This window comes from Siniperca chuatsi, linkage group LG10 (genome assembly GCF_020085105.1).
Source record: "Siniperca chuatsi isolate FFG_IHB_CAS linkage group LG10, ASM2008510v1, whole genome shotgun sequence".
Lineage (NCBI taxonomy): Eukaryota > Metazoa > Chordata > Actinopteri > Centrarchiformes > Sinipercidae > Siniperca > Siniperca chuatsi.
This window is the reverse complement of record NC_058051.1, coordinates 19602952-20055024: the sequence shown is the minus strand read 5'-3', so window position 1 is coordinate 20055024 and position 452073 is coordinate 19602952. Positions and strand designations below refer to the sequence as shown.

Here is a 452073-nt window from a genome sequence, read left to right as displayed (position 1 = left end):
CAAAGACACAAATGTACTCCATCATTGCAGACCATCTCTCCCCTGCAGTCAGAGTGAGAGTACAGAGTTTTTTCTTCTTATTTTGCCAAATGAATGGTTATGCAGTTCACAGGTCCTCAGTCAGAAACGGAGACAAATAACTGAACAAATGTTTAGAAATATAATTTTAGAAAACAATATGGTGCTATGCCTTTGGCAGGGAGCATCAGATGCTTAGTTTTAAGACACAAAGAGAACAAATGAAATACTCTCACAACTGTGTAACTATAGTAAATCTTTCCAATTCACCCATAACAATTTAAACAATTTTTGTTAAATGTGAATGCTTCTATATTGCCGTTGCCAACCATGGCAAACATACCAGTCTAACAATTACTTTATTATCTTTTAACAACTAACAATTATTTCCAGTATCGCTCAATCTGCTCATTATTTTCTTGATTAATCATTTGGTCTGTAAAATGTCAGAAAATAGTAAACTAAACTAGAATTCAAATTGCTGTCAGTTTTACTATCACATAAGACAAAGAAAGCAGCAAATCTTCATAAATTGAGCAGGTGGAACCATAAAATGTTAAGCTTTTTTGCTTAATAATTACTTAAATGTTACTTAAATGTCAATTATCAAAATAGTTGCAGATTAATTTTCTGTCAGTCGACTAATTGATTAATCAACTAATCTAAAAACAGTTTCAGCTGAAATTTGAGTAGATTATGTAAAATGCATAGCAGAAATTCAAGCAAAATTGAATGAAATACATACACCACATCCCTTGCTATGTTTTAGCAGTAACTTGATTGTTACAAAAAATCCTAGAAAAAATAAATCCACTTCCTATATATAACAGGTGTGCTGATCTAGGGCTTTAACTACCAATTATTTTCATTATTGATTAATCTGAAATCTGAATCTGAAAATAGTGAAAAATGTCCATCAAAGTCCAAGGTGAAGTCTTCACATTGCTTGTTTTGTCAGAAAAACAGTCCAAAGCCCAAAGATATTCTATTTACAATAATATAAAACAGGGAAAAGCAGAAAAGCCTCAGATTGGAGAAGCTGAAATCACAGAATATTTCGCAGTTTTTGCTTGAAAAATGACTGAATAACTGATCGATTATCAAAATAGTTGCCAGTTAATTTTCTGTTGATGGACTAATTAATTAATTGACTAATCATTGCACCTCTATGCAGATCTTTCCTCATTTTTGCAAATGAGAAATATTAAATTATCCTTCTTTGCAAACAAAGCAATAACTGTATGTTAACCAACAAGGTTAGAGGGAGATAAATGGGTTTTACACAGGAGAAAATGATGAAATGTTAAATAGGTCTGATTTGTTTATTATATTCACTCATAGTTCTTAATAATCTGCAGCATTCTGTTTGTGCATGCACGTGAGGAGGTTAAATACCCCACCCCCATCGGGCCCCCCACTCCCACCCCCACAGTACCCCTCCACTCATCTGCTCCAGCTCTCCCCAGCTTCACTCGCTCACATCTCCAACACCACCAGATCTCCCCTTTTTTCCTGCTTGCTCTTTACTAAAGTTTGGCTGTCAATCAGCATTGGCCTCAGGCAACAGGCACTGATGAAAAGACCCCTGAGACAAGGAGACCCAAATTAGATTTCAATAAGGATGTTGAATATTCATATCATGGAAACATCTAAAGGTAAACGCTTTTTGATCTCCGTGCACAAATATCACTTGTGTGCATTCCCAGGTCCTGGCGCTCTGGTTCTACAGTGTTTTCTCCCCCAGCCTGGTCCGGCCCCGGCCTCGGCTCTGTCTCGCTCCTCCGGGGATGCGATGGAATAATGATGATGGGGCTACAAAGGAGAAAAAGAGCCATAATGAATGTTTATACTAAAGGGACCCAATAGAAAGGGCATCCGTACTAAGTATTCAGTAATTAGTATTTAGCAGAAGTTGATCGCTGAGTGCACACATTCAAACACACAGAGACACAAACACACACACACACCGACACACATATCCAGGGCAGAATCACTGAGGCATAATCATTTGCTGTGTAAACTTTAGACAGGGGAACCTCCCTTGACAGCAGCAGTCAAAACACAGTTTCATTGCTCCTGTCAACATGTTTTCCTTTATTTTTATAATTGACTCCACTTAGGGTCTTTCTACCCAAAATGTCAACAGAATTCACAATGTGGCTGTTTATTTTTCTGAACATACCTGTGTTGTGTTGCTCTCAGAATCATAATTATCACTTTAACATTGCACACTATGGGTAAATATGTCTCTTAACCTCAGTGCTAAAACTGTTTTTTGTCTTACCTTTATGTGCTTTTTGCTTGCAAACTGTACTGGTCATGAAAAAAAGGGCCAACATCCTCTAAATACCCTGAAGAAATTGCCATCACTTCCATCTTTGTGGAGATGGAAATGTGTTGGGATGGTGGAGGATGTGGGGGGATGCTTTGGTTTGGAGAGGGGGGGGGGACACTGCCTGAGGCTCTTTTCCCCACAGAGTCCACTTCGCTCGGGAACACACTATGAAGTGAGTCCCGAAATGAGACCAAAGCATGGGAACACCGTCTCCTCTTGATGCAGGAAGGGACAATCCAGCTAATAGTCCACATCACCTTCTATCATCACTAATGTGTCAAGAGCAGCCATGATAGTCCCAATCAAGCAACTGTGGCTCATGATGCAGGGAGACAAGCCAACTCCGTCCTTCAACAGAGCTAATAAAAAGAAAGATATTCAGATATTCTCATCTTACATTATACTTTTCTCCCCATACAACATGATGGTCAGTCCATTGCCAGGCAATCTGGTCTGTGATGTTGTTCACACCTCCATCGAGCCAAAAAAAAAAAAAAAATCTTTGACAAGATATGATGACTTACCCAGGTGGTGTGTTTCACTGGTCTCTTGGTCTTACGGGCGAGGGCAACCTACCAAGGTGTGTGTGTGTGTGTGTACATCTGCCTACAGTATATGATGGTGTGTTTACCCCAGGCCCTGTGCTGTGGTGCTGTGATGCTGAGTGTCACCCTGCTCCGGCCTGAGCCCTGCAGCCAGAGAAACCAGCTGTGAAACTGACAGGTTTGTCTTCTGCACTCACCTACACTCTTTCCTCCCCTGCACACACACACACACACACACACACACTGATACATACACACACATACACATAATGAGGCACACATACAGACACACACAGTTTCATGGCCTGAGGTTTAAGTACACATGCACACACAAGCCCCCCCCCAACACACACACACACACACACACACACACACACACACACATCAAAATCCACACACACACACACACACACACACACACACACACACACACACACACACACACACATATCCACATCCACACATATCCACAGACCATCACACAAGCTGCAGGCAGTCTCTCTCTTATGCCAGCTACAAACACAGGGCAAAAGGAATATGCTTACAGAGCTCCGATATATTGTGGCTACTCATAACCTGAACAGATTTTTACAATTTGATGAAAATCAGCAAATATATTGAATATCCAAGTGGAATATTCTTAAGACCGTGTTTTTCCATCAATATTCCTCCTCATTTAAGCACTGGATCATGCTATATTTTCATCCAGATTGTTTTATTGATCTGTAAATAAGAAAGTGCAGGTATTTAATGTCTTCCACATACATCAGTTACAAGATAAATTAGAAGTCAATGCCTCTTACTCAAGAAAACAAAAGGCAATTAAATAATGTTCTAAGCAGTTTAAGGTGCTATGTGTGCAAATACAGTTCAAGGTCTATTTATAAAAGCCTGTTTCTAACCTGTTTTAGATATTATATAAAGATGATCAATAGCGTAAACATATATTGCAAACATTTATTTTTACATGCAACGTTAATAATAAAAAACATTTTTTGTGATTATGTACAGTTGTTGTAAATGTAAATTATTCATGCAAATAAACCAGGGATCATTGAAAACACAAAGGAGAAAGATAGTTTTAGAATACCCCTTCATGCGATATATATACAGTGTATTTCTTCTTGGTTTTAGTAACATTAGTAGGTCCAAAACATTATAAACTGCTGTCTTTTGCGCATTTCATTTTCCTTGACAACTTTAATTCCCTGAAAGTTCAGGTAATGTCTAATTAGAAATTGAACCTAATAAACTGTGCAATCCTCATATACGTTGACAAGGATTTGCATGATCAGACATGACTTCATTCTCCCAGGTGAATGCATGAATTTTGCAGAATACACATGTAGGATTGCATGGAAGTATGTAGCATACACATGTACATGTATTCTGTATCATGTAGGTCAGTGAGGACATGCAACATTGCCACAAGCATCTGAACTTGTGGTCCGTCCAGGAAAAGCTGATGAGCTACCCTCAGGAGATACTGCGTTCTATGTCACCTTCCCCCACAACTAACGCACACCTAGCGTGCACACAAACCCTCACACACACACACACACACACACACACGGACTTTGACACACAGTAGTGAAGGATGCCATGTGTATCCAGGTGTCTGGCTGTGCTGTAGCACCCTTCAGATGTCACAACGACAGAAATCAGTGTTCTGACCAGAAAGTCTGCAGGCAGCATGCGAATGTGTGTGTTTTGGCGCATCTGTGCACGCATATGCACGTGTGCTTGTGTGTGTACTTGTGGTTGCTTATTCCTAGAGGGTGGGGGTGAGAAAAACAAGTGAGAAAACAGCAAAACAAGTTAAGAGACAATGAAGAAAGCAACACTGGCACCTGTTTCCCCCGGTGTGGAGGGCGAAGAATCCACCTCAGAAACTACACTGCCTGGTCCTTTGATGTACTCTACTAATGATGCCACTGATAATTTTATCTCTAGATATATCAGTCCCAACAGCATGCACTATATCACCTTTTTCTCTCCTTCTAACCCTCCATAAACACACTCCCTTCCAAACACACATGCACACTTTTTTTGGGGTTCAGTTATGTGGCCAGATGTCCAAGTTGACATAGCGCTTAAGGCGTTTGACTGGATGAAACAGTGCATTGGCTGCGGGTAAAGAGGGATTAAAACAGGGCCTGAGGCACTTGTGTTATATTGAAAACATCCTGGGCTGCTTTGTATGGAGATTTGCATACATTGGGGTCTGTGCGGCGATGGCCCATCTGCTGAAGTGCATTGTCCCGAAACAACAAAGTGTGTTTAAATATTTCACATCTCCATCTACTGGGACATAGGTACATAGAAAAGAGTGGAGAGTGAGTGAGAGAAATAGAGGGCGATGGAGGGGGGTGAAAAAAAAGACAAAAAAAGGAACAAGTAGATTGGCACAGCTTTGAATTTGAACTGCTCCCAAATGTGCCTCAGTCAGAGCCACAGTAAATAACGCTATTGCCGGCCAGGATCCGGGAAAATGAGGAGAATCTAAATATAATATGTTGTAAATGTGAATTCTGGTGGAAAACATAGTTCTGAATACAGAAATTAAGATGTGAAATGTATGTTTTTTGCTCAGATTGTGCTCAGGAATATTCCGCTAAATATAAAAACAGGTTTAAATAGCACACATGCAATTTAACAAACTTTACAATTGACTGTTGAAACTTTCAACACATTCTAGTCTGTATCTGACATTTTCACCTTATATTAATAGATATATTTTATCATGCGTGCAGTGTCAAATGAAACTATGACACTGACTATGTTGATTAAAAAAACTGCCAAATATCCATAGTAGACAGTTTGTTACAGACTGGTCTAGTATTAAGTTATCATCCCTCTAGCCCAAACCCTCTTTATTGTATTAATGTCATAACTCTGGATTTCTGTGACATTTAATGGCACTGTAAAATTAGATAATTACTGTAATATATCTGTGTACTCATGCCCGTTTCTGAGGTCAGAAACATAAAAATTAATAAGGAACAAGTGGGAGAAAGGGGACAGAGTAGAGAGATTAAAAGAAAGCGAGAGAGTGTGTGTGTGTGTGTGTGTGTGTGTGTGTGTGTGTGTGTGCGCGCGTGCAAGAGAGTTTGAAGTGACAAAGATGGCAAAAGTTAGTTTTATTAACGTAAAGAGAACACAGTCCAAAGTTACTTTGACATGTGTTGATGCTCTCTTGATACCCCTGCATTTTTATTTTCACTCTCCTCTCCCCATGTGTCTTTGCATTTCAAGCAAAACACACATCAAATGAAAAACATGCTCAGGGCAGTGTATGGTGGATAGAACAGTAAGGTGATTTAACGACGGGACGGTTTGTGTGTAGGCTGGACAGCCTGGTGCAGCCTCCGTCTTCACAACCCGCACACACAAACCCATGCACACATTTACACGTACGCACACACAGACACACACACTGACACCAAATATCTGAAAAAAACAGCCAAGATGGACGTGAGGAACATGTTGCCTGCACGGGGGAGGATTTTGGAAAGAAGAGCGTGGTCAATCTGTTTGTTTCTCTGCCACATCCAAGAAGAGTGATAATTTCATTTTCTTTCATTATTTTCTCCCTTTTATTGTACTCATAATGTCAGATTTTGAAAGCTGCTGAGGTTTATGTTTAAGAAAAGAGCATATCAGACAATGTTTTTTATTTATTTTGCAACAAAATGTCAGTCGTTCTGTCTCTTCTTGTTCCCATGTAATGAGACATCAAGACAGCAAATACAGACAGACCCATTGATGCACCTGAACCTCGTTTGTCTGCCTTGTCTCGCTGTATCTCCCTCTGTCTAATCATGTCTCATAAGCCAGTTCATTTATGCAAACCCTTTAGTCGTAGAAGGTCACGGTTGGTGAGTCTGTGAAAAAGTATAACAGACACACATTAACCCCCATTTAATCAGGATTACAGAGAACAACCAAGCATTATTAAACACACATCACAGAGCATGACAGCAGTAGGGAAATATGGGACACACACATACACACACAAACACAAATCCAGCACAATCAATCTAATGGTGTGCATTAGTTAACTGCCAAATGTTGGGCTTTTTATGGCAGGATCACCAGTCCCTTGAAAAGATAAATACAGTGCACAGATCCCAGTAATTACAGCAATCCCCTTACAGCACACAGAGACCTTCCTCACTCACCAGCCTCTCTGGAGTGCTGTCGCCCTGTAGATTAAGTCATTTAGGACAGTTTCAGGGCACCGGGGTGACTGACAGAAGAGCTGCTACAGGAGTGGTGTTAATGCGTTTTGTCTTTACAGTATTTTGGGGGAGGGGTTGTACTTTGCAAACAATTTAGATAAGGACACAGTCAAATGCACACTGACACACCTCTGATATACTGTATGTAGCACATAGGCTCAGACTCCTCAGGATACTTCGACTGTGTCTGTGCATGAGGGTCTGTTAAAGTGTGTGCGTGTGTGTGTGTGTGTGTGTGTGTGTGTGTAAAGGGCAGCGATGGGTGCAATTTAGCAAAGCCTGAGTAAAGCCTTCAGGCCTTCAGGCGATTGATGTCCAGCGGGTGGCTGAGGAACACTAACTCACACTGCTCTCTGACTGCATCTAAAACTCTAATTAGTTTAAGTGTGTGAGAGTTCTCTGCCTCTGCACCCTTCAGACCACACAGAGAGGCAGAGGGCCAAAACCTCCTCAGATGGCTTTCACTGCAGGGGGAGGCATGCAAGGAGGTGAACGTGCATGTCTGCAAGCACACAAACTTTCACTCAAAAACACATTTTTACACACACATTAGTCTCTGCTTATGTCTTTCTCTGTTTTTCTTGCAGCATGCATGTACACAACAGTGAGCATGCAGCTTAACAGCAGGGGCCTAATGAGGTCTGAAATATGAGCGGTAAACATTTGCATGGACAGATGTGGATTAATGTTCATCTTTTCTTCAAGCCAGAGATTAAACCTGATTTCGTTGTTTTTTCATTTGATTACAGAGAGATAGAGAAACCTCAATGAAGAGAGGAGGTAAATGAGACACAGTGGGAAAGAGAAACAAAGGAATAAAACAGAGTGATTGTGTTTCTCACTTATGGGGAAGTTGCCAGAAGAAGCCAGACAGTGAAAGTGGAAGGAACAAAGACAAAAAAAAATAGTGGGATTGGATGGAAGGGGAGGCAGAGGGAATCGTCAGATGCGCCTCATTCCTGTTGTGGGTTGCTGAAGTGAAGGCGGAGAAATTTGAGTCATGGGGACGGAATCAGAAATGTCAACAGATTGAGTCAGAGCAGAGCTGGGACCGTCTGGAAGGAGAGAGTATCAACACTGACTGAGGGGCACGCAAGATTTTGGGACCATCACTGGGCTAATGGAAAAATTGTTGGACATCATATGTGCGTGTGTGGATGTGTGTGTATGTGTTGCATGGGGAGGATGTGGGATTGGCTTAGTCTGCTGTCTATAATGAATGGTTAATGTTAGTCGGGGAAAAAATGAATACGGTCACCATCTGCTCGATCTAAGTCTGCGTTCTGTGCATGTGTGTGTGTCCACATTTGTGTTTATGACGATCATGCAGACACACACACACACACACACACACACACACACACACACACACACACACACACACACATACAATGTGCTCTTGGAGAGGGATTTGGAAATATGGAATGGAAGAAAAGGGAGGGAGGAAAAAAGAGAAGAGGAAGCAGCTAACAGATGAGAGACATGCAAGAAAAACCTGCACAAAACCAGAGAAAGAAACAATGAAAGTGACAGAAAAAGAGGGAAAGAAATGATATTCTTGTGGGCAACATCATATGTGTTTAGATGTAGCAGAGACACAGATACAGGTGAGCACAAATAGGGCACAAGTCATTCTGTCAGGTTTCACATACACATGTAGCCTTTGGCTGCAAACACACACACACGTTCCAAACACACTGTAAAGAAATAGAAATTATTACCAATACTGTAAAGGAAGTTGATAATTAAAACTATACATACTTCTTTAAAAACATGTTATACATCCTTTGATTTGTGTTAGCAACATGCTACCTGTGCACAGTGGTGGAGGAAGTATTCAGATCTTTTACTTGAGTAAAAGTAGCAAAACCACCATGTAAAAATACTCCATTACAAGTAAAAGGGCATTGTTATTTTTTCACTTAAGTGAAAGCACAGAAAAGATTATCAGTAAAATGGACTTACTGTAAGTATTAGTCATTATATAAGTGGATTGTAATTATTTATGCATTAATGTCTAAAGAAAATTATTATGTTGTAGCTGGTCGAGGTGGAGCCAATTCTAACTTTTTTGTGCTGTTGGGTAGTTTCATCTACAGCAATCATATTAATTAACTGATTTCATGTTTTGTATGTTTGTATGAATCTGCAAAGTAAATACAGCGGTCAAATGGATGTAGTGCAGAAAAGTACAATATTCTTTTTATATGTAGTGAGGTAGAGGTGTAAATGAGCGTATAATGAAAATGCTCAATCAAGTACAAGTATCCTTAAAATGTAATTGAGTAAGAGTATCACTTTCCACCAATTCAAATGCATTGAGCACTTGTTCACATGTTTATTCTTTGTCATTTAAAATGTTCATCATACCTATATGCCAAGGTTGAGTCTTAAATACTGAATAATTATCAGGAATTCAGTGTGAAATTAAAAAGTTACTGTTAGAGTTATGTAAAATCTAATGAATAGTTTTGAAGGGATAGGCAGGCCAGATTTTTATGATGTTATAGAAGATGCAGTTTAAATGTTACAACCAAAAATGTAGAACCTCTGTACAGCTATCTATTACTAGACTACCCTTTGAATACACAGTAACAGTATTTAAAGCTTTAGGGGGATTACAAGTGTTGAGGACACTGGAACAGTATCATCCCCGGCTGTGTTCACACATAAACACACACACACTCTCGCCCACTCCCACACCAACACAGAACAAATGCATGTCCGTTAGGTTTTTTTTTCTGGGAACACATCACATTTGTCTCCAAAGTTTAAAACATGAAAAAAAACCCCACAGTTTTCATGCATCATCATTCTCTTGGGTAGCCATGACAGAGAGGAACTGTAGCACTGATAAAATATTTGTGATACATCTCTGAACACTGGGTTGATAAGTAAATACAGCCTACATCGATAATCCTCATGTCACTATGCGCTCTGTATTATGCAGAGTTGCATACACACACACACACACACACACACACACACACACACACACACACACACACACACACACACACAGACACACTGCCAGGTTGTGATTAAATTCTCTGTGGCCTATGATCCGCCTCTAAATCTTTGCAATTTCCATTTTATGCAGCTTTAATATGGATCATAGTTGCTCTCAGAGTGCCCCATCTCCTAATCTGGAGCAATCTGAGTTGAGCCTGGCTGGGCCAACAGCTGACGCTAAGCCAACCAGTCACACTCAACCAGCCAGCAAGTCAGCCACAAAACCTCTGCGCAGTTGGTAGGCCCCAAAATGCCATGAAGGTGGAAATATTTTAGAGGAATTTTTTAATGAAATAGTTTAGCAGATATGCAACAACTGAAGTAATCATTCCTGTGTGTATTTTTTACAGCAACAACTAAGCTAAGAGTGGTTGTCTGACAGCAAATAAAGGAAAAACCAAATATAGGATAATGCATCGACTACGTTGACAATATTGCAGAAAAAGGAGATTTTAGTAAATAAATGAGAAACAAGATCAAAGTTTAAAGATGCCACTCCGATGGGCCTGGCTGAGTGTTTGCGCAGGAGGAGGTGGAGGGAGGGGCTGAAGGGAACATTTGTTGAGGTCACGGAGTTGCAGTGTGTTTGGGCGGGGTACCGCGTTAGGGCATATTAAAGACATGCATGGACATACAGTAGATTTTCACATGATATTCAGTACATACAGGCACACACACACACATACACACACACGAGATGACCCTGTCCTGTTTTTTAGAGAAATAGGGGGGCCATAAGAGGATTAATTCATTAAGTGTAAACTGTAAAAAATTATATCAATACTGTAATGCTTAGATACAGGAATTTCAAACCCACCCTCTCAAAATCATGTAACTGTTAGTGTCAAACTGTAAAAAGATGCTTTTATGATATTTCCTATATAGTTTAGAAACAGAAGTAGGAATTGTTGCATGTTGGTGTCTTGTTTCTCTCAATCTAGATTAAACTGTCATGTCAAAATATCAACGAGCTGAAGTGTCCAGGAGCAGGCACCCCGCTGGGACTCATGTAAATAATACTGTTGCTGATGGAGGAAAACCCACAAACTGAGCAAAGCTAATGCTAGGCTAATCTCTCTCTCTCTCTCTCTCTCTCTCTCTCTCTCTCTCTCTCTCTCTCTCTCTCTCTCTCCCACACACACACACATACACACACATACAGTAGTATATACGCATTGCATTACATTACAAGTTTGCTTTGCTTCGTCTCTGCAATACCAAAGTAACTGCAGATTAATCCATCTAGTTGTGATGATTATTTCTTCTGATGATTACTATAACTGATGTTAATGAGGAGCAGAGAGTGAAAATGTAAGAGGGAGAGTGAACATCAGGGGAAGGGGGTCACCCCACCACCTCAGCCTGCTTAATCCTCCCAGTGGCAGACGGCAAGACCAGTTAGATATCAGGAAACCCTTATGGACATATTTAGAGCACAGTGCTTTTACACCTTGGTGGCCACATTTATTATTTATGTGAGTATGGTAGGTATAATGAACAACTAAAATTGAACAATTGTATGTTTTTTAAAATAATATACTGTATGTTATACATAGTACAGTAAGATTTAGGTTGCCCATTTTAAAATGGAAATAGTTAACACAGTAGACATTCAAATATATACATTTTTAGTTGTCCTTATGATATGTCAGTAACTGTTTGCTTTGCTTTAATCTTTTGTGCATTGTTCATGACATAGTTTATCCTCATGACATTTGCTTATCCATAATCTGTCTATTATCTGTCTTCCTCTAACTAATCCATCTTTGCTAACATCCAATTTCACATTAAAATGTTAATGGTCCCCCAAACCAAACAGAAATCCAACCGTCTAAACCCTACACTTTCTCTTCAACCTGAGCATCTGTGGGGGGCAAAACCTTAAAGGATAACTCTGGTGAAATTCAAAATTTTTCATAATGTCAACAAATCACATGAAAAAGGCAAAACCAACCATGAATTGATCTCACTGACAAGTATTGCCCGTGTAGCCAAAGCCTGTGCCATCGATCTACATTATAGTCAGAAACTTTTTAAAACACATCAGTGAGTTACACTGTTGATAACTCATTCCCTCATTTACAATGAACATGGACACTGTAGTTTATTTTCTCAATCCCACATACATCCTGCTACAATAAAGACTCACTTCGAAATCTGAAAATAGTCCCCCACAAATGCACTATTTAGTATAAAGTATAGGTATATTAACTATTGAGAGACAGACTAAAACATTGTTGGTTTTTGCCTTTTCATGGAATTTGATAACAGTAAGAAAAATATTACCAGCCTCATCCTTTAAAACCTTGACAACCCATATCATTATTAATCCCAATTTTTGTATATTTCTGTCAATAAATTGGCCCCAATCATGGAAAAATATGTATTATATTACATTGTATTATTGCATCACTCATTACTCAAGAACAATATGAAAAATGGCACAAACATTGCCTATAAACTATGCACTACAGTGCTTTGTGGCATACCAGCAGTATGGTTTTAATGTCCATCTCTGTGCTGAGACACTAAGGCCTCTGTCTGCCTGTCAGGAAGTGGACAAGTGCAGGTTCACCTCAGTGAACATGATTAAATCACACAATAACCTCCTTCCCCTTATCAAATCCTCTTAAGCAGGCTGTATTACATATCTGCCAAACAAAGAAAACTCAATCAGAACAATCAACCAAGCCAGGCCAAACCCGCCCTACCAGCTTGTCTGATCCCATTGCCGTGATTAAAATGAAAATGGAGCCAGGACATCACCAGATATCCCATGTTCACCTTATAAGGAAGATCAGAAGTCTGTGTGTGAGTGTCTGTGTGTGTGAATGCATGTGCACAAAAGGGGATAATATAAATGTGTCCTGTGTAATTCCCTGGCTTGGATCACAAAAGACTGTTTTTATTGTTTGCAATATTAATAGAAGAAAGATTACGATTGATGGGATTGGATTAGTAATATTTAGCATTTCAATTCTCAAAAAATAATAAATTAATTTGTTTATGAGCTGCATGTTTTGATGAAAACATGTTTTCATTGTCCTGCACGGCAGCATGGAAGCACCTGTATGAATATGTGAAACTCAAAACAACATCACAAAAGATTATGGCTGTTACAAAATGTAAAAAAAAAATCAGGCAATAAAGTACTGGTTTGAAAACATTAAATAAAAATCAGGTATACCTTTACATACATTTTAGCATTCTATGGTTCATAGCATAACATAGCTTTTAGTAGGGCTGCAACTAATGATTTTCATTATCGATTAATCTGCCAAGTATTTTCTGAATTAGTCAGAAAATAGAGAACAATGTCTGGTACAATTTGCTACAGCTGAAGGTGATGTCTTCAGATGTTTTGTTAAGTTAAAAAACCTAAACATATTCAGTTTACTATCATTTATGACAAAGAAAAACATCAAATCTTCATATTTCAGAAGCTGTAACCAACAAATGTTTGGCTGTTTTGCTTAAAAATGAATAAAACAATTATTCAATTATCAAAATTTTCTGTCAATCGACAGAGACATGTATTTTTTCCAAACATCACAATTTAGTTTCAGTCTTGACCTTATTTTGTGGCCTGAAACAAATGTGCAGCTCCCGACTGCATACACATCCACATAGGGGTCGTACTCGCTGCAGCTTTAGTTTTTAGATTAGATTTGTTCCAAGTGGGCAATGGTTTCCATTCATTTCACAGTATAAAATCAACTTGCAGACACTTGCAACTTAAATTAGACAATCCATCACATTTTGTCACCATTATTTTTAGCTACCACCAAGACAATAACATAACTTTGCCAAAACATGTAAATCAAGACCACATAATGTTAATTGTGATTGAAATTGTTGGAAACCATCAGGCTACTAACAACTTTTGAATTTTGGGTAGCAGTAATGCAGTGATTTATTAACAGCAAAATCACATGACATGTCAGTCACCATTATGACCCTTTGATGAATTATGCATATTTAGTGTGCATCAGTTTGTTTGTGTGTGTGGGGGGGTGGGACTGTCCTCTCCAGAAAACTGTGTGTGTGTGTGTGTGTGTGTGTGTGTGTGTGTGTGTGTGTGTGTGTGTGTGCGCGTGTTAGAGACTCCTGGGCGGGCTTACAGTAAGAGGCAAGCTTCAAATTACTGTTGCTCCAATTCACTTCCTGGGATAATCCTTAACACAACAGAGGGAACGGCAGGTGACCTGGACCAACAGAGATACAGTATGGGGCTCCATTAACAAGCACACACACACTCACCCACAAACTCTCTAACACCCACACACACACGTATACACATTTTCACATACACAGAACCATCCATTCATAAATAATATCAATATGACCCTACCTTCACCCTTCACTCTTTCCCTCTGCTTTATCTCCACTCCTCTATCGTAGTTTCCTCTCTTTCCCTCCCCTCCTCAACTCTTAGTGAAACATATTGTAGCCCTGCTGCCTAAGATGACGGAGTGTCATTCATCCACGGCCCCAAAGTCATCTCCTCCATTAACAGCACTGTCTAATTAAACCTGTAAATGACAAACACGTAGACACAAACACAGGCTGTGCTCTGATGGCCCACTGTAGCAGGAGACTGATGGGCAGCTGTCTCTTGTCCATCCTCTGTGCAGATCAACCTTGAGACAGGGGACCTGGGGACGTCTATTGGACCACTGAGATAACAATGGAAGGTTAGCAGAGCATTGATAATGAATGATTTATATACAGTAGCCTGACAGTTAGGTAAGTTAATTGATTCATTAATTGAGAACAATATTGTCATTTAACAAGGTGATGTTTTCATTGCCATGTTTGGTACGTCTCACCAATGAGTTCATCGCTTTCCAGATATTCATATTAGCAAAACAAAAACAGCAGGGGATACTGCGGAAACAAACAAGAGGTGTTTTTCTGTTGTTTGACTCAGGACCAAAAACAATTGGAAAACAATAACTGCCTTTGCGGATCATATCCAGCGTTATTATCCTCTTATTTGCATTCTATGAAAGAGGAATAACAAGGTAGTGGAGCTGTGGCTTATCTAGAGCTCCTGTATTAACCACTGTGGCAGTAGCATTAGCAGGCTAAAGCTAACTCCTTCATTTAGCCCATTATGCTACATGGTGACACAAACCAAAAGCTGTCATTCTTTCTTACTGAGAAAGAACGAGAGAAATTCCTTTATTGTGTAACATTTTTGCTGAAACCCGCCTCGCTCCACAATGCAGCGCCTGTTTCTATTTGTTTCTGTCTGTCTACTTTCAATCACTGAAATCATCCACTCTTCTATTATGGCGTCCTAAAGAAACCTCAGGATAAAAAAACAAACAAAAAGGCTCTAATCCATTTCCATATTAGTATGAAAATGTTCAGAGGAATTATCCCTTCCACAAAACAGAATAAAACCCCTCTTATTCCTGCTAATCCTTCAAAGACTGTGATATTACCTGATAGGATGCTGTACAGTGTGAATACTATCAACAAGACATGCAGAAAATAATGTAAGCAGGTCCCCATTGTGGAGATTAGAGTGAGTGTGTCTCTCTCCCAATTTATCTCTTCCCTGAAATGTAACGCCTCATTTTCTCTGTATTTCACCCTCTCTCCCTCCTCTGTCTTCTTTTCCTTCCTCTGGCTCCTGATTGAATTATCACCTAACTGAAAGCTTCTTTTTTCTTTTCCTTTGTCCCACAGCTTATAAAACAAGTTTTACAAATTATGCAGGGGTTAATGAAGAGAAAGAGGTAAATAATGACTTCCCATAAGCCTTAGCTGTGCTAATGTTGAAACTAAGATGGCGAACATGGTAAATGGCTGCATTTATATAGGGCTTTTATCCAAAGCGCTTTACAATTTGCCTCTCATTCACCCATTCATACTCACATACATCGATGGCAGCGAGTTACCATGGGAGCAATTTGGGGTTCAGCGTCTTGCCCAAGGACACTTTGACATGTGGACAGGAGAAGCTGGGGATTGAACTGCCAACTTTGTGATTAGTAGACAACCTGCTCTACCTCCTGGGCCACAGCCGCCCAGATGGTAGATATTATAAATGCTAAACATCAGCATGTTAGCATTGTCAGTATGAGCATGTTGCTATGCTGACATTAGCATTTAGCTCACAGCTGCTTGCGCGGCTATAAACATGTCTATTTCAATATAATTTCTATCTTATTCTTGAGCACTTATGTTTTTTGTTTTCTTGCTGATGGACAAGTGAGATTCTTTATCTGAGACCCATAAAGTCTTGCTCTGGCCTTGTTTGCCCCCTAAAGTAACTCATTTAGTTGCGTTTTAAGCTATGAAACCTTCTGGGCACATTTTCCCACATTGTCATAACCAAAACAGATTATGTACAGCAAGGCAAAGTAAATGGATTGGAAATAATCACCTGCAGGGTGGCTGAGAACTTCACAGAACGTCACAGTGTAACAAAGGAGCCTCATGTCATAGAACAGAGTGCTCAGACTGTTTGTGTGGTAACTGGTCCTAGAGAGAGAAAAATCTCACAGACTGAGCTTCAGGACACTCAAAGCGCCTCAAGTCCAGCTCTTTTCTGCTCTATACATATTGAACAGAGGAGTCAGGGGGATAAGAAGATTATCACAATGGGATAAAGAGGCCGTAAGAGCCTTTGTAGCCTCAGTGTTGTGGTGCACAGTGAAAGTTGCTAATGCACTCTCCAGCCCTTAAACTGCTTGACCTTAAAAGCTCTGTTTATGAGCTCTCAAAGAAAATGCTGTGAAATAAGGAGGGAATAAAAAAATAGCAAACACAATACATAAAATGGCAAAACAAAGTGCTTTAAATATTGTATGTCAGCATTACAGCAAACACAAAAAATGTCAGGTTGAGAATAGGTGTCATCGAGGGGCATTGTCTTATTTTCACTTAAAATGTAAATATCCTCAGTGCACCTTCCTCATTCAATGCAGGGTTATTTTGTGTGTATGTGTGAGTGTGTGTGTGTGTGTGGTGAGAGCGACTGAAGCATTGAAATGACATGAAGAGTTATTTGGGCTGTAATGAAGCTGCTTAATGAAATCAGTGCCCTTGAAAGTTCTTCATCAATTTTAGCTCCCTTGCTCACTTGCTTGCACGCCACCATTCCAGCCTGTCAGCTAATCCACGTGCGCGACACAATATTAATTAAACACAGCGTTTCCTGAAGTACTTAAGTGAAGCGCTATCATTGATAATGAGCAGGTTTAAAGGAGTCACATCCCTCCAAAATTACTTTTTAAACCAGCCTTATTAAGCAGAAAATGAGGCCCAAATCAGCCTACAAGCTCCTCATTAAAAGCCACTGATCCTTGGCCAGGCGCATGTTCCAATGGTTTTAATTAGGCTAACGCAAGATCGTTGGCAAAAGGAAGTGCCATTAATCTTGTCTTTTCATTCAGAGAGGGGGGGTACAGCATGTTGCAGCCTGGTGACTCAAATGCCACAACAGGATGAAAATTAGAAAATCAAGTGACATACTTTAAATTGTTCTTCATTTGTGTAGACTCAGACTAAAGTGAGGGAAATATGCAGTTTTACACTTCCCTTCTGTTACGTTTAGCAACACTTTGTAATTACAAGCCAGTCTTGCTAAGTGCATCATTAGTTACACACACACACACACACACACACAAAGAGGATGAAATGTGTCTTCATTTTCTCTGTGTGTGTTTATGAGTTGCACTCGCTGTAGAGGATGGTCCCGGCCCTGCCTGTCACACCTTCTCCGCATGGAGGATTATGGATGGCCAATTACATCGCTTTTGTCATTAATTAATGAGGATAACGAGCTCCCCCTGCTCCCCACAAAACTATGGTGCTCCTCAGCTCCTCAGCTGGTACTGAACAGGGAGATGGGTGCTGGACCATGTGTGCGTGTGTGTGTGTGTGTATAAGAGAGACAGCAAGAGAGAAGAGCTACAGAGAGTAGTCTATGTGAATGAAGGAGGTTATAGTGTATACAAAAGGCTGAACACAGAGATGATTGCTGACCCCAGGGCTTTGCATGTACATTTGTCCAGCTAGTTGAGGTGTGTGTGTGTGAGTGTGAGTGTTTGCTCACCACCAGTCCTGTATCTGTGGGGCTATTACAGAGATTAGGCAGTGCTACAGTAACGGATGCCCCCGATTGTCAGCTCGTATCCTCTGTCAAGACAACAAGCTAAAAGCGAAAGAGTGAGAGTGATGAGCACAGTGGTAGAAAAGGGGGGAGGGACTGTGGAGGACGGAGAAACATGGAGGCATGTTAATGGGAGGAAAGAGGAGGGGAAAATAGGGGCTTAAACAAAGTGGAAGGGAAGTCTTACAACAAAACTGAGACATCATGAGATCTATCTCCACATAAGCCATTCACAAAGAGCACCTATGAGAGAGAGATGATAAGCCACCGCAGCCCTGAATAGGACATCATACTACGGCTCAGACTGTTGTCATCTAGTGCTGCTTATCCCTCCTTCATCTCCACTCCCTCCCACACGGCCCAATTTGGCCCCTGCCACACTGTCTGGGTCTACCATGCGTGGTGTCAGGTGCCTTGTGGCGATAGGCAAAACGCTTTGCCTGACTGCCATGTTTCGAGGGTTTGCGGCCATATGAGCACGCAACACAGGCACACACACAATGCACAAACACACAGACACATGCAAACAGACATCCCCTCTCCACCCCCCTTTAGACGTCTGATTAACGAAAGAAGGGCCCTGGCCCATCCTGCTGCACTTGCAGCAACGTCACCCCGAATCAAATGGCTCCTCGGAACCAACTGACTCACTCGCTCATCACTTCAGACAAGGCGGGGCTGGGAGGGACGACAGAGTGTGATGTCATAGTGGAGCACAGAAGTTGGGAGGTCCATGGGTGATGGGTGGGTGAGGAGGGGGGGGGTGTGCCACCGCCGGCACAAAAACACTGAGGCACCAGCACCTCTTCTCTTCCACCATGTCCTACGTTCTCTTTCTACACATCCACTCATGAACCACCACACACACACTCACTTGTTTAGCCCTATTGTTTATCTCACCTCCTCACTCCTTACCCCCGTCATGAACCTGCCCAATACAACCATAATCTTCTATGTCACTTGTGGTCTAAAGCCACAACTATGCTTCTGTGAGCAAATGTTAATAATAATAAATAAAACTAATGTTTTATAAACCCCCTTTGCCCCCCGTTGTAAGCATAATCACAGCTGAAGTATGTTCATTTTCCTTCAAGGCCCCTGTTGTAAGTACAGTCTTGTGTGTGGGGCTGTGTGTATGAGATAGAGTGCTACAATGTGCATCAGACACATGAACTTGCACATAGAGAGAACTTAATTAGAGAAAACAGCGCTGTCAGATGCATTAGGCAGAGGTACGCACTTAAGGGCATATGGTTTTAGTACTATACCATTGGGTTAGAGAAAAGCACACAAACATACCTCAAAGCTCCGAGCCATGCTAATGAAATCACTCCCTTTCTATCCCACTGAGTGCAAACACAAATGTTTACAGACATAACACAGTCTGTCTGTACTCCTGCACCACACTGGGCTGTCGTGAGAGTGGTAGTGCACTGACTGTAGTGCTGTGTGTTTGTCTGCATAAAGACACTGTCAACAATAGACGATAGGTAAGAATAAGCAGTGAGATTTCAATTTATGATGCAATTTATGCATGTAATGTTACTAAGACTGATTTATTTAATCCTATCCTATTTAGTCTGTATTTGAACTTGAATTAATATGGCAGCACTATAGTAACAATCCAACCCCCCTGTTTAGCCTTTATAAGCAGTATATACACATTTAATAAGCATTTATTATATTATTTGTCAACAACTATAACTCCCTCCTGTGGGGACCCATGAGTGGAGGCTGGTGTATAATAGATAGTGAATGACAATATAATAAAACACACTTGTAATACTGTAAAATATGTCCTTGTAGGAGAAGTTGTAATTGTTGACAAATTCTATACATTAATCGTACTCACAAATGTCCTTATATCTGCTCATCATTGTATATAGTGTAAAACCATTTATTAATATTATCTTTCAACCGTTCGAACTACATGGATGATTTTGTATTTCATAAAACCTTTCATGGAACAAATGGTAGCAACAATGTGATTATAACGTGACATTATAATTACAGGTGAAATTATGTTCCGGTAAACAAATCAATTAGATGCCACTGAAATATTTACATTGTATATTTTAAGGGGTCACAATTGTCTTTCTCTGTAAATTATATTGCGTTTTTAGTTGGGGTTTTTTCAGTCATAATCTTCAAGCCATTTTTAAATTATTGCAGCCTTTTCAACCTCCCTGTCTCTGGTGTTAATTTGCAGGCTACAAAACCACTATAAGCATCTTTTACTGTTATCATGCCAGGTGTTTTTATTTACACTAAGGAAATCTATTTTATATTGAAATAGATATACTTATTTTATATATATATATATATATATATATATATATATATATATATATATATATATATATATATATATATTAACCCAAAAAGAGCAACAATATAGAACCAACATTAGTGTTGCAGCCAAGACCAACATAATATGGACAAAGGTAGACCAAGAAAGTATCAGTTACCAGGTGATAGTGCCTGCTGTCAGACAAATAAAGATAATCTGAGACAAAGAAAACACACATCTTTTCAGGAACATAAATATCACTACACTACAAGTTTTTCAGACAAGCTCACTTAGTGTTTTTGTTTTTTACATCTTGACACACATGTCAGACTTTCTGCAGGGGCATGCCCAGGGCATATTGAGGCATTGATCTGTTAGCGGTGTTGTTTCCAAAAATGAATGTGTAAAATTCTAATTGTATTGCCAAAAATCATTCTCTTGTATGTTTGTCTTCATGTATATTTTACTGTATGTTATATTTTTGCTGGTATAAACACAATCAATTTAGTTTCTGAGCAGTTAATTTATCAAAACACCAAATTATATTTATCTGCTATTGTACGAGAATGCAAATGAAATAAGAAACATAAATTGTGTTTTCTTTCAAATTAAAATTAGAATATAATTTCCAAATTACCTCTCTCTACCATCAAATCAACACACGTTGCACAGACTAATATAAATACACTAGGCACTAGGCGTGCTTTGCCATTTCTTTAATGATATTCTTTGAATACTCTGCAGGCTTTCAAGGCAAAATACACAAACAAAATGTAGCTTACACATCCCTAAACTACAGAATTATCTCATTACAGGGAAAGATGAAGATAATTGTACACACCACACATTGCTGGTAGGCTAAAGGGCCAGGAAACACTTCCATGTGACCAGCAAAATCACAAATCTGTCTTAATGTATAGATGTAGCCTACATGCCAAATGACACACTGCCACCATGCACACTGATGGTCATTAAGATAATATGGTGACAAAATAAAACCTATATTTCAGCAGCTCAACATTAGAGGCCTATAGGGAGGGAAAGTGACCATCCAATTGTCCGTGCAAAAAGGCAACCGTCTCATTTATGGCAATTAGGCTGTATGCAGACTGATGAAGTGCAGGGCCTCACATCATCAGCAGCATTTGTCACATTTCATCCCTCCTGCCTTGACTGTCTCGTGGGGCCTCAGACAAGACATGTGTCATCAGAGGGCCAATTTAAGATGCCATGGGTGGCCTGTTGTTGTGACATGCAGCTAAATTGTAAGAGAGAGACTGGGGTGGATCACTTAGTCACTCTCTGTCTAGCATAAAATAGACTGGCCTGATCTAAATGTCTGGTCTAATGTATTCTAGACCACATGGCTTAGTTTGTGTAGAAAAAGCACGAATACCAAATTATTGAAGATATGTTGATAAAGGAAGAGCACCTGTTGGATTAAAAGTAATGATTTCTTTTTGGTTTAGCATGTTAAAGAATGATTATAAAAGATGGATGCTGTTAATCACAAAATCATTCAACTTTGCGGACTGTCTGTGATAGAAAAAAAAGCTTATTTACTGGCCTGTTTGAGAAATCAGTGTAAATCAATGCAGCATAATCTAATTCAGTACCACTGTGTGGATTATATTGGGAAATAACCTCCCTGTCTCTGGTGTTAATTTGCAGGCTACAAAAACACTATAAACATCTTTTACTGTTATCATGCCAGGTGTTTTTATTTACACTAAGAAAATCCTATTTATATATATATATATATATATATACTGTATATACAGTATATATATACAGAATGATTAACCCAAAAAGAGCAACAATATAGAACCAACATCAGTGTTGCAGCCAAGACCAACATAATATGGACAAAGGTAGACCAAGAAAGTATCAGTTACCAGGTGATAGTGCCTGCTGTCAGACAAATAAAGATAATCTGAGACAAAGAAAACACACATCTTTTCAGGAATATAAATATCACTACACTATGACCACTGCAAACACTAATTTTCAGATTATTTTCTAAATTCATCCACTCACAAGACAAAACCTGCAAAAGCAAACTGGCCCTGCAACGTTCACTGAATTAAGTCCAGCAGGGAGACAGGGGCTGAAATTGTGTTAATAGCTGTCCAGAGTATAAGAGCCCGCCAAGGAAGCCTGCAATCACCCAAATAACCAGAGACAGGTCCTGGGTGCCCCGGGCGGCTTTTGCGCCCTTCCCCTCAGCGCCACCGACCCTACTGCGTGCCAAACAGGCCCTACCAACCCCTCTGAGCTCGTTGAGACCTAGCTCTTGATCTCAGAAGCTTCTCATGCAAGAAAAGAAAGTTGCCAACTCATTTTAGGAGGGCCACTCAGAAGGTGAGAGCTGGAAATCATTTTAGCAGCGTGAGAGGCGACTGTTTGATTTTTCAGCATTTGTCCACGGCAACAATTTACGATTAATGTAAACTGTTATTTAAACTATAACATATAATGTCCACAACATAATTATAAACAAAAAGAAATGTGTTGAAAATAATCATTTTAAATAAGGTAAATTCCGTTTGTCGTATGCAATTATGGCTGACATTTTAAGTTGTCATTTCAGTATATATATATATATATATATATATATATGTTATTAAATGTGTGCTTAGTGTGAAAATGTTTTAAAACTGTGAAATGGTTGTTGAAATGAAGCAACCCGGGTCCAAGCATAGATATGTGTTTTAATTATAAAGACATATAAACAATATATGAAATCCATGTTGCAACACAACCAAAAATGCGTCTTCAATGTATAGGCTGTATAATCGTTAGTATAGCCGGGCTTGGAGCAAGTGATTTTCCACAGTTGTACAATACAATCATGTGAGATGTGCAATAACTTAAAATTAAAAAAAACTTGTCAACACATCGGTAAATCAGTCAATATATCAGCCAACATCACATTTCCCCCCACATAGCATCAGTATAGTCAGTCAAGGGAAGTCCTTTCATTAATGCTGTATTAAATCTAAAAATCGAGATTAGGTCAGATTTCTTGGCATTTCTACGTTTCATGTTGTTGTTGAATGTTGCATAGATTACAAATAAGAGCTGATAACTTAACTAAAAATGTACCCAAACTCAAAATTTGGAGATGGCCTGCTGTGTCTGTAAAGTACGAGCGACAAAGTGACAGGGTTTTTGACTTTATCGTATAAGAAGGCCTTAACTGTTTATTTTCTATGTAGCGTTTGTTAAATCTGGACGAAACATTGCAGTATAATTACTTAACCATACTTTAAGATTATGCATCAGACTAAACTTGTTTTATTTTTCACAGAATGATTTCAAAATAACTAGAGTGGGAGAGAGACCGACATGGGTGCAGTAAAGGTAAAAGTTCAGGAAAAGAGAATGAAACCAGATCAAGGCTTGTCGTTACAGTGTTTGAAGAGACTCGACGGTGTCCCGGAGTAAGTAGTGCACTTTTCGGCACAGGTGGCGAGTGCAGAGCCCGAGAATGGGTAGACGGCAGCCTGTCCAAAGGGCGCCAGGGCGGTGGGGATTGGTGAAGTTATGGTCTGTCCCTGGTTCAGATACGCCACCAGCCGCCTCATCTCCTCCAGGGCCTGAGCCTGCATGAGGATATAGTTCTTGGCCAGGAGGAGAGTGGCTATTTTGGAGAGTTTTCTCACCGAGGGGCTGTGGGCGTAGGGGATAACAGAGCGCAGGCCGTCCAGGGCGTCGTTCAGATCATGCATCCTCCTCCTCTCCCGGGCGTTGATGCTGAGTCGCAGGGAGCGCTGCTCCTTGGACTTCTTGCCGAGTGGTCCCCCGGGCTTGTCGTCCCCAAACGATGAGCCCCTCTTCCGGGACTCCAGCGAGTCGAAGCCGTCCTCGTCGTCGCTTGTGTGCTCCCCGCCGCTCTCGTTAGACTTCGCTGTCTGCCCGGAGAGGAAGTCGGTGGCCGGTGTGAGCTGGAACCGGCCGGGACTTCCAGCACCATGGCCAGCGCCAAACCCGAAGGCTGATTGGCCGTAGCGCTGCGTCAGGTCTAGGAGCGCGTCGTTGCTGATGGACTTGAGCAGGTTCTCTTCGCTGACATTCATTTTCTCTTCTAGAACAGATTCTGAACAGGAAAAGTCTACTCTTCCGCTTTTTTCTCTCACTCTATCCTCTTTTTTTGTTGTGAAAACTGTAAGCTGTACTCACGTTGTTCTCTCCAAGAGTTGCTGTTTTCTAGGAGTTCCTCGCTTCCCTCACCCCTTTCCTCTGTCAGTGCAGTGACTCTTCAAGAAGGAGGCTGTGAATCTGAAGCTGAGCCTCTACATGCATTCAGCTCCTCTGTACACTGCGCTCCCCCCTTGTTGCGCGCATAGCCCACGTTCAACAACCCTTCTCTAATTGTGCTCGGTGAGATCGGAGCGCTCGTGTCCCCTATTCGTTCGGTCGGTTTCCTCTCGCGCGTTTTTCTTGCCCTCCCTCGCCTTGGGCAGATTGTGACTCGCGCTCAGCCCTGCTCGCAAGTTAGTAGGAGCACGAGGCCCGCCGGGATTATCTGACCGTCCAATCAGGGGGGCGTTTTAATTAACTCGGGTAGAGCACAAGTCTGCTCCCAATTTCAATCATAACGTGATAATTGCAACGCAAACTGACACGCAGCCGTTAAAGTACTGCCCACTATTATATTATAACCTATTTAAACCTGTTTAACAGAACGCTGAGTTCACTTATTGTGAGGCATTTAAATAAACTTGTAAGGACATATGTAATCGTTATTTTGCTATAAAATGCACAAGGCCACAAGCAGTAGACAACATGAGCTCAGTGCAAACCTTAATGTAGCAGTGTCAGACAGGTAGATGGATAAACAGTACTCACCTGTCTGTCTAGATCAGACGCACAGAGTGAGAGGTCAGGTAGGGGAGCAGAAGGACACTGACAGGACATAAGGATGCTGTGAGGTTTTAGCATGTGAACCCCAGGTTCCGTTCTTTCTGATCCAGACTAAAATGTTTGCTTTGGATCTGTGGATTTTTAAACAACTGTGACAGTGACAGACTCCCTGGGTGCTGTTAGGCTATAGTTTCAGTTGAGCAGCCTGCTCTGGACAGAGAAACAATAGCTTGTAGAGGAAGTGCCCCGCCATTTACCTTGCACGCTAGCAGAGTCAGCATTGGTACCAAATGCTCAGGGACAAAGTTACACTCAGTCACCTTCTCTGCAGGTAATGTAGCATCTTACACTGGCCAGTCAGTGATTAGTGAAAGACAAATAGCTTCAATTCTGAGTCAAATCAATGAGTCATATCTCATGAAAATTATAAGCTGCTATTTATACATTTTCAGACAGTATTATATGCCTACAGGCCTTTGCACCTAATTAAAAAAAACGTTATAGCCAAATATAGTGATGCCACAAGCGATAAGAAGTGTTAAGACAAGTCACTGTGAACTCACTGCTGAATAAACCACTATAGCAATATTATAGGCCTAAGTTTAGTGAGTCCAAATCAGACAAAAGACAATAGCACACAGGTAATATGATAACAAATCCAACAAACAGGTGTCAAGTATGAAACTTAATAGTGAAGCTAATGCTGCCGCTTAGTGTCCAGTACCGAGCATTACATTGTGATGTGACGGCATCACCTACTACAATAGTGGTAGGTGGTAGGTGTTAGGTGGTGGTGTTACCTTGTGGAGGAAGAGACTAAATAAATATTACAATCCAATAAATATCCATTAAGTGAGGCTCACAATGTTTTTTTTTTTTTTTGAGAATTTTGTTCTACTTGGTATTCATTTTTGAGGTCGGTTGTAGCTTTGAGTAGGCTATGCAGTGTTAAAATCCCCCTCCATTTTCTTAAAAAACAAATGTGTTTTGCTTATTGTTACTTCACTTGGATGTTTGACTTTCACTGTGTACAATGATGTGTGTGCAGAGTTTGACACCAGAAGGCTGTTTTCACATTCATCTCTTGAAGTAGAAACGTTTCCCTGTGCTCACAAAAATCTGAGTTTAAGGCCTATACCTCCAAGCATGATTCTATAATATCGCAACTAGTTTAGAAGCCAATCATGGTCCAACATGCAACTCATACAGGTGTGATGTGTTAAAACCAATCACAAATTGTTATTCAAAGCAGAGCATATTTATTCATCTTAAAATATGTCTAGAGGGAATAACATAGATATCTCAATAAGTATCTTTTAGTCAGTTTAGGTCTATTTGTGACCACTGTTCTTCTTTGCTAATGTAATTATTATCAGGTGTTTAACAAAAGGTGTTGAGAGACTTTTCTCTTTTTCACATTACATGTACGCTACAGCTCTACAGGTTTCCTCATATTCCCTCAAAAAACCCACTAATAAAAGAGTGATTGCCAGACTTTTATTAAAACTGACACATACCACTAATTGGTATGTAGCTTATAATAATTCATTGTTTAGCTGTCATTGTAATTGGGATTTAAAGTAGTCGTTGACTGAATTGTCAAACAGTCAGAGGCAGTAGCAAATCCGAATGTGATACCATTCATACTTGTTATACAATACATATATTCTGCATACCCCTTTAGCACCCTGACCTGAACAGTGCATTGAGCTGTAAATGCGATTTACACAGCAATGGTGGTCAAATGTTTTGATTGATAAAATTGATTATAATTATCAATAATGTGTATTGTTAAGTAATTGATTTGAGTGCATTTTAATGTATTTAATATGATTTCTCTGTAGATGTGTGTTCATCAGTGCTGAATACAGTCTAGCAGTGAGCCAGACAGCAGAAAAACACCAAGCAAGAACATAAAAACGTGGGATCGAATATCCAAATCACAGCAACACAGGATGAATGCATTCATACAAGAGTGATCAATAAAAGCAAAACGAAAAGAAAAAAAAACAGGTAGGTGACAACAAAGGTTTGAATTTATGCAAACAACAACTCTTCAAAACAACTAACATGACATAAAACCACAAAACACACAAACAAATCTAATGCCTAAGAAAGAAAATACGTTCAACAACATGAGCAGTCTAATTAAAAAAATATACTCTAAAAGAACATAAAAAACCCACAAACTTTGCTCCATAAAAAAGTCAATTGGCCTTTTTCACAGCAGGTATTTTGATTTGTCATAGTAAAGCACAGGTGTTAGCAATAACATTGATGATGGCTCCTTGTATTCAAGTGTCCTAGTAAGTAAGCCATGAGAGTGTGAGAGTGAGCCAGCATGCACAGTACCAGGACCTTGTGCTTTACTGTGACATGTCAAAATATCTTCAGTGAAAAGGCCATTTACTCCAAACAAAACAGTAGAGTAGAAAACAATACAACACAGCATAAAAATGTTCAACAAACTGAAAAGGTGTAGGTTGAAGCTACGGCTTATTATGCCTCCCCTTTTTCAACGCACAACCTCAAACCTTTGACATCAACAAGTAACATCAGAAAAAAAAAAAAACTACAAATTTCAACCCACTGCAGCAGAATTTTTCTTTCCCATGAGGTGATTTTTTCTGTAGCACCTACAGGACAATGTACAATACTTTGGCCAGCAGATGGCAGAAAAGCCCATGATTTGACAAATAAAATACTTCAAACACATAATGGACTACACGCTATATTTATATCAGTCAGTAAAAACAATTTAGTATTACCTGAGGTAATTTTTTGTCATTTAGTTAAGTTCATTCTATCCAGTGGATATCTTGATTTTAAACAATATTCGTGTTAATCTAACTATGGCACAATAACAAAAGTTATTCACGAATTAGATGCAGACAAAAGAAAAGCTTCAATGTCTGAGAGTCTGTTAAAAAAGAAACGCTGAATCATTTCAACTCTTAATCTACAGTAAGAAAAGTATCCAGTGCAGGCAATAATGGTACAAATTGAGTTCTCCATTGTGATCACATCCCCTAGTGTTCAACTGACAGCACTACACAGAGTCGTCACCTTCTTCCAGGAGGACTGAGCGCTAAAAGCTTCTGATTCACACAGAATGGGAGAAACGCAAAAGTGTCAACATGCCAACTAATAATACATGATGCTTTTAAAGCCTGTGCTGCGGCTCTATGTCGCCATGGCAACTGTAGGCTCAGCTGCCATACAATGGTGGCACACCACATTTGGATGTGACTCTCACATTTGACTGTGTGCTGAGAGGAAAGATTGCATTTGCAGTGACAGAAGAAGACCACCATGGGGCAGAAAAGTATTTTCTATTGCTGAGAATATGGTGGCGCTGTCATAGTTGACCGGAACAATGCATGTGTGCACGTACACAAATGTGTGTATAAATACATGCATGCAGACACGTAGTCGCAAGCATCCATGCTGTACATGTGCTGTATCAACCTTACATTGTCACTGTTGCGTGTTAATTTAGCTGTTTGTCCTGTGGATGCAGTGGAATGAGAGATTTTTTAAGAACAGTACACGTTTTAGTGTTGATATTCAAAGTTGCACCAGGTCTTGATTATTGCTAATAAGTTGTGTATCGGGACCCAGCAGGATCCACACATGAGGGTTTTCTCTCCAGGCTGTCTCTTATATGCTAAATTTCAGCCCCACTCTCTCTGTCTGATTCTCTCCCCCTTTCTCACACATACACTCTCTCTCTCTCACACACACACACACACACACACACACACACACGCACACATCAAAGTGCTGCTCTGAGTAAAGATTGAACAGGCTCCTTTGATCTCTCCCTGCCGGCTCTGATTAATGTGTGGATTTACAGTGCAGACCTACAGGGACCTGGCAGCCATGACACCCTTCTGTTGCACTGGAATCTAGTTTTCCTTGCAACCAATCACAGCCCTTGATTTTATTCATTGCTCCAATCATAATGCTTTTCACATAGGGACTCACAAAAGAACGAAACAAACCCAAGCTTCACACTCATTCAACCTTAAGCGCCCAACCCAAAGTCTCTAAAAATCCCATCGCTGTCACAAATCACAGGACAGCATACACTGTACCTGCCCAATCAGAGAGACTGCACAAAGCCTGCTCTGTAAAGCTTTCCCCCTAATCCAAACCCTTTGCTTCATCTTAGAAGACTCAGAAAGTTAGATTAGACAGATGTGGATTGGTGTTGGCAGTCATTTGCAATGGTGGGTAAAGTGTTGGTGTTTGGTGGGAGGTTTGCTGACAACGATGGAACAAATGTTGGAAAAATTTAGCATCGAGCATCAAAGGAAGTGTTTGCACGGCACACATTGCACAATGTACTTTGTGCATTGCACAGTGCACCCACGCTTCATCTCAAGCCAAGCCAAAATAAGTAAACAATGTACCCACTCTTTTACTCTGTCTTTGCTCTTTTTACCCCAAACCTCTCTCCTTCATGTCTCTGCCCCACTCCTTATCTTTTTCTCTACATTTTGTCTCCCCTCACTGCAGTGCAATGCAGATTTTTCACAGGGTGGAGGTATGGTAGAGATAGGCGGGGTACCATGAATAATTGTTGAAGATATTTTTACACTGACCCACTTTGGAGTCCCTTTCGCCCCCTTAAAGGTGCCGCAGCCTTACTCTGTCTTAAGTCAACATAGGATGTTTAAATGAGTACCACAAATGCATGAACCAATTCACAGGTGAGTGGTTATGCAGATTGTAAAGCCCCCTGAGCCCAATTTGTGATATTGGGCTATATAAATTAAACTGACTTGTCTTCTTCTTCTGAAAAACAAAGGGTGGCCCTCCAGCCTGACTTTACATCTTTGAAGTTTTTCATGTTTTTGAGTTTTAGGCATTGCGCACCTCTCAGGCCACAAGAGTGCAGGGAATGCTAATGGGATGTGCCAGTATCGAGAAGAAGTAAAGTCATTGATTTATGTGTTTGAATCAATATGCAAAACAATTATTAACACTATTAACACAAGTTGTCTAATTATCAAACAAACTGCGGCAGGAAGTCTTGTCAAAGTCCATAGGCCTATCCACAGGCTAACAGGCTGTCTTGCGAGTCTCTTGAATTTTCTGGCATGCGGGCTGCTGTTCGGCATGTACAGGAAATGTCGAAGGCAGCAAATATGTATGAGAGTAAAGTACCCGGATGCACTGTTCTCATCTATAAGCAGCCTGAAACAGTCATCAATCAGTTTTTGATTCGACTAATCATTTTTGTCATAGGGAGATGGGGGAGGTTTGACGCGAAGAAGCAAAGTTGCGTTGTTTCTCAATGTTTAGATCCTAAGTTTTCAGCTCTAGTCAAAGGATCAAAGTATCAACAGACAGCAACATTTTTAATCAACATTTTAAAGTAGAAGTAGATCATAACAGAATATAGTAACTTTCACCACTACTCATTTTAGAAATCACACGTCGCAAGTTTTGATGGAAAGCTAGATACTAGCAGCTAGATGAGCTACCACAGGCAAGCTAATGTTAGCTAACTCGCTAACCTCTATGGGAAATTACAGTAGTAAGCTAACAGGCTAGAAAAGCAGTGGAAACCGGAAGTGCAGTAGTGCCCTTGCCTTATGAAAGTCAGAACAAACTTTTAAATTAGACCTTGTAGATCTAATATGAGTTCAGTTTTAGCAACTGGATTGCTTATTTCTCGTCTCAAATTTGTTCAGAAACAGATTTTGGTGGATTAATAAGGTGAAATCAGTTAAAGTTTATGTAACCTACTTCATACAACGGAACCCTACTACGCATGCTCAAACCCCATTGGCTCACAAAACTAGTGGCCTCAGGAGGGAGGACTGCAATTGGACCCTTCTCTACCCACTGGGCACGATCCTGGAAAAATGAAAGCTCGCTAGCTAATGCTGGAAGCCAGACACAAACAGAACATGTTTTCTTGCCGTGGTCTTTCTAAAATGAGCAGTGGTGAAAGTTATTATTTCTGTTATGATCAAAGAGTTGATAAGCGGCTAATTGTAAGCCATAAACAGACAGTGTTAGCTAGCATAGCTAGCTAGTTGAAAAGTTGTCTGGTACAATGGAGCTTGAGTTGTTCGTGTACCTCCCCCATTATAATACTGTGAAGACATTCGCTGAATTAAAAAGTGACTGACAACTGGCTCAAGTATTGGTGAAATTAGTTTTTGACTGACAGTGGACTGTAAGCCACTTCTTCTTTTCCTTTCGGCTGTTCCCTTTCAGGGGTCGCCACAGCGAATCATGTGCCTCCATCTAACCCTGTCCTCTGCATCCTCTTCACTCACACCAATTAACTTCATGTCCTCTCTCACTACATCCATAAATCTCCTCTTTGGTCTTCCTTTAGACCTCCTGCCTGGTAGCTCCAACCTCAGCATCCTTCTACCAATATAATCACAGTCTCTCCTCTGAACATGTCCAAACCACCTCAATCTGGCCTCTCTGACTTTATCTCTGAAACATCTAACATGAGCTGTCCCTCTGATGTACTCATTCTTGATCCTGTCCATCCTCATCACTCCCAAAGAGAACCTCAACATCTTAAGCTCTGCTACCTCCAGCTCTGCCTCTTGTCTTTTCTTCAGTGCCACTGTCTCTAAGCTGTACAACATCGCTGGTCTCACCACCGTCTTGAACACCTTTCCTTTCATTCTTGCTGATACTCTTTTATCACACAACACACCTGACACTTTTCTCCACCCGTTCCAACCTGCTTGCACTCGCCTCTTCACCTCTTTTCCACAGTCTCCATTGCTCTGAACTGTTGACCCTAAGTACTTAAAGTCCTGCACCTTCTTTACCATGCCCTTTCAAAGTCTCTGGTCTACAGATATACAAACTTGGAAAAATGAAGCCAACGCGAAGTGCCAATAATTTAAGTTCCTTGAATGGCCACTTGAGGCTGTATCCAAAAGCGAGTCAATCAATCCCCATAGACCCTGATGTTAAAATGCTCAACTTTACATCAGAAATAAACGGCATATGTTTACTGCCTGGTACAAAAAACGGATTTGGTCTCTAAGCTAATTTCCCTGTTCATGACAACTGTAGGGGGGTAATTTTTTATATAACTCACCTATTTAAATTATATTAAGGCCTTAAAGTTATGCATAATTAAGGACGTGGCTGCTTTGAGTGACAGGTGGGAGCCCTATCAGGCGGCTTGCCACTAGGTGGTTTCATCAGCCAGGCTTCATTCGGCCCACCTCAGCTCCACCTCTTTGCCCACTTTTAGATTAGCTAGAGTCAGGGACTGTCAGGATGGTGATGGCCGGGCCCACCAGAGCTGCCCACTTTGAGCTTCACAACGGCTCTTCAGAAACCTATGGGTGACGTCACGGACACCACGTCCATTTTTCATACAGTCTATGGAATATGGACTGAAGTGTGGACGTGATATAAACAGACATTAGAAGAGAGCTTTGGTGAATTTTATGGATATGATCAAAACCAAGTTATGGTAACTCAAGTAATTAAAATTAATTGATGTTAGGACTGTCAAGAACTTTGTTGTTTGTTTTTAAATCCTCACTGTACTCAGTCACAATGTTCTGACCATCATGAAATCCAGCTACCAGTCCACATCCAATGTAAAAGTGATCAGAGGCTCCTTTATCTGCACCAGTCTCTGGAGGACTGAGGAACTCTGTTGAAATGTTGGGCAATTTTGTTGCTCACCGCAGGGCACAAACACACACACACAGGTGCATGAGTGAAGGCCTTTATATGTACAGGAGATAAGGAATAGAGAAATATACTGTTCAGATGGCAATGACGTTGGTGATAACAGAACTTAACAGCACTTAAGGCAAGGCAAGTTTATTTGTATAGTACCTTTCAACAAGGCAATTCAGAGTGCTTTACATAAGACAAAAAAGGCATTAAGTAAAGAAACAAAAGGCAATATAAAAAGACAAAATATAAAGACACATTCAAATAAGATTTAAAAGAGTTAAATAAAATAGAAGATAAAATAAGATAAGATTACAGTGCAGTGCAAGATATGAATAAATAGGTCAAAATTTTATTCAACAAAAGGCAGTGGCAAACAGAAAAGTCTTAAGCCTTGATTTAAAAGAACTGAGAGTTGGGGGAGACCTCAAGTTTTCTGGGAGTTTGTTCCAAATATGTAGTGCATATAAACGGAATGCTGCTCTCTGTTTAGTTTTGAACCTGGGGACAGTAAGCAGACGTGTCCCAGATGATCTGAGATGTCTGGATGGTTCATAACAAAGCGGCAGATCAGAAATGTTTTCTGGCCCTAAACCATTCAGTGCTTTATGAACCGTTGTATTTTAAAATCAATTCTTTGAAAAACAGGACGCCAGTGTAGATCTGTGAACTGGAGTGATGTGATCCACTCTCCTGGTATTAGTGGGAACTCTAGTTGCAGCGTTCTGAACCAGCTGCAGCTATCTGATCAACTTTTTAGAGAGATCTGTAAAGATAGTGTTACAGTTGTCAAGCCTACTGAAGACAAATGCATGGACAAGTTTTTCTAAATCCTGCTGAAACATAAGTCGTTTAATTCTTGATATATTCTTAAAGTGATTGAAGGTGAGCACTGACTTTTAATCATTCTTCTTTGGCTCTAAAAACAATTACTTCAGATTTATCTTTGTTTAACTGAAGAAAATTTTGGCACATCCAATATGTGATATTGTTATATAAATATGTGTGTCGTCTGCATAATTATGATCAGATATTTTGTTGTTTTCCATAATCTGAGCTAGTGGGAACAAGTAGATGTTGAACAGAAGAGGCCCGAGAATGTCAGTTTTGAATGTCAGTTTTGTACCCTCAGATGTGTACTTACAAATTGACACAAATGGTGAATCCTCACAGGTGGTAGGTGGCATGTCGGGTGGAGAATCTCTCTCTTGGCTCTGATGTCCTTCATGTTTTAATCTCTCTTCAGGCATGGGCTGAGGTGGCTCTCTTGGTGGTTTCTTTCAAGGTTATGTCTTTTCATTGTTTTGATTCTTCTTGTCTCTTGTCCTTGGCAGAGGACTCCTGACTTGTTACGGCAAAGTCCATCTGTCTTAAGAAGATGTCTGTGGTCCCAGAAAAAGTTGAAATTGTGGCTACATGCAGGTAGAATGCCAGGTGTTCAGAGCCAAGAATCTGCTGAATTTCTCAAGTCCTCTTCGGACTGGTTGTAGAGGGCCACTGATAAACACTGCTGTATTCAAGGAACAGGAGTGTGTTCAGTAGATCAGTAAAGTTTTGTTTCAGTACTTCTGATTGTTCCCCTATGTGCAGACAGGAGTCTATGCTATGATGTTTTTCAGTTTGGTGTGCAGCCAGAATATGTGCGATTCAAGTTGGTGACTTGTACTCAACTAGCAAATCAAGACTTGCAACCTGTTTTATTGAAAGAAGTTGAATCTCACTCAATTATACGTTAAAGTTCAAGAAGATAAAGTTAAAACAAGAAGACAAAAAAACATCACATAAAAGCAAGTCTATAAAAATGGGTTTTAAGAAGTGATTTAAAAGAGACCCCATCTAAGGATCTAAGGCTGTGGACCGGCTCACATGGAGTCAACATTTCTGCTATGTAGCTTGGGGCCAGAAAAAAATCAGTTCTAAATCGAACAGGGAGCTAATGGAGAGAATCCAGGATTGGGGTGATGTTGTCTGTTTAAACCAGTAAGAAACCTAGCTGCTGAATTCTGAACTAGTTGGAGTTGGCGAGAGAGTTACTTTTGGTTTATGCCGGAAAGGAGGGAGTTACAGTAGTCAAGTCCAGAGAAAATAAGTGCGTAAATGATGTTTTCCAGGTCAGAGTGTGAGAGCACTGGTTTAGATTATTGTGACTTTTGTACAATACGTTTCAAAGATCGGTAAGTCTGTACCGATGCCATCCCTGTGATAGTGAATCAACACATTGGAAACAACACACAGCAAATTGTTCTGGTTGCAGCGTGACAGACCTGTACCACAAGTGGCCTTTGGATTCAAACCCAGATTTGGAGCTAAAAAGAACTGCATTGTGGAGAGAATATGGACATAACAGAAGACACCATATCAACATCCATCTTGAGCCATGAGCTAATGCCATCACGGTTCCTACTGTAGGGTAATGTCAGATTTGCTGCATATAGATTTGCTTACACATGTTTGATTTTGCACACAAAACACACAATATGAAGTCTAACTCTAAATGCACTAAACTAAAGGACAAAAGTGTGCGTGTGTGTGTGTGTGTGTGTGTGTGTGTGTGATCCAAAATGGCTGCTTGGGTCCAAAATGGGGTCAAACAAATGAAATCTAATTCAAAATGTCAACTGAACAGCGGCTGCATGGTTAGACAAAGAAAGGAAATTCAAAATGGAGGCAAGGCCATGTATGAGGAGTGTGGCTCTGTTAAAGGGCCAAATTGAACTGTAGGTGCAAACTGTGTAGGATAAACGTTACCAGGTTAGAAAATAGGATAGTTAGTTGCATGCAAAGACCCTGTGTCTGTGTTAAACATTACTAACATCAACTTAGCATGTGGCTACCACAAAAACCTAACAGTGAAAACACATCACAACAGTAAAACTCAATGAATCAAATCAATACGTATACGTTCATAAAAGTAACTTAGTCCTGTGCTTAGCCATGTACTCTGCTATGCTACGTTATGCCTAGTTATAGGTTCAGTGGTTACATTACCAGTCTATAGAAGAAAGGAAGAAAGGTTGCTTTGAAGTTGCTGTTAGCTGGCCGTGTGGATGAGCCAGACGGGGAAGAATTTTGATTCCGACTGAAGAAAAGTCCTTGCTGTGCAGTTCGTTTGTGCAGATGGAGGAACCGGTCGCTCCGTCTGTTGTTCTCCTCAAAGTTAGTTCTTAAAGTTAGCTGTCAGACTTTGTGTGGTAGCCGTTGGCGCTAACTAAGTATTATTGCAGAAATCTTACGCAGGCCCTCGCATTGCTGCTAAGAGAGAGTTTGCTGTGTGTCTGTTCCAAGCAGGCCACACTGGTGGATAGCAGCTGCTGAGCAGCAGTGCTGTTGATGAAGCAAGGAGGAAAAGAGAAAAAATACAATGACTGCTGACCCTTTTATTGACCTGGTGACACCACGGGTCACAGGTCAGACTGACCAATAGTAGCTGTAAGCTGGGTCCATGTGGGGAGATCATACCTATGTGTGAATACCTGAAGGACTGTGGGAGACTGAGTTCAATGGCTCTGCGTTGTTTACAGAACAAAAGTCTCTTAATAAAAGTTCAGTTAAAGTCCCACAAATGAATTAATTCAAATGGTGGAGTGCCAGTGGTTCCAACAACTGCATTGTGGGATTGCTAGCAGAAAGTACTTTTTTAGTTCCATTGTGGAATTTATATAGATAGTGGATGAATTTACACACTCAGAATTCAGACACTCCCATAAAATGGCAGATAGTAAATATAGTGCACTATATAGTGAATAAGGAGTGATTTCAGATACAGCCATAGAGAGCTGACGTGAAACCGGAACTTTCTTATTTAAGAAAACCTCATTCAAAAATCCAGCCTTGGAAAAGACCTTTTCACTACAGTATGCCATTTCGCTTGCTTCATGTGTCTAGATAAGGACTGTAGTTTTTTGAAAAACTATCGAAAATTGTTGTATATTTAATATTTCAGTTTTTTCAGCTGCCTTTAACGAACACCATTTCCCATAAGCCATAGACCATTGTGGGCTAAATGTCCATGGGCGAGTCGAGGGGCCTCAGTTAGCTCAGACATGTCTGTAATAACAACAGGACAGAGAGGAACACTGTAAAAGTTTTTAGACAGCAGAAATTTTAAAAATGACTGAAGACAGTGTTTTTGAATTTAATGGATGAGGATAAAACCAAGTTTCAGTGACTTAAGTACCCGCTCTGCCCTGCTTGTAAATTTTCATGGGAGCTGTATTTTTTTCTGTGCTCACAAAGTAATTGTTGTTTAAAATCATGTCCTCATACCTAAACAACAGAATAGGTCGTTTGCCAATTACTTCCAAAACGACATATATAACCGTTGGAGAAAACGACATATATGACCGTTGGAGAGTACCAGCGACAGGCATACCAGACCTTCGTCCTCATGGTTAAGTAAGTTAAGTTACATCACGTGACTTACGAAACGGTCACATTTTGGTTAGGTTTAGGCACCAAAACTACTTCCAACCACCCCGATCTCCTCTCTACGCGGACTTTTGTCGCCTCACTACCTCACCTGACTTCCTTCTTTGCTCCCGTCATAATTACTACGGCCACTAGAGGTTGCCGCACTACCACTTGCAAACTAATCTTCTAGCATGTCTGCTGGCTGTGTGAGCTATTAAGATGTTATCTAATAGATCGCACTGATTGGGTTTGACAATGTCTTTTTAAGTAACCCTCGCCTTGCAGGTTGTAGCAGTCCCTTGAGAGTCTCTGCTTCGAGCTTAATGTTAAGCTAAGCTAATAGACTCCCAGCTCTATCTCCATAGTTAATGCACAGAAGTGAGAGCGTTATCAATGTTCTCATCTAACTCTATGCAAAAAATATTTGAATAAGCGTTCATTTCTCCTTCGTTAAGAGCTACTTCTAAACAATTACTACACATACCTCTGAATGTGTTTGGTCACTTCATCCACTCCATCCAAATTTACATTTACAATATTTAATTTATCTCCAGGTTCAAATGAAAAATTCAATGAAAAAATAATTAAATTAACGTTGAGGTTTATTTTAGTTTTTTGCTTTGGCTCTTTAAGGTCATAATATATGTGTGGTTCCTATATACTCTCATGAATTACTAAACAGTATATAATTTATAGGCAGTGAACTTTCTAGAAATAGCCATATTGTTATGTGCTACCCATTATGGAGACTTCAGATGTGACATGGACTCTAACAAACACTTGACACTTGACTTGAACTTGTATTTTGTGACTTATGAATCATCTCCAGGTGAAAAGGGCTCAGAGGTGATATATTCTCTTTTAACGCTGCTCTGTTTGAACTGTTTATTTATAATGCAGCAGTGAGTTGAACTTAGACAGTCAAAGCCAAACTTGCAAAGGCTTCGAAAAATACAAAGGAAGCTATCAGACATCAGATTTTAACATTTTACATAACTTCAGATTTCTGAAAAACTGTTTGGTGCCAGCCAGATTTAAAGCCTTTGAATTTTTAAATGTTATTGAGCTGAACTTATTTTCTTCCCATAGCTGCTTCCCACAGCATCTTTATCTTCTTCTATTTCTTCTTCCTCTTAAATCTTCTTTGTTTCTGTAATGTTTTTATGACATTTGTTTTCTGTCAGGGCTTTGAATATAGATAACAATACGCAAAACACACAAAAAAGGACACGCTATGAATGCCAAACTGACCTGATGTGTGCTCTGTACAAATTTAGAGAGATCTTAAAGGTCCTCACCAATTTCCAGCTCACTGCTTCTGTTATCTTGCCTTGCTTATCCTTTTTTCCCCCCAGCTCTGCTATATTCCTCTCCCTTTGTCTCTTGGCGCAATAGTTTCTCTTTCCGCCACCATCTCCCATGCATGCCCCCCTCCACCCCACACTCTTCCGCATATTTCACAATGTGAAAAGTCACCCAGAGTTTTCCTTCTAGGGTTTTTGCGGACAGGAAGTCCATATTTAATGAAGTAACTCTCTTGTTAAAATGCTTTTATGTGCTCCTGTGTAGGGCTTCAGGCTGGAGCGGGGGCTCAGGCTTTTATTTATTCATTGGGCGGTTCAGTGCCTCTTCCCCGCTCTGGCTCTGTGAAGAAGGGAGGATTAGAGGAATAAATCCCCCTCCCCAACACTCACATGCATACACACCCTTTCTCCCTCTCCCTTGCTGGCCATGTTCCCTCCCTCGGGGGACACCCCTGCGTCAGTCCACATTAACATCCGTCAGAGCATGGTGCTCTAGAGAGGGACGAGACTCTGTCCCACTGAGCACATACACGCACAAATACATGTAAGCACACGCAAACTCACGCACACCCGTATACACTAACATGCAAGGCAAGTGCACACGCAGGAACATTCTCAAACCAACACTCCTCATAGTTAGAAGTCACAGACTCAAAGACTCCGTCACCCTATTGCTGTTCCCACATTGAGCTACACTCAAATTCAGTTTTGTTTATATACTACATTAAAATTAGACTTGTTTCCAGAGAGCCCGCCAACATTTGAGTTACACAAGTGCAGCTGTCCCCTGCTTGATCAGTAGGCGAATTTGAACAAGTTTGAGCAAGCATCTGAAGACTGTCGGGAAACAGACGGAGGAGAAAGGAGACGGAGAAGAAGAGAAAGTTTCTTCGAGTGAAGGCTGAGATCGTGCGTTGTGCTGATTCCTCTCCTCTTTGTGTGAAGTTTTGGGCTGTCTGCTCCCTCGTTATCTCTCCTCGCTCGCAGAATGGGAGGGGAGCCGAGACCCGGGCTGGATGAGAGAGGCATATCATTAACTAAGAGTGTTTCTACAACAAAGCGCAGAATCTATCAAATCCCACTCATTCCCACACGCTGGTGTCACACTCATCATTCTCCTGTACTGAACTACTGTGTGAAAGAAATGCCCTCATTTGTCGAAGGCACACATCATTTTTTTTTGTCAGCAGGCCTAATAGAAATTCCTTTAATATTTTCCTTTCTCAAATGTTTGAGAATTTTGAGATACTGATGCTTATATCTAAAATTGGATTATATTTGTTAGGGCTTGACTGATGTGCGTGTGTGTGTGGGTGTTGTGTGCATGTGAACGTGCATGTGCATGGATCCTCATTGGAGGGCTTCACTGTAGCCATGCAGAGGGATGCAGATTGTTTCTAATTCACCAGGCTGACCTAGATTCCAAAATCAGGCACATTAAGTGAGAGATTTGCCCCATGTCACACACACAAACATGACAGACAAAAAAACATATTACCCTATGTCTCACCCTAATGTGTTACGAGATCTCTTCTTTCACTCATCACTTCTTACCTCGAAAGATCCAGTCCTACTGATTCGATCCATTCACACCAAATCACACATCTGTAATCCCCCCCTTTTTTCTCATTTCAGAGCTTCCCCTCCTTCTCTCTCATCTCGGAATCTAACATCAAACCGAAATGTTAAAATGCAAATTCATTTTCCCAGCTAGCTCAGTTCACACAAACTTATAATTGGATTCTGCCTATTAATATAAAAGCTTTCTTCATCCTCATCGTTCGATCTCGTATTAGCCTGTCCACGATACACAAAAACTGGTCTTATTCCATGATAAGACAGACAGAGAAAGAAAGATGGAGAGGCAGAGGAGGACAGAGAGGACAGTCATCTCATTAGCATGGAAAAGTGACTTATTTAATCATGGAGTAAGGTACAGGCACAGTTAACACGAGTTAGGAATTAATTAGCAACATAATGAAAGTGTGCACATCTGCCTGGTTAATGTGCAGTCAGTGGGTTTTCCTCTTAACACTCTTCCACTTGGTTACATTAATTCTCTCTTCTCTTTCCCCCCCCCCATCAGCTGCTGCATTCGAGCTAACCTGTAAATATATATAGGCAGAGGGGGTGAAGCTACACTCTGTGACCCAGGCTAACTAGCATGTTCAGGCTGAGAAACGAAGGGATTTGATGCTACCAAACGACAGAAAGAGGAAAAAGAAACAGAGAAACAGAAAATCGATGGTCGGGAAAGAGACAGACGGCTTGAGAGAGAGCACCAGATGCTGTGTGGGAGGGTTATTTAATTGATGATATCACACCTCTCTTTCCCTTTTTCTCTCCCTCTTGTTCTCCCTCTTTTCTTCCTCTAACACACACATTCACAAACACGTGCACACTCACATTAACACTCGTGCACACCTTATTTGCCCTGTCACCTTCTAATCCTTGCATGACACACTGCCCACACCTCTCTCTGCTCCGTCCTGCCCACCTTGGGCTCCTCTGAGATCTGCAAGGCTTAAAGCTTGTGTGAACACACAAAAACAAACTTAAATCAGAGCAACACAATAATGCTGTGCAAGTGTTATCTAAGATTATGATTAAGGAAGGAGTTGGTTATAGGCTTGTTTGTAAATTCATGTAGCAGGAAACATACAAAGGATGAAAAACATCTCAATTATATGTTCTCTCTGCTCTGTGCATTAAGTCATTTGAAATTATGTAACAACATCAATTTGGTTGGTTGTGTCAAGAGTGCAAACAACATCACCACAGCTTTCTGTTACTCTAAGCCGCAGTTTGTGCTTTCTTGGCCTCTTTTTACTTCTCGCTTCTCTGCATGCAAGTCGAAACTGTTCCACATGCTTCCTGCCAAACTAGAAAAGCCCCAGAAAACGAGTCTCATTAATTAGCTTCTCATTTGTAAATGCAAATGAGCTTAATTAAAAAATAGACTCTCCTTTTGCAAGCTTCAAAGGGAGACAGTGAGGCCTAATCAGGAGGTTTGTTCAGCTGTGGCACTAATGAGACATATTTGGCCTAACGAGGGAGCGATGCCCTAATTTGTTTATGGTAATGATATGAAACAGTGCTTGTCCTTTTGGTGTATCTGGGAAGGGATCAGTCACACACACGCCTCTGTGCGATGTACCTTCAGGGTTTCGTTCAGCGTTGGCGAGGTGTTGCAGCGGCCTCGCTGAATTGTTTCAGTAGGTTAATTGGCTTAATTAGTCTAATAGAGATCATTGGGGCAACGACTCAATGTCAAGACATATGTGGGTTTCTGAGGCATTTCCATGCAAATATTGCGCAGTGAAAATGAATGAAGAAAATGTAGCTCTTCATGCTGTGGCAGAGGTGTAAGATTAACTCACTCAAACAAAATATAATATAAATATTCCTGGAGAAGTAAACAAAACAAAGCAGGTCCAGGTCAAGTCTCAGGTCCCACAGCTTAAAGGATAATTGTGGTTTATTACAACCAGGCTCTTACTTTCATTGTTTTGCCCGTCATTTCTAAAAGTAATAATGACTTTGTACTCACCACATTATTTGCTAAGATCTGGGAAGTGGGCAAAAAACAAGAGCAATTAGATAAACAGGTTTTAATGCTGCACTTATCAATAACTTTAGCTATGCTTAGGGATGGCAGTGTTGGAAGATGAATCCTACTGACTCTTGTGATCCCCTGATTTTTCCTCTGGTTGACATTTTTGATTTTTAGTGAAATAGCACAATAGCTAACTATTGGATAGATTGCCATGAAATTTGGTATTTGTTCTGCCCAGTCCAATTCATTATTGTACATATCCATCAGTATACTTCTGTTTATAGTAATGCCATCTGTATATAATGTCCATAGTACCACTTGTAAAATATTTTCATAATACTGCTCTATCCTGCATTTATACACACACTTTATATCCTGCACTTGCTTATTGCACTTCTGGTTAGACCTAAACTGCATTTCGTTGCCTTGTACTTGTATGTGTAATGACAATAAAGTTGAATCTAATCTAATCTAATCTTAACGTAATTGTGAGCATGCAAATAAATAAATTGAAGAAAGTTAGCATGCTTATGTAAGCATGTAGAATGATAGATGAATGAAATGTAACGTGAAAGGCGTTGCTTGTAGTGACATCCACAGATAATGCTCACCCGACTGCAGCTCCCTTCAGTTCTACCTAGCTTTTTATGGTCTTTCAGCTCATTGCTTTGGTTTTGGACCACCAATTTGCTCTCATCAACCTTGTTTGCAGGCAGCTGTTTACGACAAAAAAGCTCTGACAAACTGATTGTGCGCTCATGTGCGCTCATGCCCAACACCAAACAGCAGACAGACATTGTTAGCAGCTAGCTGGTGAACATAGTGGAACATTTAGCAGCTAAAGAGCCAGATTATTTCTCTCAGGAGTTGATGGATGCCAAAACAGAGCAAAAAGGGGAGTGAATATTGGACTTACATTCATCAAGAGGACACAAATATGACTACAAATGAATGATAATGTTGCTCTGTCTGCTGGATGTGTTAACAAGCAACTGTATTACATTCGCCACAAACAATCATTGTTGTGTTTAAAGCTTAGGTTGCTGCCTCCAAGTGGCCAGAACAAGTAATTAATGTATCTTTAAACAAAACCCAAGATTAGAAGACAAAGATCGTCTGGCTGCTTCTTGCCCCGTCTGACCATGTTGTATGATGCTGTCAAGTTCCCAGAGCTCAACAATTACTCTGGTAACCTAATTACAATGTTATAATAAAAATAATGGCCAGAACCACAAAAATAAGACCCAAGTAGTAACAGGAATTATCCTTTAAGCCAATGTAACTTTCACTTTGTGTAAATGGATTCAAAGATTCAAAATTGTGAGTATGCTGTACTTCGTTTTTTTGAAATCACGTGCATCTTACATGCGTATTTAGGTATATTTGTGTGTACATGTGCTTTTGTGCATGTGTGAGTGACAGGGTTCTCTCGGCTATTTTGTTCACCGTTGACTGAGTGTGAGGCAGAGTGAGATGGCAGCATGGCTGGCCCTCACTGATAACTAGGTACAGGCAGAGCCCTGTGCAGTGTGCTTCTATTCAAAACACACATGCACACATGCACATGCACTCACACAACGCACAGATACACGTTAATTAATCCCAAACTGGAAGGGAAACTGAAAAAACACTGTCTCCACTTTTAATTGGACTGACTGTCGTCCAACCATAAAGAGAAAACAAGCTCAATCATTCTCCTCCATCTTGTCGCTTGTTGAATTATTGATAGACGGAGCAAACTGCACTAGAAAATGAAATGGGGAAGAAGCACTGGGCTCAAGTGTGTTTGAATAGTAGTGTGTGATGCATGCTGTGTGGATTCTTGTAACAGAGTGAGGAGGAGTACTGAGTTTCTCCATGGTGACTGTAGAGAACCTGTATGTGCCAGACAAGCCAGCTGGTATCTTGTTGTCCAAGTACACAATGCTCCAGCAAAAAAATAAATAACTGAAGTAGATGAGGTAGTTAGTCAGAAGACATTCATTATTCAGTCATATTTGAACCACTGTGTAAATGCTTATCTTCTACCAACCAGTACACATTGCCTCTCTGACCCTTTCCCTTTTTGCTCGACTAGTTCCACACAAAGTATTTGCCCTTGTATAAACTCTGTATAATGATCTCTTCATTTTGTCCTGCTGCATCCTGAATTAACTGGTCCTGGTGAAAAGCTTGGCAAATTATATCAGATTGGCTTTTTTCCCAACAGTCGCTGGAATTTTATCAGAAAAGATTTGGCATCTGAGATTTCCATTTGACAAAAATTTTGCCCTCTCATAGCTCAAGGTGACAGGAACCAGTGGGGTCTTTCTTCTATTTAACTGAATTGTAACACCTCATTAAAAATCAAAATGTAGTTAAAGCCCCTTCAGCATTAGCAGTAGATTATAATATACAGGTGCTCTTTAAAGTGGCATATTAGACATGCCCCATTATTGATAATAACAGCCATATGAAATCAATAACCTCATACTGTTTCATGGACTTTTTACTGTATAGTACCTTAAAAGACAAATGATTCAATTTTTTGACCTCCAATGTTTTGATACCTCAACCAGATGATGAGAATGGAGAAATCCCTGAATAGGCTTCTGTGCTTTGACAGTGACAAAACATGTTCGACTTAAACTTGTAGAGGCCAAATAGAGACCTTGAAATATTCCCCTCATCAATTAATCTCCATTCAATGACACACTGCTTTACTTAGCCAACCATTCAGCCTCCTCTGACTGCTATAATTGTCCCAGTTAATTGCTTTTCAACTCTCTTTGATTACAAGGTCGGCTCTGAATGGCTGGTGTACATGGCTCTAAGTTCCCTCTTCCCTCAGCCCTCCTCCTTTTCCATCCACCACCTAATGACCCCCTACCCCGCACCCTCCCTTTGGTCACAACACGTCGAACCATCCCTCCTCTCCTCTCCTCTCCTCTCCTCTCCTCTCCTCTCCTCTCCTCTCCTCTGCTCTGCTCTCCTCTCTGCTTTCTCTCACCCTACAATCCAAGGCATCAGTGTCGTCGGAGATGTGTGTATATAATGGTGTTTGTTAACTTTGATCTACTGATACATAATAAATCAGTCCACTCTAAGGATGCCCAAGGTACAGAATAAATTTACCCGGGGGTTACATAATCTGGTGTGCAAGCACAAGAGAATTTAAAAGCATCTATAATCTGTAAGCAGAGTTGAAATGGCTTGGTCTATTTCTCTACATATAAAAAAATTATGGTTTATTATACACACTTTAAAAGATATATATCATATAAGATATAAGATATCATTATTTCACCATTAAGTGGCAGGATGTCACAAAAGGGAATAAAACAAACAGCAAACTATACATAAGGAAATGTGGAGAAATAAAGATTTATTGCTATTGGCTCTTGAAAAGAGTACTGCTCTACAACTGTCCCTGACAATTTATGTACTGTTGAGGTTGGTTAAGGAAGCACAGTCCATGATTGGAAAGAGATGGGGGTCGGTGTATGTGTGTGTGTGTATGTGTGTGTGTGTGTGTGTGTGTTGCTCCTGCGTCTTTCTCTTCTCCCTCCACAGCTCACAGGGAGGCGACAGAGTCCCTCTCATTACTAAACAGCACAGACCCCAAACAAAGGCTCACGAACCGACAGTGGCGCGTGTTCAATACCGATAACTAGTGTGGCCTCTCATCTGAATTATCATGCCGTATAGGTCTTGACATATATTCACACCAGCAAACACACACACACACACACACATAAGCAGGCATTCAAGTCCAGACACAGAAAAAACACCACATACATGCACACACATTCAAAGGCACACCCTTATGTGCTATTATTCACACAGACACACACACACTCATCCTGCAAACTCTTGTGTCGAACAGATAGCGATTACCGGATTACTCTGCAGCAGTAACTTGAATATGCATTCAAGCTTTGCGTCGTCAGCATTGGCTTTTGTTCTCCACGTGGAGAAGAGCCGCACAAAGCCTTTCGACATCAAAGACACAGAACAACAGGAATAGCAAATTGCAAAACACTAACTGTGGTTCTGAGGGATGCCGCCGGGTTGCTGCACAGAAGAACCATGCAAATAAGCAACACAGCGTTATTTCTGTTCCACTTGAATGTTACTTTGTTACTTTTTCCTCGTCTGGCCTTCTGCATGTTTCACACCTGGCTGGTTAAATGTGCCACAGGGCCTGGAGAAGTCTGCTGAGGGGTGAACAGCAATGAGGCAGTGCATTCACACACACACATGCACTTACCAACTGACCTTTGCACTTTCAAGTTCATTTTAGACTTGTAAGCCAACCATAGTGAAATGCAGTGTAAGATCATCAGTAAATAGTATCTTGGGAAATAAGTAGGCAATAGTCAAGCTCATTGCTATAAATAAATATCTTTCTCCTTTTGTGGACACCATGTGGTAAAAGCAGGCTACAGAAACGTTACCTCCTGTTGTGACTAATATCTGCAATCTCTCTGCCTCTCTGTCACACACAATCAATGGCTTGTTTATCTTGCTGTCACATTTCTTTGATGCTATGGCACTTTCTGCTGTGATTGGGCCCATAGTTTCTACATATAGCTGGATGTGATAACAGCAGGGAGTAAAATTGGGGTCTTTTAAAACGTTTTACCCTCCTGTGCATGTAGCCATACACATCAATAAGTGCATATTTGTGGCGAGCAGGGTGGATTTTGCCCCTTTGCGTCGTTATTTCAAAGGACACACAATGCGGGTGGCACTGACCCATTTTGCAAATGAGTTCAGGGTTGAGGAATAGTTACCAAACAGGCAGATAGCGTGTCATATCTCACGCTGATAATAAGGGGGAAATGTGAGTGAAGAAAACATGGAAGAGGATGAGTGGAGGAGAGGTGGAGTGCAGGAAGGGAAGCCTAAAATATGCATGTCATCATGTGGATGACTGATAGCGTTCTGTGAAAGCTTGTCTTGATGCGCGCATGCAAGGCAGGCCTCTGATTGAGCTCTGCTGCCAATCACAAGTGCTCATAGTGTGTGTGTAATGTAACACTGCAAGTAAGAACACTCACATAAAACTCTGTGTCTTTGATCATCTGAGTGAGACTGTTCTCTCTATGTTCTACAGTAATTACCTTGGGAGAGACAAGATAGATCAAGCAGCAAACCCAGCAGATGATCAGTGCATAGTGAGAATGTAACTATCACCCTAAACTACCAATACGAGTCTGTAGGACCGACCATCTTTCGGTGCTTACACTATTACTACAAAGAGACACAGTGATATTTTCTGTATTGTCAGGCTTTTGTTGCATATTCTTAAAACCTTCTGCAAAAATGCTAAATTATATTTATCTTAAGTGGAAACATGTATAATCAAACCAGCGAGAGAAGGTAAGACCTGCACCCATTGATCATTAGTAAAAAAAGAAAACAACAATAGAAACTCACTAGAAAATTAAATTTAAGTAACCACAGTAAACATTTTTATGTGGATTTATGTCTTTTAGTTCATAAATCACCTCAGACACATAAAAACAAGCGAAGCACATCGCAGCATCATCACAGAACGGCCGCTGTGTTGGCTTTCCGTGCAACAGCGGCACATTGAATTGCTTTAGAAGAAACTGAAGAAAGAGGTTTTGTCTGTGTTTACCTATATCCAAATAAAGGAAAGGAAAAATGAAGTTAAAGTCCTACAGTTACATCTCAAGGCCTTACATCCTTCTCTGAGAGCTATGAATAAAAGGGAACACACAGTGCAGATGTTTTATGTTTTCACTAACCCATAATTCTCTTGACCTCCATTTGAAAAAACGCTTTTCCATTTGAATGACACAAAACAAAATGAACCTTTTTTTGCACCTGCAGACCTTTTCTGTTTTTCGTCGTGCACTTCCTCCCTCTGCTGGTCCACAGTCTCAGCACATACAGACACAGGCAGCTCACACAGGAGTAATATCAGTGTCTCCCACCTCCCCGCCATCCTTTATTACCCCTCTTTTTCTTACTCTCTCTCTGTCTCTCCCTCATGAATAAACATCCCTTACATTCACACAGTGCTGGCATGAAATGGCCACACAGCCCCTGGCACACGCAGGAGTGATGCCGCAATCATTATTCCACTGCAGTGGTCCCACACAAGCATATTTCACCATCATGTGGCTCTCTCCCCTGGCTTTTGTTTGGATGACTTAAACAAATGATGTGGCAGTGAGGAGGGCCTGTGTACCACAGCTCCCCCTGTTAACACGGCAACCGTTGACACGGACACAGCAAAATTTGCATAAGAGTAGGCTTGAGTGGTACTGGCAATTCCAACAGGGGTCCGCATATTTTTCCCTCTCTTTCTATGAGAGGGTGGGGTTGAGATTGGGGGTGTAAATGAGGGGGGTATTTTTGGTTCTCCCGCTTTTCTCCTTCCTTTCATCCTGCTCTCCCTCTCTCCTGTTCTCCTCTCCAACTGCCAACTCCTCTTTTCTCTGGGGTTTAGTGTTGAATTGGAAGTAATGAAAGATGAACACATGCCATGAGACTGACTGGGCTTTCAGCAATAGAGATGGAGGAAGTCTATTTGGCAGAGCTGTTAAAAACATACAATGCAATGGTAGCATCTAAGAATCAGCCCAGTTACACATGACATATACAGTACCTTGCTGTGCAGTAGACCCGATACAGAATGGTCAGACAGGCAGCCATAGAAGTACTGTGTATGCATGAGTAGGAAGAAATAATAGTTTTTTAATTAAATACATAACTAGTATGATTATTTTGAAAGTGTTCCAGCAGCAATCACTGGAGCATTTCAGAATAATGGCCTTGCTAAAGATGATGATTGTGATGAGGATGAGTAAAAGGAGGAGGATGTTTAATAAAGTTTGACATTTGAAGAGAAGGGGGGCACGACAACTATTGTTTCGATGAGGGCAATGATACATTTAACAAGGACGGCACTGCTGATGAAGGTGAGGAAGAGGAGGGTAATCATGATAATGATTATTTCTGTTTTGGCTTTTTTTGTCGATGTTAATGTCTGAAAATAGAACGAGGAATGCTGCATTCAGAGAAGTTAATCAAGCAGCCCGAAGGGGCCACTGCTCTGTCCTTTTATGTGCCTATCTCGCTCTACATTTCTCCTATCTCTATCTCTTTCATTCCCCTTATCTCACCCTTCTTTAATCACAGCATATCAATGTGACTGATACATCTAAGAGATCTATTTGTGTGCTGTTCACTTTGTGAGAAAGTTCAATTTGAATTCCATGAATTTGCTCTCGCCTGACTTTCAGACTTCTCACAGTGACAATGCAGCTCACAGGAATACCAAACAATGAAAACAAGCAACAATACATTCCCGAATGTTTATGTGATATGTGTGTTTTAATGTGTGTGTGTGTGTGTGTGTGTGTATGTGTGTGTGTATAGGCACCAGTGACTCTGCTGAGTCCTTAGGGTGGGTGTGGCACACCGCCGTGCAAAGGTTGTCTCCATGGTGATAGATGTGGGGTCATCTCCATGACGATGGATCGGACGGGGTGTTGGCTGCCAAGGTCGCGGACCAAGGACAAGACGAGAGCGATTGCAGCCACCCAGACAGGAAATCGAAGAGGAGCACTCCAAGGGGGGGTCGAGGAAAAAGGTGCAATTTCACAAGCCAAATTACTTCTGGGATGGAGGAGAGAAAAATATCACAGCAATAACGGCACCAGGGATGAGGGGAGGGGAGGAGGTGGAGGTGGTGGAGGAGCAGGAGGCAGCAAGAAAAAGGAGGGAGGTCCCAAACAAAAGCTCAATTATCAAAGTCATCAAACATGTATGCTCACATAAGCGAAAAGAGTGACATCCTATTACTTTTATGTCATAAAAACTTCCCATCTCCCCCTCACTGAGAGGAATTTTCAGAAATTATCTGACAGAGTTTCACTATGGTTTTCCATGTGGTTTATCAGGCTTGGTTTATTTTTGAGACTGATGCTGGCTGTGACTAGAAAATATTGATTGGATTGTGCAACATGTTCCGCTGCAGCCCTACTGATTTCTTTTTCTGTTCTCTCTCACTTCGCTCCTCCTCTGCTCTCTGGCGATTCTACAACATTAGTATGTGGAACAACAGCAAATCAGTAAATTGTTAACGAGAACAGGCGCAGTGAATAAATGACAACAACTTAAAATTTCTGCCTCGCTGCCTTGTTCCCTCCCTGCTCAGGGTTTCCCCAATGCATTTTCTGTCTCACTCAGTATGCCCTCTATTTTCTGAGTGTGTTCGCGCATGTGTGTGTGTGCTCATACAGATGAGAGTCTGCATCGGCAGGCTGAGTGCATTGAATCATTAAGTCCACAGTGCCAATGTGCCCATTGCCTCATTGCACCTAATTAAGCCCCTTTTGTTTCCTATCAATTAACATTGTAATTAAAACTAGTCGTGCTTCTGTTTACCCCGAGTCTGCTGATTCAGTGGAAATGACACAAACAGTGATGTGTAGGAATTCAGCTAATAAATGCCTGCATCACACATGCATACACATACAGCGCATACATGTACAGTACACATCAATACAAACATGAATACGCACATGTTTAGAAAGATACAGTACATGCGCACACACTCTCGCGCACTCACACTTTTGCAACTTCAAAGTTCAACCAGGCCTCTCAATTCGCTGGAGAGTGTGATAGAACAAGGAGTGCTGATGGAGCTGGGAAATAAGAGCAAGATACTTTGGTGTGTGTGTGTGAGCCACTGTTGAGTCGTTAACAGTACCAAGGGATTCACCTCTCGATAATCTCACACTAATCACCTAATCCTCCATCCCTCAGGAGAACAGACGGGAAAGGAGTACATGACATCAAGTGAAGCCAGACAACATAAAACTCGTTCACACACACACATACAGTATATATGTAGGTGCATGTATGTACACACAGACAAATGAATAAGTCAAACAAATGAGCGCTACTCCACCCCACCCCCGTCAGCCCCATCTTCCTCAACACGCCGATGTACATTTCACCAAAAAATATACACCCTATCGTCTTGTTTCCATGGCAACTGATTGTAGAGCTGTGGGTACATGAGGCAGCAGGCGGCAGGCGGCAGGCGAAATCACTGTGTGAGAGGCATACCGGTCTGTCACCTCAGCCTCCCCAGAGAAACAACACGTAATACTGTACTACTGTACTCTCTCCTCTCTCTTTCTCTCTTTGCATCTATCGCTCAAATTTACAGGAATACACAGATTTATCTCTCTCTCTACACACACACACACACACACACACAAGCCCACACTATCCTCCATGTTGTCTCATGTACTGTAGCTTAGGGCAGACAGGGCTACAACACCAGACATTTGTGTGTAAAACTTGTGTGATCTTCTTATTAAAACATGATCATGAACTGCCACCCAGACACACCACCCTTCCCCTTTTCCTTTCCTGTCAGGGCGGACTGCTGCTGCTGGTGGAGGCCGACCTGTCCTTGGGTGCAGTAAAGGATTACAGCAGCACAAACCATGTGACCTAATTCCCTCCTGCCTGCTTCTGCTGCGCTCAGCCAATCGGGATCAGGGATGCGCCGTGCATGTATGTGTGTATGTGTGTTAGCATGTGAATATTTGTGTGTCTGTGAGTAGCATTTTTAGCCATGCATATATGTGTGTGTGTGTTAGCATGTGCATATTTGTGTGCCTGTGAGTATCGTTTTTGTGTCTTTCCATGCAGATCGCCATGTTTGTCAAGAGTGTTTGTCTCAAGCATATATGCTCCAATAGATGGATTAAGTCAGATAAAAGGGGAATGCCGTGAAGAGGACATTTGTGCATGTGCGTGTGCCAGCTTGTGTTTTTAAAAGGGGGGTGATAGTGTGAATCAGCAGCAGCAGCCGCCCCGGCACGTGTCGCACATTCAGACGACCTCATTCATCCCCAGCAACCCCAAAATCCCTCTGCTCCTTCCCCTCACCCACAAACAGACCTCAACCCCCACACAGCCGCCGCCATCAGCAGGCTCAGCTGGTGGCTGAGGGAGGAGGCGGGGTGAGCAGAGAGATGGAGCAATGGATGGAGTGATGGATGGATGGATGGAGGAGGGGGAGGGCAGGTGCTGGGAAGACCATTTAGTAAGCAGCCTTTTTTCTCTCATTGGTTGTGTTTCCCCCTCCCAAAGATGGAGCACAAGAGGAGAACTGTAACAAAAAAGAATGATGGAGGATGGAGAGGAAGATTGGGAAGGAGGTAGGGAAGAAAATGTGAGGGTAAAATGTGTGTGCATGTAGTGGGGGTAGAGGTCAGTGTGTGCGTGTTAGGGGGTGTCAATTAGATATGGAGATCAGACAGAATAAGCAGCAGTTTAAACATGAGCATTACAACAGACGTCCAGCTGTTACGTCGGCTTGCACCCGCCAGATAAGGCCCGCAAAGCTTTGTGTGCGTCTGAGTGTGTGTCTTTGTGTCTGTGACGCAGCAGACGTAACAGACGCAGCACCTTGCTTCATAAGACGGCCACTGTTGTTGGCGACCTTTGACATTAACCAAACCTTGACCCCAGCAGAAGGCAACTGATTTACCCAACAAAGACAGTTGACATAGCGGAGCCTGACGCCTGCGTTAAACTCTGACCTCCAACCCTCCAGTCCCGACCCCAACTCTATCTGAAGCCAAACACAACCTGCCCTGGTGACACGTGTACACATTCAGACAATGAAGCAGGAGAAACGTTACACTCATCCATCAAAGCAGCAGAAAACCAATACCATCAAATAACATTCATATGCAAGTAAAGCCATTATTATTATGCTAAGTGGTTCAGTTTGCCCATTATTTATGGGCTGAAAGGAGACATTTAGATTTTTTTGTCTTTTACTTTTAGATTAAAAAAATGCATAGTAATCTGCTGAGGTTGCATAAATCACATCATTTTAACTAAAGATGTAAATTCAATAAAGGCAATACGGTTTGGCAATTTGGTCTTCAGCAGGTATGAACTGTATATGTAAAACATAAAAATGGAATTATGAGAAAAAGTGTGAAGATAAAATGCTTTAATAGACTGCTTAATTTTTTCAAATGCAAAAATAAAATTCACAATAATTTATGCATCCCTCAAAGGGCACACAACAAACTCACAAACGATTAATTTACAAGCATAAAAACAAACTAAAAGCACAATATATGATGAGTTGAAATATACAGGGGTTTATGGTGGTGGCCAATCACAAGTCTTGTGGCTTAAACCAAACTTTACATACAGGCAATCTAAAACTTATTCTTGGTGCCATTTGTTTAAAGGACATGTGTGGCATCATTGATAATCTTATACGCCTTTTTGAGGACTCAGTATTAAGCTATGCAAGGGATCTTTGTGTTTTGCCATTAATTTTATAACTGAGAATAATGACACCTTGTAAATGGTTCTTGTCCTTTTGATGTAAACCAGACAATGGATGAAAAAGTTAAAATACATTTAAAACATACAGAATATTGCAGAAATAAAATAATAATCAAAGATAATCAAAGTTACGTAATACACATTATATACATATATAATTCAATCCACACAAACAATACTCTTTTAGTTGTTGTACCACAGCTAAAGGTATGCATGAAAATGTACAGTATAGAGTATGTTTAATTAAATGTTTTCAAAATAGTTAACTTCTTTCCCTTTGATACAAAATCAATTTCAATTAATTTCATGTATGAAATATATAGCTCTGTCATGCATATTAACTACATATGGTATCCGGAAGTGTTTCTGTCTCTGAGTCATGTGAAGTAAATGTCTGGCCCTTGCACTGCCTGTGTGTCTGTAACAGATGGTGTGTGTGTGTGTGTGTGTGTGTGTGTATCCTATAAAGTCTGGCAGAAGCACCTTGTCGCTCTGTGGTGCATCATGCTGCTATCGGCCAGCCACACAGCACCTTCCAATCTAACGTGTCCTTCCTCAGACTTTTAGTATCATTTTCTATCTGCCTGTCATACATTAGAGAGAAAAATCCAACTTGTCTCAAATAAGCTTATTTTTTTAGCAAAATTTCCCATTACATTATGCTTATGTAACATAAGATTTTGCGTCATTACAAGGAAAAAAGTATTGTATCTGTTAATTGTGAATGATAGATACCAAAAACTTTTAGGACACAGTGAATTACACTTTTTCACACACACACCACTCCAGTTTCTATACCTATCATCAAAATTTCCCAAGTAAAATGAATATTCTGATTTCCACTTTACTGTAAGTGCTCCCTTCAGACAACAGATATACATCTACACCAGACATGTTTGAAAGATACAAACCTGTCAGTGTCATGGATGCTGCAGCTCTAATGACAGGGGAAATTATATTGTCTGATCCTTTGTTGCACTTGTTCAGTGATATTTAATAACTGTCCTAACTAGGCTTGTAGAAATGACTCCACAAGAGGTTTGACATTTTCATGAAATATTTCACGTAGAGCTGTGGTGGGAGTGAGAGAAAAAGATGAAAGGAGGACAGACAGACAGACAGACAGACAGACAGACAGACAGACAGACAGATAGATAGATAGATAGATAGATAGATAGATAGATAGATAGATAGATAGATAGATAGATAGATAGATAGATAGATAGATAGATAGATAGATAGATAGATAGATAGATAGATAGATAGATAGAACAAAGAAACAAATCAGCTAAATAAGGAAGAAACATAACGTTTTCCCACGAGGATCACATCACATTTCTCTGGTAATCCAGAACAGATTGGGCTTCAGAGTTATCTCAGCAAACTTTGTGGATTCATTGAAAATGTGATTGAAATGACAAAAAGGGAACGAGGGCGATGAGAAGGGAGTGTGCAAGAGAGACCCGTTCACGCCTCTGAAAATCTGTCAAAGTAGTTTGGAATTCATGAGTGTTTCTTGGGAAAAACGCGCACATGGATTTCATTTCATAAAAGCAGAAAATGCAATACCCAGCTGACGAGGCACGGCGCTACAGAATTCTCTTTGGCAACGCTCTGGTACCATCAAGAGCTGACTACAAACAGCACAGCAACACTGATTTGACACGTGTCATGGGTGTTTTGTATATACTTTGGATATTTTCCTCCCCAAACATTAGACTATGGCTGCCTCCTGTCATGATGCTGCTGCTGTGACAAATACTCCAAAGCACCCTCTCTCACAGGTCAAGCACAAAATATTTTCAGGGTTTAATGTGGGCAGATGAATTTTACATTCATTAATCAAGGCTGGATGGATGAGCAAATAATTATTTTCAGTGTATAAAGCAATAAAAGGAAGTGTCTAGGAGAGGTGGCAGTAGAGTTTCTGACTAGTTTGTTTAACAAGATCTTGGAGAGTGAGAGGATGCCCGAGGAATGGAGGAGAAGTGTACTGGTGCCAATTTTTAAGAACAAGGGAGATGTGCAGAGCTGTGGCAACTACAGAGGAATAAAGCTGATGAGCCATACAATGAAGCTGTGGGAAAGAGTAGTGGAAGCTAGGCTAAGGGCAGAGGTGAGCATTTGCAGCAATATATGTTTCATGCCTAGAAAGAGTACAACAGATGCAGTATTTGCTTTGAGGATGCTGATGGAGAAGTACAGAGAAGGTCATAGGGAGTTACATTGTGTCTTCGTAGATTTAGAGAAAGCGTATGACAGGGTGCCGAGAGAGGAGCTGTGGTATTGTATGAGGAAGTCTGGAGTGGCAGAGAAGTATGTTAGAGTGGTGCAGGACACGTATGAGAGCTGTAAGACCGTGGTGAGGTGTGCTGTAGGTGTGACAGAGGAGTTCAAGGTGGAGGTGGGTCTGCATCAAGGATCGGCTCTGAGCCCTTTCTTGTTTGCTCTGGTGATGGACAGGCTGACAGGTGAGGTTAGACAGGAATCCATGGACTATGATGTTTGCGGATGACATTGTGATTTGTAGTGAGAGCAGGGAGCAGGTGGAGGAAAATCTAGAGAGATGGAGGTCTGCTCTGGAAAACAGAGGAATGAAGCTTAGCCGCAGTAAGACAGAATACATGGGTGTCAATGAGAGGGACCCAGGTGGAACGGTGAGGTTACAGGGAGCAGAGGTGAAGAAGGTGCAGGACTTTAAGTACTTAGGGTCAACGGTTCAGAGCAATGGAGACTGTGGAAAAGAGGTGAAGAGGCGAGTGCAAGCAGGTTAGAATGGGTGGAGAAAAGTGTCAGGTGTGTTGTGTGATAAAAGAGTATCAGCAAGAATGAAAGGAAAGGTGTTCAAGACGGTGGTGAGACCAGCGATGTTGTACAGCTTAGAGACAGTGGCACTGAAGAAAAGACAAGAGGCAGAGCTGGAGGTAGCAGAGCTTAAGATGTTGAGGTTCTCTTTGGGAGTGATGAGGATGGACAGGATCAGGAATGAGTACATCAGAGGGACAGCTCATGTTAGATGTTTCGGAGATAAAGTCAGAGAGGCCAGATTGAGGTGGTTTGGACATGTTCAGAGGAGAGACTGTGATTATATTGGTAGAAGGATGCTGAGGTTGGAGCTGCCAGGCAGGAGGTCTAGAGGAAGACCAAAGAGGAGATTTATGGATGTAGTGAGAGAGGACATGAAGTTAATTGGTGTGAAGAAGATGCAGAGGACAGAGTTAGGTGGAGGCACATGATTCGCTGTGGCGACCCCTGAAAGGGAACAGCCGAAAGGAAAAGAAGAAAGCAATAAAAGGGTGTTGGTGTGAAGACAAGCAGGCGTGTGAACTTTTAGTTCATGGGATTTCAGTTTCCAGTCTCTCTCTCTTCTGTATGCAGACTTTGTCTCAGGGTTTCACATGTCGTGCTGCCGCTGCTGCTGCTCAGGGAAGCAGAGGTAGGCTTGGGGGTGGGAGCAGCGGGGTGGGTGACAGGGCAGCATCCATGCCTAGACAGACACAACCTCTCCTGGGCTGATGCTACAAACATTCCTTGCTTCTGGAGACACGCACAGATGAGCCCTGTCTGCAACTGCCGCTGCAGCCACAGAGTGTCTGTGTCAATGTCATGGAGTGTGTGTGTGTGTGTGCTCGCTCTCCAGCATGCTCCTGCCAGTACTGAAAAGTAACCAAGTGCGTTTACTCATGTACTGTACTTAAAGCGGCTATAATCCTGTGTAAAACACTTTGTAGCATTGTTTTAGTAGGTGCTATATAAATAAAGTGTATTATTGTTATTATTATTATCATTATCAATGCTTTTATAATAACCATTTATCAAATGATAATGTGAAAACAATGTGACAGTGTGTTTTCATAATGATGAACCTACAGAGAATTATCACACAAATATGCAGTTCCCTCTGGCTTTATGTAGCTTTATGGTGAGTTTCATCTCGTTGTTAACTGTTTTGGTTCACTCTCACCGCTCTCATAGAGAAAAAGCTCTAAAATCCCACTATACACAACCTGCTCTGCATTAAACAGACAGACAGACTTAATGACGCTAGCTGGTGAACACAGTGGAGCAGCTAAAGAGCTAGCCCCAGTTTGTGCCTCTTATGTATTAGCAAACATTGTTTAAAAACACTTACCGTTGTTGTACCGTTGTTCTGAAGGTATTTCCAGAATCTTCAAAGACTCTTCTTTTATCGGGATAAAAAAAGAATCTGTCTACTGAATGATAAAACAGATTTTTAACCCGTTTCCAAAGTTGCGCGTCTGTTTCCAAATCAAAATAAAGATGGCAGCCTGCCGGATACCTGGAAAGGACCCCAGGAAAAATAGTTGCTACCTTGGTAGCAGCTAATGGGGATCGGAATTAATTATGCATCAATAATAATAATCCTATAATATACTGTATATACTAACATAACCGTCAAGTCAATTTTATTTATTTAGCCCAATATCACAAATCAGTAATTTGCCTCAAGGGGCTTCACAATCTGTACAGCATACAACACTCTCTGTGACGGGACTTTCTGCACAATGAGTACTTTGACTTTTAATACTTTAAGTACATTTGGCTGATAATACTTACATACTTTTACTTTTAATGCAGAACTTTTACTTGCAATGGGGTATTTTTACACTAGTAACACTATTTTTACTTAAGTACGAGATCTGGGTACCTCCTCCACCACTGGTCTGTAGTAAGTGTATAAACTATGACATATACTTATATTTTAAACCCCCCAACAGTATATAAAGTAAGTAAAAGATTAATTCTTGACCTTGAGAACACATAACTGTGATACCTTGAGTTTAGTATATTACACACTGAAATTCTGTTTACATTCAGTGATAACAATTTGATACTATACACTTAGAAAGGTGCTGCATAATGCATATTTTTGATACTTAAGTACATTTTGCTGCTAATACTTAGTTAAGATACATTTTGAATATAGCACTTTTACTTGTAATGGTGTGTATTTATATTGGGGCTATTGCTACTTTTACTTAAGTGAAGAATCTGATTACACCTTCCAGTAATGGCTCCTGCATGTTCTTGTAGCTGTACCCAAACTCCACAGAGCACTCAGTGAATAAATAGCATGTTCATAAAGACAATCAACCTCTCCAGTACATCTCCAGTGAGTGACTGGTGGAGCTGTATGAGGTGAGATGAGGTGTCAGGGGGGTGAGTGGCAAAGAGGGGAGGAGAGTGGGGTCACTGTGAGGAAAGGAACGATGGATACAATGCCGCGGGGTCTTGGCATTGCCTCCTTATAACGACATTACAGTGGAAAGAACAAGCGGCAATGAGCGACATCGTCATTAACCTCTGGCTGGGCTATAAATCAACAGCAGTTCACGCAAATTAGACCAATTCCCCTCGATCTGCCTCCAAAGGCCCTCGCTAGGACTACACCATTATAAATCACATACAGGGGGAGGAGGAGAGACAGACACACACACACACACACACATACACATAGATACAAGGAGAGAGCATGCAGACACTTTTATTGGTAGTGTTTTACAGTGAGTCATATAAGCTAAAAGAATTAAATTTCTCAGGCTTGCCCTTGGTGATTCATACATATTTTCATCATGGCTGCTTATTACAGATGGCATTTGATTCTGTCTAGAGACTAAGAAAAATTAACGTTACTTGTAGCCAAGTTACAGGAGAGGAGAGGAGGAGAGGAGAGGAGAGGAGAGGAGAGGAGAGGAGAGGAGATGTTTTCAGAATAAAGATGACATAGGTTATGCAATTTCAGATTATTATTCTGCACAGTGCAGCCCTGGGGACTGATTTGATGTAAAGCATACAGCATCACTTTTTTTCTCAAACAACAAAGAATGACTTCAACAGAAACTAAAAATAACACTGGCTACAAATAGAATACTCTAATTTTCCACAAATGTTGAAATTCCCTTTATCATCATGATATGGTTTTTGTTCCAGCCTGAACAGGTAATACTAGTAATATGTTTAGATTCATAATATTATCTGTTAGTATTGTAGCCTGATTATTCTCTATGGAAATTTTCAGCTGAATTTGGATTGGGCTGTTGGTGTTTCAGTCCATGCAGGGCGGTGTGGGAAAAGGGATGGACAGCTGCCGGTTCTCTGCGGTCGTCTGTAGGAAAGAGTACATATTGCACGTCACTCGGAAAGGTAACAGATATGGCAGTATGTCCCTGCCATCTGTCACTGGAGCTTCACACGTCCACACAGACAAAGGAGAGCCAGGCCGCCGAGACGCCAGCAAGGCCCCAGCCTGCCATTGTCCTCAAGGTTTGTGGGTGAATGTAGGGCCCCTTATCATCAGGCCCTGCTGGAGTGATGCAGCCTGGTTAACAGCAGTATTGTTTACCACACACACGCTCACCCAAGGGACCAAACAGACAAAGGACATTTTGATTTTAGCTAATAGTTCATCTCTAGCAGTAATGATAATTCAATTAGTGCCCAAAATCCAAGGTTTTCTGCAACAATAATCAATAGAAGAAAGTGTAAGAAGTTATAGTCAGTTTTGTACAGTGGCATTTCTTGTCACTGATTTCAACACTTGTCTTTGACCTTTTTATCTCTTGAATAACCCCTCAGATGCACACACATACACTCATGTGCACGCACACTTCCATCCAGTGCAGACTCCCACAGATAAGGTGCCGGGCTTAGTGGACAGGGTCGATTTTCCATTATGGAAGTTTATAATAAAGATCAACTGTCACAGCAATCAAAGCATCACTTAAGGCTATCTTAAAGTAGAGCCAGGACCTCTGTTTTTATCCAGCAACCTCTTCCCCATCCCCCAAAATAATCATCCTCAATCCTCCCAAACACCGCACACCCTCCAAGAGTCCCATCTTTTCCTTTATCTCTCCCTCAGAAGAAAGAAAAAAAGCAAAGATGAGGAAGGTCAACGACCTGTTAACAGTAGATAAAGAAGGATGGACGAAAGAAGGGATCGATGGAGGAACCTAAAAAACGTTGCAGTTTTATATATTTTTGTTCTGAAAAGAAAACAGCAAGATAAAATGCTGTCAGGCTCTATATTCTCAAATTTCTGTGTTCCTCAATTCACCAGTTGGAGTAGACAATGTCAATTTATTTTCATTATATACATAAATCATGTATATGATGTACAGTATGTGCTTCTGTGTGTAAAATTCTTTCTTTGTATCTGAGTGCAAAATAATGGAGAGAAAAGTTTTACTTATTCCTTTTTTGGACAGCATCACAGAGCAACATGCGAGATTACACCACCTAATCCCTGTGTAATCTCTGAGTTCCTCACTGTGGAAGCTGCCCCGGCACGAAGGTCCTTGCAAACCAGTTCTTAATACAGTAATATGGAGAGAGTGAAACAGAAAGGGGAGTAAGAGGAAAAATGCTTAAAGCCCCTGAGAAGTTGGTTCCAAATATTAAACCTTAAAGATTCATAGCTAAATAAACAACAATCAGAGTTAAAGATCTGTAAAAAAAACAAAACATTGTTATTTATTATTTATTAAGACTTTAACACTCAAAAACTCAGCTAATATGCTCTATCAGGACTGTGTGGGTGTGTGTGACATACGTGACCTTTTCCAAACTGACACCTGCCCACTTCAAACATGTGAGAAGAGCCCAGACAAAAAGACAAAATACACAAATCTCTCATGTGAAATAACCAAAACTGTCCTGTAGAGCCCAGCGAGCCCCCACGGTGCTGGCAGGGGAGGGCAAGGTGCAGCTGAAGGGAGCTGGCACGCTGTTGAGGTCAAGGTCTGACCCCCCAGATCCCAGCTCCCTGTGTGTGAGGGCGGTTCCTCCATGTTTTGAACTCGGGTTTCCAATCAGACAGATTGGTGTTGGGGCCCCATTTGACACGAGGGACACCAGTGTGCTTCAAATCCTGGTGGGCCAACTGGCAGCCTCTCAGGAAACCTATTTTAATTACCATAAGAGCCTTGGCTTATTTCCCTTCATCCTATTCTTTAATGGACTATGCGTGTACCATCTCATGCAAATGACGTAAAGCAAGGTCCTTTCCTTTTAGTGGTGTTGTTTTTCAGAGTGTTTACTTGGTGTGTGTTTGAGTCTCTGCATGTGTTTCTGTATATGCACCAGTGTGTCCTGGTGTGTGTGATTAGCTATAAACGATACCAGCTATTATCCCTGACGCTTCTCTGACCCTGTGGCTGCAGTTTTTTGGGAAAGTCGATGAAAACAAAGAGTTCAAAAACACACAATTGCTGAGGCAGTTTGCGTTGACATTACATGAACAGGAGTGATATCTATAAACCAAAACATGCATTAGAAGCTAGAGATCAGACGCAAGACATATCTGCTTTTTCTTCTGAGGGGGGAGGGGGACGACAAGAGAAAGAGAAGAAGAGCCGGGAGGAGGGTCCGCGTGGGTAATACAAAGTCAATCAAAAAAGTAGAGAGGAGGAAAAAGTAGTAAATGGGGAGTACTTGTTTATGTATGTGTTTGGCAGATAGTTTTACACAAGAATACAGTGAGTGTGGTCATCGCTCAGTGTGATTTTCCACCCTGCCTCCCCTTGTTTCATTACATCTTGTCCCTTGCGATAAATAGCACTGGCTCTCTTAACCAAAGCCTCTATAAAATGAATGGTAAAAAAGCAATACTCTTTTACTTTTGTTTCAGGACTAAAGGTGAAACATTTTAATGTTGATAGAACAGCTTAGCTCAATGTTTTGAGAACACTCAACAGCCTTGTAGTGGTAAAAAGCAATGACACAATAGGCCTTTTTCACCTACACATTTTGACTTGTTAAAGTAGGACATTAATGACGTGTCCCAGTAAGCCATGACAGTGAGCCAGCATGGACAATACCAGGACCCTGAAACTGAAGCAGCTAAATGGAATTCAGCCATCATTAATTTTATTATTTACACTTGTGCTTTTCCTACTGTGACATGTCAAAATGCCTCCATTAAAAAGGCCTATAGTAATGCACAAGGTTCACTAACAAGCAATATTATTATTAATGATATGAAACTTAATTTGGTGTAGTCATTTTATACACTGTTCTTTATTGATATATGAATGCTAGATAATTAATAAAACATATAAAAAAATAAAACAACAGGCTGTACTTGAACTTTGAACTACTAACATCAGCATGTCACCAGGCTCACATGCTGATATATATAGCAGGTAATATTTACCTTTAAGTTCACCATCTTAGTGTAGTGTGTTAGCATGCTGACATTTGCTAATTTGGACTAAACACAAAGTACATAGTTGAGGCTAATGGGAATGTTGCAGGTAGTTGGTCATAAATCAAAGTATTGGACAAATTGAAAATTTGACCTGATGGTGGCGGTATTTATGAAATGATCTCTAAAGTGGTTGGATGACCCAACATCTATACTAAGACACTTTAAGTTGTTTTTTCCTTTAATTTCCCACCAATTCATGAGTCTACACAATCGCAGTTCTGTAGGACAGTTCCAGCACATTAGACAGTATCATTGGAGAATTTATGGCTCCTCATTTCTTACTATAATCTATGTTTGCTCATGTTTCAGTTGCTCACATTAATTAGCAAGCCGGGCTAAATTCTCCATAGAGATGAGGAAAGCAGCTGAGCACACATCGAAATAAACTTATAATTAATTATGTGTATGTCATCACAAAGAAAATACACACTGGGACTGTACAGAATACATACACCACTTGTTACATGTTATAAAGAAGCAGCACACCAGAGGCTTGGAATATTTCTTTGATTCAGAGGTGAAGTGAGAGCAAACCCGACAACAACTTTGAACTTGCGTGAGATCCAATTATGAGAGGTGGAGGGGAGCCTCCTGCTGCTCTCCCCAGGATAAGAGTTCCTCTGCAGGGGATGAGCTGTGGGATTACCTGGCCATGGGACTGTTTCCCAGGCAGCAGGAAAAGTCTATTAGCAACTGGGTAATCTTTAAATAGATGGACAACATGCCAGAACAGAGTGCCTACTCAACCCACTTTGGTATTTATACGTGTGTGTGTATTTGGGTGTGTGTGTCCATCTATCCAGTGTCTCTGATTAGTATGCTTGGGCCATGAGGCTACACTGACAGTGGGGCCTCTGAGAGCAGCAGCGCCATGAATTCTTTAGCATGAGCTTGCATGTACCCTTGCTCTCATCACGCCTGAGAGAACAAGTCCAGTCAATGGGAGACAAGCAGACACACACACACACACACACACACACACACACACACACAAACCTTCATTTAGCGCATCTATCTATGCCTGCCAGCCTACTTAACTGAAGGTCCCTCTGGCCTACATGCAAACACACACACACACACACAAAAAAAATCTGAGGGAATTTTCAATCTCTTCTTCTCCTTTTCTCTCTCCCTCTGCCTGTGGAGAACACTGGCAGGAATCAGGGAGAAGAGCAGGGTTGCTAGGCGACAGGTTGTGGTTGCCATGGTGAATTTAAGTGGAACAGCTGGTCCAATCAGCATAAAGTGCGGGCAGGCGGGGGCAGAGCCAGGGAGGCTCATGCCAACACAGACAGACAGGAAGGAGAGGCTGCTGAGGCATGCAGGATGGGGAGAAGAGGAGAGGAGAGGAGAGGAGAGGAGAGGAGAGGAGAGGAGAGGAGAGGAGAGGAGAGGAGAGGAGAGGAGAGGAGAGGAGGATAAAGTAGGCTAATGAGTAAAAAAACAGAATGATAAGAGGACACTAAAAAAGGAGGGATGAGAAAAAAGAAGTAGGAGGTCAGAAAGACAGGAATAGGCTCAATGAGAAAAATCCTGGCTGGTCAGAAGAATAGATTTGAACCAAAACTAGGAGAAAAGATGAAGATAAGAAGAAGAAGAAGACTAAAGTAGGTTGGGATCTGTTCAGGGATATATTGTCACTGATAAATTCATGAAGTCAGGAATCCGTTCGCTCAAAGATGATTCGTCCCACCAGAGGCAACAACAAAAATGTGTCTCATGAAATGTATGTTATGTCTGTTTTCACACAGCAGCACCGGTGGGAGCCATGGTAATCAAGACCTGATAAAAAATATTTAAAGGCACAATACAGACTGGAATACAAGAAAACAGCACTTGACAGTTAGATGCAGCTAATGACAATGTGGTGATAACATGGTGAAAATGATAATGCGGTGGGGAAAAGTGTGGGTGTCTGGATTGGGGGACTTCAAAGTCCCATCATTGGTTGTGTGTAATGGGGCTTTTATGGGGCTTTTTTTTCATTCTCAAATGTGGAAATGTGGTTGGGGGGGGGGTTGGATATTGTTTGGTGTTAAAGTTTTCAGTCAAGTGGAATCAACAGCTGTGAGAGATTGGTAGGGTATGTTGGGGTGATGGAAAAACACATGTGAGATTATAATGATGTAATCTAGACAATCAAATTAATTTCATTATCACTCTTTTATTGATTTATTTAGTTATAATGTAAATATCTGTGTATATTTGTGGATGCCATTGTTGTTTACATCATTTTTGTGTCACCTAATTGTCTTCACTGACGGATGCTTTCAGAAGTACAGTACTCAGAACTGCTTCCTTGCTTGAAAGGGGCAACATAATTAAAATCTGAATTATTTTTATGAAGAAAAAAATACAAAACAAGGACGTGCAAAGCTCCACACAAACTGAAACTGTACTGAACATGAAACTAAATATCAGTAAGACCTGACAGGTGCTCCCTGGAGTCAGTTATTTCTGATTTTGCTTATCTGGTCGGTGTTCAGGAAAAGGTCCGTTTCCAGGTTCACCACTGGACAGCACTGCCTGCTGACTGATACTTTATCAGTTATTGGTTTCACACTTTATCAGGCTTCTGAGATTGAATCCTGCACAGACTCACACACACACAAGATTTGAAATTTAGGAATTGATTGTATTGACGTCAGTGCAGACACATCTATCCAGCACCCTTGGATTCATGCGTGTACTTATTGCAGACTGCAAACTACTGTGCCAACTGTCCTTTAATGAAGTTAAGTACTCTTAAACTCACCTTGTACACATTTGGATCAGACTTACACACACACACACACACACACACACACACACACACACACACACACACACATATAATACACTGATATAGTGTAAAGCTACTTTAAGTTTTGCACTCATTCAGAGGAGAAAGCAGACATTCTCTGGACACATACGCGGGGACACACATGTCTTCTCCTCTCACTCTCGGAGCATCTTGCATGAGCAAGCACAGAGGGGAGCAAGATGAACATAGGCTGCCACTGCTGTAACCAATCATGGCAGCCACTTATCCTGCTCACTCCCCTCAACAGCAAAAATGTGCTGCTGCTATAGTCGTATTTGCACGTCTTTTCCCTGAGAATAAGAATTTGAACATGGGAGGAACAAGATAATTACAACATATCTTTACGTCTGTCCATTCAGCTTGGACTTAGCAACTGTACAGAACTGAAAGCATAAACTATGGTTAATACAAATAATATTGTTGTCAGAATGTGAAAACATGTGAGGGATGAACAGCAGTACATTTAGGCGCCACTGATGAATAGAAAAGGCTTTAGAGCCTGTCCAGCTCGCAAGATGTCCATTCACACAAAGCTCTCGCTCTGTCACACCTTCCTCCTGTCACTCACACAAAGCATGCTGGGAGGCATGGTTTCCAGGGCAACCAAGAGGCACCTTTCCTTGACGACGGTTCAGAATGCGGAGATGGAGAACATTAGCTTGCACCTCAGGTGTGGCAACGTTGGTGCCTATAGCTCGGCCACGAGCAGAACAAAGCAGCCATGACCACTTTGGCGGAGAAGAAAAACATAGAATTTGATATAAAGCAGCAGGAAACTGACAGCAGAGCATACGTATGGATGAAACAGTGGGAAGATGAAGTGGGAAGTGACATTACCTAAAAGCAATGGTTTCTTGTATGAACTTTGTAGTTTTGCAGCTAGTTAGGATCCTCCAGAGCGTGGTGTGACAGAGGATCTACTGGGAGTTGAAACAGCACTCTGGGTATCTCCTTTCAGTGATAAATGAACTAAGCTGCTTCACACTTATAGTGTGAATTAAAATTTCACACACATACTCTCTCAAAAGACCCTCACACACTGTCCTAAATATGCAATAACACACTCCTGAATCCCCCTCTAGGGTCCAAAATACATCTTCAAAGAAACCCTCAATCTGCTTAACACATTTTATACACCGCACACACTCACACATGGCCATAGCTGCACACACGTGTGCACTAAAGAACACATTCAGACCCAGAGCACATAGATCAATGCAAGAAATGGGTAGACTTTGTGATATCTTGTTACTTTCAGTGAAGGCCAAACCCATGAAATTCATGAAGAGGAGACAGAGGCAGAGATGGGTGTGTCATGTGCATGGAAAACACACTGGATACACAGAGACGACAACACACAGTCGCTCACACATCTCAAGAGAAACACACAAGCGAAGGGAGAGCAAGGGGGAGAAGAAAATGGGTGTGTGTGTGTGTGTGTGTTTGTGCGAGAGACTGAGTGCATAGAGAATTGAGTGCAGTTAGTAGTGTTTCCCCCTCGGCTGAGGCATTAACAAGCCTATAATGGACCCTCTTAAAAAGCCGACTAGGATCTCCTCCAAAACTAACTGATTTAGAGTGGCCAGGGCCCCCATGGGCAGTGGCCAAGTCCCCCTCTGTCCCTCCCCAGCACAGCCACAGCCAGCCCCGGTGGCAGGCAGCACAGACACACATTGTGTTTGTCTACTGAACCACAAGCAATAGCAGTTTATAACACAATAAAACACCATGAGGAGGCATTAATTGGATATAATAGCCAGGGAATGATTTAGATGATTTAACACCTTTTTTTCCAAGAAGAGTACATAAAAGAGAGAGAAAAGGAAGAGAGGAATAAAAGGGCATTAGAAATGGACTTACACACCGTTTCCGACTTTGATTTCAAATGCCTGATTCAAGTCCACACACACACACACACACACACACACACACACACGCACACACACACACACACACAAATGCAGCTGTAAACACACACTCACACATAAGTGCACATAGCAAGAAGTATATTTTATGATGCTACTTTACATGCTATATAATGCATGTAAAGTCAACTATACCTCATTTAGATTTATGACATATCTAAAATACGTTTATACATGAAATGTAGCGATTGCCATGGTTGAATGCAATAAAATGAATAATCAGTAAATCTAACAAGTGGAATGAAATCATCTAATCTGTGTTGCATTAAAATTAAACCAGTGTAATATTCACCTTTTCTGTAATTCAGTAACCCTTGAACTGAAGACAATAATCAGTCCATCCACAGATGTAGCTGATGCTGATAAGATATGACAGGCTAGCCGGTAGAAAAAACACACCCGCGAAACCTCTTTATCACTCATCAATGTTTCAATGGCAGCGTTTTATTGACAATATAAGGATCAGGAAAATAACAGACCCCAGATTCTTGCAGCAAATTATCCTCAAGACCCGCTTGCTAACCCTTCAAGATATTCCGTCACGTTATCTCTCCTCCCCTGTCTTCCTCACCTCCCCGTCTTTTCACTCCACACAGAGCTGAAAGGGAGCAGGGCCTTGCATGTATGTACATAATTGGCACTTTACTGTCATATCAAATTCATATCAGCGCAGGGTCTTGGGCTGGGAAGAACAATGAGGGCCAGACAAAAGCGTGGCTCCGTGCACTGAGAGTCGCCCTGATAACCGCAGCATAGGCCGGTCAATAAAACCAATCATCTCTAATCTTCTTATAGGGGACTAAACAGTTCCCCCAGATACTCCACAATGCCCACTAGACACAATGTGCACCGCACTATACCAATACAAGAACCGCACCAACAAGGAGGAAAACAATGTCTGAAGCGTAACCTCAGTGTACGACCTCATCACCCTTATCTGTAGCTGCATTATTGTCATCTAAACATACAGAGTTCTTAAAGATATGAATTTAGGTAAAGTTTATGGGATTTATAGCAACATTTACAACAAAGGCTTCTTTAGTATAGGTTGTGATATGATGTACAGTTTTAAAAATGTAATTTCTATAAATTATGTTTCAAGCAAATCAAACAAGCAATGCATTTATGTCAACAATAAATCTTCTTAAAATAAGGTATTTTGTACCATGTAAGAGTATAGAAGACTTGCAAAATCACTGATGAGCCTTCAGTGTATTTTAAATAAAGAGCAGAAGTGTGACTACATTTTCTGTAGGTTGCATCCTCACATTGTCTGCCCTAGGTTGCAGCGATGAAGAATTATGTAAAGAAACACCTTCATCTTCTGGGCTCCATTCTGCAGTTTCTCTGTAAGCAGCTCATACAACAAACAACAGAGATGACTAAAGGTCAGCACCCTCATCTTGTAGCATTTAGCTTCCACCATCTCGTACAGGACCGCCCCTCAGATTTTCAATGTTACAGCAATTCTAAAATGTCTGTTATTTTGACCATAAAACCTAAATACACACAAACACATACATACAGCTGTATGCAAAATCTCTCTGATGCTCCAACGCCCAAACCTCTCAACTAAGGCCTGCCCAATCTGCAAAAAAGGTGTGGGGGATGGGAGAGGTCACAGGGGTGAGGCTATATGGTTTGTGTAGCTTAATCATTCACGATCCATTTAGAAAAATAATTATATATATATTATAATAATTTTATATATATATGCATATATTCAGCAAAGCATAAAATAGAGAAAAATACAGATTTATAAAATAAAATGAATGAAAAAAATTGTGTATGAACAATATGAATTAGGCAAAATTATAAATACAATTATAATACTATATTTGTAGTTTTTTTTTTATTTCCCATATACTCACAAGATCACCATTTTCCACTTTCTCCATTTATCTGTCTCTCGTCTTTCTCAATCTTCCTCTCTCTCCTTTGCTCTCTCTCTAATGATGTTTGGCTGAGGTGCGGGTTAATTGCAGGGTTAACTGTTGGTGTAGAGGAGCAGTGTGCTGTGAATATGAGACAAAAGCAAGGTTTAGTCACAGTGTGTGGATGGGAAAAAAGCTGTGCATAAGTTTATTGAATTGTTGCAGGTTTGCATGCTGTGTGTGTGTGTGTGTGTGTGTGTGTGTGTGTGTGTGTGTGTGTGTGTGTGCGTGCGCGTGTGTGTGTGTGACAGAGCCAGAAAGAGAAAAAGAAGGACTTTGTGTGTCTTTGTGCTACTCTACATGCACTTATAAAACAGCATCAGTGAGAGCAATGCTTTGAAGGGAGGTTAAACGTGTGCCTTTGTTTTCATGTGAGCAGCTGACATGCAGGATTTGTGTAAAACTCACCTCAGCAGTGGTGTCACCTCTGCTCTCTGTCTCAGTGGAATACAAAACAAAAACTGTCTTTGCTGCCAACATATTACACTCCATGGAATTTGACTTGTTTTACAATAGCTAGTAATGAATATCTATGGAGGCAGTTAATGTTCCTGGTTATTCAGTGTGTCCTGTTCAGGAGTCTATTTCCTCTCCAGCCTCCTAACTGCTCAGACTGGAGTACATGACTGAGGAGCAGCTTCAGTAATGTACAGGCTAATGATAGCATGCATGGACGAAAGACTTCTCTGGCCATATGAAAACATAGACATGCAGTCAAATACACTCTTTTGCACCACTTATATATTAATCTGTGCCGTTCATTCACATAACCACCTTCACACGCATGCACATTAGGTGTTATCAGCACCACCATTCCAATCTAAATCTTAATACAATCATTAATTCTAGAAGATATCGATTTAAGGCTTCACTCTCGCCAGTAAATACACAAACACTCGCACACACACAAGTATTCAGATGCAGACTTAAATGTGTATACAAACACATGCACTTAGGGGGAGATCTGAAATTCAACAGCCTTTACAATAAACGTAGAGAAACAGACAAGATAATGACCTTTTCTACTGGCTGTGTCACAAACAGATCAATGCAAACAGCTCATGACATTTATCAGACAGTCAAGGACCTCCACATTAGTACTGATGCTCACCTCGCTGGTCAAGTGGCTCAACATTATTGATATGGAGTCCACAAAGCAAAGGACAAATGTAATTCACTCGTCTATAAAACATCGAAATGAGGAATTGCTAGAGATGGTGTGTTTAAAATAATAATTTGAGGAATCGTGCTTTATTGTTTACAACCTGCCAGTGTGAGGACGAGCTATTGTTCTGAGACACACAAGTGACAGTCCATCTCTCAACAAGCAGAGCAGTTTTTCTCATTGTGAAATGATGAACAGTGACATTTGGGATTTCGGGTCCTTCCTGCTTTGTGTAAACAAAATTCAACAGACAGAGTCCTCAACAACACACAAAATAAGACTTTTAGTACAACTTTGAACGCATAACACACAAACCGTTCTTTGCTCTTTTGTATTTGATCTAATTTTGTGTGCGTGTGTCTTTGTGTGCGTGTATAAAATAATTGATGTTTTATTGCTTGAATGTAGCTTCTTGCATGGAGTACAAAATTAAATCAAATTAAATAGAAAACACTATTATTTCTAACTGCAAAAAAAATCTTAGCAGGTTAAAACGAATTTAAAATAATTAATATTCAAAAAAGCCTGCCATAACAGTGACCTTATGGCTGAGGTAGTGTAACTTTATTAGCTATCCCCATATCTCATACCAGGTGTACATTACCATGGGAATGTAGAAACAATTACAGTAATAAGAGAATATCATTTAGATTAGAATACATTTTTTAGGAGAACAAATAAGATGTATGGAAGAATTTTATAAATATAATTTCAGGTAATATTTCTGCATCAATATAAACTTACCTGTGACCATGTGGACCACATTAGCTTTACTGAGGCTCTAAAAAATAAAATGTGGTTTATCCTGAGAGCAGGTAGCAAACTTCCAGCTGCTAACTTCTCTCTCTCTCTACTTCTACTGTGTGTGTGTGTGCATATGTGTGTTTAGGACCTGGTAATAGCCGGTTTAATATAGGCTAGTGTTTGTTATATCTTGCCATATATTACCATTTCTCCTTGGAGGGGCCCCTTGCATTCAAATCAGCGGCCGGCTGCCTGATCGCAGAGGACAGCTTACTAGGCCCCTTGAATTGTTCACCAGGAACAATGGATTCTTTTGTCAATGTGTTTCTCTTTCTCTCCCTGGACAATACTGGAGGGTCCTTCTGGCTCTCTGCACTTAAGAAATGTTTGCAAAATTACACCTCTTTATATGCCTCTCAAAACAAGTAGCAATGCCAGTATAAAAATGTGGGAGGTTTAGGTGAAAAAACACACAGGAGATTTGTTTCTTTTCTCTTTGATAAACTTCAGTCAATGTTTTAAAGGAAATTTCCTGCATTTAAGAATAGCTTACCAACACGTTTTTTCCCCCTGGAGCCCTTCACTAATTTGAAATGTTTGAGCCTGCTTAGCTGTAAGTAATGCTAAATAAAACAAGGGGGAAAGAAGCACATATGAAACACATATTTTGTCAAGATCAAGAAAGAAAGAAAAGAAAAAGAAAAAAAAGAAAAAGAAATAAAAATAACACAACTTATGTACGTATGTAAATGTAATAGGTATAAGATGACAAAATAACATAGAAAACGATCTTTAAAAATGTTAAATGAACGCATTAATCCCTAAAAACGCTTCTAAACACCTGATGAAGGTGATTTTTTTAGACCCAGAGTGTCTCTTTGCTGTGTAAGAGGAGAGTCCTGTTATAAACTATAAGCTGTGTATCTGCATAACGAGCTTATAGTGCGCGGAGCTGCCCACCGGGCCGCAGCGCTGACCTCTCCCTCCTCCTGATGAATAGGCCCATAAGCAGATGCCCAGCTGTGCCTATTCGGGCCTTCAACAGCATTTCGGAAATCGGTATGATTTCCCTGGGAAAGTTGGCTCTCCACACCGGGACAATTTCTCCAACAATGTCCACTATTTGAACCTGACATAGGTATTTAGCGCATAATTATTGTTATTATTATCATTATTATTATCATTATTACTACTATTAATATTGTTATTATTAGTAGTAGTAGTAGTAGGCTATGTTCTAATGTGATCAATTATTCAAATAAATTCAGAGAGGTGAGAGCGAACTCAAATGGTTTGAGAAGCTGATGTTTGTTCGCTTGCATGGTTTTTAGGCCTTCAGGTGAATAGAGCAGCATCAAGGTTACAGAACTGCGTTTTTTTTAAATCACAGTTTTTTTATAACACATTTAAAATCATCTTGATGTTTTTTTTAGGCTATTTCATTTGTTTCAACAGTTTATGTGAAATCACATAATAAAAGGCGCATATTCCGCAGTGTTTAAAAAAATGTGTTGCTTTGAATTAAATTATACTTTACATCTACGGTGTGATTTTGCTCTGAGAGAATGAACTAAACTTCCCTGGAATTGCCTATGCTTAACTGTGCGGAGTCCTGTATGAGCCTGGTCCTGCAGCTTACCTCTCTATGTGCACGGTCTCCCCACATTTTCCTCAGCTGTTTGTGCCAACTTTGCGATTCATAAGGCAGTGGTGGCGCATTTATTGGCGCATCGCAATTAAATGAGATCACCTGATTTGGACCTTTATTTTAAACACCAAGCTTCACCTGCTGCAGAAAAAGGATAGGCAGGAAGAAATTCTAAACAGCGTACATATTTGTTTTGAAATGCTTTTGGTGATAACTCAACCTTAAACTCCGCCGCGGCAAGTTTCTTAATGTAATTCAAATGCACAGGAAAATTTTCCCAGCGTACCTCAAAAGTCCAGGGGCCGCAGCTCGCACAACTGGGGCCGACTCTCCTCTCTCTTTTGTTGGGGCTATTGTGGGGGGCTGCGTGTTGGGATTGGGGGTGTAATGAGGGGGCTGCGACCCCCCGATGGGGGTGCATTTGCTGTCCAAAGACCGTTAGACAGTGGCTGAATGAATGGGGCCTGAATGTCATTGTAATGCACAGGGACAACTCCCCCTTCATTCAGCTTAAGATGTGGAGGCCGCTCAGCTCGGCAGGGAGAGATGAGGGGAGGAAAAAAGCAACTGCATTTCAATTCACAATCTCGCTCTCTCTTTGCTTCATCGTGCATGTGGGGAGAACACGGAGGCTATTTTCTCTAAATGTTGCTGCACTTGCATGCGTTTCCTGCACAGATGAAGGCCTGCGGTTGCACAAAATGGAGAGAAGATGTGACGGAGCCACAGTGTGATGCATAGCTGGAAGATACCCGCAACGACGAGAGAGTAAGACACTGAACAAAGGAGTTTTGAGTCCAAGCCAGCGTGGATTTATCAGTAGCCTATAGGCTATATTTGGACAGAGGACGCTTCTCCTGTAGCAGGTGGCAGCTATGCAGGCTTGGTTATTACATATATCTCATTTTTTGGCAACGGGGAACCAATAGACGTATAAGCCTAACAAATGACTTGCATTAGTGAATTGACTTGCATTAATGTAAATGCAGGAAGCTCGTATAGAGATGTAGATTGCGACAGAGGCTGAGATTAGACAATAGGCACGCCAATTAAAATAGTTAATAATTGCATTTGTTTGAAAAAGACCACATTTGCGATTCTATAGGCTCAGTTATCGAGAGTAAATGGAAGCGGTTTCATCCTGAACACCGCTGACGGATCCTTTTCTCCATCTCTTTGTTCAGCCAACAGTGGGAGGTAGACACAAGCTACGGAAGGAGGGAGAAACATTTGAAAATCCAATGACATTTTCTTCCGGGACAGAAATCAATATATTCCTGTAGGATTTTATCGGAACGGTGTCGAAATGCATTATGTGAACTGACGTAGATTTGTGGCAGTGTTAATAGGAGTTAGCCTATCTGTTCGAGGAAAAGATAAAAATATGGGTGCAATTACACAAAGTGATGATGGGCTGCAGGCTGCAGGCCCACATTTTGGGTCAACTTGCTAAAACATTTTTTTAAGAAAAAAAGAGACCAGGTCTCTTAGTTGACACTTTGGTCAAGTGAAGAAGATTTTTTTTACTCAAATAGAAATAGAAAAATAGACATTTGAACCTTGACATGGAAGCAGCAAGCAAAAATATCTACTTTGCCAAATCACAGGAATGCATTTAGAAGAGCTGATAAATATTTCGGCCTGATATGGGTCATAACACAAAAATGGCAGACAACCTATCAAGTCAACACTTCTAAAACCAATAAAATTATTGTTTTAATCCATAGTCAGAGCCCACATGGGGACTACTATTTTTATAATAACATATCACATAATCAATTACTAGACTAAAGGGAATTTCCTCCAACATAGTGCTAACAGTGGTGCTTGCCATACATTACAGAATGTACACATAAATGTATCATATTTTGTAACTTAAAATAGGCACCACATATAAATAATATTTTTCTATCTTCACCTTTTACGCAAAATATTTAACAGTGCACGGTGCAGCAGGACATGCTTTAGCCCAGACCATCTGGGGCCACAGGCTTTGGAAGAATAACCGTTTACACAGTCACAGTAATCTTTTAAAGATTTGGCAATGATACAGTTCTATGTGGATGTTGCATACAATGTTTCGTCCCAAAAGGAAAAGAATGGCATAGTGATATAGGCCTGTCTGCACCAGGAATGTAGTGAAGGGTTAATACATTTACTACAGGCTAATCAGAAAACCAGCGTTTCATTTGCAAAGTAGAATTCATCCACCTTTTGGCTGCTATTCCATCTTGGCATAATTTAAGGCCTACAGGCTGTGCGTTGGGTTTTGGACGTAAGTAAAACTATATTTGGTGCTTTTTGGAAATTACTTTTGCCTCACAATGATCACAAATTGCAGTTCATAGTTGAGTCCATCCACCTTTTTATTTACCACAAGCCTGCAGTAATTAGCAGCACTGGTTTGTAGCAGTAATTAGCCGCTGGACATGCACCTGCCTATAGGTAAAACCTTCAAGGTGTTGGTATTCAGGTCCACACAAGCGACAGAGGAACTGCCATGATATTTTGGCCTCTTCTGCATGCTATATTGCATGTGTTATTAAATGGCAATCATCGGCTACAACTATTATCTGTAAGCATAAACAGTCTGCCCCGATGCATGCATGCATGACGCGCTGCAGAATGTCAGGTCGGTGGTTTCAAGGACATTTGGGGCTGATGAGGATTTGGTTTTAATGGGGGGGGGGGCTTGGGCCCCGGGACATGACGTCATTGTGCGCCCATGTAATCCTCTTGCGCTCAAACCCAATCAGCAGAGACTCGCAATTGTCTAGGATGGGAAGAGAGGGGCGCTCTAATCCGGGAGACAGTGGATCACACAGCCCGAAAGAGAGAGAGAGGAGAGCGAGAGAGGGGGGCATGCATCCAGGGCTGGATTGTGCCTGAAATGGGTCAGATTAAAAAGACACGAACCAAAAGGAACCGGCTGACTCTTGGTGGTGAGAGGACCTTTTCTGAAGACGACGAAGCAATTTTTCCCACCTCAAATACGAGAAAATCACCCTCCTGACTGCAAGATTTAGGGATATGCTAGAGTACTGTGTGGCGCATAGAAGAACGACTTGCCTTTTTTCCAGATAAACAGTAGCCTAATGTAAAACTAGCCATCTGTAGTTTGTCAGCTGCATAAGAGGAGGCATCGCGCGTTTTGTCCGAGGGCGTTGATCGTGGACAAGTCGGGGAACTGCATTCAAGCCAAGTTGAATGGAAAATACAGTACTCTTCGCAGTGGGATGTATGACTTCAAACAAATAGCCTTGTGGCTTGCTGCCATCGTTGCTTTTTTCTGTTTTCCACTGTTGTCTTTGTGTTTTGGGTCAGGCTAATGTTGTAAATTGAGTGGTTTTGAGAAAGGACAAATCGAGAGCCTGTGTAGCTTCAGCTGTAATTCTGTGTGAGGTAACCTGCCAAGAGATGCGTAAAGACGCACAACCACAGAATTAGAGGGCAGAAGTGTTTGTAAATGCTATGCTAATAACAAGGTTTTTCGGGCGCAAGTTTTGCTTCACATCCTTTGTTTATGGGCCGTATGCAGATGGGTTTAATACCGAGCTGTGGCGCAGTGATATCAATATTTCTTTGCCTGGAATCCAAAGAGGCGCAGGAGAAGAATGTGGCCGCGCGCAGCACTGCTGGTGTCGGCTATAAATCGGCTTTAGTTTTGAGTGTCTACATGCGTGTGTGTGTGTGTGTGTGTGTGCGGGCGCGCGCGACTGTGTTGCAAGCAAAATCGGCTTTAGATTTGTGTACGTGAGTGTGTGCGTGTGTGTGTGTACGCCCGAGCGCGCGCGCACGTAAACGGGAGCTGTACTTAAATCGCAGTCATGCAGTCTTGCATCCTCCTTGGCGGCAGATGCTGGAGGTTTGAGCGCGTGGGAGTCAGACGGGGTTAGAGGCTGCTGGCTTGGCTTCATTCTGCACCCATCAGTGAGAAGGCGACTTTTTGAAGGGTTGTCACTCTGCGTGTTCACAGCGGACCTTGATTTAATGTCCATACAATTAAGGCACGCGGTGAATGCCAAGAGAGGAATCTACAAAGCAGCATGCTTCACATTTTATCTCTTCGTTGTTTCATCAGGCCGCAGGCTTTAGTTCACTACTTTGACCCGTAATGTTACAGAAACAGGCCCTGGCTAACCCCCATAGCAGCAGGATCAAGCTGACTGTTGTACTGTCAATCAACTACGCGTGAGTGTGTGCCTGCGCACGCATGTGTATGCGTGCCTGTGTGTGTTGCTTTGACTGGGTGGGCGCAATGCGTACTTTAATAGGCTATTATAGCATGAAATGAGGTTAGCGCCAGTTAACTTCTATATCACGTCTTTATTCACAAATGTTGATTTTAATTGTCTGTTTTGTCTGAGTTAAATAAATGTAAAACGCCTCACGCAGAATAGCCTACGACGCAGGTTTACGAAAACACTTGGACTTTTTGCCAAGTGGGGTCAATGGCCTACCTCTGGGTTTTACAAAAAAAACATCTTCGGGAATCATTTAAATTGATGGTATTCTTTACTACATCTTCACTGTTTTTTAGTTTTTTTTAATTTAGGACCTGGCGGAAGGCTTCCTTCATTTTTAAGTATGCTTCGCAATTTTTTTATCTCTACGGAGTAAAAATCAGTTTATTGTCAGGCATAAGGTCAGTACATGTAAAAGTGGGAGAGTTGACCTGAATATAAAACATAAAAATAATCAATATTTAAATTTTAAAAAGACTTAAAACATAGGCCAATGCTTCTGATGTACCCGCAAAGCCTGCCTACAAATGCAACAGCCAAACGGTGTGTGTCTGATAATGGAAACATCCTCCGCTGTTTGTGCTTTAATGCTAAATCCTTAATCCTTATCTTTTCGAGCCGGTGCGGCAGTCTCTGTAGACCATTACAGTCCTATTGTGACAGTGTGAAATATTTCACAAAATGTTCCAGAGGCCAACATTAAGGCTCTGTAGGCTATAGTCTCAGCTTCAGTTGAAATTGGTCTATAATAAATTATTTCAGAAGCAAAAGTAGGCCAGCAGCTCCAGTCCACCACACTTTCACCGTGTGGCTCAAACCTCAGGCCTACAGCAGAGGCTCATGAGCCCATTGTGGATACAAACTGACGATGGCTGCAGTGTTTAGTCGGACGGAGTCAACATATAGAAATGTAAGTGATTCAATGCCACCTACAGGCGTCCTTCTGACAACGCACGGTTGAAGCTGTAGCCCAGTGAAGGCCATGGGACTTACTTAATACACTAGGTTAATTAAAATAAACTAAAAGTTAATAAATGATCCTTAGACCAGCTACATGGGCTTTCATTCTACAGTAGTTTTAAACATGCCAGTGTTTTAGTCATCACTGAAGTAGAATATTGTCCCCCACTTAATACTCTAGCAGGAAAGATATTTTAAATTCATTTTTGAATTTTAAAAAAGACAATTTAGTATGAACCAAATAGGATCAAATTAACCACAAATAGGAGAATTTGGCAAAAGTTGTATTTTCCTTCTTTCACATCCATTCAATATATTGGCAACTTTTGTGTAATTTGAACATTCAGGTCCAAATACGATATGGTGCATTATTGCAAACAACCAATATATAAATATAAATAACCTAAATATATATTTTTCTATTCAATCAAGAATTTGAGCTTTGAGCCAAATTGAAATATTGATATTGTTTGCCTATTTTTTGTCTCAGTTGGATGCATGCTTTGTAATGATGTGACAACAAATAAAGCTTGAGCGGCACTGAGTTTTCTGCTTGTTTTTGTGATTATTTTATGTGGAACTGTAAATAGCAGTCATGCCAACTTTGCATCATGCACGCAACATTTGTTAAACTAGACATCTGATGTGAATTGTTTTTACAAATGGAAAATTAAAAACTTCAAAATAGTGCGAGGAAGATTTGTACCAGATATGACAAACTTAGGGAAGAGGATGAACTCTTTTGGAAGCGTATACATCACTATCAAATAAAATGCTATTACATTTTACAGTCATATATCTTTAACGCAAGAAAATCTCCATCACCATTTCATATAAGATCATTTACAGTGTTTTTACTCCAGATAGTGTGACATCTCCCCAGCAGTTCCTCCAAATCAGGAAATCAGCACCACGGAGAGCTCCTGTCAAGGAAAGAAAAGACAATCTTTTGACAACTGACAAAAACAAATATATTATATGTAAACCTGTGCTGAACACCAAAACTGTTTTCTGTTTAACAAAACATTTTCAGTGCCTGAAACAGAATGTGTACAGGGCATCCCAGGCTAAAGAACTGGATTATCAAAAGTCAGCTTTGGCAAACATGTACATGGATTTAAACCTAAAGCCTCTGAAGTTAAATTAGCCACTGAAATGTCAAATACTATACTTGTATATGACTGATATGCCATTTTCTATCTATTTAATCTTTTATTTTTAAGTACCATAAACGTTTATCCCAGGCAGCAGCACTCCCATTTGTGCATTATATCAAATTCTGTTGTAGACCACTTGAGCCTGTGGAAACAGGGGTCTGCTTTGATAACAGTATTTACAGATACAGTGAAATCAGCTGTAGCAGCATAATGAAAGAAGACAACAGTAAGAAACCATTCCAGGTAAGAAAACCTTTCAGTGACATTTAAGCACTCGGGCGGCCCTACAGAGCTTCCTGTCTTTGTATAAGGTCACTATAGGTGGCTGTTTACTCACTAACAGAGAATTCATGACATCAAGACAAAGTAATTTCTGAATGGACAGTTTATTAAGGCTTGATTCCTTCTATAAAGAAAAACCAAGATAGATATTTTGAACAAATTATGCCCACTACAACTGTAGTCTAGAAGATAATCAATGTTTAATTAATATTTTATGTCATTAATCCTTTTGTAGTGTTGATACATATACTTTCAAGGCTAACCCGACATCCCTCTATTGCAACAAACATCGTCTGACAGTTATCTTTAATGCGCATGTAAGCCCAGTACTATAATCACAACCTTTTCAAGCTTCCTGAGGCAAAGACGGCTGTGGCTGCGACTCAGTCTTCTGTGGCATCCTTTAGCTTCTCACCTCCCCCTGACTCTACGCTGGTTGGAGAGAGCAGCGTTGGTGAAGGCAAACATGTGAAGGGCGTTCACCGTATTGCTTGGATCAACCTAGCTATTGATTAGTGCAGGTAAAAAGGAGAAGGGATGGAGAAGAAAGGATCCTGTTAAGAGGTCAGTTCTCTAGATTACAAGAGAGTACACTGGCCAGATACAAAATACAATGCAGCCTCACACATCTGGAAATACAGTCGTGAAGCATACGGTTCATACTCACACTCGAGTGAGCTCAGCAAAATGCAGTACTTCTGCCATCAACGTTGTAACGGGGTAAAGTTCTGACAGAATCAAAATAGATCATATAACATACACACTGTCTAACATAATCTGAAAAGACCAAACAATTTGACGTGAATGCGTTCAGGTGCAACTGTCAATATTATCTGTTTCACTTTAAATATTTCAAACAGAAAATTGTGAACTGGGATCTGAATATTTGATTAGGTTACCATGAAGCCACATTCCAACTCTTACACATATACACAAACATGTCAAAACGAGAAAAAGATCCCCCTGCATGAAAGAGACAGCCATGTCTGTTAGCAGCGTTCCTCTCTGCATCATGGTAACCTCACAATCCACAAAATACTGACGTGACATTTTCAAACTAATCAAGAGGAGAGAGAACCTGCTGATCTCACTAACAAATAAACTGCATTCTGGCTTTGAATGCTCTGAAATGACACGAGAACAGGGGGACACCGTCCTTCAAAAGAACCATTAACTAAACAACATCACCACTCTCACCTCACAGACAAGCCACAGGATGGATAATGGTTTAACATTTCCAGCAGACCTCCTATATTTCAGCTTGCCATGCATGGGCACACACATCTATTAGTGACTGCTTTTTTTTTTTTTTTAAATATCCAATCTTATTTCCATTAACAGACCTGAAAGTACTTTACTGTATCATAATCAATGGTTTCAGAACAATCTAGTTTTGCAACAACAACCAAAAAACACACAGAAACCACATTTCATTCTTATTTTTTTCTTACTCGATAGTAAATCAGTTACATTAATTTTTAGGTTATACATTTTTAGGCTTTCTCCATGAATATATAGGCTCCTACTTTAAAGCTTAGCATTACGACCAACATGATAGACTTAGCAAAACCAAATTCAAGGAAACAAAAACAAAAAAAAAACAAGAGGATTAAGACAGAATGATGGTGAATGGACAAATATGTGAAGCCTCCCCCCATTTTGTGGAACAATAATGCAAAAGCAACAATTCATTCAATGTAGAACTTACATCATTACATAATTCTGATTATAAAACAATTTAATATGGTGGATGCGACAATTCTCTCAGACTGGGTTGCGTACACAAGCAGAATCTCCTGATGAAACATACAAAAGACCCCTTCAAGACTAACATCAAAAGAAAGCAAAGCAGAGGGGTGTGAAGGATGTCAATAGTGACTTAAATGGTGAGAGTTCTGGCTGTGGAGGACACATCCGTTATTTCTTTCCCAGAGGCCTTTGCAATCCCTTCTCAGAAATGTCTCGAGTCCCGTGTGACTTCACACTATCCCTGATTTCTCCAGCAGTGTCACTGTTTGAGCAGTTCTTTTGAGAAGTCACCAATAATTAGAAAAAAAACATTAAGGCTCCAGAAAACAGGTTTCTGAAATGAAAATTGTCAGTAGTAAGCCAAAAAATAGAGATTTTATCGATCTGAATGAAAAATAGATAAACCATTGAAGTTTTATTATCGCACAGCTCCAAGTCCGACATTGCCTTTGGGATCCTCCAACCCTGTTGGCACAGTTAAACCTCTGAAGCATGGCAATGTTGCCCCCAAATGGACAAACAGGGGCAGGACACATCCGTTCCTGATTGTACTGAAATATAAAGTGGCAGATCTTTTTCTCCATGGTGCAGTCAAACCCTGATTCAATTGGAAAGAGGAGGGGGTGGGGGCAGGAGAGAGAAAACCAGTCTGGTGAGAGAAGAGTACGAGATGGAACGGGAAGAAAAACATTTAAAAAACCTGAACTAAAGAGTGTGGTGGCGGCTAGGTAATACATTAAATCAGCTTGTTATCCCTGCACAAGAAGTGGGTGGTACATGGGGCAAAAAAAAGCACAAGTCTCGACAATGGCAGAGATTCACCAGGATTAAATAGAAAAAAAAATGAAGGGCTTGGTTGCATTTTCATAATCTTCTGTCTCTTAAATCAAAAGTCCTAGTGTAACTGTTGATCAAGCCAAGGATAGATGTCTTCTATTGTTTATTCCTGTTTTGGCGCTCCTGTTTGGAAAAGAACAAAAAATAATAATATTAGACATACAAATATTACATAACAGCACAATAAACCGCAGGACATTCTGATGAACAGAGGTCTACATGTATCTATTAAAGCAGTGATCAAATATTAGCTTATCTAAAATTTCACCTTCACTGTGTGAACAACACAATCAAAAGCAAATCAATAGCTGTCAGAAAAAGCCCTTAATACTCGTGGGATAGTCAATGACACTAACAAGAAAATATGACTCTCAGTTCTTTACCTGATCCAACCGAGAGCGGTTCTGTATCTGAGGAGGTTCAAATGTCTGTCAAAAGGAGCAAATAAGAGGAAACAGAAAAACAAGAATTAGTCTTTCAGACAAACAAAATGTAAAAATAAAGTAGCTAGAAAAAATTAGCAAGAATACACTTGTATTCTAATCAAAAAAGGTCAAAAGGCCAAACATATTTTTGGTGTATTTAAGGTAACACAGTGAGATGACTGTACCCACCTTGCGCACCTCCTCCTCTTCTTCTTGCCTCTTCTCATAATGGGAGAAGTCATCAAAGATGGAGGTGGTGTGTTTGTAGGTGGTGATGATCTTGAGCACCTGCTTGGCCTTCTCCAGAGGAACCTCCTGGGTGTCACGGGAGTTGGTCACTGGCTTGTTGTCGTTGTTCTCCAGGCGGATGTGGCGCAGCTGGCTATTAGGCACATCCTTAACAAACAACCAGTCCACGTCAAACTTGCCCTTCCACTTGTCCTGTGCCCAAACACCAGCACTGGTGCCATAGTCCACTGGTGAACGCATCTCTGCCACGCCGCAGAAATGACCACTGCCATTGACACTGAACAGCAGGTACACAGGGCCTTTACCATTCATGGCCCGGAAGGCTGAGTCCAGCCGCTTGTTGCCGTGCTCCGTGCTGCACCAGATGGAGTACTTGATGGAGCGATGGATATCGTCCTCAGAATAGCTCTTAATAATGAAAACACGACCATTCTTGAGGTTCCATTCAAAGTCCTTGGGGTTGTAGCTATGGGAGGCACGCAGCTTGTCCAGCACGGGGTGGGACTCTGCACCAGGTCCCTGGCTGATAGAGGTTTGGGGGCCACTGTTCCCACTACCAACCATACCCATCATACCACTACCGTCTTGGCCAGGGCCACCCTGCCCGTACCCTTGGTTACGGTTGCGCGGGGCAACCCAGCGGGTCTGGGGTTGTGGGGGCTGGGTGTGGTTTTGGTAGGGCTGAGGTGGTGGCTGATGGTGCTGGTGATGAGGGGGTTGGGGCTGTAAGGCCATAGGCTGCATCTGGGGCTGCACCAAAGACTGGGGAGGGGGGTGCTGCATGTGTCCTTGCTGCATGGGGCCTTGAGGTGGCAATCCATGAGGCAGGCCAAGAGGCTGCTGCTGTTGCTGCAGTGGAGCTGTGGCTACTTTAGTCACTGGGCCTTTGTCCCAGGTCCCAATGTTCATGTTGTGTTTGATGGGTGGTGGAGGAAGAGCTCCCCCTGGATTAGGCATCCCTGGCTTCACCTTAGCTTTCAGCTGCTGCGGCTTGGCGGGCTTGCTGGCAATGGCAGCCCAGGAGGTGGGTTTGGATGGAGGCATTCCAATAGGTGTGGCTCCGTTCCCTGTGGCTGCCACCGCAGGTCCACCAATCACAGATCCCACAGCCTTGACTCCTGACCCCTGGCCAGTAACATCCCCTCCGATCTTCAAGCCAACCATACCCTGCTCCAGGCTGTTCATACCAGGGGCTTTGTTGAGGGTGTCACTGTGAAAACCCGTCTGACCATCAGGCACCAGGGTGCCCCCCAGGGAGCTGGGAGGATAGCTGTAGCTGCCACCGTAGGCTGAACTTTGAGTCTGCTGGCCCTGGGAGCCACTTGTGCCCCAAGCAGAGAAGGCAGGGTTTTCAGGGAAAAAGTTAAACCTGTGGGGGTAGATGCTGCTTCCCAGGCCCCCCGGCTGGCCAAACACTGTGTCTGGCATGAAGTGATGGTCTCCATTACTCAAGGGTCCATAAGGGGTCAGGTATGGAATAGGGGGGTCCCCACCTGTGGACCAGGGAGCCTCACTGAGGGGGTACGGAAATCCAATAGAGGGGGCGTAGTAGCTGGACAGGTAGGGGTCAGTGATGGACTGGTAGCTGTTGTTCTGGATGAATGAAGGTCAGCAGAGCCACAACATTAGCAAATGTCTTACAGTTTGATTTAAATCAGATCTATAAATGAAATAAAACTCTTATAGCCCTATTCTATATACAATAACTATTTTAAATGGTTTTCTAATTTTACTTAACGCAAGTGACTAACTTCATTTGCATCCATTGTAGGGTTGGGCAACAATTTTACATAACTTAATGTCATAAGAATGCAATTCTGCTGAAACGATCATGTCATGTTTCTACAAAAACAAAACTGAAGTATTTGTTTAAAACATAACAGTTTTGTAATGCTTTACAGTGGTACACAGTTCAGTGCTTTAATAGGCGATTGTGTACACATTTGCCATATTATGACATACATTGACATAAAGACCTGGATGACCTGCAACATTCTGATGTTAAACTCAGACAAAACTGAAGTTATTGTACTTGGCCTCAAACACTTCCAAGACACATTATCTAAAAATATAGTTACTCTAGATGGCATTGCCCTGGCCTCCAGCACCACGGTAAGGATTTATCCTTTAACTCCCACATGAAACAAACTTCAAGGACTGCCTTCTTTCACCTATGCAACGTTGCAAAAAATCAGGCACATCCTGTCTCAAAATGATGCTGAAAAACTAGTGCATGCATTTGTTACTTCTAGGTTGGACTATTGCAATTCCTTATTATCCGGCTGCCCAAATAAGTCCATTAAGACTCTCCAGTTGATCCAGAATGCTACGGCACGTGTACTGACAAGAACTAGAAAAAGAAATCATATTTCTCCAGTATTAGCTTCTCTGCACTGGCTCCCTTTAAAATCCAGAACAGAATTTAAAATCCTTCTCCTCACCTACAAAGCCCTTAACGGCCAGGCACCATTGTATCTTAAAGATCTCATAATGCCATATTACCCGACCTGAGCACTGCACTCCCAGGATGCAGGCGTACTTGTGGTTCCTAGAGTCTCCAAAAGTAGATTGGGAGCCAGAGCCTTCAATTATCAAGCTCCTCTCCTGTGGAATCAGGTCCCAATTTTGGCTCGGGAGGCAGACACCATCTCCACATTTAAGAGTAGGCTTAAGTCTTCTTAAGACATCTTTGATAAAGCTTATAGTTAGGGCTGGCTCAGGTGAGACCTGAACCATCCCTTAGTTATGCTGCTGTAGGCCTAGACTGCCAGGAGACTCCCCATTATGCACCTCTTTCCTCCTCTCCATCTGTATGCATTTTTATCCCATTACTGCATGTTACTAATTCGACATCTTCTCTCTCCCGTAGTTCTGTGCCTCCTCTCTCCTTCTGTCACTTTCAGCAGGTATTTCTACCTCTGGAGCTGCAGAGACTGGATCTGTGGTTGTGGGCCTCTTGCTGCCCCCGTGTTTTTGCACGACAACTGCTACTACAGTTGTTGTTTTTGGCTCTGTTACTAAAACGGACATTATTTTCCTCTAGCTGGCATTCCTATTATTATTATTATTATTATTATTAATATACTCTCTCTCTCTCTCTCTCTCTCTCTCTCAAAACCTAACACGGCAGTGGCAGATGGCCGCCCACCATTGAGTCTGGTTCTGTCCAAGTTTTCTGCCTCTTAAAAGGAAGTTTTTTCTTGCCACTGTCGCCAAATGCTTGCTCATGGTGGGATTTGTTGGGTCTCTGTAAATAATATCATAAAGAGTATGGTCTAGACCTGCTCTATAGGAAAAGTGCAATGAGAACTTCTGTTATGAAATGGCGCTATATAAATTGAATTTAATTGATAGATGAAATCTTTTTTTTATTAAATCAATATCCCCAAAAATGTGATATTAATTTTAACCACATGATCTAGTCCTGATCATCTATGCTATATTAATAAATATTCTTATTATTTGCAATGTTCTTAAGAGATATTGAGCTTTACCTGAGTTGATTGACCAGTGAGGTATGGCTCAAAGTCATTGTCATGGACAGTCTCCTTCTGATGCAGTGAACCATTTTGCACTGCAACAAAACAAAATAACATTAAATGTACAATTAAGTATACATGTATGGATGACAGAGTTCTGTTTTTCTGAAGACATACATAGCAATAGTTGTTTTAGCTATCAAGTTGTGATGAGTTTGAAATGGTGTGACCTAAAATTAAATTATTATATTGCAAAAAAAATGCATATTTCATTTGATCAGCTTCAACTCAGCACACAATAGATTTAAGGACATCCCCATGATGACACAATGCCATCAAAATATTCTATCCACAATAGTTCATGCAGAAAGTCATTTGTTTGCTTTATGTTTGGTTTCACCATTAGTGGTATATTAAGATTTACTGATGTTAGTCTATCAAAGGATATGATCAACACACAAATTTAGTACTCAAATCTGGCTGTCCCTCTTGTATGGGCATGAGTTCTTCCAAAAAGATTTTGGTGAGCCATGTAAGACAGCCCTACGGCCCTTGAGACAAGTCTATCCTGGAGGTGAATCAGCCTGTGGCCGGCTGCCAGCCAGGCCTGCAGGTAAAGAGAGTCAAGACCTGACTGTCACTCCACCTCCTCTAGCAACTGCAGTAAATCAAAGATGACTTCAACATCACAAAAAATACAATTATGAGGCCATAACAACACCGTCAACTGACAACAATGAATTACCATTCTGTCATAAGTCATTCTGTAGAACTGGGGTTAGGGGTGGGGTTGAGGGATGTTGCTATGTATGTTCCAGTCATATTTTTTGCCAAAACATGATTAAAAGGAATCTGCCTTTGTTTCAAATGGTCTGCGCATATTAGAGCACATAACAGTGACAGATTACAACCCAATGAACGGCTGAAGTATGTAATGTAAAGACTAAACAGAGACCCAAACAAATTATCTTGATTCAGTCTTCTGTGATGCCACAACTCACCTTTAGATGCTTGTCCCTTTGATCTCTGCATCCATGTTGGATCATGAAAAGAAGAAAAAAGGAGATCACGTGGTTATTTTCAGTTGATTTGAGGTTTCACAGAGGTTGGGACTGAGTACAGCCTCTAATGTTACCAATTTATTGTTCAGAAGCTGAACATTAAGACGACTTACTGAAGAGAGGCAATGCAAAACATTTCCACAACGTTACTCTACGGTGAAAGCTATACATATTTACAGTTGGCTACAATAGTTAGCCATTCTTTTGTTGTTACACACATTGGTGTGTATCTTAGTTAATCAACCAGCTAACGTTAGCGTTAATTCACGCACAACTTCGCTAGCTAACTTAACCCTCTTAAAATGACTTTATAAACGCCAATAGCATTAATGCAGCTTGTAACTTAGTTTGCCACAATAGGCTGAATGCATCTGGGCCAGCCTAGACACCGTGCGGGTATTTGTGCCACCTTCATTACAAAGTTAAGATTCACAGATTAAGTTGCGTTAGCTTGAACCTGTTTAATTCTTTTAACGTTAGCTTTAGGTTTCACGTATTCAGCGATGGGTGAGGAGTTTTATTCTGCTACGTTGGTGGCACAAACATATGGTCTCAGTTAAAGATGCGTTTGACAACGGTTTGCATGCTAACCTATAGGTGTCATATTTCTTAAACGTCCATTATAAACATTTAGTTGTTTAACGGAATGTAGCTAACTTGGTAGCTACATGCACTGGCCAACGTTAGTGGCTAGCTAACACTTCCGAGGAATAGCCATAGCCCTGTAAATCGTTAACATTAGCAGACAGCTAGCTTGAAACCTATCTACAGAAGAGGTACATCGGCCTTCCTACCTGAGGGTCAATGCTTGTGGCAGACATAATTCATTAAGCAAATCCCTGGATTCTCACAGAGCCTGGGCTTGTGACTGGATTTCAAGCCCCGTGATTTGAAAGCAAGTTCACAGCTCAGTTACAGTTAGCTATGTGGCTAGTTGTGCCGCTTAGCGTGAGGCTAGTAGTTGTAGCGCAGGTTCAGCTATATATTTTCCGCTGTGTGCACGTATCCCAACTTCACAGTTCAAGTCTGTCGCCTCGGGTACTGTGCTCTGGTACAGGTTTTCAAGTTAACGTTATGTGTCGCCGAATCGACCTTTCGGATCTTGAATATTTCTATCCTCAGTCGCCGTTTATTTTGTCTTTATTATTCCAGAGAGAGAGCCCTCCTCAGTTACGTTAAAGCCCTCTACACTTCCCCAATGGCTGCTCCATCCGGGCTTTGAGCCGCCGCTGCAGTTCACGTCGATCCCCGCGGGGTGGCAAAAGTTCTTCTTCTTCTTCGTAAAGTTTTATGGCGGTTGGCAATCAACATTATGGTGCATTACCGTCACCAACTGGAATGGAGTGTGGATCGGGACTCTAACTATACATTCACTAATTATTAAATAAGTGGCAAAAGTTTGGAGCATCCCTTCTACTTAAAGTGAATATGGCTATTGTCTGTGATTTAGCTAGATAATACAAAGATAACGAATGAAGCCAACTCATGAACACTGATACTTAAGTTAAAAAGTTTACTTTTACTGACATTGGTGCTATTTTCTGCAATCTCTGTGGGTGTAAACAACGCCAACGGGGGGGGGAAGTATCAGCAGACTGTGTTTTCTGCAGGGCCCCTAAGATCTGATACAGTTCAGTTCAGGGCAGTGCTCATGTGAGACTTACTGGAATGTAAAAGATGAAACTAGCTACAATAAGGCCACAATAAACTTAAGCACTGCAAAGTTTGATGTCTCAAGGCATCTTAAGGCATTACTTATTACTTATATTATTACATTATATTATTATACTATACATACTTATCATCAACAGGTAAATCCACTTTGTAATTTTATACTTATATCTACTTTGTACTTAATTTATCTTGCCTGTATTATAGTGTATTATATTTTGATTTGCTTAGTACTTCTATTCCTGTGTGCACTGACGTGATAGTGAGCAGCTGTAACAAAAGAGTTTCCCCTCAGTGATCAATAAAGTATTTCTGATTCTGATTCTGATCAGTCAAATCCTCATGTGGTTACAGTCCACCCTGCATTCAGCTATTTTTGGCAGGTGACCCTACTGAGAAATGTAGGCTACTTTGTATAGGATTTGTATTGGAAATCTGACTGTGTGTAGTCATGTTCTGCGTTTCTCAGTGCCATGCATGTAGTACATAGCAGGTTGAAACTTATAACTGCAGAATAACTCTGATGGCATGGTGATTTCAGCATGACTAGCAATTTAACATAAACTTGTTAGGTTCTGGCCTGCAATAAATTACAGTAGTTATTACTCTCTTTCACCACCAGGAGGTAGCAATGATGAACCCACAGCCACCTAAATTCTGTCAAAGGTCAAATCTATATTCTACTGTTTATAGCTATTCATTTTCACAAGCTAAACTGACAGTATATAGTTCCCATCTTGTGTAAAATATTTGGTCAACACTGAAACTTCTGAGTATTATACTAATTGTAGACAGAAATTTCATGATTTAAGCTTTTGATGCACACAACGAATCCCACAAACAAGGATAAAATGGTACACCCTGAACCTAGTATTGTAGCCTGTTGTTCCTTCAAGGAACAAGTAAGACTACATTTATTATTTTTTGTGTTTAACTAGTTAATGCCTTCATCCTCACTATTAATCTTATAGCCCAAGGGCAAAGGGAGGAGACATCCCGTAGGCCTTTGAGGACACAAACACCAAATAGAGAGAAAGATCACAGTCAACACCTGTAGGGTATACAGGAAAAATTAACCACTTTGGTGCTTGTAATACTTTGAAAGGTCAAGTTTTCTTTCCTGTATGAGATGAAATCTGTTGAAAGTCAGCATGTCCCTGATGAAACTACATTGCTCCCTGTATTTTTGTAGAGTTATAGGTTAAAATGGTTTTCTGTTATTCATTTTTTAAGCTTTAAAGTGAACTTCTTGTATGTAATGGTATTTTAAATAACTCTATATATCCCTTTAATAGTCATATTAGTTGTTATCCCATAGTGTGCTTCTGAAATGCTCTACATGGTTTTTCCTCAGAGGCGGAGCAACATGGCATGTTCAGGCTTTCATTCATTCAAGGATCAATGAGCATACATTCTGGCATTTGGTGGCTTTTCTGGAAAGCCATCTCCTGTAGGCCGCTGTGCAGGCCCCCGCAGCTGATCATATTATTTCAGCTGGTGTGCTGCGCTCACCTTCAGTGCGCGCTCCACTATGGACCGTAAAAGGGATGACTGGCACAGGACAAGAAGAGAAAGGAAAACCTACATGCCACAGAATGACGGATGACAGGAGCACTATGCTGCACATCCTCGAGGAGCCTCAGATGCGAAGAGAAGGGGAGAGGATTCGAACTTTTCAGAACTGGCCAGCAGATGCACCTGTCACATCTGGAGACCTGGCCAAGGCAGGCTTCTTCTTTCTAGGCCCTGGGGATAAAGTCCAATGTTTCTGCTGTGGAGGGATTTTAAGATGTTGGGTGCATGGGGACAGCCCGGCCGTTGAGCACAAGAGGCATTTCCCTACTTGCGGTTTCATACTGGGTCGAGCTGTGGGAAATATTCCGCTCCAAGTTGGATCCTCCGACTCTGTGGACGGCCAGCTGTTGAGTCAACTCCAGAGGATGACTATGGATGACCAGGGGACAGCTGGACAAGCGGTCTACCCAGAGATGGAGGCGGAGGATTCCCGGCTCACTACTTTCCACAACTGGCCCACTGAGGCCTCAGTCCAGCCAGATGTTCTTGCCAGAGCAGGATTTTTCTACACAGGTGCTCATTGTGTCACTATAAAGCCTAAAAACATTTCTATCCTAATCAACTGTTTTACATTTGATACATTTGAGTATCTGTGAGTATATTTCAATGAAATATTCAGCACTGACCCAGTCACTGCTAGAGTGACCTCTCTTTGTGAGAGAGTTCATGGTACAATTGTCCTGCTGAGTCATGAGGTTGTGGACAGAACAACCTGGACAAAGCTCGGGATGCTAAAGAAGTAGAGCTCCACAGCTTCAGGCAATACACAGGCTGTGGGCACAATATGAAAACCAATACAAAATAATGCAATCAAATAAAATAACCCTAATGAGTAGTGTTTTCGTGAAGGTCAGTGTTAGTTTTGTTGCGACTGTGTCAGAGGGTTGATTCACCTTTAATGTCATTTTTACAGGTTTGAGTTTGCGCATTAGATTGATTCCTTGTACAATTTGACCTATTTAGCCACTTTTTGTTTTTTCATTTAGGACAAAAGGAGTGTAAAGAGATGTTCTGTGTTCAATTGTAAAGCTGTATAGATTCACAGAGTTTCTGCCATTAGACTCTTCTCACAGTAGTCCTGTACACCCTGACAGGTCACGGTGACAACGTCAAATGCTTCTACTGTGATGGAGGTCTGAGGAACTGGGAGCCAGGAGACGACCCCTGGCAGGAACATGCCAAGTGGTTTCCACGGTAACAGAACAGCAGGACTTATCACAATGCAGATATAAAGACATCAGTTGAATACATCATTTGCCTATTTTTGCATTGGCAAATGTAATATATATATATATACACAGTGTCACATTTTTGTTTTGTGTTCTGCATTCATGCCTTAGCAGATTATAAAACAGTATCTTTATATTTCTCAGATGTGAGTATTTAATCCAGTCGAGAGGGCAGGAGTATATCAGCAACATACAGGATGCTCATTTCCATCTGGGTGAGACTGTGGTGAGAGCCTTTATCCCTCTTATCTGCTCAGAATAAAATCTGTTTGGCATACAGCAGACATTATAATCGCATAACTAATAAATGACAGTTTGTCATTGCTGCATTTAAATCATTCATGACTTTCATTCTAAATTCAAAATATGATTACTTTTCTAGGGTGTATCGCAGACCTCCACAGGCAGAGATATTGGATCCAGAAATGGTAAGTCACATAAAATTGAAACAAGGCAGGGAATGATGGGTATGTACCAAGAACTTCAAAAAACGTATTTCTTACCCAGTAGACGTGGATAACAAGATAGCAGCCTGCTTTATCCTGCAGTGCGAAGAATCAAAGTGTCAACATGCACTCTGCAACCAGTTGGTAAAATCATTCTTAGATCAACCTGGTCGAACCATATCTCGCACCAGCAATACTTAAATAGATACTACTGAAATTAGACACTGAACAGACTCTCTTTGGAAGATCACAGGTTCATTAATTTTCTTTGGGAGGCTGGTGAAAATGAAATAACTGCATACTCAATTACCTGAGCAATTATTTGCTATATGATTGCAGTAATTAGGGAGCGCTATGGAAACCATTTGACTGTTGCTCACGGTTGCAGGGAAGTCATGAGAGGGCAATTATTCCATACAATGAAGGAACCACAATTATAATCAATTTCAGCAGATACAGAAGAGGTGTGTGGTTTGAACTGTTAATCTATTGGCAGACAAAGGTAAACTGCACAATTTGTCATTTATTTACCCACTTATTGAATAGATAGCTTAAAGTTTATGTAACATCTAGTGGATATGTAGCTGTTTTTGTGTCTGTGGCTAGTCATTGGTCTTTTCTTCCTCACTTCTTCCCTCTTCTCATCTCCCAGATATGGTCGGAGGTCTGGGAGCTTCCTCGGCGATGCTTTCTCCTGTGGTGCAGACCGTGCTGCAGATGGGCTTTGAAGCCAGCCTGGTGGAGAGTCTGGTCCAGACCAAGTACCTTTTGACAGGTCAGCACTACACTTCTGTATCCGACCTGGTCACCGACGTACTGCAGGCGGAGCAGGAGGACAGACAGAGGGGGCCACAGAGCAGAGGTAACAGCCAGTGGTGCAAAGTAACTATTTACTCAAGTTTGGTACTTAAGTACAATTGTGTGGTATTTGAGTATTTCCATATTCTGCTACTTTACACAGCTATAGTTACAAGTTACTTTTGAGATTCATATTTTACATAAAACATGTGTGATAAACCATTGTCATTTTTCACAGTAAAACTTCAAATTCAATCTGCTAAAAGACCCAGTCAGTCTTTTTTGGACTATATAACAGTTATATTTAAGTTGTGTGACTTCACTTGTTAATATGAACAAAATTAATAATAACCCAGATATCAATGTTAAAATATAGGTCTTAAATTCATATTCATTCAATTCATATGTCTTTTTTTCATGTTTGTGTCCTTCAGAGCCAGAGATGAGGCAGGGCTCCAGTGCTGGAAATGTGAGGACACAAACACCCATAAGAGAGAAAGGTCAGAGGTCAACACCTATATGATTTACAGGAAAAAGCACCTTTTGTGCCTGTATTAATTTTTTACAATCAATTACACCGCTAAGCTGCTGACATATGATTGCTCTATCTTGCAGCGATTACACTTCAGACACAACGGTTAGCTTATACATAGTGTGTGTGCTCATCTGTTTTTCTGTTTGTGGCTTCTCCAACAGTGAAGGACCCCAGCCCAGAGGAGCTGCTGAGGCAGCTGCAGGAGGAGAGGACCTGTAAGGTGTGCATGGACAAACTGGTGTCCATCGTCTTCATCCCCTGTGGTCATCTGGTGGTGTGCGGCGATTGCGCTGCCAGCCTGCGTCACTGCCCCATCTGCAGAGCCGTCATTAGAGGCAGTGTTCGTGCTTTCATGTCCTAAGGCTGTAGTGAGAAGCCACTGCTATGCAGGTGTTGCATGAGTGGCCTTGAGTTTTCCTCTGTACTCATTTTCCCTTGAACTGATAAAAAAATACAGATTATTGCTGGTGGCTTGTTTTGTCAGAGTTTACAGATAATTTTCTATAATAAACATTTTAAGCTTTTCAATATGTGCACAGTATTTTTGCATATACGACACATCTACTGAATGACACACAAGATTATTAAAAGAGCACATTCTTTTATTAACAAACACCTATTTACATGAACACAAAGCACAGTTCTGGATAAATAGGATTACACAATTAGGTCACATGGGGTTGGCGCAACACAGGACACAAAATAGAAGAGAGAAATACAAAAAAAAGATCTTTCCCACTTTCTATACAAAGAAAAAGAATTATCTACAAATAGGTGGAATCTTTTTCAGTGGAGACTAGCACATACATACACAACCGTAACAGGTGTCAACTAATTTCAATTTACCGGGGATTAGGAAGAGGCTGTATTGCACAGAGAGGAAGACTAGTTTTTACATAACGATTTTAGTAGCATTTACTACTAATACTGATTATGTTACAATATGAGGTGCTTTGTGTTTTTAACTTAACCATACACCAGTTTGCCTAACAGGAGTGTGTAAACTTAAAATTATTAAAGACGATAATGACATATAAATTATTGCATCATGCCAATAGAGAGGTGACCAATCAAATCAAAATGGTTCACTCTCATCATTCTGAAATTAGCCAGCAGAAGTGGTCAGATGATTTTCAGGATCATTAACAGCAGGATATTTTTAGGTGCTGACAATAGACAAAACAGGACTGAGAACGGAATGAACAGAAAGCTACTTATTTGTTCACAGCTCTTTTGATTACAAAAAAATAAGCTAAGCAGACAATTTCAAACTTAGCACCAAGAAATACTGTAATCAAACAACTAACATGCGGAAAATGTTCTGGATTCAAATGCAGTGGGCAAAAAAATGACCTTAACCTAAAATGAGTGTAACATTGAAACAACCAGGGCAAAGCACTGACTCCTCCTACATGACAATTACCCAGCAAAAACAAACTATTTGGAGATTTACTGTTATCTGTAGACAAAAAAAAAGTTTTAAGACAAAACTGAGATTTATGGAATAGCATACCTGTAGCAGAAACTCAGTAGCCTTGCGACTTGTACATGAACACTTCTAACACCAGAGAGCAGTAGTGATTCACACAAACAGTAAGGCGACAGGGGAGCTGACTCAAACTGACTTTAGTTGAGAAACATCTAAGATTAACAAAAACAAAAGTGCTACCAATCGGTATAGGAGATATGACCCACGCGTGTGCACTTGTGCCTAAATAAAGATGTGTTATGTTGCTGGGTCAGAATAAAATAAATCTGAATACTTAGCAGAAGCTTTCAGTTACTGTTTAACTAGCTCATATACAGCGAGTTGAAGACATCAGTTTTGCTATTTTGTCATTACTTAATAATGTTATACACATAATTACAATACAAACCCTGTGAAAAAAAACATGCTATAAAATAATCACAACTGAGACTATCACCACTGAGGATCTAAACTGTTGAAGTGACAGGAGACAATGCTCCGGTTCACTCAGGTATAGCCTTGCTACTTCTACACTGAAGACCATACCCATATAACTCAACACTGCTGTGCGCAATATGGATAGTAAAACAATTTCTATTGTTCTCTCGAAGTTAAAAATATCTTGTATAACCTTTTCTTGAGTGTGTGTAATGATCACCCCTGTCAGCAGCCTGATGTGTCAGCAGTTAGAGGAGAAGAACTGAAGTGAAAACAAAGCTTTCAGCACATCTTCTAACAAACACCCGACATTTCAGAGATTCTGACTTGGCTGTTGGTGAAACAGTCACAATAATAAGACTCCAGAAATAAAAAGTAAGACTCACATGCCATCCCTTGTGTTTGAACACCTCTTACATACTAACGCTCTTTTGCATTCTTGATAGTTCACATTTCAAACTCTACCCCCCCCCCCCCAAATTTGTTTCATTATTTACATTTTCTATTTTTGACAGACGCCCCTGTAGGTTTGGTGCTTTTGTTCCCTCCCCTCCCTCTACCTCCTCTCCACTCCCCTGCCTCTTCCTGCTTTGCTTGTGTATTTATGCACAGATCCTGGCCTAAAGTAAACAGGCAGCGCACAATAGCTCATTCCACAGGCTCCACTGTAATTCAGCCCTCCGGCCAAGATCTGAGCCAAACCAGCAATAACATGCTAAATCACTGAGTCCTCTAAGACACAGTACCACAGACTGGGAATGATGGGCAGTCCCTGATTGCATACACAATGTATTTATAGGCTGTACATGCTCTATATGGTCATGTTCTTGGGAAGTATTAAACCATTATAGGCAGGTCACGGCAATGGGACCTCAGCAGAGAACTCAGTACAAAGAAAATGATTGATACTTCTCTAAACACACAACATGAGGCTTTGTTACACTGTAATCCCCCCTTTCCCTGAACCCGTCATCCCTCCCTGGAAAACAATGGACCCTAACTGAGATGTGTTGGCTTTTCCAGGCAGCACACCAGTAAATGACATGTTTAAAGTACTGAAATGAAGAAGAGGAGGAATATCTGACGTTTGTGTCAAAATAGCCATTTTGTCTCCGTGGGAATTTGCTGTGTCACCGCCCCACTGGACGCTCTCCTATTTACGTAGACCTGCAGAGAACACAAACATGGGAAGAGAGAGCAGAGTTAGTTGTTGTTGTTGAGCAACACAGACACTTTTATACACACACACACACACACACACACACACACACACACACACACACACACACACACTTTCCTGGATGAATTTCTCCAGGATATAACTGCCAGTAGATTGGGGGGATGAAAACTTCCTCCCTCCCATTAGAGATGGAGCTGATTAAACTGTCAAGAAGCTAATAAAATATTAATTTCATGTTGGCAGAGAATTATTACATGGCTTCCCAGGCTTATTGTTAATAAGTTCTCTGCACAACTTAATTGATTAATCCAATTTTAGACAGATTTTTGTATGTTTTTCTCCCTGTGCTTCTATTAGTAACTGCCTGCGGCGTGGGGACACACATGTACACTACACAAATACATACAACAGCGTCATGAAAGGCCTTCATACTCCCTACAGCACTCTGACAGGATGTAGCATGTTCCAGAAAGAAGTTTACTCTCCAGACATGACTCAAAGCTCCAGATACTGAGCAAGTAACCGTCTGCACAGTCATGACGAGTCAGTGTTGTTCTGTAACCTCCTGGATCCTGATCAAATACTAAAAAACTCAAAAAATAATACATAGTTCTGATTAATGGACAGTTTCAGGGGAAAATCGGGGTAGGTAACCCTGAAGAGGAAACAATTACATGCAGACAACATATAAGGGACAACCCAAATTGTACGTGAACACAAAAGGCAACAGTGAATATTCACATGCACCTGCTCTTACAGTCACACTTAAAAAACACACATATACACATACGGTGGCATGGCAGCACATTCATACTTACAGGTACATGGGCTTTAAGAGCAGATGAGATGGTTTCTCATTGACATGGTAGAGTGGGAATGGGTCAAATCCACCAATAAAATCAACTGAAAACAAAGGATTAAACACAAATTATGGAGTAAATCAAAAGACAGACAATAACAGAATAAGACGCTGAAGTAAAACAAAAGACATGCATGATGATAAAAAGCTGAATGAGAAATGAAATGGAAACAAAAGAACACAGTGGGGAACACATGTAATGCAGGGATGTTGAAAGGTAGGTGGCTTGCCAAGAACAAGTCTTCTTTCAGTTTTAACTTTGACAAAAAAGTCCACCAAAAACATTATTTAAAAAATAAATAAAAACATCTCTGCTTAAACTTTTTTCATCTGTGCATCTGCCTGGAGCCAGAGGGAAAGCTCGGGAACAGGTGAAAGCTGGCCAGCTGTCAAAATAGCACAAACCTTTTTATCGCTCAGAAACAGAGGTGACCCTCAGCCACGGGCCGACTGCTCAACCCTGTCTGTTTATTTTCTCACTTATAGAGTTCAGACTCTAGGCAAGGTGCAGATGAGCCAAGCGAGTGTTGTGTCACGTGAGAAAGAGAGGGACATGCTGGTAACCAAAGTGCTGTGTACTTTTCACAGATGCAGAGAGATATTTTGAGATGAAGGGAAAGCCTTGCGGCTCTTGAGGGGACACAAAGGCTGAGGGGAAGAAAGGGGAGAAAGAGAGGGGAGGACTGACTGACAGAGAGCCAAAGAGATTAGGCTAAAGGAGTGCATGTGAAAGAGGCCAGCATGTCCAGGAGCTGTGCGCCGTCTGTAAACACTGTGAGGGGAGGAAAAGGAGAAAACGTATATTGAACTTAATTCAGTGAAAAAAGACACCAAATAAAATAGCGGATCCTAGTTCAAGAGGACAACAATTACATTTTTTTTTTTAAATGGGCAGCTCTGTTACTTTCTGGGAACCAACAGCTGTGGGGGAAAAGACATACACAAGCCAGCCAAGGAAACTACTGTAAGGCCAAATCAGTTCTATCCTGATAAGAGAAGGCAGCGGTGGTCTGCTGAATACTGATATCTAGGCAGGATGAGCGCAGAGGGCCACAGGGTGTTGTGGGGCTGGGGGGTGGGGGGCTGTCCCTTTCCTTTGACCCTGCCCTGGTTTCCTAGGATTCTCCGTTTCATCTGTGTACACCAGATACACACACACACACACACCCCACCCACATACACAAAGACCTCTTCCCTGCTCTTTTCTGTACCAGTGATTTTCTCATTATAAGCAGGTGAGGATCCATCTCCTGCCATGATAAACTGTGCTGAGGAATACAGTTAGATTATAATGATGGTTGCCATTTTTAGACACACTAGCAGCTCTAGGGATGGCAGGGTCGGTCTGTCAATCCAACACTTTGGTTCAGAGTTAAATATTATGGCAACTATTGGATGGATTGCAGTCAAATGTGGCACAGATATTCTCCAGAGGATGGATTCTAATGACTTTGGTGATCTCCTGACTTTCCATCTAGCACCACAAACAGGTCAAATAAATCAGTTCAGGATACTATGAAAACGAATAGCCAAATTCATGTCATGCAACTTGTGTAGCATTCACAGGAAAGCAATTTAATAATTTCATAATTAGCATGAGAAATCACGGTGTATCCACCATCTTTAAGCTCAGAAGCTGAGCATCAACGGGTGCCACTACCTGCTGACCCCAATGAACACATCCTATGTGTCACAACATTAGTCGTTGCACCTTGTTATAAGCGTAATATATAACCCTGTGTTCCATCCCTCCTACATGGTGTACAGTGCATGTCAGCCTGTTAATTGCATCTCTGTCGCTGAGCCTTTTCCCCATTAATTATTACACACATTGGACTGACCCTGATCTTGAGGTGGATCTTCTATGTAACTCTCTGAACCCCAAGGGTCGAAAAATCAGTGTATGTTTTCAACAGTAAAACTGAGCATTTGGATTAATGTGCTCCACCTTTTGGGAGTGTTTGAGACTTACTGAAGCAATCTGTTTTTTATGCTTACTTTGTAAACAGCAAACAACCCTTTGAAAATGAACGTAAAAAGCTGCTTAGAAGATTCAAGCACTTTTCTAATGTTTTGACATTTCAGTGTGGATGGCAAACTTTTAAAAAATGATCAGAAAACACCAGTGAAGATGGAGAACTTTCAACAGGAAACAGTGTATTCAATTTGTCCTTTCGATTTTGGATAGTGGATTTGGAAACAGATGTTGGCAGGTGATCGGCGCATGTGATCCTGTAATGATGAAAGGGGTGTGCTCAGTTTCTTCTAGGCAGAAGGAGCAAGCTGATTTTCACTTGTGTGGACACACGTAAGAAATTAAAGGTATGTAGGTCAATAGTTAAGGCATCTATGTGGTGCCCCTAAACAAGCAGGGAGTAATGTAAGATGATTATGTTTCAGTTCAAGTGGAAACTAGTTGAAATCAGAAGACCTGTACTGAACCAGGAGAAAAGCTGACAGTCAATCTATAGCATACTGCCGCATCCACCACTGTGTGTGTGCGTGTGTGTGTGTGTGTGTGTGTGAAATGGTTGGCGAGCTGACAGTGAAATGAAACACAGGCACAGAGATAAAAGGAAAAAGGAAAAACAGGGTTGGCAAGAATAAAAGAGCGTAGGGTGAGGAAGATCGAGAAAAACAAGGAGAGACAGGGGAGAGACAAAGACGGAGAGCAAGAGATAAAGGGCAGACAGATAGTTCAAGACTCCTGAGCCTGTCTGTAAAGCTGTAAGTGGTGCGTTACAAGACACAGTTGTGGTCTCTCTCTCACTCCCTCTCTCTGTCTCACATGCACTCCATATTTAAGGGAGCTCCTCATAGTTGGCTCTGTTCTGCAATACTACATCTCTGTCCTCACACACCATTACACAGCCATCATTGCTAGACAGGCTACTCATTTACTTTAAAGACCGGTTTAGCTGTTTTAGGCTCAATTATTTTGCATATGAAAACTTCAGGTGTGTTTGATTGAGAGTGTATTTAAAGTTAATCATCCGTGCAAAAAGGAGAAAGGTTCCAGGCAAAGACAGACCAGGAGAGCCTCTGGAAAGTGTGTCTGGTTGGACTCTGTCTAAATGAAAATGAACCGGTGAAAACCTCAATGTGACAAATACAGAAAAAAAATACTACCAGTGTGTTTATTTCTCAGTGAATGGGTGTCTGTGTTAAACCCTCATTATTTGTGTCTTGGTCACTTCAACTGCCAATTTTCTAGTTGTCATACAATGTCCAGCACTGCCGTTATTCTATTCTCATATATTCATGCATGCACTGACCCAGTCATAATGTCTATTATCCATACAACTTAATTTATATGATACAGAAACATAGTTTGAAATGTGTTTCTGTCTGTGTCTGTTTATAACTGAACACAACCCTAGCAACTCTCAATGCGCAACAAAAAGGAGGAAAGTAATTGGACAAGATGGTGAATACAAAAATGCACCTTAAAGGCTCTGCACACCCATACAGGTGTTGTTAATTACTTTGCCTGATTAGCCCTGTAGTCATGTTGGGTGGAGCTATACTCAGAATTACATGATGTCACAAAGCTCTATGTACCAATAAGAATGATAAAGGTGTAAATTGTCCTGCCCCAACAGGTGCAACAAAACTAACCAATGAGGGAGCTGTCAATCAAGCCCAGTCTGTACACGCCCTAATCAACATAAGTGAAAACACCTGTGTGTGTGTGGACTACTGATGTATAGAGACTTTCACTAAACAAATATAAACAAATAATGTGGTGTAAAAGTCAAATAATTGAGTTAAGACACTTTATTATTTTGCAAGCTTGGAATCATAAGATTCTATCTGACATTTCTTTACTCAGCAAGAATCTCATATCCTACATCTACATCTTATATTTATTTCTCATTTCAGGAACATTTCCATTTTCTTGATTCTAGTGCTATCTGCCATACTCTCGAAACATACTGATTTACATTAGAAACATGCTTTAGAAACAAATCACACTTAATTGGCATTTTATTTCACGAAAGAAAACACGATTTTTAAGACTGAACAATTTACACCTAATTTAATGTGGATGTTTTTTTTTGCAGTATTATTAAAAGAGTTATTTGAACAGAGGCCTTTTTCACAGCAGACATTTTGACTTGTCATAGTTCCAGTGAGCCATGACAGTGTGACAGTGAGCAAACATGGACAATACCAGGACCCTGAAACTAAAGCAGCGAAATGGAATTTAGTCATCATCCATTCTTTTATTTACACCTGTGCTTTTCCTACTGTAGCATGTCAAAATGTGTTCTGTGAAATAGACCCATTCACACTCTTTTAATGTTCGACTTTGGCGCCATTTTAAGTAACATTAACATTAAAAACAAGGTGAGGCTTTTTTGATGTTTCGACCTTTTCACTCTTTTTACCTGTGGATACGCTGCCACCTACACATCCATCCATTCCTCCAGTCTCTCTGTCTGCTGTGGAGGATTTTCTGGGGATGTGACTCAGCACAGAGGGCGGCAGCATAATTAGCAGACATGCTAAAGCGAGCTTATCCCAGCACTAGGCTTCTAACTCCATGACCTACTTTACAAAGAGGATTTTCCCCACCACTCACTCTGTCGGTGCGTCTGCTCACCACCGATAACTCAGTGTAACAAATTCACATACACACGAATACACACAAACATCTGCACGCAAACAGTCACACACGGTCAGCTAAACACACACACACAAATACACGCGGTATATACAGTAGGTACGTGTGAGCGCACATACACACATGCACTTATAAAGTGACAAGAGGAAGTCACATCAAAAGGGAGATCACACACACACACACACACACACACACACACACACACTAATAAAGCCTGAAAGCCATGTCAAACCCTGAGCTGATGTTATATGATGCTTGTTATTCTGCCCATTGTGTCTTCTTGGCTTCTTGTGAGTGTGTGTGAATGTGTGTGTGTGCACATGTGTGTGTGTGTGTTTCATTCTGCTATTTTTTACACAAGCCTGAGCACTCAAATCTAACTCACTCGCCTCCCTTGAGAGTGAGAGAGTGCTTGGCGTGAGTGGAATTCCTGTCTTCTCTCCTTAATCGTGAAATGCTCATCTTGTCTCGTGTTATTTGTTCCTGCATATTACCCCATCTCCTTTTTCCCTCCTCGGCTTGCTCCTGACAAACACCTCCCTCTGCTCCCCTCACATACTCATCTTCCCCTCTGTCCCTCTCTCTTTCTGTCTCTCCTGAGGGTCCTTCCCACCTTTCTTCTCTTGGTGAGGCGCAATCAACAGTGGAAGTTATTGACCAGCAAGGAGCTTAATGAGGCTGATACAACGAGTGACCAGAGACCTCTAACTTTTTACAAGCACACCTCATTAAAGCTCGAAAGCCAGAGATGGGAAACGAGACTGCAAGAGAATTCTTAAACACACTAAAATTGGATTCTGATACATGATTATTCCATCTACCTGCGAAGAAAATGGGAGCAGAAATAAAGCATACAAGGGAAAAGTAAAGAGAAGGAAAAGTTCTGAGTAGGAGGAGAGATGTTGAGGCAGCCAGGGAGCTCAATTCAGAAACTTGCTTTAATCTACACATCAAATGAGAGGGGGAAATGAGAGCAGCAAAGTGCCTTAGCTGGTTTTTGTGTTGCTACAAGGGTGTGCGTGTGTCTGCGCACCTGTGTCTGCATGAACAAATACATTTGTATGTGTGTGTGTGTGTGTGTGTGTGTGTGTGTGTGTGTGTGTGTGCAGGGAAAGGACTGATTACAATAACAAAGAGCTAGCAGTTGGAAGCGACGTAGCAGCGTTTTACTCCGGCACAGCCTGAATCAGAGAAGAACTACCAGATAATTAAAACCAATTCAAATCACACAATATTCAGTTTTTACCCAAAGCTTTTTTAAACCAACCTCTTGTTATTTTTATTTCTGTTTTTGAGTGAGGATGACTGTCCGCTATGAGTTTAAACAAACACAATCTGTACCAACAGTCCACACAGGGAATGAACGAAGCTCAAATGTCACAAAAACAAAAAGAAAAGGAAAAAGTCGTTGAGGTTGGAAAGTCTTTTTTTTATCGACTGCTGTTGAAAGTGTATTGCCCTCCAGGGATTACTTAGGAGTGGCTGGTGATTAAGTGGTACTGCCCAGAGCTGGGGGCGGAGGGGATCGGTGGGGTGGTGATGCTAACCACTCACAGCCAGTGAATCTCTGGTATGTGACCACCAAAGAACTCTTTGGACTTCTATACCACAGGTCTACAGGAACACACACGGAAACCACATCACAATTCCCCCAAATTACAAGAGTCTGCTGTTTAAGACGCAATTAGTGCATGTAGTGCTTTGTTCATTACGCCGTTTTCAAATCAAATTAGAATTTGGGTGTCTTACAAAAGGGACTGACACGATTATAGCCAGGCTCCAGATACTTCATAATTAGTATTCTAACAAAACTCCATTTAATCTTAGTTAATCCTTACAGAGAGAGCTTGTCCATTTAGCTATTTGGTTTCAAAGCACTGGCTAAAATGTACAAGGCCAAAGTATGTAAAGGCAGATTCTCATGTATGTGGACAGCGCTATGCGTCCTGGAGAGTTACAGAGCTAATCGGATATTTATGACTCCCACTGACCCTTAGATCAAATGTTTCCTGCCCTCTGCTGGCTAACCTCCAGCAGGACCTCTGACCTGCTGCCTATGAGGTCACAGCCGCGACAGCCGTGTCTCTTGCTCCTTCTTCTCATATGACTCATTTCATGATCCCCCGTCATCTTTTCCCACACCCTTTTCCTCATTCTCTGCCTGCTTTATGCATGACAGGAAAAGAATGAGAGTCAAGGCTAACTCTCGCCCTCATCTGACTCCATGTTAAAGGTTTAACACAGACCATCCTACACAAGAGCTAGAGTACTGAGATAACACACTGAGGAGCCACTTTAGAGGAAGGATGTACATGTTTTACTAGCTGCAAGAGAGACAGGCATGAGGAGGGAAGGTGTGTGTGTGTGTGTGTGTGAACAAGAGAGTGGGGGGAGGTGCAATCCTGCGGCATAAAAAACACCCACCCTAGCCAGGCAACAGACAGCTGGAGCGACAAACAAGGGGCACATAGAGAGGAGAAAGTGAGAAAAGTGAATGCCAGAGTACATTAAAGGAGGCGAATAGCAGGTTTACAACAACAGCAAGGACCACACAGACTGACGAGGAGGAGAGATGAGGCAAACACGTGAAAGAGAAAGAATGGGCTGAAGGAGGTGTGGAGAGGGAACACATGGCTCCTTTGGTTCTAGAGGGAGAGAGGAAGAGAGAGAGGGCCCAGCTGGTGTGGGGGAGGAGAGAGGAGGGAGACAGGGGTGAGCTGGAGCGGTGACAGTGTGGGATAGAAGAGAGGGAGATGAAGAAAGATGTAGCCCTGTTCTCCTCAACTCTGGTGTTTTTCCTGTCATCTGTGTGAGTGGGTCTGAGTGTGTTCATTAATTGTTACACTGCTCTGTTTCAAGAATGAGTTTGAGTGTGTGTGTGTGTGTGTTTGTGTGTGTGTGTGTATGTGTGTGTGTGTGTGTGTGTGTGTAAGGGTGAGGTTAAATGACTCACAGCTGTCCTCCTCCTCAGTGATAGCGCTGACAACATAACAGGCGTACACGAAGCCCAGGAGCTGTGAACACACAAGCAAACAAGAGAGGTTAGACTCCACAGAGCTGGCACTTGATAAACATCTGTATGTTTGCTTTGATGGACAAAAATATCATACAGAACATCTGGAAAAAAAGAACATCTGCGGATACAGCCTCGATTTGAGAGATGGTGGCAGATGATGCGACACCGTGCGAAGACCAAACACTTGAGCTGAAACGATTAATTGATTGTTTAAAAGAAAATTAACTGCCAACAATTACAATAATCAAGTAATTGTTTCAGCCATTTATCAATAAACTCAACGGTAACTGTCAAGCAAAACAAGCAACATAAGAGACGTCACCTTGTGTTCAGGAAAATGTTGATGGGCATTTGTCACTATTTTCAGATGTGTTTCAGACAAAATTAAACAATCACAAAAAAATAGGCAACAATAGTTGCAGCCTTAAAGCAGCTATTATCAATATTTTTATAATTATAATGGATAAAATAACTATGTGTAATGTGAAAGGGGTTGTTCGCAGAGAATTATCACCCAACATTGCAGTTCCCCTCAACTCTACAGAGCATCCTTCAGCTCACTGTTTTGGTTTTTTTCCGGCCCGCAACTTTACTGTTTTGGTTCAGTCTCACTGCTCTAATCATTTTCATGTCACAGCAGGCAGCTGTTTTGAGCAAAAAAAAAAAAAAACTCTAAAAAAAACCTACTCTATGCTACCTGCTACCAAACAAAACACATCAGAAAGCAACAGAGCGAGCACACAAGTGACTGTACGCCGACACATAGAGCTGAGAATAGCCTGTGGAACTGGCAGATGGCTGTCATAGACTCAGACATAGTGAGAGACAGACACTGAGAGACAGTCTCTCTCCACCCAGCCATCCATCCATCATTTGGCACTCTGCCATGGCAATTAAAACAGCGTTGGGCACGCTGCCCTCCTCGCACACTGGGTACACAAACACAAAACCCAAGGGGGGACTGACTGTGTGTGATGGTGGCTATTTATATAACATTCATTCAACCTATAACTTAACTCAGCCTATGTAATTATAAGAGGAGCAAAGATGACGTGCAGTTTGCATGTATTTCATCTCTATCATTTGGGGTTCATTCCATTTTCTGTGCGTACAATATATTTGGCCTTTATTTAAGTTCATCTAGATGTAGATTAAATGTTTTATTTATGAATGAAACTCAGGTGTGGTGTCTAGTACAAAAAAGAGAATGGGTCTGTCTCTGTGTGGGCTAGATACGATGCATAACTCTTCTCTCTGCTTCTCTCTCACTCGTTTTTTTCTCTTAATTGCTGGTCTCACCCCATCCATTACGGTGGCGGTGAAATTGAGGCGAATTAGCATATGTATAAAGCCAGTGTCAAACAGAAGATGGTGTTAACAGCAGGGGGCACACCCTGTTTTCAAATGCACTGTGTCTGTGTGTGTGTGTCCATGTGTGTTTGTCCTGTAAAAGTGTGCACTAAGTGTGTGCTTGTTTGAGTTAATATCTATGCATGAGTGCACATTTGTTTAATTTTCATAAAGGGCTCCGACTGCTGTTGTGGTCTGGGATTGAGTCAAACAGTACAGCCAACATGTCACAGCAGAGGAGGCTCGAGACTGAGAAAAGTGCAGTTTGTGTAGAATATATATACAGATGGGTGAAAAATTCAAAGAAAACTCAACATTAAGGGTATTATTGGCAGATTTATGCCAGAACAGCTTCAATGTGCCTTGTCAGTTAGATTTTCTAAGTCTCTGGAACTCTACTAGATGGACGAACACCATTCTTCCAAAAGATAGGTTGTGGCGGAGAACAATGTATTAGGGCATGTTCAGACCAATAAAAACAACACTATGTGGGAAAAACCCCTCATTCATTTCAATGAGACCACTGTGTTTACGCAGCGGGAATGCAAATGCAGAGGGCTCTGGGAGCGTCTCACCGGTACCAGAAACCACACGCACACACCAATGCAGCCCCTTGTGTTGTTAGTGTTCTTTCTAATCTGTACACCTAGTAACACACTGGTCTAAAATCGCCTATAGGTGTTCATATGATAGCATATCATATAATTCACATCATTTTCCTACTCATCAAACCATTCGGTGACCCTTCGTGCCATGTGTAGGCATCTGTTTTCCTTAATTTGTCTGTATCTATGAATGTGTGTGTGTGAGAGCGAAAGAGAGAAAAGGAGGGGAGGAAAGAGTGAAGCTCTCACTTCCTACAGATGCTGTCATCAAAGAAATGTAATCAGGGAAACCACCAAAGATGTTGAGGTGAGGAAGACAGAAACAATATAAAGCCAGTTTTAAATCTAAAGACGTGCTATCTCCCTGAGGATAAAAACCACACAATACGACTGACATACTGTAGCTACTTTTAGCCTCATTCATAAATAGCAGTTGTGAATAGACAAATCCAACACACCAGAAATTTCATGATACTGAATACATTTTATCAGTAAATGCCAACTCTTGGGAGTGCGCCTGTCACTGCTCAGTAATGGGAAGTCACCAGCATTTCTCACTGCTTGACTGAGGGCTGGCAGCAAGAAAGTCTGGATGCTACATGGACATGGACTCTCACTTTGTCCTCTAGTTTTCTTTTCTACGGCTTCAGTACATTTAGTGCGATGTACAGGGAGCTAATAAGATCAGAGAAGTGAACACTTGGAGGCTTTTTGCTGGAGGCATTGCTGTCCTTAGCAAATATAGGTCAGTGTCCTTAATAAAAACTGACAATTCCACTTATATATCCTTGCATATTAAATGGCCATAAAATAATCCCCCCCCCCCCCACACACACACACACACACACACACACACACAGTCCCCAGATTTCTTCTCTGTCTTCCCCCTGTCACTTCGGGAGTTCAGGGATCATTTTAGAGACTAATGTCAAATTAATTAAGCTCATAAATCCCCCGCATGTCCTCTGAGGCTTGATCTCAGTCCGTCTGCGAGGACCTGCCACACAAAGTCAACTTATTTAGCTGTCAATCATTTGTTTTTTCCTTTCACTCTGAACTTTTTTCTTTATGTTTCTGCTTTCTAAACACTGGTCTCCACATCACTGTCACTCCACAATCTGCAAATCTCCTCTGTCATCTTTTCTCTCCACCTCTCTATGTGTCTTTGTTGTTGCTCTAACAGTAAGTGCCACCCTCCTCTCTATTCTCTCTCCTACTCTGCAGGTTGTTGAGAAGTGAACAGTGATCTGGACAACTGAGAGAAGGAAGCAAGAAGGCAAAAAAAACGGGCACAAAAAGTTCAGCGCTCAATGTGGGAAAACATCAAAAGCAAAGCGGTCCTCCAGTGGGCCTTCATTTACTATTTACTATGTTGTAGAGGAAACTAAAGTGATATATCTGTGATAGTTCAGTATTATCTGTGTTTCTTCTATCAGATAATAAGTTCAAGGCTCAGGCATTCATGTGTGGGTGAGAAGAAGGCCAGCTGCTGAGATAGGAAAGAAGGTTACTTGTATTTGCATAGGCTAATGAAGTTCAGGTTTATATTGAATGTGCCAGTCCAGAAAGACACCTGACCACCTTTGACAATGCACACTCACTCATAAACATCAGTCCACCAGACATGAATGTATTTCATGATTAGAAGCTTACACTTTTCTCAGTTACAACTACAATAAGTCAGGTTTATAGTCAACTAGTTGGATAAGTCTGTCAAGTCATTTCTACAACTAAAAATTCAGTTATAAACAACTACATCCTATAGCCCTTTTCAGTTTCCATTAAGATTGTATCTGTGTAGTCCTGAACGATCACTTCATTAATTCATTAGTCGATTGTCATCAACAATTTTGATAATGGATTGATCGTCTAAGTCATTTATCAAGCAACAAGACTCTCTATGGGCCTGTACTTGGGCACAGCGGTACTTTGAGCTATATTCTAATGTCAGCATGCTGAATGCTAACACCCTCCCAATGACAATGCTAACCTGCTGATGCTGAGTAGGTATAATGTTTACCATGTTCAACATCTTAGTTTAGCTTGTTGGACAAATTTAAATTTTGACCTGATGATGGCGCTAGATGAAAAGTTAGGACATCGTCAAAGTGATTACAATTCATTCTGAGAAGAACATGAATGTTGGAAGCAAATTTCATGGCAATTCATAATAATTGCCAAGACATTTCACTTAAAATCACAAATATCAACCTCATGGTGGCGCTAGCCAAAGTCAGTAGGATTCATCCTCTCAGGGCCATGACTGTCTGTACAAAATTTCATGGCAATCAATCAATGGCAATTTTTGAGATATTTCCAACTGGACCAAAGTAATGGACTGACAGAGAGACTGACACTACCATCTGCCATGCAAGTAGCATGGCCAAAAAATAACTTGCTGAATTTGCTTGTTTTTCTCTATTTTATATCATAGTAAATTGAATCTCTTTCGGTTTTGGCCAGTTGGTTGGACAAAACAAGCAATTGGAAGATACCACCTTGGGTTCTGGGAAATTTTGATGGGCATTTTTTCAGTATTTTTAGAAATTTTATAGGCGACTAATCGATTACTCGAAAAAAAAAGTTGTCAACAGATTAACCAATAATGACAATAATTGTTGGTTGCAGCGCTATATCTGTATCTTTATTTTTGGTATTCTGAGTAATATGAATTTAGAGATGCCTCCTGTCCACAGCTGACTGGCCTGTGCACGTGTGTGCGCAGTGATGGATATCTGAGTCGATCTACAAGCTAATTAACACACTATCGATTGTGGCTCAGTGTCAGGGGAAAATTCACTTAGTGTACTATAATGAAAGGAATTCGTAGGTAAAATATATCACATGGGAGAGAGGAAGAGCAGAAAGAGAGAGGCAGAGGGGGTGGTGCAGATGTCTTGTAGGTTAATTACACAGGACTTTTTGCCTGACAATAAGGCGCAGGCTTCTCTGCAGAAAATTAGATGTGTGTGTTTGTGTGTGGGCAGCTGCATGTTTAATGACAAAACATGATGAGATAGGGACCGCCGAGACCATATCCACCTGTTCTTTTCTACCAGCCCCCTCTCCAAATGTGAACACACACAAACACACAAGGAACTATACAGATTACATAGGACCAGTTAGGGTTGTTAAGTGTCCGTGGTGCTGACTTGCATCTTCCATATCAAATAACAGCATGCTGATGTCCAAAAACAGGACACACAGACACATGCCACTGCTCATGCAGAAATAAAATCTGTATGAAGAAAGAAAACGCTGCTTGTTCTTCACATGCAGCCCCATACAGGAGATTTTAGATGAGGTCTGACTTAGCGAAGGGCGAGAAAAATGGGGCTCTCTGGACCAAGAAACAAATGGACAGAAGGCGAAACAGCAACAACCAATACACACTCAACAAACAGAAAGAGAAGCAAGCATGCCGCTAGGGAAGGTTTACTCCTTTAAAGTTTTTCACTTCCAAGTCCTCCTCTGTTCCCTCTTCTTCTTCTTCTTGCCTACTCTCAGAAGTTTAAAAAGACCAAATATCAGAGTAAAATTAATCTGAGTAAAATCCATTTCCCTGCAAAAACAGATTAACAATTAAAGCTCTTGGCGGAGACAGCCTTTGAAGTAGAATGGCAGGCAGTCATGTTTTTATGATGTACTCCGAGTAGCCTGACACAACATTCAGTGGCCCGCTGGAGACTAATTCTCTCTTCTGGTCTTGAGGTCTTTCTCTTCTCCTCCCTGTTTTTGGCAGCAGTCAGCAGACCTAATAACTGCTCACTACTGCCTCATAAGTCTTTTAATCCTGGGATCTTTATAATCCTTTGAAGTAGCTGCTGTAAAACTTAGAGCAGTTACAATGCAGTGTCAGCGCTGACATCTTGCAGAGATGCTTAATGCTATTATTATACTAGACAATGCATGGCCATTCACTGACAAATTACTGGACTTCAAAAATGAGCTCATCACTCAATCAGTTGGCTCCCTATGCAGCATACACACAAATAAAAAAAGACATATTCACCACAGTGGTTCAGCATTAGAGTTTGAACACAACATGGACTAAAGGACTTATCAAAGCAAGCACCATGACCTTTTGGATGAGTGAGGGGGTGGGTGGGGTGGCCATGCTGTTTTCATGCTGCTGAAATGAGTGAACCTGATCAACCACAAAACAAGCACCCGACCCTATATGCAAGCACAGCCCCGAGCGGTAATCACAGGGGTCTGCCCACGCCAGGACTGCTGAGGGGACCCCTCTAATCATCCAGGGGCCGTTACTTGTCCCCCACACTACCCTGGACCCCGGCGTTAACACTAGAACCTCCAGGAGTTGCTGTATACTTAAAACTGCCAATGGGTAAAATTTACCCGCTATTAGAATGCATTGATTTTGTGATTATTTCTGCTACGAGTTGCTCAAACACACTTTGCGCAGACATTCAGCATCATGGGTGTGCACTTCCCACAAATAGAATCCCAGCTCTTCAGGCATTTACAGAATGTTTTATTGTGTTTGCATTCTGCCTTCACCACACAGGTCATTTTCTCCTGTGCTCTTCTGCACCTGTGAAGAGCACATCCACGCGCGGTGGCTCTTCTGATGCCATCCACTCTGCGCTGTTGTAGTTATATTCTAAACACAGTCTGAATTTAAATGCAGCACACAATTTAGAAAGAACGAATGACTATTGCAGTGTTCTTATAGGCCTACATGATAATAATAATAATGTAGAATAATAATCTAAGGTGTTCATCCTGCTTGTTTGTTTCGGACTGGCATGCATCCAAACAATTATCCATACAAAAATATTTACTGAAAAGAAACATTCATAACTCTCTTTCTCTTATCCAAATTGAAGGGTAGCCTATGACTTGACACAGCTCTATGTCGCACGGTAGTAGACAAAAGGCCCAACAGAATGTTTATCTAAACACGCAAAATTAATAGGATAAAAATGACTGCTTTCTCTTTCGGGGTAAATTTTATCTGCTGGCACTTATAGGTATAAATGCACATTTTTTTTAAATCTGGCTTTATCTAATTTTTAACAATAGGAGGTGTTACATAACACACTTTTAGGAAAAGTCAAAGACTGGGGAACTTGAATATTGTATTGAAACAAAGTTACATACAATCGAAAAAAAGCAGCAGGTAAATTTTACTCGTTGGGGGTTCTAGTGTTAAACAAGGTGCACTTTAACAGTAGAGTGACATTACAGAGCCATCAAAGTTCCAGAGAAAATGAGAGAAAGAGCAAAACTGACACTGAGTGAGAAATGCAAAGAAGAGAGAGAAGTGCTGTGTCATTTTTGTCATTTAAGTCGGTGGGAATTTGATAGACATGAAGGTCAAACAGTGAGAGATATGGGCAGGAAAAGGAGACAGGAAGACAGAACAGTGAGATTGTGAGGTGGGAAAAATAGATTAAATAAAAGAGGAAATGAGCAATGGAAAGACAGAATGATGCAGGCTGCTATTCCTCCCACTATCAACTTCCACACAATCCTCCCAATGCAGGTTCCCAGGGAATAGAGAGGCAACAGAAGAAAGCCATTGCCTGTGGCAGCAATAACCTACGCTAAATTATATATCTGTGTGTGTGTGTGTGTGTGTGTGTGTGTGTGTGTGTGTACTTTCTTTGGCTGTTTTATGAGAAGCTCGGCAGCTCTGACAACCCCTTGACATCTCTCACTACCCTTTAGTGTGTAAGAGTTATGTCTACAGATGTAAACTAAATATCACATATTGCGCAATTTCTCTTCTTCTTCTCTCTCATACCTTTCTTCCTAACTACCCTCCTACTATCTCACCGGAGATGTTTTCTCAGACTCTACTGTTTTATTTAACAGTGAAGGCGGTGCACAGGGGCAAAAGAAGACAGGATGATGGGAGGATAGAGAGGAAAAAGTGTGTGTGGATTTTCTGCTGACTACACTAACAGGGAAATCATCAGTCATTACTATGACAGAAGCAGAAAACCAAAGCCATTCAATAGCAATATGTACTGTAGGATGGATGAGTGAGGTGGATTTCAGTAAAGGGAACAAAGAATAGGATAAGGGCAGAGATGGAGAAAAATATTCCCCTCAGTGATGAATCAATGAATAATACATTATCCCAGTTTGAAAAGGTTGCCTCCACTTCAAGCTCATCCTTTAATCCTTGAAGTTACTTTTTGGCTGAATGTAGCCTGTAGCGGCAATAAGCAACAACACAGGGTTGACCAAATCCAAAGCTTCGCTTCTCAATGGCTTTCTTCGAGCTCATGATGAATCTGAGATAGATGACAGTGATGCCTCCATTATTGGCCAATGGATCCACATTTTTCATCTTAATGAAACATGCTCCTTGGAGCCCAAGCTAAATATTTAATGGCCTCTCACGGCGACCTTGAAACCCCTCTAACAAAAGACAAAGGGACACCCTACTTTCTTCCTATTCTTTTCATTCATCCCTTCAATCCTCTGTTTCTGTCTGGCCTTCTCTTCCACCAGAGAGGAAGCAGGACAAACCAAAACAAGAGTGGACATCCCAAAGGACTCAATTTTCCTAAGCAGTGCTCTGCTTTTAGCCTGAGAGGAAGTGAGGACACAAAGAAAATTATGCCATTTGTGACACTGGGATTTCAGTACCAATTCCCTGCTCCTCTCGGGAGCTGTACTCATGGCGATGCAGTTGAATGCTTGGTTGGACAATACCATCTAAAAATGCAGGCAAAAAAGTGTTGCCATCTCATATGGAGGAGTCCATGTGAGGCGAGGAATAAACCAATTCACTACCTATAGTACAAGGGCTAATGAGGTTAATTGAGAGAGTTGGGGCTCTAAAGTGAGTTCAGCCATTTTATTACCTTTCTCCATGGGGGTGATGGGATGAATGGTACAGTCCAGTGCTTCTCAACATAGGGTACCTCTGCTAGTTTTCTAATCTACCATGTAGTTAACTGCATTCACTGTGCTCTCCCAGGTGTAAATTATTTTTTGATGGTAAGAATGGAATCCATCAGGACTCTGAAATCCACTGAAGGCTGATGAAGCCTCTGCGTATTAGCTCTCTTTCTCTCGGTCACCTACTGCCACCATTAAATCCACTCCACATGTATTAAAGTGACAACAAGTGTGAAAAACAGGTGTGAGTGTGTTTATGTACATTGCAATGGAGGCAGTTGCTGCTGTGAGTAAATGTGTGTAATGTGCAGGTCTGAACCCAAGTGCCTGCTGTGCTGGCAACTAAGAGTGTCCTGGCCCCCGTCCAATATGAGGATAGTCAGTCATACACGAGTGTGTGCAAATGTGCATGCTGGCAGGATGTGTGTTTCTGGTGTAGACATACAGAGCTGTATAAGGAGGACAATAACAGTCCTTCCAGTGTTTGAGTAACCTGTTAGCAGCTGGCAGGTCTGAGTCTCAGCCAGACAAAACAACAGATCAATTTTTCATTCAGTGAGTGGGGCAGAGGAAGGGAGGCTGCAATAGACAAAATAACAGACCGCTGTGGAATTATATTGAGAAAAGTGCTTGAAAGGAAACAAAAACCTTCCTTTCTATCATGTTCACCTTTCAGCATTCATGAATGCTACGGTGAGTGAGGTTGCTGCTGGTGTTAAGTATGTAATATGAGGAGTTCCTGTGGCATGTTCACACATGTATGTATATGCATGTGAATATGTCAGTGTTAAGAGTCACATGTACATTGCTAACTTGTACTCACAGCAACAAGAATCTGTGTGCCGCTATGCACAACCTCGATGTACTGGTAGTCCATGAGGCAGCCCATGACAGTGATGTAGGAGTGGCTCTCTGTAGTGCGGACCCCTGAAGCCTGCGGCATCTCTCTCCTCACACAGCCGGGCCCGTGTTCGCTCCACCAAGAGTGATGGGCTGAGATGTTAAATGTTAGCAGGTCACTGTCCTGAAAGGAGAAAAAAAAAACAGTAAATTCTTTGCTTGGACTCTATTCATTACTTATGATGTACATTCATTTATTCTTTATGAGAAAACCAAAGCTGGATCACAGGTGATGTTGTACAAGAGGCAGGGAGCTGATCACCTGCTGTAGATGGTTTTCATGGCTGTTCTCTTTTGCTCAAAGGGTTGGTTCATCCCGTTAGAAACAAGACTAAGACTGTGCAGCAATGCTAGCAGCTCTGCGAGGCTGTACTTAGGCACAGCAGTGTTGAGCTAAATGCTAACATCAGCATGCTAACATGCTCAAAATGACAATGCTAACATGCTGCTAAGCAGATATAATGTTTACCATGTTCACCATGTTGCTACTTTAGTGCGTTAGCATGTTAGAATGTCATTAGTTATGTAGCTATTTGGTCATAAACCAGAGAGTTTGGACAAATTGAAATTTTGACCAATTTTGATTTTATTTGCCAGTTGAGATAATCGTCTTTAAGATTTCTGCTGTCACCCCCATACAATTGGGATGAATGGAATTCTGTTTGTGGTGCTTCAATTACAAATTACAAAAATTACATTTAATTCAAAGCTACAATGTGTCTTTCCAGCAACAATGTGTCTGTTTCTCAGGATAATCCACAGACCTCACAGTCAACAGTTTTCTTTGGACACTACTTTCTGGTGAATAAATAATCCCTATGAAAACTGCTGACACACAGTGTGTTTTGTAGTTAATCCAGAGTAACAGGGACATTGTTTCAGGAAAGAGATGTTGCTCTTGAATTTCTTAAAATGTAGGGTTTTTTTCAGTGCTGTGAGCATTACAAATGACTCCATTCACCTCCACTGTATTGGGGTGGAGGCATAACTCTCAGAGACAGATGACTCAAAATCAGGGAAAACAAAAAACAAAACTATCTACATGGCTAGATACCACTATAGGTATGTGAGAATATAATATAATATTCCTTTTCATAATTTGGGTGAACCGATAATATTTTTAACTGACAACACAGTTAACTGACAAGACTGACAACACACGACATGCCTAAAGCCTGTGATCCATATGCATACAAAGGTAACGAGTACACATACACCTTAGTCAGTTTGAGCCAACAGACTTGCTGTTTCAGAGGAAAGTTTCACAACTTCTTAAGATGTGCCACATCAGTACCACAACTTTTAGATCCAGCATATTATACATGTAGCTCTTGTACACCCTGGCGATGTTCAATTTGCACACAGCCATATGAGCCCACACATAGAGACGTACAGATGCTCACACCAATCAATACCCCAATACGGCAATCTAACCCCGCATCTGCCCCTCAGTGACAAGATATGCATTATTAACAGAGCCAAGTGCTGTCAGGAAACATCTCTGATTCCTATCCACCCTCACTTACACTTTCATGTACACATCAACAACACATACATATCACTGGTAGTAGCAACTTTCAAGATCTGTGCAGTCAGTGGAAACACCTGCAGCACTAGTCATGAACAATATTTTTAAATGATGCTACTGTATATTATCCCTCTCTTTCTCCATGTTGATTGCTCATCATCACCCTCTGTCTCTATTTTCCTTCTCTGTCATTCTGTCGTTCTCTCACACAATCACAAAAACAAGGGCGGCTGAAGGTCAATAGGTAGGATTGTGAAGACTAATGACTTGACAGATGCCATTGATTGAGCCTGCAAGCTAGGGAAACCATCTCTATCCACACTCACAACTGCAGTACGTCAGCAGTCGATACTGAAGAGGCTTTTGGCAACTTACTGTCAGGAGTGTTATTGTTATGCTCCCATGCACCCCAAAGAACAAATCAATCCCTCCATATCATAGATTCAAGGTTAGTCGACTGATACTGCTCAAACAATTTTCTTTATAACAAAAGTCAATACATATTTGGAGACAATCTTGTTACGGGAACCACTAGAGACATGAGGAATTCTATAAAGCTAAACATCAAATGATTAGAATCTTATTTGTCATGATTTATTGTTTCTGAAATACAGAGAAGAGAGTTTATGCAAATCTGAGTGGCTAACTGGGTGTTGTAGACTCGTCTGGCTCGGGGGGGGGGTTGCGAGAGGGAGAGACAGAGAAAACTGGGGGCTCTTTTAGACTATATCCACACTGAGGCGGATGAATCTGAAAACTTAATTTACATGTGAAAATGGCATTTGTCCATATTATCGTTTTCAGGTTGTTTTGAAAACTCCAAAACAATAGGAAAACAGCGAAATATCTTTTTCTTGTTTCTCTCAGCAACAGTCAGCAACAACAAAACGATTTATGTACCTTCACCTGAAAACACCATTTAGTTGTTCTCATACACACATTTTTCTGTTTCTGTGATCACAGCTCATAAATGCTACCTGTAAACTCAGGCAAAACAGCTGAATTTCTGATCCGTTAAACTGAGCTGTCCTTCAAATCCCTACTTTATGGTCACAAAGTTGTTTGACAAAATAAACATAAATATATGTTATTGATAACGCCTGTGTTGTGTGATCAGCTATACTATCAAAATGAGCGATCACAGAGATAGAAGCAGTGTAGGTATATGTAACTGATCCAAACTGAACACAGATTGACTCACTCTGGAGCAGCATTGGAGTTTGATAACATTTTATCAAATTGAATGTGAATCCCTTCATATCCCTCATCAGAACAATTTAGTTTTAGCTTTAAACAATTATGGGTAACAAAATTTATAACAAGACAGAGTCTACAGCCACACTAGCAGCTCTGTGCGGCTGTACTTATGCACAGCTGTGCTTTGAGTTAAATGCATGCTAACATGCTCATAGTGACAATGTTAACATGCATGTTTAGCAAGTAATCTTTACCATGTTAACTACCTTAGTTGGATATCTGTTCCAAATTTCATGGTTATCCATCCAATAGTTGCTGAGATTATTTCAATTTCATTGCCATCCATAGAGCCACACCGCTAGCTTGGCTAAAAAACTGAACATATAAAAATCAAAAGACTGACATTCAAACAACAAAAATTCCTGACAGATAAATTATTTGTTTACCATTTAGATAAGTGACTACCTGTTCTATATACTGTTCTTTGCTAATATCAAAAGACAGGAGATTTTATATGAGATTTGTTAGAATCAGAGCTTAACATATTGGGTATTTTATTTATTGGAAAACATTTTTTGAAAAACTCAGTTACAGAGTGTGAAATACCACAGTAGCGAGGGAACGAAGCTTTTTCAAATTCAGACAGCTTCGTGCAGACATGTCCAAAGTCTCTATGTCTATAGTCGCTGTGTGCAGAGTGTGAGAGAGAATAAATAAAAAGAGAGGCGGTGAATGACTGTGGACTGTTTGAAACAGAGGTGTGTGTAGAGTAGCAGGGGTCTGTCTGTCAGTCTGTCTTGCACCATGGGGGAGGGGATAAAGGATCAAATGGGAGGTGACAGAGCATGTGGCATATGACTCTGACAACCTGCCCCCTTACTTCGAGGGCCATGTCACCCATACACACACCACTTATACAAACATACATACAAATACACCCTCCAGAACAGTCCTGTCAACATCGGTCAAGGCAAACCGGACAGAATTAGCTGACTCGCTTTTATGATAAGATGTGTTGGGGACCTCTCAGAAAGCTGTGTGCCAAGTTTGGTCGTGCATGTGTGAATGCTGGTGTGTGTGTGTGTGGGTGTGTGCCCGCGCTCCATTAGCCAGCTCTCCTCCTGGCCACCATATGCAGAGTTGGGAGTCCAGGCTGGCTCCATCTGTCGGGTTAATGCCCAGCCTCAGCCCAAAGCAGCTGGCCCCTACAAGCCTCATTATTCTAGCAGGAACCATGCAGGAACACACAACCACACACACACACACATAGTGGACACACATAGACATATGCAGTGAGAGACACACTTGATGGAGCCAAGGTCTATCACACAATGACAAAGTCGCCAGAGCTCAGGAAGGTGTTTCTTAAATTCATTTTGGCTGTCTGAACAGGTTTCAGACGAACATTGCCTACATGAATTCATTATTCTCAATGGTCAGGCAGGCAACTAGGCAAGATACCAGTCAATATCTAGGAGAGGAGGGGAGTGGAGAGGAGGGGAGAGGAGAGGAGAGCAGAGGAGTACGCTGAAAGGAAAAGGGCAAGATATGGAACTTGCAAAATATGTGGAATAAATTAAAAAAAGATCAAAGGGGTAGTGAACAGAGTAAAAAAAGTTTGACAGGAGGAGGGAGGGTGAATAAATGTACAGGTTGTTTAAATTAAAGTGTACATACAAAATTAAAAGTGTGCATGTGTGTGCCTGGTGGTTTGGGAGGGGGGTTTTTCACGATTATTTACCTATTAAGCACCACACAGACAATTTAAAAGTAATATAGACATTCTTCGAGGGCAAATTATACATCTCTATTGAGGTGTCGCAGTTGTGGGCGTGTGTGGTGCAGATTCCTAAAGCATAGGGAGTGATTTATAGTTCGGTGTAGGATTCATACTAGATGGCTGTCACACATTCATTATATACCACAAGCAATCGTTTACTTTGACTGCATTTGTTGGCTTGACAGCCCCTGGTATGGCATTATATCTAATTATAGCTAAAATATATGTTCAGTGTTGATAAAGCTCAAAAATGCTCTATTATACTTTTATACCTTACAACAATTCCTATTGGAGCAGCTATGTCTGGTGTAATATAAAATTAAAGCTGAATAATTTTCAGGAGAAACCATTCTTTTATTCACTATGGAAGGGCAAAGATTGCAATGGAAAATTTGCCTTATTTTAAAAAGGTACATTTGTCTAGCATTACTGAAAAAGAGAATTACTTTGCCTTTTTTCAACCTACAATCAACAAATACTACCTGCACCGGATTCAGATATTCAAAATAACAAAAAACAGCCAATGTTGACCAATCACACTTTTTGAAATAACAGACTTTCCTCCACCAGGTGTATCAGGACACCTCAGTGTGTACTAACATGTTTACAACAAACAGAAAACAAACTTCAAATGATCATTCAGTTTTTTAAAGTTTTCTTGTAGTCAGTTTAACCCACGGTTAGCTGTTTTACCCGTAACAGTTAGTTTAAATGTTAGCAAGTAGCAACTATAGCAAGTATTGTTGCTCTGGATATGTGTAGGTTAATATATCTTGTTCACTAATTTACAATAGTGGTAAATTGTGGTAGTGTTGACCAGAATTTTGTTTGAAATGTCCTGTTATAGACTAATGCACCGGCTGATTTGTGTATTCTCTAGCGTCGCCGCCATTACAGCGGTGGCAAAGCCGAACTAAACGCATTTTCACTGATAGTGAAAGCAGAGATGTTTGGGGCGATCACGGTCAGAAGTCACCCCCTCTGAAAGATAAAAAGGTAACCTGTGTGAATGTAGACGTTATTGAGTTTCAAAAACTCTTGTATCAAATTGATTATGACACAGGCTTTTGGAAAAAATATCTCATATTTCTTGGCAAAAGCGTTTAAAAAGTGAAATACTTTACATATATTACAGTGATATTGCACGGGTTTACAAGTGAGACACCACCCCAGTAATGGTGGCTTGTTTACTTCTGCCCTCAACCCAGATTCATCTTTAGGTTTTTAACAGAACACCTGCCTGCCAATCAGAAAGAAGTATTTTCTGTGCCCATGGTAAAAGTGTACGTCAGCTATGACAAGGTTTCCAACGCGCCTAAAAAGACACCTACAGTTTAGGTGGCGCAACTGTTGGACAGTAGGAATATAAATCAGGCTTCATTCCCCCACCAGCCTACATGACCTTAGAAAGAAAAGAACATTTATCACAGTACAGACAAAGCCACCCGACTTGGCTGACAGATGCATGGCGAAAGATTTGGAGAGAACAGCAGACTGAAAAGCCTCACCTTGGACAGGCCTCCTACGTCCAGGTAGAAACAGATGATGAAGACGTTCCAGGCCACCCACAGAGCAGCCCATATTGTATACTGGAGGGCAAAGACACAGACAGATTAGCTCCATGGAAACCAGATGAACTGAACAGAACAGGATATGACAGCTACTGACTAAAATGACAGGTTGAATGAATGAGCTCCTAAACAAAGTAAAGTCAGTGTCCTCCCACTCACACATATTCTCACATACACATGTATTAATATACACCCACATGCTTTATACACATAAAAAAAACACCATACAAACAAATACATTTGTATGCACAACCTCACTTTTTTTGTTTTTGTTTTTTAAAAGGTGCCAGTAAGTTCAGCAAGTCTATTTGAGCCTTGAGGGAGCTGCAGGTTTTTAAATTGCTGAGGCTGAATGAAGTTCACGACTTCAACAATTTATAAAATTGTACAGTCAGACAGCCAACTGTTGACAGACACAGAGTGGTATTCACTGACAGAGAGAAAGAGAGTAATCACTGTGAAGGTTGTGAAATCTTCTGACTCACGATGAATTGTGTGTTTAAAATGTCAGAGGTGTCAGAGGAAGAGCGGAGGGCAAACCTTTGTAAAAAAAAACATACATGTTGAATCATGAAACCCCTCAGTTTGCTCTCTCCCATTTTCCACTTGACATGAGACAATAGCTCTACTTTCCCTCCTTCCTCTCCTCCCTTCAATTCCTGCTTCCTCTATTTCTTCGTCTCATCCTGTGTGGCTCCCGTTTATCCGTCTACATCTCCCCTGTTTGTCTTTATTTACTCGCTTTTCCTCTCATCTCTTTTCTCGCTCCCCCAATCTTTTCCTGTCATTAACATCACCATCTGTGCTTCCACTACTGCTGCTCAAAATAGGCTTTTAATGCCTAAGATGAACGTTATGGTTTCAAATAAAAAGTGAAGTGCATAAAAGCACATTTATGTATTTCATAGTGGCGCTTTCTAACAAAAGGAGTGAAACAACAGGCAGCACATGCTTTGCCTCGTGTTTCAAAGAATGACCTTCTCTGTCCAGAAACTCAACGCTGTGTATAAATCTGATGAGCTCCTTAGTCCCCCCCAAACACCCCCACCCCCTTTAATTAGCCCTAATTACCATGGGATTAGAGTGATTTAAGGGTGTCGCACAATGTACAAGAGAGTGCAGCCCACAATTAGAGAGGAAAGGCAACAACATGTACAATCGGATGCACAGGCAGAGGACTAATGCAAAGTGATGTGACACTGCTTAACAAAAACCGTGAGGAATAGGATTATGTGACAGACTGAACGGAGTTTCACATGAACTACTTGCATTCAGTTATGTGTACTTACCACCACAATGTAGCGCGGCCGGTACTGGATGGTGCCAAAGAGGCCGAGGATGACAATGATGATGTGGAAGAAGTTGGCGAGGATTGGGGCCCACTGGTAGCCCAGGAAGTCAAAGACCTGTCTTTCTAAAGCCAACACCTAAAGGACAAGAGAGAGAACAAAAAAAAAAGAAAGAGACAAATGTTATCAGGTTCACATGTTCTCTCCTGCTGCGACAGTGAACTGCGAGGAACATTCTGAAGTCCTAGAAAAATGGCAGCCAACTAATACCTACTCATAGTTTATTGAGGACAATATCTTTTCACATCACAGCAATTGGCCAACAATCCTACATTGAGCGAGTCAACATGAACAGCTTGAGTGTTTAGCCTCTGACTGTGGGAGTGCCCAGAGGTGAAGACGGGAAGTTTTCTAAAATAAACAATGACAGATTTATCGATTGAACCCCTGCTGAGCTAAAGAGCAGCTCCCTATTCCCAACGTTCCTGCCAATGGCCTCCAGGAATGAGAATGCTCTGGGAACTTTATGGGAGGCAAGGGCCTTCCTTAATAATACCACTGCAGTGAGCTTAGGCACTTATCAAAATATGTGCTCGTAAAAAACGTGTATACATGCACACTCACGTGTACATGCATAAGCAAAGTTAAACCCTCTACAATGAAAAAAGAAATTCCACAGTTTTCCCAAATCAGGGTCACCCTTTCCACTCAACAGTGGGTTCAGGCAAGTTACTTTTACATGAAGAAAATGTATTCATTCATATCCTTTCTTTTTGTTCTCCATCTCCTTTCCCTCTACCTGAGCTCTATGCATGCAACATGTTGTGCAGCAGCAAAAAACAAAACAAAGCAATTTGAACCTTTAAGACTGTGAGTCCCTATTTGCATCAACGCAATTAGCATGCCATTTGGGGGGGAATGCGGGGAATGCGGGGGCATTTAATTAGAATTCCATTGCCAATCCAATTCCATTCCATTTGGGGGGGTGTGTGTGTGTGTGTCTCAAGCAACGATGTGTTTCGTTGTGTGTCGACATGTCATTTCCAGCCAAGCGCTTGAAGATGGATGAGGGAGGGAGGAATCTCGTCTCTGCCGCAATGATAGGAACGCACCACCGAGCACATTCACGCAAACACACACACACACATCATCACACACTTGATACACAGCCATGGCTGCTTTTCTTAATGTAATGGAAATGTTACCAGCGACCCGATGAGACATTGTGACAGGCAGTGGAGGGAGATGATCAAATACTGAGTGATAATTAAAAATGAGCATAGAGGGCAAGGGCAAAAACTCCACAGACAGGGCGTGAAGCGACAGAGGGCGAGGTGAGTGAACTGCTACCTGCACCAAGCATTATCATACCAAAGTCAAGGAATATCTCAGAAATCCAAAGATAAAGCCTTCAGCCTAGTGGAAGGAGAAGAAAAAAAGAGAACGAATAATGGCTGGCAAACAAAATTGAGATGGATGGGGAGAATATTATGAAAAAAAGATGGCGAAAAACAGATAAATGGAGAGATGAGATAAAATGCAGAGAAATTCACAAATGACATATGCTAACATAGAACAACTGAGCTCCCTCCCTCTTAATAACCTCTTGAATCCCTTTTGAATTTGTGGCGTTATTAATCAGCTGTGGCTTTTTAGATGCATGCCTGCACATCAGAGATAATTCCATAGCATTTTATGAAGACATAAGGTGTAATGTTAATGAGAATCAAGTCCCATGTCCTGATCCAATCGAATTCAAAGAAGGACAAATGTGTGACAAAGACAATTTTACACCTGATCAATGATATTAATGAGCATGTCTTCAGCTGATTAGAGGTGGACATTACCATTAGGTATGCAACCACCTGGGACCCCAACACATAAAGACCTAAAGCTGCAACAGTTCAATTATAATATTTCACACAGGTCCAGTCAACTTTTTAATTGAAACTTTAAGGCAAGCACGGTCAATTTCTTGCATCCATAGTAGACATTGACAGATAAACTTTGTATGTTTATAGATGTACAGGTTTACAGCTGCAGATGCCTTCATCGTGCTGCATTTAGTAAGTAAATTGTTTTTTCTTCATCATCAATGATGCAGAAAAAAGTGCAGACCTGGGTGAAAATAACTGATACAACAAGCTCTGATTTTAAAGATAAAATGAGACAGTAGGGTAGAGAGGCCTCATACATATGTCTGCCTTCAATCACAGTTTGCCCCTGCTTATGACAATTAAAAATGGCAAACTCGCAAACAGTCAACTACGCCTACATAGATAGCTGAAAGTAATATGCAGCATACAGTATATTTGACCTCCTATGTCCATTTGTAAAGTCAAGGTCTGTTCAACTGTAGCTCCCCCCACACGATATCAGATAGAAGATGGGGTGCAGTTCATCTTCTCATGCTGAAGATAGTGGAGCTGAGCTCTCAGAATGTCCTCTGGTAATCCTGGTGGAAAAAAAGAGAGATCCAAATGCTCTGCAAAATATGTTAAATAGCTTTTATTCTATTTGGTTGGATAAAAGCAAACAGCCTCGGGGTCTTATCTGGATGTACTTGGCACCATCTTCCCATTGCAATAATGAAAAGCCTCAAAGAATGAAGACATTATTTGTGGGGCAGCTCTCATTTACATCTTTTCTTCACCTAGTCAGCTAAATAAAATTTGATTAAAGTATTTACATTAACTGTAAAACATATACATTTGGCTCTATGATTTGTCTCCTTCCCTCTTTTTGTCTAACAATACACACTGCTCACTATTATTTAAACATTCACAGAAACACACACACTATGTCATTTGCACACATGTATTCACATAATGAGCATGAACCTTCATCCATCCAACACACATACTTTAGGTTCCTTGATGTATTTATTACACACGGCCATGGACCCTTTCCCTTCAATATTTCCATTAGTCATTGAGTTAAAGCAGTGTATAGGCATGAGGGATGTGCACGTGTGTGTGTGTGTGTGTGTGTGCGCGCGCGCGCATGTGTGTGTGCGTGTGTGTGTGCGTGTGTGTGCGTTTGTGTGTGTGCGTGCATATGCTGTAGTAAGCCTATCACGTTCGCTGCTAACTCAATAATCCACCAAGATGACAACAATCAATCAAAAATAGAAAGGTCTTTGCCCACCCAGACACACATGCAAGCACACACACACACACACACACACAAAATCACACAAACCCATATGGGCACAATTAGCCCACAACTCATAGGAAGCAGGTTACTGGAGAGTGGGGTAGAATTTGATCAAAAGATACCAGCGCTCTTCCAGGAATAGAGAGCCGGCTACATAACGGCCCGTAAAAGCCTTCCACCGACCTCTTGCAAGCACAAATGACTCCCTCTAGAGTGACAGAATCTCTGGTTTAGGGTGTGTATATGTGGAGAAGCATGTTGCCCACACATACCACTCCTCCCGCCATAAATACTAAGCAATTAGGGGGTGGGTACGACAGCAGGATGCAACAAGCCCCTCTCTCACCTTCACTGCTGTTTGCTCCATCCTTCTCTCTCTTTCACACTTTTTTTTCTATCGCTATTGCGAGCTCTCTGAAACCATCAATTAGTCTCTCCTTCAAACCATGTGATACCAGATTATTAACAAGGACACTGCAATCCTGCTGCTTCTGTTAGATGATGTTAGTTTGAGTATATTCTCTCAGTTTCTAGAGGTGTGCATGAATGAACAGAGCAAACACAAACAACGAACACACAAGTGGATGCAGCCTGACACTATAATCCCTCCTTTCCTCAACACCCAAATTGAGAATATCAGAGTCCCAAAACATTTCAATCATCACCACCTTCTTTAACATGCCAAGAAAAAAGAAGACGTGAGCTACAAATAAGAGTGATGAGAGGATCAGTGTGAACGTGTCTTCAGAGGGAAAAACACTTGATCCGCATCATTTGATAGCTGATTAAAATGTGCATGTGTGCTCAAGTGGCTGAAATGAAGGAAAAACTGTTTGCTTTGCCTAAGCATTCAACTGGGATTTCAAACAGAAACCTGTGGCAGGGTGGCTCGACAGTTGTTTATGATTCATAACTCAAATGTGTTGTCACAAGTTACTGATATGCAGTAGTAGGACACACTGATGGGGTGTTCGGTGTGAACGCGAGAGAGGTCCTGATGGCGCTCCCCCCAGAGCGAGAGGACGGACGTGACTGGTGACCCTCTCATTTTCACCTTAGCTTCCAGATACTATAAATCACATCAGTGTTTCTCTTTCTGTGTGCGTCCTCTGTGAAATGTCCTCTGATAACATGTTACCGAATGTGTCATCAGGATCTGTGGCTTTGAAAAGCAGTTCTGTGTGTCTGTGTGAGTGTGTGTGCCCATTCTGTATGACTTTAGGCTACACGGGTCAATCTCCTCTATGTTTGAACATGTAACTCTGACTCACACAGTCAAGCAGAAGGACGACATTGAGGAGTGCCAGGAGATGTGAGGGATGAATTACAGAGAATTCCTGCTACCACGTTATCTACTGATTTTTTATCTCAATGGCTTCGCTAATGGGTTGTTTTTACTTAGACATACAAACGCACATCAGCCGGTAAGGCCAAGCCCGATAAGATTATAAGATTCAGAGGGGCAATTTGTATGCAATATCCAAATGACCAGTTCTGTTTCATACGTGTTTCGCACTCCAACTGACTGCCAGGGCAAAACAAAAGCCAGCCAGTCTCTGATTCATGGCTTGCCTCTTTTAGAGTCATTCTCTTTATATAGTTTCGACATATAACATTTGTTTTGATTTCCCTTGCGAATATGGAAATTACCCGGTAGTAACTCCTGTAAATCAGTGATTCCAAATTTAGCTGTTGAAACACAAGTCTGAGGGGTCAGGAGATAGTTAACAGGATAAGAAATCAGAAAAAAACATCTCTGCTACACAAAATCTGTTGAATTTTTTAGACTTTCTTCATGGCATTTTTCTTGTGAATTATTTGATAAATGTACCTCTTCAGGGCTCTAAACAGAATTAAGATAAAGCAAACAGAGGGAGGAACAGAGGAGGAGAGTATATATTAGAGGTCTTCACAGGTTCACTTGGTTCTAAGGAACCGAGACCTGTCATGGGCTAAGAGTCAGACAGGGTTCAAATTATACTTAGTCTAATTAGGTCACTTAGGCGCACGTTTTACTGCCACGGCTCTTGGGTCTGCATGTCAATACGTCAAATACTCGAGTGGAACCGAATTGATCCAAACGTACTCAGTATCAGCTCTGATCATGTCGTACATCAAAATCACTGCATGAGCAAATATTTTAGGAAATGAGCAGCCTATGTAAAAGATTTATGCTATTGAATGACAGTTACTCTTTGGAATTTGATTCACGGATATTAAATTGGTCAGAAAATGATCGTCTGTATATCTATCAACCAGTTGGCTACAGAAGGTTTTATTGTCAGTGCAGGAGGTAAAAATACTTACAATTATTTCTATAAATTAATCTTTGAAGCATATAAACTAATTATTGTCAGATTAATTTTGGACCTGTGAAGACCTCAAAGATGTATGTAACCTGTGTTGAGGGGTCGCAAGTACACATAGCTTCATTTTAAGTTCCCAGTCAAAAAGGTTGGGAACCATTGCTCTATCATACCAAACTGGCCCCTTGTTCTCAGCTTTCTGAGTGCAAGGGGGACAGAACGTCTGTTTCACCAGCATTTTATATAGCATGCTACCACCATATTGAGTAGTGGGTGCACTTTGCTATTGGATTAAACAACAGGGAAGGCCTTTTGAGGGCCACACACGTACTCACAGAACTGGTGGTACTCTAAGTAACTACTATCCTGAGAGAAATCAAAACACCTGTTCTATTCCAAATCTAAATAAGAGAAAGACAGTCACAGAGACAGTCCATGAATTAGAGACTTGCAGGCATTTTTTATGTGCCATGCTTTGCCCCGGCTTGTCTTTACTCTGTGACTCCCAGCAGGCAGTAAAGTACTTCTCAAAAACTTTCTCCAATCCAATTTTTCACCTCTTGCCTGGGTAAAGACATTATACTCTGGTGCCTGCCTGGTCCTTGTGTAACTAATGGTGCCAATCTCACTATGTGTGTGATGGGTGTGTGTGTGTGTGTGGCTTTCATTTGGTACATGGAGGGTAGGATAGATAGATAGCCCGTGGTGGTGCCTGGTCTAGCAGAGCTGAGACAAGGATTAAGAGGTAGGGTGCCTTCATACGCCACTTTCTTCTTCACTGTTTGAAATATGGCCTGCACAGTGAAACACAGCAGCTGACTAAGTCCCTTTGTACTTCACTAAGTACCACTTGTTTTAGGTAGTGGGTGCTGAACAGACACTGAGTGAAGTGCTCACTGTAGCTCTGGTTTTTGCAAAGTGGCTATTGAAAGCATATGAAAAGAACTCTTTATTTAAGATTAAATATGTTAAACTTCCTGCGCTCTTGGTGCTAATAGCATGGTAATCTCTCAGTGCTATTGGGAACACACAACACACACATCCGTCCCACTGAAAGAAACATGATAAAAGCCAGTGCTTTGAACTGAGTCTCCCTCTGGACACTGGCAAACTACTTTAAACTTTTCACTTTTGTGGTGTGTTGTGTTGTAATGTTCTCTCTGTTACTGTTGCTCACTTTAAGATTAAGCTGTAAATATCTTCTGAACTGGAGTCCACAGTCCTTTTCAGTTCAGTTCAATGCAATTGAGGGCAGCTGAGTTTAGTTCATTTGAGCTTTATTGGTTCAGTTGAAAGAAGCTCTCTCTCCCTCTCTGCATACAGTCCATGTTCAGACCAATTGAGAGTCCCTGTCTGTCCACTGTCTGTCCACTGGCCTTGTTAGTGGTTAAAGTTGTGCCACTCTAAGACACTCTGATCTCCATTCTATCTCTCCGTCTGTTACCCGGTTTCCTCATCTCCTTTGCTTTTCCCTGTTTACTTGCTTTACTTTAAAAAAAATTCATCCACTCTGGATCCTGATTGTGATTGAAACTTGCCCATGTAAGACTTTCCCGTGTTAACAGTGTTAATCAAAGAGGATAATGACTATATGTGTAAAAGAGCATTCCAACAAAGGGAACATTAAGTCTAGTTTGTATGTTAGACATAGCTAGAAGAAACACAACATTTTAACAGTTAACTTGTCCCACATCTGCCAAAACTAAACTGCTTTCATTCTCTTTTTCTCAATAACTGCCTGCACAAAACTGACTAGACAGCATTTTACGGATTTTAGCACAAAAATCAACAAGCTGACTTGATGATGAAGCAAGGTTCACTGAGATGTGACCCAAATTCGTACACCGTGACAGCAAACATCCTTCCTCACATGGCTGGTATCTCTTGTAAAACGCTTATCTCGCTCAGTCTTTCTCCCCCCCTTTATCGCTCTTCCTCCACTTTGCCGTCAGCCAACGTTTCTTATAAGTTTATCTGCAAAAGGTGGCAGCAATGCTTGGATTAATTGAGGCTAATTTAGACTTTACTGCATCAACTTCAAGAGGAATGCAGCAGCACTGGTTGTTGTGATTTCAGCCTCAATCCAAGGGATTAATATCACTTGTGAGGTTTTGTCTCCTCTTCTTGTGGTTCCAAATGTGTTGTTTGTTGTCTGGGTGTCGTATGGAAAATGAGAGATGAGACAGCAGACTGCAACACACACAGATACTTTGATTTCTCCAAGCAGCTGACAGAAGAAAAGCAGGACAGGAATACAGCAAAGGATAAAACCCAAACACACTAACAATGGATAGGATGGAAGGGAAAGTGACGAAATGAGAGCAGCTTAAACCAGCCAATCCCCTCTCCCTTTTTGCCTCCCCATGTCCCAGATCTAACAAAAACTGTTTAGATTTCACCCCAATTAACAAGTAGGCAATTTAGCTGCGAGAGGAAATTTTCATCAAGAATAAGCAGTTAAGAAGGGCAACCAGCTGTCAGCAGTTTGTACCCTCTAGCTTTACTTTCCATAATTGAGTCAGTAATGTTGCTCTTTTCATCATAATACCATCACTCTTAATCTTTCATCCACCAGTAGAGGAAGTTACGCTGTGTGCATCCCTGCCGTCCAACCGTTTGATCACACAACACAATTAGAGCAAAAACATCCGCGAAGTCGTCAGTCGCTTGTAAAACAAGGACTGAATGCCAAAAACAGTAGGGAGATTTGAGTGAGACGAATATGCTTTGCAGCCATTGAACTGAGTGTGATGATCTGTCAAGATAGTCATCCCAGCTGTGGCGCTCCCAAAGCAATTTATTCGATGCCACACTATAACAAATGACACCACTGGAACCGTTGGAATGGAAAGAGAGAAATGGGCTTGCAAATAGTTCTACTTTTATCTCCATTACAGCTTTATATTGCAGTGGCATTGATGTGGAACACACACACAGACACACTCACACAAGCTTCTGCATGGATGGGTACATGCGCACACACTCACATTTGCCAGCCCAAGGTTTTCACTATGACCACATAATTAATGGTCTGCTAAATTGAAGACATTAAAATGGCGAACAGTTGTAAAAAGGGTTACCGGGGACAAAGAGGAGACGGTTTTTCCAAGAACACACATATTATTATAAACCAACATGCACACAGCTAAGGCGGTGACTCCAAACTCTGGGGAAGGTCGAGAAACAAGACGAAGGTCAGCACCTCTTCTCAATTAGCATAATGTGGCTGCTGTAATCTCTGTTTAACAAGCGACCTCAGACAAAAGTAGAAAATAAGCACATTTCAGATAAAGATGGTCCCAAGTAAACCACTCAGCTGTGTCTGACTGGTTGCTATGTTGCATATTGGGTGGGTCGTTTTTGTGGTGAGGTTAAAGGCTATATATGTAAGTAGAGCTATCTTTAGAATGACAGTTGTCCTCAGAGCAGGATGTGCACTGAGCTGCGTCTTCTATGCTGCCCCCCGGCCCCGAGTTCCTCTACCAGCACTCTTCTCTCACCTCAGCATGCAAACTCAGATTTGCATCATACATTCCCATGTCTCCTTTCGACAGGTTGTTTTTTACTTCCTGCAGGCTCTTTTCTGCATCTTATTGTATACGTAAAGGTTTCCATGGTAACAGTGCACCACAAAGAGGGAGGGAGATGGAAAGAATGGAAGAGAGGGAAAAAGGAAAGCTAAACATAGAGATCTCAGGTCTCTAGGGTCATGCTGATAATTGGCCCATAGAGAGAGGTCGAACCACCACCCATCCCCCATCTCTCTCTATTTCTCTCCACCTTTCTATCTGCATCTCCCCTAAATCTCCAGTGACTCTGGCCCTGCTGATAAATCTGATGGTAATCAATAATTCAAACATATTCACAGCAAGGGGAAAAAAAGGGGAACAGGATTGGGGAGGCTGGGCGTCGGGGAGTAAAAGAAAATGGTAAAGGAAGATAACAAAGCCTTGTTGTGTTTTAACAAAGGATACACATTAGGGGCGGAGCATGAACATTCATTACACATTCAAGCAGTGCTTCTCATCCCTGAGTACCCAGGTTGCATTAGGCTCTCAGGTGAAATGATGACACACTGGAGGGAGCTCCAAAAGTCTGAGGTGTGAGTGTGAATTTATTATGCAGTCACCTTGCCTTGTGACCTACAACACACACAAACACATTTTCTCAAACACTGTAGGCTGTTGTTTAATCAACTTTTTTTGATGGGGCTGGTATTTGCAGCTAAGGCCAGACAGGACCTGTCAGGGTCCACTCTTCTATCGATGAGGGCTGTTCAAGCATAGCAATCAACACAGCCTGGGTCAAGACCACAATCAGCAGTGAACACCAGGGGTCCATTTGACAGCACAAACACAGCACATACACCTATTGTACCTAATTATGGCGACCTACATGACCTTCAAAAAGAGCAGAATAAGGGCCCAGAGACAATGTAAGACAGGGTTAAGACCTTCATTTCTGAAATCACATGAACTACTGGAGCTTCTGTGTCCCATGATCACATACTGTTAGAGCAACATCTCTGGAAAGACAAGAAATAGGCCACCACATGAGGCCTGCTTTAAAGGTCTGGAAAATAAAAAATATGTACTTTCTTTTAAGATTAGCTGATTTTATATATTGACCTAAAAAGTCTGAGTCTTAAAAGCAGAGAGAGTTTTTTAGCAGTGTTTGACTGACTTTCTCCATTGTCTAAACAGCAGCTTTTAATCAATGGTCATGTAACTGTAATTGTATGAACAGCAATTTGTAATGAATTAATCTAACTAGGTCCTAATGACTAGTAACAGAATTTCTCTCCCTTCCAAACTATAAGCTGCTGAACCATTTCAACCAGCAGGTTTCAGCTTATTTGCCCACATGATTGCACAAACTGCTGAGACAGTGCCTTGGGGACCTGGAGTAATATATGTGGTTTCCATTCTAGGACAGAAGTGAGCTCGTATCAATTCAACATAGATTTAATTGCTTTTTTTCTTTATAGCCTTACTTAGACTAGACTTAGACTAGCAGTAAATGTAGGCTTTGGTGGTGCTAGCTTAGCTTCTCTTAGTATTGTTAGTAATGATGGAGGGTGTTAGTATCCTACATGTCAAATCAGTGTTTGTACCGCTAAATTCTACAAAAGAAGAACTAGGGCTGTCACTTTTTATTCAAACTTTTGTTTTAATGTGGGAAAAAAAAATTCAAATCACATACTGATACAGCTCCATTTAAATCTACTTTACAAAATAAGAAATTAACTAATAAGCCAACACATATATTGCTGTTGGCATCTGTTGGCATTTGGCGAATATGTCTACTTTACGGGGAGCCCATCTCTGTACAGCAAGCTGTGTCTGACACACACACACACACGCAGACACCACATTTTGTATCTGCATGGATAATTCAGATAGGGTTGCTATGTTATTCTGCCGCCATCTGTGCAAGTCAAAGCAAATAGTAAAAAAAAATGTGTTTCTGCTCAAAATGATATGAATCAGAGTCCAGAGAGGCTTCATGAGAACTTAATAGCAGGCCCAGAGAGGCAAAGACGAAGGGAAAGAAACAGAGATAAAAGAGCTGTGACCATCCACTCTATTCCCACTGGCCTATCTCCTCCATCAACCTGGCAGTGCCAAGGAAATACAGTTCATTATCATTGATCACACCAGACTCCATACAGACACTCTAAAGAAGTTACAAACATACACTCAACAAAGTACAAACCAAAAGAGATACCCTAAACAGATGTCTGAAGCATCTGTAACTGATAAAATTTAAATCTTCTTGCTGTTGCCAAGAACAGCTTTCATATTTCACTAGTTACCAGCTTTTGATATATCACCTCTCCTGGGAACTGGCAAGACAGAACAGGATTATATAGTAGCAGTAACTCTCACACCCAAGTCTGCTGGCCTGATAGCATACAATGTTTTATTACCATGCAATTTGCGCCAGCTGCAGTCATTATTCTTAATTACAGCTGTGTGATGCATTAATATCAAAGCTATGGGCAAAGACCTGGTGTGTGCGCACACGTATTTGTGTGTCTGTCAGCACACGTGTGCATGTAGATTGGTGAGGTGGGAGAGACAAGTTTGTTGATAGACATCCAGCATCTCTAAGCTCATGAATATTCAACAGGAAATGTGAATGTTAGTGCATCCATAAAGCAAATAAGTTAGCAGTGGAAGAAGGGAAAAATGAGCCTAAATCCTTTGTAATGTGTGGGAGATGACGTGATGCCTGTCAAGGGATAATGTCACGCCTTTAGACATAACACTCTTCAGAAGGGAGGCGCTCTGCTTCTCCGCTAAAACTTTCTTGGAAGCACTTTGGTTGAACCCGGTCTTCTCTGAAGCTTTCACTACAAAGTTAGTATATTCTCTAGCTATGTCATCAAAAGAATAGAGGAAAAGTGGACAGTGTGATGCAAGATATTACACACATACACTCACATAGAGCATGTGGGTATTCTCACTGTAGTTTTTAAGGGTGAAGATGAGGTAAAACTTGCAGATCTCTGCTGCCTCTGTGGATTACTTCACTGAAAGCACTTTGTCCTACATAGACACAAATGAAGCCACTCACTATGACAACATGGACACCCTTTTCTTCTCCTTGCTTGTGATCAATTAAAACCCCTTCAAGATTTTTCCGTAATTTCTCTCATCTTATCAGAAGCCCACAAAGCTGCACTTCCTCCCCTCATACAAAAGGCTCTAATCTTTGCCCAACACTAGACCTACTAACCTATAACTCACAGTTCAGAATGTGCAGCTGTGTCTGTGGGTGTGTCTGAGTGTGAAGAGGGGTGCATTAAATAGTGTCTGCGTCTCAGTGAGGTTGCATCAGTCAGCGATGCCAGCGCAGTTATGGCCAGGCATTTTCAGGGTCAATGTTCAGTTCTGAGCTCATTACCCTTGTTCAGTGTGATTATGTGTGTGTGTGTGCACGCGCGCGCGCTCGCGTGTGTCTGCCCTTTCCCGGAAAACTACCATGACCAACGAAGAGGCCTCCTTCATCAATCACCCACCGTCCACAGAGTCGCATTAGCCATCAGCTCCATTCAGAACAACGTCCCTCCTCATGGCCAGTCGCTGACATTCACAATATGTCTGGTCTGGGTCCCATATCTGACCAATCGAAACAATTCCACGCCAGGTCATCTTTAGGTCAACACCTCAAACAACCAACCCGTTGAGACAAAAACGAGCTTGCCTGTTTCTCGGAGTACAAACAAATCATTAGACAGACAGGGCTTCCTGCCAACACTTGCCATTCTCTGGGGCTGATCGGGGGTTCTGACAACGATCCAGCCCTACTGTCTGGAATAGTTAGAGGGAACAGAGGCGTTTCGATCAATACAGGCTCATTATCTGTTGCCTTCTGTCCCAGAGAGATGAGTCCCACAGCTCGGCCTGTTGATGAGGAAAGCGCACCACAATTCAATTAGGGGATGGCCGAGATGCCAAAAGAGGTTTGATCAAAGCACTCTACCCGGCTAATTAGCACACACAGCGGTTCACAAGGGCTATTTTTACATCTGAGGAGCAGAGTGTGTTGTTTTGTTAATGGTAGTTTTACCCTGTAATGGACTGGGAATAACCTGGCTCATTGGCAATGCATAGGTTTCAGTCAGGGGAGAATGGGGGCCCCTTGTGCTGCTCCACACACATGCACACATGTATATTCATGTGAACACACACACATATACACACGCGCGCGCCTGCACAAAAACACACGCGCCTACAACCTGATGACCTTTTGAAAAGGTCATGCATGGTTTAATGCAACCCCTCTTTGCAGGTTAAACTCATCAGAAGTGTGCAGGTGTGTATGTGTGCGAGTCTGTGTTGTTGCAGACAGGAAGTGTCAGGTCATCCAGAAATAGTGCCTGGGGGAAATAAAGCTGCTTCCAGGAGTCTTCAGGGACTTTTTAGGCAGCCCGCTGACAGCTTTATAAACCTCTTAATAAATGGTCGACCTCCTTCTCTCTAATGAGGCAAAAAGGTCCGAAGTCTGGGAAGGGAAAACAGGTGTGTCCCTCAAGGTGGGTTCATAGCCCTCTGTGTTTGTGTGTGCGTGTGTGTGTGTGAGTGTTTCTGTGTGTCATCAGAGAGCGAGACACGATTTTACTAAGGGAGCAATACTGACGCCATTGTGACCTAAGCCATATAGACACTAGCAGACTCTAATGCCCGAGTTCCCTATTCCTTCACCATCTAACGCATTTCCAGAGCTGAAACCTTACAGATACACAGGTGTTATCCACAAATACACACCAGCCCGCTATCAATTTTGAAAGATGAAGTGGGGAAAGGGCAGCAGGATACTAAGGCTGAAGGCGGTAGCAAGTCATTCAAATGACAGCAAGAAACAAACGCTTGTCTTAATCTTTTTCCTTTGAAAAAGCATTTAAACTCAGGCAGGGGTTCATTTTGAATCTAGATTAACAGCCTCTTATATTTATATGTGTATAAACTTGAGACTGTGTGTACCTACCCAAGCAGTAGCCAGAACAGAAACCTGTAACTCTGGGGGAGAACTCTGAAGGGGTCTTGAGATGTTGGCTTGGGGGAATACAATATTAAATGGGAGGGGCGGGTGTTATTACTTAGTTAGAGGTATGAAACTTGGGTTTCTTTTTCAACACAGCTATGGCTGATACTAACAGCCACTTCCCATCATATGCTTTCCTTTTGTTCTGTGTTCCATTTCTCTTTGTTTCTGGATTCCCTCATGCATGATACGATATATCAGAACTTTCCCATTTGACTCTTTGTCTGGAGAAGATTTTATTGCTCCCTTAGCTGTTAAAAGTGGCATTTACTCTGGGGGCTTATGGTGTGAGCAATCTCAGTTTTAATACCACCATAAATAACATTGTCACACCCTGTCAAGTAAACTCTACTCAGGGATAGTGGCAAAGGCAAGCTGGCCTGTGAATCAATGGGAAGCATCATCTGACACTGCACGGCTACCATCAGTAAAATGTCACAGCCCACACTTCACTGATCAGAAACTGAAATGCTCCAACAAGCTATAAGTCTCTAAATCTGCTGTGTTTTGTGGATCCCAAGTTGGTTTGAGTTCTTGATGAACAAATTCCTCCAATCTTAAGATCAGAGAAGGAATGTATGTATTAGCAGACATCTTGTTTTACATCACAAGGCAGCAGACATGGGTTTTAAACAAATAGCTGATGCCTCACACACAACTACATGATGGTGACTTCAGATGATATAATATACTATAAGGCCACCATTACAATATTCGAAGGGACAACTCCATATATTTTTGATGCACTTTCATCAAGCATCACACAGCATAGTTACCCCAAAACTGTCCATCTCTGTGCCACTACTTGAGGCTGTTAATGGTGAGAGGAGCTGACTGAACACCAACAGCACCATATGTTTTCTGTCACAACAGTGAATTTCCTCACGGATCAGGTAAAGAAATACACGACACTACCACTTACTTAGAATGTGCGCAAAAAAACATAATATATCAATCCAGGGTCATTATTTCTACTTAAACACGTTTTCAGTAAACATCAACACAAGCGAGGGAAAGAGTTGTTTGTAGTATGCATCTGGTAGCTATTTATAGTAAGTTATAGAACTTTTAGGATGTACTGATATATCTATAACATATCCTGTTATCAGCTTCCCACATACTGCCCAGTTAAAATAGACATTTAATTGTAAAGTAGTTTTCCATTCAAAAAAGATTAACACTGAAGCCATTTCTCGCACAAACTTGTAAAACAACAAGTATGGGTCAACTCACCAACTGTAAAGTGCAAATAAAGATGAGAGTGCATCGTCCGCTGCAGCAGCCCATTGTGTCAGCGGTGAAAACGTGACTCTAAGCCGGGAGAAAGGACTTGAAAACGCTTCGGAGGAGCTCTCAATGTGCCGACCAAACTCAGTCCTGATCCAGGCACCGCCGTGCCATTCTCCTCTTCTGCTCCGGTGTCTCTTTGATGAGCCAACAAAACCCGCGGCAGAATCGCCCTGGCTGCTCTGGGTCTGTTTGTCTGCCTCCGCTCCAGCCGGCCGGTCGGACTTGAGGTGACTGGCTGGCTTGGGTGGTTGCGAGCCGGTGTGTAAAGAGGAGGAAGGGGGTGGGGTGAGGAGGAGGTGGTGGTGGGGTAATCAACCGGGGTCTAGGATGTAGCTGACTGAGGGCGTGAGCAGGTTTCTGGTGAGCTGTCTGTGGGGGGGACAGTAGAGCAAGTGTGCTCTTCTTAATGTTTTAACAAGCAATGTATTGTCATGGTGACCGAATACATTTATATTAGGCCTAAGCCTGCTTAATAGCAATTAAGTTAGGCTACAGATAAAGTGATAAAGCCAAAGGCATTTATTTGTGGGGAAGCGTTAAAGAATCATATTGGTGTTTGCTAACAACTCATATTTAGCGTCTCATTTAGAGATGTGTGAGCGTGTGTTGAGGAGGGGCGCCGGGTTAAATTAGCTGCTGCTGCTGCTGATGGAGAACAGGCGCCATCTTGTGACCATATGATGAGACACACGCTAACAAGTTTCAAAAAAGCTCTGCACCGCACAGTATATAGTACAGGGTCATTATTCAAAATGGAAGCCACATTTTTCACAGTTATGTGATTTCCCAATTTTTGGGACAAACGTCTAGGCTAGGCCTACTCCCAATATTTAATAAGACTCCGTTTGAGGGCTTTTATAGTGTCTACAATAATAATTAAAGCAACTGAAATTCTTACAGGTTCCAATATGACACTTTTAATCTGAGGCACTTTCCCGGTTAAATTATTAATTTTATTACTATTTTATATCGAGTTTCTCTACATACAACTTCCACTCTTCCACTTTCTATAGGTACCCCTTTTGCCTCACCCCCACTTCTCTCCAAATCCCTCTTGCTCTGCCTCCCTTTCTCCACACAGACCTTTTGTTTGGATCTCCATTTGCCTTCTGGGTAGTCACTGCTCGGTATGATTTATAATAGAAAAGATCTTAAAAGCAACTCTCTCAGTCACCCTCTCTCTCTCTCTCTCTCTCTCTCTCTCTCTCTCTCGGAGTGCGTGGAGGCAGGTCCCACCTCTCTCCTCACCAGCTTGATGAATCTTTTACGCGTCTGCGGGCTGAGTGAGGGAACACTTCACATCTCATTTCATCACACACTCCTCCGCTCTGCTCCTTTAAAGTACCGCTCCTCTCCTCGCTTTTCTCCGCCGTCCCACGCCGCCCTGCCCACCTGCGTCCAGCCGGGCCCGGGAGGAGTTCCTCCCCCCCATCGCCAAAAATAACCTCGGGGTATTTATGGAAGCTGGCGAGCAGGCACGAATTGGGCTTTTCTTTCATCATGAGAGCTCAAAACCTTAAAGAAAAACAAGCATCGTGATCAATTTGAAGTAGCTTGAGCATCACCCCCCACCTGCATCTGTTTTCTCTAGGTTTAAGTCTATTGCTGATTGATAGTTTGTCTATGCTCCAGTACTTTTGTTCTAGTCATATTTTCTTGTCTCAGATAAGCATTCTTAGGCACATACTTTATTGTGTCATGTAATATGTGCACAATTACGTGGTGCATCCTGCTGAGTAGCTTACACGTTGTGCATGTGGGTCTGTGACTGTGCATATGAAAACTTTTGAATACTGGTAGATCTCTGTTAAAGCTACAGACTGTAGTTTAGCCATGTTTTATGAGAGTACCATATATAGGCTATAGTCTTTTTGACAAAACAATCCCAAGTCAAGATCCACTTCCTAGCTTTTTCCTAGCTTTCTTCATCAGCAGATGGAGTTTGCTCAATTGTCTACTCAATGTCCACTTGCTACCTGTAAACCAACAAGGATGAGAAGTTCTTATAATGCAATGGATAAAATCATAACAGCTACAGATCTTGCAGGTCAACAGTGATGAGAAAGGCAGTGGAATACGGTTAAAAGCTCTATGGAAAGCTAGTAAGTGGACCTTGAGTTGGAATTTTAGCAGTTTTCAAGGTCATGCAAGAACGTTCATGCTTAACCTTTCATTCTGCTTGTTTGAACAATGATGCTGTGTGAAATATTCAAATCCAGAGTGTTTCTATGGCTACAGTAAGACCTCAATTGGAAAAATTCTAGATGTCTTGTTCATCATTCTACACATATTTCACACCAGATTCAGGATATTATAGACCTATTTGCTGTCTTTGGACACATTTTATTCTTAGCTACAATTCATAGGATAAAGTTCTGTAAACACACCAATGGCCAATTTAACCTGTCATTAAATGTCGGAACAATTTTTTTGTGTGTAGTCAGCGGCATTAACCAATTTGTTTGTAATGGCTGTCATGTTTTACTGTTACACATCAAGCCAGTGAGTGCAAGAGCTTCTAGTAGAATGCATTAGTGACTGTCCTGCACTTATTGCAAGCATGAAGCTCACTCATTCACAACTGCATTTCTTATGAGAACATGTTTTCTGAATGTGTGCCATAAAAATGTCTCATAAAAAGTGTGTGTGTGTGTGTGTGTGTGTGTGTGTGTGTTGGTGGGTGGGAGAGAGTGAGACTGAGAGAGGAGAGCCAAGGCTGAAATAAGGTCACTGTTATAGTTCTATTAGAAGCCTTGATGGAGGTTCTCCTTGTGTTCCCATTTTGCTCCATTTTGCCCAACACCTCCTTATTGACTCACTCTGTGTGTGTGTGTGTGTGTGTGTGTGTCCAGAACACTTCTTTCATGGCAAGCGTGTCCAAGCCCTCAGGGGCTGCTGTTCTCCACAAAGACACTAATGTGAAGTGACAGGACAGCGAGTGGTGTGCTGCTCTGAGGAGACCTGCATTGTCGAGGAGACCCAAGAGTCTGGCTCGTAGTGGACAACAATAGAAAAAAGACCTCAAAAGGACAAGGCTTTTCTCTCTTTGAAAGAGGGAAGACTGTCGCTTCTAGTTCCCACTCCCTCTTTCTTTCTCTCTGTTTCTCTTTTTCCTTCTCTGTTTCTCTTGTCACACGTTTGGCGCTCAAACACCCCCAGTGAAAATTCCTCATGCAGACACTCTCAAAAAAAGTCTGTTTCACTATTATCTAACAGCCAATTCCTCATTTGTGAGGCTGACGGAGACATGAGAGCAACATAGATTGTATCCTTTCTTACACTTACAGCAGCCTGAATGACTTGATTTATCCAAGTTACTGTAGTGAAACAGTAGTTTTCTTATACCACAGGCTTACAAAAGATGCCATTATTCAGGCTGAAATACTCTACGTCACCTGGGGAGCTGCTGTGGTTAACAGAAACAACACACAATATTTTGCATTGGTGCAACGAACACATACTGTGGCAAATAATACATCATAGCCTAACCTTAAATCAGCAAAATGAGCTGCTCCATACAGCTCTACAGGACATTTATCAACACAAACTACCCTACATAGCTGCAAATTACAGCCATCACTGGCCATCCCGCAAGCACATGAATGCTTTTCTTTTATGAGCCCATGCTCATAAAAGTTTAAGATTATGCATGTGTCCTTGGTGGCAGAGTCTCATCTGATTTTTCTTCCCTATTTTGCCATGAAGAAAGTTCCAGACTCAATGAAGAATAAATACAGATGCTATTATGAGGAGCATGTAAATAATTCATAATGGGATTATGCTTTGGTGAAGAAATACTGGTCCCCGGAATCATTTTTGAACAGTTGATGTTATTCTAACACTGGCCGCTTGGAGGCACTCGTCTGGGAGGTCGGTTTTAATTGAATGGGTGTCTTCACAGGTGCATCAAGTCAGACACATGCTGGAAAAACACAGGAAATTAGATAGGTTTCCTTCAAAATAAAAGCAAATCATTAGTTGGAAGCTCTTTTACTACAAATGTAACCTGTTGTACAACTATGAAAATGCATTTTGTGAAAGGCTTTCTTCTTTAGGCTTTTTTATTGATGAAATACATATTAATAGAATAGCCTAACCTAAACACATATACAGTACACAGTCACTTGCTAAGGTACTTGGATGGATATGGATATATAGGTAGATGATTGACAAACCCTGAGACGCAACAGGAAACACTTCCTGGCTGCACCTGATTGGACGAACGCTTTCACTCGTGGGCTGTCTGCTCCCGGATTTCAAACCGGACCAACGTAGCGGCTCGTTTGGAAACTTTCTCTTATATTACGAAAATGGTTAACCGAAATGTGTTTCTGAAAATATTTTAAGCTAAAAATAAGCCATGCAGTTGCTGAAGCTGTCTTCATTTTAGATCGACAATGGTTTGTTTAAACGTTTATCGGGAGTTTTCCACAGGCGGCGAGTTGCGCTGGACGCCCCAGATTTGCAGTAGCCCAGATTCAACTTTATGTAAATGAAAAATGCTTTGGTTGGCCATGTTTTTTATATACAGTCTGCAGGGTTACACACTCTCTTTGTGTGGTATTTAAATGGGCCGAAAAATAGCCAGTATATTAGCACATTTCTCTAGCTTAATGGTCTGATATGTGAAACTGTCACAGTCTGTCATGTTCTCTCCAACCACTCCCCTTCACTCTGCACTCCCTCACCTGCATATTGATTCCCAGCACCTGTCACCCATCACACACCTGAACGTCATCAGCCACTCTACCCCTCTATAAATTACAACTCCTCACCTCAGTCAGTGTCCGGTCTCGTTCATATGAAGGACAGAGCTATGCTACCTACCTTCGAACACTCCACGGACTCATCCACGACTTTACGTCAAGGCTATCGCCACTTTGAACCCCGATCACCGAATCCCGACTCCAGTAATCTCCGGTCTGCTGAGTGTGTCGCTCCAGCTCCGGCTCCCGTCTGTCTTCAGTCTCCTGTGTGTGTCGCTCCAGTTCCCAAACCCTTCTACCGTCAGCGAAATAAGGGACGGTATCATTTCCACTCATATCCATTCCATATTACCTCCTTGTAATAATAAACTCTCTCAGTCTCCTCACCTTTGTCTCCGGTTGTTCTGTCCGTAACAGAAACAGGCTGTAAATAGTAATATGCAATTTTAAAAAAAAGTCTCTATATTAAAGGATTTTTTTAGAGGGGATAAAGACTCAAATAAAGACATCTGGCATTAACTATTGTGGCTAACAAGTTGGCAAATAACTAAGGCTAACTTAAACATATTTAAAGCTATCAGAAACAGATCAACAGGGGCACACCTTAGGGGTCCTTTTTCCTCAGGAACTGTTTAATGTCCGTCCAATTTTCACAGGTATTTTAGCCCTGGTTTAGTATACTAAAACTTAAGATATATGTCTGGTTCTTGTTGGCTGCTACATGTTTGACTTTCTTCATTGGTGGCTATTTTAACTTCAACTCGCTGTTTCATACTGGATGGGTAACGTTAGCTTACAGTTAGCTTGCGTTAGCAGTTACTGAGAACACTAGCTAACTGAAGCACTTCATTGCTTTGAAAATTTTATTTTATGTAGTTTTTACATACATATAAATTCTGTTAAATATATCAATATCAGAACACATTATTAACACATGCTATTTATTTTGTAATAATTTCATCCATATCATAGCCTTTGTCTTGTCATTGGTATGTTACAGCACACTTTACACATGTAGGAATTAATTAAATGCAAATAATACTTTATAGAAAATGTTTACGTTTTTACGTATTGCCTCACTTGCTGTTTTTGGGTTATGCCTGATTTTATTTTTTTTTTAGCTTGCTGTTATTGAGGTCTAACTCTTTATTTTATTTTTCCCAGACTTTTTAGCCAAGCATGAATAATCTTCCCTATAATTTGTTAATGCATGTTTTATTTTGAAAGCTCCCACCGGAAACCAAATTTGTTATTCTGTCTGGCTTAACAATGGTTTCAGTCACATGGTGCTGTCTAACCGAGAGCTGATGGAGCCAGATGAGAAAGGCAGGAGGCGAGCCCCTCCGGTTGCGCGTCAGCATCCCCTCAAATAGGAATCTGCTGCTGTCACTTCTGCTCTAAATACAGAGAGACGGACGACTGTAACCCTGAAACAACAATTAAAGGCGAATTTCATGTGGCATGCAGCCGTTTTTTCATGTGATGTCAAAGAGGAAGAGTAAGGTGAGGCTGTAAGGAGGCTGGAGCTTTGCAAAGAATGATAGTGAGGATCAAGGCTCGCTGTCCCAGGAGAACTCATTTGAAGAGCTGGCCCTGAGAGACCGGGATGCTCCTCTAACGCACCGGGGGACGAGTGAGTACAATACATCCCATCTCTGTCTCTTTCATGTTGGTTCCACTTTGGGGACATCTGGACAGTTTTGGACCGTTCAGCGTGCCTGTTCCTCTTTATCGCATCTGAATGATTCCCTACTCTATCCCACCTGTCTGATCAATCATTCATAGGCTTCTTAGTAAAGTGCAGCACAGCCGGTTGGTCAGCGATGTGTGAAAGTTGCCTTGCTAATTTGGAAATGGTGCACTTTCCCCCCTGCACACACCCGTTAACTTAATGCATGCGCGCATCAAGGTTTGATATCATGCAGTGCACTACAGTGGGTGATTGGGAGGTCGAGCGTGTCCCTTTAAAGTTTTGATTAGAGTGAACATGTGTTGCACACTGCGGCCACAGTGTCGGTGCAAGGCTAATTAATAAAGCCTTTGTGAGGGGCTCTCCTATCACATGCACTCATCACTAATCCGCTGATGCCCCGGAGGGCGTGGATTGCTGTACGTGATGATAAGAGAAAGGCACCAGTCCTACTTACACAGCAGGGTTGATTAATTATGGACTCAGAAGTGATGTACTCATAGACTGTTAGGTGCACAAGAGGAGACACGGACAGAAACAGTGGCTTTTAATATCAATGTTTAATTTTCACCATTGAGCGGTGACATTGAGGATTTTTTTTTTTTTACCAAAATACAATGTGAAATATTAAGATGCATGATTGGCTCAAATTAAGACTGTCTACCTTGAAATGCTGTAATCGCTAAGTGAGAGAAAGCTGTATTAATCCTTGCCACAACTATATATCTAAATCAGTCTGTAAAGATGTTCTCACCTGTAATCAGCTAAGGAGTGGAATGCTTGCTGTGCTGCTGAATGTGTGGGTGTGAGTAGAACTTCTACAGCAGGCTCAGTGCATGAAGATGAATGAAATCCACTTACTATGCAGCAAGGGTTCCCATCTTCAGTGTGGCTGTGTGTGTGTGTGTGTGTGTATCTCACTTCATTACACTCATTGTGTTGACTTAAGCAGGAGGGTCACCCCTGACGCCTGTTCTCCTGCCTTATTGAGGAGTGATGCCCTGAATTACACCACACTCGTGCTGATTGCAGAAATACAAGAGCACACTGCATTTCAGCTTTCGTGATTAGTTCACAACTGTTATTTTGACTGAAACATCACGTATGAATGTGATGTATATTTCCTGGCTGGCACAGATAAGTCAGTGCATTACACAATCACCAGTATGAAGCTGTCCCCCACTCACTAACAAGTGCGTTTTGTTGAGAGGTGCTTAACTCTTGGATCTCGTATATTTCAAATTTGCGATGGAGCTCCAGCTCTGGTTCGAATTCCGTGCAATTATGTTCACAGCCTGCCCACGCACACTTTGCACAGGAGCTCCTCTATTCTTGGTTGTTCTACAAATTGACAAAAAAACTCTCTCCCTTACAGCCTGTGTACTGCATTTCTCCTGAGGCGTTCTCAATATTCTCCCTGTGTATGTATTAAACATCAAGCATGTCGAACTGCAGGCGTGGGGCCGAGCACTTTAAGGCAGAGTCAGCCTTCTGTGGAGGGTGACAGAACAGTCAGATGGCCCCCACAGGGCAGAGAACAATTCCTGCTGCTGATGCACCCAAGGCGACAGGACTGGGGCGCTCCTTCCTCCTACCTCCCTCCTCCCTCCACTCTCATCCACCCTCCATCCCATCATCCCTTCCCACCTTCATCTCATAGAAATAAACACACTCCATCTGGTTCACTTGCACACCTGCACCTCGGCTTCAGTGCTCTATCTATCTCCCTTTCGTCTCCTGCACATACATGCATTCACATATGCAACATATAATCTCTCTTTCATAAACACGCATGCAGACTTGTGCCTACAGAGTAATATTCATGAGTGGCTGGTTAGGTCATAAATCATACCTGCTCTCACACACAGCATCACTATACTTTCCCATACACACTAGCATATCTTCTTACATCCACAGTCATGATTTCTCGTGCTCACTATCATAATCTACTTACACTCAGTTGCAACTTTATTAGGCACACCCGTACAATCTAATGCAATCCAATACAACTCTTCTGCTATGTCTACTTTTATGATGCCTGTAATGTTCAGTTTTTCTGACACTGTCATAGAGGTGTTAATTAAATTATATGTTTTACCACTGAGGTCATAATTAGTGATGCTGTTGCTGTACTGGACAGCATTATATTGGGAGGTGTTTCTAATATTCTGCCCCCTTCATGTATGTAAATAGGGAGGACAAAAAATTAGAAACATCCCTCAACTCAATATAATGTGGGTCAGTACAACATCACCTTTCACTATGACTTTAGTAATAAACATATTAATTGAATTTACATATTTCCAACAATAAAGTGGCCACTGAGTGTAAATAGCCTATAATCTCTTACACACACCATCACAATGTCCTACACACGGTACTATTCTCTCTGTCACATTCAACTATACTCTTAAAGTCATATTGTACTCTAAACAATTTTAGAGGTGGTGCGATTGCATACAAAATCAATGGAAAGATGTAAGGAGAAGTGAATAGACCCGAATTATGACTCTACTTCATAAACATACAGAAAAAAATGAGGAGAAACTGGAGTGCAATGATAGAAAGACTAAGGTCAGTCCGATTCTCAGTTGTCACGCACACGTACACATACACAGTTGACTCGTACGTTGCTAGCTAGCAAATGTACAGCCGCTACACTTGTTGTTTTGGGCGAGTAAACAGGGACTGCACAAGCAGTGGGCAAAATTGCCTGAATAAAGCAAGGCATACCGTAAGACTGTCCTGCAAGAGAAAATGATAGTATACTGCGTGTGATTGAGAATAGTAGTGTGTGTAATATAGAATGATTGTATACTGTATCTAAGAGAAAATGACAGTATATGCTACTTAGAATAGCTGTGTGCGAGAGAGAGTTTGGTTGGAATGTAAATATTTTTGCACTTTCAGTTCCTGGTTGGCTTACAACCCTTAAAACCATGAAGGTAAAGGTAAATAATCAGACAAATCATGGTGCTGGTGACCTTGCTATTGTGCTGAAAACATTTTTTTAACTTTAAGTTTTCCTTAAATGCTTTGTGGCTCGATTTAAATTCTCCTTGAAGCCTAAGCATTGCTAGAAATGGCACTTCGTAGGTGAAGGTTATTTCACAAAGGCTATAAGCCAATCAGAAACTGAGCATTTAAACCGCCTTCCTATTCAACGAAACTACCTTCCTTAAACACTTAATATGTCCCACCACATACAGTCATTCTTTCTTACACACACATCATCCCCTCTTTCTTATAGGTTATAATACTCACACACACTATCATTGTCTACATACACTTTAACTTCTATCAGACATGTTTTCAATCTCACTCACACACACACCATCATCCTCTCTTATAAACTATGTAATTTTTTCTTATACACACTACCATATACGTTATATAGAGAGAGTGTATGATGGTGTCTCTGTGAGTGAGAATTATAGTGTCGGTAAGAGAGAACAGAGGGCACAGCGGTCCACAGTTATTTAGGGTTTTGAAAATGTCAGTCATTGTCTGTGACCTTTTATTGTTTGTAAAAGGTGCAAAAGTGTGATGTGAGCGTTACAGATGACAAGGTAAATGGTCCGTGAATTCTTGAAGTGTGTATGCGCACATGTGTGTGTGTATGTCGGCTGTGTGTATAATAGCTCGGGGATCAGGGGGGCCGTAGATTGGCCATTCAGCCAGACAGATGTGCCCCAGCCTGGACTTGGAGTGCGGGGCCTCAAACTGGCCTGCCACCCAGCATTAGTGCCATGGATCTGTGACCAAAGAGCTCAGGGCATCAAAACTCATTGTCTGCATAAAATACTCTCAATTATTAATGCTGTGTATAGGGCAATAAGAGGCATTGCAGATGCCAAGGGATGAAACAAGGAAATGGGCAGAGAAGAAAAGAAAGAGTGTGAATGAGTCAACAAGGGATAACAAGCAGAAGTGGGATAAATGAATTTAAAGAATAGTTTTTGAATAGTTTTCTTTTTTACTTTTGTGTTCTTTCAATGGTAACCTGAACATTGGCATACGTACTACCGCATTTAAACAAAATAAGATCACCATAGCAACCAGAGATAAAGAAAATGATGGTACAGTACAACATTGGTGATGCTCTCAGTTACTCTCCTCTTATAAACATGAAAAGAAAAATGACATTGACCGGTTACACCTTAATCCTTTTCACACTACAATACATTACATCTCAAAATTCAGTTATTGTGTCACATGTCCTGATTTTTCAGTCCATACATTTAACATTTAATCATACAGAATCCTCCTAATTGATTAATTGTACACGGGTCGTTTAGTATGTCATCTCAGTAAGCACTAAATACATTTCAGGCTAGGTACAGCAATGCAGTAGCTTGCCATTAGAGTAGGAGCACTGTAATTCATAAGTATTGATTCATATCTCAGCAGCATTACAGCATAATGTCCCCGAACACGACTATATACAAGAGCAAACACAATAAATAAAGCAGTAAAGAAAAAGCAGTGATTTACATAGATGTGCTGTTAACTCCCATTAGGTCTAATGTGGTACCATCATAATACAAGAACACACAGAATATGCTTGTTCTGAATATTGCAGTTCCATTATTACATGTAGATAATGTACTCCATCTTCTGTTCCCATTTAGCAGCCAACCACGTGAACTGAGTGAAAACATGCTACTGTTCTGATGCTTGTTCCAGCTTTTGGTGCTTTATTACCTAGAAAGTAATCAGGTAATCTGATGTGAAGGAAAGGACCCTGCTGTAATGGACTGCTACAGTGTGTATCTGCTTGCATGTGCATTTGTTTGCACTAAAACCATACTTCTAGCAGTCACAGGAACATTACTTCCTATCAACTGACTGTTTGAAAACCTTTCAAGGTCTTAGCAGCAAGTGAAGCTTGATCTTAGAATTATAGTCTCCACTGAGGAAATTTTCCTTCAACCCTCAACTCATACTAAGTATTACCTGTGCTCTTTGATTTATTAGCCTTCTGGTGATGTGATGTGATGTGTGTGTGTGTGGCTTTTCAGTTATAATTTATCACGGTCACTGTCACCTATGCCCCTTCTCTTTGAACTTCCAGCAAGTGTAGGTGCCAGTTTGTGCCTCTTATGTATTACCGTTACATCCCAGTCACAGGGCTAAGCCTCCCAATTTCCCCCAAAAGTAAATACCCAGTAATCTTTGAAAAACCGTGGTGGACACTTATTTCCAAAAATCCTCAAAGACTCAGTTCAAAGTTGTGCCTCTTTTTGCTAATCCAAACAAAAATGGTAGCTGGAGACAACATATCTCCTCTTTATTAAAAACTTTATTATCAGATATGTTGGTGTACATTGATGTTTCTTTCCAATATGTTATTGTAACTTGGGAAACAGGTTTTAAAAATGTTTTAATAGGCGAAATATTTTTCATCCAAATGGTTAGAAGAGTCTTTGATGCCAGAACAGAGGTAAATGTTGGTAAAGACCGTCTGGGTTTTTTTTTTGTTTTGTTTATTTATTAATTGGAAAATCTGATGCTTAGCCCTATGACTCAAATGTAATGGTAATACATGAGAGGCACAAACTTGCAGAAACTGGAGCAAGTATGCCACTCTAGTTTTAAAGCACTTAGGGGAGTTACAGCAAATTTAGTGTAGCTGTGGCCGCCAAAATAATATTCAGTGTGGATCCCTTGTCCAAAACGTCAAAATCAAAAAAGACATGCAGATGGAGATGACTGACCAGCACAACTGCCTTTTCCCCTCCTTAGCTTAGACAGATGTACCACATAGACATTTGTAAAGTCTCAATTTTAAGTAATGTCAAATCAATCTTTTTGTTTTTATTGACCTAAGGAAATCTGACTTTGCGTGACCTTTTTCAGAACTGTAAACACACTGTGACCTCAGTTTTCTGCTGTTGTGTTCAGTGCCTCACTGAAAAAGCCTTACAGCTGCAGTACAGCAGGGTACTCTGTATCTGTGGTGAAAAAAAGAGGAGACCGTTTGGTTATTCTTAAAGTTTGAGTTTGTCGCTTCTTTTGGGTGGAGAAGTGTTAATACTAACAACAGTTTAATCTGCATAAACAGCAAATCATCTGGGTCTCTTTAGCAGAGACAGGACGCTCTTCTCTATCACACTTGTGCTTTGTGTTTTATGCTGTTAGATTGGCATACTTTAACATAAAAATATTGCCTGCTCTCCCTTTAAGGAAGGGGAGAGTGTTGCAAGACCACTTTTCATGCTCTGATTTGCGCTGAGCGTCAAACCAGTGACTTGCTGGCTACAGGTGTGTTTCTTCAGACTTTGCGTCACACGAAAGACACAGAGTGGCACCAGCCAGAGCAGTAGTATGAGTATGAAGTATTCATAATGCAACTGAAACTCACACCATCAGCTAGCAAACACAACTGCAGTTAGTAATGGGTGTATTGTATCAGTACATGGAGATAATTTAATGATGCCATCATGTGCAGCAGCTAGATTGTAGTATGAAAACAGTCTTGTGAGCAAGAAATAATACAAACAGAAAAAAGTAACTTTCTCATAGACAACTGTTATATGGGAGTAATTATCCAAAATGTGGTTGGTAATGTATACTTATGAATGTATCTTATTGTATGATGAATTGATTATCAAGCCAGGCAACTATTAGGACTGAGCAGACTAGTTGAGGAACATGATAGATAATGGGATGCAATGTAGTGTGTATGAGTGTGTTTGGCTGCGTTTGTGCAAGTGTGTTTCTACACCTACCTAAGCCATCTGTTTGTATTTGCGTATCAACAGTATGCATATATTTGTATGTTTGGCAACACAGTTATGATATTAACATGAATATGAGGTGTGTCATGTGAGGTCTGTGTAAATGTCTCCTCCTGTTTGAGACAGACAGCCAGTGTAAGCACGGTGCTTGCTGGTGGGTGAGTTCACCTTTGCAACAGAGGCTGTTTATTGATTCCTCTGACAGTCACACAGGTGTTAGCGAAGGAAGATCAGCCTCTGCACTCAAAAGAGTGCGAGGACAGCGGGGCATTCATGCTGACTGGTGTGTTTATTTATTCATTAACAGGCGGTTTACTCCTCAGCTCTGCCTCAGAGGACTGTTTTCACCTGTTTCACCTCCTGAGGTTTGAGATAGCGCTGCATTTGGTATCTGTCTTGGACGTGCAGGATCACACACAGGATGCACACACACACATACTCAGTAGCATCTGCCTTACTCTTATGCCTACCATGAATGACTGCGACTGTAGGGACAGTGAAAGCTGGAGGAAGAACGAAGGGTGGAGTCGAGGGCTCCCGGGACCATGGCAAGGCAGATCCTATATTGATTGGTTTAGTAAGAGAATCCTCTGGCTTTTAGTGGTGCTGCTTAATGAGAGTGGCTTGTGGAAAGAGAGATCACATCAGCTGAACTCCACTCCAGAGGCTGCCTTCGGCTTTAAAGAATAGTTTGCAGCAAAATCAAAACATAAGCAAGAGTGGGTTAATCCATTCAGATTATGGTTTTGGCGCATTTCAAAATGTGGAAATATCTTTTTACGCAAAGACTAGTGCCAAAGACGTTGGCTTGACATTTTCGGAGGTCGGTTATACTGTTCAGGTTTTCAAAAGTGAAATAAAGGTCATAAACTCTATGTGAGCACACTATCACAGGTTTGTGATCTTCCCATATCGAAACCTAAGCAGCCAAAACTATGCGTGTACCTATCACACAGTGCATAGCAGGATCACACAAAATGAATATTGAGATCTTGCAGAGGGTTTGTGTACTTGTCGCAGCGTGGATGTTGTGGTTTTTTGCAGTGACATAGTCTTTTTTGCAGCACGTATCCTATCTGTCTGTCTTGGTGTTAAGTCAAGAGCCTGGCTTCAGAGAAACACTGAGCTATTTTAGGAGGCAGCAGATTGTGTTAAGCAAGGAAGTGAAGTGACACAACTGGGGTTGAGATTTCTTCGTGTCTGAAAACCTTGAAAATATCTTTATTTAGTGCTTCGCTCCCCCGACACCTTGCAGATTGCACCTAGCTACCATCAGATAATGGGTAGCTACGGAAGCAAGCAGCACATCAAAGCCTGAAGATACACAACCACGTTACTCACAATTAGTTTTTTTATTTTTTATTGTAAAATGACATTTCAAATCAGGAAGACTGTAATCTCTATACCTAGGTCATTTTAATTATTATGCAACTGGCGCAAAAAATATATTTTGTCATCATTTTGACATTTTAATACATAGATTGTTAAATTGACCAACTAATCTAACTTTGAAGAATGTGGAACGTATGATACGTTGAGTCTGTATATTATTGAGAGAAGGGTCGGGACTATTTTGGGTTGTTTTTGATGATTTAATTTTATTATTTATGTATTCACCTCCACATGAAAGGGAGCTGAGGTCCCAAGTGGTCTCTGTCTTTTTCTCTCTCACACACTTTCCTTCTCTTTCATGGAAACACACACACACAAATCCATATTTATTTAGCCATTTGCTACAATTTTTGCGAATACCCATCATCTTTTTCAGCACATTTTGTATTTTATTTGATGGGATCTATACACCTCCACCCTCCCTCTGTCAGAATTGGGCCAATGCAGTAAGTTCCAGTGTAATCTGACACGTTTGTGTGTATGGGCTGTTCATTGTGTTTGCATGTGCTTGCAGAGCGAAGCACCTGCTGTGTTTGTCCCTTCATTCACCCATCTGATCGATAGCAAGCTGGGTCTGTCAGCGTGGTAGCTGTCATGGAATCTCTGCTAACCCAATTAACCAAACTGTGCACTTATGCAATTAGCAGAACCCCTGCACTATATTAACCCGACTCACACTGTCACACACAAACATCTCACTGGCATCAAGCATGCAAGGCCAGCGGGTCAAACACCAATCGAAATCACTACTGATATGATTTGTTTCTTTCATACTGAGCAGCAATGCCTGTAAAATATTAATGTAGTATAATTGTTGTCCCTGTTATGTTTTCCTCATTGAAATCAAAAGACTGTTGAGAAAACTCACGTTACTAATAGAACCACATGCTAAGCAGAACTAGCTATACCCAAGCACTATATACAGATTATGACTTTATTGAAGGACTGCACCTTCTATTAACTGATCTCATGCAACTTTATGTGTTGTCAGATAAGGCCATGTAGCTAATAGCAATGTATTTCAAGTAGGGCTGCAACGATTAGTTGATTAATCAATTAGTCAATTGACTGAAAATTAACCAGCAACTATTTTGATAATCAAATAATGGTTTTAGTAATTTTTCAAGCAAAAATGCTAAACATCCGCTGGTTCTAACGTCTTAGATGTGAGGATTGTATGCTTTTCTTTCTCGTACATGATAGTAAACTGAATATCTTTGGATTTTGGACTGTTGGTCGGACAAAATAAGACATCTGAAATTGTCAACTGAGGCTGTGGGAAATTATAATGGCCATTTTTGTGACGTTTTATAATAATCAGCAGATTAAGCAATAATGTGAAAATTATCGGTAGTTGCAGCCCTAAATCCAAGTATATAGCTATATGTGCATGGACATATAGCTAGTGAATTTAATGTAAGATAATTTATATGGACAGCTAAGTGCTGACATTAGCTTGGACATTACCTGACCAAAAGAAGCAGCATGATTTTGAATTTCAATTAACCAGTTGTTTCAGCTATGATTTTGTGTTTTTTATGTCTGGTGCAGAAGATTATGTTGAAGCCTGCCGTTTAGTTGAATTAACCATTGAAAATGCTAAAAAGTTTATCCCCACTCACACTTTGCTGTTGACCTCAACAATGGCAAAAAATGCATCTTTCCCTGCTTGGTGACTCTGATTTGAACAGTTTTGAACCAGACTGTTTGCATTGTCAATCAGAAATAGTGAGCTATAACAAACTACCTAGAGCAATGAGACTGAATAGCATCACATTGACAGTCAGTCCAACCACAGTAAGTATGCCATTCTTAAAATCTAACATCACTCAGCCAGGCAAATAACATAAAATAATATTCTAACTAATATTAATTATGGCTTTCAGCTTTAAACACCACATATCAGTTCAGTGCAGCAGCAGGCATTTCAGCTGGATCGTATTAGTCATCTGTGACTTTTCTACAGAGTCAGAGGCTGTGAGTAGTATAATGGATGAGCAGGCGTAGTAACTTGGCAGTGGCTGTGCTAGAGTGGAGGTGTAAGGTAGGTGGCCTTGGACAAGAAGTGTAAAGAAAGGCGGCATGACTCACCTAGAGAGGAGCCTGCATACTCCATTGAGAAGCAACCCACAGAGCTCTCTCTCCTGTCTCCGCTCCATCTGTGGTGATATGAAGGATAGTCAGAGAGAGGGAAAGAGGGAGAGAGAGAGAAGGAGAATGATGTGGCAAACATGCATGTAGGTTAACATTTCAGAATTCACCTGGGGTAATGGTTTTTCCATAAGCTGCCATTGTTGAGGCTGACCTGGCTTTTAAGACTGAATCAAATCGATGGCTTCTCCGTCTGAGGATGGGAGGAGAAGGGCAGCCTCTTTCTGTCTGCACAGCCACGATAACACTGCTCAATGGGCACTAACCACCTTTCAAATGGAAATGGTATATCCAGTGAAAATTAGACACAGTCATCTGGATGGTACTTAGTGCTGGGCCGTGAATGGGAGATGGTAGTGTGACGGTTGAGGGGTGTGTCGCGCTTTGGCTTTGTTGTGTCAGAGCTTAGTTTTTACAGAGCAACTGAGGTTCATGTTGTGCTTTCTTTGGGGTTTGCTGACATTTACACACCCAGACACACTCTAACAGAAACTGTGTTGCATATTGAGGCATGTTAGATCGAATGCAAGCTTGCAAGTGTAGAGAGTGACTCACCCGAAACCATGGGTGTGTGTGCTGCAGACAGTATGCTAACTTACAGTATACACTTATTACAGTGCCATTTCATTCTAACTGTGACCCCCCCTCCCCACCTCTCTCTCTATCCCTCATTAGCTTGCTTCCAAACACACATGCACACCCAGACACACTCAGGCTAAGGGGGAGGATTCATAAATTACTGACATAGAAAGCGAATGCTGTGATCAGATTGAGTACTGGTTCGGTCCATAAAACCCCTGGGGAATGGTTTAAAATATATCACTCATAGATTCTTCCTGCCTTAAAGATTAAAGTGGAGAGAAGTGTGTGTGAATACATGTGTGTGTGAAGTGAGACAGCTAAGTTAGTCTGTGTGTGCGTCTGTCCTTGTGTTTTTGTGAATTTACAGCATGTGCATACAGTCTACGTGTCTGTATGAGAGTTACAGACTGTAAAGCTGATGAAAGAGCCACTGGGCGGGTGTGTGCTGTGGTAAATGGTTGCATGGAAGTGTCGACATGTGTAACTCCTCCAATTGGCTCCTCTGAGTTGTCCTCAGGGAAATAAGGGCAGCAGCACAAGCAGAGATAGGCTGCCATTGAAAAAGAGTTACATGTCTGTCATATATGTGTAGGTTGTCACTTGTTTTAAGTTAAAGATTTATGTCAGGAAATGCAACAAATGTGCAGATAAAGAAGAAATCCTTCATATAAAGTCTGTTGTATGGTTGTGTGAGTTTGTATGCACGTACCTGTGCATGTGCATGTAAGTAGATTTCAATTTCTATCTCTAAGATTTGTCTTTATTTACATGTACAGTGAGTAGATATGTGTACATGTGTTTGTGTCTATAGGCTATGTGTGTGCAGTGTGTTTGTTCAGGACTTCCTAGGACTCCATATGGTGTCAGGGGTGATAGATGTGCTCTAGGGGCAGCACTCAGCTGCTGTTTGTGGACTCACTTCAGCACACACTGATCCACGGCCTTTACACTGTACTGTGTAAAGGTCTGTGGATAAGTGGGCGTCCACCCACAAACCCAACGCATACCGTAGAATGCACTCACTCTGTTGTGCGTTTGAATCCACCCAAGTCGCCACATGATTCGCATATTATTCCTATTCTCTCTCCTGTCCTTTATGTCCTGTCTTTCTCTATTTATTGCTGAAACAATGACTGGCAAAAAGGTAATGAAAAGTGTGATGTATGTGTGGGAATAATAACAAGTTTGCAGCATCAATAACAGAATCAAAATGTTATGCTTTAGTTTCACCACAAGAGCAAGACTGCAGGTGCTTAAAAAGCCCTCTTGTGCAGAAAGGTTGATCGTCATGGTAGCTGAGATTCAGTTTTGCTGGTAATTCAAAAAGTATTTTTCTTTGTAACCGTTTATTGAGCTAGAGAGGATTGGAAGGTGCACAGTTGGCTCAGAGAGAAGATAAGGGAACAAATTCTTTCCCTCTTCTCCTTCTGCTCTTTGATCCTCACCTCCCGCTTCATATCTTTTTGATTGCCATGTTTATGACAGCTCCTTTTCTTTTTCTCCTCTTGCCTCATTCCTCTCCTACTGTGTGGTGTGGCATGTCAGTGGTTCATCTTCTGTTGGAGGTCTCCTTGCGCACGCGCACACGATCGGATGCAAACATAGACATGCACATGTGGAACACACACTCTGAGCAAGACACACCCGCCCCCTTCCTTATAGAGGTAAAGTGAGTGCACCAGCATCCGCAATGAATAATTGAGTTATCTGGCTCTGCGCAGAAATAGCAATCTCCCCACACAAGTGTGAAAACATCACTCGCCACCCGAGACCTGGGAACTGGACTGCCATGTGTGTGTGTGTGTGTGTGTGTGTGTGTGTGTGTGTGTGTGTGTGTGTGTATGTGTGTCTTTCTGTTTGCATTCATGCTTGTCTGACTTTTGCGTTTCTGTTTTATGTGAACATTTAAGAGGGGGTATATTCCTAAAGTCATCAGATGTTGCACTGAGTTTGTGGATCTAAGCTACAAACTGAAAACTTAACAAGGCCATGATGCAAAAATACCCTTGGAAACTGAAAAATCAAAATATTTGACACGGGTACACAAACAGTCCCCCTGTCACCCGGTCACATCTTCTTTTTTTTGAGTTGAGTTGTGATTGTGATACCTGTGGGCTGACATAAATGATTTGTGGGAGTATGGAATGCTTTTGAATCCATCTTGAGCAAGAGAAATATATTGGTTTTTGATCATAAAAACTGTGCACACAGCCTCAAGCAAAAATGTGTCTTTATATATATTGAGTTAGTTTATTAGCTACAGCTGTACAATCTCATGCAATTCAACACAATAGCCCTGACAGTGTTAGAATAGTGTTGATTCAATGCTGTGTTCATTTTTGTGGCCATACTTAGTGGGGGTGCTGTATTGTAATGTAATAGGAAACAAATCTGTCTCCACAGTTCTGCCCAGTCATTTCAATGATGACAATAATAACGTATTAAGAAACATAATGATGGGCAAATAGAGGGTGGCTGGAATGGGTGAAAGTGTTGCTGTATATTGCTGTGTCTCAATTCAAATATATCCGTTAGTACACTTCCATGTAGTACACTGTGTACACTATGTAGGCTACTTACTTGCATTGTGCACTTACCAGAAATGACAATCGCAACAATTGACTGGTTCTTCTTCTTCTTCTCCTTCTTAATGGCAAATTGCAACCATTTGCGGTACCAAATCATTACAGACTGTTTAATTAACCCAGTAAACATATTGATGGGTTCTATCCAACAACAGTATTGGGGTACTTAGTTTAAAAAAAACATAACTTACATTTGTATAATGTCCAGCGTTCCATACTCAACTTTTTGACCATTACGAGTACATCATCCGGGTACTGGTGTACTGCACTGCATTTTGCCATAATTGTCAGTGTGAACGCACTTATGCGCAGTTGTTAATTTTTAAAAGGGGGGATGGCCCAGTGGGAGCAGCAAAAACAAAGGTTTATGAGCATTCAAGGGCACTTTTGCTCCAAGCTCCGGTAATTTCTGACCCAGCCTCTGTCATGCTGCTGCCGTACTTTCTCTTTTCCCTGTCTGCTGTAGAGAATATCGATAAATTGTTGAGAATTATTAAATTTTGACGGAGCCTTTCTATTTTAACTGGTGCAGCTTGTCTTTATGGCACTGGTTTAGCGGCCCATGCTTCCCACAGGCAGTACTTAAAAACTTAAAAATTAGATCCAAAAATAAGACATCCACTGATAGTATATATATTTTGTCCATCTCCATTTACATATAATTAGATTTAATTAGATTTTGCAGGTGCACAGGGAAGTCAGATCAGTCATTTTGTTTATGTAATTGTACAGTATGTTAACAATTTTTCTTTAGTGCAAATTGACCATTTTTCTGCAAATGTGTAGTGCATCCTCAATATTAATCAGAATCAGATATCAGAAATAGTTTAAAATAAATTGTCGATGCTATATGAAGGCTGAAACCTATTTTTACAGCCCCATTTGATTGTTATGACAGCACCTCGGGAGATTACCGTAGCTGCTTAAATTCTCATAACTAGTGTTATTGGTAGAGCTTAAGCATTCTGTCTGTCTCGGCAAAGACTGACCTGATGTAAATCAGCTAGGAGGCCTGGCATATACTCTCCGTGTGAGCGACTCCCAGGAGTCCTCTGAAGCAATCCGAATGGTGACACGACAAAGCTGAGGGAGCAGAATCACAGCAAACTGACAAATAAGGCCAAATCTGACAGGCGAATCCTCAGAGCAGCGCCAGAGTTTGACAGATCCTTCAGCAGAGGAGTGTGAGCCAACGCCCTTCACAGCAGCGCCATTCATTAATGCTATTTCATAACACTACAGTAGAAATGATCACATAGTGGCAAAGCTGCGGCAAATAATGAACCCAACGTCACATGGCAGATATGATGCAGATAGATATTATTGTACAGTATTAGTATAAAGTGAGGTTAAATAGTGAGGTTAGTGGGTCTCCACAGCCAAAGGTAGCCTGTTAGTCGTCTATGTAGTACAGTAACGTGGGCTTGTGGGAAGATGCAACCAGCTGTTAGGTCTAAAAGCTCAGAGCTCCGTTATGGGGAGACGGTGGCAGATTAAACCGCAATCCTGCTGATCCAGCCCACACACTTACCTCCCCACACCCTTTCCCCCTCATACACACACACATCCATCACGGTGAAGAGGTGCTGCTATGAGTGACCACTTTATCTTCTGCTAGGCTGTGAGGTTAAAGAGGATCTGGTCTGTACGTGTGACAGCCTGCTGCCATAATAGGTAACAAACCTGGAAAGACGGAAAGAGGATGAGACGGATACTGAATGTGTGGGGTTAGATCTGGGGCAGGCTGTCCCAGGATGGACAGCTTCACCAGCTGCCAGCGTGGATGTGGTTGACTGGGAGTGGTGCTGGTATGATCCTGACATTATCAAGACACTTGAGATTAGAAAAAGATGAGTGTACTATGAACAAAAATGGTAGTTCCCAGCTTCATTATGCAGTTATGAATGTGTTTGCATATGACAGCATGCTTGCTCTGGCATTTATACTGCAGCATGTGTGACTGAGATTTAGCAACAGTGTGCAGTTGGGTTTCAGGCTAATAGAAGTGAGCTTCAGGCCCATGGTCTTTGCTCCGTCTGTGTTTTTCGACAGGGTTAAGAGTCTTTAGCATGGAAATCGTCATTAATCTGCTCTGCGCAGACAAGTCAGGCAGAGCTGGGAATATCAAAACATATAGGGAGAAGTCTCCCTGGATCATTTGAAATCCTGTTTGGATGTTTCACTACATTGCAGCTGAGAGATTGAGCCGTTCCTGCTCCCGCTCTTCAGCGTCTGTCTCACTCATTCTTTTGTTCTGGTGTTTTCCTCTCCCTCTCCTCTCTCTTTTTCTGTCTCTCTTTTTCTGACATTCTCGCTGTGACTTCTTTCTCTCTAGTCTTCCTGTGTCTCTCTCTCTCTCTCCCTCTCTCTCTGTCTGTCTCTCTCTCTCTCTCTCTCTCTCTCTCGCGCTTCTCCTCTGTTTGGTGTTAGCTGGGGGATTGGTAGGTTTCCTCCAAATTGGCACACAGATGAATAATGCATCTAAAGCAAAAGCAGAGAGCTGAGGTTGGATATATCTGTCTGTCAGACTCTTTCTCTGTATTACAGTTATGTTGGGAGTTAGGCTGATACTTCAGAGGAGAAAAAAGATGTTTGTCTCTCTTTACCCAGCTTCCCATTTACTTTTCCTTCTATCATTAACTCTTTTATTGTCAGTAAATGTGCGCATGCATGGTCACAGAGCACTGCGGGTAACATGCAACTTGCACATGCTGTGAAAGATTCTTGGATTTTGGAAGTTTTTCGACAAGGCTGCTAGTTGTTTTTTGCTACAACACACATACATAATGCATGTGTGGGATTTTGATTTCATTTGATTCTCTGTCGCTGTATGCATGAGTTTGTGTGTGCGTGTGTGTGTGACTGTGTGTATTTCATGCTATTCCCAAACTGCAGTGTTAAAAAGCAAACTGCACTCGTGAGCATAAGCTCACGGTAGCGCCATCATTAAAGTAATGAGCAGGAAGTTAGCACTGAAGTCAACCATAAACAGAGATAGAGAGAGAGAGAGATTCCCCATTCCCATAAGGATACATCTTAAATCCTGAATGTTGCTTCTGACTCATTCTGGTTAATTAAGTCGAGTCAAGTGAGAGGAAAATGGGGTCTTGCCTTGCCTACGTTTGTAGGATCAGCACTACACTGTATTTGCAGCTTATGAAGTCTCTCACTGGAACTGTCCTCTGTGCACTCAGAAAGCAGAGATAGAACAAACTGTATCTAGTCTATTCCTCTTATTTTTATTAGCTTGACCCACGCAGCCTCTTTACACGTGGAAACTCTAACACACACTTCCCCTCAGGTTTTAAATCTTTATACACACCAAGAGTAAATGCTCCCATTCAGCATTGGGTTTCAGGGTACGTATGAAAACAGAGTTTTATTTATCACACTTTAATGTTTAGCCTCAATTTATGGTGGATGTTATTTGCTTTGCGCATCCTGCAGTCAGCAGTTAAAACACACACACATCCACCACCAAACTCAGAGAAGCAAAGAAAATCTGTCGAGCAACCTTTGGGATTTTCTTTGTTGTTTTATGGTGGAAAGATTTCGCCATGCGACGCAGGATGAGGCAAACGAGTGAAATGTCAAAATCCTGTGTAACTCTAAAAATAAAACAACACAAGGGTTGCCATTTGAGCACATCATAGGCACACGATCGGGTGTGGAACAGATAAAACAAACAGTTCTTTATACCCAACAGCAACCAGAGTGGAGCTGCCAGCTGTCCTCTGCTGAGAATAGAAGAGAGTGGATTTTACAAATGTTTATGTGTTTAACATTTTAAGATTATAAATCTTTTTTTCCCCCTCCCCATCGTCATGCCAGATATAAATGTGGCAGACGAACAACAAGAGTCTTTGCATCAGCAAAAATAGCATCGCAATCACAAAGCAGGTCGAAGTGCAGTCATGTATAATATACAGCCTATAATTTATTTATATGTACTGTCTGTTGATGTAGTACAGGTGAAAGTTGCACAAATGTTATCCTTAATCAAATGTTAAAAAACATTTGCTTTTGTGATACATTTTGATAAGAAAAAAACATGTGATATTTAGTGTCATCACAACCAGTATAGCATCTCTCAAAGGATAAAAATAATTATTCTATATTTTTCTTAATGACAGCAAATCCCATGAAAAGACTCAGTCCATTTGGTCCTACTGAAAAATATACTTTTTTAAAGGGACACAAACATATAATTTCTTCTTTTTTTTTTTAAAGCTCAGTCATTTCCTAAAACAGTTGGGCACTGTAGTTTTTAGCAATTGTTACTCAAACAGGAGTAAATAGCACATTTGTTGTGGACTATTTTCAACTGAAGATTAATACACATTTGGCTAGAGCACCAAATGTCATGAGTATTTACAGCAGCAGGACGGTGTAAGCAGGATTGACTCAAAATAAACTACAGTCCACGTTCATAGTAATGAAGGAACATGTCAGTGCAACAGTGTGGTCAATTGATGTGGTTTTTAAAGTTTTTGGACAACAATATAGGTCTATGGCAAAAAGGAACATGCTATATCAGACTTTGGTATTTTCATGGGATTTATTGACTATAAAAAATATCAAATATCACCAGTATTATCCTTGAAAAAATGTACATATAATATAGCAACAGAAGCCATGCTTACATTTAACACTCTTGTTTAGAGATAACCTTTCACTTGTCACTTAATACTCTCACTCATTAAAAGAAGAATGTTGCCAAGAGCTTTGAGCAGACTCCAAATCATATTCTTGCTTATGAGATTCAGAATGTTAGTCCAGGACAAATAGCTCAGCAGGTTATGTTCACTGGAACTGTTATGTGACCGCTTGTAACAGGTCACTTTGGGATAGGCACTAAATTGCAAACTGAATTTCCAAGTGCTGGTACAAGGTCTTAGTCCTCAGTGGGTGTGGGTGTGTGAGGCTTAGAGATAGGCATTGCAGCTGATGGCAAAAATGTCAGAGGGTTAAGCTGTAACCCCTGTCCCCTCCCACTGTCTCTCTGCCTCCCTCTCTCTCCCTTTTTTCTTCTCTGTCTCCCCATCACTCCATGTTGTTATGCACAGTGCAGTGGTGTCCCGCGGGGCCAGAGATTGCCATGGACATGATGTGATTTCTCGTCTCCTCTCAGATGTAATGTGCTGTAGTCCAGGCCTCTGATGAACTTGCCTCGCAATGTTTGGAAGACATTTCGTCCTCTATACGCTCCTCTTTCTTTCTATCAGCGCCATTTATTTCTGTCCATCACCACTTATGTGTGCATCGATGCCTGATCTTCAGATAGCGTGATAGATTGATTTGAAGGTGGAGCATATAGAGGGCAGGCTGCTTTACATGTTGATATCCAGTTACAGGTCGGTGCTGAAGAGGTGATGTAATTGAAATATTTCATACTGCCTGATGAGGATTGTTAGCCTGTAACTGATGTCTTGGTTGTGTAAAGCCTATGAAGTGCCGTGCGCTTAATTAATTTAAATCATTTATTGAGCAATAGTCGTTCTTTACACTCCCTCATACACACATACTCATATACAGCAACCCTCATATCTCGGGGGTTTGCTCTATTGTTGCCCTTGATAATAATCACTTAGTTGGATTTGTCCTAATGTGATGACAGAAACTGAAAGCTGCGCTCAGGAACATGATGGGAACATATCGGCCTTGTGAATCTCTGGCTACAATTAGGAAAATTGCATGGATGCTGGCTTTGTAAATCTAATGTGGAGAGGGAAAAGAGGCTTTTTGGGGAGTCTTTATGTGATAAGTGCAGGCAGCAAGTTTGCTGTTCTCAGGTGAGGAGGAGCACAAGGTCATTTGGGTCATATTCTGACAGTGGAAAGGTATATATAAAGGCATTTGTGGTATGTATTGTCATCATCTGTCGACAGTGGTGGAGGAAGTATTCAGATCCTATACTTAGTATAGTAAAAATACTAATACCACAGTGTAAACATACTCTGTTACAAGTAAAAGTCCTGCATTGAAAATGTTACTTAAGAAAAAGTACGTAATCAGGAAAATGTACTGTAAAGTATTAAAAGTAAAAGTACTCAATGCAGAAAAATGGCCCTTGTGACTGCAAGAATATTATATATCTAGATTGTTATTACTCATGCATTAATGTAAAAGCAGGATTTTTCTGCTGTAGTACTATTTTGAATGGGACTGCAACTAATGATTATTTTCATTATGGATTAATCTGCTGGTTATTTTCTCCATTAATCCATTGATTGTTTGGTTTGTAAAAATTCTGAAAATAGTGAGAAATTCCGTCACATTACCCAGAGCCCAAAGTGACGCCCTCACAATGCTTAGGAAAAGCAGCAAATCCTCACATTTGTGAAGCTGGAACCATGAAATGGTTTTGCCTGAAAAATGACAAACGATTATCAAAATAGTTGCTAATTAATTTTCTGTCAATTTGCTAATTGATTAATCGACTAATGGTTTCAGCTATACTTGTATAAACTGTTGGGTAGTTGAATTTATAACAAACATATTTTATAAGCTCTTTGTATGTTTTTTATGAAAAATATTCATTTGTAAAGTAACTAGTAACAAAAGCTGTCAAATGTAGTGGAGTAGAAGTAGAAAACGGCATTAAAAGAAAAGACTCAAGTAAAGTACAAGAATCTCAAATTTGTACTTAAGTACAGTACTTGAGTAAATGTACTTAGTTACATTCCACCACTGTCTGTCAAACATGTGATGAATGAACTCTTTTTCTTTCTCTGTGAGCTGTGTAAACTGGTGTAGTATCATGCATACGTTTAGGTGAAATGTCAGCCTAAACTACTGTCTCAGTGTGTGTATGCAAAATTGAAACCTGCATGACAGTGACAACTTAAAGCTCTTGTCAGTCATGTGAAGTGACCATACAAGAGCTGAGAAAATACTAAACTTACTTCTCTGGAAATTCTAGATTAGTGAAATACTATAAATATAATTCAGAGAAAAAGGTTTAGATTGTGTTGGATCTCTAATATCTCTAATGCATTGACACCCCCATGTATTTACAACACAAATTGAAAAGATGTCAGTTCACCCAAATCACAAAAAACATTTTCTCACCCAAAGTGCTATGTAGCCATGAGGCAGATATTTTATCTTTTATGTGATGAGGATTTGAGATACCCATCTCTAAAAATTCTGCCACTACCCTAATACAAAGGAGATGAATGGAAGTTAATTTGTGCTGCTCAAGGTTGTGAAAAACCACAGCAAGTCCTCATTGTCAACAGTTTTCATAGGGACTATTTCTTAAGTTGAAAGTAAAGTAGTTCCATTAAAACTGTTCTCATTGAGGCCTGTGGGTTATGTAATTGAGTAACAGGGGTATTGTTTCAGAAAAGAGTTGGAAATTTTCAAAATTGTTAAATGTTTTGAGCACAAAAATTTTAATTCTATTTACCTCCATTATATTGAGTTGGTGCCAGGAATCTTAGAGACAGATATCACAAAATGATTGATACTGGATTTTTTCAGGCGGATACTGATATTGATATTTGAGGGTTTTAAAAAAATCTGTAAACGATATATTGGCTGAAAATAATTTTTTTTACCTGAACACATAACATAAACAAATAATGTTGATATAGCTGACCAAGATACATACTGAGTGGAACATTTTATTGTTGAAACTTGTCAGTGATCTCTGGTGGACAAACTATTTAATGTTGACACTTTCTAAATAACCTCAAAACTAGTTTGGGAATTTCTTGTTACATATCGGCCGACATATACACTGATACGATATATCTGCAATAAGCTACTATCGGTCGATATATATGGGTGATGAGACATATATTGACAGTGCGACAGGAAAAATGTTGTCACTCCTATTATTATTCATTGTCTTACTTTTATTTGGGGCATAATTGTCCTAAGTTTTGGAACTAAAGTTCCCATAATTTGGGGGACTTAAAAGTATTCCAAATTAGCTATTAGCAGTTCTTCTTTGCAATGTACCCATGGATGTACAGACAATTATCACTGGATTACTTTGATACTGAAGAAAACTTAAAAATGTGATGATTCTTAGGCAAATTCTGGAGTTATAAGGAGCATCTTTTATGATTTCTAAGCGGACTTATGGACATTTATTCGCGATAGACGTCAGGGATAATGATATCCTTGGAAAGTGGAAGTCATACGAAATCTAAAAATATATGTATCATGCAACCTCTGCTTTAGTGGTTATAATTTTGGCAGCAGCTGCACATATTTCTTTAATTTAAGATGACTGTAGGGAATCACCTAAGAAATGCTGAGGTTAACCTTAATATACTCAGCCTCCCAAAAGCCGCCCAGTTTATGCTTTGTGCAGCATTTGGCTCTGTTGTTATTAAGTCTGTTCTATTCAGTTGTTCTGCTCTTTCAGTAAAAGCAACATCTCTTGACTACTGAACGCATTAACAATTTATAACGCATGATGTAATTCGAAATAACTGTAAATGTAAATGTCATCCCTGAAATGTAACTGAAGTCAGGTTACACTTATTTTTAAACCGAAGAAAAATGTCCCACTTTTGAAGTAATGCTGCGATCCAAGAGACCCCAGTAAGATATTTTCATAGTCAAAAGCATTGTTCATAAAACAGCCTCCTGCTAATTAATTACTCATTTAAATATATAATTAAACAGATGACACAATAAAAACACAGTAATATGCATACATTTTCACAAGAAAACCAGCATTATGTTATTTGGGTCTGTTGAATCCTGTTACTAGAAAAATGTTGCCCGTTTGTATGGAATTAATCGACATGTGACAAAGTCTGACAGAATTGGGAATGATAGATACACTCTTTAAAGAAACTGTTACAGGTCTGTTAAGCAGAGAGCTGGAAATTAAGGATATAAACCTCTGATTGTTTTTAGGGCACATGGAAATTTAGCTGATTTTCTCTTCACCAATCTATTTTAAGCATAACTAGGAGTAGAAACTACAATTAGCTTTTGTTGGGTAGATATTGCATAATAAAGAGGCTGCAGAGTCTGTTAGACCCCAGTTGGACATCTGAGGGTTAAACAGCACGTTGGTTTGACTTTTCATTGCAAAGCGATTGTGTAATCCAAAGATTGTAGTTAGATTATATGCTGATGTGCATGTGTTTTGTTCTGTTCTGTGCTGTGCTGTGTGTGTGTGTGTGTGTGTGTGTGTGTGTGTGTGTGTGTGTGTGTGTGATCTCAGAAACACAGTGGAAACCTTCCACCCTGTGGTTGCGCTGCACTGCTGCATCCTGCTTGCTGCTCAGCCAGATCTGCTGCCTGCATCCGCCCCTCAACACGTCTTCGCAGCTCTCAGTATGACCTCATTATCACCATCATTACCATCGGTATTAGTAGCTGCACCCTTCATCATCATCATCACTGACATCTTTATTATAATAATCACCAGCAGCAGGCATCAATAGGGCTATCGCCACCCATTGCCATCATTCTCAATATGCTGATAATATCATTGTCATCATTTTACTCGTAACGTTCTGAAATGAAGACAGATGCTAGAATAAACATTCTTGCACCCTAATTGTGTGTTACTGTCGAGCATGCTGCAGGGGCGTTCGTACAGAAATTGCCACTCCTCCTCCAGAGTCTTGTTCACCACTTGTGAGCTTCACATACTGTTAAGTATGCTGCTAGACATGTGCTCCCATCCTACATTGGGTTCGCTGGCGGTTCAGAAACCCACCCCTTGTATGTGTTTCTCCTCTGAATATTTCAGAAGGGGGCTGACAAAATGCAGGCAGAAACAGACCGCTGATGACCTCCTTCTCATCGCCTCCTTTTTTTTCTCTCTCTCTCTCGCTCTCTTCCCCCCCCTCCCTGCGCTGATCGCACATTCTCCCAGGCTTCCCCGCTATTTCTCTCACTGTCTTCATCTTCTTCGTCTCATCACTCTCTTTTCTCTCTTCCCTCCCCCACTGTTTATCACACCCTCCCCTCCTCGTTTCTCCTTCATGCTTTAAGTGTGCTCCCCTATTTCTCTGCCTTCCCCCGGTTTCTTGCATCTTCTCCCACCTGTCTGTCCTTTCATCCCACTCATTTTCTCCTGTGTCTCATCACCTCTCTCTTACCCTTTCCTTTCCTTCATCCTCTCCCTCTCGTTTTTTCCTCTCTCCACGGTGTTGTACTCTGTCTGCCTGCCTGCCTGCCTGCCTGCCTGTCTGTCTGTCTGTCTGTCTATTTCATAAAGGGCTGTCTGAGGCCTCTGCTCTGCTAATTCATTCGCTGTGCATCGCCTCACATATCTGCAGGGTCAGGCAGACAGACAGAGAGAGAGAGAGGAGGAGAGGAGATCTGGAGGAAGAGAGAGGGAGAGGGACCAAGAAAAGAGGACATGGGGAAAAAAGATGCATTTTTATCTCCAAGAAACAGAAAGCCAAAGCCAGATCCTGTGGTGGTATATTCCACAATCTCTCTCTCTCTCTCTCTCTCACTCACTCACTCACTCACTCACTCACTCACTCACTCACACACACACACACACACACACACACACACAATATATATACAGTAGCTTGCCATGACCTCCTTCTGCTCACTGCTGGCTTTGTCATTTGGATCCCTGATGTTCAGCTTTCTCTCTAATCTAATACTTTAACCACATTGCTGCCATTGTCTCTGTTTATAAAAGTATGTGCAGCGTATGTAGTGTATTCATGTGTGCGTTGTTTGTGCCTCTGGGAAATGTGCAGAGCAGTGAGTGCAGATATTGACAACTATTCCAACTTCCAAATGTCTTGTACTAAGTCAGTAATTGTGAACATATTTGCACCTCAAACTGAACATATTCTCCGTTCAAGTGACATTTTGGAGGCTCTACTTCAGGAGCTGGTTGCACCAGCTCTTTGTAAGCTCAAACGTAGCCTACTTATAATGTAGATGGTTACTGTGTATTTATACTGTATGATGGAGATTTACACATCACTAAATTAAAACGGGTTGCACCACACAAACTAGTTCTTATGTAGAGGTTAGTTGTTACTAAATATTTACACCCAGTGAATGCCAGGTGTAACTCCAGCTAACTGAACCAACTGGCAAAACTAACATTAGCTTGCTAATATATGTTCCGTTTAGATTAAAGATTATATGAACTATCTTCAAAATATCTGGTCAAAATGCTGTTTAATAATGATGTTAACTAGGAAGTCCTGCAATCAGATCTTTTTTGTAAACATACAGAGGTATTTGCAGTAAAATACAGTACTAAAATATCAAAAAGAAAACTGTTTGTGAAGAATGATTCCTTTCAGTGTTGCAACCAGTGAGAATTAATGTTAGTTGTAACTACATCATATACTGCTGGTTAGTTTAAAGGAACATTTTGGGAAATACACCTATTTGCTTTCTTTATGAGAGTGACATAAGAAAACTTTAACTCAAAAGAAGATGATATAACATTTTTACATTTCTGTTCATGTATAGATAAAAAAACAACAACATACATCTTGTAAATAATACACTTAAGAGGTGTTGGTAGGTGTATTTTTATTTTTTTGCTTTGGACAGAGCCAGGCTAGCTATTTCTCCCTTCTTTCTTTATACTAAACTAGACTAAACAGAGTAAAAAGTACAATATTTCTCTCTCTGAAATGTAGGGGAGTGAAAAATATTCAGTCGTGCAAAATGGAAATACTCACAAAAATTAACCACACTGCAAAGTTGTATTTAAGAACAGTATGTAAGTAAATATACTTAGTTATCTTACACCCCTGGCATTAACTGCCTACACAGTTTATGTAGAACCCTACAAAGTGTGTATGCTCACAATGCTCTGAAATAGTTTTTAGAAGATACTTTGGAAGAAATATACAAATCTGTCTAAACTAATCCAATAGTGAAGGAACAGCATGCAAATCTCCTCTGAGATAATTTTGTTTGACATGAAATGACTGTGTGTGTGCAGAGTGGGTGGTGGAGGGTTTATTTCTCCTTGTGTGTCAAAGAGGTAGAAGGACTTAGAGGTATAAGAGAGGTGAAAGCGCTACCTTGTTTGTAGTACAACACTCATTACAATATGTACCAATGTTAGAGCCACTGTTGATCAGAGAAAAAAGCAAGTGTTCTGGCAGTAAATGTGTAAGTGTAGCAGCAGTGGATCTGGTTCTTCCTTCAGTGAGACACAACTCTGGGGGGCACAGTTGGTTTTTCCGTTAAAACTAACACAAGAATCTCTCTGGCTAGTCAGATGAATGTTACGGTATTATTTGATCTTTTTTTAACAACAAAAAGAAAGAATGTGATGAAACCTTTTTTGGCATGCTCGTACTGGCTGCTTTGTAAGGTGTTCTATTTTGTCTGTGCATTATTCTCCTAGTGAGTCAAAAATAGAAACTGATATGTCAGAAAGAGACAGTGACAAAAAGCCAGAGGCAAACCATGCACACACACACACACACACCATTTCTCACTTCGCTCTCTGCAGCATTTCTTCAGTTTGTTCTTATCTCTCATGTCACTCATATGTTGTATCTTTTTCTTTTCTTTCTTCCTCCGCCCGTAGCTCTGCAGGTTTTCCTGAGCAGACGGTCTGTGTGGAAGAGTTTGAGCTCGAGTGGAAGTCAGTGAGTAAGCGAGAGGGAGTGGGTGTCATGGATTACAGTGAAGGGACAAATGGTGACCCTACCTACCAAAACTTGCTGCTCCTGGGAGCCATCGCAGCAGCATCCGCCTTTGTTGTCACCATCCTTATTGTCCTTGTCTGCGTTGGCTGCCAAAGGTAAGAGGACGGTCATAGGACTTGGAAAAAAATGTAGGGGGCGGACTGAAATAAGAAACGAGAACAGCCAGAGTTTTATCATCTCTGCTGCCAGCATTCCGTGCCGTCCCAGATCACTCTCATCATCCACTCCTTCTTTTATTTGTCTCTACTTCCTCTGAACTCTTCTCCTCCCTTCTTTCTCTTCCCTCCATCCGTCCTCTTCGTCTCTTTTATCCCCTGCTCTGAGCAGAGTGGCAGTAATGAATGTTAATGGCTGCGAGTGTCAGATCAGATGAAATGATGTTTACAGGACACTGTGGAGACAGGCCAGAGTCAGAGCAGCCTCACGTCACCCCTCTTAAGCTAACTCCTCAGCAGGCAAAAGCAATGGAACACCCCGCGGTTTAAAGAGGATCAGACTCTGAGCCAGGCAAGAGCAATGGAACGGCCAATGTTTTTTCTTTTGGGGGGTTCAGAACCCTCAGGGACCAATCAGAGGCTGCACTGTGGCTTTGTTGCTATGGGATACACAGATAAGGATGTAGAGAAATGTCAAACCAGCTCATGAAATAAAACCACACTATTGTTAAGATCTAAAGAATGAAATATATGCTCCCCACTGGATGTCGGTGATGTTGAGGGGCCAAGTGTTTAATATTTCACCAGTTCTGATTCACTTTGTCATGTACATATACCATAGATCCTGGAAAGAGAAACCTACTACTATTGATTTCCTCCTATCGATTTAAAAAATCCCCTCCTGCACTGGTTCTTTTAGATTGCAAGGATTACAGTAGTCATCTTCTAAGATCTTAGTCTAAAACTTGCAAAATAATTGATGCCATTCTTTATACGTCTTCATGTCTTCATGTCTTCATGTCATTTTTTACCTTATATCCCCTCCTGTGCTATGTTATTATGAACATCTCCAAGGGGAGCTCTCTTCACCTTCCCATGGTCCCCTTGGGGTATGATGGCCATATGTTTGTATGAATAGGATTGAGTTCCAGCTCACTGGAGGAGACAATAGCTACCTCCAGAGCCATGGATCGGACACAACTGACCGTGGTAGTTTTTATGTTCAGTTGTATTTCAAGCAACTTGTATAATTACACGACATTTGTATGATTCCTGCACCTGTTTGCAAACCAGAAATGCTGTTTTTATTGCAACATTGTGTTTTGCAGTACAGCAGTAAGATCTATATGAGATGTAGATCGTCAACTTCCAAAGTGAGAGAAAAGGGATGGGGGGAGAACAGTTTTCACATTCACACCTGCACCCAGGAGCTTTTGTCTTCTTACTTCATATCGTCACTCTCTCACCATATCAACAGTTTCCTATAGCTACCTCCAGGGATCCACAATGATGTGTAACACTACACTAGGTACATTTCTTGCACAAGACTAATACCAGAGGATAATAAAGTAAAATGGCTAAGGGAGTTAGCATGAAGGAAACTACAAAATAATAATTGTGAGTTTGCTTGGTCTTATCCTGAAAAGACCTAAAAACGAAAAAAGGAACAAAAGTTTCTCAGTGAAGGACATCCTCTGCTTTGGCAAAAACCTGAGTCACGCTCCACTCACTGTTTGACTCGGCTCTTGTTATTAACCAAGGACTTCTATGCCCTAACCAGAGTCGGATGCTGATAGTATCTATCTGCTCTGAGTGTGTGTATGTTCTCTCTCTCTGTCCACCGGCTACCATTGACCTTCCTCACTTTGATGTTGTGTCAGAAAAAGCAAGACCAAGCACCCCCCAGCTGGAGAGAAAGGGACATCTGTAAATATGGTGAGACATGCTTTCATCCCCCCCCCCCTTTTCCATCTCCTTCTGCCCTTTTTCATTTATGCTTTCTACCTAAATAGCTGGTCATACATACAGATGCACATACATGTGTTTGCATGTTTTATACCTGTATTAACCTGTCCATATGTGTGTGACAGCAGGGTTCCCTCCGACATCCAAAACTGAACTCCATGAGCAAATCTGACACGAGGCTGCATGAGATCAATCGCTTTCCCTGCAATGGAAACTGTAAGTGATGAGATTGTATGTGGCAATATATGATATACAACCCTGAGCTGTTACACAATTTCAGTCCTGCCCCCTCCACCGCTTCCCCCCCCCCCCCGTGCAGCTGTTAGTAAGAGCCGTCCAGCCAGTATGGACCTCCTGCTCCTCCACAGTCGGCGCTCCCAGACAGACCTGAGGCCCTCCCATGGGCGCCAGCTTCCCCAGATCCCCACCAGTCCCCAGGGATCAGGCCAGGGGGGAGGAGCGGAAACAGGAGGAGATGGGGGAGGAGGAGGAGGGGAGGCTAGAGACCACACCTACACCGAGGTGGGCCTACGGAACAACCCCACCCCCACCCACTGCCTGGATGACGGCCTGTATGAAAGTGTAGGTGTCCGGGAAGGTGACACAGGTCCCAAGGTACCCTCTGCCCCGCCCACCACATCAGCCAACACTCTGGCTACAATCAGAGCTGCCCAAAGCCCCACAGCTCAGGCCAACGGAGCTCGCAGTGGGAACGGGCACGGGAATGTACGTACATACACACAGATCCAAAACTTTAAACTTATTTATGATTTAAATGTGAAGCACCCCATGGGACTGGCTCGCCACTCACACACCCAGTGATTCACTCTGCTGCCTAAAGAAAAGGAAAGTCATAGCAGCAGCATCTTATACCTGCAGACCTGTTGATGTCACAAAAAAAGTTTAACATTTACCTGCAGCTATAACAGTTATTTCTTTATTTGCCTGTAAATGGCATGCATCATCAGCTTGTGTATGTAGGTCTGAAGTGCAGGAGCTGCAGCTATGCAGTTGGGTGAGCAGCTGGGCCTTTTTGGGGTGCTTTGCATCAAATTCTGTGTTTGTAGATTCGTGACAATCATTTGACATCTCTAGTAATAAAAAATCTGGTGTGTTTGTCTTTTTTTCTTACAGGGTGGCAGAGGGAATGGCAGAGGGAATGGCACCATTAATGGGCCGATGACAGCAAGAGGTAATGGTGCAAATGGGGTCAATAGGTCCCCTCTGTCTTCTGTCAACTCCCTGGCCGTCCAAGATCCAACTGCAGCTGAATATGCTTCCATACGGAAGTTCAGAAAGGTAACAATATACATACATATTTATCACAATTATTCAGACGGTGACTTGAGATGAAAGAGGTGATTCTCTTTTTGTTGATTCAGTTAAGTGATTAGTTTGGTTTCATGGAAAATGTATTATTTTATCTTATTAAGCCAGATTTGGCTCAACTCCTAGATTCCTTCAGTATGTTGTATGGCTGTATACTGCAACAATACTGTAGCATTTAGCATAGCAGAGATGCCGCCGTATGTGATGAGATCTATGGCTACTAAAGTGTTTGTGTGATGTTAATCATTCTGAAGAAGACCAGTGGGCTCTGACTGATGTGGTTAAAAAGCCAAGTATTGCAACATAATTTTTCAGTGGTAGAGGGTGGAAGCAAGAAGGGGGCCTTACAAGGAAATAACTAACAACAAAAGCTAAAGACTAGTGTTAATTCGCCTTTAGGCTAATGTATGTTAGGATTTTGTATACACTTGCCAATACAACTTAAGAAGAACTGTTAGGATAATGTGTACAGTGTTAGAGAAGGTGAATTTTCTAAACTCTGAGTGGAGCAGTTCACTGTTTGCAAAACCTTCAAACTGCACACAGAGACATAAATAAAGGCATCCATCAGCTTGTCTGGCTCTGACAAATGAAGATAAAAATGAATATAACATTCACTAAAACTGCACCATAACATATAGTGCTTCATATTTGTTTTTAGGTAAAATATCTGGAAAAATATTAAATAATATATACCTGCTAATGGGTCTAAAATACTTTTCTGACATGCAGGAGAAGTCTAAAATAAACTTGACTGGACTTTTTGCTGTGTTCTCTCATTGCAAGTGTTGTATGTAATGTTTTCACTGGTGACTCAATACCTCAAGGTTGACAAGACAAACAGGAAGGAAAATAACGGCACAGACAGCCAGTCAGACAGCCAATCCAGTGTGAGTGATTCACCCTCTGCGGCTCCTCCTCCACTACATCGCAGTCAGGAGTTTCTGCGCAAACCACTTGAGCCATTTCACCTGCACTCCTTCCCAAAGGTACAGGAATCATTGGATCAATATTTTCTGTATCAATTGTATGGTTGTATTACCCAACCAGTCACCTTACCAAACTGTAAGTCTGTCTGTTTACCACCAGAGGGCACTCTCCACAAACAAACAGATCTTTATTGTCAGACTTGAGGATTGATATTATTTTAGTCACTTGATGACTTTTTATTGGATTTTACCACACATTTATACTTTATCATTATCATTAATAGTCAGTGAGCATATTCTTAGTTTGCAGAAATGTTTGAAACAAAATCACAACTGATACAATTCACAAACTTACTAACTAACCAACCTTAATAACTCATGTTTTTAAGATTTTGTCTTTTATTTGAATGTTTTAGTCACATAATAGAGTTGTATGTACCAGCTGGGCTGTGTTTATAAACAGTCAAGGCCACAGTTTAGGGCAGTTCTGAGAGGGAAATCGAGGGACAATGATCGGATGGTGATCAGCCTTTCCCGTGGGTTTGCTGGCACACATATCCATTTTTCGTGTGTGTGTGTGTGTGTGTGTGTGTGTTTGGCAGAGCATAATTCAGGTGACTTTGTCTTTTGTGTTAGTGATATAAGGAGATTGATAAGGTTGTTTAAACAATTTTGTCTTAGCTGTGGATGTCAGCCCAATTGTTGACTTGCACTTTTAATCTGCGCTTTATAAATCCTTGTGTGTGTGTGTGTGTGTGTGTGTGTGTGTATGTGCGTGTATGTGCATGTGTGTTTCTTCCGCCCCTTTGCGCTGTGCTGTGCAGCACGGTATTAGAGTGGCCAGAGTAAAGAGTGGAAGGATGGATTATGTAAGAGCTTGGCAGGCTGCCAGCTGCATGTGTGTGTGTGTTCCCGTTGAATCTGTCAGCAAGTTTATCTAGAAACGGCTAACAGGTAGCCAGCAGCCAGTGTAGGGATAAATAATGTTCACATATTGAAGCCATTTACTCTGCCCCGGCTTCTATTACTCACTCTCACTGCACAGGAGGAGCGTATAAAAGTTTAATCATCCTCGGTTGCATGTGCACACACCACAACATTCTTTCTAATTGGTATGTAATTGGTTTTGATCACCAGCAGTGATAAAAAATTAACAAGAGCAGTTACTTGTTTGGTTATTGTTTTATTATGAAGTCCATTTTTTAGGAAAGGACTTAACTAAATTAAACTTAAACTCAGTAAATTGTAACTTACCATTCAGTGTTTGTGAAATCTAGCAATTCAAGTTTGAGAAGGTGTGATCGTTTTGTTGAACATTGATTTATACTTTCTTCCCTAAAACTTAAATGAGTTAAATGGGGGTTATGTTTTTGCAGCATTGCCTCTATGTCAGTGGATCTGTCTGTTTGTCATCAGGATATCTTTGACTGAATAGATTTGCATAAAACCTTGTGGAAAAGTTGGTCACAGAGCAAGGAGGAACTGATTAACTCTTGCTGACAATTCAACTGAGCAGTCCTTCCTTGACACAAATTTTTTAAGTATGGTTGTTTTAAGATCCAGACTTCATTTTGAAAGGAAACAAAGGAAATGTAATAAAATGTCAGTTGCATTTGATTCCAGGTAGAGCAAAAAAGAAATAAAAGTCAAATAATTTAACATAGGTGGATATTGTAGAATTAGAGACATCTATCATTAAAAAGCTTAAAAAGTGACATTTTTATGACCATAACTTTGTTTTGTCAATAATTTTGATTACAGCAGTACTGACCACATTTGATAAATGCAGTCCACATTAATCTCACAGTGCAAGTGTGCCATACCTCTGACCTTCAAAACAAACACTCTCTCTCTCTCTCTCTCACTGTGCAGCATGGTTACTGTTATCCTATTCCGCAAGTACATGATAACCTTTACATCTCACAGGTCTTGGTGCAAACACAGACAGCAAAAAAAAAACAAACACAACAACAATACACAGTCAGGCACAACACAACACATTCCATACACGTAAAAACATGTTTAATTGTGTGATTTACTTTTTCACAAAGACTTCCGGATCATAATTACAATACTTGTCTGAGCTCCTCAATTGATTTTGTTTACCAGGAGGCAGTGTTCATGGGCAACGGAGAGCAGTACATCTGGAAGCCTCCAGAGGAAGATGAAATCATCACCTTGCATCCACCTCCACTCCTCGGAGAGAACGGACAGGGGCACCCATCGCCCCCAACTGCAAAGGAGGTAGTATTTGTGTGTGTGTGTGTGTGTGTGTGTGTGTGTGTGTGTGTGTGTGGCGGTAGTTGGGAGGAGAGGCCACTCCACAGGGGACTGGAAGGACTACAGGCAGATGGATAGACGGACGGATTTGTGGCTGCTGTATTTACTGATTGGGGCGCCCATTTGATTGGGCACAGCATAACATTGCTGTCCTGTAACGTGCCTGTCATAAGAGGTTTCTGCTTACAGCCAGAGGTTACATTACATGGATCCAGCAGACCCATCCCCCAGCCTGAACCGTGACCCTAATCTCCCAGCCCCCTACTCATCTATCTGTCTCCAACGCACAACTCACCAGACAGATCATCACTCATCAGTATACACTGCCAAATAATTGAGTATCACTTTGCATTCATAGAGATGCTTGTTAAAGGTTAGCTGTTGTGCTTCATCACCCTACGCAGACAGAATGGGATCAGCCCTGACTGTGATGCAGGCTACAAACTGACCTATATGTGCTTCCACACTCCACCCCCACTTCTCCACTCTCAATCCCCCTTTCTTCGCTCTCCCCTGGACACAGTATAACATACTGAGAGTTACAAGCGGTTGGGGAACTTTTGTCATGTCTGAGTAGATGGAGGTGTGCCCCTAAAATAGACCACTGTCTATTGTTAGTCTGTGTTTGACTGAACTTCTCTTTTTTATTATCATCTTCATCAGCTCAGGGCAGTCTTTTTTCCATGTCTTTAACTTTAAGTCTTAATTTTGACACAGAAACATTATTTCACGCAGCTTGTGACTAATAAGTCAGAGAATGGATGTATTGTTCACAGAATGTAATAGAAGATAATCTAGTTGAACAAAAAACTGAATGGATAGTTTTATTTACTCTGGGAGGCGTGTAAAGCAGCATTTCTTGTCTAAGCCAGTGTTGAGCCAAGAGTTTGGATGCTGTATGTGGAGATTAAGGGGTTAAGTTCCTGCTGTTTGACTCATGGGTTAACTACTCCTCTGCAAATCAGACTGGTACACAGAGCATCTGGCCTTGACTGCATTCTGCAATCTCTTTCTCAATTTCTTTTTCTTTCTTTCAAACTTTCGTTCCTTTTTTCTTTTATCTTTTTTTTTTTTGCTTTTCCAAACTTATTCTCTCCTTTAGTTGCTGTGTTTTTCCATTTTCCATCTGAGAGTGTGTTGTTGCCCTAACATGCCCATATATTTTTTTTATCCTCTGGAGTTTGTCAGTTGCAGCCATCAAAAGGTGTTGAGTTTCCACTCCCACCTAAATCTCCTCCTCTTCTCTGGCGCTCTCTCCTTCTGCTCCACTCCCTTCGTGGCTATTAGGAGGCGCTGCCTTCCCCAACCAATCGCGATGCACAAAGCATGTCTTACCAGATGAATATTGACTGCTAGCAGACCGTTTGGAAACCTATGCCATATTTGCTATTCATAAAGTTGATCACACACAGATGCATCAGTCATGCATACTGTTGAGTTTCCATGGATAATCAGTGTATGCTGAAATGAAATGTGACTTCTCAAAGCCTTGGTGTAAGCAGAGAACTAAAGCAGTACACAACAGAAAGGAGCACAGGCAGAGGGGAGGAGAAAAGAAAACATACAATGCACAGGCTTCCTCAACAGCTGCAGCCCAGTTTTGAAATCCCCATCATCTTGTGACTTCCTTCCTCTGCTGCACATAGCTGCAAATTCTGTGTGCACAAATGCACACACACTTGCACATACACACACGCACTGCACATTGTGTGCACACACTTGTAGCATACGCCAGGGTCTTTGTTTATCCAAAAAGGTCACACAAGAGATTTTTGGGGGCAGGTTATATGTGTCGCTCGAGGTCTATCAGAGACAGAACGAGAGAGAGAGAAAGAAATATACACAACTAAAGTCACAGTGGTTTGCACTTGAATTATATTTTCCCAGTTTAACTAATGTTATATCTTCTCCTATGTAAGACATATAAAGTAAAGGTACCATGAAAGTAAAAGTCTTGCCCATTGTCTCTATGCTCTCAGGTTTCAGTTTTTTGGGAGTGGAACAAAAACAAGGCTAATCTGCGAGTGTGTGTGGGAGAGAGAGTTTGCATAGCCAGTGTTTCTCAGCGCCACTATAGCAGAGCTGCTGGTCTGGGTGTGAACACAGAAGGCAAACATTACCATGTCCCACAATCCTCTGCTCTTGTGCACCACTTGTGGAATTTTGACACAGAAATGCCAAAGGTCACAGCACTGGTTTATCTGAATTTCCCACAAGACCTCACACATGCCTTTCAGTTGTGTGTCCTAGATATTACAACTCTCGTATGCTTCACTGTAAGCACACATATACAGTAAACACACATGTAGATACTGTATGTGTATGTATGTGCAGACACATGCATACACTTACACAAAACATATACATATTCCCTGAGATGAGAGCAAAGTCCATCAGCGAACACCATTTAGCAGGGGGTTTTTTTTGTTTTTTTTAGGGAGTTGGCTGTCACCCAGATCTTTCACACCATACCCTGTTGTTCTGTTGCCAAAGCAGTTGTGGTGAAATTTTAACAGGTCCATCCACTGCAAAGCTAACTCTGTCTCTCTGCCTAGACCTCAACAGACTGATAACACAGTTTACTCTGTCTTATCCTGCCCCTTCAAAATAGGTCAGGTTACAGCACAGAGCAAGCTCTGTCAACACATGCGCAAATACTGCACATACACCCACACAATCCATTCTCACACATTAATTTGCACACATTATATGTTTGCGCTCATGTTCACATATTGTGCCTTTATGTCTGGCATACTTGTGGACAGAAATATATACATACATAAATATAGGAAGTACTCATAGCTAACTCAGAAACTTGAGACTTAAAGTTGGGAAACACATGATACAGTGACTGTTCATTTAAATCTCAGCACAGTACAGCATGTGTAGGCTATGAATCAGTTGTGGTTATAGACACTTGTAGAAACAAGGCCTTGAATGAGGCAACAGTCACCTTCTATTTCAGGAGCTGTCACCCATAGACTGTAGGATGGAGTAGTATTGTAGTTCAGTGTCATTAACAGACACCATACTCTGCTCTACTCCTGTGTGTGTTCTCAGATTGCAGACACCTACTCCATTGTGTGTAAAACCCAGAAGAAGAAACCTCCTTTGGAAAACAACGGAGCAAAGACCCTCCCACGCTCCTTTGGGGGAGAGAGAGGAAACGCAGGTTCAAGGGGCCGAGGCCGAGGAGTCCAGAGCCAGGCACGTTCCCAGGAGGAGCCCTGCTATGAGCCGGTAGGAGACAGGTCCTGGCCCACATGTGCAATCGCAGAGTCTGACCCTGCATACGCTACTATCGACACCCACCGGAAACGTGAGCAGGTGGGAACCAATAACAGCACAGCTGGGGGTAATGCCACTCTGAAGAGGAAGAAGCAGACGCCGCAGCAGCAGGCAGCACCAGTGGCACCTCAGGGCTCAGGACCCACCGCCCAGCCTGCTAGAGGCCTACCTGGTGGGGAAAACTTCTATGAGACCATCAGCGATGTGAAACAAGGGGGCAACAGCTCCAGCACCACCACCATCTTCACCTTCAATGATGGGATGGAGATGTACGTCACTGGCCTGTAGCTGGCTGACAGGCAGAAAGGGCCCAGAACCCACTGGTACAGAGTCGTGAAAGGGACCCTCCTGTTCACTGGCCAACTGGTTGCTGTACATAGATTCAAGGCCCTCTGTAGACAAACAACATGAGGATCCATTTTGTTGTGACATCAGGTACAAACAGGGTCTTAATCCAGGTTCAGACTTCCCTTGATTGGTCTGTACTTCAGAACCAGCCCATATATGGACCAAATATGTTTTAACAAAAAAAAAAGATAAGAAAACTGGAATATACATCTTCAACCTACTGTGTCACTGACCATACTCACCTGTTTGTGCATCATTTTCCATAATATCTTTATTTTTATATGAACAATGTACTCTTTAAACCTGAGAAGAACACACTTTAATATATATCAAAAAATAAATGTGCATGCATTGTGCAAACACACACATGAAAATAAACAGTAGTAGCAAGGAAACTGGGTATGTTAGGAGTATGAGGCACACTGTTAGCTATTGTCACACTTATATGCACACATGCACACACACACACACACACACACACACACACGCACATGCCTCATCTTGGGGGGACTTACGTAATATAAGTAGATGGATGTCACAGTGATTTGTGGTGCTTAGATCTCCCTAAGCAAACATCTGAAACAGGTTCTCTGTGCACACTGGCCTGTTGCCTGGCAGACAGCATTGTGGTGCTTTTCTCAAACATAGGCCTGTAAGTCTATAGTTAGGCTAGTAGTAATAGTATAGGCTATAGTCCATTTCATAATTACCATCAATGTGCCCTCAGCAGTTATCAACAGCCCTCATAATAACTATAAAAAGTGAGTTTTGATCAATAATGTTCACATAAATTATGGGATTAGTTAACAATCCACGCTCAGATTTTCCAAACATCTGTAGCCAGAGGCATGATGACACACCCCCACACAGGTACACGCGTACTTGGCTTGGTCATACAGGATAAAGCAATCATGTCGGGCATTGAGTGGGTTGTGCAAGAATTTCCCCAGAGTGATGTGGGTGACAGATTTCACAATGCAAGACCTTTACTGTATTACTATAAATAAATATAATATAAATATAACAAATGAGAGAAGAATATTTTCAAAAATAGGGAAGCGAAAGAGTGTCCAAATACAGGATGCTTCATCTTGTGCAGTTAGTATGTCATGTCCTTTGGCCGCTGTAAACATCTGATTTTATGACTATTGTAATTTTGCACAGGACAGCTGCAGGACTGGCTGGCTTAATTGCGCATTAACATGCTTTAATGGGCGTTTCCAAGCACAGTTCTGATTCGCTCTCTGGTCTCAAGTCAAAGCCATGAGTTCCCTGTAGCTCATCAGACTTAAGTCTGGTGGTTGAAATAGCTACAGAGGGCTTGGAATCCAAGGAAAATAAAGAGCTGGGCATAAAAAATGACCAGCGAGTGTCCTTTGGAAGGTTGCCCCTCGCCCTTTCCCCACCCTCGTCTCCAACCCCTGCACTGAGTTCTCTTCCATTATAAACAATGTCTTTCCCATGTAGCTTTGGGGAACTTTAGAAAAGAAAGAAGAGGAAGAAAACAAAACATTGGAGGCTTAATAAATGGGCATAAAGATGAGAGGTGAAGAGGGATACTAACTGCTCACAGGCTGAGAGATCACTGGGAGACAACCAGTGAAAGAGAAGTCGGTTTTAGAAAGGTCAATAAAATAAATTTATAAATGCTACTGTGTCAGAAAGTATGTAAAAACAAATGCACACTGTATTTTAATGCACTGTTTATTTTTTCTTACCTACTGACAATACCATTGGTTGAATATCTCATCCCACTGCCATGAAAACAATACATTTATGTTGTTGGTGCAGTTTTTTCCTGCTTGATCAAAAAAGTGCATGCTTTGATATGTGGAGATGAAAACAAATATTGTGGTTCTAAATTGATCTCTTGTTTGTTAATCTTTTCTGTTGTACTTTTTTTGCCATGTGATGAAAAGCAGCATTCAGTTTTTTTTTTCCAAAGCAACAACTTGGAGGAGGAGGGGAGAAAAATAGAAAGATTGAGAGAAGCTGCTGGGAGTTAAGGGCAGAGCGTTGTTTATCCTCCACTCTGGGGGAGCAAGAAAGAGTGATAGAGGTGAGGAGGGAGAAGAACAGCCAGAATAAAGCTGGATGAGGATCACTGCGAATGGACACAGACCCAAAGGACTCTCCTCCTTTTGATATGTGTTTGTGTGCGTGCACACACACGCCGACAGGCACACACACACACACACACACACACTGCAACATTGAGCCATGTGCGTTTTCAGTTTAGGGGAGGAAGCACATTTTGCTTCCACTTGGGCAGCCCTCCCCCAGCTGTGTTCATCCTCCAGTAACCGATACAGACCTCTCCTTTCTCTGCTTCAGCTCTCTCCCTCGCTGTGTAGGGGAGGGGCCTTTGATGTCCAGTTCTGAGGGACTCAGGGAGTTATATGAGGGTTGGGGGGGGGCAGAGGCTGTGGGTCAGGCCGACCCCAGTCAGATAATAACAACGTACCAACGGCTCAACTACTGCCTGATATGAGAAATGGCTAACAGCTGAGACGCTTAACAAGCTCTGTTGAGGCTTCCCTTAGACAATGCTGGCTGGAAATCGCTATCACACTTAATCCCTTTTCTCTGGCTGTCACTTTGTGTCACATTTTCTTTATCCTGAGAGAAAGCACTGATCGGATATATTTTGTTGAATACTGCTACACACTGGTCGAGACAGATGTTCATTGCGCAAACAAATACAGTATGATGTAAATGTGTAAAATACTCTGTTGCTGTTCTGATGTTGTTCCAATGTAACATACAGTATACAGTATATTTGTTGAAAAAAAAGATGGTTATCACAGACACATTGTACTTTGTGGATGCAAAATGTTTCATGCTTTCCATGCCGATACAGATGCTGTTTGTTAATTGTCTTCAGATATAAATATGGGCCAATACTGCTGTGACAGCTGTAGCCAATGTTATATGTTCTTAAAGCACAGGGTTTAGTTTAAAAATAATAAATATAATAAAATATAGTGTGACAGTGCAGATATGCAAAAGATTGTAATGTTTTATATTAACCTTCATAAAATATTAAAGTGAGTTTTTACTTTTCTAATAAAGTGGCACATTATAACATGTTTTTTGCCCGTAGTCTTATTGCTTTGTACAGGGTATCAAACTAGGCAGCACAACAGTGTCAGTTGTTAAGGCTCTGTAGCAGCCTCACAGCAATAACTGTAGCTTGCAATAAAATGTGTTTGTGTAAAATTACGCAATAAACCAGAAGTGTCTGGGCTCTGTGGGCATTTAAGAATAGGTTGGATAAAAAGGCATCCAGGTGCTGAAATAAAAAGAAAACAAATGGCAATATGTCTTTCAATAATAACAGTTCTTTGACTATGTTTATAAATTCCACATTTCCACCAAACACTCCAGTTCTAGGTAAATAAAGTTGTTGAAAAAAGATATTAGAGGCAGGAACAGTTTAGTAAATCAAATATTTTATATTATGACAAAACCATGAAAAATATTACCTTTGTGAAGCATCCAATGCAATGCAGTACAAAAGCAAGGTGTCTCTGTTATTTTGTCCACCTTGTAATGCAATCAAGTCAACATATAAAACGGACCTCAATATCATCATAGATTAAATGAAGCGCACCTCTATGAGTGTCTTGAAACTGAACCTTGCTTCATAAACCTCAGTATTTACTGCAGGGCTATTTGCTTGCATTACATTATTTTTGCACGAGGGTTCATGTTGTGTCCAGACACTATTCTATTAATTTTACACTATTACAACTATAGGATATGAATAGCTGACACTTGTCGACAAATAAAGGGGTTTATAATTTTGGGGGGAGGAAACAATCAGACCAAATATGTTAATTTAATGAATAATAACCCGCTTGTAAAGTACTGTTCGTGCGAGTAAAACACGACCCGCTAAATCACCATTTGATTAGCAAAAAATATAAATGCGCAGTTTGCTGCTGAGGCCTGCAGGCTGTTTTTCCTCTGGTCTCCCTAGCTTGCCTCGTAGACCGGCTCTTCGTCGTCGACGTGACAAACACCGGCCGGTAAACTCTAGGACACGCCCCCTCCCCGCTCCCACCCACATTACTTGAATTAGAAAAAGAAATGATTGACACAGTGAAACTGACCAATCAGAGGCCTCCTCGCAGTGGACGCGTGCCAGAGTGTAATGTTTATGTATGCAGCGGACCAATAGGAGTGAAGTAGGGAGGGGCGTGGCATTCTTTTGGAGCAAAGAGGCAAAACAATATTTTATCCTCCTGACCGGGCGGCTTTTTGGATATCCTGGGTAGTGGTGGTGGCAGCGCTGGTGGAAAACTTTACATGTAGACTAGGATAGAAATTAAGACACAGACAATACCTATCAACTTGCGACAATCCTGATAAATGTATCTGACTCCAGCAATTTGCACTAAAATCTATAGAAAGCTGGTTTTCTTTCTTTAGTCTCCACTCGCCCTGTCTGAATATGGATTCCAGATATATTTTGGAGAAGTCGTTGGTTGGGACAAGGGTCGGTGGAGCGGATTTTAACTGCCGGGCAGGCCGCTCCGTGCTCCGCGACACCCGGGTCCTCACGATGGAGACAAACTGTCCCATGCCGGCGTACACAAACGGACACGTCCTTTACAATTTTCTAATGGACGGCGGCTCAGCAGCGGAGGTTAAAAGCGAGATAACCTCCCCTAAAGGGAACAGACTTTCTCCGGGTGGTCGAATATTACACGACGTGGGAAAAGTAAGTGCCGTTTATCCGTGTAAAGTGTGTACGCACGACTCCATTAGCCTGTAAAGTCAACTGTACACCACTGTTACAACACAGATAATAACAATCATGTAACGTTAACCTGTCATTATGCTGTATAATGAGAAGTTTGAGAGCTTACACACCTCTCACACGCTGTTATTACATTTTAACGGTTAAAATATACGACCATGAAGCTCTCACGAGACTGCAATTACTGTATATTGTGTATTGAGTACCGCCTTTACAACTCTTAACCCACTTTTTTAAAGTGTCAGTAATTTCACCAACTGCTGTCAATTTCGTCGTATCAAAACTGCTTTAAATGGCGGCTCATTTTTGTGTACAAAGTTTACAGAAAAACTACTAGCCATATCCCCTCCCCCATAACGTTAGGGTGGAGCTACAGCGAGGGCTTCCAGGCTGCACAGCACGGCCACGGGCCCGGCTCCTCACACACTACTGAACTAGTAATTATACTTGTTAGCAGGCATGTGATATGTTTTTCTGTTTTTCTCCGATGCAGTTTTTTTGTTTCCGTCGTGTTTTAACTAACATTGCATGTATGTTTTTGCATTGCTTTTTCAGCATTTTGTGGCCCATGTGTGTTTCTCTCTGCAGGGCCAGTAATTTAATATCGTCACGTAGTTACTAATTGACCCTGCAACATCAAATATGTATAGATGGCGAATTGCCACGCCTACCTTTGAAATGGATCAGATAGCAATTTATTCAAATAAGTGAATTGCTGTGTATGTTTATTTTAACATGGCAGTATGATAATGGCAGTTATTCATTCACTCTTTTTTTTGAGCTGCAACGATTAGTCAATTAATCGATTAGTTAAATTTACTGCTTTTCTTTGTTCCATGTGACAGTAAATTAAATATCTTTAGCTTTTGCACTGTTGATCAGATAAAACAAGCAAACTGAAGAAATCACTCTCTCAGCCTCTAAGAAATTGTGAATTTTTTCACATTTTTAAAAAACGTTTTATAGACTCACTTATTACATATAAAATAATCAGCAGATTAATTGATAATGAAAAGAATCATTAGTTGCAGCTGTCATTTTTTTATGATCATGTTTCTCATTTAATGTGCTTTCCCATTTTAAATTGTGATATAAGAGACTTACATGCAAAGGAAGACAGTCAATCAAAATAGAGTATGATAGCTGTAACCTCCTTCATCATACGCACACATTTTGTATTTATTTATCAAGTGTTTACAGTATTACTTGGCTAGGTGTGGCCCCAGTGTTACTGATACTTTTTGCGTCTTTTCCAACCCTTTCAAAAAACTTTTAAAACTTATTTTAACCTGGGATTGTCATTGTTCTGTGGGATTCCTGAAGGTTAATGTTCAGTGATAAACAACAACAACCTCTGGGTTATTAAGGGAGAGGAAGATTTAAAAGAAAAATTTAAGAAGTTGCTTTCTTTTTCTGCTGTGATTTCTTCAAGACACATAGTTGAACCCCAAAAAACACTGCCATGCTGATGAATTCACCTCAGGGTTTCTGTGATCAATCAAATATATGGTTTAGAAACTGTCAAGAAAGTCATGCAATATAATCTAATATCACTAGTGAAGCTTCAAAATGATAGATTGACTTTAATGTGCTACTGCTTCATTTTCTAGACTGGCCTGGGGGACCAAAAAGACACTGGTTCCACGGGGATCCTGAAGAGGGCCAGTCCTACTCACTGCCCAGGCATAAACGGGCAGTTGCCAGGCGGCTTCATGCACTTGGACATCAGGAACCCAGGGAAACAGGCAGAGCTGGCCAGCAACTTCAGGGCAGCACAAGGGCGGAACATACCACCGACAGAGAGACAATCCCTCCCCTCCTCCCACATCCCTGTCCCCAGAAACAGGTACAGAGAGGCTGATGACATCTACAGTCTTCATGACTTGTTGTATATTTGGTTGGATTCATGATGTTGCATGTTAAGTGAAGGGGACATCACTTCTATGCAATACAGTCATTTGATGTGATTAAAACTTTGGCTTGGCATCTAAACATTAGCTTTGGACATATGTATAATTAACCCCATAGGATTCTGGCACATTGTTAACTATCAGATCTATTTTTGTGTGCAAGGCTCTTGTTTCTATTCAGCCCAGCCCAGGAGCTAATTTGACACTGAATTTGTGGTGATAAAAATAACATAGGCAATTTTCATACTCTACTGCAAACTTGTATTCCTTAACAGAGTCTTGACTAGAAGTGGAATTCACCCTCTGGCTACAACTGCACAGTGGTTTGGGCATGAATGGTGTGGGGGCGTACTGGTCAACTGACCACATGTTTGGTGTTCCATCCAGAATAGTTTCGAAATATGCCCTGAGAGAGCCAGAGCTGGAGATGAGGGCCAGGATTGCCCAATCACTTGACAGAAGGAAAAGAGGGTGAAAGAATATGATGTTACAGTATGTTGGTGTTGTTTATTGATAAATCAGTTAACTACATTTGGGAAAGTTTTTACTAATCAGGCATGATAATCAGTGTCTTGCTTGACTGTTTCTAAGCTCAATGCTATCCCCTTTTGACAGGTCAGGCTAGTGGATGTATCAATGTGATGCGCTCACTGTGTGTCAGGCAAGAAGATGAGCTTTGAGTGTGTTTTGTTGGATGTTTAATGTGCAATGCAGGGAGTTTTTGCTACCACTGTTCCACATCATTTTCAAACACAGACACGTGTATTTGTGCTCAGGACATTTTTTGGTTGTCCTTAGGCAAACTTACATGCACATACAGACTGTTTCACACAGAAGAAGCAGAGAATACATCCAGGGCCCGATAAGTGTTTATGCAACAGTAAAGAGGACTGGTAGGTGGCACCTAAGCACTCTTTCCTTCATTTTACACAGCTATTGGTTACTGTTTGTGTCAAGACGTTGTCTGTCTGTCAGACGGCACTTACATATTAACACAATGGTGGTAGTACAGTACAGTCTAAAAACCGAGCAGCTCTTTGGTAAATATAAATAGAAACACAATGACTTTTTTCTGAGCCTCTGTAAGAACATTTATATAAAAGGATATTACAATTTTAAATATAGTTTGTAAACTGATTATAGCAGGTTGGTGTAGTCCCTCATTCGTCCAGGAGTGTTCTATTGTAGAAAAGGTTTCAGTCGTAGTCATCTGGACACTGTTTTTAGAATCGATTGATTGATTCTAAAAACAGTGTCCAGATGACTACGACTGAAACCTTTTCTACAATTATAGCAGGTTGAAAACAGGTTTCATCTGCTGAGAGTTTGCTTGATAGTAGGCGTGAGGTGTAGGGATTTGGGGGTTTAAATGCCACACATGTCTTTCCTTCCATCTCTCACCATCACATGAACTTCACATGCCACTGGTCATGTATGATATGAGGGAGTGTCTCTGGGGAGCATGCAAGAGTGAACATGCTTTTGAACTGTGATGTTGTGCCTACTTCTTTGTGCGTGTTTGAGTGTGTATGTCCACTACAGACAACAAAGTGGATGTTCTCACCTCTCGATCCAGGTCTTAACCAGATTTGAAACATCTCTTTTTTACAGCATGTTGACGACTGCTATGACAATAACAAAGTCTGAGTTGACACTACACAGCTGTTGAAAGAGGTTGCATAACATTATATAACTGTGTGGTCATATTAGCCAGTCCTCTTTGTTGCTCCATTGACCTTTCATATTAACTTGCTGTCTTTACCCTGCTCAAATTGGCTTTTGTTTTGCAGTTGGTGACAAGAGGCTCTCCTCTCCTCTCTCACCATTACACAAGCAGCTTTCTTAGCCATTATTCACATTTTGGTTTATTTGGTGAATTGAGCTCATCCTAGCTCTGTCTGCAATCCAGATGTATGTGCATGTGGTATTCATCACAAATTTATGAGAGCAGTTTGAAAATAGACTATAGTTGCCATGTGAACCCACTAAAGGTAATTCTGTGTGAACAACAATTTCACCAAGTTACATCGTTGTGCTACACTGAAGGATTTTTGGACTGCAGTGTGAGGCACCTATTTTTCTCCAATGGTCACAGTGGCGAGGTTGTGCTTGTCATCACAGTATGTGTGTGCACATCTGTGTATGTGGGTGTGACCCATTTGTACTCTATGCCCTGCTTTGGATAAAGTCAACAAAAACCATTTATTTTCATTTGCTCCCCACCAGCTTAGGTAATACTGCCATTGTGCTACATGATTAAGTATGTTTAAAGAGACCTGAGCTATAAAGCTGTTGCTCCCTCTGTGTGTTTTACATTAACCACTAGTCGTGTTTCCATCTAATTGTCAAACAAATTTGAAGCGAACTTTTGAAATGTTGCAAAAAAGGGAAAAAAGAGAGAAATAGGCGCATTTCCATTAACTGGTTTGGAGCAAATAAACTAGGCTGTATAAAGCGTAGTTTTGTCAGAAGTTGGCAGTATAGGCTATATTACGCATGGCTGTAATAAACAGAGTAGAAGAAGTAGAGGTCATGAACCAGAAACAAAACCATTTGTTTGCCAACCGCCAATAATCCTCAAAAGAGAAAAAGAAGAAACAAAACCAGCCACTTTGGCCATCTACGAGAGAAAAAGGGTAAACAGCTTCTTCTAATTATTCTCTCGGAGCAGAAACAGCGAATCAGTCATGTGAGTTAAATGTTTGTTATGTCAGAACCTATTCGGAAAAGGTGTTTCCATCTCCTATTAAGCACATTAACTCTTTTTCGAAAAGGCAAAAACCACCTAAAGCGAGTGTAAAAACTTTGTTTGCAAAGTTGAGAAAGCTTTTTCGAATTTTGCCGTTTCCATCAACGTTTTCTAATGCGACACTTCAAAATACGCATAAAAATATGTTGATGGAAACACGGCTACTGTATCAGTCAGCGTATCGTTTCTCAGGTACAACTTAGTGCTTTCCCACCTTGTCTTGTCAGTTTGCAAATGCTGCAAAGTAGGTCACAACCCTTTAGACAAGCCTGGGCAAACATCCTGCAGGAAGAAAGAGGAGGAACTGATATATTCACTGACTCACATGTGCATATTCATCTAAACACATTCAAACCTACATTGTATATTTAAACACTCCTGCCCATCTCTATTTGTGTGTATCTATCTTTCTTTTCCTTGTTCAGTCTCTGATTAAGTCACTCACACCCTAAAGCAGAGCTCGTTCTACCTGTCAATACTCATCAGCGTAGGATCTAGCACACTGATAATGGAACAAAGACCCGTTTGAATGAACAAAAAAAAAAGAGGTCTGACAAAATGAAGAGGGGAGGGGGCATTTTGTTTGGATGTGAAAAGCCTTTCTTTCTTATCTGTCCTTGGTCAGGTACACTGTCACCACAGTGGGGTAACATGAATAGAAAACACTGAGTATGCATAAACAAGACACCAAAGCAACCAACTGCAGTGAGGGGGGTCACTGGTGGAGGGAAAAAGATGGCTCTGTTTTTAACATAATTACTGCCCAGTCTTTGACTCAGTCTGGTAAGTGTCACCAGGAGGGTTTAGGCAGGCAGGCAGGCAGACAGACCGGCTGGAGCACAGTCCACCACCTCTCCACCCCCCTCCGACCACCCCAACACCAATCCTCTTCTCCCAAAGGAGACATTACAGCCGGTTGTTGAAGGTCAGAGTCAGAGGAATATCTACCCGCCCCCACTCTTGTCTGGGATGTCTAACCCACATCCAGACTGCTGACATGGCATCCCGAGTGGTGCAGCCCATTTCTCAGGTGGTTGTATTCTTTTATATTTCCATATAAACCATATTTGCCTAGAATATGTGTTTAGCGTGTCAGTATTATCATTAGTTGCAAAATTCCTTTGGAATTTGATTCAGCATTTTCATCATTCCTCGTAACCTTTTTTCTCCCTTCCACACCACAAGAGGTTATGACTCTAGCACTGACAGGCAGGGGTGAAAGGTCATCCTCAAAGAATGGAGTCATGTGAGAAGGGAGGGTCAGGACCTCAGGATCTGGGTTATGTGCTGCATAGACAAGTCATAACTACAGAAGATTGTAGAAGACAGCTCATCATCTAACATTGCAGCTTTACTGTCTCCTAACTGAGAGGTGTATGGAGAAGTGAGGATCTAGTATCAAAGAGAAAAAAAAGTTTTTATTTAATTTGCATTTTGAGGGTCCATTTCTGTGGCTGGCTCTGAATCATTCATTCTTTAATGGTGCTATTGATAATATTGATAACATCCAGCCACTAGATGATGCACTCCTCCTCCCCCCTTCCATTCCATTGATTGCCAGTTCGTTGCACAACCTGCATATTTCATGGTCGAGTGGAGTGAGACTCAGACTCAGTTATATCAAGTAATGAATTTTTTGTGATAGAGTAATGAATTCATGTAGCAACATATAGCTATACATTACATAGGTTACTTTGTGCCGTGGCGTTTCATGTAACATTATTTTAGTAACATTAGAAGATTATAAAAAACAGCCGAGTGCCACACAGCAACAATCGCTACTGGGAGAAAGGATGACTATATGATTGTCAGTATTTTCAGATTTTTATATTAACGTGAGTACTGTAGCTGTTGAGCTCAACGCAGCTGGGTACCACAGCAAGTGTCTCATAATAGGGCTAGTGTTAGACTGCTATATGAGATGACACCCTCAATAAAAGTCACATTTTGGGTCCAAACAGTATAATAAGCAGATTTACAGTTGTTCTGAACTTCAATTTACCTTCGACAAGCCACATTTGTAATATATTTGCATCCCACGTCCACCTCGTTCTTAAAGAAGAGCGACCGTATTTTCATAAGCGGATCAGTCCGCCACTGGCCCGTACGGACCAGTGACTGGTCAGTCAACTTGCCCTGCATAAACTTGTACTGGCCCCGGGCCCTGTCGGACCCTGGCCCACTTCTAAATCCCCTCTGATACACATCTTTGTTTTAACGTTACATTGTTTGAGGGAACTATAACATTAGGTAACTAGACACAACCGTCACTAATGCTAACGTAGCTGTTATTTTTCTAATTTTGACTGGTGGGGAATGCTATTCTAATCCAGTACATGACTTTTTGTCAAATTCAGTGAATATCTCCTCATGGTACGCTAGCTGTCCGCTCTGTGTCTGCGCTGAAAAAAATCCAGTGTTTGTACACAGCCCTGGCTCTGTAAACGGGAAATAAACAAAGTGGCTCGGTCTGGGCCACACAACACTATTCCACCCATTCCAGTCATGATTTGTGTGTCAGGTAACGTTAAATGACTTGCCCACGGACATTCAGCTTACTTTCTAGTTTGCAAAGATATGCTGTTGTTGTGATGTTTACTATAGTAGCAGGAGAGTTGTGAGCATTGCTATCTGGAGCTGGTTTGCTGGCTCTGGGAAACCATCTCCTCCTCTCTGGCTGTTAGCTTCGCAGCAGCAACTGTAAGGACAATTTGCTAACCCACAACCTAGCTAACGTTACTTGCTGTGTTGTTGTTCGCTATATGTCATGGTATTTGTCATGGTATTGGATTTCTCCAGAATCGCATACCCCGCCTTTAAGGTTTTAAGGACTATGACTGTTGGTAATTGTTTATTTTGTTGTGTTATTATGTGCAGAGCTGTAATTTTATGGGTTATTGTTCTTGGGACGATTAAGCTAAGATAGCTAATATGTGCTATCTGTTTGTTTTTTCCCACACTAAGTGGCAGCTATACCACGTGATACCAATGTCGTTATATTATTGGCTCACAAGCCTTGTTAGAAGCAGGAACCAAACGTCAGGCATCTCACACAGAGATAGACAGAACATTCATTTTGGACCCATCAAAATTTTTTAAATGATTAAATTTTTGGAAAAGTGATACTTTTATTCTGCACATTTCTAAAAGCTCTGTGGTTGTATTTTTTTTTTTAAAGTGGTCATTTTATGCTTTTTGGCTTTTTATCTTCTGTTATTGTATTATGTATCTTTTTTGTGCATGTAATAGGTTTGCAAAGTGAAAAAGCCCAAAGGGAGTTACCCTCTTCCACAGAAAGAACTGCCTGAAAACTGTTCGATTATAGTCCAGCCTTTACTTCCGTAACATATCTACTTCACTATGTAACACGCATCATAATGCACGAATTGAGCAGTTTCCACAAGTACACCTAAATATGAAATTAAAATAACGTTAGATACCCTCCAGGCAGTCAATAAAGTTGTAACTGTGATGTAGAGACAGTGCACAGTTAAAACATTACCTATGAAAGATAAATTAGTTACAAATTAATAACTTAACACTATGAAATGTCTTGCTTCAGTCTTGGTTGTGAAGGTGGTTCGGGTTGTTGGAACATGTACGTCTGAACCGAAGCCATAGTTCCCGGCTGAAGCGGCTTTGTTTTGGATCACATTACCTTGCTCGTCAGTGAGATTCCTGAACCTGAAAAGGAGCATAATGTGACCACTTTAAAATATTCGTCTACATAAAAATGTTATCAATATAACCTTTAACACTAATGAAGGCCTCTGGAAGGCTCTCTGGCTAATGGGTGAAATATGTGAATATGTGACGTGTGTGTGTTTGTGTGTACAATGCCCAAATGAGAATTAATCATTTGCTGTTTTGCAGTCAAGAAGAGAGGCAAAATCTATTTCATAAGTGAGGAGGAGAGTATGAGGCATATAGAAATGTTTCCTGCAAATAGTCCGCTCTGTTATAAAAGTAATGTTTCACAGACAAAGTTAGAAGTGGCTCCAAAATATTATGCATCAGTTATGTTACATTATAAATATTCACATACTTTTTCATGTCTAATAGTATATATGTAGGTTGTATACTGTACATTTGTCCTCCAGCAGGATGCCCTAGGGACAGGGAGAGAAAGAAACACTTATTAAGATGGAGGGAAACTCCTGTTGCGCAGCTCTGGCACCGTGGCAGTAAAATGCTTTATCGCTTGCTCATCCACACTAATAGACACTTACATAAGGCCTCCTGCTCTGTCTCAGTAGCATTTGGAGATACCATAGGCAACTGTCTTTCCCGTCTCTTCAGTCAAACTTTCTGTCCTTCCCCAGTCCTCATACCAACCAGCAGCTGCTCTGTGGCTTTCCTGTCTGTCCACCAGCCTCTCCCACGTTTCTCTTTTGTCATATCCCTCCCAACTCTTAGCCAAAAATCCACAGGAGGTGGACTATACTTCATGATCAATGACTGCTGGTGCAACAACTCCACTCTTCTTCATAAGCACTGTTCACCTGACCTGGAATACATCTCCATTAAATGCAGGCAATTCTACCTCCAAAGAGAGTTCGCGTTGGTGATCCTAACAGGAGTCTACATTCCACCTACACAGGCAACAGAGACCAGCGACCGAGTCATTAATGACATATCTCCGACCTGGAAAGAGAACAGCCTGACTGTAACATCATGTTGTTTGGAGATTTTAACCAGACTGACTTATCTAAAGAACTCTCTACAAACAACAAATTGACTGCCTCACGAGAGAGAATCGGATCTTGGACCACTGCTACAACACAATAACAGCCACCTATCGTGAGTACGCAAAAGTGCCTCTGGGAACATCTGACCACGCAATGATACACTTGGTTCGTACTTACAGCCAAAAGGTCATTTCTGTCAAACCCCAAACCAAAACTGTTAAAAATTGGTCAAATGATGCAATTGAAACACTAAGAGGCTGCTTTGAATGCACCGACTGGAGCATTTTTAGTGAGTCATGTGAAACCCTGGACGAATACACAGACACAGTGACATCATACATAGACTTTTGTGAGAACATCTGCATACCTAATCTGTGATGTCATATGGTAACAATAAACCCTGTTTCTCACGCTATCTAATTGAATTGCGGAGAAAGAAAAACACTGGATTTAAAAGTTAGGGACATGAAAAAATATAAGGCAGCAAAATATGAGCTCAGATCTGCAATAACGAAAGCAAAAACATCTTATGCCAAAAAACTGGAGGACAAATTTGTCATAAACAACCTCAAGGCAATATGGAAAAGTCTTCAAGAACTGACCAATTACAAAAAAAAGTTACCTACCCCCACTGATGCAGACACCAAACTACCAGACAGGTTGAATGTTTTTTTTGCCAGGTTTGAGAAGTCCACTATTAACACATGGCCAACTAAGCCACTGCTCAGACCAACTGGCCCCAGTCTTCACAGACATCTATAACTCCTTACGTAGCCAACAAAAAGTCCCAGCTCCCTTCAAAAACTCCTCCATTATCCCCATTCCCAAAACAACAGCAATATCTGACATCTGTGGCTATGAAGGCATTCGAGTGCATAGTCTTGGCACACATTAAATCCGTCACATGCCCCCTGATGGACCCACTACAATTTGCATATTGTCCAAACCGGTCCACAGATGATGCAGTCAAACTTGCACTTCAAGTTCCTTGGCACACACATCAGCAATAACTTGAAATGGGACCTCAACGCCAACCATCAAATTTAAAAAAAGCCCAACAGAGACTCTATTTCCTGAGACAACTCAAAAAACACATAGTCAGACAGGGTCTACTGCCAATTTTACAAAAGCCGTCATCCAGAGCATCCTGTCATTATCGATTACTTTCTGGTATGGAAACACACCTAAGCATACAACAAAGAAAATGGACAGAATTATCAACAGAGCATCACAGATCATAGGCTGTAAACTCCACACACTGGACTCCATATACACACAACACACCATCTCATGAACAATTAAGATCACAGATAACCCTCTCCACCCAGCTCACCATCTTTTTCAGTGTCTCCCCTCTGGCAGAAGGTACAGGTCACTAGGAGGCAGGACAGAACGCCTAAACCGGAGCTTCTTCCCCAAAGCCGTACAGTTGATAAACACACAAAAGTCGGCCTATGTAACTGTATGTAGAGTATGTATGTTCTTTTTGCACTTATGTCCTTTATGTTTGCACTGATGTTGTATGTGGTGTACCGTCACAGCCATTCCATTTATACTGAGATTAACTCCACCAGCCTAGCTGTGTGGGAATCAAACAAACTCCAAAAGTTTTAGATTTTTGTCAGTCTGAACATTGATACATAGTATACAGTAAAAGACAAAATTGCTCCATGGTTACAAGGTGTTTTGCCTGAGATGTAGCAACTTTTACTGCTTTGTAAAATGTCCCTGCCTCCCCTTTTCATGTGTTTTATCTGTTCCATACATCCTATTTTCCGTTTCTCTTAGCCCTCTGAACAATGCCGAGTCTCCCTCTGGCAGGAAAAATTATTCTGTACTCCTATAGAAAATAATATCAGTTCTAATCTGTCTGTCATGTGTTTGTCATTACCTTTTCTCTCCTTTTTTCTTTTCTTAAACACTCAAAAACACAATCTTCAGCATGCATGTGATATTGTTTAATTTTTACTACTTTTCAGTGACTGTATCCATTCATAAGGTAGGAAAATGATAGCATACTCATCACTGGAATGTTCACAATGTTTCTATTGGCACTGAAATTGCAGATCTGCAGACATTACACTGACAAGCCAAGGGTTGATTATGGTTAGAAATATTTCTTCACTGTTTAGCAAGTTCAAAGCTAAATGTTTCTTAAAATCAGACTGATTAGACAATATAATTATACATTTAAACTGTAGCTTGTAACGACAAAGCTAATCTTTCCCCTTTTATTGCTTGTCACTGTGGCAGATTAATCTGCACGACACACTAGGAAAAATTTCTGAATGTGCTGTGTAATGCTCCAGTGAATATGCAAATGGTTTCCAAAACCGGATCCTTGGTGGCTGAGAGTAAGCCTTTTAAAGTCTGAAGTAACAGTTTTCAAAATGTTCTGTAAGCCCTTAGTTTCATGGGTTTTGCATTCTCCTGCTCTCAATCACTTTACTTATAAATATCCTCACACACACACACACACACACACACACACACACACAAACACAGTGTCTTACGCAACTCTATCATAAGTCATCCCAGTCTGCTGATGACAAGCTGTGAAATTCAGTCCAGACTGCAAACAGAGAGAAGTCTGAGAAACGCCTAACACTGTACTGTGCAGAGCTGAATGGCCTGCATCTGTTTTAATGTCTTTGTTTTGTAATTAGTGCTCAGCATTTAGTTGAATATGCTTTCTCTTCTCTTTCTCTAGTAGGAAACTTATTTTAGTCTTCTTTCTCTGTTAGGAAATATCTAAAATACTTTTCTCATTCAGGCTGCTTTTTCCAATAAATATTTAGCAATTGTTTAGTTTTATGTGGTTTATATGTTTATAATTTTCAAATATGACAACAATCTGAGTGCCTCTTTCCTTCACTATCTCCTCTCCTCTGCGTTTTGCTTGTCAGTAACCCATGAAATATCAAGGCTACCTTCACCTCACTATGGCAGTATGTCGGACATGGAAAATACAGTGCTGGCTGAGGTTTCTGACTGAATCCTGAGGAACGTCAGATGTTCGTGATCTCACTTTAATTAAAGGACTATCGACAGCCCTGTCTTTTAGTTTAGTTGTGGAAGAGAACTGTACTGCACTTTTGGCAATCCAATTGATTTTGTGTTGACACAGTTAAGTAATGTGAGTATTGACCTTTCAATATGCCTGGGCCTGCAAGGGACTGGGTAAATCAAAGCATGAATATAAAGCCCAAAGCACTGCATAGATTGAACGGCTACTCATTCTACATTACAAAGATTCAGCTTGAATAAACCATTTTAAACAGCATGCCACACCCAGGCTGCTAGAACCAGTAGGCCCAGTTCCTCATAATTTCCTAGAAACCCCCTGTGCTCTGTGTGTGTCCTTAAGTGTGTGTGTGTAGACATGCATGTCCTTAACAATAGAGCTGTGTGGGCTGGGATAATGACTTATCCTCGTGTCCCCAAACGAATGGTGCTGGAGGACAAGACAATCGATCAAGCAGCTCTACAAGTGAACAGATGTGTGTGTTTTCCCTTTTTTTTTAATCCTATTTTTCCTCTTCTCTTTCACCTACACACATACAATACACACACACTTTCATTCTGTATCCGTAGTGAGGTAGTCAGGTTTCATTTAACACAGCTCTGCTAATAATGCTGGTTTCCTGTCACCTCCTGGATATTGCATCATGTATCAAAGAATTTGCTATTGCCATACTGAGTCAGCCAGCAATATTTACACATACTATACACAACTACAGTATATATGCACAAAGTCACACACCCACATTTACGTACTTTAGGTGACTCCTTATGTGTATGGCTATATCTGATGTTCATGAGCCGTCTTTGTGGAGTAATAACAGAGAGAGGGGAGGGGGAAGAGGGGGCAGCTTCTTGCTTTATGTGCCCAGTGTTTGTTTTTTCACCTATTAGCTTGGGATCTGCGGTCTCCTCCCTGTAGCTATAAACTTGTTTATAAAGATAGATTTTCTCATCTCTTTCGGGTTGGCTAAACCTCACCAATTCTGTTGTTTTGTATGTAAGCGGGATATCCACAGGTCCTTAAAAATACTGAGGAGAGTTGAAATTCAAATAATCTGAAAACCTGATTGTGATTGTGAAAAGGAATGTAAAGGTGTTATAGGCAAGTTTTTTTGACCTGAGTAGTCTCTTTAAACAGGCGCAGACACACACCCCTGGACTCTTTTGACTGCTGCCAAGATAACGTGGAGATTTCCGGCCTGGGGAGAGGTAGAAAGTATCCCCGCTTAATCTTAGTGGTGGTGGCTTCCAGCACCAACATGTCACTGCACAAAGCATTGAGTGTATGAGGCTGTCCAGTCAGGTGCAGAGTAGAGCCCTGGTCACTGCCCAAATGACCCCAGATACTCTTATAGATGTTACAGGGCATGAGAATATTGAGAGATTTTCACAATGTGGTAATTCACACTCTTGTCTGATCGGCTGCATTTCCACCCACGCTTGTTTTTCATCCAAAGGAAATGTGCACATTTTTCTCATTGTTTGGTTGATATACATATACATTGGTATAGTCCCTTCAAACCTGACATATTTCATGAGGTTTGTCTTGTTGTGATTTATACAGAGGTCAAGGCTGATCTCTCAGTCTCTTGTCTAACAGTATTTACTTTTCCTCGCTGCTGTCTGATCTGCCCCAATCCGGTTTGGACCAAGAATCAACACCATGGTAACAATATATATACTAGCTTGTGTTTAAACTGTGTTTTGTTTACCATAATTACACCACGAGGAAACGATGGAAGAGCAAGGGCTGGAGAGACACAGAGACAAAAAAAGAGAGAGAACGAAAGGGAAGGGCATAGGCAACCTAAAGAATAATACCAGTAAAATTATTATGGCTGGTGTAGCATTTAGATATCGGAGCTCGCTGTCCTGCTTTCAGAAGAGTCAATTTGCTGCCTGTTCCACAGAGTATAACCGAGTGAGAACAATATTATCCTTTTAAAGCTGTCAGATTAAGACTGAGAAAAAGGGGATGTGAAATGGGGAAAAGTAAGGGCATCTCTGTACCTATATGAATATAGTCCAGGGAATGTTATACATTTTATAGGCATGCTGTGCAGCTGTTTCTGTCTCTGGTTTTACTTCAGCTCTCTTTAATGGGGGGGGGGGACTCATGTCAGCATACATTTGACCAGATTTACTAGAGAATGTAGATGCACCAAAGGGGACTTGAGGTGCCAAGTACGTGCATGTCTGCATGTCTTGTGTGTGTGAATGAATGAGGTGTAGTGGTATGTTGGTATTTCTGAAGCTGGATCTATTATAAGCCTTTGAAGCCTCACTAGCTTAACGCAAGGCTCCTGTCTACTGTCTAAACAGTATTACCCAGCCTTTAAAACCGCCTAACTACTGTAGCTTTCTATCTGATGATGTTTAAGATGAATACAGATCAAAGATTAATGTTATTAGTGAGATTATTACATTATCCAGTGATTTATTGCATAACATTCAGATAGACACTTTGTAACACTAAGTTTGACAGTTCATTTGTGACCTTTGGAACAGCAGTTGACAAAACAAATCTCGACTAAAGGTTACTCACTTGTTCTGGAGCTTTTGACCATATTGCATGGTCCTCATCAGCAGATTGATTTTGCCCAGTTGCCATTGAACTGTAGATGTTCAAACTTTCATGCTACAAACCGTACCAGTGTGTGCTATTAACACACAAACACTTGTTGCATTTATATAACATTCCTTAGTCAGCAATTTAAGATTTTGCAGTAGTCAGTAAACTGAATCTCTTTGTGTATTTGGTTGTGTTTCTATGAGCGTGAGAGTGAAGAGTCTTGGCTGTAGACAGGCCTGACTGTTCGACAGAAAAACACTGTAGTCTCACAAGGCATGACTTTCCCTGGGCCAGGGCTGCTAGCTGTGTCTGGCAAGCTCTCCCATCTGTCTGTTCAGGAGAAAGAGTCTGCCCTAATCTGACCATTGCCCGGGTTTGGCCTTGTTAGAAAATGCACAATTCTCACAGGGAGACCGGCCAGTTGCATCCAACTAGCAGTCATTCTCATTCTGTTTTGTGAAAGTCAGCCATCATATTTAAACATGTTTGTAAACGCTAAAAAACTAGCAGTCTGGTCCAGAGTCAGGGATTAATATCCTCTCAGATGTCTCATGGAGAAGCAGCTCTCTGTCTCTCCACAGCTGTCTGTAGGTAGACGCTCTGTTTTATTATCACCATCTTTCTAGTGTTTCCATGATGTGCTCTAATTGCCTCCATTCGTCTTATTACCTTTCCCATTGCAGGGTGATAGAGGGGCCATTTTCCTTTCCTTATTCCCAGTAGTGTCACAGCCTCCTCCTGTAGGATGTTGAAACACTGGTAATTTGGAAAGAGGTGAATCTTCTGTAGTGGCTTCTGTAGGCACTGAGCCAGAGGATCCACCGGGAGACATTTTTAAAGATGTGGTTTATAGCTTCTTTTTTTTTTGCTATATTAATATCAAGTACAGTCTGACAGGGCCATTGGGGGGGCAAAGATGGGGTGACACAGTAGGGCTTCAGTTACTTAAGGACTCACCACCACCACGAAAATTAACACAAGAATAGAACATAAAATTGATTGACAGGTTTTTTAATACAGATACCACACAACAACTACATGTACTACTGTTTTTCACTTACTGTCTTTTGGGAAATATCAAATTATTTAATTTTTTATCTATTTGTCATCATTTGTCTTCAATTATTTATGTGAATATATGGTAAATACATGTTTTAATTTGTGCTGTTCAGCATGCAAATAAAAGCAATAATAACCAGCTTGAATTTGGCAGGCATCAGTTCACTGGAAAAGCTGTGTCAAAGTTTGAGGGGCGAATTCACAAAAGGATTGCGTAGCTTTTGCAGCCACTAAACCTAAACATAAATACGACAAAAAAAAAACTGTGTACTTCTCAAAGCAGCCGCAAAGGGTGAACTGCACCCCTAACTGCGCTGCCAAGCAAATAGCGTTTCGGTGCTCTGGTGTCATTTGCAGGTATGTAAATTAGATAATGCAGTATGCATACATTTGCCACAAAATTGGCCCCTTTCTCTGCAAATGAGCCTAATTGGAAAAACAAGGTCAAATTCACAAACATCAGCGCTACACGCAGTTAGATTGAAATTATTAGTGTCTTAGAGTTGGTGGTAACTTAAGCACATTTATAAGAGGCGTCACCCCCAGACTTTCCAGTGATCATGGCAGCAGTGATTGTAGCCAGGCGAAGCAATAGCCATCACAGTACATCATATGCGCACAGATGGCACAGAGCACCTCAATACCTGATAGTCACCATGAGGGAATGAAACAACATAAAACCTGTTCATAGCTTGTGAGAATGCAACTCAGGCATCAGATATTTAAGTTAAAGTAATAGTGCGAGCCGGTTTATTCGCACAGTTAATCCCACCCAATCATGGCTGAAAACCAAACTCTTCACGTGCTTTTACCCTTTTTAATTATTATTATTCTACACATTTCAGTGTACAAGGGGAGGCAGATAGCCTAAATCAACGTGCAGGTTTTGAGGGTTTAAAAGACCAGTGAAGGCCTATTTGTTTGATTTGCTCAGTTCTTTTTCTTCAAATGTTTTCATCACTATTTCTGCACAGTTCACATCCACAAAATCATATGCATGATTGCTTGCTTTTCTCTCTCTCTTACTAGTTTACAAAAAAACATAAGCACTAGCTGTTATGAATATTTACGTTTATTTTGGGACTGAATATCTGGGTGGGGGGAGTCTGAGAAGGTTCAACGCATCCACATGCCTTATCACACTCCCTCAAAGTCTGCAGCCATTCTTCCACTAACTGCTCTTTTTCCATTTTTTCCATTTTTCTTCTTCTGAGCTCCAGCTCCCTCACTTTCTCTTTCTAGAAAAAGATACTGATCAGTTTATTTTACTGGTTGAAGTCTTTGTCTGTCTGATGCTGCCCTGCAGATACTTGGCTTCATGGGAGTAAGTAGAGCAGAGTGGCTTTGGAACAGCAATGGTTTGCTTTCGCAAAACACAGGAAACCAGGCAAAGGCCTGCTCTGGCTTGTGATGGCAGAAGGGCAAATCTCAAGAGCAAGCGAGAGAGGGAGTGGGAATTAAAGAATAAGGAACACAGTAAGAGTATGAGTGCCGCAGAAAGAGGACTGACCGCTCCGTTCAGGGCTCTCCACCGTTTTAATCTGTGTTCCAAGTTCCAAGTCATGTTTCTGTCTGTTTACTTTGGTTCCTATCTGATATAAAATTCAGAAGTAAAACAGGCAAGAAAAGACAAAGTCTGTGTCCCATCTTCTCCTCCATTTTCTTGTTTAAGTCAGAGGGAAACATACTTAGTTAATGACATGCAGATTGAAATGTTCTTACTTGACTTAATCTGGTTTCCCTTAAAATTCAAAGAACAAACGGGCAGCTCAGTTGTTCATAAAGCTCAAGAGATTATGTGTCTTTGTGATTCTGGAGAATCAAAACTTCAGTCTAGCCCAGAGTGGTTTGGACTATTTAGATAGATGAAAATATGATTTGAACGGATGTCTGACAGGAATAAAAGTGTTTTTCAGGAAGAATGTAAAAAAAACAACAAAAAATAACACTTGGCTGACTTCTCTGGCTCACTACATCAACTCATGACTCAAATGAAAAACGACAAGCGTTTTGATAAGGAAGCAGCGTTTTCAGGCAGAAGGCCCTATCTTGTTTGCTTCACTCAGTAGAGGGGGGGGGGCACTACTCAGGAGAGACTGCTCTGCATTGCCTTAGCAACAACATTATTATTGGAGGGGACTGACAGAAGTTGTGAGGGAAGTTGCTATAGCTACAAGTTAATCTTGTTGTGTAGCCTGAAGTGAAAGTGGAGTAATAAAATAAGTACCACTAGTTGTTAGCCAGTTTGCCCAGAGACATGAACATTAGAGGTGTTGTGTATTAACATATTGTCAAACTATGTAGAGAATGCTCCATCTATAGATTACTAATTATAATTTTATTTGACATATTGCCATTAGTTTTTAATAGTATTAGGTGTGCAACCAATATTTTAAGGATTTAATGTCTTAAAGTGGGGTAGAAGTAGTAGAAAAGGTGAAGTCAGGCCTAAGCTAAAAGATGCAACTTATCAAAGAAGGATTTTATGGGGTAAAGCCAGAAGAAGGCTTGTCTGTGTGTGTGCACCTATATTATCTGATTTACACCAACGACCATCCCATGTTCAAACTGTGTTTACCAGCACTGGACTGACCTGTTTGAGGCTCACATGGCAAACGTAATGACCCACAATATTCCCATGTCAAGCTGTTTCCACAAGATGTGGGCATGGCATGCAAGTCAGGTAGTGCGTCATGATCTATTCACTGTCGTCAGCCATTTAATTGCTTATGCTGTTTCAACATTTTCTTTCTGAGGACTGTGCATTACAGCTCTGATCTTGAGGGGAGATGTCCACACAGAACAATCCTTTTTCACTGACGTTTTACCTGCAAATTTGTTTTTAAATGGCAATATGTTTATGTGTATATGATCCTGTCTGTGTAGTTTATGATTTATCATGTAGACATGGGGAGTCAGACACCACAGAGGGAATCATGCTTTATGCTCTGTGTCTATCCTCTATTATTTTGCCAGAACAAAGCTATCCGTTATTTGTGCTTGGCCCTAAGGCTACAGATTGCATTCGAGGATCAAGAGACAGACAGAGAGGGCTTTTTGTCCCGGGACTGAATAGCCATTACATTCACAGCCCACATTAAAGAGACACGGCTCCTGCCTAACAGCCTCTCCCTCTCCAGGGGGTTCAGAGCCTGGGGACTTACGTAAGGGGCAACACGTGTATAGACTGCACAAAAATGGGTGAATTACGAAGATGCTTACCCTCATGTTTATATTAATATATTTGTATTTGTTGTGTATTTACAACACATGATGCATTCTACAAAGATATTACAGAAATGCAAAACAGGAAAAATAGAAAGCGTAAGCGATCAGGCCAGGGGATCACAGCTGTAAACTTGATGGGTGCAGGCTTGTGCTTGGTTGGGGGATAGACTGTTTACTGCCACTCATAGCCATCTGCCTACAGAGCGAGCAAGGAAGTGAGAGAGAGGGACGAAGAACGTTACATAATACAGTGGAGTCGAGGCAGGATGATGAGGGACAGAGGGGTGGAGAGCAGTGGGTGTTCTATTTATAGGGGGTATGGATGGGGCAGCTGTCAGGGCTGCACAGCAGGCAGACGATCATCAACACCAGCCTGGTCAGTTCTGATAGCCTCAGTTGTCACTACGTTACCTCATTATACAGGATATACCAGTTCAACTACATCATACCATTCCCTGCCCTGTTTTTTTTTTCCTTTATGTGTGTGGAGTGATAAGTCACATTTTCAAAATCCTTGATCTACATCTATGATTTCTAATACTTTAGGATAAAACACACTGGCTCATCTACATAAACAATGCAGTGCAGAGCCAATCAGGATCCCTTGAGCCTTAAACAGGCTGAAAGGAAAAATGGAGAGAGATGCATATCAGAACACGTGACAATGTATGGTTAACAAACAATGCTCTTATGGTTTTGTGGTTCCCATCACTTTCTCTGTCAGCCTCCCTCACATTCTCTTCCTCTGAGTGTGCGTGAGGATGAGCGATGCGAACATATGTTTTAGCTATGAATAAATGAAAAGCTTTGCCTAAGGAAAAGTCTATCTCATGACTGGAAACATTACTCCTATTTTTGGTGTACATATCTCTACCGCTGTGTGCATTTGCATTTGTTTGTGTTTGAGAGAGATAAAGAGAGAACTGAGACTGAGGCAAAAAGCAATATAAAAATGCAGTGTGGGTTGAATGTGTAGCCCATCACGACTCAAGAGTTGTGTGACAGTGTTTTTCAACTCTTTAATTGCCAAGGTCATATGCCAGTCTACATGCCAATCTGAGGCACACGCAGCTGCTTTGAATATGAAGAAGCCGGCACACATGGATATGCATACAGTACATACAGATACACGCAAATACTGAGGGGGGGTCATGACGATCACATGATCACATTGGATGGATGTGTTATTTAAAGCAACACTGAGGCTGAGAGAGGTCATAAAGTATTGTCCGCACAGCTGTGAATCATCCTGGTAGAAAACGGATAAGCTTTGTGGTCAGCCAACTCAAAACTATGAAATCTACTGATACTGCCCAGCCCCTTCCACTCTGTCTTTGTCTTTTCTCTTGACCTTCTAAAACTGTTTTTTCCCAAGCAGTCTATGTGACACACACAGTATTTTTGTTTTGTGTATTGTGTTGTCCAGGTCTTAAAAGTGATGTTGGTCTTTTGACAATGAAACAAACACCCTCTGTACCTGTAGACTTGGAGGGTTGCTGCATAGTTTGCTCCTTCACAGACAGCAAAAGCTGTGTGTAAGAGGGGGGTTGTGGGAAATCATTCTAGTAAACTGAGTCTTGGCTGTGCCAAACAGGTGGGATACACATGCAGAGAGGGAGAGTGATTAGATAAGGTTAGGCAGAAAAATTGAGATGAAAAATACAATTTAGGAACATCAATACACCACTGATAAACACATCAAGTTTTAGATATGTGTGTGTGTGGCCTGCTTGTTGGTTTTCAAAGTTGTTGTGTGTGTTTTGTGGCAGTTAACCTGGACCTTAAGTGGGCTTGTACTGAGTGCAATATGCGCTACAAACCAGGCAGATCCTGGGGATTTCTACTGGGCTGGTAAGTGGAGTAGAGGTGCTGTGTTAAATATAGAGGGAAGGCCCAGTCATCTCCCCAACAACAGCAGAGATCCCATTATAGTACCGGGTGGGGGGTGCCAAACAGCAACACGGCAGCATCGTATCACCATTTGCAGTATCAAAGTCCAAGTGTCCTCTTAGGACCTGCTGTGGAAATCTACTGTGTTGGAAATTTTCTTCCAAGTGTATCCAACTAATAAAAAGTTAATCTTGAAAATCATCCCACAAAAATACTCAGTCTGAGCCTGGACTCACTGTAACTTACTGAGATGATCTCATCTACAAAGCTTATTCGTTCATTGCACACAATACACAGATACACACATGCTTAGACACACATTACTCTCCCCCTTTCTGCACTCCGAGCTTGTTGTTGCTACTTGTGCCTTGGCTCAAAGCGGTACTCTCTCTCTCTCTCCCTCTCTCTCTTTCTCTCTGTATGTGCCTGGGCCTGGCTTGTTGACTTTAGCTGGTCCATGTGTTGTGCCGCTGCCAGAGGGGATGGTTCTTGGCCCAGCCAAGGCCAATACAAGTTGAGGGAGGAAGGAGGGTAAGAGAGAGTATGTGTGTGTGTGTGCGTGGGTGTGAGAGAGTGAGTGTATGGTTTTGTTTGTGCATGTACTTATGTGTGCCAAATGCTCCAACCAGAGGCATCCACAAATGCACGTACTACACACACACAGACGTGCGTGCGTGCACGCACACACACGCATATGCAGGTACAGTAAATGGGGTTAAGACATTGAGGGATAGTACCTGTCTCATAAAACACATGTTTGTCAGTGACAGGATTCATAAATTTGACTGCTCAAAGTATGAATGGTGTTACTACACTACATTAAATACCTCATTTACCACATAGTGTGTGTACTGTATGTGCCTATACATGTTTATCTGCATATGTGGGGGAGAACTGTTCTGTTTATCATGTCATCATTAAATTTACTGCACGCCATAAATGTACCGTGGTTGGACGGAAAGGCTCTTGTAAACATCCAGATTTGGGGAGTCAAAAAACAAAAACCCCAAAACACCCTTCCTCCCAAACACACACATATATGCATATACCACAGACACACACACAGAGCCCAACTTTGTTGACAGTGATCTCTACTCTCCAATAAACTCTTTCTGGGCACTAAATAAAGGCACCCCCAGTTTAACTTGCTCCAAAATAAACCCTCTTATAAGACGATGCAGATAGATTTACTGTTGCGTCAGTGCAGTTGCTCTTTAGCCTGTCCTCCACTCCCACCAAGTTTAATGGCTCCATAGTTATTTCACACACAGACTAGAAGTGATAGAGAGAGTAGCGGACCGTGTCATGTAGGCGGTGATGTGTTCATCAGCGTAAGCAATGAACAGGAATGGTGGGGCTGTTATCTGTACGAGCTGGTTTTATGATGGCAGAATGCGGCAGCCATCTGCTTCTGACTTGGTGTAAACATTGATATCAAAATCAGTCTGTTAGCAAAAGTAGATTAGCTTCACAACTGTCAGCATGAATAAGAGTCAATCAGCAGTTAGCCCTATGAGAAAGGGGGTCTAAAACATGCCATTAGCATTGTTTATTGCTTAACACATATACACACACAGACACACAAACACCTGCACTAGATGTAATGAAACTGCGGTGGAGTGTCATGGTTCTGCCGGGAAGCAGAGAAAGGAAAAAGCTCAATGTCAGGAAATCAGAGTGGGTTGGGGGGGTGTAGTATTTATGGGGTCTGGTGTGTGTTGGTATTCCTCTGTGTGTATGTGTGTGTATCCGTGTGTGTGTGTGTATCCGTGTGTGTGTGTAGAGAGAAAGAGAGAAAGGGATATCAAAGTTTGAATAAGCTCTGGAAACAACTAATAGGCTAGTTGCCCTTCCAGTTGGTGAGGGGTTTTTTGTAATCTGTGTCACTAATAGACACACACACACACACACACACACTAAAAACAGACATGCATGACTGTCAGTTGTATGCTATTAGTATACCACTTTTCCACACCATAGACAGGCCAAATGGAACTCCAAACTCACATTTGGAGTACCATTTCTTTAATTCCAGAGTCAAGCTAACAACACAATGTCCATGTTGGCAACAAACTGAGAGAAACAGCACAGAAATGTTATTAAGATAGAGACAGAGGCCCATAAATCAAAAGCGTGTCCCTGGTTGGCCCTGTTTAGCGCTGAAAACAAGGCTAATGACTGAAACAGGACACGGCTAATCTTGTTATCTCTTTATCTCTCGTCCAGACTGCGTGTGTGTTTATGCATGTGTATGTGTATGTGTGTGTTGTGCATATGTGAGCCTCTCCTCTGGCTATGTCTTCTGTTTTAGCTGTGGTGTGGATATTATTCTTTGCATACTGTGATTCTCTCCCATGTTGGTATTTTATAATTATACACAACTGTTTTGCCAACTGCCCGCATTGGCAAAACACACACACCTACACACACACACACACACACACACACACACACACACATGTACACTGAACCCATGTTTTGAGATGTTGAGAAGTAAAACCGTCCAGACTGTCTCTGAGAGATTCCTTAATATCTGGTACATTCCTCTGCGATCTGTTTGCTCCCCATCCAACACATTCTCGTCAGTGTGGGAGCTGAGACTCTTTCTAAACTTTTTCTGTGTCCATAAAATGTTTTAAAGTCTTGTCACTTCTAAGAGTGTGTGTGTGTGTTTGTGTGTGAGCAGGTGCACGTATGCTTGCAGATTTACACCGTACTTTTGTACGTGTTTGTGGATTTTTGCGCTGAGTATGTGTGTGTGCACTGAGACTCAGAGTGGATCTCTGCCAGGGCTTAGGGCTTGGCTGAGAGAACGCCTCAAACCAGTTTACTCTGGTTGTGTAGTGGAGAAGTCTGGGGGCGGGACAAGGATCTCTTAAAGCTGCAGACCATGTGTATCTCTGCCTCTGTCTCTGTTTATGTGTGTGTCTGTATTGTGTTAGGACATCTGTGTTAATGTGCGTGTTCATATATTAACATTTTACAACATTTGGATTTGCATGTTACATACATAGTAGTACATAGTGGATAGATATTCATCTCATTGTATTGGCTTTGACAGCTCGCTTTTTTCTGGATTTTACATGAGAATTTGAATTTGTTTATGTGTGTGTGCGCAAGTGTACACAAGTATGTGGGTGAGTTCTTGGCCCTGCCTTAGATAATTTTCCCTGCATTTTGCTTTCAAGGACAGCAAACAAAAAGGACAACAGAGGTGAAGAGTGCAAAATCAAATAGATTAGAAGAATAAGTCTGCATGAAGCGGAGAAGTTTGTGCTTCATTGCAGGATGACACAAATTACTGTTTTATTGTTTTTATTAGAATGCTGGATGCCAAAGCACACTCTTTGGGCTCACTTAGTGCTGTGTGTATGTGTACGCTGCTAGTTCAAGTGGGCAGTATAAATAAGGTTTAAGCTGAGGGTGGACTGCTCAGCATGGGGCATACAGAGCAGGAAGCGAGGAACAAGCATCTCTCGCCCTCTCTCTAAGCGAGGTTGCACAAGCTGTGCAGAAACACACCACAAAACCCTTTCACTCTAGAGGCTTTCCATTACATCCTCACACGCCTGCACATACTCAAACACACACACAAACAGTAAGTTGCCTGCCCAAGATTTGTACATATAATCATGTATCTCTCTTTGCTCTGGCTACTTCTTTTGCTGGATTTGTTCGCTGCATCATCCAAATTTTTTCTAATGTCACTGTTGAAATTTTTGGGGACTACAGAGATTTTTTAGTTTTTTCTGGGGACATGGCCAGGCTTTTTCTTCTAAAATAATTTTCCATTACTCAGTCAACTGTTTTACAGAGTATGGCTGAAGTTTGATTTGTTCCAGGTGAAGTGGAGACTGGTGATAATCTACACCTCAGGTTTTCCTGTGTGGTCAATCTATATTTGCGTGTTTTGCAGGAAGCCCTCAGGTCATGCTGATAAAGAGGTGATGGCTGCCACCGTCCTGTCCTCGCTGTCCACATCCCCTTTGGTGCTCCACCCTTCCTCTACACCAACAGGTAACATCACTGCCTTGGCTGCATTCTACCTGCAGTGGAAACTACTCTGTCAAATACTTACTCATCCACTGCATTAAAAAAATCAAGGTCACTCACTTAGGTGAAGCGGGGGCCAGTGGGAAGAAAAACTCATCATAAATCAATTGATGTTAGTTTACCCTGACACATACTGCTGAGTTGTTTATATGTTAACCTGTATTCATCTAATGGACGGGAGTCTCACAGGACTATTAGCACTATTCCCTTATCTTTGTATACATGCATGCTTACCCAAGCCCAGCACTTACTGCCAACTGTTCAGCCTTGACCATATCACCACAGCTCCTTTTGCTGTTTCCAGTATTACTGTGGTTGCCATCGCCATGCCAACCCTGCCAGACGGTCAAAGTCCAGTTGGCTTTAAAAATTTTTATTTATTTATTTATTTATTTATTTTTTTTTTTTTTACACCTCAGCATTAAACCAAGTCTACTGCTTTTGCTGTCAGTAAGGCAACATGTAGCAGTTCATATCCCATATCACCCTGTTTGGCACTGCTGTACCAATTGGACAAAGTAGAAATAAATCTATAGCAATCAAAGTTTTCATTGTAGACTTCAACAGTTAATTATTATCTTGTCAGAGGATGCTGTGGGTTTGGGAGTAGCTAAGCTCAATGAAAAGCGTACTTGACAGAAAGTGTTGCAGAGAGAGGATGTTGGTTGATATCTTTGATTTATCACAGTTTGGTCAAGCCTCATAAAAATGTCCTTGCATGCATTCAAGTTAGGAGTTTGGATAAACGCTCCATTATGTGTATTATGTCCCAGCACCACTCACTCCACATCTCCCATGACATTCCATATAATGCTAGCTTAAATGTTAAAGTTGATTTTGTATGATTTATGTAGCTAGACAATATAAGTTGTTTTTTGTGATAGTACTTCTCCATATTGTATCTTTTCAGAGTTGAAATAGGACTGGGGGCGACACATGGGCCACTCCAGGGCCTTACTAATTCTGTGAAATAGTACAGTAATCCTCATACACAAATTGATCTATGCTATATAATCATATGAACTGACATTTCTATAGGAAATAGGTATTGGTTGGTATAAATTAATCCCCAACATACGTGTTATTAAGCTTTGCTCTTTGCTGGGGTTTAGGTTTTATTTTTTGCTATTTTTTGCCACAGTGATAGTCAGATCAAACCAGCGAGATTATCAAATTTTATAGATTAAGGATTATTGGATTGGTCAAAAGTGTATAGAAAGGGTTTGTGGGCCATTACTTAGAGAAATACTATAGTACCTTGTCCAGGAAATTAAAGCTCTGTTGGGTTCAATGGGCAGAGCTCAGTAGAGCTAAATGATAAATGTTAGGACAGTATACTACACTTATACTATATATAAGATATTAAAGATATTAGAATTTATGCATCCAACAGGAATGGTTTTTGAGAGATTTTACATTTTCATTTCTATTACAGAGTTAGGATTGTTTTGCATACTGTCCCAACATTATGTTGCCAATATTGTTTTTATTTCAGGCCTTTAAAGTAATGCGCACTTATACACAATCATTGTTCACATTTGGCTGTCTTTGCTCGTGTTCATATTTGCCATTGATCTGAAGTTAACTGTGTGTATTCTTTAAACTGCAGTCTCAGAGCCAGCCAGCAGGGCTTGGAAAGAGGTGCTGTCAGCTAGCTACAGCAGTTCGACCAGTGGCAACTGGAGCTGGGATGCCAGCGATCAATCCGTGCCCTCCACACCGTCCCCGCCTCTTTCCAACGATACCAATAAGAACTTCTTGCTCTCGTCCCAGGGTGATGATGTCAATGAGGATGTCACAGAGAGCACGCACTTCCTGTTTGAGGACCCCATACCTCGGAAGCGAAAGGTAAAGATGGATGTTCATGTCCTGCTGCAAAAAGCAGAATAAAGGTGTTCACACGTTTAACGTCAAATCCCATTATGGTGAATATTGTCAGTTGTATTTTTAATTGACTTATGTTGGAAAATATAAGCCTTTTTCACATTTTCTACCTTTACATCACATGGGAATCTAATTTGAACAATTTTCTTCCTAGTCAGCAGCTCCTATTTATTGTAAATCCAACATGCTATGAACGCAACAAAAGTAATATTTCACTTTTCACTTAACCCCTTCTTTCTGAATTTGATTATTGATACTTGCAATAAGGCATGATCACAAAGCAGTGTAATACCTATGTCATTTTCTGTAGTGTTTTGAGTATATTTTTAGGTTAGCATTAGCAATATTTGAAACTGAATTGATGACAGAAAAGAAAAGGTGAAAATGTCATACTCTACATCTCTAGATTTAGACCAAATGTCCAATGTCAACACCTTCCAGTATAATGTTCACACTTTATTAGATTTAGTTTGATTTGATTGGCTTCTATATTTGAATCAATATGTTATGCACTCGATTTATACAGCAATCATGCAAATGAAAAGTAGTTTGCAGAAGTGCTTAGGGAAGTGTTTGGTGACAAAGCACAGCAAAGGATTAAATCAGAAAACACATCTGATTATTATTATTTACACACATCTAATGAGCCATCTATATGTCACAGTGTTTCCCACAGGATTTTGTGAGACTATGGTGATTGAGACTTGGACCCTCTAGGGGGGTAAACCGTTCAATCATAAACACATTCAGGGTTTTGCCTAGGTTTCTGGAGTGCTTAGGTGCTGTGGTTGCAGTAGGGGGGTTGTAGGGTTTGGGGCTTCTCCCCCAAGAAAATTTGATGTAATTTGACTAAAAACTATGCATTTTACATAATTTTAGACTATTATCATAACAATATTAATTATAAAAACACACAAGTTGTAGTTTTTCACAGTACACTCAGACATTAGCAGGAAAAAAGTGAAACTAATATGCTGATGAAGTAAGCGTGATGTCCTGAAGTCATCCTTCACTTTTTTGTTAGTGATTGCACTGTGTGCCATAAAAAAAAAAATAATCACAAAATAACATTGGTTAAACAAGGCTTATAGTGAAGGGATATGAACTGCGATTTGCTCATCCTCCCAAAGTCAGGGTGAAGCCACTAACCAGCTGTAAGGGTGGGTATCGTTAGGATTTTATCTTTATCTTATTTATACTCTTATCGGCCTGGTTCTTTATCAATACTCTTACCGGATCATTTTCATTACTAAAATATTGTTTTTTTTTTTAATTTTTTATTATTAAGTCACTACATACACTCAATAATAACTCAGTGGAAACAAATCTAAAATGTCAGTCAAATAAATAATATTCCTGATATCAAAATATGAAGAACACAGACAGTCAGTATCAGTCTCCCTCTGCTGCTGGTGTGATCACGCTTGTAGCGAGAGGAGGGGCAGGTTTGTCTCAGCCAGCAGTAAGTTTACAAGAATTTGCCAAATTTGAAGATTTGTGGCAAACTAAGATAAACAGTTAGTGCTACATACAGACAGCTTTTGTTTTAGCTTGTTTTTCACAATTCACTATTAGCTTAACAAGCACGCTGTGGTTGTAAAAAAACAACAACAACTGCAGACAAAGCAGGTGGAAATATCGCTTTTCTACTTTTTCCTCGAGTTGTCGTCAACTCGTGTAAAATGTTACCTTCACTTCATCTGGTGTCGCCACCATGTCCTCTCTGCTCTGCCATCAGTTGTGTGTGTTTGTGAGAGAGCGTGCGCATGTACAGTGGGTTGAGAGGGGCTGACTGACTGGGAGTAAGATGCTTTGCTGAACCAACGGCGCACAACACAACGTTAGAAATCTTTTATGTTAATATGAGAAGTGCTGGTTATCACAGCAGCCCCAGATGCTGTCCACTCCACTTTTAGCTTAAACTAAAAATGTGTGCATGCTGAGCAATACTTTGGGGTCACAGTTTTAGAGAAACAATTCTGATGTGCTTTTGTTATTTCTATAAAGTAGTAGCAGGGAGACACCTTGGAAAATCCACTGGAAACATTCAGAAAATGTAAGCAGCATGCAGTTTAAAAGCCTCTGAGATAAGGCCTGTCGCTTTCTGCTTGTGTGGATGATGGATTATGTCCTCTCTTTCACATCTCTCCCTCTCATTTTTTTTTTTACTATAGTAACAGTCCAGAATGTCAAAGTGTTTTCACTGTCAAGCTTTTCAGCCCGTTTTTAGTCTTTTCAGGGGGAGAGGTGGGGAGATTTTGTAAGAATGAAGGAGAGGGGAGGGATGAACAGCAGGAAGTAACAAAAGGTTTAAGAGATGCATAAAAATGAGGACATTCAGACTCAAAGAATTGATGCTTGATGAAGGTAGCAACAGGAGGAGAAATGAATCTCAATATTTCTTCTAGCCATACAGTGACAGAGGAGAGCTCATATACTGTACAATATGTGGGAGTTTGCAAGTCAACCTGTCCCTGTGGGGCAGCAGTGAAGATTATTGAGCTTCCTGTTTAATGTATGAATCCATAAAGACTCCAAGGACAATGCTGCCAGAGACCCATTCCATACCATAGATAAGCAGACAGGAAATTAAGTAGGATGGCGCTGGCAGGAAGATATACACAAGTTCAGGGCTAAAATGTGAGCGTTGCAATATAGCTGATGCCAGCCCCAGAGGTCTAAACCTTCTATGAGCAGCTGCTCTTTGGACTGTAGGCTGTTTGATTGTGTGCAGGCAGTGGCTTAAGAGGATTATTAAACATGGCAATCACCAGTCTTACTGTAACAGTGTTAAGATGCAAGAAAAACGCTTAGGGAATTAAGTGATTTGTGATTGTTTGTGGGTTTAAAGACTAGCTTTGCGGTGTCATTTTTATTAGGAGGGTTGTTTTAAACAGCATGGCAAGGAACATGCATATAGCCAGCACCACTTGAGCAGTTTAATGGCATGTTGCTGTTGTATAGAATGGGAGGGACAGTCAATGAGTTAGTAGTGTAAGAAAGAGTTGACATAACCATTGATAAGAATCTGTTCTTTCTCCAGAGGCTGTGAGTGCACAGCAGCTGTCTTTCATTAGCAGTGATGCAGGTCCCTGCCTGCTGATGGGACAGCTGACAGCTCCTGATATGCGAAAGACAAAATGAATTGAAATATATATATATATATATATACACATATACAGTGGTGGGAAAAAGTGTTTGCCCCCTTCCTGATTTCTTAATTTTTTGCATGTTTGTCACACTTAAATGTTTCAGATCATCAAACAAATTTAAACATTAGTCTAAGATAACACAAGTAAACACAAAATGCAGTTTTTAAATCAAGGTTGTTATTATTAAGGGAAAACAAAATCCAAACCTACATGGCCCTGTGTGAAATAGTGATTGCCCCCTAAACCTAATAACTGGTTGGGCCACCCTTAGCAGCAACAACTGCAATCAAGCGTTTGCGATAACTTGCAATGTGTCTTTTACAGCGCTGTGGAGGAATTTTGGCCCACTCATCTTTGCAGAATTGTTGTAATTCAGCCACATTGGAGGGTTTTCGAGCATGAACTGCCTTTTTAACGTCATGCCACAGCATCTCAATATGATTCAGGTCAGGACTTTGACTAGGCCACTCCAAAGTCTTCATTTTGTTCTTCTTCAGCCATTCAGAGACCCCACAACAACATCCAAAGAACTGCAGGCCTCACTTGCCTCAGTTAAGGTCAGTGTTCATGAAGAAGAAGAACAAAATGAAGATGATCTGAAACATTTAAGTGTCACAAACATGCAAAAAAATAAGAAATCAGGAAGGGGGCAAACACTTTTTCACACCACTGTATATATATATATATATATATATATATAATCAGAGGTTAAAAAAGGGTCAGTTTGGCTTTCACAGGTGTGCTTGTGTACGGGTGTGCTTGAATACATTTCTTGTATGTTGTGTTAAACATTAGGGGCACCCCCAGGTTCTGAACCCTGACACCAAACTATTTCCAGTAAGATAGATCTTCACCCCAGCCCAGAACATGCACAGACAGCAGGAAGTGATCAAAATAGTCGATTTATTCTGCTCACCAATCTGTCAGTGAACATGAAAGTACTGTGAGGTAGACAGAAAAAGGCACCATTTCATTGTCTTTTTCTGTCTCTCTCTTTCTCTTTTACTCTGTATGTGTCTGAACTTGTCACATATCGGGTTTCTATTTTTATAGGCTTGGTGCTCGAATAGCTCTCTAATGAGGTGTAGTGTTTGGCCCCTTGTAGAGTGGCACTCAGTCCCCCACGAAGGCCTTTCTATTGAGGCTGCCAATGAGATCCACACAGAGGAACATGACAATACATGCGCCATAAACCTCTATTTCCCATAAAATATTCATTAGTGTTCTGCAGATAATATGTTTAGTTTTATCACTGTTTCTACTATGGCTGACAGCTTTTTCCATTTTTAAGAAAATGATTCATAACCCAAGGGCTTTAAATAAAATATTTAATAAATAAACCAAAAGATAATGGCAATGTAATGGCATAAATGCACAGATATCAAAGATCATATCATCCCATCAGTTAGTTCCTGATTTATTTATTTGTTTAAATTTTGAGACAATGTTTCTGTGAGGAACTATGTTGTGTTTATAATGACATTTAAAGGTTGTCTAAATCAGCTGTCTTCTGACTCATGTTGCGTTTGTGGTGAACGTCTCTTTCAGAACTCCATGAAGGTGATGTTCAAGTGCTTGTGGAAGAACTGTGAAAAGGTCCTCAGCACCTCCTCAGGGATCCAGCGACATGTGCGCACCGTCCACCTGGGGTGAGTTGCCAGTCATGACAGGAAAACCCAACACACAGTGCTCAGTTATTGTCTCCTGGGTTTCAGCATTCTCACTTAGCCACAGTTTTTGTCTTAGCTGAACCACTACACACACACACACGCACATGCACCGCCACCAGACAGTATGATGATCCGTATGAGTCACACTGACGATCTTCATTGTGACACTGACAGTGTTTAAAGGTTTGTTTTTATTTCTATTCATATTTGTGTATTATTTTAAAAATCCAGAATCAATTCTGTAAATGTGGACATTGATACTTATGATGTGTATTTGCTTTATAGAACTGCAGGCTTTGTTTTTCACTTTAATAAAGACCTTCACTGTGTAGGCGTCACTTAAGTAATCCTTTCTCTACAGTTTCGGGGTAGTAGTGTTAAACTTTGTGATTTAAATAATGCAATAAGACAAGACACAGCTTGGATGCTGTCCAACTGCCTGACTTTACATCTGTATAGCTAAGCTTGTGTATTATTGCTTTTTCACACATTGTGCTTATAGGTATATTGTCCAATAAAGAAGAATTGAACTATTAACATTTCTCAATCCCATACCAACAATGCATATACTTTTTTATCACAATGCTTAAAAGATGACTGAATATAATGTAAATGTACGAGGTACGAGGTATCACATTGTGTCATATATAGTCCATTGTAATAAAAACAGCACTATACAATACAACACTAGTTTACATTGACTGCTTTTAACTTATGCAGCAGATACACTTGATATATATATATATATATATATATATATATATATATATATATATATATATAATAAAATTATACATTTGTCAACCAATGAAATACAAAGCAGTAATAACTTTGAGTTTGCATAGATTGTATTGTATGGGAGATTTGAAAGGAATTGTAATTGAACTGTTACTCCATGCATTAGTTTAAACTCATGTAGTTTTTGAGGCATCTTCCAAAACTATCCTCACAGTTATTGTCATTTCATCACCAGCCTGTTTGTTTGAAGACCTCTGCAGCACACTGGCTTTTACTGCCCCCTGCTGCTGGGAAGAGTAACCACTTCCTGCACTTTTTTTGGTCATATAGCTGACAGCTGTGCTTACATTTATGGATGTCAGTGGTACTTTAGCAAAATGGAACGTCACAGACAAAGACATTGGCATCTTTCGTGACCACTACGATCCCCAGTGAGTATTTTAAAATGTACATAAATGTTATGAGAATCTGTTCATTATTCTCTTCTTCTCAGTATTGTTTGTATGAACATAGTTTATCATAAAACATCATAAATATGTGCAAATATGTGCAAGTGTGCAAAAATGTGCTGAATTTGTTGGTGCATTTTTGGTAAATGGAAGTTTTATTATTTGCTTTGGGCAAAGTTGTTATTGTTAATGGAAAAAAATGTTTCCAGTTCTCTAACTAAAATAAAAACAAATCTAAAACCATTTTCCAACACGATACTGAATACTGAACTGAGATTAAAACCATCCACATTAAATGTCATACAGTTGAAATTTTGTGAAATGGAATAAACAGTATTCACCTTTATTTATTAGTATTAGTACACAGAAATGTTTTCTGCTTAATTTCCAGAGAAATGTCAGTGTCTAACAGCACGGAAATAATGCGCTAGATGGCAATGGTAATATATCATAGGGCTACTCAACTAACCTTTGGCACATGGCAACAGTGTTTAAGCTAATGCTCCTCAGAAGAATGTCCATTTGAGATCATGGACCCAAGCCACCAAATTAGTGTGCAGATGAGAGAGAAGTGTGTGTACTCATTTCAGATACATAGCATAAAACCTTTTCTGGCACCCATGTTTATGACTTGAAAAGAAAGGGAAAAACTGACTTAATTTCAGAATACACCTGTACTGCCTACATAAAGATGTGATCAAAGATACTGAAGAGAGAGATGCTCAAAAGATAGTTTATAATACCTAGCATTAATCAACAAAGCTGCTGTGGTCAGAGCAATTAGCAAGTACAAGAAGAGAGGGGCTGCATTAGAGCATTAACGTTTGAATCAGGTGTGTCTTCGGAAGCTGCTTTACCCAAAGTTTAAGAGTTCCAATGCTGTTTATTATCACTTCAAAGCTGAAACTGAAATTAAAAACCTTAATTTAGGGTGATCCAGAAGAGTTTCTAAGTAGTTGCTGTTCCTCTCCTGCAGGCGAAACAGCGACTCGGACTACAGTGATGGAGAGGAGGACTTTTACTACTCAGAGATCGAGGTCAACATGGACAGCCTAACAGAGGGCTTGTCCAGCCTCACACCCACCTCCCCTACCACAGCCGGTCCCCCGCCTGTCTTCCCTCCACCGCTCGCCGATGTCCCTCACTCCGAACACATCAATATGAATGGTTTGCAGAGTGACGCCCCGACACTGCTCAGTCAGTCAGCTCCCTCCACGCTCTGCCACATCCGCACTGACCACGCCTACCAGGTAATTCACACACGCCATAAGACAGAATTTGAAGACACGCACACACATACAAACACACACATTACTAAATTTAATTTCTGAAGATTGATGCTACTGCAATGCCACTGAAAACAAGACAAAACATTAAGCAATCGGTATGTTACCAAGCCACAAAGTTTCAGATCTCTGTCATATGGAGTCTATAGAGGCAGTTTTCAAGATCAGTGTGGAATAAAAGCTCTGGAGTCTCCTATACCAGTGTGGGAGTATATATCAAGGAGAGAAATGAAAAAAACTTTCATGCAAATATTAACATTAGGTTCAAGTTCACATGAAGAATGAAGTCAGAAAGGTTTTAGTCATCAGATTTAATTTTGTTTACATTCCTACTTGCAACACTGTAGCAACTTTGGGTACCCATGCCTCTGCCCTCTTCTTCTCCTTGTTCTTCTTCTTTTTCTTCCTCTAACTGTACAAATTCATGTGCACTCCTCACGTATATGCCCTTGGAGCTACAATGAAATGGTTTCAGCTGGAAGAACACATTTGGTTAATGTATAAATCTTTAAAATATTCAGTATTGAATTCAGTCCTTCGCAGTGGTTCGAGGTAGTATTGAACTTTCAGTTGCCATGACAACATAATGCACATAAAAATAGAAATTACAGTATATATACGCAGTGAACTACAATGACTACTTCTCGTTTCATTTTCTCTGTATTGCACTGCACTCACTCTTCTATTCAATACTGCTAACTTCATGTTCTCGCTGCTATTCTTTATGCTGTTATGTCCTTCCAGTATTGTTTAACTATAATCGTAAAACTCTCACATTTTCTTTATATGTAAAATACAAAGGTTTTGGTAGGCAGTTGTGTTCTTGATCAGAGTTGATGTGAAGGCACATTTCGACTTAGAGGTGGAGAAATGCCTTCCCTACTCCTTACGATATTTTTTTTCTGTATTCTCGTCCCCTCTTTTTCTATCTGCACTTTTCCTGTCCCTCCTCCTTTCTGTCGTGTCCTCTCCTGACTATGGCGGGGTGGTTGTCCATGTTCCAGGCCACTGCTCCAGTGAGTATCCCAGTGGGTCCTGAGCTGGCTGGGTTAGGCAATGGTAATGGCACCGGGCCTGGAAATGGGACTGGAAATGGCATCAGTGTGTCGTGGCAGTCCCCTCCTGTCATTTTCAAAGGCGTCCTGGTGAGTGAGGCTTTGTCTCACGCCTTTTTATCTTAATCTTAACTTCTCTCCTGCTGTTTCCGCTTGTTGCCATTTTTTGTAGCTTTTTGTCACTCTGGTTTTTCACTCTCCTTGCTTCTTAATACCATCATCTTTTTATATACAGAGGCATTAGGCTTTCGTTATATAGTACAATTCATCCAAAGATGCTATTCAAAGTGCTTAACATATAATCAAGATAAGATGAGCATGCAGGTGCAACATTAAATATGTTGCCAACATTATATTGTATGTGTCTCATCGCTATTTATGTAAGATTTATGCAATTTCATGGAAATAAATGAAGTAAAAGAAAGATTAAAAGCAATCAAACCAAACTAAATAAAATGCACTCTGTAACATCCTCTGTAGGCTGTTTACAAGGCCGGGGCGATAATGGCTGAAGGCAGCATTGCCATGAATCGGAGTGTTGGCTCATGGGACAGCCGAGAGACAGTCAGAGGACCTGAGGGATCTAGGGGCCACAATTTGTATCTTAAAAGTACATCAAAGGTCCTCAGGCACAGAACTGTTTCTAAAATTTACAAACCAATAAAAGGATCTTAAAATCAATAATAAAACTGACAGGCAACAGCTACAGGGACACAAAAAACATATTTAATGTGAGCTCTCCCGGTTGTAGATGAAATATATACAGATTAATTTTATATGAATTGATTTTAAACTGTGGCTTTTTTTGGCAGACCAGAAAAGATTACATCAAGATAGTGCAGCCAGCTAGTGATGAAGGTGCAGACTGATCCCTCAACATTTTCTTTATCAGTGTGAGCAGCAACTCTTGTAATACTTGTGTAAAAGAATTTGAGATTATAGCCCAGGATGACACCTAAAGCAGGTATTTTAGCTGGAGTCCACTCAAGTAACTAGTTCCTCTATTTTGTCACATCACGTGTTGCAGAAAGCTTGAAGCCATAAATGTGCCAACGTATTAATGCAGCTTGTGTCATCAGAAGCTATAGCTATGCAAAATTGGATGTCATCCGTGTAATTGTGATAAAATGTCTCCTGATGACATAGGAAGCTTATAAAAGTTGCACAGTACAGCTGTGCTACACAAGGTGATATTGTGGCTCTTGTTAATCAAAGGCAATACAGAATTTTCTGCCAGTAAGGTACCGTAGGAATAATAGCAGTGAGCCAACTTACTTCCAAAGTCTGTCTAAAAGAATAAACAGTATTTAAAGCTGCACTGAGACTGAGAAAAACAAGACAAACAACATCGATCCTTAACTCGTTCACAACTGTTACTAAGGCTGCCTCTGTGCTGTTAACCCCTTGGGGAGTCACATCTCTGGTCTCATCGCTCTGAAACAGCTGTGCCAATCACAGTGGTGACGCGTGACGGCAATAGCTCAAAAAATAAAGAACCGGCTTCTCCAGGAAATCATGTTGTAGTCTGGATGGTGATGGTGTCAACATGTGTCGCGCTGCCTTCAGATGGCTGCAGGGGTTTAATGAACTAAAGGAGAAGCTTTTCATATATAAAGTAGCTGTGGATAACAGATACTGTAAGAATTGATTAATTTATTGATAAATGCAGGCTGATTTACAGTCGTTCCTGCTTTAACTACATTAAATGTTATTTTTTGATGCCAATTTAAACACATCAACTTTTCAGTTACTTTATTCTGACAGGGACATAATTATGGTTGTGTCTTTCTGTATATCTGTCATTGTCTTGTAGAATATAGTACTGAGTTGAGCTACACTGTTTCAGTATAATATTGAACAATGCACTTGTGATGTCTTTCCACTCTTGCAGGGGCCTGTGACCCATGTCCGGACAGTTAGCATCGGTGAAAAGCGGCAGCCGGCAGCCAGCGCACACACCACTGTTAACAAGAACCATGCTTTAATAACGCCGGCACCTAAATCAGCACCAGGAACCAGGTATGCAGCATCGTGCATGTGTCTGTGTGTTAGGTGTGTTTAATTATCTGGTTAAATAAAGAAAGTGGGGCTAGTTTTGCTCCAATTATCTTTAGTGATTCACAATTATGGGACTGGGTTTAAGATAAAACATTTTATCTTCCTTTGTCTTTCTTTCTTTATTCTTCTATGTTCCTTTGTCCTTCATATCACGGTCGCTTGAAATGAGCTGCTTTCCCTTTGTGACTATGGTTGTAGTTTAAGTGGAGCTCATGCAAATTAGAAGCATTTACTGCAATGAATTGTAAGTGATCTGGGGCTCAAACTATTGCTTGATCGATTTAGTTGATCAACACAAATTTTATCACCAACTATTTTGATAATCGATTCGTCATTTTAGTCATTTTGTGTTTATATTTGCTACTTTTCTTCATTCTAAATGATAGTAAACAGAATATCTTTGCATTTTGGACTATTAGTCAGACAAAATAATTCTTCTAAATGTCACTTTGGGAAATTGTAAAGTGCATTTTTACACTCTAATTGATAATGAAAATAATCATTAGTTGCAGCCCTAAAGTCAAGTGGTCATGCATTTAAACTAGTTAGAGGCCATCAAATTCTGTGATTGTAGTTTGTCACATTTAATATATGTTAATTGGCCGATATGGAATGTAAAGTAAGGACAGGGAGACACTTTGTCATCATGCTAATGTTGGAACGAGCTACAACAAGGACACTAAGCACTGCCAAAACCCTGAGTTGCACTTTATGGTGCTGAATCATGTCACATCAGATATCAGATCACATAAAAAAGAACAATTGCAGTTGCATCAAATCATCGACCTCTTCAAAGATGGCTTTCCTGTTTGGATCATTTATACTGACTTGTTCTTGTGTGTGTTTGTGTATGTATACCTGACCCTTCCCCTACATGCGCATGTACACATTTATGTGCCTTCGAGGGCATTGCACATATATATGTGTGTGTTTTTATGCCCGTGTGGGCGTCTGGATGTCTGTGTGCATGCCCTTATGCTGTCACATCTGCTGTTACCAAGGAAACCCCGTGGGGAGGCGAAGAAGTGCCGAAAGGTGTACGGCATGGAGAAGCGAGACATGTGGTGCACAGCCTGTCGCTGGAAAAAAGCCTGTCAGAGATTCACCGACTAATCCAGTCCCCTTCCTGTGTCTGTGAGATGAGCTCTTCCTCACTCGGACTGACAGCTAGGTGGACTCTTCCACTGAGGAGATATGGGGGAGATTTCTTCACGATGGAGCTCTCAGTGCTGCTTCCCCTAGCCCAGTAGGGGTTCGCCTTCTCTCTTTTCCGTTTCCAAACACAAAGAGAAAATAAAAGTGGTGGGTAAAAACAAACAACAAAAAAATCAGCAAGAAATTTTTTTTTATGCAGGTTTGGAGACTTTTTCTAAGACTGAAACATTTTCACTCTGTTGATGAATGAGGAAAGAAGAAAATTTTAATTTTGATTCTGAACCTTCTGATTCGATTTTTTGTTTTTCACTTGCCATTTTCCGCAGCCTCAACTCAAGGCATTGTTTAAAGACTACAGATAAGCTTTTTGGTATACTCTGTTGTTCATTATAGGATCATCATGAAATCTACTGTTTATGGGGTGGATCATGACTCTTTTTGAAGGTTCAAGGGTTAACACCAGATTTGCTCGGTAAGACCTCTGTAGCATATCCGTTTTTCATTGTCACTGTTTAAGGGACTTCAAACCTACCAAAGGCAAAAAGGCCTGTTCACTTGCAACCAACAATTTAGATGTAAGCTCACTCCGAATCTAGCATCCTTGTCCTCTGCAGCCTTACTGAATGTCGACGTATCGATGTATGTTTAAGTACATATAGTTCAATATCTACTCCCTATTCATTAAGCAAATTCAGTACAGTCAGCTATAATTCTTGTAATTTTGCAAAGATGCACAAAACCCTCATACCAAATGGTACAAAAAGTTTCCTTTTGACTTTACAAAATATTTTTTGAGAGATGTACACAATATATGAAAAATATTTCCCTCTTTTCTCTATACTTGTACCCTAGAGATATGCACCTTGAAGAAATGTTGTCTTTTTGAGTATCACTGTAACCACAGCGCATGCCTGAGAGAGTGGGTATCAATTTCTTATATAGAGTTTATTTTCAGCAATGACTTGCTGAAGCAACTAGCAGTTGCTCTGTGCAATCAGCAGAAATAGAGCATTTAACATTGACTTTCTTACTTTGTGGTTATTGTTATCAAGGTGAGTTGAGGCTGTTTTTTTTCCTTTGACAGCTGATGTTCTTAAAGCTTGTTTACCACAATGAATGATAACTGCCCTTTGAAACTAACTTACTGTGTGACTAATGTAAATTGTGTATGTAGGTGAATAACAGAGATTGTAACCCAACAATAACTACCTGATGATAATAAGTCAGGTAGTCTATTTAATTTCTTACAGTTTTAAACAGAGAGGTTACCCAATCTTAAGTCTTTGGGATAACTATCATTAACCAGCATTGCAACATTTGTAGATACCAGACCTAACTTCATAGCAACCAAGTCGTTTTAGATGTTGCGTTTAACCCTTTAGAATGATCTTTCAGTCAGGTCTAACATTTGAAAATGAAAAGTGAGAATCAAATCAAGTCAGTGCAGAGCAGCGGCGTAGGTGGTCGACTGTATACTGATTGATATGGAAGTGGTGCTATAGTTTAAAAATGTTTTACCAAAGTAGAGTTTTACTTTTTTAGAACAGGCCTGTAATACTAAATGGCATGCCTGCTTTTCCAAGCTTTAGATGTAATGTAGGTGGTAGGTTTTAGAAATTGTAATTGTTTTATATATCCCTTTCATCTGTTTGTTTTGAATTTTCAGCAATATTGGCCAATCCATGATAGCCCTATAACCCATTTTGTTTCATGTTATGTATTTCTATTAATTATCCAAGATATACAACAAAAGAAAAATTGCAGAGTGGTCACCTTACAAGCATTTAATATTTCAGAGAAACTTCGATTTTCTTTGGAAATATTTTTAAAAGACAACACTGGTCTTTTCAAGATGATAACCTGCGCCCATAAATCATAGTCAAGTTTATTTATTAATACAGCCCAAAATAACAAATTTGCCTCAAACATGTGACACCCTTAGACCCTCGATGCAGATAAGGAAAAACTCCACATTAAAAAAAACCTTAAACAGGTATTTTTCTGATATGCTCTCAGAGGCGGAGTCATGACAGTAGATGCATATTTTTGAAGAGATTCACCCTTGTGCTGTTTGTTAGCAGCTTTTTGAATGTAGATTATGCTGTGTGTCCTCTGCTCTCTAAGCGCTCCTGACGCTGACCTTATCACCATAGCAATGTATGACAAACACACACACAAACAAAAAACAAACACAGTGCCTTTCCTCTCCTCTCTGTCGCCATAGAAACATCTGTGCTGTCCCCTGTCGCCTCATGGTCACTCGTGCTGTCGGCTGATACCACGTTAAAGGAGACCAGTTATCACTTCTCAATGAAAGCTGGGAAACAGATCCTTGACTGTTAATTGGTGGCTCGAAGTCATAGGGCAAAAACATATTAAGCACACGTTAGCCGTAATAGTAATTAATAATATCTAGGGGTGTCACGATTTTGATTCTAAATCGAAAAGATCAACGAGGGTCGGCGATTCTCCCAGTATTGTTTTTCTCTCCACTGCTTGCTTGCACGTGTCCAAAACAACAACAATTCAAAGACGACACAGCGTAGAAACAACACAACTGGAAAATGCTCCTGCTTCCCTGAAGTCACCGGTGCGGTAACATTTTGCCTTACCCGTGAGTTATGTTACAAACGCGTCGATGACAGAAAAACTACAGCAGTGATTAGAAATTCTAATACTGGTGGCTTCTGCCATCTAGTGATTCTTCTTTTTGTTTTTGTGTTTTAACAGTTTGTTCCCAATTGACTGGTGAAATAAGTTATTGTTATAAATTATTTAAATTTGACCACAATGGCCTTCGTGTGGTACATTCCAAAAAAAATGGCAGTTAGATGACATGTTTATGGATGACATGACAGCTCCCCAAAAGTGAAGGCAAAACATCTTGATCGCTCCCTGGTGACTGGCTGCAGTATAGGTCATAAACCCCACCCCCTCCATGTTAGCGGATAAGACATGGGCTAAACAAAAAAATCAAAGTACACATCAAATAAATTAAGCCCAGAGATGGTTTCTGTCATTCTATGTAGTTCTTATCACGTTGATGTGTGTTCAAGTGTTAATTTTTCTGATGAGTTTGGTTTTAATTAGTTATTTGATGCGATAAAAACGGGGTGTCACGTCATGATTGGCAGCTGAGCCCTGCTCACGATTGAGTCGGCTGGGTGTATGGGCAGGACCTTGATACCGCGACTTCAACCCCAATCACTACTGCACAGACTGGCTACAAATGACGTCAGTGCTGAAAAAAAAAATGTTTACATCAAATCGAATAGTGACCTTAAAATCGAAAGTCATATCAATGGATTTGGAGAATCATGACACCCCTAATAATATCTCATTCAGTTCCCTTCTAAAACACCATTTAGTTTTCAAAATGAATGATCCTGCCTGTAAATCGTTCATTCCAGTGGCATCACAGATAAGCTAGAGGTCTCTCTCTCTCTCTCAGCTTGTGAGAGTGGTCTCTGCAGGCCTCTTTGGGTCAGAAACTTCACAAAGTGCCAATGAAAAGAACATAAAAAAGGAAAAGGTATACTGACCTAATGAAATTGCACTATGTTGCACTGCGCAAAGACATGTTTTTATACATGGACATTTTATATAGACAAATTTTGAAGTGAAAGGATTTGCTTTCTTTTTTTTCGAGTGGGTGGGAGGGATGTCGTCACTGCCTGATGGAATAAATGGGGTGTCAGGGATAGGGGTTCTGTACCTCTGGGGTTCCCCATTATTAGCAAGTGATCTTGACAGTGTAATGTCTTGCTCTCTGTGTCAGATTTATTGTACTAAACAATGTGGTGCTGGCTGTTTCAGAAGCGTGGTACTGGGAAGTACAGTGTGGTACTTAGGTAGTCAGTCACTTTGCCTTTCCTTGTAGGAGTGCCAAGGGCCCGAAGCAGCACCTGCCTTGTCTCAGTGATGGGAAAACACCGGTCTCAGTCAGTGGGTACACATTATCGTCTTGATAACAGATGCTTTTAAAGTGTTTTATTGCCTGGAGTTTTTTAACAATACTCACACACTTTTTATCCATAAATCTCATCTTTGTGCTTCCTTTAAATAAAAACAGGTTCCTTCTTATTTACATTTTACTGAGCTAAGATAGTAACTGTGTAGATGCTGTTATTAGTGCTGGATACCACTTTTAATTCTGTTATCTCTGTTTTTTTGGTCGTTGATGGAGTGTCAAATGCAACCCATCAGGTCTCTCTCCATCCTCAGTCTAAGTACTTTTAGATTCCACCAGCAGGGTTAGAGGCCGAAGCTTTTGCTAGCAGTGGATGGGACTGTTAGCACGCTTTGAGCTAACAGGTTCCTGCGGTTGCCGGCCACTATTCCACCTTTTTTTCGAGTTGCACTAAAGTGGCCCGTGACTATCAAGGCCCAAGACGTATCATTAAGAGCTCGGCTCAATGAGTGCGACTTGTGTCATTATGGCCAGAAACAACTGTGGGTACAAAGTTGCTGTTGTGTGCACATCTTGGACAAGATTATTGGTGAATTTTTTGCAAAATAGATGAACAATTACAACTTTCACCTAGAAAATGAGGGATGGAGATTGAAGTTGACAGTTAATGGGTGTGCAGGTAAACTGGAGATTTACAGTTGATGGAAAGCAGACACAAGACACGCAGTGACGATATAGATGGATTTGCAGTTTCAGGGCTTTCTTGTACATATGCAACATAAAGAGAACCGTGAGGCTTTTTCATATATTGTTGTTGTTTTCTTTGTTGTTGTATCTTATGAAAAGTAAACTTTTTTACAGTATAGTTGCTCAGAATATTTTCTTTCTTTTTTCCTTTAAAAAAAAGTCGATTGAGAAGCTATAGTGAACATAACACGTAAAGATTCAATGTATATTGTAGCTTAAAGGGAAAGGGGAGAAAAACATGTTGAATGTAAAACCTACAAAAACTTTTTTTGTTGTTATATTTGCTGGCTAGTTTGTACTGCCTGTAGTGAACCTGTAGCGCATCCTGATTTTGGTATCCAAATCTTTTAACACCCACAGACAGCTGTCACCACACTGCTATGTCATATCAAATAACACAACCATGCAGTATTGCTTTTCCATCTTACTTTGTGCAATGAGATGCTTTATAATGGAACAAAAACTAACTTGAGTTTTTGGTGACATCTGGGCTTCTCGCTTACACTGTTGCTATTGGTCTTTTGTCTTTCTCCCTGCCAAATCGTAATTTTTCTGAATATGTGTGGTTATCGTTGTCGTGGGTGTTATTTGTGGTTGTGACGTTAAGTTGTTGTTAGGCAGGATAACCTTTGACCTCTGGTCACAATGAAAATTTTAACCTTGTGGGAATCTTTATCTTGCCCTTCACATTCCAACAGACAGCATGCTTTTTAGTGTCTTCCACATGTTTCCTAATACACATATCCTTCCCCTTTCCTTTTCACTACAGTGATTCTTCTCTGATCACCTCGTCCTTTTTCATTTCCTGTCCTTGTGCTATCCAGCTTTACTGTGGCCACACCCAAGCCCTTACCCAGTATATTAAGCTAAACTAAACCCTTGAAATGTGCATCTAAAAAGCCTTCTTTTTTTCCCCACACATGTCAAAATGTATGTATTGCTTTCTTGAATGTCAGTTTTCATTTTTGTGTAAACCAGCAGCAGCAGCAAAGCCAATAGATCTCCTTCCAAATCAAATGTAATGTAATGCATTGCAATGGCAGCTCCACTCAATTCTCTGCTTCTTCTTATTGTTTGTCCAGGCTTTTACCCTCTTTCTGTCAGATCTCTCATTTGATGACCATTCTTTTTCTCCTGTTGTGTTTTTACTGAGCCTGACACTGGCTGGTGTGAAAACTGACTTTAGCTTTCTTTTTTCTGTTTTTGTTTTCTCATTGATTGATTGATTGATGGTTGAGTTTGAGATTGTTTTGCATGTCTAGCATCGCTCTTTTTTTCCTTGTTCTTTTTTTGTTAGGAGACACAACACTGAAGGGTTTTTATGTGTTCGATTTCCCCTTTCAGTAACTGATAACCCAAGGCTGATGTAAGTTTGTTTTCCTCTAAATGTAAAAATGCTCATTGCAGCCTGACACACACACACACACACACACACACACACACACACACACACACACACACACACAGAAAGCTAAAAGCGTTTTGAGGGAAAATGTGACGTCAGCCTTGGGTCTTCTACTGGAGGGCAAGATTTCTCCTGTGTGTGGGCTTGGCCTCTGGTCTTCATCAGCAGTCCCACGCACACGGAAGAAGCACTTTCTGAGGAGTGGTGCACTCAAGGAGTATTTGTGTGAATGTCAAGCCTATGACTAGTGCTTGAAAAGATGATTGACCATGTATGATGCTGATAATGTGATCTATGTGATGTAATGTGATGGAAAGAAAATAAATCTGAATGGAAGACATCTGCTGTCAAAATCTTTATTTATCTTTTATATGTAGATGAATAAGAATCTCTGTGAATAAATGACTGCAGAAGATGTTTATAATGACAAATCTTCCGAAGAAGGAAATGTGGCAATGTGAGATCAATACACAGAATTCATTCCTTTGTGTCTTCTTTCTTTGACTTGTCTGTTCTGCCCCCTTTTGGACATTAGGTGGTTATGACAACACTAGTCTCCTCAACCCTCCAACAGGCAAAAGAAAACAAAAGGCACATCACACATTGGTCACTTCTTTACAGCAGCAATTTCGAAATTTATTGAGACTGATTGGTTTTTGCAAATAATAGTCAAGCTAATTCTTCCACTAAACATGAAGTTAGAAAGAGGCTTGGATGGCCGGCAGGCCAGCCCCAACATCAAAACAGGAGGCTCATGGTTGGCTGTAAAAATGTTTTGTGATCAGTACTATCAACCGAAAAATATCTGCACAAGAGCACTTAAATCTGCCCAAAACAAAACAGGTGTAAAAACAGGACAGGTTTTTTTGATTATTTAACACATTTTGTTACAAACACAGGTTTATGATAATCATCAATATAAAGTCAGTATCATATTCAACAATATTCCCAATGAAAATAAACAAACCTCAAGCCTCAAGTGTGACCTTTTACAAATTAAAGACCCTCTGAAACTTGAGAGAAAATAAATAATATATAATAGTAATATAAATTCATATATATGAAGGTATACACACATCACTCTTAGTAGAAGAACAAAATCTAAAGTAAAAAGCGCCAATTTTGAAATATAGTATAATATAGATATACCCATATCTATGGCTTCATGATTTGCACGTGTGAATCAAGCTATACAGGCTAAATGAGGATTGCAATTTGTACACGTCTAAGAATACCCATATTCATCTGCAATAGAGAAAACAGTTCCAGTTTTGCATCGTGTGGAATGAGACAGTTGTGTGCAGATGCCGAAGACGTCGCTTTGGTATGACAAAATGAGCACAGGCATGCAGTTAAGACCACAGAATCAGGGCACAAAAGGTCATCAACACACGGTGGGAAGGAGAATCTAGTCGCCCATCATGATTTGTCTGTTTTATCCTCAAAAAGATTTGCACCTCTAATCCGATCGGTCGCATTTTAATAATCTCTATCCATCGACACACACATCTCTCGGAAACAAATACTCTCACAAGCACACAGGTGAAATGTCATTGAGGCACATATTTAAGGGGTTGATGGCAGACGTTTTCCTGAAGTACAACCCAGTATGAGGAAGGAGACATACAGTACAGGTTGTGAGAAGAGCGCAGGGCTAGGGAGTCACACATACATCCAGATGTCTCTCAGTGGCCGCAACGGCACCACAGGACAGAGATTTGTCACCGATCATGGGCTCCTTCCACACCCACCATTGACATTCATAAAAATCCTACCCCATTGTCTTTCTTCTTTTTCTTTTCACCCTATTTGATAAATGGGTCAAACAAAAACACAATAAATAATACAAACAAAATAAAGACAGTTGCCAGACATGAAGAAAGCATCACAAATCGCATTGTACTGAGAGTTTTTCAGTGGGGGTTAATGGGAAGTGCAGTCTATGGCACCTGTAGCAGAGAGGCCTGATGTGTGCAACCTGCACTGGCAACAAAATGTTTCCCAGAGTTACTGCTGCAGTGCTCACTTTCCCTTTATGTAAATTACCTAGAGTCAAGCCAGTAAAACACTGGCAGATAGAAATACAGCATGTAGACTCAAACTCTACTGTCTGAGATGAGTGTTTTGTCTGCATGCTGCATTTCTACTTGATTGTGTGTCATGCGAGGCGTGAGACAGTAGAAACTAGAAAAAATAAAATCAGCTTGCTTTTAAAGATGCGGTTTTCTAAATCTAAGCCGGTCCTTTCACGCAGCCCTTCATATTCACAATAATACCATAACGTGTGCACTTTTTTCAAACTGTGACAAATAGTGACAGGTTCGAAAATAAAAACAACCCAACAACAAAATTGTTAACCACAACAATAAATCCAAAAAGCACCTGCACACACAGACTGTGAAACAAAAGCACTTCATGTATACAAGGTACTAGATTGTTTTTGGTTCGATATTAATCAATTAGTGTACATTAGTGATGCAAAAGCGTGTGCTGAATATATGTTTCAATCAATCAATATCTAACAGAGAAGTTTGACAGTGAAGTTTGAAGTTGTTTTTCCCCTTGGTAAAAAAGCAAATACGACAGAAAAAGCGTAAACTGGCACAAGAAAAGGTTGATAAAAGCCCCATGGCTTGCTGTCCACAACAAGGCAAAGTATAAAAGCTTTTTTTCTTATACAATATATAAAATATCAAAAAAAGAACACACAATAAAGCTTAGCATCCAGCACTTAATAATAATTAATAATAGTAACATCAACAACAGTAATCATTGTTCTTATAATCATAATAAGAAGACATGTCATCTGCCTCACTTGAATTGTCAATAACATGGAAATAATCTTAAGAAATCAATATAGACTTTTTTTTTGGACACTGGACACTCAAACATTCTTGCATACAAACACCCATCCTGTTCCACCCAACACAACGAGAGAGAGAGAGAGAGAGAGAGAGAGAGAGGAGGGAATGACTTCTCAAAAATTAGGAATCCACAAACAGGTTTTTCAATAAATAGCTGTTAAACAAAACAAATTAACATTACACTCTCTACAAATATCAAACTCATTTCAAGCAAAATTTTGATCCTCTTCTTTTTAACCTTACAAAGCCGGAGAAAACATATCACCAAAAGAAAGATAAACCATGGAAAGAGGCTGCATATTCTGTATTGAGAAACTGGAATTACATGACTGACCAAGACAGAAACAGAAAAAAAACCAAACAGTTTTTAAACAAAGGCAGCTCCTCCTTAGTTGTGAGAGACGTTGACTCTCAGGTCCTATCATCACAACCTCCTGAGACAGTGAGAGAGACAGAAAGAGTTAATAGTGTAGGTCATGTGGATCCACTGTATGCTTGTGTTGATTTTCCAAACAGGGAAGCAGAAACTGGTGTCCACTTTGTGTATAAAGCGGGTTAAAACTCTAACACACACACTATAAAAGTCTCTTTCAATCTCTCTCTGTCTCACACATACTTCACTCCCCTTTTAAATTCTAAAAAATCGTATGTACATTAGTCAAATCTCCAGTATTTGTTGTAATGGATTGATAGAAACCGTGTGGTAAACTTAAGTGAAGAAAAGATTAAGGGCCCCACTGAAAGGCATAGGCTATATAAACAGCAATCTGCACAAAGATTCAGTGATTTCTATATCGTGATAACAGTCAAGAGGACATAAAGTATATCCTTAAAGGTAGGTGCGGTCACCGAGTTGTTTAGGTAAGTAAAGATCAGATCAAAAATGTAAACCACGGGTTCAGGGCTTTGATAGGAGACAGTTGTCATTAAAGTGCAAGTCTGTGGCAGTAGGACTCTGCATCAACAATGTGCCATCGGGCTGCCCAGTCCTCTGACACACGTAGCTTTGCAATAGATTTAGACTCTCCCTTCACTCGTAGAGAGACACTTTCCCCAGAAACATTACAGCCAAGGTGGGACCAAGACACCTCCTTTCACCCTCTTGGCTATTTCCCTACACTGTCTGTGATCCTTGGTTTCCATGGTGATTGTGATGGCAAACATACAAAGTTGCAGTCTAGCGCTGGCCATGTCCTTGGCAGCGTCCTCGTTGATTCCTGTTGTGACAGAGTAGAAAACTACTGGACTCTGGCCTGAACCCTCAAGAAAAAGAAACACAAAAACACTGCATCAGAAGTAAAGGAGGTAAGCAGAAAAAGCCTTGCACCCGAGCCATCTCTAGACCACTCTTCTTCTACTATGGCAGTCAAGATTGAGAATAGCCTAAGTGTGTGTCTGTGTGTATGTGTGTGCATTTGAGTGTGTTACTCATAATGGTTTTAGATCATTGTCGCGCATCACCCTACAGCATTTCCATTCAAAGGAAGGCCTGCCCACGGTGGGACGAATGGGTAAAGAGAGCAGAGGATTCTGCCTGAGAGATCGCAAGAGATCTTCAGAGATTGGTCGACGAGCCACTAACGGGAGCCTGGCAGATTCTAGGAGATCCAGGCGAAGTCCCTCTCGCTCCCGTTCTGCTGCTCCCCCTCCTGTGCCGAGGAGTCACTCTCCTCCTTCTCATTGTCCAGTGCTCCATGCGCCTCAGCGGTAATCCCCGAGTTCTTCCACTTCCCTCCTTCCTCCTCCGCCTCTCCCATCATCTCCCCATCCCCTTCGACCATCATCTCCTCCTCCCCCTCTCCATCACCATCGCACTCCGCCTGGTCATCATGGAAACGATCGCCGGGATACAGCTCCTCCTCTGGAGAGATGTCTCCTCCCACCTCCCCGTTGTGGTCCAGCAGCGCGGCCATGCCCCGGCCAGAGCAGTCGGCACAGACGCCGTGACGACGCGAGCCATGTTTGATTCCAACGCTGGCTGCTGACATGAAGACCCGGCTGCACACTTTACACACATACTTCTTGTCTTTGCTGTGGACCTGTTGGACGGAAACACGTCATTTTAAAAGTTTTATTTATACTATGATTTAAGGTGATTTACTGCCCCCTACTGGAGATCGTATAGCTGCACTCACCAGTGTGTGCCTCTTCATGTGTTCCCTTCTGGTGAACTTCTTGCCACAGATTTCACAGGGGTAGGGCCTCTCACCGGTGTGAGAGCGCATGTGCCTCTTTAGAATGCACTGGTGCATAGCAGAGAAACTGCAGTAGGGGCACTTGAACTTTTTACGGATCACTGTGAAGTCATTCACTGTAGAGAGAGGAGAGGGATGGTGGAGAGAAAAAAGAAGGGAAAAAATTGTGTTGAATGAAGCTTGTTTAAATAAACCGAGATGTCACTTTTCAGTTATTACATTTAATTAGCGGCATGGTCTAGAAATGTACCATCAATTCCCATGGCCACCCCAATCCCAGTCAAAGCTACAGTTGCCCTGGCAACAGCTCTTCCTCCATGCTAAAGCAATAAAGGCAAAGAGATACTATAAACACGACACAACAGTCAGTCTGCCTTAGTTGCTCTAGAAGGTCTCTGCTATGGACAGCAAAAACACAAAGACAAACACAGACAATGACAAGGAGGCAGTAGGTTGGGAAATAAAATCACACACATAAAGGGAGGCTTCAGCAAAAACAAATTTAAAAAAAAAACAACAACTAATATTAATGTCATGTCCTAATCTTGTGTAGAGGTCTGGTAAGCCAATTAACTCAAGGTCTAGACTTAAATGGTAGTTAAGCCAGGTGAAGGGCATCCAAGTAAACAGATTGTGTGTGTGTGTGTGTGTGTGGTTGTGCGTGATGCGTGTATGTGTGTGTGAGCAACTTTACAGTCAAGGCATACAGTATATGACCATGAGAGATCAGGACTGGATTTATGAGTACACAGGCAAAACACACACTACTGTACACATCTACTGCACATAAAGGAGGGGGTCAAACACACAGTTCAGGGTTATAAGCTTTAAGTGATACAATATAATTACCTCCATCTGCAAATCGACTTCTGCTCTGATTAAACACTCAACAGCACAAAAACATGCATTTACTTATCAACTGCACAACAAGATTTGAGCATCTTATTAACATTTTTTAAGAGCGGCAGGTTAAAATGCAAAGATAAAGAAAGGAATATTGTGTGACTGTGTGAAAATGCGCATGACACCTACATAAAAGATAAAAACTACAGAGAAGTTTTCACATTTTCCATGATAGTTTAATTATAGCATAAAAACTACAAGCAGAATCTCATTCTCTTTAGAAAAGTACATGTGTGTACAGTACATGGGTTTTTTTTCAATGAGAAAATTCATTATCTAGAATAGAATATCTTTCAATATTTACAACAACACATGCCACACAACAGCTGTACAGTATTTGCCATTCCCCCTCAATGGTTGGCTCTGCAGAGTTCCTGATTAGTTCCTGACTTCTCTGAGCCTGCCAGTCTGTTTCAGCTGCTGGCTAGGACAGAGTGTGCTACCTGAGAAATGGGATTTTGTATTAGAAAGGATTTGGCATTTGGGAGTTCACTGTGTATACACAACAGCAAAGGGATATATCCCCAATAGTTCCCTAGTTCTAATTTTACTGAGCACATAGAGATTAGAGTTCTATGTGTTGGAAGTGGCCGTGGAATATTAGAGGGAAACACAGGTGGATGCCTTCCCTTTGGGTATAGTATTCACAGTATGGGTGTGCACAATAAACTTCTAGAACTGGGCTGTATCAAGAAACTATCTTGATTTATAGTCACAGGGTAAAGGCCTGCTATAAACTCAAGGGGGAACATTTGGCAGAAATGGGTGGAATTTACATTAGCAATGATTTTGAAGCCAGTGTTCTGATTCCAATATCCTGCGGCTCTGCAACACCCTCCGCCTAACTCTGTCTTCACAATCTCCCTTATTCCTCTCCTGCATTTTCCCATTTGTCTCCCTTGATCCCCCATTTTCTACCCTGTACTCACAACCACACCATTATCTGCCTGCAGCAGTGACATCACTAAACTCATCTGGTTTAAAGGGGCATCTACCCTTGGTCTCCACTTCCTCTTCAAATGAAGGGTCAGGGGTTAAAAAGGGCTGGAGCCGTGAAGGACCAATTACTGTCCAGCTCCAGCTGCTTACAGATCTGACTTAAAGATCTGGGACAGAGGAGATGGACAGAGTGAGAGAGAAAATGACACCACCCAACCCCCATCTGAGCTGCTACTGGCCTATTGTTTTAGCTTGCTTTGTCTCGTTCGGTACATCCCCTGCACTGATCTGACAGCACTGACTGAAGGTAATCATGTCAGACTGAGGACAAGCTTCTACGTGTCCAGTGGAGGTGGATCTGTGATGGTTTATCTTTTTTCACTGAGTTACAGTTTAAAGAAAAGTAACCACAATGTATTTTTATATATTCCATTAAGTTTTATGCTAATTTTAATTAATAGGTGCACTACCACTGGCAACAGGAATAATCTGCTTTGCGTCTTTATTCTGCTCTCATGTTGCAATTCTAGAAAGTTCCTGCAGGTGGTGTGGTTGTGTGTGCTGTGAGCCACAGTAAAGCCTGGCAGATATGAACTGTGTCAGAGTGCCTTTGTGCCCGTAATGCAGGGGTGGACACAAAGATAAAGATCTCTCTGCCTAAAAAGGAGAGAAGAGTTTAGTCAGACCGGTGACTGGCGACAGAGAGCCAGACAAGTGGTTTAGGTCTGGGAGGTGGAAATACGCCCCCCTGTCTCTACACCCGGCACCGCAATGGAAAGTAATTCACCTGTTCATGGTTCCAATCAGTGCACACTCAAACTATTCACAAACCTAAAGATAATTTGAAAAATGGCCTTGCATATAATTTCAGTCAGTTAAAAACAGATCAGCTTTGCATTGCAATTATGCATTGTTGACATGTATGTTAAATCTCCTGTTAAAAAATAATATAATGACATAAAATGTGTAAGTTGTAAAAAAAAAAATAAAGAAGTAGGTATTTATAATCATGTCAACAGACATTTGATTGTAAAAGGAATTCTTCCCTTCTCAGTGCAATGACACCACAGAGCATTTTTGGCATGAACGTACAACACGTGAGGATACGCTGTTAACTGATGAGTATGAATGTGTGAACATAAGCCTGCAGCCTCTAGATCCAGTCTCAGTTTTCCACATTGATACTGAGATTATGATTGTCAACTTTCATCTCTTGAGAAAGCCGCCACAGTGAATCTATAACCCCACCCTGAGACATTTCCATCCCAGTGCTGCCTCTCAGTATAGCTCCTGGCACTGACCCCACCTGGCAGCACACTTTAACATGTGTCGCCAGGTTTTTCTGGGTGCTAAAAGCCTTGGCACAGGCAGGGCAGGTGTGCCCTCTCTCTTTGGAGTGCACAGAGGACAGGTGCCTGTGCAGGTCTGTGCGGTCTCGGAAGTGTTTCAGACAGTACACACACTGCATCAGCTTCTTCTTGAAATGGATGGTCTTCTCATGTCGATCTGCATTGGATTTGAGGGTGAAGCTGGCGGGGCACTGGGAGCAGAGGTAGCGCGCCGGCACAGGCTCGGCCACCGCAGGGCGGTAGAGAGACTGGTGGAGAGGCTGTGATTGTGGCTGTTGACGGGGCTGGGTAGGTTGGTGGTGCGGACCCTGCATGCTTGGCCAGTCCAGGGACAAGGCCATCAGAGTGAGGGTGTGGCGGTATTCGTGTTCCCTGAGATGCTCCAGGCTGCTGAACAGCCGTTTGCACATGGAGCAGGCGAACCCCTGTGAGGGCCAGGCACCGGGCTCTGGCAGGACTCTTTTCCCTGACCCAGCCTCTTCGCCCAGCACTATCAGCCCTTTAGTCCCTCTGCCAGCCACGGACACTGACGCAGGCACAGTCAAGCCACCAACATAGCTCTCCTCGCCCATCTGATCCCTCTCGACAGGAGACTGGTCAACTTCCAAGGCTGAGATAGCGAGAAGGAGAGTGAGAGTGAGAGAAATAGAGAAAGTACAAAAGGTACAAACTCTCTCTTAAGTATTCTAGACATGACACTTTTAAAGCCTAAACCATACCTGTGCTGTATTCTTTCATGTCATCTTTGTCTTTTACGCCCTCCTGTAAGCACAAAACATCGTTATGTCACACACACACACACATTTATACAGTGTGTATGGAATGTTGTCTGGGCATGCAGGAGGCAGGCAGGTTGTTGTGAAGCTGTGAAGACAACCTTTTTTCACACATGTAAGAAACAGAGAAACAAAGACATGGAAAAAGAAAAGTTAAAAAAAGAGGAGAAATGACAAATCCGAATGATTTAAAGACACAGATAAATTGTTAAAGATTAGCAAGCAAACACAAAAAAAGCCATGTAAATAGATGACAGTTGCTGGATGCTAGAGCTGTCCTATGAGACACAGAATGAGCAGTTAGGTTGATCTACAGTATTCATAATATGATCTGCCTGATACTCATACACTCAACCCCCTCTTGGATGTTAGCAAGGTGCACCAAACACCTGTCCCCTCTCTTTTCTCTCATCTAAACTATCCTTCCTCCACCTACTCCATGCTCCTGCCATTCCTTCACCCCCACCCATTTCCTCCACCCCTACACTCCACCTCCTCCTCCTCCTCCTCCTCTCTAAGAACAGAACACCATGCACTGGGCAAACAGATGGCTTGTCCATAGAGATAGGGAGGCTTGTTGGGAGGCAGGTCCACTGAAATCAAATGCTGCTCCTAAATGCTCACCCGCACACAGAGCGTACACACACAGACTGGCACAAAACTCACATCCACACATGCTCATACTGCCATGCTCACACACACGCCCACACTCTCACACACACACATGCACAAACCGAACAGAACAAACAATTTCCTGGGCTGCGAGAGCAAACCTCTCATTGTCTACTTGTATTGATTCTACTCTAGTCTCATCTCACTACCTTGGCCGTTATCTGCCATCTCTAAGCACGCGCTGCCATTGTGACTAGATGTGTCATCTCTAATGTAACCACTATAAACGACACTACTGCTAATGCTGAGCAAAGATTCTTGGCTTGGCGGTGAATTCGGGTCTAGCTATATTAAAAATGATTATATGAAAAGGGAGACAAGAGTGAAGACCTGGAAATCTGAAAGGAAGAGAAAGCAAACAAAGCACACAGAAAAGAAAGACAAACAAAAGAAAATAGACAGCGTTTCTTCTCCAGTGTAGCAGGAAATATGCCAGATTCCACACAGAGAATGAGACACAGAGAGAGGGGTTGAGCGGTGATGTGCTTGTGTGTAAAAAAGACTTTCCAATGATGAAAAATAACCCCATTAACCTCCACTTCTCCTGTTAAAGACCCATAGCCCCAACCTCCCACCACGTCACCGGTCACTTTCTATTCTCCATCACCTCAACCCCCCTCAGTGTGTTTGCAGAAACAGGGTGAAGCTGCCCCCTGGATGCTTATCTCCACTCACTCACTTACAAACCTTTATCTGACTGGAGGAGCAGTACCCAGAGAACAGCCTCCGCCCTGGAGGTGAGCCAGGCTCTGTGTGCTTACCTCAGGCAAGGTGGAGGGCTCCGGGCCCTCAGGGGCCTCTTCCACTTCCATGTCCAACCCTTCTGAGCGCAGCGGGGGTGCCCCAGCCCGCAGACCAGGGGCCTCCAGGGGCCGAGGCTCAGAGGGGTGCGGTGGCGCGGGTGGAGTGGGTGGGCAGTATGCTGATGTTGATGATGATGATGGCGGTAGTGGTGGCGGTGATGGTGGAAGATGAGGAGGAAGAAGAGGAAGAGGAAGAGGAGAAGGAGGAGGAGGAGAGGAGCCAGCCCCCTGTTTGTTATGAATAGTGGCCCCCGTGGCCCCTGGCCGGAGCGTGCTGCAGTAGTTGTTGGAGCAGAGCCCTGAGGAGCACAGGAAACGAGTCTCACCCACCCACTCACGTACAACTGCAACTCTGCTAGCAGCTGGCCACCAAAACACAACGGGAGAGAATGGGCAGGGGGGCACACAGAGGCTGCCAGTGCTACACTATCAAACACTATGGAGAGGGGGAGGAAGAAAAACTCTGAAGTTTCACTTTCCACCAGCCGAGGGGAAAGGGTTAGGGCTTCTCTTCTCTCTTTCTCTCTCTTTTTCTTTTGCTCCTCTGCTCTCCTTCTCCTTCCACCCACATGCGTGCGCAGAGGATGGCAGTGTGTGTGTTTTGTGAGAGAGTGTGCATGTGCTGTGTGAGCGAGTAAAATGCATATAAGGAGAGGGCTTGAGGATCCTCTGTAGCGTGGAGGGAGATTGTTTTGGAGAGGAGCCATTTTGCAGCTCAAGTGAAGACTTTTTGTACACGCAGGGTAAAGGACGACTATATCGACCATGTAAGATGTTTACCAGCAACAAGTTAAGGCACGCTGGATAAAGAATTTCAAATGTCTTACAGAGCCTTTGGCTCTCCCTAACTATTCACACAGAAGCTTTTTCTGCTACATTAATATCACCATTAGCTGGTACTGAAAGTGCATCTAGTTTTCTTATAGTGCATATGAATTAAAGTATAATGTGTTGCAGGTTATTCTGGATTGTGTGTGTGCGTATATGAATATGTGCGAGTGTGGGCAGCGTTTTGGGGAATGTCTCCAGAGTTATGCAGTGGGTTAGCCATTCATTGCCCTCCTCTGCACAACGGACAGAATCACACAACCATGAGGCTCGACCGTGGATGGATTCCTGGAATGTTAAACTACCGCACCCGACACTCCCCACTCCCACTTACTGAGAACACACATAGAAATGCTCAACTCCCCATCTCCTCTTCCCCACCCCCGGCATTGACGGGAGGAACAACATTAAGAGGGAAGAGGAAATGGAGACACAGCGTAAAGGGATGAGCTACAGGTGAGAGAGAGCAGCTCATTAACAAATGGTGTTCTGGCGGTGGACACTTCTTAGGAAATGGAATAACTACATCGACTGCGTTAAACAGTCTCGGTTCAAGCCTCTTGAAGAATTCCAGCATACGACTGTAATTTTTGCAATCTTGTCCCACTGAGTTTAATATTGCAGTCGTGTCTGGCAAGTTGTAAAGAATACAAATAACAGCAGGCTGACTCACCGCACAGCGACAAGAGTAAAAGAAATAGAAAAGAAGAAAAATACATTAATGTAGAATAACTGAATTACTTAAAACACAGAATGATGGTAGAGGAACAAAAATACAACCTGCGTCCTCTCCGCCACCTGCCATCAGAATGGGGTCAAGACCTATAAGCTCTGTTATGGCTGTAGGGAAGCAATTAATTGTAATGTGACTGACCAATTGCCTAAAGCTAATCAACTAAAACTTGGTAAATCTGTTAGGAGGAAATAGCCAGATAGGAATGGGGTTCTCCATGACTCCATGGCGAAAAGGCTAAATAATGACCTATTAGCAATAACCTCTGGACAGAATTACTCTCCTTTTATTGTTTTAAAAAATATGATGAAGGAAAGCAAACCTGGTTTTGGATTCATGTTTCAGATACTGTATGTACCTCCTGCAGGTAAGATTTGGAAAAGTGCCAGCAATTCCAAATAGTATATAAAGCGGATTAGGTGACCTTTTATGGTGGTGACCCACTACCATATTGAAAGTTATTACCATTTCCTGTATCGATATGTACCATTACATCTACGCTTACTGCTCTTCCTTTCCTCTTGCATTTAAAAAGAGAGGTGGGTGTATGACGTTTGCGATATAGGATCCAAATTTTAAATCTGAAAAGACTCTTGCGCCAGATTGACAAAATTTGTTTCACAATCATAAATAAAAATTATAAAACCTCTGGAGAGTAGCTATGGAGCCACTGGGAGCTACTGTACAGGGTGAGTCAATTTTCAAAAGTAGATGTGAAGTGATGAGAGCAGGCAGTGGAGAGAAAAGTTCAATAATGTCAGTATGATCCCTATAGTTAATTGGATGTTCTTTACAGCCGGTACGCGGTGGCAGTGTGGACAGGTGCGCAGGGATGGTCTGGCAAAATCCAGTGTCTGGCATTGATTGTCTGATGCATAAAGGGGTAGCGGGGCAAATCCCAATGATCTTAATTGGATTCAGGAGGCTGACTGACTGATACAGACGGGTTCCACTGTATTTTGGCATTCCACATGCTAGGAGGATGTAGTCCGTGACCCATGCAAAGGATAGCAAAGAGGGAGAGCTGTGCATTTGAATCGCAAGCCCGGTCAACAAGGTGGGGGTAGGATCAGTTTGAATTGCTAAATGTAAAGAGAGAGAGGTATTCAGTGGTTAAACCGTAGAGCACTGATTCTCTGTTTGGGCCGATTTCGGATGTATGAATCTTTAGGTGAACCATGTTTTATTAAACAGCCAATTATACAGAAAAGAGAGAACGAGAGGAAGAGGAAGAGGGAGGGAGAGGGAGACAGAGGCTCTATGTCAAGGCCCATTGCTGATATTCAGTGGTCTCTCTTGAATTGGGCCAGGTGACCTTGCTCTACCTACTCTCTGCCTAGATCAATACTTTCCCAGGATTTTAAACCAACATACTTTGATGCTCCATAGCTGAAGTAAACGTGGGGGAAAGAGACAGGGGTGAGACAAATAAGGAGGAACTGCAGGAGCTGGCCAGAAGGGGAGGGAATGAGGGAGAGTGTGAGGGATGAGTGTTAAGGAGGGGTGAAGGAGAAATAGATGGAGGGAAGGAGGGAGGGATGGATGGCATGAGGGGGAGAGCAGGAGGGAAAAAAGTACAGGAAGGATGTTAAGCAGAGGTGAAGGAGAAGCAGACAGGCGAACAGAAGGAGGGGGAAAGAGGGCTGAATGGAGGGAGGGAGGCAGGGAGTAGCGATCTGTCAAACCAGGCAGACTTATCCTCCGCCCAGTAATCTGAGGTACAGTGTTTGTTTATTTTCTGTCCTCATTTAGACACAGTGACAGACCCGGGGAGGGAGGGGAGGTTGTTGGCCATCTCGACAAGCCCATTTCCCTAACCCCTATTGTGTAGGGAATTCAAAATAGGGTTTGGCTAACCAAAAACCTCCCAGAAGTTTCTTTGGTGACAACTGAAATACTGTACAACTATAAGACTCATTCAACATGTTTTTTTTTCCCATGCAGGGAGCAAATGATTAACATTCTCTGAATTCTCCAAATCTCCTATTCATATAGTCAAGGCTGGGTGTATCTGTAAAGTGTGAATGTGTATCAAAAAGCCTCTTTTCTGGAGCTTGTGAGGCTGTCTATCTGTGCTGTGACAGCATCTGATTCTCCTCTTTAAGCCAACAGAAACATCTCAATCCCACACACTTAACACTTACACAAAAGGGGTGATGTGATGTGACGTGCGTGTGTGAGCGCGTATGTGCAACTGCGAACGGGTGTTTTGGTCTATTCAGTCTTGGCCCTGTCTTTTATTTTGTAGGTGAGTGGGGCTCAACTCAAAAGGCACGACTAGGCTCGGAGTTGTACCCTTCCTTTGCTTTTCTTCCGCTCACATAGACAGGCAGAACTTGGGACAAAAGATCCAATTACTAGCCAGTAAAAGCAAAGAAACATACACACGAGTTGCACACACACACACACACACACACACACACACACACACACACACACACAAACACACAAAAATGTGCCCACGCGGACATGGATTGAAGCAAATATACGCTCACGCTGACACACAAGAGATACACACATGTAGACACACTGACAGTTTAACACCCTCACTGAAGGCAACGAAGAAAAAATCTCTTGTTAACATGGACAAAAGCACAAATAAGGATGTTTATTGATCTAATATTGATGTGATTAGAAAATGGTTTATTCTAAAGTAAGTGGAGGCTTTAAATGGAAATGTCTAACTGATATAAGAGTTATTTTATTACTTATGTGGTAAGATATTCAGACACTCAAAGAGGCAGATTGTTGAAGGCTTAACACACACAAACATAAAACTATTCACATATAGGTTGCACACTCTTGCGTGATCACAAAAAAATGAAATTTGATGGTAAACAAACACTTAAATAAAGCTTTTAATTTCTATCTTATATCGGACATGACATCACATTTCTCAATCATAATTTAATGTTTCACTGGTTATTTTTAGGGATACAATTTTAAGAAAATACTTCCTATTTTGAAGGTGCTTTTAACAGGATGTAGAAGGTTTTGTAGTGGTAGTTGAGTAGAGCAAATCGTTTCATTGTTTTTGGTGCTGAAATACGGTAAGTAAATAATAACTTAACAGTTCCTGCAGTTCTGTTGTGTTATTTTGCAGCCATAGACCCACTGATATGCACAAAGAAACTGTCACATAAAACCAAACAAATTTTCTCACGACAGCGAGAGCGATCCCAGCAAAATGTTCTCTCACTGAGTCACCACTGACTAGTCATCACTGGCATTGCCACACAAACCCTTTACACACTCAAGAGGCACCACACACACGCGCATGCATTCAGAGTTATCAAAATACAGTGGATGATGAGGGAAAATACTCGGCAGAGAATATTCATGTCAAAAGCGGTCAAGCCTGTATGTTTTATGTCTCACAGGTGACCACATGAGCAAGTACTCAAAAATACACTAGTAGAGTCGAAGCAGTTTGTGTGTACCTGAGTTGTAAGTTATAATGAGGTGTGTGGCTGGTTGGCTGTGTGTGCGTGTGTGTGTGTGTGTGCGCGTGTGTGTGTGTGTGTGTGCATAACCATCAGTGTGAGCACACTGTTAGTAAATAGTGACTTACAAGACAGGGAGTGTCCTCCTTTGGGCAGGTATTCATACAGCAAGGGGTTATCATCTCCCATCATCTCAGCCCGCAGTGACAGCAGGCTGTTCTTACTCATCAGCGCCGCCTTCAGATTGGCTACAGATGAGATCGTTCCGCCCCCGGCTCCTCCCCCGGCCTCCTCCGATTCGTTGGAACCTAGGTAGCTGGGCTCTGTGGTGAGAGCCTCTTCCTGTTTGAGGAAGAAGTCAAGGCGTTCGCCACGACTGTCTGAGCTGTTGGGTTCAGTCACGTCTGCCCCTGAATAGAGATGAAGTAACATAAGATGGGTGAGGCTCTTGTGTCCTTCTGCAACTATCACTGACTGACATTAAAATGACTTTTAACACAACACAAACTAAAGCAGGGAAATTCAAGTAGATGGTAAGGTACAATGCCTTAAAACATTTCACACAGCACTTTTATTTTTATTTCAGGGATTACATGCTTCTCTATAGGCTGAAAATCCTGCCACTCTTGGATTTGTGGGGATAAAAGGGGATGGTGGTCCAACTAAAAAACCTTAACATTGTACTTGGATAGTTTTCACTTAGGCAATTTAAAGGTTTCACCCGACAGTGATAGCACAGTGATAGCACAGTGATAGCTTGAGTGAAAATACAAAAAAACCCACCAAATTAAAACAATTCTTTCAAACCTCTCAGCCGACTCATCGTTTACACCAAGTGTTTTTTGGTAGCAGCGACCAACACGTCACCGCTCTGAATCATCTCTCTCTCTCCTCGACTCCCTAACATACCTCATCATCACCAGTCAACAAAAATACAGGGAGATCATAAGGAGACAGTGAGAGAGAGAAAGGCAGACACAGACGTGGTGTGTGTGTGTGTGCGTTAGGTCTGCGTGTGTGTGTTTAACCGTCAGTGTCGTTGAAAGCAGTGCTTGTAGAGAAGCTGTCAGCAGTAGACATGTCGCTGGAGGTTCCACTGTAGATCTACAAGACTGTCAGGCCACACTGCTGACGACAGCTCTGCTCAACACAAACACACACGCAAATATGGACACACAAACACACTTTCGTTGCCTCCTAATTGACATTTAACTGACGACAGGTTGCTTTCTCTAACAAAGACTGAGCCAAAAATACACACCATGCACATCACAAACTTAGAGACTTTGAAGGAATGGCTTGTCTACACTTAAAACAAACACACACACTTCTTAGTGTTAATGCAGACTTGCGAGTTGCCTTAAGGGGTGTGTGTGTGCATAATTATTTGTGATTGTTCTGGACAGAAACCTTCTGACATCCTAATATATAAGTCTATAAGTGTGTGGTGACAGCTGAAATCACACTTAAAGCTAATGGGGGATAAACAAAGTGAAGACAAGAAACGGGGGGGAAGCATGGGAGCAAGAGAACAAAATATCCCTATTGTCCATTTTAAACTACAGTGTTTCCTGTGCAGCCCAGTGCTCTTCTACTGCAGGGGGAGTCAAGGTGACAGAGACAGTAGTTTGCCTCCACGTCTGGAATACCGATGGGTATGCAGCCTCTTCCTAGCCTACTGGGTCACTGTTGACCACTCTGTCTCACACACACAGTCATTTTTCATGCACAGTATAAAGTATATTTGATCAAAGATCAGATGGATGGATACACGCTCTGTATGCACAGTTGCACATACACGCATAGCTCTGAAAGGTGTAGAGATACGAGTGAGATACTGAGGACGGGGGAAGGAGATAGGGCGCAAAAGATAAAAGTGACATACATACGAAGTAATCAGCGGCCATCAAACTACTAGCAGACACAGAGGAAGATATAAAAAGAGGAGATGAAGTAGGAGGAATGAAGAATGAAGAGAGGAGGCATGGACAGAAAGAGAAAGAGAGAGAAAGAAAAAGAAAAAAAAGGCAGGGGAGTGTAGAAGCGGGGGTGTTGAGCTGTGGACGAAGCACAGAACATACACACAAAACACACACGCATGCATCCACGTACACCCCCGTCCAACCCGCACAAACACACACACACACACACACACAAAGTTAATTAAGGAGGGGGTGTAGGGGTTGGTGCAAGGGGCATGAGGTGCAGGAATTCATTAGAGCTCTGCCCCCTCCTTCAGTGGGCAGCCCAGCAGCCACAGGAGTCAATCAATAACATAGATCTGCTGTGGGCCAACAACAAACACAAATGCACACACACACACACACACACACACACACAGACACGTAAGGAGAAAGGAGAGGCAGACAAATGGAAGGAGAGGAAGCGAAGGGGAGAGAGAGAAAAAAGGGTCACCTCTGACCCCCATCTCCCTCCACTCATCTGTTCATTGGACAAGTGAATGACCCCTGACCACTTCTCCCAGCATCCCCTGGACACGTGCATCTACAGATGGAACATGTCCGCCCTCCTCACAGTCATATAGTAACAATGCTTCAGTCACACACTGCAGATTAAATGGCAGTTATGGAAAAGTGATTGTTTCGTGATTTCCTTGCGCAAAACAGTCAAAATTCTGAAAAAGTGTAAAATTAATATCTGTGTTTTACACACTGGCAAAAGGACTCTCTCTGTCCTGCTGAAATACTCTACCGTGCAACACACAGTATCCTGCTTTCTGAGGATTTATCCACATTTCCGAAACTAAGCGTGAGATATTAGAAATTAGTATTCAGCTGACCACAAACAGGCTTCTGCGCCAAATAATCGGAATATACTACATAATCCTCCTCCACTTATGTAAGCTTTATCAGGGCCCTGCGTGGATGGTATGTTACTTAAACCTCATCCTGTTCCGACAGATAAAATCATTTACCACACCAGAAACAGTCGTACCTAATCCCAAGCACGCAGCTTATGGATTTCATCATACGTGTGCCGGGTTTTGCTGAGGATTTGTAGACAAACATTGTAGTGTCTTTCAGAGACAATAGGTTCATCTGGAGTTTTAGAGACACTGTGGTTACATCATTCCTTTGTGCACATATGCTGAGTGTTAACGTACTGGTTATCATGAGACAACCTATGAATTTCAATGGCATGGGATATGGCTTTGAACTGCATGGTCAGATACAAAAAAACAATAGCATTTTCTTCATCTTTTTTTCCTCCTTTCTTCTGCCTTTACAGTGCAGCGGTCTCTGTAAAGTGAAGGGAATTTTCATTTTCCCCTTCATAAAAGAGTCCGAATAATTTAGATTTCTGCTTTCTGAAGAGATCCTCCGTTTAATTTGGTTGCCATGGTAGCCGGGCACCCTTGGCTTCAACATTTATGCTAAATAAAACCCCCTTTTAAAAGGAGAGACAAATATGTGGAAATGGTGGTTCTCTTTGTTCATGTGTGTGTTTGCATGTGTGTGTACGTGTGCGTGCATGTGCGTGTGAGCGATGCTGCAAGCTATGTGGGGGCTTGAGTGGGAAAAAGCAAAGGCGGAATAAGACTTGCCTTGGAATAAAAGATGTGTGTGTTGAACTATACTTCAAATGTGTTGTGAGGGATACTGCATTTATCATCCATTGAGAGAGTTACAGCTAATGGATAGAAGATTCAGTTTAATGTGCTGTGGTTGGAGGCTGCACTGTATATCTGAGTGAAGTGTATCTGTGTGTGTGTTTCACAAGGGGAGTTATGTTACTATGTGCGCGCTGTGACGCAGTAAAGAGAAGGCCTGAAAAGGGAGGGAAGGGTCAGCTGACCCAATTTGACCTCTGATCTTCTGTTCTGATTGCGCTCAAGGAGTGTGTCCGTTTGTGCGTGTTCGTGTGTCTCAACAAATGCCTCCTTCCTCTCTAAATGAAGCCAAACACTGTTGTGTGAGGGAGTTTCCATTTCCATTTTCCAAAGATACAAGTTTTTGATAGACAAATGGATGAACAAATGTAAATTGATGTACACCCAGTACTCGTGCATGCACACATGACCTGGCTGCTGATGGACACACTCCTTTCACACCTCCAGTCACACACACACACACACACACACACCACGCCTTCAAATCAACAGAGACAGTAGCCAAACACAATGGAGAGAAAAAGTCCAGGGTGGTTAAGCAACGAGTTACTGAGGCTTGTCGACCACAAGAGAGCTGTCAGAGAAGAAAGTAGGGCTTGTGTGCATGTTTGAGTATGGGTGTGCAAACAAAAGAGAAAGACTCTCTCACTGTGTATCTTTGTGTGTATATGTGTGTGTGCATGTGACAGAGAAAGACACTGAAAGAAGCCTTGCCCCAAGTCGGCCTGGTTAATGGCTCGGCCAGCCTGAGGTTGAAAAGGACAAGGCATTACAAGAGCCATGTTGTCACAAGACTCCGCTGCTTGCAGTATTGTCCACGCGACATTACAGCGACATGCTTCCAAACGAGAAAACGCAAGTCTCTCCTTTCATAAACAGCACACTGTACATGTGATTAGTGTGTGTTTGTCCTCGAGTGGACAAAGAAGGGAGGGAAAGTGGAACTTGCTTCCTCAGCATGCCAGAGTTTGAGAGGGTAAAAAAGTAATTTCAGTCGAGAAGGGGGAGTGAGGCACTAAAACAGCTCAAGAATTCAGAGGCAATTTAAAAAGCAGTGTGGGAGAGGGGAATGAAAAAAATGCTGGGTTAAAAAGGAGGGAGGATGGAAAGTAAAAGAGGTTGTTATTCTCTCCCTCTTTTTCTCATTCTCTCAGTCTTCCTCTCTTTCACTTGCTCTCTCTCTGTTGTTTTTAGGGACTAGCCGGGCCACAACCTCCAGGAAAGATAGGGAAGGGTGGGTGGGTGGTGTTGGTGGTGGGGTGTGTGTGGATAGGGAGGACAAGCATAAATCAAGCAGAGCCTAAAGGCTTTAGGGGAGGGAGGGACAGAGGGAAGAGATTGGTAAAAGACAGGGAAAAGAGAGAGAGAGAGAGAGAGAGAGAGAGAGAGAGAGAGATGATGGTGCTGGTGGTGATGGTGGTACTGCTGGGGGCTCAGAGAAAAAGAGAGAGTGTGGGTGGAGGGGAGGAGAGGAGAGGAGAGAAGAGGAGCACAGCGATTGTACGAGTGGTGGGGTGAGAGGTGGACGGTGGGGTGATGGAGTGTGGGTGGGTGGGTGAGTGAAGGGGGAGTGAGGAGAGGTGAGGAGGAGGTTACAGAGGCTGTGGGAGGGAGGGTAGTTAGTGACGGTGAGGGTGAGCAAGAGTGTGTGAGAGTGCGTGCCTACAGTAAGCTAAATTTGAATATGCATGTTTTCCACTACATTTTGGCCCACTATGTCAGCGTTTTTGACACCCAAAAAGCTTTTCAAAAACATTCTCAGAACAGTGGTTATGTGTTAACGCTACGCATCCTTAAGATACAATTAAACACATGAGCAGTAGGGGCATTATATCAGGATGTGAAGCCTTGTAGCTGCTTTTTTTCTGCTGTTATCTCATTAACAATACAGTAACCTGCCGCCATGTTTTTTTTTCATTTTGCAAAATTGGAAGGTCTCAAGGACGATATTGCGGTGTCGGACAGGGCTGATTTGGCCCTCGTGTGCTACCTGGTGGATATACTTTTTAAAGGCCTGGTCAAACCAAATAGCGGCCATAGTCTGTAGCTGGTGAGCTAACTAGCCAGCCTGGCTAGCACTAGTCAGTCACAATAGCTCTCCAAGCTTTTTTTTATCTTCTCTGTACAGGGCTGTTAACTCCCTCTTGGCATTTTCTTCTCATTATTGTACACTATTTGATTTAATAAAGAGTTACTGAAGGGGGTAGAAGTGCTCTCTGAATTAGCAAGCTTGCTAACTGTCAGTTAGCAAGTGGATTTGCCTGGTTGCTAAGTTCACACAATTTATTCAAAAGAAAAGTTTGTACTATTGACTCCTGTCTCATGCAAACCATTTCTCTTTTGAACAGAAAATAACATTAAATAAAAGTGGACTTTTATTTACCAGTAACTTTTCTGTTGGCTCATTTTGTCAATATCACACTATCACACAATAGAACATCGCAGCGCAGCACAGTTAAGTTAGCTTCATTAACCTGTGATCAAATTGATATTTTATGCTTACTCAGTTGTCTGACAACAGAAACAGAAAAATATCAGACAACAATTAATCGTGAGTTCTGCTGTCTTAAAACACAGTATATGTGATCATGGAGAGCAGGAGGTGACAGACCGCAGGCTTGGTGGTGTCTGTCCCACTGTTTACCAGATGTCGGCAGTGATGCACAGTTTTATTGTTTTCTGTCCATAAAGGACAGCAAAGAACAGATTTATCAAGCTTCCTATTATTTAAGTGTTTCAGTGAGGATGGAGATCTCTACAAAAATAACATGAACATGCTAGTGTGGTCACAAGTCCATTTCAAACATTGCGTTTTCAAAATTAGCCGCCTTGTTGTGGACGTAGTCTGAGTGATCAAATGAATGAGTGAAGAAAGGGAGGGAAAGAGGGAGCGGTGAGTGCGTGGGGGATGGAGGATTGCAGGGCTCAAGGTAATCTGGGGAGTTAATGCAGCTTAGAGGGACTGAGAGGAGTGGGAGGGAGGTTGAGAGAGAGAGAGAGGGAGAGAGAGAGAGAGGAGGAGTGATGGCAGAGGAATATAAAAATAATAGGGTCAGCAGGGAAAGAGAGGGAGAGAGGAATAAATGAAGATGTATCAGAAACAAAAGCCAAAGCAACTGAGAGGGGAAAATAAGAGAAAAAGAGAGTACAGGGAGTGTAAAAGCTGGAGCGATAGGAGAGTAGATGGGGGAGAGAGTGAGCCGAGTGAGTGTGTGAGATAAAGAGTGGGCTAATGAAAGGTAGGGTGAGGCTGAGCGAGTTGGCGGGTAGGAGGGAAGTCGACAGAGAAAGAGAGAGAGAGAGCGGGGGAGAGGTCTGCATGGGGAAAGAATGCTGGGTGGGGAAGGAAGGCAGACACGCAGGGCTTTGTGCTAAAAGCAAAGAGAGAGAGATGGAGAGATTGAGAGAGAGAGCAAGGTTACGTCTTGGCTTTATGCACAGAGGAGGAACTGGTGAGCGGGCACGTGCCCAAAAGCCCGGTCGAGCCCTGTCCAGGGTCGTATTTGAAGGGTGAGGTGGGAGAGAGAAAGGTTGAGAGGAGGGATAATGGAAAGTGGAGGAGGAAAACGACAAAGACTCTGGGTGGGGATGCTGTACAGAGCAGAGTGGGTTATTGGTGTGTGGGTTAACACATTCTCCGACTCACACTGACCAGCTCAGAAGCTCGAGGCAACTAACCAGCCATAATTACTTCTTTACTGCTCCCTGGAAATGAATTTAGGACAAGTTTAACAACCAAACAAAGTTGGCAAAATGAACATATTTCCAGCTGGACATTCTGGAGCAGATTACAAAACTAGAAATGAGAACAGGAAACTAAATGTTAAGACACATGAAAAACAGACACTGGTGAGGAAAACATATCTCAATCTTAAGCCACATGTGACCACACGGACTGCGTGCGCCGGCTGCATGTGTTGAGTACAAAGACACCCAATGTGGGGTGCGCAGACTAGTGTGTGCATCTGCTGTCTGTGGCTGCGTCCGTTTTGGAGTATATCAGGGATTTTAACAAGTCATCTTTGTCATATCTGTTTTTTAAATCCTTATTTTCTCAAACATTTTCAGTCCGGGATGTCTTGATAGCCGAATGGTTAAGGTGTATTCCACATAACAGCAATGTCCCTGGTTTGATTCCAGTTGTTGCATGTTATATACCCGTCTCTGCTATCAAACAAAGGCAAAAATAAAGAATTAAAAAATAGACGAATCAACCTGCATCAAGACTCAGGCTTCATCACTAAATACTTGCATTGACCTAAGTGTGCAGAGCTTTCCTCTTCATAATCTTCATATATTCTCAGCCCGTTAGCATTGTGTCATGAGTGCGGTGCTTCTCACACAGAAAAACACAGAATAAGGCAGTTCTTTTCACCACGATTAAGATCAACTGCACTTGTTTCAAGAAATTTAGGACTGACAGGATTAACAGGTTGATTTATATTGGAAATAGGTTGGGACTATCATACTAGGTTGGAATAAATGGGTTGGAACTATAATACGACCACACTGGCAGATTCTTTTACCTTGTTTCAAGAAAATTAGAATTATAGACAAAGATGACTGAATTTTGTTGTACATTAGTTTGTAGCATCAAGAAACCTATCATTGCACGGTAAAAAAACAAAACAAGACCTCTAATAACTCCAGTGTACTCAAATATTTTTCATTTTTGACTTTTTCAGACTTTTGTTAAGATGAACAAATGCTGTGTAGACCAGCCACTCAAGAGCCCCCATCAAGTGGCTCCCTAACAAAAACACAACACATGAAGATGTACACTGCAATCACACTACGGTGACAACAGGCAAGCAGAGAGCAGACGACCAGTACAAGAGGTTCCTGCACAAACAGTTGATATCACTGTGCTCCATCCACAGAGGGACACTCCACAGAGCGGGGAGCAGGAGGTGTTACGTGTTCCCTGTAGAGCATTAGTGCGTTGTCGGGCTGCCCGGTGACCAGAGAGTACAAGAGCTATTGCCCCTCTCCCCTCTCTCTGCTCATCTCTCCCATCTCATAACATTAAGACTGTGCCTCTCTGTGCTTGTATCCTTGGCAACCTGCCTCCAACAATGGAGAGAGCTCTGGCCTCAGCATGGGAGGAGTATGGAGCCATGGAGAGGAAAAGCAAGGACGAAGGAGATAGAGAGAGAAGGAAAACTGGCAGAGAGCCTGGGCAGAAAGGGTGACTGACGGAACGAGTCGCAGTGTTTGTCGCGCACAGACTTGTAGGTCAAAATTAAGATACAGAGCGAAGGGTTAAACGGGGGAAGGAAGTGAGACCGGTGAGACGTGGATGAGGGAGCCAAACCTGTGCAAGCTGCAAGCTTCTCGTTAGTGGATCAGTGTAGATCTGTGTCACTCTACACTCTCTGATAAAAGTTGGAAAAGTTGATTTACAACTTGATTTAAAACCTTACAAATTCCTATAAGTGATTGTTATGTTTCGTGACCTCAGAACCTTTTCAGACACACCTTTTCAGAAATTTTGGAGCGATGTTTGTCTGCAAAACCAAAACTTGCTACGGAAACCATACTGTTCTGCAGGGGAAAAGAGGACAAGAGAGGCAAAATTGCCACAGCATGCTCCTTCTATGATACGAGTATAAGAGGTAAGAACAGTTGAGATCACACTGTATGGACAGAGGGGAAAACCAGAGCGAGGGACGCATGCATAAGCAGGACTGTGTTCATCTTCTCTTCCCCCACTGCAGCCAAGCTGAGCCACTGAGATTAATTGCTTATGATCAAATCAACAGAAGCTGTGCAAATTAAAGAGCGGGCCCCATCCCCACCCCCATCCCTCACCTCCACAACATCTCCCACCCACCCCCAAGCCTGACCCAGTGGACAGTGCGTGTGACAAGCCCCAGCGCTTATTCAAGTCTACAAACGTGTCATTTCCTCTTTCCCTGGAGAGGAACATAAAGCTCAGAAAGGGCTCGAAATGGAGCAAGGGGTTGGTCAAATAGTGCAGACACACATACACACATATAGTACACACAGCCTCACATTGACACGCACATACACAGAGAGAGTCAGTGCCCTAAGCAGAACTACTGATATCTCACCCTGCTTCTCAAAAGTGCTCCTCTTCCTGCTTCTCTCTCTCTCTGACTCTCTCATTAAGAAGCCATTAGAGAGAAGGGCAGTGTGAGACCACATGACCCCTTGCTAACCCCTGTTATACACCCCTGGTAGGGAGGGAGGAATAGGATGAGGGAGGGAAGGAGAGAAAGGGGTAAAAGATATAAACAGAGTCAGATAGCAAAAGGGGAGGTAGAGAAAAGAGGGAATGATAGGAGGGTGAAAGGGAGAGACAGGGTAAGAAAAGTTGAGAGTTTGAGCAATTAGTAAAAAATTTAAAAAAAGGTGAGCAGTGAAAGATCAAACACAAAACCCCACAGGGACAGAGGGACGGATGTTCAGCAGAAATATTTGAAATTAGGTTTTTGAATTTAATTTTTCCTAAAATGTGAAATATCTGGCTACACAATGAGTAAGTTTCCAATACAGTTTCTGGTGTTTTTCTTTTCGTGAGTGACAGATCACATCACAATCATCATGAAAAATGATACGACACATGTTTTGAACATGTATTTGCACTGCAATAAGGTGACATCATGTCACTGCCCACTGGCAGATCTTTTTCACTTGCTCTAATAGAACATTTTACAAGTCACTGTTTGCAGCGTGCTTAGTGGAAGGATAGAGAGGGCGAAAACATGGTAGACAGAAGAGGTATATATGAGTCAGAATGGAATAGAGAGTTAGAGAGGCGTGTGATAAGTATGCAGTGACTTTAGGAGAAGGGGATAATTTGGGAGTGGAGGGGAAGACAGCTAGGCTGCTTCCTTAGTCGGACACAGGAATGTAGAGCGGGCGGATCCCAGTGTATGTGTGTGTGTTTCTATGTGTATGTGTGTGTTTGTGCCAGACAGGAATCCCTAACCCCCACAGACTCCGGCTCCACTTATCAAGGCCTGAACAGAGGGGTATGGGAGGGGGAGAGGGTACTGGGTGTCCTGTGCTATCAAATCCACCTCTAACCCCCATCGCTCCCTTTCTCCTCTCCTGTACAACATACACACACACACGTTTGTTTTTCAGCCATTGACAAAATGCTTTCCCTAGCCTCTTACTCTAGCCTTAACCATCACAACTAAATGTCTAACCTTAACCCTTACCCTAACATTAACCTAATTGTAACCTGTACCCTAAAACCAAGCCTTAACCCTCAAAAAGCAGTCTCTACCTGTGGGGACCTCAATTTTTGTCCCTACGGTGACACAAATCCCCATGGGTTAGTGTGCATTCAAGTTAAAGTCCCCACCGGGATATAAGAACATGAAACACAAACACACACACACACACACACACAAACCTACACTCAGAAACACACACTAAACCTTGAAGCTGGATGTCTCTGAGGCCAGAGGAACTATGGGAAGGCCAAACAGTCTAACCACGAAAAGAAAAAAAGAACTGTCAGGGTCACAGACAATTACACCATATACACATGCAACACACATTCTGTCTCACTACCTCTCTATCTATTTCACATGCTTTCGCACACACACACTCTTAGAACAAACTCTGAAACTTACCTTCCAGCACTGAAGTATTCTCTCATTTACTCTGAATTCACTTCCTTAAAGTTTTTTTCACTCAGGTCAAAAGTAGTCTCAACTGGGGAATTAGCGTAAAATAAAATAAAAACCTATGGGTACCCCTGTTGCAGGAGGTCCCCCGTGAAACACGCCCATGAACCATTTTAGATTCAGAGATACAGCTTTACGAGGAAGAGGGATGGGGGCAGAGGAGAGAGATAGAGAGAATGGGAAGAAGATCAAATGGATCAGAAGAGGTTATTCTTTGCAAGCTGCTGCTGGTGTATGAGGGTGTAGTGAGGAGGACAGAGTTGCAGAGAGAGGTGGATGAAGGTGGAAACAATGAGGAGTACGGGCAGGCAGGTGATCTGGGGCAAAGGGGCTGGGGGCTTTTGTAACTCAATGCATTCTCTATTTTATCTGTCTTTCTGAAAAGGTGACACATGTCCCTGGGGTTAAGCTAAATGAGTATCTACTACAGCTGCTGCGATAAGAATTTGAACCCATTGTGATTTTAAAAAAACTTAAACGATTAGCTGTCAAAAAACTAAAGCTCTCAAGATGTTTTTCCAGCCTGGCAATGTGTATATTGTGTCATCATAACTATTTCTCCCTTATCCTTCCTTCTCATTATATTTGCATCCTTCTATGCCTTTGTGATCATATTTACACTAGCAAAAACTGATTTTTTGGCCACTTGGGGGCAGCAAAAATAAGTTGTAAACACAACACTGAAATATTATCACCTTTTAAGTTGATATGGTAAACTTTTTAGCAAACAGTTGCTTATTAACACATCCAGCAGATACAAAGCAAGATTAGCATTAATTTGGAGTCATGTTTCTAGTGAGAAGGCGTGCTATTGTTACAGCCATGTCTGGGCAAAGGTTTGACAAGTCCATTCTCTTAGCTTGCCACTTGACTTGCCTCAGTCTGTTGAGTTGGTGACCTTTAACCCCACAACGGTTTTGGCCTTGTGGAAAATGGTGTTTGTTAAAGGCAGAACTATTAAATAAACAACAATATGATATTTGTTTCAAAATTCAAAATTCCTTTTCTAGACAAATGGAGTGAACTGCGTGACATACTGTTATATCAGTTACATAAGATATGTTGTAGCATTATTACAAATGTCAATGTGATAATGAAGTAGGTTTCTTACTTTAACAGAACCTGGAAGTTCCGGTTTTACACGATCAAACAAACAGACACAGAAGCTCACAAATCCTACCGATGAGGAGGAAGTTTAACCCACAGCCCTGCCTTTTTTTAAAACCCATAGACTCAATGCGAAACCACACACACACATACTGTACTCAAGCAGCGGCCATAGCTCCAGTGTATGAGATGAGTGAAAACAGAAGTGACAGCGTGAACTGACGGGATGGAAAGGAAGGCCCAAACAGACAGAGGGAAGGAGGGATAGAGGAGAGAAGGAGGGGACAAATAGTTGTGAAGGACAGATAGTGGCTTCCAGGACTTCTTCAACGCCTCTATAACTATCAAACCCAAAAAGAACCACACACATGTACACACAAATTCACAGGCACACACTTGTATGTATACAGCACGAGCCATAATTGTCCCCTGTGGTGATTTTGGCCTTCTCCTTCCTAGTTTCTCATTGCTGTTGGCCAACTCTTCTGTATCTTTAACACTTTCTTTTTTTCATCTTTTCAAAGGGGGGGGTGTCACAAGAGAAGGAATGAGGGATGAAGGAGAAAGAGAGGTCTAAAGGAAGGAGGTGTGGAGGGGTGTGACAGCGGAAAGGGGGATAAAGGGAAGGAGGGAAAAGGAGAGAATTAATGTGTAAGAGGAAGGGAGACTTTGCCCTCCAGCAGGAACACTCCCACGATTTTGTGTACGTGTATGTCTTGTGTGTGTGTGCGCATGTGTGTGTGTTTGTGTGTGAGCTGTGCCTCAGCCAAACCGACACACCCACAGGCTGTAGACCTCTATATCCTGTTCGGGTTGTCCGTTTGTCCAAACATCATGCACCTCCTCCCCTCCCTCTCACCCCCCTCCTCCTCCTCTTCCTCGTCGCTCCCCTTTTCTAACTGGTCTGACGGGGGTAGAGGCCGCCGAGGGAGTGGGTACGGTAAATAGAACAAAGCCACCTTTCTAAAATAAACAGAGTGGGAAAGAGGAACTCCAGGTTGACTAGATGAGAGAGAAATTCAGCACAGATCCAGTCATGGGTTTACTGTAAAGCGCTTTTTTTTTTAAAGATTAAACTCTTCACGAAAGTTACTATTTCTGCTTCTTCCTGTCAGTCAGTCTGCCAGTGTATATATCAGCCTCTCTTTCTCTCACACACACTTTACTAGTCTCAATATCCCGGCTGCTTGCGCTCGACTAACTCTTGATGAATGTTGGGTACAGTGTGACACATAAGCCACAGTGAGCAGTGCTGCCAGGCTCACGGCTACAGGGCCCTTTACTGGCTATCAGATCACTGGAGGAGAGAGGAGAGAGAGAGAGAGAGAGGAGAGAGGCATCCTAGCTCACATCACATCACATCTCCATCTCATATCTCCAAAAGAGGAGCCTTGTCACGGATCTCTCATCGAAGGCCTTGCTCATATGTAAGGCAATTTTCACGAGGTTTTAGGCTCCAACGCACCCAATGAGGAGGGCGGAGAGAGAGACAAAAAAATGAAGCAAAGATACTGCATGGAGTGAAAGGCAATTAATCAAAATTCATACTCAGCCTCAGTCAGATCTGTACACATAGCCATGATACACATATTTTAGATTCAGTGTGACTTACACTTTCACAGGATATTAACTCTGATGTCCATCGCGAATAAAACGTCCATAAATCAGCTTAGAAGTCATAGAAAAAAAGACGCTCCTTATAACTCCAAATGTTGCCTGAGAATAGTCATGTTTTTTAGTTTTCTTCAGTCTTAAATTAATCCAGTGATAGTTGTCTTTACACACATAGGTTATAATCAGGAACTGCTAATAACTAATTCAGCATACTTTTAATGGTGCTTATTTGCCAAATTGTAAATAAATATAAGCAAAAAATTGGGCTCATGTTGTAGCCCACAGCTAACTAACTAACATGGAAACATTATACTTCCTGTTTACAGCTCCTAAAGCATTATGGGAACTGTAGTTACAAAAGTTGGAGCATGCTTATCCTGAAGTAAGACAAAGAAGAGTGGTAGGAGTGACAAAATCCATTAATATAAACTTTTTTCATGTTGCACTATCAATATTTAGAGATTATTAGACTAGAGGAGGGTGTTGGGGGGGGGCACAGTTGTATCAATTTTGTCTGAGGGGGGGCCCACAGTATCAGACATTGAAAACACCTGGCTTAGCTTCCAGTAACAGAAAATGGGAGAAAAAACACAAATGCCCTGCTGATTATTTACCCACTTATTACTCAAATAATCTCAGTAATATATTAGAAAAACGTATTAATTAGCAAATGGTATTTCAAAAATCAGTTTGAGCTGGATTTTGGGTATTATTGATTTTTTAGTCACCAAAATTTTAATAATAAGCTATAATCATATAGTATTTCTTCATTGGTATAAAGGTAAAGTGTGTTTTGGAAAGTAAGCAGGGAAGATAAGGGATCCAAAGCCCTTCAGGTATTATCTTCTTTTAAAGAATGAATTGAGTATTAGAATAAATAACTCAGCTGAGTTATAGAGAATCTTGAGTGTGTTCTTATGCCTGAATCTGTAGGTGCATGTGAGCATGTGATCTACAAAGTTCACCGCAACTTAATATACTCTATATACTGTGTATAGACATTTGTGGTATGGGATGGAGTGTGTGTTGATATATGGGGGTGGGGTTTCAGCTGTGGGGGTACTGCTGTGAATGTTCAACCACAGAAACCTCCTGACCCACCCACCCCTGTGCTGTGCCAACAGGACATCCTGTCAGGATGCATTCTGGGTAGTTTAATTCTTAGACCTGAGCGATCAATGACATCAGATGTGTGTGTGTGTGTATGTAGACAAAATTTAACCACATACATTTTGTAGTGAAATGTAGGGATTGTACTGTACACATATTTGATAAGACATTTGCAGGTGTTATGAATGCACGCGTTTATATTTGTGTGTAAGTTAGTGGGTGAGTGTGTACAGTATGTGTGTGGGCCATGGCTGACTGAAGCACACACATGGGCCCAACCCAGGTGCACTCAGGGTGGGATGGCTAATCTTAACCCCCCACACACACACACACACATACATACACACACTCCTCCTCCTTTTCTCGACCTGTTCCAGGGGCAGGAGGTGGAGAGGTGGGGGGCGCTGACGTCTTGGATAAAAGCCACGGTCAGAAGTGGGGAGGGGGCAGCTTCCTGTCCAAAATGGCTCTTTTAAAGCCAGAGAATTATATATAGAGCAGGTGTCAGTATTGAGAACTGAGAGAGAGAGTGCTGTGAGAGAAAAAGACAGACAGCAAGAGTGTGAAAAATTGTGTGAATGTGTGTGTGGTGTAGTGTAATAGCATGGTGGAGTAGGAGAAGGGGCTTTTAGCTGGTGGACTGCCCATAATGTCCAGCAGGATGTGAGGTCATATGACAAAGATGGTTGGTGGGCGGTGAGAAATTATTAGTTACCAGGGTGATAATGGAACTTTTTAAAAAAAAATTTAGTGGGGGTTAGAACAGGAGGCTGACATGAGAGTGAAAGACAGAAAGAGGAAAAGGGGGGAAAGAACCGCATTTTAGTCTTCCGTCACAATTGTATGTGTGGTAGCAGGGCACAAAAAGGGGAAGGAGAGGATGGAGGGAGTAGGGGAAACTGAGGGAGGTGGGGTGAGCGGGCCACAAAAGTCAATAGGGTGGGAGGAAAGGGCTGAAATCATCTGTGCAGTCAAAGGACAAAGAGGCAGAGCAAATAGGGGTGGGGGAGACAGAGTGAGACACAGAGAGAGGCTTGGAGTACAAAGACAGTGAGAGACAGAACTGATAATAGACTGACTATGGAAAAAGTGAGAAAGATGAACCAGGAGCCACAAAAAATGAAAAAGACTGGATAGAGCGGAGAAAATACAGGGGGAGAGGCCTCAACATGATGTAGTTATCTAACCCATAGCGTGTCAAGCACCAAGCCATGAAGAAAGGGGTTAAAAATTAAGTCCACACAGTCTGAAATATTAAATCTATTTTGGTTTTTAATGAAGGAGGAGTGAATTAGGGAGGAAATATGAGAGTAGATTATTAAACCAAGAATGAGGAGAAGGGAGAGAAATAGTGGAGAGGTGTGCGAGGGGTGAAGGGGTTGAAATCTGTTCACGGTGTTTTAAATATTAAACCTATTTCAAGTTTAATGAAGTGCAAATACTATGGGGAGAGTCTTAACTGGAATACAGGGGGCGAAAGGGGGATCCGATTCATTATTTCAAGTGTTCACCTTTAGACTGCCGAGACTTGGGGAGAGGATCGCAGGGATAGAGGGAAAAAAAAGAGAGAGAAAGTTTATGCGGAAGTGCAAACTAGAGGGCATTTCTGAGCGCGCCTGTCTGCGGGCCCCAGGTGAGTCCAGAAGGCTCCGGTGCTCTAGAGGATGAAGGTCTGAACTCAAACAAAACATGCAGTGCTAACTGCAGCGCTCCCGAGCTCGCAGGAATAAACAGGAAAAGGTTCTACGGAAAAACGATTTCACTTTTTTGTATCGCTCTGTGGGCATGTGTATGTGTGTCAGTGTGTGTAAGCATGTGTGTGTATTAGCGATTGAGGAGAGGAACTCTGAGGCCACAGAGAGGAGAGGAAGAGAGTCAGATAAAGATGTTGGATTTCAAAAAAGATTGTCGATGTAATCAATGTGCAACAGCTAGAGGGAAATGGAAAGAACAGCCCACGTGTGATTGAACTGTTCATGTCTACATAATCAGATGCTCTAAGCTGTGTGTGTGTGTGTGTGTACATCACACTGGCCATGTACCGGATTGCCAAAATCCCCCAAGCTGCCACTAAAGGTCACCATGTGTGTGTGTGTGTGTGTGTGTGTGTGTGTGTGTGTGTATGGTTTCTTTAATACCAGCGAGAAACAAAACAAAAAGTATTTCCAGTGCTGTTATTATGTGGGATAAAGATCAAGTTGGTGTTTGCCCCAAGTATGAAGGAAGTAGGAAAGAAATCAATCGTTAACTCGTGTTTTCACCAGCTCAAGCTTCTTCTCAATCTGAGAGTGAAGGTGCCATATAGAGTGAACGGGTTCTGTCTCCAAAACGACATGAAAAGGTGACACCTACTTTAATAAAATAAATAATAGCATAGACTAAAGAAAATACTGAAAATTTAGAAGGGCTTTGTGGATAAAATGGCACATTTACAGACTGAAAAATCAGTATTTTATAAATACTCAATCATGACTTTCATGTGATTTCTTTATATATTGATCTTTAAAATATACATATCCATGATGTATGGAGTCAGAAAGAAACTGAATGAGTGTAAATATAGAAATATAGTAGCAAGCATATTTCAGCAAGGATGCAACCAGACAGCATATGTCAATTATATATACAAAGTCTTTAAACCTGTCTGTGAAACACGCTCATCTCAAATTCCTTAAGCTTGTTTTGTACTATCAGCCCGAAAGCAAAGACTATTCAATTTACAATCAAACAAAACAGAAAAATGTAGCCCATCCGCACATTTAAGAAGCTGGAACAATACAAATTTTTGACATTTTTGCTTAATAAATGATTAATCAATTGACTCATTTTCTGTTAATCAACTATTTGATTAATCGACTCATTGTTTCAGTACCACATGGATTACAAGAGGAGAGGCTGATATGAGGCATCAAAGAACACTATATTGAATTATTTTAAACAGCTTGACACTTGATTTTCAAAACGCACTGTCTTTGATTTGCAGATGCTTTTTAATCCAGGTCTGGAAGAAGCAGCGGGGGCCAAACTAAAAATAATTCCAGGTAATTATTTCAAGGTTTACAACATAAGCAAGCAGGAGAAGTAGAGACTATTTAAAACTCCCCTCCTCAAAAATTGTCACCTCTAATATAGTATTGCGCAGAAAAATATATGCACATGATCAGATCACTGGAATGCAAGCAGTGCTGATTTCTCTTTAATTCACATGTAAGATTTCAAATATTTGTGTCAGCAGACAAGGTGAGCGGAAGAAAGAATGAGATCAAGCGTTAGTGAGAGACAGAAAAGGAAGTTGAGTGCTTAGTGGCCTCAATAATGACATCAAGTGAACACTGCAGATGTTTGCAAGGGAAGGGGATCTAAAGAAAACAAATCCTAATTCCTGCAGCTGTTTATGTCAACACAGGCACACGGTATTTTCATACAAGTGCTTTGAAACAGCTCTGCGCTAATGCACTGAGCCTTTACACAGCTATATATTATCCTTATATCACAGAATAATCCAGCAAAATCATCAGTCAAGCAACCCCTGTGTTGTATGTAATATAAGCGTTTCTAATAGTAAAGCAGCGACACCATCACAGATGAATGGGAGAGAGAGAGAGAGAGAGAGAGTGTGTCTAGGCACTTCTCATCAATAAAGAATGAAGCAATTAAACTCATCTCAGACTGAAGGTGCCCTCTCTCCTTTATGCCTACTATATCCCCTCATGGAAACCAACTTCATGGAGCAACATTCCCACCACACACATATATACACACACGCACACACACGCACACACACAGTAACACATATGTTTGTTCTTTAACTTCAGTAATCCTGCCTCCCAAATGCTAACAATGACCGTAACAGTAAAACTAACCCTAAACTGTTGACCTACCCCTAAACAAAACGGACTCACTGCTGAAATGATCAGTTACTTAATCAATAATGGACCTTTCTCACAACAGACCATGTCAGATCTTGACATGTCATAGCAGGAAATGCACAGGTGTAATTAATGACGTTAATACAGTAATGGCTGCATTCCATTTAGGTGTGTCACATTCAGGGTCCTGATATGTTGAGCTTGCTGTATTACTATCATGGCTTACTGGGACACTTAATGGAACATAGCCATCATTAGCAGAGCCATCCTTAGTGTTATTAATTACACCTGTGCCTTTCCTGTTGTGAAAAATGCATTGACAATGATTTTGATCATCAATAAATCATTTTAAGTCATAAAAGTCATTTTTCAAGCAATGCCAAACATTTCTCTGTTTTATATGATTGAAAATTTCATAATTTGCTTTTTGTTTGCTCGAATGAACTTGTCCCACACACCAGTAGAAGTAATTAAGTAATAAAAGAATGAATGTATAATTACTTTAATGCATTTTATTGCCTAAAGAACACAATAGTAGACCTGCTATGTGTTATGGCTGTATGTGTTTCCCTGTGCTGTTTGTCCCTTTTCCTCTTCTGTCCCCTCTTATTCTGCCCAGTTGTGCTACATCTGATTGCTCAATGAGGTGCACCTGGCCTGGGAAGTGATTAAAAGCTCCTGTGCAGAAGATAAGCTTCTGGCATGGGGACTGCTAATGTAGCTGTAGCTGTTGCATTTTCACTTTTGGTAGTTGTTTTTATTTATTATCAAGTTAATATTATTTTATGTGTTAGCTAGTGTTTCCAAACAGTGTCATAGCATGGGTATGTGGTAACTCTTTGCTGTCTACCTTTCCTGTGTTGCAATGTTGTAAATAGAAACTTTAAGTGGAATTGGACATCAGTTCTAATTCCTTGGCCCTTTATATGCCTGTACATCTAATTTGGATCTTCTACTGCAGGTGACAAAATCCGGATTTAAGGAGACTTAAGACTTAAGTAGACAAACTCTCCATAAGCCCTTCAAGATCTTGTTTATTTTTGACCCTGACCTGGTCAAAGTAAAAACCAACACAAATGTCATTGTAAGAATTTACTGGCAGCACAATGATAGAAATAGAAGAGCACTCCCACAACAACCCCCTCCCCCTCTTCCAGGCTCCAATAAGGACCTTACTAAACCTGTTCAGCAGTCCCCCAAACCTTTGCTAAACACACACAAACCACTGACTCAACACACAATAGTAAAACATATTCTGACTGTCGTATACTACCACTCTTAAACGTCATTTAAGCCCACTGGTTACATGATATTTTACTGCTAAAGGGTGAGGTTGGCCCTGAACAAGAACCAAATAGTTGATAACCTCTTGATACAAAGATTCTTGTTTCCTCCTTCACCCACGCTTCTCCACTGTGATCCCAGTCCTGAAACCCATTTGAAAGCAGGGATAAATGTTGTGTTTTGGCTAACATCAGGTGGGTCTACACCGGACGTCCTCTAACCTTTAGGTGAGAAAACTAGCCAAACTAAAATTTTACCTTCTACCACAGTACAGAAACATGGAACTGGCCAACAGGCTTAATAGTGACATTTACTTTGTGGATGTATGCAGTTGTGACTGAAGCTCAAGACAAGATGTACTTAGGCACCATAATAAGGTCTGACAGCAGGTCACAAAATCTGGGACTTAGGACACTTTGAGTTAAGCAGACAAGCCCTCATAAGCTCGTACGGATACTCTTTCTCTCTCCGCCTTTTCTTTTTTTGTCCGTTTCTCTTCTCTCTCACATTACCCCTCTCATCTACCACTCTCTCTCCCTTTTCCCTCATCTTGCCCTTTCCAGTAGGTCCTTCCCTAAACCCCAGAGAGAGGGGGAGGAGCCTGGGATGGCGAGGACGTGCTGGTAATCCGTGCAGTGACCCAGGTCAATTCAATTATCCTGTTTTCTTTCGCTGCGCGACGTGTGCCCATTTCACAGCCAACTCCCTTAATGCGCCCAGGATTAGCTTCTCTTACTTTTAATGATCTACCTATCGACGCCTTGGGCCCGCCAGTGCGCACACACACACAGAGTTAAGTGTTTTTCATGTATTAGTTTTTAGTGTAAAGGAATTCACTAAACAATTCTGCAAGGCTGAGGATCAAGAGACGCTTTCTCAAAATAAATGTGTGCTTGGGTGTGTTTGTGTTGTGTTTGCATTTGCTTGTTTATGCGGGATTGTGAGTTACATTAACTGCAGTAAGAAGAGAATGTATTATCAATCTGCATTTACCCTGGCTTCACCTCACACTTCCAAGACTTGAGATAATCATCTTAGGCCTAACACGTTAGTGTAGATGCTCGCTAATCTCCACAGGAGGAAAAGAGGTCATTTTATACCAGTAAACTGTGCAGATGGCTGACATGCATTGAAATATCCGCACAGCATTCAAAGTCTTAAGTGCATATGTACTGTAAAGCATCATGCACACTGTTGAACTTGAGTTCAAGGAAAGTCAACAAAGCAGTTTGATTACTTGCACACAGCTGCTGCCCTATTGGTTGTCTTTTAACAAGGGAAGTACAGATAAATTAGATTCTACCGTAGTGGAGTGTTGAGACTCTCACCTAATTATCTAACCTAATCTTATTGTCTCACCAGTCATTCACTAATTACTTGACTGGATAACTAACTAGGTGCCAACATTACAAAACTGCAGTAACTCTGGGAAACTCTAAAACCTTAAAGTCATTAAATCAGCACCACCTTTCCAAGAAGTGCAGGTCTGGTTTCTTTTGGCCTGCGTCGATCCTTCCAATTTTGAGAGCCAGTCTAAGTTAATTCTACCTGTTGTTGTGACACTAAACTAATAATCTAACCAACAAATCCACTATAAAAACAGTATTCAGACCTGAAAACACATCGCTTGCTTTCACCATTGATGTGAGAAGACTAAAATCTACTGCACTGTCAGTTTAGTCTATGTCACATAAAAAATATGCAGTAGCACTTTCCAAAGACAGGAGACAGTAAACATTGTAAGAAGCAGGTTTGTCAGCCTTACCTGGGATTTCCTGTCCGTTGTAGTTCCATCCAGCCACAGCCAGCATGGAGGGCAGAGGAGATCCAGGCCTACTGTCCCTGTCTCTCTCCCTGTCCCGCTCTCTGTCCCAGTTCCTCTCAGCCTGCTGGGTAATATGTCTGACTGTGTCCTTGTTCTTCCTGTTCTTCCTCCGCCCTGACCCTGATAGGGGTTGCCAGGGTCCCTCTCCGCCTCCTCCAGCAGCCCCTCCAGCCCCATGCTCCCCCTGGCTCTGGGCTGCCCCCCTGGGAGTGTCCCGGGGATGAGAGGAGGAGGCGGGGGACACCTGTTCCTCTTTGACAGTGACGGGCCTGTAGTCGTGTGGCCAGGCAGGCTGGGAGTCATGGCAGGCTTCCTCCTGGCTCTCATGACTCTTGGGGGGTTCTTGGTCCTCCTTACCATACGTGCTGCCTCCCTCGTGGCAGCTGGCGATGGCTGAGTCCCCAGAAGAGTTGGCCGGGCTGGTTCGGCGCGCCAGCCAAGGGGAGGTGCTGCGACCAGACATGATGGAGGCCAGGGCTTCAGAAGCCATGCCCACTATCCCTCCTCCTCCTCCTCCTAAACCCGCTCCCGCAACACACCCTGGTCCTGCTATACCCACTCCTCCTCCACCTCCTCCACCTCCTCCACCTATGCCAGCAGCAGCAACAGCTCCCATCTCAAAGTCTGCCAGTTCGTCAGCCATCTCAGAGCGGATGCTGATGTCCAGCGCAGCCTTGATGAAGCTGTGGCAGGCCTGTACAATGTCTGTCATCTGCAGGTAGCTGGCGGCTGACATGACCTCGATCACATTCTTACTGGTGAGGGCGAGGTGCGCTGAGTACATGAAGTCCAGGATGGCTTTGAAGCCTGTCGCTGTGACGATGTCCAGGTGAGTGACAGTAGTCTGGTGGTGAGGCTCTGCCCCTTTTTTAACCTGAAGGGTGAGAAAGAGTGTTCATAGGAGTGTATTCTTCTTTATTTATCTCATGCAGGATAACTAAACTTCTGACATTGCTTTCTCAACTAGAAAACACAGAACTTAACTGTGATCTGAGAGAAAAACAAGTACTTAACAGACTCCCTTGACCCGTCTTCCTGAGTGTAGCAGTTCCTTACCTGGCAGTAAAGAGTCTTGAAGTAGCGCGAGGAGCCCAGGAGGACGTTCTTATGGGCCTTGAAGATCTTTCCGTCCACAATGACACAGGCGTCGCAGAGGATGCCGTGCTGCCTCTGCTCATTGAGCTCTCTGAGGAGCTGACGGTAGTGAGAGGCGATCTCCATGTCCTCCTTCCTGTTGTTCATCTGTGTAGCTGAACAAAAGCCTCTCCTCCAAACGTCTGCTGGGAAACAAAAGAAGACACGCAAGAAATGTACTTCAGATGTAACATCATGTAATATCAGAATATTAGTATAAAGTATGTTGTACCATTAAATGTACAGTATGGAAATGTGACACAGTACAGGAGCAATTAAATCAAAGCCACTTTGTAATTTCCTGGAAAGAAAACAAGATTTCTGGCATCACATTCAGGTATTTTTCCTTTAAGTCCATATATATGGTTGTTGGCCGGCATTATATAGTCAATCCCTTTGCTTAGAACGTTGGTCTCATTTTCATGTAAGCAGGGAAAAATAAGCAAATTTAGCTGAACCACTCCTTTAAAGATGAGCCAGGGTAAGGATATCTCAGTAATGACTGTGACATAAAAACAATGACATCAATAGAAACCACATCTCAACTGCCGTAGTTTGATGTCTAAAAACAGCCCAGTAACAAATAGTCAAAAATCTCTGTGTTTAAACCGTGTCTGACAGGTTCATTTGTGTGTGTGCGTGTGTGGGAGTGTGTGTGTGTGTGAAAGAGAGAGAGAGAGTGTGTGTAAGCTCATTAAAAATGTCAGTTAAAAAGCGTGACACTTTCACAAAACAGTTGAGAGGGAGAAAAACACCTCATTTAATACAGACCACTTTACCATTAAATTTATCAATAAACACAGCCTCAGTTCCTTGTTATTTTTTTTCCATCTCTCCTTCGCCTGTGAATATTCAGTCAACTGTCTAGTTAAGAAATTCACTCTTGAACCTTCACCTCAGTGTTTCTGATCTTGTTCAGTTCAGGCTAGGTTTTGAACACAAAGTTTTCCTGAAAACTACAGAGAAAAGACCCTTAATGGCAATTTGTGAAGTTGCTCAACTGTCAGTAAATGAAGATCCAACTTTTCAGTATTCATTGACAGGATTCATGATAGTGTGACGGGCTTACTGGCATATTTTATTGTTAATCTTACAAAATAAAAGCCACAGAAAAGCTCAATATTTGAATTTTTACAATGTTTTATCTCAAAAAGAATCTCAACTTCTGGCTTTTGGGCTTACAAATATTGAGCTACGATGTAAATGGGTTTTTCCTTGAGCATAGATAAAACATTATGTTTATTCTGTCTACAGGTTAGATGACATGCAAGAGGTATTTTGAGCAGATGCAAGTGAAGGCCACAGAGAGAGGAGAGTAGAAGGAGACAAAGGGAGATGTGCACATCGCTATGTTGAACTATTCAACGAGGTGGCGGAAAAACAAAGAGAAACCGCATATGCCCTTGCAAACACAAACATACACACACACACACGGAGTGGAAGAAGAAGATGAACACACACGGAGGCAGTGCATTAGACAGAGCATTAGCAGCCGCCGCTCCCGCTCTCGTCTTGGTGAGGGCTAAATCGCGGGGACGCAGAGTGTTACCAAACGCAGCAGTGATTTGTTTTGGGAACGCCACAGCTGTCAGCTCTCATGGGCCATTCTGAGAGATGACAGCTCGGGTTGGCCAAGGTGACAGCAGCATTTGCTCGGGGGCCGGCACACTTCAGGTCATGTTTAGCAAAGCTCTGCTCAACCTGATGGCTTGTAAGATCAGATAAATCCACAGTGTCTCCCACGTCCACTTGGACAAACACACCTTCTATGAACAGCAGTGGACGAGCGGATGGACTGATGGTGACAACTGCTGAAGCCTCTCTTTCTCAAAAAACTGTCCTGGGTTTGATCAATGCATGGCTAGCTCACAACCTTTCACTTTGACATGCATTTCTTTAAGTCATAGAAATGAAGAACTGTGAGGAGGAAAAATTTGGATATGAATGCAGAATAACAGTGTCCCTCAGAATCTCAAAAGGTATGTTTTGAGGCAAGTGTTTTTAATCCTCCAGCTCACACATTTCTTAGAAAAAATTGTGTTGGCGGTCTAACCTTGAGATATTCTTTCCTTTCTGCGTTGCCCTGTTGGAGGTATTGAGAGTCCTCACCTCTCACCTTTGGAGACAAACCAAGGGGCTTTAAAGACACAGCAGCTCCCCTCCTCCTCTCTCTGCTCTTCTTCTCTCAGGGCCACTGGCACATTCAATTGTATAGCCCGGTCTACAATATAAGATATGCTCCCTCTCAAAGCCACATAAAACACAGAAGAAGTCATTTATTTTCTGAGAAATACCTCAATACCCTGCTATTCCTTGTTTTTTTACAAGGTCACTGTACAGCACACACAGGTCAGCAGCTGAAACATGTATCTATTGGCAGCTGAAAGGAAGCACTGAAAGAAATCCACCTTTACCAAATTAACAGCTGGAACAAGGCTGCCATTGCTGAATGTTTTGCTCTAGTTTAAGGATATCTGTCTCTGAGATTATTATTATTATTATTATTATTATTGTTATTATTATTATATTCAAACAACCCAGTGTGTGGGGATAGAGTAAGTCTGGTAACTGGGACTAAAGTTCATTAGCGCAACTTTTCATTCTATGTGGTAATGCATGTCCGAAGAGCTAATAATAATGTCAGTGCGGTACTGCACTCAGGAGGCCATGTTTCTAAGGAAGTAATCAAGTTTTACGGCGAGTGTGAGTTTGTGTGTATGTGGTGTGAATGTGTGGCTGGGATTGCACCCAAAGACATGTTAAATGGTGCCTCAAATTTAACAAAAACAATGTTCAGTGGAGGGTAAAACAACAGCAAAGGACAGAGAGAAAGAGAGGGAGAGGTTTAATCAGATTTATTGCTTCAACAGACTCAGAGACATACTGAGTTAGTAGTTAGGCAGAGAAGAGGAATTTCAATGGAGTGCGCTTTGACCTCTAAACTCTTTGCTTGCCTAATTGGCTTGTTTAATTTCAGCATGTCCAATTCCCTCCAGTCAAAGACCCTTTTTCCAGAGGAACCAATCCCAACGCTACCCTTACTACAGTACATAAACACCCACATTCATTCTGGCTTTTCATTTCCTCAGAGCGCTACTCCATCTTTCCCCACGAGCTTAGACCATCAACAGGATCCAAAACCCGCTCCATCTACAATGTGAGTACAGCCTTGATTTATAGCACACTTTTTTTCCCAAATACACACTTGAAACAAGATGGGAAAGTAAGATAAAATGAACTTGTCTGAAAATCAAGTAAAGACAGAGAGGCAGACTTGTGTGTCTCATCCAAAGCATTAGCAGTCTCACCAAGGCTACAGAAACTAAAGCCTGCTTTCAGGATGTCACAGAGCAGAAAAAAGCTTTTCATCCCTCTATGAAATTTCACCGCAAAAAAAGCAAGGAAAAAGTCATCAGGAGGCAGGCTGACAGTCTATGAGCGCTTATTTGTGGTCAGACAATTGTTTCTAGTGATGGGAAATACAGCTCTTTGAAGGGAGCCGAATCTTATGGCTCTGTTCCTTTACGAGAGCCGTTCAAAAGAAGGCTCATCGTTCTTTTTCTTTTTTTTTTGAGGGGGCGGGGGTTACTAGGTTTAGCTGCGAAATAATCACTAGGATAATGATAGGGTAAGATTTGGATCAGATTCAAATTTCGACATCTCATCAATATAATTAAATTTTTTATTTTGCATGTGTGGACTAGGTGTAGCAGCACTAAATTACTTGTATTACCAGATCTAATGTCAATGATCCGCATTGTAAACATTATGCAAGGTGACGCCATATCCCTCTGCATTGTCAGTGAATTTGCCCTCTGCATGAAATGTGTTATGTAAAGTTGCCTTGCCTTGAATGCAATTCATGCAACACTTAATATTAGAAAACTTTTTAACTCCACCCAGCTGATGCAACACCAGCATACACTGGGATAGTAATCAAGTGGACTCACTATCGCGCTGTGAGTCGCCGACAGTTTGTGACTAGAGTGGTAATGTTACTGGTACACTGTTCACGTAAAGGGGAGTGGATTTCGGGCAGGCAGTGAAATTTGGGCGTAACGATAAAAAGAACCAAGTCACAAACCAAGTACACCTCGGTTCCCTTCGTTCATACCAAAGACTTGTTGAAAAGAATCGAATCGTTTGCGAACGTAACATCACTAATTGTTTCAGTAGAGCATGCCACCGGAGCTCCAAGTCCCTGTCACCCTTCTGAGGCCAAATCAAAAGTGAATATCCTCCTCAACTCCCCCCTTCCCTCATACAAAAACACACACATATCCAGCCCCTGCTCCTAAATACACAAACAAGAACTAAAAACACACACATATCCAGCCCCTGCCCCTAAATACACAAACAAGAACTAAAAACACACACACTTAGCAGAGCCGTCATGACATCACACCCGGTTTGTCCTGGTCACATCAAAGCAAAGTCACTTTAGGCCCCAGCCTTACGACTAAAGAGATGAGACGTGTGATGGAGTGAGAGAATGGGGCTTCCTCCTTCTTGTGCTTCTCTTAATGCAGCCTGTCCCTCCGAGCCATTTATCTGCCTCCTTGACCGCACAGGACCGTGGGGAGACAGTGCGCAAGGTCCTTCTGGATCAAAGGCAGAGCAATACTTTGTTTGTACAGGGCTCTCATGCTGTGATTTCACGAGACAATCAGACATCACACTGGATGGAAATGTTACAATGCATGAAACATCTTCACATAGGGTGTTAATAAATGATTACCTATCATATTTTAGCAAATAAAACTCACATGCAGCACAGTTTTCCTTGGTCAAACCTGTCTGTTGATTCACTCCTCATTAACATTCTTGCAGGTACAAGGTTTAACTGGGTGCAGGTTCCTTCAAGTGTGTTAGCGCTACCCAAGCAGTTTCATACGCTTGCAGTTATATTTATTTTGAATTAAGGGATTTCCAGTTGGTCAGGGCAAATTATCATTTAGTGGCCAGTGTGCTGCTTGTAAAATTGCCACCCTCAGCTAATCACACTACATTCAAATTGTGGCCCTCTGCTCAACAAATGTAACAATTCTGCTCATTATTTGATAAAATGGCTAGTTGGACGAGCATGTCAAACTGAGGGAACACGGAGTTCACAGAGCCCCTCATGTGAGTGGTAAAATAAATAAATAAAACTCATTATTAAATAAAGAGCAAAATCAGACTGTTAACATTTAAATAAACATTTGACATGCAGACTGAACTTGTTCCTGTTGATGTATGTTTGCTGCAAAACTACCAAAGAATATGTGCATTTTTGGTAAATCACTGAAACCAAATTTTTGTCTTTGCATATCTGCACTAGTCCATTTTTTATATTAACAATGGGTCAAATGCCTATGTGTAATGTGAAAGGGGTCACTTGTATTAACAGATAATTATCACCTGTAGTTCGCCTCAGCTCTGCAGATGTTTTAGCATCTTTCAGCTCATTGTTCTGGCTTTATGGTTTATTTAGCCGCTAAAGAACCAGATACTTTTCTCAGGAGTTGGTGGAGACCAAAACAGAGCTAAAAGAGAGTGGATACATTGATCAGAATTCATCAGCCAGAAACACAACTCCAAACGCTAATGTTGTGCCATATCTGCTAGATGTGTTAATAAGTAACTGTTTGCTAAGTCATTTGCTCTATCAACTTTATGATGACGATAATATGTGAATATTATGTTTCCAGATTGTTAGGCTGCCACAAAAATCAGTTAATGTAGGTTTTTACCAGTATGAAAAAAAACATTAAAAAAAAAACTTAGCATCTGTATTACACATATTAGGCTACAGTTTGTCATTTGATTGTACTCTTGTGTAGAGTTTGACATGTCTAAGCATGATGCTGCAATAAAGGTGAAGAGAAAAGAGGAGGGGATATCAAGTCATGATTCAATAGCCAAGAGTTGGCATTTATGTTGTCAACCATCCCAACTTCATGCCTCAGCTGCAAAATTTTATCAGTTAAGCTAAAAAAGCAACATGTTCCCCTTTGCCTATTTTCCAGTAGTGACTTGCACCAGCACACTACCATATCATAGCAGGCAGTTTCTGTGGAAAAAGCAAACAGGTTGGCAGATCTGCACTAAATGAATTATATATTATGTGAAGCTTTCAAAACAAAGTGAAACAAACAATGTTAACCTCAAGAAAAAGATATTAAGAGTGGTTTGATATTAATTGGTTTGCTTGCAAGTGGACTTTTTCCCATATTATAAGAGAAAATACTGGAAAAATATGACAGCATGCATAAGTGGAGTTAAAATGAAATTCAGCAGGACAATGGAGGCACTGTTCTTTGAACACATGACACTATGATAGAGGACAGCCATTACTTCCCAGAGTAAAATCTACTAGTTCCTCTACTTAAACATTTTTTTAAGTTGTATTAGATTTCAAAGTTTACTAGTATTATTTTCAAATCCACAATATAAAAGAAAAAGAAAAGGGTAAAGAGCTGAAGAAAAAGACAGATAAAGAACAGTGAAAAACAGAGAGAAAAGATATGGAGCATAATCGCAGACAGCAAGGCTAGAAAGATAGAGACAGAAGATAGAAAGAAGGGGAGACAGGAAGAGAGGAGAGAGTGACTCAGGCAGCCAATATTTTTTAAACAGCTTTGCTTCCACTCAACTGGGCATCAAGGCCATTATCCCGGGGTTAATCCCCAATCCGATGGAGCTGGCAGCCTTCCGGTACAAGCCAGGGTGGCAGCCCATCAACAAGGCAGGCGCAGACAAAAATAACACATACTAACACATGTGCACATGACATACATGCACACACAACTACACACAGGCAGGCATGCAAGCTGCAATTAGAAAAATAACACAACAAATCTATTAGCTGTGAAAGGCTCGTTCTTTGCTTCTTTGCCATTTATTTTCTGTTGAAAATACGCTACTGTTCATGTTTGTCTCTCATTTTATCTCTGTCTCTGACTTCTTTATATCTCCCTGCAAGTGTTCGTGTTGCCAGTTCCCCTTGTTTCTTTTATCACACACCCTCCATCTGTCCACCTTTATTTTCTCCACCTTCCCCACCAGCTCTAATCATGCCACATTTTGCACCTCTACCTCGCTCTCCCTTTCTCTGGCCATGCTCTGTTTCTTTGGCCGGCATCCAGGGAGTCAAGGTGGAGGAGGAGATTGACTCAAAGAAAGATAGCCATGTCATGTGGAGAGGGACCAAAGAGGATCCAGGAGGCTTATGGAGACTTAGTGCTACTTGCTTCCCCCCCCCCCTCAGTCCACTCCTACATGCACTTCCCGAAAACAATACCTGGACCCTCCACATCTACACCTGAAGACCTCCATGCTGCTCATCATGCTTTTTGCACATGTTCACATTCAGTACACCTGCCAAAATATTTGCGTCTATAAGCCTCCCTTCCAGCTTATTACACTAATGTGTACAATAGCAGCTCCAGGCTTTCTCTGCCACCTTGCCCCCTTTAGCCACACAGGTGTTAAGCCTAGAGTGATCATATGGAAATCCAGCCATAGTAAGGATGGACTGGGATTAGAGGTGCGACTAAGGCGATGATGTTGATGTTCATTGGCCTGAGCACTATAGGCTGAGTGTCAATTTCACCTTGGGTGCCTCCAATGACCCACAAAGTGTCAGTGATACTATTCGACATATCAAGAGATTTCCAAAAATAGTGAGAAATGCCATATCACCCCATCTACCTATCTCTGTATTTGTCTTCTTGCTGTGTCTTGTGTAAAACAGGAAGACATGCATGTGTGCGTGTATGTGTGTGTAGTTTCTGGACTATCTTTCTCTCTAGGCCCCTAAGCCTGCTATGTCTCCCATGGTAACTCCCTGACTGACGACCCGGGGCTTAGCCTAAATTCTCTCTCTATTAAAAGCTGTGAAATGCAAATAATGAAACATCTCATTACCACTGTCGGAGAACCCAAAATGAAAGGAGGGGGAGAGCGGGAGGGAGGGGCGGAGAGGGGCGAATGAGGAGGACTGTAAGACAACGAAGCGGCAGGAGAAAGAGGGCTATACAAGAGGGAGAGAGAGAGGGAGGCAGAGGAGGGAAGGTGAGAGGACAGGGAGAAATGAGAGTGAGAACCGGAAATAAAGGAGTGCAACAAAAGGAGGAAAGGATGGGAGAAGAAAAGGGAAGGGAGGATGTGAAAGGCAGAGAGAGGGGGGAGGAATGGAGAGGTGAAGGGACGGGAACAGATAGCCAGACAGTGAGTCTTTTGTTTTGATATGTGTTGCTTTTAACATTGACAGCAGCAGTATTAGCCACCTAGGCACATAGGGATGGAGTCCTGATATGCTGAGCTGTGAGTTAGGAGGCGTCATTCAAATGTCAAACGACCAGCGCTGGAATCTTTCACTTATCTACTTCATACTAAAGTTTTGTATAAAAACAGACCATCAGTCAATAGCTTTTCATTACAGCTGCAGTGCAATCACAAGTAATGTATGTGCAAGTTATGTATAAGTTTCTCAATAAGAGCCCAAAAAGAATATGTGTATATGTGTGTTGATTGATAATTTTACTATGCCCCAAGAGGATTATTAGTTACTGAGTTTTACTTTTTATCTTCACAGCTCTATCATTAATCACCACAGAACTACACCGGCTATACAAAAATGCATGACCGTACTTTCCCCTAATTACTCAGATTTAAGTATAATTTTAAGACAGGAAAGGGCTACTTCTCTGAAAAGCATATCTGTGTGGTACAGGGAAGTGAAATCACCTACAGGAAGTGTCTGTATTTGGTTTTGCAGGTGGGAGGAGATTAGTATAATGGTGGGGGGGGGGGGGGGGGGTGTCTCATGTGACAATGACCACATCACCCTTTGTGGTCTCCTGATGTACAACCCACTTTCATCACTGCAACACTTTGGAGACTCATCTGCTGATGTACAAACCCCTGATATCATGAGGGAATTCATGGAAGGTGGAGTTTTAAGGTGCAACTGTCTAATAACAGGATTAGTTTCTGACTTCTGGGAACTCTGCGTACTGTGTAAGGGTTTTTTTCTGGTCACAGATGCATTATCTTTTTTTTCCCCCTTTGCTTTCCTAACCTTAGTAGTGTAAAAACTGCCTGGTCTTACTTTGAGCATTTTTATTTAAATGAAAAATCTTTTGTTTTTCAAAACCTGGGTTATAAAAACATTTTTATAAAATTGTATTTGATGCAGAGTCCTATCAGCCAACAAAAGAATGGTCAGACAATCATACGGGCTGCAAAGAAACCCTGAGATATACCGTACTTGTTTGGAAAGGAAAATGAAGACAAACATTAAAAGTATTACCTAAACTTTCCAACTGTGAACATCCAATAGATTTTGCAGACTGACTTTCTAGTTTCAATTTTGTACTCTGCACTATACACAGGCAAGTATGTTGACACCTGAAACATTACACCCATTTATGATTGTTAAACATCTCATCTCAAAACAATGGGCATGAATACCCTGCTATAACAGCCTCTAATTTTCTGGGAAGGTTTTCCACAAAATTTTAGAACCAGACAGCAGGGATATTTCAGGATAAGGCCTGACTCGCAGTCAGTGTTCCAGTTCATCCCAAAGGTGTTTGATAGGGTTGAGTTCAGGGCTCACCAAAATTGAAAAACCATTTCTTTGTCATTTAGAAACAGGAAAGGGCCTTCTCTAAATTGTTGCAGCAAAATTGGAAGTACACTATTGTCAAAAAAAAAATCAAAGTAGGCTGAAGATTTCCCATAACTGAAATTAAGCAACCTAACCCTTACCATGACAGCCCCAAACCTGAGGTAGACACATACCATCTACTGTATGTAGATAGAGATGTCCACATACTTTTGGCCATGTACTTTTAGTGTACTCAAGTTATTCACAGTTTTTCTATGCAATAAGCAGTGGTGGGATGTAACTAAGTACATTTACTCAAGTACAATTTTAGCATAGTTGTATATAGTTACTTGAGTATTTCCATTCAGTGCTACTTTTTACTTCTGCTCCACTACATTTCAGAGTGAAATATTGTACTTTTTACTCCACTACATTTATTTGACATACTTTTACAAGTTACTTTTTACATAAAAAAACACGATATGCTTATATGATATGATGCAGTACTATACTACTAATCTACCCAGTAGTATACAAACTGTACATCTAAAATTGGCTTCACATTGACAAACTACAACATTACAATGCTCTTACATACAAACAGAATAAAATATTCTAGAATATAATACTGTGAAATTCTGCATAATGAGTATGTCTACTTTTGATACTTTAAGTACATTTTGCTGATAATACTTTTACTTAAGTAACATTTTGAATTCTGGACTTTTACTTTTAATGGAGTATTTTTAGACCATGATATTTCCACTTTTACTTAAGTAAAGGGACTCAGTACTTCTTCCACCACTCACATTTGGGTGAGCTTTGGGTGCGTCCACTTTTAGTTTCACCCCCAACGTGTGTGATCATCTGACCGCTCATGTTCTTTACACTGAGACAAAACAAAAATAAATCCCTGGTTGTAAAAATACTGAATTTCTTTTAATTCTCCCTTATTCCTCTAGCTGACTTTTATATCCTTTTGCCTTTTCTCCTCCAGTTTCACTTCATTTTGTCATTTGGCGAATGTTTTGAAAAGCACCAAATGGCTTTGTGGCTAAAGAGATGATGACAATATAAGGCTCTGGCGAGGCTCAAAACTCCCATTTAACACCCACCCTGATATCTCGTTCTGCCAGCGAGCCACTCATAGAGAGTCTGTGTGTGTGTGTGTGTGTGTGCATGCATCTGGTTGTCCAGACCCTTCCATAGGTCTTAACACAAAACCTGTCACAGCAAAAAAGCAACCTGTCACGACTCAGCTAGACAAGACTGTACATGACTGTACCACACAGAACACAGGCAGCCTGTTCCCGAGCTGTTAAAACAGTCACTGCAGCCACCAGCTACAAAGGTCTCAGACACGAACACACACACATACACATACACATACATGGAGCAAGTGAACAGTATGGAGGAAATGAAACAGAGGGTAACCACATGGAAGAAAATGTAAAAAATGAATAGATCGTACAACAAAACCAGTCCTAAAGGAATAAATATCTGAAATGTCTTAGGACTAAAAGCTAATTGTTGTTTGTTAAAATGTGTGGTTTTTGAATGTGCAAGTGAATGACTGAATAATGGTGACTCACTGCTGGTGGCCAGTCGCTATCTGGTGCCGAGGCGGGTGTCCAGAGAGTGTGTCTGTGTGTGTAAGGGTAACTTGGTGTGACTGTCGCTCTGTCAGACAGCAAACAGAGGCATCTTTCTCAAATCCACACTGGGCTGCAGCTTACAATGAGCTCATGCAAAGAGGGGAGCAAAAAAGCCACAGCTTAAGTGTGTACTCACAAGGACAACAGGCACACCCTCCATCCCCCCTGAGCAAATATTAAAAGAGACTTCACTCCCAGCTAATCTAATTCACAAACACTCCAGAGCACACACAAACAAGGAAAACACATAATTTTACTATATTAACTTAGCCCTCGACATGCAGCATTCACTAATAACTTACTAACTAACGTTCCCACAGCCTGCCGTACAACTGAGCAGCACAGTGATTTACATATAGATAGAGGAGTGTGAAAACACATTTGTATATAATAGCCCGAGGCTGCATTGTCACTCATCAAGCTGATCAAAAAGCAGCTACTACACAACACTGATGAATCTCTGAGCGCTTTTGCGAATCTGTCCTTCAAGAGTAGAAAAAAGGAGGTGAGATAAAGGGAGAGAAATCAAGGGGAGAGGAGAAGAGCATCTAAATATAGAGAGACTCACATTTTGGAGTCAGAAAAGAGACAGTGAAGGGTAAGAAAGAGGGAGGGAGACAGGAGATGCAAGAAGAAAAAAAGAGGGAAAGGAAAAGTTAAGAGAGATGGGGAACAAATAAAGCAATAGAGATGGAAGAAAAGTAGTATCGAAGCAGCAAAAGAAGAATAGAACATGGAAGGAGCGTCAGTGTAGCTTGAGATCGATGGTTGCAAATCCCCAGTGGGTTTCTCATCTACTGTAGGGTTGCTTAGTGGACTATTAAAGACCTGGACATGGAGGACACTCAATTTTGGCTAGAAGACTTGAGAGTTCAATATACCACACAGTGTATCACCATAGATGTTCATCAATACGTAGCATTGATACTGAAGGTCTGCCCTTTCAGTGATCTTTTCAGTGGTTTCAATACAGACTGGCTGCGGTCCTTCTGCTGAGTAAATTCTAGTAGTAATCAGTGAAGATGCAAAATCAATGAAGTTCTGTGCTGTGCCGTGATTGGCTGTTCAGGGAGGGATTGCAGCAATTTACTGCTATGTCTTCTAAAGCCACTGATAAAAAACCCCAGCAGATTTTAGGTCAAGTTTCAAGCAAAGTTTCTTTTGCTGAAATGGAATTGCTTAAAATAAGCAACTTTTTAATGGATGCTGGTGTGGCTTGAGGCTACAGTGTCCACTGTGATTGACGAAGAGCGAGGTTCGATCAGACAATGCCTCACCTGGATCCTCACTTCTATCCTGTCCTCTCTTCTTCTATCATCCTTTTCTCCCTCCTCCTTATCTGTCTGTCTTTTCACGCAGAGCGTGTTTACTCCAATTCGGTTTGACGTTTGACTGTCACCTGTTGATTAACATGAACGGCTGCCATGGCTTGCAGGCTTTTGGAACTATTGTTCCCCCCCAACAGTGATGGAAAGAACTGCAAATTCATGTACGGAAGTGCCATAGCCAGACATAAGAGACACAAAGAGGGAGGGAGAGACAAAAGGACCACTGTGTAAACTCTCATGATCGTGCTCACCATCACTAAGGACAACACCCACCTTGGAAACCTAATTTTGAACAAGTTACACATTCCCACATTGTGAGGCAGTGCCAGTATTAGGTGTCCGTCCAAACCACCAACCACCAATCAACCGCCACCCCCTTCGTGACACACCAGCGCGCACACCAAAACAACCAGGGGGGGTGAGATATAGGAAGGGAGGGAAGCGTGTGGGGGTGAGAAAGTAAGAGAAAAAGAAGAGGGCAAGAGAAAGAGCCAGAGAGAGACAAAGGCAGAGAGAATGACAATGAGTGAAAGGAAGAGTGGTGGTGGTGGTGGGGGGGGAGAAAATAGAGAGGACGGGATGAGGTGAAAAGCGCATTGCCAGCTCACCGTGCACATTCACAGAGCAACAAACAAAAAGACAGCAACAATGAGACCTCCATGTATATGCATGTTTGTGTGTGTGTGTGCATTCGTTTGTGCAAATATAACATTGGAAAGAGCAGTGAGAAGGCCAATGGGCAAGTTTGCCCCTCACCACTGAAAAAGGGATGTGAACCTACTCACTTCTGTTCACATCTGGACTGGCTTCACCTCTCTTGTTCATAAAGGGAACTATACTGACACAGGGGAGCTCATAAAATGTCCAGCACCAATGACAGAGCTCCTTGTTTCATCACCGATTTGTAAAGTTCACATAATAATACACAAAGGATCAGGTTTTTAGTGCTGAAAAAGCCTTTATAAATAAAATAATCCAACTTCCCCTTTGAGACGTCACCTTCGAACTTAAAGCAAGAAGTTGTTCTAACTTGTACGGCTCATCTTTGCGGCTAAGACTGCATTAGGCTAAAAGATGTTTGTGTTTTAGCAGAAATGTGGACCCTGCGTCCATTGTTGTTAGCTGTTGCATTAAGGGGATGTATAAATATGAGCTAGGGTCAGGGGGAAGGATAAAAATGAGAAAGAGAACAGGGAGAGGGTAAAAATGAGAAAGGGAGTAGAGGAAGGGTAAAAATGAGAAATGGAGTAGGGGAGGCCACAGGAGGCACCTGGCCCACTTACAGCAGAGGAGGGGGTGGTGGTGGTGGAGGAGGAGGAGAGGTGGAAGATTAAGAAGTGGGAGAGAAAAAGAAAAGGAGAAGGTGGAGGAGGAGGAGGAGGAAAAGGAGGGAGAGGAGGAGACATGGAGAAAAAACAAGTGAAAAAGGGAGATGCAGCTGGGACGGAGCAGAGGGTGAGGGGAGGACGGGTGCTGGGGTGAAGCAAAGGAATGGGAAAAGGTGACGAAGAGAGAAAAGGATGTGAGGCGAGGAAGCAAGGGAAAAAAGAACAGATGAAATAATGGGAAGGGGGTGGAGGGCAGAGGGGGAGGTGATAGCAGGAGAGGCAGAGAGAGAGAGGGGAGGTGGGGGCTGGAGAAGAAGAGGTGGCCTTGTGATGCTGAGAATGGAGGTGGTGTATGCGTATGCGGGCTGAATGTGCGTGCGTCTCTTTGTGTGTGTGTGTGGGTGTTTAAAATTATGACGAAAAACTAACACCTCACCCAAAGTATGAATAACAGACCACAACAGGCCAATGTAGGTTCAATCTCTTCTCCCGGCACATTCGAACAGCCTGCCTATACCACTAATATCCCACTAATACCACCCACAGTCCTTGCTCCACCTCACATCAATGAATATTTCATGTCCTGATGGCACTTTTAAAGCAAAAACTAATTAGCAAATCCAAGTTGATCTGGCATTAGTCATATCAGGCCAATTAAAAGCCCAGTCCTACTGTACATGTTAATGGCAGCGAAGTGGAATAATTGTATGTTGAGCAGGGGAGAGAATGTTAAACAGGCCTTGTTAGCAGCACTTTAGTACTCTAGTCAGAGTCCATGGCTGGATTACAAAACTCTACAACGCAGGATAATGTTCGTCAGAAACCAACACACACACATACAGAGGCACACACACATCTTTGAAAGCGCCCAACGAAAACTCTATCCATTAATTAGAGTGTCGCCATCAATTCCATGGGGTCAGGTCTGATACTTATAGCTAAAAAAGAGAAATATTTCCAGGGAAAATGATGGTTTTATGCTTCAGTAATAATATTAAACAGGGATCCAAATATTGGCAGAAGCTCACAGGTCTGATGTTACGCGGTATTAGTGGGAGAAAGCCATTTTCTGCTCCACACACTGTTTCGGCGGTCAGCACCAGTCAACACAAGGTTGTAGAGACAGTATTTGTGTGGTACTGAGTAGAGAAAGGTGTTAGTTTGTATTTGAGTCTTTCCAACCTTCCCTCTGTGTGTTTTTTTTACACAGGAGTTTAGATTGAGACAGACAGCACTGACACACACAGACTAAACTGTGCTGCACAAAAAAGCGACAGAATAACAAGGGCTAGAACTCTTTTGGAGTGGATGTCTGTTTCATCACCCCCCACTCTCCTCCTCCCTCCCTCCTTCTCCCCATTCTTTCTCCTTCACATTCCCTCTTTTCCTTCCTCTCTTTGCCTTTCCCTGTCTCCCTCTCTCACCTGAGCTTTGATATGGAAATCTATCACCAGCCACAGCCCGAGGCTAGTTGACTGTTTCTAAAGATGTATTTGCTCAAAGCCGCTCAATTTCTCATCAAATGCTCACACTGTGTGTATAAAAGACAAACTCTTTCACTGGGAAAATAACAACTAACAACATACTTATACAAGGCTTTCAGCAGTCTGCAAACCCAGACTTCAACAAAGAGGTTTTTCCAAGCCCAAACCTTCAAGTTCTTAATAGCTTATATATATCTGTCTAAAAAGATGGTGATCTTTCTGCAAAGTGGAGAGCTGAGGATGCTAACTACCTTGTCAATAAAGCACTTCAAGTACGTGTGTGTTTGTGAAGACAGTTCTTTCCCACTGGTTTACCAGTCCTGCCCTGCTAAGTAATTATTACTGCATTAAAGATGCCCAACCTGCACACTGAGCCAAATAAAGTGACAACTGGAACCATTCAAGGACAAACAAAACAATTTGTAAAATATTTAGAAATAAGTAATAATTTAGGAAGAATTCAGAAAGTCTGTTTGGGAAGACAAATATTCAGTCTACCAGTTTCTGGTAAAAGAATGCAAATCACGCAAACAACAATAGTCAGTCAGCTCATTACCAGGGAGTATCAATATCAGTGGTTGATGTTTTAAAACATACTCATGTGTGAATCATTGTCACGCAAATCAATGTGATGAGATTTTTTTTTAACAGGGAGGGGGAAAAAACTGTTTCTATCATAATTCCTGCAGAACTATAAAGATTTCAGCCAGAATACCCTAAAACCTAAGGTGATCCATAGTTTTAAAAAAATTAAAGATTTGACTATATAAAGGACATTGTTGCTAACTGCTCTAAACAAATAAATATTAGCACAAATCAGAAAGCTGAAGAGATAAAATGGACACCATTTATATCCCTTCCTTTGTTCCTTCACCAACACCAGACAGAAACCTAATTGTAAGGATAATATGTCTATCTGGCTTGCGATTCCTGACGTGTGAAAAGACTGCCGTCATCACTTCACCTGTTGCAATATTTGTTTTGATGGCATCTGAGGAAGTAAAAACATACAGAATATATAACCAACAATTAGGTGTGCATTAAGGTGCATTAAGGAGGAACAAAAATAGAAGAGGGACTGATGAGATTTCAAGGCTGGCCTGAGTTTGGACATTGATGCACTTGATAAATGTCAAAAATTCCAGAAAACTCATGATGCTGACAAGCATTGTGTGATCATGAGGCTCTGGTTGGAAAGAGTCAATCTGCTCCGCATTCCTAAATAAAAGAAAAACACACCCTGATGAAAGCACACAAACTGAAATCCCTCATCTGTTTCCTCAGGAATGTGTGATCCAAAAGGTGTTTTGCAATATTGTTTTGCAATATCAACAACTCCTAAGAAAAAATTCTGACATTGTGCCATTTCCACTGCACAAACCCCTCTTGCATTTATTTTTAGCAACAATCAAATTATAATTTTGCTTCTGGACTTTCAATTCTTACTCGTAGATTATACAAATTAGAGCGAAAGCTGCAAATTACCTTCCAATTTAAAATTCAGGGACAAAAGAACAAAAGAAAAGAACAAGAGAGCTTATTGCTTTCATTGACATCCTATCTTACGCGCAGGTGCATGCGTGCACACAAACTCAGCTATGAAATATTAACACCTATGTAAAAAGACAAGTGGGGTGGTGGAGAGTATTTCTGTGTGTGTGTGTGTGTGTGTGTGTGTGTGTGTGGTTTGGGGTGGCGATGGCTTAAACTCACCTGTTGTCTCTGCTGGGGGGGAGGATGAGCATGTCAGATAGGTAGATATGGAAGACAGCACACACACACACACACACACACACACACACACACACACACACACACACACACACACACACTCACACACATCCCCCACAGCATCCGTGTAACCCCATGGGGATTAGGAACACCTGTATTCAGCACTGCACAATGAGCTATAGAAGCAGTTAAGCTAAAAAGCCTTGGGAGTTATTAGGGGATGGGGGATGGAGCTGGATTGGATCCGGGGGTTAATGTGTGCCAAACTGTCTTGACACGAAAATCAGACGTGAGAATGAAAATATTCACAATGCGACAGATAGAAGACAGAGTTGTCAGAAAACTCTGGAGAGACGTGTCATGTAACGTGTACATGCAAGTGTAAACGGTTCATTTTGCAGTGTGTTAGCCAAACAGGTGTTCCCATTAACAAGTGAGCTCCGAGGGGGGATCAGGACGAGAAAACTGGCAGAGAGAGCTAGAGACAGAGAGATGAATGGAGTACAAGGTTGCTAACAGGGAACAAATGTGTCTTTATGAAGCATTTGCCCTCTTTTCTCTATTTCTGGGGACTGTACACTGGATGTTGTAAACTTACTGTACAGTTTATTGTCATGTTGTCTACATAAACACACACACATACTCTTGTGAGGGGGTAGTACACTACATCTCCAGGGTTTGCATAGCTGAAACAGACTAACCTGCTACCACACAGTTCAGCCAACAACCTGCATGGCAGCACTGAGCACCACCTACATACCAGCAGGCTTACGCACACAGCGAAGTGTCACAAGTTTCAAACCTGACTACCACCCCAAACAAACCCCCTCCATCTCATTTTCTCACCCTCTTGTCTCACCCTGCCACACCTTCCCCGTTTCCCACGACCCACCAAACTCTGCAACCATGTGTGTTGAAATATTCACAACCTCCACCACCTTCAACAAACACCACATGCAGTTTTGGCTTTAACAAAGAAGAAAAAAAAACAAAAGGTAAATTTAACTCACTTATCTGGTTTAATCAATTCTAAAAAGGTCCATTCATGAAAGATAACACAAGTGGAAAAGTGCTTCAAATCCTCCTTTGCAATCCCACAAGCACATGAGCAGCTAATATTTTTTCTATCTTTCGGCCGATCTCGCCTACACGCCTCCTCCACTCATCCTTGTAGCTGTTGTCTTGGTCTGTATTATATTTTCCCCGTGGAACACACAGATGGAGAAGGTGCAGACACACAAACACACACTCATCATGCACACGCTGATGTCCACTGCTCTTGTAATGGCAACCTCAGCGGGGGGGCTATCCCACAGACACAAAGCATCCTGGGAGATAGTCCATGCCAAGGGGCCAAGGTGTGGCTGGCAGGTTTTTTGTTTTAATGCCATGATAGTTGGGGATTGTCAACATTAAAAGCAGAGACAAGCCATCTTCTGCTCATGAGGACAAAATGTGCACAGATGGACCCACATGCAAACACAAGACTACAGTAATTGAATTACTGAATAAAAGACTTTGGAGGGTTTATCATATCAAGCGCCAATCCTTAACTCTGTAGGAAGGACAAAACAAACAGACAAATCCAGTGAGGCCTAAGACAATTTGGAAAAATCGCTAGATGGTCTCTTAATCCCAAAGATCCAGTTAGCCATTGTCAAACAGAGGAAAATACTTAGATCTAACTGGATGTTACAGTAACAGCCATAAGCTGAGAGGGTGCACTTTAAACCAAAATCAAAAATGTCATGCTGGTACAGTAAAGTTCCTCTAACTATACAAACAAATAACTAAAATACAAAAACACATTATGCTGATATAGCAGCTCTCAAAATGTGAGTCAGAGGATCTCCTGCAAAATGTGTAGTTGTTTAATTTACTTAAAGTTAGTAGGCTACAACAATAGCTAAGTGTCTTTCCAGCTGATGGCTTTAAGTACCTTTACTATCATCTCAACAACAAGGCTTTACAGGATATAACAAGGTGTAATCGGCGAAAAGAAATCCCTCTGTAAATTTAAGTTTGTCTCACGTTATAAAAAAGTTTGGAAACCCCCAATGCAAAGAGAATCATTATATGAAGAGTGACACGGGTACTTTTACAGATCATTTAATGACGGCACACCTGGCTGCATGCTGTACTGGAGGTGCACGACATGCAGAGCGTGAATGAAGTGGGGTTGTTCACCTCTCACGCGGTAAGCATGGTAGAAAATGGAGGAAGACGGAACTGACCGGTTTGAAAGGGCAGACACAGACAGCAGACATACACACACACACACACACACACACACACACCACGGGAGACAGACAGAGAGCGGCGAGGGAGAGACGCTTTCAGCTTCAGTCGCCAATAAACAGACAAACACTTGACGCCACACTTTTCAACTCTCAATACAGATCAGATGATGATCAGCGGTAACTCAACAATTACAAAAATCACCCGACAGCCCCATCTGCAAACAAAACATCCCCCCCACCCGTCTTGTCTGGCCACTCTAGGGTTGGGTGTTGACGCAGCAGAAATTTCCAGCTGGAGAAATCCCCCTTTTGGAGGTTAATCGAGGGGAGAAGGAGGAGGGTTTAAGCCCTTGTCTTCCAAGCTCTGAGCGCTTTCATTTTGAATCCCCTCCAGACGGCTGCACGGAGCATCACCCGTATTTTATGTGGCACGATATCTGTGCATGACAATTTCCCCTTAAGCCGATGTGGCAATAGGCTGTCATGCTGCTCAAAACTTTGCAAATTTCACCAGGATCCGCTGGTTTCATCAAACTCGATCAGCTGGCATGAAACCCAACAGAGAATGATGTGTCTGAAAGCGTCACATAATAAGGCTATACCTAAGCATATAATGCTTTATGATATTTCTAAAAGTATACAGAAAATAAATGTGTGCAGGTGGATGACATTCATTCAAAATAATATTCTTCAAACTGGAAATGCATTTGCCTCGTGCGCGCTGTTAACAACATACCCTACCATTTAAAAGTATTTCCAAATATCCATTTAGTCCAAAACATATCAAATGATATTCCATTTTAAAGCAGTTTGGCTGCACATATTAAAACACGTGCCCAGACACATTAGAAAGTAGATATCAATCATATTTTTTTCACTGTAAGACGTCTCTGTCCCCTGATCAGCTACATAATGTGTGAAATGTACAATGTGTGAATCGAGTCAACGGATGGCAGCTTCTCCAAATATCAACAAGCGCATTAGACAGCTGGCTGTCATGTATAGAACAGGTAGGCGTACTTTAGGACTGTCGCCTGCTCACTCGGTCGGGTATTTAGCTGTCAAAATACACTCATGCTGTGGCTAACATGATGCCAATGGACTGGAATTAAAAACCTTTTTTTTTTTAAAAAGCGGGGGGGGGGGGACATTCAGACAGGCCTTCATACAGTAGCTTTTCCGATGACCAACTATAATAGTGCCACGATTGCGAAGAGTTGCATTGTGTCATGTCTCCAACCTGTGCGCCCACCAACTATCAGCTGTAGACTCGATGGCTCGGTGAGGCAGAAAACTAATTGTTGACATGATATAAAGGCATGGAAATCCTGCGATATCGGCCGCGTCTGAATGAAATCTCAAAACCTGTTCGCAGTGGAGCCAGGCTTAATGCTGCTTTTAAAAAAGGGCTACTACTATTATAAGGAAGTCAGACATACCTGTTACCCCATGGGGTCTGGGGTGGACGCGGTGTCGGTCCTTCGGAGTCCAATCTGGTGTGACAGCCTGAGAAGAAAGGAGGGGATGTTGAAAGCACTAGGTACTGTCCTTCCTCTCCTCTGTATGCTTTTTTTAAGTGTTATTCCCCCTGTTTTCTCCCACTCCCCGCTCTTCTTCCTCCACCAGCCCCTTTTTTCTTTCTCTCTTTCCCTCCCCTGCTTTTCCGTGTCTCGCTATCAGGAGCCTCCCCCTCCTCCTCCTCCTCCTCTGTGCATGTCTATGTCTCTCTCTCCGTCTCTCTCTAGCTCACTCTCCCCTCACACTCTCTTTCTCTCTCCGTGTCCCCGTATCTCACCCTCTCTCTCTCTCTCTCTCTCTGGGCAGAGTCAGGAAATTAGACAACATGAACGCACACACGCGCGTATCCATCTGATAGGACGAGTCCCACTCTTATCAGAAACACTCAGGCAAATTCTGTCATTTTATATAATAATAAGAAGAAGAACAATAATAATAATATCAATAATAATGAAGATATTTCTGTGTCATGATGTAAGCAGTGGGGTTGTCATGAGTTCTGTGTGGTTCATGGGGCTTCTGGCTTGTGCGTCTGTTGCCATAGGGCTCAGTAAGGACAAGTGGCTTACTGTAACTTACCCCCTCTTGTGGCAACAACAAGAAAACACCAGTCAGTTACATCAAAGAAGAAGACTGACATTTACAGTTTGACACTCTTTGGCTGGAAAACACCTTTGAGAGCCATGTGATGTGTATCCAGGCCATTTTTTTGGCAAATAATCTGGGGTAATTCCACTATAGCCTGACCTTTCCCTTTCACACGATTTTTTCTTATTATACTTTGTTTTTAAATGATGGGGGAAATTATGAAGTGACAAACTTTTTTAAGCCTTGTGAGAGACAATTGAGAGAGAGAAAGATGTGGGAAGTGGTTTCCTAAACAGCTATAATATAGTATATGCATTGCAATATACTTCCTGATATTATATATACAGGACTGTACCTGCAGATTTAGACTCAGAATCAGAATCACTTGAATTGGCCAAATACTCAGTGGTGGAAGAAGTAAAATCCTGCAGCCACAATTTTAATTATTATCAGAAAAATATACTTAAAGAATCAAAAGTAAAAATACTTGGCCGTACGGATGCATCAATTCGTAAGCAGCATTTCACTGTTGTAGTTGGTCCATGTGTGTCTAGTTTTAAATACTTTATATACAGTTAGGTAGTTTAGTCCAGTGGTTTTTAGCCTAGGGTTCGGACCCCTCCAAGGGGTTACAAGATAAATCTGACAGAGATGATTAATGGGGTAGGAAAGAAAAAAAAGTTATGCTACACAAATGTGTATTCATTTTTCTAATCTTTGCTTTTTAGTGAAATAATGTATATTTTTTACCTGTTTAGGCCTTGGACAGTTATTTAAATGAAGCCGTCTGAGAAATTTAGCAGGGAACTGCTAACGACTCACAGACATCTGAAATGTGACAAAGGGCCTCAACAAGACACTGATTTTATGTAGGATGTCACGGGCTAAAAAGGCTGGGAGCCACTAGTTTAATCTTTGACATTGTATTGCATTTTATTAGTTTTGTCATATGTTTTATGTAAAAGAAAAGTAACTAGTAAGTGCTAAATGTAGTGGAGTAAAAAGTACAACATTTTCCTCTGAAATGTAGCGGAGAAGAAGTATACAGTAGCATAAAATTAATAGATTCAAGTAAAGTACAAGTGCTTCAGAGTTGCACTTAAGTACAGTACTTGAGTAAATGTACTTCATTGTTGTTAGTGAGAGTGAGTGTGTGTGTGTCACTGTCTGTAGTAATGAGGAACTGTGGAGGGGCTTGTTTCTTAGGAAATACGGGTAAATGTGCTGTGACCAGGAATCGTTATAGGTTTGAGGAAGTGGGAAAAGGTTATGGGGAAGAGAGCGGGTGGCACAGCCAAAACATGTGGTATGTGTGTGTGTGTAGTTGGCTGCCGAGTGCTGGATAACGGAGAATGTCAGGCCATGTGGATTAAGGCTGTAGGTCTGTAATGCCCAAGCACAGATCTCTCTCTCTCACACACTATCGCTCTCGCTCTCTCTCTCTCTCTCTCTCTCTCTCTCTCTCTCTCTCTCTCTGTGTAGGGTCCACAAACACAATCCCTGCCTGAAACAAGCTGCTTTACTCAAAGCTGTGCTCGCCACCCCAGTGTGGCCTTCCAATCCGCCTGACACGACAAGCATGACCCCAGCACCCCCCTCCCCCTATGCCAGCTCCTCAATCTCTCTTGTCTCTGTCTGCTCATGGATGGGTTTAGGCATCATTAGGCAACTCACACATGTATTCAGTCCTAGGAACACTCATCACGGCAATCCACTCAGAAGGGACAGTAGTGGTGTGAGGGGAGAGCGAGAATTCTATACGATGGTGGTTTTGTGCCTCTGTGTGTCTGTGTGTGTGTGTGGTACTTATGTTCACAAAGAGTCCTTGAAACACAAGGTGGTGGGTGTGTTGTGGACCTGTGCGTGTGTGTGTATGTGTGTGTTTGCATTGAGGAGGGGGGTCAGTGTATCAGGCTAACTTGCTGCTTACCCAAAGAGACAGTCACTCTTCTTCTGTATTCTGCTTTTCCCATTCGAGTTTGACTGCATGTTTGAAAGCAAACATGTTGTTTTCACTTTAAAAGTTTGAGACAGAGAAGAGAAACACACACATCTTTGCTCAGCGCAGGGAGTGAGACCAGGTCACTTCATGAAGGCTTGCGTTTGAACCGCAGCAAAGGAATGAGGTATGTAAACGCACTTTAGGAAATTTTTTTGAAGTCAAGCATTAATTTGCTCTCCCAGAGTGCCCCCCTGCTGAGGAACGCAGCGGAGTAATTGGTCACATCAAATTAAACAGCAAAAAAATCTACAACTGTCATAAAAATAGCACAAGACGCTTTCAAAGCCCCATCCACTACCCTTCACTATCAATTTACCAAGGGGAACAGCTGTGTGCTGCTTGTGCCATCCTAGCCCTGCTTGTATAGAAAGCAGAGCCTGCAGCTGAAAGAACACTATCTCTACCAGGTGCAGGCAGGGGATGGGGGAAGGCTTTACAAAGGAATATTTGGCACAAGGTGTGAGACAACAATATGTGTGAAGGTGCAGCTTAGTGATACTCAAATCAGTATTGGGAAACGACAAGGCTTTTATAAAGAGTCCTCCCTCAGAGAGAAAGAGCAAATGAAGAGTATGGGAACCAAGAGCTCTGATTGTAGGAAGGAAGAGAGGACGGAAAGGATTGAGGGGCAAGAGGAAAGGAAGGAAGGATGGCATTAATAAAGGAGGAAAGGAAGCCAAAGAATGAGCAGATTTCTCAAAGAAAGTGTAAATGAATGAATTCCAATGCAGAATGACACCAGGAGAAGCAGAATGAATCGAGGTTATTGGATTTAAAGGATGTATAATCATCTGGAGGATACAGAGAATGTGTTTGTGCTCGCTGCCCACACATTTTGTTCCTCTGTGAAGGCAACATGCGGGGGGAGGGGGGCACTGGGGCTGTTCACACCATTGCCTGTCCTTGTGTCACCCATAGGACTTCCTGTCCTCCCTACAGCCGCAGGCCTTTTGTGTCTATTGTATGTATATGATGGAGAGATGCCTCTGGACGAGGATGCAGATAGCACGCTCATCCCTCATGTTGTGGTGTTTTTTGATAAGGACAACTTCTGGCTGACCTCACTGTGTCCATCTGCATGTGTGGGGAATGTATTTCCCCCAGTTCAGGGTAGGAATAATCTTCCTCCCAAATGAAAATAATAAAGCAGACTCATATTCAGGCTTTTCATGCCCTGGATTTCTGAGGTTTCCGCCTCTGTCTGCCTCACTCTAACCATCCTAGCCACTTTACTTTAGGGGAATTCAGATCTTTCCCTGTTTATCATATCTTAGCTCTCTGTGTTATGAATCCTACATTAAACTGCCCTCTCTCGCTCTGCATCTAGCTATCTCCGTCTCCCTTTCTGCATGTCTACCCTCTTGATCCCTTCCACCACTATCCTACCCCCCTCCAAATCTCATTTACTCCATTGGAAGTAGTAGGAGGAAGAGAGAGAGAGAGAGAGAGAGAGAGAGAGAGAGAGAGAGAGAGAGAGAGAGAGAGAGGAGTACAAAACAACCTTCTCTTCCCCGAAGCAAGAACATCTTCTTATTGTGGAGGTCACCGTCTCAGTGCAGCCCCACGCTCTGAACACTACTCTGCTTGTTTTAATGATGCACAGAGCGGAGGGAGAGGGAGGGAAAGAAAGAGAGAGAGAGAGGAGACTAACAGAGAAGGAGAGAGAGGAGAAGGGAGGGGTGGATGGAGATGGGAGGATTGGGCTATTTTTTTCTACCGACTCTGTTCACCCCCACCCCCTCTCCTACCTTCCCTCCCCCTCTTCTGCGCAGAAAGTGCACCTCTCTTTCCACATCCATCTTGAAAGGTTCTTCTAAGCTGTCTAACCTCTCAGCAATATTATATATTATTGCTTGCCTCAACCCACACTGAAACCTGGGTTGCTATGCTACAATAATATGACCTCTCATCTTTTCTCCTCCACTACATTTCCTTTCTCATTGCTTCCTCTCATTTCTGCTGGGAGGCAGGGGGAAGGGGTTAACATCATCCTCTGTTCAGGTCCCCCCATCAGGCCTCTCTGTCTCTTTAATGACCTTCTTGGGCTCAGAGCCACTGTTTGATTTGACCCCTTTGACCATGTGGGGTCATGACCCCATTCCAGAGTGAATATTGCACCACTTTACATTCACCAGTTGGCCAGAAACACTCCAAATGAATGATAATGTTGCTCCATAACTGCTGGATGAGTAAATAAGCAACTATTGCTAATGCTAATAAGTATGCTATATCAACTTAAAAGGTGATGATATGTAAATATGCTCACTACTTATTTCCGCTGCCCCCAAGTGGCCCAAAAAAATAATTTACGCAGGTTTAAGTAGCAATAAAACACAAAAAAAGCATTCCATTACAAGTTGAAGTCCTACATTCAAAATTTGACTTAAGTAAAACTACAGAAGTATCAGCAACAAAGGGCACTGAAAGTATTGCAGGTAAAACATACTCATTATACAGAATAGCCCCTCTCTTCCTTTTTAAAAAAAAAAAAAAAAATCTATCTAGAGTAACCAGTAAAAGCTGTATATAACTATAGTGGAGTAATTTCCTCTGAAATGTAGTGGAGTAGAAGTCTAAAGTAGCATAAAATGGAAATACTCCATCATACTCAAAATTGTACTTAAATACAGTGCATGAGTAAATATATTTAATTACTTTCCACCACTGCTACCTACCTACCATCACTGGCTTCTTTCTTTCTGAAAAACACAATTAGAAAATGATGGCGAGATAGAGATATAGATAGATATGAGCTGATATGAACTGCTGGTTCTGAAACTCTCAATCCAAATCAAAACACACAGCCAAAATTCCCTGTTACATCATCCATCTCCAATCCCTTCCTCCTCCTCCTCGTTCTCTCCCTCTGCCATCCTCTTCTTTCTGTCTTATCTCTGCTGGCCCCGTCTCTTGGGGGTCGTTCGTTTTTGTCATAATCACCTTGGAGATTGGGGACCGGTGCCCATGGCAGAAGCTGAGCTGAGCAGAAGAGAGGAGGAAAGAGGATGAGAGAGCGAGAGAGCGGGGGGGGGACTTGTTGAGATGAGCAGTGGAGGACAGTCTTGCGGGGGGGGGGGTGACGGCTTGTCTGGCTCAGCCCCGGCTAATGTGAGGGGACAGCCTTGGCTTTGCCTTAACCACACTTGCACCATCGATGCCAGGCGGAGCGGGGTAGAGAGAATAGACGGATGAAATGCTCTCCTTTTCAGTGCTGCCTTCTCCCGCCCGCACTGAATGCATTCGGAGGCGCGTGGGGCCCCAATGTCACACCCTGTAGGTGTTTAAGCTGCTTACTTACACCAACAAGAAAAAGAGATGAGGCAATAGAAGACAGGGAGACAGAAAGGGAGAAGAAGCTGCAGAAAGGATGAGAGAGGGAGAATGGAATAGAGTTAGATGAGGATGGGGGCGGAGGTCACGGTTGTAGGAGGTTGTAATGTGTAAGTATCCCAGTTTGACTGTCTTCACACCAAGGAAGGGTTGTTTTATGTGGGGGATATTCATCACTCATCATGCCGGTGCAGTTTGAGTGTCTATCATGTATCTGAGTGTGACGATTATACTGCAAAGACAAACCAGAAGAGGCAGAGTCATCGGGACGATAATATGATAAGTGTTTTTCCTCCAGCTCCACCCTGCTGACTCTTGTTCTCTGTGAGTTAAAACATTTCCCAGATTTTTACACTCTTTGAGGAGGAGAGGCTGACTGGGAAGGCGTGGGATGCACCAGTCAGGAGATGGTTTCATCAGGAGGGGGAGATGGGGGTTGCAGTGTGTTGTGTGAGTTTAAAAAAAAAAAAAAATCCTATCTTGCTGTCAGGTGTATGTGTATTCAGGCCTGTGTTTGTCTCACTGAGGTGTGAGGGGGTGATGATGACGCATGTTTGGGGGTTCAGCATGGGGGCAGGGAATGATAAGGGTGGACACAAGAAAGGCTTTTGGTGGGATCATTTAGGGCAACTTTGTATGAATAGACAATCACATACAAGGGAAGGGTCAGAGGGTGACGGCTGTGCAAAGACTACTCACACCAAACACACACGTTCAACACTATGTGCTCGTATTTTTTTTCTGTGAGCTGCTCTTACTGTTTTAACTTGTTTTTCTGTCCTCTCAGCAGTCTCCTTGTTGATGCATGCTGGGTAGGTTCTCAGACACTCCCTCCTCAGGTCACTGGCTCTGTTTGTCCTAGCCCTCCTTTCCTTCAAGCCTCCCCACCCTCCCTCTCTTTGCAACTCCTCTCTGCCTCTCCTCCTCGCCTGACCAGTTCCTCTAATTTGGTTTCTAATTTTTTTTCTGTACCTCATCTCCTCTCCCTTCAGCTATGTGGGGGTAAAGTACAGCCCCTCCCCCTGACTGTGTTTGTGTTTGTGTTTGCTCTGCGCGTATGTGTGTGTATGTGTACACACCCGCTTGTATGTAAACCCTCTATAGTACTTACGGTTTTTAGCTGTGCGGTCCTTTTTCAAAATGATGATTTAACACCTTTTGGGAAAACAAACGACTCACAGTTAATGTGCATAGAAACATGTGGGCTTATGTCATGTGTACACACACACACACAGTAATGAAAAAAAGACAAGCAGAGCAGACAAATGTGTTAAATGTGAGCCGCAAGTCAGACTACAGTCCTATTTAGTTATACATCTGGGGCTGACAGATTTCTTTCTAAAATCAACCTGACAATGTGTGTGTATGTGTCTGTGCTGGAGGGAGAGATAGAAATTGAGTGCAACGTGGTGGTAGAGCTTACAGTAAATGGAGACATTTAGGATAGACAGACACAAACACACAGATCAAAGAGGTTTGAGCATTACAGTACACTGGGGAACAAAAGAAATAGAGGGAGAGACTCAGAGAGTGAGAGAGTGAGAGAGAGAGAGAGGATGTGAGTGAAGGTGAATAGAAACCCCAATCAATACGCCATCCAAGAACAGCTTGAGCCAGCGAAGGAGCAGAGAAACTGGAAGAGGGAGACAGAGAGAGAGAGACAGGGAAAAAAGTGGGTCAAATGAGAAAGGATGAGCGTTTGCACGGACAGAGAGATGGAGAGAAAGATGGACTGAGCTGTGGTAGAACAAGAGTGGGGTCAGGAGAGAGAGGAAAGAGCATGAACGAGGGAGTCACGAGCTCCTGACCCCTGCTGACCTCTCAGCCAGGAGGGTCTGAGGAGCTCAGAGCTGGGAAGGGAAGGTCTTGGGGGAGGTTTGGAAAGGGGGTGATATTGATGTGACCAAGAGACTTAAGGGGGTGGGACGTGATGTGTTGAAGAGGGTGAGGAGGCGGAGTGAGTGTGAGGGTGGGGGTTGGGGGTCATCCGAACATCCAAGGACAGTAAGGAGGCCTTTTTCTAATCTCTTCACAACAAAACCTGAAAACATGTGGTCTATCATTGCAAACCATCAAACTTAATTCACCTTGCTACTCACATCTGTCTTGCTCACCTGTTTATCTGTTCACAAAAAACATTCTGATAACTGACTATCATTTAGCATCTTGTGCACATCACACATTTGGCTGGATAACATTACAGTGGGTGCTGTTTTCTATTGGGAGCACAAAACTCCATTGGAAAAGAAATCATTCACTGTTAACTGTAAAGAACACTATTTAAAGTGTCTGTGGTTTTATACTCTTGTCTGATTGTCTAGAGAGATTCAAATTATTGGTATGTCCTTTTTTATGGTGGCCCTGAGGGTCAAGACACAACATTTCAGAAAACACAACAACATTACAGAAATGTTTTGAAATATCACAGTAGGAAAAGAACAGGTGTAAATACAGTAATATAATTAATCATGGCTGAATTCCATTTAGCTGCTTCAGTTTAAAGGTCCTGGTATTGTGCATGCTGACTCACTGTCACACTGTCATGGCTTACTGAGACAATTACTGTAAGTCTGGAAATTACACCAGAACTGAATCACCTTGGTTAGGTATGTATGATCAGCAAATGTTTAGATGATACATGACTTGAAACTTGAACCTTGTTAACAAGCATTAAAATTGGTCTGCCTGGTGACCCAGTGGTTAAAACACATTCCATGTTCTTGTAACATTCTCTATTTGATTTTGGCTAGGGACCTTTGTTGCATGCCATACCCCTCTCTCTCTCACACTTCCTTTCTATACAGTATAAGCTGCCCAATAAAGCAAGCATCAAAACTGCAGATATAAAGTGAAGTATGGCACTGCACCCACAGGGCCCATTTCTTGCATCAAATTTAAAAACTAATTTTGAGAGTTTTGGGTACATTTGTCTCCAGAACAGTCAGTCTGAAACACAGAAAAAAAGACCAACCAGGGACGTATACCAATGCCACTAGCTGAAAATACTCTAAATGGGTTATTTTAATCATTAGGGGTTCAAGCCCCGAAGAGACTGAAACCCTTTTATGTTTGTACCGGTTTATTATCATAATTATTATTATTATTATTATTTGTTGACTGACTGAGCTGGAATGAGCTAGAAACACGTAACTTGGCCCAATAACTGGAAATGATCCCAATCGCCCCAAAAATGGGCGTGGCATAGTAAAAATCAGACTATAAATCAGAAATTGTTTGTCCAATCATCACAAAACGTCAAGGATATGTCCACATAAGAACCTGAAACATACCCTGAAAGTTTCCTTCAAACTGACTGCTAGGGGGCACTAAAAGGGCAAAAAAATGTGTGTGGCATAACACGAATCAGCCTATGAATCAGAAATTGTTTGTTTTCTTCATTCTATTTATGAAAATGCAAAAAAGGGAGATTTCACTGCTTTTGTCACGTCTAGGCCACATTTGACCAGGTCCAGTTTAAAACCTTTAAACTTCTAACGGTCTGTGTTGGCTTGAACCCTGGAATTGCTGCTTGAAGCTATATTTTTTCATCTGCATCTGGATCAACACACACATAGTGATTGACAATTATGGAATTCATGAGTCAGATTTTTTTTTACTCAGGAAATTCATCAAAAATAGCCAAAAGTTTCAAAAGTACCTACCAATACCTCACAATGTTAAAAATAAAACCATTGTCGATGTGGATCTGGGTTTACAACAAGGTCCAGATCTGGTGTTGGAAGGATTCATTTTGATGTCAAGTGAAGAGAACTCAGCAAATGTTTTCTGGTGAATGCACATCAAAGACTAGGTGCAGATCATGGCAATGACATGTACTAAAGAGAAGATGACCGTACTTAGATAGGCCTACTTATGGGGTTTGTAAATATGTCTATATATATAGCCTTACAGACTTGTCTTTTTACATCTTAAAATCATACATTAGTTGTTTAGCTTGGGCCCCTAACTATACATTTGTTTTGTAATGGCTAAATTAATACAGGCCCATGTGTCTATTTCTTTGTAGCTCTTGGTGTCGAAAACTATTTATGGATAGAACACTTGACATATTCTCTTAACTTGATTGTGATGAGCTCAGATGTATGCTTGTAACTTGTCGATGGTGTCACTGATTGTGGATTATGGCCAGGTGTGTATATATACATAGTGTATATACATATATAAGGCTGTATCTGTCACTCGTATTGAACTTGCCATGAGCAAGACCAAGTGGGGTTGAAACATTGGTAGTAAAATAATTGGAGCTTAGTACGGGGTCATCTTCTCTTTAATAAGTGAAAAGAGCTGTCCTCATCTACTGTACAGATTACTTAAAATAAAGAATCTGTGAAAATAATGAATCAGCTCGTTAATTAGTTTATTGACTTAAATATCACAATACACATAAATAACTTTACATCATCAAATAAAAACATTAGGTCCAAATATGAGTCCATGTGCAATGCAATTCTGTCAAAACATAAATAAAATTACAACACAATCATGTTCCAACACCTCCAGGCAAGTATGCAGCACAACCAAGACTCTCCTATCTGTGCCTTTAAATAATGAATTAAGATCATTTCAGTTCTGCTAAAATTTTACTCAGATCTTGTGAGTCTGAGGACATGTGCTTCATTCTACAATGAGCAGAGTAAAAGTTGTGGGATGACTTTGGCAGGCTAACACTATACAGAAAATTCTTTAGCATAGAATTCCTCATATATAGAGAATATTGAGTGCTATGCGCACATGCATTCACACACTTATTGTGTCTCTATCAAAGTCAAATCAGTACATATTGCAGGATGTTGTGTATTACTGTAGAAATGTGTAGCGTAATGACCACAAGCAACATTCCTCCCTCTGTTGCTCTTCAAGTACCTCCATCTTTTCTCCCACACCCTCAATTTCAGCTCTCCCTCCCTCTTTCCACCTCTCTTCTCATCCTTTCTCCCTCCTTCTTGCATTCTCTCTCTCTCTCTCTCTCTCTCTCTCTCTCTCTCTCTCTCTCTCACACACACACACGCACACACACACACACACACACACACACACTCTCCCTTTCTTCAGCCTCCTCGCAGTCCAGATGGCCTAGCTGCCCCCACACTCACTCCCCCACATACACTCACTCCATGCTCTCCACCCCACTCCTCTTCCCCTACGGGAACAGCACTCCCTTTAGAGGAGTAGACCCCCCCCCCCAAAAAAAAATAAATAAAAAAACACCACTACCACTGTTCGCACACACACATGCACAATGTATACACACACCTCCCCACACACACTCTTCAACACATCTCTACTGTCCCTCCACAGACCACAGGCTTATATACGCCCACTCGCATACACACTGACACAGAAGATCTCGTTCAGAATTCTTCTCTTCTGCAGCATAATGCCTGATGAGAGTATAGTAGGAATGATGCTATTGTAGATGTGATATATGGCACCGTGAGACCTGGCCATTTTTCTGCTTTGTTTTTGTTGTTTTATTGTTTTAGTCTTCTCATTCAACCACACACAATAAAGATTTAAATTTCATCTCTTCTGATAATGGGGAATGTTGGAAAATCTGCTCACCGACACCTTTGAGCCGTGACTCAGCTGTTGCTAAGCAGAGACAGGAGCTTTAGGATGTCTTTCAAAGAGATGCACGTGGTATGGCATTGGGAGGAATGTTGTGAACTTATCACAAGTGCAAACCTACCTGTGTAGCCACAATGGCTCAAGCACAAACATGCAGCATTTCGTACGCACATTTCGTGTTAACTTACATTTATAATTAGCTATAGGGGTCAGGCATGGAGCACCAGAGAGAAACAGAGAGATGGTTGTCAGAGCAGAGAGATGATCAGGGCAGAGAAAGGTGTGACTACTACAGTGCGAGGGAAGAGGACTATTGTTGGAATGTGTGCATGTGTTGATTGGCCAGGGAATAAAGGAGAAAGAGGGGAGAGTTGGTGTATGAGCAGAGTGTTTTCTAGGGCTTGGTGTGCGGTGGTGGTGTGAGGGGGTGTAGGCCAGGGGAGGAGGGTGTGGTTAACGGTTATAGTGCTCACAGGAAGCAGTGAGGCAGGGAAAGGGGAAGTGAACCACCCCCACACTGTTCCAAGGCCGTGGCGGGGCTCTTCTCGGTGCTGGAACTATCTGACCTCAGCTCACAACTCCCACTGCACCTTTTAACCCTCTTAAACACACACACACGTATCAAAGATAGACAGAGGATGCGTGGTCACTTGCTCACATAAACAGCGATTGCCGAAGTAGATGTCAACCATCACGCACTTATTTATCACATATCTATGTGACACACACACACACACACACATGCACACACACGCACACACACAGAACAGTCCATCACCACACAATAATAACACAACAGTGACATAAAATGAAAGATTACATATTCATTTAATTTATCATTACTATCTCAAGCAATTTTCATATTTCTAGATATTGATAACTGTATTATGTATTACATACTGTTGAAATTTTTTTATATGTACATTATGTAGGGGATGGGCTAAAATATGCAAAACCACTGGCTTGTTTCTTTAAATGATAAAATCCTCCAAATAACAACAGTTTTATAATAAGATAATGTTTTTTACTTTGAAACCAGCAATAATTTGACAGAAATATGAGTCTTCACACGTACACATGACTTCAAGCACCTTTCCTTTTCTTTCATGACATAAGCTGACCTGAACTTCCCCGCTGAGCCTCATACTGTGCTGTATGCCAGCCACCTTGGCTCACACTTGGCCACCATGATCTGGCGTTTTCAGTCCACACACGTGTTCATTCAACTCATTCATTCCCCAGCCAACTGACCCCAGGCGACGTGGCTCAAACGTTTCAACCCCGGTCGGCTGACTCACAAACACAACGCTGTGGGCCAACAAAGGTTAAAGCTGGGAGAGCTAGCGTGAAAAGACACACACACGTCCTTGTATTTCTATCTTTGTGAGGACCGTCATTGACATAATGCCTTTCCTAGCCCCTTAGCCTAACCTTAACCATCACAACTAAATGCCTAACCCTCCCCTTAACCCTAACCCTAACCCTCACCCTAACCTAATTCTAACCTAACCATTAAAACCAAGTCTTAACCTTCAAACAGCCCTTTGAAGTTGTGAGGACCGGTCAAAATGTCTTCACTTTCCAAAAATGTCCTCGCTCTGTAGGGAAAAAACATGTTTCAGTCCTCATTATGTAGCAAGTACACACACACACATACATACATTCCTGGTGCTGTACTCATTGTAATAATTAAAAAAAAATGTATTATTTGAGATAATCAGAGTAAAACATGAAGACAGATGACAAAAATAAAAATGCTCCCTTCTGTACCCATAAGATAAAAGTCAGTTGGTAATATAAGACTCAGTGTTCACCAATGTGACCCTGGTCATCCTGGTTGCACATAATGTTACCTTGGTGACCGGGTTTAATCTCTCCACAGAGAGCTGGATCCCAATCTAACCTTTAACCCAGATGAAAGAAAGGTCACTGGGGTCACACACTCCTCTCGTCCATTTTCTACACGGCCATTTTTCTCTGAAAGGGTGTTTGTAAAATTAGCTTTCATGGGCAACAGAAAGCAGATCTGAATGTGTTTAATTTTAACAAAGTTGTCCTGATACGATTACTGCAAACAAGACAAAAGACATTGTGAGTTTGTGGTGGTGGGGGAAAAAAAAACAAAGATTGCAACACTTCATTGTTCTTTGGCAGGGTTGTGACAGGGTGCACCTGCTGTCTTTTTATTCCATCCTCAGAGTACAACACAGACTTTCTGAAGGGGAGCTGCTAACGTAAAGACTCATAAGCTAAAACAATACCTGAAAACCAATATAGGCCAATAAAAGACATTTATAGCGCACAATCAAACAAGAAGCGCATGTCGTACAACTCAGCAACAGCTTACATCCACTTAGTTTTATAAGGCCACATCAATGTTTACATCCACTCTAAAAAATCAAATTTCTAATACAATCTTTGCAGAAAAAAATGTCTACAGCTCTTCTGGACAACAAAAGGCAAAATTGTCAGAGATGTCAGAAGTGTATTGATAGGTTACATCTATTTCACTTCATCATTAACTGATTTTCTTATGTCTGAATATGAGCCATACATACTCTCTCTGAGAAGTAACATAATGAGGAAATAATAAAGTGCTTTCATATCTTCTATGGAAACATTTGCAGGGATAGTCAGTGGAAAACAGAACTGGAAACTACCTTAACAAATTTGGAAAGATTTGATTGGCTATATCAAGGTTCTTCCATTTCATTTTGCCCTTCATTTTATACCTGCGATTTTTAGATTGAATTACATATTAATCTCAGTGAGAGGTCGGAATGTAAAAAGATATTGCATTTTGTCCCCTGAAAGGGTTTGCACATGCCACTGTGTCGACCTCGCCAGAAATAACTTTTTTCAAAAACGTCCGTCCTCGTGTTGAATGCCTGCAGACGCTTTGTTCAATTTCCTTGTAAGAATTATTTTCACAGAATTTGTGATTTTAATAAACAGTTCAGAAAGCAAGGAGACAAAAAAGCTGGGAATTAACAAGCGATGAATCTTCCATGCTGACAAGCTGAGCGACCAGAAAGTCTAGAAGTCTTTCAGAGAATAAAAGGAAACTGAAGTGCTACATCTGCACAAGATTAGAGATGCTGCCAATGCCACAGTGCACCTGAAAGTATTATCTCCGGACCATTTTCAGATAAAGAATAAGGTATACCTTTTAAACAATTCGAATAATCATTTTATTTTATCTTTAATTTTCATTTTAAATAGTGTTGTGTTTTCATGTATCACTGATTTTATATCGTTACTGCTAAGTAAAACAGGATTCAGTAAATGTTGCAAATTACATTTGTCTCACAAACTGGCAAAAAAAAAAATTGATTGGTTTCAAAACTAATTTTACTTTTAAGTTTTTTAGGATTTTGGGCATTTACTGAATAATCTACGTGAGGAAATTATGTATGCAGTGCTTCTTGTTGCACACAACAAGTAAACAGTAAAATATGTTTCAAATGTAAAGATACTGTAAGTAGCGCATTCAAAATACTAGTTTTGTAATTCATTTAAAAAGCTCCATAGAATTTGTCCAAATTGTTGGTGATAAAGTAACAAAAGGAGTATAATATTATTCAGCCCGCCTTTATATTTGCGTACACGCCCCATATACAGTAAGTATGAATGTACTTAATATATAAGAATATGAATACACTTATCCTGCACCTTGTAATTTCTTGGGCATGCATCATCGTTTCTAGTCTGCAACAATGTGATTATTAACAGAAATTGTTCCTGCAGATATCTAATAACAACAGCAGAACTGATTATTGGCTTTATACTTACATGAGATTAAACAACAGTCTTAGCGTTGGTAAGTACATCACTACCAAAAATAGGTCTTCTGTCTCAGTGTTTTAAAATAATATTACATTTTAGCTCTGGCAGGTATTTGCCAGTTGTTACAATGTGAATGCAGCATGTGAGGCAACCTTCAACACGTCTGTTTTCTATAATCTTCAAGAATGAATAGCTGTTCTTGAAGACATTAAAATGGAATCACTGAATGGGTTATTCAGGCGATTTAGTTTTGAGATTTAAATCAAAATTATCAAAGTAATTTCCACAAGAAGCAACAGCTTCTGCGCTCTGGTTAGTGTGTACACTGCTCCCTCTACTGGTAAATAGACAGTGCTATGTGGAGGAAACTGTTGCTCTCTTAACATTAAAACAGCAGAGTTCTGTGTCAGGAGAAGAGACCCTGTCAAAAGTAATTTATTAACATTTGTGATAAGTGGAACTTATAACGTATTATTAACTTTCCAGAGTTTTTTTTTTTTTTTACCATAATGCTGATGTGCAATATTCAACTTCAATTCAATATATCTGCGAGCAACCGGAAATGTATATTTTGACAATAAAGTCAGGCAAATTTTATCCATGAAAAATTACACAATTGATGAAATATGAAAAAAAAAAAGATACTAGTTGTCTATCGAACCAGCAGATAATTCAAAACCTTGCTTTCTGAATGTCAAAACATATTCCAGGACAGTCCAGGCAGGTTTCGGGACATTTTGGTGTTCCTCCTCATAATCTGCTGAGGTGAGTTAGCATTTCATGGGCTGACGAACCTGAGATTGAGCTTGAAATCACCATTCTCAGGTTGGACAGTCCTAGAAAGAACCACTCAAGAGTTAAAGCGGGACTTGGTGTGCTGTTCAGGCTGGTCCATGAGTCTCAGTACACAGTGTCCACGTTGCGCGCAACTCCTACTTTGACAAAAACAAAATTACTTGATAAAAATGATAGAACATATGTCTATTTAAGGATAATTCTGGTCCAGATGTGTTTACACAACTGTAAATGTGCGCCTTCTGGGTGATGCGCTGGTGGGTGGTACTGTTTCCTGCAAAATAAAATTTTTCAGATGCACAAAGGTCCACTTTTTGGCCATATGGAAGAGAGACAGTATAATAAGATAATACTGTTAGTCACATTATGCTGGTCACCAACATTGCTAATCTTCATCATCCGAAGGCTGTATTTTTTTTAACTGATTACCCTAAATGTGATAATAGTATCTGCTCAAATTAGCTGTACTGTAGGTTTTTTTGTGACCAAAAGGGACTATTTTGTTGTTGCTGTGTTGTAAAGTTATTAAACAAATAAAAGTCTAAATTAAAATAATCCAGCATCCATAATTTGAAATAATTTAGATTCACAGACGTTTGGATTTTGGCGCCAGAAACCACATTGGTCCAGTGAGAATAAAACTGAGAAAAAACACTTAAAATACAAATTTTTTGCGATTGACTAAAGCAAAAACAGTGATTTTCATTCACTCTGGTCATATAATTTCACATCCTCCTGTAAAAAAATGTCGGTAGGTCTTTATGTTTATAGGGAGGACACAGATGCTGCTCCCATTGTAAAATAACATATCTCATTTCAATAAAATGGAGGTTTTAATCTAATGACATACTCTAATAGCTGCAATTAAATGCATTTAAACAACATATCTGGCTCATATTTTGTGCAAATTTTCTCATTCAGAAAACTCAAAGCACAATACAAGAAGGTTAACACCGGGTCTAGCTCTGTGTTGTTAGCTAACCTGCACTGAAACCACTCAGAGAGCAATTAAACACTCTGCCAACGGAGCCTAATGCACAAACTGCATCCCATACTAAAAACATCTAAATCACCCCAGCTTGGAGGACAGGCCAGTCTCTTAGAAATGTTACTCTCGTGATAAACTATGCAGATGGAGAGCACAGGAGAACACGCACACAAATACACACACACACACAGAAAAAGAGAGTGTAAGGAGAAAAGGAAAGACAATACTTAGACAATACCCTCTTTAACAGACTAATCCAAACCCTCTTCACATGATTCAGAAATACTTCACTGTCTGAGTAATTCATCCTCAACTATCTGCATTAAGCCACTGTACTGTGTTGCCCTACTCACACCATCACTTCTTTTCTTTTTTTTTTTACTAATTTAGTTTACAATCCAAACACACTCACTGCCAGATAGTACATTAACCAAACAAATAATAACCACAAATACATAGTTACTTTCTATGTTTCCTCCCTTTCATCTCATAGCAATCATTACAATAATGGAGGATTGTGGCAAGTTTGTGAAGTCTCCTTCTCTCTAAGAGCTTTCAGAAGTCTCCTCTGCGCACTTCTTACCCACATGGCAGACCCTCTGACTCCTCAGACAGGGAAACAATGTTCATCATGTAAAGTCAAGACCCAAAAGAAGGCACACAGGAAGAGAGCAGAGCAACCTGGAGCAAAGCTAGTGACATGAGGATAAAAAAGAAACACAGGTCGCTGAGTTAAATAAGGCCACTCCTGCTGTCTTGACTAAGCTGTGACCTCATCATGCTCTGTACTACCAATGGGGATGCAACTCACACACACACAGACACACCACCTTCCTGTTTGTCAGTGCTGGTGGTAAACTTTCCACTGACATCTCCATTCAAAGGACCATTATGAGGTTTTCATGCATTTTGTCATGAAAATTAAAAAACGTCTACATTGAATTTAAATGCTCTTTTTAGGCAAACATCATCATGCAATGGAAGATTTGTGTGTGTGTTTGTGTGAGAGAGTAGAAGGAATAATACAAAATGTTGTGACATAAAAATGAAAACTTTTGAATTTATTGCAAATTTAAGCTAATTTAACCAATTATATTAACTCATTATACCATTTTAATCAAAAGACAGCTATTGTAAATGTTGCAGAAAAATAAAAGCTTTCAAATCTGTGACAGCTGCATTTTAGACACTAAATACCAGACTGCTGCTGAGCTTCCTGATATTCTCAGCTCTTGCACGTCTATTTGCTTGTCCTTTTCATACCTCCCCCCTCAGAAAAAGATGCCTCTTGTGGGTCAATATCTGCCTAATAGGCTGCTGGTTTGTAATTGTCCATCAGCTTCATCAAATGAGTGTCAATCATACTTTACCGTGGCCTGCGTCTTGACAGCTGTCAGAGTGATAATTATGGAAAGTGATGGAAGATATTAAGGTTCCTTTCCATGAGAAGAGGACAACCACAATATCCTTCCTGTTCATTTTCAAAGTGTAGGTGATTTCTTTGTCTTGAAATGTTTGATAAAGGCAAAAATATTGATTCAAACAGGGTGAGAAGTCTACTGTATGTGCTATGAGGTGTGTTCTAATAACCCTGACTAAAGAATATTTCCAAATGAGTTATGACAAAATATGACCTCTGTTTAACTGGGGTGAGCTGGCTAAACAGTAGATGACACAATTCTAATTTTGACATTAAAAAAATAATGCACTGTGGGCCATTTAAAAGCTCTATTGCACTTTTATTAAATTTATATAAATAATACATGCAGCAGAAGTGGTAAACACAATCAATGGATTTACAGTGCAGAATGACTCACTAACAGTTGTATTCAGCTGTAAGCACATACTGTAAAGAAGCAGCTGACTAAATGGAAAAGTGATGGTGAGCCAACAGTAGTAACAGTACTTGTAGCTGATGTGGCTACAGGTTGCGTTACATTTTCAACACATTTCATTTCATGTTTTTTTCACTTAATGTTGTACATTTCCATTTGTTTCCAAAATTCCAAGAAATATGTCAAAATAATGTAATAAAATAATGAACTCAAGAAGTAATTCACTACATAATGATATCAAAATGAACTTCATTATGCAACACTTCTTTCCTTGTGATGTCTCATTGCATCAGTTCAAATAATCATATGGATAAATATTGTGGAGTGCGACGTGTCACATTTTTCTAAAAAGAACAATATCAAATAGGCACCAACTTTAGCAGACAAATCTCACTCATTTTAATACTGATACTAAGTAAAAAGATCAGGCACTGACAGGACTTTGTGAACACCATGCTTTTTGTAGATGTTCTGAGTTCATATATATCCTCAACTCAACAGCCTCTTTTTCAAACAAACAATTCCATCTACTGCATAAAAAACAGAGGCATAAATCAGGACGTGTGAGACTGAAATAAACACTTAATCTGTGTTTGTTAAATGCAGATGGCCCATTTTCATAGCAGCAAAAAGATGTATGACTTGCCTGCTGACTGGTCAGATCTATCCATAGTAAAAATATGTAAATGAAGGACATGCTGCATAAATATACACCACAAGTGCATACTTTTAGCTGTATAATAATGAAAAATGGTTTTCAACACCTGTTTCAACTGGTTAGGTCAGCATCCACAGAGAACGAAAAGGGTGAACCAAAGAGCTAAAAAAAAAAAAGACAGATACACCTACACATTTTCCGATTGAATGGTCCTTCAGAAAGTGCTCATGGCGATGGAAGTTGAGCAACACAAGTTCATGTTATGATTTAACTTTTGTGAAAGTTGTGAGGAAGGTATGTGGTAAAAAAATAACCTTAAAAAGCTTGATATTTTTTTCTTATGCCGCACATGCAAATTCACATTCAGTTGTGTCATCCACAGTTCACGGCTTAAGGCTAGATATAGCTTTTCAAAACAACGTGCCTGCAAATTTCAATATGGAGATTGTCACAATTTAAACACGAAAATAAAACATTTGTACTTAATAACATACTGTACATACAAAAATATTTTAGACTTCATAACACAACTTTCCACAACAGCATTTACATAAGATAAAATAATATAATTAAAATTTTCAGCAAGGTGACTGTACATTAGCAATGTTTTGTCCTGTTTTCAGTTTATTTTTCAGGGCCTGTTTGGCCCTTGAAGGACGCATGTTACAGCCCAACAAAGGCAAAGTATGTCCTGGTATTGTCCTCTGAGGGGCACAGCCCTGAATCACCTAATAAGTTAGCGCACTGCCAATAATTTAATCAGTAACTGGGCTCATCCATCTCTTCGTCGCTCCAGTCAGGGGGTGCATCTGTTCCAAAGTATCGATCTCCGAAGTTTCCTACAAGGGCAAAAAATATGTGGCAACATCAGTTAAAACTGAAAAATCATAATTGACATCATGTATAGCTCAAGCATGCCATGTGAAAAAAAAGGTAAACATACTCAAATAAACAGCATATCTTATAATCGAAATGTCACACACTCTCATCTTCTTTTCACAATTACTCACCTATGCCAGGTATGATGTGGAAGAGATCATTGACCTTCTTGTCAACAGCTGTGGTGATGATTTTGACCTGTGGGAATGCGTAGGCCACTGAGTGGACTCCCATTTCTGCCATTAGCAAAGACACCAGCAGGATCTTGTCCTCCTGAACATCATGGTCCTGAAAATGAAAACATGCCCATGAAAAAAGGCTACGTGAAGAATGCAATTCATTGGACTTGTGAACCATCAGGTGCACCCACCAGCAGGACTCGAACAGCCATCATGGCAGCAGCTCCAGTGGACACGGTACAGTCCATCAGAATCACATGATCTTCACTCATGTCTTTTGGTAGACGCAGGTAATGAAGCTGAAAGTGTTTAGACACAGGATGTGGATTAATACCAACATGTAACATACATGACCAGTACCATCCTGTAGCTACAATATATCATGGGTGGCATTATGCAGAAATTCCCCAACCTGAGAATTTCCTGGAAAGGCCATGTAGACGAGCAGAAAGTATGATGCAATAAGAACATACCAAACTACAAGAAACTCATTGTGAGATATTATTAAAGAATGTGTTAATATATAAATTAGCTCATATTTGTTTGAAAGTTGGTATATTTAGGACATTAAAGGTGTTTGTAGGACAACTATGACAAAATGTTACGCATATTCTATAACCCATAAGCCACAATTTAAATATGCACCTCTGGTTCTCCTGTGTCCTGGTTGGTCTGGATGAGGATTTTGCCGATACGGACATCTTTGCAGACGGCCCTCAGAGCCGGCTCCATGGTCTCCCCGGCTCGCAGGATGGAAACGCCTGTGATCTAAAGAAAAACAAAAAATTAACAGAGGTTAATTGCATCAGTTTAGGCACAGACAAAACTCATCTGAATGGTCTTTAAAATTATAAAAAAAGTTGAGTTGAGAAGATGGCAGGAAGTAAATGGAGTTCACTCACCCTCTTCCCGTGGAAAGCCCTGCCTTCATAATCCTCTCCCTGGGGAGTCTGGACTATGTGGACCTGAGATAATATTAAAAATACACAATAGTGTGAGTAAAATCACAGTGCTATAGAAGTCAGGAAAATAGTATGAGCTGATGAGCTACAGTGAATTTGAAACTCTCAGTCACGTGTGTTTGTGCAAACTCGTATGTTATGGTTAAGGTATGGAAACTTTCCATTATGGTGACTTGATAAGTTTCCATGCTCATACTGCAGGCCACTATGTTTATGTCTATCTGATTCTCTTTTTTAGCAAATGTAAGCACTTACTCTTTTATCATTAATCTTTATCTTTCAATACTCTTTCCTCATTTCAAGGCCACATAATGTACTGTATCTCACTCTGTTGCTGTGTCTTGTCAGCTTCTGTCTATCCACGCTTTCTTTCACCTACACGTCTCCATCTACGCCTAGGTATCTAATGTTTCAGAGTCAATGTCCTACTTAATACCTTCATGTGGTGCTATGAATTAATTAACAGTGTATGTTAGTGTTTGGCACCTGTGAGGGGAGGAAGGAGAGCGCTCGCTCGATCAACAGACGCATCAACCTCTTGGAGTAGAAGATGAACTCATCACGGCTGGTTTCCTTGTTTCTAAATGTGGTGATTAGGAAAAGAAAGATACAAGATTTATAATGGTGGTGGCTGCTGTAGACTACACAGTTTTATGGACACAGATGTAGTTGTTAATGTAACAAATCAGGTTTCTCAGCTTTACCTGATGATGGTGTGCATACCCCTGACCTGGGGTGTGCTCTCCAGCACGCTGAGGGTCTGGGGGAGGGGTTGTGCCTGGTGTGCAGAAGCCAGGGCTGCCCTGTATCCACGGCAACAAATAATAGAGCGGGGGGGTGCAGGGTGAGAAAGAAGGGAAGATGGACAGGAATACAACATACATAAATACGAGTGCAATTAACACTTCTCTGCACAAATGTGTACAATACGTACTGTGTGCACATTCAGAAAACAAACAAAAACACACACACACACACACACACACACACACACACACACACACACAGATAGATGTGTGAGTACATGCAAAAAACAAAATACATCACAAATATATTTTTTCAGTAGTAGTTAGAGCAAAGTTGCTAATGGTAGTGTGTAATTACTATAACAGGATTTCTTGGGAAAAGGCAGACGCACAAAATTGCAAAGCACACAGTGTCAGTGTTGAGTACTTCAGTGGAAAATTACAGTAGCACAGAGACCATGATGATGGAAAAGAAGTTCCAGTTTCGTGGAAAGGTCAAGAATTATAAAACACAATATATATGGATTTGAAACAAAAGAAAATTTCACTGTGTCATATCAATAAATACATCGTGGTTATTTTCCATGATAGGTCTCTGCTACTTGTAGTAATTCTCTAGGACTCCACATCAACATCAGGTTTGAATATCTAGTTAGCCTAGGTCTACCCTGGGCTCTATAGAGAATGAGACACACTGTTACAAATACTCAGCGATGCCGTCATGTAGACACTACAGACTATCCACGATGTCACTGAGATACACGTTAGCCAGATGCAAAGAAAAGAGAAATCATAGCAAATCTGCTCACATATCCCAGCGAAGTTTCCTCTATGGGGAGAGTTTTTCGACGAAACACAACAAAAATCACAACAGAGGGGACACAGAAAGACGAAAAACAACAGATAAGAGGAGGAAAAAATGAGAGACACATCAGGTGGATGAAGGGATGTTCACACACACTGAAAAGTGTGACAGCCGAGACTTGAAAATGTCAAATGTCTCGGAAATACGCTTACCACCGAGGTAAACTATTTTAAGTCAAATAATATTTCCTGGTTATCAATTAGTCTATGCATCATGATTCAGAGAAGACATTAAGTAACAGGCCATGATTTAAAACATCTGTCCAGATGCTAGGGTAAAAGAGAGAACAGTCAAGTTTTGGATCAGAATTTGATATCTATACGCGTGCATCCATAGCGTGTACGCGTGGGAGGTGCACAAGCTATCGTGCGGCTGTCACTCTTTCAACGTGTAGAACAGTAAAGGTTGGTATTTCAGCTCACAGGCCCCAGCACATCCTGTGTCTAAAGACAGACACCAAGCTCACTTCCTCTCTCTCTCTGTCTCAGATACTGTGGCCGACATTCAATGGAAAAACTCAGCGCTTTGTAGTAGGGTATTGGAAACTTTCTCTGTGGCTGAGGTATGTGATAGTCAACAATAGCTGTAGAAAGAGCTTCCTCTCTCTCGCTTTCTGTTATACTCACTCTCTCTCTTATTCTTGTTGCCGCTAAAAGAGGGGTCAGTGACTTGACTCACTGGTGTATTTTTAGACACAGAAGGCAGGAAGAGTGTGAGTTGTCATTTCTCTAAAAAGGTAGAGAGGAGGAAAACCAACGTCTTTACATTAAATGCTGGCTGCACCACACCGCATCCAAACTTTTGATCTTCGTTCGACTTTCAAATGTTCTTTCATGCAGTTTTTATATTTATTCCATGCTGGTGTGGACTAAGTCTTTACAATATTTTGGCAGTCTCATACTCTTATGACTGATCACTAATTAGGCATATGTTTGCTCTACAGATACAACAGTGCCGCCTGGTGATGTGCCATGGCAGCCAGCAGATCAGTGGAAGGTAGAGGTTGGCTTTGCTGGCCTCTTTTTTCTCTCTCTCCCTTTAAGAAGCTGGAGCAGTTGGGGGACTGGACAGATGGTGAAGAGAATGATAGACAGGATAAAGGCCACTCTACCTGACGCTGAGCTCGCGCTGTGAGCCACGGAGGGATTTGGGGTGGAGGGGGGGAGAGTGAGAGAGCAGTCCATCAGCAGCGTGTGTGTTAATGTGTGTGTATAGTGGGGAGGAGCAAACTGCATTATGGCACAAAGTGCTCCCCACGAGCAGAAATGTGCCTTTGGTGACAATTAGTGCATGTTGCACAACAAATCCAAAAGTCAAAACAGCACACTCTGGTTCAGTATTGAAAGGCTTCTACAATAATAAATGTTATGTGACAGTTCCAATCCACCTGAAAACTTTAACCTTTAAATCTAACAAAATGTCTTGAAATGAGTTTGATATGGATGAATATCAATCAGGGGTTAACTCTGTTAAAACATGGTTTCCTTTTAAAATATTGGAGCTGCAAAAGTCTAGAAAATTTTAATTAATCTTAATATAATTATTTTTTAACTAATTAATTTTCTGTTCATTTTTGCCAACCAGCCCCTCATTACAGCAGGTATACGATTCACCTAACTCTGTCTTGAATGCATATTTAAAGGACTATATTCACATTCGTAAGAGTTGGACTTGTAGGACATCTTAACTCTCCTTTTTTCATCTACAAGTTCTTTGGCAATGTTAATGTCTGTTTCCCATCCCATGTTCCCCATTGACTTGAAAATTTAATAGAGAGTTGGAGAAACAGAGAAACCTGAGAAAGACCAGATTTTAGACATTTTATTGATTACCAAAGTAAAAAACCCCCAATACATTTGCCAAACATTATGAACCCGAAAAGGCTTTGTCCTAAAAGTGAAAATACAGTGCTTTGACTTCTGATTTAGACTCTCATCAGATAATGACTATCAAGTATAGATTCTTTGTCTGGCAGGGCTGTAGCTGTTCTCAGGACTAACTAATTAGTCGTCATTTGTAATTAGGAATCTAATAAAACACAGACAGCAAGAGTGAAGACTTAATACTTGTTGGTTCTTTGTTTAACTGCACCAAATAAGCAAAAAACACGAAGAAAACATGCGTTCTGGTCCAAATTGCAATCATTTTATTCCCTTGAACTAAAATAAATTAAGTTAATAATTATTATCACACTACGTAACAAAATGATCTATTTCTATCTAATTTTTCCATTCAAGCTTACTGAATAAGCCCGGCGCACACACGCACATTCATCCTCTCCTATAAAATCTGTGCAGTGCATTTTCTATCCACTAGAGGGAGTGATGGAGCTTGTAATTACTGACAAAAAAAATAAGAGCAGATTGCAACTGAGTGAAGATTATCCCTACAGTATAATATATATCCTTTCAGCTAACAGTAAGATGCACTGAGTCAGAAACTGAATTAAAAAAACAAATAACACCAAGAATGAAGAATGAAGGGCCATAATGCTCTCCTAATACTTACATGTCATATTAAACTGGCATGACACATTTTCTAGATGTGAGTGTGTGTGTGTGTGTGTGTGTGTGTGTGTGTGTTGTAGGTATGTAAGTGTGACCCCCTCTTACCTCCTCCAGCTGACTGTGAACATGCTGTACGATCAAATCAATGGCCACCATGTTGCCACCACCTGATGGGACGACAAACAGAAAAACAAAGTGGCATGATGTTTGGAATCATGGGAGTTTGAAAACATGCAGTGACTTATTTAGTTTAACAGCAGTAAAATGCAAGAACATTCAACTAAATTCCAAACACAACATATGTGAGTTTATTCCTTTTTATATTACTAGTATCATAGTAGTAGTTATGTAATATTGAACCTGTATATATGTAAATATGTGTGTATGGAGTATGCACACACCACGTGGAACCACAATATCAGCCAATCGCATGGTGGGTTCAATGTACTGCTCAAACGCTGGCTTGACAAACTTGTTGTACTGTTTAATGACACCCTCAATGTCTCTTCCCCTCTCTGTAATATCCCTCCTCAACCGACGCACCAGCCGGATGTCAGAGTCTGTGTCCACAAAAATCTTCATGTCAAGCAACTGACAGGAGAACATGAAACAGAGAGAAAATGTTTAGCTGAACACGAAGCTTTATAACACATATTCACACAAAGACGACTAAATATACCTTCTTGATCCTATTTTCAGCTTCTTGGTGGTGTTTTAGGTCAAACTCTAGGAGCACAATTTTGTTTACAGTTATGTCATGATATATACATTTGTTTTAAAGTTGAAGTTTATCATGCTTGAAATTTCTTTTTCCTTGACAACCAGTGTGAAACGCTCAGGAAAAATGTGTCTTGAAATGAGTTGATATGGATGAATGCAAAAATTAACCCTGACAAGGACAATTTAGATGTTGAAACACTGTTTTCTTTTAAAATAAATTATCACATTGGAGCTGCAAGTATATGGTGACTTCTTTATAATTGATTCTGTTTATTTTTGTCACCCAGCACCTCATTACAACTGGTATATGTTTAACCTACTTCTGTCCTAAAAGCAAGATTAAAGGGCTAATATGTTTTTAATTATATAAATTGTAGCTATATTCACATTCATAAGTACAGTATGTTATCAAACAGTTGGACTTGTGTCTTTTTCAACTCATGCTTATAATTACCTCTGATATCAATAAACTTTTAACAGCACCTGAAAACATTAACTTTGTTGTATTAGTCTGTATTAAAATACCTGTCAATCAATTTGGAAGTATTGGGTAAGGATAACTTGTCAGTGCTTTCTGGTGGACAAAGTTTCTAAATCACTTCAACCATATCTTTGTCTTTATCATTTCTGTGCTGCAATTTCTTGGCAGCTTGTTTTTGCATAGACAATACTGGTTGGTGTAAGTGAATACAATTGAAAAAAAAGCTTCCTCCCACATATGCACAGAAAAAACATGTTTGACCACATGCACATATAAAAGTAGACCTGACACCAACACCTTCCACTGACAGATGTACATGTTAGAGGACAATAACCAATACCTGCAAGAGCTTTTTATCTGCGAAGGCCATAATTCCCTCGAAGATGATAACACTGGCTCCATATACAGTTTTCTGTGGTGGGCACACGTGCATGTAGTATTACAGTACAATGTATATACACAGTACACAACAATCATCATGAGCAATCATAATTTGACAGGTACCACTGATGAGAGTGTATGATGAATGTAGTTAATGGACATTTAAGTATAAACACAAATAGAATCACAATAATGGTTTGTCAGTGACCATCTGGAGTAGCAGATTTGCAATGTGACTCTAAACCTCTAGCAAGGGAGATTAAAACCCTCTTTGGTAATCGAGAAACTGAGATTATATGCAGTAACTCTGACATGCTATTCATTAACTTAGAAAGTGCATTACCATGTGTTTGGATGTGTGCATTCATCCTTACCCACTCCTTCTGTCTCCCATGAGTTGTAAAGTCATACACAGGGATTTTCACGCTCTTGCCCTGTTTGAGTTTGCGCAGGGTGTGTGTCAGCAAATCAAAGTCAAAGGCATCAGGGTGGTCAAAGTTATAGTCGTTACTGGCAGCCATAGTCTGCTGTTCTGGGGACAGAACCTGAGGATTGCAACAATGTTGGAATTACTTTACCGCAAACTTGCCACAACTATGAAGATTTCCAAGCACAATAAAATTATAACACCATATGATTTCCTGAGCAAAATACTTCCCTTGTCTCCAGTTTCTGGCTTTTGATTAGACACACACATTAACATTTGCATATCAAGAATAAAATAATTTTACATAAATGCATTCTAATAAAACAAGTACACATACTCCAATAATGTTTTGGCACATAATTTACATAAGCTTTAGCAAAAACACTTGCACAAATCACTGTTCAAGAGCAGTTGAAGTTAAGGGACCTAAATTTAGGAGAACATCATGTGCCTCTGTGACGTCTGTACCAGGTGGTGTGCGCGTGTATGTGTGTGTGTGCCCTTAGGCTGGCTGAGCATTAAAACCCCAGATCTGGTATTTGGCAGTTTCAGAGCAGCAACACCCCCTTCTCAAGTAAACTGATTACACACTTAAAATGACAAAACGGTGTTACATGCTCTTTGGGGGCTGTGAGCAAACATAACAGGCAGAAGAACAGGAGGTATGAATTTAAAAAGACATTTATTCTAGACGAAATGTTTTGGATGCCGACTTCTGGTATTGCAGTGTGGTGAGGGCTACAGTACCACTGGTAAATCCCTCCTACTCTGCACAGTCTGAACTGCTGCTGTCAGATTGTGACAGGATTACATAACCAGAGAGTGGGTGGGGAGGTAATAAAGGGGCAAGAATGATGGCTCTTGCTTGATTGCTCTCCACCACTCTTTTTCTCTATTTGCTCACCACTGTGCTTCTCTTTTGATTCATCCGCCTTCTAATATTTTAAACTTTCTATCTCCTTTCTCTCCAGTCACTCCTCTTATCCTTTGGATCCCTCTGGGATCCAAAGGCAATCCTATTTTCTCTCTTTCACTCTGTCTTCTGCACTCAGTCTCACTCTTCCCTACCCTTCAGGCCACTGGGGGGGTTAGCAGCCATATAAGACAGAGATAAAGTAATAAAAAGGAACAAGTGATTTATGATGCCCAGATTTTAATCTCTAGAATCTAAAAGCCTTTGGATTGACGTAAAGACATGCACAAACATGTCAAAATTCAGGTAACCTGTATTTTAAGCAATCCAATATCTTAACCTCACATTACATTCAACAGGTGTGTTGCTGTAAGCAAATTGATACACACACCCTTAATACATATCACACATACTGCACACACACGCACACCTTGTAAAAAGAGTCCATTGAGAGTAGTACAACCCATGGAACATCTAGAGCCTCAATGATTTTCCTGGCTACGGTTGTCTTTCCTGAAGCGCTGCCGCCACACAGACCTGTGACAAAATATTGACATAAAGACATTAAGTAATGTTTGCATATATGTTTAATGCAAAAGCGTAATTTTAAAATACCTTTGCTTGGTGGGAATGTACTAGTGTTAGCTTGTCAAGTGCATGTTGAGGTTGATTTGCATGTACAGAGGCAGGCAGAAAACAGAGACCAGGACTTTCAAGGTAAAGATTCCCATTTTCAGAAATTCCTATTCTCTTGCACAAAAAACACACTCCTATGTACAATACTTCTCGATAACAAAGCAGAGCCACCTCTAACTCATTTAAAATGTCAATAATGAAAATGAATGAGCTTGTCAATACCCATTAGCAGTAAATACTGTGATCGCTTTTTTCTGCAAAAGACACTTCTTATCTGCTTATACAGGGTATCAGTTAACTTTGTTTCCTACACATAAATATTCCTGTGTCCAAAAGACCTATAAACTCAAAAGTGTAATGGTAAGGTACTCAATTCTTGATCTAGTCTAGGGTTGCTTTTTCCTTCACTTCTGAGAACTCACTCATAAAAAGATTTATTACTGTTGTTACATTGTGGTGTGCATCTTTTTAAGTGTCCTACCAATGACGAAGGCCTCTTTGGACTGTGTTCCATGTTCGTTGTACCAGGGCGGGCGGCCAGCGGTGTAGATGGTTCGTTTGGAGGTACGTAGGAGAGGAGGCTCAGACTTACACTGGCTGGTGGTCCTTTTCCTGGGTGAAAGGCCTGTGCTTACCGAGGGAAGAAGCCGGTCCAGTGATCCCTCACCACCTCCACTGTAAAGCAACAAACACACAACAGAGCATGCCATCACTGTTTGGAGTAAAGGAACTTTTTTGTTTTGCCTTTTGTCATGTATATTCTATAAAACTGGACATATTACTGGTCTTGCATACAACTCTATACACCTTTAAAAGGAGTTATTTCTTGTTTGCCATTTTGTTTTTTTGTCTAGGCATTAGCTGAAGCATCATCATTATAAAAAATTACATCTTATCAAATGGTATATAATAAAACGGCTTTTGGTCACAGTATGATGGGGGGGTTTCAAACTTAATAAACTACACACTAAAAGACAGCACAACACCATAGTACAACTACTGTCCTTGTGTCAAGAGCTGCATTTGAACAGTGATGAAAGTTGGTGTTAAACAGGCGATAAGACATGGCAAGAACAAGATAGTCATGACAATGAGACACAAATGTAATCTACAAGATCATCTTTAATTAAAGACAAGCTCCTTCTTCTTAAAGTGTGTCAGTGTCTCTCCGGTGTGTGATGCATATTTGCCAAACAGACATACACAGACAGACGTCAGTTTGGGTGCGTCACTAAGGGATGGAAATGCATATGGACTTTAAAGAAAAGAGAACAAAACTGAGCTAGTGTTGTGTTGCCTCCTGTCATTGTGTTAATGTTTAGTTTTTACATCTGCTATAGGTGAGCTTTGTCCAATCTTGTATAGTATAACTGCTGCAGGTACCAAAGTTCAATATACAGTATGTTAACCAGGTAGAAAAATGTTGACTCAATTACATGACTACAGTCCTGCGATCAGTTGTGCAACTGAATCATGTGTACATGCAAAATTATGAGTGTGTTATCAATGACTAAGACCATTGCAATGATGTGTTATTACAGATAACAAGATAAAGAGAACCTCATAAACAAATGACAAGAAGCTCATTCAAAACAATATAGGACTCTTGGGAGCCCGGTACAGAGTGAATTTGCATAGATTATTCAAACTAAACACGTTGGTCAATCAAATCTTCTGCGCAACACAATAACAACAGTGATGACCAAATTTCCACTGCAAATGTCTTGCATTTCAACACCAAAAAAATCGCATCTACAGCCTTTTGTAATGGCTTTTCAACTATTGTGACAGTATATGGCGATAGTTACTAATTGCTCCACCCAGAGAGCAAGAGTTTAATTTTGTGACATTACAAGAGGAAAATAGAGAAGAATGAGCATTAACATTTACTTAATGGTTGTGGCTAATTAAGATTCAGAGCAGAGAACGACGGTACAAAGAACTGGTCTAATTGCTCCAACTTCCCTTGGAAAACCTGCTTCACCTCTCTTACAAAAGTTGAGGCATTTAAAGAAATCATAATCAGTGAAGCAATCCCTTTTGCCATAAATCATTGATGTCACAGATAATAAATAGCACAAGAAAATCACCAAGAAGCATCACAAAAACAAATGCTGCGTTAGTTGTTTTACAAACACAAGTTTCTTTGAATGGCAAGTCTAACCAGGTAATGGTTACTAGCAACACTTACTGCATTATCCGAGACATCCACACTTCACCCAGTGAGGACTGTAAAACGCCAGATGCCATAATTATAGTAGGCTGTGTGAGAGAGCGGTCCTAGATGTTCATCTGTCTATTTCTCTGTTATTCAGTCAACTCTCGGCTTCCACATCTTTATATAGACCATACACCTCCCCAGGTGGTGTTAAGAGGTCGGAGGGGAAGCAAACAAGATAGAGCAAAGATTTATCTTATCGCACCAGGGTCACCTGAGCTTGGATGGAGCCAGTGAGTGGATTGAGAGAACACATAGACCATGCATGAGGCATAACATACTCCAGCGGGTTATCAGTTAACACCAAACCAGGGTGCTATAAAAGATTAGCCTAGTTAACTGTGCTGAATCATAGCCTTGTTCAGTGGTTACAGTCACAGTACTCAGTGATCCTAAATATTATACACTCATACATACACTCATCTATGAATGCAACTTTGTGACAAGAAGGGTACGTGAGACCAGATTGTGAGACGACTCTTACGGAGCAGATATGGGGACCATCTGAGCCCCAATGGTCAGCAGTGGTCAGTGATAACAGTAAATAAGACAAAGGGTCATAGCTTACATCAAATGTTATTTGAATTGCCCTACAAATGCACAATGGCATTCATTTGACAAAACCAACCTTAAATCTACAGGGCATGACTACAACTTCTCAGTTCAGTTTGGCTTAGGGGTGGGCGACACAGTTGAAATCAATATAACAGTATTAATAAGAATATTTTAAACATTACATATGATAATATGGCATATTTCTGAAAAATATATAAAATGATTAAATTGTTCATCTAAATTAACTGTACTGTTACTGTACTTCTACTGCTACTGCATCTGAAAAAACTCCTCAACACCTACATCAAAACTTAACAAACTCCTTACTTTTTCATTACAATTCGTGTTTAATCATTAATTTGTGTAACAGAATTGTGTCAAATGATAACATGATCATATGATCAATATTACACCAAAACTTGGGGTATTAGCACAAAAGCACTATTACAATCACTGGCACCAAATTATGTGCAACTAAGTGACAGATGCAAACTTTCACAAAACATGTCACAAAAACCGAAAGGCTATACCAAAGAGCTAGAGACTGGAGTTGTCTCTCCTGTTTATCCACATTTGTAAAAGAGAAACTCTTACTCACTTAGTCCTCTCACAGGGTGGAAGAGCAAAAACACTCAACTGTTTAATACACCTGAGGATACAAGAATGAAAAAAAGCAAAAAGAAGTAGAATTATATAAATAAATATAATGCACTTACCTGCCATCAGATCTTAGAGTCCAACAGCCGGATATTCTAGCTCCTGAGTAAGCCGGTAGAGAGTTCATAACTGGAGAAAAATATAAGGGAGGCTTCCACTGTGTGTACTCCGCAAGTTGTGTTTTAAACCTATAGTACTGCCAACAGGTATACTCAGTGTATATATATATATATACACTCAAGCAAAAATAAGCACTTAACAGCACTGCCCTCTGGAGAGAAAGAGGTTGGGAAATATAGAGGGGAATCAGCTTAGATGTGAAATTAAACTTTAAGCATTTGTTTAGCTTTCTGTTTCTTCCATTCTTCCATTGGAGCACTAGAGGGAGGGAGAAGGCACTGCAGCTTGGTAGGGAGAGTGCACTCAGTGTGAAACTACAGCACAGCTTTTCCCTCCTATTTCACTCGCTCTCCACTCCTCCCCTCAGTCGTCCAGCCAACAAATGTAAGAGGATAACCTACCCTCCAGATTATGTTCATTAGGTGATATTAATAGTATCAGGTTAGAGCCAGAACTTCCCACTACTGGCACACACACACACACATAAACACACACACATGTCAAGCTTGGGTCATCTGTCTTTGACAGTCCATGTTGCAATATGTGGCTGGAGGTGAAAGAGGGACCAGAAGAGAGCGACAGACACCAATAAACAAACTCGGAAAAATAGAAAAACTGACAACAAAAACGAGAGTAGGAATAGACAAACAGCCAGCTATTATTCTCCTCTGACGTTGACGCAGTTGACCAGATTCACAGCAAAGACGCTTCAGGCTGTGTTGGGGGAGGTGAAGAGAGGGAGAGAGAGAAAATAAGACAGAGGGGAAAAGCAGAAGGGAGGCAATGTGTTTTTCCCCTGCAGGGACTTGCCATGTCTCTATGTGCCTTACACCAGAGTCTGGAGACGTCAGCAAACACACACACACACACACACACACACACACACACACACACACACACACACAGAGTGATGTCCCCTCCCTAACTTCACTCACAGTGAAGAGCGGGGAATAAACAGCATGATGAAACCCAACACTACCTCTACTGCTCTGTCAGCTGACAGTATGAGGAACAGCCTGTGGCAATGCACACATACAACACATAAACACACACGTGTACACACTCACACTCCTCCCGGGTCACAACATGCACAGACAAACAAATCATTATTCTCAGAGGTCAGAGGAGACAGACTAATTGTTTTCTAGTGCAGCAAAAACAAACCCAAGAACTGAGCAGGCCACAGCTTAAGAACCACACTGCTTAGAGAAGCTACTAGATATGATTTAAACCAACATTTAAAGCGTTTCCAAATATTTGGAGTATGGACTTGAACATGACCTCATTTCTGTTTACTTCCTTGTTAAAACCACAGGGGAGAGACACAAGAAAATTCTGTGTTTTTCTCTAATCTTCAATGTAGTTTTGGGACTGTTGCTGTTGCTTTAAACAGCAGTCAGAAGACAGCTGCAACACAAGAAAGTCACATCGAAACCTGAAGCCTGAACTGGTTGCTATGCCAAACATTCAGCTATCTCTCTATGGGTACAAAGACACACAGAAGGGTTATAGGCCTGAGTTGAAGTAAAACTTACTAATATTTTAAGTACAGTTAGAGAAATGTTACATAGCACAGCATATAATGTGGAACAAATATGTTTGTCTCTTATGACTCATTTGAACTTAATAATTTAATAATTTAAGAATGTCTTAAATGTAAAATGGAAGTCACATAAAGGTACAAAATATTTTAATTGTGATCCACATTCCAAATGCTTCTTCTAATCTATTTTAGAAACTAGGACAGTTATGTAAGTAGATATATATACATCGTGTGTACAAAATGACAACACATGAAAACACTTGTCCAATATATTGTAATTCAATACCATAACAATGCAGATAAATAAAATCTTTGCAAAGCTTAAACTGTTGTGTTTCTGTTGTGATTGTGTCATGGAGGTGTTGATTCACCTGGTAATTTTTGAGGCTATAGTTTGTGGTGCTTTTGTGTTGGATTACATTATATCCACCTACAGAAGGGGCTGTCTGTAAATTGTGCTCACAAATTCATGCCAATTTTATATCATCAAAATATACTTCCAAGCTTGCATGTTTACTCACAGCTCCCCAGGGAACTCACTGAATATCTCTTTCTGAGTTGTTGTTTTTTTTGCAGCTATAGTAATGACAACAAGGCGCTGCTATGTTAAATGTAGCCATGTGAGCATAACTTTAATGCTTGTTATACCAGTTTAGTGAGTCTTCCAAACAAACCCTCAGAGAGACCGATGCAGTAACACCCTCTTGTGGCTCAGTAGGGTATACCAAGTCGAAGGCTGGTTTTACTGTAGGTGGTTACAGAGAGCTGACTAACTGGGAGAATATGACAGTATGACATCTGTATGCATATTCAGCTACAGTATTAGTCACCATAAGCAAATGTCATTCTTTTCTGTAGCCTTGTATTTCCCCTAAGAGGAGGGCATTTTTGTTTGTCAGATATGAGCACTTTACTCATGCTGCAGTGCCAGTATGGCACGCCATGCCATGCTTCTCTCCTCTGCTCAACGAATGCTGTCTCCTACCGATTCCTTCGGGCTATGAATTTCTCTCTAGCTAGCTACGCCTGTTACACGATACATTAACATATTTGAGGTACCGTTAGGTGTTTTTAAATATTGGTTTGAGGAGATGACAATGAAGTTGTGTTAGGAGGGCACCTCGTGAAACATATGACAACTGTTATAGCCAAGTGAGAGAGTGGACAAAACGACGTACTAAAAGTAGGCCGAGTTTGTATGACATCTGTAATAAACTAACAATTACACTGTAACGTCCTGGCTGCCATTACAGCGACATGATACTTTATACAAGGTATGGTGACTGTACCTTTACCCATTAAGGCACACAAGTCGTTTTTCCGTAAAATATGTTTAACCCAACTGATAGTGATTTTTTTTGTTTTAGAAAAGTCGCCCAAAAAATCGTTTTAAGAATCCAATGGTTTCCGAATAGCAATAATTTTACCTGCTCGATACAGAGGAAGTTTTCTCTTCGTTCTCCATCTTTGAGAGCCTTTCTTCCCTGCTAACGGCAGACATTGCTACTCTGTTGACAATCAGGTGTTGAGAGTACGTTTAGCGCTGAGGCATCATGGGGCTTGTAGGCGTAGCGTATTTCTCCATCAGAAGGGTATTCCAGCATCGGCCCCCAGATGGACTTCAAGCCCCAGAATTCATCTGTTCCATTCTATCGCTCTACAGCCAGCAGCATGTGCAGTATCATAATCATACAGGGCCTTTCGCAAAGCTGGTGAGGTTCAGCAGGACAAGTATTTAGATCTTAATACTTTTACATATTTTGTTACATTTTTGTGTGATTCAGTTATATGTTATGATTATAAATAGATGATACCATACACTTAATCAAAATTCAGTTACAACTATAGTAGGACAATAAATGTTTAGACACAATAGCCTACTGCTGTGTCTGAATCGTAATAAATCCTGCATAAGAATGATAAAAGCCAGCATAAAAATGTGAAATATCTCACACACCCCTAACACTGAGAAAGACTGTTAAAGCCAAATTATTAATTTATATAATTACATTTTAGCATTAAGAATTTTTAACATTTGGCATTTTGCCATGTCATATCAGGAACATCGCAGGTGCTATTTAATTAATGATGGCTACCTTCCATTAAGGTGTGAGTGAGCTACATGCACAAAACAGGATCAGTAAAAGTGGCACAAAGGAGTACTGCCATTATTAATCTTATTAGGTACGCCGCCTGTGTTTGACAAGTAAAAATGTCCACTGTGAGAAAAGTCTATTACATTCTAGCAATTACATTCATTGTAATCTATACTAGAGATAACAGCTAACGAAACTTACTTAAAAGTTGACACAGTTGACACAAATTTAGTCAACAAACTTTTATTAATTAGTTGAGGGATACTAATGCACAGGTAATACAACAAGTTTGGGAAAATTGTAACAGTTCAGACTCAAAGGAGGTGTTGATGCCTCCTAGGTTAGGTTCTATACAGCTTAATTTCAGATATGGAAATCTTTAATACATCATTAGTCTCATTTCACCTGTTACCTATATATCATAACCAGTTATGAGCTACAACATCATATCTTAAAACTCTCAACAGTTTCATCACAAAGGCCCCGACAACAGAGGCAGATGCCATTTCCTGCTTTTGAAGTAGGTAGCATACAAAACGAACCACTGTTGTCCAAATATAAGGGTAAAATTCTCAGGCTGTCTAAGGGGATTTCTATGGATTAACCTTGGTTTTGGAAATAACATTGCTGACAAAGGGAAGACACTTGAGCCTGCTGTTTTCCCCAGGTACAAAAGTCACACCACACACAGTCAGGGTAACTAGAAAGCTCCAACAACACTCCTATTTCAAGCCTATTTCATGGTATAGTAAGTGCACTAAATACAGAAACAAACACACATACATATGCCTTGTTGTCCCATATTGAATAGGTAATAATAAAGGACTCTCTCAATGTGTTTGTCATTGTGTACTGAAAAATCTCAATTTATGTGCATCATCAAAATGGATAAAATAACAGTGTATGCCGACACATAGGCCTACAATGTTCTTTGTGGTCTACAAATTTTTCCAACCTTTTTTTTGATTTCATAATATGTAAAAAGCATTTTCAAAGCAAACAAATAAAAGTAGGGGAGTGAAAAAAGCCATACAATTTTGAGAAGACACATCAATATCAAAATATCAGCAAGCCAACAAAACCAGCTAAATATGGTGTATTGCTGTACTCTCTAAACATGTTGCAGTTAGCTCACACTGCGGGATAGATATGTGTTTTCCACATCATAGGAAGACAGATAGTAAAGGGTGTGATAAAATATAAAATACCCACTGTTAAAAGCAGTGCCTACCTATCATATTGCAACACCAAAGCTTGTCAGGTAAACACAGTCAATGTGACGTTATTAATGAAACAAGTAACAAGCAGCTGATGAACTGATTCTGTGCCAGAGCATAAGACTCAACGAAAAGTGTTTCCAGACATCCAGTCATTACAAAGGTGCTAACTGTTTTACACACACACACACACACACACACACACACACACACACACACAAGGTCTGGACAACTCATATCGAAAAGGTCCGAGGACCAATCAGTGCTTGTCTAACTTATCCTCTCCATCAGTTGAACCTGGATACAAGATAAAGGTCCATCCCACTAACAGAGAAAGACACATGCATAATCATCCTCACCTGAATAAACTCCATCAGTTGATTAATAATGGAGGCATTCAGCTCAAAACTTTGCTTTACAATATAAAAGGTCACAACGTAGGGATGACACCACCTGGGACACATACATTTCAAATTCAATGTTTCTTGAAAATGTTCTGCTGACATCAGTGCTTGATTTAAATGATGACATTGACATTTGTTGGTGCAAAATTAATAGGACTTGCCAGTAAGGAGAAAATGGCAGATGGATTAGCGGACTTACTGAGTTGTATCAGGTCCTTAAGGTAGAGTGGCAAGTAAAGCACCCTTATTATCTCACCAGAATATCCTCACATCACAACTTTATCCAAAGCTATCAGATTGCTATCTAGGTAATACACATAAGAGAATATAAAATAGATTTATGATCTTTTTTTAAGCAAGCCCGTCATTATTTTTATGGACATACACTGCAAATATAAATCAAATATTTATGGAGTTTTCATTTGCTCAAATCGTTAATATAACTGTGGATTCAAGTATCTACTTTAAACATGTTAAAGTGAAAATATTCTCTGATTGCACACATTTTTAGATTCGAAAAGTAATTTAATAATAATGGATTATTATTTTTTAATCTGAAGCTAAGAGCAGCCTTAAAATTCAACAAGACCAGTTATGGCTTTATGTGGTGAGTCATAATTATATGGTCGTGTTGGATTACAGATACTATATAGAACGAGTTAACTATGCTGCTCATTACCCATGTAAAGACAAATTTAGTTTTTCTCTAGTTCAATTTTTCATCAGAGTAAAATATTCCCGCTCCTGTTGCCTGACAGCCACTAGGTTAGGTTGAATACTCCTGGAGTGCAAAATACAAGAGGGGAGCGAGAAGGGTTAAGGGTTAAAGTGCAATAACTTTGAGCATCCAGGAATTAATTCATATACATCATTATATGTGAATCTTCATTTGCAATTTTTCTGTTTAATAAAAGATTACTTTCCTCAACCTCTCTATAAAAGATACTATTTTTATTTTCTCCTCAGCTCTTTGATTCAAGCTAAAGTATTGGCCAAAATATAGCCTCCTTTAAAATGGTGTCACATAATTTGATTGTGCTGCAATGGTGCAACAAGCTTCACACAAAATTCATTCTTCTGTCCAACATTTAGCTTTACCAGTCCTATTTTAGACAGAATGCTTCAAGTTTTTTTTGTTTAAAATCAATTAAACGATGCCATATTAAGTATTATTGTAACTAACTTATACCTTACAGATGGAAATCTCAAACAATCACTTTTTTGGGGTATTCTGCTAATTAACTTCAGTGTAAAAGAACTTTGAAAATAATCTTTTGACACTTAATTATTGTTGTCAAAGCAGATACCTTTCATCGTCATGTGATAAAATAAAAACAAATGTCACTGAAGTGATAACCACATAGCTGTAGGAAAAACAGAGTGGAATATGATTAACAACTGACCAACATTTTAGCTTATATGACATTTTCTTACTTGAAACATGAAAATTAAAAGATAATAAAAGTAAAACTAGAAAGAAATTAACAAATTAAGTTCAAAACAACATTGCACTACAGCACACACTGCAAAAATTCAGATTGCTCATGATCCAATTGGACGTGTCAGGCTTGAAAATGACAGATGGCATCATTGCTTTGAGTATATAGATATATAGATATAGATATTGTTTATGTACACAGTACAGTATATCTGTGAAAAAAATGTGAAAACACTAGCTATCATTAAATGACTTCACCATGCTAATAGAATATCCTTTTTAAAACCTTTCAAACACAACATGAATCTTGTAGAAGGAATTACTCTGCATTTGTTTGGAATACTACCTCTGTTTAGAAAATGCTATCCATGTAGAAGTCAGGATTTTATCGTTGATTACTACTGACACCCCTGCTGTGAGTACAGAAACTGAAATGTGTGCCTTAAAAAGGAGACAAAAGTGGAATGGAGAAATAAAACACTACTGTTACATGAGTATTGTTTATAACAATAGACGCATTAACTCTGGGGTTTCAAAACCAAGATTTGAAGTCTGTACTGTTTTACTTCTCAATAGTTGATTCAGCTTTCTTCTCAGTGCCAAGTCCTTGTGGAGTTAGAAAGGTCTTTTAGCTTCCTGGCGTAACATTTACAGTAAAGCATCCTCCCGGGCTCCTGGGTCACCAAAAGCAGAGCTACTCTGACAACGACAACCTCTTGGGTTTGCTTCGTCTGGCGGCGGAGGGGATGGGCTGTCTGTTTTGGCCTGAATTAGCACTGTCCGTTGGGTCGGGGATCAGGGTGGGGGACTGTGTTGGGCCCGAGGAAGGGTTCACGACAGGGGTTGAGTTTTGAGTAGTGGTGGGTGCTTCAGTTTTTGTTTGGAGAGGCGCAACCACAGGGGGGCGCTCTTTGGGCTTGCGGCCCCTCTTCTTACCAGTGGTGGCACCGTTCCTCACCTCAGCTTTGATCCCACTGTTCTCCGGCACTTTACCCTTGCTACTGGAGACCACTTGACTGGCTGCTGCACGAAACCAATTCTAAGACAATAAAACACACAGTTAGTGATCAGCTCAATCTCAGAAGAAGGAAAAAGAGCATGTATATAACTGTATAACTTGTCTACTGTAATTAGTCGGGCAAAACACCATTCTTGAATACAGTAATATGGAGCCCTTGAAGTCCCATAAATGGTAATTATTTAAGATGTTAACCGTGTGGGACCAAGCTATTATATTGTGGGAAAAATGTGTTATTTTGTGAGAACAAAATGTACATATCAAACAAACAAGTTACATGTTACACATGCTGTATTCGAGGGAGCAAGATCAGTGTGATGTGCTGACAAGATACTTGACACTTGTTTGCACAACATAGGTATCCTGTTTCCCCACAAGTTAACACCTTGTTATCACAAGATCATATATACAATCTTCTGCAACTCAGCGGGTTTTTACTGTACATTAACAGAAATGGACATGCTGCCTGTGAGAGTGTTCAGTAATACTAAAAAGACTGACTAACCCACCTGTGAGTGTGTCTTGCTGATGTGGTACTTGACACCGCTCTCTGAGCTAAACTCCTTCTGACAGATCAGACAAGTATACTTGCCCAGTTCTCCACCACCCTGCAACACACACACAATATATGCATTCATGTTGATAACATTTTTCTCATACCTTTTAGGTTCCATTGCTATCATGTGTTGGTGCAATAAACACATTTTTCAAATTGTTTTCAAATCCAGTTAGCAAAGTCTGTAACATCCTTTATGACATTTTTTGAAGATACACATGCTGCAATTCTTAAACTTCTTCTATTTTATTTTCATTTGACCTCCAAATGACATTTTACTTAATTTTCTTTGAAATCTCTTTTTTGCTGTTCATGTTTATAGTTGTGCTGTATTGTATTGCATTGTTTTCTCTTTCAGTGATAAGAGTTGGTTGCAGAGGCAAAGCACCTCACAAACACACAAAAGATAAAAATAGAAGTTAGCATAAACAATCCTGACCTATGTACCTAAGTACGAATCTGGGTTAAGATTCTGTGGGAATTCCATGTGTGTGTGTGCATTCTTGTTTTTGCTCTAGTGTGTACAGAGACAAATGTAATCATGTTGGTGGCTTTGCTGCGGTACCTGGCTGCAGTTGGCCAGGTGGGCTTTTAGTCCTGACACGCTGGAATAGACAGCTTCACAGTTCTGAGACAAAAGAGAAATAAATAGTGAGTGACCAAACTCACTCAATCCATATTCCTGTGAAATCAATAGCCTTATTATTATTAAGAGTGAATCAATGTCTTGTTTAGTTCAAATATGGAAAGCAATTTTCTATATATGGTGACACATTAAACCAGTCAATGTTCCTACTTCATTGGTGCAGCAGATGAAACCTTTCTCCTTGACTTGGTTCTTCCAGGTCTCTAGTAGCTCTGGGCTAAAGTTGGGGAGGCCAGGACGGGTGTAGTTTAACTATACAAAAGAAGAACATTGATATCAGTTTTCCTAGTAGTATTACAGTTTTAAAGTATGTGTATAAAAAAGAGAGATTGGGGGACATGTATATCAGCTGATGTCACTTTTTTACCAATTACACCTGGTGTCTTTGTCGAGCCTTTTCAAGGAAAGGTTGGCTTTGATGAGTGTCAATGTGTAATCCCATTTGTGCTTCTGTATGTATTGATAGTTTTTTGGGAGATGTCTTCTTGCAGTACACAATGCTGCCTTATGTCCGTACCTTTACCTGTGTGTGAAGTGAGTACGCATGTGTTTATGTCTACTATGTTCATGTCTACATGTCTGCTAGGATTGTGGATCATGTGTGCTTAATGCATCTCACCCTCTTGCTATCAGGCACCAGGTCATCCTTGATGCGACGCTTGGTGCCCCAGTCTTTGGCCAGCTCATCCTCTGCTATCTCCTGCAGGTGGAACACTGCCACCTGAGCTGACCGACGCCTCACTCTGCCACTGGGGGTCCGTTCAAAGTCATCCCCCTGGCTCTCATTCTGTGGTGCTTTTCCTTTGTCTCGCTCTCTCTCCTTTTCATTTTCCCTGTCTTTGTCCCTGCCTTCTCTTTCCTTCTCCTTAGGCTGGCTGGATGGTGCTTTCTCCTGGCAATCCTTCTTCTCAGGCTGGCTTTGCTCCTTCCTGCCTACTGATGGAGACTCCTCTGAGACCACCTGGAGGAGCAGTATGATACTTCTTTGAGTGAAAATGTGGATAAACTTTGGCTACTTATTACAGTCAAATCTAGTAAAAAGATGCTTCTAAACAGCAGGAAACAGAAAAGAGGCCTGTCTCCCAAGATGATCTTACCCTCTCTTTGCCGGTGTTGTTGTTGGTGTCAGTGATATTGTCCTTGCTGTTGCTGTTGTTGGTGGCTATCATGGTGGTGGTGATGGTCGGGGAATGTTCGGTACGCACATGGTAGTCTCTGCCAGCCTTGGAGCGGTAGGTTTTTCCACAGTGCTGGCACAGAAACACAGGCTTCTCATCGTCAGAGAACTCTCTTCCACAACGTTTCTGGTGGTACTGGTAGCCCATCAGACTGGAAAAGTGGGCTGAACAGCCCTGTATATGTGTGTGTGTTTGCACACATAATGTTTGTGTGATTGTGTGAGGCCAGTGACAGAAATGAGACAGAATGAAAACACACATTAAGCAGGAAACTGGGTAAGCGGAACGAAGTGTAGGTTTAATGGAACAATATTACTGAAATTGGTCAATATTTTGTGGTTACTGTTAAAAAGACAGAGAAAACAGGAGGAAACTGCTCATTTTTCAGTGTGAGGACATGTCACAGTAGAGAGTCTATTTTTTGCAGCTCTTTCTCTTCCTCTCTCTGCCTTTTACGCTCTAGTGTGAGTAATGAGAAGCAGAGTGTTGATGTGGTTTTGGGCAACATGTCAAGAACAAGGAAAAAGGAGGGAGAGAGGTAAAAGGAAGCAGACACAAAAAGAGAGGAGCCTGAAGAAAAGGGAGACACAAAATTTAAACTGGCAGATGAGAGAGGAAAATGTGACGTGACAGACAGAGAAGTTGGACAAATGGAAATGAAGGACAGAAGAAAGCAAGAGTAGTAAAGAATGAGAGAAAGGAAAAGAGAAAGGGACAGGGGAAGAAAGAGGGAGTACATACCTCACTAGGACATTTGATTCGTCCCATCTGTTTGAGCACTCTGCGCAGCCTTTCTCTCTCCTTGTGCTTGTCGCCCGTCTGGCCTTCGCTCCCCGAGGGCTGAGGGGGAACAAACACAGTGTCACATAAGCGTGTCCCACCACAACACTGACTTTAAAAATAATGGTGATAAAAATGTGTTTTCCATCTCGGGTGTTCACACTGTGCCAGGATCATTAAATGGTTTCATGGTGAGGCTGTTACTCAAGGCATGTTTATGACAACTGTCAAACTCATGTTTTCACTCGAGTGTTGGCTGGTGCCAAACCCCAGCCAAGACCAGAACAACAGATGGCAGGGCTGCCGGGGAGAAGAAAGTGCAGGGGACTAGAGAGGGTCTGGACTTACAGAGGAATCCCAGTGGAGCAAATTTCATGTGTTTTCTCATGTGTTAACACAGAGAAAGAACTGAGATGACTGAGACACAACCATAGCTTTTTAGAAAGGTAAGAAGGAGATGAGATACCTCCAGAGTACTTCGAGTAAATAATGCTCAAGCCTGCAGGCAAGAGTACAGACACCAGCTCAGCCATTGATTTACACTGGGGGGGGCGGGCATGAAACTACATCAGCATGTATTCTTAATGCCTCTATCAGAGGCAGAGAGAGAGCAAAAGAGCAAGCACAGGTTTGGCGGCAGTATCACAGTAGCAACATCAACATCAAGGTCAAACTCAGTGGGTGACCCCTGTCCTTCTGTCAACCCTCTGTGATTTCCCACACTGCAATGGGGCTGCGCCACGTCACCGCACTGACAACACACTGGTCTCAGGGTTAGTGCAATAGCCAAATCGAGTCATATTAAAATCAAACTTCATAGCTCTGCTTACAAGACTGAAGTACAAACTGCTTCACATAGAAATGATAGAAAAAGCAATAAGAAATTCAACACAAATGGTAATATAATGGTATGGTAATACAACCAGAAAAAATGTATTTACTGATTCATTCACTCCTTTCTCCTTTGTGTTAATGTTCAGAATCAGAATCAGAAATACTTTATTGATCCCCGAGGGGAAACTGTAGCAAAAGAGTTTCCCCTCGGGGATCAATAAAGTATTTCTGATTCTGATTCTGAACATTAACACAAAGGAGAAAGGAGTGAATGAATCAGTAAATACATTTTTTCAATTCCCAGTATATGAACACACTATACCTATCTAGCTACTGTATCAACTTATTGGAACACTGGAAAAATACAATATCTCATTTACAGAAACAGCACCTATGTGTCCTCAGATGACCAAGTCTGTTGGCACTTGCTGTGTACTGTGGCCACAAAAAACTAGACAAAACTATTTTGCCCTGTCAAAGACACAAAAGAACTGTCTTCTTGATACATTTGAATGACACTGCATTAACAAGATATACTTTATATATGAATACATGTGAAATGTCCTCAATGCCGAAAACATGACCCCAAAAACACAACAATATATAACATAAACAACATTAAATATGACATTATACAACAACAACATTATACATGATTTATATTGTTTGCTACATATACAGGCATAATAGTAGAAAAGCACAGCAGTTACTGTAAAAAAAGTAGAACATTTCTACCTAAATGCTAAGGGGGCTAAGGGTAAGTCGAAGGAGTCTGTGAGTAATGTGCTATCTCCTGGTCTTATTTTTTTATTTACTGCTGTTCAAAGTTTTCATGTAGATAGAAAAGAAAAAAGAAGAGTAAGGCACTAATCAAACCTGCAAATGATAAAAGCCTTCTTTGATCAGCAGCTACTTGAGTCTAGAGCACAATCGCAACACACGAACAGAATTAACACAATGATGGCTTTTAGCCTGTCGCAAAAGTTTTAATTAGCTAATCTGAAAAATATTGCAGCAAAGTTCAGCAGTTTGCTTAGGACGACTACCTGGTGAAACCTTTGAGCATTTTAGTTTGAACACACACATAGCACTGTCTTTTGCTCAGCTGGACTGGAATGTTGCCAATAAGGTCAGGGCACAACAGGTCCTGACTGAAGACAAATGACGGTATCAAACAGTTTAACTTGGCTGAGACAGATGGCAAGGCCATCTATCATCACTATTAAACTGACAAACATACACACCCAAAGCCCCTCACACACATATAAATGCATGTGCACATATATCATATACTATTGGAAAGGGTGCTCACAGAAAAACACAAACACACATGCTGCATGCCACAACGTTTGGTGCACGTACATTCATTAATCTTTCATGATACTTTTTGAAACAGGCAGTGTTGAATTATTCAGCAAACTTCATAGCAGTATCATTGCCCTGATGCAGGAGTGTCATGATAATATCTTAATGAAGCTCTCTGCTGTCAGAGTTAAGACAGCTACAGAAAGACGTGAGCACTTCAAGGACAAGAATACCAATCACCAGTTCAAATGTATGATCGTTTACAAAAAACCCCAAGATCAAATTTTTAGAGAAGGGCATAGCAGCTGACAATGAATATGCAACAGATACAATTTAATATAGCTCATGGATTTCTGGCTTATATACAGTGTGCATATAGGGTAGATATCTACATGCAGGACATCCCTCACCAAACACAGTGAAAGCTGACACTAGCAGTAGCGTATGGTGGATTGGGAATGGGTGTAGTGCTTTGGTGTGGTCTAGTAACTAACTACCCTGTTCAGCGGGTCAGTGTGACAGTGGTGAAACATTAGCTCCCAAAAGCATCCTCATCTGGACTACCAAGTGATGGACTGGGGGGCATAGATCAGTCAAAAAGAAAGTCAGAGGGTACCAATCATTGTTTAAATACAAGCTTTAGGAATTACAAGCTCATATGTGTGCATGTGGATGTACCTTGGTGGTGTGTTCAGCCATGGTGTGGTAGTTGAGGCCGGCCTTGGACCTGAACTGTTTGTGGCACTGCTGGCACTTCAGAGCATCCTGGAGCTGCAGGGGTTGAAGGCCAAACAGAAGATCAAATAACATTTCTATGAAAGGAAACTAACAAGTAACCCACTCTTGCTGGATATTCTCTTTATTGGATCTATCAATTTAGCAACATTTCATCTGTAACCTAATAGTTTTTGTTATTAGTGCGCAACATAAAGGACAAAGGGCATATCAAGCAACTTTGGGAACCAGAAAAGCCAATTTAACACACAGTGTTCCTTTTCGTAGATTTCTCTCCTCGCCTCAGTATTGATTTGGAGACAGAGGTGTTTTGATGGTGAGTGACCCAGTTGTAATGTGGTGATTCTGTCATTGCTTAACGGCAGACTGTCACTTTAATAGAGTCACACGGGCCACTGGGCCAAAGAGCCATTATAATGACTGTAGGAACACGTCTCTCTTAGGGCCTAGAGGCTACTGCACCACTCCAGCTGGTTTTTCCTCAGGAAAAGCTCAATATAATGTAGTTGGATTAGCTTCTTTAGTGCTTCACCCCTACCTCATTTATTACTGCTGACCATAATTGAGTGCAATGCAAACAAACGGCAGAAGTGTACAGTGTCCTTCCCCTTGATTCATTTTAACTGATATTAGCTTTCATATCAGAGCAGATGAGTAAAGGATATTACATGAGAAAACTGCCTGAGATTACTGTACTGAGATACTGCCTGATCTTATTTCTACAGCCTTCCAATCAATATCATTACTGTAAAGGCTCCCTAGACTCACAGTGCACTGCACAATGGGGTCATACCTCAGGGAGAGGTATCTAATAACATTGCAGTCAAAGTTATAATCCAATGTGGAAATTACAGCTCTGGGTTGAGAGCTTTATTTCATACTCCCACAGAAAAAAAAGTTTGATAACAGTTGCGGTTCACAAAAGTTTTGTCAATATGTATACAGTTTTTTGTTGATATAATATATGGATTGCGCTGAGGGGTTGTGCTGTCGAATTGGCTGCCGTAGAGCTAGAGCCATTCAGATTAACACATCATGTGTATTGCATGGTATTACACAGGATCCTGATTCAATCAAGAACAGCACAGATGTAAGACTTCTTTCCAACTGAACTGACTCATGATGTTTATTACATTCATGTCTTATTCAAATTTTAAGCAGGCAGGCTCCTCCAGAGGCACATGCAGCAAAATCAAGCTTGTATTAAGGCATTTGCCTTGGAATGGTGTTAATTTGTCTGATAGGGAAACAATTTTTTCCAGTTTCACAGCAAGCTCTACTTGAAGTTGTGACAGCACACACCCACCCCGCTCCCAGTCTGATGGACAGCCTCATCGCCCACTGACCTTCTGGCAAATCTCCATGTGTTTCTTGAGACCATGGATTGTTTTCCTGGTTACGATAGAGCAGGTGGGACACACCACTTCACCTCGCTCTGAGATCGCTCGCTGCCATTGGGTGTCAGGAACAGTACCTTAGAAAGATTTGGAAACAATATTACTCTGTCAGTTAATCAAATATTACTGGTATGGTGCCCTTATGGGTATAACATTTCCATTTGTGTACTTAGTATTCATGTTTCCTTGTCTTACAGTTTAATTTATGCTTCTGTTAGCAAGTGATAATATGTAGTGAGTGAGTCACTGATGTAAAATAATCCCTGATCGGGTGATTCCCGAAACCCAAGCCTAAGCAGACATTCTTGATTATCTGGAAGTGGCTTATTTTTAAATCATAACCAGGTCACTGTATATTATATCAGTTATATTGAGGGGCTTTTTTCACTAGTTTCTGACATTCTATATGTTACATCATTGATTAAATGGACAAATGATTAAAACATTAATCAATAATGAAAATAATCATTAGTTGTAGCCCTGTATCACTACTTTGTGATGTCTTATTTCAGCCTACGAAAAGTTCTTGGAAGGCAACACGACAACATTCTTAATTTTTGGGCTTTTGTTGACTTAAAAATTGGGTTTTGTAGAGAAACGACCAAAACTAAAGTATCATATTTACACTGGTATCACTGCTAACATTTTTGAATGATACCAAGCCATAGAGTTCTACATTTTTATGGGCTAATCGACTCATTAAAAAAACAAGTGATCTATGTGTTCACCAGAGCTGGTTGTAGCTGGGTCTTTCTTTGAGGACTGACTTGGAATGGGTCTTCTCTGGGGCTCCTCACTGAACCCACTCCCCTCTGATCTCTTCACACGGCCTGCTTTCAGCTTCTCCTCCACCTTAGTCATACCTACAACACACACACACACACACACACACACACACACACACATTCACACAGTCATGGTAGCAATTAATACTCCCACTGAAAGTATTCAAGGTAAAGTGAGAGATACAAGCAGAGAGGGACAGATGGAGGACAATGCTGAACAAGAGAAATACTTAAAAAAGGAAAATTGATACTGGAAAGAAAAAAGAAAAAGAGGTAGAAAATGAGAGGAGGTTGTTTTGAGTTATACTGAATCAGTGACATGCAGACTGAAAGAGAGCAAGAGAGAGCAGTGAGTCCTGAAAACTGTGGATGAATTGTTTGATAAGAGATGATAATAGTTTACAGCCCTGTGTATGTTAAATGAGTCACTGAACATTTTCAGCATATGAATGAGACAGAAACAGAGAGAGAGACTGGAAAAGCTGTGTGTATGTGATGTGTGCTTGGTGTGTGAGTCACTGATTCATTTAGCCGGATATGAAACACCTCTACAGTTGCCACACTGGCACTGTTAAAAGACCAGTACCATTGATCAGCAGCAGTAGGGAGCATTCACAGTCACTCACATAGCCAATCACACAATGTAGTAAAGGTCTTTTGAACGAGCCCACAAAACCACTCCTCATACCTATCTTCAAACAGTGGTACATACAGTATGTCCTCCCATTTATTCAGTGAATCATCATAGGGAACCTGTGGCCTGCTGTATTGTCAGTAATCAATGATAAATCAGCCAGCAAATAGTAACAATCTCTTCTTCACAACTTCATTTATTCTCTTGTTAATATCACACCCACAGGAGATTACTACACATGTTTGTTTGATTGTTATGGGCAAGTGTTCATAAGAAAACATGGTTTACTGTCCATAACAGGGTGAAGTGAGAGCAATTTTGGTATTTACCTTTCAATCCAAATGTTCCAGATATAGAAGGCTGCTCTCCAGTGAATTTCTTAGGCGTTTTCTGCTTCCGTCCTGGCTCAAGAGAAAAACACAGAACAAGGAACAGTCAAACACATACACTGCAAGCATATAATGAGAATATGTGGTTCATTACAAAAGATATGCTGTAATCTTACTGTGCCTCATTCGCTCTGGGTCTTCATCAGGGAAAGAAGGGGGAAGGCTGCCCCCCTCACTTTCACTGCCCCCCGCATCGGATGACGTGCTTTGGGACTGCGACTGCTGGGACAGAGGCTGGACTGGCTGGGACTGGTGAATCTGCTGTGAAGGCTGGCTGTGGCTGAACTGTTTCCTCTCACTTCTCTGGTGGGCCAGCTCCCCGTTCTGAGAGGGCGTGGACACCTCGTGGGTCTTTTTCACTTTGAAGAACACCGGAGAGGGGGGACTGTTCTCCATGGGCCTGAATTCACAGACCGAGGGAGGACAATTTTGGGCAGTCAGCATTATGACGTTACTAACACCATTATGTGGGTCAGTGTGGGTGGGAATTTGAGCTCCAGTCACCTTTTCTTGGTGTTGGACTTGACAGGGGTCTTTTGAAGCTTAGGCTGCTCGTCCTTGGGCTCCATACTAACCCTGTCTGGGTGGTTCCACAGCTTGTGCTTCTGCAGGCGCACCTTTGTGGCAAACACTGCCTCACAGTAGGGACAGCCGTGACTCAGCTTCTCGGCTACGGTGGCCTGATACAAACACAGACATGAGGAGAGGGGATTTAGACTGAGCTCCCTCCCTACGCAAAATAAAATGACAGTGGGTGGCTGTTACTGGAAGCTTTGAGTTGACTAATCACCGGTTCTTGAAACAGCCCGACAGCTATAATCACTAAATATTTGGGGTGTGAGCATTATAAATTCTCTGGAAGTTTAAACTCTCTTTAACTTCACAGGTAATTTATCACCGACTGCTATGGTCCTTCCTTTAATGCTTTTTTCCAATATCTTTACTGTGATCCACTGTTAAAGTCTACTCTGATCCACTCTTAAAGTCTACTCTGAAGCACAAGGTAGAAATAGCCGTATAGCAGGAAAGAACGGTGACTCACCCCCTGGCAGCGTTGATAGTGGTACTTGACGCCATAGATGCTGGGAAACTCTAACCAGCAGCCTGAACATGGACACTTAACCCTGGAACGGCGCTTAAACTCTTCCTTCCATTGTACTATCATATGGGCCTGCTCAGGGGTGAGGAAGAGAGAGTTCAATACAAGCAAGGATTATCGCTATACTGTACTGTATATTGTGAATATTCATGGGGAGCTGCCTACTATGTGCAGGAAAAATGAAGCCCACTTCAAACACCCACTCAGTTCAAAGAGAGATACTCACAGGGATGCTTCTCAGTTCCTGCACTTCTGCTTTAGGACGACCTTTCCTCTTCCCCTCTGCTGGCTCATCACACACCGGACCTGGGAAATGAGAGAAAAAACATTTCTGAGTTAGCACAGAGGACTGCCAGTGCTTCACATTCATAGAATAGAACATTTTAGTTACACGCATTCAGACCTGGCATGTTCTTGATCTAAAGCACGACAAGCCACCTTTGACTTAGCACTTCTAGAGTCGAAGCTCCACAAATATTCAACTTTAGTTAAATACCTTTTCAAACCTCCAAAATCCCTGAATCTGCTCACATATTCAAACTAAATATGGACATGAGCACATATGACTATGGTGGTGGCTTTGAATAGTGAGAAATGTGGGATTGTCAGAGAAAACAGAGGAAGAGAGAGTGCATGTGTGAACGAGTGTGTGTGAACCTCTGACACAGCACACAGCAGACCGACTGCCTCAGCTCTCTCTCGCTGCTCTCTATTGCTCCCTCCCTCCATCTCTCATACTGCCGCTTTCCTCTTTTCTCACCCTGTGTCTAGCTTTCTCACTTTCCCTTCCTCTCCCTCCCCACACCCTTCCCGATCTTTCTCCACGTGAACTTCAGAGAACAGACAGTGCACTGGCTCATTACTGTTCTCTTCAGCCCTGCACTTTATTTCCCCTATACAGTGTTACTTGAGAGAGGGAGGGAAGATGGAAAGAGCTAAGGGTGCATGTTGGGGGGGTTACAAAGGGAGGAGAGCAGAGCAGAGGATGCTGAGGGAGAGAGGAGAGAAATGAAGAGGCGGATGACTTCTTCCTCTGACCAAGCAGAATACTGAATGACAGTGCTGCAGGTAGGAGCCAAAGCTGTTCTCTGCTCTTCAGAATGATATATCTTTACATGCGCTCTCAACTCCCCTGCATTGATCTGGCAAGACTGGAGAGCGGCAGCAGAAACAAGGCGAGCAGGAGACAGAGCTGCTGTTAGAGCCTATTCAGTCATATCAGATCTAGAAAATGTCAAAGGGAAACTACTTGAAGTAGAGATGATAGTCCTTTATTGTGAAGTGGAATGCAGCAGTGGTCTTGCATAGACTCTCTTTTGAATCTGTTTCACTTCCCCTTGCTGAGGAACATGACACTGTGTCTGCCAACTGCTTTCTTCTCCTGCAAACGTATTGACAAGCAGCGACAGGATGCGCACATGCCTAGTGCATCCCATTTGCAGCGGGTCCCCAACTGGATCAGTGCACTGTGTGTGCCTACCAGGATTATAAAAATGGTTGGTGGATTTTTCATCAAATAAATGAACTGACTTCCTGCCATCGTTGCTCATACAAAAACAGGTCATGTTGGCAAAAGGATAGCCTTCGACCCAAAAAACATCTCTCTGTGTCAGTGATGTTAATGTGTATAAAAAAACACTCCAGGCCTAACCTATCATGACCCCCCCTCCTCATTTCCCTCTGTGTTTTATTACACAGTATCAACTTTCCCTTTTTCCCTCATTTGTCTTCTTTTGTTTCTTACTCAAGCACAGACAAAAACACGGGCTGACAGATTATATGTAATCTTTCACTTCAGACTCACAATATTAAGGTAGAAAGAAAATAAGGCGAGGCTGAATAAGCTTGAATGAGAATTAGCACAGCATTGCTGGCTGTGTTTGGGAATAGTTCACGACACATGGTGTAAACACGCATAAAGGTGTACACGGATACACGCAAACAAGTACACAAACCCATTACCAGTGTGTGTGAGTGTGATGTGTGTGCATATGTGAGTGTATTAATATTCTCTAGACGACAGAGCATTTCTCTGGAAGAGGTGATGCAGTCGGCGGTGCAGCTCTTGTGCTAAGGAGGAAATTGAGCATGCATTCTAATTCCTGTCTTAGAAAATAAAGGTCTTGTAAAAGAAAGGCATAATTAATGTATTCTACTCTTGGGAAAGATATGTTCTTGTTGCTATGGGAATAAGATCCACTTGTCTTAGTTACCACTATCAGAGGCCTCTTTCCAGCAAGCAGAACAATTAGGTCCACAACTACTGAAGGCTACAATGCAAAAAGGTATGTACACACACAAGCCAAGGCAGTGCAGGTGCAAACTTACTGTAAAAATGAAATATACAACACTTGTTTTCCTGGGATGAAATACACAAACACAATAAAATGTGTTTAGTATCTTTTACTTTGCTTTGCTTGCTTGAGTATGGGTAGCACACTCAGGCGCTCAAACGCTCCAGCAATCACATCCATTGTCTTGGTATGAAACAAAGCAGGCCCATTGTATCAAATCTAAACCCCCGGTTCTCAGGCACAGGCCACGGGGATAAAACAGCTGTTCAACTAATGTCAGAGTATGACTCGCTCCCAGCTGTCTGCAACTGTTGCTCCACACTGGTTAAGCATGACAGAAGAGAAGAGAAGAGAAGAGAGAGAAGAGGAGAGAGAGGAGTCAGGACCCAGGAGTGCAGGCAGCTGCCTAATGATCTCAAATAACCTCAGAGTTCTCCTAGCTACGCCTGCAACTGCTCCCCCCGAGTGCAAGGGTGCACACATTACCCACAAACACACAGGCGCACACACAGAACAGTCATTTGTTTTCCTCGACAAACACTCACACAGGAGCCTTTGTCTGTGTCTGCACAGTAAGGTTTAGACATACTGTACTTTAGAAAGACAACACACACAAATACAAACACCACTCACCACAGACACAACTCCATGGAAAGAAGACATAGTATTACTACACCCTCAATCTCAACAGACAATAGGTGGAGAAATTGATACACCTGGACGCAGTGCAGGGTAAACACACTGACAGAGTGTAACCATCTCCTTAACGTGTAAGCTATCCTGGTTTACACTGAATGCAACCACTGAACCATACGGCCATCTCTGTTTCTACTTTTTTGCTTTAAAGTTTATCCATTGTGTTTTCACTTTTACTTCTTCACAACTTCCCCCCCCTCACACATTCTCTGTTTAACGGCACGTCAGCACTTTGCCACACACACACACACACACACACACACACACACACACACACACACACACACCTCCTACTACTTCCTATTTCCCTACATTATTTTTCATCCTGTAATTCATCCCTTCTTTTACACACACACACACACACAGTACAAATATTCCCATCATATACGCACCTCTCTTTGGAGACATCCCCATAATTCCCTCCCAGTCAGGCCTGATTCCAGACAGTGAGTAAGAAGACGAAGAGAGGTGGAGCAGCACCAGAACAGTCTTGCTACCAAGACACTGACAAACTGAAAGAAAACCAGACTCTCAGTGAGTCTGGCTCTCACTCTATCTTTGTTTTTTCCTTTCTCTCTCTCTCTCTCTGTCTCTTCCTGCCCTCCCTCCCTCTCTCTTTCTGTCTATCTGTATAACTGTGTATCTATGCTAATCTCTTACATACACACACATTGTTATATCAATTTCAAATTTTTGTGAAAACACTGCAAAGTACAAAATACGTTTTTGCTATTACACTTCCTCTAATAAACATGGCAAGTAAAGATGGCTTTGTTTTAGGGGGTCATGAGCAAAAAATGAAAACAACCAATGAACACCATAATCTGCTGGGATTGTGTGATTGATTGTGGAGAAGAAAATGTGAGCTACTTGAATCAAATTACTTTGTATGATATTTAGTGGTTCTGTGAGTTAGATAATGACACAATAGGTTAAACTTGAGGCATACACATTTCCTAGGTATGAAGATGCTATCTATTTCATAAATCTATTTCGTTGTCCAAGTCCAACTGAAATCACATTTAGTCATCCCTTTTTGCAGTAAAAAAAAAGTCGACCTGTTTTTTTAAACAACAGGTCCTCGTACCTAAACGATAGTCGAATAGGTCAACTGCCAGTGATCCCCAAAACAGCGAGAGGCGTAACATTAAACACATGGTTGACGTTGTGAAACGGTCACGGTTTGGTTAGGTTTAGGCAACAAAACTATTTGGTTAGGTTTAGGAAAAGTTCATAGTTTGTGTTAAAATAAGCACCTTATGTTATGGAAGTGACGTATGTACGTAGGTCATGTAAGTCACATACTTTTGGTTTCACAAGGGACACGAATCCCGGTCTGCTGGGTGAAACTCCTGTGTTTGTTTGATCCATCCACCCCAACTGCCTTTATACGCAGATTGCTCTAGTCATAATTATTACAGCCACTAGAGGACGCCACCCAATAATAAATGTAAATATGGGTCGTAATAAGCTACTTGCACAGGTGGCCGTTTTTCTGTTCAGGACGGGCTGTTTTTAAATGTATTGTTAATATTTTTTTTTATTATTAAAAGGAAGAAAAAAAGATATTTGGGGAAATATTAGAAATGCTCCTTTTCGTCTCAGCTGGCTGGAGGGGCGTGATGGTGTCTGCGTTTGATTGACAGCAGCTGGCAGGCTGCTAGAGTGCCAGTGTTACACTGAAGGGAAGGAGAGACAAAGTAAACAAACTTGCCCTGTAGTCTATATGTTATGTGCAGACAATGAGTTGTTAGTGCTATTGAAGAGTAAGGACCACACCAGGACCAGGCTATTGTCTGGCTTAGTGTGACCGGCTGCTCTGCCTATGATAGAACACAGAAGTTACTGTGTTATGCAAAATTTGATTAAATCAAAATAAGGTCTCCATCTATGTAGATGGATACCTAATGATATTCTGTGGAATTAATGCAAAACTAGGGGGCACCATCATGAAACCAAAATATATAAAATATACATTTCACCCCTTTTGGTTTTCTCAAAGGAGAAAACAGGACAAGTAATTTACAGAGCAGATATGTGTGCTGTAGAAGCAAAAAATAAAATAAATAAAAAGCAATTTAATTTCAGTTGGATTTTAAAGCCACTATGAGTACCAAGTCAAGTCAAGTCAATTTTATTTATATAGCCCAGTATCACAAAATTGCCTCATGGGGCTTTACAATCTGTATCTCCCCCCAAAAAACCCTTTGAAAAATGGAAGAAACAAGGAAGAGCAACAGAGGACGGACAGTCATGCAATAGATGTTGTGTGTACAGAATAGACCAATATGGCAAAATTACAGTGTAGATAATCAGGATGACAAAATTATAGATAGATTGTAACATATATGAAGAATAATACCAGCATGTATTGTGACAGTGTATTTTTTGATACCACTATTGGGAGTACCAAAGTTGTGAATTTTAAAATTCTACATGTAGTGGCTTTAATAGATCTAGTTGTTCAGGAGATAATTTATTCATAGTTCAACTGATTTCAAGCTTTGTACTAGTCTATGATTTAGTGATAAAAAGATTTGGATTTGCAATTTCTTACTAAATAACTGGTAATTAGTGCCTAGTCTAAGAAGAGTGCCTGTCCTAAGCAAAAACAATTTCCACTGCCCTCAGTGGTCTGAACTACTTTAAAGTGAATCCCTTTTTTTAGAGGCCAGGAATCACCACACAGACCTGTGTTAGGCAGTTTACTAGCACAACTAAACCACACTTAAAGCAGCCAAATCAAAGAAAAGAGCTCAGACTTGAGATTCCTGCAACATTATACAGTGACTCACAATACCCCAACAGCCTCTTCAGACCTGCATTGATTTTACAGCCTTCCATATCAGCTGCATGCTTCATATTATTGGAAACCTAATCTATTGCCTGATGCCGATTTGGCCCATGGCCAATAGTGTGTTTAGTGACATCCAATCACAACAGCTTTGGATACATGTGGCCAGTGAATTCCTGGGGGATGATGCTGACAGGTGAACTGAAAGCAGAGCAAATAAAACATTTTAAAATGTAAGACTGACAGAAAATTTGAAAAATATACATAGGTCATGGTGGAATTTGTCATTCATGCGCTGAAGCATGTTGTGGTATACACATAGTGCATATACCAGCAGCCATGAAAAAAGGCATGTGTTTATGCAACAGCACATACAGTATATGCGAGACAGACAGACAATGCCTGCTCCAGACTGTTTGCGGTGCCCTCCTTATGGACAGTGACTCACCAACTCAATCTCTCTCCTCTCCCATTTCCCTGTACTCCTTCTCATCTGCCATCCTCAAGCCTGCCAAATAAAGGTGTGACAAAGATGACAAAGGACTCTCCTCAAAACGAGATGCAGCATCAGGCTGAGAAAAACACCAGAATTTAATTTCATCCCAAAACAAACATTCTCCGATCTATAGCTCTTTATCGATTTTATCTTTCGGTATTTCACCAATTTGGCAGACTCAAAGCATCAGCAGGCTAGAACTACAAAATATAAGAAATATGAGCTGTGAGAAGAGTGAGGATGGGTAATGGGGATAGTACGTGGGAGTAGGGTGAAGAGGGTTGCGGGGATGGAATGGAAGGTGAGGCTGGAGGCCTGGTGATTCACTGCTGCTGATAATACTGCCTAATAAGTGAGACAAGAGAGAAATGAGGAGTTTGAGAGAGGATGAAATGGAAAGGAGTGACTGTATGTTTGGAGAATGGGACAACAAATGTGTGAGAAAGCAGTAGACAGAGGGGAAGAGTGAGAGATTGCTGCTGAGGCAAATATGCAGGGTCAGCAGATGGCGTCTGTGGGCCTGAAATGAAGGTCCTGCAGTCAGAATCAGAAATACTTTATTGATCCCCGAGGGCAAACTCTTTAAAGAGTAGTGGACTGTCATTTCAGAACACACATACACACACACGCACACACATAGACAGCCATTTAAACAAAAACAATAACAGAACAATGTAACACATTTAACATTCACACATAGCAACAATCATGTAAACCTATGCAGACCTTCCTCGTACTGCAGCACCAACTCTGGAGCACCCACCTCCCAATACACACAGCGTGCCCAATGGAAAGATTGTGTCCTGGGATCAGGTAGGGTACTGCAGCATTCTCCATCAAAGGAGGATGGTCACACACACACACACACCCACACACATACACACACACACCAAGACTCCACTCATTTATATTTGCATTAATGTTTGCCTAATTTCAGGGCTTGCCTAAAGCATTTGGCAGAACAGCATTAGTTCTGTCCAAATACTTTCACTGTAGGTTGTTTAACAGCTCAGACCACTGGTGTAGAAAAAATGACTAATCAAAAAAAGTGTTAATATGAAAGAAATGTGAGAGCAAGAGAGCAAGAAAAAAGAGAGAGAGACAAAGAGAGAGCAAGTCACCCTCAAGGACCACATCCTTTCCTGTAAGTTGTCTGGTGTGGCAAGGTGACAGCTCAACCACACAGCTCTAGGAAAGCAAACAAACCCAATTTGCAGCATAGAGGGATTTCAGGAAACCACTAGTACAAAAACAGTCCAGCCAGACAGTATTTCTTCATTGTTATATCATGCAAAGTTTCTGACAAGGGCATTTATTGACTGTGTGAGAACCAATAATACAATGACGAGTAACAGACCAAGCTTACCATGGACATGGAACAAAAAATGAAAAACGACCAGCAGGAAGAGGGCAGATAATGTGGTACCTGGTTATCTGAAGAGCACACTGTGAACAATGTGCATAAACTGAGCACATAAACTCCACAGAGAGCCTTTGATATTGATGCCTTTGTTTCCCTTAACCAAGGCTCACAGCCCCCCTGGGATTGACAAACTAGCGTCATTATGATTAGCACTGTAGCATTTCTCCTCATCATTAGCTTTAGAAAGCTCAAGCCAGTCACTGATGAGTAATAAGCTAAAGAGGCCAGATTTGAGAAGATGGCTTGTTGTTTGAAAAGGTAAAGCATTTTGATGTAGACGGCGTTGGTGTTTTGCTGGAGGAACTACAGAAAGTCAAATCACAGTCAATGAATACCTTCTTGCTTTAGCCTCAACTACATCTGAGTGCATCATTGCACACACCAGCTATGGCGCGGTGGTTGGGGAATACAAATGCCATTGTAATCAAGTGCCTTTTTGAAATGAAAATGTAACATTTCTCATTCATTTCTTATACTCTGTGTCTCAATCAATTCCTACTGTTACAATAGGTTCTGCATGTGTTCCAGTAGCCTTGTGTTTCCCCTTAAGGTTGCTGGATATTCTTAGAAATTCTTCAAACCTCATAATCACATAAAACTCCACTGGCAATGTTACTAACTAAGCATCTCTAAAGGCTAGGGAAACCCCTGGTAATGTTCCAGATAAGAGCAACTTTCCAGCCAAACAAGACAATTCTTTAACTACAACATAGTGGAATGTAGATTATTATCTTGTGCAATCAAATTGTGCTGGGAGCTGTCCTTAGAACAGACTTAACAAAAACAGTCTCCTTAGCACAGACTTGCAGTTTCAAAAATACTGATATAATTACTGTACCGTTTTTTTGAGAAGCTCTACTTTAATGAGAGTCAAAGCAGATCAACTGTGGAAAATGAAAAAGGCAAGAAACAGTAGAGTCTAAAGTTACCAGAAAAAGTCCCGTAAAGACCAAGCTACCATTACCTATGATAGCATTATCTTACACAAAATCATTGGTGGTACTCATTAGTGAACCTAAGCCAAGTATGTTTCTCTCAATTCTAGCCTTCAGTCTCAAACAATCAGCGCAGAGCCCACTACCAACTTTGCACTGATTGATTTAAAAACACATCTTGTTTATTGAGTAATAAAGTGTTAAAAAAAATCGATAAAACATAAGACTATGAGAGGCTGTAGAGAAAAACCTGTCATTCAAATACACTACAATCAATTCTTTAAGAGCAAAAACAGCACATCAGCCTGCAGCCTGTATACAATGAGGAGTTGGAGACCATACTGTGAGCCTGCGCTATACTATATAACTATCAAAAGATTAGGCAGATAAAGAAATCCAATTAAAACAACAAAAAACTGCCCCATGCTTTCCTGCACTCTCAGTTCTGTCTTGCAAAATGAGCTTTGTATTACCACGTCATGCACACACACATGCACGCACCCACACAGGCATGCAAATCTAGCCTCCAGGGCTGAATATTAACACAGAAAGAAAACAAATTGAAGCACCTAGTCTAGTGTGGGTGCTGTGTGTGTCTGGGAATGAGAGGCTATTTTGTAGCAACCAAAACAACTGGGTCACATTAGAACAGCCCCAGTTTTCCAAGTCTGCCTGACTCTATTAACAATGATCATCTTCTGGTTATTGGATTGAAACATAATTCCCCAGTCTGGCTCTCTCTTTTCAAAATCTTCCATCTCCATCCAGATGGCTTGGGGTTTCACTCATGTCAGTGCTTGGCACTACTTGTTTGTTTGGTTTTCTCACTGTAAGGCAGTCCGAGGAAAAATGTTGTAGTTTCCAGGCCCTTCTGTGGCGAGAGGAGTAGAATTACATTGAGGCTGGGGAACCATTGATTCTCAGTAAAATATAACCCATTCAAAAAAGCAGCGGGGACAGTTATATGTATGTTATGTTGATCAAATCCTTGAGATACAACACTGATATTCTGAACAGCTAGCCTGGAATTACAAAAGTCCAGCCAATGGAAAGTCAACTGAATAAAGAGACAAATGCAATTCCAGTCATCACATATGTGTTAGTATGTCATGTATGCAAACATCATCCTGGAATCAGTCCAAGAGCAAACCTTGATCACACAAACAAAAGCCTTCCTCGTTCCCACATTTAAAACACTCTGTGAAGAAACACTGCATACATCTAAAGTCACACACTGTTTTCATTTAACAAAGTGCGGCGGCTCGTCACTCACTATGTTTGTTGTTGTTTTCAGGGCCTGGCGTGGTTCTGACAGGCTCCTGAGGATGTCCATGCTTGGGGGTCCGGCCCCTTGGCAGCCCTGATGAGGACAGCTTCCCAAGCCTGGGGCCATTTGGGCTCTCCATGCCTGCAGTGGTAGTTGAGGGGGTACAAACACACAGGAGGGAGGATAGCTAGAGGCAATATTGGGATGCTTTCTGCCGCTCATTAATCCTGTTCCATTGCTTATCAAAACATTATTAGCAATGTCCACTGCATCAATAGCTGTTGATGATGCTGTCTCCTTGTTCTACAGTGCACTTTCTTCATGTCGGCCATTGGTGCTATTGGACTGAAGGTTATCTGAGTGGAGGCACACACATCATCTGCGGTGGTAATGAGGGTGTGACCTTCCATGTTTCATTTCAAAATCAATATTCTCACTTACACACTAACTCCATGCTCTGTCCATTAGACAAAAGGTGAGTCAAAGAGAGAGGGGGTACAAAGCCTTTTCTGAACAGCTCTGCCTTCTTTCTTTATTATGAAAACAAGTGATGCATCTCTTGATCAGATAACATAGTCAGCAGCAAAGTTTGTTTTGCTTTAAGTGAGGGATAATCCCAATTTGTTGACTGCTAGATAGATTACACAGCATAGACCACCAATCCATTATAAATGTCATGCCACCATCATCCATAGTAAGCCTATATGTCATGTTTTAGGTTCTGTGTGCTGAACCCTCAGTCCCCATCAGCATGGGACAGTCTAATGGATGAAGGCTGTCAATCGCAAATTATGCTAAGTGGGACTGATTATGATCCAACATGCTTTCTCTTAGCACATATTCACGACAGTCTCCTAATGAATTACAATAGCACACAAAGGGTGACTCAGTGGGGGTCAGTCTGTGTCTGTTTACATGCCATGCTATTCACTGTACATTGAGCTATGATGGCACATCCATCACAGTGATAGTATGCTCACAGTGTGTGTTATAAATGTGACTTTAAAAGGCACGGTGAGCTTGCTGCACAATGCAAGTTGCAGATATATTGCACACACCAACACCAGACACCTTCCTGTTCCTGTGTGATGTTTCAGAGAACTACAGAGCAGCATTTAACTACTTAAAATAAACAGATGTGGTCATGAGAGATATATAGACACAGTATGACAGACTCCTGAATTATCACTGGTGAAAAATCATTAAATCACTTTAATATCCTTTAAAGAAATTGTATGCGTGCAATATTTAATTGTGAGTTTCAATAGTGACCTCTATACTTTTTGTACACAATGCATTTGTATTTCCTGTTATAAATTGGGCATTCCTACAATACTCTTTAGGATATAACACTCTTTAGTTTTGCTCTGGCATTTGTACAACATCCCTCAATTTATTGCAGCTGGTGTTTTCATAAAAAGATTCATTCTACACATAAAGGACAACCATTACCATACATTTAGCTAGACACAACAAAACCCGGTGACACCCACTCACATCTCCTCACACAATCTGCTGACAAACCAACCTGGAAATAAGTGTTTTAGCTCCGCACGTGGCACACTGCCATGCTGTGTGTCAATTACAACAAGGTTACAGAGTTGCCTATGTATGTGGTTAAGAAAAAAAAAAGAGTGTTACACTTTCTTCCTCCGGGTCGGCCCCACCTACCTGAACTGTCGGGCAGTCACCCAGCACTAGGGGCCGGGTGGCCCCGGGTCACCCACGTGAGGGAGGAGGGGGTCAGGAGACAGGCACCAAAGTGGGCGTTTTTCCACCAATGTTATGTTACATGGCAATCACACCTGCTGTGCGTCAAGGACCGGTCAGACTGGGGTTGGGGGGCCTGAAAGGAAGCGGACAGTCGTCACCGTCGTCCTGTCCCCCCACTCTGCAGACGACGACGAGGTGGAAGAAGAAAAAAAGAGCAGGGCAGGAGAAGAGAAATTACAATTTCGTCTGTACATGAAAATAAATCCTGGATACTTTCACCTTTTTCCCAGTTTCCAATAGCCTTGCCCCCCTCCTTTCCTGCATTAATATGTATACCACGAGGCACTTCTTCGACCTCTTGTCTTCTCGTTAAACACTCCAGAAATATTAGAAATAGCCAGGAAAAGATAGGTAGGTCCCCGACTCCTTGAGGAAAAATATTAGAATACGGGATGGTTTATATAGGCAGTGAAGCAAAATGGCGACTTTATTACGAAGGAGGAGTAAAAAAAAATCCTTGCGCTGGAGCTAAAGGGAGGCACAAAAATATGTTTAGTGCAGTAATTTCGACGGCTGCGAGACAGTTGGTTAGAGTAAAAGAAAACGAAGCGAAGGAAAATCAGCAGAAACGCCAAATCTCGGTCGGTTTTGGTACACTCCTCGGTTCCTTACCTCGGGATTATTTCGGTTTTTTATACGGATATTATCTCGGCGGCCGTGTAGCCTACAGTATTACAGTAATGTGTGTTGGGTCATGCGCGTATCCACTCCACCTTTGACAGTTGCAACTACAGTCTTGAAGCAACTTGCAAACTCTCGCGTTATTATTATCTATATCGAGCAGATTAATATTGGGGTTTCTGTCTAATAAACTCGCTGCAATACCGGCTCGTGCTGCTCCTCCGACGTAACGGCGCTCGTCCCTGACGAAAAAGGGTCAGGGCTTAAATTCCTTAAATCAACCTTCGCCAAGTATTTTAATCTAGTTGCTGCTAAATGATCTCCCCATGCGTCCTCCAGCCTACAGCAGCTTTACCAAATCAGACAGGGAAAATGATTATAGCCCAGTCTGTGGTAGGCTATTCTTTGTCATTGCTTTACTGTAGGCCAGTGCTTTAGTCAATCACTGCAAGTAGCCCTCTCCAAAAACCCCTGGAATAACAAATGCCCCAAATTTACTAAACCTACTGAGTTTAAAGCGAAAAGCTCCATATAACAGCTATATGTGGGCTAATGAATTTGTCAAGCATTGTACATATAAAAGCTTTTATAAGAATCTTAAATACAATCCCAAAATTCAAGGTCAATATTAAGGCATAAGCTATTAATCCTATTGATGTTAATAGCAGCTCAACAATACATAGGCATACATTCAATACAATATTGGATTTTTAATTGCTGTAGCTGCGTTGACTACAGGCTATGTGCACACTCCTGGCATTTCCCCATTTAAGTCAGCTAATAGTAAATGTTCAACATATGGTGTGAAGCCACATCTTCCTTGTATCACAGCTCACTAAGTGAATCATTCATGGCATCATTGCCACTTCACTCGGTTTCAGTAAAACAACAGAGGATCTCTCTTAGTCTTTGATTGGTGCCAGTCATCATGACCTAATATTTCCTATTAGTGGAAATCATCTGAAACCATGATGTAATGTATGTGTAAAAACAGTTTGCAGCATTGCCAGTGGAGGGCAGGAGAGCCTCATTTTTTTGTACCAAGTTTTACTGCGCTGTATCAACCCACAGTATCAAGCGTGTTTAAATAACTTACGTGTTTAAATAAATACTAATGTATTTTCTTCAATGAATATCACTTCTATATCAAAGAGGTTTTCACACATTGTAACACTATGACACTAAAAGCTACACGGATAAGAGTATAAAAGATTTCTTCATATTAATATGCACAAAAATTAATCGAAAAGTCAGAAAGATGAGAGAACAAAGTATTGATGAATTGAATGACTTGAAGGCAGCATTAACCTCTTAAATACAATTCCATGTTATTGCAGACTTCTATGCTATGTCTTAGTTCTAAGAAAAATATATCATGCCACTGATTATTATTTAATAATAATATAAGACTATATATTAACAAGTTAATGTTTAATTTTATTGGTGAAACTGACAACAGATTTCATTTTGAATGTCCAGTCAATAGTTATCTGCATTAATCTTCCACTAGGGGGCATTGCTGTCCTGTGATTTATCAGGAGCTGCTCTTATGGAAACATGGCCCCTGTAGCATCTTTGTCACATTTAAATGTATGGTTGATTTTCATGGCAATGCCATGTGTGTTCATCTAGGGACTACTTTGATCTCAGTACACTTGAGGGGATGATCAGCTGGTTCGTGACACACAGAGCCTGAGGGGTGTTTCACTCTCGACTGAGTGACAACTGCCATTCTTCTGCACAGTGTGTCCCATCGAAAGTTAAATCTTCCTCCTGCTCTCTTTAATGGGTGCTGATGAATAGTTCATGGGGGCCTTGTTTGACCCGTGATTAATCCTTTTACAGTGGCAGTGATTTATGTTCCCACTCCTCCTTTGCTGAGTGAGCAAAAGGCTAATTAATGGTATTTAAAACTGGCCAGGTGGAGTGGTCTGTACCCTAAAAGACTCTTGAAGAGTCCATCCAGCAGTTGATTGTGTTTTTTTGTTTTTCTTACTTTTCCAGTGAACGTTAAGTGAGCACACTTGCACTTTTTCCATACTGACTTGCTTTGTAGTGATATACAGAATATTAACACTTGGGTGCTGGCCAGAAACATTACTGTCTTCAACTGTTTATGCCACTGAGCACTCCACTGGAGCAACTGCTTAAGGGCTCCTCAACAGTAGCTGATGAGAGAGGACAGAGTGTTTCTCATTCTATTTCAGTGCTGTCAGAGGACTGAGATCCAGCTGATCAAAGCCACAAGCAGATAACGATAAACAAGCTGAATGGAGAGTCTCAGCATTTGGGTTTTAGAGCATGATGACGAAAGACAAGCTTTAAAAAAGAAAAGACACTTAATAATAAACAGTAACCAATTAAATGCACCATCCAACCATCTGCTCTGTGGATTTATTCAGGGTTGAGATGGCCACTGTTCACTGAATCTGTTTATCATACATGTGCCTTGTTATCAACTGGTGAGATGCTTCATGTCTCTCAGTAATTGGATCTCAGTGTGTGTGTGTGTGTGAGCTAGCGACAGAGACATGGTATGTGTCTCTTTAGACAGGCAGCGCTGTTTTGTATTCACAGAGTTAAGAGTCGTGACTCAGGGACCCTGAGTGACAGGTCAGACCGCAGGTGCAACTACAAGACATACTCACTTTGTACCAAATATAACCTGCAATCCTTGTAATTCAGATTTTTACATTCAGCTTCGGATTAGCTGGACTTTCTGATTTAACTGATGAATAAAAGAATGAATGAATTCAAAAAAGAAAGGAAGGGAGAAAGCAACAATGGGAGAAAAGAGCAAACAAAGCAAGAAACAAACAGCGGAAGAAAGTTGGTAAAGAAGGGAAAACAAAAGAGAAACAAGTATCCACAAGAGCTGTGTGGCATTTCTAGACATTTCTTACTTAAATAAAAGCAGTTAGGTTTCTGTGTGTGCATGTGTGTGAAAAAGAGAGATAAAAACACACTGGGATACTGGATCTTGTAGTGTTTCTATATAGTCAGTAAATACATTATAGTAAAACATTTTAGTTCTAAATTTGTGAATTCTTTTTTCAATGATTCTACTTCCACTAAATTTGTCAGAGAAGCATGGGAAAAATAAATGAATGATGTTGTGCTAACAAGTCTGCATTGGCCCACATTCAACACATGGCACAGGTTAATACAGTTCAAAGTTATACATAGGTTCCATTATTCAAAAGTCTTATTACTGTGCACAAATTTTATCCCTCGGTGTCTCAATGTTGTGACAACTGCATAACTGAAGAAGGAACCCTATAACATTTATTTTGGGATTGTCCAATGCTAGATTTATTTTGGTCAAATACTTTTTAATTTCCAATGTGTACAAATCAACTATCCTTTCCCACAGAGACATGGCTATTTTTGTAGGACGCTCTATCACTTCCCTGTCATACACAATCAGCTTTGATGATTGGAACACTGCTAGCCAAAAAACTGATTCTCAAAGACTGGAAGACAACAATCTCATCTTGTTTCCAAAGATAGTCACAAGAACAGATTTCTGCCATACATTTGGAAAAACTTTGTTTTAACAACTTGAAATGTCCATGTGGGAAAAATCTTGGGCACCTCTTACAAGATAAATGAGGGTTGACTTTTGGTTTTTCGACACCTGCCTTAAGTTGAGCAGAGATGTAGAAATGACTTGGTTCTGGCGCCTTTTTCCTTTTTTATTTTGTTTGTGTTTTTTTCCTTTTCTTCTTTTTTATCTTCCTTGTTAATTTATACTTATTTCTGGTAAGGGTATTTTGTTGCTTTGATGCTACTTTTGTATCAAATGTGTCCATGTGTCTGCTGACCTGACTATATATTAAAAACTCAGGAATAAAAACAGTTAAAAAAAGAACCTTAAAACAATGTTTAAGTAATACAATGTGAAAATCAGGACCAACAATCTCAATTAGTTTATTCTAAAAAGACAGCTTTCATCACATTCCATACCATATGTCTTCATATCTGTAAAGCAGATAAATATGTTTAATTTTTCCTTTTTGCATTTCAAACAGTTCATCAATCATCAGAAAGGAAACCAAAAGTGTTAATATTTACAGTAGGCTACATCAGGTTATCCAAAAATTATACAATGTGTTTTCTCCCTTTTAACAGTCAATTACTTACATTACCCAAAGACTCCTTGTCAAAGGACAGATGGAGGGATGGGAATGTAGGGATTGGGGATGTTTTGTTTGTTGGAAGTTAAGTTATTTATTTAATGTAACAATTTATGTGACTTAAACATCATCATCACACATAGCTGTCTGCTGCTGTCTAGGGTGACATCAAAGGTGTTCGCTGGGAATCTTGCATCTGGGTAGCTGTCATAGTATCTTGATTTCTGAGCATTTGAAATCACAGTGTCACACCAGGGACAGAAAATACAACAGAGGCTTGTCCTTTTTCTTAGTATTTGTGTGCGAGAGATGACATACAATATACAGCAGCACACACAAAGGACAGAAGCTATGAGGCTGGTAAATGCGGCCACTGTAACAGGCAAAATGTATATTTCCCTCAGCAGACACTCATACTGCATATCAACTCATTAAAAAAAGATTTCTTAATATTGCTTTATCAAAGCATAAACAGTCAGTGATTATCACATTAACTCTCTGTCCTTGGGATCCACTCCATTAATAAAAGACTAAGGTACTGTCACAGTATACACAGATTTACAGTGTATGTTATTCTACACTCATACTGTATATATATATGTATATATATATATATTTCTAATTTCTCACTGACATACTTCAGATCAGTCACAATATAAAAAGACTGATTGTTGGAATGACATTCGGCTTAAAGTGTTATTGTTGATCCTCCAAACCTCCAATACTAAAATTAAAGTCCTGAGAGGAAAATGCGGTGTGACCTGTGGGTGAGGAATTGATTAGGATTGTATTGCATTAGTCAAATGCATTTCAGACCAGCTCTAATTCCTTGTGAACAGGCCTGGTGTTGTAGCTTCAAAGGGAGATGGAGATCAACTGGAGGTTTCCTTCACTTTAGATCCAGTGGCCTAACAGTGGCACTGCATGTAAATCTATGTTTACACCACAAGATTAACCATCATCTATATGTTTTCAGCATCATTTGGTTCAAAGATTAAGGAGATATAAAACCATGTCAAAGAGTTATTCATATAATGACTTTAACAAGAAGAGAGAGGGAAAATCCTGTTTGTACACATGTAAAGCATATGTGTGGTTTTTCACCAAGGTTCTGTCCAAATTGCCCAGTCAGTCCAATCCAAATGAGACAGGAAACCAAAAAGGAGATTTGCTGTAATCAAGCATATACCAGTGACAGGCCTACATCATCACTAGTGTTGTGAATCTTACATCTTATCACTATGTTACAGTGGGTACCCCTGCCTTGAGCGGGGCTTTGTCTCTGTCTCAGTGTCTGTAAACCAGATTGGCCGTGTTGAATGAGAATCCTCCAGACTGGTTGGCATGTGGTCTATAGGCCCGTCCTCTCCCCCTTTCACTCGTTGATTCTCTGCTCACATATCTGAAGACAGCAGCTATTCCATGGCTCCTAGAGATGTATTGTGACAGGGGATGAGGGCAAAGGCTGCCAGATGGATCCAGGGATGAGCTAAGAGAAGTTTCCAAAGGAGGCTGCAGAGAGAGGGGAGAGAAGGGAAGGGGGTTCACATGGATAAAACAAGCAGAGGTTAAAGAGCAGAAATAGTATGCTCTCACATCATTTCCTACTGTAAGTCTGTCTCTGTTAATGCACCAAGAAGTTGTTTGTCCTGTGTGTTAAGACTCTCTTGCCTTGAAAACAGATCAGTCTCATCTAAGAGCCTTTTCAAAGCACAAGTATGGGGCAAGTATGGGGCTCACAACCCTCCTGAATCTGTATGACACCTTACTCCCCCAGACTCCACTGAATTATCAAGTAACCAGTGTGGCTGGCCTCTCTTTATGTAACACACTGCACTCAATCACAGAGCAACAACCTCTATAACAACAAATAATTTAGTATGAAACATTGGCTGACTGAATAAGAATAATGGTAGTGCTTGAAGATTGCTGTAATGTTGCTAAGGTAGGTAGAGAGAAAGACACTAAAATAATGACATACAAACCAATGAAGGAAAAAACTGAAAAGATCTCCAAATAACGGTGTTTAATAATAAATGCAGAGATTTCATTTTTAAAAAGTCTAAAGTTACAGGACAGGTGTACAGCTATAATATATACAAATCCTTGTGTACATCTACTATATTCTACTGTGCCGTGGTTAACGCAGGGTTACAATATAGCTTTTCAACAAAGGGCAGAAATTATGACATTAAGCTAATCAGCATGTACTAATAAGCCTTTTTTCTCAATGTCATTATCTCTTTTTCTCTCTCTCTCGAAACAATGGATGCGACCAGGTGGTTTCCCTGACAACTAGCCAGTTCGTTCCATCCTGAAATGACACCAAGTGTCAGTGGGAAGGCAGTCTTTCCTCTCCCAGACTGCTGGCATTTCAGCGCTAAGCCCTCCTCTCCTGATAGCCGAGGAAGATGCGCCACCTGTCTCTAGACACAGACAGATGTAACGGGGCACTGGAGTGAACCTGAACCAGGAAACGATAGAGAGAGACAGAAGATGGTGAGGCATTGATATGACTCGAGGCTTGTACAGACACAGAAAAAAAACGCTTCTCTGATAGAAATCCTTTTAAATGAGCTCCCAATGGAGTCGTCAGAGCCAAGGTGTAGCAGAGGAGGAAACCAGGCAAAATCTGCGCTGAGGAGAAATGACATGTTCCTCCTTTTTCTCTGTCTGTCACGCTCAAGAGTTTCATTCATATTCTAATTTTAGAGCTACAGTTCAGCTGGCAGACATCACATGGAGCTCTGAGTAAAGCTCTGCAAGGATGGGCAACATCACAGGAGTGTTTCAGAGGAACAAGGTTACCAAGACAGTCTCCCACGGCAACCAAGGTGCTGCCAACAACATGACTTTTGAGGTGGGGTAGGGGTCACGGGTTGCATTGGGGTTATTACAGCTTAGAGTTTGAAACATGGCAGTTGGTTACACACAAAGGCATATACTGACTTTGATGAAAATTTGATGTGTTGAGAAGGAAGGAGAGACTGACTGAGTTTATTATTATATGAGATATACCAACAACCAGAGGGGGAGAAGAAGAAGGAGGGCAGATCTAAATCCTCCCTCCCAAAGCTTTCCAGATGTTACAACAAACCCTGCATGGTTCACACTGCCCTGAGAGAGCTATGGCTCTGGGCTGTGGAAGACATCATCCTTACCTTTCACTGACTGACTGATATAACACAGCCTATAACCTGCTGAAAATACATGAAATACTGTAAGTGAAGTGTCTAAAAAAAAAAAAAACCCAAACAAGACTCAGTAACTTTCCCAACCATGAAAGGGTTATGTACAAGAGGAAACATAAACAACAGACTGTGAAATAACGCAATGCAAACTATAGCAGTGAAGGTTGAAGTGGTGGATGCACCTATATATGTACATTTGCATTCAACTTTGATGCTCTGATTTGAATTTCCATGCTGCATGAATTTTAAGTCTTGAGTGACTTAAAAATTTGAATAAGTTTTGTTACTTAACCATAACCTGAATCTTTGCCCTAACTTTAAAGTGATACTAACACAATAATCTATGTTTTGTGTTTCAAACACTCTCACAATAAAAAGTGAATAGTTTGTTGGAGTTACAATGGATTTCAAAAGTTTGTCAGTTAAAATGCACCCCAGCACTGATAATTTCTTGTAGAAGAACATGTGCATGTAGAAATGTCATGTCCAATTTGTGATAGTCACATTATTCTTCGGTTGTGGAGGAACTTAATTTCCCCTTATAGAGTCTACAACAAATAACCTGTGATTCAGAATTTGTACTCATTTCATAAAATGTTTGCCGTACTCTATTTATTCCTTTGCTGTTTGCTGTCTCCTAAAATCTATGTCCCCTTATTCAAACGCACAAGGCGTCTGAAAGTGTCAGATGCTATGCTGTGTGTTGTGTAAAACATCAAATTCATAAAATCATGGTTCCACTCATGTATTCTCTGGTAGTGGTAAAGAAGAAGCCAGTGAGAAATATCCAGCAGCCAGCATTCTCAGAAGTGATCTGATCAAATAAATGTATGAAATGTTTCTGTTCACTGAGGAAGGAAAGAAAAGTGTCCCTTAGTTACTGTCACCACAGTTAAAGGCGCACTCCAGCGATTTAGCATTGCACTTCCATAAAGTTGGGCTGCGATATCCTGACTTTTAGTCCCTAGTATGGGTAAAGCTCCAAAAATGCTGGATCCTACAATTCCCACAATGCAACTCAATAGCATCTTTCCATCTCCATGCCTCCAGTTCGCAATGCAGGTTTTCTGTCAAATACTTTAAGTCTCATGCCTAACCCTGAGGATATTTTGTCAGACTTTAAAGCTCCCTCCAGAGTCATGTAAGACATTATATAACTGTTTTGACAGGCTGATTTGTCCTCGCTATGACGAGAAAGTTGACCTTTATGTGTAAAGTCAATGGAGTGCCCCTTTGATACAAATTCAGTTCTGTTGTTAAATCCTTCTCCTGAAATCATTCCATTTACTAATCAAAACCTCAGTAAAACATGGAGATCATCATCACAAATACACCTTTCCACATTTTCTATGGACTTCATGAAACAAAATATCTCTTTCAGTCACAGAAGCTGCAGATGCTTTTTAGAATTCATACTCTCATTTTTTCTTTGGTTATTGTGTGGATAACAACATTTTCAACAATAATTTGCAACAGAAGTAATGTGATTCCATGTAGAGTGTGAAATGCTATTACAGTGCTTTGAGCAAGTGAGCCTGCTCCAGGCAGATTAGCATGCAGCGGAAAGTAGGGCCCCACAGCCAGGGAATGAAAGTGCTATCAGACCAAGTTTTCTTTCACTATCCATGTTCCTTCATTAACCTCTTTAACCGTCTCATTTCTTTATCTCTGTGATATCATCCCCTGTATTTTTCTCTATCTTTTAAACATCTCACCTCCAGTCGTAGCTCTGTGTCCTCCTTGATATTTTTTCTTTTCTTCCCTCTGTTTTCAAATCTTGTTGTACAGGTGTTTCTGTGCTCTTTTCCATCATTTGTCCTTTTAATTTTGTATCACATTTTATTTTCAAAAGGAGTTGGACAGTCACAGAGAGAGCACTTATTGCTTGTAAAGGTTTAAGAAATTACTGAAAAGAGCATTTTACAAAGCTGCTGATATAAATAATATGAGAGTCTTGTAATGTGTAAATCGTGCTATCATGGCTTAGATCGGAGACAAACTCTCATCAAATTCCAGCTTAATCGTATTTTCATCCATTCATTTCAAAAGTTATTGTGAGATCAATATTTAATTTTTGGTAAATCCATCAGAGATGAATCAGACCTGACAGGTGTTATGACACAAAGCTCCACTAAATCACACCAGATTTGTAAATGTATTGGAAGTATCATTCAGGGAGAGGAGCTGGAAGTGTGTGTTTGGTCAAGTGGAGTACAGTGTAATTCAAAACAGCCTGTGCTATTCTTCTTAAAGATAAGCATGAGAGCAAATCCTGCAGGTGCATTAGCTACTGTGCAACATGTCCAGCTCTTTCTTTCTCACTTCCACCCCCCCACTTCCATTCCACCATCACCATGCTTCTCCACACATATCACCTACCATTTGCCAGTTGAAACATCAGCATCTTTTCCCTCCCACCCATATCAGTGTGTGAGCGCAAGAGTCTACAGTTATGCTAGTACCTGAGGCTGCAATCAGGCACAGCAGTGTTTAGAGCTAAATGTGAATATCTGCATGCTAACATGCTCACAAAGACAATGTTAATAATATTTTGCAGGTATATTGTTTACCATGTTCACCATCTCAGTCTATCGCATAAGCATACTAACATTTTCTAACTAGCACTAAAAACAAATAACAGCTATTGAAACTTTGACCTGATGATGGTGCTGTCACTACATTTCACAAAGTTCTTACAATTCAACCTGAGGGAGACATGATTTTCAAAAATATCAACCTCATGGTGTCACTAGAGGAAAAGTCAGGGGATCACAAAAGTCAGTAGGCTTCATCCTGTGGGGACCATCAATGTCTGTAAATAATTTACGTGGCAATCCATCAAGTACATGTTACAATATTTCACTGGTTGAGTGAAAAGGTGGCTCTATATGAAAAGTCAGGGGATCATTAAAGTCATTAGGGTTCATCCCCTGGGAACCATCAATGTCTGTACATAATTTACGTGGCAATCCATCAAGTACATGTTACAATATTTCACTGGTTAAGTGAAAAGGTGAAAATCTATCCAACAGTTGTCAAGACATTTCACTAAAAAACAAAGATGTTAACCTCATGGTGGCACTGGAGGAAAAGCCAGGGACCACCAAAGTGAGTAGTATTCATCTTCTGGGGACTAAGAATGAAGAAGAACAAAATTCCATGGCAATCCATCCAGTAGTTGCTGAAATAGTTCAGTCTAGACCAAAGTGGTGGACCGACTGTCAGCACGACATTGCTATCCCTAGAGCCACGCTGCTAGTTTGGCTAAAGTCACTTACATGCTGCATGTAAGAGACATGGGTTAGCCTGCTGGTTGCATGACCTTTACTCAAGTGTAAGTTGTCATCCTGTAGATAATGACAGGACTGTCATTTTATGGTAAACTGTTTTTTTAATGTTCCAGTCCACACTCATCACACCTTCATCACCTCTGCCCTCACCTACCACCTTATCACCACCTCATCACACGTCTCATTTCATTTTCAGCTCCGAAACCCCCCCCATTATCATCCCTTCAGACGCTTCCCCCCCAGTCCTACCTTTATCACCTCTGAATACCCTCCAACCCTATGAACCTCAGGTGTTTTATGAGGACGCCAAATTAGCTTGCCCTTATAGCTTAGAGTCAGAGCCTGCTGAACTGGCAAATTACATTTGCATTGCTCTATTAATAGAAGTGTCCAACAGCAATTTAATTCTTTCTCCTTACCGGCCAATTGCATTGCATCTCTCAATTTAATTCAGTGTAATTCAATTCAACATGCTTGATTGGCCCATCCCTGGTTTGAGTCTGGACAGGGACCTTTGTCGCATACTATCCTAATTTCTCCCTCCTTATGTTTCCTGTCACTGTTGCCTTGTTTCACCACGTGTGAGAGACAAAGACAGGCCTACCTGTAAAAGCTGATGCCTTCACTAAGAGGCTCAACTGAAAAACAGGACAGAGTCCTCCTCTGACTCTGACCTGTAATTCATTCCACTTAAAACGGGTACCCCGGCAGCGTCACACTCATGCACACACACTCTGAGAAAAAGCACGTCTTGTCATTTTGAGGTTATGAAGTAAGGCCTCTGAAGCGCCGTGGACTCTGTATGCAGACACGTGGATATGGTGTGCCTGAAGCACCCGTTGAATGGCTCTGATAAAACAATCCGTCCAAAGCTGTTTCGTCAACTCATTGTAGTGCCGTTGGAAGAAATAATCTAGAATCTCAAACAGACATTTGTGTTGTAACTGACTCGGGTGATCAATTTGACAGCCGTTACAGATTTCAGATCTGTATGCAGGGGGGGGTGGGGGGGTGGGAGGAGGTAGAATCCAGTCAGGGGTCCCCGGAGGTGAAGGTGGGGGTGTCATATCGAGGGTAGGGCTCCTGATGTGCGGTGGTGCTGCTGCTTCAGGAACCATATCAAGCTCCTCTGGGATCGCATGCATGGGCCTCCTCCTCCGCGGGGTATGCTGACAGTGAGATGGTGGTGGAGAAGGGATCGTTGCATTCCCACCCTCCTCTCGGAGCTTGCGCCAGCAGCTAGGTTCATGATGCATAGCAAAACCGGTTGGTCGCATCCTAAGAGGGGTCTCTGCCTCTGATGGTGCTGTCGCAGGGGTCCCGATGGTACCCGGGCTCCCGGGTCACGGGATACAAGGGAGAGACATGGCCTTTCTCAGAGTCGGAGACGATTCTGTGCTTTCTGGTTGTGGTAGAAGAGGAAGAGACATGCTTTTTCTCAGAGTGTGTGTGTATGAGTGTGACATTGCCAGGGTACCTGTTTTAAGTGGAATGAATTACAGGGCGGAGTAAGAGGAGGAGGAGTTGGGGGTGATGTCTTTGTAAACTTTTTTATCATCAGAATGTCTCTCGATGTCTGACTCCTTAGGAAAAGATCCTTCAGTTTTTCTGCTTTTTCAATCACCATCCACACCTTTTCATCCACACCTTGATGGGCAGCCGTAATGATGTCTGGAACACTCCGCATTCGGTACTGAAATATTCCAATATAGGAGTGTTCATCTCCTTTGACCACCTGACGGCTCGAACGGTGGAACCATCTGCCGGAACCCGAGCTTTTCGTCTCCCAAATGCTGCAGGTTACAATTTTTTTCAGGGCAAGCACTGGTGGAAATTCCTGTTCAACCCACACAAGCGTTTGCGTCTGTTTGTCTTTTGACGCAGGTTCCTTTCCTTCATTTGCTCTGAGGGTTACTCTGGTTGTTTGAAACCAGCAGATTCAGCACAGACCAGTCCATTGATGTAAGCGTTGCTTTTGGATTAAGGGGGCCAAACGTTTCTCCTTTCTCCAGCTGGTAAAAACAAAGCTTGTTGACTTCATAGTTGAATGAGTATCCCCACACACCTCCATCTTCTAAAAGCCATTCCTTCTGAAGCGCGTTGGGGGGAGGTGTCTGGATCCGACTCAAATACAACACCTGTTTCTTGGGTGTGCCCCTCTGTGTTGCGTTTTGATAACTCGTCACAGGCTGATCATCTTCAACTGATTCATCTTGTTTGATGTTTCAGACCAGAATTTTTTTTTTTATACTTTTGATACTATTGATTTCACTTAAATAATTATTATTTCATTTACAGTGTTTTTTTCATTTCCATGCCTACTTCACTCCCATTCACTCCTGCTCACCACGCCTGCTTCAGGCTCATTGGCTCCTGCTAACCATGCCTGCTTCACGCTCATTGGTCCACGCATAGCGCCACGCACTTCTGGAGGGAGGGAGGATCAAGGGGGTGGGGTTTAATTAATGTTTAGTCTAAGGTCACCATACATCACCCGTCAATTAAAAAGTGGCAGAAAGTGTTGCATATCACTCTCTGCTGTCCCCCTTATTAATTCGATAGTACTCTAAATATCAGCATTTTTAGGTGGGCAGCCACCTTTGAGACTGTTTTTCACATTTTGTTATTGGTCCCTGAACCCAGGGTGGTGCCCTATAATTATTAAACCATATTCATTATTAATAATAATAGTAATATTCATAAATATCTTTGATATTTCTGTTAATAACCACACCTGCCCGATCTGAATCCCAACATTGAAGCCAAATGCCAAAAGATAATCTAGCAATTTCAAGCCGCAGTGCTGATCTTTTGTATCATGACCAGCTGAAAGAAAGGGTCGTTTGGTTTGTGACGCCTGTAGTTTGTTAGTTTCCTAAACAGTTTTTGAAAATGCTTTGTTGAAACTATTTTATTCTGTGCTATTCAATGACTTCAGATGAACTAATTACATTTTTAAATGTCTTACAGTCAGTAGTTTATGAATTGCTTATTATAGATCACAGGGTTGCATATTGCTGTGGGGCTGTGGAGCTCTTGCAAAATCCGTGGCTCCATACGCAGATGATGTTGTGTCTACAAAAACACCTTCAGGTCCCATAGGGACATGGACAGATTAAAATGGGCATCAAACCCACAATTATTTATATAATTTCTGTGAAGCAGACTGTAGTGACTAGGAAAACGCAGGGAGAAAAAAACAGTACCACATCAGCAGCATGAATGATCAGCATGTGAGCTTGTCAGATTGCAAAGACCACTTAATTTACTTGTTTGAATGTGACTGCTGATTGTAAGAGCCCTTGCACCATCAGTTCATAATGATCGTTTGTTGGCATAAACAACTTCATTGCTCTGCCTGAACCAACACAATATTCTATTTTGGTCAGACACACTTATGTCAAGGAAGATTGGACCATTTAGAGCAAATGGTTATGCAGTTATGTTTTATTTTTTCAAAGAAAGGGTCTGCTCTTCAGGGTGCTCCATGAATAAGAATAGAACAGTTTGAGCACTGAATTACTAGGGAGTACATTGGAAACAACTAAAGCAACAACAAGCATGTTGCAATTCCCCTTAAATGCTGCAGATCCCCTCTTATTTGAGACATGAGCTCAGCTAGGATTTTGCAGGATATATATTTATTTGCAACACTTGAATGTGGTATTGTTGTGATATATATGGTATTCATCCAGGTACCTACAGGGAACATTTTGTTGCGAAACTGGAAGATTTAAATAATCTCCAGGGAACATTTGAAATCCAGTTCTAGAGAAAGGAAATTACATGGACATTTAACTTTGGTGACTCGTAGCCATCAGTGAACACAGAAAACAACCACCTACAACAATCACCACAACAGCCAACAACAGTCTAGCAAGAAGCACACCACATCAAACTGCTGAATCCAGGTCAGCAGTGATTGACTGAGCCAGTTTATTGATGGCTGGATAATAAAAGTGTTTACCGAAGCCATCATTTAGAGGCAGGTTAGCAAATCAAATGCTCCCATCAATAAAACCACACATAGCCACAAACAATTGCACTATGATGTCCAACTCCACGAATGTCACAGCAGGCTGCATGGTCTCAGACTGCCTCCACCTAATTTAGCCAAACGCAACTGCTCTCCACCTGTTTCTTTATTTTTCCCTCTCTCACAAAAACACAGTTACTCACAGAAATACAAAAAAAAATCGTTACTCACACATACACACACACCATCTTGTTACTTACTTCTACTAAGGAGCTGCAGGTTGCGGACCTCTTCTCTGACCTGCAGCTGGAGGACTTGTTGGAGGACCTCCTGTCTCAGCGTCTCTTGGATGATTCCCATTCTCTCCAGCTTCTCCCCATTCAAACGCAGCAGCGCCCGCCCTGCCAGGAGGAATGGTATATTGATTACACCTTTCCACATAATTATTATCATTATTAAGAGTTGAGTAATTTAATTCAACCCATGTGTATTTGTCATTTCAGTCAACCAGATGGTAAAATATTTTCCTAAAGAGCAAAGTTTTCTATGAACAGCCCACTGTGAATGTATAAAAACCACAAAACAGCAGCAGGCACACTAACTTCAGTTTGCTCCATACAACTGGATGCAGGATTAAATTTATCTTGGGTTGTTAATCTAAAATACAGATACAGTTGCATTCCAGATAGATTAAACTTCCTGGTTCCTGGAAAATAATTTCCAATCACCAGACATCCCCTCTTAATACTGATTCTGTATGTAAGGGCTAGGTGCAGCCTCTCAAAAAAGTCTCCAGGTTCCAAACACAGCTCTTTCTTTAAGGGGTTTGCAAATTGTTCCTTTGCATGTGGATTTCCTCCCATAGTTCAAGCACATGCATTTCATAGGGACATGATACTTTAAATTACCATTTTGTATGAATGTGAGGGCTGACAGTATCTATTGCATGTGTTGAGAATGTGTTTGCAACTGTATGTTTGACATTTTCTGTGCAAATATGCATAGGTGCATTTATGTTATAGATTCACTATCTAATTTCCAGGGGTAAGGTGTTTATTTCCTGGTTAGTACTGCAGCCTTCCAGTTAGTAGCAGTAAAGAGGCTGGCATGGGGAGGATTGCTCGGCTGGCGGTTTCCTGTGGCTGAGTTTTACTACAGAATTTGGCGGTTAACCCTGGGGACACACACATTTAACATACCATTACCCACAGTAAACAGCTTTTACAACCAAGTTGCACTCACACAAACACAAAGGCAATATGAAAAACTTAGACATGCATGTGTGGTAATACAGGCACACACACACACTCACTCACTCAGGTTACTATGGGTAGGGGAGCTATGTCCTTCACCGGTGCAGACAGAAGAGGAATCCATCATACCTGCAGCAGCTCTGTACGATGCCCAAATCATAATTAGACTCATTACTCATGCAGCTCACTCTCCATATCAATCCATTCCATTCATTCCCATTTCGTTCCTGTGGACATCAGTACATCCTCTGTCTTTCTCTCTGTTTCTGTACAATATCTGTGCATTAATACAGAGGAAACGTCTCCCAAGTTACGTTTGCATGTGTGCACAGTATGTACGTTCTCCATACACATAGTAAACAGTCTCTCTCTCTCACACACACAAAATGTAGATAATGGGCCACAATCATTAAACCATGTTTGTTGTTCCTTTATTATCCACAGCAGCTTATAAGCATGTCTGTCGGAAGACTGCCGGAATATATATAAAAGAAGAGAACAAAACAAAAGAGAAGACAAGAGAAAAAATGGTAAATGAAAGGAGAATTAGAGTCCTGTGTCCTTTGTCCCTTTTCTGAGCCCATAAAATATAAATATCTTTAATAAAGAGTCAGTAGTCATATTTTAAAAAACAGGCTGTAGGGTGGAGAACAGATTTGTGTGTGTATTAGTGTGACAGACTGAGGTAGGTCTGTTGTGACCCTCAGTAGACCCAGTCCTGGGCTAAGTGCTTTTAAAACCACCTGTAAAAACGAATGTAACATGCCCCAAGCCATAGTATTTGCAACATCTTGAGCTCAGCAACATAGGTAAGTTGTGTGGTAATAGCACTCCTTTGCCCATGTGCCCTAAAACTGATACTAATACAATACGACAATACAATTCAATAACAAAAATTGGGGTTTTGTAATGTCAGTTGTCCCTGTGAGCCTAGGGGCTGGGTTATGCTCTAAAAGAGCGTGTCGTCCGACCACATTGGAAGGAAAAAGTGTTTATAGCTGTTCCGAAGAGCCACACTCGAAGGCGAGGTGAGAAGCTGGCCATCATAGTCATAAGGCATTCATAGTGTCGGTTTTACGCACGAAAACTGACGGAAGGAGGACGTTCAAAACCTGCCAACTTTTGAACACCGACACACCTGGCCATTCTCTGAGTGAAGTGGGTGTAAATGTTGGATTGTTGGTTTTGGAAAATTAAAGAAATTGGTGGGGAGGGGTTCTCTCAAGCTGTTTGACCATCCGGGAAGTATTTCTATTGATGTTTATATTTGACTACTGGGATACCCTTTTTTCCCATCAGTTTATGTGGCTGGACTTCTGGACTTTTAGCCTTCCCATGTTTTCAAATTTATCACTCAACTGACTCATCTGCTGATCGATGCACTCTCACAAGTCAAACAGCTCGATCTTCTTTTACATTACTACTCTACTGTGCATACAGTATAGCTGTATGTACCCTCTGGAGGTAAACCGAAATAGCATTTCAGCTTGAAAAATACATTTGACGAAAGTATTGAACTTTTAGAAAATTCAGTAATGAATCCAATCTCTCAGGGTGGTGCTGAAGTAGAAGTCAAATTTTGATTAATATGATGGCACTAATTTGCACTTTGACCTCTATCTGCAAGGATACAACATTGAGGAAACTTTTTTGTTAACAAAGTTTTGTTAGTTTTGCAGCAATAATTATGATTTTTTTTTCATCTTTGAGATATGACATATAGCTTTCACTGGAGCTAGGCAAGTCAAATGAGGACAGGACTGTCAGCCAGTACTTGCCTTACAACCAGATGGGCTGGAACAATACAAACAATAGCTACCTCTATTGTGGGCAAGGCTCCACTCCATGGGAAACAAAAGCATGGCAAACCAGTTAGCTTTCATAGTTTTTTAATGGGTGTGTGTGTGTGTGTGTGTGTGTGTGTACATGTGGTTCAATGGCAGATTATTTACTTTTCCTCCTCTCTGTTTCTAGCACATAGAGTGGAACAACCCTTTTTGTGTGAGCACAACTATCTTGGGGATATGACAACAATAATTTTCCATTTATGTTGTGCACAGTTTCAGTAAAAGATGTTTTTACACACACACACTTCTGTCTGCGCATACACACTCATCAACCTCTTCACTCCATCTCCCCTACAGCCCTCTCATGTGTGCTTGCCAACAGCAGTACCAGTACGTCCTAAAACCACTGCCCTTGGGTCTGTGTGTGTGTGTGTGTTTTTGTGTGCGTGTGTGTGTATGTACAACTGAGACAAAGCAGATGAATGGAGCTCAAATCAATTCCCCTCAGACAGACTTAATACAGCTCCTAATAATTGCCTGCAGATAGGGAAAGTAGTGCTGTCAAAGGGAGAAAAGAGACACAAAAACAAAAGCTGGTTCAATAGAGATCGCTTCTCTCAATTTGGCTTCAAAATAAATTGCTTATTAACGATGTTGGTGTGCAAATGGGAAGCAGTTCTGCCTTGGCTAGGACAATAATGACACTTAAAACAGTCTGAAAAGCAATCCAAGAGGGAGGAAGGTAAAGACTTCCACAACCTTTAGATTAAACCTTTGATAGTAAACCAATTCAGTCCATGCTGTCCCTGAAGGCCTGTACTGTATTACATTACTTTCAGCTTATACATACAGTAACAATAAGGTTAAGTATGTAGCCCAGTAGCCACACTTACCATTCACTTTATTTCACTTTCACTATATATTCTGTATACTGTATGCTCTCCATTCTATCTGCCTCATCTGCAATTCCCACCTGGTATAAAATTGTGACCTGCATCAGGATATATTACCTTGATAAGGAAAATAGAATATTACTGCAAGGTGTGAATTCATGCAGCAGCAGCTGGAATGCAATCCAGTCTGCAAGACCACGTCTGGAGGTGGTCTAGTTGCTTTATGATCAGATCTCAGTCTGCAAATGCAATCTATACAGCTTGTAGATATGATAAAGTATCTGTACATGAGCTAAGGACAGCAGGTGACAGTTTATTGACTGTCTGACAGCTGAAGTCTTTGAACCTGCCAACCTGCAGTACGTTCGCAATTTTTTTATCACAGTGCAGACAGGATGTAGACAACAAAAGATGCATAAAATAAAAATACCTGGTGTGAATGCAAGGCACATGATCAGGTGTCATTATTCTCATCTAGTTACAGATCACATTATTGATACCAGGTGAAAACAGGGCCTCTATCACTAAATCACATACAACCATAAAACTTTTCCAATGCCGCAATTGCTACCGCAAATGCTAGAACTGCTACAACAAAGTCTACAGGAGTGGTGGAGGTAGTAATCAGATCCTTTACTTAAAGCAACACTATGTAACTTCCAAATGAAGAAATAGGACATTCTTTAACAAATGAAAAGTTGAACTCATAAGCAATAAAACACACTTTTGCTCATTTCAGTACACTCAGGGTTTTTTCTGCTACAGCCTTACTTGATCTGGTGGATCATGTAGCTTATGGTAGCTAATATTAGCTAACTTTTGATACATGTTAGTTGCCTTGTAATGATATTAGTGCTGTGTAACATTATTGATTTAGTTTACTGGCTTTATGAATCTTCTTTGCTTATACTTCTGTTAGACCACATTTTAGCATTTTACCATTATCCTGTAATTGCAACTTCTGGCCACAGTGGCCACTGTTTGGATCACTTTAAGTAAAAGTAATAATGCCACAGTGTGAAAACATACCTTAAAAGTCCTGCATTCAAAACATTCTGTAAAAGTTCTTATTACGCTGAATAGCCCTTTCATATACAATTTACTTCACCTATGATATTTAGGTAGTGTGTTGAATAACAAATTATAGCTTATCATATATTTGGCAAAGCCTTAATCTGCAAAATAACTAGTAACTACAGCTGCTAAATGTAGTAAAGTACAACATTAGTATAAAGTTGCACAAACTGGAATATTCAAATAAAGTTCAAATCCCAAAATTGCTAAAAATGAAGAGAGGGTTTGGCACACACCAAAAAAATTTCAGGTCTGGATCAACCTCAAATTTGTATTTATTCAAACGTTTTCTGCAAGTGGATGAGCAAGCGACACATTTTGAGTTTGCTTCATTAGACTCACTTGTCAATTAGGAGAAGAAATCACAGGTGTGATATAGGGGATGCAATTCATCACAAGCTCCACATACATTACTATGTAATATAATCACATTGCACACACAGTCTCACAGTCTATTTCCTGCTTTTGACCAGCACCCAACTAAATCATCTACTTCTTGTCTGCTACCACTAACAATATCAGGAATAAAAACAGATGGAACAACAAAAACAGTTGTGATAAAATGATAAAAAGTATGACAAAAGATGATAGCATGAATTTACACACAAAGAAAATAAAAAGCAAGAGACACTGAAGAAGCTACACTGATCTCCTCAGGCAGCTTGTTCCACTGTAATGGTGCCCTTACTGAGAGACTGAGAGAGATACAATTACTTTTGGGTCACTGAACTAAGATGATACAGACAGATAATCCATTTCTCGACTGCTGGCGAGGTCCAACATTCTTCTGTGTATGAAAAACGCAGAGAATTTGTATGTAGAGCATTTATTGATGTGATTCTTTGATGCTGACCATATGCATCAACAACAAAAAGACATATTCACCCAACATTTGCACAAGAAAACACTGGAGCTAATAACCCAGGCGAAATGGAATCCAGCTGGACATCAGCAAGTGAATACATAAGGCTAAATGGATCTAAGCCTTACTCTGTCTCCCTCTCTCTGTTTGAGAATACATAAATAAAAATGATCAGATCAGAGCTGCTGTAACTATGACTGCGGCACAATTGTTATCCCTGAAGCCAATGTGTATGTATGTGTCTGTATGCGCATGTGTGTGTGTGCACGCAAATGTAAGTGAGTGGTGGCTGACCCTACGGCACAGAACAGCAATCTGTTCTCTGAGAGACACTAAAAAAGAAACTGCTCTACCGTTTGCTCTGTCAAGGCTGTGGATGTGTGCGAATAAATGCGTTTGTGTGTGTTTGTGCGAGTGTCTGTACGCATTTGTATACACCTGCTCATGTGTGTCTAATGGTGTTGTTGTTTGTGTATATGCACTTGCATGCATTTGTGTGGGCTTGCTAACAAATAAATGTGTGTGTGAAACATGATAACCCACCCTTTTTTCTGCAGCTTTCCCTTTCTTCTCCAAAAATAGGCTGCACTCCTTTCGTTACCTCACATGAATGCCTTTTATATCTCCTTTGGAGAGATTTGGGTGTAAACCTGTTTCCAGTTGAAAAAGCTAAGCTGTGGAACCACAAACCTAAAAATAAAACTTGTGTGACATTTGGTAAGCCTTTTATGGCATTGGTTTGCAATGTCTTAGTCTACAGAAGCATCACTGCTTTGCTTTTTAAAAGTCGCAGAGGTCAATGTGGATATCACCGTCAAGCAACAACATCTACAAGACCACTCCTAAGTCATTTTTATCATCTCTGCACTATTAATAGTTGCAAAATTAGCTCTCATTCAAGCAAAAAGAATCACAATCAGACACATATGGTTTCAGTAAGAAATTAAGCTACAACACCTTTGTGTGTATGCATGCATGTGTTGTGTACACTACCTGTGATGGCGTGATGGGAGAAGGCTTCTACATAGGTCAGGTAGTTGTGAGGACAGTGTTTCTTAAGCCACTTGCAGACATCCTGCTGAGTCCACAGCACCACAGGTTTGGACAGACTGGACAGAGTAGGACTGGTGTGATACACAGTGAAGGCTTCGCCCGGGCGCAACTGAAACACACATAAACGTTATATTAACCGAAGCACCGTAGCATGTGCGTGTCTTGGTACAGTATTAGTAAGACGAGCCAGTGAATGTATGTGTGTTTCAATTTCCTGAAGTACTATATGATGCAAGTAGGAACATTGCTTTTTTAATGCTCTTTTTCTTCTTCCAGAAAATCACCTTGTAATTGCTCTAGCTTACTTAAATATGCAACGTGGTGGATTTTCTCATTAATGTGAAATTAGCTGGGATGATGCGTTCTAATACCACAGTTTGCAACAAAATCCCTTCTGGTAGTCTAGTGAATCACATTGAAAATGTTCAAATACAGTCATGTAATAGAAAGCAACTTATTAAGGGTCTATAGCCTACAGTGTTATCTCTCATTCAGCACAGATACAAGCCAAAAATGTACAAGTTACCTTTAACCACTTAAAAGTCTGAAAAGGTTATAGTCTTCCCTTGTGTGAAACAAATGAAATTCACATAATGAGCTCAAATATAATCCAAATTAACATAAGGTTTAAAAGCGTGTAGGCATAGAAGGGCAAACAGATGCTGTTCTTGTTTACATTATTCCAATTCTGTACAGTGTTGCACTTCACCCCTCTGTCATCAACATATCTACATTCCATACATTATTTCTACCAGCATGGGTTGTGTAGTATTGTAGCTGGTATGGCCTTTTTCCAGAGGTAATTTTTCATCACAGCAGTCAACACCACATTAGTGTGATTCTGTTATCTTTATCTTTCAGCTATGTGGAATACACATCTTTATTCCTCTCAAACTGAATTTCTCACTCTCTCTCTCAATTCAGTTCAATTCAGTGGGGCTTTATTGGCATCGGAAACAGACTTTAACATTGCCAAAGCAAATGTGAAATAAAAACATATACATAAACAGAAGAAATGTGCTATTAAAATATATACAGATAAGTAAGATAATAATAATGTCTCTCTTTCTCTCGCTCCTTCTTCACACAACTTCCGCTGACCCCGAACATTGTCAAAAATGTTTCTTTGTGTGTCACGGCCATGTGCAGGGAATTAATATGGACATTATTAAAGTTACAACCAGTTCATATGGGCAGAAAACACAACCACTCCTTGTCCCCTCAGCTCTCTCTCTGTTGTGGGACTTACTCTCATATCTAATCCATTCATTCATGCTCTGACTGAGCCAACTCCACAACAAAGGCTTTGGCTGATTTTCAACAGAAAAACACAGAAATGCTGCCAAACGTTCCACTCCATAACTGACTGCATTTAATGGGATTATGTATGCTGAAATGTCATACACACAAATGCAACTTGCACACACTCTTGTAGCTTAATATCCAATGTTCTCCACACCGCTTTCTTGTTAATGACACATAGATCAGCTCCCAGAACACCTTCACATCTTAATATGTGATAGACACAGGTTTATAACTATTTACATCTTTGCCTGCTGCTGTAATGAGATCTCCTCCTGTCAATTTAAGCACCAATCAGCCCTATCAAGTTCTGGCTGGTCCATCAGCTAAGTGTGTTCTGCTTTGTAGGCCTTAATTGAAAACAACTCCATTCCTCCGCTCCAGTGTGTTTGCTCGTTTCCTAATTACACACATACTTCTAACCCGACTCAATGGAGCGCTGAAGCCATTTTAATAACCCAAATTTACTGCTTGCCCCCCCATCATTAATTGTGATTGAGTTGGGAGAGGTGTGGAAATGCTCTCTCTTGTGGATGATTGAGTGTGGACAAGAGAGGGTAAAAATGCTCCCTCATCTTTGGATGCCCATTACGTCTGCCTGCAGTGAAAGTGCAGTCCTGCTGATTTAGTCCCCATCATCTCTACAATCCTCATATTGACATAGTTGAGTAAATATTGGAGTGAGTGGGGGCTGCAATTGCCTGAACAATCATTAAGTATGGTAAATTTAACAAGACAAATAGATATTTGGTAACAGGACCTGCTGTTTGCTCTCCCAGGTCATAATCCTATGACCTGGAGGGCTGAGAGTCAAGAGGAATTAGATTTTTACGCTTACAAATACTTACTTGCTTTATTGCCAAGAGTTAGATGAGGAGATTGATACCACTCACATGTCTGTACAGTAAATATGACACCAGTAGCTGCTTAGCTTAATTCAACATAAAGACTGGGGGGGGTACCCCTGTTACCTGTTGTTGCCAGTCTTTATGCTGAGCTAAGCTAACTGGCTTCTAGCTGTATCGTCACATTTACTGTACAGACATAAGCGTATTTCCCAAAATGCTAAACTATTCCTTTTAAATATGGCTCCATAGTACATAAAAGTTCTTTGGATGGGCATAGAGATGTTAAATAGGTAGAGAGGTGAGAAGGGTAAGGGTATTTTAGTTTTTGCTCCTCAATGCGTAGTATTTGTGTAGTTTAACAAGAAATATATATATTCTAAATACAAAACATAATAGGTCATGGAATTGAAGAGTATTGCGTTACATTACAAAAGGAAGATAGGTAAAATGAAATTCCAGTTCAATGCCTCAACTTATCATAGTCACTACTACTGTGACTACGTCTATTGTCTGTATGGCACGTTCGGTGTGTGCTACGGGTGTCAATTGACATGTGTTCTGCCTATGTGACGCTGCCAATATATGTTGCATATAAATCAACACTATCACAGATAGAGCAGTTGAAGATTCAGCAGGCAGATTCATAATAATCCAGGGACCTGTATCTATGAGAAAATAAATTTAAATAAATAGTGTATATATGTTTCCAAAAAGATGACCCAATAAATAATCTTTAATAGTGACTAAGCTACAAGGGATTGCATCATCACAGAAGAAATCAAATTAAGCACTTTCCACTGAGGCTTCCTTTAGTACCCATAACAAATCTGGGAGACAGATACAGATCTTTGCGTATAAGTTGTAATGATTAATTATTGAATATTTCATGACTCTCATTTGTTGACGTTTATATAACTGTGCAGTATATGTCATGAAAAAGTGAATGAACTACATAGAAAACAGAAAAAGATGGCAGACAGATAGAGGGTGAATAAAGACGAACAAAGAACGTCAAAAAAAAAAAGAGAAGACTATGCGGGGGAGTCGGGTACTCTTTGCGTGAATAATGGCCTTCATCATCAAGAAGCCAGACAGAAGGGAAATGGAATGATAGCTCCCCATCATCCCTCCTCCTCTCTCTTCCTCCCTCGCTCTTCTTGCGCCGTTCTTCGGCCATCCATCAGACTGTATCTCCTGGCCAGTTCTCTGTCATCCCTGTTCACCCTTTACTACCTCCCCCACTCCTCCCGAGACCTACTTCTGTCCAGCGGGAGGAGCTCCCTCATTCATTACGCACAGGAGAGAAGGGGGAGAGATGGAGCTGGAGGGCGTGAAGGCATAGGCAAAGTTGAAGCTGTATATGGAGCGGAAGTCTAATGAGAGGTGGAGGACAGAGAGGAGGGAGAGAAAGAGGGGGAAGGTAATGGATATGCAGGGATATGTTGTTATCAGTGCCAAAATGGCTGGGACAGTAAGCCAAAGTCAAGCGTATTTAACTGTTCAGTCATGTACGTTGCAACAAAAATAGTCTAACATTTTAGGAAATATGCTTATTTGCTTTCTTGCTGACAGATTGGCGATTGATACCACTCTCATGTCTGTACGGTAAATATGAAGCTACAATAGGGAGCTGGTTTGCTGAGCTCAGCCTAAAGACTGGAAACAGGGGGAAACAGCTAGCCTGGCTCTGTCAGAAGGTGATAAAATCTGCCTACCAGCACCTCTAAAGGTCACTAATGAACATGTTATTCAATTACAAATTCAACTGGGCCAGATTTTAAAACCAGCAAATGTAGATGGACCAGACATTTTCAGTAGCCTATTTAAAACCTTTTTTTTAGCTGTGTGGTGCTGAATATTATATATTCTTTAACTACCGTAACACACTCATTGCCAATTAAACACATTGGTTGGGCATTTGGAGATGGCGGTAAAATAAAGCAGTACTTGCTAGTCAAGGCAGGGTTAAACTGAGTTTTCATTGTCAATTTTCAGGGTTGACAGGGACATACCATAAAACTTCAATTAAAAGCCGAGCCCCAATGAAACATCGAGTTCCTTTTACTTGCCAGGTGTGGCTACAGGTATTGACAAATAAATGCAGATCTCAATTAGCCACCGGGTCTGGTTTATATATAAGTTCTTTGGATGTATAAAACCTATTAAAGCCCACAGGATCGCCCGCTTGAGCTAGTTCTAAGCTGCTTAGATCGAGGATACAAATATATATGTTTAAACTTATGTCAACATGCTCATACACTATATATGTAGTTTACTTATTTTGTCTTAAAGATTTATGTATGCGGGGCCACTCGGAGGTTGCTTCTGGGCTGCATGTGGGCCAGGGCCGCCAATTGAATAGGCCCATGTTACAGTTTCTTGTTTGCTTAATCTGTACAAAAAATTATGTCACCATGAAGGAACCAGCAGAGACTCCAGGAAGTCATTGCACCTGGCCAAGAAATAGTCCTGCCCATAACCCCCATAAAACCACAACTTTGGTTTACACGGATTAAACAAACGAAATATAACGTGTTAATTAGTGAGCTTTAATGGTGCTGGTCAGAGGAATATTTTGTACCTTGCGGCCACAACCAGGCTAGCAGTTTCCTGCTCTTTATGCTAAGTTGTAAGCTAATCGGCTGCTGGCTTTAGCTTCATATTTAGTGTACAGATACGAGAGTTATTAATCTTCTCATATAACTCTCTTATTGACCATTTCTTTAATTTATAGTATGACATCAACTCTATGGAAATGGACACAAAGACACCTAATCAATTATAATAAATTATAATTAACTAATACGCTATTTTTACACATGCTGGTCTTATTCCCCGTCTTCCTGCTTCCTCACATCCTTTTCCCCTTCCTACTCATACTCTGACTTTCTTCTCTGCACTTCTCTATTGATCATTCTGTTTGTGTCCTCGAACAGCTTATTTGTTCTTCTCTGGTTACTTTGTTCTATCATGTCTCTTATCCACCCCTCTACTTGCTCCTCATAAATTTTATCCTCTGCCTGCCTGACACCCTCCCTCCCTGTCCTCCCTTTCTCTTGTTTCCTCCCTTCGATCTTTCTTCTGCCTTGACTTCTGTGCACTGGGCTACTTTTTGTTCATTTAACTGCCTGTGTTTCTGTGTGTGTGTGTGTGTGTGTGAGCGTGTGTGCATGCCCTGCCTCTCAGTGTAGCTGAATCAGGGATTAGCCAAAAGTCAGGGGAGCGTGGGGAATCCTTAAAATTCACTTTTTGTGACCGATAACACCTCTCTTCCGATGCCTGCCTCTGTCTCTGCACATCCACACACTGAGATTGATCAATGATGTAACGCCAATTAGCAGTACAAATCTGAATGCGTGTGTGTGCGTATTTAAGTGAGTGAATCTATGTTTTATAATCTGCACAATATGTACTGTAGCTCACACCTGTCTTTCCCTCTCTGCTCTGCATCTTTTCTTGCTGTCACTTCATTTCTCCACAGGATACTAAACACTCCTCCTCTATCTTCACCGTATGCTCTGCTGTCTAACCTAACAACTCTTTCTTTCTATCTCCCCGTCGACTGTACCCATCTACCTCTTGCTCTGCTGTCATTGTAGAATCAAATCTTCAATCTGTCTCCAAAAAAGACCCTGACAGATCCTGACACATGATCCTTCATATCTCCTTTCGCACCTCTCTCCCCCACTTCTCATTTCATCTTATCCTTCATTCCTCTCCTCCCAGTAACACTGAATCCTCCCCCGTCCATTGCAGTTTCTGTTGCATCATTTAGCACCCTTGTGTCTCCCACTGCTCAGTCTAGCCTTGTGCATATGTGTGTTTGAGTGTGTCATTGTGATTCTGAAAATGTTTGTGTGAGCTTTTCTGAGTGTCTACTTGACTGTTCCTGTGGAAGAGAGTGTATGGATGTGTGAGCTGTCAGCCTCCGTTAGCTTCGTACAACTCTGCCTTTAGTTTTCCTCAGGACTCAGAGTTTGTAAATGTCTTGCACTCATGCGAATGTGAGCGTGCTCTCAGTGGGTGGACAAAGGGCCAGATGGGATTTTCACAAAACTCTCTATTTAGCATGAGTCAAGCATGTGTCTTGGACAGAGCAACACATCACTGAGTGGCAGGGCAAGGACAATACAGGCTAAAGGATTTCTGCCTCACTGCCCAGCAGCGCTCTTATTTTTCTCTCTGTGTCTCTCTACTGTGCCTTTCAGACCTCTGTTCACCACTGCATCATCACTACACCAGGGCAGCCATCAGTGGCAGTTACAAAAACGATTCATATGAAGATTTTCTGCCATCGTTATGGTTAAAGTTTGGTTAAGTTTAGGGAAATAAAAATACTTTAAGGTTACGATTACAGATGGCAAGGGTTACAGGAAACCAACAAGAAACCAGTGCTGCCTGTTGCAAGGAGGCGTGATGCAAACCACGGCCTCTGGTGTCAAAGTCAGCCACCCACCTGCGACCTCCTCCCTAAGAGGTTTTGTGGCTGTATAAAAACATCATGCTACTTCTGCCTTTCCTTCTGAGAGAGAACAATCGTTATTTGCATCTCAAGAGGTCACTTGTCAGAAAAACACAAGTTGTCTTAGGGTTTTGAACAAACCACCCAAACTGTCGTTTCTCTGGGGAGGACAGTCTCAGTGGTTCTATTGAAATCGGTGACAGCTGCTCCAAAAGTCACGGATCGTCATAGTCATTATGATTCATCCTCTGGGGACCATGAAGGTCTGTACAAAGTTTCATGGCAAGAGTTAAAACATTTCAGTCTGGACAAATGTGGTGGACTGACAGACCGACAGTCGGATCAACACTGCCAACCACATAAAAGATAAAAAAGGAAGATAAATGTAGCCTACAATATACAATGTAATATATGTCTAGAAGCTGTGAGTAGCTTAGCTTGTTACAGTTCAGCATTTGTGCACACAATATAAACAAGATATGTATGCATGTTGGTGAATATGAAAATATGAATATATGTATGATGTAGAGCGACACAGAGAAACATACTGACACTATGTTGATGTCACCGCAGGAGTGCACATTTTGTGGAGTTTTACATTGGTTTAATGGCATTGTTCAATTAGCATTACCAAAGCAGGACCATCACAACACAGGAACTAATGGTGGATTCTATATACGAATCCAACTGGTGGCTAAAATAATGAGCTCACTGGAGACGACCACCCTATAAATCCAGGGTTTATCTTCATTTCCTTACAAGGAGTGGTCAAAGTTAGATGACTTGAGGTAGTATATTTGTGTGTTTTCTCTCTGTTAGTTCACCACTTTGTGTTGGTGTCAGCTGAGAAGGTCAGCCAATGTGTTCTATAATGAGAAGGGAAAAATAATCACAGACTGGTCTTTCTCGTCCACCCACCCAGCATGGCAAATTAGTGAATAAGGGCCTTACTTTCTGTAACAGGCTTGGTTCTTATATGGGGAGAGAAGGCACAGTGGCTGCTGTTACTTCTTAAATTGTGTCTCTGTTATTCCACCTATTCCCCAGTCTCATCTAAAGGTTCACCCACAAGCTGTGTGTCAGACAGCAAAATGAGCCACCCACAAACCCCTCCCCTCACCCCATCTGGCTACCCAAACAACAGCCAATTCAAGGATGGCACAGAGGGTGCGCCAACTACACAATGAGTCATTATTTGGAAAAATCCTATTAGCAGATAGGTCTGCATACAGGTCCACCTGCAGCAATGTAACAACACAAATGAGAATATAACCTCTATTTTAACAAATCATTTAAGCTTTCAATGGTGGCTGCCGGTGTGGGGTGACATTATTTCACCTGTTTACAGTACAAATTAACTTTTTTAAGAGTCATTTTCTACAACTTTTTAGTGTGGCAAACAGCCTTATTCTGTCTTGTTTTAAGACACTCACTTTAATTTCCAGAAAATTACTGGAGAATTGAGCACTGCATAGGGAATAAAAGGAATTATCCCACCTTGTTGGTATTTTTCCTTTCTTGTTTCAAGTAAAACGTGATACATGCTGAATATTACATTCTGCATGAGAAAAAAAAATGTTTGCATGTACTTTGAGAATAGGTACATCTGCGTCCATTTATGTGTCTCTACACTTGGTCAGTACTGCAAAAACAAGCTTGGGGCATTTTTGGTAATGACAGCCATGTTTGTGCATACATGAACACCAATATATGTATATATCTAAGTTTTATGTCCTCCCTGCTGTTACTATTTCTTGTCTCCCCTGACTGTCTGGTCTGCATTAATATATTTGTGTGTGTGTGTGTGTGTGTGTGTGTGTGTGTGTCACACACAGGAGTTTGCATAGGAGTGCACAAAGTGTTATATTAGCTTTGTTAAACAGATAAGGAAGATTCCCCAGGTTCCACCTTATATACAGAAGCTGAGCTGTGTTTCACTTAACTGGCTCCCTCATTACAGCTGATGTGTGCACAACCAGTGTAATGGAGAATAATCTAATCATCACTCCTGAGAGAACTGGATGCACAAACACCAATCCACACAACCTGCACACACACATGCACGCACATAAACACAGATTCTTGAAATTACAGACGCACAAATGGACATTGAAAAATGTTGTGAAAGCACAGACACACACACATCAGAGAGAGCTGGACTGCTCTCCCAGTTGTTGAATAATGTATGAAGAGGCTTGTTGCCACAAGGAAATGATAAGCCTTACTTCTCATGGTATAGAGGAGGTTTAATTATCCAGTCTCTGTGTAATCACATGGAAACAGCTTCCCACTCGTCTTTTATTAAGTCTTTTATAGCTTTTATAGCTGAGGGGACACTCTTTTATGAATTATTGAACAATCTTGCAGTGCATATGTACAGCCTCACAGTAGCAAACTTTCTTAAAGGCAGTGGGGAGACTAAACAAATGACCTCCACTGGGCTATCTGCTCTCTTTCATGTGAGGAGTAGGAGCCAAGAAGGAGGCTGTTGTGTCATATGCTGTTTTAGGTCAAACACAGGCGGAATGCCTTAAAATAGATTTTTTTCCTCTTTGTTTTGCTTCTCTCTGGTGCTGCACAGATGGGATTCCATTTTGCACAAGAGCGATGTGTGGAAGTAAATGATGCTCTGGCTGCTATGCTTACATTATACTGCTGAGACATTGAGCCACCAAGCAGGCATTCCTCACCAACCAATCAAAGATTGCAAAGAGAAGCACCAAAATTTAATTTTCTTTCATATCCGGTGTTTACACCAGTCAGTTTAGTTAAAGCTGTTGCTGAGCTTTGGGGAAAAACACGCATCTGTGGACTAAATGAGATTTTTAGACATATAGGACAGACAGTATTAACTGTATATTTCTTAGAGTCTATTTTCCGTGCAGTATGTGCTCCCTTGTTACATTACAAGTAGTGAGGTACTTGTTCTCATACCACTCCTCCGTTACATAACCAGTTTCTCTCTGGTGGTATCTACCAGAGGCTCAGGTGAGACCAGTCAACGTCATGCACAAGATAAAACAATTAGACTTCCTGTTACCACTGAGATTTGACAGCTTGAGATGCACTGATGCTGATGCACTAATGTTCTCTCTTGTCTCTCTGATGATAACAGATTATCTGCCACAGTGTACGTATGGCTTTCCCCCCACCCAAGTCAGGACAGCTTCATAACACCACTCTTTCTCTCATATAGTTAAGAGGGACTGCTTTGAATATCCAAAGCTTTTATGAGCTACCAGTTAATTCACACAGGACAATATTAAATTATGGCAAAGCTCCACTCAAGGGAAATAATGTTTTCTTAACTAAGCAACTTAAAAAAAGTTGATCAAAATATTTCACTTACCACTGAGATGTAATTTAATACAAAAATCATACAAATGCACTGTAATATTAATTATAACTTATGTTAAAACATAAAATAAGTTATGTTGTACTTGAAATAATGAGCCAGAGCTGGTCACTATATTCATAATGCCTGGCAAAAGTATTTGTTATATCCTAATGTAAAATATCCTAAAATAATATAAATGAAATAGATTATTTTATTTCATCATATCTTTTGAATAGACATGTGACTTTAATCTAGTTCATCTAGTACCCTATGATCAGACAGCGTTTACTAAATTTCACCTTGCTTCAGTTTGTAAGCTTTTTTGTGTTATACAAGGTGTTATATCTTCATATATATTGTCACATACCTTCATCACGTGCTGAAAAACTAAAAGCTAAGGCATACATTTCTTTTGTTCATAGCCAAAAATAGTTCCAGTTCCACTGGCAAATTATGCTTTAAAATGACAAAAACCACAAAAAAAACTAGCCAAAAGTGGAATTAACTGATACCAAGCTACTGTAAAATGTGATTAGAGTGGAAAATCTTCCTTTTTAGATTGTGGAAAAAATTAGGTATGTGTTCTTTTCCTGAGCTGCTATGATTGGCCAGTGGTTGGAATTTATTCCTTTTGAAAAATCCTAAATCAGTGACAGAATTATGCACAAGTATTTCACAGCAGATTGCTTCACTAGTGAAACCAAGTATGGTTTGGTCCTCAGAAGCTTTCTTTCTTTCTCTCTCCGTATTTGTTACGTTCCAACCTGCCCAATTCTGAGCTGTCCCTCGTTGCCTGAATGACTTATTTTACCGATGTCATTCACATGCAGTGAAAACACTCCTCCACACTGCCTCCGGTCCGTTTGTGTGGACGTCTTTATACCTGGATGCCCTCTGTGCCGGGTTGCTGCAGTAGTTTGACGGTGCGTGTGTGCGCTGTCTTCTGGCCGCGGCCGTCGTGCCAGGTCAGGTTGCTGCCTCCGGCGCGACGCGGCAGCTGGTAGCTCAGCTCTTCAGCAGACACCGTGTGCTCCAGGGAGGCACGGCAAAAACTGAAGCTGGACGCCGCTGAGAGGAGGGAAAGGAAGAAGAGGTGAGAGAAACAGAAAAAGACAAGCAGGAAGGAGAAGAAAGAACACTGATAAGCATTCACTTTGTATTGTCTTTGTTTGTAAGGGGTTTGCATACACTTTGTCTATGAACTGAGCAACAGGACCACAAAAAAAAAACAACAAAATAAATAATTGATAATCCTCTAAGAGCTTAACAGGCTGCATTCACTCCAGATTACATGCTTTGTGTACTGACTCTGATACAGCTACAAACAGATGGCTGTTTTGGTGATGGTGGTGGGCAGCAGTGCTACTCCACTGTGATCTCCAATTATGCTGAGTGCATACTCACAGAAGCAGCGCATGATATTTGGAATTGTGTGTCTCTTGCTATTAGTACTTGATTATTTAAATCCTTCATCATGAATATTTGATTTTTTTTCTTTCCTCTCTGTCTATCCTTCCCTCCTTTTCCTCCCAGGATTGAGTGTTAGCTGTGAGTCAGGGAAGCAGACAAGTTGTCAATTCAGGGTATAGTTCTGTAAGAGCCACAGGGCATCTTCTGCAGTTCACATCAAGTTGAATAGCTTACTGTGCTGTGGTTGGTTATCTGTAAGAGTGGGTTTATTCTACAGTGGACATATGCATCCATTGCTGCCCTTACCTAGGCACTAACTTAATAGTAACATGAATGATACAAGAGGATTTGACTGAACATCAGCCAGGCACAACAGAAAGGAGACAGTGGATGTGGAGCTGAAAAGGTCAAGGGAATGCATGAAAAAAAGTGAAACAGAGAAAGAGACACTTAATTAACCTGGTTATTGCCAGCTTTCTGCAGTTTTTTAAAAACACCATGTAAACAAGAACACACATACACATACATTTCTTAGGGGTTAAGTGAAACCTGGTTAATACAGCTAGATTTGGGCCAGAGAAACTGGATATTTGGTATTTCATGTATACACTTAACCAGGTTTCTAACAGGACTTTTACATGTGTGCATGTAACAGGCACAGAAAGTATCACTGTGGTTGAGGAGGGATGAAAGAAAACTCATAGTACATCATTGTAGCCAAAATAAATAAAGTCCAACCAAAACTGAACCTAGAAAACATAAGTTACAGTTGCACTCAAAGGCGCTGTCTCTGCCAGCGTTGGTTCAGAAATATGCAAAGCAAGAAATATGAAAAACACGAAAGGCCTGTCAGGAAACACTGACGTGCAACCTTTTCTGCTTCTCTCCCTTGTATACTGCTTTCCCCCATTTATATATGTTGCTACTTTTGTATCTTTTTATGCAGCAGTGTCTTTTTTGCTTCCCTTCTTTCCTCACTCTCTCTGTCTCTCTTTCTCTGTCTCTGTCTGGTTGTCAGGTCTTTGGGGTCGTCGGGACAAACCAAGCCCAGCCCTGATGTAATTACTGCCAGTCAGACTGAGGGGGAGGAGACAGGAGGAAGGAACGTGGGAAGCTAAGCACCTTGCAACCCTAAAGACCTGCCAATCTCACAGAAAGAGACAAGAGAAAGCGCCAAAGCAAGAGCAAGACGGACAAGAAAGGGAGAGGGAGAGGGAGAGCGGTGCTGTAAATTAGCACTAGATCCATGCACACTGGCAGTAAACTGATCAAACTGTAGCAAGGTAAAAGAGCTCGGGGAGGAGGCACGGAGCTACGGTAATAGACCACAAAACAACTTCATTTCACAAGCTGTTAAAGACAGAGCTTTCCAATTATTAGACAGAGACCACCCTACACTTTATAGACACCACTATGAAGATGAAGAAATGCAGCATCACGACTTCTCAGTTCCATTGAAATCTCAATCTCTGCCATATCGCCAAACCTTGCCACCTCCAGCAGTCATAAAACAAAGACAAAGCGCTCATTTTGCAAGCTTCAGAGGACTCGGTCGGCTTAACCTACTGGCACAGGATACGGCTGAGAATTTAGAATCAGCCAAAAGCGATTAAATATCCATACCTTCCAATTGAGGTCTCTTTTGAAATGACATTGCCATGTATGCCTCTGCTGGTTACAGAGAGTCACAAAGCTTTAAGAAAATGCATTATATTCTAAACAAGACTGAATGAGAGGATTTAGCTGTGGGTCTAGCTATGTTAAAGCTCAAGTGTCTTTAAATGGATCTTTGTGTTCTGGAGTGATTACCATCCTTACAACTCAGCAGGAAGGGTTATCTGTCACCTCTCCTTGTCTGTCTCAACATGCATTTGATCAACCTGGACAACTGCCAGTTCTCCTCTGTCCTAACTGGTATTGTATTATCTATCGCTACCCTTGCTGGTGACTTTTATCACCTCCAGTCGAGGGAGGGGAGAGAAGACGAGGGATGATGAAGGGTGGATGGAGGGAGGCAGGATGAAAAGCAAAAAGCATGATATGTGTCTTCTGAGTTACAGTCAGCAAATAAAAAGGAAACAAGAAGATATGATGTAGTGCAATTTTAAAAAGCTCGGGAATCTGTAACTTTGGCCTCACATACAGAGAAAAAAGGTGGAGGGAAAGAAAGAGAACTGTTGGTGATAGAGGTGCCAAAATCAAGGGCAAAGTGTCAGACATGTGTTTGTGTGTGCGTCAGTGTGTGTGTGCAGAGGGTAGGTAGGTCAAAACGACTCAGTGAAGTGTAACCTCATATCACCTCCTCTTGACTGAGCAGCATATCTGCTGTGCAGAGTGGCTGCTAAATCTCGGAGGTATTCCCTTTTGAAAAGGCAATTAAACTGTTAGGTATGGCACCCTGGAAGGTCGTTCCAAGCCAAATCCCACAGCAGATTAACATGGCATCACTGGACATTACTCATTTGACTCCAAAAGCAAGCATCTAAATTAGTCCGTGTGGACTATTTTGCTGTGTAGGCTTTTTGTAGAAGTTTGATTTTTGCATAACCTTGGCATCAACTTCAAGGCGCATGTGTATGTGTTGGCCTCATCCTCTCGCATGAAGGATGAGGCAAGTGGTCTGGCTAATCCACTTTATTTCAGGCATCCCAGAGAGGGTGTCATGGTGTATTTCAACAGCGTGATATTGGCATGAACTCCCTCCCTACCAAGCACCTCTTATTCAACTCAAAAGATAAAATTTCTATTTACAGTCCAAGTTTTATCTGAAAGAGAAGAGAAAAAACCCACAGTCATCCTCATTGCTCTGTAATCTGCAAGGGGGTGAAACTTCATCATGCACTGATTTCATGCCTGTGTAACACATTAAACCTGAAATCCTAAATATAGCATTGAACAGACCAATGCTGCCAACTCCCACTATGTCTAGTACATCTACCAATGATCCAGATTTGTTGGTCCTATAGAATACTGGGGGTAAAGTGAGGGGCTGTTTACAACTCTTCCACTCAACCAGACCAGGTCTTAACCCCAGGAATGAGCCATGAAATTACTCCATTTTGAAAGAGCAGGAGGGGAAAAAGAAGAATCTGGTTACAGCTTTAAAAATAAATATAAAACCCAAGACCCCAGGGGCTTTTCCCATGATGCATTGCAGTCTATTACCCACTCTGACATGAGACACTGTTGCAGAGGCTGCAGCTGAGGTTTACCTCTCACAAATTATCAGTGTCATGGGAACACACAGATAGGGAAATGGGAGTAAACAATGGACATCCACAATGCAGACTGATTGAAGATAACAACACACCAACCCTCATCAGGACACAAACAAGGGAAATGCCAACTAAATCTGTGTGTATGATTGTGTGTTTGTGTGAGTGTGTTAGCAAATACGGGCATGCTCATGCATATGTGAATGTGACTCACGATGCCAGCATGAGGACTCGCATATCCACACATCTGTATAATCCCTGTCTGCTTTCGTTTAGGCCAGTGGATCAGAGAAAAGCTGCAGAGAGTCTGTATATGCGGCCATGTGGATGGAGGCTGAATTCTGGATTAAAAATGCAGGGCACTTATGGCTCACATTGCACAGTGTAGCCCAGAACACAGGTGGAGTTGGCATTTCTGTTATGATTCTGCAAGTCACTGCAGTCCATCTGCACCATGAGAACACAGAGCAGAGAACAATAAAGGCTGTTATGAAAACTGCCAGGCTGACATTGGCTTCCTCTCTTTAGGAAGTGGTGTGAAGAAAAAAAAACTGGAAGGTCCAGTGTTGAGGACAGGATGACTTTTACTCTCTAACTCTCCACTCTGGCCCCCAGCGCACTTCCACAGAGACAGACAGAACTATCGATTATCCATCACTGTGTCAGAGAACATACAATTACAGATCACTTTAGATAAAACACACAGACAGGCACGCACGCAAACACAGTCCACGTAACTCCTCCGCCCAAGGCCTTTGGCTGTCATATCCAGTCCTGCTCAAAGGAACTCCCTACATGTTTCACACAAGAGGAGGAAAAGGAAGAATGACACAGAAGACAAGATGGGATACAAGGGTCTGACATGGTCGTGCCCTCTTAAGAGGATGAAGGAATGAAGCCCAGGGTAAATGTGAGAACAGAAAGACAGATAAATGGGCAATGACAAGTCGCAGAGGAAAGAATAGATGGGAAGTGAAGCTTCAGAGCAGAACATTAATATTAATTGCATCAGGAAATGAAGGAGGAGAAAGACGGAGTGAAATGATGAGCAGATGAGATAGTGTGATTGTCTGTTGTTTTCTCCCCTTCACAGCCAAGCCCTCATGTGATGACTGTGATTAAATCTCACTGACAATCGATAATTTAGAGCCAATGTCAGAGGGGAAGGAAGGAGGAGGAGGGAGGAGGAGGATGGAGAAGGAGGAGAGGGAGGATGTGAGGCGTGATCAGGCTTGATCAAGCTGGGGGACTGACAAGTGTGTGCACTAGTATCCCGGCTACCTAGTGTTCTCGTTTGTGGAGTATTCCGGTTATGTGTAGTGCATATCCTGGTTCTGAGAAACCTGTATATGCTAGCTGAATACTGTAAACACCTCGTCCAGGTTGTTCATGATTGCTACATGCTAAAATGAAATTGAAAATCTGACTTTGGTCATTTGAAAACTGTATTGTCCCTTTCACTTTCCATTACAGATGGAGAAGCAAAATCCAGCAAAGTGGTGAAAGTAGCAGAGTTAAGCAGCCAGTAACCAAACTGTGTTCATGCTTAACTCTTGATGTAACTCAGTAAGAAGAAAAATCAAAGACACACCTGAACTCAGATGATCAGAGACCTTGATACTGCGACACAAATGTGCATGTAATCCTACACATTTATGTTTTTCTCAACAAGACCTTTCAGCAAAAACAAAAAGCCTTGTTTCAAACCATCAAATGACAATGTGAAAACAATGTCGCTCTTAGTGATGAATTTACAGACAATTATCACCCTACAGCTCCCCTCGGCTTTATGGAGCGTTATAACAAGTTTCAGCTCATTGTTGAGCTGTCAGGCCCGCAACTTTACTCTCACCGCTCTAATAGCGTCTTTTGGCAGCAGCAAAATAGCTCTAAAAACCCACTGTACACTACCTGCTCAGCACTAAACGGCAGAAATCCAAAATTATCGGCTAGCTGGTGATCATAGTTGAGCAGCTGAAGAGCCAGATATTTCCCTCAGGAGTTGGTGGTGAGCAAAACAGAGCTAAAAGAGCTAAATATTGGACTTACATTCACCAGGTGACCAGAACCATGACTCCAAATGAATGATAATGTTGCTCAGTATCTGCTGGATGTGTAAATAAGCAGCTGTTTGCTAACATGTTCTTCATAAACTTATAAGGTCAATGTTGTGTTCACAACATGTTACTGCTGCCCCCAAGTGGCCAAAAAACCCTAACACTAACCCAAATATTATTGCAGTGCAGGTCAAAGTATTTCTCTCCATCATTAAATATTCACGACTAAATAAGGAACAGTCAAAGTTAAAGTTCAGGGGGAAAAAAATTGTCAGGCATGATTTATATAATGTGTAACATAAGAAAATTCAGCTAATCTGCTTTGTCAAGACTATGTGGGTTTTACAAACTACTGCACTCATATGTTATAATCCAGCTACTTTGACCTTGACACTGTGCGCCCGTCCACATACAGAAGAGTAACACAAGCTCCAGTTAGCTGCATTTGCATAATCATCAATCATCAGTGTTTTTCTAAGGAAGCCTTAAGTGCCAGAGACCTTCAAGGGCACACACTATCTGTGTGTATTTGCATGAACTTGTTTATGAAATACTGAATTATTATTCGGCAAACCAGCCTAACTGGCGAGGTAATCAGATTATTAATCTGTTTACACACACATCCGCGACACCATCATTCACACATCATGATAACCTTTGACAATTCCATCCAAATTAGCCCAGTTACAACTTCCAAATTGATCGAGGCATCAGATGGGATAGAGCACGAAATGGGGGAAATTAAATTAAAAGGTCAGGCAGGCAGAGCATAACTTTATGCATGTTTAAATAGTTTTAAATTCACATGGCAGTAGTATCCACAAGCAAGAATTATAAAAGGTTAGGCTAAATTGTATCCGGTCTGATTGGTTGGATAATTTAATACAGTGAAAGGTCAAATGCAAGAAGTTTTACTGATTGAACATCCCGTCCAAAATTTTACACTTTGACTTGCAGATTCACAATTCAAGATTTCAGATGTTTTAACGCAGTAAAAGTGAGAGAATGCCGTAATTATGTTCTTCTGTGTATGTTGAATTACAGTCATTTCAGCTGTCACATAAAAATAACACATTATTCCTCAGCTTTCAAATCTCAATACATGCTGTGATCTAAAATGCCTTCACAGTTTGTCTGTCATGACCGTCCTCCTCTGTATTCTACTGGAAAGAATCCAAAATGATGGGGGGAAACGAAATGAACAGAAGAACATAACTTCTCAGCTTAGACAAGATTGGCTTTTTAAAAATGTAGTGGTTGTTTACAGCTGTTCCTCTGAGTGGCAAAATGTTCTGTTTGAGTGGATTAACGGATGTTTGGGTACAAAATATTAAAGCTCTGAAATACTCCATTTAACTTAGCGCCACAACCTTAATAAAGGCACACTGAATTAACAGCAGGAAATAAGTCATTTAGCAGGCTACAACAAAAACGTCTGTATGCATTTCAATATCAAAATATAATTTTCTGATTTCAAGTGCAATTTAAGATGATCATTTGGAACCATGAGCTACAAACCAGATGGTCTGCTAATTAACTCTAAAGAATTCAAGCAATCAGACAGGTGTTGCCATTATCTTTTTTCCCTCTAAACTGGAATTAAAGAAGCAATTTACACAAGCAAAACGTGGCATGCTAGTTCCTTGAGTTCAAAACACAAATACCTTCAGTGATAGCCTGCAAGGCCATCCGGCAGGGATCCACCACACTCTGTCTGCTGATCATAGAGAAATCAGCTCCTTATACTCTCACATTATAACTCTTTACATTTGCCCACAAGGAGATCACTGCCATCTGCAGAGGTTAAACTTGCCGGAGTGAACTGAGCAGAGTCTGTGTACAACTTTGCACTCACACTACCATAATGAGAAAGGACTACAGTTCATTGTGATTGTTACATGTGGTCTGTAAATCGATGTGGTGCACTCATGCTGTGGCCTGGTGAGAGAATGGGATGTGGAGGGGTCCAGCACTCAATACTTTATTGAGTGTCCTTAAGCTGTGACTATCACACAAGTACCCTTCTTTGTTTGCGCATGTGTGTCATTGCTCATAGACCTCTGTGATATGTTAGAGAAGAAATGTCTGAGCAATGTAGCGTGGCAAAAATAACAGCCAGTCGATAGCACAAAACGTACATACACACACACTTGCACAAACAAACACAAAGGTTATTGAGCACCAAGGGGTTTGCAAACAATGAAGTGAATAAATGACCGTTGTGAGAGTTAGTTGATAATCTGCTCTACTCCATCCTTGCATCTGCACAAAGAGACCAGGATGAGGGGATAAAAGAAAATAAAGAGCAATGGAAAAGAGGAAGGAATAGGCTTATAGAATGGGCGGAGAGCCGGTGGGGAAAAAAAGATAAAAGTTAATGCTCCACAGAAGCTGAGAGGTAAACAGAGAGAGAGAAAGGAGTGCAGGGGAGAGAGAAGGGAAATGTTCCAATGAATATGAGGCTGAGATAGACTGGGAGAGGATGAAAATTGCAGACAGGGAGTTAATTTGTAGATTCATAAGCAGCATGAATGATTAGAAATAGATGGTGGTCGTAGTGGTGGTGGTACTTCTTCTGTCACCCAACTGAAATGTAACACAGAGCTTTGAAGTTTTGAAAGTTTGTTGTGTTCCCATGTGATGTGATCCAGGAGGCTGCCTCTAATCTTTCCCAGAGGGGAGGGAAAGAAAGAAAGAAAGAAAGAAAGAAAGAAAGAAAGAAAGAAAGAAAGAAAGAAAGAAAGAAAGAAAGAAAGAAAGAAAGAAGAAAGGTAGGTAGAAGATGCAAAGGTTGTGGCAGTGGGCCACACAGAGAGACTTAGGCAACCCTACTGAGACAGGCCAGTGGAGAATTGCAACACCGCCACTGGCAAAAACTATCAAACAGAGACATAAAATAACTCAGCTCTATTTCCCCTATGCCTTATTTCAACAAGCAACAGAAGATGTAAACCCCGAAACTTTGCCAGCTCTCTACTTCATTTTAAAATGTGCAGTTTGAGTTTTCAAAAGAGTGGGAGAGTGAATAGTAGGTGTGCACAATACAGTCAGACATGTTTGGTACAAACCCTTCAGGAGCTTCCTTGTTTTCATTCTAACTGCGAGACAAATTAGCTCACACCTGGGGGCTCTCGCCCATTCTCCCTGTCTCTGTATCCTCTCCCTGCAGTCCTACCTGTCTCTGTGGGTCTCTGCAGCATGCTGTGCTGATTGGGGGTCTGTCTCTCCTGGCTTAATTGCCATGTTATCAGCTCCTCTCCTGCACTTCCACTTCGACCAGGCCTTTCAGTCAGATGGACATGCCAATTACCCCTCCTCCGTACACACACTTGTTCTTGCTCACTCACACACACACATGGTTTCCTGAGGCTGCAGTGTCAGGTAACATAGCAGACAGCAGCTGGTACAAAGCAGGCAGTTTGGGATGAAACAGGGAAGATAATCACAGCTCTTTGTAGCTCTTATGCACACATGCAGAAAATACACACATCAATACACATAAAGTCCCAGCAGGAGCTTCTTGTCCAGGCTGAAAGATCCCAAGGGAACCTTTCTACTCCCCTTTCCCTCTTAATCCTTTACTGCACTCACACCATCTTTCATTCATTTCTCCTCTTTTTCTTACCCCCATCGCTACTTATTTCCTCATGGTTTTCTTACTGTTCCTTTCCCTTAAAAGGCACGGTTCAACATTTTCTGAAATATGCTTATTCCCTTTCTATCTTTTCCGAGAGTTATGAGAAAATTGACGCCACCCACCACCCTTATGTCTGTGTACTAAATATGAATCTAGAGCCAGCAGGTGATTAGCTTAGCTTATGAAAACATGTTAATTAGTGAGCTTTAGAGGTGCTTGTACTGCAGGACCCAGGATAGCTCTTTCCCCCCTTCCCCCCGTTTCCAGTCTTTATGCTAAGCTATGCTAACCATCCCCTGGCTGTAGCTTCATATTTTTCGTACAGACGTGAGAGTGGTATCAATCTTCTAATAAAACTCTCTGCAAGAAAGCGAATATGTGTATTTCTAAAAATGTTAAATTATTCCTTAACACTCTAGTGAACAGACACTACTGTTGTTCTAGCAAAACAAAATGTTTCTTCAACTCCATCTGGCAGGACTGAGATTAGTGCTTAAACGATTGGCCAGTTAATCTGTAAATTGATAGACAGAAAATTAATCAACAACAAGTCCCTGGTTCCAGCTTCTTAAATGTGAGGATGTGTTGCTTTTCTCAGCAGTACATATTTGTACTTGATTATACAGTATTTGGGATATGGACTGTTCAAAAAAAAAAAAAAAAAAAACAGGTTTGAGAAATTGTAATAGGAAATTTTCAGTATTTCACATTTTATAGAATAAATGTTTAATTGATTAATCTCAGTCAAAGATGAATCAATAATGGAAATAATTCATTATTCCATTCAAAACACATCAGAAGGACACAGATAACATTCATATTGTATTTTATATGGAACCAACATCGAATGTATCTGTGCCTATTTGTCTGTGAATTTGAACACCTAACAATCTTGACTTATTAGTGTGATTGAACTGGCTACCATCCACAGCTACAATGGTAAACACAGTAATAGTCAGTATAATCAGAGGATTTAGAAACTACTTCCTTTACCCATTTACTGTGACAAATACATCACAGTGCCCCATCAATGTCAGGTTTTCAAACACCTATAGCTCTCTATTGATAACTCCCCTAATGTTGACTTCTAATGATGCCAGATGTTTCATAGACATCACAATGAAGTAGGGACTGCTCTGGGCTCCTCTTAGAGACCCACCAATTAATCAACCTCAGCATGTGTGCGTCCATGTCACCGTGTGTATGCGCACTTGCTTGTTAACGCTGACACTGCCACTTCTCATGGTGTGTGTCACTGCGATTTCAGCAGTTCTGTTCCAACATCGCAGTGCCAAACCAGCTCTCATTCCTACTCTCTTCTCCACTCCACTGAACCATTTCCTTATTATCACCCAGCTACTCAGATGTCTCAGACAACCGCACACACATACGTACACAACCACACACACACACACACAAACTTAAACACACTCCAATTATCCCACAGACACATCATGTTAACAATGAGGCATTAATAGCACATGCGTGAGCAACCCCGTTTACTCGCTTTTTCTCTATGACACACACACACACACGTCTGTGCCATTACATCTACTCATATTAATGCACTGGCTGATTGTGGGCCATTTTCACTTTAGATGAGAGAGGACAAGAGAGAAGAGCTTTATTATCCAACCCTTCATTATTTCACTTTCAGCCAAATTAGGCGCACCTCAAGTTCATCCCTCCAATATCCCTCAGTATAGTAACTGCACTTTCCTCTGCTGTCACCCATTACAGAGGCCTCTAAACCAGTTTAAAAAGTTTCAAAAGATCTGTCTCATCTCTGGTGATCCATTTTGAAAAGCTTTTATTCCATCTATTGACGACGGAGAGATTCTTGCAAACTTATTACGTGACTTGTGTCAGTTTTTATTCCCAGCTGAAAATTGTTATATGGAGCTTGAGTTATGTGTGTAGTGTGTCTGCTTGTGTGTCTGTTTGCTCCTGCCAAGACCCAAAGCCTGCAGAGCACCAGTGACCTGATATGTAGGGCGAGACCGAAACGCTGAGATGACAGCTTAGAGCCCGCCCCCAGTAACTCTGACTGACAGCCCTGCAACCTCGGCTGCCTCCTGCGACAATAGTTTGGTCTTGCTTCTATTTTAACGTCTGTCATTCCAAGCTCAATATAACAACAATTTCTGGGTCAAGGTTCTATAAAAACATCGTAACAGGACTGGAGGACAAGACAAAATCACATGAAGTGGAATGAGAAGAAATAATTGCTTTTAGGGCAATATATTGAGATGCTGACAAACTGATGGCAGTTTATTCCTTAAAGCGACTATTAAGATGTACAAAAGTCTTACATTGCCCCAGGTGCATGCACAGAGTCAAAATATACATGGCTGTACATGTAGCACTACAAGCTTTTTCTGTCTTTCAGTCCTACAGCCTTTGTGGCCAATGCAGCACTTAGGCAATCATATCCTGCTGCCTCTATCATGCCATGGCACAAATCCCTCCTAATCTACAGATAAGGTACAACAGCCACATGTCTCAGTGGATTTCCACAAAATCAGGTCAAAAGGGTGCAGACACTCAAAAGAGCATTATTGTACACAAAGTGTCACAGACAGTTTTCCCACCACTTAATGTAAAGGAAGCAAATGACCAAAGTAAAAGATTAAAGTACCACAAATCCCAAAAACTCTAGGGTAAAAAGAAAAGCAATGATATCAAGAAAAAGATAATGTAAGAATTATTTTAACTTTAGCTACAGGTCTGGGATTTCAAATCAAGACAGATCAAAATAAAATATTATTTCCTTTTGTAAAATATGATCAGTAGATGTTGTATAAGACATTGACTCTGGCATAGAAACCCCAATCTCTTTCTTTGAATAAATCATTTAATACGACGTCAGGAGGGGGCACATGAGGTAGTGGGTTACATTTAGGCTAAAAGGGATCTCTTCTGTTCAGCCTCCAGGACATTTTCTGGGCTGTGACATTAAGGAAATCAGAGTCAGTTCTTATATGTGGCTGAAAGGCAGAAAATCAGATTATATGTACATGCAAACAGAAACCTGCATGTCACATTAAATTACTCACAAATATCCATGCAATGTGAGCATGTTGTAAATCTCTGCAACATACAGTTGCCATGGCGTGAGGCATTTCTTGATAGCGCCATATGGCTTTTGTATATCTCAGCCAGAGCTTCCCCTGGGCTCAGTGAGTTTGGGAGGGAGAAAGGGAAAAGTTTGTGAAGTGTAAAATCTCACATTTTCAATGAGCATGCAAAGGATTGTGGGATTGACACGGTTGGGGAGGGGCTTTTTTAATGTAACTCCAGAGAGATACCATAGGGGGATGACAAGATAGAGCAGAGAGCTGAGAGAGAGGAACGTTGCAGAAAAATAAGAGGATGAGATAGAGGTGAGAATAAAGTGCAGTTGAGAGGAAACATGAGAAACAGACAACAAATGCAGCGAATGTGAGGAAAAGCAGCAGTGTAGGGAGAATGTTAGTTCCAGAGAGGTTAAAGAGAGTCACAGAGAGTTGAACTGCATTTAAACAACTCTCCCCACCTCAGCTGTGGAACTGACACGCTGACACTTGGCTGCCTATTGACATGGTAAATTGAGGGCCCGATCGAGCAGCACTGTGACAGCCAGAGGAGGCCATATAGACCCTGTCAGAGCTGTATATTCACAGGGCACTGTTATAATACACATCAGGGGACACAGCAGGAGAGGAGAGAGAGACTGTGGAATGTGCACACAGAAGTATGCAACAGAAGGTGGACCGTATGGAGGTAGGACCATTTTTTAAAAGTGCAAAAATATAGGCTGCAGCAGCAAGGGGAGGAGCAGAGAGAAAGGGAACAGCTAAAAGGCTGATAAGATGGGAAGACAGAAAGCAAAATTGATTTCTATTTTTGGAAGAGGGATGACCGATGGGTGGAATGAGTCTAAATCATGTTCAATTTCAAAGTCACACACACACACACACATACTTGGACAGTTATATATGCATTTAAACTATAGCCACAGATCATACTACTAGATTGCGAGTGGCAATGTAATTGCTTTTGCTGTGGATGAACGTGACTTGTGCTCCTGAGTGTGCAAAGATGTCTGCTTTGTTATGGTGTAGCTGGAGCCATTAGCCATTTGGTTTAATGGGCGATCTGCACCACAGGCTCCACTGACCCCCGGCACTTGGTAGGAGGAGCAGGCCAACCTATTAACAAAGAGTGAAAAGCTCCAAGCTTACCCTATCACACAAGGCCACACTTAATTAGGCTGTTTGTTTAGCAGACTCTAATGGGAAGGATAGCGAGTGGGGGGAAAGGTTGACTGCTCTCCTTGAAACTGCAGGCTGAAAGACATCTGGCCAAGGATGAGATGGAGGACACAAGGATGTTACTGGAACATGGCCTCATCACGTTTGGCGCTATCGCATTTTTTTTTTTGGACAGATGGTAATGATGGGGAGCAACAATGGACAATATTCATAACGTAATTATGGCCTAAAATAAACGCACACAAATGTTTTATCTGAAAAGCCAAAACACATTGATTAAGCATATACAGGAAGGAAAAATACAGCAAGAAGGAGAAGGAGAAAGAGACAGTGATTGAGTTTATGTGTCAATCAGTAAGTAACAACAGCGTGGTACATGAGGGATACAACCCCTGTATGAAATTAGACCTAATTAGTGCAATCCTTCAGAAAAATTACATCTCTCTTTTTCATCCGTCTCCTGCACCCTTACATCCCCTCTCCCTGTGCAGAAGGCTAATTAAAGGAGAGAAATTGGATATGGGCCTGTGCGCACTCTAATTCAAGGAGAGGAAGGAGGAAGGAGTTAGAAAAGTCGGACCCGGGACAAGGGCGCTGGATCAGAACTGTGAAGTCTTGTCATTTTTGGAAGTATTAAAGGGATGGCAAGGTTAGTGGTGAGGGTAGACTGGATGAGACAGTCGAAGTGTGACGCTTCAGAACAGAATCCAAAATCCTGTTAATCCACTGCTGATTTATACTGAAGCGGACTTCACCTCTTTTACCACTTCATCAATCTCTGAAAGACCTGTAGGACCAGAGCGTATCCTCTACCCACGTAGAGTAATCTTAAATGCCCTATAATCCAGTATCACGCATGGGTTCCTTTAAGGATAATTCCTGTTTATTGCAACTTTGGTCTTATTTCCATGGTTCTGGCCACAATAATAACCTTGTACTCACCAATTTAATTGATGAGATCTGGGAAAGCATCAACTTCGCTATAAACAAGTCAGAAGGGGCAAGAAACTTAAAGGGGAACTCCCTCGATTTTACACATCAAAGTCTGTTTGCAGGTTGTATAAAGCCTTTTGTGGCTCCAGAGGGAGCTGCATGAAATCTGATAAATTGTCTCAAGTGATGTCACTTAAGCCAGCGTCGATTGGTGCTGAAGAGTACAACTACATTAGCCGCTACTGACATAAAATACCCGAATCTCCAACCGAGCTGTTGGCGGTCGAGCATTGCATTGTGGGTAATGTGGGCGCCTTCCTTTGACAAGAATGTGTGGGATAAAAAATTACAATATCTCTGGTTCTGCTGCATGCATTTTGATAATTTTTGTTTTAAACTATCCATTGTCGAACCCCTCTTAAGCTGTCACACAAACATACAGGTTTTAAACAAACTCCCAATTTAGAGAGAAAACAAAGACAAATTGTAAAATTATTATCCATCGCAGTTTACAGACAGATTGCCTTGGTTGACTTTGACTTACTGAATTTAGTGTAGTTGTGCGAGCATACAATTTTCCTTTGCAGTGGGTGATTACACTGTCTGATCACCTCACCACTTGTGGTTCTTGTAGCACTGTTACTGTGTCTGCAGATCATAGCAAATTACTGTGATAAGTACAATGTTAGGGGAAAGAGGTTAACAGCTTGCATGCTCTCTCACACACACATATAAAATTGCTGTATAACCCCACTGAGCCACTGTAACTGAGAGGGTTAACACACTATTACCATATTATTTTACTACAGAGGAGAGAAACACATTTGGCTCCAACACCAATTGCGCCAAATGGACACTGTTTCCAGCAGACGACATAACATATGCCAGGAAAACAACAAAGTGTGTGTTTGTCTGTGTAAACCTAACAATCCACACCCCCGCCTCCCCCATCGTCCCACCCACTGAGGTGCTGACTCCCCTTCTGCTTCATCTGCATGTTCACACACACAAACGTAGACACTCACATGGACCAAAACACATGCACAATTACAGATTGGAATCCCATGGCATCACCCCACTGGAAAGGGGATATTCACAGTTGAATGAGCATATGACTGCGTGACCTGATCAGAAGAAAGGGTGTGTTTATGTGCTGTGGGGTTTTTGAGGAAAGGGTTAACAACAGTCTGGAAAATTGACAATTCAGACTTAACACAGCAAAAAAGATCAATGGTCGACAAGATGTAATTTTTTCTAAATACGAAAACAGTATCGACAGTTGTACATTTTTCAATAATTCTGTGTTAAAATTATGATTTCTAAGACAACTACAAGCAAGAAATCCATCATATATTCTCCTCTAATGCCAGTAATAGTTTTCTTAGAAGAGGCATCAGTGTTTTTTTAATTTTTGTGTCACTTCAGCGTCTTTTAACAAAGAGAATCCTATTAAATCTTCTTTTATTGGGAGACATCTCCTGTATACGCATTTCTCCACATCTGTCACCGCCCTTCTTACTCACATGTCCATCCAGGCAGCGAATAGACACCATCGACGCTCCTACAGCTATCTACCCACATGCTCAGAGAAACACGGGGGTTGAGATAAATAAATAGGTTGTTTTTGGATTCGGATCCAGCTTGTGTGCTTGTTCACATGTGGACCTGTCAGGTTGATGGTGAGCACATATGTCTCAGCAGTATACGGATGGATGGAAGCCACCCTGGCATTCTCTGCAACAGCCCAAATCTTTGGGTATCCTGCATGCTGAGCTTAGCCAGGCCTGCCTCTTGGAGTAGACACACACACACACACACACACACACACACACACACACACTGGGTTGCCCCCATATCTATTCTTGATGTGAATAGGGGATGGACCATACTGCTCTCTCTCTCTCTCTCTCTCTCTCTCTCTCTCTCTCTCTCTCTTCCTCCTCTGTAAAAAAAAAAATCCCTGCTCCTGGATGTTGTGCACTGGACAATGCAGTGGCCCAGTAGCATCATTTGTATGGCTGCTTATCTCAGATATGACAATACAGCCAGATGTCCTGGGTGATTTAAGCAAACGTCTGATGAATTTCATCCACTCTGAATAGCCAAACATGGAGGGGACATAATTATATAGCGTGACTGGCTGTGCAGCAGGCAGCAAGAAGGAAAATTTAATTCTCTAAGCTATTTACATGAAGAGAAGACAAACAATGTGTATTATACCATTTAAAATGCAGATCACCCCTTGTAAGTGATAGTGTCAAAGGGCTGTAGCTGACCCACCTAACAATGAAACTGCAACCTCCTGACAAATGGAAATCAATGCAAACATTACCAATCCACAGCTATTATACTGTACATACCCTGAAACAATTACGGTTAACAAATTGGGGTTCATCACAGATTTCACTTTTTTGAAAAATGATTACACTCCCACCAACAGTTAACAGTTATCCAGTTCTGTATCAAATAGCATAAAACATTTTGAAACATTTTGTCTGAGATTTAGTTCAAAATCTTAGACAAAATCTAACCCTAACATACAGGAAGAGTGTTAAGCCGTGTTTCCACCAAGCAGTCCAGTTCAATTCAGTTCAGTTCATCACACATTAGAAGAGTTATTTTCGCGTTTCCATTGGCAAAAGTTGTGGATGGTACCAAAAGAACCACTCCATTCTGTACTGTTTTTTCGTTACCCCTCCCAGGGACTTAAAGGGATAGTTAACCCCAAAATCAAAAATACATATCTTTCCTCTTACCTGTAGTGCTATTTATCCATCTAGATTGTTTTGGTGTGAGTTGCCGAGTTTTATAGATATCGACCGTCGAGACGTTTTGATGATTTTGAATATAATGGGACTATATGGCACTCGGCTTGTCGTGCTCAAAGTGTCAAAAAATACATTTGAAAAACTCAACATCAACGTCTCTTGCCAGAAATCATGACCTGGTTACTCAAGATAATCCACAGATTTTTTGTGAGCAGTTTCAAGTAGGAACTATTTTCTTTTTACCGATAGTTCCTACATGAAATATATAGTGTTTGGTGGAATCACGGCTTTAGTGAATCTTAGGGGTCCCTGGTCTTTATGGCCCAACACTCTTTAAAGTTTAAGTGGCACAGCACATTGTCAGGATGGCGTCAACGCCCACGGCACTGAGTAAATTAATGATGCTTAAGAAAACTATGGATTAATTATAGCCCAATGTGTCACTGTGCATTTATCCATATCTGACTGAGTGTCCTACCTACAACCATTCTAATGAAGAGTTAACTTGCTTCAGCAGACAGAGGACAGATGGAAAACACACTTGGAACTACACTGATGCTCTCACACGCATTATTGCCCTTGAGCAGAGAGAGGCTCTGAATAGGGTTCACTTAAGTCAGTTAGCCTGGAGCAAAAAACAGCCAGCCAAGCACAGGACAGAGAAAGGGGCAGGACAACAACAACAACAGTACAAACAATACAAAAATACTTTGAGTATATTAATGGCTAATCAGCTTTATAACTCAGAGGCATTTGTTTTAAGCTGAGGCTGCATGACTGTGACCTCATCTAGTAAAGATGTTTGATTAATTTTCTGTTTAATGTTCTCGCAGAAATTTGGGATTTGCCATGAAATCCAAATGAGCGCTGACACAATTAGTCAATTAATCAATTAATGAATCGACAGAAGATTAATCAGCAACTATTTTGATAAACTAAATAAGTTCGGTAACTCCTCACGCAAAGCTACCAAACATTTTCTGTTTCCGGCTTCTCAAATGTGTTGATTTGTTGTTTTTATCTGTTTTATATCACAATGAACTGAAAATCTTTTGAACGTTTTGGACTGACTGTTGTTCAGACAAAAACAAACAATTTGAAAATGTCAGCTTGGGCTTTAGAAAATTTTAAAGGGCATTTTTCACTATTATCTGACATTTAATAGACCAAACAATGAATTGATTAGTTGAGAAAATAATCGATAATGAAAATAATTTGTAGTTGCAGCCCTAATCCAAACACACCAGAGAAAAATAAATGTTTGTAGTCTACACTACAAAAAGTGATTCCCCTTTTTTCAGCAAATTTGGATTCACATAGGACTAGTTTAATTTTTTCCATTTTCAGTTGAGCTTGTTTGGGTTTTAAGTTAGGTAAAATGGTTTGGATGATTGTTAGGATGTGTGTTTGGTTATGGTTTTGCTTAAATTACTGTAAAAAAAAAAAAAAAAACTTCTACAAAACAAACAAAAACATGCCTTGGTCAAATCCACTACTTTGATTTCATACATATCAGAAGAACATGATATTTATTTTTGTATAAAAGAGCACATCCACTAACAGCATCTGTTTTCAGCATGTTGTCAAACAAAAGAATGAAGAACAAAGAAATGCTGCCTCATTGTTGTATTCCTGATCTGGATACTGGCTGTAATTTATCCAGGTGAGGCAGGTGCTGGCCCACAGAAAATAGTGGAGTCACACTTTGTCTTGACAGAATCTGATATCCTGTCAGAAACATTTTTGATGGTTTATTTTGGTCAGGATAATGAAGATCCAGTAGGTTATTTAAAAATCAAGGAAATTATAGCTTACTGCATCTTACAGTAACAAGTAACACTTTTGATGACCCATAACTCCGTCTTGTAATGGTATTTTTGTTTTGTTTTTAAACAAAAACAGGATTATGAAATGTCAGAATAAGCACATATCATTATGGAAATATCGTATGAATAATCTGCTGGGTAATAATGTGAGATTTAAAAAAAATCTCAAAGTGCTGTAAGGTCAGTATGAACTCATTATTGAGTGCCACGTTAAGTCCCTGTATGAATACTGTGGGGCTTGTTATATGCTTTAGTGAAAGGAACAAGCGCTCTTACCGTCCACAGCCATAGTCGGTCTCAGCGTATATCTCTCCGTGGTGTCAACAGGACTCTCCCATCATTCTGCCAGATGGATAAAATGTACTGAGTGTGAGGATAAAGAGCGCTTTTCCCCCTCAATAACCTACTATGTGAGCATGGAGGCAGCTCTAACTGTAGTCGCACTGAGAAAAAAAAAGAAACCTGGATCACACTCTCCCTCACTGTCGGTTCACGGCCATTTGTTGTCCGGGACGCCGGGACCAGTCCGATATGAAGCGGTTCTTTCTGAATCTCCGCCCCCCTCTCCGTACCTGACCGCCGGGAGACAAAAGGTCATTACGCCCCGACACCAGCTGTTACTGGATACAGACTAGATACTGCTCTCTCTCTCTCTCTCTCTCTCTCTCTCTCTCTCTCTCCCTCTCTCTCTCTCACGCACAAACTCACACGCCCCATTCAGTCATTATAGCTACCATAAGCTACAATTGGAATATACCTTGGGATCTTTTGTATTAAATAAATATATTTCAGAAAAGTATAATATTTTAATATAACTCCTAATATGATTCCTTAATTTATGCGACACAAAGGTGGCAAAACAACCATAATAAAGTTAATAATGATAATAAAGTTGCTGTCTACACTGCCCCATACAAAAAGGATTATTTTTTTTATCTGTAGTGCATTGATGATAATTACTGCAGCTACTGTGAGCTGAAACTATGTCCAGTGATTACACTGAGCCACACAAAGAAGGTAAAGTCAGTTTCACAAGTTTTGACATTATGTCAAAGACGTCTATGTATTTTGTTGCATAAATATTTACTGAAGCCAGCTAACCAGCTAGCCCGTCCTGTCTCGTAATACCACTTAGTATCTCAAGAGGCGATAGTCCTGTTGTATAGCAGGCTTCCCCGCGTAGTTTCAGCTGGGAGATGTGCGAGCAGCAAGTTCACTACGTTGCACAAGCTCTCTTAGCTTTTTTAGTCTAATAAATAAACAAAATAAACTCAAACTGTCAAGAAAGGAAATATTAGTACACCTATTTTCCTTGTTAAACAGAAAAATACAACCGTGCACCTTCAGGATTCAAGTCTCTTTTACCGAACAAAGACTAGCTTAATTGCTTTCTTAACTCGTGGTAAAACATACTTTATTCAAACTCTACAGAAACAAAATAAAACTCACCAAAACCGTCTTCCGGTCGGTCCCGGGCGTGTTCCATGGGAGGCTGCTGAGCCCGGTACCGTTGCCCGCTCACCCGGTTCTGGTGCTCATTTCAGCGCCCGCCAGTGTCCCCCCCTCCCGGATCTGAAAACCTCCTTCTCCAAAGGTTTTGTGCTAGGACCGCTCAGTTAGCTGCACAGCTAACTGAGCTAACTAGCTAATGGCAGTTTGCAGCAGGTATGACCTGATATGTGATATGCTGCCCCCTATTTTTTTTGGAGTATGAATTCAACAGGTGGAGAGTGGTCTCAATTCTTACACATTGCACCTTTGAGCATTTGTGGTGGTGTTAAAGTGAAATTATGGTGTTTGTCAAGCTGGGTGTAATCCTCATATTTTTCTCCTCTAAGACTGTTGGTCGTGATAAAATCTTAATCTTAACACCTCCGTTGTAGAGATTTGGGAAATGCAGGCTGTGGTAAGAACAACGTTGATTACGCTAAAGAGTGCAAGCTCCTAGTTTTCCAGAAAACTTCAGTTTAACAGAGATCTTCTGAAATACTTGCCTTTGAGTCTGACTGGAACTAAACACAGGAAGTAGTCCCCTGGGAATCTTTCTAAGGTCTGTAGGTTTGTAGGCTATAGTCTTTACCTTGTCTTCTTATTTTTTCAGGTTGCAAACTTGCAGACATGAACCATTGTCTTGCATTCACCACTACTTCTCTATGCAAACAAGCTAAGTCAAACCCAGTCTCAGGCTCACATAAATAAACCTGCACGCATTCACGAATAGAGCAAGTAAGTCAGCTGACAAGTTGACAATATGGATCAGCTATGCTATGCAGCTCTATGACGAAAACAAAGGACCAGGTGATTATTATTGTAACCGTGACAACAAAGGTCCCCTAACCTTAATGAAGTAGTCATGATCTATGATCACCAATGATCTTTCACTAAACCTAACCAAACCTTAACCATAGTGTCACATCATAAAATTGAAATTTTCAACAGTGAGTTGTAAGCACAGACAAATGATGTCATCCTGCTGATAGGGGCTTCAGATCAGAAAACACTACTGTGTGTCGTTCTAAAGGGGTTAGGGGGCCCAATAATTTTAATTTGGAGGACTTGTAAAATTCCCATAATGCAACTAAACAACGTCTTTCATTAGAGCTTTCCTGCCTGTTAATAATGATTATTATAGCCTCATCTTTCAAACTCCACACCCTCAGTATGTTACCTCTGGCTTTCTGTCAAAAAGTTGAAGTCTTAAGCCCAACCTGAGAAAACTCTGATGATGTAATTTTCTCAGACTTTAGAAGACATCATACAGCTGTTTTTACATGCTGAATAGAACTCCCGATGATGGGTAAATGGACCTTTTTGTGTAAAATTGGCAGAGTGCTCCTTTAAGGTGGTGAGCTTCAATGAAACTGTGGAAAGTCAAGAGCATGTGTGGGCTACCATCTATGCAAACACATGGTCTTTGCACAAACCAAGAAACAGACATGAGGAGGAGATCCACCGGATGCTTGCAGAAAAGCCTAAAAACAGCCGTCCCCTGGTAGACACCCACGTCAGCCGCTATTTGCCCGGCAAACAGCCGAGCTTCACTTCAAAGCAAAGAATTTGGGAGCAAGTTGTGAGCACGTCTTTGTCAATGTAATCTCACAACATACCGAGCTAATTGATTCTGCTGGCATTCAGATGCATGCAGACTGCTCAGTGCTGGTGTTTTTTTGTTGAACAGTGAAAAGATATGTCCCTGAAAGACTTCAAGACAGTCCGTCAGTCTGTGTTGGAAGATGAGGGCCCTCCCCAAAGCCAAGGCACTGGATCATCAAAGGGTGAACAACGATGAACAAAGGACTAGCTGGTCCATTGTGGAGCTTCACCAGAACACATGCTGACTGGGGGAGTGAAAGCGCTATACCTGACAGATACCTGACGTTTATACCTACTGTCTTTCTCTTTTTCAAACACACACCCATGGTCACAGACACACACACACATTCAGAGACACACACATTTGTACACGCTCAATCATACCCTCGGAGACAGAGCTTAATTTAGAAGTGTGCTACTGTGTGCCTGGAAGGACATTTTGTCCTGTGAAAAACTGAGCAGTCAAAGCTTGTATCTTTAATTCAGAGGATGGTCAGTGCGGTGAATAATGAATAGACTGGGACCTTCAGAGATCAAGGGGTAAGACTTGCTGAGCACCGGCCCGTTAGGTGGCAGGTGGCAGAAGCTAAAACATAAGCAGCTCTTGTGGAAAGAAATATTTGTACAGTGTTGTGTGGCACAGCACAGATAAACATGAGGGAATAGGAGCTCAAGGGAATGGAAATTATTGTTTATATTCATTCTTTAATCTGTTGTCAGGAGCTTCAACTCAGAGTTTGGTTTGAGCGTCTTGGTGATAAGCAGTTGTGGAAGGGAAGAATGATGGGAACTCAGCGAGTGTTGGTCTCTCCATACGGCCTACAACGTACATCCTGTAACTAACAGATGATGCCATTAAACTTTTATTGTCAGTGTTATACCATAACATATGGCCTGTCCTCCTTGTGCCAAGAGACCTTTGTTCTTATGCTGTGAAAAAATGCATGCACACACATATACACACCATTTAAACTATTTTACATTTTGGAAAACAGTTGAAACACAAAAAAAGTATGTTTGTACTGCAGACGCAGATTGTGGCTGATAACATGATGAAAAAGGAGTGTCTTGGGCTTGTGCTACAGCTCTCTCTCTCTCTCGCTCTCTCTCTCTCTCTCTCTCTCTCTCTCTCTCTCTCTCTCTCTCTCTCTCTGAGCACTTCCTCAAGAGACACAGAGAAGCTATTGATAACTGGAGTGTGGCATCAGCCTTGCCAAAGCTGGTGTCATGGTGAATGGCTGTCCCTGAGTTGGCAGTGAGAAATAACGGTGCCAAATAGGAAAACATGGAAAGAAAAGAGCAGTTGAGGAAAGACCGGACCAACCTTGGTAGCATCTAAATGCTTAGAAACAGAAAAGATTCAAAGAGGTTGATTTCAATAGAACATAAGCGTTCTCTTCTGCCTGTACTTAATCTGATCTGAAAGGGAGGGCTCTTTCAGGTGAAAGTGAAAGCAATCTAATGAATTCCCACAGGAAGCTATTTACTCCACTGAGATGAGTGCAGATGATAGAGAGGAATCCACTTTATAGTGTTAAGTTGTGGCCCTGAGCTGTTTTCTTAATCAGAGACCAGGGGGAGTTTTCTGTAATTTTGCGCGCATATTGTTGAGAGCCCTCCTTTGAAAAAGCTGTGCCACTGCCTGATCATCACCTCTTGTCTCCTGCTCTGCACCCTGTGTGTGTGCATGTGTATGTATGCGCATATGTGCAGGGAGGGAGGGACGGGAAAGGATGGCGATTCTCATTCCACTCACTCTCTGATGGTGACCTCACTGTTATGCAAATGACCACAGTGTAACTGACAGTGTCTGAAGCTGAGCTGTGCTACAAACAAAAACTCTCTCTCTCTCTCTCTCTCTCTCTCTCTCAGACACACACACACGCTATGCAGGTTGGTATCTATCTATCTATCTATCTATCTATCTATCTATCTATCTATCTATCTATCTATCTATCTATCTATCTATCTATCTATCTATCTATCTATCTATCTATCTATCTATCTATCTATCTATCTATCTATCTATCTATCTTTAGTTTTCCCTTATATACTGCCTGTTTCCTCCCCGTAAAACAAAGTCTAAAACAAGGGGCTGAATGTCATTGATTCCTTTTATGCTACCGCACAAAACCAAATGTTCTATATGTGTGTTTATGTGTGCATGTTTGTGTAAGAGAAACAGAGACGGTAAAGTTCCTCAATGGGAACAAATTAAAGTAAAAATCTGAATCTGAAATGAATGGAGAAACATAACAAATGCAGAAACTTCAATACAGGTGTACTGCACGATACAAATAAGACATGTGACATGCACAAACACGCCCAGTTGATTTTGACTTTGGATCAAGGCGACAAGTGGAAAAGATCTAAGCGACAAGGTGATTGCAGTGGTGCAAAAACCATAGGCACTGATGTACAAATGTGTAGAAAAAAAGGGGTGTGGTCAGTTGAATCATCCTCCACCACATTCTCAACAAGTGAGAGAGTGCATTTGTGGTGTAGAATGGTACAGGCCTGAGTGCTTGACCCTACAGTGAGGGGGTCAGGTGGCTCTGTTACGCTGTGGGGGGAATTTTCCTGGCATGGTTTGGGTCCACTTGTCTCCTCAGAGGGAAAGGTTGCTGCAAATCAATACACATTTATTCTGAGTGATTATCTTTTTTTCTATGCTGAAACATGCCCCCCATCCACGGGGTCACCGAATGGTTTGATGAGTATGAAAATGATGGTGAATCATGTGCTATGGGCTTAACAGTCATCAGTCTTCAACACAATTGAACAGCTATGGGAGATTTTGGACCATCGCTCTCCATCACCATCATCAAAACACCAAGATGAGGGAATAACTTTTGATGGCATGCTGTTTCATTCCTCCAGTAGAGTTCCAGAGACGTGTAGAAAAAATGTCAAGGAGCGTTGAAGATGTTCTGGCAGCTTACTATGAAAATTTGTGTTGGTTGTTCCTTTACTATAGCTTACTGTCATTTTTAACCCATCTCCATCTCTGTCAGTTTGGATGTAGTTGGAAGCTGGACTGGATGAACAGTTCAGGCTTTAAAATCAAACAGTAATAACATCTTTCCACACTGACTGAGAAAACATGCACTGGCCCAACCTAAAAATAAAGGCACTCTGTAAAAACCACAGCTTGTGAAAATAGCAAACCATGTAAGTCAAAAAGAAAAGAAAGGCAGGATTTGCACCATCACTCATCATCTCTTCTCATCTTTGAAAGTCAGTGTCACTCTTGTCTTTCTGCAGAGGTGGTCCTTTTGAGCATGATTTCTTTACTATGAGTGATTTATCTTGCTTTTTTCCAAGTATTTTCACTTGATAAAGTTTGAGTTTCTGTAGATGGGACTATTTTCTTGGTCACTCACACTATAGCTAACAGTTTTTTCTTTTATTGCAATCATTTCGAATTAACTGCTTTTGATGCCTTTAAAAGTATAACACATCAAAATAATAAGAACACATGAATAATGAGCAAAACTGTAAGTATTTTCTTTGGCAGCCAAAAGTACCCCAAAATACACAAGCTGTATAATATCAATAAATTTCAGGATATCTTATTAGTACAACTTTAATACACTAAATACAAGAGAAATAGCCTCCATGTATGTAAAACAAGTAGTACTGCTTTTGAATACAAACAAGAAAATATTCCTGAATAAACTTAAACTTAAAGTAAAGCTAGAAAATAACGTTTCGTTTTTATCCTCTCTGCTGTTATCCACAGCCACTGATGGTGGCTGATTTGAGAGCAGTAGATTAAAATAATCAACACTCAGTCTCAGTTCATTGTATTATCTTCCTCACAATGTCTGTTATTATCTTCACAAGGGAAACCATTCTCTGAATGCAGAGCACCGAAAGTGTGAACAAATATCCAAAACATACATTGCGCTGAATTAAGACAATACAAAGACAGATTTTCTGGCATGAAATGGCAGACAAGAAGACAGTGCTGCATTCACTTCATCTTTATGTATATATATGTGTGTGTGTGTATATATATATATATATATATATATATATAAAGTCATCTTTGTGTTGGGTCTCCAGGGATGATTCTGATTGGAGAGAATCCAGGTTTATTCAAGCTTCATGCTTGTAATGGCAGGATGCTCAGTCTCTCTCTGTCTCTCTCTCTCTGTCAGTCCCTCCTTACTTCATTTTAAATCCCACTCATCTCTTCTCTCTTTTTCTGTCTCTTTTACTCTATGAATTTGTGTTTTGCTGTCCGTGCCTGTCCAAACTTAAGCAGTGAAAGAGTCTCCTCTCCTCTCCTCTCCTCTCCTCTCCTCTCCTCTCCTCTCCTCTCAGGAAAGACATGGCCAGAGAAAACAGGGAATGCATCATGGTCTGATCCACTGTGTCTAAATAACCCAACAGGTCGGAAGAACAGCTTCAGTCAATAATCTCATTTATCTGCTCAGCCATCAGGGAAACAAATGAGCTCTACTTTGGATCATGTTAGCTGTCAGACTTTTAATGTGAAAAAAAATAAAATAAATCTCACTAAACCAGTGAAGTGTCATTCACTTGCTCTCCTTTCTTCTCCCACTCTGAGTAAAACTGAATGCTTACAAGGGGAAATGTAACATGGCAGCAGGGGGATGCTGTGAGTCCATGCTGTGGAGCTAGAGCATACATCAACCATTCCTCATCACTGTGAGTTTAATGTCGCTGTATGTGCTTCTGTAATTCTCTGCAGCACAAGTCTTCTCCCTCAGACTCAAGGTCAACCTATTACTGCTGAAGGAGAGGAGTGGAAGGGGTCATTTACTTTACACGGTAATTAGCCTAATGAATCATTTCCAATATGATTGACCCACAATGTACATATGTCACGTTTGTCAATGCATTAGCATTCACAACACAAAATCAACCATCTTTTTCTCCTTTGTACAGTGTCTCAGATCCTGCCCTGGACTAATTATCGGACTGTCCTCATTCAAAGCTTTGTTGTTGCACTAAGCTCAACGAATCAATGAAATTCCATTTGAGCATCTGTTGCCCACAACGACCACTCCTAAAGGAAGGCCCTAATACTAATTTACTGTTGTCCTCTCACAAGGACACTTTTCTTTGTTTCAGAATAATACACAGTCAGTAATGAGCACTAAATAAACCATTAATCCTCTCAGGACTTTCTTCTATATACGAAGTCAGGCTTTGTGCACATAGACTGCTTTCAACTAAGATGGTAATTGAGTTTAGCATGTGTGTGTAATGGTGAAAAATGATGATGTCCGTGTCCCATTTTGTGATTTTTCTTCTTCGCCCACATTGTATCGTTGAATATAATTAGCTAAAATTAACTCACAATACAGCTCAGGCAGTATGAATGATGTGTTAGTGTTTCTTTGTGTGTGTAGGTGTGCGTTTGTAGGTGACACATGAAAGTATATCAATAAACCTGTCATCTCAACATATCTCCTCCTGTGCTTCTTCCTTGCAAACAGCAGCTTTCTCTCAATCAGTGGACCGTAAATGGGACATGATGTTATCTGCTCTTGGTATCTTCCTTTCACCCTGCATGGGTGCAGCAGAAGCAGTCTGCCATACCACTGCATTAGTCATATTAAAGTAACGTTACACATCTCCACCTACATTCTACATCTACATTTATAGATAAACAGTCCAGTGATCCTCCCCTCTATCTCGTGTCATATGCACTGAATAAACAGATTAAATGGACTCATGCATCCATGCAAACTGGCACACACATGAATGGAGAAACATGCAGATTACTCTACGCTTGCACGGAAATACACACACTATCACATACACAGTAACCCAGCTATAATTTGCCTTGTTGACAGCACATTTTTCTGTTCACCAATTACACATTTTCTCACACATAGTTTATCACCATATCACAAATTAAAGTATTGTATACAAAATGAGGGATATTATTTTGTGAATCTCCTTCATCCAAAATGCAATTCTGTCCAAATTAAGTGATTAGTCTTTGTTAAAAAAGAAATAGGCTTAGCCATTAAATGGTTGCCTTTCAGCTTTGCTCACATGGACAAACCACACTAATGGCTTACTCTAACACAAGGACGTTATTATTATCATTATTATTATTATTATTATTGTTCGCCTTCAGCATAATAAAAATCTACAAATGCACTGTCAATCACAAACCCAAGTCCTATTAAGATATCTTGCATTTATTTTGAAAAAATATATAAAAACTGCAATTTCCTTGCAAATCAGATGTAACAAACACTAAATAACTCATCGACATTGACAGCAGTCCCTTTTAGTCTTCTGTGCCATGATACCAAGTTGCTTATAATGCAGGTAAACTAGAATTTTTTTTTTTAGATTATCTTCATTCAACACTGTGTTTCCAGCTCACAGCTGCATTCACAGGAAGCATTGCCAAATCTTTCATGGCAGCACATCAAAGGGAATGTAGCACGATCTCTGGCGAGACCACAGTTACCCAGTCAGCCTTCACGACCCCCAAGCAGATATCAGCTCCTGCTGGCCACTGCCACCACAAGTGTAGATTTTAATGTGTGTGCATCTGTGTGTGTGTGTTGGATTCATGCTGAATGTTTTTATGCTTATGGAAACACACTTTTGTTACCGAAATAGACTACGAAAGTTGTCAGTTCATGTGGAACTTCTATTTTAGCCATTTGGGTGTGACATTGTGGTTGCTACTCATGTTATTAGCCTCAGCAGAGGTAAATTAACCCATTGTTGTGCAAATTAAGCAAAGGACTACATGTGTGCTTGGTCCAGGCTCTGAAGGATTTTCAGATTGTTAATATTGGCCAGTATTACTTATGATTTATTTATCACTAATGAGACTGACCTGGATTTCTCATCCACGGGTCAGCACTATGATCAGCACACAGACATGTAATCTGTGGTTTTATATACTGTCTTCCTCTTATTGTTCGAAATGTGAATATGATGTGAATTCAAGCTGCACATTATGCCAGTTTCTATATGTGATTCTAAAACTCATTCAACAATTGATTCAATTAAACGATCATTGAAATTAATCAGAGGAAAGTAAAAGAGGCTGTGTGTTAAAGATGAAATCAAGGCTTGAGTTGCGCTTCATGTTTAAATTGGTCCTTGGCTGTGTGAGCTACATATCTTATAATGTGTCTGACAGTCCATTTTCATCATAACAGTCTTCTCCCAGGAGTGAAATAATGTCTGCCCTCCAGGCGATGTAAATGAAGAAAAATGTAAAGGCCTGAGCCGAGGCTCAGACTGTGGGTGAAGTTAAACCTGATTGAAACTAATTGATGTATGGCCTCACTTCATCTCAAGGGGTGAAACCCAGAAATGTCACGTTAGAATGTAATTACCTTTATTGCAGTCTCATGTTTGAATATAGACTCTCCAACATGGACATTTTTTGCTCAGAATGCAAAATAAATTATTGCTTTAACACACTAGCGTGTCTGTCAGAATTACTCTAAAATCCCATAAAATGTATGGCTCAATCAACTATATGCATCTAAATATCCTCTATGAGAAAATGGTCTGAATTCTGCTTCAATAGTTTATTAACTACTCTCAGCTTCAGTATGCTTCAGTTAGGGTCCAATAAAAATGGTTTTACTGTGGAGTACATACTGATCATTTTAAATGCAAGAGTCCTGTTAAAGCACTGAGATTATGAAGCATGGGAAGGTTCATTTGAATTGGGCAGTATGCACCCTTCAAGGCCTGACTGTTTATTCAAATAAACGTCCGCTGTATCATATATGCTATGATTGGGGTCACAGGTCCATTTCTGGCACTCTGTGAAGGGAGGAAATTAAATAGTCTCATAAAATGCACAAGGAGCACATTATGCTGATTACTAAATTGAATTTAATTACCAGGCTATTATATATGCTTTTGAAGTTTGCATTAATGGCCTTGAGAAAATGAATTATGAGAATGTTACAGTAAAGTAGAATAATGTACAAACATCACAGAAACAAATCCCAAAATATCCCCCAAAAAGGGGGTTTCTTATAAGTAAATATCATATGTTAGTTAGTTCAGGCAATACACTTAAAAAACATGAACTCAAGACAAAACACCACGCAAAAACACCAAGTCCCATTAGGAATACTAATCTACAAAGCCTAGAGGCCTGGTTTAAATATGATTGATGGCAATATTTCAATAGGCCTATTATCTTTCAGGATGTGGCGCCCTCCTGTGGCTTCTGTGGAAAACTGATATTAGTATGAAACATGATAAATACTCTTTATAAATCATTTCAACAATAACACACTCAGCGACAGGTGGGAAAATGAGCGCGTTACATAACTAAAATCAACAATTTGAAACTAAAAGAATATCACAAGATAATGTGTGTGAAAATAAACAGAAACCTGCCTGTCCTGTGGGGGCGCTGTTGCAAACACCAACGGACATTTCGAGAAGGACAGGGTGGCTGTTTGCTGGTAACGGAAGTGCGACTATTGTTTATCCGGCAGTGAGTCTCCTCGTCGTTGGAGCAACGATGGCCAGCGCTACAGCAAAACAAGGTCCTAAAATTGTCACCAAAACATCTGCGGGAGGCACCGGGGCGGCGGGGGCTAGCGGTGGGCCCCCGATAATGCCCCTCGCCTCTCCGCTCATGGGGAAAAAGAAGAAGCCGTTTCTGGGGATGCCCGCTCCGCTGGGCTACGTCCCTGGTCTGGGCAGAGGGTAAGCTAACTTGCTAGCTACCAATAGCTCTTCAGCTAGTAAGCTAGGATATATCTGTTAGATGAAGTCGGTGGTTTAGCAAACGATCGTGCGTTGTAATACGCGTATGCTGGTAAGTGAGCTGAGGTGAAAAGACACCGTAAGAACCCATACCAGTGCATTAGTCATATTAAAGTAAGGTTACACAACAGTAGCTAGTTAAATGAACAAAGAAATTAGTTTGGTATTATCTAACGTTATGGTTGTATTGAGTCGATATCATCCTCGTAACGTTAATGTCAAATAAACTAAAAGAAAAAATGGCAGGCACTCATTTTAGAGCTTTACTTCTCATTATTTCTGACCCCTCATACAGACTTATTAAAGGGATGTTGAAGCCTGCTGTCAATTTGCTGCAAATAGAGCTGAAAGTTAGTGAACCATCAAAATGGTCATTGCTTAAAAGAATAGATGATAAGCTTGTCAAGTAAACATTATCAGCTGGTTATGCATTAACTTGAATATCCCAGTGCATGTTTATCACAAGTCTACCTATGTTTATTTGTGTAACGTTTAAATGAATTGCTCCTCTTTAGTGCAACTGGTTTCACCACCCGATCTGATATCGGTCCCGCTCGTGATGCCAACGATCCAGTGGATGACCGACATGCACCCCCAGGGAAGAGGACGGTTGGGGACCAAATGAAAAAGAACCAGGATGATGATGATGAAGATCTGAATGATACAAACTATGATGAGGTGCTTATAATTGGACTGTGTCTGGCTGTTATTTGAGCGTTTTTTTGCGTAGGGCTGTTTGCATCTACTCAAGATTTAAAGTTGACCAGACCATAACTCTGCCTATATGATTATTACATAACTGTCTTCAGTCATTCTAATCACAATATCGTGCCTTTATTCTTGTAGTTTAATGGATACGCCGGTAGCTTGTTCTCCAGTGGGCCCTATGAGAAGGATGATGAAGAAGCAGATGCTATATATGCAGCACTGGACAAGAGGATGGATGAAAGACGCAAAGAAAGAAGGTTATTTAAAAAAAATGTCTATTTTCACACCTAAGTTTTAGGGAACAAGCATACCCCTCCCAAGTTTTACACACTGTATTCATGTTTGACATCTTGTGCACGTAACTGTAATTTTGTATGCTGTCCTGTGTATTGTCAGGGAGCTGAGAGAAAAGGAAGAAATCGAGAAATATCGTATGGAGCGACCCAAAATCCAGCAGCAGTTCTCAGATTTAAAGGTACAAAATTGCACATGATATGCCAAACTTTTGCCTTTCTTTTCCACCTGTGATCACATTGAATTTTCCTCTGCTGTCTTCTTCTTACACGTATCATGTGTTGTCATGATACTAGAATTTCTAACTTCAATACCATTTTCGATACCATGGCGGAAATTGACACAACATTGAGGGCATAACATTTTTGATTTTTATTCAAAGATAAATATAACAAGGCTTTCCCATGAGGTGCAACTTTTCTTTTCTTGGCTAGTATCAGAGAACAGCAGAGTGACTGTAGTAAACATTAACTGCTCAGTAGCATAGCTTGCATATGGGCTTGCTAGTATTCTTTGCTTTTCCTTGTTCATTTGCCTCAAATGCAAAGTATTTCCAAACACCATATAATATTTTGTTCTATTGGGTGATATCTTCCCAAACTATGAAAATCACTGAAACTGGATTTTTGTGGTTTTCACAAGACAACAGCAGTATGCTGCCATAAATCTGTTACAAAGAAACCACGTCTCTTTGCTGAATCAAAAAGGTGGGGGGAAAGCCGCACACTGATAACACTTAAAAATTCCAAGTTAATTCACATCTCTCTTTCATTCTTCTTTATTCTCTCGTCTCCATGTCTTCACAGAGGAAGTTGGCAGAGGTGTCAGAGGAGGAGTGGCTGAGCATCCCTGAAGTGGGAGATGCCAGGAATAAGCGACAGAGAAATCCCCGCTATGAGAAACTCACCCCTGTCCCCGACAGCTTCTTCTCCAAACACCTGCAGACTGGAGAGAACCACACCACTGTTGACCCTCTGCAAGGGGTCAGTATACATACAAACACACATTCACATACTGTAGACATCCACATAAAAACTCGTGATGTAGTTTCAGCCTGCACCAGCAGGAGTCAGGATATCTCACTGGAAACAAGCAAATCACTTCAACTGTACAATTAAGGCAGTTTGCAAATGCTCTTTTTTTCATGCAGTCATGTAATCTCAGCGGATCTCCCTGCATAGTTGGGTTGCATAGTTTGGAAAATGTCATGGCAATGTTTTTTTGATAAATACTGTGATTAAGAATGAATATAAATGTACAGCAAAAACAAACTTTGTAACTGTAAACAGACACCTATTTCTGCTGATACTGATCACATCACTTCTCTTGGAACTTAAAATATACAAGTGTGGTAACTTGATTGAAAACAAATGGGAAAATAGCCTCTTGATTAAAAAGTTGTCAGTTTTTGCCATGTATATATTGTATTTTCAAGTGTTACATTATCACTATGAATTCACTACACAGTATATTTCAATCCTACTAGGAGAGTCTTGTTCACACTTCGAATTTTCACAGGTATCATTTACAGTGGTGAGAAAAGTGTCATATGATCTCACAGAGAGTATAATGCTCCTCTCCATTATCATTGTGTCTTTTTTCCACTAGCTGGGAGGTCTGAACACACCTTACCCAGGAAGCATGACTCCCGGCTTGATGACACCAGGGACTGGAGAGCTAGACATGAGGAAAATCGGTCAGGCCAGGAACACACTCATGGATATGAGGCTCAGCCAGGTAACTAATGATCATCCTTTACCCCGCTCTATAATTCGTACTCTGCAGTTGTTATCCCGATACACAGGATTTATTGTTTTCGCTTACCTGTGTCTGCCTTTTATCTATCTTCAGGTGTCTGACTCAGTGAGTGGACAGACAGTGGTGGATCCTAAGGGTTACCTGACAGATCTCAACTCCATGATTCCCACACATGGAGGAGACATCAGGTAGAGACACACTGGCGACATAAGAAGTTCCTAGGGTGTATTTGTGTTGAATAAGTTGATGTCTGTGTGTCTGATGGTTTATCTTTGGCTCTGCATGTCCAGTGACATCAAGAAGGCTCGTCTGCTACTGAAATCAGTGAGGGAGACCAATCCTCATCACCCGCCTGCCTGGATTGCCTCTGCCAGGCTGGAGGAGGTGACCGGCAAACTGCAGGTGGCCAGGAACCTGATCATGAAAGGCACAGAGATGTGTGTTAAGGTAAAGGATGATATACACGTGTATATTAAATCTGTTAAGGGCCTAAGCATATGTGCAAATGGATATGTGTCTTTAGCTCATTGAGACCACAGGCTTGAGTAAAGTTTGATAATTTGTTTGTTATTGGTTAATATTATACACTCATGTTTCGAGGAAGAAGCAAATAAAATATGTAACATCAATGATAAACAGCAGACCTTTCAGTCTTCTTTACCAGCTGTTTAGTTAAATGACATATTACTGTCCAGCTAATTTGTAATGCAGAAAATGGTTTTTGCCCTCCTGTTGATTAAAGCATTTCTCTGCCCACCAGAGTGAGGATGTGTGGCTGGAGGCAGCAAGGCTCCAGCCTGGTGACACAGCCAAGGCTGTGGTAGCCCAAGCTGTCCGCCACTTGCCACAGTCCGTCCGCATCTACATCCGAGCTGCAGAGCTGGAGACAGATGTCAGGGCCAAGAAACGAGTTCTCAGGAAGGGTAACGCTCTCAGATAATATCAGTTGTAACAATGAATGGGGGGGGGTTCTTGAAGTAATGCTTTTAACTTGTATTGCTGTTTGTGTATATATCAGATTGTGAGAAAGTTGTAAGTTGATGTTTTGACAAGACATGTTGCTGTTATATTGTTATAAGGAGAGTTTTGTGTTCCTTCTCAGTCGTGCATACATGAATGAATACATCACAGTTTCCCTGCCAAAAGGAAGACTCTAATTTCTGCTTGGAAAAACTCAAAACCAGTCTCCATCTGTCCATTGTCTCATAAAATCACCCACATAGACTTACTTGGTCCCTCCACACATAAGATTGCATAAGGGTTACATTTGGCAGCTGTGGTTCTGGCTTCTCGTCAAGGCCAGGCACCCTATTTGAACCATCATGTCAGTGCCCTAACACACACACACACACACACACACACACACACACACACCAATATTTCCCAGCAGCATACCCTACTGACAGAGATGGATGGGGAGCTTCCTCTGTGTAAAAGCTCTCTTCGCCTCTACATGTTCAGTTGCCTCTGCTCTACTTTTCTCTATTACATAAATTCTGCCTTTCCACTCAGACATGATTGAACTTTACCACTATTGCAGGATATGCTGTTTGTTTTTATTGCTGAACATAGTTAGGTCAGTGTAATTTCAGTATTAAAAATGTGCTGTTATTGTATCAGAATTGCCAATTGGTTAAACAGAGAGTGCTTTTGATGCCTTTTGATGCCTGACAGAATCAATGCCTTTTGATTTTTGTGACAGTTTGTCAATGAATTGACTTAACAATTGTGTAATTGTTACCCATGTAGCCCTGGAAAATGTGTCCAAGTCAGTTCGACTGTGGAAGACAGCTGTTGAGCTGGAGGAGCCAGAGGATGCCAGGATCATGCTTAGTAGAGCTGTGGAGTGCTGCCCTACTAGTGTGGAGGTATGCTTAGCACATGCTGTCATCTCACCCCCCGTCATGAAACATTGCATATAGGACAGGAGGAGCCACACAATGCTGCAGTGCAACATATGAACTTTGCACCTACCTCTATATCTATCTACTTCTGTCTGTCCTCTTCAGCTGTGGCTGGCGCTGGCTCGGTTAGAGACGTACGAGAACGCCCGTCGTGTCCTGAATAAAGCTCGAGAGAACATCCCCACCGATCGCCACATCTGGATCACTGCTGCCAAGTTGGAGGAGGCCAATGGTAACACTCAGATGGTGGACAAGATCATTGACAGAGCCATCACTTCTCTACGTGCCAACGGTGTGGAGATCAACAGAGAACAGTGGATACAGGTGTGTTCCTGTGGCTTTGTAGTGTCTTTGACATCATAGAGAGAGAGAGAAAGAGAGCGAGAGTAGGGTTTCCTGCAGCTGTTTATGGCAGTGGGGAACTTCCTCCACTGAAAAAATAATTGAGTTCAAAGAATGTTGTAAGAATTTAATATATTTTCATAATAAGAAATGTAAAAGAAAGGTAAAAGAGGACAGAACAGAAGTATTATTTTAAACAGTAAAGGCCTTATATTTAATGAGTAACAGGATTGTTTTGATTTGTTGTTCCTAATATACTGATCCCCTCATATACCATATGTAAATAGAAGGTACAGTTCTCAGTCCAAATTTTCACTGTCAAGGTCTTTTAATAAGCAGGCTAGTTCATGCCTCAACTCTCTTGCATTCTCCTTCTCTATACCACCCACATCTCTTTCCTCCTAAATGTATCTTCTTGTCCTGCAGGATGCAGAGGAGTGTGACAAATCAGGCAGTGTGGCTACCTGCCAGGCTGTGATCAGGGCCGTCATAGGGATTGGCATTGAGGAGGAGGACCGCAAACACACCTGGATGGAAGATTCAGACAGTGTGAGTACCATTATATCAGGGTTTGTTTTGTGTTTTTTACACAGGCCACATTCAGATCCTGACACCTAGAGGGGTCATTCACATACTAATTTGCTGTTGGGGTTTAATGCTTGTCTGTTATGTTTCAGTGCGTGGCCCATGGAGCGCTGGAGTGTGCCAGGGCCATCTATGCCCATGCTCTGCAGGTGTTTCCCAGTAAAAAAAGTGTCTGGCTTAGAGCTGCCTACTTTGAGAAAAATAACGGCACCAGGTGACCAGATTTTGTTTCTAAACGTAACAAACAGTAGTAATCACATCTTTTTTTTGTTAATGTTTCAATCATTCCACTTTATTAAGAGTCTGTCAATAACATTCTGTTTTTCTCTCTTTTACCTCTCACATGCTTTATCAACTGCCACTGTGCTCCTCCCCTCCATTACTCTTCCATGTCTCATTGCATCTCTCAGGGAGTCTTTGGAGGCCCTGCTTCAAAGGGCTGTGGCTCACTGTCCCAAAGCAGAGGTCCTGTGGTTGATGGGGGCCAAGTCTAAGTGGCTGGCTGAGGATGTGCCTGCAGCCAGAAGTATTCTTGCTCTGGCTTTCCAGGTGATGATGAGGTTATGCAAACTTTGACTTGTTCACGTAGTATCCACACGAGCCTGTGTCTAACTCTTTTCCCCTTTCCTGTATTCTCCCCCTCTTACGCTCTATCTCTTTTCCTCTTCTTTATATTTTCCTCTTTAGGCTAACCCGAACAGTGAAGAGATCTGGCTGGCTGCTGTCAAGCTGGAGTCTGAGAATAATGAGTATGAAAGAGCCCGTCGACTGCTGGCCAAGGCCCGCAGCAGTGCCCCAACAGCCAGGGTGAGTGTGTGTTTGTGTGTGTGTGTGTGAGTCAGTGAGAAAGTGGAAAAGAGACAGAGAGATTGCCCTATTTCAAACTCTCATGAGGATCCAGTACCAAAAAAATTTAGAAATCTGCACAAATCCTCTCATCTGCTGAATGAAAGTTGAAAAATGGTCTCCCCATTTAGGTCCAGGGTGTCTTTTCTGGTATTTGTTGGATTGTAATACAGACTGAAATGAGATGAGATTTTAATGAAAGTACTTTCCTTAGAGGATTGATGGAATAAACACACATTTCCCTAACATTTTTGGCCTTTTATTTGCACTGGGGAAGATTGCTTGTGTATTTTGCTTGTCCTGTCCTTTTACTCTCAAACAGCCCTTCTGTAACCCTGTGTACCAGTACATAGTTTGTTTTTCATTATGTAATGTTGGTATGAATAGAGCTCTGACCCATGTTTCAGAGGTGACTTGATTATCAGATCTTATTCTTCACTGCTTTAAAGCAAGTTTTAATAGTAATTTAATAGTGCATTGTACTTGAGGTATCTCCTACAAACAGCCTGTCTTTCTCAGGTTCAGGCTTGCCAGGTTTCTACACCTCAAAACATTCAGCACTACTCAGATGCTGCTACTCAGACCTGGCTACACACCCTTAAATTATCTTTGTATTTGCTGACAGATTAGAAAGCATACTTAATGTTGGCAGTACTGATTGTCCTGTCAGATAAGACAACTGTGTGATGTTAATGAAGCAGTTTAGCATTTAGGCTATGCCCTAGCAAGGTGACATTGATATATTTGAAAGCTGGTATTTGCATTGCATAAATTGGGGCTACAATTCAAGTATTACAAATTATTTTTCAACAATGGCCAGGGGAATTTGAAAGGGGAGTTCATGAGTTTTGTTTATACATATTTCCTGGCTGAAAAGTATGTTTGTGGGTTTGTTATCTCTACAGGTATTTATGAAGTCAGTGAAGTTGGAGTGGGTGTTAGGGAACATAGAAGCTGCCCAGGAGTTATGCACAGAAGCCCTGAAACACTACGAGGACTTCCCCAAACTTTGGATGATGAGAGGCCAAATAGAAGAGCAGTGTGAAAACATGGATAAGGCCAGAGAGGCCTACAACCAAGGGGTGAGGCGGGGCAAGTGTTTGGGGCAAGGATTTGTTTAAGTGTTAAAATAACCACAAAGGAAAGGGAACCAAAGGAGGTGGACTTTAATGTGCATTTTAGGTCATATGTGTTTTTGATGAAAATTAATGTTTCGCTAATAACTCTGAAAAGTGGTCAATGACGTGTTTGTTGCTGTAGTTGAAAAAGTGTCCCCACTCGGGAGCCCTGTGGTTGCTACTGTCTCGTCTTGAAGAGAGAGTGGGACAGCTGACCAGAGCCAGAGCAATCCTGGAGAAGGCACGACTCAAGAACCCCCAGAGCCCCGAGCTATGGTGAGTAAATACACAAGAGAGAGAGAATGAGAAGATAAAATGTGGTAAGCCGCTTGAATGCAAAAGCAGGATGCTGCCTGAGGAAGAGCTTTAATTTAAAATGTGTCAACTGTGTAGAGATTGCATTAAGCAAATGAACATTAATCTTTGTGCTCTATACATTTTTTAAAGCAAGTTTTGTTTGAGCGCTGAGCAATTAAAAATATTTACTTTGGAATTCAAGTGGCCAACTGCTTTACCTTCATTGATATGTTTTTGGCTCTTTAGGAACCCTTTCACTACACTACACTGTACTGCCCACCTACAGATTTTGTTGTTTTTTTCTGTAATAGTGAACAATGAAAATGTATATGTTGGAGTTATGATTAATTTGCTTTCCAAATGTGCTAAATGTGCTTTTACCACATTTATTAAAAAACATTTTCTTCATATACAGCACAGAAACGTAAACGGGGTTGATGGCAAATTAAAAACTGAATGTAGCCCATCTACCACTCAAAAATTATGAAATAAAACTGACACATGCCTCCAAAATTGTGTGTATGTCATCATATTAACCAGGTTGGAGTCGGTCAGGCTGGAGTTCCGGGCTGGACTGAAGAACATCTCCAACACACTGATGGCCAAAGCCCTGCAGGAGTGCCCCAATTCAGGTGAGAATATATTCCTGCTGTTTGGGGAAGTCCTTTTCTAAAACTCAGAAACCAAGAAAAACAGCCTGTTTTACTTTGATGACAATGGGTTTTGAAATGGCCTAAAAGGGCTAGGTATTTTCTCAACCATAGAGCAGACAGGGTGTCATCAGGTCCCATTAAAAGTCTAAAAATATCTGAAAATCATCACACCTTGAAAGTCATCAAATTGCTTTAAATTTGAATTTATGTGGTCTTAATTTCAATATTAACCTTCTTTTCTCTGAATTGCCTGATTTCTTTAGCAGCAGAAGTTTTTCTAGCCAAAGCCAAGCTAATGTTTACCTCTATGTAGACCCCAATATACTTTTCTTTTATTATACCTGCTACAACCACCTGATGGAAAAAATACATGTTCCACATAAGCCTGACTTCCATGTATTTACCTGGCATACTCGCCTCAAGTTCACAAGACAACAGATACAAAAACATCTCCAGAACAAAATGATGTTTGGATGGGAATTTTTTTACTGTCAATAGTCCACCCATTGTCTGGGTTGCAGATTGGACTTTTATACACAAAAAATATTTTTTTACTATTACTTTGTGTGTTTCTAATCTCATATTGTCTGTTTCACCCCACTCCTGTTTCTGTCCTACAAGGTATCCTGTGGGCTGAAGCAGTGTTTTTGGAGGCCAGGCCCCAGAGGAAGACTAAGAGTGTGGATGCTTTGAAGAAGTGTGAACACGATCCCCATGTCTTGCTCGCTGTAGCGAAGTATGACTTAATCTTTTCACTGTTCATTAGCTCTGCTCTTAATGCAAATCTTGATCATATCCTATATCTTTTATTTTAGGTATTTAGCAAACCTTTAGGCATGAGACTTGAATTTGTATTAATTTCAAATGCAATCTTGTACTAACATTTTAGGTTGTTCTGGAGTGAGCGTAAGATCACCAAAGCCAGAGAGTGGTTCCTAAGGACAGTAAAGATTGAGCCAGACCTGGGAGATGCTTGGGCTCTCTTTTACAAGTTTGAGCTGCAGCATGGCACAGAGGTAAGGATCTTATTGTCTTTTCTTATCTGGGTATAAAATGTGTGCCAGTCTGTGTGTGTGTGTGTGTGTGTGTGTGTGTGTGTGTGTGTGTGTGTGTGTGTGTGTGTCAGTGGTCACTGTTACATTGGAATGAGTCCTATGTCATGTTCTCATGGGTCGCTTTTGATGGAGAATGACAAGTGCATCCTGCAGTCAGACGCAAGCTCAGTTAATGTAGCTTTGGTTTATCACAGTAGTAAGAGCTATGACTGCACCAGACAGCTAATGTTCTCATTGTATCATTTACCACAAAAAAGGGTGCATTGTTAAAACTTTTGTGGACAAAAGACAAAACTATTGAGAAGCATTTAGGCAGAGGAGTACATCCCAAAAAAGCTGTAAGCTATCCAGTCTGTTTTCTTCAGTTGTAGACCGTTTCTTTCAAAGTCTGTTTGTAAGAAGGAAGAGCCTGACAAAATTACTGATAAATTGCATTATGTTATGGGTATCTAACCTCACTGTTCTGTGTCCATCAGGAACAACAGGAAGAGGTGCGCAAACGCTGTGAGAATGCGGAGCCCCGCCATGGAGAGCTGTGGTGTGCCGAGTCCAAACACGTCCTGAACTGGCAGAAGAAGACAGGAGAGATCTTAGCGGAGGTAGCCAGCAAGATCAAGAACACATTCTGAGACGGGGGAAATTTGGACTGAAAACACCTGGAGGACTCTGGCAGTCACCAGGCTAGCAGGAAACAGCTATGGACATGCTCAAATATTGTTCTTTACCAGGACTTGCCCACCTGCGGCAGATACAAAGTATTCACACATACCCCCTTACCTTTTTCACATTTTATTGTTGTACAAAATTGAATCACAGTTTGTGTACTTATCAACAGAAAATTATGATTTCATGTCAAAGTGAAAATAAATCTCTACACATTTTAAATTTGGCTAAGTACCAATATAAAACTCAAAATCACTGATTATAGTAGTAGCAACAGCAGTATGTTTTTGTGGGTCGGTCTGTGGTCTTTCAGGAAGTATGGGGACTGTCAGTGAACTGCAGTTTTCAAGTCCTCAGATGGATTGAGGTCTGGACCTCGACTCGGCCACTCCAGGACATTGGTATTGTTGTTTTTAAGCTATTCCTGCGTAGCTTTGGCTTTATGTTTGAGGGATTTATCTTGCTGTGAAGTAAACCTTCTCCCAAGTCTGTTACAGAGAAGATTGTTTTGCTCACGATAGAAATATGGTTTAGTATTATGGTCAAAAGGTTTAATTTTGGTGTCATTTGACTATAGAACCTTCTTCCAGTTTGTTTAATTCTCCCACATGCCTTCTGGCAAACATTAGCTCGGATGTTGCGAGAAGAAGCAAACTGTTGGGAAAACAAACTGTTGAAGCTGCACCTAGTGAATTACCCAGGCAACAGTTGTTTGAATAATTCTCTAAATAACTAAAGAGATACACACCCATCCAAGTGAAGTGTAGTAAATCAGCTTTAATTTAATCTTCTGACAACTTTTAAGTGGTGGCAGAGACGGTGCTTAATTTTTGTTATTTGGACCCAGCCCTGACCACCCATGTTAAATACATGTGTTTACTGGTCTCTATTGTTTGGCCATGCTGTTGGGCCACGTGGAACTTTGTTTAACTGCTGCACAAGCCGTCGATTCAGGTAGATATAAGCGCTGTGTGCCAGTTCTGTGTACCGAATTGAAATGGAGGGAAACCATGCCAAACCGGCACTGTATCGGCCAGGTTTTGGAGCGCATCCACCTGTCGCTCCTTGATTACACACGTGATCTCCATGCAACATATAATGTGAATTCTCATAATGTCAGAGCACCAGTAATGATATCGGTGTGTCATAGTAAAGGAGGTTAAAACTTTGAGGCAATCAGTTATTTTGTTTTATATTTGTACTACATTTGTTTTGTTTTCACACCGACGTCAGTCTTAGTTTTTCTGCTGATTAGTGTCGAAATTCTGATTTCAGCCAGTGTGGTTGCTGTGTAAATTGTAAAACAAACATGAAAAAGCAGAAATGAAAATTAAAACTTTAAATAGGCACTGTAAGAGAGAACAAAACAAAACACACACAGGTTGATTCCACCTTTACAGTATGTTTGGACTGAGATCTTAAGTGTCACTGAGTATCAAGTGATCAGTTGTTATTGTCAGAAATTGTGTTTAAAAAAATGAGGAATTTTATTGTTCTAACTTGTCCATGTGGATATGTAAGAGGTCCAGATTTGGCTATGTCTGTTTAGCAGTGTATATAAACTCCTTGTCAGGGACTATTACATGATTTCTCATGTTGTAGTAATGACCTGCTTTTTTTTTTTTTTTTACATAGCTTGCTTGAAATGCGTTGAATACTTTGCAGGCATCCAATAAACAAAGAACAAAGTTTGTTGTACCATTCCCTGTTTTTCCCAAACAAGTCATATTATAAAATGTTTTGTTGTGATTTAAATGTCAAATCTAATTCTGAGTGCACAGTTAGTTTCTTTGTGAGATGTGTTTTCCCAGACAATTCAGTCCAAAAGTTGTACCCACACTAATCCGTACATGCTGTTCCCGTGTATGGTCAGCATTTTGGTTGTTATGTATGGGATTTCATTGAAACTTTGTACCTTTTTGGTTTTGCCGAAACTGGTTTGGATCACTGCATTGTGTACATTTTTCAACATTATAGCCATTAAGCACCGTTTCCCTATTCCTCGGTATCACGTCGTTCCAACGAAACTGAAAGGATGAAGCCAAGTGATTGATTGCAGAAGTTTTACTCGACTTGATCGGACTGGAGTTTGGTGAAATCCTAACCTCAGCGTCAGCAATCCATGACGGGGAAGGAAATTGGAGCAGCAGCTACTTCGGTTATGTTGGAAACCACGGACTCCCACATCGGAAGGGGGCGTCTAACAGCCACCGCGTTAACCTATCCACCAGAGGAAGTTTAAAAATACTGGGGAAAAAGGGTTTGGAGATAATGAACGCAGCGATGAGGAGTAATTCCTTGGATCTCCCTGCTACTGATTGAGATGGCTTTGCTCGTCTGAGGATCCTGCAGTAGAACATGATAAATGGTACGTGTGGTTTTAACATCTGGTGCGTGTTTACGCCACAGATGAGCTGTTATAGAAAGTTGTTCGAAGTTGCGCCGCTGACGATGAAGTCTGTGTATAAGACTATTCGTCAAGATGGCATGTGGTGCAAACTGCTGCAAACCGACTGATGCTTTAACGCACGTCAAGCTGTAGCGCATTGTGCGTTCTAGTAGGAGAAACTTTAACAATGATTCATGATCTTTTGTCCTCATTGTTGATTTAGACTGCACTATTTTCGTAACATCTGTATAATAATAATAACACATCTCTCTTTCATAGTGTCTGACCGGAACTGTCCTCCGTAGTGTCCTGGTGGTTCTCTTGTTGGCCAACTCTTGTGGTAAACGTAGATGTAACTATAAAGAAATCCTGGGCTCCTACAGAGAGGTCGTCTTCGTTGAGCTGCAGAATCTGGTATGAGAACATTGTTGCAGATATGTCTTTGGGACTGTGTGCCCTTCATGTGCGACTTTGATAGAGCCATTTTTAATTTACTTGTCTTTATTTTGATTATTCGCTCCATCAACCTGCATGGTCTAAATGTCAGTTTATCCGAGCCAGTTGCAGCTTTAATTAAACATGTGGGAGCAATGCTTGAATGTCCTGTGATAGGCTGCAGTGTCCCAGTGTTTGCCACTGTCTTCACTGCACCAGTAAATCTCATATCTCATTGTTTTTCTCTTTTGAATGACAGGCAATTTCAGTTATTTTTAATAAATCCATATTTGGTTGCTCTTTTGCAGAATTTGACTGGCTCATTTAATACCGCCAAAGAGAGAGACCCCTGTCCCTCAGGAAAGGTAAATGGCACTACACTATGTGCACTTTCAGCACCATGGACAGGGTAATAATGACTCATACCAGTCTAATTTGTCCTGATACTGTTATACTGTGGGTTTCACAAGAACCTGTCACTTAATCTGCCTGTGTGGCTGACTGATTTGGCAAATGCAAAGGAAGAATTCCACCAAGGGAATTCTGAAGTGTAACTTAAATTTCTTGTATAGTACCATTAATGGATGAGCTAGATGGACTATTTGAAACCCTGTTTCTTTTTGGCTGCTATCCCATGGTAGGCACGTCGCATCCTGATTTCCATCTATGGTATGACACAGCAGATGCGGTGTCAGAGGAATGGCAAGCAGCAGTCTGACCTGGAAAAGCCACTGGAGAGCATGGAGCAGCTCATCATTCACAACTGCAGCCCGGATTATATGGTGAGGAGAAGGACTGTAGAGAGTTATATTCTTCCATTTTTGTTGAATGAATATATCTATCGATTTTCAATATCCCCAGAATAAATAAGGACACAACAAACTAAACAAGAGCAAAACAAAACTGCACAGAAAAGTATATCCCACTCGTTACCACCCCTCTCATACAATAAAATAAGAAACAAATAAAAGTTTGCAGATGGTCTGAGCTATTCAGGAATACATAAATATGATGTGACCCTGATAAGAACGGTACTAAAGTAAATCACTGAAAAGCCAACATGTTGCTGCATAACAATATCTATTCTGGTTGTATGCTTTCAGGGGAAGAAAGCCTCTTGTTCAGCTGTCCAGAAGATACGAGGGAAGAAGAGAAAGAGGATCAGGTTAATCAGAGTTATCAAGGCACTGATCACTTGTTGGCAGAAACTTCAGAGTGTCTATATGCTCTCAAAGTAGAAAAATGTTGGGTCTTCCTGGTTCCTGTAGGCCTGTGCTACTTTCTCATGAAGATATCAGGTGAATTTCCAGAAAGTTCACTGCATCAAACACAGGCCAATGACCCACTGTATTTAGATAGCTGTTTTTCAAATGCAATGTCATGATTGTTTACTGTTGTCAAGTTCTCAGTGTTTTGTGTATTAAAAAAAACTATACCAGACTTTGCATGTCAGCATTGCTCCTTATGTTGTTTTATGGAATAGTTTTATAGTAACCACAGATAAGCTAAAAATACCCACAATGCATTGAAATACTTTCAAAATATGCACATTTTCCAAGGTCTCTGTTGTAACAACCATTTTTGTCTTTGTAAACCATATCTCATCATACCCATGAAATGTTCTTCTGTCTGTTATGTTTGGAGTATATGCAATATAATAAAACACACTGACTGAAATGTCTGATTTCTACTCAAATGAAGTCTTGGTACTTTATTGATTATTATTATTATTGTTAGTGGTGGTAGTATAAGTGTAGTATCAGCACAATAGACGTTTAACATAATCAATGTACAACAACAGCTTACAAGAGATTACAAAAAGATAAAGTAAAAGAAAAGTAATAAGTTATAAAGAACTGATTAAAAGTAAATTTGGCTTTTGTCACAATTTAGCTTTTTTGCCGCTTTCAAGGAATCCCTGTAAATAGGTAATTTAAAAAAAAGATATTTATCTAATATCATAATCAAGTTAATAATCTCTTTTGGAGTGAGATGTAAACAACAATACCTTTTTGCCTGCAGTAGACCTCCTCGGTAAAGCCTCTATTACTATAGAAGCGGAACACTTAAAATACAGCACCGTTTCCGTCCGGAGCAGAAGAGATGTTGCACAGCCTCGACCAAACGGTTTCCTAACGATACGAAACATCAACAACCAGCTACACAAGGTTTCGTTGCGGTAAATACATACCACTACTAGCACATTTATAAAATTGTGCGTTTAAAACCGGCTTATTTAAATGTTTTATTCCCGTTATATTTTCTCGCTACGTTGTTCAGAGACAAATAAACTGCATCCATCAAAAACAGTGAATGTCACACATTGAGGAAATCCAACTGAATGTTCCGAACATGGAAATCTCTCACTTAACAGTTTAAAGCGGAGTTTAGTTCTTGTGTTGCCTGTTTTGTTTTAGTCAGTAAGTTTACGTCAAGTAGCCCTTGGCAGAGCAGACATGGCCGACAGCAGCATTGTAGACATGGATCCAGATGTTGCTCGGAGGCTGTTTGAGGAGGGAGCTACCCTGGTGCTGGTGGGTGTTCCTCAGGGTACAGAGCTGGGGATTGACTGCAAGAGTTGGCAGGTTGGTCCCCGCTTCAAGGGTGTGAAGATGATCCCCCCAGGCCTGCACTTCCTCCACTACTGCTCTGTTAACCCGCCAAGCTGTGGAGGAGAAATTGGCCCAAAGATGGGCCTCTTCCTCACTCTCAAGCCCAGAGAGATCCTGTTGGCCAACTGGGATCCCAAAGAAGAAGATCTGGACTTCTCAGCCTCCCAGAACAAAGAGGAGGTGAGCCGGATCAGGGCGACTTTGCGAGACCTGGATCCTTTCCTGGGGCCCTATCCATACGAGGTGATGAGGAAATGGGTGTCCCTCACTGACCGTCTGAGCGAGGAGGTGGTCAGTAACTTGCAGCCCCTTTCAGGTCGTATATGTGCCTTCAGTGACGTCATCCCTGAGGTTCAGTTCAGACACACCAAAGACAGGGCAGAGCAGCCGAGGAATGACACAGCCTGTCAGAGCATGAAGGAGGGACTCAACAAGCTCCCTAGGATGAAGCAGAGGGAGGGGACGGAGTTGCGCTTCTCGGTTATCCCAGAGAAGACCTACCCTCCAGGGGCTACACCGGCCGAGATCACCCAGTGCAGCCTGGACCTGAGCTACGCCCTGGAGACTGTGCTGGAGAAGAACCACAAGCTGCAGCCTCTCAACCTGCTAGGTTAGATATACTAATATTATATAATCAAAATACCACACAATTACATTTATATGTATAAAAGAACTAGCTAAATTTCGTCTCTCCCCTCTCAGGTGAGCTGCAGTTTGCCTTTGTGTGTTTCCTGATTGGAAATGCATATGAGGGCTTTGAGCACTGGAAGTGTCTCCTAGCTCTGCTGTGTCGATCAGAGGAGGCAATGCGAAAACGTAAGGAGCTCTACCTGGGGCTCATCGCTGTGCTTTACCACCAGCTCGGAGAAATCCCGCCTGACTTCTTTGTCGACATTGTGTCTCAGAACAACTTCCTCACCTCCACACTGCAGGTAGATGCACAACTGAACATAATCTCAAAGTACATACAAATGAAAGAAACAGCTACTGTATGTAGCTTCTGTCAGTAGAATCTCAGTTCGATCCCCGACTCGCCCCAGCCTGCATGTCGAAGTGATGAGCTGTTGGCACCTTGCATGGATGTGTATGAATATGTGTGTGAATGGGTGAATGTTGACATGTAGTGTATGGATGCTTTGAGTGGTCGGAATACTAGAAAGGCGCTATATAAATGCAGTCTATTTACCATTTATCTACAGCATGTGATGTCAATGTCATGAATAGCTCACATAACATAATTATGGGCCTAGTAGATGACACATTTTAAGTAAATCAGTACCTAAATACATATTGTTGTAGAAAAAAATCTGTCTACGCAACTGTGAATACAAGTTTTTATTCGTGTACACGGAGAGAGAGTCCGACTTGAAAATCTCACAGCAAAATGTGGAGTCTTTGAGTTGTCTCCCTCTAACAGGAATTTCTGTCTGTAAGTAACAAACATTGTTTCTTCTCATAACAAAGTCTCCTTTCTCATGTCTGGTTTTGACTGATTGCTGCATACGCTAGTTCAGTGTTGTTGTGATAATAGTGTCTGCTCCCTGTCTTCTCTCAGCAGGACAAAACAAGATTAAGGCAAGCATATGTATTTCATGTGACAGGCGTTCAGTGAGCTTCTGCTCTTTAAAACAATAGGCTGTTAAATCCCAATTTATTCCCGTACAATATACTGTATGTGCATTCATGATCCTGGATGTTGTGACCAAATGGTTTGACACACACAGACATGCCTGGACCATGACAGTAAATCAACAGCAGTGTCAAAGCGTCACCTAAAATATTACTGTTGTCAGGGATGTTCACATTTACAATTACAAATCATAACATTGACTTATTTTTCTCACAGGACTTTTTCCAGTTTGCCAGCGGACCCGGTGTAGACGGCACACTGCGCAAGAGAGCGGAGAAGTTCAAAGCTCACCTGACCAAGAAATTTCGCTGGGACTTTGATGCAGACTTGGATGACTGTGCCCCTGTGGTGGTGGAGCTGCCCGAAGGTGTTACAGTGGACTGAAAGGAGAGCAGTGAAGCCTGATATTTACCACCATATCCAAAGGTTCTCAGAAGGCTTGAGGAAACTTGAACAACCCGGCCTCTGCAGTGCCACAGTCCTCCAAATGACCACACACTCTTGGTTTCAGTAAAACAAGTAGTTCTCTAACAGTGTGTTGAGGGTGTTACATGTGGGCTGTACAACATCTTCTTATAAATGTACACAATTTGTACCCTGTTATGAAGAAAGCAAATGTTATTAAATCATCAAGTGTTAATTATGGCAGAGCTGCATTATTCTAAATGTCAGTGGTGCCCTCTGGTGGTGATTTTCTCTAAGCTCAGCGAGCAAGTTGTCTTGCATTGCCTGACAGTTTTAGAACCCTAGTTGTAACACATATATTGCCAAAATCAACCCCCTAGTTTTTTAAATCTCACTGTAGTTTGTGTAGTTAGTGTAAACAAAGTCATACACAGAGCTGTTAGCTTCATTAGTGATGGAGAACTTAAATGTTCAGCAGAATTGCCACATAATAACTGCATGGATGAAGACGTGTGATTACTATTACCTGTTAATTTTAACTGTTTGAGAATTCTAGTTATACAGGATTTTGCTAGAAGAAAACAAAAGTATACTATTGTGAGACTGTAGTGGTTCTATACATTTATTAAAAATAAATAATGTGATATGTTGATAAATTCTTTTTGTTGCACACTGTTTAGAAAATGACAGTCGTGGTTTGTAATGGTAAATTGGTCAAACATAAAGAGCTATTTTCTTCAAAACTTTTAAAAGTTGTACTTTTCTATGATTTATTGGATCCAAATTCCCTTCAATAAAAACAACACTTTTGATACAAAATAGACGCGTGGTGCTTCTTGTCAGTGCAATTATTGAATGTTGATGCCCGTTTCAATACAACTCAGGAGTCATCTCTTTCTCCTCCACAAGATGGCATTCATGGGCTTTTTGCGAAGATTTATGACTGTGTATCTTCCTAAAGATTGTTGTACATGTACTGATGTGCGTTCACACAGAATAAAGAGCTGTTCTTTTCGGTGCTGGGAAGAACTGGGTTCTGGTTGGAATTGGCAGTGCTTATTGTGCACAGCATGACTGTCAGGGTGGAAATCATCTCTAAGCTTTCTCTTAATCTCAACAAAGATGATTTGTGAGGAGTAACAGGTGGAGGAATAAGTGTAGGGTGCACAGACATCAACTGGATAACATAATTGCATCCAATTTATTAGCTGTGTGTGTGTCCCTTCTTTGACAGTGATGGATGGGACAGGCCTTGTGTTATCCTGTCGGTCCATCAATCCATTCACTCGTTAATTTCTCCTCTGCCCTTGCTGAACCTTTTTTCCTCTCCAGCTGGCTATCTCTGCTTAGACGTGTCCCGGCTCCGTGAACCCGTCTATAACCATAAAGCTGCTGTGAAAAGGACTAAAGCCATCTAATGTAATTATGTGAATCAATAGAGTCTGTGCCTGTTTATGGAGATCCATTCTCTTCCCAGAAGACAGATGGTATTGTGAAACGGGTGGTGATGCTAGGCTTTATGATGAAAACTCCACTTTCTAAAATTTATGCACATCTTAAAAGAAGATCAGCTCTGTATTTGTGGTCTGAGACCACTGGGGCCCAGCGCTGGTTGTTATTTTCCTTATGAATGCAATTAGATGGAGAAAATGGCTCGGGAACACATGGTGGAAACATATCGGTACAACATGGAAAGAAACGTACGCCAATTACTTGTAGATTCATTTTCCTCTCTGGGGGTGAAATACTGTACATTGTCAATGAAGACAGTCTCAGAAATTACACTGTTGGGACGTCCTTGGCGTTCCAGCTCCTCCATTAGTGCTGGAATTGTACAGGACGACTCATTAAGTGTCCGGCTTTCCTGTGCCGCATGCACCCCTTCACCCTCAGTGAGCGCCCTTCTGCCATGTTCCTGGTATGACAGTCATTTTCCTTTTAATCTATTTGTTTCATTTGGTGCGGCCGCCCTGGGGACTGAAGCACGCTGGGAAACAGACTGCGTTGATTTGTGAAGGACCTCAAAGACAAGCAGGCCCTGTCAGTCATGGTGGAGCTTTCTCTCCATTAGATGTGAGCTGGCCATTTCCATGGGGCTCACGAGCTGCTCACCCTGCCAATGTAAACACAGGCCCCTCTGTTTCTGTCTCAGTCACTCACCCACTCTCCTACCCCCATCACGGCAGCAAGGAGGATGGATGTTGGTGTGTGTGTGTGCAACTTGACCGAGCATTGACTCTGGTTTTAATATTAATTATTGTTGACTGAACAAATCAGGTGTTTGATCATGTGTGTATGGAATGACTCAATTATTAATTGACCCAGTGGCTTCTGATGAGCCAAGCACCTGCAATAAATTAATAATACATTTGGTAAATTAGATTGATTTTATTGTCCACTATAGGGAACATTTAGAAATACAGAAAGAGATGTGCAGGATTGTCAGCACCCAGAGATTCATTGCCATTTGACTGCTGTTGTTGCTTCACCCTGTGTCATTGCATTTCTCCAAATACTGTATTTTTGTAGAAGTTTTAATTTCAGGTTTTCCGTACAGATTTCTTGTTGCCATTTCTCTGCCTGTTGTCCGTTTTTCAACCATGGAAATGCAGCCTGTTTCTTTCTATCACCACTTTAATGTATGGCAAGATGCATTGTAATGAATAGCTTGTCAAAAAGTGGGCTTTTTGGTAATAGCCTGTGTCCTTAGCTTACATGTGTGGAAAGATGTTTGTACAGAAGTGGAAAGAACAAGTGTTCTGATGTCTTTTTACTGTTTTGTAGAGATTGCAAAGGCTAAAAGTATAATTATAATTACAAACATTTAGCAGTGTGGTTCAGCTTTTCAGGTGTAATAATGAAAACAAAAATTTCTAGATAACAGATTAAACGACCTGCTCTTTTATACTAAATATGAAGGTATGAAAAGTTTGTACTTGGTGTGGATTCTGTTCACTGTCCACACACACATCTGTTTCTTTTTTGTCTTGGACTATTCCTTCAGTGTCTGCCTCATAAGTGTGCGTGTGTGTATGTGTGTGTGTGTGTGTGTGTGTGCTGATGACCAGGCTGCGATTCCTCTGTATTCCTTCTCTGCTGTAGTACCAGCAGGGTTTCACGCCTAACTCGCATGACCCAAATGTGAGGCAGGCATGTGTACATTTTCCCAGGACATGTAGGCTATATGAGTGTGCGGTGTGGACAAAGTTAAAAATCCCTCCTGGACATTTCATACACACCAGGGGAGAGAAAGAGTGTGTGTGCAATTGTGTGAAGAATATGTTCTGTTATAGTGATCTGCTGAAGTGATTAAAGGCAGGAGCTAAAAACAAGGTGGTAGACCTTTTGAGGTCTGGTCAGCAGGCATGTGTGTGTGTCAGTGTCTGTGTGTCTGCCTCTCTGATCATGTAAGGCAAAAGGCCACCACAGCTGGCCAATAAATTTCCCAGGCTAACTAACTAAAGTTGTAGAGGTGAAACAAGTACATGCTGTGATTAGCACACACACAGACACGGCGGCACAACAGAGACAGCGATAACCTCTAGTCATGTCTCACTGATGACAGAGCTCATAAAAATGTCTGCGCCTGTGCTGTTTATCATCCTTGAGAGCTTAACTAAACATTGGACAAGTCATTTTGAATCAAGCACAATTTACACAAACCACAGTAAAGCTCCTTTCCTGGTCCCTATTCCCCCTCCACAGTCCATCAGATATCTTTCACTCTCCCCCACCTGCCCATCAGATGACTTCCATTTTTAGTGTGTGTGTGTTGTCTTTGGCTGTGGCACTCAGAGGATGAACTCTGGCAGACCTTGTCACAGCAGAAAGGATTTGAATACCACTGCACCCCAAATACACACACACAACCTCTGGCTATTGCTCACTTTCTCTTCCTACCCCTATTTTTCTTGAACAGTTGTGTGTGTGAGGGTTTTGAGGTGAAAGCAGACCCCTCCTGGTAGCCCCACACCCAGGGGAGAACCCGCTGAATGGTTGCAGGGTGGAGAGGAAGGGCAGGAGGGAAACCCTGAGCAGAGCAGGCCTTTCAGATGGCGCTCTGAGGAGGATGAAAACATTCATCACTCACCGTTTTCTACTGGGTATTAAAGTCATTCCTGTTTTCTTCCGTCCTTTTTCTGCTTTCTATCAATTTTCCATACTTCCTCTTTGCCTCGTTTCTCTTAACCCTCTACCGCCTGCACTAACACCCTCCACCCTGTGAATAATTCAGAGATTTCTGATGTATTATTCAGATTTTTCTCCCTCCCTCACACACACACACACACACACACACACACACACACACACACACACACACACACACACACACACACACTGCTTTTGTCTGCTTAGATTTTTGTCCCTTAATGTTAAAATATAGAAACCTCTTCTTTGTCTATGCTCTTCTGTGAAATTCTCCCTCTCCCTCTCCCATCCCCAATCAATCAGGTATGATATATGATGTCAGCAGGTATTTTCAACTTGGAATGAAAGATTCAAGGATTTAATACACAGCGGTATTTTCAAATAAGTAAAATACATTTTTAAATAGTGAATGCAAGTAATGCACACATGCGTTTATCTTACTCTAAAGTACTGCTAAATGTTAGGCTGCTGTAGCTCAGGTGTTAGAGCAGCTCAGTCTTTAATGGTAAGGTCCAGTCCAAATGTGAAAGTGTCTTTGAGCAAGACACTCAAAGACACCAAATTGCCCCTGATGTGTATCTAATGTGTGCAAAATGAAACTTGCTTTATTAGAACAATTATTTTATAAAATGAATTAAAATAAATTATCCTAAATTCTAAAAGTCCTAAAGAATTAAAACGATTTAGTAATTAATAAGAAAAGGAAAAGGAAAAAGCAAAGATTCGTTGTCTTGCATAAATATGTTTTTTCTGCTTTCCTCTTCCCTCAAATTTGTCTTGCGACCTGTTGGTTGGGAACCACTGCTGTAAAGTTTAATAGATGGCTGCTTTGACTTGGCTTGTGCTGGTTATTTTTGGTTTTTCTTGTGGAAAAATGAAAAAAAAAAAGACATTTAATTAACTTCCTTTTTGGACAGGCAAAGCTGCCCATTTATCTTAGAAGGAAACAGAAAATAAAAAGTGGTCAAGAAAATAATTCTTTTCAAGAGCTTAGTGAGTGAAAGACATTGACACATTTCTCTTTAAATCATGATGAAATCTGTTTTTCTGTTAAAATACTGTAGAATTGAGCATGAAAGGTCAGTGTTGACCTTGGGAAGTAGTAGATTGATTTATTAATCTTAACCTTCAGGTCCATTTATCAGCTTTTTGTGGAGCTGTCAACCGCATCTCACAGTCTTCATTGGTGAATGGAGTTTGCTCAGCGTCATGCAGATAGTTGGTTATTTTGGATTAGGGTTATTGGATTCAAACTCACTGAGTATTAGAGTACACTCATTTTTCAAATTCCACTCGTCCCTAGACTGTGAGATGTGGTTGAAAGCTCTGGAAAAAGCTAGTAAGTGGAACTCTCAGTTTTATATTCAGCTCTTCAGTGTCACTATATTTGTTTTTTTTTCTCCTTTTCTTGTTTTTCTTGACACTTCTTCACAGCTCCCCCTCTCTCTCAGAGGGCAGTGCAGGTGTGTATAGTTCTCCCTTATGGATCATGCTGTAGGTCATTCTAAAAGGCGCAGGATTTGTTTAGTGACACAGAGAGCTGCAGAAAAATCCCCATCTCCCCTTTTTTATTCCCGCATCTCTTTAATACAACAGTAAATCTTCCTCTTCCCGTCTCCTCTGTGTACTTTTTTCCCATCCAACTCTTTCCTACCGTATTCCACTTCCTCCATCCCTCTGCTTTTCCCTGTCCAGGCTCAAGTTGAGTTATGGGACAATCATCCAGAGTAGCAGAGCAGGGAGAGTCGGGTCTGATCTGTTATCAGTATTTTCTAGTTTGCTGTCCCTTCTTTATTCTCAGCTCCCCAAAATCCACTGTTAATCATTAGCAGACCCAAAAGAAACATCAATTCTCATCAGGGTATGTTTATTAGGGATATTAAGTAAATAACCCCTAATTACCATTTTCTTTAAAGTCTTTCCCTCCTTCTCTCCAGCTCTAACTCTCCCTCACTTGCTGGCCTGAATCCCAGAGTCATTTCAGCTGATCGTCCCTAATCTGAGCCCTAGCTGTCTCCTGTCCTATCCTGCTGCTGTCACCACTGCAATTAAGTCTGTCTAATGGGACAGGCTTCTTTCAGTGTGTGTGAGCACATATGCGTCTGCATCCATGTTGTGGTCAGGCTTACTGGAGCCAGGTGGCCACGTGTTTGGCTCACAGGAGGCCATTTTTCTATTGATGTTAAACCACAGGCAATAAACACAGCCATGTGATGCACACAGTGCAAGGCTTGATACAACGCCAAAGACTTGGCAACAGATGCATGGGAAGACATTAGATATTACCAGGAATGGGACATTTGGCCAGTGAGTTTGAAATCTGGTTAAAGCTCATATACAGATATGACCAAAGCAGTTTGAGTTTATTCCAAGATGTTAATGGAACTGTGAAGAAGAGATAATGGCCCTGGATCTAATATATGTGACCTAATAGCTAAACACAGATAAGCTAGTTGTGAATTCAATGGGTCTCTAATGAGTAGGTTGGGTCATGAAGCTGACATGGGAGAGGTTCGAAGAGTCTGGGGTAATGGAGCACATTATTGCAAACAAAACTGAGAGACAACTAAAAGTATTAAATCATCTAGATTTAAAAAAAAAAAGCCTGCTGGCTTGAGCAACAATCCAGCAACATGTTAGGTGTGGTATAAGTGTGGTATGTTGGCTTAAGGATAATTAAGGGGCTTAAGTCACTCAACCCAAATTACTAACAACTTGCAGAAGCTGCTCATCTGTCATGATGTCAATAAAAGCTGCAACAAAGCATTTTTCAACCCTAAACACTTTGGCAAACAGCTCCCTCTCTCTGCAGCAAACCCAGAAGGAGTATCACTCAGATGTTTCCACAAACACTCTTTACTCTTTCTCTATGTCCCCCTCCCTTCTTCCCATGTCACCTTCTTTCTGTTATGTGGCTTTGTCTGGTGCTGCTGGTGATGTTTACCTCTCTGACCCATGGTGTCTGGCCAGTAAACAGACAATGGCCCCTGTCCTGGTCTGGACCAGCTCCATGTTTCTGCTCTGGGCCTTCTCCATATCCGCATTACCACTGAACCACAGCTGGCTAATGAAAGTCAGGCCCTGACTGCCCACAGAACGCCTGCACACAAACTACTGGAGTGTCCTGAGTGGAATCAGAGGACTACTACTGTGGACATGCCAGTGATTTTGGAGATCACAGTATAAACATTTAAGGCTGGGTGGAGTACAGGAACATCAGGACATGGTTTTGCTCAGAATGTCAAAATATTTTTTGTACAGTATATTTATTTGTCAGTCCATTTGCTAACATACTGCATTTATACAGAAAAAAAACATTAGTATTACATTAGTATTTACTGATGTCTCAGTCCACATCTTCATCCTCAATTCTGTTCTGTCTTCAGCTGATGTGGAACTGCTGTTGGCAAATGGAGCCCATGGTAGATAATACAAATGTGTATGCATGTGTGTGTGGGGGGTGATTTTGTATGTATGTACATGTGTGCCCAGGACACACACTAAAACCAGTTCCTCTGTTTTGCCGGGTTTGGTGTCAGAACCTGAAAGGGGTATCCACCTCTCTGTTCAGAATTGGGGTGTCTTGTTCCTGTACTTTAAGAGAAGACATCCAGTCCAAAGTAAACATTTGATCTGAGAGCTCACTGGGTCACATGCAGCTGGCTCTACAGTAAAGACGGTGCTGGCCATATGTTTATATATGAGTTTATATACAGGGGATGCAGAGTGAAGATCTGCTTTGTGGCTAATGATATTCTACTCTCACAGCTTCCAGTCTGGATCCCTTCCTGCACCCCCAACACAAGGGCTGCCTGGATTCATGGATAGACAAACAAAGAACCGCGCTGAGACGGAAACACGTGCAGTGATCTGGTCACATTTAATGGTCAGAGAGGGGGAAGGAAGGGGTGTTTTTATACATAAGATTGGTGTTGGCTGTCACTCCACAATCTGGGGGGTGCTCACAGACATCCAACCTGGGCTTTACTCATATTAGTCTTATATTGACCTAAATTACTATTATGGTCATAATTTTATTACAGTCAAAATAAGACTATGTCAATTTCAAAAGAAAAATTAACACATTCTTCCTCTATCAAATGAAAAGTTTAATTCATAAGCAATAAAACACACTTTTGTTCAGTTCAATACACTCAAGGGGTTTGCAGCTACAGCCTTACTTGGTCTGGAATGACCAGTAGCTTATGTCAGCTAATGTTAGCAAACCTTTGGTAGATGCTGTGTAACTGAGTCAGTTCACTGACTTTACGGCTCTGCTATCGTTACAGTACATGTTAGCATTTACCATTTCCCCATAATTGGCACTAGTGGCCACATTAGCCATTGTTTAGCGAGTTACACGGGTTCACTTCAAAATCTTTTCCTCTTCATAATGGTACAGACAAAAAAAGTTTAACCAGTCACTCATATAGTAAACAAATAATTAGTAAAAATACATGTATTTAAAATTATTTTATGAGAGAAGAAGATCCCTAACTCTCTGTGTGCTGCGGTTTCATGTGTGTGCCAGTCAACAGCTCGAAGCAGTCCTAGCAATGTCTCTGAACATGAGAAGATAACTTGTCTCTCCATAAAACAGTAAGCTGAATACCATACAAAGACAGACAAGGGAATTATCCATACTGTATGTTTAAATGTTTGCCTCTCACATGCACTGACAGTAACTGTTATGATGTACAGGCTCTTATGAGGGCTAACACGACACAAACAATGAGCTCTGGAGATTTAGCAGCTGATTTCTCTGCTTCTGTAAAAGGTGTTTTGTTTCTCATTTGATTGTGAGTGAATGAATGAAAGACAAACACATTTCACACAGCTCTCAGCATCTGTTACACTTGGAAACTTTTGGAGAATGTGCACAGTAATAAAGAATGAGCCATTCACTGATTTATAGAAACAACTGAAGCACAGTCTTTTTTTTCTTTGTTCTATTTTTCAGATTGCTTCCGCTTGGTTTAATCTTTTTATACAAGTATTTGTTTCTTTTTCTGTCTTGTTCAATTTGAAGGCAGTGCTTCACTCTCCTTTTCTTTTGGCAGCCCTGTCAGTCCCATAAAAGCAATGGAATGGTTGGCAAATCGGTGGCCGTCACACCCAACCAATTTGGAGTCCAGCTTTTCACACAATTATTTCACACGCCCGGGAGAGACCTCAGTCTCCAGCAAGTACATAGGAGTGTATTGTAAATGTGTTTGTTTGGGTTTTAATGTTGAGAAGAAAAGATCAACGTTTTATGAGTGAAGGGATGAGTGCTGTGAGGCCAAATATCAAAGATATACATACCGTACAAAGCAATGAAACCTACTTTCCCTTTGGGATGCACTGCTGACGCCTACATGCTTTAGGGGGATCAGGGGCTAATCTAACAGGATTCCTGACTTGTCCACTTGGGAATTGCTTTAGTCGTAGTCATGCCTCAGTTTCAGCAGTAGTGCCTCGGTGCTAAATTGATGCAGTCTGCCTGAAGTTAGATATCTGGGGTCACCAATGCACAAATTCTGACCTTAATAACCAATAGCCTGAGAAAACACAAGGCAGTCTGTAGATCAGCACATTGGGGTTTCTTAATCCAAACCACACAAATGTACTTACATATGCATGCATGCACTCTCTCTTTCCCACACACATATAGAAATGCACACACACACACACACACACACACACATCCTTGTACTTCTATCTTTGCGAGGATTGTCATTGACATAATGCATTCCCTAGCCCCTAACCCTAACCTTAACCATCACAACTAAATGCCTAACCCTAACCTAATTCTAACCTAACCCTTAAAATCAAGTCTTAACCTCCAAACAGCCCTTTGACGTTGTGAGGACCGGCCAAAATGCCCTCACTTTCTAAAAATGTCCTCACTCTGTAGGTAGAAAACCTCACTATGTAGTAAGTACACACTCACATTTGACTGGCACTGATCTGTGATCTGTGATTGCTGTGGCAGATATCCTTCATATCCTGTCTATTAAAGAGTGGAGATTTGTTAGTCTTTGAGATTCCTGGATGAGGGGCTAAATCCATATTGTGACTGCTCTGGGAGGTTGATGATTTTTTTTCATTAAACAATCATCTCCAGGGCAGGCAAAGTAACCCTCCTCAAAGCCACCAGGGACATGATCAACCCTACAAGTAAAACACTCGTTCTCTGTCAGATCTTCATGCACATCTGTGTGTCAGAGATAAACAGTACTAGAAGAAGAGGAAGATATTCTTTATTTATTTCTTTGAGAGCATGAATTACTTATTCATGTGCACAAATTATCTAAAGCTTTACTCTTGATACCTGTCAGGTTCTGTATTTAAAACCTAGGATTGCTGAGAAGAAACAGTGAATTGGAATTAACTGAAAAGGAAGTTCATTAGTACTGCATGCCTTTAGTGAAAAGCTCGAGAGCCCACTTAATAGGCATGAAGGTATTTTGTATGATTACTGGACTTGGTAGATAGGGGGCTTTGGGTCATGGGATCTGGGTTTGGGTCAAGGACAAGGATCATGGAGTTATCACATTCACACTGCAAGAAAGTTTGTTGATGGGTTGCTCTGATGAATTGTTGGTGATGCAAAAGGCCATGTTGTGGTTTTACAGCTAAGTTGTGAACAGGCAAATATTTCCTGCTTCTTTGGTGTTTTTCATAACATCCATTGTAGTGATTTCTGTACAAATCAAGTCCCCCTATCAGTATTACAATAGTAGAAATACTATTACAAACACAGCAATGATCTGGAGACTTGACAGTCTTTAAACCTCAGTCTCAAAACTCTCCTGCAGCTAAATCCACAAGTAAAATAATGTCCAAAACCTACCCAGATGGCTAATTATCACATTATTCACCAGATCAACATTCTCATCCTATTTCAGTTGTGAAAATGACATTACCAACAAGTTAACTTCAATATCCCTAGTTTCCTCACCTGAAAAAAATCACAGGACTTCTGGCAGAAGTCATCACTATTTTATTGATAAAAGAACCTGCCCTCTCAGAGGTGAAATGTGATTGATTAGTTTTAATGTCTCTCCAGAATGTAGCTTTGTTAGTTGTTTTGGCAAGGCCTTCTACAAAATTCGAGGGACCACCAATCACATGTTTTTTACCTAGTAACTAGCCAAATTAAGGTCCTGATTGGGTGGGACACACATTTGTTGGGGAAAAAGGGTGTTCAGCAGGTTCATTTTAACTTTTATTAAACAATTTAAATATTAACTATTTAAATCTAATATTAAAAATAATAATTTCTTTTGAGAATATAAATACATATAAAATTGAGTAATACTTTACAATTTTGATTTATCTTACTAAAACAGACAATACAGATTTTATTTTGGCCACTTGGGGATAACAGATACAAGTTATAAACACAACTTCAACATATCATCACCTTTTATGTTAATATGGATAACTTGTTAGCAAACAGTTGCTTAATTGCATATCCAGTAGTTAAGAAGACACACTATCATTCATTTGGAGTCATGTTTCTGGCCACCTGGCAAACGTAAGTACAATATTCACTCATTTATCTCTGTGTTTGGTCTCTACCAACTCCTGAGGGAAATATCTGGCTCTTTAGCTGCTAATGCTCCACTATGTTAAACAAGTTAATTGCTAACTTTGTCTGTCTGCCGTTGATGCTATGAGAGCAGTGAGTGAACCTAAACAGTAAAGTTGCGGCCGGACAGCTGAACAATGAACTGTAAGATACTACAAAGCTGAAGGGAACTGCAAATTCAGGTGGCAATTCTCTGTAGATTCAGCAATGAAAGAGCTCAGTGTCCACAGCGCTTGAAGAGAATGTGTTGCACATGTGATTGCCAAATGTCACCCAGGGGCTGATGGAATCTAAAAATCGGGTAGAACTAATTCAATTGCTGACAACACCACCTGGTTAAGGAGTCCAAGTCTCCAGCTTGTAGTATACACAGGTTCTTTTAAAACTGGGGAAGAGCAGCACTGGTTTTACACAGAACACCGTAGCTTAAGGTAAGTTGAACAACACTTAAATTAATAGCTTTATATTAAATAAAATGTTAAATAGTTAAATAGGCAAATGCAATAGGCCTTCATTAAAACAGGTATCCACCCAGTTAAAGAGATAAAAGTCTAATAACTAAAAAGAAGGTACACCAACAGGGAAGGAAAGCTAAAATCCAGGGGGGAATCTAAAAGTTCAGTAACATAGGGGAAAATTTAAAAGTCCAAATAAAAAGAGAGGGGGAAGTTCAGATACTCAATATCTTTGGTGTTTATCCGTCCCATACCTGTTGCTGCATCTGTTCCAGGCCATTGTTGTCCTCCCCAGCCATGCTTAATTCAACTTTGTTCATTCCTCTCTTCTTTCCAGCTCTAGCTGCCCTTCTTCCACTCACCTTCTGGCTACTCTTGGCTCTGTCCTATCAGCTGCTCCTGGCTCTCTGTCTTCCTCCTGCGACCTGCTGTATGTGTTGCTGTTCCAGTGTCAGCTGTAACTAGCTGATTGTACCTGTATTGATTTATTGACACTGAGCCACCTATCGAATATGATTACATTCCAAACTTTGTATTATGGCAACAGTCCTTTTGCACTTTGTCAAAGCCCAGTGTGATACTTGGAGGCTCCCCTGAAAGTAATATAGTATGTGTACACATGCATGCTTAGGATTTTTCAAGTGTATGGTGAAGTGCACATACAGTAGGGTATGTAGAGTAGAGGCACTGACAGCAGCTGTTGTGTGTTTGGTATGTGTTCTATGCATTATAATGGCATGTATAACCTTCATTGTGTCATTAAAACATTATTCAGGAATGGCAGCAAGAGGTCCATGGCACATATGAAGGCAGAGATCTCTCTTTAGGTCAATTGTATGCTTCTGTATCTACAAGGATAAAAAAAACACAATTACAGACTGTATGCACATTGTGTTAATTGAAACAGGGTTCTAAACAGGGGCTATTTAGTTAATATTGGTTAGGTTTTAGGTTAGGTGGTGAATGTGTCAGGTCATTACATGCTTTAGTTTTTTATTCCTTATAGCCTACATGACCTTCATCAGGTATGTAGACAACCATCACAACAGTTCCATAATACAGTCTATACATAGATGCTGGATAAATTATACCAGTAATTATATATTATTGGTGAATGAGACACCTTGAGAAACACATTTCCCCCCAGGTAGTTAGGTAAATCTAAAATCTATGAAACATCACACTATCCAAATATTACAAAAAGATTACAAAAAAGGTAGATAAGGGCAAAAGTGCCAATGTTTATCGTAAATCAAAATCTTACAATTTTATAATACATAGAGCACTATATTAACATCGATATAACAACCCCCAAACTATCCAAAGAATAAGATGGGAAAAAAGAAAGAAAATACATTAACACAAATCAAAATACACAAACAACTACTCTTAATTAAGTGCATATATTTTTTTCATTAAAAACCCTACAATATCCAAATTATAAGAGGATTTAAAGTAGATATGGGCATAATAGCACAGGCATACTGCACTTATGTTTGCATTCTCTCATTAATTTTGTCATATCGAGTAACAATAGCAGGGTTTGGCTTGCCTTACGTCTGAATATATCATTAGTAGGCAAACATCCACTATGTGACAAAGACAAGCAGAAGGTCTGCAGTGGAAATTGTTCTGCTAGGTGTTTTTTACTGAAAAAGAGAGGATTATCGAGCCTCAACATGCTTAATGTTGTCTTTGCTATCAAAAATCTCCACTGGCATTGGAAACTTGTAGGAGAAAACACAAGCAACCCAAGCTGACCAATCAGTGGTTATTTCCATTGCCAACATAGAGTTACATGTCAGCTGCAACAGCAACAGTGTAACAACTGTAGCTACGTGCAAAGGCTCCATTGCTACCCGTAACCCTTTAACATAGACGTATAAATGTACCTTAACATGAGCACCATTACATTTGGCTCAAACATTGCCACTGCCACAACCACTACAATACACTGCAACCTCCAGAAATGTAAACACACGATATCAAAACTGCCATAAATGCAGTATAAAACTATTGAGTTGAATGAAAAAATACATACATGTATTATGGATGTGTGCTGCTTGCAGATGTGTAGATACTGTGTGTGTATATGTGTGTGAGAGAGAGTGACTGTGTGTGTGTGTGTGTGTGTGTGTGTTTCAGGAATGCATCATGCACAGTTACTTGTCCAAACTGGCATCTCCAAGTTCTTATGCCCTAAGGTGAACCACAGACAGACACACACTCATATACCAACCCTATTGCCAGATTGTGGTTACGGTTAAAGCAACATTATGCAACCATTTTACCTTAAAATAACAGCTTCAAAATCATTTTGATGGTACACTGACTTGTAATAGGGAGAATGGTGCCTCTTTCATTCCCACTTGGCGCCCTGAATGCCTGTTCTTGCACTATGTAATTTGAGTTGAGCGGGTATGATCTCCAACGATGACCCGCGAGAAGTGCGTAACACTTTACGGCACTACTTCACACACCAACCACTATGGGTGTTCAGCTAAGAAGAAGCTAGCTCAGTATTCTCAGTACCCGTCTGTCGTTTTTCCAACCTTTCTGCATTTACATGGGTCCCATGATACATGACAGCTCAATAGCTTGGAAAATAGCGATATGGTTTCACTTAATTTGATGAATTTACTATTTATCAGACCACAAAAGAGACAAGAATTAGGTTGGAAAAATGATAGATGCTAGAGTGCTTCTGGGGATCAGGCCTCACTGGTTACTGATACTATACAAAAACACAAATTTATTCATTGATTTTGGTGAAACTGGACACTATTTTATGGAGAAAATAACTTGGTGATTTACGGAATTTCCTGACAGATAGCTTTACTTGTTGCTAAAGTAACCGCTAACTGTAGCTGCCATTAGCTAGTTAGCTCAGAGTTAGCCATGCAGCTGACTCTGCCCAGACTGGGAGCTCGGAGCACCTGGAGAGTGTTGGCCCTACCACCCCCAACAAATTCTTATGTGAAATCTAATGTTTAGATTTGAAAAGACGAACATTAATTGCAGGTTTTGGAAAGGACACAAACTCCAGTTTCCTCAATGAAAGTCAGACGTGCTCTGCACCTGTCCACCCCACCAACCTCTACATGCTTATTTTCCACCTCGCTACATAAAGAGCACACTACTTCCTGCAGTGAAACGGAACCTCGGCATTGGACGCAAATTGTGAGGTGCAGAATTGTGCAATAGGTGCAGAATTCCTGTGGACACTGCACTGCACATACAAACAGTCACCTACAGGTGTTAAATGCTACCCTAAATTTTATTTAAAGAAAACTCAAATATCCCAGTGCCTCAGAGGAGAGGCCCCTAACACACACACTCACACACCACCATGTGATTGGACCTCCAGCTTTCAGAACTGTGTTAAAAACTCTGTGCTTCTCCTTTGTTCTGACCTTGTGCCAGAGGCTGTGAAATGAGACGATTATGTGTGAAATGAGGAACCTTCTCACTTCTTCTTATGATCCAGGCAGGACAAATACAGACAATAGACGGTGCTGAGAGATAGCTGCAGGCTAATGCTGCACCACAGGGGGATACAATGCGGGACTAAACTCTTCCACATCATTACATATAACTTTCTTTGTATCCTGTAGTCTGGGGGTGGGGGGTTGGGGTGAGCTTATCCAGTCAGAGATAGAGATGATGGAGGCATAACCATCTCCTCCAGCTTGGGCTCCTTTCATAAATGATCCCAGGTTGAACAAACATTCATTGGTGCGTGAATTGCGGTCCTCACCTCCTAACCTGCAATTCCCCTTGCTTGCAGCGCTCTGCAACTTCTGTCTGACTCTGCTGCAATGGCATTCCGTGCATACTTGTGCTCTCAACTGACGGGGGCACATGCGCAGGTCACAGGGCCACAACTGGGAGCGGATGTATGCGTATTAACTCAAATCTCCATTAACAACCCCATTTGCGGATTAATCTTTCCCAGGCTGTGAAGGTATAGGAAATATGGGTCAAACTGCTGAGTGAACAGAGGGTGATGGGGTGAGGCAGGGTGGGAGTGAAAGTGGGTGTTTGAGCGAGAAGTTTCAAACCTGGTTATCTATGACCTCTGACTTCCTGATGTGAACCTGAGGTGAGCTCAGTAGAGACCGACCTCCTCTGACGGAATAATTAGCGTGAATAATAACGCACAATTGGTTACAGTTGGATTAGCTTGAACTCATCTAATAAGGCATGCAATGCACCAAGTGGCTCAGTGAAGCACTCAGGTTGGGGAATGATACACACTCTTTGATGTTTTAATGAAAGGCATCTCCTTCTCAGTTCACTGGCTGTTTGATCGCCATGTGCACTATAGATAATGATGGAGGTATGAAGTTTCTGGAACAAAAGAACAGCAATGAATGAACAACTAAATACAAAAAGACTTTTCATAACCCACTCCTATATTTCCTTAATTAATTTGAGTCCTTTCTCTCTTGCAGCAAAGTCTTCAAAATTTCTCCTCTGCCTTCTCTGGAGCACACATCGGGTTTACACAAGCTTCTCTATCTGTAAGTCCTTTATTTGTCATTTATTTGAGGTCAATCCCTCCTTTAGATGATGCAGTACAATCAGTGATGCCCATTGTAGTCCTTCAATGTATTTCAGTCTAATGCTTTCTGGACTTTTAAAAGAGTCCCTAGGGAAACACATCATTCCACAGAGTCTCATAGGATGAAATTTATCCATGGGACCCCTACTTTTATATTAAATGTTCCATCAGTGTAATGTGTAATGTGTCTACTGAGTATCAGTTAATACAGTTGTATGAATATAGTCAATTTACTCTCTGTCAGTAAAAGACTTGGAGGACAGTTTGATTCTAGCAGTTATTGCTCTGATCAGATAAACACACAAATTAAAATCTATTAAAATGTGATTCATGTGTAGTTTAACACCGCAAAGTCAGGGATAACCCTGAAAAGCAATAACCATATTTTAATAACCATCTTCTCTGGGTTACTCTGAACTTTTCAGGGTTAAATAATCAAGCTGAAAGTCCACATGTATAGTTAAGACCAAAACACTATCTTTAAACTAACATTTAAAATCAAAATGATCAGGTGCGCCTTGCTAAATTGTTCCTGTGATGCAATTATATTCAATTGTAGTTTTGAGTACTTTCCGCATAGAGGCCTGGGTTCGAATCCAGCCCGCGGCCCTTTGCCGCATGTCATCCCCTCTCTCTCTTTCCTGTCTATCTTCGGCTGCGGTATCAAATAAAAGTTACTAAAAGATAATCTGAGGTATCATCGTCATCGTCTGGTGGCCTGCACTGCCAAATGTACCGTTCCCTTCTGCTTACACAATGTGATTGGTTGATGTTCTGTTGAGAATCTGGGCCTCAAATGCAGACCAGTGGACCAATTTCAACTTTTAGTTTCTCATACATTTATTCTCCCCTCTGATACTAGTACAAAAGAAGGTTGACCAATCTGGCATTTGCCATTTAGTAAGTGCAAGCCTGTTTGAATGTTGATATTAAATTTGAGTTTGGGGTATAAATTGACCTGGGTCATGATGTCAAGGTTAGGATTACATATTCTGTAGAGAAGCAGCAAATACGTAAGTATAAATTTCAACATACCTTTTGTCACGTAATAGTTGAATATCAGCACTTGGCAGATATTTTGATTCAGTTTATACTTAAATATATATCTCTACTGTGTATTTAAAATGTATTTTTACCATTTTCCTTCTCATTATTGCTAACTCCCACTGTTGGCTTTGGGAGGGTGCGTCTCCCCCAATTAACATGGCGACGCCATCCACTTCTATTCACCTTCTAGCTAGCTGCTTCAGCAGGAGGGCGAAGCACGCAAGGCTATTGATGCTATCCCCCCACAGATCCTAATCCCACCCCCACAGGCGCCCTGCTAGTGCAGTAAACAGTTGTGTTCGATTAGACCCAAAACAAAAGCAGTACTGCCCTCAACTGAACTTGGGTCTCTGCAGTGGTGGGCAAGTGCTTGTTCCCAGGGCCCACAAGCCCCCCACCCCAATATTTCTCCTATTTAACAGAGAAAATCTTATTGCCAGACTGCAAGTGAATGGAATATTATTTAACTATTCTTCCAACTATTTCAAGAGACTGCCTCAAATCCCTACAAAGAC

At 41.1% G+C, this 452073-nt stretch overlaps 12 protein-coding genes and 2 long non-coding RNA genes across 39 annotated transcripts; 6 read left to right on the top strand and 8 right to left on the bottom strand.

The window, feature by feature from the left end:
• Nucleotides 1-23260: 23260 nt before the first annotated feature.
• bhlhe23 (basic helix-loop-helix family, member e23) lies at nucleotides 23261-25102 on the bottom strand. The gene has a single exon (XM_044211784.1). It carries the CDS (start codon nucleotides 24646-24648, stop codon nucleotides 23965-23967), a length of 684 nt encoding a protein of 227 aa, XP_044067719.1. The 5' UTR covers nucleotides 24649-25102; the 3' UTR covers nucleotides 23261-23964.
• A 34161-nt stretch (nucleotides 25103-59263) lies between these two features.
• LOC122883309 lies at nucleotides 59264-71723 on the bottom strand. The gene is made up of 3 exons (XR_006379599.1): nucleotides 71541-71723; nucleotides 69569-69712; nucleotides 59264-59867 (listed from the first exon to the last, which is right to left on the bottom strand). It is a non-coding gene; the product is annotated as an uncharacterized LOC122883309 (long non-coding RNA).
• Nucleotides 71724-79916: 8193 nt separating this feature from the next.
• Nucleotides 79917-88897, bottom strand: LOC122883307 (YTH domain-containing family protein 1-like). Its single transcript, XM_044211783.1, has 6 exons — nucleotides 88426-88897; nucleotides 87572-87596; nucleotides 86586-86665; nucleotides 83032-84684; nucleotides 82801-82845; nucleotides 79917-82540 (listed from the first exon to the last, which is right to left on the bottom strand). The coding sequence occupies exons 1-6, from the start codon at nucleotides 88450-88452 to the stop codon at nucleotides 82514-82516; spliced, it is 1857 nt and encodes a 618-aa protein (XP_044067718.1). The 5' UTR covers nucleotides 88453-88897; the 3' UTR covers nucleotides 79917-82513.
• A 1747-nt stretch (nucleotides 88898-90644) lies between these two features.
• birc7 (baculoviral IAP repeat containing 7) lies at nucleotides 90645-94760 on the top strand. Its single transcript, XM_044211780.1, has 7 exons — nucleotides 90645-91390; nucleotides 91972-92071; nucleotides 92251-92332; nucleotides 92489-92534; nucleotides 93205-93414; nucleotides 93785-93850; nucleotides 94047-94760. Exons 1-7 carry the CDS (start codon nucleotides 90850-90852, stop codon nucleotides 94244-94246), a joined length of 1245 nt encoding a protein of 414 aa, XP_044067715.1. The 5' UTR covers nucleotides 90645-90849; the 3' UTR covers nucleotides 94247-94760.
• Nucleotides 94470-138395, bottom strand: nkain4 (sodium/potassium transporting ATPase interacting 4). Of its 2 annotated transcripts, XM_044211781.1 has the most exons (7): nucleotides 137818-138395; nucleotides 122573-122710; nucleotides 121221-121301; nucleotides 115131-115331; nucleotides 105411-105471; nucleotides 97790-97874; nucleotides 94470-96958 (listed from the first exon to the last, which is right to left on the bottom strand). In XM_044211781.1, exons 1-7 carry the CDS (start codon nucleotides 137869-137871, stop codon nucleotides 96949-96951), a joined length of 630 nt encoding a protein of 209 aa, XP_044067716.1. In that variant the 5' UTR covers nucleotides 137872-138395; the 3' UTR covers nucleotides 94470-96948. The 2 variants fall into 2 exon arrangements, with proteins under 2 accessions (XP_044067716.1, XP_044067717.1); XM_044211782.1 differs by lacking the exon at nucleotides 97790-97874 and having other exon boundaries at nucleotides 137818-138375.
• Nucleotides 138396-143124: 4729 nt separating this feature from the next.
• Nucleotides 143125-183516, top strand: LOC122883304. Of its 5 annotated transcripts, XM_044211777.1 has the most exons (11): nucleotides 143125-143236; nucleotides 143860-144213; nucleotides 166914-167058; nucleotides 170232-170447; nucleotides 172169-172223; nucleotides 172379-172469; nucleotides 172573-172979; nucleotides 173388-173552; nucleotides 174410-174571; nucleotides 176621-176755; nucleotides 179852-183516. In XM_044211777.1, exons 4-11 carry the CDS (start codon nucleotides 170320-170322, stop codon nucleotides 180365-180367), a joined length of 1659 nt encoding a protein of 552 aa, XP_044067712.1. In that variant the 5' UTR covers nucleotides 143125-143236; nucleotides 143860-144213; nucleotides 166914-167058; nucleotides 170232-170319; the 3' UTR covers nucleotides 180368-183516. The 5 variants fall into 5 exon arrangements, with proteins under 5 accessions (XP_044067712.1, XP_044067710.1, XP_044067709.1 ...); XM_044211775.1 differs by lacking the exon at nucleotides 143860-144213 and having other exon boundaries at nucleotides 143201-143236; nucleotides 166914-167026; nucleotides 172382-172469; XM_044211774.1 differs by lacking the exon at nucleotides 143860-144213 and having other exon boundaries at nucleotides 143201-143236; nucleotides 166914-167026.
• Nucleotides 183517-184655: 1139 nt separating this feature from the next.
• On the top strand, nucleotides 184656-230214 carry slc2a4rg (SLC2A4 regulator). Of its 2 annotated transcripts, XM_044211772.1 has the most exons (9): nucleotides 184656-185153; nucleotides 186803-187038; nucleotides 210229-210329; nucleotides 211975-212213; nucleotides 216950-217050; nucleotides 219235-219508; nucleotides 220549-220689; nucleotides 222491-222618; nucleotides 223659-230214. In XM_044211772.1, exons 1-9 carry the CDS (start codon nucleotides 184884-184886, stop codon nucleotides 223768-223770), a joined length of 1602 nt encoding a protein of 533 aa, XP_044067707.1. In that variant the 5' UTR covers nucleotides 184656-184883; the 3' UTR covers nucleotides 223771-230214. The 2 variants fall into 2 exon arrangements, with proteins under 2 accessions (XP_044067707.1, XP_044067708.1); XM_044211773.1 differs by lacking the exon at nucleotides 220549-220689 and having other exon boundaries at nucleotides 184657-185153.
• Nucleotides 230215-230481: 267 nt separating this feature from the next.
• On the bottom strand, nucleotides 230482-289733 carry zbtb46 (zinc finger and BTB domain containing 46). Of its 5 annotated transcripts, XM_044211771.1 has the most exons (9): nucleotides 289418-289729; nucleotides 268540-268763; nucleotides 267424-268357; nucleotides 245508-245789; nucleotides 240334-240674; nucleotides 238844-238886; nucleotides 238609-238734; nucleotides 234874-235049; nucleotides 230482-234777 (listed from the first exon to the last, which is right to left on the bottom strand). In XM_044211771.1, the coding sequence occupies exons 2-9, from the start codon at nucleotides 268723-268725 to the stop codon at nucleotides 234337-234339; spliced, it is 2529 nt and encodes an 842-aa protein (XP_044067706.1). In that variant the 5' UTR covers nucleotides 268726-268763; nucleotides 289418-289729; the 3' UTR covers nucleotides 230482-234336. The 5 variants fall into 5 exon arrangements, with proteins under 5 accessions (XP_044067706.1, XP_044067704.1, XP_044067705.1 ...); XM_044211766.1 differs by lacking the exons at nucleotides 230482-234777; nucleotides 234874-235049 and having other exon boundaries at nucleotides 235991-238734; nucleotides 289418-289733; XM_044211767.1 differs by lacking the exons at nucleotides 230482-234777; nucleotides 234874-235049 and having other exon boundaries at nucleotides 235991-238734; nucleotides 268540-268760; nucleotides 289418-289733.
• Nucleotides 289734-308292: 18559 nt separating this feature from the next.
• uckl1b (uridine-cytidine kinase 1-like 1b) lies at nucleotides 308293-325440 on the bottom strand. 5 transcript variants are annotated; one of them, XM_044211761.1, is made up of 15 exons: nucleotides 325284-325440; nucleotides 319245-319438; nucleotides 318558-318664; nucleotides 317162-317332; nucleotides 316747-316818; nucleotides 315607-315796; nucleotides 315311-315372; nucleotides 312643-312662; nucleotides 311792-311890; nucleotides 311574-311667; nucleotides 311028-311090; nucleotides 310771-310893; nucleotides 310317-310424; nucleotides 310078-310234; nucleotides 308293-309906 (listed from the first exon to the last, which is right to left on the bottom strand). In XM_044211761.1, exons 1-15 carry the CDS (start codon nucleotides 325355-325357, stop codon nucleotides 309827-309829), a joined length of 1614 nt encoding a protein of 537 aa, XP_044067696.1. In that variant the 5' UTR covers nucleotides 325358-325440; the 3' UTR covers nucleotides 308293-309826. The 5 variants fall into 5 exon arrangements, with proteins under 5 accessions (XP_044067696.1, XP_044067697.1, XP_044067698.1 ...); XM_044211762.1 differs by lacking the exon at nucleotides 312643-312662 and adding an exon at nucleotides 313810-313826 and having other exon boundaries at nucleotides 325284-325439; XM_044211763.1 differs by lacking the exon at nucleotides 325284-325440 and adding an exon at nucleotides 322253-323109.
• Nucleotides 325441-326179: 739 nt separating this feature from the next.
• znf512b (zinc finger protein 512B) lies at nucleotides 326180-353062 on the bottom strand. 7 transcript variants are annotated; one of them, XM_044211754.1, is made up of 18 exons: nucleotides 352871-353062; nucleotides 351944-352163; nucleotides 350279-350413; nucleotides 340594-340673; nucleotides 340311-340439; nucleotides 339773-339948; nucleotides 339385-339668; nucleotides 339209-339280; nucleotides 338189-338323; nucleotides 337410-337537; nucleotides 336007-336099; nucleotides 333151-333249; nucleotides 332329-332583; nucleotides 331851-332192; nucleotides 331382-331483; nucleotides 331151-331213; nucleotides 330539-330637; nucleotides 326180-330050 (listed from the first exon to the last, which is right to left on the bottom strand). In XM_044211754.1, exons 3-18 carry the CDS (start codon nucleotides 350409-350411, stop codon nucleotides 329706-329708), a joined length of 2535 nt encoding a protein of 844 aa, XP_044067689.1. In that variant the 5' UTR covers nucleotides 350412-350413; nucleotides 351944-352163; nucleotides 352871-353062; the 3' UTR covers nucleotides 326180-329705. The 7 variants fall into 7 exon arrangements, with proteins under 7 accessions (XP_044067689.1, XP_044067688.1, XP_044067691.1 ...); XM_044211753.1 differs by lacking the exon at nucleotides 352871-353062 and adding an exon at nucleotides 352658-352864; XM_044211756.1 differs by having other exon boundaries at nucleotides 332329-332481; nucleotides 351944-353062.
• Nucleotides 353063-356572: 3510 nt separating this feature from the next.
• samd10b (sterile alpha motif domain containing 10b) lies at nucleotides 356573-405812 on the bottom strand. 6 transcript variants are annotated; one of them, XM_044211750.1, is made up of 7 exons: nucleotides 405679-405812; nucleotides 404692-404801; nucleotides 404506-404571; nucleotides 385014-385198; nucleotides 374122-374290; nucleotides 367520-367660; nucleotides 358321-359266 (listed from the first exon to the last, which is right to left on the bottom strand). In XM_044211750.1, the coding sequence occupies exons 3-7, from the start codon at nucleotides 404516-404518 to the stop codon at nucleotides 359229-359231; spliced, it is 546 nt and encodes a 181-aa protein (XP_044067685.1). In that variant the 5' UTR covers nucleotides 404519-404571; nucleotides 404692-404801; nucleotides 405679-405812; the 3' UTR covers nucleotides 358321-359228. The 6 variants fall into 6 exon arrangements, with proteins under 6 accessions (XP_044067686.1, XP_044067685.1, XP_044067682.1 ...); XM_044211747.1 differs by having other exon boundaries at nucleotides 404506-404801; nucleotides 405679-405811; XM_044211749.1 differs by lacking the exon at nucleotides 405679-405812 and having other exon boundaries at nucleotides 404692-404864.
• LOC122883299 lies at nucleotides 397250-412671 on the top strand. The gene is made up of 3 exons (XR_006379598.1): nucleotides 397250-398211; nucleotides 412043-412122; nucleotides 412240-412671. It is a non-coding gene; the product is annotated as an uncharacterized LOC122883299 (long non-coding RNA).
• A 3095-nt stretch (nucleotides 412672-415766) lies between these two features.
• Nucleotides 415767-427985, top strand: prpf6 (PRP6 pre-mRNA processing factor 6 homolog (S. cerevisiae)). Its single transcript, XM_044211744.1, has 21 exons — nucleotides 415767-416013; nucleotides 416589-416751; nucleotides 416920-417038; nucleotides 417178-417256; nucleotides 417882-418058; nucleotides 418684-418812; nucleotides 418927-419021; nucleotides 419124-419280; nucleotides 419594-419756; nucleotides 420583-420701; nucleotides 420843-421061; nucleotides 421506-421628; nucleotides 421757-421878; nucleotides 422075-422213; nucleotides 422352-422471; nucleotides 423416-423592; nucleotides 423771-423904; nucleotides 424466-424557; nucleotides 425200-425314; nucleotides 425468-425594; nucleotides 426110-427985. The coding sequence occupies exons 1-21, from the start codon at nucleotides 415826-415828 to the stop codon at nucleotides 426260-426262; spliced, it is 2910 nt and encodes a 969-aa protein (XP_044067679.1). The 5' UTR covers nucleotides 415767-415825; the 3' UTR covers nucleotides 426263-427985.
• A 3213-nt stretch (nucleotides 427986-431198) lies between these two features.
• Nucleotides 431199-434586, top strand: aar2 (AAR2 splicing factor). The gene is made up of 3 exons (XM_044211745.1): nucleotides 431199-432342; nucleotides 432435-432664; nucleotides 433579-434586. The coding sequence occupies exons 1-3, from the start codon at nucleotides 431577-431579 to the stop codon at nucleotides 433744-433746; spliced, it is 1164 nt and encodes a 387-aa protein (XP_044067680.1). The 5' UTR covers nucleotides 431199-431576; the 3' UTR covers nucleotides 433747-434586.
• Nucleotides 434587-452073: the final 17487 nt, after the last annotated feature.

Bases quoted from the DNA above. Each gene is read 5' to 3' on its own strand.
- bhlhe23 (XM_044211784.1), bottom strand. From the start codon at position 24,648: ATGAATGTCAGCGAAGAGAACCTGCTCAAGTCCATCAGCAACGACGCG.
- LOC122883307 (XM_044211783.1), bottom strand. From the start codon at position 88,452: ATGTCTGCCACAAGCATTGACCCTCAG. The intron at 87,597-88,425 runs GTAGGAAGGCCG...ACATGGATGCAG, and splicing joins CCACAAGCATTGACCCTCAG to AGATCAAAGGGACAAGCATC. The intron at 86,666-87,571 runs GTGAGTTGTGGC...GTTTTGTTGCAG, and splicing joins AAAGGGACAAGCATCTAAAG to TGCAAAATGGTTCACTGCAT.
- birc7 (XM_044211780.1), top strand. From the start codon at position 90,850: ATGACTGGCACAGGACAAGAAGAGAAAGGAAAACCTACATGCCACAGA. The intron at 92,072-92,250 runs GTAACAGAACAG...TATATTTCTCAG, and splicing joins CATGCCAAGTGGTTTCCACG to ATGTGAGTATTTAATCCAGT. The intron at 93,851-94,046 runs GTCAGAGGTCAA...CTTCTCCAACAG, and splicing joins AACACCCATAAGAGAGAAAG to TGAAGGACCCCAGCCCAGAG.
- nkain4 (XM_044211781.1), bottom strand. From the start codon at position 137,871: ATGGGCTGCTGCAGCGGACGATGCACTCTCATCTTTATTTGCACTTTA. The intron at 105,472-115,130 runs GTGAGTACAAGT...GTGTGTTCACAG, and splicing joins GCACACAGATTCTTGTTGCT to CTCCTGGGCTTCGTGTACGC. The intron at 97,875-105,410 runs GTGAGTCATTTA...CTTTGTTTTCAG, and splicing joins CACTGAGGAGGAGGACAGCT to TTGATTTTATTGGTGGATTT.
- LOC122883304 (XM_044211774.1), top strand. From the start codon at position 143,216: ATGTCCGTCCAATTTTCACAG. The intron at 172,224-172,378 runs GTGAGACATGCT...TGTGTGTGACAG, and splicing joins AAGGGACATCTGTAAATATG to CAGGGTTCCCTCCGACATCC. The intron at 173,553-174,409 runs GTAACAATATAC...CAATACCTCAAG, and splicing joins CCATACGGAAGTTCAGAAAG to GTTGACAAGACAAACAGGAA.
- slc2a4rg (XM_044211772.1), top strand. From the start codon at position 184,884: ATGGATTCCAGATATATTTTGGAGAAGTCGTTGGTTGGGACAAGGGTC. The intron at 187,039-210,228 runs GTACAGAGAGGC...CGTGTTTTGCAG, and splicing joins ATCCCTGTCCCCAGAAACAG to GAAGCCCTCAGGTCATGCTG. The intron at 210,330-211,974 runs GTAACATCACTG...TTTAAACTGCAG, and splicing joins CCCTTCCTCTACACCAACAG to TCTCAGAGCCAGCCAGCAGG.
- zbtb46 (XM_044211766.1), bottom strand. From the start codon at position 268,725: ATGAACAACAGGAAGGAGGACATGGAGATCGCCTCTCACTACCGTCAG. The intron at 245,790-267,423 runs GTAAGGCTGACA...ATCTCTATTCAG, and splicing joins CAACGGACAGGAAATCCCAG to GGGCAGACGTGACTGAACCC. The intron at 240,675-245,507 runs GTAAGTCACTAT...TGTGCTCCTCAG, and splicing joins AGGAGGACACTCCCTGTCTT to GGCTCTGCTCCAACAACTAC.
- uckl1b (XM_044211761.1), bottom strand. From the start codon at position 325,357: ATGTCTGCCGTTAGCAGGGAAGAAAGGCTCTCAAAGATGGAGAACGAA. The intron at 315,797-316,746 runs GTATTGGTTATT...TTCTCCTGTCAG, and splicing joins CAGATAAAAAGCTCTTGCAG to TTGCTTGACATGAAGATTTT. The intron at 310,235-310,316 runs GTGGGTGCACCT...TTTCATTTTCAG, and splicing joins TGGCTGTTCGAGTCCTGCTG to GACCATGATGTTCAGGAGGA.
- znf512b (XM_044211754.1), bottom strand. From the start codon at position 350,411: ATGGAGAGCCCAAATGGCCCCAGGCTTGGGAAGCTGTCCTCATCAGGG. The intron at 340,674-350,278 runs GTGAGTGACGAG...CTCATTTCCCAG, and splicing joins TGAAAACAACAACAAACATA to GTCCGGTGTGTGATGAGCCA. The intron at 339,281-339,384 runs GTAAGATTACAG...CTCTTGAGCCAG, and splicing joins CCCAGAGCGAATGAGGCACA to GACGGAAGCAGAAAACGCCT.
- samd10b (XM_044211750.1), bottom strand. The intron at 367,661-374,121 runs GTAGTGTACACA...TCCTCCTGGCAG, and splicing joins CTCCCATCACGCCATCACAG to GGCGGGCGCTGCTGCGTTTG. The intron at 359,267-367,519 runs GTAAGTAACAAG...TTCCTGGTTCAG, and splicing joins CCTGCAGCTCCTTAGTAGAA to GTTCACTCCAGTGCCCCGTT.
- prpf6 (XM_044211744.1), top strand. From the start codon at position 415,826: ATGGCCAGCGCTACAGCAAAACAAGGTCCTAAAATTGTCACCAAAACA. The intron at 418,059-418,683 runs GTCAGTATACAT...TTTTTCCACTAG, and splicing joins CTGTTGACCCTCTGCAAGGG to CTGGGAGGTCTGAACACACC. The intron at 423,593-423,770 runs GTGAGGCGGGGC...TTGTTGCTGTAG, and splicing joins GAGAGGCCTACAACCAAGGG to TTGAAAAAGTGTCCCCACTC.
- aar2 (XM_044211745.1), top strand. From the start codon at position 431,577: ATGGCCGACAGCAGCATTGTAGACATGGATCCAGATGTTGCTCGGAGG. The intron at 432,343-432,434 runs GTTAGATATACT...CTCCCCTCTCAG, and splicing joins GCAGCCTCTCAACCTGCTAG to GTGAGCTGCAGTTTGCCTTT. The intron at 432,665-433,578 runs GTAGATGCACAA...TTTTTCTCACAG, and splicing joins TCCTCACCTCCACACTGCAG to GACTTTTTCCAGTTTGCCAG.